This window comes from Elgaria multicarinata, chromosome 1 (assembly GCF_023053635.1).
Source record: "Elgaria multicarinata webbii isolate HBS135686 ecotype San Diego chromosome 1, rElgMul1.1.pri, whole genome shotgun sequence".
Taxonomy (NCBI): domain Eukaryota; kingdom Metazoa; phylum Chordata; class Lepidosauria; order Squamata; family Anguidae; genus Elgaria; species Elgaria multicarinata.
Genome location: NC_086171.1, coordinates 144556897 through 145133612, shown reverse-complemented (window position 1 = coordinate 145133612; position 576716 = coordinate 144556897). Strand labels below are relative to the sequence as shown.

The window sequence follows — 576716 nt, the reverse complement described above, 5'->3', positions numbered from 1 at the left end:
CATTGTTCCTCATCCTGCCAGTCTTTAAGAACAGAAAATATACAGTGAGATGACTTAGTTGCTAAAATGCTCCAGCTCAAATTGGCATTAGGGGGTTTGGAATAGGAAGTCCTTGTCTTAATCCTATGCAGGTGGACAACGGTTCTAGAAACTCAATGGCAGCCGGAGTGCTCTCCACATTTACTCACTTCTGGCTGTTTTACGCATTCTCTGAGTGGTATCCAATTGGGGTCGCTCTGCTGATCGAAGGCATCCATCAATGGAATGGGGAAAGGGTGATACTTTCTTTTATGATTGACACCCCCCCCCCCCCACACACACACGCACTACCTCCCATGCTGTTCTGATTATTAGGAATTAAAGTCACCACTCCACACTTTAAGGCATTAAGGATTGTTGATAGCTTGATTCTATGGGTGCCTGTAACTGTCATAAGAAACCAATGCATGCTTGTGGTCTGTGATTGGCAACTCCAAACTAAGGGGGAGTCTACACCAGCCATTTATTGCAGGATTGTATCACAGTCGTCACTAATGGGGCACATGATGTTCACCTGCTCCCGCGGTGATCTCAGCATCACCTCTCAGTTTTACCAGAATATCCCTGACTGCTTTTGTCGCTTTTTTCCAGCTCTCTCACTTCCATTTCAAAACACATTTGCGGTGCCCTCCCTGCTTTGCGAGGTCATTGCTGTTCTGGGCTCAGCAAACAGCCAATGAGCTGTGAGTGGTGTGTGCATGGGTATCGGCGTGTTTTGCTGTTGAGTGGTTTTTCGTTTTTTTTAATAAAAATATATTTGTGCGCAAGAGTGCATATTTGATGGAGTTCCTATCCCCCTATGTGTTGCTGCGTGTCTACACTCGTGTACATCCATCAGGAGAGCCAGTATGGTGTAGCGGCTAAAGTGTTGAACTGGGAGCCTGGAGATCTGGGTTCAAGTATTCATTCAGCCATGGAAACCCACTGGGTGACTTTGGGCCAGTCACACACTCTCAGCCCAGCCTACCTCACAGGGTTGTTGTTGTGAGGATAAAAATGGAGAGGAGGAGGAGGATTACGTACACCGCCTTGGGTTCCTCGGCGGAAATAAGGCGGGATATAAATGCAATAATAAATAAATAAATAAATAAATAAAATCCTGTGCAATATAGCCATCTGCCTAGCCCAGCCCACTTCTACTGATACACTGCAGAACGACCGTAACGGGGAACATGTGCTCCCGCAACGGCACTCCTGTAATTGTGGTACAGATTATTATTATTATTATTTATTTATATAGCACCATCAATGTACATGGTGCTGTACAGAGATCAGCTGCGTGTGCCCCGTGAGTGGCAATCGCGGAAGCGGGGACATTCGGGAGCATCCGTCTTTCATGCCAAAATGCCTGCAGGTGTAGATTAGCCCTAAGAGGGCTCCCGTTTCTTTCAGTGGTATATAGAGGGCAGAGTTTCACCAGGCACATCCCTCTCTAGCATGGTATTCCGGTTATGAAAGAGGCTGCACATGGCCAGTTTTTCCCTTTTATTTAACTCTCAATCCTTTTCAGTCATTAAAATGGATTAGAATCATACTTAGATGTTAACAACAAAATAATAATTCTTCTTGAAATCACTATACCTGGTGGACAAAGTTTGTTACAGCATATGAAGGGTTAACTAGCCCACTGTTGTATAATTGTTAATGAAATCCACCCCCTGTCACATCCAAGATCCATTTTTGACACTGATACTACAGTCTTTTGCCCTCTTTACATCCTAAAGGCTTTCATTATAAAGTGAAACCAAGCTAAAGAAAACAAACATGCAATGTTTTTTTTAAAAAATCAATTGAACTGAAGTTGTTTTTACAGCAGACAGTAAGTGAATTAGAAGTGGTTTTTGCTAAAGTCTCTAACTGCTGCTAGCTCGGTCATAGGAGGTTTATGGAGGCGCCTATGTGTTGTTTATATAGTAACATGAAATGAACAATTGCTACTCCAGACCAATAAGCAGCAATGGGGGGAAGTAGTAACCAATGGCATGAAGGAGATGAGCGTGACAAAACCAACGAGGGAGGGAGAAAAGCCATGACCTGGTGACCATATGCAGCAAGAGTTGTTGGGAAACCTCTCAAGTATTAGGATTCTGGCGGGCAGCGTCACCACAGAACAGAACAGCTCTATGGGTAACGTGCAGGGCTTCCATTGCCAGGGGACTTCCACTGATGTCAGTGGGAATAGCCTGTGGTCAGCCAGTCATCCTAAGCAAATAAAAATGAGGTGTTTGCGTTTCTTCAGCATGTTATAGAGCAGCAGGAGAAAACTATTAATAGTTGCTCACATTTTTACCTTTCTGGAGATTTGAAAATAACACAGAGAGAGAGAGTAAGACGGATTTTCACCCATTTCTAGACAGTGGCTCAAATTGGATTCACCATCCAAATGGCATTTTTGACATTTATAGTGGCATTTGCAAATGCATGTTATCTGGACAGGGATAACCTAACTTCAGTCGTCCATACTCTGGTAACCTTCAAATTAGATTACTGCAACGCTGTCTAGGTGGGGCAGCCTTTAAAGACAGTTCGGAAGCTGCAGCTTGTGCAAAATGCAGCGGCCAGATGGATAACTGAAACAAGGAGGTTTGAACAAATAACACAGATTCTGGCTTGCTTGCATTGGCTGCCTATACATTTCCAAGCCCAATTCAAGGTGCTGGTTTTAATCTATAAAGCCTTACACGGCTTGGACCACAATACGGAACGCCTCTCCCGACATGAACCTACCCGTACACTGCGCTCAACATCTAAGGTCCTCCTCCGAGTGCCTACTCCGAGGGAAGCTCGGAGGATGGCAACAAGGGAGAGGGCCTTTTCAGTGGTGGCCCCCCAATTATGGAACGATCTCCTCGATGAGGCTCGCCTGGCGCCAACATCGTTATCTTTTCGGCGACAGGTCAAGACTTTTCTCTTCTCCCAGGCATTTAACAGCATTTAACAATGCTAAGTTTGTTTGTTTTTAACGGACCCCAGAACTGTAGTTTTTAAATGGATCCTGTTGTTATACTGTTGTTTTTATGTTTTCCATGGTTTTAAATTTTGTATACTTTTTAATGTTCACTGTTTTTAACTTCTGTAAACCACCCAGAGAACTTTGGCTATGGGGTGGTATAGAAATGTCATAAATAAATAAATAAATAAATAAATGAGACAGAGGGCATGTCTAGACAAGTGGGGTGGAGTGGTACGATCTCACAATTTTATGATCGCAAGATCGTCCCCATCGTCTACACGTGTGTGCGACATCCCAGGAGGAAGAGGATGTCACGAACACCATTTTTTTTAATCAGAAAGGGTGCTCCTGCACAAAATGTATGGTGTGTGTGTTTTTTTTTTAAAAAAGCCACCCGCTCCCCCCTCCCTTGATGGGCACAGAGCTGCTGAGGAGCTCCGTGCCCGGCTCCTGGCTCTGTACGGTTACTTGTGAGGAGTCGGGACAAAAACGGGACAGCGGGCCACACTTTCCGCAGTCTCAGGATCATCCCGAGACCACGGAAAAATCAGAATTTAATGGTAGGGCAATATTCTGGGCCAAGGGAGGGATCGTCCCTCCCTGCTCCCAGGATGCCCTGTGCGTCATGTGGATGCACAGGGACAATCCCGGGATGATCACCGAGATATCGCCCCGTCTAGACATGCCCAGAGTCAGAGTAACCCCATATTACCTGACCTAGATAAGTGAAAGCATTTTTAGCTACTCCTCTAGAATGTTTTGGTGATGTTCGAAAGCACTTGCAAAGCTGTTCTCAATTAACCACCATTTATTTGAACAGTGACTCCTCCGTTAAAGTTGGACAATTAGTTGGTGTGTCTGTGTGTGGAATTATAAGAGATGTGGCCAACTACCCATAGCTCATAAAGTCACTAATAGGCAATATCTATGCAGCACAACTTTTCTGGGGTTGGACACTTAAAATTCAACACCTGTGTTAGCCAAGAAATGGACAGGGGTGGCCTAACCTACAGCACAAGGTTGTTGCAGGGACGGTTAAGATAATAACGGTCAAGTAATTTTCTCAACTGAAAAGTAGTTATAAAAATGACTCATCGTTTTAGAAGTTGTTGAAAAACTGACGCTTCCTTTCAAATGAATGAATACACGAGTCTGGCCTCATTCAAGTAGATGAGCTAGAAACACACAAGAGAAGGAAAGACTTTCCCCTTCGCTGAATCTGGTGCTCTGAAATCCATCACTGGTGTTTATCTAATGATTAACAAACTGGCCACGATCCCACTGAAATCTAGTCAGACGTTTGCTATTTGGCGTCCCTGGAAACATGAACACACTGTTCGTCTGGCTGAGAGTAAGTATAGTACAGTCCTGGGAAATCAAATGTGTAGCGTTTAAGGTGACCACCTCAGGAGTTTATTTCCTATCCCCACATGGCACAACTGCATACATGCCAATAAAGTTATGGAAGAAATTAATTCAGCAGTTGTCTCCAATTTTGCTGGCACCTGCAAGGCCCTGTGGGCGATATTATACCTGGCTTACTCTAGCGACCTGTGAAACTGTTCACTTGGAAAGCAAAGTACTATCAGTTCTGGAGACTGGCTTAGTAGTCTCAGAACCAGGCATTAAGTCAACAATGAGCTTTAGCCTAGTACATCTTAACACAACATCCTGGCTTTCTGTAGCGACTATGTGGGAGCTTGGATTTCATACCAGCCACACATGGCTGAGTCTACGACAGCCAATGGCTGCTTCCAAAATGATGAATCATTTTAGCCCAACACATCTGAAGACTACCAGGTTGGGGAAGGCTGCCTGAAATTGCCAGACTCATGCTTTAAATTGGTATTTAGTTCAGAAGACAGGCGTTCTGTCATGAGATGAGAATCCAGAAGCAATGTCCCCAATTGTGGTGACTTTTTTTAAAAAATATACATCTTACAAAGTAGGCTGTTGCCTCTGAAATTTCAGGCAGACTTCCCCAACCTGGTAGCCTCCGTTGCTGAGATCATATGATGCCACAATCTCCTTAATAAATATACCCAGTGTTGATTTTCCCTCACTAAAAGGGAACTTATCTGGAAGTCTGTACTTCCTTTTTAATGTGGGGGTCTGATATGTCCCATCCCAAAGCAGCCAGGACCTGGTGCTATATTTACAGAATCACAGAATAGCAGAGTTGGAAGGGGCCTACAAGGCCATCGAGTCCAACCCCCTGCTCAATGCAGGAATCCACCCTAAAGCATCACTGACAGATGGCTGTCCAGCTGCCTCTTGAACGCCTCTAGTGTGGGAGAGCCCACAACCTCCCTAGGTAACTGATTCCATTGTCGTACTGCTCTAACGGTCAGGAAGTTTTTCCTGATGTCCAGCCGGAATCTGGCTTCCTTTAACTTGAGCCCGTTATTCCGTGTCCTGCACTCTGGGAGGATCGAGAAGAGATCCTGGCCCTCCTCTGTGTGACAACCTTTTAAGTATTTGAAGAGTGCTATCATGTCTCCCCTCAATCTTCTCTTCTCCAGGCTAAACATGCCCAGTTCTTTCAGTTTCTCTTCATGGGGCTTTGTTTCCAGACCCCTGATCATCCTGGTTGCCCTCCTCTGAACACTCTCCAGCTTGTTAAACGAAGGTTAATTTATTTTTGCACAACAGTAGACCAGTGTGTTAATAAAGCTGTGCCTGGGATGCTGTCTCCTGATGACACTTCAGACCAGACCTGGATGTGTAGGTAGACAGTCAAGTTAAAACCCACAAAAGAGGCAACACCAGTAATATGAAGCATAAGTTGAAAACCTTTGTATAAAATCACTTCTGCTTCCACGTGCTGCAATTTATTAAGTACATGCTACAGGCTCCATTTGTATATCCACAAGGGGGGCATAGCTCAATGCATGCAGAGGGTCCCTGGTTCAATCCCTGGTGTCTCTAGGTAGGGCTGGAAAAATTCCTGCCTGCCTGAAACCCTTGGAGAGGTGCTCCCAGTCAGTGTTGACAATCCTGGGCTAGATGAACCACTGGTCTGGCCAGGTTCCTATGTAATGTATGGGCCTGTTCAGAAGACACCTTAAACCCTGCTGGTTAAGGCTTTTGGTTAAGCAGGAGTGTTTGAGGTGTCTTATGCGATGCATTTTGCTAAACTCTGCTCACTCACTAACCACAGTTGGACCATCTGTAGCAGTGTTAGCATCTCTAACCGTGGCTTAAAGTGTTGCGTGTGACAGCATGGCTTGTGGTTAGTGCTAATCCCAGAGAACCACAGTTTCGCTAACCACAGAGCCTGAAGTGAAACACATGGATGTCTTTTTTTAACTCATGTGCACTAAGCATTGATTGAAGAGTAGAGCCAAATCATGGCTCTCCAAAATATATACAATCCCCCCACCAGCAAGAAAAAAGTTGTTATGGTTTCAACTGGAATAAAACATAAATCTATGATGTTGAAAATCTAGTGGAACATGATTTGTTCTGGGGAACATAGTGCTGAACTTGCAAAAAACGTAACAAAAAATGCAAGCCTGGCAAATTTAATGAAGATCCACTCCCTACAAGGTTTGAATGTAAGAGGGAGAGCCCTTCAGGCAAACCTGGCTCAACTGTGACAGCTTCCCTCCACTTGAAGTCAGATGAGAGTAGAAGAAAATTAGCACCTTGTGGGAGTGTTTGACATTAGTCAGCACTTTGAGCTTGGGGTGTGTGATATTCACCCCTCCCCCATTTTTTATTATTATTCTAATAGATGAAAGCAGTAGAGCAGGTTTTTTTTTAATGATACCATCAGCCAGGCTCATAAAAGCTGTAAATTGCTTCTCTGTTGGTTCAGAATCAGCAATTGCTTAGACAGTTGTGTGTACCCAGTGGCAGAGGGGAGAGCAGGTGGAAGAGTCCAGCAACAGATTTTTACTAGGACGAAAGCACCCTGTTTTGCAGAAATTCTCAGCTTGTTTGAATGTGCCACTTCTGTTTTCGGGAATGTCAAACTAAAATTGAGCGATCTAAGCCAAATGTGACTATTTTGAGCATTTTGAAGCTCCCTGCTCCTTCCTGGCCACCTACTTTCACTAGGAATAGTTTCTAGGGATCAAATCTGGACAGTTCTAGCATTGAACCAAACAGGCGGAAACATTTCACAAATAACTTCACCCCCTATGAGGGTGTTTCCCTTTTGATTTTTTGATTTTAGGAAGAGGAGGTTAAAAGGGAGTGAAAGCAAATTCAGAGACACTCAACTCAGACAGCTATATTCTCCCTCTTGATAGGTGCTCCTTCACAGCATGAGTTCAGCTCAAAATACAAACAACCTCTTCCCAGGACTACTTGGGCAGTTGTGTTGGCTATCCTTTCTTTTCAGGTCCAGACCAAAAAAACACCTTTCATAATGAACAATGAATGCTTGCTTGGTCAAATTGTTTATCAGCCTTCTTTTCCTGGCACAGTGAACCTGTTATGTAGCCAGTGAGATCTGGCTGCATGATGATGTTATCAATGCCAAACAAAGCTAATTCAGAATGAGGGCAATTTGCTTACTCTACCAGACTTTTGGTTGCCCTCGCTGATATCACCACCTAGCTAACTTTAATTGGCTGTGTAACAACTTCGCTGTTCCTGGTAGAAAAAGACAATTTGGAAAGAAATGGTGCCCAAAAAAATAAAATTGATTAGTACTGTGAACACCAGCAAAGGGGTGTGATGAGTGCAAAAGATAAAGGCACTGGTGGGGTTTCAGGGATCATTTTAACCCTCAGCCCAAAGTCCTGTTTCATGCCTAAAATGTTTACTGTATACCATTCTGCTCAGCCCTAGAACTTTCTGTGAGTCACTCATTAAAGGGCTTTGCAATTTTGTGAAATCTCACTAATTTGGTTGGTTTCATCAGTATAAGTACTTTTTTCCCTCCAAGCTCCAACTGTATAATTGTTCCTTCTGCTCCTTCTTAACATGCTGTTTCTGCCTAAGGAATTCCTAGGGAGTAAAGGGGATGTAGGAGCAGGGTGAGAAAAGGTGGCACCATTTCATGGCAAATGGAAGTGGTGATAGGTAAAACAAACCATTTATTCAGAAGTCCTAGAGGCCAGTACCTTTGCTAAAACCAAATGCCAGACACACACACTCCATCTATGAAATCTCAGAGAAAGGGAAAGGGGGGGGGGGGGAGAGACCAAAAATGAATTTTAACTCCTTTCATGTTGCATGTTCCTCCCTGCAGTTCCATGGCAATGTTATTTTAGCATTGCTGAGAGGAAATGGTGTAAATGTTTACGGAATAACTTTGAAACATTTGAAAGAAAAGTGAGAGAAAAATATGAGGAAATAAATTCATACAGACCACCAAACAGTCTGAAAGGTATGGTAATTAAATTACAGAGGCTGCTTCCAGCTTAAAGAGTAAAAGGGAAAGGGGGGGAAACCCCAGCAGGGAGTTGTGTCTTAATTTATCTTTTTAGACAGCAAAGAGAAGGAATTGTGGTGGAGAAGGCCTATTCATAGATATAAGTTCATGTTTAATGTTTTTATAAGTTCAGGTCTGATCCACTCTCACACACACACCCCGCCCACTCCCAATTTCATATCTAATGTTACAGGACTTTCAGGGCCCACAGATCTTTTGAAAGTCTCAAAAGGAAAGAGGTCGGGGGGAGCTTTTCCTTAATTACATTTACCACAAATCACTCCCTAAATCTCTCTCCCATTTTCCTTCTAAAGAGCTTAGGGTAGTTCCACCCATAATTGACCTGCACCGGGTCCCTTTCACAAGCTCTATCAAGCATACTTCCAGCAGGTCCAGTCAGGAAGCACTCTGACATCACAAGTGCAGGAAAGGCAGGGCAGAGCCATTTTTTCACTGACAAAGAAAAACAAGACCAGCGCCATTGTTGGAGTGAAACTACAGGGGCAAGCAAGTCCACCTGCCCTGCTTCCTGGAGTGCTTGCCCATTTAACCTAATGGAGCAGATAATTATAATTTTGTCTCCATGTATGTAAATGCCAGATAAGCAGCCTAACATTATCTCAATTATGTTCCCTAGTGAAATGAAATACGTGTAGGTTTACATTCCTTACGTTCTTCGAGATCTTGCATTTTCCAGAGAAACTGAGACTGGAGCAAGCAGTGCGGATGTACCGATTTAAGGTGGATTAAATCACTCTCCTGTGGTAGCAATCGATGTCTCTTCAGTCTTAACATATATAAGAACTATGGACCTATTCTGTAGGTTGTAAGCACCAACTCAGTGATGACAAATAAAGCAGGCTAATGTCTAGCTCAACTAACCATGGCTTATGAGTTAATGTTGGTTAGCTAACCAGGATATTAAGCCAGGATCAGATCCTGGCTATTTAACTGCTAGTACACCATAATTTCTCACGTTGGACATAACGGAGAACTCTAGTTTAAAACAAACTAAAATTTCTGCTGAACTTTGTGAGGGACAGAGCGAGGAGTAGGCAGCCCAACACTTGTCCCTGGCAATGTACATCCAGATTGGCTTCTATTTACAGTCTTCCATAGTAATATCTCTTTAAAAAGATGCCATGCATGCCAGTTTCTGCAATGGTTCTACTTCCAAGATGATGCATCTCAAATAAAATATATCAGGATACAGGGAGACATAGGGCTCAAGCAGGATATTCCAAGCAGAATATCCAACATAGGGCTCAAGAAGGATATTCCACTATGAACATAGGGCTCAAGCAGGATATTCCACTATGAACATAGGGCTCAAGCAGGATATTCCACTATGAAAGTGGTATGAAAGTGGTATATAAAAGGCAGGAGCCACACTATTGCTTTATAGCAGTATTGAAGTGCACTGCAGGATCTACACTACCGCTTTATGGTGGTAACTGAAGTTCCCTGACAACTGTTGGGGCCCATGACACATCTACACCAAGCAGGATATAGCACTATGAAAGTGGTATGAAAGTGGTATATGGTATGTGTCAATGGGCCCCAGCAGTTGTCAGTGCACTTCAATACTGCTATAAAGCAGTAGTGTGGCTTCTGCCTTTTATGTACCGCTTTCATAGTGGAATAACCTGCTTGGTGTAGATGAGCCCACAGAGGGATAAATCCAATGTTGTGTGAGCAGATATCTGCTTATGCAATAGGAGTTTCCTTTCCCCTCCTTCTCCCTGCAGCCACCTGCATGCCCCTGAACCTGCTCTGGAGAGTTCCCTAACCTTCCGGAGCTGGTATGGGTGCCACATGAGGGAATTAAGTGGGGAGGGAGAATTCAGTCTTTGACTCGTAGAAGGTTATCAGGAACTCTCAAATACCAAGAGGAAAGCTGTTAATGCCATCGATGAGATAATATTGCTGCATCTGTGGCACATTGTTTCTAAAGGAAATCATAAAACCAAATTGAAACTTTTCCCACTTAGTCAGCCCAATGTATCAGATGTGGCCCCTTTTTCCTTGCATGAAATTATCCTATTAGTTTGAAGCCAAGATGGCAACTGGAAACCAGTCATACCCATAACGTCAGGGTGGAAGGCGTACAATATCTACCATGTAACGTACTGTGCTTATACTTATAGAAATTGGTAACCTTAAGTTGATATCTTCCTGCAAAAATTGGTTATGCAAATCCATTATAAGGGCTAGTTTACACTACATGAATTTCTCCAAGCGATCGTCTATGTGGTTGTGCATGAACCAGTGGAGGTAGATTACTTTGAACCATAATAAACCCTGTAGGCGACAGCCATTGGAACTACTGTGGCTGACCTTCTTCATGATTGCTGCCCAGTTTACGTAACTTTTCTGCACATGGCCATTTATTTCCACAAACAATTTCACAGAAGAATTTGGTAGTGTAAACTGGCTTTAAGATGGAAGGTTTTGATGCCCGTAAGCCTGGATCCCAGAGCTATCAAATGTTTTAGGAACATAACACTTCAGTTTGTGTCTATATTTGTTGAGGACGTAATACTATGCATGTTTAGAGAGAGAAAAGTCCTACAATTCCCAGCATTCCTCAGCTACCATGCTGGGAGTTGTAGGACATTTCTCTCTCTAAACATACATAGGATTGCACCTTAAATTGCTTTTGCTAGTGATGTACCTCTATTCCTCTGGATAAATATTTTATATATTTCCCCCACCATCCCGAGACAGAGAGAGATTATACATGGTTTGTTACAGATAAAATAATCCTATACTTACCACCAAATAAAGCATAGTAAAGAGGGAGAAGGAGGCATGGCCGGAGAAGAATGATTTCCTGTAAAAGAAAGAAAAAAGAAGCACCATTCTGTTATTTGAAAGAATGGCTAAATGCTTTAGTTTTTCTAACAACACGTCTGCATGCTAATGCAGATATTCGGTTGGTAGATCCATATAAATATCTTTTAACCAAGAATGACAATCATCAAGCCCTTTTTGAAAAGTCAGGTCAGAATGGTTCTGGGATTAAATCAAAGTTTTAAAATCCTACATGAAAAGTTTAAAAAAAAAAAATTCAAAGCAATCATTATTAACAGGTCTGTCCAAACCAGAGTAGCATTGCTGTGATTCTGCTCTGCAATTTTTGAAACAGATTTTGAATAAATGACACAATCCCCATGGTATCCCTAAGAGCACCCTTTTACATTCTCCCATATAAGTTCCCCTATGGGGAAAACTGAAGCATTTGTGGTGAGGACAAAACCTCTGGTGTTGGATCCAGGTTCTGCATTCCATGTATGGAAGGGATCCACTCACAGAAGGTGCCTCTGCTTGATTTTCGGGGTGCCCACCACCTTCTTCCCATACCATATTCTACCACATTCAGCATACTCTTCCAAGCCATGTTGCAGGGGGGTGGGGAAGGGTGACAGAGGGACTGGCATGGGAAGAAAGGGGAAATCTGCTTCATTCAGCCCAGTTGCAAACACCTAAATCTGGATCCACCCCTGGGGTGGTCCAGTTCTCACTGACAGAGATGGGTGAGAATGTGGCACAAATAACTTATTTCTTATACTTCCACACACTTGTGTGGAAGTATAAGACTAAGGGGCAGCAGTTATGCGTTCCAGGTTCATTTGAAGCAAATAACAGCAATAATAAAAAGAACCCTTTTGAACGTTCAAAGCAATTCACAAACATTATGTTGCTGTAATCCTTATAATAACCCTGCAAGGTAGATTAGTATTCATGTTCCATATTGCAAAATGTTTAGGTGGAGATAATGGATTTAGGTTGCCATCCTATACCCAATTACCTGAAGTCAGTGGGACTTGCATCTGAGTAAACATTCATAGAATTGTGCTTTATGGCAACCTAGTGGGGTACATGACAATTTGAACTGTGGGCTTCATCATTCATAACTATCCATTAGCCACTGTACTACAGCAGCACAGTGAGAAATATACACCCACTTGAGAAATAGTCAGTGGCTGTTAAATAAAGGATAAATATTAACCAAAGATTTGTCAGTCCAAGTATTATGGAAATCCCCGGGTATATTTTTTTTCCCCCTACACAAGGAAGAAAGTTAATAAATACAATAGAAACCTGTTTGCTCCAATTTATTCAACCTCAGAAGACTATAAGAGCCCTGTTAGATCAGAACACAGGGCTATTTGTCCAGGATCCTGTTTCCTTCAATAGCCAACCAGATGCACACAGGAAGTTCACAAGCATGACATGAGGGCAATAGCACTCTTCTGCTCGTGTTCCTTTGCAACTGGTATTCAAAGGCATATCACCTCTTCTCCTGGGGGTAGCATACGGCTGCCTTAACTAGTAGCTACTGATAGCTTTATCGTCCATGAATTTGTCAAATCCCCCTTTAAAGACAATTAGGTTGATGGCCATCACCACATGTTGAGGAAGCCAATTCTACTACGTAACTATGTGCTCTATGAAGAAGCACTTCATTTTGTCTGTCCTAAATGCCCACCATGCAGCTTCAGTGGGGGCTGGGGGCTCCAATTTTGGTGGGACTGCGAATCCATTCTAGGTTTTCGCCAACTTAACAGTCTGTTGACATTTAAGAAAGCTATGAAGACTGATCTCTTCTGGCAGGCCTATCCAGTGGAATTTTAGGATGCTTTTAAGACGCTTTTAGGATGTGTTTTAGGAAGTTTTAACAATGTATACTATGTTTTTAATCTGTATTTTATGTATTTTATACTTACTGTTGTTCCCCGCCTCGATCAGGATGGAGAAGCGGGTAAGAAATTATTAAAATTATTATTATTATTAGTCAGAACCAACCAGAACTCTAAAGGAGGTGCTCACCCCTGCCCCCAAAATAGCACCTTGGATAGTCCGTTTAGAGTTCTTGCTAAAACCCAGAACGGATTCACAGCACCACCAGAATCAGAGTCACCAGTGTCCACTACTCCACCCCACCCCACACCCCATGCATTAGGTTTATAAACCTCTGTTACATCCCCTCTAACTTGGTTTTTTTTTATGGTATGTCAATATAATCCCAAATTATTAAGGTCTCCTTGCCATTTTTCATAATGTTAAATATTTTAGAGAGATTCCCCACGCCTTGTATAGACAGATATGGGCACCATTCTGAATCAAATCATGCCACCACTGTTTCTGTTGGAAAGAAAATTTCTCTCACCTGGCTTCCTGAACTTTGTTGTTGTCGAGATTACGGCACTGATATTCATGGACATAACCATCGGAGCAATTGATTGTTGTAAAATCCGGGTCACAAACTGCAATGAAATTGGGCCTCAAGCGTCCAATCGACACTTTGGCGATATCTGTGAAGGACTGGCTGATGGCACAACCGAAGGCAAAACAACCCACTTGCTTGTACAACGCCGCTACATATGGGTTCTGGATGAAGGATCGGGATCTCTCCTTCAAACAATGGATCCGATAGAACTCTCCTATTATGATCTGCAAGAAAAAATATGTAGCTTTTTTAAAAAATATATCATTTAAAAGAAAACAGGCAGCCTCCATGAGCAGCATATGTGACCGTGCAATTTTGCCGCAGAAGATAGTGACAGGATAATTGATCATTGGTCAAGAAATATATCACAGGCACCTCTCTTACACTCTATACAGACTGCCAAAACCTTTTCTCCAGATGCGTATTAACACTGCCAGTAAAAGAAGTGCAGCGGTCACTTGGAACCTCTACTCAGTGGCAGCTTTCCAGACAAGAGTAAAAAGTTCTCAAAGAAGGAAAGCCTCTGTGGGCGGAGTAGGAGATCAATACCAAGAGAATAGTTTTGAACTGGCAATATGGAAGATGGTGGTATAGTTCTGAATGATTTGTAATTGTGTGTGTGTGTGTGTATCTATATCTCTTTAGAAGTACTGTCCAAGAATTCAATGAAGGAACGTGTGCTAGCTTTGGCGAGTTCCCCCATGCAGGAGTGTCTTGTGTTTCCACCTCTGTCTAGGACAGTGCCCTCCTTCCCTGCATGTCCACTCAGGGAGGGGATTCCAAGTTTGACAAGGTGACGTAATTTATTTACATATTTATTACGTTTCTATCCTGACTTCCCTCTAAGGTGCCCAAGGAGACATACATGATCCTGCCCCTTTCCATTTTATCCTCACAACAAACCTGTGAGGTACAGTAGACTGAAAGTCAGAGACTGGCCCAAAGTCATCCCGTGACCTTCATGGCAGAGTGGAAACTTGAGCCCAATCCCAGTCTAACCACTACACCACACTGCCAAGCTGGCTGCTGCATGCTGAGAACTGAATCAAATGGTTCCATGTTGTGTGGACAGCTGTAGAGCCAATGATCATAGAATCATAGAATCATAGAACAGCAGAGTTGGAAGGGGCCTACAAGGCCATCGAGTCCAACCCCCTGCTCAATGCAGGAATCCACCCTAAAGCATCCCTGACAGATGGTTGTCCAGCTGCCTCTTGAAGGCCTCTAGTGTGGGAGAGCCCACAACCTCCCTAGGTAACTGATTCCACCGTCGCACTGCTCTAACAGTCAGGAAGTTTTTCCTGATGTCCAGCTGGAATCTGGCTTCCTTTAACTTGAGCCCGTTATTCCGTGTCCTGCACTCTGGGAGGATCGAGAAGAGATCCTGGCCCTCCTCTGCGTGACAACCTTTTAAGTATTTGAAGAGTGCTATCATGTCTCCCCTCCATCTTCTCTTCTCCAGGCTAAACATGCCCAGTTCTTTCAGTCTCTCTTCATAGGGCTTTGTTTCTAGACCTCTGATCATCCTGGTTGCCCTCTTCTGAACACGCTCCAGCTTGTCTGCATCCTTCTTGAATTGTGGAGCCCAGAATGTATTTGCTGTTTCTTCCCTGCCCCCACCCCACTGGTCCTGGGTGCATCAAATGCATTGGTGTTCTATTGCATCCATTGGCTGGAGTTCCGGCTGCCTGTTTAGTTTTGCTGAGTCAGAGGTTTTCGTGAAATCTACTATTCCCCGCGCACTTCAAATATTTAGGGTCTTTATTTGAGGAAAAAAGGATCCAAATGGGAACTCCCCTGCCATTGCATCCACCTTGAGAGGGAATGTGCTTATTAGCATATAGGCAGACAATATGCCCCAAACAATTTACCCGTCCCAAAGCAATTAGGCTGTCTTAGAAGTATATCATGGGATTCAATATTAAATCAGAAGGCTTTGGGGGAACATCTTGCTGTTCCGAGAGCTGCAAAAAAGGAGAATTATCGTCATGTCTCTTATTCCATGCCTCACCCTACAGGCAATGATGACAACCCCAGAAGTATCATTAGTAAAACCCGTCTAGCTGCTTTCATTCGAAGATCCTATCTACTGCATTTCACCTAAACACAAAAGCAACCCAATCAAATTTAAACATGTGGGTGTTTGGGGCATAATTATACCACTCATTGAGCAATTGTTCTTCAAATGTAGCAGGATATGAGCTTCAGGTGTAGTCAAAAATAGCAAGTGATTCCAGAGGCACAACAGTTCTTAAGTTGATCCATTATTAAGCCCAAGCCTGCCTCCTTGAATGTCAAGCTCTAAAAACGCAACGTTTGTAATTGCAGCTGAACCTCAATGTACCCAGATACCTGGGCCAGAACACACTTTTTTTTTAAAGAAGAGTCATTGCAAAGGAACTGTCCCCTCTCTATATTCGCAGAGTAAAATGGTCTTATGATAACACCGCCATATCATATGGCAAAAGCATAAGCTACCATGTGCTGAAAAATTCTTGATATTTGGATTTCTATTATATATTATATTGAAGCAATTGACTAGTGTTTTCTTTTCTAGTGATTCTCCGTGTAATCCAGCCTTCCTCAACCTGGGGTTCTCCAGATGTGTTGGACTGGAACACTCATAATCCCAGATAGCAGGTCCAGTGGTCATTCACTTCGGGGATGTCGCACGGCCGTTTGGATGCAGGGCAACGATCCCGGAAGCCAGAAATCCCGGGGTCGCCTCTCTTGTGTCCCTCTACACCCTTAGGGCCTTATTCAGCATCTGGACAACTCTGGATGGATGGAAGATAAAGGGGTGTGTGTGTCATAAATCTCTGACCGCTGCAAAGACAGTTATAGCAGACTGGACATGAAATGTAATGAAATGGCATATGGGAGAGAGAGAGGAAACTATATAAGCCAGGGTGAGAGGTTGACAGTATGTATGCATGAGCTGCACATCCAGATGTGTATAGGGCCTAGGGCCAGGCAGTGCGCAAGGAAGAAAATGTGCTGGAATATGTTTTTCCTAGGTTGATGAGCATGGGAAGACCTAAAAATATATTGCTTTGAATACTGCATTTTAGAGGTAATCTTATGATATTTTCAATGTATAGCTAAAAAAGTAACATGCGATTGCAAAAAACACAGGCACACTGGGCTAGGGGCTAGGATTTGCTACATCTTCTTGTTGAGTGTACCTTCACATAATATGTAAACTGGTTCTTATAACAATTTCATAAATTTTGAGAAATGGGGCACTAGTCCATACTTGAACATACTTCTCGATTGCAGTCCTACATTGCATCAAGCCTGGTTTTGGGACCACGACTCACACACTCCTGGACCACACACTTTTAAGTATTTCCTGTGCTTCATCTACAGGGAGTGTTCTAGACTTGACAGTGATGCTATCAATCATTATTATGAACTTGGTTACTTGGCTTTCTTATAATCTCAAGTCTTAAAAGGCAATTTAATGAAAATCAGGCTGTGAAATCAATTCCAAATGTCACACATCTCTAAAAGTTAAGACAGCTTAACTTGTTCTTTGTCATGTTATCCAAGTAGATTTTTTGAGCTCCAGTTTTACAATTTTAGGATTTTATTAATTACTTCACTGTTTTTGAATGTCAGTAATAAAACAGCTAACTTTTCTACTTTTCTCTCTCCCCCTGCCTCTGCAACCTTTTTATTCTGGCTAGCAGCACTACGGTCAGAAAAATGCCTTCATGTAAATCCGTTGCTGAAACAGCCAGTAACATTACTCTCAGCATGGCAGAATGCCAAATACATGGGAAACATATATCCTCTCTCACATTTCTCTCCTCCCCTTGCACCAAATAAGTCTAAAATAAAACTATAGCAGTATTTAAAATTTAAAATACCCTAATTAAGCAAAATAAATTTTCAGGAATCACAATAGCAGCTTTGCAAGGTACGGACATGAGAATCTTTAGATTCCATATTTTGGGGTTGTTGTTTTTTTTCCAAAAACTGCTACTCAACTTTGCAAGGCATACAGACAACATGTATTTTATTTCAATGTTTTATTATATAACTCAATTTTTTAATTATTTTTTTTACATTTTCTTACCTGCCTTTCATTGTTAAGGGATTTCAGGGCAAGATACAATAGTGAAAATAGAATACAAATGTCTTACTTCCACGCCACCAGATTGGGGAGGGGGAATCAGAGCCCATTTATTGACTCTCGCCCCTCCCCCTCCACTTTGAAGCGCGGCTCCCTCCCTCCCTGTAGGCAGTGTTGACTTGCTGGTTGAGTAGGAATTTTTGCTCATACTCTTTCATTGGTTATGAGTTTTTTGCCTACTTCACACTGTAAGACAGGTGAGGAGAAATAATTAGGTTGATTTGGCGTGGGTCACATTTGCTGATAGGCAGGTATGTGCGGGCATCTTGAGCGGGTTAGGGTCAGTGAGCATTGTGAGGCACCATTGCGGTGATCGGTAATGCCTGAGTCTCACAGCCCAACTGGCGGAGAAAAGGGATACTTTTGAGGTCAACCTTTCTCACCCTCTCGGAGCCTTGTGGCACGAGGGGTGTGTGTGAGACATGGAAGGTCTCCCTACCCCAAAAGGAAGACGCCTGGGAGATGGCGAACGTTGAGGCGCTACTCTCAGCCCATGAATGTCTCACCTGATAAAACAACGGCATGGGACTGGATTAGAAAAGATGCCCGCTTAGGTTTTCTCTTTCTGCAGATCTATTAATAAATGTGGCACTGTTTAAATCCCAATCTTGTGTCCACCTCGTCATTTCCCGCACTCCACATTCCCACAATTAAAACAACGCAGAACAGTCCATTATCTTTCAAACAAAAATAAAAGTAAGAGGCAACAAGGCCATCAAACTACCAAACAGAACAGAAACAATAACACCAGTTTAATATGCCTCAGCAAATACAGCTGTTTTGACCTGGCACCAAAAAGACAGTAGTGTCAGTGCCAGTTGAACTTTCTTAGGGTGATTGTTCTGGAGACAGGGTGCCACCAGAGGAAAGGACCTCTCCTTTGTGCACCCAAAATATACCTGACCAACTGATGGTACTCAAAAATGAGTCCCATCTGGAGATCTCAATGTATAGGCAGGATGCAAGGTTGCCTAGCATGCCTAGAAAGTGGAATTGCCATTTACAGGTGACCTATCTGCTCCCTTGTAGGGGGGAAAATAGCCAGGTTACATAGATGTTTCAGAAAAGGAGATTCTGTTTTAGGACAGGAGTTTGTCTCTAGCTGACCTATTGGTGGGTATGATGATGATGATGATGATTATGATTATTATTTAATCCAAGAATATTATTGCAATATATGGCAACTGCATATTCTGCTAGAACTTCACAGGGCAAAGCAAAAGGAAGTTCCTAGAAGACAGAGGGCCTAGAAGATAGCAAAGGGCACTTCTACAGAAAAAGTTCATAGCAGACAATTTTCTTCTGAGAATCTAGATTGCATGAGAGAAGATGCAAACGTTTAAAGGATGCAGACTGAAGAGAGGCAGGGAGACTAGCCACAGGAAACTAGGTTTCCTGGATTGAGACAGCTAGACTCGTAAGGTGCAAAACCAGAAACTAAATGGATACGGGCAAGGACTGGGAGGGGGGGCAAAAAGAGGAGACGGCTAGTGGAAATTGGATAATGAAAAGATGGGGAAATGCATTAGCTGAAATTATGAGTATTCCTGGTTACTTTATGAATAGAATCTAGAAAAAGTGTGGGCTCCATAATAATAATAATAATGATAATGATGATGATGATGATGATGATGATGTAGTTGGCGGAAAAACTATACATGCCATTTGCACTGAAAAGTTGCCACGTTTTCCCAAACGGAAATTACTGTCAAGGTCCCTGGGGCTTTCCCAAGGCTTCTAGGCTTAGGAGCTAACCTGTTCCAGAATCCTATGCAAACACTGGAGAATACAAGTGCTGCCCAGCTGAAGGCTTATTATCTAGCTGTTGGACTATCTTCAAATGCAGGCAAGGAGCCAGGGCCTATGTTTGCATGTGGGATAAATGGAAACATCTGAATCTCAGTATCTCTTTCTTTTGGCAGAGCACAATTAATTTGCCAGATGGCCCCTAATTCTTATTTGGAGGCAGGGCCTCTCTCTGAAAACTGTTGCATCCGTCTCTTTTCTGTATTGCTCATTTACTGTAGGATGAGTCTCACCCTACTTCCCACCACCCTACTTCCCACCATGAGTCTCACCCTACTTCCCACCACATATGACCAGACAACAGTGGCCTGTAGGAAAACTACACTCAACAACTATAATTAAGCACCAGGAAGAAGTACAATTACTCCTGATGAATTCATCAGCTCTCTTGCTGTCCTGGGATACGGATATAGGATGTAAATCAACCTTCCCCAACCTAGTACCTTCCAAATGTGTTGGACTACAACTAAAGATGTATAGATATCACAAAATTAATCCCCGCTGCATTTCATTAATTGCCAAGTGCCTTTCATTCCATGATTCACTCATTGATGGAATCAGATTTTTCCCAGTTTCCCAAATTTGTGCAAATCTACATTTGCGCAAATGCATAAATCCACACGCACACCCAATATGCAGGAATAAGTATGCAGGAAATGTGTATTTTTAGCTGGTATTTTTCTATTTTATCTATTTTTCAACAACTTCATTTGGGTCAAATTCAGGAAAGTTAAAAAAAATGGTCAACAAGTCTGTGGAATCTGTGTGACTGTGGAGTTTCCAAGGCCTCCTGCTGTGATGCAAGACAATAAAGAGGTCTGCCAAATAATCCACTAAACTTTATTCAGCAAATAAACATCTCTTTGCACCTGAAGAGAGTGTAAGCACTAGGAGCTTTCCTCTAGGCTAAAAGTTGGCTAACTAAGCTAAACAATTGTCCTTTCAACAAAAGGGAATGTTTTTCCCCCCTGAACCACTTAATTTCAGGGAGGGTTCTTCTGAAGAAGCCTTGGGCGAGAAGCTAGCCGAGTTGATCGCCTCTTGCCTTCTTTTAGTTCCGCCCATTTGAATCTGTGGAGGACTCTGGGATTGGTCAACTTTGAAGTCCCTTCCCCCTCTGAGGATTGCTGAGTTCCTACAGACTAAGAGTTGTTAGCGTTTTTGCTGATAAAAGTCCAGTGAAGATTCATCCTTGGTTGCTGAAAAGCCTGGGAGAATCTCAGCCCCAGCTTCCTGTGTAGGCTCGTACATTTCTTGTCCTGTTTCTTTTGGTTCAGAATCTGATTCCAATTGATAGCCTGAAACTCCTTCTCCCACTCTAAGGGGAACAGGCCTGATCATAACCGTGACTTGGGAAAAGCCGGTTCACTGCAGAATCCATGAGTCAGATTCGTAGAAATTTGAACTCATCTGATCCCATTGCGGATTTCTCTGACATTTCTAACTAGAAGCCTATCGCCCCCAGCCAAAGGTTATGCTGGCTGGGGACAGTGGAACTTGTAGTGCAACATGTCTAGAAGTCACCATGTTGGGCAAGGCTAGGGTAAATTATCAGTGCAAAAAACTAGAAATTTGTATTTTACAGAGATTGAGACTTCTACCCAATATAAGGAGGGGAAATAATAAACTCATTTGGGGAACAAGTGTAAAAGCAGTAAGTGCAACACTATTCTACCTTCAGTATTCACAAATCTATGGAGCTTCTAGAAACCAAAGGTGTCTTGCCTGAGATAGACATGTGAATAGTTTGACCAGGGCCAACAAAGTCTAGAGATTAATATTTTCTCTCACTGCTGGTGGTCCTGGTAATTGCACAGATGTAGCAGACTGTAAATTGGAGACTTCAGACCCCCACCAGCACACCACAGTGTAGTCGTGACCTGTCCCTGCTTGCACTGAAATCATGGCTGGACCCTTAATGAGAAGCTGAAGTAGGATAAACTGGTTCTTTTGGCAATGCTGTCCCTGTTGTTGTTTTTTAAGAAAAATGAAAACAGAAAGCAAGCTCAGGCAACTAATTCAGCCCAGATGTGCAAAAGCTGAAACTTCATCCTGAATAAACAAGTCTTAAAGATATTAAGCTCCTCTTCTGACTTGCGTCTCCAGCAAGTAGTGTGTATGTGGTGCGAACTGCTGGAAACGCTTAAAGGGGAGCACAAAGCTGGAAAGAAACAAAGTGCAAAATAGAAAGCATGGCTGAAAATCTGTTTTTATCAAACCCTTGAAAGGCCTCTACGCAATTAGTTGCTATTATTCAGACACCGCTGCAATCTCTCTCTCTCCTTCCCCCACCCCCTGCCTCAGTGAACAATAAGTATCGACGCCTTGTTTTTCAAGCATTTAATCAGATGGGAAAATGTAAGTTTTAAATCAAAGGTGCAAATTTATTCCGAATTGAGTGGAAAAGGTTTTGCCTATCTGAAATGCCACTATAAATCTGTTTTTAAAGACAGCATGTTACACCAGCGCTTGAGGAGGAGAATGAACAATGCTGTTATCCAAAAGAGAGTCTGTCTGTCTGTCCCTACACCTCAAACTAGACTAACTTCAAGGTGACTGGTTCAAATCCATGACTGACTTGGAAGTGCTCCTTTTCCACCATGTAAAGACTCCAGTGCAATTCAACTCTTTCAAGGGCAAAAAGTACTCTGGACAATTTTAATCCTATTTTGAGAAAATGCAGCACAGTCCTATGCATAAAGAACCCCCTGTATCTGGTGCAGATCTCATAATCTGTGGTGGGACAGTGGCAGCATGAAATAAGTAAATAAATTAATAAAACTGGTGGTTTGCTGACACATTTTGGTGGCAAACTGCGACAGAGGCTTTAAAAGGGCAGATTTAGCTCTAAAGCATGCTACATTTGTCTGTTTTAAAGCCTTTGTAGCAGTTTGCTGCCAAAATTCGGCAGAGAACCACTGACTTTTTTTTTGCCACTGTTGTGTTGCCAGATTTCAGCAGGGTGGCAATGGGAGATGTACAGCGTGTGGTGGGGGTGTTTCCTGAGCCCCCTGAAGTTGCTCACCCCAGGCATAAAGCAAAAGCAGCCATGCTAAACATCAGGAAAAAACAAACAAATCCAAAATCCATTATTTAGGCATTACTTTTAGTGCGCCAACTCAAGGTCACAAAATAAAGAACACACTTTGCGGTTTTCCAGAACTTTTCATCAAGCAGGGAAGAGATAAAATGGGGCTTATTCCCATATAAACAAGCATAGGATTTTCAGCCTTAAATGGCAGTGAGTCCTGGGTTGCGTTTTTGGTACAAGATGAACTTTTGTTAAAAGAGACAAATGTTCACACATTCCTCCAGTAAGAAGGCCGAGCAGTGAGGCGAAGAGATGAATAGACACTGATTACTATACTTACAGGGCTTTTCTACTAGATGTTTTAAACCCCTGTATATACATCCCAGAATTGAGTCCTGGGCACTACACACGGGGCTTTTCCTTTCCTGCTTTTCCGCCACATAACCTCTAGGTGGCAATGTGTTAATGTGGAATAGTGCAAATATGCAAGAGGAAATCATGCTTTCTTTGGCCATGAGAAATAAAAAAACTTGTGGAAAGTGGGGTTTATAAACAGAAGTGAAATTGGAGGGTCACGACATCATCTAAAGAACCTGTAAACAACTGTGAATAGGGGACTGGCGAGCGCACAACAAATGACTCATGTAGAAAAACTCACACAGAGAGAAGGATCATCAGTTACAAATGTTGCCAGTTGGCCAGAAAGAGGAAGTTTCTATAATTGCAGCCTTGACTTGTGGATAAAATGAGGTCCTGAAGGGTCAGACAAGCCATATTTTGAAAAGCAAAAGAAATGCAATATGGGATAAACTTTGGGAATATTTAGGGGAGGTCTGGAAAGCATAGTCCCTAAGGCAATTAGTATCTCAAGGGCCTTGTGCATTCATATCCTCCCATGTACTGATGGAAGGAAAGGTCACAGTCGCCAATGTTTACTTAACGAGAACTTTGTGGGCCCTGCAAGCCCCATAAAACATGACCTCGACCTTTTGCTCTAGACAAGAGACTGTGTTGATGACACCATTTTAAATAAAGGGTTAGGAGTGTGAAAATGATGGTCTTGCTTATTGCCCCCCAATGCCTCCATGCCAGCTGCATGTTGAAAAAACAAACTCATCAAATGGAAGGGGAAGAATCAGTACATTACGAATTTGGGGTGAATTCATAGTATGCCAGAATAATCCTACAATCTGGGTTATATATCTTTGGAACTCTCTGTATGTATGTATGAATGTATATGTATGTGTGTGTGTGTGTGTATGGAGAGAGAGAGAGAGAGAGAGAGAGAGAGAGAGAGAGAGAGAGAGAGAGAGAGAGAGAGATGTATGTATTAAGAGACTAGGAGTTAAAATCTCACCATGGCTCAGTTTGGTTCCTAGATGTTTTCTTAGATAGCATAGTACACTTGGGAGATTTAAAAAGATTTATACATTGAAAGCTGCCAATTGTTGGTGATATGGAACAGAGAAAGCTGATATATGGTTCAGGCTTGGTGGTCTGGTCTTGGGTTGTCTGTCTGTCTGTATATTCGCATAGACAAGGATTCTGGAAACAGGTGATAGACATCAACTTTCAGATTATGAGAAAATAAGAAGAACCATGCTGGATCAAACCAAAGATCCATCTAGTCCAGCACTCTGTTCCCACAGTGGCCAACCAGCTGCCAACCAAGAATCCACAAGCAGGACATGAGTGTAAAAGCACCATCCCATTCACATTCTCCAGCAACTGGGGTACATAGGCTTAGTGCTTCTGATACTGGAATAAGAGGTGCTATGGATCCACTGGCTGAAGTTCATGATTATTTCAAAGACATTGCTACTAGAAGTGAGAAAGAATTTATTTTTAATTGATTCATCATGGTGAGGATTTTGATTGAACAGAAATGGTCATCTAAGCAATTATCTCCTCTCATTGGCCATGCTGGGGCAGGAGATTATGGGAGTTGCAGTTCAATATCATTGGACAGCTGGTTCAGGACAGCTGGTATAAACAATTGTAAGGTCTATTACAGGAAAATATAGCTGTTCCAGTCAGAAATTAGTAATCAATTAATTTTATGGTACATTATATTTATGTCTTTGAATGTTGCAGCTTTGTGTATATATGTTTATTGATATAATTAATTACATGAATTTCCCACATGTTCTGCCTCTCTCTCTCTCTCTCTCTCTCTCTCTCTCTCTCTCTCTCTCCTTCTCCACATGGTCGTTAAGACTAGTAATTCATCACAATAATAATAATAATAAAAAAGAGTATCACTTTAGTTTGCATTTTCCGTACCAGGTTACTTTTGTTGTGAAAGTCACAAAACAAGCACAAAAGCATCTTATTTTATATCAGAGTTGTTGGGTTTTTCTTATCCCCCCCTCCATTTCTAATTAGCCTGCCATTTTGTGTTAGAATATCGATGAATTGTGCAGTCAGATTATTATGTCTCCACTCAAGTTTTCAGTTCTAATACTGTCTTGCCCTCATCAGAAAAGGAACTGATGGTATGTTACGCAGTAATGTGCGTTTACTGTTATTTATTCCTTCTTGTTTATAGGCTTATTCATTTGCTGCAAAACAACTGGTTATTAGGACTGTTTCCTTGATAATACACTTATTAAAACATACTTTATTGGCAAATAATGTTGTTTCTTCACCTTCAAAAAGCTTTATTCTTATGTTTCAGGTAAGGGGAAATGCTATTTGATACCCATGAAACAAACAAAACTAGCCTGAGGGAGAAAAAAATCACCCACTTGATGAGCAGACCTAACACAGTGGCTGGCCAAATCAATCACACAAAACCCAGTCATACAATCATCGGTTTCACTATAGATCACTCTCTGCCTTTGTACCTAGGTAACTACTTACAACATGATAACAAGGTCTGTAAACAAGCAACAGTGTTAAATAAAATACAAGTTGGCACTTAATTGCATTCTCCTCCTTCCACTCTTTATTTGGGAAGCTCAGAGTGGTCTCCCATCTAGAAACTAACTGGTTTGAAACCTGCTTAGCTTTAACAATGTAATTGTGCCATGTCCCCTCTGATCATTCTCTGCCCCACACCTATATTCTCTGGGCCAACTGTACTCCCGTTCTTCATAAAAGCAAGAGCTCTCCTTTTAGGATTACCTGTGTAAATATTCAATTGCTCTAAAATCCGGACACCCTCACAAATTCCAAGTTTGTTCAAATGTCCCTAGTATGCTTTTAATACCATGTCTCATTTAACATGCTTCGGCTATTGAGCGGTATAAAACTGTAATAAATAAATAAATAAATAAATAAGCAAACCACTGTTTGGCAATATGAAAATAAAGCTGGGGCTCAGGTGTACCCTCCTTCTCTCATGTACTCAGTAATTAGCTACTTCCCGTTTTCTGCAAACCATAGTTTCTTGACTCAGCTAAAATGCGGTTCCCACTTGCCCTGCAAACCGAGATTGCAAACCAAGGTTTATTGCTATTCTCGAGGGCAAGAGCAAACCATAGTTTGCCAAGTTAGACATAATAACAAGCAACAGTTTGCAAAGCATCTTCGAACTAACTAAAAACCAACGCAATTCCTTTTTGGTTTGTTCTTGTAGCAGAAAATCATAGTTTGGCATCACCTGTGAATCGGGGCTTTGGGTTGTTAGAAAAGTGATCAACAATGCAATGCTACAAGCAGACTCCATTCATATGCATGGGCAGTAAATAAACCTCCATTTACTGAATAAGAAATAGAGATCTCTCTCCCTCTGAGAAGCAGAATCTCATTCACTGATGAGAAAATGTTAGCAGGAACCCAAAAGAAAAGAATACGCCAACAGAATTATCTATCTTAAGGCAAAGAATGCTGGGAACACAAAACATTGCTATTTCCCTTCATCCTTCCAAGTTTCAAATTTCACTTCAAAATAGTAAGTCCTGCTTACTATGTATCAGGACCTAATATAGTCTGCAAAACATTTCCAGGCAGTGGCTGACTGCAAGGCAAAATGTATTTCATAACCCAACATGAAGTAAGGGATATGTTAATACCACAAAAATTATCAGTGTGTGGACATTGTACACCAAATTCCTCAAGACTCTATTTTGCCCATGAAATATAAAATGGCTCTTACATTGGTGGTTCAGTGCAGCTTATAGGATCTGGTTTGATTGTAATGACTTTACTGTCCCAAACTCTGAGTTAATTGCTGACCTATTTCTGAGTCAGATAATTAAAAGTACCCTTAATACACTAGATTCCTGGTGAATCACCTAACCTCATCGTCAAGAGTTTGGATAATGATATCTAAACTTCTTTAGTCTATTCAGATAAAGAGAATTCTGGTCTGAAGGGTGACTTTAGAGATGGCTATACTCTGTATTTGAAAATAGGTTGTCAAAGCCAGTTAATTCACAACCCAGTTTCTTTAAAACCAGGGTGCAGAACTTTAAATCTGGCCCTCCTGTGGTCTCAGTCTGGCGTTTCCCCATTCTCAGATAGCCAGATCCTCTTCCCATGATCTTACCCCCACTTCCAATTCACTGATTGGTGCTTTTCCTGGATTTTGTGCACACACACACACCATTTAAAAGGTTGAAATGCCTCTTCTATGGCTTTATTACTGGCAGTAAGAGTTGGTGTCTTTCGGATTTCGGTCCCACCCTTGTGCCTTCCATCCCGCCCACCACTGGAATGTGGCCTCAAGAGGTTCTCCAAAATTGAATTTGGCCTGTGGGCTGGAAGAAGTTCAACACCCCAGCTCTAAAGGTTGTTCAATGCAGAATCATCACCTGGGTACATGTCACTTTACAGAATAATAAAAAAAGGGCAGATCCCTGCTCCAAAGGGTTTAGGAAGTACTTTATATAATAAGTTACTTGAGGATTTCAGTCCAAATGAATGCTCTCTTAAAAGGGCTATCCAGTTTAGGTTAATTCACAAAACACATCCAAAGTTTCAAAAGTATTTTAAATCCCTAACACTGATTAGCCAATATATCCTAAGTCTTATTTATGAACAGAAACCAAAAAAGACAGATAGGCAGTTTGCTCCAAATATTGCTTTAAAATACAGAGAACTTTTCTATTGCCACCTGATTAGGAGATACATAGAAGAAACCACAGTGGCATTGTCCTACTCACCGCAAGTATGGCTATAAGAATGCCAGCAGCACAGAGGACAGCATCGTTGATGGTCTCTCCACTTTTCAGAGGATAGCGGATGCTTTCGTCATTACAGTAAAATCCCCGTTGATAGGGCGCGATTGTGCTCGATTCAATGATCAGAAATGGCAGACCAGCTAGTAGAAAGAAAAGGAAAAAAAGAAAAGAAAAGAGTGGTTAGAAACACAGATAAGCATCTAACAACTTGCCCCAGCAACCAAGGAAAATCTTTGTTGACTACTAAGAAGAACCCAGTAAAGAACTGCAACTCGACTTGTCCAAAATGATGAGGCAAATAGACAGGTTGACTTTTTCCCCCTTCTCCAGTAAAAAGTCACAATGACCCTTACTAACCCCAAATGAGCTTTCAGCTGAATTCACTAGACTGAACTGAGAATCTTAATTTTTTTTAAACAAACAAACAAACACTATTACTCAATAACAAAGCTGGGATAGAAATAACATCTATGGAAACTTGCAAATATGCAGATGGTTTCTATTACTCATCCTGCTCATAGTAAAGGGAGTTCTAAATCACTGAAGAGTACATCTAAAAAATAGACAGTCCTATTTGTCTTTTTGCCTTGACGAATGAACCCATTGTGCTTCAGAAATCCCGCCTTAGGAAGAAACAGAACCCCACAAATCTTGGCTAGACTTGTTAGCCAGCCAAAATGTGTGGTTGGGTTGCCACGGTCCCTACTAACCTTCCCCTGTTTCATGCAAGGAGTGGGGTGTTGTCTCTCAGGTCACACTGGGCTCCAGACAAACTCAGAAGCAGCAAGATTTACTACAGGATAAAAGGATAAATATCCACTTTATCTCAGTAGAAACTGATATTTTATTCCCAGAATTAATTGTGCAGCTTTATGTGCCTAGAATTAATTATGCAACTTTATTTCAGGATATATGTAAATAACGGAGCTCTGAACAATGCACTCAATTGCAACACCCTCAATAAATGACAGATGGATTAACATGAGCATTCAGGTTTTGATTTATTTATTGCATTATTATCCTTTCCTTACTTCAAGGAGTGGTGTACATTGCTCTTCTCTCCATATTTATGCTCACAAAAACCCTGAGATATAGGTTAAACTGAGAGGCAGTGACCAGTGTTAATCTAGCACTGGTGTCTTTCCCATGGCATACATAATTTCTGTTTAGATCTCAGTGATTAGCTCAGATACACCATGCATTTAAATCTTTTCGATTAAAAAAAATCAAGTTTGTTCTCCTCAATGGAAAGGCCATCTGCCTACTCAATGTGAATGTAAGAGGAGCTGCGCTGGACCAGGATTCTCTTCACACTTCTGCCCACAGGAAGCCCACAAGTAGGTGAGTGCAATGGCACATGCCCACGCATGTTCCCCAGCAACTGCTGTACATAGGAATACAGCCTCTGATCCTGGAGATGGCATATAAACATCAGGAGTAGTAGCCATTACTGCTCCAGGAATTGATGTAACCCCCTTTTAAAGCCATCCAAATTGGTGGCCATCACTACATCTTGTGGTAGTAAATTCCATAGTTTAATCATGCACGGGATGAGATCGGATGGGTGGAAGGCAGCAGCCCTGCAATTAAAAGTTGTCAAAGGCTGAATCCTGTCCCAATCAGGATCACCTATCACCTATCACAGATGTGGGTGAATTTGGGACCGCCATTCTGTTTTGTTTTCCTTGGCTCCACAAATAAAATTAGGGCAGATTTCCCATTGAAACTATTGGGAGGCAGAGATTCTTTTGGCCTGTCAAAGCTTCCATTCTGGTGCACTAGTAAAAGTTATATGCAGGGGCTTGATCTGGACATTCCATATAGAAGTCTATCTTAGGCATAAACTACAATTTAGCTCCAATTTTCTTCTTGTGCAACAAGGCTCATCTGCACCTCCAGATCCAGGTAATTGTCTACCCCTACCTTATGCCCAGTGTGAATCCTTTATCGTTATATGTCGGACCCTCCCTAGATATATGGGTTCATATCTAATTCACATGATCTCAAATATTAGTATGGCTAGTGTTCCCCCAAAACAAGGGGAATAACATTTATTCATTTATTTATATTCATTGCATCTTTATCCCACCTTTTTTCCTCCAAGGAACCCAAGGCAATGTACATAATCTTCCTCCTCTCCATTTCTATCCTCACAACAACAACCCTGTGGGGTAGGTTGGGCTGAGAGTCTGTAAATGACCCAATGTCACCCAGTGGGTTTCCATGGCCGAATGAGGACTAGAACCCAGATCTCCCAACTCCCAGACCAACACTTTAGCCACTATACTACACTGGCTTTTCATTCACTAAAATCCCTCAAATTGGGGTAGATTAGAGGCAAAGGACTGTCAAAGGAAGAATCAAGTTTTACAGCTGCCATAAAAAATTAAATTACTACAAATAAAGAGATTTTTGACTGGGGGCAAAAAGCTGACGATTGAGGATTCACTATCATTTCTAGCTGCTTTTGATACTAGTCTGATACTACCTGAAAAGACAATTTGGAAATTAATTGCAAATTGCTGAAGTGTACCATGCACTAGTTGGCATATCACTTTCTACTACTGAGTGCCTTCTTAAAGGCAAGTCTTTGATATTTAGGCCAATTTGTAGGATTTTAAATTGGTTGGGGCTGTTGTGTTTTTTAAAAAACAATTTGATTTATGTTATGTTTTAATTGAGATTCTGTTTTTAATCTGATTTTATTGTTAGCCACACTGAGTGTCATTTTATTTATTTTTTAGCAGAAAGGCAGTATAAAAAAGTATATAAATAAAAGAGTTTTATCCAATGTTAGTCTAACTTAAGTCCAATGGGTCTGCTCTAAGTAGGACCTATATTAGATACAACACAAAGGATATAGGCAGCTTTCCCCAAGCTGGTGCCCTGCAGATATGTTGAATTACACCCATCAATGGCCATGCAGACTAGGAATGATGTGTCCCACAGTCCAACACATCTGGAAAGCATCAGGTTGGAGAAGGCTAATAGAGGGAATTAATGCACTGCTTACCTTTGCAGGCTGAGTCAGGAAGCTTAGTGTATGCAGAGATGTCTGTTTTGCAACACGCTCATAAAATAGTGAATAAACGTGGCAAGAAGCATACTTCTTGTCAACCAATCTCTGGTTTTGCAACTCAAAACTTAGCATATTTTGTGGACCCAGACCCTTTTCATTCCACTATGTAAACTGTGCTGGAACAGAGCCAACCTGGACACAGTCTCTTTCCCCCAAGCCAACAATATATGATATTAATAGCCTTTAAAAAAAAATCCCTTAGCATCCCAATGAAAAACTGCTGCCGAAAAGCTAACACTGCATGATGTGATCCGGTTTCACATCCACTAGAAACAGCAATTTAATAGTCAAACTTTGGGGATTAACCATACTATGGTTACGTGGCTTATTGTTATTGCTCTAGTTCCTCTTTTTAATAGTTTTCACATGACAGGTCTGTAAAACACATGTTCCCTCAAACAATAAAACATATCTGAGAGCTAAATCTGGCTTTAGAAAAGAAAAGAAAAGAAAAGAAAAGAAAAAGGGGGCAGGAACAGGGGAAGAAGACAATAGTGTTCCTGTATATTATGAGAACTCTGGAATAAGAAAGATTTATTTTCCCTTCATTCACTAAACAGCATGGGGGTACTATTTCCACAGTTCAATTCTTTTCAGGACTAGGACTGCCACTACTATAATATGAGCATGACTTGACCTAGATTGTATATATTTTCCTTAAAAGCCTACAGACGTGGTTTTGAAAATCTGAGGGTTTTGTTTTTTTCTCTCCTACAAACTTGTGGTTTCGTGGGATATTGCCAATTGAGTCTTGACATTTTTCCAGCACAACAGTAACCTCAGATTCCCTATTTTCATACGAGAAATATAAACATACCCTCCGGAGCCGAACGGATATTGCTCTCAAAAGCCACGACATGCCTACATTCTGAGTTAGGCCCGAGGCCATGCTTAGGAAGGTAACCGCCATCTAGACCAGGGCACACACTTCCTTGCAATGAACACTCTGGTGCCAGCAGGGCCCTTGCTAAAGTAGTCTCATTTCCAAGGAGCATCTCTTGGAGCACAGATTGCTTGAGGAATTGTGTCACCACCCAAAACGTCTGGCACCAACCCCATCTTCTGGGAACGGTTAGCACTGAGGTTCCCCCGTGGACTGGTGCCAATGGCCACCCTGAAAATGGCTTTATAGAAGATACAATGGCTAGGAAACTTGTGGGTGGCGGATGAAATTCAAGGATGAAGGAGAGGGGAGGAATACCAACCTCAAAATAGCTCTTGGTGTCTGAGTGTTTACAAGAAAGGCTCCAGGCCCTGCTTTCATTTACACCAGCATGTTAAGTAGTACTACGAAGCAAAAAAATCAGGCTGTGGTACGGCTGGATCCCACAAGACTGTCCCAAAGTGTCCACAAACTATTACAGTCATAAGACGACACATCAGGTTCTAGTCAGGCAGAGATGGTTCAAACCTGCCCCGAGCGCTGCTGAAATTGAGCTTCAACAAGAGTTGACGAACTTTCAGCATTAATGCTGGTGTGAATTTTATCAGAATCAAAATTCAAGAGAACTGGACATACAACTTATGTTGTGTGTGTATGTGTGTGAGTTAGATGTGTTTGCTTTTATGTATGAGTGGAGTGGGGGGAAGAGGGAGATGCTGGTCTTGATTATGTTTACTGCCAGCCCAGGCTGCATGATTACACCTACCAGCATGCAGCCCTCAGGTGCAAAGATTACTCACCCCTGTTCTACATAGCCATCATGGTTGATAGACCTTCATGATTTTGGCTAATGTGATAATTCCAACTACAGTGGCTACTTATGAATCACACACAAAAAGGAAATGCATTACCCAAAAAAGAAGACAAAAGAGGACGTTGATTTGCCTAAAAATTGCACATTCTATTAATATGAACCTATTGGCTTGAACCTATCCATTTATTACACTCATCATCCAAGGCCCTCTTTCACGTGTCTTCTCCAACGGAAAGAAGGTGGCAACAAGGGAGAGTCTTCTCGGTGGTGCCCCCCCTCCCCACAATTATGGAATGATCTCTCCAAGGTGGCCCTCCTGGTGCCAACTTCACTATCCATTTGGTGCCAGGTTAAGACCTTCCTCTACTCTCAAGCATTTGGCAGCATATCATAAGGTTTTAATCAGGTCCTAGATCTTATTGGTGTTTAAAATTGCTAGTGTGTGTGTGTTCACATGTGCTGCCTGTTCATGTGTTTATGTGTAAATTGTTTTTACACTATGTATAATACTGTATTTTTAAGGTTTTAATCTTTGTAAACCTCCCAAAGACCTTCGGCTATTGGGAGGCATAGAAATGTAGAAAATGAAATGAATGAAAATGTGTACAGATGCAAACGTAGAAATAACTATTTTAATTTAAATAGAATTTCTGCCCATCTCACCATAGTGTTTATTTTTTGTGAACCGCCCAGAGAGCCTTGGCTATTGGGCTGGGCGATATAGAAATGCAGTAAAAAAAAAGTGTGGAAGACCAGGTGGCCTGTGTGACTGCTGTTCCATCTGCTATTGAGGTGTTAGGTGTTTATGGGCCACAGTTCTTCTCATTCTTGATCTTTAAACTGCAGTTGCACTGGGTAGCCCTTCAAACAGAGGGATGTCCTTTGTAAAAGATGGCCACTGCAATTCCAGCTGAGGTATGACCTCATTCTATGTCCCTAAAATGTCTCGAGTCCTTCTTAAAGCAACTTGAATAACAGAACCTTGAACAACAACAGCTCTGAGCATGCAAAGACTAAAACTGTGCAAGGTGTGTGGACACAAGTGGTCTCCTTTAAAGTCCTTCATGTGTTTAGCGCAAAGGCCAGAAGAGGGCTCATGAGAATGTTCAACACTTAGTTTCTTCCCCATGACCCTGCTTATCAAGGTTCCCAGTCATGAGGAGGTTTGTAAGTGTGTTCAGCTAATCACATTTACGACCCCCCTTCAGACCTCAGTCCTAAATGTGTAAAGATCTTTAGAGGAGCCCACAGGCCTGGAGACATTAAGAGTAGGTCTTGCATACATGCCCAAACCCCACTACACTTTTCGTCCTCATGTGAACAGGCTCAACACCTGCATAAGGCTTGTGCGGTAGAGAGATTTTCCTGCCATACTGCAGCGTTCAGAGAACTGGTATCTGCTACAGCTCTTTCTTCTACTAGCAATTAAAGAGACAAGAGCCCTGTCCATTAGCAAATCTGTCAAAGTATCCTCCATCTCTAAAACCTTGCCCAGTGTTCTGCCTACAAAACCAGCCCTGAACTATGTTCTGCAAGCATGTTGCTCGGGTGAGTGCCAGCTCTCTGCTCATGGCTCATTGAGTTAAGCCTCTTGGCTTGCATGGACCAATCGCAGGAAGTGGACAGCTGCTGATTGGACAGGTCTCCTATCCTTTGGAGGTGGGGAATATGAGATGAAAGACCTCCATCCTGACTGTATGGTTTTAGGGAAATTATTTTTGAACTCCGCGATTTGCAGAGAGATGTTGGTACGCTAGAACGATTCAGAACGGCCATTTTCTTTCAAGGTCATCTCTCATCCCAGCAAACCAGGAGGGTGTTGACACTGACCTCACTCACAGTGGGATGAAAGAGGTGTGGAGAGTCATGAATTCAGCTAGGCCACCCTTTCCCAACCCAATGCCCTCCAGATGTGTTGCGCTGCAACTCCCATAATGCCCAGTCAGCATGGCTAATGGCCACTATATTGATCTATATAAGTAACATGTCAGCAGTCATACTGGCTAGGAATTATGGGAATTGCATTGGGGGGGGGGTCACCTGATTGAAGAACGCTGAGCAAAGTCCTGTAGAAGCCCTTTGCTGCTGTATACAGGAAGAGAAGAACAATGCTGGCTTTGGTGGAAAGAAGTCAAAGTGACTTTTTGACTCCGCACTGGTGGTGCCTGGCAGGGCAGCTGAGAGCAGGTTCAGGCCCCAGTGAAAAAAAATTTTTTGGTCCCCCCAGCAAGGGTGGACCAGCTAAAAAAAATTAACCACCATGGCCCGCAGGCAGGAAGCTGCCATCCCAATCAGCACGAGGGTTCCCAGAGGAGGAAGGCCACCTGAGGCCCAGCCCCCGGCCCCCACCTGACACCATCGGAAGGCCTGCCAGGGCCACTCACTCTGCCAGCTTTGGGCAGGCTTGCTTGGCTGCCCACACCCCCACCCCGGCCCTCGCTGAAGCCCGGGGATCAGGACTGGCTGACCCCTGGCGGCAGCCTCTCCCGAGCCACACAGCTGGCTGGCTGGTGAGGGACACCCTCCATGGCAAGAGATGTGCTGCGAGTCCTGCGGCACTCAGGCGGGGCCCTTGGCCCCCTCATTCCTGCTCCTGACCCCCAAACGCTTCCAGGTCCCTCCAAGCTATGCAACATAGTCGGGCCTCAGGGCCCCTTGTGGACCACTGGGTCCCGGTAATTTGTACTGGCTCCCCCCCCCCCCAATCTCATTGGCCCTGGTGCCCGGCACAAACCTGCTTCAATGAAGGGCTGACACTGCATTCTGCAACAGCCAAGCTGAATCTTTGCAGGTTTGGAACTCCCCAATGCAAAGAAGGATTATTTTATTAGCATCTTTCTTGTGGAGCTTATGGGGCGGTGGGGGTGCGCAGAAGTGTGGAGCTTGCAATGGATAGAAAATCAAAGGATTCCTGCATTGGATTCAATGCTTTGAAACATCGAACCTTTGAATACCTAACACTTGGGCAGATGGGGGTGGGAGGGAGACCCTAAGACAGGATAAGCTTTCATTGGCCACCCATTGATAAAGCCATGTGGGATGTGTTACTCTGGTGACCCAGCCAGGCAGCTCTGATCTTCTCAGCTGAAGTTTTTCACCTTTGCACTAAATTAAACACAGTTGCGTTCCCCACCTTAGAGCCACTTCTTTTCGTTTTGCTTTAAGCCACGGAAGAATCGCCCGTTATAAGATAGAAAGAATTATATCCGAGCAAAAGCACCTCAGCTAATTTTCAATAACTGCTACATAAGCCCGCAGTGTGGTATATCCCTTTGATGGTCTCTGGGTTTTGTTTACTCAAGCATTTAATCAAAAATAAGGATTCCTTACATTGCTTTACATTTGTTTTTTAATAGGAAGACTATGAGTTAAATGCAAGTCCTCTTGGAAAATCATGTACTTTTGCCATATATCTGTTTTCCCCTTAGGGCAGGAGTGGATGGACTTCAGGCTTGTGGGATCGACTTTGTTTTTTCAGTAGTATGTTGAGATCCACCAGTCGGAGACTGATGCAAAAGTCATATGTTTAGAATTAAAGAATTCTTGAGCCCAGGAACTTGGGTTGAGTTACAGAATGGAATGGAATTCACCATTCTTCCATATAAAAACCCACTCCTGGTTACCCCAAGGTGTGTTTTTTTTTCATTTAAGCAGTATAATTTATGGTGGTGGTGAGGCATTTTGTTACTTCTATTGCTAAAGAACTGGGAGTCAAGCATCCTTGCTAATCTACTGGAATTCACCCAGCGATCTATTAAGATAGATCTATCAAGATCTATCTTCTGCCCATCCCTGTCTTAGGGTGACCGACTGTAGACTATGACAGATGTGAGTAAACTTCATTTAGAGCAAGCTAATGACCATTGTAGCAAGCTAAAATTATCTTGCCCACGCAAACAAACCCAAGGTAAAAGGCTTGTCAAATTGGGATGGGGAGCCAAATGAACAACCCCCTGAAACTCTTCTACATTATGCTCAACTCTGTAAACAACAGACTAGACATCAAGGAAACAAACAGAAATTTTTCGAATGCTTGTATGTGTGTGTGCAGTGAAAGCCATAACAGTTATTTTTATTTTCTGAGACACTGGTGGAAGGGAAGTCCATGTTGTGAACCAGATACTTCCACAGAATTTCAGCTTTTCAGACTTCAACTGTCAAGTAGATCAATGGCTTTCAAACTGTATTTCAGGAAACTGGAGGTTACTTTGAAGCTTATCAAGGATTCCTCAATGAAAAGGTCACTGGGGGATGCTTTCCCTGAACTCTCGCTCACTGCTATCAATCTCTCCCTGATATCCAATCATTGGGAATGGTTGAGCTGCCTTTCAAGGTGCACTTTCAGTTCACATGGGGCAATGGCAAGGCCCCAAACATCTGGTGAGTGCTCTGTATGAACTGACCTTTGACTCTAGGGAGTGCTGCAGAACTTGCTGCAAAACATAAGAATTCTGTAGAAGCCACGCTGGGGTTGACACAGAAATGGTCTGAAGACAGAAAACCACTGATGCGTATATAACGTATTCCAACCTTTAGCTACACTAAAATGTACATCTCACATTAAATTCAATCTGAAATACTATAGGCAGATTCCTATTTTGTACTATTGCTAACATAAATGACATTGCACTAGCCTAAGCTACCTCTAGCTCAACATCAATAGTGTTTGCTGGCACAACAGGTGTTCTGGGGAAACCCATCGCACCAGCAAACACTATTGGCACTAAGGGGTGGGCAGCAGTGGGATGTCCGGAGGCTATTTTTGCCTCTGGAACATCCTCCGCCCCCGATGACAGCACTGGGATGGAATATATATATATATATATATATATATATATATATATATATATATATATATATATAATAAAATCATTGATTTGCTGCTGAAATTCAGTGGAAAATCATTCCATAGTGCTCAGTGGCACTAAAAGGGTTAAATTTAGCTTGATATCAAACTAAATTTGTCCCTTTTGGTGCCTCATAGTGGCTATCGAGCACCATGTTGTTTCTTTGGGGCACATTGGAGACATCAAGAACTGCACTGGTAGCTTTCATCACATGTAATTTACATTAGTGCTAGTACCAAATAGGATACTGCCTTATATTTTATTACCATTCCAAGCCTCAGTAGGTACCAGAAAAGCTAGATCTAGTGTCAAAACAGGAAAAGTAGTATATTCTACCAAACGGATACAAAAATACTACTATATCTACTCCAGTGGAAGGTATGCATTCACATACATCAGCAATTGGCATCTTTGGTCAGAAAAATAGCTGCCAAACTCAATGAACTGGCACAGGAGACGCTGAAAAGGTCTTCACTGTCTGTCTGTCCAGGCTTCTAAAACAACAAACTTGCCACTGGTGCCCGCACAGTTCGAAATATTTTTTACAGTGCTGACTCCATAAAACACAATGCTGGCTCCTGGAAATTTCAAATGTTTTTCTAGTTCTTATTCTAGAGTATCCACTAGAAAATATATATATATGAAACTTAACCAACATTACCAGCATTTTAGATTCTAGGTACTCTCTGCAAATACTTGAGAGATGTGTAATTTGTAACATAGCCAGAGGCCCTGGAAATGCCCGAGCCTTATTTGTTTTACTGTTTAGATTTTTCCTGGTTGGATATCATCCAGTTTTAACTAAATTGGGTTCTTATTACGGCTTTTCCTTTCCTTTCTCACCTTTTTTTTTTTTTTTTTTTTTTTAAGGATTGTCGCATGTGGGCAAGGAAACTACTAGCAATGACCACTATTTATGCAAAATATTCTCGAGATGGGACATTTAATTAAGTCCATACTTCCACATTTTTTCTCAACACACACAATCAAGGTTCTATCCCAACTGCATTCATATCACAATATCCTGTTGCTAAATCTCAGATTCCCCCTTAAGTACTTTTTATAACGCACTAAGATTTTCAAGGACGTTCCTGAATTCCCATGGGTACTGAATATGACTCAACCCAATCATAGCATTTTACTTACAGTAATTACTCAGGCAGGTTCCCCCAACCTGCTGCCCTCAAGATGTATTGGGCTACAAATCCCATATTTCCTAGCCTCTCCTAACTTTCATCTTACATTTTAAAAAATAATTATATTTTTATAAAATATATTAAACAATGATTGTTTTTTTTTTTAACAGGGTGGGAGGGATGCTTCCAAATGAAGTATCCGCCTCCAATCCCATCTTTATTTCCATTAAATGCTTCTGGATCCCACATTTCTGACCCTCAACAGTTTGCTTCTGTGAACTGATCACTGGATCAGAAAATTGTGCTTTCAAGAGTGTCTTTGTGTTTTGGACCTGAGACCCCCCCACCTCTGACTTACTCTTAAGCTTTGGGGCAAGTTTGTTTATTTATTTCATTTCTATACTGCCCGATAACCAAAGCTCTTTGGGCGTTTTCACAAAAATTTACTAAATTAAGTTGACTTTTACTTTTGCCTTCTGGGAAATGGGTGTTGTATGACCAGCCACACCCACCGTGACAGCCATTTTGTGAGAGTGCCCGCAACACTCCCAACATTCCAATGTGTCCATTGAATTAAAAAGGTTGGAGACCCCTATCATAGGGGCTTTTGCAGGGGTCAGCACATCTGGAGTGCAATGGATGAGCCTCACCCTTATATACCAACACATGCTTATAACATGTGTAGAGAAAAAATGATAACTATTTTCCATTCAAGAAAAAGAAAGAGGCAGTAGAATTCAAAACCCCAACCAAGCAAGGTAAACCTAAAAAAATGCTGAGCAACTTGGTCTGTTCTTGGAACAGTCCAGGAACTTTGTTTCGCCTTGAGCATTTCAGGTATACTGCATCAGCAGTATCTCCCGCATTGCAAGACAGCAAGCAAGCACTCCCTCAAGGAGAAAACATTCCATGCCGGAATGTTACATAGGGGATGAATCAATGTCCCTGTACTATTCTTTCTGAGCCAGCTTTTCCGTGTTCCCCTTGTAACTGCAGGATCCATTTGGGGGCTTCTTTCAACCACCTGCACGCATAAGTTAGGGTATGAAAGCAGAGACTTAGAAAGAAAGAAAAGCTCAAACGTTTTGTAAGCTAGGAGGATGTCTTTGAGCTTTCAACATCAAAGCTCCCTACTAATTTACCAATTGCAAAGCATTTCCTCTTTCATATTTGCATTTCCTTTAGGGGGCGGGCATGAAAACCACACAACCACATGTGGCATTCGCCAGCATCTGCAATGATCTTTAAATGAACGTTTCCTTCAGAATTGTGCAAAATGCAGTATCATTTTCAGACAAATGTATCCAGAGCACACACATAAGGAGTGATGTGCCTGTGCAGTACACGAAGAGTAACGTATAGGGCAGTGCCCCCTCAGTGGCCCTGGTTTGTCCCCTGCGTAACATTTGAGCAACATACAATTGTTAGAACCCTGTCTATACAGGCTCAATTACCTTTGAAAACATTGAAAAGGGACCTGCCATTGGAGGAAGAAGCTTCCGTGTTACTATTGAGGGATACTCATCACCCCTGCTTTTTGCAAAGCTTGGTCTTCACACCACAGCAGATGGAACATGAGGAAAAACAAAGGAGCCAAAACACAGCAGGGGAAATTTTGGAAACCAGGCTTCTTTTCACTAAAGAAACCTTAGGTAGCAATTCTATCCACAACCTACCTGTGAGCAGTTTGGGACCAATTAGTTTGGGTTTCCAGGACTGACTCCCCAAACCTGGAGCTCTCCAGTTGTGCCATACTACAAGTTCTATCATCCCCAGCCAGCATGGCTCTCCAACCTGGAGGTCACCTGGTTGGGGAAGACTACTCTAGAGAATAATGCTTCTTAATGCAGAATGATTCCACCCAATTTGGCTCCTTGAATCCTGGACATGAAAACATTTATAGCCTTGAATTCTTTACCAAAATAGGTTTAGCATCTTCTCCAGTAAATGACTATTCATTACATGTGTTATTTAGATATGCAGGCCAAATCTGGACCCTATTCATCTATCCCCAATGGAGCAAGTAGTAGCATAGCTACAGTTCACTTGTTCTCTTGGGGCACAATGTGTATAGTGTTCTTTTACAACTAATATGGATAAGGCCCAACTTCCCTTTTCAGACCTCTTGTAACAATGCAGTGCCCTGCTGTCAGGCAACGTGTGAATAAATTGGAAGAAAAAAAGGTTAAGGAAGCCCAAGGGAAAAGCAGCTTCTTTTTTCTCACTTTCCTTTTTCTTTTTCTCTCTCCCCCACCCCGTTTTGCACTTTACTGTGGTAAATTCTGGACAAAGGCACCCCTGTTCTCTGCACTTTTTTTTTTCTTCCTTAAGGGCTCCATGCCAAATAACATTATCCCCCTTCACCATGGTACTGCCATGAGAGCAGACTGGTATGTTTGCCTGAAGATCGAAGGTTTTTCATGGAAATGGCTTTTGCTCAACAACAACTCCCTTTTGTCCAATGAGACATGAAGGAAGCAGAAGCGCTCGGATGGAATCTAATCGTCGGAACTGTGAACAAAGCGCCAAGCAAATGCCAGTGCCACAGCCACAGCCACAGCCACAGAGAGAGAGAGAGAGAGAGAGAGAGAGAGAACAGCTACATTTTCTTGTGTGTAATATAGCCCTCGGAGTTCATTAAAGTCTGCGCAGCCCTCCACAAACAATAACATTTCGAAACTTCTTGCCACGTACCTCAGCTTTTCCTAACCTTGTGCTCTCCAGATGGGTTGGACCACAAACCCTAGCGTCCCCAGTCGGCCATGCTGGGGTTGTAGTCCAACACATCTGGAGGGCATCAGGTTGAGGAAGGCTGCCTGCCTTTATAACACTGAAGCTGTTATCAGCTTATCAGGGACAGAGCCAGAATTGCAATTAGCTTTTTCACAGACGTTTTACTTCAGCAGGCCCAAGAGCTGAATCAAAGCATGCTTTCCACGCATCTCTGAGTGGCTTCTTTCAAGCAGTTCCGATCTGGAAACTTAGTGTCCCTGGCTCCCATAAAAGATGCAGGAGTTTTGAAAAATATCAGGTCATTGTCGTCTATTTGTTTTTTCTCCAAGCCGCACTTAAAAGCAGCCTTGTTTCGGAAAAAGCAAAGTTCTCAGACTTCAATTCGGGTAGTCTAATAGTTGAGAAAACGGGGCTCTTTTTAACTCCTGCCAAAAGGAACTCTCTCTTTTTTCCAGCAAATTCAATATGCTTCTTATACAAAAAAATGTGAAAGGCCTGTCAAATTTCACAAGCTGAGCAGAGGTCAGTGTCCGCCTCTGGAAGAAGTACATTTTCTGCCTGTATCTTCCCATGAGTGGCTTCTACCTTAGTGGAGACCTGCTGCTGGATTCTAACCTGCAAAACTGCTACAGCCACTTGTAGATAAATGGTAGATAAATGTAAAATGTATGGAATCACAGGTAGATAAATGTAAAATGTATGGAACCAGCCTACCCAACTCCATATATTAAAGAAGGAGGAGAAGGAAGAGAAGGAGGAGGAATCACGAATCCTCCAGTGGGATTATATATATTTTCAGTATTAGAATGTGTGACAGCTGAGTAAGCAAAATGTTTTGCTTACATGTGATAAATCTTTGGATATGATCCGTCACTGGGAAAATCCTCCTAAAGTGATAGCTAACCCAGCGAACGAGGACAATCCTTATACTTGAAACAGGTTTTCTGGAGAAAAATAAGAATAGCCCTACTAGTTCAGACCAAAGGTCCATCTAAGTCAGCATCCTATTTTTGACAGAAGCCAGCCAGATGGCTCTAGGAAGCTTATTAGCAATTTCTAAAGGCAGTAGCATCCTCCTGTAGTTGCTCTCAGTGGCTGGCATTGTAGCATAACACCTCTGAACCTGGAGGGAGCATATAACCATCATGACCAGAAACATGGATAGAACTGTCCTCCATGAATTCACTCATCCCCTTTTAAAGTCCTATAGGCAGAAGACATCTTAAGCCCTGCTGGTTAAGGCTTTTGTTTAAGCAGTAGGGTTTAAGATGTCTCGTGCACTGCTCACTCACTAACCACAGTTGGACCGTGGTTGCAGCAGGCTTAGCGGCTCTAACCGTGGTTTAAAGTGTTGTGTGTGACAACATGGCTTGTGATTAGTGCTAACCCCAGGGAAGCACAGTTTTGCTAACCACAGAGCCTGAAGTGTTTTCTGAACATGCCCATAAGCTGGTGGCCATAACCATATATTGTGTCAGTGAATTCCACAGCCTCTCCTGGCTATAGCAACTCATTCCACAGCCACATTGGAGAATTCAGAATGGTTACCTTGGACTTTGCATCTCTATATCTCACATGTGCTGGGAAAATATACACCTGCAAGGTTCTCATTACATGGCACTCTTTTAAAGGCAGGCTTTGTTGCAAGAAAAGCAATATTTTGAAAAAAACAACAAACAAACTCGTTTTTGGAAGAGATTTCTGGCCCTCATGGTAGCAGAGAAAAACACTGAAGTATGTAAACAAAGTTTACAAAATGTTCAGACTAGAAGGGACTCTGTGAATTTCAGTGGACAATGACAGAAGCTTGGCATGCTATGGATCTCTGGTTTGCTTCCCACATTATGATTTATATTGGCATACCCATGTTATGAACTAACTAAAATAACGATACACAATGCATATACGACCTTGTGGATACCAGCGAAAAACACAGTAGAGAGCAGGCGCTAGCTGCTACTGCCTGCAAAACATCCCCCATTGTGTAGATGAGGTTGAAACATTACAAGGCTACCTTTCAAAAACCTGGGTTTCTAATATACCTATTGAAAGGACGAGGACACTGTGGCTCTCCAGATGTTGTTGAACCACAGCTCCCATCATCCCTGACCATTGGTCATACTGGATAGAGGTCAAGGGAACTGGAATCCAACAACATCTGTAGGGCTACAGATATCACACCCCTGTGTTAAAGCCATTAAGTGGTCCTTTTCTGTATAACAGGCGGGGGGGGGGGGGGACATTAAAGAAGAAATGATGGAATTGTTGCACAATGCCTTCTGGTTGGTAGAGCTAGGAGCCCTCTGTGTGGAAGGATCCTTCCACAGCAGCAACCGTGGGTTTTCCTGGTCCTCTTTTCCCAGTACTTTGAGCAAAGGAACAATCGAAAAGTAAGAGGTCCAAAGACTTATCTTCTCTGGGATCAACATCTCCCTTATTGGGCCAAGACAAGAAGATAGGTCAGTTAAAGAAAGAAAGGAGCCCTCTTCTACAGGAACTACTTGTTTTTATTTATTTACAATATTTATTTACAATATTTACATGGGTCAGAGAACCCTGGACCTCTTGTATAAAAACAAGATCTCGCAATCTACTTCAATGCCTCTCTAAAAGAAATGCCATACTGAAACTCTATGCTTCCAGGACCAACCATGTTCACTCGGAGAATACAGGAAATTGTATTATTCTCTGGTTGGCTTTCCCCTCACAAGTTAAAACAGGTCTTCTTTCAAACAAAACTTGTGTGCCAAGTGAATGATTTTGTTTCCTCCTCCATTTCCCAATGCTTAATTGACACCTCGCCTAACGAGAATGCAGATGGTCCTTCCAACAGCAGCCATTTTTTTCCTGCTGTGGCTTCAATGAATTGTGACATGTGGGATACAGCAGGAATTAATTCATTATGGAGTTATGAGTTTTCAGCATTGGGAAACAGATACTTCACAACACCAAAGCAGGGGAGACAAGTTGGAGGATATTACATCTGGATGCCGTTCCACAGCATCGGAAGTCCAGCTAACGATGACACAGGCAGTGATCAAGATTGCAGATGGTCAGATTCTAATTGGGAAGGGAGCATAGCCATCCCCTGACTTGCGTTCCTCGGCAAATTGGTATTGAGAAACATACTGCCTCTGATATGGGCCGCAATTTATAGCCATTATGGCTGGTAGTCATTGATAGCCTTAACTCTCCACGAATTTGTCTAATCGTCTTTTAAAGCCAATCAATTTGGTGGACATTACCACATCCTGTGGTAGCAAATGTCATAGTTCAACTATGTATCATGTGAAGCAGATACATGTATCTTGTACAGAGCATCGCTTGGTGGTCAAAGAGTCATGGTACGGTAGGCACAATAGCAAATTTATCTGTTATAGATGGCAGACGTTTAGACCCAAGGCGTCTACCCATTAACCTGCCACACCTAACACCAGACAAAATCTGAATGCATGCAAAATTTGAACTGGACTTCCAAAGTACAGAAGTTCAAAACCAGTTCCATACAAATGTGTTCAGTGGCTGTTTTCAAAAGGATAGGCACAGATAGTGCTGTTTGTATGAATAATGTTTTCTAGGAAATCTTCCAGGGAGAAGTAAAAATATTCTTCCTTATCCAAACAGGTGCTACATGGTACATCAGCTACATGGTACTTCCACAGTCCACCTGGATCAAATGCATTCTTCTGATGGCCAACATCCATCTGTGTGCTGCATTAGCCAATCACATCCAGAGGCACTATCCACGATGCAAGGGAAAGGCAACAGGGAACTCTTTTATCTGGCTTGAGAGCTCTAAGTCATGAGAACAGTGTGCTGACAGGTCATGCTGCCATTGTCCTTCCAAGGTATTCTCACAGGCCTGACCAGGGCAGATAGGGAGCAAGAGAATGGGGACATGATAATATACTCTGATGATTGATTCATGTTGCTATGGGCTGCCATTTGGTGGGTAAATGAAGACTCAGCATGGCTTAGAAAGTTTGTTAGCTCTAACATTAAGCAAGCAACTCAAACACTCTTTCAGATGTTCCAGAATAAGGAGGTGAAATTAAGGGGCAAGGGTGGTGGTGGAAGAGTGCATATATCATATATCAGCCTACCTGGGGTTATTACATATTTCTTTTTAAAAAGCAGATATAATTGTTAAAGCAGCACATCAAATATTCCAGGGACTTATCATCCTTATTATATTTGTCCTCTCAATGATATATCTAAAATAGAGGAGAAAATATACCTACTGGGGGGGAAACAGCTATTTGTATTCTATTGTTCAAAACTGCCTGTTGGTCCATTGGCCTGTGCTTGAGTTATGTACAAGCCTTAAACACCTGGCCTAACCACACTTATTCAAAAGTAAATCCCATCAGTAGTTGAGAGCAAGGGCAGCATGGTTGTCTACAGAACCCCGGAGGGCCAAATTGGAGGGCCAAATTCCGGGGCTGGGGGGAAATTCTGACCCCTGGCTTAAATGGAGTGTACTTTTAGGTTCTACCCTGCAGGTTACAGTGTGCTCTCTCACAATTCACAGCCAGCAATGCCCATCTACACAGTGAAGGGGCAGGAAATGGGGACATGTGTGGCACATCTGAGGAACTTGAGGGAGATGTAATCCTCTCCCTTCCCCACTTCCTTGTGGCAATCAAACTTTGCCAAACTGTTAAAATGGCTCATGGTTTGGCAAAGCTCCCTGAGGTTCAGCGCAAAGCTCCCTGAGGTTCAGGAGGATTCCCCCCTCCCTGCTACGACTTGTCTGGAGCCACAGAGCTTTGAAAGCTACAAGAACATCGCTGCCTTACGGACCTTTGCATCAATTAGCTCAGTTTTGTCTATAACTGTAGACAACCTGTGTCCCTCAAGACATTTTGGCCTACAACTCCCATCAGCCCGGCCATGATGGCTGGCCCGACAGGTGCTGTAGTCCAAAATATCTGGAGGTCTCTGGGTTCGGAAAGGATGGCTAACGCTGACTTCCAGTGGCTCTACAAAGTTTCCGATCAGTTCCTTTCCTAGCCCTCCCTGGAGGTGAGAGTGATGGAACCTCACCTAGCTCATGAAGAGCCTGGTGGGAAGTAATTTGGCCCTTTCCTTCTTAATTTTTGTGAACCGCCCAGAGAGCTTTGGCTATTGGGCGGTATAGAAATGTAATAAATAAATAAATAAATACATAAATAAAATCCATTCCTCACCCCTGCTTGAAAAGATGTAGCTGCTACATCTTTTTAAAGTTTAAAGACATAGCTAGCACCTTACACCCTTTTCCCCCTTAGTAAAAAGTAAGTGTTAAATTATATTCCTGTGGTGTGGGGATGAACAGATAGACAGAAAAAGTGGACTCTGAGAGCCCTAACAATTGCAAAGAAACTTACAATCCAAGCCTGGAAGTTATATACCCACCACCTATTACTCAGTGGACTGAAGATTTTACTGCTCTTGCTGCATTTGTCAATTTCTTCTGGATTCTTATTTATAAATACAGTCAGCTTATTTTCAGTGCCTGTTTACCCTACCCTGTGCCTGTTTGCATTCTCTTCCCCTCCTTATTGTTTTATTATGATTTTATTAGAATGTAAGCCTATGCGGCAGGGTCTTGCTATTTACTGTTTTACTCTGTTCAGCACCATGTACATTGATGGTGCTATATAAATAAATAATAATAATAATAATAATATGTATATCTGAAACAGAAGTATCAACCTTTTTTTTTAACCAATGGTATTGTGAAGTTATTGCAATTGGATATGCTTTTATTCCTGTCTTTGTTATGTTCTTGCTATTGGTGTTATTGTTTGCAGATGTCCCCCCACCACCACCCTTTTGTTTGGTTCTATTATAATTGCAAGCAAAAAAAAAAAAAAAGTGTGAGAGATGCAATCCAGTCCAGGTTAGCAACAAGGGGTTCTACTCTAGAGTCCGTGGTGTGTGTGTTGTTGTTTTTTGCATAGCCAAAAAAAAAAGTTCTATTGAAATGAATAGATGCTCTGGGGTTGCAATGATAACTGTAGGAATTGGGTGAGGAGGCTGATCCAGATCAGGAATGCATCGGGGCAAAGGGTTAAAGCCCTTTAGCCCCACACTAAGGTTCCGTTCTGGACCAAGTCCCTCCTACAACATTTACTTTTAAGCAAGGAAAAATGAGACATAGCTGCTAGCCACATCTTTAAAGTAATGTGTCGCTTGATCCTTAGTGAACCTACCAGGCTACTTGGCAAGTATCTATGAAGTGTTGAACAATCCAGGGGAAACAGGCCAGCTATCCACGCTCAACTTCCTTTTGGACTGCAGTTCCCAGCATCTCTAACCATTGGCCATGTGAAAAGGCTGATGGGAGTTGTAATCCAAAACACGTGGGGAAGGCAGCTCTAGATATACCGGCAGGCAGGTGCTGTCTTCAGTATTCTTGGCCACAGCAGAGTGCTTGCCATCTCCAGGTTCTCATGTCCAGAAATTCCCATCAAGACTGGCCCAGCTCAACCTGCACATCTCCCTGGATGGGCCTTTTCCCCCTAATACATCAGGCTGCTGTGAGAACTTCCAAGACCCTGTAATTAGGACTCCACTAGGTCAACTTTGTTATCTTTGCAAGGACAGAGTGTCAATTTTCCACAAGCCCTACAAACCAACTCACCAAGCTTTCCGCCTCAGGAAAAGTCAAACTGGACGCAAGCATGTGGCCACACAGTATTGTTCTTCTTCTGGGCATCTGTGGAAGCAGATCCCCAGCTGCACGGTAGTGAGATGGATACTGGAAACACTGCAGTGGCCTTCAAAATCATGGGAACCTGTCCAAACAGTGGGTGGCAGTGAACTGTAATAAAGTGTAGTTTGGGGACCCTGCTCAAGTCTGTGAAAATGTGGAAAGAAGGCTACAGTTTTGGCAAGATTAGTGGTCTAAATTTAACCCTAACACCAAATAAATACTATCTTCAGAAATATATATATATATATATATATATATATATATATAAATAAATAAAGAACAAACCTTTACAGGGCTTCAAGTTCTCTGTCAAATGCAAATATAATAGTTAAGCATCTGTATGTTTGTTCATTCTATTCATTTCTTAGGTTTTCCAATATTTTCGTTAACTATCCATATAAATAAATAAATAAAATAATACCTAAGCTTAAATCTACAAATATTCTTAATATTAATAAAGATTGTAGAAATATCTTACGCTGCATGTTTGTTGCACTCATAACACCCTCAAAATGACACACCCTTCCTTCTTTTCTCTTTTTATTTAAATAAACATTTCCGAGTGCTTGAAAAGAGGCAAGTCTTAACCAGTCATGAAAGCTTTTTGCTAAAATAAACTAACAAAACATGGGGAAATATAAAGTGGCATTTTATTGCTGGGATTTTTAGACAGCTGGAGTTTCCCCTCCTATTTGGAGTCACGCTAATTGCTCTAACTGGAATTGTTAAACTCATGTAATGTCAAGTATCACACTAAGGAAGAATTATGAAAACAGAAGTGCAAATATCTGAGAGATGGATGGGCAGACGGAATGTTTAATATTCTGCAAGCCATTTGGCTACAAATACAACACTTTTAAACAACAGGAACTAATTAACAATCAAAACAGAACTGAACTTATTCACGTAATCATTTACTACAATTACTCGCTACTCCTCAACACAATTGATTCTCCCACTTTCTGCAACCTGGATTCAATTTAGAGAAATGCATACATTTAAAAATTTAGTGATATTCAGTTTAGAGATGTGCATACAGGGGGCATGACCCAGGTCCATGGGAAACAATGCAATGGGATTTACTGTACAATCCTAAACATGTTCAGTGAGAAGGAAGTCCCACTGTGTTCAATGGAGCTTGCTTCCTAGCAATTGTCTTTAGGATTTCAGCCTGAGAGTAGACCAAATTAAGGCCCATTGATTTCAGTGGATGTTCATAACTAATGCTTGCTGGATTGCGCCCAGAATTCAATCCAACAACATTTCATGGAACAAACTGCAGCAAAGTTTTGAATACAGAAGGATCTGGACCAGAAAGGTGAAGAGAACTTAAACTGTAAAAGGAACAGAGAAAAATGACAAATCCTTAAAGCTGGCTTCCTATGTTTTCAAACAAAACGTGCTGTGCAGAGTACTCTTCTAGTTCACTGCATATATCCAATATATTTCTGCTCCTCTCCAAGAGCTCCGGATGCTTCTTCGACCTGAAACTGCTCTCAAGCAAAGCCAAACCTCAGCTTTGCCACTGAAAAGCTTCTTTGTTTGCCATCTTCTTCCAATTCAGCGTATCCTACGACTGAACCCTGCAGTACAGTATAATGCCCACAGGCCTTGGCAGCTGGAGGGTCTCCCAGCAGGTCTATGGTTCCCATAACAGCTTTCCAAGCTTCAATACTGGGACACATTTATTGTTAAAGAACTCTTTTCATTTTTTAAAAAAAAAGTAAAGAAAAGGTGGTGGTGGGGTATAAACTGAACAGGGGGAAGGGGGATATTTAAGAATGGCTTCAGATAATTACTATCAGAGATCTAAAGCAACCTGGTCCCCTCCTGATATTTTGTATTTCAACATGGCTAATGGTCAGGAATTCTGGAAGCTGCAGTCCCAAACATCTGGAGGGCCCCAGGTTGGGGAAGTCTGCTCTAAAGTCATTCCATCCTAGGTTAAACAATAAGGCAATCGGCTACCAGCACCATCTGTTTAAAATGCTCCATGAAGCTGGAAATAGTTTGTTTTGCTTCTTTATCACTGTAATATTTGGTAGGAGACATGTGTTTGACCCAAGCACTCCATACTGAACTCCTCGGATTCTCTGCTTCATTGTTTCTGAAGTAATTTTCTAGTTCATCTAGTTGCTTTCAAACCTGATGTGTGCTTCAGGGTTCAAAAGCCAAACACGTACAAACAAACCCAAATCTCTCATGATTTCCAAATATCACAAGAGTAAGTGTGTCATGTCTATTAACATGGGCCAAGAAACGGTCATACACATGAGATGTAATTTTCTTGTACAGGAAACTAAATATGCACATTAATTGAAGCCAACTAACTCAACATATGCTTTCAACTTGGGGCTTTGCTGAGTTGTATTTATGAGGTCTGCTTGTTTCCATATCAGATAGCTTCTCCCACTTGATCTGGCTACGGATGAAAAGGTGACAGTCAATTCCTTGCATATGAAAAGCCTCAAAACTGATTTTCCTGACGAAAACCACCAATCTGTCCTGAAAGGCTCAGGTTTTACCATCACAGACACCCAAACTACACTTTACCTTAGCTGGGTACTTCTGGCCATGAGCACAGGTATGTTTTTCACAAATTGCCACTGTGGGGGCCCCAGTCCAGACCACAGCATGGGGTATGGGGGGGCTTTAACCCTTTGCCCCCACTGTGGTCCTGATCTAGATTGCCCACATCCACACCAGCAATTTGCAGGGCAAAAAAAGGTACCATTGAAATGGACGGATTCTATTTTACCAATACACATTTGGACCCTAGGGTGGAGTAGTGGGCTTTAACCCTTCCTCCCTGCTGTGGTCTTGATCTAGATTGCTTGCTCTCTCTCTCTCTCTCTCTCACACACACACACACACACACACACTCACACACACACACACACGTGCAATCTGCACCATGCGAAAGGTGCTATTGAAGTGAATAAGTCCTTTTTTTGGCAATACCTATTATAGGTGTGGAGGGCGGGATTGCAATCCAGATTAGGAACCAAATGGGTGAGAGAGGATTAAAGCCCCCCCGCCCGCCCCCCCCCCCCCCCCGGTACCATGCACCTATCTGGGAGTGCATGAATAAGACCTTGACAACCCGGAGTTCCAGTGACCCATGTTGAGAACTGACATCAGGAAGAACCATTTCTATGGTATAGCTGGGTTCTGGCAGAATGTTTTTTTATAATAGGAGAGGCACTAGCATCATTTTTACTAAGTGCCAAAGATAAACAGTAGTTAAACACTAACATGAGTTTATAAATGTATCAGTCTATGGTCTAAGAAAATGTCAGGGGGTATCGCCCCACTCTGCCATTCAAACGATTTGAGTATCAAGGCAAGCTATGCATGAGCACCACACTGCCAGATGAGCTGAATCAGTTCACCAGAGCTCTCCTCCCCAGACATTTTCTGTTGCGCTAACATTTTCAGCTGTTGGAAAGCCACATGGGTCTGCTGATGGCACACACCTGTTCACCCAGCAAAGAATTCTGCCTTTGATTCTTCCTGCCTTTGATTTTTTGAACACCTACAGAGAATCAGGACCAGTTCCATCCAGTGAGAAAAGCATATCTACTGAAATCCAAATCAGATCCATGGTTTTAAACAACTTTGGTATCCACAGCCTACTCTCAATACTATTGCCGCTGGAGGCAAGTTTGCAAAGAGGTGAAGAAGCCTTAACACTGCAGTATCCAAAGAAGCAGGAATGTTGTGGTTCAGCATCACTAGACGTGATGTTAATGTGCATATTTTTCAAAAATGCAAACAACAGCTGGCGGATGGGTGGGGGACTGATAATTTTCAGGTTCACTAGGAAGGAGGGGAAATGTAACTCTTTCCTCCCCTTGCTGCAGTCTTGAGAAAAAATCCCTTCTCTGAAGTTGGTATTTGGTTTATGGGAGGGAATCCCCCTTTGGCTGTACTGGAAGGGGATTTCACACACAATCCCAATGCAAATAGTACCTTCGGAGGAGGGAGTAGCAGGAAAGGGAAGGGTTAAATTCCTGCTCCACACCTGCTGCGGTCTTGCTAATTATCAACCCCACCACGCCAATGGTATTCACATTTTTTAAAAAACTTGCACATTAAATGCAAAAACTCATTTAACATCACCTGTAGTTAGATCACCTTTAAAGGCCCAATCATACATACGCCAGAGAATTAGCTGAAGCCTATGGTGGCTGGTATATAGACTGCGCTATGTGAAGCCAGAAAAAAGAAAAGGTTGGCTTTTGAAATACATTCCCAGGAACATACAGAGCCAAGACTTCAGAAAGCTTCTTTGTAACCTTAAACGTGGAAGAATATTTCGCTCTCCCCTTAAATGGGCCTTCTCCAACACTCTCTTTGACTTTTCCATGGGTTTGTGTTTGTGAAAGATTCATGCCAAGTAAGTTTAAAAAAATGTCACAAAATTTGTCTTTGCAGGGAAAGGAGAATGAGGGGAACTGTGCTTTTTTAGAAGCTTGCTCACATGCTAATCTAACTCTGAATGGCATTTCAAAAAAGGCTCAGAAATACACAGACACCAAGGGAGTGCTTCACACAAAGGCTTTCCCCCAAGTAGGTATCAGCTCTGTGGAGGAGGGGAAAAAGCTGTACAAAAGTTATACACCAACCTCTCTCAACCTAGTGTCTTGAGATGTGTTGTACTACAACTCCCAGTATCCCCCAGCCAGCTTAGTTCAGGAAGGTTGATGCACCCAATCAGATCTAGGGTTTGCACAATCAGGGACGGAAAATAAGCCAATGTAGCTTATTTTCCCGCCAGTCACCGTCGCTGGGCGCGGTTTGTCGTGTTTTTTTCTTCTAGGGTTGTAGGGTAATTCTAAATTCTGGGTTGGTTTATAAACCTGCCCACCATGCACCCTCGCCAGGTTCAGACAACATGACAAACCGCACCCAGCAAGGGTATTTATGATACTGATATGTCGCATGACCGGAACAGGAAAATATGCTATGGTGACTTATTTCCCAATCTTGAGAACCCAGTCAGTGAATGAGTACCTGTAACAAAATAAGTATAACCATGCCCATTCTTCACACGTGATTCTTTACACCTATTGCAGGAAATTTTGTTCCCTATTCAGTGATTATAAACACATGGAGAAACAACCATTTATGACTTTTTTGGGGGGGAATAAATAAATCTAAATGCTGCTGTTAGTTGATTGATAGGGTGACCATATGGAAAGGAGGACACGTCTCCTGTATCTTTAACAGTTGTATAGAAAAAGGAATTTCAGCCATTGCCATTTGTATGCATGCCACACCTGGTGAAATTCCCTCTTCATCACAACAGTTAAAGTTGCAGGAGCCCTGCCCTCTTTTGTAGAGTGACCTCTTTTGTACAGTATCTGGTCAAGAGGGCAGGGCTCCTGCAGCTTTAACTGTTGTGATGAAGAGGGAATTTCACCAGGTGCGGCATGAATATAAATGACTTCTGGTGAAATTCCCTTTTCTATACAACTGTTAAAGATGCAGGAGCCCTGTTCTCCTTTCCATATGGTCATGCTAGCTAAGACTAGCAAGTAAAATTAAACATTTGGGGGGAGAGGAGCTATAGGGAGAAAAGCTCCAGCTGCCCCTATTAAAATTAGGACCCCACCCTCTTTCTATGCAATTGAACACAGATTAATATCTAATTGGGGCCTTCAGTCCCTGGTTGTTGGATTTCATGACACACTTATTAATGAGAAGATTAACCTGGTGTCTTTGGGGCCTTTCACCACCTGCTTGAAGAAGCATAATCATCATAATGAGACAAAGATGAACTTGTAAATTTCACCAGGTTTATTTCATTAGGCATTAGCTCTTCCACCATCTAAAGAGTGCTTGCTGTCTTTCTGATGGCAGAGAAAAAACTTCAGTAAAATCAAAGCTCGTAATTCATACAACCATAACGGCCTCAGGGATCTTAGTGTGAAACTAGGCCTTCCACCTGCTTCAGAATGTCTCCTGCCTCACTCAACCTATTAGCAACTAATTTATATAAATATAAAGCTCCTACCACTGGCAATATAGTCTATGCCTTAGAGAAAAATACCATTGCTATAATCAAACAGCAGGAGACACAACATATGCCAAGGATAGGCAGGTACCAGTTAGTTAAGTTACAGCCAATTAAATCTGTCAACAAATTCATGTCAATATGGAAGAACGAAACAAGGGAATACACCCATGTCCTAGGGGGATTCATATGTGATCCTAGGTAGGACAATTAGTGATACTCAATGTGATTAAGACCCAGCAGGACCTGGGATAACCTCCTCTTCTACCGTTCCCATTCTTTTCAAGCAGAATGGAGAGACGGGTAAGAATTATTATTATTATTATTATTATTATTATTATTATTATTATTATCAAATTAAGAATCAGAAGTGGAGAGAGATGTGCTGAGAAGAATGAATTTCTCATCAGGGGATCCAAGCAGTGCTGTTTCAATAAAAATTACCAGTTTACCAAACACTTCTTGGATTGTGCGGTTTTCCCCCCTCAGTGCTTTAGTCAAAACCATGGAGACGGAATCTCTTTTGCTAAGAAGATCTTAGCCTGGCGCTCTTGGCCAGTTTCCATGGATACCAGGGCTTATACAATGCCTACACTGGAAGCAATAGTGGGAAAGACCGCTAGCTCAGGCTTCTGTGCAAATTATGTGTAGCAGGACCTGACCTCTGCTAACAGCTGTAGAGGTGGGAGGGGGGGACGCAGGGAAAATGCCTCTCTACCTCCTCCACTCCTCGCAGGATGACTGGAACAGCTTTCAAAGAGCGGGGGAACACACATACTTCACGTTCCCTTCGTTTTCTGCTCTTTTGAATCAAATACTTAAGCAAATTCATTAAAAGGGGGAACCTACCACGATTATGTCTGAACTCTGAATAAGTCTATTATGAAAACCCTGAAGTGGGATTAATATGCACTTTACTCCAGCATAGCTGCAGGATATATTCCAAATAATTGCAATTTAGACCAGTTTGCAATAAAAGCATTTAGGGATTTGTGCAGTAAGAAGCATATTACAGGACAACAAATTACTAAAAGCACTACCCAAAAAGTCTTGTGTTCCACTACTATCTGCTTCCTCCCCAGCCTTCCTTCACTTTTTGAAGGCATAGTCCTATGCATGTTTAGACAGAAAAAACAGTCCTACACCCCCCAGAATCCCCCTGCCAGCCTGGAGCATACTGGAAATCGCAGGACTTTTTTTCCTGTCTAAACATGCATAGGATTGCACCCTTAGTCTACCAAGTTTTGCACAGATTACATCCAACAAAGTTTCCAAAATACAGGAGCTTCCAGTTTCCAGTGCTCTACACAGTCCTTTGCTCCTCCCCATGATTATTATTTTCTGCCCTACTTATTTTATTGCCCACTTTTCGACATCATCTCTTTTCAGACTCATCACTACTATTATTCTCTTCTGGAGTAATAGTACTTACTCCAAAAGAGAATAAGTAAGAGAAAAAATAAGAGTTCTAGGAAGCAGTAAAATAGTATTTACTGCTTCCTAGAACTTTACCAGAAAATGAGACTAATCTTGACGTATGGAATTCAGAATGAACATAATACAAACATTACATCATACCCTAATGACAGTGGCAGGATTCTTAAAATGCAGCAATAATCCCTTAATTTTAGAAGCACTTGATTAGTTTAGTAGCACGTCTTGTACAGGAACTTCCAACATCACGCCAGTGATTCCTTTGTCCAGTGTTGCTAAACCTTAACAGTAGAATGTTGCCTGTGGGCATTGATAATGGGAAGGGAAGAAAACCTGAACAGTTCCAAGACAATTCCATTCATTGAGAAAGTCCTCTTGCTAACCAAATACAATGCAAGATGAATTCACCTACAATGTCCAGCCCATTGTTCAGCAATTTGAATTACAATCAGCTCACCCAACAAAATCAAGAACAAATAAAGTTAAACATGTCCATGGTGGGTCAGATCCATCGTCCATAAAGCTCATCATTCTTCTGTTGACATAAGTCTAAAGGACGCATGTTTAGCATGGAGAAGAGAAGATTGAGGGGAGACATGATAGCACTCTTCAAATAGTTGAAAGGTTGTCACACAGAGGAGGGCCAGGATCTCTTCACGATCAACCCAGAGAATAATGGGCTCAAGTTATAGGAAGCCAGATTCCGGCTGGACATTAGGAAAAACTTCCTGACTGTTAGAGCAGTATGACAATGGAATCAGCTACCTAGGGAGGTTGTGGGCTCTCCCACACTAGAGGCCTTCAAGAGGCAGCTGGACAACCATCTGTCAGGTATGCTTTAAGGTGGATTCCTGCATTGAGCAGGGGGTTGGACTCGATGGCCTTGTAGGCCCCTTCCAACTCTAATATTCTATGATTCTATGAGGTTTGGAAACAGGGCATCATCATCATATACATTTCCTAGTTGTTAACCTCCAGCATCTGGTAATCAAAGCCCCCGAAACTGAAAGGTTCCTGGAAATTGTGTGTTGAGCTATCGTAGTTTGCTTCTACTGACAGACCTAATATCAAGACAAATAATTTTTAAAGCACCCTGGATAACATAAGAAGTGATGTTTTATGGTGCTCAAGACTGAGAAAGGAACTGACAAATCTGACCTCTTCTCGTTTGCTTTCTTTCTAACTGCACGTTGTCATTAGCGATTCTGTTCTTAACCACAGGCGCAAGACCACCAACCAAATCCATATAAAGCTGCCTGGACTCTCCGTTTTGTCACCTGTCTTTCCCCCCAAAGCGACGACAACTCCGTGTGATTTTCAAAAGCTGCTTCTGCCGATTGGAGACCTTATACTTGTAACTAGTTGAAAATCACCCACCAATCAAGTGAAAGCTATACCTTTCCAATATCCTTTGACAGCTGTCAAAACAAAAGCCTCGTACACAGAAGCCTGATTTAGGGGCTTAGTTTCCCACCAGCAAAAGAATCTACACATTGTGGGAATGTATAAACTCCGGTATGCTGAAAGCTGCAAGATAGGCGAGGGCTTAAAACAACAACACGGAATGGAATCAAAGCTTGTTTGAAATGGAATCAAAGCATGGGGCACCTCTGCTACTGAAGCCTTCAGGCGCTGATCCCAATTCACCAGGTCAGTTTCAACCACAGAGAAATTGCAGGACCCTTCCCAAAAGGTTCAGGTAGCTACATAAGGAGCATACTTAATGAGACAAGGTATCAGCTTCAAATCTGGAACTTTATGCAAATAGGGTTGCCTTCGTGTTGCTTTAAAGAACCTGGGATAAAAGGATATGAAAGCATCCTTCCCAGTGTTGCCAAGGTCCATTCTCCTCCCAAAAAATGGAAATCTGGATTACTGGGTAAATAGTTATCGTTCTCATATAATGACTTCCGGCATCGGAGATACTAAAGCAACTGAACAAACTTTATTTGCTATTGGAGCTGGTAGCTCTATTGGTTTGACATAGAATTAGATTCAAAGCGGGAAATGTAACAAAGAGTTAAGCTGGATGATCCAGGGTTAAACCTTGCCTCATCTGTATATTCCGAGAGCACCCAAACACAGCTGCCTCTTAACTCCTGCTTCCAACCTTTACACACGGAAAAGTTAATAACAACAGGTAGCCCGTAGGGATGTTATTAGGATTAATTATAAGGCTGTGATTTCAAATCACACATACAAATACTCCACAACCTTGCATCCCGGGTGAGTCTTGGAGCACGGGACCACGTATATTTTGCACTTCCACTGTCTCTGGTCCAAAATTTGGCCTGCATACATCTGAGGCTCTGAGGAGAAGCGGATCTTCCTCAAAGCAAGCCAGAAGGAAGTGAGCTGGTCCCAAAGATCTGGACCATTTTGGAGTTTCATCAGGGAAGCTGCCAAAGCCCTGATGCAAGTATTTGGAGACAGCACTGTCTCCACAGACTTGAAGAGGGGGAAGTAAGGCTGCATCTGTGAAAACAGCTGATGTAGGCGGAAAGTTCATCCCCTGCCAAAGAGCCTTAAGGTAACAAGATCCTTACTGCAGGTAATGTCTCCCCACCTGTGAGTGTTAGGAGATGCAGCGTTTCTCCCCCCCCCCCCCTTTTATAGCTGCCCCGATGCTTCAGAAAACCCAAAGTGATGCTTTGTTTTGGTCACAAGGATGATCAGCTACTGCCCAAAACTAAGGCAAATCAGCCTCCTATTTGAAGCACCAAATCTGATTTTGAGTAAAAAATAATAATAATATCGATGTCCTACTTTTAATAGAATACAGATTGAAACAAACTCATTTTAAGATACGTTTAAAATTTTAAAATAACTAATGAATATGGGGCCATACGTACTTCTTTGAGAGAGTGTTCCAAAAATGTGGGGCCAATAGTGAAAAGGCCATGTCTCTACATGCATCTTGATGATGTTAGGCCTATGAGCAAGGCCTCAGTGGCTGATTAGAGGCCCAAGCAGACTCGTGTGGGTGCAAGTGGTCCATGAAATAACCTGGTACCAAAGTTTTAAAGATCAAAACTAGCAACTTTAAATTGAGCCCAGAAAGGCAGCCAATACTACTGATAAGAGTATCTGTGTTGTATGCTCTGAAAGCCTGCTTCCAAGTATCCTAGTTGCTGCATTCTGTACCAGTTCAAGTTTCCACATCATCTTTATCAGCAGCCCCAAATTACAGAAGTCCGGTCCCAATGTAACAAAGGCATGGGTAACTAAGGAAAGAGGAACTTTCTATAGGCGGGGAACCAATGGTGAAAGGCAGTCCTGGCACCGATGCCACCTGCACTTCCATAAAGAGCACTGAGTCCAGGAGAACCCTACTAAACTGTGAATCCTCCATCCAGATCAGCAGACTTCCCAGCCCACAGTACTTTCATCTTATCTGGATTAAGCTTTAGATCACTTGCCCTCATCCAACTCCAAACCCGACTCCAGTTATCTATTCAGGGTTTCTACAGCCTGCCTGATAATAACAGGTGGAAAAGAGAAATACCGTAGAAGAGCTTAATGTCTTCTGCAAACTGATGATGCTTTAGCCCAAATCTCCACATGACTTCCTCCAGTAGTTTCACATAGATATTAGAAAGCATGGGAGAGAAGATCGTACCTTGAGGCACCCCAAAGGCCAATGGCCATGAGGGGAAACAGTCACCCTTGAGTCCATCCTTGAGTCCATCCTTCCAGAACCATTGTGACACCTTGTCTCCCAGTCCCAGTCTGAAGAGGTGGCCTGGAAGGATCCGATGACCTGTAGCAGCCTTCCCTAACTTGGTTCCATCCAGATGTTTTGAACCACAACTCCCATCATCCCTGACTATTGGCCATGCTGGCTGGGGTTGAAGGGAGTTGTAGTCCAAACATTTGGAGGGTACCAAGTTGGAGAAATCTGGTCTATGGTATCAAAAGCTGCTGGAAGGTCCAACACCATGGTCTACACTTTACAGCAAAGGTGTAAAGCACCTTTTTCAGCCCACAGGCCAAAGTGCAAAGTGGGGAAGGTCTCTGAGAATGTGAGATCTCACTTATGTTCCATCCATGGGGGGGGGGGGGAATGTGATGATTAAGCATACTCAGAAATGAGAAGGACAAGGCTTCTGCATGTCTACTCACTCAGCAGCACTTTCCCAGATAGCAAGCCTCTGTAGGTCTACTCACAAGAAAGAAGGTCTCTTACCTGCAAAATGCACAGCCCAAAACAGCTCAATTCTTTGCTGGATATTTAAAGATTAATTGCCTTTAACTGCCCTCTTAAATCCCATCAGTGACAGGAGATAACAGCAAAAGACGTTTGTGGGACTTAATGAGGAACTCCAGGGTTCCTCATTAACCTCTACAGCAATGTCTCCTTAGCCTGTGCCACTTTTGTTGTTCAGCTGACAATGCAAGTGACACTTTTGCCTATGCACATCCCCCCCCCCCCCCCCCCCCCCCCCGAATTCCTGCCTTCCCTTGCTCTCAGGGCTCCAGTGGGGCTAAGTCTGGGGCTGCCTCCTTTTCACCAACAGGAGCAGGTGACAATGATGGTGAGTGCAGATAAGAGGCATACAAAATTTGACAGGTGTTAATTACCAACAGGTAGAGCTAGACATTCAGCAATCAGCATCCACACCTCTCTCTCTCTCTCTCTCCTGTGCCCTGAAGTCTCTCCTGTGTTTGAGAAGCAGATGCCTGCTTCTTGGCTCACTGTGCCATGCATCTTCACTCTTAATGCAGTGGGTGTCACAGCAGCGTAAATGGCAAATTAATTCTCCCCAACCTTTTTGGATCTATGAATACATTTGAGAATTTCAGAAACTGCTGTGGGCACTTCAAAATGCCTTTTCAGTGGATCACTGCTCTGGCATCCACCTGTCACGTCTATGGATATTAAGCTGCGACTTTTCAACAAAAACATTTGTTTTGTGTCTATTGGACACCGCAATGACTCTCTAACAAGGCTTTGTCTATTTTTCTATTTGCTGGCCAAATTAAAATGCTTTTTTTAAACATATGTTTTGGCTATGTCCAGCAGTTGCTTCTTTTGGGGAAGAAGTCATTACACAGATACATTTTGTACTGGAACAGTCTTTAATATTCACTGATGTACACACTCTTTTAAATTATTTTCCTGCTTCATGGAAAGTAACAAATGATCAGTGTAAACGGACTCTCTGTGCCCTTTTGACAGCTACAAGATTGATAGTACAACATTGGAAGGATAAACACTCACCTTCTATAATATAATGAATTGAGGACCTTACAATACTTTCAATATTTGAATGGGTGGCAAATAGATACCATCTTGGGTCCACTTTTTTAAAAGCCTATGTATAATTGCTAGAAAGTTGTATGCTTTTCATACATATTCATGTACTTTTTTTAAAAAATGGATTTTTTAAAAAACTTATTTTTAAAAAGTTTTTGCGCGTGTCCACAGGCAAGCTGGTGACACCTTTTTGGGAACCATTAGAGTTGGCCTACTCCTTCCAAAGCAATTATTTAAGTGAGATCTGGATGTAGTCACTGGTGTGTTTCAGGGAGGGAACCACAGCTCAGTGATATAATGCATACTCTGCATATAGAAGTTCTCAGATGCACAACACACACATATATACACAGACACACACACTGAAATCTCTGATTAAAGCTGCACCACTAGCAAAGATCTCAGGCTTGATACTTGAGAAAGCTGCTGCTGGTCAGCGTACACTAGTCTTCCCCAACCTGATGCCCTCCAAATTTTTGGATCTCAACTCCCATCAGCCCCAGCCAGCATGGCCAACCATCAGGAATGCTGGGAGTTGTACGCCAATGCATCTGGATGGCAGCAGATTAGGGAATACTGGAGTAGACACTATAGAGGTAGATGGACTGAAGATCTGACTTAATATAAGGCATCTGTCTTATGGCAGCCCCCTGCAACCTGGTAGTGGACTAACCTGATGGTGGACTACAACTCCCAACATTTGAGGATGACTGACGTTGAAGCTTAACACATCTGGAGGGCACCCAGTTGGGGAAGGTTGTCTTGCAGTGAGACAAGATTAGTGATGGAATATAAAAGAGGCATAATGAATATGTTCCAGGCTTGACTATGAAAAATAGGTAAACTTGTTTTATATTAACAGAACAATGGATTTATAGTGTGATAGAAAGAAAGCTAGATGACTGAGCTATTGATTTAATAATACTTAATTCCAAGTTAGAATACTTAGGATTGCAGCCTTAATTGTTTCATTTTGGAAGTATCAAATGAGTTCAGGATACAGAAATGAGAAGGCTGCTCAGTTTATCTTATTTTAAAACAACACCCATTATTTTAGAACTCCCCCCAGGAAACATAAGGAGTACCTTTTATACTAATCACCACACTAGGATGCGGTTTACTTTTCTGATAGAATCCATTCATAGTCACATCACTAGAGTTTATACAAGGTGGAGAGATAGCAAACACATTATCAACTCATCACCTCCTGCTTGGCCACTTTGAGAAGTTGGCTGATGCAATAATAAAGAGCCTCAATAGCTTAACCTGGATGGTAATTATGACATAAAAATATGAACTTGCTCCCACTTGGCAGTCCAAATCGTGTCTTCCAGAAATGAGCAAATATTGATAGTATTTCAGCAAACATTAGACACATCCAAGCATTTTATGAATAAGAGTTGAAGGATGTCTAATGTATCTAAAGCCACTCAAGATTACTATCTCCAAAACCACTCAGGACACAAATAAAATGAAAGACAGCGGAAAGAATAAAGTTTAACCTAGTCAACCCTGAGATGGACCACACCTCCAACATGACTTCTAATCAGGATCTAAATCTTAATATTCTCCCAAGGATGCAGTTTAAATATAAATGGGTAAATAGATCACATGATCGGCAAGTTCTGTTTAAAGGATAATCCTGGTAGGAAACAAAGGCCATTCAACCTGTAAGCAATACAAAATCAAAGAATACCATGCTTGGCAGAGATGACCGCAATCCCCATCATTCTTAATCCAAATCCCATCTTTGTTACTAAAGGTGCAATCCTATACTCACTTAACATGGAGCAAGTCCCACTGAATTTATTCCAAATTGACATATATAAGATTGCGTGGCTAATTGCCTGCAGCTCTTGCTCCATTAAGATAAACAGTTTTATTAAAGATTGGGAGAATATGAGAAGAAACGCAACTATTCACACTGGATGGAAGGGGGAATTTAGACTACTTACACTTTTTTTTGCTAAATACTAATTATCCCTATTTCTTTCTGACATCCAATCATAAGAAATACAAGAGGCCATTTTTCCTGCAGTTAGCTGGCTCCAGGTCGTCTATAAAAAACAATAGTCCAACACAGCTTTTGTTTTTATAACCATTCTTTTTCATTTTCTGCATCTGTGAAGAATAAAATGGAACATTCAGGTGGTTTCATGACACAGAAAAGGAATTATTGCTAAAATGGCGAGGGTAAGAAAAATGATTATTTATCAGTGGAAATTCCCCTGAGTTCAATGCGTATAGGATTCTGAGTAGACATGTACAGGATTGGCTGAATATAAATAATTACAGCAGAATCTAGTATCTCCAAATAGTCACTATCATAAAATAAACCATGTGGGTTCTACCACCTTGAAAGCAAAATGTGTTCTGGTGAAGTAATAAGAGAAGAACAGATTGAATCTTCAAAGCATTTTACCATCTTTACCTCATTTGCCCTCCCAACATTATTGTGCCTGCTTCAGAGATTGAAGGGAGAGGGCTGATAAATAGCAACTTACCCAAGACCACTCAAACTATGACTCAGCTAGAATATCAATGTTCTTTCCCCACTGTCCACTAAACCTAACCAAAACTCTTTGAAAGTGACATGTTGTCTTCTCCAAGAGTCTCACATTTTCTTTAGCATTTGTTGATAAAAAGCTAATACATTTTAACATGGTGTTTTAAATTTGTAATTTTGCATTGCTGCTGTTTTTATCTGGTTGAGCTTTTATATTGTATTTTATATTATAGTTTTATACTGTTGTTTTATACTTTGAATGGTTTTAATTTTTGTGAACCGCCCAGAGAGCTCCGGCTATTGGGTGGTATAGAAATGTAATAAATAAATAAATAAATAAATAAAAAAGTGAAAAAGGCAAGGTTTCTCCAGATGTGCAACCTGGACAAAGGAATTCCACTTCTGCAAACCAGTTCCCCCATAAATTTTGTCCTTAACATGTAGGTGAGGCTGCAAACCTATATACCTCATGGCTATATGCTACCTCCAGGATCAGAGGTGATATGCCTACGTGGTCTTGGGCAGTACACCAAACTACAACAGTTGTTGAGAAACATGGGCTGGGCTGATAGTGAACTCATGTCCTACTTGTGGAGTTCCCATTGGGAAGCTGTGTGAACAGAACGCTGGTCTAGATGGACCCTTGGTCTGCTCTAGCACAGCTCTTATGTTCTTATGTTGTTACCAGGTTGGCAAGCTGGTGCCCTTCAGATGTTTTGGACTACAAACTCCTATAATTTGACCATTGACCTGAGGCTTAGGAGAGTTATAGTCCGAAACATCTGGACAATACCAGGTTGTCTGTCTCACATTTACTTGGAAGGAAGTCCACTGAATTCAATGAGATGTACTTCTGAGTAATGCATAGGGTTACATTGTTAATCACAGAATAATTGTAGGCCACACAGAAAATTCATCTCTGTGAAGACTTTCAAATTATATAACTGCTACTTAACATTATACCATTTATACATTTCTGCATGACTAAGTGAGTTACTCTCACTTTCTTTTCTTTGTTTGTTTTTATTGTTGCACTGTTTTCTAATCCATCCTCCAACTGTCTTTTCCACAGGAATATGGCCTGCAATAATATGCACTAAAGGAGATAAAACCATTATCTTATTAACAGTCTATGGGTAAAATCCTACATGACTAACTTAAACCCCATTCATATCAACAGGTCTATTCTAAGTGAGGCTTATATTGGATTTTACCCCATATGTTTCATTGCTTTTAAAATATTGTCCTCTTTTTATTTTTAATGGCCCATATTAGCAAGGGAGTTCCCTTAGTGGGACAGCTTATGGTTTATAAATAATTTAAATAAAAAAGAACTAGCATGCCTTTACATTAAAGTTAGAGGGGAAATTACAGTGACAACGCTCCTACAACTGTGCTACCAATGAAAGGCCAACTCCGCGTAGCTTATGCAGGTCTAAGATAGGTAAGACTACATATATTCTGCATTTCCTGATACAGTCATTCCAATGAATGAAGAAATGCAGTCAGACATCCAATGCAAGGCAGCCATGCAGCGCTGGGACGATGCTCAAGTGGTCACTTTAGTGTCAACAGCATGCTCACAGGAAATGTAATTCATTTGCACTTTTTACAGTCACATGTATCATTGCCACTTCAAATACCACTACTTTCTTTTACGGCTTATTCATGTCTATTCAGAAAGAAGTTCCTATGCAATGGGACCACATCCAAAGTAAATGTGCCTAAAATTGCAGTTGTAGACTGCAATACTGTACATACTTCCCTGGGATTAAGGCCCATAGCACTCATGAATAGGATTGGGCCATACAAATTCAATCCTATGAATATTTATTTGGAAGTATGTCCCACAAAAATCAATGGGATTTCTTAGTGAACATTGTTGGGTTAATCATAGAATCATAGAATAGCAGAATTGGAAGGGGCCTACAAGGCCATCGAGTCCAACCCCCTGCTCAATGCAGGAATCCACCCTAAAACATCCCTGACAGATGGCAGTCCAGCTGCCTCTTGAATGCCTCTAGTGTGGGAGAGCCCACAACCTCCCTAGGTAACTGATTCCATTGTCGTACTGCTCTAACAGTCAGGAAGTTTTTCCTGATGTCCAGCTGGAATCTGGTTTCCTTTAACTTGAGCCTGTTATTCCGTGTCCTGCACTCTGGGAGGATCGAGAAGAGATCCTGGCCCTCCTCTGTGTGACAACCTTTGAAGTATTTGAAGAATGCTATCATGTCTCCCCTCAATCTTCTCTTCTCCTGGCTAAACATGCCCAGTTCTTTCAGTCTCTCTTCATAGGGCTTTGTTTCCAGACCCCTGATCATCCTGGTTGTCCTCCTCTGAACATGCTCCAGCTTGTCTGCATCCTTCTTGAATTGTGGAGCCCAGAACTGGACACAATACTCTAGATGAGGCCTAACCAGGGACGAATAGAGAGGAACCAGTACCTCACGTGATTTGGAAGCTATACTTCTATTAATGTAGCCCAAAGTAGCATTTGCCTTTCTTGCAGCCATATCGCATTATTGGGTCATATTCAGCTTGTGATCTACAACAATTCCAAGATCCTTCTCATTTGTAGTATTGCTGGGACAAGTATCCCCCATCTTGTAACTGTGCATTTGGTTTCTATTTCCTAAACGTAGCACTTGGCATTTATCCCGATTAAATTTATCCCCATTAAAGCTGTGATTCTTTCATTCAGTTTCAACACACGACATTGACCAGCTCCCATCAACCCCAACAGACCTGGCCACCGCTCAGGAATGCTGAGCGATATAGACCAAAATATCTGGAGGACACTAGGTTGGAGAAGGCTGCCACTGCCTATACGCTTGTAGTCTTTCAAATATCTGGCAAGTGATCACTACAGCCAACACACATTGCAACCCTATACATGTCTACAAAGAAGTAAGACCCAATGTGTTCAATGGAGCTTATTCCCTACTAAGGGCACAATCCTATTCATGTTCAGAAAGAAAAAAATCCTTCAATTCCCAGGATTCCCCAGCCAGCTGGCTGAGGAATGCTGGGAGTTGTAGGACTTCTTCTATCTGAACATGAATAGGATTGTGCCCTAAGTGTTATTAGGATTGCAGCTTCAGACGGGAATTGCCTCAAATGCTGATGAAGGTATGATATCTACCCAGGGATTTAATCTTCTGTTTAGACATGTGAAGTAAGGCAAAGTGATGGCATGTTTCTACCTATCAGTTTTATGCAGCGTGTATAAAATAGTTCATTTCTTCCAAATCCTTGAGAAATAAACTTTTTAAATAGGCCCATATTCGTGTGGGATTATAAATACAAAACCTATTCTGCCTAATATATTACTGCATGATAATAGAGACCAGATGAACAATAAACTCTACAAAGATTAAACCAAACTGACAGTATGAAGAAAAATGTGCTGAAAGCTGAAACAATCAGTTTAAAGATGTGGTGTCAGGATTATTAAAATCACATGCTGTTGTGTTGTTCATTTTTTCATGGAAGCAAGCTGATTGGTCCTCCCCGTGTATTGCCAAAAAATGCTTTTAACATTACCTATCTTTATTTTAAACTTCTTCCTTTTTTTCTTTTCTTTTTGCAACTACTAGCTTCTTCAGAATGTTAGGCAATATTAGATAGACTGTTTGCAATTCTGTAGTTTTGTTAAAATGTTGACCTCTGCTAGTTGTACATACAGCAATAATTTTCTATTCCAGCTGGGTAGCTGTGTTAGACTGCAGTAGCAGAAAGGCAAAATGTGGTACATTACTGTAACAACTGTTGGTTCATTGTTCCCGGACCATTGTGCCAATGTGCCAAGCAACTGCTTTCTTTAAAGTGAAGGGGAAGCTGCCCTGCCTTGTTTTACATGAGTGTAAGGCTGCAATGCTACACACTTACCTAGGAGTAAGTCCAATTGAACTCAGTGTGGCTTACTTCAGAGTAGACAAGCACAGATTGTAAAACTCATAGCCAAATCCCCTGCAAGTTTACTCATAAGTAAACAAAGTAAAGTAAATAAAGCCAAGAGATTTCAATGGAAGAAACAGAACACAAATGGGATTAATGAAGCACTAAAAAATTTAATAGCCACTTGAATATTTCTAGTAGTCAAGAGATGTGTTGTCATTCTTAGTTCCCATCTTAATTTGATTTTTCTGTATTTGTGTGTGTGTTTACATACCTGGCACTTAACACCTCATGCCACAACTAGTTAACCTCTAACATGTCACACTGTTATCTCATTGAAACATCTCATTACAACAGTACAAAGCACCGCTATGTCTTTAGTTCATGCAAAAGAGAGGATAAATACAGGGATCAGTTACATGTTTCATTTCTGTTACTGGACTATAGCGCATCCCTACTATCTATCTCAGCTGTTTCCTGGGCACATACTTGTGATGTTCAACTGCTTTGCTTTATTGATTCTATGCATGGGTTCTTGTTCTATTTTTTTGTTTTTTTAAAGTTCCAAAAATTAGTAAGCATTGTTTACAATGCACAGCTGGTATAACCAAAGCACAGTGGGGTTAGGTTACTTTACAAATCAGCTGTACTTTTCAAATAGGATTGGAACTCAGGCCCTGATGATTTACACCTTCTCCACTAGACAACAGTGCCCCCTATACTCAGTTTACAGTTATATTCCTTTTCTTCTTGCAATTTGCCCTATAACATGTCATTTTCATTAAGGTGGTGATGGTGGGGAATCCAGACATTGAACTCAATTGTTTTGACTTTAAGCACTACTTGGAACACAGATTTTGTTCACCCGTTTACCCTCTGAGGAGATTGCTCAATCTATCCCTGCTGGTTGAACTTAATAAACAAAGTGCTCCAAAAAGTTATCATTTTTATTTGACAGGTACCTAGTTGAATATAATCCCCACCACCAGCATGCGCAGACACACACACACACACACACACGGCATCTACTGAAGATAATGACAAAACACCAACTAATTCAAACTGGACTAGTGTGACTGTGTAAACCTATAAGGAGGACATATATTCAAAAACTCTTGCAATTGCTGGAGTGATGGGGACAGTGACAGATACTGATTTGCTTACCAAACATATTGGATTTCTGCTTAAGAGGAATAAGCATCAAACATGGGTATCTTTTAGAGATGTTAGTTCTTGCCTAAGTGTTGATCATCATCATACAAGACATAACAGAGTGATGAAAGAGCATTCCCATTTCATAGAATAAAGTTGTACACATAGCAGTGTTATAACTTTGCAGTATTCCTGTTTCCACTGGAGTGCTTTCGCTGTTCTCTCTCTCTCTCTCTCTCTCACACACACACACAGAGTTATAATATACATATCAAATTATGCAAATTGGACAGCAGGAAGCAAATTACACATCTCAACAAAGGCCAGATTCTACATATTCCAATTTGTACAAGTTGGGGCTCCCTCCTACAGTCTCCTAATGCTCCACGACTAAGTCGTTTCTCAGATAACATTTTTAAGATTACTGAAAAATGTGGAGTGTCGCTGGGTCCTTAAAAACACTTGTATCATAAAGGTTCACTTATCAGAAAGCCAAGATTGGCGGCTGCTGCTCCCTGTAGAGTACAGTAAAGCTGGGTTTGGTGCTGTGCAATGTGTGTAATAGTCCTTTTCCTGATTCTATAAAGTGCAGTTCTGTATTGCATCTTTGCTATCAAGAGATAAAGGGTGCCATGTAGGAGCAGTGGCAACTTTTTTTGTAAGGTTCTTTGGAGCATGGGTAGTCTTAGGATAGAGAAGCAACTTTCTATCCTGGTGGTTTGCAGTGTTCTTAAAGGAGACAGATGATTATCAGGAAACAGACAGGATTTCCAGACATCTCTTAATGTCTTCATTGTGTTAAGTTGATTCATCCTCCGGCATTACAATCTCTGTCCAAATGTATGTATACCCACCACCTTCTTGGAACACTATGCATCTGATTAGGTGGGTTGTTGTCCATGAAAGTGCATGTCCCTTTAAGCTAGTTTAGGACTGTCACCTTTCGAAATATCTTCTGGCAAGGTTCCTGTGCTGTTAACAGTGAGTGGTAGTCAGAAATTTCAAAGACGAAGCCTTTTCAGGCATGGAGGTCTGATGATGCAGGCTCACCTGTTGAATTTCTGCCTGCCAGACAGCTCTTTTAAGGCATAGGAACTCAGCCAAGGGAAATAATAATAATAATAATAATAATAATAATAATAATAATAATAATAATAATAATAATAATAATAATAATAATAGAAATCAATAAGCAATCTTTATTTTACAGGGATATCCCTGACGTTAAAGTACTTAACACAACATCCCCTTCCCTGGAAAGCCACAAGACAAAATTCCAAGCCTATCAACTACACACACTTTTAGCACTGACAGATCAGTTTTTTCTGTGTATTTGTGTGTGCACCAAAGAAGAGTCTACAGCCAAACTCTCCTTCCTCTCGCTCTCATTTTCTTTTAACAGCTTGTTTTTTTTTATCCTTGAACTGCCATTCGAAAACGTTAAACCTTTCAGCAGCAAAATGCTTTGAGAAAAACTATGCAGTGTTTCTGCAAGTCCTAACCGAAATCTTTTCTTGAGGTTGCTGCAATCTGTCCTCCCCTCCAGCTTTTTAAAAGGCACGGAAAACACTCCCTCGCTTGCCTTCCCACTAAACAAAACCTTCCAGAGGCCACTTTTGGATACCTATTCTTTAAACACGCTTCGTATTCCAGGCTGCCCCTAAAGTGCAGCCGGAATGGGAGATGCTTTGTTTCCGCATGAGGCTCAAACACAGGGTTAGAACATCCATTTTATTTGGACTGGCACCAGGGCTGCTCCTGGTTTCCATGCGTTTCTGTGGTTTCGCTGGGTGCTTTCCTAGAGTAAAACCAAACCCTATGAATGGTAAGCCCTACTTCTTGGCTGCTCTTCTGTGTGTGCATTTTGTATACATGTACACAGTCTACGTTCTTACTTGAGAAGTCCTTTGCAAATCAGTACAGAGCAACAGAATCTCCACACACCACCAGCACGTTACTTTTTGACATAATCTAAGACCTCCCCCCCCCCCTCCCCCCACGCCGGACACAAGAAAACAGAATAAGGCAAAACGCTTGGAACAGCTATCCCGGGACATCTTGAAATACTCTTGCAAATCACTCTCGCCAAACAGATCGGCTCCAGAAGTTGCTCTGTGGCTCAGTCGCAAAGATTGAGGAGAAAGAAAGGAGAGAGCAAGCAGAATATCTAAGAGTGGAAAGAGGAGAAGATTGGTTAGTTTTCGCAGAGTGAGACCGGAGGAGGAAAGTTTGTGGAACGCCGAAGCTGGGTTTTTTTGTGGGGGTGGGGTGGGGGGGTTCGTTTTAAAAGGTATCCGAAGAAAGTGAATTAATAGCAGGGAGGAGGAGGAGTCGCTCGGTTTCAAATCTCACCCATGAAGAGGCAGAAGAGGTCGAGGCAAATCAGTAAAGCTTTCTTGCTGGGGCTTTTGCTCGGGTTGTTGTTCAAGGCAGGGCTGCCTCCGTTCTTGCTCTCCGGAGCGATCGCCTTGTCGTACTTGTAATTCTGCATGGTTTGCTGCGGGGAATCGCCCTTCCAAACGCAAACGTATTTTTCTTGCTCGTCGGTGGCAAGCAAAAAAGAGGAGGAAAATCCAGGCGATAGACCGGTGCTCAGGTCGGGATCTTCGCTTGCAGGAAGGAGGAGGAGGAGGAGAATTTGGAGGAAGGGGGGTGGTTGTTTAGCAGGCTTTTGTTGTTTGGGCAAACTTGCCGCGCGGGCCCTTTGGGAGTTTGCAGGAGGTGGCGGAGGGTTGCTTTCTTTTAATTTTCTCGCAGAGGAGAAAGCGAGTGATCGCTCCCCCGCCCGCCCCTTGATTGTTTCCAAGTCCTTCTCGAAAAGTTTCTCTCTTTAATAATAGTGATTGGGAGCGGGGGGGAGTTGGAAAAGTTTTGCTCAGCGTGATCGGGAAGTCGACCAATCCCGGCTGACCCTGGGAGTTTAGCTTACTGCTCCTCGGCAAGCCAGCCAGCTCCTGGCTAATGAATGGGAAGGAAGATCGTGCAAAGTAGCTTTCCCGCAGCCGCGTGAAAAACCCAAAGCCTCGGCCTGGAAGCTGCTGCTGCTGTTGCTGCCGCCGTCACCCCCGATGCTCTGTGATGGAGCTGTTTGGTTTCTGCACTTTTATTTCCTCCCCCTTTTCCACCCCTCTTGCTCTTATCCAAGTACCACCCTCTTCCTGAAACTGACATATACATATGATAATTAACCCCACATTTTTTCTCTCCAAATAGGATCAAAAAAGAGACCAAACTCAGAAGGAGAGAACCCCTGGCGGTCGAAACAGTAACCGCACCTCATCAAACTTTGTTCAAGGGGAGAGAAGCCCTCCACCTTCCTCCCCCCCCCACCCCCACCCCAATTCCTGACTTGGTTGGTAGCAAACTTTTGTTTGTTTATTAAAAATATACATTTCAATATCGTTTCTCCACCCACCGGTGCCATAAAAAAGGACATATAATTTAAAACAATACAGTGGAATCCAATCAGGACAGAATAAAAGCAGAAACGAAATATTCTTTAAAACAAGCCAGAAGAATATTAAAAATCGATCAAAAGGCAATGGCTTAAACATCAACTTTGTTTCCCTTCCTTTCTCCCCCCCCCCCTGCCCACCCTACTTTTTAATTTTACCTTTTTTTTTTATGAAGAGTTCTAGAGAACTTGAAAGCCTGCACAATCATTTTGTAACTTTTGAGTTGACCTAATAAAGTTACTATGGTGATACGGATTTTGGAAATTTCCTTCTGATCACAGCCCCTGATGCCCATATCTCCATAATATATTCTTGTGATTCAGAATTCGTGAGAATCCTTGGCTTGCTAGGGCCAAATCTAGTTTTTCAGTTGCAGAACTCAGTCTTAACAGTGCTTCTGAGCATGTGCAGAAGCATTTCCTCTGACCTCCACACCTCTGGGATTTAAAATGAAGGGATTTCACATGAGAAGGCACCATGTCCTCCAGACCCCTGATTCGTTAGAAACCAGCCTCTGTTACCATAGCAGATTTGCCAATTTACAATATATTCCAAAATCATGCGTGCTAGCTACAAAACCACAAAATCATGATTTACGAGTCATGATTTTCAGAAATACAGTTTTGAGCTGTGAAAGGAAGCGCTCTTTGCTTCCTTGCGTTTTCCAAATGTGTAAGGAAGCACTCTTGGCCCCTGGGTTGGCAGTTGTAACTCTACATGTGTAATGGATTCCAGGTCCTCCCACCCTTTTTGTTTCTCACTTAGGATCTTGGCTTGCAGGAAGGAAGAGTAAGAAGAAGAGGTAGCTGTTTAGTAGGGTGTGGTGGTGGTGGTGGTGGTGGTGGTGGTGGTGAATCCAAGGGATACTTAACATTTTCTCTGCCACTTGCCTGCCTGCCCTGTCCTAAATCTGCTGAGGACAGTGATATTTCTTTGCCTGTAAGGTACCTGACTGATCACAAAGCCCCAGACAAAGATTCCTTCAATTTGTAACCTTCTTGACGTCTTCCCATCATTTTTCTGTCTTTGTTTCTTAACTGGGGGGGTGGGAGAGAGACCTCTGTAAGGAGGAAGAAAGAATAGCTGCACAATACCTCTTGACTGATGGGGCTGGGAGCTCTCTGGAAACTCCTCGATCACAACAAAACATGTTGAAGCCTGTTCCAGTGTGCCAAGGAGCAGCAACTTCAGGTTTTACCAAAAATCAGCCCTGTCCTGTACCTGACATCATGAGTCACTTAGGCTGCAGTCCTGCCCACACTTATCTGAGACTTCAGTAGGGTTTGCTCCTGCATAGACATGCCTGAGATTGCCGTTTTAGTAAAGTTCTGGTCAGGAGTGTGATGCCTTTGGGACAACAGAATTTAAAGCCCAGAACAACAAGCAACATCTGGGGGCAGGGGGAGAGTCATGAAATGTTCTACAAGTGCAATAAAAGTATGAGTTATTCAGAAGCTGAACAAATGGAGGGCATGCTGAGATGGTCCTTTTCTGGGATGTCGTCGTTCATAGGGGAATGCTGTAAGTTCCTGCAGTGCAGCAGTATGACTTGTAAAAAGGCACAAAAAGAGACAAAAAGCCAAGATGGGCTGAAACTGACAAATTGATTTAACTAGCCAATCGTTTTTGGTGGTAAGCTTCTAGTAAAGGCTGTATAGCATCAAGAGCCAGTGTGGTTCACTGGGAGAAGAGGTCAGTACAAATGTTAGTGACTCATACTTGAATATTCTTTCAGCCATGCATCACACGGAAACGCCTTGCACCGGCCTTCCCCAACTCGGTGCTTTCCCGATGTGTTGGATTCCAACTCTCAGCATCCCCAGCTGGGAATTGTAGTCCAACACATTGGGAGGGCACCAGGTTGAGGAAGGTGGAAGATCACTAGCCTATGTAAGGATACTGGGAGGAATAATGAGATGAGAACTGTAAAACGCATTGCAGAATCTAGAAAAGCTCTAGAAAAGCTAAGTAATTAATACATTACGAGTGTAGTGATATTTATTTTATTATTTATTTATTTATTTATTTATTACATTTTTATACCGCCCAATAGCCGAAGCTATTGATAACAATCAAGCATAGTGTGGTTGCAGTTGTTGCAGTAGGTGTAGAATGCTAATAGGTGCTTTAGACAATCCATTTGCCTTCCTCCTGGATTTTCAGTTCTGAGTGTCCTGGAGCAGCTTTTATCATTCTCTTGTAAAATTGCAGAAACAATCCAGAAGATTTTTTTTTAAAAAAAATCCCCTTTCTATAATATCCACATGATCCAAATCACCACTAAACCACAATCATATTTATCTCTGGGGACATGTACATTGTGGCAGGTGCCTCCACGTGGCAGGCCATTAGTGTGTAGCTGTTCACTTTGCGTATTTGAAAACTGTGGAGGCTGTTTCAGTTGCACTATCCCGTTTTCATGATATTTATTATAGGTGTCAAAAATGGATGTAGATATCCAATTAGAAGTTACACATTTGTATCTTTTTTGTTGTTGCTGTTGTCACACACCCTCACATTTCCAAATTACTAAAACTCAGAATGACAAAATTCGACACAAACTACAGAGATAAGTTCCAGTTCCCAGGGAAATGAAGAAGTATTTTGCCAGCTGGATAGATCCAGTTTTCATTGTATGCTGCAGGATGAGGCAGACAGAGAACACAAGTCATGTACATATTAAATAGGTAAAAGTTCTCATTTGCATGCTGAAATATGTATTGGTACAGTCATTCACATTGGTACGGAGATCCATACACATTCCAATTCATACACAGGTCTTGCATCCAAGTGGAAGCCCCTGTTCATTTCAACAGAGGGAGCAGCTGTGCTTGCACAAAGAAATGCTCCTCATTTGCAAATCAGCCCCCTTCATTGAAGTAAATAGGAAAGCCTTTCTCGACAGAGAAGCCCCATGCAAACCCTGGAGCTTTGGAGCTGGGTATGAATAGCTGGATCAGGGCCTTCCTTTGCAACATTTGCAAGTATACTTGGAACTAGCTTTGGGGTATAGACATAGACCTGTTTCACATGTCACGACAACCCAGGGTTTAAACCCTGAGTTTGCACATGGCTTACAAGTGTGGGTCGTTCCTCCCCAACAACCTGGGTCCCTGGGTTGTTTAGGTCAGCAGGAGCAGCCGGCCAGCCAGCCAGGAGCCAACACACTCCCACTTCATTCACAACAACCCACAATTTAACAAACTGGGTTGTTGTGACGTGCGAACTGGGCCATCGTTTCTGTACACTGTATATAGGGGAAAGGTTAATGCGCGGTTCCTTTTGCTGCGTAATCCATTTGGCATTGTCCCTTAAGCAAAGTTTAACTGCTTTGCTCTCATGGAACAAAATGATTGACACACTGGGAATTTCAACAAGAACAATCCCCAGATTGTGAGACTTCAGCCCCACTATTCATTTAGGATTATTCTTATTACTTAAGCTTCCTTTTCCTGTTCATTAAAAGCTGCTTTGGAACCGTGTAACTTCTCCTACTAAATGCCTGCCTGGCATGAGGGTAATTCTAGCATCTCTCAAAGCAGGATATAGGACTGCTCCATTATTAAGATGGATTTGTTTTTCATAATGCGCACGACAGCGCATCTCCCTCAATGGCTTGAACAGACCAATTCTTATTTTGCCCTCAAAACAAACTCATTTTGTCCACACACAAACCCCACCACCTTGAATGCTACAACCAGAATGAATGTTCATAAAATGTTCCATAAAATGTTAGCAACATTGGCTTCTCTGCACATGGTTGCTCACTTTGCATAATTTGTTCTGAGCTTGATATCTGAATGTCTGGAGATTTTAGAACTTTTCAGCAATGCCTGTGGTATCAGGCAGAGAGATATGGATAGAAGAACCTGAGTACTGGACAAGCAATCAATGCAGACAGGAAAACTGTATGATGCCCATAGCCGAGAGCTTCGGCTATGGGGCAGTATATAAATGTAATAAATCATTATCATCATCGTCATCTTGATTCTTTTGCAGACGCTCAACATAATCCAGAGTCCCGTGAACACGTTGAGCTACATGGGGTGCCGCTTTTAAAGGAATATGCATGTGGATCTGTTTCCTTGGTTGAAATCAGGCACTCCTTGTGGGCGGAGGCGCTCTATGTGTGCCCTGCAACATCAGCACCAGTAAGTAATGGTGAGATGAGGGCAATTACCTGCATAGTTTAAACCTCTCTCTCTGGCATGAAGACTAGAAGTTTTGGGGTGGTTGTTTTTTTAAAAAAGAAAGAAAATAAAACTTAAAATTCTTAGGAAACAGAATTCTAAACCAGTTTCCACAAAGAACTTCATATGCATGAAATTGATGAAGAACTTTGTATTTGCTTTTGGAAAAACCTATTTAGAAATAGAAGTTTTTTCAGTGGAGGCTGGTGGCTTCGATGTCAGTGGGGTGGTGAATCCATTCCCAATTTCAGTCAGAGCCAGTCCAAACACAAAAGAAGCTTCCACACCTTATATAACTCCTTTAGAATCCTGACTGGCCCTGGACTGAAACCCCGAATGGATTCACCACCCCACTGACATCAGAGCCACCAGCCTCCACTGATACACGCACACACACACACACACACACACACACACACACACACACACACACACTTATTTCATTTCTACACTGCCCAATAGCCAAAGCTCTCTGGGCAGTTCACAAAAATGTAAATAAATGAATCAGTAATGTAGAATCTCAAGCTCAGGGAGCCAAAGCCAGCTCTCTGGATTTCCCCAGATGGCCACACACCCTTTTGCTTTATCTCCACCACTGATCATTTGGTGGTGTCCCAGCTTTGGCGCATTTCCATACCTCCATTTTGAATGGCTGAAATGCTTCTCCTAAAGCATCATTGCTGACAGAAGGAGCTTTCAGCTAAGATAGGCTGGTATGGTGACCCCGCTTCTTTTTCCTTTGGCCCCACCCCCTTGCCTTCAGCCCTGCCCAGCACTGCAAGTCCACCCCCGAGAGCTTTTCTAATTTTGCCCTCGGGCTTAAAGAGATTCATCACCCCTGACATATATAGATATACAGATATATCTCTGCATTTGAGTTTCTAGTGTGTTCCCCTGCTGCTGCCTCTTCCTCTGTGCAATGGCACCAAAGAACAGAAAAAGCTGTGCAGTGGGGGGTGGGGCGGGGGGTGTTGCGTGCGTTCAGATGGAATCAGTCCTCAGCCCAGCTCACCTCTTCCGGCTTCTGCTTGTTATTAAAGCTGCAGGAGGGTTGCATTCAAAGAGCCAGTGTAGCGTAGTGGCTAAAGTGTTGGACTGGGAGTCAGAAGATCTGGTTCTAGTCCCCACTCAGCCATGGAACTCACTGGGTGACTTTGGGCCAGTCACAGACACTCAGTCCAGCCGACCTCACAGGGTTGTTGTTATGAGGATAAAATGGAGGGGGGGAAGATTATGTATGCCGCCTTGGGTTCCTTGGAGGAAAAAAGGTGGGATATAAATGCAAAAAAGAAAAGAATAGGCTTATTGTTAAGTTTTGGTTTTAAACTATGATTATAAGAACAAATGGGAAGGAGGTGGGTTGTTTGTACTTGAAGTGGAAAAGCTGAGCTTTGCATTAGCAAAACCTATCTGAGAATGCAATGCCCTGTGCAATGGAGAGATTTGGAAACTGCCTTATTCCAAGCCAGACCATCAGGGCATCTAGCTCAGTAATGCTTACACTGATTGGCAGCAGCTTTCTAGGGTTTTAGGCAAAGGCTTCCCCCAGCCATACCTGGCAGGGCCAGGACTCGAACCTAGGACCTTCTACATGTAAAGCAGGGGCTCTACCAACCTGCCCGCACATTAAGATCAGAAAAAGATGCCCTTCTCATTTGCCCACCCGTGAAAGCAATTAGGTTGGTGTCCATGTGGGGAAGGACCTTCTCTGCAATGGCCCCACACCTTTGGAACAAACTCCCATTGGAGGTCTGCCATGCACTATCCTTGCAGGCTTTTAAGAAGGTTTTGAAAACATTTTATTTTACTGTGGCCTTCTCATGATGAGTACTGTTGTTGCTGCTGCTGTTGCTGTTGTTGTTCTTGCTGGTTTTTTACTGTTGGCTTTTATTGATTTTAATTGCTATTTTATTGTGTTTTAATGCTTTTAATATTTTAACTGTTTTTATGTATTATTATTTTTGTAAACCGCCTGGTGAGGGCTTCTGCCCTGAAAGGCAGCCAAGAAATATTTTAAATAAATAAATTGAGCGACATCCAGCATTCCAGCTGTACCATGAAGTCTGAGGGTATAACTATGCCTTTAGAGAACAAAAGCCTGCCGTGATTTTGATGCATCCTTGTGTCAATACATGAGGAAAATCTCCTGCTTAAAGTCACATGATATGAAAGGGAGTTGCACAAGAAGAGGATTGTGCAGTTATTTACTCTTCCCCTCTTCCCCACTGAAATCTATTTTGGCATCAAAGTCACATGGAGCACCTTGTTTAAACACCATTAATGTGAACCTGAGTTGGGCAAGGATTGTATGCAAACATCAGCCAGCGACCCTCTCTCCCCTTGCAGAACAGCCTGCTCTGCATCAGGAAATTTCTCCCGGGATCCCCTGTGTGTCATTTGGATGCACAGGGATGATCCCGGGATATAGGCATGGTGTAGACATGCCCCAAGGATTTGATTTCAGTACCAGGAACTGTGCTCAACTCACAGTCCTTGAACACAAAAACCCATTCCTGTTACCTCGAGAGTTCTTCATTGGAGCAGCCTAATTTGGGGTGGGAGGGGGAGGAGAGCATTATGTTGTTGCTACTGTGAAACAATTGGGAGTTGGAAGACTGTGCTGATCTATTGTAAATTGCTCAGAGATCTACCTGAGGATCCAAATCTACCTTCTGCACAGCCTTGTTTTAAATCCCTTGTCATTAAGAAAGAGAGGAAGTTAAAAAGGTGTTGGGTTAATGGCACCTTGCCTTGAATTGGGCTTCTCTAAATGAGAAGAATTGGGCTTCTCTAAATGAGTGATTTATTGCACGCTTGTGACTGGCCACTCACGAAGGTTTGTGGGTCTTTTAAATGATGTCATGAACAACCAGGATGTCTCCTGTGGAGTCCATTGGAAATTCTGTCATGAAAAAAAAAAAAACACTTTTAAAGTGCTAATGTCTGGAAAAAAGTGGGATCTTTCACCACTAGATGGCGCTGTCTCAATGGAACTAAACAGAAGGAAATAGTCCGTTCAAACCTCATGGTCCCCCTTCTCTGTCTGTGTAATTAAGCCCATAACAATTGCACCAAAAAGCTGGAAGCACAAATGCCCCGAGTAAGCAACACAATTTCCCCTTAATGGAAAGTCACTCCTTGTCAGATTACCTGGCAAAGCCTAAAGTGTGGTTTGGGGATGCATCATCATTTGGATAGTGCTTTTCATTGGTTGTCAGGAAGCCTTTTATAGTAGGATTGCAATTGACAGCCTAACAACTCTTCCACTTCCTTTGCATAAGATTCCACTTTGTTCTGGGCACTCTCACAGCTATGCCTATAGATAAGACTGGGGCAAATGTTTGTCTACCCTTTAAAAGTCCCCACATGGCCATGAAGCTCACTGGGTGACTTAACCAGGGATGTTGGAGAAAGCTACAATGGAGTCAAATGCATTTGGTTTTCTGTGAATTCGACCTGCAAATTTTCCATGTTGCGTGGTTTCTGCAGACTTGCAGACCAGCTTTTAAAAAAAACTTTTTAAAAAAACTTGGGGGGGGGGAGATTTGCACAAATTCTCACTTGTGCAAATGTGTATTAGTGCAAGTGTGCAATAGTGCTAACGAGCATGGACACAATTGTGTATTTCCACAAGTGGAACAAAATTCTCATACACCCCTAAAAAATCCAATTCCATCCATCAGTGGGTGATGGAACAAAAGGCACAGTAGCAATCAACGAAACACATGGAATGGATTTAACAAAATCAGCACATCCTACTTCGGGCCAATCACTAACTCTCAGTGTAACCTATCTGGTAGGCTTGTTGGGAGGATAAAATGGAACCGGAGGGAGATCATGTATACTGCCTTGGGCTCCTTGGAGAAAAAGCGCATAATTGATATAAATGTAACAAATATAAATGTTCAACCAGTGCAGTACTGTATCTTAAACAAACAAACAACCATTAAGAACAGAGTGAATAAGCTGATGGGGGTAAAGGAGCTCTTTGGTCCTTGCCAAAAAAAGTTTAGAAATCCTTTCACGCAACACTCACCAGTATCCTGAGATTATGACTTGCTGGTGTCAAGTGTACCAAGATGGCTTGCCGTGTTATGGCATGTTCATACATGAAATTCTTGCTCTCTGATCTGCATAGCCGTTTCTGAATTTCTGATGAGCTTGCATTCCCTTTGAAGGTAATAGGAGCTTCACCCTTGTCAGCAAAACTGAGGGCCACCATTTGGTCTGAAAGGTAAACAAGTAGACATGCCCTGCCTAAGAGTGAATCCTATGCAGGACTGAGAACAGCCCTCTTGAACACGTGCTTGTGAGTTCACAAAGCTACAAGAGTGACAATCCACAAGTGATTTCAATGGAAGAATAGGGCCCCTTTGGTAAGTTTATGCTTCCTTTTTTTAATTTGTCCCCGAGAGTTTATCTGAAATGGAATCCAGTCCCTGAGCTGAAAAGAGTTCCCCCTGGTACATACATATGTATGAGTCTGTGTACATTTTGCTACTTTTAAAATCTATTTTAAAGTGTTTTATTCTGTTTTTACTTTATCTTGTACACCGCTCCAAAATTTTCAATGGGGAAAATTGGGTACATAAATATTGTAAATAAATAAATATATATATATCACACTATAGACACACACATTATAAAAATTAAAGAGAACTACGTGTCTGTCTGACCATCCATCTAATCTCTCCAAGAAACCTCACAGTATTATTTTGCTTACAAAATTATTTTGTAATTAATTTTAATGCGTCCATGTGGTTGGAGCCAACAGTAACATCTTCAGCCACTAGGGGCAGACTTCCCTAACCGGCACATAGTTTTAGCACATGGCTTTGAAGCCCATGCTCCCCTTTTAAGCCAGGGGAGATCAGCAGGGTGAGAAACAGTTACACATCTGCCCCCAACCCCTGCTATGGGGCAGATCCTCTTCAGGGGAATGGAGTGGACAGACCACTCCCTCAGGGGGCCATATAGGGGTGCACCGTGGCAGAGGCAGGCACAATGTGTCGAACTCCAACAGCTGCGTAAGTCTGCTTGAACGCTTCACTGTATCAAATTAAGGGCTATTCCAAACCATGCAAAGCCAGGCCCATTTGTTAGGGGAGGGGCTTTAGCTCAGTAGTAGAGTCCGAGCTTTGCATACTGGTCTCAGGTTCGATCCCCGGCATTTCCAGGTAGAGCAGGAAAAACTCCTGCCTGAAGCCCTGCAAAGCCCTAACGTTAATGCAATGCTTCTTAAACTTGCAGATGACAAACATAATCTTATAACTGACAAAGTCCCTTCTCTCACTTGAAGAATGTGTCCACTAGTTGTGCTTGATACGACAAATGTGTATCTCATCTTTTTTTTCTTTTTTTTAAAAAAAGCTTCTTTCAGAAATACTGTTTCCACCGCATGCAAAATCATGCCAATTTAATTGATATATTAATTGACTAAAATTCAAAGGATTAATCAATTAAAATACCTTTAATCAAGCTGCATTCCTAGTTAGGATATGTCTCCTCTGTAGCACCCAAAGAACTATTCCTGTCAGGGAAAAGAGACAGGACTAAATGATCTGACACTTTGAATCCTAAACTCACCTACTAATAAGTAATTCCATGGACTACAGTGGGACTTACTTCCAAGTAGACAACTGCTTAAGGATCATGCCCCAAGGTTTAGGCTGCAATATTATATGCATTTCTTTGGCATTAAGCCCCACTGAAGTACGTGGGACTTACTTCTGAGTAGACATGTATAGGATTGCACTGTAATTGTCCTCTAGAGAGGCAAGTCTTACTAATGAGTTTATGACTTGCTCTTTCTAGAAGTCACATCTCCTGCTATGAATAATCTTCCCCAAAAAGTTGAAATATTTTATTGGCATCCCTTTGGCTTCTTTTAAAATAAATGAATAAATAAAATCGTTTGATAGAGTAACACAAACTATTATCAGAAAAATAATAAAATTAACTGTGAGGCAGGAATGTGGGGGGAAAATAATGTCCATAAAGTTAGGTAATTGGGGGTGGGTGGGTGAGACTATTTAGCAGGTGCCTTCTGATTATCTACCAGACAGAGTGAATCAGTTTTGTTTCTGCTTTGTGGAGGGTTCCTTTTCCTGCTTTCATGGAAACGACTGAAATTTAGTGATTAAGGGCTCAATCCTATGTATGCTTAGACAGGAAAAAAGTCCTACAACTCCCAGCATTCCCCAGCCAACCATGGCTTGCCCAGGAATGCTGGGACTCATAGGACTTCTTTTCTGTCTAAACATACATAAGAGTGTTCCCGAAGTATTTTACAAACTCAAACAAGGAAATACTGCCATCTAGTGCCTTTAGCATGTATTATAATCAGAGCAAATGTTACTCTCCTGTCCTGACTACATGAAGGATTTTCAAACATACTGCCTCCATAAGAGTACATGATGTAAAATGCTGATGCAATTGTGCTCTACCCACAAAGTATTCAAATTCTTTGTTTTATTGAGATTCATGGAATTGGCTCAAATGGAACGTTTTCCTCCTCCCTCATTGGAGGGAGAATTTCATGAAAGAAATGGGGGGAAGAGCTGCAGTCCCAGTCCAAATCGGGGCTGTGCATGTTTACAAAGAGGTAAAGAAAAGTAGCCTGCATGAGTGCTAGATAGAACATTTAGTTTGGCCCCAAACACTGTGCCCAGACTAGAGATGTGAAGGCCCAGAAAAAAACTGGGGAAAAACGGGAAAAAACAGTTTTTTCCCCCCGGGGGGTGGGTGGGTTTGGGGTTTTCCGAAAAATTGGGGGAGGGGGAAATGAAGAAAAAATGGATTACGGGATGTTTTATTTTAGCATGATGAATAAAATGTTTAAGACAAGGTATTCAGATATTTACTTCTCCAAATGATCTCTAAAAACTGTACAGTATCAGATTATTACAATGTCTGTGCACCAAGGACAAGCAAGTCCTAGGTTGCAAACTGAGACTACAACTCTCAAATGCAAGATCAAGATGCATTTCTACCTCTAGGGGGCACTGCCATGGAAGCAGAGACTGAAACTGATAGTGATAGCTATAGGTCAGAAAATGAGTCTGATTAAATTTCATGCATATTCATTGAATCTTGGTTCCCTTTTTTTCTCAGTTCTTTTTATAGGAATGGGGGCTTTATGTCTTGACGCTGGAGGACTAGCGGAAACATAAATAATTTTCTTTGTTACTAATGTTGGTGGTTTCTTCTGTTGTTATTGTTGTTTTAAATTGATTTTTTTTGCCTGCTCCTCATAAACTGGCAGAACCAAAGAGGTTCCTTACAGTTTATTTATTTATATATATTTATTTAAGCATTTTTATCCCACCTTTCAGCCAAAAAGGCTCTCAAGAGTGTTCCTAACAGTTCAGGAGCTTGTAGCTCCATTTGCTACCAAAAAAAGTAAAAAATAAGAATAGTAAATTAAATTGGTAATAATTGTTTGAATACACTGTAGTTTTAATATACCAAATGTAATAATTTTATGCTAAACCAACTTGGACATAATTACATTTTATGTTACTAAAGTAACAAAATGACTTTCAATCTGTAAAAAGTGCTAATATTGCATTATTTCAATTTTTCTGAAAATTTCCATTCTCCCCCCCCCCCCCAGAAAAAATGGCTTCAAAATTTCTGGAAATTTTACATCTCTAGCCCAGACCAAACTCTCATTAAAATATGCTGCCACAGTGCTAGTGGAAATGAATGCTAGTGCAACAGGGAGCTAGTGCTTGATAGCGCCACTGGAAACCAGCCCAAGTTAGCGCTTCCAGGATGGGAGAAGCTGGTAGAGCTGATGGAAGGGAGCTTCACTGACTTGGCCCAATTCATGAGTGTTAATTTGGGCTCATTTCTGGAGTTGCACTAGCAAGTGCTAACTGCCCCTTGAGCTAGCGTTTGTTTCTTTTGGCACATGTTTAGTCCTGCGGACTGCCTCCATTGGATATTGCCTATGGATCTGCAAATGTGTCTGATCATAACGTTTGGTTATTTGGCAGATGTTGGATTTGCTTCTCTGTGATTTTAATTTCTGGTGCATTGTAAACCTTGCCAATTGTTTATACAGGCAAATTAAACCTAGGGATCCTGTCAAAAAGCATAATTGTTTGGCTTGTAGGTTGAATCTGTTAGGTTTGTAATTCCCAAATATGTAATGAGCCTGGACCGCCATCCAAGAAATTTTAATATTGTCATCATTTCAACGGAGATTGGTTGTGACTTAATTTTGTATTTTCTGTGCCTGCGTTCTGCATGACTAAGCATCTAAACCCAATCATTTTCGCATGCCGTGATGTAAGTTGCCCTAACCCTTTCATTTCTGGAGGAAATGAAACGCAAATGGAAAGACTTCACTTGCCCAAACCAAGCAGTTTAAAAGTTTGGATCTGAAATCATACAACAACCAATCACTGGCGATGAAGTTGTACTATCTCTTAGTATCCACTTCTTGTTCAGTCTTTCCAGGTATCCTGTGTGTTGTCTCTGTTCCTTCCTGTTCTGCAGCAGAAGCAGAGTTCACCATCTCTCTGGACTATAGTAAACAAACAGCACACTTAAATCCTGAGAATCTAGGAAGGGTTCTGTAGTAACAGTTGTTCCCATGATGTACAGATTTGGGTGGCATGAGGGGGAATGCTATATCACACCCAGCATATTCCCAAGATATGCAAGACTTCAGAAATTCATTGAGATCTGCAATTAATGAGCAACTTTAATCTGAACTTGTAACACTGGATTTGTTACAAGGTGAACTAATTAAAGTGTTCTGATGGGCTATGTTCACCCAGCTCTACTTAAATCATGGAAAGTTCTAACTGTGATGCCCTGCCCCCTCGTGTTGTCCCAACATCACCTGAGACACCCACAAGCACCCGACAGGACTGTCCACGCCACTAGCACCCAGGACCACTTCAATCCCCCCTGTGCTAATGAAATGTTTGGGGGTTTAGGTCTACTGCTGCTGCTCCTGTCTCGCCTCTTCTTTAGGCCCCACAGCTCCACTGCCCAGCAACCTAGCCCTCAGTTTCCCATTCCGCTTCCACCATTTGATGTTTTCTCCTCAGACACCTCCACAGACCACACCAGTTGTTTGTAAATATAATTGGAATTTATTAACTCAAGTAAATGTGTGTATAAGCTTAATGGTTTTCTCAGTTCAAATGCATATGGTTGCAAGGTTCAAAGAGTATTGGTTTCAGTCACTTCTTTATTTACTAGGTTCCACTATATATATCTTAAAATCTTCTACTTCTCTCTACCTCACAGAATTCTAACCTACACACTATATCTCTCACTCTCTTCACAGACTATCTCCTAACACTCAAACTCTCATATTCTACTGACTCATCTCAGACTGACACTTCTTACTCAGCCAATCTGCACTCCCCCTCAACCATCCAATCAACACTCATGCATTCAACCCCCCCCTTCTACAAATTGTAAGTACCTTGAGGCCTACTTATTTCCTGAACCTTATACATATAAACAATAAGTGTGTGTGTGTGTGTGTGTGTGTGCGTGTGTGTGCGTGTGTGCATAACACACACACATTTACATCATATTATGCTTTAGGGTGGATTCCTGCATTGAGCAGGGGTTTGGACTCGATGGCCTCATAGGCCCCTTCCAACTCTACTATTCTATGATACTAATGCAGCTGAACATCACACTAACTTGAGCTTCTATTTTGATAGGAAGATGAGATATACATTTTGAAATTAACATCTTATGGTTTCCAAGATGGTTCAACTATCAAATACAAGTGTCTGGAACAAAATTAGAATAAGTATGGCAGGTTAATAAGTAAAGCAAAAAAGGAGTGTAATTATTAGACATTCCAGCAGAAGATAAACATCAGTATTTCAAAATCACTCTGTATGTGTGTATGTGATATATGTATATGTGTATATATATATAATGTGGTTATAGCTAACCTTATAGAGCTGTGTGTATATACTCCCCTATGTGTTATGTACACAAAGCAGGCATTTTCATAGTGAGCTGGCAATGAAAGAAATAGTATGTGTGCAAGGGTCTATATAAAGGCTGGTAAATTCTGACTTTGTGCTACTTGCTGGCCAGGATCCAGGACTAAGTTTGGAAACCAAAACAAGTGGTATGCTGAGCCTGCATTTTCAGGTCATTGTAAGGATAGCTCTGTACATCACAACCTTACAGGAAAAAAATGCTTCAAAATATGACGCTTGCTTGCATACTCTGTTCAGCTGAACTATACTGTTACTAACAATGAAGACAAAGCTGTTAGCCAGAACCCCATGTGAACACTAATGGGTGCCATGAATTTCTGCAGCTACAGTCTGACCTGTTCATTTCTAAACACAGTCCTGTTTTGCATGCCAAAAGGAGTGTGCATACACAGATGCTCCTTCCATTGGAATGTATGGGAGAATTGCTTTCAGATGACCTTGCATACTGGATTACCTCTTCTCTGCCATGCACACAATAAACACACATGAGATCAAATCACCAAAATGGGATGAAGGTGTGTGTGTGTGTGTGTGTGTTTATAACATTAAGGGCACAATCAATTGTGTGGTTAGGCAGAAAAAAAGTCCTATAACTCCTAGCATTCCCCAGCCAGATGGGAGTTGCAGGACCTTTTTCTGTCTAAACATGCATATGATTATACCCTAAACTCATCAATGGTTTATAAGTGCTTAAACAATTTAACCGCACAATCCTATATATGTTTACTCAGAGTTAAGCCCCACTGAGTTCAACTCAGTGGGGTTTACATCTGAGTAGGGCATGAGTAGAGCACTCCCAGCCCACGAAGGCAGAAGACGAAGCCAGAAAATGGTATCATCATCACCATCATCATCAACAATAACGGTTTAGGCTACTTTCTACTCCAAAGGAGCTATCCAGGGTGCTGAACCTCCTTTGGGGACAGGGGTTCAGCATCTTGGATAGCTCCTTTAGCGTTCTGCCAGGTTCTGACTGAAACCCAGAATGGATTTACAGTCCTATCAAAATCAGAGCCATCAACCTCCACTGGTCACAAATGGTTTTTAAATGGGTGAGCCTATTGCATGGACAGCCATTGAGAAAAACTACAATGATTGCTTGAGGATGTTTAAGTCCAGGGATCTTTGATGTTGTGAGGTTAGACTAGAGTACCGCTGGAATCCTTTCCCCTTCTTGAAAGGCAGGCTGCTACTCAGGCTGCAATCTCACACAGCAGTGGTGGCAAATCTCTGGCTTAATTTAGCCTGCAGAGGTTCCCAACCTGGCCTGCACAGGAATGTCTATGAGCCCCTCTCCTCTGCAAGGCCCCTCCTCCTCCCATGATGTCATCCCCACCATTTGGCATTTCTCTGTGTTGTTGTAGATGACACCCATCTGTAAAGTAGGACCTGCTTGATGGAACTGTTGTGAAGATGAACAAGGGAGTACACCTTATATGTCAATGTGCACTAGAAATGATTGCATGTCTACTCAGAAGTAGGTCCCACTGAGTTCAATGGGACTTATGCTCACATTAAGTGGGCATGACTGGGGCATTTTTAGTGCGGAGGCCAGATTGCCTCCCTTGGATCATTCCAGCAGGCTGGAATGATGTCAGAGGTGGGGGCTCTGTTGTGAAGCCCCTTCTCTCATACACCCCACCCATGGTGGAGGAGCATTTCCTCCAAGTGCTGGCAGAGTCAGGTGCCTCCTTCAGATGCCTCATGCTGCCCTGCTGAATTGCTTTCTCTGCTCAGATGGAGGCACAGAATTTCATGGGTTTCTCTGTGAAGGGGAGAGGGAGGGGTGCTTGGATTTTAGAATGGAGCTCCGCCTCTGACATCATCCAGCCTGCTGGATTGATCCAAGGGAGTAGACATGTCTAGAACTGCACTGCGAAGCACAATAACAATGTGAAAAAACTGTTGGCTTCAGCCTGAGTGGGTTTGCTTCCTAAGAGGACCCTGGAAGTAGTTCAAGGCAACACCCACTGCTTCTGGCCTGAGGAGAGAGAGGCCACAGCCTGAGAGAGTTCAATGGAAAGGCTTTGTTTGAATAAAACTTGTGGATTTGTTTGAATAAAACTTGTCATAAAGGCCCTTCTTTGCATTTCTGTTGTGGCAGCAAACTGAGCTACTGTATATAAGTAACATATTTTCCATGGTTGCACAACAGATAGTTTATTTTCCTCAAAACGTCATTTGCTCCTGTTATTCCCAAAAGTAGAACTGACAACAAATGGATCGTAGGAGCCAGATAAATGCAGCCATGCAACAAACGATGACAGTTATCTCCCCAAAATGTGAAATATCTATCAGGGTAACAGCTTGATGGATATTGAAAAAGGGATTGTCTGGCATTGCAAAACTATACATGTCTATTCAGAAGTAAGTCAAACTAGGTAAGTGGATATAAGATTGCAGTTTTATAGTGAAATCCTATATATACTTACTTGGGAATAAGTCCTACTGAACGCATTTTCATCTTCCCCTGTCAATTTCACCCTCTGTCTCCACTCCCCTGCTTTGCTGGGGAAGTGGAGGTTGAAATTGACAAGTTCTTTGACAAATACCAAATATGGCTTTGCTGGGCTAAAAATAATGTGTGGACAGAATGAAATTGACAAGGATATTCACAAGGTGGTAATATGCCTTGTGGGGCTACATAGAAGACAGATGAACTTGCGGAACTGTACACCTGCACAAGATCCTCGGTTTTTTAAAAATAAAAAAGGATCCCATTTGCGCAAACATAAAGACTTGGGAAACTAAGATCCCATTTGTGCACATTTCTGCCATTTTTTTAAAAAAAAGCTAATCTGTGTATTGGCTTGACTCACTACAGATTGAGTTTCTACCACTGGGGTGGAGGTGGGGAAATGGAACATTTGCCAGAGTCAAACCTGTAAAATCCATCAAGATTTCACCCCCCAAATGGAATTCTCATACATCCCTACTTGAGCCCATTATAAATTGAGCTGTGAACCATCTTCACTGACACCACTGCCCCCTCATCCTTCTCTCTCCCTTACATGGCAGTCAGAAGGGTTCACACTGAGGCCTCTGTTATGCCCTATATGTAGCTGTGTCAGTATTCTGGACCATTAGGAGTCATAGTAAATTTATTTCCCATGACACCTGACATTTCTTATTCATTTACCATGTTCTTGATAGCTCTGAATACTTGTGCAAGCTCATAATAAATATAGTACCCATGGATCCTGGCATTTCTACTTAGCATCTCTGGGTTCCATTCTCCTTCTGATGGCAATGAATGGATCTGACCTTAAAAAAAATATTTGGGGCTCCATTTGAATCTGGTCCCTCGCAGAGCCAGAGAGCTTGACTAATTCTCATGGCCTTAAGGCAAGCTGCTGATAAATGACAAACCCAGAAGCCTTTTTCTTTTTCAATATCCCATGACAGTTCAAGCTTTGAGTTGAGCCTCTTCAATTTCCTACTCATCAGGAATCCATTTATATCATGGTGACATTTGTGAATCAGCAAGCAGCAGCAGCAACACTATCTAGGCTGACAAAAAAGAGAACACGTTCTTCTGATATGGCCCTTTTATATTAAGAACACTTTGACAAACTATTTTTCATTATAGTATGGGGTTTGCGCCATCTAGTGTTCATCATTCACATACATCCCATCATTAAAAACCAAACAAACAATAACTGTAAGTTTAACACCAGATTTAAGGCTATCTCATGTTGGGTCAAGCTTCACAACACCAGGAGACGGACTTGCTTCATGATCAGTAATTATGCTGTGCAAATTGCGATTACCTACAACTTACCCTCCATGCACACACATGCTCCCTTGGTCTTTCAGACCAGGCACTATGGGTAGCATGGACTGCCTGGAACAAGGAAATATGGCTATGTTGTCCTGTTCCTCTACTGCCCAATGAAGAATCTGAGCCTTGCTGTATTGCTTAAAGGATCCACATGTGAACTGACCCGTGTTCATTTCTTGCTCTGCAGAATCTCCTATGGCAGCTCCTTAGGACCAAAAAGGGTTGTGCTCCATGCACCCTTACATACAACCATGCATGCATCTGTTCAACACAGATTCCCACCTTCAACAGATTCTGAACATGCTTTCATATGGTATGAACACACATTTACTGTGATGTGTGGATAGCCCTCTCATGTGAAGACATTTTCACAGGTTGTATATATGTATAAGCACTGTGCCCAGTCCGTGGCTTTTCCTGGCTACTTGCGAGTAAGCGAGCAGCCGCAAAAAGCCATGGACCCTGCTAGACGTTCCGCAACCCTAATTCGCTTATGCCAGCTTAAGGCCAGTTTTAGCGCGGCCTGACCCCAGATTCCCCTGTGCGTCATCTGGATGCACAGGAGGGAAACTGGGCCTCACACCGCGCTAACGCCTGGTCTAGCAAGACCCTAAGTTGCTGTACCTGTTGCACTATTTAGTGGATTGGTTTGGAATTTGGCACATTTGTAGACCTTATCAGTTAGTTCACGGATGCTAATTGACGGATTATCTGCTCAACATGTATGATTTTTATAAGCAATAGAATATTACGGAGCATAATGGTGGAACCACAAACACTCCAATTCCCTTAGGTTTATACTAATTTGTCTCTGGCATGTCAAAGCATATAAATCTCTCGCAGCATCAAGTTTGTGAATCTGGAGTGACACGGCTGTCCTTGAATTTGCAGTAAGACAAGTTGTTGTCTTTTCATCCTCCTTAGTCACTCTCGCTTACAAAAAATAACCCATCCACTTTTTCCATTCATGTCAGCTAACATGAAGTGTCAGGGATAATAGGCTCTCCTCTTTCCTATTAGGTACAATAACTACAGTGTCCAATATACTCTGTTATGATTTATGAGCTGTTGTGAAGATAGACAGTGTGGTTTAAAAATCAATATAGTCTCCATCCTTTTTTTAAAAAAAAGGAACCAAGAAACCATAATCATTTTTTTTAACCAAATATTTCATGGGCCATTATGAAGTGGCCCTTATAGTGCAACCATATGCATTCATACTCAGAGGTAAGACCCACTTAATTCAAGGGGGCTTACTTCCAGGTAAGTGCATACAAGATTGCAGTCTTAGAGTGATTGCTATTATATAGCAATAGACCCATAATATCTAGCTATACTAAATTGCACGCCTGCAATGATACTGCACAGTATGATCATCAGAAAATGTACTGGCAATTGATGCCAAAGTTTCAGACACCAGAAAGCCAATGCAAGAGCTTATGGTCACCATGAGATAGGATTTTCCTCCTCTGCAATTATTCAAATCTTTATTTAAAAGATTTATACACACTGCTTTGGAAGGAAAACCTTCCAAAGCAGTGTGCAACAAAACATAAAACCCACAACAACAAACCATTGTAAAATTCACTTACATTTTCTCAATAAGACATTAATTTTTACTAGTGCTGCGCTGAAAATTTTGACCATTTCATTTTTGGCATTTTGGGCGGGGGGGAGGAAACAAAAACTTGGGCAAAAGAGGCTGGGAGAGGTGAGAATTTCAGAGGATTTTTCTCCTTGGGGTTTCCACATACCTTTTTAAATGTAGCCAGTTGTTGAGGGGTCTTTTTCTTTCTTTTTATATATTTTTAAAACACCTCCAGTCCAGTTCTTCCTGAATACTTATTGGAGAGGGTGAGGTCACATGGTCTCCAATAGGCATTCACTAAGAACGGCTGAGTTCCTCCAAATGCTGCGGGAAGGAGGGGTTTGCTTTTTTGGTAAAACTAAAAAATAGGAAGACTTCCCCATAGCAATCAGCTTCACTTAGAAAAGGTATGTGGAAACCCTATCGCCCTCCGCAAGGAGAAAAATCCTCTGAATTTCCTCCCCCCCCCAACACCTGTGAAAGAGGCAGAAAAAACTGCCTCTTTCACAGGAAGAAAGTTCCTGAAAATAGGGGGCAGGATTTGGCCCAGCACTTTTTTACTAATTTTTGTCAATTGCACCCAACTCCATCCTGTCTGAACTTGTACATTTCCCCCACTTATTCTACCTCCGTTTTTTGCCCTTTCCTTTACTAAAACCTGATGTTCACACAATACAAATTCTGCTTGAAATACATTTCTGAATTGTGCATTAGTTTGAACTATTATATATGCAACTTTTTCTCCAATCATAGAATTCTGAGTTGACGCCATATGAATAGACATTCAGGATGCTGCCATCCTAAGACAAACTATGAACACAGAAACACACACGCTGCATGAAAGAGTAGGAGGTTCCACTTTTATAAACTATTTTGTCCCCTACTGTCAAGATATGCAACAAAAATCAAACCTCCCAAAAACCCAATGTAGCTGGGTCTACACTGGCCTATGGTACACTTTATCTAGGGTGACCATATGAAAAGGAGGACAGGGCTCCTGTATCTTTAACAGTTGTATAGAAAAGGGAATTTCAGCAGGTGTCATTTGTATATATGGGGAACCTGGTGAAATTTCCTCTTCATTACAACAGTTAAAGCTGCAGGAGCTATACTAGAGTGACCAGATTTAAAAGAGGGCAGGGCACCTGCAGCTTTAACTGGTGTGACGAAGAGGAAATTTCACCAGGTTCTCCATATATACAAATGACACCTGCTGAAATTCCCTTTTCAATACAACTGTTAAAGATATAGGAGCCCTGTCCTCCCTTTCATATGGTCACCCTACTTGCACCTTGCATAAAGTTCATTGACCTAAGGTTCAATTCTGTACATGTCTATTCAGAAGTAAGCTCCATTGACTTCACTGGGACTTACTCAGTGTTTTTATGCACTCCTTTTTGTACTTTATGTACTGTATCTTAATCATTTTTAAGTTTTGTGAACCACCCAGAGAGCTTTGGCTATGGGGCAGTATAGAAATATAATAAATGAAATGAATGTCTAAGTTTGCAACATCGTTCTTTCTTCTATTCATGCAAGAAGATTCACCTTCTGTTTCCCCTTTTCTCCTCTGTTCTACTCACTGCCTTATCCACCTGCCTTGTACCGCTAGCCTAGTTCTGTAATTTTCCATGGGCAAACTTTTCCATTTCCAAGCCACACCGATGACTTTTGAAGAAAGACCTTGCTACTTTCTGGATATGAAAAGTCTTCTGGCTACAAGATAGAGAGGCAAAGCAATGCTGTGTTTATTTCTCCTTTAAACAAGGCCAAGGCTGTGCTAAATGGGAATCTTCCCTTTTTGTTTTGGTATGGTAGACGAGAGCATTGATATGGATATTGTATTAGGAACGCGTCTGGCGACATGTGCAGCAGAACAGCAATGGAATGCAGTGTCATAACGTGCAAGAATTAAGCCATGTTCTTTTAATTACTCTGTGAGCCCTGCAATGAATGGACAGCAGATGCTGGTAAAATGATTATCAGACAGTTAACAGTCATAGACCCATACATTTCACGTGAATATTTAATGACATTTTCCAGCAACCAGTGTCTAGTGAATATTCCTGCAACCTGAGATCTAGCATCCGGAGTCTAGTGCAAAAGACATGCCCTTTAAATTATAAAATAATTCTGAGTCCAGGAATTAGTTTTGAATCCAAAACTAACCAGAGCTCAAGAGTCTTTCCACACAAAACCCCATTCATGGTTACACCAAGCTTTCATTTCAGCATTATAATTTTGGGCAGAGAAGTTATTTGATTGTTAATGTTAAACAATTGAGAATAAGAAATCCTTGCTAATCTTCTTGCAAATCACCCAGTAGGCGCAGATTTACCTTCTTCCCTTCCCCCAATGTACACCACTTGGTTATGCTTAAGCAAAACTTGACCTTGACAAGGATAAGCAAATCTTCTTGTTGGGAAAGGGAGCATGTTCTCTTCTTCTGAAGGGACAGTACCAGTGCTTGTGGCTTGGTCCATAGAGGGAAGAAGCAGCCATCGGGCTCTTTAATGTTCGTGTGGGGATGAGGCACTTTGGAGGTCCAGCTTGCCTAGTAGTGGAAACTTTTGCAACCCCCTATATGCAGTCCAGACAAATGCTTCTACTTTAGCGTGGGGATGAGAAAACAAACATTCAAAAGGCAACGGGACAGATTTGGAGCAAGAATAAGAAGCCCTAGTTTCCTTACTTAGGGCGTCCTGACTATTTTTCCCCCTTAAGGCAGCCATTGTTTTCTACTGTCTGTTCTCAAAACTATGGGTGGCTTACACAGTTGAACATTCCCAGCAGTGGGGGTTGGGGATTGGACAGGCTTTGTCAAAGAGATTGCTAAGGAGTAGGGCTGTGCACCACCTCAGGCTGAATCTGAGCTGATACCAGGTCAACCTGAGGTGCCCCGAGGTTGAAGATTGGCACTGAAGCCTTGGGGTGCCTTGGGCCAATTCGGAGCGGTGCTGGGTTGCTCCCCCACAGCCGCCCAGGAAAGCTGGTGCAAGGCCAGTTGTGAGTCCAGGTGAGTCCATTGAACTCACCGGACTCACCTCCCTCTGTCCACGTCCTCCTCAGCCATCTCCCGCTGCCGCCGAGATTTACCTGTAAATCACTTCCTCATCCCAGAGAGCTAAGCCACAATTTAATGTTAAGGTCACGGTGACTCTTTGATTTTACTATATCTATGGACAAAAAACTACAACAGCCATAAAGGGTTATTCCTCTTCATAGCTGCTGTAGTTTGCAGCCACAGGTATAGTAAAAACAGAGATCCGCCGTGATCTTAACTTTAAATTGCAGCTCAGCTTGCTGGGAGGAGGACGTGATTTACAGGTAAGTCATGGCAGCGGCTCTGGGTTGGGGAGAGGGGAGAAAAGGGTGCGTGGGGGCTGGGAAGGGGGGCAACGAGGCTGCAAGCAGGAAATGGGGAGTCGGGGTCCCATAGCTTTGCACCCAATTTCTCTGAAAAAGGACCTACATGTGGTCCGAAACACATTGGAACTGTTTATTTTTGTGGAATAAACCAATGTATGCTTACCCCATTGCTTTTTGGTTTCCTTTGTGGGGTTTCCCATTTTGTTGGATTCTGTAAATTTAAGGATACAAGAAGGATGTCCACTACTCATGCATGGCAAGAGTGGTTTCTTGTGTATGGTTATTATTGGTGCAGATGGAGGAATAACACAACATACTGACTGTCAAGGTCTGTTCCAAAACCTATAGCGAAAGCAGGATTTTACAATGTACTTCCGCTAGTTCACCTTCGACAGAAAAAAGTAAGCACACTAGCATATAGTGTAAAAATAGCCAGGCACAGCTCACTATTAATTACTTATGTAAAAATAATGCTCTCATCAATTTTCAGTTTCATAAATGCCACTATATTCAGTCTTTTTTATTTAAAAACTGTTTTCTAGACTGACATGTTTATTGCCTCGGGGTTTTTTTTCCTGTTAACTTATGAAATGTTCACTGAGGATTTAAACAGGAAGCCAATATTCTTTATAATTACATCAGCCATCGCAAGAGGTGTGTTTTGATACCAGAAATATAATTGATAGAATAATGCTTGAGTTGCCCTGTATTTAACAATATTTGGAAGAAATCACTCAAAGCAATATTCCTGTTGCAAAATACCAAGTTCCTGGCTAAAAATAGCACAGCTATGAGTGCCTCATGTGGGGCTTTCATTTTAATTAATATTTCAGAACAGTTCCTAGGAGATGAAGAAAGCAAGGCTTCTATTCATAAAGATGCTGGCATCCTGCCACCAAGGTTGGTTTATTGAGCAAAGAGGGAAAAGTTGGAAGGTGACTTTCCAGAAGGAATGCATTTTATTTTTATTTAATTCATAAATCCCTTTTCACCCCATTGACTAAAGGTGAACCTTTTTTCTTTAGTTTATTACTCATGTTGTGGGGGGTAGGAGGGAATGACACTTAAAAGGAGACAGAAAAGAGACACTGCATTTTCTGGTGCTTCTTAAAGTAAATACAGAAAACCATGTTACAATTGTGTTGGGACAAAATGAAATAACCGCAGGCAATTTACAGCTAACAAAACACAATAATTTGTGTCAGCTAAATCAGTTTATAATAGCCTATTGCACACAAGACAACTCAATGTGACATCACAAGATCAATAAAATAGTTTTAAGTAACGAAGATCTGAATATTCATTAGATTACATCATCATCATCATCATCATCATCATCATTATTTGTGGAGCACCTAAGAAACCACACATCATATAAGGCACACAGTTCTCTAATAAGGACTTTATTGGTTTTATTACTACTTCAACTGTCATGGTTTCCCATAAAGAATCCTGGGAATTCTAGATTAGTGGGAGTGCTGATCATTCTCTTCTAATAGTGCCACTCACAGAACTATAACCTCCAGGACCCCTGGAGAAGGACTTCAATTAAAACAGTTAAAGTCTGTGGTGAAAATGTGTGCTCATATCAAAAGCCTTTGTACTAATCCTGAAGTGAAAGAAATAGAAGAAAATGCATACCGTAAAAAGGTGGTGCTTGTGGGAAATAAACGGCATGAGTGCTCCCCACAACTGTAAGTGCAAGGAGACAAAAGATGCCGGGTGGAGCCCCACGAAGATCGGATATGCACCCAGAGAGGCACAATTCTATAACAAGCAGTAATGCCAACTTGGATATAGCTATTGACATTTCAAGGAAAAATGACCTTCTCTCTCAGCTGCAGAATGCTGAGAGTTGTAGGATTTTTTTTTCTGTCTAAACATGCATAGGATTGTGCACTACAACATGCTACAGGCAGTGGCAGTGGTAATTAAGGGGTTGGGATGCAACAAACCTCCCACATTGAAAAAAACCTGCACTGACATAAAACATTAGTGAGAAAAGTGTCCAGTCAATATGCAGTGTGTCCTACAGACCCTTCCCTCTACCAATTATATCAGGATACCTTTGCCACCTCTCGAAATCAGACTATTTAGCAGTATTCTTTTTTTCAAGAGAAGTAAAATATCCCATATTTTAACGGGAAACGCCCTATGCTCAAAAACATTTGGGAGGAGGAACATTCGTTATGAAAATTATCAATATTTATATTCATTTACCCCAGGGTTGGGTAATGTATGGTTCTCCGGATGTTTTGGACTACAATTTCCATCATCCCTTGCCACTGACTATACTGGCTAGGGATGATGGAAGTTGTAGGCCAAAACATCTACATGGCCACAAGTTACCCACGTGAGTTGCACTTATGCTGGCTCCATTACAATTTTACTGCATTTTTGCAAATTACAGGGTATCAACTTGTGTATTCAACTAAGCCTTTATCTTACAAAGACTGAGATTCTGAGCAATTTCTTAATCTAGGAATATGTAGCTTTAGAACATAGCTAACAGTTGTCCTTGATCATGCATGTTCAAAAAGAGAAAGAATTTAAGAACCCCAATAGATGCCAGAGTCAGACACCATTAGGGCATAATCCTATGCATATTTAGACACAGAAAAGTCCTATAATTCCCATCATTATTTTTAAATTGTATGTTTTTGTGATTTTAAATTTCTGTATATTGTTTTAAGTGTTTTTAGCCTATGTAAACAGCCCAGAGAGCCTCGGCTATGGGGCGGTATACAAATGTAATAAATAATAATAATAATAACACGGCTGGCTGGGGGATGCTGATAGTTGCAGGACTTTTTTCTGTCCAAACATGCATTGGATTGTGCCCTTACTGTCTTTTCAGTTTTTTAACTAACTCCTTGAGTTTGTCCCCTCAGACACACATATGGCCGGATACACACGGCAACTACCACATCGCGTTGCGCCACATTCCCCCCACCCCACCCCTCAAGGAAGCATGTACACGACTGTGCTTCGGCTCTTGCTCAGGACGACAGGATGTACCAGTTTTCAGTGCTAAATTTCAGCTTTGGAATGCATCAACAAAAAAGGAAAGGTTGCCTCTGAGCATAAGCCGAGCGCAGAGGGCTGTCCTCACGAGCGAAGCTAAAAGTGGGGAAGAAGCCTTCCAGCCGTCTAGCCATTCTTATGTCATAAAATAATTTTTAAAAATCCAGCCGCTTGGAGCCTCCCCGCCGCCCCATCCTCTTACCTGCCCCCCGCCCCCGCCAACCTTCTCCCTGGCCGCCATGCGCGGTTGTCGCCGCCGCCGCCGCCGCCTGTCTCTTCCTCGCCTCCCCTCCCGGCCCTACTGCATTGTGGTCCGGCCCGGCCGGCGGCGGCGGCGGCATTAGCAGCGGCGCAAAGCCAAGCGAAGATGGCTGAGAAGCAGCCGCAGAAGCACGACGGGCGGGTGAAGATCGGCCACTACGTGCTGGGCGACACGCTGGGCGTGGGCACCTTCGGCAAAGTCAAGAGCTGAGTATGGGGGACGCCGGGCTTTGGCTGGAAGTGCTGGGCGGGCGGCCGGGCAGGGGATGGAGGGTCCTTTCCCGCCGGCGGAGAAGCGCGCGCGCGCGCGCGCCACAAAGCGCGCGAGGAAGCGCTTTCCCCAAGCATGAAGCGGGCGAGCGGCAGGCAGGCAGGCGCCAACACCGCCCTAAATCCCCAGGCACCCGACGACACCCCTGGGCGCGTCCTCTCCATCCTTCACACGCACACCTCCCCCCCCCCCGCAATGGACGCAGGGCTGGGAAAAGAGCCCTCCCTGGAAGGAAATGCCCTTATTTGCAGCAACACGCAGCGCTCGGGGGAAAAGACGAGCCCTCCCCACATTTCCAGCCGCCCCTCCCTGGTGTCAGTTCAGTCAGTCGTGCGCAGACACGAGGCGCCCCCTCCAACACGCCACACACCAGGGCCCTTTGGCTTCCCCCACTCCACACGTGCCTTCGGAGAGATAAAAGGAAAAAAGGATGCTGTGGAGAAAGAGAGGGAGGGTCTTGTTTGTGGAGTTGTAAGAAGCTGGGTATTGTACTGGGTTTGGAAAGAAGGCCCCCAGGGCTTGAAATAATGAGCCATTGGCAGTCATGCAATGCGTTTAAACGTTTGGCGCTTATGGTATATGGACCCCACATGCTTTACAGGAGGAGGAGGAAGATTTATTTGGTGGGTGGGGAAGACAGCTCCCTGCCCTGAGAAGTATACAACATAAAACTTGACATTGAGGGAGACACAGAAAGGACAGCCCAAGGTAAGGAGAGACAAGAACAATTTGTAAGCTACACACGCTTAGGCCTCCAGTGGATGAATCAGGAGGGCCCTTCCTTGCTCCTTAACCCAAGCTGTGAGCACCATTTTGAGCCAGATTGCCCTACCCCCAATGTATGCACAGTGCAACTCATCTGAAATGTTCAGCTCATGAAAATATGTTCCTTACCTATCCTGCATAAGGTATCTTTGAAGTCTGCAAGAATGACACGTTATCTCCACTATTCCCAGTTGGGAAGAGACACCAAGTTATTGGGTTGCCACTGTCAGATAGTTCCAGTTTTACAGAAGAAAATGGCATCCATACACCTGTTTGATTTTCCATGGAACCACAGAGAATCTTCAAAACATGCAGTGAATTTTCTTTCTGCTCATGTAGCGCAATCCACTGCATTTTTACTCTGAATCAGAAATAAGTCCCATTATGTTTACCTGGGTTTACTCCGTGTAGGATTGCAGACGTATTTATTGATCATTTTTATATCAACAATCCTGCGAGGTAGGTTAAGTTGTGAGATAGTTGGCTGGGCCAAAGTCACCCAGTGAAATGCATTGCTGAATAGTGATGTTTAAGTACAGCACTCTGACCAATACACCACACTGGTTCCTAATCATATGATTTCTGCTTCCACTCAAGTCCCATCCACATCAAATCTTTTTCAAATAAAGTCCAGGCTTGTAATTGGCCACTTGACTGGTCCCTTTTGGTAAGAATTGCTATCAGGCAAGAAAGTTTTGGTTCTTCTCCCACCCCTCATCTTTAACAACCTCGTCCTTTGGGTATTTACTCAAACATAAGCCCCATTAATGTCAGTGAGGATGAACTAACACTGCAATCATATAGGTCTACTCAGAAGTAGGTCCCATTGAATTCAATTGGGAAATTTCCCAGTAAAGTAGGAATAGGATTGCGGCCTAAATGGGTATAAGGTCTTCAGTATATTCATGTCTATGAATCCCAAATCATGCGGAATCCATGAACTTCCGGGCTGTTCTTTGTTTAGTTGTAGTTTTAGGGGGGATTTTCACCAACCTTTTCACCACTTGTGCACATTCATGCAGCTGTATATTTGCAAACAGGAATGAAATTCTCGTACATCCCTAAAGGAAAAAAAAAGTCCGATTCCATCAATGAGCAGATGACACCTGACAATCTACAAAACACAAATGGAATGCATTTAACATAATTTACATCCCTAACTGAAAATGAGTAACATGTGGGCTGGCAGATTAATAAAACATTGTTTGGGGTTAGTCATTTCCTTGGGAGATATCTGAACGGCTGAAAATTCTGTTTCAGTGTGTACGAGGTTAGAGTGAAGCACACAGTAGCTAGTATCTAACATCTATTGTAATGATTGAGTTGAGCTATTTATCCTAATCTTGCCAAGATCATCTACCTATGTCTGGCTAGATGCTCAAGGTTTCACTGTCCCGATTTTATAGTGTTCAGTTAAAAAACGTCACTGTAAAATGCTGTAGCTTGTTGAATAATTTCTGCTTAGCTTTCTGGATATAGAAACTACCATATTAGGAGCCTGAATTAACTACACTACATAACAAATAATACCCTCTCTCTTGTCTCCGTCTCTCAAGACATTCAAGTAGACTTAACAAGTCCCGAGGGAGTGAAACAATAATATCTCTGTATCTGTTGCTTACTGTAAGCAAATGATGGATTACAAAGCAGACTGTTTATTATTAATTATTAATGTATTGGCACTAAGAAAACCACATAAAGACACATGTCTGATAGAGGATGTATAGAAGGTGGACTATTCAGTAGCAGTTTGATGTTTGCTTGTTTTATTTTCCTAGGCAGGATCTACACTACTGCTTATAACGGTTTATAATGGTTTTGACAACTGTTCAGGCCCAGGACACATTAGATATACTGTTTTCAAACTGTTTTTAAAGTGTTGTATCCTGCTTAGTGTAGATCTGACCCTGACTGGAGTTAGATATACAGTGTGTGTGTGTGTGTGTGTGTGTGTGTGTGTGTGTATATATATATATATATATATATATATATATATATATATAAATAAATAAATTACTGGAAACAGGGAAGAAGGTTGCTCTCAGGACCAGTGAATAAAACAAATAATCATCCTGAGGCCTTGTCATCAGCACATACAACGGAGACTCTTTTCATTCCTGGCTGTGTCCGTGTGGAATGTTTTTGCTTGGTTATTAGGGAAGATCCTGGATAAGTAAGGTAATACGATCAGCCCACCTTCTGTCGGTAATAGACCAGAGAAAGGAGTGTTGAATATAGCTGAAGATGGCAATTTCTCTGAAGTTTTATACCCACTAACTCGGTAACCTGCTGTATTGATATCACATGCATAGTTTCTTCTCTGCTCAGTTACTCCTGAAATAACTGGGCAAAAGGGATGATGAGCCATGTACCCCCTGGGGCAGCACACCACAAGCTGCAGTTGCACCTACAAGTCCTTGAAAGAATCAGTAAAAAGGGTGAGCTCAGTTGCTGGAATTAACTGCGTGTTCTAACCCACTAGATGTTATTCCTACTACATCTGAGCACAGCTTGTTTCGCATACATATGTAGCTGGCATCTCTGTTGTGTCATCTCCCAGAGCAAAATATTACCAATATGGTTGCCAGGAAAAAAAAATGGCCTAGCCTACTCCAGTGCCATTAATAGCAACTTAATATTTAGGAATTAGCAGTGGAGCTTTTTAGAGAATTGGGATAAGGATGATCACTCACTAATGTCTGCGGAACAGGCCACTGTTAATAGGCACAAGAACACAGAGCAGTCAAAAAACAAAAACCTGGCAAACATAATTACCAAACTGGGAGAGTTATGGCTGCACTAACTTGTGGCCCATGTTTTATTAGCTGTGTCATTGCAATTTAGGATCTGCAGCCAAAACAGCTCAAAAGGGGAATGAAAAAGTTCTGAGAGTTCAGTTAGGATCTGGAATGTGAAGGAGTGGCCAGATTCAAAAGAGAACAGTGCTCCTGCCCCCTTTTAGCACTTCTGTAGAAAAAGACGGAATTTTAGCAGGTGAAGCTTATTGTATCACATTGCTACAAGGGTGATAAAAGCTGTAGATGCCAAAGTTTCTTCTATATAATTGTTTAAAGTACAGAAGACATATCCATATTTACATCTGGTCATTCTAGGCATAAAAAGCTGTATGATATGCACCTCTTTTGTAAAGGGCAAAGACCACAAGTATGTGCAGGAATACATTAATGGACATGTGGAAACTACAAAGAGTCCTTGTGGCACCTTAAAGACTAACAAGTTTACTATGGCACAAACATTCATAGACCAGAGTCCGTGAAAGTGCATTGCATAACCCTCTTATTAGTCTTTAAGGTGCCACAAGACTCTTTGGCCTGGTTCACACATAACACTAGCCCGTGGTTTATTGTTGCCTTACCCAGGGCTTGTCTGGCAAATGAACAAACCAACCATGGTTTGCTTTCTGAAATCTCTAGATTGTTTGTTTTCCTGCTTTGCCTGCTCCTTTTCTGTATTGCAAATGCCTTTGTGGCTTTCTAGTACTGGCAAGTAAAGTGCCTGATATCTTTTACTAGGCTTATCCACCGTCTCTGTAGCCTGGCTACTACATATGAATAACTCATGGTTTTGGGTTTTCATGTAATGACAATTCATGGTCTAATCAACTCAGAGTTTACAACCCAACAACAGCCATAGGTTCTTTTTTATTTTATTTATTTATTTGTTACATTATATACCGCCTCATAGCCAAAGCTGTCTGGGCGGTTTACAAAAGATAAAAATAGTAAACATTAAAAGTATACAAAATTAAAAACATAAGAACAACAGTATAAAAACAACAGTATCCATTTAAAAACAACAGTTCTGGGGGTCCGTTAAAAAACAAACTTAGCGTTGTTAAATGGTGTTAAATGCCTGGGAGTAGAGAAAAGTCTTGACCTGGCGCCTAAAAGATAACAGTCTGGGTTGTTTGTGGTTAACAGACCATGGTTTGTTAGCATGGCCACATTCACACATCACAACAACCAAGATTTCAATATACTATATCATGAGTTAGGGTTTGTGCAGAGCCTGCTTTTGTTGCTTTTGCTGCAACTAATTAATACAGGTTCTATTCTAAAAATGAAAGGACATTATATCCTTCTAGCTTAGTCTGTTTGTATAATAGCACAGTGGTTACAGCAGGTAATCAAGGGATGTAGGGTTTCTAGGGTCAGTTTCCATAACCTTCCACACTCCTGTCATTTCATGGCAATGAAAATTTGGAATGTTAGGCTGCTTTTCTTTCCCTTGGGAAAGGTCCTTTTCCGGGTGTAACATGCTGTGTTAATAGAGGCATTTTCACTTACCCTTGCATCATAGTTAATCTGTGGGCTAGACATATAAAATATAAAGTGGAGCATCCTTCTAAAATTTGGTTTCCTTTTCAGAGCATGCAGAGGCACATAGATAGTAGCAAGGCAAAGTGTTTTTATTTCAAAGCGTGGCAAGGCACTTTATTTTTAGACCTCTCTTATTGAGGAAAGAATTCCAGGCGGCTCTTATCTTTGCTAATAATAGTGACTTGCTCAACTTATACAGCTACTGCATTACCACTCTGTTCCCTTCTTAATTCAGGCCACATCCATAATTACAGATTCTCTCCCGCTTCCTAGATTCACCTGGTTTTAAAATCCCGTGACTTCTGTCTGTGAGATCACTATGGTACTGCCATCTTTAACAATATTGTGAGGATTCTGTGAATTCCAATGGCCGTGTCATTTTTGGTGTTTTCTGTCAACATAATGGTTTCTACTAGAAGCAACTTGGGAGTGTTTTATAAAACTCGTTTGCCTAATACAGAATACAATTCCTCTGGGAACTAATGTCTTCAGGCAGCATTTTCTAAATCAAGCTCATTTAGAACTTCCCTTACCCTGCGGCATTTATTTCCAAAATATTGGATTGAGATCGTCTGTTCGGGATTGTAACACTCCAAGATGGGGTGTGTGCAGTGTTATTATATCACAATAGAGAGAAACAAGTTCTCAGGAGGTTTTAATACCATGTGTTGTTTAATTGTACTCTATTTTATCATTAACATTACAGCCCCCTGAATAAGGACTTAACAAAAGCAACAACAGGACAGGCCAAAAAGTGTTGCGCGTCTTGTCAATAAATCTATTTTGCATCCTGTGATCATATTTCTCTCCTTTGTGATCTGCTTTGGATGTTCATCACCTTTTGGTTCTTATTACTAGTCACAGAAGCACAAGGGGCTAAAGAAAAAAAATGCTTTCTAGGATAAAGACCTGATAGGCATATTGCTTCTAAACAAAGTCCAGAAAAAGAAAAGAAAAGCACATAGGGTGACTATATGGAAAGGAGGACAGGGCTCCTGTATATTTAACAGTTGTATTGAAAAGGGAATTTCAGCCAGTGTCATTTGTATGCATGCAGCACCTGGTGAAATTCCCTGGTATAGCTAGACTGACCAGATACAAAAGAGGGCAGGGCTCCTGCAGCTTTAACTGTTGAGATGAAGAGGGAATTTCACCAGGTGCTGCATGCATAAAAACGACACCTGCTGAAATTCCTTTTTCAATAAAACTTAAAGTTGCAGCAGCCCTGTCCTCCTTTTCACATGGTCACCCTGAAGCACAATAACCTTTGAAGCCACTGGTCTAGAAGAATATAACAACAGTGCAATGCTATGCACATCTACTCAAAAGCAAGCCCCATTGAGTTTAATAGGACTTACTACCAGGTAACTGTGCATAAGATTGCAGCCTAATATATCTTACAAATCAAATATTGAACTAGATATTGATGCTGAACTATTTCAGTATAGTTATTATATAGTTCTACTTAGGTTTCTTACACTACTTCTTTGTTCCTCACACTACTTCTGTTATGAAGAAATTTTCAGATGACTTGCTGCTCACAGGAGGACATCTTCAGCCTTGAAAAAAGACAGCAGTAGGGACAGAAAGTGTGAGGTCTGTCCCAATGTATGCAGCCACCTCAAACTACAGTTTATCTATGTAGTTGTGTTCCTGAGTACATCATCAGCTTGTTCATATGAACCCACAGGTCTAGAGGGTGATCTCCCAATTTCAGTTCTTCCAGTACTTGTGGCAGCTGCTGGGCCCTGCTGTGAGTGCTCTCCATGGAAACAGCATGCACTTGAAAAGTCCTTCCATGGCCCATTCTTGTTATTTCTTGCTGATACCATGAGAACCAACATGACCTCCATAAACTAGGCACTCAGTGTTGCGTGAAAATAACTTGGTGTTAGTCAATTTCAACTAACTGTTGCTGCGGGCAGGGGGGACACATTCACCCTTCCTTATCTAAATGGCCCATCTGTCCTTTTCAAGTAATATATTCCACAAGTCTTGACTCTTAAATCATGAAAAATCCAAAATTGGAGTGTTAATCCCAGGGAATGGTCTAGTGGCACACTATGCAGCAACCATGCTGAAGCTAAACAGGTCTGAATCTGATGAGGGCCTGAATGGGACACTGCTTGGCAACTGCTTTGAGTTTCTGTCAGAAGAAAGATAGAATATAAATTTGGTTAAATAAATAATACATTTTTTTCTTAGCAACTTAAGTAGAATCTACTTTTAAAGGAAATATCCTGACTGTGGAAACGTTGTGAACATTGGGTGAGGCCAATGTGAGTAATTGGTTCGGCCCCCAGAAGGTGATTGGGACTAACTCCCTCGTCCCTGGATCTCTGAAAAACAGATCCCTGTCCATTCATTTGAAGTAACTGTCCATCTGTAGCTTTGAATAAGTTTAGGGCCAGTGTAAATTAATAGCAGGGGAGTTAATTTTGTGAGAACGTGCAACATAGAAGGATTTATTTCTGAGTAAATACACATGGAATTACACTCTTAATTATTTAAGCCAGTGGTCCTCCAACCTTATTGAACCCGTGGGCACATTTGGGAATTTGAGAAGCTGCTGTGGGCGCCACCACAAAATGGCTGCCATGGTGGATGAGGCTAGTCCCCTAATGGCTGCCGTGGGGGCCTGGCTAGGCTAAAGAGGTGCTGGTGGGGAGAGAAATAGTGAGGTGAGAGCTGGGAGGGAGAGGGAAATGCCAAGTCAAAGCGGTAGATGGGGCCAAGAGCAAGCTAGAGCCTAGAATGAGAACTAAAGAAGACTGACCAAACATTTCCCAAGGTTTTTCTTAAGACATTTTTTTAAGGGGATAGAGAGGGGAGAGCTTCGTGGGTTCCATAGGAGGTCCCCACGGGTGCCATGGCACCTGTGAGTGCTACATTGGGGACCACTGAAACAAGTAACCATAACTGTTTTATTTAAGTAATGAAGTTTCCTTCAGTTAACATACAACTTTTCTCTTTTATTTAGTTGGAGAACACCAGCTCACAGGACATAAAGTAGCAGTCAAAATTTTAAATAGGCAAAAAATCCGTAGTTTGGATGTGGTTGGAAAGATCAAACGAGAAATCCAAAACCTTAAACTTTTCCGGCACCCTCATATTATCAAATTGTAAGTATTGCTGCCACTGCTCCCCTTGGTGTAAACTGTATCTCTTATCTGTGTGGCATGGAAGGAGGAAGAATTGTGAAAAGGTAACATGTTCTCAAAGGTGCCACAGGAAAACGTCTTTCTTTGAAGCCCAACGTGTTTCAGAGACAAAAGCCCTTTCGTCAGGGGCAATAAATTATACAATGATCTCAAGTTTAAATCGATACAATATTATCTGAGGTATTTTTATGCTGTTTGTCAGCCAACAAAGGCTCTCAGACCAGTTTACATATAATCAATTAAGAGTGTGTGTTTTTACAAATAGTAGAAGTACTATTTAAGGACAAGAAGAAAGGACAAAAATATCACTGTAAACTGCTAGTATAAACCTAAATATGTTTAAATAGCTTACAAATTGCAAGAGAAAGAGGATCCAGAGAAACAGAAGGAAGGCAGAAAAGAAAAAGGTCAGAGAAAAAGAAAGAAGGAAGGAAAGAAAGAAAGAGGAACCAGAAAAAGGGATGGAAGGAAGTAACTAGAGAGAGAGAAGGAGAGAGAAGTCAGAGAGAGAGAGAGCAAAGCCAAATTGAATAGCACACGCATGGGGTGCACATACCCACAAACACAGATAAAAGGGTGCTTCCAACTCCGTTACAGCAGCCAATCTGTGGTGGTTCCCAGGGCACTTTTTCAAAATTCGAATGTGCCCACAGGCCCTCAAAGGTTGGAGACCATTGATTTAGATTGTAAAGGCTGATATGCCTCATTGGCTTTTGCAAGCTGTAGCCAATGAGTGGGACGGACCAACGCCCACCCCTCCTCAGGCCATTGTGGAAGACCTTGAGAATTCCCAGCTCTATCAGAGCACTGCATCTACATCTCATAGCCAGAGCCAGGACTTGGAATGTAGACTCACGGAGAGACCAAGTCTGGAGCCATGGTCTCTTCTGAAGGCAGAGGCAGCAGGTGGCTGAGAAGTGTGTGTGTATTTGTTTAATTTTTGTTTCTGAATTCTGTGTGTGTGTGCCTGCAAGTGAGAGGAGGGGGAAGCCTGCAAGCCTTAAATCCTTCCAGACCCTTAGCAGACAGCAACATCAGCTAAAAGTAGGGCCACCAATGAAAGCTCCACAAGGTTCCATTATTTACACAATGTGTTACATACCCCATTATATCTAATATTCAGATGCAGTATACCCCTGAAACCAAATGCGGTTTGGTTTCAATAATAATAATAATAATAATAATAATAATAATATATTTCTTACCTGCCTCTCCACTTGGATCAAGGCAGGGAACAACAGTGAATATAAAACACATTAAAACTGATTTAAAACATACCATACATGATTAAAACATCCTTGAAGATGCTGCATCCATGAAGATGCTGCTTCCATCATGCACTGTGATCTATCTGCTTGGCCAGTCTTGGAGACCCTGACTTGGTTCAGGAAGACACTTCTTATGTTGTCATAATAGGGAACATGCACAATGGAGAAATCCATGAATTCACTTCTTTTCCTCGACCTAGATAAATTAATATCTGTAAATGAGAATAATAGTTTTTTCACAGAACTCTGAGGATGAATGAGGGGGGACTCGCCTTATAAATAGATGGGGAAGCAATCTAGCATTTGGGTAGTGAGGCTATTCCCTTATCCTTGTGTAAAAAACAACAACACCTCTGCAAATATTGCCATGCTAGTAATCACTCTAGACTTGGCACAGCTGTTATCACACTGGTATCCTTAGTATAGGCACCAGTGTTGTCTGGATAGCATCCTTGTTCATGTGCAAAAGTGAGTTCCCAACTGAAGTATTTTGTCTACCGTTTTAGGACTTCCCTTGGCACTGGGGTTCAGGCTTACTATGTTCTTATTACTTGAATCTGAGTATCATCTTTGTCTTTTTACAGTGCAACCCTAAACATACCTACTCAAGAGTAGATCCCATTGAGTTCAATGGGGCTTACTGAAAGGAAAGTGTATATAGGGTTGTGGCCTGCTTTAGAAAGTCTCATCTATATCTAGCAGCCAAAGTGGAAATTTAAAAGGAGGACTAGTCCTGAATGAGGTAGGTTTATTGAGCAAAGATTCCAGGGGATTAAGTGAGCTTAAGGAGGAGGGTGGAAGGTAAATCCATCATAGAGACTCATTTAACTGAGCCCAGAAAGTGTTCACATTTTTTGTTTCATAAGAAAAGTAATCAGTGGTTCCTCCTGAAGGAAAAAGCAACAACGTGCAATGTGAACACCAATGCTTATTTTAAGTGTGGCATTAGGTTTGTATGCTGTTTTAAAACCTTGTTATGGTTGTACAAGTGAAAACTTTTCAGATGAGAAATAATACTGTTTTCCCCATTTTATTAGGTACCAGGTCATCAGCACACCAACAGATTTCTTCATGGTAATGGAATATGTGTCTGGTGGAGAATTATTTGATTACATCTGTAAACATGGACGTGTAAGTGACTTTATCCGGTAGGGATAAATGTGTGGGAGGGAGGGAGGGAAGAGAATATTACTGGAAACTAGAATGTCTTTGCTAAGTGGGACTCTTTTAAAGTTATTAAAACCAAAAATAGATGTGGCTTCATCAGAGCCCCACTTGGAATAGCTTGCAACTGGCCCAACACCATTATGGTATATTTTCTTCTTCACAATGGTTCCCTACAGTCTTACAATGCAAAGGTTCTGCTGATCTGGTTTTACTCAAATTGAATATAATTTTTAAAAATATGGGTGATAACCAGTAGCAACTTCCTCAGCTCTCTAGACTTGCAAGTCTTTGTACTTAAACTTTGTACTGCCCCTGACCTCTGACAAAGTTCTTCAGTAAAAGTTATCTTACGATATTTATCCAGACCTAAATATTTTACACATCTCTGCCTAAAAAAGGTGGTATCCATTCCAGACAATCCTGGGCATTCATTTTTTGTTTCAGTATAGTTTAGTGATAATTATCAATTAGTGCTATATTCGTCCAGCAAATTTGAGCACCCAGTTTTCGTAGAATGTAGGAAAGAATTCAGTCTAAGAAGAAGTTTGCCTCTGTAAATGCACATTTTACAGCTGGTCACCACAATTCATGGATGAACAGAATTTGTGTTTTTCTTGTTCATATTGTTCCAGATTTTTCTGAAATAGAGCTGATTATGAATGTATATATTTAGAATCTAAAAACTCTGCGAAACAAATAGTAATAAACAGATTTCATTTCTGTAGCTCCGATTTATAGGTGAGAGGATCCATTATTTGACTTTTCTTTAAATCTTTAGAAAGCCATTAGCAAAGTTCCAATGCCCCTGCTACATATTATGTAATTGTCACCTCCCCAAGAGGACTTCATAAAATACAGTATTAAAATTATTGTGCTCAGTAGTCTTATGTGTTCTTAATTTGGCCCACTGTTCCTAATTTATTCAGAAAATGAATAGTAAAATCTGCAATATAATCATATTTATCATAGAAAGAAGTATGTACAGTCATTTAGATTATTTTATCACTATGATTGACTGGTGAGGCTCATTAATTAGTGGCCTGAACACAGTTTAAAAATTAGAATTCCTTCCTTCTATGAACAGACCAAGCTAACTCTGGGTCTCTCATAACAACTGCTGGGATCTTGCAGACTGAAATCATGATGGTGGTGCTGGGGGTGGCGGAGGGAGTTTTAGCTTAGACCATTCCTTGCTGAGTTTCCTTTTTGCAGGGTGTTGCATTTTGTTTTTGTTTTTATTCAAGAGAAGAGGTATAGCTCAATATGCCATCTTTGCACTCTAACTATGGCTAGTTAAAACAAAAAAGGATCAAGCTGTAGTTAAACATTCAATACTCTCCTTGAGAGCGTGAAGCAGAGGGGAGAGGGACCACATGAACTTGGCTTGTGCAGAGTCATTCCCAAAACATTAAACCATAGTTTAGTGTTGTGTCTAAACCATGCCAGCATGTGAACTTCCACCCACACTGGGCCCGTTCAGAAGACACCTTAAACCATGGCTTTAACCATGGTGGTTAAGCTAGAAAGTCAGGCTGTGTTCAGAAGACACCTTAAACCACAGCTTTAACCACAGTGAATAAGGCTTTTTGCTTTATTCACCATGGTTAAAGTCGTGGTTTAAGGTGTCTTCTGAACGCAGCCTGACTTTCTAGCTTAACCACAATGGTTAAAGCGATGGTTTATGGTGTCTTCTGAACGGGGCCACTCTGGCACACACCCACTCCATTCTGCTGTAGATCCACCCATGAAAGGGGGATCTCAAACAGTGTTGGCTAAAGGTTTTAAGGGTGCCTCACCAAGATCCCTTCAGTGGGCCTTGTCTTCCTTGTCGCCATTGCTGCTGCCTGTTCATTTGCCAAGGACAGAGCTGCTAAATAAACAGCTGATCCTCATCCTTGCTGCCACCACCACTGACTTACTCACCCCTCTAGGTCAGAGGTTGAGTGAGCAAACAGATTGCAACAGTGAAGAGGGACAAGAGCAACAGCAGGGCAGGGAGCTCTCAGTGTGGTCCCCTAACAAGGCAAGGGCCTTGGCAGGTGCCCAACTATACAGATGTCGGCCCTAATCTCAAACGTGTCAAAGTCCGGCCCTCCATTTTGCTATCTCTGATGACTATGTGGTGGTGTTCTTGCTTACCGGGAGGGAGTAGCATGAGGAAAGTTTTTGAAACAAGCCCAAGCTTTCCATATTGTGGGGATTTTACAAAAACAAGTACTGGAGCCTGTTGTCTGTAGCAGAGACATTTCTCAAATTAACTAGTTGAACATTGCTTGGTTAAAGCACCACGGTTTTAAAGCTTTTAAAGCCTTTAATTGTTTGACAGTCTTAATTATAAAAGAGTAACTGGAATGAAATATCTCCACAGGGTGATTCTTTTGTGTTTGTTTAGCGTTGTTTACTGTAATTCTGTCTCCTGTGGCTCATGAAGCAGACACATACTGCCTTCTTGCTGAGGGTCCTCTCCGAAAAACCTTGAGTGCTCTTTCCCTGCTTGTGCATTTCTGTAGGTGGAAGAGGCAGAAGCCAGGCGTCTTTTTCAGCAAATTCTGTCGGCCGTAGATTACTGCCATCGGCATATGGTGGTTCACAGAGATCTGAAACCAGAGAACGTGCTGCTGGATGCACAAATGAATGCCAAGATAGCTGATTTTGGTATGTGACCCCGGCAGCATTCCAGAAATGTAACTAGTTATAAGACACTTGCTGCACTGTGTCTGTGCTAACATCTTTCAAAGAACTCTGCGTCAATTTTCATCACCATTAGCAGTTTCTATGCAAATGTGAACAGCTTCCCTGGTTGAGAACTTTGGACTAGTCCTCACTGAAGAAGTAAACCTATAGGTGAAAGGCCACATGGCTAAATGTCCCTCTATATCCCCACCCCACCTCAAACATGTCCCTGTACATCAAAAGCTAGATTTCAGGCGAAAGGGTCCTAGCCTAGCCATTTCCCTGACATGTAGTTGTAAACGTACAAGGGATTTGTTTATATCATACGTATGAACACTGGGTCATATGAATGCCCACCTGCAGTCTGAAATGGTACAATGTAGACACAGGTTTATCGGCAAGAACCAAACATCTGACTCTTCAGGGGAGGCAGAACTTTCCACTTAGGGTGGTTTTCAATATCAAAATATATACATATGTAAAATAAAAATCCTTTACAAATTTATTCCAATTATTCTGGGTTTGCCCCCATTAGCATTTCTTTTCTGTGACTGGATACCTGTCATTCCACCAGGTTTCAAACAGGCTCCATTTTTGCCCTCATTTCTCCATCTCACTGGCCACAGTCTTGCACCTTCAAGCAGAGAGGATAGGGTACCAAGGGACTTTTTGTAGTATGGATGCTGGACAGTACGGATGTTGGACAGAACAATGTACCAGGTCAGGCGTTGAAACACAAGGCCATTGTGTTTCAGTGGCCTTGAAACACAATGGCCATTTAGGACATTGTCCCTGTGTAGGCCATTGTGCATAGCAAGTATACTGCCAACTCCTGGTGTGAGTAAGGTGGATGCAGAAACCTATTGAAAGATCAGACACTGGATGCTTCAAGATGGTAGCTTCCAATGTGAAGCAGATCTTATGGACAACCTTTGCTTTGTATTAAATTATTTATTTAACAAATAATGTGGAACAGTTCCAAAGATCCTCTTTTTTTTTAGTGTACTGTTCCGTAATGAATTATTCTGCATCCCCTCTTCCTCCCCGTTTTCCCTTTTAGCAATGTTCAGTGCTGCCTAACCATACCTCTTGGCTTTTTCTGGGTAAGTCCACATGTGAGAGTCTTGTTTTTTAGGACTGTCCAACATGATGTCTGATGGTGAATTCCTACGAACCAGCTGTGGCTCCCCCAACTATGCAGCACCAGAAGTCATCTCTGGAAGGTAGAACTTGAAACCAGTGGATACCACTTTGATCAAAAACTTGTTTTTGGAATGGGACTCATTCTAATAGATGAATCGTTCATGGTTATTCATAGACTTAGATAATGCCCATTTGACAGTATCCTATCTTGCTGGTTGCACAGTTTAGCTTTCAACAAGGAACAGTAGCAGAAAAAGGAGTTGAGGCGGATGTCGGGAGTTGACCAGTGGGCAGATACACTTCATTTCCACTCAACTGCATGAATGACATGTCCAAAGAAAGCATTTCTAAGTAACAAACTCTCAAAGGAGCTGGAGTGCCAAGGAATCTGTTACAGACATTTGGAGGATGTGGGGGAGAGTGATCAAAGGGGGAGAGGTGTGGGCCATTCCAGAGTGATGGACAAGCTGTAAGCGAGAGCAGCCAAAAGAGCATAGGGAGGATGTTATCGTAATCAGATGCTCTTCCAGCTGTCATTTTGATTGAAGGTGGCAGTTTTGTGTTCCTTCACTCTTCCTTTCCCTCTCGCTAAGGAGGGACTGAAGTTCAGTGGTAGAGCACATTCTTTGCATGCAGGAAGTCCCAGGTTCAACCCCCAAAATCTTCAAGTAAGGCAGGAAAATGCCCTGCATAAAACTCTGGAGAGTAGCTGCCAGTCAGTGTTGACAATACTGGACTAAATGGACCAATAATCTGGCTCTGAATAAGACAGCTTCCTATGTTCCTGTTTTCTTAAGAACTGGTTAATGACTCCTTCCTTTTGTTCAGATTGTATGCTGGCCCAGAGGTTGATATCTGGAGCTGTGGTGTTATTCTCTATGCACTTCTCTGCGGGACTCTTCCGTTTGATGATGAACATGTCCCAACACTCTTTAAAAAAATCCGTGGAGGTGTCTTCTACATTCCTGAATACCTCAATCGTTCAGTCGCCACCCTCCTTATGCATATGCTGCAAGTGGATCCACTCAAACGAGCAACTATCAAGGACATACGGTATGCTCCGGTGCCAAATTCTAACATGCCACCTAGTAAGGCAGAGAAGAATAAGATCATTAGAGGAACTCAGCCAACATTTCATTTTGATATCAAAACTGATAGGGTAGGGAATACAAACAAATTGCATTATTGTGGAGTCTTCTATATTGAGACATTGACATGGTTGGTGCATAATGCTAACTTAAGGTTTATTAAACCCATGATTAACCCAGGGTTTATTGCCCAACCTAGGGTTTGTCTGTCAGACAATCAAATGAATCATAGTTTGTTTTCTCAATCCGAGTGGTTGCTTCCCTCCTCCTTTGCCTGCTCTCTCCCTGTATCCCAAATATCTTTGTGATACTGTAGTACTGGCACGTAGAGTGGCTGATATTTTTTACCACACTTCCCTGTCACCTTTGTAGCCTGATGAAACAACCCATTCTTGTGGGTCCACACAATTTAGAGTTCACATCCCAACAACTAACCATGGGTTCTCCTTCTGAGTGGGTCATGGTTAACAGAGCATGGCTTGTTAGCACGGCTGGGTTCGCACCACACGACAGCCCAGAATTCAACAGCTCAGCATAGATTAACGTTATTTATGGTCAATAGTATAGTGTTTCAAAAGCAGATCAGTGAGAGAACAGGATGACACTTCATCATATACAACCCTGGTTATTGAAATATAAGTGCAGGAGCCATTGAAGAACAGTGGCCAGAACCTCTAAGCGAAGACTTGTGTATCTTGGTATGACCCAGAGCTACACCCCACCATACCGTTGTTTGAATTTATTTTCTCTCCTGCTTCCAGCTGATCTCAGGATAATCCTAGGAATGCCATATCCAGAAGGCTTTCTGTCTCTGTACTGCCTGAGAGCAGTTTGTGGTGAGAGTATGTGGTTGAGATTGAGGAGAAGGTGTAATGTTTTCCCTGCCTTACAGCACATGTTCATTGTTAATGAATTCTACACCTGTCAAGTTTACTTCTTCTTATCAAAGAATAGCTTATTTTAATCCTGCTAAATTCTTGGCCTCCATAGTTTCTTGTTAGCAGTGCAGTCTACAATTATTGGCCATACCCAGAAGTTTATCAGCAATAGTATTGAGTCAGGCTGGCATAATTCTGAGCCCTTAAACATTAACACCATTACAGAAGTATACACTGGTGGTCATTGTCATTCAACATTTTACCTATCATGATGAGTCAGAGTTAAGCATCATCAATAATAATAATAATAATAATAATAATAATAATAATAACAACAACAACAACAACAACTTTTTCTTTTCTTTTAGAGAGCACGAGTGGTTCAAACAAGATCTGCCCAGTTACTTGTTTCCAGAGGATCCTTCTTATGATGCCAACGTCATTGATGACGATGCCGTGCGGGAAGTTTGTGAGAAATTTGAATGCCCTGAGTCAGAGGTGATGGCCAGCTTGTACAGTGGGGATCCTCAGGACCAACTCGCAGTTGCATATCACCTTATTATTGACAATCGGAGAATCATGAACCAAGCCAGTGAATTCTACCTCGCTTCTAGCCCGCCCACTGGCTCTTTTATGGATGACAGCATGCACATCCCCCCAGGGGTGAAACCCCACCCAGAGCGGATGCCTCCTCTCGTAGCAGATAGTCCCAAAGCAAAATGTCCCTTGGATGCACTGAATACCACTAAGCCAAAACCATTGACTGTGAAAAAAGCCAAGTGGCATTTAGGAATACGGAGTCAAAGCAAACCGTACGACATCATGGCTGAAGTCTACCGTGCTATGAAACAGCTAGATTTTGAATGGAAGGTAAGAAATACCAGTGCTTTGGGGCTCTTTAATGCTTTTTCTGGTAAGTTCTCAGTTAATGGGTTTTATTTTATGTATTTATTTATGTAAGACAAGTCAATGCTGCTCTTCAATGCAAATATGCCCAGGGTGGCATCAAAACTCTCCCACAGGACATGAAACAGTTTCTCAAGATAGCTTCTCAAATTGCACAATGTGCTCACAGCCCAAACAAGGTTCCCATAGAATCACAGACTATTCGTAGAGTTGAGATGGGCCATTTAGGCCATTGAGTCTAACACCCTGCTCATTGCAGAAATCCCATTTAAAGCATCCCTGACAAATGGCTGTCCAGATGGCTGCCTAGGCCTGGTATAGCACTTTAAAAGTAACTAGTTTATCAGCCTTCACCAACCTGGCCCTGTCCAGATGTGTTGGATTGCAACTCCCATCATCCCCAGCTAGGCTACAGATGGGATCTGTAGTCCGACACATCTGGACGGGGCCAGGTTGTGTCTAGTAAGTGCTAACATTTACAGGGTCTAATTGTAATACTCACTAGTGAATTGCTTTCACATAGCCGTCTTAGGATGTTAACTGTGATTAAATACTGTCTATTTTTAATTACTGACCTATGATAACATTTTCTTTTTTAATCTAGCTAAGCTTGAGGATGGGGAGAATTCTGCCTTGCACAGCTGTTGGGATAAGTGGGAGCTCTTCAGATTTCTAATTTTAGTAGCTAATTCCCTTCTAGGTAACTAATCTTCCTGAAAGGCCCTAAGAAAAGTCATTTGTCTGTTATTCATGCATGGTTTCAAGGAATCATGTGGCCGGATAAAACATGGAAATTGTTCTTTTAAATCTATCATAAATACTTGGCACTGTCTGGCTGACTCTTCTTTTTAAACTGGGGAGCTGCTGGTTTGCACAGCTGTTGCACTATATATTTCAGATTGAGACTGCAATTTTATACTCACTTATCTGAGAGTTCAGAGAGTTCTACTTAGTTCAGAGTAGACCCATATAGGATTGTCATGCCTAGTGACATTACGAATGTCTTTCAATTATTACCACTGTGGTGGTGGTGGGTAACCTTGCCTTAGCCCAAAGGGTTTTACTGGTAAGTCCTTCTGTTCCCCTCCGCCTTTTTTTCAAGCTAGCTGTTCATGGCAAGGGTGACCATATGAAAAGGAGGACAGGGCTCCTGTATCTTTAAGAGGTGCGAAGGAAAGGGAATTTCAGCAGGTATCATTTGTATGCATGCAGCACCTGGTGAAATTCCCTCTTCATCACAACAGTTAAAGCTGCAAGAGCTCTGCCCTCTTTTGTATCTGATCACTCTAGTTTAGCTCATGTGGCTTTAACTGTTGCAAAGAAGAGAGATTCCCTTTTGCTGAAATTCCCTTTTCTACACAACTGTTAAAGATCTAGGAGCCCTGTCCTCCTTTTCATATGGTCACCCTAACCAGCAATAGATTCATTTCCTTTTGTTCTTCTGATTCCACCAAATTCTCAGTAAGAAATGGGAGTGCATAATTCCTACTGCCTTGCTTATTGGCATATTCTACGTTTGTTAGATCTGTTTACTGAAAACAACACACACACACACACACACACACAAATTTTAGTTTTAAACTGCTGTGCCCCTTGCCTATTTGTTTTATTTTGATTTTTTTCTGCTGTTTGAGTTGTTGTTTTGATATTTTTTATTGTATTTTATTGGGGTTTATATGTATTTGTGTGTATTAACTGTTTTGAATATATGGTATTAGTGTTTTCGAATAAATAAATACACAGTGCAGTCCTATGCATGTTTACTTGTAAGTAAGCTCCATTATATTCACTAGGGTTATTCCCAGTTAAATGTGCATAGGATTGCAGCCAAAATCCTGTACCAAACTAACTAAAATTCTCTGCCAAGAAAATAGAACTCTGTGACCTCCATTCATTTTGGAAATGAAGCCAATTTGCATATATTTTCTTCTTTGAAATCACTGAATAATTTGCTTATTGAGAATGATCCTTCTAGTCATGTAGGAGGGCAAAGACAGGGTGACCATATGTAAAGGAGGACAGGGCTCCTGTATCTTTAACAGTTGTATTGGAAAGGGAATTTCAGCAGGTGTCATTTGTATATATGGAGAACCTGGTGAAATTTCCTCTTCATCACAACAGTTAAAGCTGCAGGTGCCCTGTCCTCTTTTGCCTCTGGTGACTCAATATAGCTCCTGCAGCTTTAACTGTTGTGATGAAGAGGAAATTTCACCAGGTTCTCCATATATACAAATGACACCTGCTGAAATTCCCTTCTCTTCGCAACTGTTAAAGATACAGGAGCCCTGTCCTCCTTTTCATATGGTCACCCTAGCAAAGAGCTATCTGGGTTGCTAAAACCCTGCCCCTTTATTATAGGAAATTCTGTTCTGCTGCCTTAGCTGTTAACTATCTTCACAGCCTTAAGGACTAGAAACCTGCTGCTTTAAAAAAAATGAAAACAGAGATAGTCAGGATGGTTTGTTTGTTTGTATGTTTGCTGTGGCCTGTATCAGTTTCTGCAAGTTGATTTCCTTCTGGAGTAACAAACAGTCTTGCTTGTTAAGTCATCCCTTTGTACAGAGACATGTAATTATTTCACATTGATGAAATAGCGGAATGAAGACTGCCGCTTTGCTAACCTGACTCCTGTGATGAAAAGGATCTTTTGAATGATGCAAGAAGGAAGGAGTGAGGAAAGTTCAATACAGAATGTTCCTCACTGCTATAATCTCCACTTCCTCCCCCAGACAGTCTCATGTAGATCACCTCCCCCCACCCCCGCACTGCTGATAGCTGCGAGGAAAGAGCAGTCTATGGGACTCTTCAGATGGGTGTGTGTGTGTCACATTTCCTTAACATTGCCTTCATCCTGTTTCTCTTCCATGTTTGAAATGATAACAATTACATGGAGAAGAGAGCAGCGACCACATGGCCTGTACATTTCAATGGGACATTGCCCTCTAGTGGGCATTTTATAGTGCAACCTCGGAAGAGTCGGGTTTTCTGAGGTTTATTTTGTGATGCTAAAACTGAGAAAAGGAGCAGGAGATGTGCAGGAGGCTGACTGCGTGGTCAAAAGGACCCGCGAACATCCATGAGTAGCCAGTAACAAGTGTGCTATTAATTGCTTCTTTAAAGATGCTCTGTATCAGGGGAGGGGGTGAAGAGAAGCCTCTCTACTCCATCATAGAGAGATTGTAAGCATATGCGGCAGAGTCTTGCTATTTACTGTTTTACTCTGTACAGCACCATGTACATTGATGGTGCTATATAAATAAATAATAATAATAATAATAATAATAATAATAATAATTGCTGAGGGGTGGGTGGGGGGTGGATATGAGAGAGAAAGAGAAAGTCTAGATATATGTGCATGCAGGCCTCTACCCGCATGCAAGCCAGAATCACATGCGGGCCTCTGTGCCAAATCGGTTGTGCAGGTCTGCTTTAAAGAGACATAGCTAGCAGCTACATCTTTTTTTTTTTTAAAGCTTCTTTGCTTAAACATAAACATGGGAAGTCTGATCTGGATTGGGACTCTAGCATGGGGAGGGGTCCCTTAATCTTCCACCTTCTGCTAATCGAGATTGTGTCTTGATCCAGATTGGGTGTTGATCTAAATTGGGATCGCTGTGCCTGCAGTTTGCATGCCAAAAACAGTTGCAAAGGCCTGAACCCGTTGCAGGAGGGTCAAAAGATTAAAGCCCCCCTACCCCCACCTCCAGCTAAGTTGCCAGTCTGTATCAGGTCCCCAGACATACTTTTGAGTGAAGTGTTGGTGGGGTAGAATCATTGCTGCTAATTTCATCTTTAAGTAACGTGTAAACTCTTGTTACAATCCGGAGTTTTTTCCAATACCTTGAGAAGTTTTGTCCTTAAGAGATCTAGCATATGAGACTGTAGCTTCGGCTTTCCCAACCTGGTGCCATCCGGATGGCACCCAGTTGGAAAACTCTGGTGTAGCTTTTCTCCAGCAAGAGTCAACACATTAAGGGCCACCACCCATGTTTGGCTCACGGCAGGACATCTGCCGGTCATTTATGCCTACATCTGCTTGCAAGTTGGACCAGGTATGCCAGGGAGAGTGGGAGTAACTTGGCATACCCATGAATCATTAGGAGCGGGCGTAAGTACACATTTTCCCTATGCTTGTAACATGAAGGCCTTGTGAAAATGAAATGCAAAACATGAGAACGAGGCCTTAACCATATTTGGGCATTTTGAATAGGAATTCTGCTGCCTCCCGCACACACACACACACACACCCTGTCCTTGCATTTTTTGGGGGGTTGGGGGAATGTCTGGAAACTAATTTAATATCACATATCGACTAATCCTAACGAATATTTTACAATATTGTGTACCACTTGGCCTCTTTGAAAAACTAATAGTTAAGGCCAATTATTATCTCAGCATAGGCTAATTTAAACTTCATATGGACTGGCAAAGTGTGAAAGATGATTTTGTAAATGAGCATGCCATTATGTTTGGGGGGGATTCAATCCACTGAGCCGGAGTAATGATTCATCACAGAACAGGTCCTAAGTGCTGAGTGGGCTAGTGTGACATTTCCCCGCCTGCCCGCCCCAGTCTGTAAAACAGTTTTAGCGTGACATAAGTAAAAGAAAATGTTGATGACCAAGAAATGGAAAGAGGGTTAATGTCAAAAAATACTTGTATAAAAAGTGCCTCTAGGCAAGATACGTGTTTATGAAGAATTTTGGAAAAACATATTCATTATTTTTCTAAAATTAGGTCACTGAGATTATTTTTGGCCAGATATGGTGTAATCCTATGCAAGTCTATTCAGAAGCAATTTCCCTTGAGTTCTGTGGGATTTGCTCTCAGGTAAATGTGCATAGGACTATAGGCTTAGGCTGCACTCCTAAACACACTGTTCTAAGAGTAAGTCCCATTGAATTCAATGGGATTTACTCTTGAGTAGACATATATAAGACTGCATTGTTAATCTTTTCTTTTTAAAGTCAATTTTTTTGCTTAAAATATGTAATTGCAAAGAATAAATAAAAAAAATACTGTTTCTTCTGTACCATTATTCCATTTTCCCTGAAAGACAATTACATGTTTTAGGTTGTGAATGCCTATCATCTTAGAGTTCGCAGAAAGAATCCAGTGACGGGAAATTACGTGAAAATGAGTTTGCAGCTGTATCAGGTTGACAATCGCAGCTATCTGTTGGACTTCAAAAGTATTGATGGTAAGCCGGAAATGTTGTGGAATAAAATCCCGAGGTTGAAGGAGGTTGTCACGACACAGGCCTCACACACCAGGCCTTGTCACACACAAACCCTCCTCAAGCCAAGCGCCACCACTTGAACAACCTGAGGGTAGGGTAAAACACAACCTTTCCCTCATATGAGAGGGTAAAGGCTAGAATCTGAAAAGGTTTTTATTGTGTATGTAATAAGCTGAAGGTTATATATAAGGTGTTTACGATAGTAACTGTAGAGCAGGTGATAAAGCCAAACAGACACATGGTTTGAGGTAACAAAACAAAATAAAATGTTTATTTTTGTTTAACATATCTTAGTTACTTCAAATTCAAGTTAACCTGCTTAATCTACTAGTTTTAATAAAAACAGTAATCTTAAGTCTCTTAAAATCTTATCTTCTTTCACTTTCCACACCACTGACAATCCTAACTGACACTCCCAACCAACTAACCAACCCCCACTGCTCTAGACTCCCCAATTTATACTCCTCCCCCCTTTCATAGCATCATCAGCCACACCCACTCAGTCCAACATTCTGCACTCACTAGACATGCAAAGCTAGCTAAGGGAAAAGAACTGTGGGGTAATGCCACAGAGGGTTTTTTAAAACCCCACAAAATAATCCCACAATGCCACTCTTTCTTTCCACACTTTTTATTTTTAATTAACTTTGTAATATCTGCTCGTTAGTATCCTGGCAATATTACTTTAGAACACTATATATATATATATATATATATATATATATATATATTATTTAAAATCCATTTTCATTGTGCCACCTCGCCATTTCTGGCATCGTGGTGCTTTACAATAAAGCATAAAACCATTTCCATTAAAAACCCTCAACCCACATTCAAATTTAAACCACCCCTCCCCCAAACTCTTGTGAAAGTAAAAATGCCTTGCAGAGGCGTTTCAAACAATTGACAGTATGAGCCTGTCTAATCTCCGGTGGCAAATTGTTCTACAACCGGGGACCGACCACTGAAAAAGCCCTGGCTCCCGCACATACCATACCTGCTCCTGAGCGCGAGTCTGCCAATGGTGGGACACAGGAGTGAGGTGAGCACTCAAGTAACCAGGGCCCAGGCAGTGCAGGGCTTTATACATAGTTAACAAAACCTTGTAGTGTACCCTAGCAGCCACCGGCAGCCAGTGAAGCTCTTGAAGCACCAAAGTGTTAGAAGACCACTTCAGAAGCCCCTATATATATAGTATCCATTAAGAAGTAAGTGCCATGGACTGCTAGAAGGGACATCAGAAGGCCAGGACCATGGGTGGGAGCAATGCTAGCATGGGGGGACGGCACGACTTGCATTATGGCTTCTTGCTGAAACCTTCTGACATTACTCAAGAGACAGGGGAGGCAGCTGTGCAGAAGCAGCTTCTCCTCTGCAAAGAGGAAGGGCCCTAAAAGTACCCACCCACTTCTCTCTCCTCCTTTAAACCACGCTTTTGAAGAACAGGGTGTCGCCAGCATCAGAACTCGACCCTAATACCAGTCAGAGCAGATGCTGTACATTCATTTCCTGTTTGCGCTTTTCAGATGATGTCATGGAGCAAAGGTCAGGCTCTTCCACGCCTCAGCGCTCGTGCTCTGCAGCACGTTTGCACCGGCCGAGACTCAGCTTGGACTCTGCCACTGTGGATTGCCAGTCGCTGCCTGGGTCTCTCCTCGGCTCCTTGACTGGGGGCGTCTCCTCCGTTACGCCGCGTCTCGGTAGCCACACCATGGATTTCTTTGAAATGTGTGCCAGTCTCATCATGGCTCTTGCTCGCTGACAGGTAGCGTTAAGAAACTTGATTTCTTTGGGCAAGTGCAACCCTTTGTGGAATCTGCACAAAAAGGATAAATCGGGCAGGTCCAGCAAGGAAAGCCTAATCCTGAACGTAGAAATACCAAATTCTGCAGCCAGAATATATTCTGTATATTAAGGGAAGTAGGCAAATGTGCTCGATTTATGCAATTCTAGTGGCAGAATTTGATTTATTTTTGCAATGAATTTGGAATAGTCATGTTAGGTGATGAGTGTGGTAGAAGTGGCGGAACGGTGGAGGCAGACAGTAGGACTCTGCACCCTTTCCAAGAGCTGGCTGCTGCCAGGGCTTATGGATTGGCATTTTAGGGTTATATTCTGCAGAAAATGCAACAGCTGCCAAAGTCTGAAAATGCCTGCAACTGCAGCATCCACGGTGCCCCTGCCATCGTGAACCTATCAGTGCAATATGCTCCTGAAGACTTGATAATTCCTTCAAAGGATTCAGAAAACTGATTTCAGAAAACCAAGATAATCTAATGCTGGTAGGGTTGTTTTGCACTTTACACACATGGAAGAAATGTTCACACCTGCTGTTCTTCCACACATTGTAACATGCAAATTCACATCATAGACTAAGATCATAGCTTGTTGAGAAGTGTGGTTTTTGAAGGTTTTAAGACCCCAGGTCTCAATTAATTTCAGGTTTAGCTCTATTCATCTCCACTTTGGAAAGCCTTGGTGTCAGGCCTCTGGCCAAGCTGCAGTATAACTTTGTCTTCTGTGGAAGTGCTTTTGGAATGCTCACGAGAAAACTCAGATTTTGGCTTTAGCTAGACCTACCTTTTGTTCCGGGGGAGAGGAGGGGAGATCTCGCGTTGGGATTAACGCGAGATCTCTCCCCCGTTTACACATAAGGCACGACAACTTCAGGAAGAGAGGCGTCGCGCCCGGCATTTTTTTTTTAAAAAAATTAAAGCGACGGCAGCGCATGAACACTCGTGCGCTGGAGGTAAGGTGAAAAAGCGGGCCCAAATTGTAGGGCTGTATCCTGGGGCAAGGGAGGGATGATCCCTCCCTGATCCCGGGATCCTCTGTGCGTCATATGGGCGTACAGGGACGATCCCGCCCTGGGATATAGCCTGGTCTAGCTAAGGCCTTTGTGTCCTACTCATGGATTCATATAAATGGACTGCAAGGGTATTTCTCTGTTCCAAAACACACTCCTGTATGGTAATGCACCACATCGACAAGGGCCCAGAGGGAGACCTACTGACATTTTCTAAGACAGCAGAGAGCAAGATTCAAGACATTCTGACTGTTACCATCAAGAGCCATGGACTAGATGATCAGTTGGGTTGACTCGATAGAAACCAATCCTTTCAATATTCTTGTCATGTTGTGGCAAGATCAGAGAAAGTAAAATGAAAATAAAACCAGCAGGAGGTTACAAAGGAGATACAAAATAGTTTATTCACAAGAAGCCTGATTCATTTTGGCCTGCGGGCTGTAACAATCATAAATACAAATGAGTCAACACTTGTGATAAAACTTATTTTCAAAATAGGTTAAACAAACACATTGCCACTGGGCATAGGCCGAAACACATCGGGCTTCTTGTGAATAAACTGTTTTACATCCTGAAAACATGTTTCGCTCCTTTGTGACCAAAATTGGAGAAAGCAACAACTTTACTAGTGACAGCAACTGAGGAACAATACATATGTATGTACTCTTCCAAAGTATTAATAAGCCTTTTGGCAATGATCCTTTCTCGAGTTCTGCACACTTGTAGCAGGATTTTGGCCAATGCTGGGGTGTGTACCATACCCATCTCTCAGCCCAGTGGAGAGTTGTAGATCCTCAAAAGTGAACCAGAATGAATTTATTTATTTATTTATTTATTACATTTCTATACCGCCCAATAGCCGGAGCTCTCTGGATGAAATGGATGATACTGCAGTGGTTCTGATTTCACATGCATAGATGCTTATAGGATTCACAAAAGGACACTTGTCAACAGTCTTCATAATATCTCCCCTTTGCAGCTTATGCCTGCAGTGCATAGACTGGGGACTCCACCTCCTACCTTGCTGCACAGAAGGGGGTGCGTGGCAGCTGGCAGCCCCTAAAGCTGGCAGCCCCTAGGAATCAGCAGTCACGTGAATGCCAGTCTAGCCTTTTGTGAGGTGGTGGTGGTAGTAGTAGTGTAGGGTTACCAGCTCGTTTCGCAAACTGGCCCACAGGAGGATTTTCACCGCTTTAATTAAAAGTTTTACATTAGGGAGTTTCTGTTCCCCCCGCCAAGAAATTCTTTTCACAGCAGCCTTTCATCCCCGCTTTGTACTCACTGCGGTTCATTGTCCTGGCCTTGTTAAGCTCAGACCACCTGCTATATCTCATAAGCAATATCCACAGCCCGCTCTTAATCATATTATTAGACGTCCGTCAATCATCGTAGGCCATGCCTTGTACCAAATACATCAAAGTGCAAGGCCTGTATATTTAAATGAGGAACAGTGATTAACTGCAGGGCAGCTGTAGAAAAGAACAAGCTTGCTTTAGCCACCTATGTAAAATTGATAACTGAGGGGTGGGAAAGAAAAATTATACTTTCCTTCAGAAGTGAGGTCCTTCGGTAACAGTCTGCTTCAGGGCAGCTGGGGGTGGGTGGGGCAGAGATCATAAACTGACAAAGCAAGAAGATTAGAGGGAAGCAAAGGCTATTCAGATATATGCTAGGGAAGAGGGTAATGGAGAGAATTAGGAGAACTAAAGGAAAGAATCAAGTGAAAAGGAACCTGGTGCTTGAGACGGGATGGTATCTAATGTTCATCTTACTTAGAGTAGACCCATTGAAATGAACAAGACTTAAATTAGGTACCTCCCTGCAGGAGCGAGTCCATTTTTTTTCTTACTGTGGTTTCAGTCCTCTACTACCATATCTATTTGGTTTCTCCGGTCCTTTTATTTTATTTTATTTATTTGTAAATTTAGGAGTTGTCTTTTGGTCAAATAGGGCCCCCAGGGTGATATACAGTTAAAACAATTTGAAAACTTATGATGTGTTTTTTAAAAAGTTTAAAACAGCACCAACAGCAGAAATTGAAAGCAGGAGAGAATATTAAAAATAGAGCGCGGAGCTCATTTAAAATGATGAAAAGCCACATGGAACAAAAGATATTAAGAGTTCCACAGGTGGGGGATTCCTGTGATCTCCAACACACAATGCACACATGCGCTGTTTCAGACAGGCCACAATACAGATGGGTGAGGGCAAATCATGTTGTGTGTGCAGGTTTATCCATTTAAAGTTCAATCCTATACATGTCTACTCAGAACTAAGGCCCAAGGGGGGAGGGGATTACTTCTAGGTAAGTCGGTATAGGATTGCAATCTAAAATGTTCAGTCCTTTAAAAAAGAAAAAAAAAGAAAGCACATGTTTTATTTTTATACTTTTAAAAAACACTTCAGAAAAAGGGAGTGGCTTTTGTGATTGCTACAGGGGCCACCTAATCAGCACTCCTCTGCACAGCTAGCTGGAGAAGTGAAAGGGAGGGGGATTCATGATTGTCATAGAAGCCAGCACACACCATGGCTTCCTTCTCTTGAGTCTTGTTCCATCAATATCCCTTCATAGTGTTGTATGGTTTCATTAGGGAAAAATAAGTTCACCTCTCTAACTCCCTATGGCAGGGGTGCCCTACTTAAAGAGATCCGGGAGCCATTTCCACCCTCCTCAGACCACCTCACCCCACAGACCACCCCTCACCCCTCATGACGCCGACACATTTAAATGTTATTTTTTTAAAAAAGATGGTGTCCATAGTAGCTAGAGTGGCGGAAGTCTCCGTTTTCAACCTAATTCTGACCATTTTGGTGCTTTGCCGTGGCTATGGCGCAATAAAAGGGTCAAAATTATTCGCAAACAAGCTACTTAGCACTCCATCACTATTATATTATAGTAAACAAATTGGGGGGGAAAGTCAGGGGCTGCGTGCGGCTGCGCACCACATGTTGCCTACCCCTGCCCTGTAACACTGACGTCCGTCGCTCTATCCAAACTGAATAAGAAATTCTAAAACAGTAGGCAGAGTCGACAAAAAGATTGTCCACAATATATTAACAAAGGCAGCCTTGGCAAGGTCATGTGGATTTCCTGCAAGATACAGATGTCCTTGAAATATAAGGAGTTCTTTGAGCACTTTGCATTTCCTTGTGACTGAAGCTCAGGCCATTTCCCCTTCCAACAAGATAGCAGCAAGATTTACCTTTTTAGTCTAAGAGCAGATTGAGTCCCCTTCAGTGGTGCTTTTCACAAGAGCTAGGATGTAAATTTGACAATACTGTTCCAGACCTTAGGGTATCCATATACTTCTCGAGCTTAATTGACTGTGACCTTCACCAGTACACTGATAAGACAGGAATAACTTATGTTTTATTGTTCCTTCTCTACAGGCTACCTGAAAGAATCGGGTAATAACAAATATGTCCTTCTTTGGAAAACGGTTCAACTCTTGCTTTACGAGGGTGAAATGATAGCTTGTGTGGCTGTTGCACTAAATTTTAAAAGAGTCGATTAAGAGTTGGATCACATAAGTATTCACTGCTTTTTATTTCATGTCATAATAGGCTTAATGCTCATTGCCTGATGAAATAAAAAAGAAAAGAAAAGAAGAGCAGGCTTAAAGTCAAAACCAGGAGTTCTAGATTGTGAAGGAGCCAAACACACTGCTTTTGAAACAGGGAGAAGAGTTGGCCCGGCTCTAGCCAAGTCTTTGCCAGGAAGAGCCAGTTCATTTAAAGCAGGGGTGTTGAACCACAGGCCTGGGGCCAAATCTAGCCCTCTGGTGTTTCCCAGGTAGCCCAGCCCTCTTTCCTCTGATCATTTGGTGGCTTCTCTGCCTTTGTGCAGTCTTTTCCCATTCTGAAAGGTTGATGCGCCTCTCCTAAGGCTGAGTTACTGACAGTAAGAACTTCAAGCTGGTTCTTTTTTTGCATCTGTGGTCCTACCCCTTCTGCCTTTCGCCCATCCCAGCACCAGAATACAGCTCCAAGAGCTTCCCTGGAATTGAATTCAGCCCTTGATCTAATTTATTTATTTATTTATTAAATTTATATACTGCCCCCATAGCTGAAGCTCTCTGGGCGGTTTACAAAAATAAAAAACAATGGACCTTAAAAAAATGTATACAGAATTTAAAACCATCAAAAAAAATAAAAACAGTATAAAACAGTATCCATTTTTAAACAACAGTTCTGGGGTCTGTTAAAAAAAAAAACGTAGCATATGATGTTAAATGCCTGGGAGAAGAGAAAGGTCTTCACCTGGCACCGAAAAGATAACAACATTGGCACCAGGTGAGCCTCATCGGGGAGGTCATTCCGTAATTGGGGGGCCACCACTGAAAAGGCCCTCTCCCTTGTTGCCATCCTCTGAGCTTCCCTCGGAGTAGGCACTCGGAGGAAGACCTTAGATGTTGAGCGCAGTGTACGGGTAGGTTCATGTCGGGAGAGGCGTTCCGTCAGGTTATTGTGGCCCCAAGCCGTGTAAGGCTTTAAAAGTTAAAACCGGCACCTTGAATTGGGCTCAGAAACGTATAGGCAGCCAATGCAAGCGGGCTAGAGTTGTTGTTATATGTTCGAACCTTCTGGTTCCAGTTATCAATCTGGCTCTTCAGATTGATAACTGGATGAGCTCTTCAGTTTCCCTTGTTTTTTTCTTCTATGCTTACATTTTGCTGGGTGAGATAAAGCAGATAAATAGAGTGCTTTCTGCATTATGACTCATGCAAAGGGGTTTCAGATGACTCAAAGGGTGGTGGGCACTGGCCCCACCCCTGACAGCTATGCTTTTGAACATGGATTGTACATGGAAGGCTACACGTGCAGGTGTGAGAATAGGGATTCCACGGTTGCTGGAACTCTGCAGGTTTCTGCCTGCCATGGAAGTCTACTGGCAGAGGGTTCCCTGCTTCCATGCCCGATACGTAGATGTCAGGGAAGCTGCATGGCATTGGGAGCATGAGGGGAGGAGAGGTAGCAGCGCAGCCGCAAGGCCCCCTTCAATAGCATGGAGCCCCTTTGCACGATCAGTTGTGTGAAGCAGGTTATATAGTGCAGGGATGGGGGACCATTGGCCCCTCCAGGTGTGGCCAGGCTCCAACTCCCCTGACCATCAGCCAGCATGGCAAGTGTCACGAATAATGGGAGTTGTTACCCAACAGCTACAGAGTGTGGTATTTATTTTATTAGCCCCTATTCCTCAACATTCTGGAACTTTATATATTAAAAAAAAGCAATGGCATGTTCCATATGGTGAAAAAATAGTAGTTTCCCTGAGGTAAGTTGAAAGGGGAGGTGCAAGGAAGCTAGGAAACTAGCTATGTTTGTAAAGACATTTGATTTGCTGCCACCATTATCACTTTAAGCAGTGTCTCAAATTTCCCCTGGGCTGTTCACCATGCATTTCCCATGTGTGGTGAATAACAACAATTTTCCTTGGATAGACGTTTACCCTTATCTGCAGGACAGATGTAAATTCTTAATCTCAGCTTTAAAATCGTGCACTTCTATTGCACTTTACCTCTTCTTCAGAAGGAAATACACTAATTGATAGGGGGTGGGGAAATCCCGCTGATGCCTATTAAGTGATTTTTAAGAATAATTATTTATTGCATTTGTATACCGCCCCATAGCTGAAGCTCTCTGGGCAGTTCACATAAGAATGCCACAGATTAAGAACGAAGGTAGCGTTACTTTATCTGTCTATACGTCTGAATGGTCAATAATCAATAAAGACACAATCCTGTGCAGAAGAAGTCCTACAACTCCAAAGCATTCTCCAACAAGCCATGCTGGCTGGGGAATACTGGGAGTTGTAGGGCTTCTTCCTGTCTAAGCATGCACAGGATTGCACCCTATGTCATTTGTAATGTCAGTCCCACATGGAGCATTGGCAGAGCTCTGACATCACAGATGCTGCTCACACAGCATAACAGCACGCATCACACTTGCACTGTGGATTCTATCAGGGCTAGAATTTAGAAGTAGCCGTATGTCAGTTTTTTAAACATCTGCCAGAACGATTGCTATTCTGTGCCCCTAAAGAAGATAGGCCTCAACAATACATTTTGCTATAAATTAAACAGACCATTAGCTTCAGGATTTTAATTAGAGATTGCAATGCCCAGTATAAATTCATGTAGCCATTACCAATGTAATAAAGCTAGCATTTATTTGGTTTTGTTCCAACAAGTAAGGTGGAAACGTTTACACATACGTGAAATCAAAGTGCCATTCTCAGGCACTGGTTTCCTGGCATGTTACAGCCAGGAGACCACTACTCCCACCGACCCACTGCAAGAATCAGTACCAAAATTGTAAAGATTTAAAATGGGACAGTGAGGTGTGGCTGGTCCTATAATAAAACATTAATTTGTGGCTTATAGTACTGCAGCCCTTAAGGAGGAGCACCATCCTTGCAAAACAAGATAGGGTAGAATTTTCCACTGGTCACTAATACATCTTTAATGGAATCACCCAATTTCTTCATAACAAATGCATAATGGAGCATATAATTCAATTTGCAAATGTCGTTGATAGTTTGTCATCCATATCGGGGGGAGTTTATTAATTCAGGAGGAAGACCAGCCTGAGCATGATAAAGAAAACAGAATTGTGCCTTTTCGCCTCAGCTGCTGAAAGGTATAAATGCTTCCCCCCCACCTATCCCACACACTCATTTTACCAAAAAAAATCCTGTGCTGCCTTCTGTATCAGAGGCACAGGATTACCTAAAATACTTGAATTATATTTGCTGCATTTTCACTTTGCCTCAGTGGTGACCCTTGTATGTGACAAAACATGTTGTTAGAAGTGTTCTATGGAGGAGAAGCAGAGGTGTAATGGTGGAAGAGTTGTCATTCAATGGGAGAGTGTGTGCTTTGCACACAGAAGGTCCCTTACTTCAGAGAAGGACCTCCAGGCTGGAAAGGACCTCCAGCTGAAACCCTGGAGAGCAACCAACCTTGCCAGTCAGATGATCTGACTCGGTAGATGGCAGCTTCCTCCCTTCCCATCTGTTGAGAAGGATAGGAAAAATACAGCGGTAGTCTACCATTTTCCACCTAAAACATGTGATTTGCTGCTCCTCTCCTTTCTCCACTCCAACCCCATGTTAGCCATGAGTAATTTAGGCTTTAATTTCATTTCACCCATACTTTTAAATACATTTTCAAACATTTTGCATGCCTTCACGGAAATATAATGTGTGTCCTAATCCAGTGCATATTACAGCATACATAGGGAGCTTCTGAATGATTCACTCCAAAGGAAGAGTCTCCACAGGCAAACCCCTTAGTACAGGTGGAGCAACCCTTCCATTGAAGTAAATGACAAAACATTTGTGGGTAGCAGAGCTCCCTGTGTTTATACCAATGAGTGTTAGTTCATGGAACAGGCTATGATATAAACGAGTAATGCTGCTTACACGTAAAAAGGAATGGTAAATGCTCTTAGGGCAGGGGTGGGCAGCTTTGGCCATCCAGCTGTTTGGCCTGCAACTCACTGTTATTTAGGCTGATCAGAGTTGTAGGCTGAAACATCTGGAGGATTACATAGTGCCTATTCATCTTAGATTTTTTTTTAATGGTTTCTCCATAGCAGCTCTCCATGCTGGAAAAGGCAAGCCGTTCTTCAGTTTTAAAAGGTGCCTTGTCTCTTCAGAAGTGAAAGCTGCTTTTGAGAAATTAAAAGAAAAACCCCGGGGGAAAGTTCGCTTACTTGCATACAAGTGACTTTGGATTATAAAGAAACACACCCTGTAAACTGTAGTTGATCATAAGCTGTGCCATAAATGGAAATTTTTATTCTGGCTGTGAAAATTCCAAGTCAACTGTAAAAGTCAACCTGTAAACCAGTAGTAAATGTAGCTTCCTATGTATTTAATGGCATTATTTCTTTATATGCATATTTAATTCACAAGAAACATGATCACAAGAATAAGTATTCTAATGTTGTTTCACCCTTTTTACTTCTCCAATAAAGCCTTGAATCCCCTGCAGAAACTGCCTTAACTGATCTAAGTTGTTTAGGTAATTTATTTAGAGACTCTTCATGCTCATCTATGCATTTTTCCTAAGTAGTGGATGTAGTTTTTCTTTATCCTAATCTCAAACTCTGAAATGGATACCAATAATACAGTAGTATTTAATCTTAGGAGCTAAAGGCAAACCCAGTTTTTTCTGTATTAAGATATACTTGTATGTTTTGTAAATCTAGCAATATTCTCTTTTTTTCCTGGAGTGTGCAAAACAAAACCACAAGCCACATGACTATCAAGCTGTGCCCTTCACTATTGCAATTTAGGCAAATAGAACTATTTATGCCCTGAGAAGCTTGAGGAGACTGTCTGTTGTAATCCCTCATATATAAAAATGGAGCTACTTCATGTACTTTACTTCAGCTAATGAAGGTTGGGTATTCAGGATGGGCAGGCTCTGGAATTCTCTGAAATACTCAGAGCTCCAAAAATTAAAATTTTCCAAGCTACTCTGAGGGCTCGGGAAAATACCACCCCATCCCTGTGTAGACAGGTGTTACGGCCCCCAAAAGCACTCCCCAAAGAAGAAATACACACATCACATCTGCTTACTTTTTTTTTTTACAGTGCTAGTAGGAGCAGCAGCATGTAGAAAGAAGGTCCCAGCCTTCTCTCTCATTATCCAAACATGCTGATGAGCAGCATACCAGAGCACAAAAGTCTTGTGGCGGGGGTGCATAGGAACTGTCATTGTCCCAAGGACAGCAGCAGTTTCTACAACCCTTGGGATAATTGCATTTCCCATGGTTCCCTGGACATTTGCACTGTGCACATTGCTATTAAGCACATCAAGGCAGAGAAAGCAACATATAAGGGGGAAACCTTCCCTCCTCTTCGCTTGAATGTGACAACTTCTCTTTGGAAGAGAATGCATTTGGGGGAGTAGGAGTTGACAAAAAGAGCTTTTGGGGACCATGAGAGCTGGTAGGGGATGGGCACATCGAACCCAGGAGTTCTTCCAGCTCAGGTGTTAGCTTGAGCCACTGAAGAATTTCAGGGCTTGTAATGGTCACATCTCCTTGGAGGTGGGTTCCTTCAAGTGCCCCATCTCAGAGAACATCCCCAAGTCCAATATATTCCACAAATTGGTTCTGAAAAATGCTTTCAGGTTGTACTTGCGTTTATAGGAAAACAAGTTAGGGTTTTCTTTATATGATCACAGTTTTGCTTACATAAGTGTTTGGAGAAGGCCCAGCCCTTTGCCCTCTCAGTTTTGTTACTTAAGGAGAAAACAAAGGCTGGATAACTGCAAAGTTTCACCTTCCTATCTCTGTGTTGAAAACGTTTATTTTATTGTATCACATTGCATGGGATGATTACTCCATGGTTGACATTTGCACTTTAATAAAATGGATGATGATCTTATAAAATGCTAAATGCTTCAGTTGCTTTTGTGATCAAATTAAAGTTTAGACACTTCGGAGGTATCTTTAGTATGCTTAGAGCAAAAAGCTAGAAATGTAAATTAGAGTAGCAGGGGTGGTTGGGGAAACTTTGCTCATTATCAAAAAATGTCCAAAAAGGAAATGTGAATTTAATAGTGGATATAGTAGTCATATGGTAACACAACACCAGGCAGAAAGTTAAGAAAAGCCAAGATCATCTCTCCTACTAAAAATATTGGTCAAAAGCTCAGTTTGAAGTAGTCTCCACATACTTTGTATAGCCTTTTCCCCATCACTAACTTCAGACACTGATGTACTGGATTGGAAATGTCTTGTTTAAAAAAATGAAACAATCCCATATATTAGAATTGTGCAAGGCATTCTTCCCCAACCGGTTGCCCTCTAGATGCTTTGTAATACAACACTCAGCATTCCTGACCAATAGCCATGCTGGCTGGGGCTAATGGGAGTTCAAGTCAAAAGTATCTGGAAGGCACAAGGCTGGTGTAAGGAACTTCAACAAGAAAAATTGAATATTTACCATCAAAAAATTCATGTCATCGTTCCTATAATTCAACTCTCTAGCAGTCTCATTCTATAAAGAGAAGGAAGGGAATTTGAAGTAACTAGCATACGTTTATGTTAAACAGGAACTGTCAATTAACGAATTTATACACATTCACATTTCTTCTGAGTTAACATTTCCTTCCAAGGTTATAGAAGTTCAATATTTTTGCTAGCAACCTTGTGTTTTGAAAGCAAGCAAACTTAATTCTAACCACATGTTGGAAAAGCAGAATCAAATGCTTGTGTTTCAACTTCTAAACAAGTCAAGAATTTACTTGAGCTTTGGTTTTTATTCAAAGGGTTCCCCATGCTGTATATTTGACAGGTGTCATCTCAATGACAACTATCAAATCTTAACACATCTCCATGGAACAAGCATAAAATCTAGTTTGATATATTTTCAACCTCAAAAAGAGACCGTTTTCTATGCTCTTGGTGAGACCCTTTTACTAATCCACATTACTTCTACTACATTTTCCCCAGTGATTTCTACAGGGGGTTCAAATCTTAATTGTTCATGTTATTATTCAACCCTTCTTTGGACAATTTAGCAAGATATGCCCAACTATGGTAAAATCTTATAAACTAGGCCAAGGGTGGGCAGGTTCAGGAGGTCAGGGGGGCATTTTCACCCCACCCCCGCAGCTACCTCCCACTGGCTGTTCAGTGGCTTGAAAATGAATTTCTTTCGCAAACCAAATTGGACACCATTTTTTTTCCTTAAAGATTTTTATTATTATTGGGGTGAAGAGCATGTTGTTCGCCCCATTCTAGGGTGAAATCAGCTTGTTACTCATAAAATCATGAGAATTGGCCAAAAAGGGCACCTGGATCACAGCCCCATCCTTTAATTGGAACCTTTTTATTAATTGACCATGTGTTGTTCTTGAAGATCTCAAAGCCACTTTCCTTGGGTGACATTGAGTGTTGTAGGGGCAGAATTCTTCTTGTACAGCTGGATTTGCTCCTTCATCTCCAGATGACCCGTGCTGGTTGAAGGACACAGGTGGATACAACCCTGTGTTTTGCTTTTTATGCTAGTTACAGGTAAGTCAAATAAAACAGCAATAAACAGGATACGTATTTCAAATTATGTGTCAATTGTGTAAAGTGTCTTACAGTTTTATACCACATAGTTCATTTAGCAGAAGTGCTTTCAACAACAGAGTGTCTACTATAAAATGCCAATTCATTTTTTTATTTACATCTAAAATTAATGTCTCAAGTGTACCAGTATGAGAATACTATGAGAATTTGTGGAGACTTAATACAGGATTGGGTACAAAGGTCAAGTGTTACATTTTCAATATGAATAGAAAACACATACAAAAACACAGAACGCATCAACGACATAGAAATTGTTTTGTGCAGAAATATGCTGGCTAGGATCTAAAGAGCCACAGTGGCTTTTGTTCATGTAGAAGGACTTTTCAACATCCCCATCCTTATAACCAAAAAGGCCACTCATTAAGGTTAGGAGATCTTCCACTGCTTGTAGAATTGCAGCTGGAAACAGAACACGATAAAAGCCCTTTGTGTGTGCAGAAGTTCATTAGACAAATGTGTGAGCCTCTTTGCAGCCAAGCATTTATCTGGGTTATTAAGCCACATACAACTTAGCGTGGATCTGAAGAACAAACTATTTTGAACTTGCAATATTTAAAAGCAGCCACACTCAATTTCATGGCAATCCTTCAAGCAAATGGCAGCTGTTAAAATTCAGCTTCTGAAGAATTCAAGCTTAGCATTTAGTTTTCCATTAACTACTCGGTTCTTTCTTTGCCCATACAAATAAAGTTCTTATTGGTGCGCATTTCCAGCACGTGCAGCTATACAGCATTACCTCATAGGAAACAGTTGTGCTTCAGATATACAACACTAATGCCTGTTACAGGAGAGAGCATACAAAAAAAACACAAATTTACTCTCAGTATTGTAAATGGATATGCATCATCACAAAGAAAGATCATTTTTCGAACTGGGTTGAGTTCTGACTAGCTGAAATCTTGGCACACAAGGTAACACCGAAGTAATCAGGACTTTAGTGTATATGTTCCATACTAACAGAAAACTTATTTACATAAACTAAACTATATGTAACAGGTGCATTAAAGCCATCATTCATATCTTCCATCTACTTCTGAACTGTGCCCATTCGTTGCAAAAAAGAAATCATCCCATTAAGTGGGATGGAGGTAAGGGAAGAGAAGAGGAAAGAATTGCAATTCAATAGTATTTAGATGACTTCAATATGCCTATGAAATCAATTGCCTCAAAGAACACACCATCCTCTCACAATAAACCACCCTTACCCAACTTGTATTGTCAAAATCTTTTAGACACCAACTCCCATCAGACTGCCTCAGCACAGCCAGTTGCTAGGTGTGATGAGAGCTGCAGTCCAATATTTCTAGAGGGCATCAGGTTGGAGAAGGCTTCATTAAACTACCAACATTGACTTTCCCTCCCACAAAGATGTTTGTGGAACTCTACTAATAGGAATCAGAAAACATTGTGTAAAACATACCTGAAATTCAAGTGTTCTAATAGCACATACCCATCTGGAGAGGAAAAATACAATTATATGCATGAAGTTTGCTAGAAATTTTAGCAAACATATACACTCAAAACATATGCCTTAAATCTGGCTTTCAAATAAAAATGTACAATGGTAGACCAATCAGTTCTCTAATTAGTAACCCTAATTCAAAATGTCAGATTCAAATACATATCCAAGTAAATGATCCATAGCCCTTTTTTTGGCAGAATAATTCAAGTTTTTGGAAATAAAGTGGTAGCAAGAGTCTGGTTTCTCATCTTGAAAAGAGAGGGCACCAAAGTTCATGCCCAAAGTATTCATCTTGTTTCAAGTTGTTTATGCCTTCAACATTCTCCACTGCAAATCTCCAACATTCAGAGTGGTCCATTGTGAATTGGTAGGTTGTATTAATGAAATTCCACCCACCCTATGTGTTTGCTCATTTACACTCAGCTCAAACCATGGCCATTTCATTCAACACCAATTGGAAACTTACATTTGCCTTCAGAATTCCGACATATTAACTGATTCCCTTCAGTAATGTCAATGACGTCAAGTTGTTCACCAGCTGTGATCTTCAAGTCAAGTTTGCCTTTGGTCAAAGTATTCGAGCAGTGTGTGACTGCAGTATTAATTACTGTAATCTCCTTTTTATACTGAGGGTGTGGGAAAGAAAATCTGTAAGGATGTGGTTCTATGTATACGTACTTGGAAACAAGTCCCACTGAAATAGTTGGCTTAGATTTAAACAAGGGTAGAATCAGGTTGAAAGACACACACCAAATAACTTTAGACATTCACAAGGACTTGGGCATGTTCAGAAGTATTTGTTTTACATTTCCCGCCCTTTGAACAAAAGACACACATACCATATGCCATAACCCAGATGTCATTGAAAAAGCCTCAGTTTCAAAAGTTGTTTGCCATACAAGCAGGAGTGAGCAACATGTGGCCCTCAAGACATTTTGGCCTACAATATGGGAATTCTATGGCAAAACATCTGGAGGGCCAAAAGTTCCCCGCCCCATTCAGAAAGCACTTTAAACCATGGTTTTAACCATGGTGATTAAGCCTGAAAGCCAGGCTGAGTTCAGAAGACAGGCTTTTTGGTTTATTCACCATGGTTAAGGCCATGGTTTAAGGTGTTTTCTGAACATGGCCTGGCTTTCTGGCTTAACCACCATGGTTAAAGCCATGGTTTAAAGTGTCTTCTGAACAGGGCCAGTATATGGATGCCTGTTTGAAAAACAAGACTGCAGCTCACAATTCTTCAAGCACCTATATGCTCCGCATCCTATGGGCTTTTCTCTGAACCAAACCCTAGAATCCTTGCCAAATGCTGAGAATGTCTGCATGCATCTAATGACAAAGTAATTCAAACAGAAGTTTTCTGGAAAGTTGCTATTCATAGTTCTATGTTAGAAGGAGACTAGAAATTGCACAGTAAATTTTCATGCATCGCACGCACACACTAATTAACATTGAGCTACAGGAAACCATAGCAATGTCTTCCAAGCATTTAAATTAAAATAAATAATCAGAGGAAACATACCATGAACTTCTCTCTAAACAACTTTTCTTCTTTTGTCATCTTGTTAATCTTTTCTAAATTGTATTTCTTGACTTTGAAGAAGTTTCTGGAAGAAAAGCTATCAAGAAAGGATATGCATAGGATAAATTAGCAAACGGACACAGGATAGTAAAGTCAGTCTTCGTTGTATTCCAACAACTCTTCTCACAAGTGGCTGCAATCCTATACACACTTACCTGGGAGTAAGCCCCATTGAATGAAATAGGACTTACTTCTGAATAGACATGCATAAGATTATGCCATATGTCTCAATGAATGCTGTGGATTTTACTTCAGACAAGCATAGGATTGCATTTTAATCATTCTATTCAGTGGCAGATATCACTTCTGGAACGTATTAATGCAAGACAGAAAGAGGAAGGTTCATTTTTAAGTCCAATATAGCCTTTCTATCCAATGGATTTATTTAAATTATTTCTATCCTGACTTTTAAATTTATTTATTTATTACATATTCATACTGCCCAACAACCCAGACTCTCTGGGCAGTTCACATTTAAAACCACAATGTTCAAAAATCAGAATTTTAAAAAAAGTCATATAAAACCAGGAAAAGTTATAACCCAAGGAAAGCTTGTCTAAAAAGATATGTTTTCTGGAGGTGTTTGAAAGATGTTATATTTTCCACCTCCCGAACCGCACGAGGGAGGGTTTTCCAGAGGGTGGCTGCCACTACAGAGAAGGCCCGCCATCGAGGTTCTTCATGATGACATTCTGCTCGTCTTGGAATTGCAAATGTGTTTATAAGGTGGCTTACAACATCAACAAAAAAGATGTCATAAAATATCAAAATATAAAATAATGATAAGAATATAGGTTTTGTTGTTGTTTATTCATTCAGTCGCTTCCGACTCTTCGTGAATTCATGGACCAGCCCACGCCAGAGCTTTCTGTCGGCTGTCGCCACCCCTAGCTCCCCCAAGGTCAAGTCTGTCACCTCCAGAATATCATCCATCCATCTTGCCCTTGGTCGGCCCCTCTACCTTTGGCCTTCCACTTTCCCTAGCATCAGCCTCTTCTCCAGGGTATCCTGTCTTCTCATTATGTGGCCAAAGTACTTCAGTTTTGCCTTTAATACCATTCCCTCAAGTGAGCAGTCTGGCTTTATTTCCTGGAGTATGGACTGGTTTGATCTTCTTGCAGTCCAAGGCACTCTCAGAATTTTCCTCCAACACCACAGTTCAAAAGCATCTATCTTCCTTCGCTCAGCTTTCCTTATGGTCCAGCTCTCGCAGCCATAGGTTACTACGGGGAATACCATTGCTTTAACTATGCGGACCTTTGTTGTCAGTGTGGTGTCTCTGCTCTTAACTATTTTATCAAGATTTGTCATTGCTCTCCTCCCAAGAAGTAAACGTCTTCTGATTTCCTGGCTGCAGTCAGCGTCTGCAGTAATCTTTGCACCCAGAAATACAAAGTCTGTCACTGCCTCCACATTTTCTCCCTCTATTTGCCAGTTATCAATCAAGCTGGTGGCCATAATCTTGGGTTTTTTGAGGTTTAACTGCAACCCAGCTTTGCACTATGCTACCTATGCATATAGGGAAACTTTATATTGTTTAAAAAATGTAACAAACACAAGCAAGTATGAGACAGAAAGAATGACCTGGTTCAAAGGTAATGGGGAGCCAATGAAAAGCCTTGGGTTTATGTGCTCCTTCTTCTTCTGCACTAGCAATGAGTTTGGAAGCTTCCATTTCTGACTTTAAAGTAACCATGGTTTCCTATAATGCACTGCGGCTTGTTTAAACTAGGGTTAGTGAGATCAAACCATGGTTTCAGTTTCTGGCTTGTTCTCACTAAACATTACTAGCAGTTAGTTACGAGATAATTCATTGATTATCAGCTGGAATCCCTTAACTTTCTGAAGCAAACGAAATACACACTATTCACCCCCCTAAAATTTTCTTGTGAGAGAAGAAAGCAGCAACTTGTCTTGATTCAAGAGCAGGGTCCATGCTCAGCTCTCCTCTCCTCTCCTGTCCTGTCTCAAATCAGAAGAGAGCATAGAATTGGCAGACTTGCTATTCCAAACTAGATCCAGAAACTGTTTTTAGAATACGGGCCTCCGGAGAGTCCCATATTAAATCAAAAGTTGAATTGTAAAGTGACCCCAACTCCACTGAGAATACAACAGCTTGTGCATACAAAAGAATAATAGAAGAATTAAAGTCTACGTAGGCATTGCCTACAAAAGGAGTAGAGAAACTGGGGATGTGAACATGCACACAAGTTTTGCTGTCCACATCTCTGCATATCTGGCTGCCCTAGAGGTTTTATGTGTTTAGTTTGAAGATCTGAAAGGGCTCTATAAGCCTGTTAGGTTGAACCCACTTACAAAGGTCCCTGTGTTCAAAAACACTGCTGTACCAAGGTGCCCATCCGTTGGTAGTTTTGTAAGGACATTCACAGCTGAATGTAAGGTACACAAAATAAAATAAATAAATACACAACCCAACATTTCCTTCATTATATTTCTGCACCGCCATTGCTTCTCCTTTGAGCCTTCTCTTTGGACAAGAGGAATTTTAACTTCCGGTTTTTATGAGTCGACTTCTTCTCCTCTCTGAAGATGAGCCAGAGAGTGGGGGGCAGGGTGGGGTGGGGAGAACATGTTTTCCTAATGACGTGGATGCTGCAAAATGCTGATGTTCAAAAAAGACAATGAGCACCAGCGAGTTCAACCAAGATACCACAGAACAGGTCTCATTTTATGCACCAGTGAATCACCAAAAACATTTTAAAATAGGAATCATGTCGTTACAGCAGTACACAGAGCTGCAGTTCAATAGGTTGCCTGCAGATCACCAAGCAGCCTTCATCCAGCCGTAAAGCTACAAGGGGTTTTCTTTTAATGCAAGCATAAAGCAGATGCTAAAATTATTATTTTTCTTCAAATGCTACATGAATTTTTGACTCCAAAGCCACAGAAAGACAGTTTTATACTTTTAGCACTCAATTATTCTCATGCTGCTGAGGAACTAATTCATTATCATGATGGTGATGTACAAAAACAGCCCCAAATCTTTGCTCTCCGAGATTATTTTATTACCCGTGAGGATTAGGGATGGATGAATCAGCATGTTTCGCTTTCTGTAACGTTTGCATCTTTCTCACACGCAAAACCATTCTGTTCCATCTCCACCCCAGTTTGTCATTTATTTATTTTTTTAAAGATTGCATGTAAATTCCATATGCACTTTTGGATTGAATTTGCACTGATATATATACGGATTTTCTGTGAGCACGTTCCCCTAATACAGGGGCTTTGAACCTCTTTCAGCCCAAGGGCCAAATTCAAAAGAAGGAGGAGCAAAATACCAGCATCTTGTAGCTTGGGACATAAGAAGAATCCTGCTGGATCAGACCAAGGGTCCATCTAGTCCAGCACTGTGTTCACACAGTGGCTGACCAGGAACCCCCAAGCAGGACATGAGTACAACATCAGCCTCCTGCCCATGTTCCCCAGCAACAGGTGTATATTGGCCTACTGCCTCTGATGCTGGAGGTAGCACATAGCCAGCCATCAGGACTAGCAGCCTTTGATAGCCTTCTCTTCCAGGAAGTTATCCAACTACCTTTTAATGTTGTTGCAAGTGCCCAACTGGGTCCAGGAATCTGACAGAATCTGCATCTAGCCCCCCTGTCGGGGTGTGTGTGGTGCGAACACAGGCCCAGGGCCTGCAAGTGCTTTTTGTGGGTCCACCCTGGGAATAAATTGCCACCATTAGCAGGGGGGGGGCAGATGGTTGCCGAGGGCTTAGGAGGCTCATGAACCTCCCAAGCGCTTGGCAGGGGCTCATGCGGCCCAGCTCGTTGGAGTGGACCACATGAGCAGGGGGGATGAGTGCTTGTGGGGCAGCCCCAGCTAAGCTCACCCATCCCTACCATCACTACATCTTGTGGTAGCAAATTCCACTGTTTAACTATGCACTTAAACCTCTTCCTGCCAGTAACTAAGCCTTTCAGTGTTTTAGAATGGGGGGGGGGATGTGCAAAAGCCAAGAAACCACCCAATAATCTGCAGACAGGGAAATGGGTGGGCATCACCCCCTGGGGACTCCCAGAGGGCTAGATTTGGCCGGGGAAGGGGGCTGTGGTTCTAAACCCACACCTTGCTTTCCATAATGAATGAAATTTTGCATGCAATTTTCTCCAATGCATGCATTTTTTTTATCAGAGAATTACATTGCAAAATTCAGAGACATGAGAAGCCCAAAGGATAATTGTGTTCCAATTCATGCAGTAGTTCAGGGGATACGAATTAGGTCAGACCTTATTAAAATACAAACCAAAAGAATTTCTCCCCCTAATTTGGACAAAGATTCAGGGGCGGCAGCAGCAGCCGCCTGGTGATTGTTTGCAACCACTTCTGGGTCAAGAGTCAGGTCTGCTCAGAGATTTCCAGAGACAGTAAAAGGAGCCGTGGACTTCAGCCACGCGGCTGACATGGGGAGGTTTGGTACAAGAGCTTCATTTGCAGAACCAAAATATCTGAAGAATGAAACATCTGAGTAAACGGAAAGAGAAAACCCAAGGGTGAAGCAAATTCCAATTCCAATTTGGGTCTCCCATATTGTAACAGCTACCTGCAAACCTGGAGAATTTGGGAGAAAGAGAGAAGATGAATTTTGGCTACATCACCCAGAAGAGCTGTTAGGTTTAATCCCCTGGGGTTGATGGAGGCTTACACACAGTCCCCATAGATAAAAGAACAGTGACTGAGGAAAAAATGGACACCTCATAGCAAGATGAGCTATGAAGACCCCAAACCAGCCATTTTGTTATCCTTAACCCATTGCCTTCCATTCAGTACTTTGCCCCATCCTAATGTCTTCCTTAAAATCCAGTCCACCTTTGATTTCCCCCTTTAATCACTCAACACCCATTTTTAGTAGATGGTTCAAAGGGTCTGCTGCCACCCTGTGGTGTGAGGTAGAAGCGCTCTATTCCCCAAGGGTTAGATTTCCCATCAGCATAGGAAAAACTCAGATGGATGTATTCAGGCTCTCTACAATTGCAACTGCACTGGAGCAGAAATCACAACAAAAACAGAGCCAAATTGGTATCTGTTGACACTGGGAGTGGGGATGGGGATTATAGGTATGGGAAACAGATGATAGAGGGTGTATAGTGTAAATGTATATTGATTTTATCACGGCCTCTCCAAAGTTTCTGTGAAATTGTAGTTGGGTGAGGTTACCCAGAATTCACATTTAGGAATCCCGAGCTCCCCTCATAGTAATACAGCTCTTGGTTCCCTTGCAAAAAGGGGGATACAGATCATTCTCATCTGCAGCACAAAATATGTCCGAAGAAGCATCCCAGGACTGCACCAGATCCTTCAAAGGAAATTCTAAGGCAGAAGACCTGGCTCAAAATTGAGCACTAGTATACAAGTCCTAATATGTCATTGTGTGTACATTAGCCAGTGTACTAGCAGATATAGTTTAAGAAAACATTATAAATTTAGATATCTGAAGAAATGACCTTAGTGTTGGCAAGAAAATGTGAGGGCATGAGAGATAAACACCTTTTATAACTATTATTCACCTACTTTGTATCATTTGGTTCTGTGTCCACTTCATCATACATCATGTTTTCCTGGGCCATAACATCTGCCAGAAAAAACACACAGTGAATTATTAATTATCATTTATAAAGCACCATGAGTTTCATAGGTGCTGTACAACAATTAAAAAATACAAGAAACAGACCCCACTTGAAAGCTTAGCTTACAATCTAACAGACACGACTCAAAACGGGGGAAAAAAAGAATGAGGAAAGAGGAAGAAAACAAACAAACTCAGGCACCAATCCTTAAATCTGCAAATTCATTAAATCTGCAAATTGGAAATTAAGTCTGTTTAAAATTCAAATCAATGCATTTCTAAGACCTCGGAAGCCTCTTTAGAATAGGTTTTGCCCCAAAAGGAGGAAACAACAGGGAGAAACTCAACTGTAAAACAGATAAATGATGGTCCTGCTGGCTGGGGATGAGAGAGATTGGAGTCTGAATGGCACCAAGCTGAGGGAAGGCTGATGGCCGATAACAAGAAATGCACCACCCCTGAAATCCATGGCAACTCTTCTTGTGGTAGCTCTATAGCACAGATGCAATTTACCTTTCTAAGAATTCTTTGCTGTGTAAGAGGGTGAACTTATAACCTTCCTTCCAAAGGAACAGAGCAGCCATCGTAAGCCTTAAAAGCGAGCAGTAGCGTTTGAAAATTACACACTATGATCTACCTTGTATGAAACAGCTCTGCAGATGTTCAGTGTATACAAAGGTAAATTAGGGTGCAACTCTAGGCAAGTTTAGACAGAAAGAAGTCCTACAGCTCCCAGCATGCTCCAGAGAGTCATGAAGACTGGGGCATGTTGGGTGTTGGAGAATCTTTTTTTCTGTCTAAACATGCATAGCATTGTGCCTAGTCCTACTGGACCAAAACCTGCTCTGGATTACACATACCTATAAATAATTATTAGGATGCAAGTTAGAGCCAGTATTTTAAACATCAGAGATTGTCATCTGACTATTATTTAAGTCAACCTTTAATAATAGTCTGGTCTTCCCAAAACAGCTTACAAAATTAAAAAAAATACAAAAACATAAAATCATATTAAATATAAACCATTTAAAAGAAATTTAATTAAATATAAATTTAAAACAGTAAATACCATTAAACCTTCATTTAATAGCCAGGTATTTTTTCAAAACACTTTATAAAGCAGATGGGGCCAACTGTATGTCTTTTGGGAGGGAATTCCATAGGGAAGGGGCCACCACAGGGAAAGCCCTATCTCTAGTGTTCACCAGCCTTACTGATCATGGTGGTGGGTCTGCAAGTTGGGCCTGCAAAGTGATCTCCAAGCACAGGCAGCTTCATAGGAAGCACAGGCTGTCCTTCATGACTTATCAATCCTTAAGCATCCTAGAGACCATCTAAGCATCCTAGAGACCATGCCCTCCCCGCAACATCCTTTCAAAAAGTAGACAATTTCACAAGTGGGTGAATAAGCTTACCTAGGTTTGGTACAGAACGAGAAAGGTTGCTAAAGAGGAAAGAACAAAACAAAAATGGTGCATTTCAACATGGTTCATAAATGGTAATATGGTTTACATCAACTACAGTAAAGGATGTTAAAGAGGATTTTGCACATGCATCCCTTTCCCATCACACACACGTTTTGGAAACTAAGGGCAACGAGAGTGAAGATTTTAAATTTGTTACCTAACCATACTCAGTATTGTCAATAGGGATAATTAACACCTAAAATAAATCAGTACCATAAGTAAAAAATAAAATAATAGTAATAATAATAATAACAACAACAACAAATTATTTCTTACCCGCCTCTCCATTCTGATCGAGGCAGGGAACAACAGTAAAGTATAGACAGAGAAGGAGGAAAGTTGCATCAAAATCCCATGCTTCCAATCTCAACTATTGCCAGCAGTGTATTTAAAACCCTAACGTAGCCATTTTCCCCATCACAGCTGACACCATTTTATAGCTTGCAGAAGGTACATATTAATTATTTTTATTTATAAAAGCTATGGAGATGTTCAGCCAGATAGAGGTGCTACTGATTAGAGCACCAGTAGGTGCTCCTAGGACCAGTAGAAGCAAAGAGGGAACAGAAGAGGGAACCCAACACTAGAACCTTATTCTTCATTCAGCTAATCACAGCATTCTACAGAAATAAGAAGTACTTCTGAAAAGCATGTAAGCACTGTTAAGCAGCTAAACATGAAACAACCATACAAGGAGTTCAGAATTCCTTTTGTAAATTGCACAAATGGCAAGTTGCATCATCAGAAGCTTCAGTTAAATAGAGTCTGCTGTGTTTGGTCCCAAAGAAATACAAAATAGATTTTAAAAAGTGGTCATCTTTGAGTATGGTATGCATTCAACATTATCAGCTTCCCACTCTCTCCAAATGCCAGAAGTAGGGGTCAGCACTTTCAGTACAGAGTCCCGTTATGTTCATGAAATTGGGTTTGCATATATGCCAGAGCAATGGCCAGTTTAATCAACTTGATGCTGGCCTTAATTCACATCATGGTTGATTATAATCATGTCATGTGGGGAGGACCCCTTCAATAATCAACCATGGAGTTATCTATTAGGATGTTTTTAGACTGTTTTAATCATGTATGCTATGTTTTTAATCAGTTTTTAATGTGTTTTATGTTCACTGTTGTTCCCCGCTTCGATCCAAGTGGAGAGGCAGGTAAGAAATATATTATTATTATTATTATTATTATTATTATTATTATTATTATTATTATTATTATTATTATACTCACCATTGACTATTGTGTTCTCTGAATGCAGCCTAATACTTTCCACCCAAAACAGATGGGATGGAGGTCAGTCCCCAATATGTACTACCACTTAGTCCATCCTGAAGTTTCATCCAATTATTCCATTACACCTCAATTTTTAGTGTGCCATTCCTATGTGAGAATTTTATAAAAGATGAAAAGACTTGGCCTTCACAATACTGTGATCTGCACTGTAATATCACAATGTTCCAAAACTTTTGCAGTTGGCTGAAGTGAACGAAGTCAGCTAGTGAATCAAGAGCAATTACTTTAAGTCAACCAACAGCTGCCCTTTATCCCCAAAATAAATTACATACCGGAAATTCTCTTTCAAGTGTGCATTTTTCATTTTGTATTTTCCTTTCTTGAAAAATTTTCCAAGTCCTTTTAGTTTTTCTACTTTGACATCACTAAGTAAAGAAAAAAAGATAAATCATCAAATTAAAAAGAGGAATGAAAAGTTATGTACATTCACCCTTTTATCATCATTTAAGAAAGTGAAGATTGCAGTAACATTAGGACTGGCAAAAGAAAAATCATTATGGCATTCAGCACCGCTAGGTATAATAATTACCACTAGCTTAGGAGATCTTTAAAAAGGATTAGACAAATCCATAAGTTCATAATTCTAGACAGAACATCCATGTTCAGATACAATTTTTGAGTACTTGAAGCAAGCAGGAAAAGTAAAATAATAATTAAATTTGTATTCTGCCTTTCCACCTAATGGTGCTCAAGGCGGTTGTCTATAAAAGAAAAGACAACCATCAAAACATAAAAAAAACCTGGTTGGTAAAACTGTAATATCTATCCAAATCATCAAAAAACCTGATGAGCAAACATATTTACAGAGTGCTTCCAGAAAGATGGCTCCTACTTCTAGCAATCAAAAGGAGGAAAAGCTGCACAGATGTTTTGTGGAAAGAAAAAGAAGGAAGCAGAAACAGGAAAAATGTAGGAAGGTTACATGGAAGATGACATTGTCTGGACACCCAGTGAAATTCTATTAATGAACCAAGGCTTATAAAACCAAACACAAGTCTAAATAAAAGTGTCTTTGCCTATTGGATGAAGGTCGCAGAGAAGAGATTAGATGGGCTTCCCTTGGCAAGGAATCCCATATTCCAGAGCTTGGGAACAGACATCAAGAAGGTCTTGGTTTAAGTTCAGCCTATGTGCTATCTCCATCTTGCTGTGGCTGTGAACTTCTCAGGAGGCATCTGACAGGCCATGGTGGGCTGCATACATACAGGCAGCCATTTTGGATACTGAATGTCCAGTGGCAGCTTGCCATGCTGTGAGGGTATGCAAGTGGAAACTCCAGGCACCGAGTCAATTAAAAAGCAACCTATTATGAAATAATGACAAGAGACACTCACTCTGACTTGGCTGAGTTATAACCTTCACTTTGAACATCTTCGTATGTTTCTTCATAAGTATCATCTGAAACTTAATGGACAAAAACAGTTATCTTTGCACCCAATGGTGTCATTCAATGGATACAAAGGTGTAATTCTGCTGACAGAATTGATTCCATTAGCAGAACCAGCACACCCTCAAAATCTATTTTGGAGGACTGGGAAATCCACTGGAGCAGATTTTTGGGTGGCACAGAGGACTGCAATGTGGGGAGGAGAAAGTCCCATTGCACTAGTGGATGTCTGTTAGCATGACATTAGATTTAACCCAATGCCAAGAATTTAAAGTTCTAGTAAAGAAAGTTAAACGCTAAGGGAAACTGCTTAGGGAAAGAACAATAACATTAGATATACCATAAAGCATTTATTGTGTTTCATCATTAACATGCCATAAGCATTTCTTTGGAGCAGCCAGAGAAACCCCTAATTTGTTTGGGTAATGATGGCCAAATTAAACCATTAACTAGACCTCTAAACTTCAAGAGATTTTAAAATGAAGATCATTTTAACCGGAGTGATGGGTTAATATGGAAGACACAGAATTTATTTACAGGTCAATGAACTGAACAGAAGGGTGGATGGAGCAAGCCATGAGAAATGGATGTTTACTCCTATATGATGTGAACCATCAACTGGGAGGGAGAGAAGTTGCTTTCTTTTTGTTAACAACCATCTCAAAAAAACACATTTCACTAAATAAACAACACAACAAACCCCCAGTGTGTGTGGAATACAAATGAGCACGGGCACATTTCCTACATAACAATGTATTACAACAATGCATTAACATTCTACAATGCTTTTGTAAAGTCTACGATGCACTGCACAGGATGCTGAAAAAGTTAAATCTTAAAGAGTCATAAACACAATCCTGAGTATATTTAACACTATTGTGTAAACTGATTAAACCGTTGCTTTTGTATTTATTTTATTACTCACTATATTTGTAACCTGCCTTTTCTCCAAAGAGTTCATGATGTCGTAAATTACCATCCTCCCCATGTTTATTTATTTATTTATTATTGCATTTATATCCCGCCATTTTCCCTCTAAGGAACCCAAGGCAGTATACATAATCCTCCTCCTCTCCACTTTATCCTCACAACAACAACCCTGTGAGGTAGGCTAGGCTGAGAGTCTGTGCCTGGCCCAAAGTCACCCAGTGCGTTTCCATGGCTGAGTGGGCACTAGAACTCAGATCTCTTGACTCCCAGTCTGACACTCTAGCCACTACACCACAACAATCCTGTGAACTAGGTTAGGATAGCAAGAAACTCAATGAGTTTCATGGCTGAGTGGGGATTTGAACCAGAGTCTCTCTGGTCCTAGTCTGACACTCTAATAAGAACAGGAATAGGAGTGAGCAAATTCTCACACACACACACACACACACACACACACACACACTCACTTATTTTTAAAGAGAAATATGTAAGAAAATGGTCAGATGTATTTCAAATTCACAACATCTTACTAATAGAAATACGCATATGTTTACTCCAAATAAACATAAGATGCCATTGGAAGGCCAACATGCACTAAATTATTTTATCTAGAAGCCCGTACAAGCTAAATGAGCTGTATCTATATGGTACTTGTGTTAAAAACACCAACTTGTTTTAATAAGCTTTGCTAATACTATATAGTCCATGTATTCCTCGATCAAACATCTATAAAATAACTGAACCAGAAGGGCAGATTAAAAACTATCACTACTCCTGCAATGAAACTTGAACATAAAATTGCATTAAAAACAGGGATGACCATGAGTTCAGCCATCGCATACGGAATTGCTACTATTAAGTATTATTGTGGGCAAATCTGTTCCTCATAAAAGGGTCATTTTTCCTTTGACAGTACAATGATAACCTCTGGAAGTGTGGTTGCTTCCAATAAAAGAGAGGCAGGCAAAGTATTCCTGCTCAGCCACAAAGCTTACAGGGTGACCTTGGGCAGAGTAACCTAACAGAATGAGGGGATGGGGTGAGGGAGAACTGTGTGTGCTACCCTGAGCTCCTTTGAGGAATAGTCGGATAAAAACCAAGCAAGAACAATAACAAATAAATAACTAAAGGAACAAATAAAGTCCTGTAAGATGGATGTACAAGGAGTCCTCAAGTCTCTGAAAAGAGGCATGGCTAGATTCAGAAAGAAGGTGAAGGGCCTAAAAGGGACCCCTGAGAACTTAGTGAGCATCTTATCAGAAAGATGTGGACATGCCTCAGCCTTTGAAGGCCTATCATAGCAACTCCATACAGGCTCTACAGCAGCCTGTCCCAACTTGGTGCCCTCCAGATGCATTGGGACTGCAACTGTAGCACTCAGCCAACATGGCCAATGGTCCAGATGTGTTGGATTGTAACTGCCACACTCACAGCCAGCATGACCAATGGTCCAGATGTGTTGGACTGCAAAGCTGGTTGGGAATGCTAAGCGGTGCAGTCCAACACATCTGGACAACACCAGGTTGGGGCAGGTATCTCTACAATTTCATTCCTTGAGGCATTTGTCCCGTTGCATAAGAAAACAGCCAAATAGCAAATCCCATTGAATGGATTGTTTATCAACCAGTGGGTTGTCAGGTTGCCACAATGTTGGACTAACAAAAGGTTCCTGAACAAGAAGATTGCTTGACAGAAGCATTTCATAAAAGTGTTTTTCAGGAAACCATCAGGGCCCTTGTCAGCTGTTATGAGGTAGCACCACAGGTAGCAAGATTCTCCCCTGACCTGCGCGCGCACAAACACACGTTAAATACGTTGGCATAAAGGCCTGCTTCTTCCCCATGTATGCTCAGTACAAACAAGTCTGAAGAGGGCTTATGTCACTAACTGTTACTTCAGCCATGGAAGTTAGAAAAGTACTACTACTAGCAGTAGTATCCCCACATTAGAGAAGGGGACCACGGCTGAAGCTGGAGTTGCTTCATGGCTGATCTAAGATTTGAACCAGGATGTCCAGTTCATGCTCTTATTTTATTTCTATTTATTTCCAACATTTATATACCACTCCACATCTAGACAGACTCCAGAGCGATGGAATCTTAGACACTGTATATTACATTCCACTCTCACTCACTCTATTACATCAGTTTTCAAGTGAGAGTGTAATTAAGTGTGTCAAAATGACGAGATCTTTAGCCAAAAATCCAAACAAGCTCAGGAGACCTCAAGTAGTACAAACACTGATAATAACAGAGTTACGCATACATTGGAAGTAAGTTTGTGAAAAGCTTGATTATGAAGATAATAATTCCAATCCAACTGGTCATCTAAAGCTGAGGGTATACACTTTAAGTAGACATGCCAACTTGGGGGTGCACTTTCCAGTGGTTTGGAAAACATAGAAAATTCATTGGGAGTTCAGCAGAATTTTGCAAGAATAAGACTAGCTTTGCCTTCATCTTTTCCACAGGCATGCAGTTGTTCCACTTTAAAAAAAACAATAATGTTACTTTCACACTTACAGTGGTCCAAAGTGAAAGAGCTGTAGGTCTCAGAGGCTTGACTGGAATACAAAATATTCAAAAGAGTCATTTCAAATATCTGCTTCAGTATTTAAAAAAAACCAGTTTCCATTATTCAAAAGCTTAGGTCTACACGTAGCAACTTTTTTTCCTTTTCTTTTCTGCAGAACACTCACAATTCTCTCTGTAGTCCTTCCACATCATCATACATTTCCTCCACAGGTTGCACTGATTTGGCAGCTCTTGGACCTAGACTTGCTTCCTCTTCATCTGTTTTTAAGGTTTCCAGGCATACATAACCATCTGAAACTGAAATAGAATTCCCCTTTACAAAGTCTCTTAAACCTGTACAAAGAGATGAAATGCCTGAACTGATTTAGGGTGCACTCCTATGCATGTTTTGACAGACAAGAAGACCTATAACTCCCAGCATGCCCCAGCCAGGCTGGGGCACGCTGGGAGTTGTAGGTCTTTTTTTTCCTGTCAAAGCATGCATAGGAGTGCATTCTTAAGCTCTGCTTTATGCTGAAGTCATGACACAGAATTCAGCAACGTGGAGGGAAAGCTCTCAGGAGGTCCCAGCTTCCCTGTGCATGCCTCCTCAAAAGCCATTGCACTGTCTACAGCCAGACAATGTTTTCAGTCATTCTATTGTCTTCCAGTGATCCAAAGCCAGACTGCTATTCCAAAAGCTACATTTACAGTGATCTCTTGAAAGCCAGTCTCAGCAGAACTCAGGACCGAACTAAACATTTTTCAAACCATGCAGAACAGAGCAATGCATGATTGGCTTATTTTTACTTCAATGTAGGCATGAGTGGCCCAAATGCAGACTGCGACCATGGCACTCTTGGGGGATGGGGTGGAGAGTGACGTAAGCTTCCTGCCTCCATTTTCATACTGAAATTCTACCGCACCCACACATATGGGGTGGGGGGTGTAGAGGAAGGGAAGAAATCTCCATTGGAATCAATGAAGACACAGGGGAGTGGAATTTCTGCAAGCAAATGGGGGTGGGAAGGTTAAACTTTCCTCTTCTGATGCACTATGGTCCCAATCTGAATTGGGGCCATGAATTGAGAATAAAACGGCCAGTATCATACTGCCCTTATACAAATCTATGGTGCGACCACACTTAGAATAATGTGTACAGTTCTGGTCAACACACCTAAAAAAGGGTATTATAGAGCTGGAAAAAGTGCAGAAAAGGGCAACTAAAATGATTAAGGGGCTGGAACATCTCCCCAGTGAGGGAAGGTTACATCAACTGGGATTGTTTAGCTTGGAAAAAAGAAGGCTAAGGGGAGACATGATAGAGGTGTACAAAATTATGCATGGTATGGAGAATGTGGATAGGGAGACATTTTTCCCCTCTCTCAAAACACTAGAACCTGGGGTCATCCCATGAAACTGATTGGTGGGAGATCCAAGACAAATAAAAGGAAGTACTTCTTCACACAATGCATAGTTAAATTATGGAACTCACTACCACAAGATGTAGTCATGGCCACCAATCTGGATAGCTTTAAAAGGGGATTGGAAGGCGAAGGCTATGGCTACTAGCCCTGATAGCTGTGTGCTATCTCCAGTATTCGAGGCAGAAACCCTGTGTGCACCAATTACTGGGGAACATGGATGGGAGGGTGTTGTTGCACCATGTCCTGGTTGTTGGTTCCTGGCTGATGGCTGGTCACCACTAACACTGTGCAAACAGAGTGCTGGACTAGATGGATCCTTGCTCTGATCCAGCATGGCACGTCTTATGTTCTTATGAGTAGGGGTGACAATTATGCATAGCCCAGGTATGCATGATTAAAGGTGCATTTTAAGTTAGCAGCATGCATACAACTGACTTACTAAAAGCTGAGTTGCGTTGCTTACCAGGGAGCAGCAGTCTGTGCACATGGGGCCTGGGGCAGATGAAAAAATGGTGCTGCCAGCGCGGGGGGAAAAGGTGCTGCTCAGAAGGACATCATCTCCCTCAATCAGAGCCTTGTTTGGCTCAGCGGAGCCAGGCCACAGTGTGAGTTTTCCCAGGGAGGCTTCACTCTGGTCTGCCTAGGGTAAGGGGAGCCTCATCACTGACTTCCCCACCCAACCACCTCTGTTAAAAACAATCTTGTAGGCGGCTGTGAACTTCCCACATCCAGCGTGGCAGGAAAGGGTTTCACGCTAGAGGGCAGCACCATGGTGGACCCCTGACCCTGCCATCTACACCAATGGTGCTGGCAGTCAGGCCAGGAAGAAGAATCGGATGGCAGGCAGGCTGTCCGACGGCAGGATCCACGTCCTATGCCTCTGCCAATCCTATTTAGGCAAATTCAATGAAGTTGTGGCCATTTAATAACCCATCTAAATCTGTATGTCTGGTTTGTTCCTTCTATTTGCTGCACAGACCCAGGTAGATGCTGCACTGCACAAAGTAATGCAGCTGATGAACTGGGCACAAGTTGATTTCTCTCTTTTTCCATATCTCACCTCACCACTGCCAAGAGCGTTAGGCCCTCAGTAACATAAGGACATATTCTGAGCCCATACAAAATAAGTGAGAACTGACCTGGATAGCACCCACACAGTAAATTAAGTTTCTATGACAGACTATTCCCAAGGAGGTCAGGAGCAGCCCAAGCGGTGCAAATAAGCAAGTCTCAAGGAATGTTGTTTTCAATGCACTAGGTTTATCACCCTACCCAGTGCCTGTTTACCCTACCCTGTGCCTGTTTGCTTTCTATTCCCCTCCTTATTGTTTTATTATGATTTTATTAGAATGTAAGCCTATGCAGCAGGGTCTTGCTATTTACTGTTTTACTCCGTACAGCACCATGTACATTGATGGTGCTATATAAATAAATAATAATAATAAAGAGGCAGCTAGATAACCATCTGTCAGGTATGCTTTGGGTGGAATCCTGCATCGAGCGGGGGGTTGGGGGGGTTGGACTGAATGGCCTTATAGGCCCCTCCCAACTCTATGATTCTATGATTCTCTTCAAATGATGAAGCACGTATAGGTCTAGATTGCAGAAGTTGTTCAAAAGGGTGACTTTGGACAGGATCTCAAATAGTAGTAGCAACAAATATGTTTACCCTACACTGTACCTGTTTGCATTCTCTTCCCCTCCTTATTGTTTTTTTTTAATGATTTTATTAGAATGTAAGCCTATGCGGCAGGGTCTTGCTATTTACTGTTTTACTCTGTACAGCACCATGTACATTGATGGTGCTATATAAATAAATAAATAAATAATAATAATAATGATGGAAGATGTGGGGGTTGCACACAACACAGGCAAATTTATTCCCCCCTCCCCATGTGTGCAAGAAGACAGTTATCCGTTCCCAAGTTTTTGAAATGGAAGGGGTTGTTGTTCTCCAAAGATGTCTACTTTAAGCAAAGTATTGGAAGCCAGGATTCATATTGTCCCTTCAGGGAGGGGGGAACACACTCTGTATTCTATGCCTGCCTTGTCATATTGTTCTTTGCATTTACGAAGATTCCCATTCGGCCCCTGAGCATTCTAACCCTAACCACAAAGCCAACAAGCTCATTCCATTTTCTCTCTGCTATCATATAAATCCTGCTGAGGCAGACTAATGGCTTCGGTGGGAATCCCGAATGCATCTAAAGCTGAATTAGGCTTTTACACAGCAGTGTTTAGACTTGGAAGAGATGGAACAGCATGAAACGAGCCCAGTTTCCAGCTTGCAAGCACCGGGAGGCTCTTTTGTATGTGAAAGCAAAACAGGTGACATTAGCAAAGCTGTCAGAGGAGAGTCACAAACAGCCCACGTGTCATCAGGAAATTAAAGGAAGTACAGACTTTTGCCAATAAAATCCCCAAACCTGAAAGAAAAAGAGAGAGTGCTCACCCAGTGACAAGACAAGCTCAAATCTTTGCACAGCAGGCCTCTGGAAAAATTTAGAAAACAAAGTCTGGTTCTATTCTTAGCTGATCATTGAAACCTGACGGCTAAGATAACCAAATCTTTCATATTCTGGGTTCTTTTCAGACTGTTCTCACAATAGTTATTCTTATATGGCACTTTGGAGAGTTCTAAGTGCTTCACATGCATTAGCTAGCTAACTATGATCCTTACAACAACTCTTTAAGTCACTATTGTTATTCCCATATTGCAGATGGAAAGACTGACGCCAAGGATGAACAGAGTACTGAAGAGCACCAAGTGAGTTCCTGCTAGCGATGGCTTCGGTGTGAAATTCATTAAGTTCACATTTAAATGAGAACTTACCTAATTCATATTTTTGAACATGAAAATGAATTAGAATACAGTCTGCCACCCAAATCCACACATGCATACATTTATAAAACTGCATATGAAAATGTGTACCCAGGGAGGGGGGAGTACAAGAGAGGGGTGTTTTTTTTAAAAGTGCCTGAAAATGTGTACTAATGTTCATATGGACTAAAAAAGAATTGCAAAGCAATGAAGAATTGGGACAGAATCTAGCATTAGAAAAATAACTTGGGCAAAATCAAACTTGACATATTTGCCTATCCCCAATTCATGGTAAAAGAAAAATTTGAACCAGGGACTTTCTGATCTATAGTTGAGGTCCTTCACCACTTGACATCAGATCTTACCATTGTATCTTGACTTTAGGTCTAGATGTAGTAATTGTCTTGATTTGTGACTTGTCAAGAACAGTTACGGATGCAGCTCTAAACACAACTGCCTATGAGTAGGCTCCACTGACCTCAAGAGTAAAGCAGCAACAAGAAGATACTTACAGTTTCCATACTTTTCTAGCCCTGTTCCAGGGAAAGACTGTGTTGTCTCCTCTTGAGGCACGTACTTCTCATCTCTATGCTCCCCATTGGTTTTAGGTTTAGTGAGTAGACCTCCATGGCCACTGATCTAATAGCAAACATTTCAATACTTAGGTTAGAGCCCTTTCAAAACATCCATGATAACAAGGAACATGATAACAAGGAACAACTTAACAGAGTTCCATCATGGAACGCAGGGTGGCTTAACTGGGATTCCCAAGTGGTCTCCTATTCAAAAAAATTAAGACTGAAACCTTATGCACACTTCCTAAGAGTAAGTCCCATTAAAACTTGATAGGACTTCTGAGTAGACTTGCATAGCATTGCTCTGCATGTCATTTCTCTTTTACAAGCAAGAAACAAGGGACAATGCAGCAGACAAATATAAAACATGAAAAGATGAAGTAAATAGAGATATGTTAGGCAGTACTAGTCATAAACATACTTCAGGGGTATGCACAGAGCGAAGGAGCTATAACTCTGTGGTAGTATGTATATTTTGCATGCAGAAGATCCCAAACTCAACCCTTAGTATTTCCAGTTAAAAAGGCTTACCCTGTAGCATTGGTTAAATGGATCATTTGTCTCCATCCAAGGGCAGCTTGACATGGGTATATATTCCCACAAGAAAAGCAAAACTAGCTTATACTAGTTCCCACGCCAGATGTCACCATGTCCATTTGTGCTGATGTCCATGAGCATGCATCTGGAGCATACATTTTAAGAGGTACCCAGCAAGGTAGGATTTGGAGACGGAAGTTCAAGGGAGTGACCCCAATATCAGTGGACTAGGAGAAGTTCTCTACTGGAGGCTATTGCTGTACAGAGCATGGAAGGGAATATTAATGGAATGTGGAAATGCTAGGCCTTTTTGCACCTGCCGTGATTGTTTATGTGCTAAACAAAAAAGGTTGGCATTTCCAATGAAAAGTTATATCACTGCTTAACCTGATGTTTTCCATGTAGAAGTAATGCTTAGAAAAGGAGGACCATTATACAACATTCCCTCATTTTCTGTAATATTCATCTACTAAAATGTACCTTCACTATTTCTTTAGCTTGTTGTTGTGTTGGCAGCTCATGATTCCAGACTGCACTTCTCAATTTTTTATCCTCTTTTTCAGCACTGAAATGTGAATGGATGAAATCATGTCACAATGTTGTAAAGATATTATAGAGGTTCACACATGCAGATTCCAAATATGTGTGAATGAATATTATTGTAGCTTTGAAATATGGCTACACATATATTCCAATTCTCATTAAATCCAATAAACATATAGCCGTTTGGTGATTTTGCCACCGGGTTGCTAAATAGTGGGAATTGTCAAGAGTTCGGCACCTTCTCCAGAGCACCTGTGTATTAGGGATACACACTTATCTTGGAGTTGTCAGAAGAACTGCGTAGTTTGTTTGAACTGCAATGCGGTTTTGTAGCTTGAGGAAGTACACCATTGGGCTGTATTTTATTTATTTATTGCTGCTGCAGTGGCTCCTCCTCCCCCCATTGGACCTTTCTCTACTTCATGCACTTCTTCATTCTTCAGTATCAGATTATTTCAGAAAAGAAGCCAGACCAACATGGATGCCTAACAGAACAAAACTTTATTGCCAGGCATAGTCTAGAACAGCAGCATAGCTTCCTGTCTCAATTTGGTCACAGTGCCACCTATAGTTGCAATAGCAACATAACAGTTAGACTTGCCATCACATTCAGTGACCTGGCTCAAGCCACTCTGTCTGGGTAGCCACCACAGTGGCAGGACAGTAGAGCAAGAACATATGGTGGCCTGCAACAGCCAAAAGGAAAACTGGACTTTCACCAGCTACTCAGCAGAGCTGCCTGCTGGCTGTTCCAGGGATAGCCAGCTATCCTACAGGGTCCATCTTGGTCTATGTTCAGAACCTTCCCCTTTTACTGTGGTGTCTGGGCAGGTCTAAATATAATCTACCACACACAGTGAGGCAGCCCCGCAGTGAATAACAGAAAATCCTTTTACACATCAGCTGAAATCCTTATTGATTTAAACGGGACTTGGTTATTTAAGCTTTCTCAAACTGAAATTGAATTCATGTAAGAAAGAAATACTTTTGATTGGGAATATGTCCAATTTGGAAACAGGTATTTAGCCTGTGTTGGTGGCACTCCTTTAGAAGACCCTAGCTTGCAGCTTGGGGATGCTCTTGGATCCAGTGTTACTCCTGGATTCATAGATGGCCTATGGGCAACATGTAGCCCATAGGCTGCCATCCTCTTCTGAAGCCCATGCCTGGCACCACTGAAATTGACCGCACTGCACTGATGGCATTTTTTATCACCAAATTTTGGTGATGGGAAAAGGCCCCATGGGGGAGGGGGTCTGGAGTTGGAAAATGCCCCCCCCCCCTAAAGTTGACTAAGCCTGATCTACATTAATACGAGCATGGAGAAGTCACCATTTGGACTATGAAATGGCTTCTATTGCGCTTTTATTCTGCCTTGGTCATCATCAGGAAGCATCACTCATTGATAGTGCAATATGGTTGAGCAACACTGTATAGCATAGTGAAACCATAGGTCAGATGCTCTGGGAAGTAGCATCCTTTAGAGGACTACAAAAGAGTGTTCTTTTATGTCTTCTGGAAGTTCTTGTCCTCAGCCTAGTATTTGCCAGTACGTTTGTCTAACAGGATTTATTTTAATCTTTATAATGCTCTAGATTTACATTGGATGAACCAGTTCTTTGACAGAATGAGGATGAAATCCTTTCAAAGTTTTAAAACAAAGTCAAGACACCCATAGATTTAGTACTCCTTTGATCTGCCATCCTTGCATCTGCACATTTTATAAGGTACTCAATAAAGATGCTCCCATACCCTTAGAATGAAAGTTATGAAAGCTTAAGCACTCATAAAGGCTCCTGCTTCAAAAGTGAATGTTTCTTTGGTTACTCACATGGCGTCTTCTGATGGGCCTTCTGGCTTGCCTCTTAAAGAGACAGAACTCAACAACCCTCACTAGTTTTGTGCAATGTATGCAGATTCTGCTAGTATGCCAAAACAAGCAGTGAATGGACGGGTTACATAAGTACTGTGATTCACATAGAAACCCTAAGGGGCTTGTGGTCTTTCAAGGAATTAGTGATGAAATGTAGTGGAAGTGTTATAAAGCATTACCTTGATGGATAAACAATAACAAAATGGTTTAATGACATTTACTTCAGTCCCAAGTTCTAACATTGTAACACTGCAGATAAATATTTCATCATTCACTTAGTGGCACTTCAAAAGCAAAAAATAAAAAAAAATCAGTGACTCTAGGTATATTACTGTGCTTATTAAGACAAAATTGAAACTCCAGAAATAATGCTTACCTAGGGGTGGCAATAAGAAAATTTTGTTTCTATACAAAACACAAAGAAGAAAGTCACATCAATGAGAAAACAATACTTATTTACTTAAGAAATATCTTAATCTACATCTGTGTTTCGTGCCCTTAATATGAAACATGGCCAGAATACAAAGAGGCCACTAAATTCTAAAGACCTCTCATGCATGCACAGAGGTGCACATGTGTGCCAATTTCCCCTTCTGGCCTCAGTTTGTGACACCAAATGGACAGGCATTCCAAAGAGCCTGCCAAGACTTCAGGAGCAGTTTTTCACGTGGTCTAGGGAGTGGTCTAGTAAGAAAATTATGGCTGAAAACTAGAGTGCCCAGGTGTCCTACTTCACTTTATTTGAAGTGGACTCTCCTCTAGTTAGGAGGCACTGTCTATTTGCAGGGCTGCCCAGATTAAGTCCACCTTAAAAATGAATAACCATTGGAAAGAAGAGCTAGGCCTTGGAGTTTCCCATCAACACTTAACAATTGGACAGCAGCCTGAGCAAGGCCCACAGGTCACCTGGACCAGATCTACGCCAAGCACGCTATGACACTTCAAAAACGTTTTGAAAACTGTATATGGAGTGTGTCCTGGGGCCCAACAGTTGTCACTACTGTTATAAACCATTTTAAAGCAGTAGTGTAGATCCTGCCCTGCTTACAGTGCACACTATGGTGAGATGCATAGTATTTCTATTATTATTATTATTATGCATGTATATAGTGCCCCATAGCCGAAGCTCTCTGGGAGGTTTACAAAAGTTAATTATAATATTTATTTCTAAATTTGTGTCTATATGTATACATTATCTTATGCAATTTATATATATTTCTAACATTAGCTTATGCAATTTTATATATTGCTGTCCTTTTTTTGCTGATCCTTTTCTTCTTTATTAACCAATTCCTAAGTGGCCACCCTGCTGAAAAGCCCCTGAGGGCATGGCAGGGCCTTTGGATCCTAGACAACCATTTTCTTTTACATATATGGAGGCATGTTGCCTGATTTCTTATCCAGCAAATGCTATGCCCATATCAAGAGTTTGAGTTCTGCACTAAAGCTCTAATTTTGTGGCAAGTAGGAATATGCAAATTTAAGTAGACATGGCAGTGTTTGCATGAAAAGTACACCTGCATATATATACACATTTAGGCCAGATCTACACCTTGTGTCAAATCATTACGGATGTGGAATAAAAAGCAGGAGTTAGCACTATGAAAGTGGTATATGGAATGTAGATTGTGCGCCAACTGTTATCTATAAACTTCAGTACCGCTATAAAGCAGTAGTGTCGATCTAGCCTTGGAAATACTATAATTTAAACAGAAGTAGCACAAAGCAGTTCACCATTGTGGGGAAGACTATGACCAAGTGACCTATGTGCTGGTGTGGCTGCCCAGTCTGCTGCCCGGGTGCTTGCTTACCATGGATGGGAAACTTGAAGGTCCCTGCTCAGCCTTCTTATGGTTCAGTTAGCTTCATCACACCAGTGTTATACTGTGCAATCACTGAATTGTGTGCAAAGGAATCCAAAGTTTTCCAGCTTATAATATGCTTTTACTGTGAAGCACTCCGATGCATCCTGCTTTCATTGTGCTTCTTAGCCAAAAGAAGCGTCGTATTTTACTACGCCTTTAACAGCGGATCGTTTGTTGTTTTCCGAGCAGCCACTGGGGGCGCAGGAGGATGATTTGATATGTTTAAACTGGAAATTAAACAAATGCTTACATCTGCGTAAGTTTCAAAGATAAAGACATCAAAGTTGGCACAGTAATAGATATTAAGGAGGGCTTTCAGCATACCAAATTTGAATCGGATTGGGTCATCCGTTGATTTTTTATGATTTTTTACATTTCTCCTCCTTAAACTCTTTTCCTGGTATGCAAAGGATGTTAGGAGCGCCACTGCCCAGGGCGTGATTTAGCTAACAATAACAACAACAGCTCTACACTATGCAGATAATTTGAGGGAAACGGGTATGTGGGATGAAGCTCTTTATCTTTGAACTTGGACACGACTCTGAAATCCCTTCAAATAGAGAACTATTCTCTATAAAATAGGACACATGGCCATCCTAGTTCAGATGTAATACCACACCATGTAGACAAGGCTTATGCTCACACAATTCCTATCATGCTCACACAGTTCCTATTTCCTCTCCTGTCATGGACTTCAATTTCCCTACTTCACTCCTAATATAACAGCAAACTACAGTTTGAGAACACATACCTTGGTATCTTCTTTTGTTCCAGACTTGAAACCTAGAATAAAGGTTTTGTATAAATTAACATATCCCCCCTGCTATTTCATGTACACCTTATTATATAGCCATAAATAAGCTATTATTGATAATATGCAATTTGAGTTACAGAGCTATGTTGGTCTACATTTCCCAGCTGGGCTTCTGTTGACTATGCAGCCACTTCACAATGCCATTGCTGGACAGTGTGCCAAAAGTAGTAACCCTGTCCCAGAATTTTTTTTAAAAAAAGAAGTCTACAAAGTCAAGATGCCATCCATTGCTTGTACAGCTAGAAGTCCAGTTTACTGCCACCTGCATCCAAACCTTGGTCTTTGATAGTCTAGAAATTAGCGCAAGTTAAAACTTTAAGTTTTAAGGCACAGAGATAAAATAAAAAGCTATAAATGGGAGGGGTAACCGTGGTGAGAGATATGGCCAAACAAGAGATAAAGAATTCCGCACACAGCAGCAGCAAACAACCACTGTTCAAATATTTAACTGACAAGTACTCTTTGCAAGATAGACATACTATCCTTAAATACTCAGGGATGATAATTGGGAAAAATGTGTTAGGTTAACTACCCTGTTAAGACAACAGCACTAACCAAATCCATGCTGCAAACTGATGATCCTCAGGAGTTCCTGCACATCTAACATCCCCCATACAGCCTGCATGAGTAAAGCAATGAATAAGACTCACGATGTGTAAGTTCTCGAGCTGAGTTCATGGAGCTCTCTGGTTGCCTTAGGTAAGAAATGGTATCTTCATATGTGTTCAATCCTTCTGTTTCAGTACTAAGAGAAACAGGGAGGGGGGGTAGCATTATTGTCTAAAGCATCCTGTAGAAAAGAAGAATTACTATAGCTCTGAAGAGATGTCCTTGTAGAAAAGATGCAAATTAGTATACATAAGGCGCCCATCCATGTATTTTGGGCAGGATGAATACTGCTTAGCTTCAGACATGGAACTGTTATCAGGTGTTTCCAGACTGTTCCTGGCCTCTGTGTGTGTGTGTGTGTGTGTAGAAAACTTTCAAGCTATGCAACCCAGATATCTTACATGGATGGGAAATGGTCCTTAATTACACTAACCTGTTCTTAAAGGCTATACCAGACAGTTGGGGAAATGGTTGGGATGCAAATTGAGAGGCAGAAGGTATTGGGGGAGCAGCTCCCCAATGGGGCAACCCTGGATGGTTCTGGGGATGCTATAGGGAAAGGAGTAGTACTACGGAAGATACAAACCCCCTCTGGTGTGAGGTCAGGGACTCAAGTTGACCTCCCCCAATCTCTTGCCAATATACTCTTAACAAATGCTCACAAAATAGCAACATCCCTTAGTCCATGTACCATTCAGTAGCATGCTTTTAATAGCATTCTATTAAACTACAGAATAATAATCACCCACCTATCCCAAGGAGGAAAATCCCACGCAAATGTTATTTCACAACCCAGGAATGCATTGGTTGTTCAATTCCTCTCTAACTTATCTCAAAAGCTGAACTTTTGAGTTTAGAATGTTGAGTTTAGAATGTAAGCCTATGCGGCAGGGTTTTGCTATTTTATTGTTTTACTCTGTACAGCACCATGTACACTGATGGTGCTATATAAATAAATAAATAAATAATAATAATAATAATAATAATAATAATAATAATAATAATAGTAACTTCACAGAAGCCAAACTTTTCATGAACGGAACCCAAGGCATGTGGCTCAGCCAGTTTATCAGTGGACTAGCATTAACACCAGGTCCTGGAGTGTGTAAGTTTCATAGAGTTATTTTAGCAGATGTAGAGCTAGACTGGAGATGGCAGTAAGCCAAGTATTCAGCCAAGTATTCAGCCAATGCATACTTACGACATTTGCCTTAAAAGAAGAAGAAAAGATACCCCGATGGACAGCAAAAACTATATCTGATATATACATTAAATCAATGGTATAAGGACAGTCCTTCTAGAAAAACTGACCAACTGCAAAGTAATAACCTGGGATTAGCTTCCACCCAGCCCAGCATCTTAGGTTTCTCTCTTTTCTTCAAGCTGAGTCCAGCTAGTTGAAGCAGATCCCCCCAAACTACAGAAGGGACTTGTCGTTAAGTCTCCTTTCCCTGGTTGACTCAACAGCTTACACATCTTGCCAAAGTGATAGGAGCATTCGTGATTTACATTGACACATTTATCTGCTTATCACAGTACCAGATAGCCAAGACATGCTTGCGTACAGAGGAAAAAGACCCAAAACACACGCCACTCTCAAAAAGCTGTCTAAACAAAGACCCCCAGACAACAACGGATGCAGCTTAAGCCCACGCTTGCTGCATAAACAGAAGCAAATGCGATCAAAAGCCTCATCTGCTGGCAGTCAGCGATAACAATAAAAGTCGGTTCTCAGCACCTGCAGATTAAGCTAGCCTGAGTGTTTACAGTCCTCAAAGCGTATAACTTTTTAAATGTCAACCCAGACAGAATGGAGAAGTGGGGAAAATAGTGTGTGGGAGTGAGCTTCTTTGCAGAGAGGGGGAAAGTAGTACACTATTAAATGCATGCACGCGTACACACACACACACACACACACACAGAATTTACTGCAGGCTCAAAGGAGTACCAGCAAGACAGCTAGGATGAGGCAGAATTGGGTCTCTCATATATATATATATATATATATTCTTTGCTATTACATGAAGAGAACACTTAACACTTAATTTTAACTTAAATTTAAATTTTACTGTTTTAACTCTGTATTTTAATCTTATATCAATTTTGCTATGTGGTTTTATCCTGGTTGCGCTTTTTATACTGTATTTCGTAATTGTGTTTTTAACCTGTTGGGTGTTTTATTGTGGTTTTAATTTTTGTGAACCGCCCAGAGAGCTTCGGCTATTGGGCGGTATAGAAATGTAAAAAAAAAAAGAAGAAGAAGAAGAAGTTAGATTTCTGCATTTTCCATTTAGTTAGGCCTAAGAAACAACTTAAGCATGGCCAGTGATGACTTTCTAAAGAAAGAGGTGCCAAGAGAGGTTTCAGGTCACCTTGGGAACTTGTATCTGTTGACCTGGACATCCTGCTTACTTGCTGCATATACATGGGATGGGCAGTGAGTCAAATTTATTCCATATATGCAGTACATTACAGCCAGTGTGGGGTGCTAGTTGCTATCCTCTCAGAACGATAGTTTTGCCTTGGTTATCCATGCAGTGGAAGTATCTCATTTAGACTATTGCAATTGCTGTATCTAAGCCACTCTGGGAGATTTGCCAGACAAAATTTGGAATACCAGAGCCAGCGTCCAAGGTCAGCATGGTTAGGCAGCTGCGGAGGGTCCACTCCTGCTCCTGCCTCCGCCGCAGTCGCTTGCCTGGGGAGGATCTGTTGAGGCTGCGTCCGAAGTTGGGCTTCGTGTCGGGACCCAATAACAAGCCTGAGGGAGACCACCAGCCGCGAAGCCTCCGGACATAGAAAAAAATATGTCTGTCCTGATTGCAATAGCAGTTGGAACCCGCTATCAAAACAAAAACTTTAGCCGTAGCTCTCTTGTCTTCGTATCAATATCATTTATAGTTTTGATGCTAATGCCTTCAGCCTTGCTAATATTTTATTTCATCCAGAAGATCAGATATACAAGTGTGCGTGATTGAAATCAGCATTGTCTTGGAGATGCTGCCTAGAAGGCTGTTGGTAAACTGACAACAAGGACTGTGAAGAAAGGTGATAAGAAAACAGATCCAGACTTCAATCATTGTGCTGTCTGTATTGAAAGTTACAAGCAGAATGATGGTGCCCGCATTTTGCCATGCAAGTAAGCCGACAGTTCCTCTTCCTTTTTTGAGAACGCTTTATACTTTAAAATAATCGTATTAGATTTAAAAACAACAACCAAAAAAAATGAAACAAAACAGTATTAGACATCTCTTGCTTGCTGTGTGTATGGCTTAAGCCCTTTGATTTCTAGGAAATAGAAGAAATAATTACTTACATTTCAGGAGTCATATATGCATCATCTACAGCATCTGAAAACAAATAAGAATTACGTAATGGAAACAAAAGCTACAACCACGCAGTGTGCCAGAGATAGTAAATTTAGCAGTGTTGTTTGTAGGTGGGTCGATTCCTGAGCCTAACAAGGATGCCAGAAGCCCCCAAATTCATGTCTGTCTTATGTCTTCTGTTGGACCAATAAGGGAGAGAACTCTCTGAGAAGAACATCCAAGGCAAGATCTACACTATTGCTTAATAACGGTATTGAAGTGCACTGACTACTGTTGGGGCTTCTTTCATAGGGTTCATCTACACCAAGCAGGATATTCCACTATGAAAGCAATATATAAAAGGCAGGAGCCACACTACTGTTTTATAGCAGTACTGAAGTGCACTGACAACTTTTGGGGCCCATTGACACATCTACACCAAGCACGATATAACACTATGAAAGTGGTACGAAAGTGATATAGTGTGTGTCAATGGGCCCCAACAGTTGTCAGTGCACTTCAGTACCGCTATAAAGCAGTAGTGTGGCTTCTGCCTTTTATATACCACTTTCATAGTGGAATAACCTGCTTGGTGTAGATGAACCCATAGTGTTATATCCTGCTTGGTGTAGATCTGAGCCAAGTAGTGATTTCACTGTATTCCTGCATCAATTAAGAGGAATTAAAACCAAACAGTACTTGTTGGTCTTTGAGAACATCAAGTTCTGATGTCTATTATTTCTGAAGGCCCCTGAGCACAGAGATATCACAGACTGAAAGACATGGGGAAATGATACAAAGCCCAAGTACGTATCTCTAATGTGACAAGAATGGCATGATAAACTTAGGGATATACATCAGGATAGGGAAAAGTGCAGTGAAGCTTTCTAGGATTTCTTACTGAATTGTGAAGCAAAAAAAGAACAATCCCAAAATTTAGTTTAAATAAAGAAATGCTTGAAATGATAAGTACAAGAAAATCAGTGGTAAGCAAAATGAAGTAAACATATAGTGATGAATTTACAATCTGTCTAATAAGACAGATATCTTAGCATATAGCTACTTAATTTGTTCTGCAGAATAGATTTTAAGTAGGTTAATGTGATGCCTAATAATAATAATTTATATATAGCTTTCCAGTAGATTTACTTGTATGGAGAAGCTCTGATACAATAGCAAGCCTACTTTTACACTGAAGATCACTTTCCAAAGTAAATAAAAATGGCCAGAACTAAGGCTACCTTAACTGGAAGGGGGGGGTGCGCATGTGGATACATACATACATACATACACACACACACACACTAAGCACTCAGTATTGTAAGTCAATTCAATTAGCACTATACCAGTTCTGCAAGACAAGTTTAATATATTTACTTTTCTGTTTTGGGCGCTTGTGATCCTGAAAATCCTTGGATACACTGCGTACCTGTGAACATATGCAATGCTTTGGAGGCATGAAGTCCCACACTACAAACTAGACCCTCCAGGTTGTCTCAGAAATTACACCAAGTCAAGGGGGGGGGGAACTTTATGGTCTACTTTCCAGTCCTCAGTCTTGTCTGAAGCCTCAAGGCCTGCTATATGACAATGATGCAATCAGCTCATATCAAAGCTTAGAGGCCTTGAAGCATCATGGGGTATGTATTTCATACACCCAGTTTATGGGCTATGTCAACTATTTCTAAACTGAAAAGGGTGGTGATTACACAACTCTACTATCTTCCTGGTTGAACTATGGCCCCACGGTGACACTACAATCTCTCATTCGAGTGATTTCCAGTAAAGAAGTTATTTTGACCTTTTTAAGAGAGATTATTTTAAACCATTGCCATAAGAGTATTCTCCTAATTACAGAGGTTGCTATACTTATAAAACTCATTATTTAAACCAGTCTTGCCTGCTAATGGCCATGCTGACTGACAACGAAGGGAGTTAGTTCAGCCCAGCAATTCTAGAAAGCACTATGTTGGGGGAAGGCTAATTTAAATATTCTAGTCCCCCCCCCCATGTGTGTTACAATTAATAAAAACTAAAACAAAGCAATAGAACAGAAAACACAAATTGAAAATGTTAAATTTGTCTTAGACACTATTGTGAAAGAGGAGATTGGAATTACAACAAATTTCAGCTTACCAGGTTTTCAATATAGCCAATTATAGTTAATACATTACTGCTATGACTCAACATAAGAACTAGTCCTAAAGGTGGCATCACTAAGACACATTGTTGAGATGGGCCATTCCTGATTTAGAAGTAATTTCAAGTCCTTCTCTGCACCTATCAACCATTGTCTTTGCAGTATGCCAATCCAAAACACAAACACAAATAAATATATTATTAAAATTTTAAGAAGACTGGCTATTATTTTAACATTGTATTAGTTTTATATGTTTTAATCAGTTTTATGTATTTTATAATATTTTTGTATTCTATGTTGTTCCCCGCCTCGATCCATGCAAGAACTAAATAAATAAAATTATTATTATTATTATTATTATTATTATTATTATTATTATTATTATTATTATTATTATTATTACCTGGAAGGTTCCACTGGAAGGTACCAAGATCTACCTTAGGCGGCCTTGGTGGTTTCTTTGGAGGAGGACCAAGTGATATAATGGAAGGAAGTGGTTTGGGTTTTGGAAGCTTGATCTCTTCGTCATCATGCACTCCTTCCATACCTGAGTGAAGAGAAGGTCTTAATACTTTGAAAAAAGAAGTGAAGTGTCTATGGTGGTATTTTGTGATAGGTGAAGTACATAAGAACATATGAAGAGCCATGCTGGTGCAGACCAAGGGTCCATCTGGTGTAGCACTCTGTTCACACAGTGGCCAACCAGCTGTCGACCAGGAACCCACAAGCAGGACATGGGTGCAACAGCACTCTCCTGCCCATGTTCCCCAGCAACTGGTGTATATAGCTTACTGCCTCTTATACTGGAGATAGCACATAGCTTTCAGGACTAGTAGCCATTGATAGCCTTCTCCTCTAGGAATTTATCTAACCCCCTTTAAAGCAATCCAAATTGGTGACCACCGTTATATCCTGTGCTAGTGAATTCCATAGTTTAACTATGCAGTGTGTGAAAAAATACTTCCTTTTATCTGTACTGAATCTACCACCAATCAACTTCATGGGATAACCCTGGGTTTTAGTATTATGAGAGAGGGAGAAAAATGTATCCTTATCCACGTCATGTATAATTTTGTACACCTGTATCATGTCTCCCTTTACCCTCCTTTTTTTCCAAGCTAAACATTCTCAGATGTTGGAACCTTCCCTCATAGGGGAGATGCTCCAGCATGTTGACAGTTTTGGTTGCTCTTTTCTGCAGAAGTAAATGTTCATGCAGTCAAGTAGACCACATGAACATCAAATAGACCAGCATCATAAGTCACTTTTTTCTAGTCAAGCCAGATTCACAGGGCCATTTTTAAAACAATGAAATTTACACACAACGTGACATACTGGGTGTGGAACTGGTTTCATGGTTGCTCTTCATACATGAAACAAACCTTGAAGAAAGGTTTACCTACAATGGATGCAAGGCTGGGCAGTTATATTAACTCAAAAACTGAGGAAAAATTCATTCTGCCTACTAATACAGGGATCCTAGGCTGTGTCTATATGACACTGCTTTGCCTCCTGATTCACCCCAAACCTTGCAGCATCACTGCTGTGAAGCAGCAACAATAGAGTTACATGCAAGAGGGAGCACAAGCTATGCAGCCCAGGAAAAATCGCAGTTCCGGGAGCCATTCAGCTTATCAAGCCAACCCCCCTGCCCCATGCTTGCCCTGCACTTCAAACTGCCCCTAGCAATGCCCACTTCCTTAACCAAACTGAGGCCACCACTGACAGACGAAGAAACAATGTGGCAACTGAAAAAGTCACAGTAAAACAACACCAAAAAGTGCCGTTTCGGAAGGGAAAGCCAGATTTGGCTGCAAGTTAATGGCTGCATCATATAAACAACACTGTACCACTGCACAGCCATGACGGGGTATACAGGCGTACAGACAAGCCCATCATCACATTTGTAGAACTTCTCCTTTTATTGGTTGCCTTCCCATATATCAGAACTTGCTTGGCAGCAGACTTGGCCAACAGACAAGAATATCTGCAGCCTTAGTTATTCACTGTCCTAAAGGGGTCCAATGTAGGAGTAGTAAGTAACATCTCTCAGGACTCTTTGTAGATCAGCTTGTCTTACAAGCCAATGTCACCAGAAAAGGGAACCTGTGTATATTGGCAAATAACCTTTCCTCAACAATTCTATCATACAGCAACATTCTAAATTAAACAGGGGAAGCACGCTTTAGCATGGTACAAAACTGAAAAGTCAATGGAAAGGTTAGCCAAAACAATAACCTGGAACACACACACAATCTTATCTTATTAGTCACCTGCATTTCATTGCAAGTTGGCAAAACAGCAGCTTAATATTAACTTCCTGTAAGGCAGCTTTTTCCAGAGAAGAAGAAGAAGAGTAGTTAAATCTTTTGCGTATTTGGCATTGGTCTTGGATGTTGTAAAGAAAGCATGTCAAAACGCAATACAAAGATGAAAACATTTTTGAGTCCAAGTACTATTGTGCTAGCCTGGAAAGTCACATGACATTTGCTCCACAGTTACCATGACAGCAGAAAATCTCTTACTATTAATGAAGAATGATTAGTAGCTGGGTGCAGTCACTTCAGGACTTTGGCCAAATGAAAGCAATAAAGAATGCATTCAGATTACCTGCTATTTATAAGGTGTCTATGAGTATTACATTGCAATCCTATGATTCCTGGGAGGATGTCCCAGGAGCCAAAGGACAAAAGAGAACTCTCCCTCCACAGCAGAGATTGCCCGGCTTCGGGCAATGTGGACACAGAGAAGCTTGAAATCAGAAACAAGGTCTGAAGGCAGTCCGATGCTCTAAGTGCACAAGTTCCTTCAGATAATGGGCTAGCCAGGGAAGGCAAGACATGAAGTCTGGGAGGTAAAGAACACATACTGTGCCAGCAACTCTCTGTCTGGAATGGAAAGCTGTTCAGCCAGAGATTTCAGAGACCTACCCAGGGCACAGCTGCAGGCCATCAGAGTCACCCAAGGAAAGGTCTACTCACAAAGAGAGCCTTACATATGAATAAGGCTTAACTCATTAAGAGTCTTTATTCCTTAGGGGAACACCTCTTTGCCTGGTGACTGACCAAACTTGCATCATCAGGAACCTGCACTCCCTCAGACTAGCTTGGGTTCCCCATCTGAATCAGAGAGGGATGTTCTTGCATCTTGGGAAAGAGATTCAGACACTGCCTCCCTCTGATCTACTTCAAGGTCCCTTGAAATAAGCTGCTACTCCAAGACATTCAGTTCAGGGCATTCTAGGTCATTGTCAAAAGAGGTTTCTTCCAGACGGGACAAGACAGAGAGGGAGTTACTCACTGGACAGGGGTGGAGCTTTCCACTGAGCTCCACCAGAGATGGAGCTAAAGACAGAACAGTCTGAGGATGTGTTGGGGCAGCCAAAGATCTACATGATCCCAGGCTCTTTCTCATTCCCTCAAGATGCTGGGGCTGTTCTGGAAACTGTCAGCTTTAGAGTTAATGTACTAAATTCCTCCCATTGGAAGCAGTGGCAAGGAGGAAACCACCTGTCCTGGCTTGCAGGTCTTAAAAAGTGGTGGTTCTTCTGCCACAGACCTCCCTTTGTCCCACCTTAGCATTGCTTTGCCCATGGAGATTTTAAAATGACCAAAATACCATCTTCAAACATTGTCCCAGACATTTTGAAATAGCATACCTGGACTCTTCTTCCCTCCCCCTGACTCAAAAATGTCTTTTTTTTAATGTACAGTGCAAAACAAGTACAATCCATGTACATTTCATACTCATTTCTGAAAGTCTAAGAAGAGCGTACAAGCTACCCATCTTCTCCTGAACTCTGGCTATTATCTTTTCGATAGCTCACTTATAGCTTCCGTAGTACCTATTTGAAGCAAAACTACAGGAGTTCTCTGCTGACTTAGCACAATGCATACATAGCAAAATGCACTAAAGTAAGACATTTACCGTTGGTACATTGAGAGGTCCTGCTTGACTTGTTGAAGTCATAACCATTTGGGGAGAAAGCAGAAACGTGAATGGCTCTGTGTGACCCTCTCTCTAAGCTTGTCTGACCTCTGGGTGGAATAGGGGGTGTGGCTAGAAGAAATGGAGAAGGTTCGCTATGAAAATGGGAAGGAGTCTTGGGTGCAGAAAGTACCAGTGATGGCTCCTTTTCAGCCATTTTTGATTTCTCTTCTGTAGCAGCAGCAACATTAGCAGTTCTGGCCTGTGCAAGAGATGTCGTCCTATTGGCAGGCTGCGGTGGTGTTGCAGAACACTTCTGATCACTCAGTGTTGAAGCACTTTCCCAAATTTGCAGAGTATCATGGAAAGAATTCCTGGCCAACGCGGCTTCTTCAGGGTGAAGACAAGACACCGGACGTTGCCTTTGGGAATCTACCACAGATGCTGTCTCTCCACAAAGGGTTCCTGGAATGTCAGGGCTTTTCCTGCCCCCATTCTTCCCTACTTCAGACAATTCGCGAAGCCTCATCCGCGGCAACACCACCGGCTTGACATGCGCCGTTTCAGGCTTCTGCAACGTATAACTGAACTGCTCAGTTTTTCGCTCAGGATCTGGAACTTGCATTCGGCGCATGGGCTTGGGTTTTGGGCAGGGGGTAGAACTACTATCTGTGTTTTGCCATAGGATGATTTCTGCAGGTGGCTTCTTTGCAGACTGCAGCAACGTACTGGAAAAATTTGAATCATTTTGAAACTTTGCTCGAAGGGCCCTGAAATCTCCAGTTCTTTCCTAAAAGAGGCAGGAATAGGAAAAGCAGGAGTAAATTGTAATGTTTTCATTTATTTGTTAATTGCAAAACATCTGGAGGACCACAAGCTGCCCACTCCAGATCCTTCTGTTCATGTCACCTTTGTCAACTATTCTGGTTTTAGCTGCAGCCCATAGTTCACATAATGAAAAAGAGTGAAAACAGAAATAGGAGAACAAAACATTATGAGAAAGAGAAGTAAACACTGGGAAGGCAGACAAATTGAGAAAGATCCAGTGTCATAAGTCCTTAAGCCTTCTGGATCAAAACTTAAGGTCTATTTAGTCCAGTGACCTCTTTCCTGGTGGTCAACTGGGATGCCCCATGGAAGGCCAGAAAAAGGCATAAAGGCATTTAGGCACTAGTCCTCACTCACCATTATTCCATAATGGTATTCAGTGTATACCAACTGTATGAGAAGGATGGAATGGAGGCAAATTGGGGTGTTATGTTAATGAGCAATTGGAGTGGGGGCAAAGATCAGTTTCGGAGACAGGTACACTTTAACAGGACCCTGAGATTCACCCCTCCACACACAGGTCATATGGTATTTGCTGAAACCAACTGGAATCAAAGCAGACATTACTATAAAGATATAGCTGCCCATGCCTTCAATTTATATTGAAAAATAGTGATCCATTTATTTTAACGGAACACTATTTTGCAATATAAATGGCAGGTGTGGGCTCCCAGATTGGAACCACAGTGGGGGAGGAGACGGTTAAAGCTCCCTAACACCCCCACACACACACACACATCAGGGTCCCAATCCAAATTGCACCCCACCTTCCCTTGCAGTTACAATACAGTAAAAATTAATGTAATATTTGCTTTGTCTGTCAGGAGCAGCATTCGAAGAGAACATGCAACTTTCTGAACAATAAGTTTCTGACCCAGGTTACTCTCTAGAACAAAGAGTGTGTACTTGTGCAGTTAAAGTACAACTTGTCGTCTGAGAGAGAGGTGCTTCCCTGTGTGTCATGCTCCCTCAGTAGATGCCAGTTCCAGAGTTCCTTGTGGATAGGCGAGACAGCTAGGAAGCGAGAAAAAGCACCATCATAATTAGGAACGTTGATATCACCAGCGCTATTGCTTTGGGGTTTACAGTCCCAAAAGAGACATGTTTCTTTCATGACTCACAGCATTATTTATTTATTTATTACATTTATATACCGCCCCATAGCCGAAGTTCTCTGGGAGGTTTACAAAAGTTATGTATTATGTGGGAGGTAGTCTGCTTTACAAGATTGCACTGGTTCTCTCTTTTCACAAATATTGATGCACATCTTACTGGCAACCTCACGATTTTGCACCGGAAGTTCCACTAGTCATGGCAAAAAAACATGTCAGTGACCATTTTTTCTAATCCTTCCTGTATATCATGAATGGTGATATAAGCTTGCGTGTTTGAATGGCATGAGGATCACCAGCCATGCAGATCAGCCCTGTGCAAAGAACTGAAATAGCTTATCAGATCAAAAAATTAGGGGCAAGAGACATCCTTGGACAGAACTTCCATTATACTGAAAGAAATCACTGGTGTCTTTAAAGAGAAGACGAGACAACTGAGACCTTGTCCTGAGATTTTATTGAATTTTGCCTAATTGCATCCAACTTATTAAATACCAAGCAGTTTCTCCTGAATAACTCCTTTGAGTCAACTCCATTATTTTCACATTACGCAGTGTGATGGGAAGCACCTAGGAGATATTTCAATTGCTCCGATTGTACTAGACCAGCCAGCTGTACGAAACCAGCCACCACCACGCCAGAGTCTAGTTGAAACTGGAACATATATGCAGCTAACATTGCCGTAAAGGAAAGATAAACCAAACCCTGTGATCTTCATCCAAAACATCACACGGAGTTATGAATACAACCAATGGAAGCCAAGACAAAATAAATGTCATTGTTTCTGCAGCATAGGCACAATAACTGTGTGCATACTTTAAAACCCGCTCAAACGCACAGCACTGTTTATACTTCTTTGCTGTAATCCAGGTGCTCCTTTTATTGTTGAATTCACTCATCACGGCTATGCACAGAAATGACACCATGAAAAGAAGAAACCTTTGCCAGGGTGCACCCCCCATGCCAAAGAAGAGACGAGTTGTTGCTTTTAATGAGAACTTTGTGATTTTATGCAGAACTGAACCTTGAAAAGTTGTTCCTGTTTCAAAAGGGCAGCGCAAGTGCCTACTGCTTCTTCATGCAGTGCATCCATGAACATACTGGGATAGCATTAAGTCTTTCAAAGCTGGAAGCACAAAGTGCTTGCTTGACTATTCCCAAGGAATAACCACTAACCTATTGCCACTGTTAGTATTTGAGCTTTGTTCCTGGTCTCCACAGTACACTACTCTTAGGGCCAAAACAGACATTGCTTTAAATGTGTGTCTAGCAGCCAGGGCCGGTGCCAGACTATTTTGCGCCCTAGGCAGGTGAGCTGCTTTCACCCACCCACCCCCATCCCAGCGTACCTGGGCACGAGGCGCCATCTTGCCCGCCCAGCCGAAGCGAAGCCAGGATGCTGGGGTGGGCGTGGCTTCACTTTGGCTGGGTGGGCGCCCAGCCAAAGTGAAGCCAGGATGCTGGGGTGGGCAGCTTTGGAACGGCGCGACCGGAAGCCACCCTCTCAGAGCTGCTGTGGGAGAGCGACTTCCGGGCACGCTGTTCTGAAGCTGTCCGCCCGCCCAAGCATCCTGGCTTCACTTTGGCTGGGCGCCCACCCAGCCGAAGCGAAGCCACGCCCACCCCAGCAAAGCCAGGATGCTGGGGCGGGCAGGCAGCTTTGGAACGGCGCGCCCAGAAGCCACCCTCTCAGAGCCGCTGTGGGAGAGCGGCTTTCAGGTGCAGCATTCGGCGCCCCCTTACCTTGGCAGCCACCTGAGTGGCCTCTATGGTAGTGCTGGCCCTGCTAGCAGCTATGTTTCCTTTCCCTTTAGATTAGGCAAAGGGTCCCAATCCAGATCTTAAAAGGCTCCCTATTCTCCACACTCAGTTTTCAATCCAGATCAGGCCCCCTACATCTACTCTAGAGTAAAAAATGAGGGGAGAAGGCATAGCTGTTAGACACAAATTTAAAGCAATGTCTGTTTTGGCCCTTTCTAACCACCTTGGCAAGTGCATCTACTCTTTTATATTCAAATTGATTCCCCGTCGATAATATTTCATCTTGTAGCAGCTATTTCTGCCTGCACAGAGAGCGACACACAGAGTAAATTAGGAATTGTGCCATCTCCTGGACTCAGGCAGATGGACCCTTGAAACATCCATGATCCAAGCAGTCCCCTACCCTACCCAAGTGCTGGTGTTGGTTTAGTTATTAGGGGCTTCACCACACCAAGCTTCTGCTTCCAGATTCTTTGTGCAGTGTCGGGAAAGAGCGTCATCCCCACCACCACCACCATAAAGGCCCCAATTGGATTGGAGGATGGGAAAGCCCTTTAAGGCCTTGATTGAAGGAATGAGGGGGGGGGGCAAGAAAGCACACTTTCCCCTCCTCTGCTCCAATTGGGACCTTAAAGGGCCCATTTGGAGCAGTGCAGGGGCAGCCAGCATTAGCATGGCAAGAAGGAATGATGTGCTTTCCAGAAGCCCCAGAAAGGGATTTTTCCTCTCTACCACTCCAATCAGGGCCTTAAAGGTCCCAATTGGAGGGGAAAGTGTGTCATTCCTATCGGCCCTCCACTGCTCCAATCAGGGCCTTTTCTATAATATCTGGGAATGATATGCTTTCCCTTTTAAGGCCCCAATTGGATCAGTGGGGAAAATGACATGCCTCCTGAAAGTGTGTCATTCCCCCTCCCCCACGCCACGCGAATGGCTGCCTTAAAGGGGAAAGTGTGTCATTCCAGGACATTATTGAAAATTACAGAAAATCCCCCGACACCTAAGATAGAACAAAAACCAGGACAAATCCAGGGAAATCCTGACAGTTGGTCACTCTAAATGCTACCTGCCATTTATATTGGTTGGTGAAGCCTGGAGGGACGTTATCGGATGTCAGCAGCATTGAACGCCTTCTGAACGCCCCTGTCTGGCATGAATTTTTCCATTTCAACTTCCTTCCCTCCCCTTTTCACATTCGCTGCCTCTGAGCCCTACCTCCACCACTTTTATATAGAATCCCCAGTACTTTTGCAAATTCAGAAGTCTGCTCTCCCACCTCCTGCACAAACCCTCAAAGCATGCAGTTACACTTTCCTCATTTGTGTGCACATGGGGATTGAGTAATAGCAGGTTAAAAAAAATTGGGCAGCAGCTGCTCCAGCTATGATCCCCCCATTCCATTATAAAGCATTTTTATCCCAACGGTCTCCACTGTCTAGTCCAGCGAACATTAAAAAGAAATATACAGAATTTAAAACCAAAAAAAGCATAAAATACAAACAAAAACAGACAATAGCCATTTTATGGACATGATTAGCATTGTACATCTGAAAAGGAACATGCTATCATTTGTTTAATCAAGGTAGTACTCTGACCCCTCCAGGCACAACTGGCTGGAATTTTGCCACATGAGTCAAGTACCATGAACAGAGATTTGACGACAGCCAGCCAGGAAGTATCTACTCATGCAGGTTTTCCCTGCAAATCCACCCACAGTTTCTCAAAAGGTCAAAAAAAAAAAAAAGGGGGGGGGGAGAGAAGACAAAAAACTACTCAAGTAGTTTCACAATCAAAATAAAAGCAGCTGAAAAGATTCACCAGAGCAAGAGAAATTTCTAAGGCCTGTTAGTTTAACACTGCAATCCTGTATACTGAATAGTAAATCCCACCATTTTCAGTATGTTTAGTGAGGGTGTTTAGGATTGCAGCTCCAAGTTGCTAATACAAGAAATGCCATGTTCTTAATATATTATTATTATTATTATTATTATTATTATTATTATTATTATTATTATTTGTTGCTTCCTACCAAAAAAAATGGTCTTGGAGCAACTCGCACACACAATATAGAAATCTATGATTAATAAAACCAAGAGGGAAAATCAATGTAAACCATAATCAGCACAATTATACAAATAAAAATAAATATCATAAAACACAATCTAAAAACCATATAATATGAGAAGTATTCATCCACAAAAACAAGAAGCCCACAACGATTGGGCTATAGCGAATATACAAACACCTGGGAAAATAAGTACATATTTTTTGTCTGATGCTGAAAAGAGGACAGTGTGGGTGCCAGACAACTTTCTTTGGGGAGAGTGTTCCACAAACACAGGACTCTCACAGAAAAGGGGCTATCACAGTTACACTGAAACATTACACTTACCTTCCCCCAAGGGTAAAAAATGGATTACGAGCTCTTCCCATACCCTTCGATACGTGGGCACTGTATTTATTGAGAAGTCACTGTGTATTTTTTAAAATAATAATAATTCATTATTACAAGGAATCCAAAGCAGCTCCCCTCTATTTTATCATCACAGCAACTCTGTGAGGTGGGTTTTGCTGAAAGTCAGCAATGGGCCAAAATCACCCAGCAAGCTTCTGTAGCCATCCAGAATTTCCGAGTCCCAGCCCAACACTCTAACCGCTACACCACACTGGCACTCAGCTGTGCAAACATCTGATTTCAGAAGAAGCCTAAACCCAAGCCCCAGCACTGAAGAGAAAAAATGAGTATCTGGTCAAGATCAATTGTACACAACTGTGATCATCTCAGCCCAGGTGTTGCTCCTTTCTCTCTGTGGAGCTGGGGGCAATGGGTGGGTGTGTTAAAGCCCCACAGGACCAGCCCAACAAGTCTCTCTTGAAACGAATAAAAGGGAGCTTTCTTTCTTGGCCTCCCCAAAGTTAAACTGCTTTCCTGCTCGCTGCAATGATCCATGAAAAGCCACAAGCAGCACTAGGAGAAGGCAAAGGAAAACTGTTGAAAGAGCAAACAGACGAAAATGCCCTTTTGCAACTGATCCCCCAAAGACAAACAGAAGCAGGATATCGAGAGTAGTTACCATGTCCATGTTTTGCTCTTGCTGTCATATTTCTTTCTGAAGTGACACCGCTTTGCAGCCCATTTTGACTGTGCCTGTTCTCACAAGCCCGAGCAATTTCTTTCCTCTATCTCTCCCTCCCTCTAGCAGCTCAAAGAAGGCAAACTTAAGGCGGAGCATATATGCAGAAGAATTACACCTGAGCTGGAAGACTAGGCCCCTCCCATACCCAACCCTCCGTGTGCGAGGGAGCAGATTGCCCCCACCTGCCAAGAGAGCGTCCTCCACTGTAACACAAGAAGCTGGCCTTTCCACATGGGAAATGTCAGCCTCAGGACTCTGCAAGCTTCACAACAGCATGGACTGTGTAGCCATCCAGGAGCTCCATGGCTCCAGTGCCTTAGATTTGACAGGGATCAAAAGAAAAGGCAGCGCAGACAGGCAGGCTGCACACTGCGGAACAGAGATTTGGCTCTGTTATTCGTAGCAGTGTAAACTGTGTGCTGGAAAGCAATTCTGTTTCTGCATCGACATGACTCCGATTCAGTGCCTGGATAAATTACGGAAATAAAGCAGGTGTGTGTATGTGTGTAGATTTGTGCAGTTTGTGTTACACTCCAGTCCAGGGAGATGAAGAACATCATGGTTGTTCTTGTTGTTTTGATGTCATTAAAAAAAAAAAATCCCGTCTGCTCAGGAGAAGTCTAATTAGACTATCACAGTCATGCAAACTCTAGCACAATTGCCCCTGAGTCTGTTTTCCTCTCCTGAGTTCTGTCTCGTTTCTTTAAGAAGAGTAGCAACATAGGTTAAACCATTACCAAAAGTGAAGCTTAAGGTAGACTCTAAATTAGCAGAAGATTGAGGCAGACCAACTGCACTTCACATGCGCTCAGGACACAATCCAGCCATAATTTGACACCATTTAGTCCCATTGTTTTCTATTAAAAGAGGTTAATAATGTGCTTAATTTCTTCTACTGAAACTAATGATGCTTAAAAGAGCTTGACTGGATTACGTCCCTAGTGTGTTCCATTATTTAGCTATAAACCCAGATGAAATATCACCCGCTGCCCCTACAAAATACACATATGAAATAAATAAACACACACCTACTTGAAGTCTTCTTTGGGGTGCTTCTAAATAAGGCTTTTATTGTGCTATCGCCCTGCTTCATTCACAGAATTTTACAGGGTGTCCAAATGATGTCATCTTCCACTTCTAACCCACTGCTTCTTCTGAGTTTTTTCTTACTTCAGAAATCCCATAAAGTGGGGGGATGGAATAGCTGCACAATGATGTCTAATTGATAGTCCATCTGTAAGCACTTTCAGTCACTGGCTTTTAATATCTGACCACGCATTGCCTATCATTACATAATAACAAGCTGTGAAGCAAAATCCTACACATTTTTACATGGAAGGGGGTCTGATTGTGTTCAATAGGACTTATTTCTATGTACATGTGCACAGAATTGCAGCTTTAGTGCAGATTTTGAATCACTGGATGACATTCTGGGTTGTCTTAGGGTTCCAACATTGGGTCAAGAAGATGTCCTATGTTTTAAGAAGTTTGTTCTACCTAAAAGAATTACATTCTCCCCAGAGAGGCAAAGCTCTTTTTGAGCTATTCCAAAAGAGCAATGATTTCATAAATAAATCCATTGTTTGATTAATATGGGTCCATAGTTTGATTATTATGGGTACATATTCCAGTGGTTGGAATGGCTTTTCAGATCTTCATTGTGACATAACAAATCACTACACAAAGGAAAAAGGAATCCTGTGTACTATAAGAGGGGAACACTCATTCACCCACTGTGTGAAGGGGTCACAGGTTGCGCCAGCTGGGTCCATCGCCCTGCAGCTGACACATCTGCCAACCACACATTCTTCCAGCCACATGTTTGGTGAACATGAGTACCCATGTATGCATGAAGAGCTCTTCCATGCATGCATTGGGCCAATCATACCACATCCATCCATATGTGCTTAGGGCTCCTTCTGACATTTGCTGAACACATTGGTGATAGGGGCATGGACTGTATGTGTTTCAGTGGTGTTGATCACCCTGGTGACAGGGTGACCCTGTTCCCCTTCTTAACATATGAAGGATGTTTATTTGAAATGCCCAGAAACTGTAATAAGATGCACCCTAGGAAAATCTAAACAGTTCTGGAATTGCCCTTACCCAAAGTCCTATTCGGCCCTGGTTAGGCCTCATCTAGAGTATTGCGTCCAGTTCTGGACTCCACAATTCAAGAAGGACGCAGACAAGCTGGAGCATGTGTTCAGAAGAGGGCAACAAGGATGATCAGGGGTCTGGAAACAAAGCCCTATGAAGAGAGACTGAAAGAACTGGGCATGTTTAGCCTGGAGAAGAGAAGATTGAGGGGAGACATGATAGCACTCTTCAAATACTTAAAAGGTTGTCACACAGAGGAGGGCCAGGATCTCTTCTCGATCCTTCCAGAGTGCAGGACACGGAATAACAGGCTCAAGTTAAAGGAAGCCAGATTCCAGCTGGACATCAGGAAAAACTTCCTGACTGTTAGAGCAGTACGACAATGGAATCAGTTACCTAGGGAGGTTGTGGGCTCTCCCACACTAGAGGCATTCAAGAGGCAGCTGGACAGCCATCTGTCAGGGATGCTTTAGGGTGGATTCCTGCATTGAGCAGGAGGTTGGACTCGATGGACTTGTAGGCCCCTTCCAACTCTTCTATTCTATGATTCTATGATCCTCCAATGAAAAGTGTCATTTTTATAGAATTAATGTGCCACATCTTCTATTTTATGACACATCTATCTATCTATAATCAGAAAGGCAGGCTATAAGTTAATTAAATAATAAAACCCATATTTGGGAAGCAGAATCATTGGAAGAAACGCTGTCTCCAACTAGAGGCCTAATCCCATGCATGTTTAAACAGAGAGAAAGACCTACAACTCCCAGCATGCCCAGGCCAGCATGGCTGACTGGGGTATGCTGGGAGTTGTAGGACTTTTTTGGGGGGGGGTCTAAACAGGCATAGGGTTCTGCCTTAAGTCACCTTGTACATAAGAGGGATGGGGAGTTTTCTCTACATTGCTGCAGAGCTTTGGTAAAAGGACACCTCTGTTGTGGTGTCATGGCAATGCCTCGCATTGGGTTGGGAGCCACTCTACATGCGTGGCCCATCGTACACTGACTATGTCCACGTGGGGCCATTTAAGGCCGCCTCAACATGGCTATAATGTGCAAAGCAGCCCCAAGTCAACATTCCATCCTTACTTTGACCCTTGATGCAAGAGTGTCATTTTAAATGTCGTTCTTTTTCGTTACCCGCGATAAGCCTGAGGAGGGACAGCCATCATCTTTCATCACATAAGCAGCGTTTTCTGTTATAAATCTCAACGCACAACTAGCTCTCCTAAAGCAAAAATACAACACAAGATATGGAGAGAGACATTTCCCCAGAGCAAAAGAGCTTTACTTTTATTGCCAGGTAACAGATCAGTGGTGGTGGTTTTTCTCCCCAAATGACTTTTTCACAGATCGGTGCTGTTGGTACAGTATCGCAATCAAATATGGGAGACCCGGATTAAAGTTCACAGTAGCCTAGAAGCTCATTGGATGTCTGTGGGCAATCTCTGGGTCTAGCAGAACTCACTGGGTTATTACTACTGTAAGGATGAATCACTTGAGAACTGCAAAGCACTTTGTATACGGAAAAGTGCTTTAGAAAGGACCATAGAATCATAGGATAGGAAGGGTCGTCTAGTCCAATTCTCTTCCCAACACAGGATCTGCAATGCAGGATGCAGCTACAATATCCCTGAATGATTGTCATCCAGCCTTGACTTAAATACCTCCAGCGAGGAGTTCCCGACCCCCACCCCCACTCCAGACATTCAGTTTCATCAGCAAACAGCTCTTTCTGTAAGGAAGTTTCTCCTAATGTTTAGCCAAAATCTGCTTTCCTGCAATTTCCACCCATTGGTTCTAGTCTGGCTCTTATTGTGTGCTTGTCATTCTCTGCTCACAGTTATTTGTGAGTTCTCTCGGTGATGCTATGACCCTCCAGTTTCACTTCTGTGTCTAACCCAGCACTTTCAGCATTTTTTTTTTTACAGCAGGGAAAATACAGCATTTAATTGTGAAAGAAAGCACAATTTCTTCTTGTGTTTTTGCACTGTTCTGCTATACCACAGTGCCACCTAGAGGTTACATAGCAGAAAAGAAAGAAAGTGCTCCTCGTGTAGTGCTTGGATCTCAGATATGTGATGAACCTGAAAGTAGATGCAGTGGATTAACAGCCAATTAACAGCCTCATGTAAAAAATCTCTAAGTCTGCTCCATCTTTAAACAAAAGCTCTTCCGAGATTTGAAGATGGTTATCCTGTCTTCTCTTAATCTGATCTTTTCACAGGTAAACACACCTAGCTCTTTCAGCTTCTCCTCATGAGATAGGGATAGTGACCCTGTGACCCTCCAGATGTTGTTCGAACACTACTCCTATCATCACTGATCATTGGACAAATTAGCTAGGGCTGATAGGAGTTGGAGTCCAACAACATCTGAAGGGACACAGGCTCCCCAGCCGCATGGCAGGACTTAGTTTCCAGACCACTCATCATGCTGGTTCCCCTTCTCTGGACATGATCCAACTTGTTAATGACCTTTTTAAACGGTGACACCCAAAACTGCACACGGGGCTCCAGATGTGGCCTGACCAGTGCAGAATAGAGCACTTCTTGTGATCTGGACACTCTGCTTCAGTTCACACAGTGGAACAACGCTACAGTAAGATACTTGTCTCTGCTATTAATGAGCTTCTTCTTGGAGCCCAAAAAACTCGCACTTTCCTCAGTCCCAGGCCTGAACATAGGGTGACCATACGAAAAGGAGGACAGGGCTCCTGTATCTTTAACAGTTGCATAACTGTTTATCTTTAACAGTTGCAATTTCAGCAGGTGTCATTTGTATATATGGAGAACCTGGTGAAATTCCCTCTTCATCGCAACAGTTAAAGGTGCAGGAGCTATACTAGAGTGACCAGATTTAAAAGAGGGCAGGGCACCTGCAGCTTTAACTGTTGTGATGAAGAGGAAATTTCCTTTTCAATACAACTGTTAAAGATACAGGAGCCCTGTCCTCCTTTTCATATGAACAATTACTTTATATCTCTCACCGACTAATAACGTATAACCCCAAGTCTGTGAATTCTGCAAATCTGACATTTTACAGACTCTTGTACGAGGGAAAGATAGGCAGAACTTTGCCTGAGCTCTGATGTGTGCTATTTGGATATTTCCACAGCAGTGCTGCCCCTAGTCTTTAAATAATGAAACCCAGCAATGGGGAGTCATTTACACTTCGACCTGGGACTCTGGAGCCCAATTCATTGCCTGATTGCAGCTTTACTTCTTTCTGAACAATAGGTCTATTTTCCCTCCTGGAAGCAGCTTTTGTTTTCTTACGTCAAAGCTGGTGTTTTCAGAGGAAACACCAAGGAGACCAGCATCGAGATTTGTTATTGGTGCAGCGTTATCTGACATTTACTACATAACCTGAGTGAGTAAAGGGATTTATTGTGCCTCTTCCCACCCCTACCAGCCCAGGGAAACATTTTTAATTCTACTCAAGATGTCCCTTTTGAGAGCAAGCAGAGTAGCTGGGCTAACATGCAATGCCCCTCAAAACTCTTAAACTGATATTTGTGCACCTCTCACTTTTCAAGTTAACTTTCAAGTATTGCTGATGAAAGGCATGCAAATAGGCATGCTAGTCAGTGCACGTTCTTTATGCGCAACACAAACCTGATGGAAGCAGAAGACGTTTTATTCTTTGTGTCTAGAAGGGCCCTGATTGATGCAATCCCATGCATCAATGACTGGCAAGGAGTGCATAGGATTGGTTCCCTAGTCTACTGTGTCCCCTCTGGTTACTGTTTAGAGCTTAATCAGGTTTTCACAATGCTTCTGCAAATCCACCGTGTCTAGGTTTGGTAGAGCCAGTCATGATCACATTGCTGTTTTAGGCATAACACAGATAGGCAAACAGGCGTTGTTGCGATTTTCCACTAGAGGGCAAGCTAAGCTAGCTTTACCTGCACGGGGTTTCTTTGACATATTTCATTTCCTACAGCTTTTGGGGAGGAAAACAAAATATTTTTAGCATGTATTGATCCTCAGGTTAAACACAGACAAGGTGGATAATGACAGCTTTTACTGGACCAACTTATAAATTATTTTCCAGACCAATAACATTTATTGCACTTCTATTATTTCCCCCCTCGGCAATCTTTAAGAGAGCTCTATCAAAACAGGACAATGAAAAATTTGAATGAAAACAAGTTTTTCTAGGCTGTCAATGGCTTCAGCTTTCACCAGGCGTTCAAATAATCCCCTCTGTCTATGGATTGGGCCATCCTTGAGATAACATCCTTGTCCTAAATTTGCACAGGACGATCCCAAACTGGCTTGAGCCATCCCACAACCTATCTAATGGTGACCACAAGTCATGAGGCAGAGTGAGGCAGTTGCTTCAGGCAGCAGGTGCTGGCTGGTAAGGAGGGGGCGGCAGCAGCTGGCAGGATCTACACTACTGCTTATAATGGTTTATAATGGTTTTGACAACTGTTCAGGCTCAGGACACATTACATATACTGTTTTCAAATCGTTTTTAAAGTGTTATATCCTGCTTAGTGTAGATCTGGCCGCTGTCACCCCCTGGCTGTTCCTCTTGTTGGGAGATAGACCCTGTGTGTTCCAGTTTTCCTGCCCTGCACTCCCTAAGCTAGCTGCGATGGAGGAAGGTTTCCCCTCATCATTGTTGAGGTAAGATTCTTCACCTTGCTTTGGCTTACCACCTTTTCCTTATTTCAAGGATCTGTTCCTTATTGATGAGCTTAATTCATTTGTGAGATGTACCATAGCTACAAAAAGCAACTCAATGAATTACAAGGAAAGTATATTCTAATTCAATCATCAAACACCTGCCAGTGTAAAAGACCAGAAGATAAGGCTTTCTCATCTTGGTCCAAACTCCACAAAGCCAGGAAATTGGAAGCTAAGGCTGATGCCTGATCTCACATGCCCATGATCAGTCATGATGTTGTGCAATGTCACAAATTGTGCTTGCTTATAATTTACCCTCCATGCACCCACACATTTCCTGGGTTTTCAGGCCCAAATCCAGATTGGGAGGATGGAGTGCCTTGGACCAACAAAAATGGTCCACATGGTCTTGGTCGGATCTACACTAGCTTATTACGTTTTTTCCCTAGCACTGGAAATGTTTTAATCTGTTTCGTTTTTAAACATAACGGGACACACACCGGTAATGTCGCATTACTAAACTTTTGCTTTCCTGGTATTCAGTGATTAGAGCAGGACACACTGTTTGTTTTATCATTGTAGATTGTACTTCCTCTTTGTGCTGTTCTCTTTGCTCCACCTACTTCCTGATCTCCTGGCTTTGCCTTCCACCCCCATTGATTTTTTATGATTTTTAATGGAAATTAAACAAATGCTTACATCTGCATCAGTTTTAAAGATACAGAGTTCAAAATTGGCACAGTAGTAGCTATTAGGGAGAGCTTTCAGCATACTAAATTTTAATCAGATTGGGTCATCCATTGATTTGTTATGATTTTCTTAAATTTCCTCCCTCAAGGCCTTTGGAGCTTAGTGCACTAGTTTTAGACTCTGAAAGGAAGTATCCACGCCCCCAGGAAAGCAATTGGCTGACCATTGAGGCTTGAAAATTCAGTGAGACAAAACAATAATGTGTAAGGGGGTACATAAGAAGACTTGCAATGCTATTTAAACGTAACTATAGAAAAATGCAACGAAAGAAGGAAGGAAAATACATCCATGATAAAATGTTACAAACATAGTGTCATGTGACCCAATAAGTTATCACAACCCTTCATTAACATTTTAAACCATTAGTGTAGATCCCACCCTTGTTTTTGAAAAGCAATGTATTGCTTTTAGATTTGCCACTCTCAGCACTCTAACTTCATTATGTAAGCCTGCTCCATCTGTCCCTATAGTTCCCAGCAAGGCCCAGCCAGGGGAGGTCAGTAAATTGAACCCAGGGTTGGAGGGTGGGATCCCATCAAGTTCAGCTGAGAGTGATTGTGTAGAATGTAGACCTGCCAGGAGTGGTGAGGCTGGGTTTCTGACAGACCCGCCAGACAACTCTATGGCCTGTTAGACCCTTTGTTTGATAGACTGCTGGAGTACCTGCCTCATAAAGCAAATGGGCACATGAAAACAGTTGTTATGGGTTGCCAGTTTGTTTGTCTTTAGTAGTCTGGGGTCCAGTTCTCATAGAATCACAGAATCATAGAATAGAAGAGTTGGAAGGGGCCTACAAGGCCATCGAGTCCAACCCCCTGCTCAATGCAGGAATCCACCCTAAAGTATCCCTGACAGATGGTTGTCCAGCTGCCTCTTGAAGGCCTCTAGTGTGGGAGAGCCCACAACCTCACCAGGCAACTGATTCCATTGTCGTACTGTTCTAACAGTCAGGAAGTTTTTCCTGATGTCCAGCTGGAATCTGGCTTCCTTTAACTTGAGCCCGTTATTCCGTGTCCTGCACTCTGGGAGGATCGAGAAGAGATCCTGGCCCTCCTTTTAAGTATTTGACAACCTGTATTTGAAGAGTGCTATCATATCTCCCCTCAATCTTCTCTTCTCCAGGCTAAACATGCCCAGTTCTTTCAGTCTCTCTTCATAGGGCTTTGTTTCCAGACCCCTGATCATCCTGGTTGCCCTCCTCTGAACATGCTCCAGCTTTTCTTCATCCTTCTTGAATTGTGGAGCCCAGAACTGGACGCAATACTCTAGATGAGGCCTAACTAGGGCCGAATAGAGAGGAACCAGTACCTCACGTGATTTGGAAGCTATACTTCTATTAATGCAGCCCAAAATAGCATTTGCCTTTCTTGCAGACATATCGCACTGTTGGCTCATATTCAGCTTGCGATCTACAACAATTCCAAGATCCTTCTCGTTTGTAGTATTGCTGAGCCAAGTATCCCCCATCTTATAACTGTGCCTTTGGTTTCTATTTCCTAAATGTAGAACTTGGCATTTATCCCTATTAAATTTTATTCTGTTGTTTTCAGCCCAGCACTCCAGCCTATCAAGATCACTTTGAAGTTTGTTTCTGTCTTCCAGGGTATTAGCTATCCCACCCAATTTTGTGTCATCTGCAAATTTGATCAGTGTTCCCTGCACCTCCTCGTCCAAATCATTAATAAAAATGTTGAAGAGCGCTGGGCCCAGGACTGAGCCCTGCGGTACCCCACTCGTTGCCTCTCCCCAATTTGAGAAGGTTCCATTGATAAGTACTTTTTGAGTCCGATTCTGTAGCCAACTGTGAATCCACCTAATAGTTCTTCCATCTGGCCCACTTTTAGCTAGTTTGTTAATCAGAATGTCATGTGGTACTTTGTCAAAACCTTTGCTGAAGTCAAGATATATGACCTCCACAGCATTCCCACAGTCCACAAGGGAGGTTACCCGATCAAAAAATGAGATCAAATTAGTCTGACAGGACTTGCTCCTGACAAATCCATGTTGGCTTCTAGTGATCACCGCATTGATTTCAAGGTGTTTCCAGATTGACTTCTTCATAATCTGCTCCAGAATTTTCCCAGGGATGGATGTCAGACTGACTGGTCTGTAGATCCCAGGTTCCTCCTTTTTGCCCTTTTTGAAGATAGGGACAACGTTAGCCCTCCTCCAGTTGTCCGGCACCTCAGAAGGGAGTGCCTCGCAGCCACCTGCTTTCCCTGAGAGCCACCTGCTTTGGGAGTCTAGCCATTACTAGCAGTAAGGAGAAGTGGGTGACTCTCTGGGGAAGCAGGCGGCTGCAGGGTGCTCGCAGAACATGTGGCGAACCAACCAGGGACTTGTGCAGCCTGGATTCTTTGGGTGGGAGATTGTGCTGGCGGGCGATCACACTGACACCATTAGCAGCAAGGACACGAATGCCCACTGTTCCTGGGGGCTGGCTGGGGGATCTGGGAAGCATAGGATTTTTTCTGTCTAAACATGTATAGGATTGCACCCTTAGACACTGAAATACTACTTCAAACATTGGGTAGTATGGAGCCATGGACAACATTATCCACTGGTTATTTTGGGCTGGATCTACACTACCGCTTTATAGTGGTATTGACGTGCACTGACAACTGTTGGGGTCTATGATACATCTACCCAAGCACTATGAAAGCAGTATGAAAGCAGTATATGGCATGTGTCAATGGGCCCCAACAGTTGTCAGTGCACTTCAATACCGCTATAAAGCAGTAGTGTAGATCCTTCCTCCATATACCACTTTCATATCACTTTCATAGTGTAATATCCTGCTTGGTGTAGATCTGGCCTTGGTTTCTGAAAGGAAATATATTAGGTTATGGATTCGTGCAGCTTTTCGAATGCATCCATCCATCGAAAAGATCTCTCAAATATATTAAAAATTATGTGCTCTTTTTGCAGTAACCTTATATTATCTTACCTAAGGGGTTAACTACTAGCATTTTTTAAATAACAGCAGGAGAGGGATTTGCTTTCACCTTCCTGAATTAATGAACCAAGTGAATGAAAGTGCCCAGAGCCCATTTTTCAATGTCTCTACCATGCAGAATCTGAGCAATGGCTCAAAATAGCCCAGCTCCTAATTAGCCACACATGCACACACGATACAGTTTTGCAAATGTGCTCCTGTTGTTAATCAGAAGAAGACCTTGGCTGGAGGGGCAAGGATTTACCTTCTGGCCTGAAAGGCAGCCTAGAATTATTTTAAATAAATAAAGAAATATCTGGAGGATAAACTCCAAATAAATATCTGGAGAGTCGAAAGGAGCAGTATGTTTCCCCCAAACACACACATGTACACCATCTTTGAGAGTTATTATCTTTCCATTTAACGTTTCAAAAGCCGTATGGATCAAGAGTGAAAGCAATATGAGCACAAATGTTAGGCGTACGCCTAGCATATTGGATCAACTTTTCATAGGAGTAGGTATGGGCAACGGGAAGGGACTATAGCTTAGTGGAAGAGCAATTACATTGCATGCAGCAGGCTCCAGGTTTGATTTCTGGTGTCTCCAGCATAGAGGGTGGTAGAAGGTCCTGGGGGTGACCTCTGCCTGAGACACTGGAGTGATGCTACCAGTCAAAGAAGCCAATACTGGGCTAGATGGACAAGTAGTCTGAAATGGTATAAGAGAGTTCTCCATGAAATAGCCAATATATATTAAACACTAGGGCTGTGCAGGGACCCCCCGATCTGCCTCCGAAGCTGATTCGGAGCCCCCGAAGCAGCCCCGATCCACCTTGGGGCTGCCTCGGAGGTTCCCAATCCGCCTCGGCGCTGAGGCTGAGGCAAAATTCGGACCCTCTGAGGTGACTTGGGGTTTTCTGTGAGCTGGCTGTGCAGCCAGGCTGAGCAGCCAGCACCCAGAAAACTCTCCCCACTTACCTGGTGCCTCTGCCGTCTGCTACCGCAGACAGCAGAGGCACCAGGTAAGCCCCCCTCTCCACTTACCTGCGTCTGCTGCCCACTGGGGGCGGCTCTGAAGGGCCAAGGCGACCCGAAGCTTCGGAGCCAATTGGTTTCGGCTTCAGACCGCCTCAGCCTTCACCCGAACTGCCACGGATCTGGTTCGAAAGGGTCCGAATCACCCCAATTCAGGGTACGGATCTGAGGCGGTGCACAGCCCTATTAAACACAAGAGTTGGTGGCTCATTTATACCATGCCACAAAAAGACCTATCTTGTGAATGTAACTTTTACTTGTGTGGGTTCTATGGGGCTTAATTAGAATAAACTTGCAAAAAAATATAACTTGAACAAAATATGTCTTTAGTAAACATCAGTTTACAGAAATATGCCACAAATTGTTCTTCTATGTGCAAACAATGGATCTCTTGCTTGTAACCCAATCCCACTTGGTTCTGTATCTTCAGGCGTGGAGTATTTCGGAAGTCCCCTTTGTAGATTTTTCTTAACTTTAATTTCACAGGGCAATCCCCAATCAGTAACTCAACATTGTAGTTCAAAGTATCAGCCCTGCAATAATATAATTAGGACAAATGTCAAGGATGCAAAAAAATAATATAAATGATTCCCCATCCCCTTGAAATTCTACTGTACACAATAAACAGTTCAATTTTCCTTCTACAAGGTGATAACAGCAATCTTCTAACATGCACCTTTCAGAAAAACAACTAGTTCTCTTTTTTTAGTTGTTTCTTCTCTGGCCCTCCCTCTGAGTGAGAGCCCCGCCCAAGGGACTAAACCATCTACTTCATAGGGGTTACACCAACTTTGGCATTTTCACATATCATAGCAAGAGAATTCCCCTGAGTCCACAGGCATATGGGTGAGGACTGTGCATGACCAGGAAAATATCCAGGCATCAGGCTTTGGGGTGGAGCATTTGAAGAAAGGCTTTCCATCTGAAGAGGCAAGAGAGGTTTCATCTGTCTTGTGTCTTCCATCTCAGTTATCATCCCCATGTCACCGTTGCTCCTGCCATCTCACAAAGTCCTTTGGGGCTTTAGTGACTAGCTTATCCCACTGACATCAATTTTTTGGACCTTGTACATAGCCCTAATAAAAGATTGCAGTAAGAGGGTTGCCATGTTTGCCTTTGTACTGAGAATCATTGCAGTGGACCAGCCTCTCTCCCACCCCACCCATTGTTCCTTTCATGTGTTTCAAGATTCACCCTAGTATAGACTTCATTTTATGAACTGCTCTTCCAACCTGGGACCAGTTTTTCAACTGTGCAATGGGTTATCTTTCTTTGCCTTTTGAATTGGGTGTGGCAAGAAAGGCCAAATAGCCAACCTGCAGCTAGAGGGACATTCTCTTGAAGGTCACTGCATCTTTCGGGAGATTTTAGTTCCTAATTTTATTATATGTGGAAGTATAACTTTGAGCTATCATTTTCAATATGGAACACCTTGAGATACCAGACTTGTTTTATTTCACCTGTAATTTGCTCTGCTGCTTGAATCTCTATAACCCTTTCCCGGCCCTGACAGCACACTTGCTAAAATGAGCTACCTATCCTTCTGAAATTGCAGATGTGCTTGATTGCACAAGACAGTGCCCAGGCTTATTTCTAGAAGAAGATCCGCAAATGACTTTAATCATATATTGTATGTTTCTGATGCTGCTATCTGGAGGTGGAAAATAGATATAATGCTTCCATAATATCTCTAGATGCTGAAAAGGCAGGCATTTGACTGTGCAAAGCAGCCATTTATATTAAAGGTCGGCCAGGCTGTGGACTCAAGATATTCTCGGTGGCTGAGTTCACAGGGCATATAAAATTAAAGGAAATTTTATATTTTAAATTCCCTCTTTCTTCTCTCAAATTGCTTTAGAAAACAAAGATTTAGATCCCAGTGATGCAGTGACTGAGTAGGCAAACATGACAGCTGTTATGAGCTAAGCAATAACTCACTCTGCCTTGGATGCTAGAAACTATTTTATTGAGACAGGCAATGGGGAAAAATGAATTGCCATTTCCTTTAGGGCCCTGTACTGTGTACATTTTGTTTTTCCTAAGTGAATTTATCAGCACGATTCAGTGCACCACTTTTGCAAAGCCTTCCTACATGGCAATATCTGGATTACCAGCTCTGTTTGGATAGGTGGTAACTATGATTGACTTCATGTAAGCCAAATTAGGCCCAGATTGATTTTTGTATCATCCAGGCAACTACTCTTCTGACATGATCACCCAAACCTGGCTTCAACAAATTAGCATTTTAATATGTTCTAGGCCTAATTTGAGCCCTACTTCACCAGAGCTGTACCCGGGAACCTATTATGAATGGCAGCATTCAGGTCTGTAATATTGCAGAGTAGTATAGAGAAGACCTTTGGATACTTGCTTTCAAAAGCCTCGTGATTAAACTGAGCACGGCTCATAGAAGGCATGGCATTGCCACGGACTGGCGCCTTGGCATCTCTCTTTTTAGAAATGAACCACTAGACACCTGCACTGATACCTGAACAGTCCCATTGCATGAAAGCAGACAACCATATACCAAAAAGCAAGGAAGGCAATGTTGCTAGTACAGGGGCTCCAGGCACAATTGAGTTGTATGGATCACAAAGCTCCAAACAAACATACATACATACTACATGCAAATATTTCTACAGACACTTTTCTAACCGACATTGACAACTCAAAGTGGTTAATGATAGTTAATTACAGCTCCGCTATCTGGAATTGCCCTATACAAATTAATATGTCACACTAGAAAGAGGAAAAGAAACAATAATGATAATGACCCCCCACACACCCCAAATCCATTGTGTCTTGATATAGAAGACAGTAGTATTGCTTGGCTTTTCTTAAAGTAATTTTCTTACCCTCTTAGTATCACAAATCATGCAGAGTCAACAAGCAGTGTTCCACGAGTACCTTTTGTGCATGAGTGTTCGTGTGCTGCTGCCCCTTTAAGTTTTTTTTTAAAAAATGGCGGGTGTGACACCTCTCCTTCTGAGATTGTTGCATATCGCATGTAAACAGAGGAGGGATCTTGCAATAAACACAATGAGAGATCTTCCCTCCTCCGTCGCAGGCTAACTGGTAGGTCTAGCTAATGCCTTAGGTTTTAATATCAAGGGGTAGTTTTTTGTTGTTGTTGTTGTTACAATGGCTAATAGCAAAAAGGATTTCAGCTCAGTTCCATGGATAACACTTTGTTGACTTTAGCATGTAAACAAAAACTTGCCCCATACTTAGGAATCTATTTCCAAAAGGGAGGTGTCCTTTGGAATACAGTCTGGGCCTTTTGTCAATGATTCACAGTAGTGTGAACACTCTAAATGCAATATAGTGTTGTTTTAAAAAAACACCCAAAATAACCCAGGAAACCAGCTCATTCCCCAAAAGGGGTACCTGAAGGTTTCCAAACCAAAACTGAGAAGCATTCTTTTTTTTTTTTACTTAAAGAAAATGTTCTATCCAAGTAAGATTTTCCCACCTATGATTCTCTTGATAGCTTATCTACTCTCATGTCAGGATACAGCTGCAGAGGAAAGGAAGCTCACAGGGTTGCCTTCTCAGAGGTAAGGTCTATCTTTATGTAATTTAAGATACTGCCTTGTCTGTAGAGATTGTTGTCTATATGGTCAGTGCTTCAATTCATACTCAGGAACAAGGCATGTGGGGACTGTTACCTCTTAAGAAGCTAACAGAAAATGATTTCCTCAATAGTCTCATCACAGTATAGTGACAGCGCTGTAACATAAACTATTTTGCAGCCTTCTTAATACATTTTTTCCTGCACCATAATTTTTCTTCAAACAATTCTGTTCCACACTTCTGATATTTCATATATTCTGATCCAACATTTAGCTTTCAACCATGCAGTTAGCTGACATTCCTTATTATTTCTGTGATAATGAAATAATGGAGACAAATGTGGTTTGTTTGTTTGTTTTAAAAAACACAACTCCATAAAATTAAGACTTTTTTTTTTAATGTAGCTTTAACTTCCAATATCTTGTTGGCTAATAGTGTGTGTGCATTTAAAAGGAAGTTTTATTGTGCCTTTCTCCAACTGCTAATTGGAAACTTGTCCAAAAGAAATATAATATAGAAAGATCAAAACATGGTATCAAGTAGTAATTGGGAAATGACACTGGGAGAGGAGATGAGGCAGAGGGAGGGAAAGATACATTTAATTATTATTCTAGTAATCCTTACCAAAACTAAATAAAGAACAGATTTTTGATGTTTTGATGAAGTTATCAAACAAAGCAGAATAATGAAGAGGCAATTTTAAAATCTGGGTGTAGTTAAACCTATTGAATACTTTTCTGAAAGCTGAGAAATAGAGACACCACATATTTCTTCTGCCAGGTTTGTGTGTTTGTGCGTAGAGAGAGGCCAGATCTACACCAAGCAGGATATTGCACTATGAAAGCAGTATATAAGAGGCAGGAGCCATACGACTGCTTTATAGCAGTATTGAAGTGCACTGACAACTGTTGGGGCGCATTGACACATACCATATACCGCTTTCATAGTGTTATATCCTGCTTGGTGTAGAACTGGCCAGAGAGAGAGAGAGAGAGAGAGGTAGAGAGGTAAAGCAACACAACAGCAAAGCAGCAAGGATACTCTAGGTCCACTATGGATGCAGGGAGTCTAAAGTTAAAATAAATAAGAAAGACAGATTATCAATAGAGTAATTGTTGTTTAGCTCCATCTTTAAGCATATTTTAATACACACATTGAAGATAGTCAGTCCCAGGAAATGTAAAAATAGAAGATTTATTGGGCTTCAATACAGAGAGACTATGCACCAACAGTACTCCCAAAACTTCACAAACACAAAAAGACTCTTAGGCCTTAGCTAGACCTAAGGTTTATACCAGGATTGTCCCGGGGTCATCCCTGCCTGCTCCCGGGATATCCTGTGTGTCATTTACATGAACAGCGATGAGCCTGGGATCAGCCCGGGATAAACCTTAGGTCTAGCTAAGGCCTTATAGTGGATCTAACAGGTGATAGAATTTCCCCAACAGAAATAAAACTGCTTTCTAAAGGCCTTAACTTTTGTCCTGCACTTAGAGGGCATGATTTGGCCCAAATGTATGCTGACGTTAAGGCATTTGAGAGAAGATGCAGGTTAAAAGAATTTTTCCATAATGATATTGTCAACCCACACCATAATCCTCCCTCACAATTCTTCCCCTCTCCCCCCCCAAAAAAAACACCTGGACACCAAACTTGAATAGGAAACTACCTTTGATCAGTTAAAAAAGAATTCACAAACACAAACCTGGATGTGTCTTCAACAATCTGACAAGAGAAAAAAGAAAGACCCTCAACCGACTTCAAGTTAGAAAGGGCATAGTGATAAAAACACCTGATAAAGGAGAAACTGCTGTTGTGATGAAGACTGAGGATTATATTCTGAAAGTCTGAGATGACTAAATGACACCAGTACATACAAACTCCTCAGTCATATGGTAGCTAGCCTAAATTTAAAAATTAGCAACATAATCCATAAAATCTTGCATGAAAATATATTGGACAGAGAAATTCCTGAACCTTTAATTAACCTTCAGCAGGAGGATTTTACATGCTACCAAAGATCCATAAAAAACAAACAAATAACCCAGAACAAGCTATTGTTTCATGCAACAGTACTGCCACCAAAAGAATTTCACTGTATATTGACTCCATAATCCAACCACTGGTTCATAATCTTCCTGCATATATTAAGGACACTACCAATTTCCTTATAAAGATTGAAAGTCTAAATCAGAAATGTTGATTTAACAAAAAGATGAAAGGAGCTTATAGAACGTCTCCAACAATGCAGATACCCTTTACTGACTACAGTATCTATCAAGCAGCTACTGATAAAGGCAAGAACTGAAACATTTAGCACTAAATATATTTTGAAATGACTCTGTTGTTAATATATCTTTCATAGTTCGACTGCTGATATTTGTCTATAGAGACACTGTGATTTGATCTAGCATACACTGGTGTGTATCCACAGACTCATCTCCTGAGTATTTCAGTCTTTCGTTTAGTATTCTTTCTTCTGCAGCTTCTGATGAATCCATCTCTCTTCTAATTATCAGTAGTACCACCTTCCCACATAACACAGCCTCTTAAGAAAAACAGTCTGCTAGACAAAATGGGCTCTAGCTTATGAAAGCTCCTGCCACAATAAATTTGTAGGTCTTTAAGGTGCCACAGGAGTCTTTGTTGTTTTTATTCTGCTTGTCAGTCAGGCAGCAGTGTTAATATATAATAAGTGATAATGACAGAGCTCTTGGTTAGAAATGCAACAATAACAAGAATTTCTGAGACCATCGCCTCCCTTTCCCCATCAATGAATAATCAAACTGGATGTTTCTTATTATGGAATGTGTAGGATGCAAATCATCCCTGTGTTTCGTAGTTCGGGAATACATATTTTCTTTGTTCTTCTATGCTGGTTTTAAAGGACTTTGCCCAAAGGAACACACCCTCATCATTGATGCAACTTGCAGGATCTTGTTAATCTCTGAAAGAATTTTAATACAGAAAACATAAAGGCCACAATCTATTATGTGCTTTCATGAGCGGTGACTCTCTAGATCACAGGTCTTTACTATCACCTGATCCCTTTTAACTAGAGAAACCAGGAAATGAACCTGGAATTTTCCACATGCAATGCTGATCTTCTACCACTGAGCTATGACCCCCTCTTATCACATACTGGTTTTTAATAGGGCTGTGCACCGCCTTAGGCTGAATCCCTGAATCCGAGCAGAGGTGGGCCGATTCAGCCCGCCTCGGCCTGATACAGAGGTAATACTAGAAAGATCTGAATGGGGTATCATCTTCGGCGGATACACCAGCTGCACCCCTTCCTAGAGTTAGAGGACCTAAAGATGGTAGTGCATGTGCTGGTAACTTTGAGGCTTCACTTTTGCAATGCTCTGTACATAGGGCTACCTTTGTACTAATCCAGAAACTTCAACTAGTTCAAAATATGGCAGCCACATTGGTTAACAGTACACCTATGGGTGACCACATTACACCAATTTTAAAATCACTGGCTTCCAATTAAGAACATAAGAAGAACCATGCTGGATCAGACCAAGGGTCCATCTAGTCCAGCACTTTGTTCACACAGTGGCCAACCAGCCATCAGCCAGGGATGAACAAGCAGGACATGGTGCAACAGCACCCTCCCGCCCATGTTCCCTAGCAACTGCTGCACACAGGCTTATTGCCTCGAATACTGGAGATAGCACACAACCATCAGGGCTAGTAGCTGTTGATAGCCTTTGCCTCCAGGAATTTATCCACCACCACCCCTTTTAAAGCCATCCAGATTGGTGGCCATCACTACATCTTGTTTCCAAGCAAAGTATAAAGTGTTGGTTATTACCTTTAAAGCCCTACATGGTTTGGGGCCAGGTTACCTGTGGGATCGCCTCCCCCTGTTCAATCTGCCACACACACACAGGTCCTCTGGGAAGATTTTACTTCAGTCTGCCAAAACTAGGATGACAACTGTTATCCAGAGGACCTTAGCTTCTGCCACTCCCAGACTGTGGAATGGCCTGCCAGTAGAGATTCGTCAACTTAATAGTCTTGCTGAGTTTAAGAAAGCCATAAAGACTGATCTCTTCCGGCAGGCCTACCCAGATGTTTTTTTAACATGTACAATTGTAATTTTAATATTGTATCAGTTTTATAAGTTTAAATTTATGTATTTATTTTAATAATAATAATAATAATAATAATAATAATAATAATAATAAAAAATTATATGTTTTAATCAGTTTTATGCATTTTATGGTGATTGTATATTTAATGTTGTTTGCCACCTCGATCCAGAAGGAGAGGTGGGTAAGAAATAAATATTCTATTCTGTTTTATTCTATTCTATATGATAAGACAGGAATCCCAATCATGGGAGCAAAGTAAGTACATGCAGCCCAACATGCTTACAAGCCCCTATCCAGATTTTCACACAAAGATCTGTGATGTAGCCAGTGGCAAAGGGATGTTTGGGGACTGGGTGATTGTGCTCATCTCCACTTCAGTTGCAACTGGGGCCAGATCTACACCAAGCAGGATATAGGACTATGAAAGTGGTATGAAAGCATTATATAAGAGGCAGGAGCCACACTACTGCTTTAGAGTGGTATTGAAGTGCACTGACAACTGTTGGAGCCCATGACACATACCATGTATCATTTTCATACTGCTTTCATGCCACTTTCATAGTGCCATATCCTGCTTGGTGTAAATCTGGCCTGGGTTTCAGGTGAATACATGCATAGGAGCTACATCTCTATCTATCTATCTATCTATCTATCTATCTATCTATCTATCTATCCAGTTGAACTATTTGTCCAAATCAAAGACTGTGTCCAATGTCATGCTTAAGGGTTATGTCCAATGCCATCTCAGCTCACACATTTTAAAGGAATCATGTGAAAAGATTTCATGGGTATTAGTTATCCATCCAATTTTTCCTGGGATGAACAAAACCTGACAAGCCCGTACAAAACATCTGGAGAATGTTGCAGTTATCATGTAATAGAAGAGCTCAAGTAATCACTCTGAAATGTCTATCCATTAGCTCCAAATGTTATCTCATAAATTACCTTTTGGTAATTGGGTCCTTAGGTCCTTATATCATATATTGCATATGGGCTTTGTGAGACTGCTTGCCATTATGCCAGGTTTAGAGATAAAGGTAAGCAATAATAACTTGCCTGAGACCATTCACATGTCATGCTTCCATGTCCATGTCCAATATTCTAGCTATTATACTGAACCGTTGGCTCTTAAAACCACAAAAATCGTACAATAGTTGTATTGTTTACAGGTGACACCATTTTAAAAAAGCACCTACTCATTTAATTTGTTTGGATTGGAATTTATTCTTCATTTCAGGACACATCTACACCAAGCAGGATATAACACTATGAAAGCAGTATAGAAGTGGGTATATGGAATGTGTCATGGGCCCCAACAGTTGTCAGTGTCCTTCAATACTGCAGTGGTGTAGATCCTTCCTCAATGAGCTTTAGAGAAACCCCCCTTCCCAAAGTAGATAGTATCTTTTCACACAGACTGCCCGAGTCATAGGCGATCATCCATAATAACCCTGAAGATTAAATTCAGCTAATGCTTTCCAGTTGACATGATTCTGTGCTCAGAAGAAAGAATGAGAATATTATACCCTATCCAATGGGCATGGAATAAAGATGTGCATTGGCTTTGAATGAAGCCCGAAAATAATTGGGATGCTTTGGTATTGTTCTGTTACTTCCTGAGGTGAAGCGGACTTCCCTCCAAAGGTGACAGAATGGTACCTGCTCCAGAACAAAGCTTCATCAGCCTTCAGTTGTGTTTCAGAGGCGCAAGAAGTGTGGAAACTTTATGTCTCCATCTTTTAAATTTCACTTCTCTAAATACTGTGATTATGAGCAAACGAAGGAAGGAAAGGCAGTTCAGTGATTGACAGCTCCATATTCTAATCCTATGGCACATTTTACCAGGGGCTCTAATCACTCTGCTTTGGAAGAGGGCAAGGATGGAACCACAAGATGGCTATCCTTCCAACACCACCAGGCTTTGCTATGAAAAAAGCCTTAAACTGGTTTTCACGCACGATAATATCCTAGTTCCTGCACCTCTCGTTCTGAATGTTTTCAGATTTCTTACCTGGAGACACTTCTAGGATGTTGCCATTTTTATGCAAATGGACTCCCAAATCATATCTCCCTCCCCACCCCAATTTGAAGACTCCTTTTCCACATGAACCACCACACCCATCCTCCTGAAACTTTGCAGGTTTCTTTTTTAGGGACGTGTTGTTGTTGTTGTTGTTGTTGTTGTTGTTGTTTTAAGTGCATATGTTATCTAAAATATTGTGTGAGCATTTTGTGGAATACATCTCAAGCTCAAAAATCTACAGATTTCTGATTGCAACTTGCATTTGAGTCTGCAAAATGCAATTTGGTTACAGCAGTAAAAAAAAAATACCCCCCCTCCACCCCATGGAATGAATTTCTTATACATCCTTTGTTCTGACAGGGGAAGTCTCAAAGGTAATATCATTGTGAACTGTCATGCACGTGCATCTCATGCAAGTACAGATTGCCTGTTATAAACTACTTTTGATTTCGGATACGGCAAACGGTAGATACTCAATTCACTACCTGACACATAAAGCAGGTGCATACATATGTGTTAATTTCACCTACATGTCCAAAAGTGTATACTAAATGGGAATTAATGAACTTTAATTCTATTTTGGTATTGTAAGGCAGTGCCTGTGTGCACTTCAAAATGCTGTTATATTGGCACTCTAGTATTGAGATGCTGTGAGAGAAGCCAAAAACTAGATCTGATTATGACCTTCTTATTTTTGGCATCTTTCCACCATGCTTCAGGATGTTTTGCCGCTCTTTCCCCTAACACAACTCAGCTATCTATTATTTTCTTTCCTCTAAGTCTATCCGGATTCCTGCATTGAGCGGAGGGCGGGGGTGTTGGACTCGATGGCCTTATAGGCCCCTTCCAATTCTACTATTCTATGATTCTATGCTCTCCCACAGCAATATCCATATTTATTTATTTATACACATCATGTGCTCTGATCCACTGAAGGGCTTCTTCATGCAGGGGGTTGCTCTCCCCCTAAAGGATCAGGTTCGTAGTTTGGGGGTGCTCTTGGATCCAGAACTGTCAGTTGAGGTGCAGGTGGACTCAGTGGCAAGGCGCACCTTTTATCAGCTTAGGCTGATATACCAACTGTGTCTTTTATGGACAGAGATAGTCTAGCTACAGTTATCAATGCTTTGATAACCTCTCATCTGGGTTACTGCAATGCATTATACATGGGGCTACCTTTGAAAATGGTCCGGAAACTTCAGTTGGTACAAAACAGGGCAGCACATTTGTTAATAGGGACTGGCCAAGGAGATGCTTGTCCTTCATCACGCTTGTCCTTTTCCAGCTTCACTGGCTGCCAGTCCAGGTCTGGGCCTGATTCAAAATACTGGTACTAACATTCAAAGCCCTAAACAGCTTGGGGCCAGGTTATCTGAAGGAACACCTCCTCTCATAAGTATCTGCCTGGACCCTAAGATCATCCTCAGGGGTCCTTCTCCATGAGCCCCGCCAAAGGAAGTGAGGCAGGTGGCTACCAGGAGGAGGGCCTTCTCTGCTGTGGCATCCCAGCTGTGGAATGAGCTCCACATTATACTCTTTTCAACGCCTTTTTATTTTCTCAGTATTTTAACACTTTGTCCTTTTAGTTTTTTTAACTTTGCTGTTTTAAATCTTTATTTTAAATCTGTATTAATCTCTGCATTGCTGATTTAAGTGAGTTTAAATGTGAAACTGCACATGCTCAGAGTAATTCTTTTTCATCAGGGTAGGCAAAGAAGTGTGTTTTCTTTTTCTGCAATTATCAAGAATGTAGAAGCCGTTCTAAAAGATGGAATGGCAGTTGCGTGGTGGAGGGAGAAAATAAAGGTCAATTTATAGGTGCTTCATAGCAGAAGTTACGCATTGCTGTCTAAAGCACACACACACACACACCATTAGACCATTAAGTCAAGGCTCTAAAATTATCACACTGCACTACTGTTCAGGGCTGAGCATCATTGCTTGTGTAGACAAAACAGCACTATCTGCACAAGTGGAAGCAGGCATGCGGACTGCAAAAATAGAGAAATATTCCCCACCAACGGCAGTATCCAATCTTGACCATCTGTGCAAGTGGCCCACCACCAATTCCATTGTGCTAGCAGCCCTCATTGCTTGTGCAATGCTAGGGTGACCATATGGAAAGGAGGACATCACAACAGTTAAAGCTGCAGGAGCCCTGCCCTCTTTTGTCTCTGGTCAAATGACACCTGTTTAAATTCTCTTTTCTATGCAACTGTTAAAGATATAGGAGCCCTGTCCTCTTTTCCATATGGTCACCTTAGGTAAGGGGAATAAAATAGAACAGCAGCACTCTACAGAGCACACTTTTCTTGCAAGTCTTACTTGTTCTTTATAATTCAGTATTGCAACTCAGTGCCAGAGCACAGGAAGGCCTTATGTTCCTAGTTGAATATATATTGCAAACAGCTCTGCTCCACCCCAAGGGAACTTCTTCTCAAACTACAGTTCAGGACCTTTATTTAGTTTCTCAACTTGGCTATCAGGGTCACATCAGGCTCTGTTTGTGGCCCACATTCTGGCAGCAGCATTTTAGAACTGGCAAATACTTTTGAAAATTATTTATTAAGAAGCTTTTGACAGAACCACAGCACATTATCACATTCTCCCTAGGCATGACACAACAGATACTACCACACACACACACACACACACACACACACTCATGGACATACACAGAGCCAGCTTACAGTCAGGGATATTCTGCTGAAACACATTTCAGTGAGAATATGTAACGTGGGAACTTTCAGCATTGCCAGTTACTTTTGCTCTCTTTAAAAGGTTGAGAAGACAAACTGGAACACCTGCTCCCATTAACTGTAGGCTAAGCCAGTGGTCACAATGGACTGACTGCTTTCCTTGTCAAGAAAAAAGGGTAAGGCTTCTCTCTCTCTTTTATATACAAGTATTCTCAATTTCTGTCTGCACTGAAAATAGATATATAACTAATACAGGGACAGCATCAAACATTGTGGCCACAATTGAAAACAGATTCCATTTCCCTTAGTCCCTTTGAAATCAATGGACTTAACCTCTAAAATGGATTTTGGCCTATGGGTAATTATTATTATTATTATTATTATTATTATTATTATTATTTCTTACCCGCCTCTCCATTCTGATCGAGGCAGGGTAGGAGCCAACGCTGTCCCTGTATTAGCACTAATGATAATATGCTACTGTAAAGCAACGTATGTGTAGGGTGACCATATTTTGGAAACCAAAAAGGAGGACAATATGGTTGCCCCCCAAGGGGGCATGTCCAGTACCAAGGGGGCGTGCCCACCCGAACATAGCCTTGGTCACATGTCTGATTTTACAGCACACATTTAAGACAAATCTGTTCTACATAACATCTTAATGTTATAATCACTGAAATAAAGAACAAGTGAGAGATTCAATGTATCTGAAATTAACTTCACTCACTCCTACTTTTGTAGGTTTTGCTGTACTTTGAAGGTTTTGCTATACTCTGTGTGTTACATTCTCCCCTTCCCTCAAATATCTTTTCTGACTGTATCTTCACTCATTGCAAGCTGCTGTTGTTGTTAACAGGGTTTGCTACTGCCCCCAGATCTGTTTCAAATTTGGTACAGCTAAAGCTCTACCTAAATCCTATCATGGTACAATGTTTCATCTGTTTATCTTTATAAATGACGATTTAAAAAATAATAATAATTTTAAAACCTCAATTTTTAAAAAAATCCTAAAAAATCAATGGATGAACAGATCTGTTTCAAATTTGGTGTGGCTAAAGCTCTACCTAAATCCTATCATGGTACAAAGTTTCATCTCTCTTTTTTTTATATTGAAACAACAAACACAAATCAAAATCACTTAATACAAAAACATTATAATACCTTACTATCATATATTCGATGTTAACCTATTAAACATAATATAATAAACATAACAGTGCTCCCCCCACCTCGGGATCTCATTCTTGTTTCCAAAAACTCATAGTTTCATCTGTTGGTGGATCCCCCCTTTAGAAAATACAAACTCCAGGAACTTTTTCCATATACTTTCAAAATCATTCGTTTTTACTATGCCTCTTTTCATTTTTATATTACATGTCAATTTATCGTTTATAGCAATGTCCCACACTTCTTTATACCATTCTTCAATACAATAATCTCCTGTAATTTTCCAATTCCTAGTTACTATCAACCTCGCAGCTGTCAGCAGGTTCGTTATCAATTCTTTCATTTCTTTATTACATTTAAGATCATCATGCAGTGAGAGTAATGCAATCCTTGGTGTAACTTCTACTTTAAATCCCACAATCTGTTCAATCTCATAAAACACCATCTCTTTAACTTTAAAAATGACGATTTTAAAAATAATAATTTTAAAACCTCAATTTTTTAAAAAATCCTAAAAAATCAATGAATGAATGGATCTGTTTCAAAGTTGGTGTGGCTAAAGCTCTACCTAAATCCTTTCATGGTGCAAAGTTTCATCTCTTTATCTTTAAAAATGATGATTTTAAAAATAATAATTTTAAAACCTCAATTTTAAAAAAAAATCCTAAAAAATCAATGGATGAACAGATCTGTTTCAAATTTGGTGTGGCTAAAGTTCTACCTAAGAGCTACCATTGTGCCAAGTTTCATGTCTTTATCTTAAAAAAATGATGGAGCTATAAGCATTTTTGTTAAATCCCATTAGAGCTGCTCTTTGCAAAAAAAAAATCCGGATTCCCCCCCCCCCCCCCGGGCAAATCCGGTTATATGGTCACCCTACGTATGTGTAACATAATCACTGCGATTAGAAATATCTGAAATTTATTACCAAAATTCAGCAGCGCAGTGGCAAACAAGAGTCAGTTTTCTTCAAAACAAGGTGCACACCTCCAGATCTTGTTTTTTTCCCCATTGCGCTAATTATGTTATGCCATTTTGGGGTTATGCTAGCACAACATTATTAGCCGTGTACATTCAGAGGTACTACAAACTGTGGCGCCATCTAAGAAGAGAATATTTTTTGTTTTTACTGTACCTTAAAGTTATAAACTATGAGACATCGAATACATTTTAGAAAAAAATAAAAGACAACAAAAGAGCTCTGTTGGATTTGTGGCCGTGCAGTTTACACAACTGCCCTCACCATTGAAATGAATGGGCAAAGCCTTGCACACACAGTGTATACAGGTCCGTATGCACACACTATGGGAAGTTCTTTCACACGTAAAGTTCTCCCAGGACTGGATAGCTGTCAGCTGGTCAATGTCCTTTTTAAGAAACAGGAATGGATAAGCCACACACAAGTACAGCAACTGCAATCAAGCTTCAGCCCTGCTAACTAAAATTTCACCCCTTCACATTTCATCACTGTGTACTTCAAGCTGTGCCTTAAGTAATTTTTACTGTACCGATAAAGGCTTAATTTGTTTTACATTTTTAATGTCTAAATAATTAATGCTTCTTCTTACTAGGTGAAATTATTGTACAGATCTGTTTTATTGCTTCTTTATGTTTAATTCAGATTTGATCATTTGGAATATATAATTCATCATAGATAGCCATTTTCCCCCCAAATGCATCTTATAGTACAGATATAGAACATTGTTACAACCATCCAAATATGGGGGAAACAAATGTACTGGCGATCTTTGGGATACAACAGCATGCAACCCGACAGGCGCATGTGTCGCAAACCAAGACTGTGGAACTGATTTTCGGTGTCAGGAGACTGGTGAGTAGGATTCTGTCACAGATACATTAACCAAGAGGAGGAAAATCACTGATTATATTTATATCCCACCATTTCCCCTCCTTAAGGAACCCAAGGCAGTATACATAATCCTCCTCTCCATTTTATCATCACAACAACAACCTGGAAGGTAGGTCAGGCTGAGAGTCTGTGAGTGGCCCAAAATCACCCAGTGAGCTTTCATGGCTGAGTGGGGACTAGAACCCAGATCTCCTGACTCCAGTCCCTCACTCTAACCATTACACCACACTAGCTCTATTGTTACCAGTTCCTCCAGTTCCTTCTCCTCCTCTTCCTCCTTGCTACCACCTGCTTGCTTGCCAGGCAGGTAGGTAGCGAGCAAATGGGGCTCTACTGTTCCTCATTCTCACTACCACATTGTCAGGGCCAGAGCAAGAGGCAGGTGAACAAGCAGGTTGCACGGGTGAACAGGGGGACCAGGTCCCAGGGAGATCTTGTTGGGGTGTGTTATTAAGGCTTCTTGCTGGGGTGTGTTATTAAGTGCCCAACCATGCCAAGCCTTGGTGTCAGCCCTGCTTAAATGGGCCGCAGTGACATGCAGGAAGTAATGGGTGGATCTAACCATCTTGATTTGCAGACATTATCAGATTTTCAGGTTTAGGCTCATTCTGTCCTATTTCTACATATATTTGCAAGTTGTTGATTTTAATCTATCACACACACAAACACCAACACGTCAAAAAATGTTTTATTTATTTATTTATTTATTAAGACATTTGTATCCCGCTCTATATCACAAGGATCTCAGAGAAAAACCATACAACCAATATAAAACAATAAATATGCACAGCTAAAAACAAATTAAATCATTAATAAGCTAAAACCAATACAGAATTTAAAAGCAGTGAAACCAATTAAAACAATTAAAACTATGCACATGCTTGGTTTTGTGTAGGGGGTTTCTTAGAGGTGGGGTGAGGGGGTTTGGCACATTTTCTCAAAAGTCCGCATTTCGTCTGTATTTCGTCTAGCACAAGCATAAGTAACATATGCTTGTGCTAGATAAAAGAACAGACTCACAGGTCAATTCCTACATTATGGGGGATCATTTCGGAAAGGGGTCAGGTCGGCAGAGCTCCATTTGGGGGCTTGACTCACGTCCCCTTGGGGGGCTTGTTTCAGCTTCTTTTCCCTCATTTTGGGGTTTGCTGCCTCTGGAACCGCTAAATCATGGTTGCACAAGCGGTAAGGGCCACTTGCAGACCAGAAGCGTCTGGAAGCTTCGCCAGCTGCTGGGCAGCACTGGATTCCACCCACGTTTTTATGATTTGACTCCTACGCCTGGCTGTTAATAGACATTGCATGTACTTCCTATGGAAAGATATATCTGCTTTTTCAGGAACATTTTCTGCACCACTAGCACCAAAGCATCTATGCAAGGAGATGAGAAGCTGCTCTCAAGGATACCTAAAGACACAACCATTAAGGAAACAAATTTCTCAAACACTTCCCAGTGCCAAAACCTTCTCTAAGCTGACAAAGTTCATTTTCCAAGAAGCATCAGCAGAAACTTTTAGGCTTGTAACTGCTTTTAATGACCATAAACTGGATCACAAATGCATCCTGGAAGCTTTGGCAAAGTGAACCTGACAAGAAGAAATTCACTATGTATACATAATCTATTATTTAGAACTGAAAAGGTGCCCAGTTAAAGCTTTTCTGGTCCTGTTGCAGTTAAGAGCAGAAGTTTCAGAATTCTTACAAGTACTTCTGTGTATGTGTGATGTTATATATATATATATATATATATATATATATATATATATATATTATATTGTGAACTTCTGTTTATATATGTGTATTAATGTTATAATTCTATGTGTTTATGGTAAGTAGATCTAGAGTGAGAGCAGGATGAGTGACAGGAAGGATGGTGTATTTGCAAATGTAAGGTGATAGGCTGAGTGATGTGTGCAATATAAACAGTATATAAACAGTGTGTTCTGCTTGTGTTAGGGCCATTAGAGTAGGGGGCAGAATATGTGATTTCCCCAACCCTAGGGAAATCACATTTCTCCCCCCACCCCTGCTGATTGGTGCCTTAAAGGCCTTGTTAATAGGGCCTTTAAGGCCCCATCCATGTAGTGGTGGTGGTGGGGGGAGAAACACAATTTCCCCAGAGCAATTTCCACTAGAGTAGAGGGAGAAAATATGCAATTTCCCCAGCCATTCTTGCTGTCATTCACACAGCAAGAGAAAAGGCAAGGGGTGCAGGTCAGGGTGGAACTGCACCCCACTGCTCTCAAAGGTTAGTGGGCCAGGCAGATTTTTGCCCCAACGATACTGGTAGTGTAAAAAGAGATAGTAACTTTAAAGGGGATGGGAGGGGTGGGGGACAAAACTGAGGCATGGGGCATCTCATGGCACACAGTGGTTCTTGTCAGCCTGGGAACTCGAAAGAGCAAAAGAAATTCTCAGTTGTATACAAAAAGCCACTTCTGCCCTCAACATGATCCTCTTAGAATGCTCTGCACAAACAGCCCGGACTCTGTTTAAAAGGTGGTCAGAGCACGACTTGAGCAAAGAAGGAGATGAAAGGTCTGTCCCAATCATCTTTACGGATTTGTGTAAGTGACCACAAAGTCCAGCCTGATCATGTTAGACCAAACATGGATTCTAGCAATGGTTAGCAAAGCAAGAACAGCCTACTTCTATTTCCACTGCAGGCCGCTGCATTAAACGCCACCTTGTATGCAATGGAGAGCCAGACTGTCGGGATGAGTCCGATGAGGCTGATTGTGAGGATCCTGAAAGAGCCTGTGATGATCTGGATCCAGTCCCTGGGATTGCAAGAATAGCACAAGGGTGAGTTGCAGTCCTTTACCTCATCCTGTGCTTGTTTTGGCTTCATTTCATTCATTACATTTCTATACTACCCAATAGCCAAATCTCTCTGGGTGGTTTACAAAGATTAAAGACTATTTACGTACAAACATATAAACAGACAACATTCTCTCTCTCTCTCAATCTCTCTCTCTCTCTCTCTCTCTCTCTCACACACACACACACACACACACACACACTCTCTCAAACATTTTCATTGATGCATGAGAGACGTTGTTCTGTTACACACAGCATGTTGCGCCATTTTGAATAGTAACAGTTTTAGAAATTTTGACCCAAATTGTGTGCGGTGGTGGTGGTGGTGGTGGTAGGGAGTCCATATATGCCACAAAAGGTCTACCTCTCTTCCCTTCATATACAGCTACTTTCTATGGGGTTAGGCTCAACAATGACAAGGCAAAACCTGAATATTCGGAAAGGGGGAACACTGTTTATCAAATTCATCATTATCAAATTTCCAGTTTATTTCAAATGACAGTGTCAAGTTTCCTGTTTGTTTCTAACTACTGGTAGTTACTAAGGGAGCAATCCTATGTCCCCTAGACAGTGTCTGAGGGGGCATAGGATTGTTCAGAGTACCCCCTCCTGGGTTGGAGACAGAGTTTTGACCTCAGAAGGGGAAGTCAGAGAACTAACCCCCCCTCTCCTCCCCCCCAGCAGCTGGTGTGGAATGAACCATACTGGCTGGCCTCCGAGGTCAGGAACTCAACCTCAGAGACGGGGGAAAGGGGCGGGTGGTGGGAGGGTTTAGGTGGATGGGGAGGGAAGGAAATGGGAGTGGCAAGGATCTGAGTTATCCTGAGGCCTCTCTAGTCTCCTTTCCTCTTCCTCCTCCTGCCCTGAACAGGAGTATTGTATGCCTCTGGGTTTAGAGGCTTCTGACTGTTGAGTCTTTTACAAGCTTAAAATCAGCAGTTTATACAAGACATGTACAGGTTTGTAATAAATTATCAATATATCTTCTAAAGAATTCTGGTGCATTATAATTTACGAAGACTATTTATATTTATATAGATTAGAGATAGCACAACAGGTTGTGCTAAAATAAGCCATGAAATCCATATACCATTTGTTTGGTATAGACACTTACATGATTTAAAGTGTGTGTGTGTGGGGGGGGGGGTTAAATCTTATTGCAGCCCAGCAAAACAAGTGCCCATGTTGGTCTATTAAAAAAAAAAAAAGTTGAATAGAAGCAGTGGTATTTTTTAGGACCAACTTAAAGCAAATAATGATGATGATGATGAGTAGCTTTCAAGTTTCATAGAACTCATCCTCAGGCAGAACATTAAACACAAAGAATAGGAGAAAGGGAAAGATAGTGCTGCTACAGGGCATTTTGGTGGTGGCCGCACTGAAATGGCTGACCGTCTTAAGATAGTGATAGCATAAAAGTCCCATGATGCTCAATGGAGTGCACTGCCAGGTAAGTGCACATAGGGTTATGGGCTAAACTGGCTTATTCCAAATGCAAAAAAGATATCAGATTGCACCAAAACATACTGGGATGTTGTTCCTTTGAAAATATAAAAATCAGCAGTTATTCAGATTTGCCACTGGCCGTGACCCATAATAATTCATTAAAGTGATTAAAGAGACCATAAAAATGTGCAAGCATTGCAAAGCCAGATCTGAATAATGGCTGGATTTTATATATGGCCATTAGGTCTTCATCCCAGTATGCTTTGGTACAATCTGAGGTCTTTTGCAAGTGGCACAAACTGATTTACAGTGAACACCTATACGTGTCTATTCAGAAGTAAGTTCCATTGAATGCAATGGGACTTACTCCTAGGTAAGTAAACAGCCTTCATTTATTGGCAGTTCCTAAGGCTTTCCAGACAAAGAATCATGTTATTCTATAGCAACAGACAACAGGAAACACAAGGAAGTCTAACAGGTTTATCGGCAGAAGCTTTTGTGAATTAGAGTCTACTTCACTTTAAGATTGTTGCAAACTGGTCTCCACAAGGTTCTGCGTCTGCCACACCTGTTTGCACTTGGCCTGTTTGTTGGTTAGTTGGTTGGTTTAGCATCCTCCCTGGGAAAGAATTCCAGGAACTTCAAAAGCTATGCCTTTCGCCTGGTCGTAATAAAGATGCTGTGCTTGCCCTTCTGTTTGGCTCCAACTGCAAAGTCTCTCCCTACTAATAATTCATTCTATAGCACCCTGGAACTGTGTTCCTTTCAGCTCAGGGGCAATCGTGTGAAACAGCATTGAAGTAGAATTTTTATTTTTATTTTGCCGAAGGACAAGCAAGCTATACATACCTGCCTGACTGTGTCTTTCTTCATTAAAGATACAATATCCTAACAAGAAAGGGAGCGCAGATTGCGTACGATCCCAAATTCTATGGAGGCCAGTGCGAATCTGTCTATAATGGAGAATGGCGAGAACTGAAGTATGATGCTGCATGCGAACGTTTGTACTACGGGGATGATGAGAAATACTTTCGCAAACCATATAATGTCCACTTCTATCAGTTTCTAGTAAGTATTTGTAGGCCAAGACTATGAGGTGAAGTATACAAAGCTATGGATTTCAACAAAATAAATATTTTTGTTTCAGTGAAATTACACATGCGTTCCTCTATATCATTGAGAACATGTGGACCTTCAGATGTTGATGGACTGTAACTCCCAGCATTCCACACCATGGGCTGGCTAGGGCTGATGGGAATTGAGTCCAGTAATATCTGGAAGGCTACATGTTCTCTATCCCTGCTCTATACACAGAGAGCACTGCAGTTCTCCACAGTCTTCTCTCCAGAATATGGCAACTCTTCCATGATCTTATGAAGTATTATCCATGTGTCAGCCAGATCTGGAGACCTGTGAGCACAGAAGGAGTTGCAGACGCCTTTGCTCCCTTTCCCCTATTCCACAGATGAGCATAAGCACCCCGACACTTTCTTCCTCCCGCTACAACTTGGGCAAAAGAGACCAATGCACCTTTGGCTTAAGTTGGAGGTAGGATCTTACTCACATCTAGCAGTCACTTGGACTCACAGAGGGCACTTCTCCTTGCCAAATCACACTCATTTTCTAAATAACAATAATATAATGCAATATTTAACTGGTCAATTCAATCAAAGTTCACAAAACTGAATGTTAAAAATAGCTAAATTGATCGATAGCCCAGGCTAACAATGCATGCAAGTGCATCCATCCAGTCATATAAAAAACCCTTAAGGGCACAATCTTATCCAATGCAGGGTGGCTGCAGCATGGAGCCAATCCTTGCCTCCGTGCTCTGGCCACTCTGCAGTTTTGGCTAGATGTGTGATTTTGCATGTCCACCCAGGGAGCTTCGGAATGGAGAGGAGGGGGAGGCTGCACAGGGCACAGGAAGTGGTCTAATGGCACTTCTGTGGCCTCATCCCCTCCCCACACCCAGGCATGCTCCCTTTTCGTCCTCTCCACACTCCATTCCTGAGCACAGAGATGTCAATGGTGCAGCAAGAACTACCCCAGCTACGAGGGGTCAGGGGCCACTGACTCTGAGCTTGGTTTCCAGAAGCTGAAAAATCCTATGAGCATCTAAGCAATGTCTAGTCGCCATAGGACTGTGCCCTAGATGATGCAACAATGAATTACTGTATTTCTTCAATTGTAAGACGCCATCGATTGTAAGACGCACACTAATTTCAGTACCACCAACAGAAAAAAAGCTTTGATTCTAAGAAATAATAAATGACCCGCGATTCTAAGATGCACCCCATTTTTAGAGATGTTTATATGGGGAAAAAAGTGTGTCTTAGAATCGAAGAAATACAGTAAAACATTATGTCTTACATGTAAATTGCCCCATAACTAAAAAACTCTCATTAGCAACTATCATCAAGATATCAATTTGCCAACCCACTGTAGTCTATTTTTAAGGGTTTATGGAGAAGAACAATGCTACAGCTCCAAGCATCCCCCAGCCAGCCTAAACATGCATAGGATTGTGTTCTAAATGTCTTGTAGTACTTCTGAAAAGCGCTCAGCCTTTGATTTGGTTGGGTCTGCAGGATAAAGGAGAATCATTCATCATTAACCCAACATGTACTGTTATCTAAAATATCCATCCAACTAATGTGTTTCTTCTTTCGGTTTAGGCTTATGCTGATTCTGGCTTTTCTTCAGAGTATTTTGATGATGCCAAAGACTTATTGGAGGCCCTAAAAAAGGACAGTTCAAGCGGTTTTGGTGTGACTGTTGGCATAAGCCCCGCCAACGTGCCTGTGTCTTTGGAACTAGGCTTTAGTTTTTCAAGCGGTCAGGGGTCCCTGAGAAATGCTACAAACTATGCATCAAAGGTAACAATAATAATAACAAAACAATAACAACAATAATAACAATAATAATAACAACAAAGAAGTGCCCCCTTTCCCATTCCTGCTTTGCTGAAGAGCCCAATCACTCTGTGACGGAGTCTGCTTTATTCCCCTCCCTCCTTGAAACAATAATAATCATTCCTTAATTTGTTCATGTAATTGCACATATGTGATCATTAGCCATTCTGTTAATGAAGCAAACAAAAGCTTTATAATGGGGATGCAATTGAATTACAAAGCAGAACCACACATGCCATCTCACCCCGTCCTCTTTCGTGGTGACATTAAATGAGTAAGTGCTTCGAGGGACAAACAGAGTGGGAAATATAAAGAATTGTTCATCAGTAACAGTTGTCTTTTGGGAACATGTTCCAGTGGCAAATATATCTTGCTTCTCTTAATGCAAACTGGAATGCTTTGGGTTGGGTGTTTTGTTTTCTTTGGAAGTGGAAAGCTTGTGTAGTATTTATTTATTTATTACATTTTTATACCGCCCAATAGCTGAAGCTCTCTGGGCGGTTCACAAAAATTAAAACCATAATAAAATGACCAACAGGTTAAAAACACAAAAACAAAATACAGTATAAAAAGCACAACCAGGATTAAACCACGCAACAAAATTGATATAAGATTAAAATACAGAGTTAGAACAGTAAAATTTAAATTTAAGTTAAAATTAAGTGTTAAAATACTGAGAGAATAAAAAGTTTTCAGCTGGCGGCGCCAGGCGGACCTCTCTAGGGAACTCGTTCCACAGCAGGGGGTGCCACAGCAGAGAAAGCCCTCCTCCTAGTAGCCACCTGCCTCACTTCCTTTGGCAGGGACTCACGGAGAAGGGCCCCTGTAGATGATCTTAAGGTCCGGGTAGGTACATATGGGAGGAGGCGTTCCTTCAGATAACCTGGCCCCAAACCATTTAGGGCTTTGAATGTCAATACCAGCACTTTGAATCGGGTCCAGACCTGGACTGGCAGCCAATGAAGTTGTAAAAGGACTGGCGTAATGTGATCTCGCCAGCCAGTCCCTGTTAGTAAATGGTAGAAGGGGAGAGGCAGTTGAATCATGGAGGAGAGGACTATTTTGTCAGAGATTATGGGTTGTAGCCCCAAACATCTGGAACACACCAGGTTGCCTAGGGCCATGTGTACATCTCATACTTACATGTTCTTCATGGGAATCATCACTATAAATGTGGCAAATGCACCTGTGGAAGTGCCCCCAGAGGTAGGATGCTGTGTAAGAAGAAAAATCAGTAGCCTTTAGGACAAATCTACACTGGTAGGATTAAGTGCAATAACTTCTAGAGTGACCTAAACTAGAAGAATTAGCTTCTAATCCTTATTCCTGTAGGAACACAATGTGTTAGGATTTCCCCCCTGCAAAAATAAATACATTTTAGGTTTTAGAATAAGGAATATGATTCCAAGTAATGTGATCATGAATGTTAAATATTTCTTAAAAGAGATAGAGACTTAAGTTTATTAGCAATCTCTGAGAATGCAAGATTTTTTTCATGTTTTTTTCATGTATAACATCCATCTCTAAAGTTGCATGCATTAATTATAGGGCAAAGCAACTCATTCTGTATCTTTAGGAATCATTTCCTTAAGCCTGTGGTCTTGTCATGTGATCAGCATAGTGACTCCATTATTGTTTTAGATCTGAATCAAACTCTGTGTTAAGTCATTATAGTAAGCCCACTGAAATTTGTTAAGAACACTCCAACAAATGTTGCTTCAGTTCCGGCCTGATGAAATAACTGGGATTGCATAGGAACATAAGAAGTGCCCTGATGCTGGATCAGACCAAGGGTCCATCTAGTCCAGCATTCTGTTCACACAGTGGCCAACCAGCCATCGGTCAGGGACTAACAAAGCAGGACATGGTGCAACAGCACCCTCCCACCCATGTTCCCCACTGGAAATAGCACATGACCATCAGGGCTAGTAGCCATTGATAGCCTTTGCCTCCAGGAATTTATCCAACGCCCTTTTAAAGCCATCCAAATTGGTGGCCATCACTACATCTTGTGGTAGTGAGTTCCATAACTGAACTAGTACTTCCTCTTATTTGTCCTGGATCTCCCACCAAACAGCTTCATTGGTTCATTGGTTTTGGTATTTTGAGAGAGGGAGAAACATGTCTCCCATACCTCACCATGTTGATCCCTTGTTTTGCATTACACCTGGACATTTCAGAAAAAAAGGTATAACTTTTTGTCTACAGAATTTGGGATTTGTTCGCGTTCTTACCAGAGTACAAACTGCCCGTTTCAAGATGAGAAGAGATGGTATAGTGCTTGATGAGGACATGCTCCAGTCTCTAATGGAGCTTCCCAATGAGTACAACTACGGAATGTACGCCCGGTTTATTGATGACTATGGCACCCATGTCATGACATCCGGGACAATGGGAGGCATCTTTGAATACATCCTTGTAATTAACAAAGACGAAATGAGGAAATCAGGTTTGCATCTTTCATTTATTCCACCTCGTTGGTATAGTAGGGTGTTAGAAACTAATCTACACATAAGGCACATAAATACACACATAAATAAAGCATATTGACCAGCAGGAGTTTGCAGTCTGTTGTATTGACCCAGGAACTCAAGATTGCTATTCAACACATGGCTCTTTGATTTTGACAAGGTAATGAGCTTTAATTCCCAGACATGGTTCCTGGAGTTTATATACAAGCTTCCGTGGAGGTGTAGCAATAATACCAGCAGTGATAATAACCCCAGGAATTTATTCTCTGCTAGATAAAACCATAGTTTCAAAACTTGCTAGAATTCAAAGCACATAAGATGGCTTCCTGCGGTCAGACCTAGATAAACTCAAAGGCATTTGTTCACTCAGAATGTGTAAACGACAAACGGTGCTTTATACTTGGCATTACATCTGCCATTTTACACAAGATGGCTTTTAAACAGCAGAATGACAGAGTTCTGCTAGTTTTGGCTTTCAGCAGATGAAGGCATGCAGGACAGCATGGTTCTGCAGTTGTTTGCATGCAGAACAGTAACTGGATAGCTGAAGCATGAAGCCTTCTAATCAGGAATGGAAAATTTAGTACTATAATAACATAACTCTCTTCTAACCAGATCGTTCATTTTTGCACAATAATCTATTATGTCAAAAATACCAGAATCCCTATGCCTTCTATGATACCAGTTGGCATTAGTTATTCACATTCTCCTTCTAAAGTTCTGGTTCAGAAATTCAATTCTGGATTCTCAACTCAAAATCAGCATTTTCAGATGAAACCTTCAGGGTTCAGCCAGGTATTTCCAGTGTTAGAGAAGGTGGTTCAGAATCTATGTGTTTATTTATTTGAATGATTACTATTCAAATTTGCTACATCAAAATGAATTTAAAACAGCTTACAATAAATAAAATAAAAAGTACAGAAAATACAAATATATACAAATCATAACCTACAAAATCATCAATACATGCAGGATGCTGCATCCTTCACAGTTTCAACCAGCTGCCAGTGGTTGCTGTTGGTGATAATTGTGTAATGTGCACAGTTGTCTTCTCCTGCTCACTGCTTTTCCCCTGTTTCTGCTTATAAACTACATCCCTGAATCAAGAGCATGATATAAGCCCAAAGTAAGTGTGGTTCCTCTGCTGCATAATAAATTGCAGGATGATAACAGCAAACAACCATTTGTGTACAGACCAGTTCAGAGGAGGGCAACGAGGATCATCAGGGGTCTGGAAACAAAGCCGTATGACGAGAGACTGAAAGAACTGGGCATATTTAGCCTGAAGAAGAGAAGACTGGGGGAGACATGATAGCACTCTTCAAGTACTTAAAAGGTTGTCACACAGAGGAGGGCCAGGATCTCTTCTTGATCCTTCCAGAGTGCAGGACACGGAATAATGGGCTCAAGTTACTGGAAGCCAGATTCCGGATGGTCATCAGGAAAAACTTCCTGACTGTCAGAGCAGTATGACAATGGAACCAGGTACCTAGAGAGGTTGTGGGCTCTCCCACACTAGAGGCATTCAAGAGGCAGCTGGACATCCATCTGTCAGGGATGCTTTAAGGTGGATTCCTGCATTGAGCAGGAGATTGGACTTGATGGCATTATAGGCCCCTTCCAGCTCTACTATTCTATGATTCTATGATCAGTTCTGTGCTCAAAGCCAACCAAAAAGTGGAAATGCCAAGATGCACACCCACACCCACTGTTTGTCATTGAAAAGATGCAATGCAATAAGCCAACTGGTCAATACTGCAATCTAGTAGGGAAGAGAGGGAGAGAGAGATTCCCATGCCAGACTCCTAAGCACATCACTCCGTTCATTGCAAGCATAACTATTAACCCAGGTGGGAATCTACACTGATGTTATTCTAACATTTTGAATGGGTTACTGTGACGCACAGCGTCATGTGACCCTGGGTCTCCAACGTTGCAAATGAGTTGTACTTACAGGTTCTATTTCTTAGTTCCAGCGTGGCTACAGATTCATGTGCCTCGTCCTACCGGTAATTTTCCTCTCCCTTTCTCAGAGCTGCTGGGTTTGCTCCGCCCACTTCCTGTTCTCCTTCCTTCACCCCATTTGCTATCTTATCTGCTACAGCAGATAAATCACACCAGCGTTATACTGTGCAATCACTGACAATTGCAAGCAAAGGACTCAGAGGTTTTCCACCTTAGAATCTGCTTTGATTGTGAAGTAGTCCCATGCATCTAGCGTTAATTGTGCTCCATTTGCAAAAGATTCGCCCCAGCCGCTGATGTGGGCGCAGGAGCAGGATTTTAAACAAATGCTTACATCTGCGTAAGCTTTATAGATAAAGACACCAAAATTGGCACAGTAATTCAAATACCAAATTTGAATCAAATTTGGTCATTGGTTGATTTTTTATGACTTTTTTTTTTAACATTTCCCCCCTCTTTGCAAAGGAGCTGAGGAGCGCTCAAAGGATCGCTGTAGCTCCCTGCAGGAAAATTAACAAGGGTCCAAAGTCCAAAACTCATGACCAGCGGGGCTTAAATGGGGCTGTTGCTAAAACTTTTCAATGTGGTCTCCCATCTAAACTCTGACCAGACCCGACTCTGCTTAGTTTCAGCAAAGCGGCTGGCTCCTACACATTCAGGCAATTCCCTGGGACTTGTGTTAAGATGTTTTGGGAGGAGGTTTGTGTGTGTTTATGACTATTACCCTTCCGGCTAGGAATGAGGCAGGCAGTGGGCGGAGCAAACCCAGCAGCTCTCACAGAAGAGGGAGAACAACGGAAACAATTGAACCATGTGCCCTGAAGTTCCGTTGCAGCAAAAAGTAAGTCACGCTAGTGTGTCCCGTGATACAGAGAAACGATACAGAGAACCACGTTAGAAAGGGACACTAGCAACGTTATAAGACTAGTGTAGATCCGGCCCAGTTCAGACACATATTGGACCAGCACTGTAGTTTGCATTATATAGAGAAAGCAGGTATCCCTCTTTCTTTAAGCACACTGAAACTTTCAAGGGGTGATGCCTTTACATGTAGAAACCCCAATCACATGATTTTCATCCCTCACACAAGAGGAAGATTGTGTGAGCATCAGTCTCAATGTGAATGGGTTTCTGTATGGAATGCCGACTTCTCATGTTTTGTTATATGCTTGGTGGAGAGGAGGTTCACCCATCCACTTCTCTACCATACAAATGGAAGCAGTTGGCCAGTAAGCGTACAAACTAGGTCTTCATCTGGATTTTGTTCTGAGGGAGGTAGACCCAGTAGTGCAGGGATTCCCAACTTTTTTGGATCTGTGGGCATATTTGGAAAGTTGAGAAACTGCTGTGGGCACTACCACAAAATGGCTCCTATGGAGGATGTGGGGGGCCTGGCTAGTCCAAAGTGAGCTAAAGAGCTGGGAAGAGAAATAGTGGAGCTAGAGGCAGGGAAGGAGGGAGGGGTAAAAAGGGTAGAGGGGAGGGAAAGTGCAAGGTTAGGGGCTTGGAGCAGAGAGAAAAAGCAAGGCAAAGGGATAGAGAAAGAGCAAGGCTAGAGGCTATGGAATCGGGGGAAGTCGTGAGCGAAAGGGGTGTTGGGGGAAATAGTGAGACTAAAGGTTAGAAGGGAGGGGAAACAGCAAGGCAAAGGGATAGAGGGGAGAAGGTCATCAGACGAGCAATGTTGTCTGCCTCCCATGTGCCTCCCACTCCTTCCTCTAGTTTTTCCATAGTAAAATAGACCACTGTGCATCCGTCTTGGCTTTTAAAATGGAATGTGCTGTGATCTCCTGCGGTGTGCAGGAAAAGTGGCACAATAAAAGCAGCCTCTGAATGGGCCATGTGGTCTTTGTTTACTTCCTCTTTCCCCACTGGGAAGAATGAGGAAGTGTGGAGAAGTGATGGCAAGGAAACACGATCCCCACCCCCATGTGATGATGCTCAAAGAGTAAAGCTTAGGGGCTGGGAGTGGGGGAGAAACAGCAAGGTAAAGAAGTAGAAAGAAAAATAGTGAAGATGTGGGCTGGGGGGGAGAGGGAAACAGCAAGGCAAAGGGGTAGAGAAAAAGCACAGCTAGAAGCTATAAAGGGGAAAAATCGTAAGCTAAAAAAGTGGTTTTTGTGGGTGTATGAGCTACCATGCTTTAAAAAAGATTAGTTAATTGAGCCCCAGATTCAGACTGAGCTTTCAGGGCTATCTAACAACAAGAAACATTGACATTTAGATGTGGATGCTATACAAATATGTACCTAAAGGCTCTTGTCCCCAAACATAATGCCAGGCAGATAGACAAATTTCACATTCTGTTATACGTTTGGGTGTGCTATTTGTCCCTGATAGGCATGCATAACCTGCTACTGCATGTAGATGTAATGTATCTTTTTATATTTATTGTATTATGAACTGAGAGGTGTTGCAATACAAGGCAGTAGCCTGAGGGGAGGGGTAGGAAGAACACATTTTCCATGAGCCACCAGGGCCTCTCCTCCTTGTGTTGGTAAGGAGTGCCCCAGAGAGGAAAGCGATGGGGACCAGGAAGCAATCAGATATCCCGCATTCCCTGTTACTGATGCATGGAGTGATGCTTCCGCAGCTGCTTTAGATGAGCAAGTTGTATTAAAAGGGAAAGGAGGAGGAATTTTTAAGGACTGGGATGGGATGGGCGGGAATGAAGTGGAGGGTTAAGCAGGAATTCTTCTCTGTCTCAGATTTTAATCTGACATGGAGAAAAATTGGGAGGGATTGTTGCTCTAAAGCTTTCCTCTCTTTCGTGGGGGCTTACACCAGCCCCCAAAGCTCATATCAGAGCCTGAATGCTGGCATTCCTACTTTTAGCCAGAGATGCCAGAGACTGAAACTGGCATCTTTCGCAGATGAAACAGGTGCCTGCCAGAGGGCTATGACTCCTTTCACAAGCGTATGCAAGCATTTTGCATACCAATGAAACAAGGCATACTTAATAATATATTCTGACTTAAATTAGCCTACTATGTATATCATTTGCATATGAATATATGCTTCACAGATGAGCTGGCAGTAGCCACTCCCCACCCCTATTCCATACCATCACTGCCCCACCCAACCCGCATACACATAACTATATCTTATTTGTACCAGATCCATTGCAATGCTCTTCGTTGCTGAATCAATGGAAATGGGTGTGTGTGTTTTGTCTAGTAAAAATCACATCTCGCACCATCGAATGGTGATTGGTGACCATAGGATCAGACTATCCATTTATTTGTCCTTAATACTTATGGGAGACTGTCATTCCTGAACTCAAAAGGCAGGATGATAAAAAGAAGATCTTGCCAAGAAAGCCTTCAGGAAGCAGAGTGCCAAGTGGAGGGGAAGAATGAATTAGCAACGTCTAGACAGAGCCATGATTTTCCTTTATATTTTGCTTACTGTATTTCAGAAATGATGTGATTTATCATAACAAGGTGGCCCTACTATAAGGAGGAAGGAAGCTGAAGTTCTAGAAGAGACAAAAAATGTGTCCCCAAAGAGATATAATTTTCACTTTTATGTAGGATACTTGTATAATTTTCATCTACAGTGAGAACATAAAAAGGAGGACACATCCATCAAGCCAGTACCATGGCTAAGTGCTGTGTTGAGTAAGGAAAAGCAAGCCTGCAGTTCAGTGAATGTCAGCCCTTTGCTTCAGCACTCAGCCAGTGTCAGAAAGCAAATGTTTCCTCTAGAATTATGGGTTTGTTTCCCTTCTAAAAATGCTGATGATGGATGCAACCAGTATCCAGCATGGATGGTCCAATAAAATGCGGCAGAAAATATAATATCAGGGACTGGAATGCTGAAGTTGCCTTCATAGTCACAGCTTGTTTGCCACACTAAGGCTGCATTACCTGGGAGTGTGTACTACTGAAATTAATAGGGCTTACCTCTGAACAGGCATACATGGGATTGCACTGACTGAGCAAGGAGATAGGGTTCCCCCTCTCCTTAAAGTACACTATAAGTGCAGCTAGTAGTGGGGAAGCTGAATCCTGTGCCCAAAGCAAATGCTGCGCTTGTGCTCATGCAGAATTGCAGATACGTATAATCCTTGGTGCCTTTTTAAAATGATGGTGGTTTTAATGTGATTTTCATTTCATTCATTCCATTTATTTCATTTCTATACTGTCCAATAGCTGAAGCTCTCTGCTATTAAAACTTTTAAAAAATACTATGTTATACATAGTATAAAAAACTTTTTCATGCAAACACATGGACAGCATGTGCACACACTCACTCACACACACACACTTATATTGTTGTTGTTGTTGTTATTATTAATAATAATAATAATATAATAATAATTTATTTCTTACCTGCCTCTCCGATTGGATCGAGGCGGGGAACAACAGCAATCATAAAATACATAAAATACTGATTAAAAACATAGCATACACTGTTAAAAACATCTTAAAAGCATCCTAAAAGCATCTTAAAAGTATCCTAAAATTCTACTGGATAGGCCTGCCAGAAGAGATCAGTCTTGATAGCTTTCTTGAATGCTAAAAGACTGTCAAGGTGACGAATCTCCTATGGCAGGCCATTCCACAGTCTGGGAGCAGCAGAAGAGAAGGTCCTCTTGGTAACAGTTGTTAATCTAGTCTTTGCTGACTGAAGTAGATCCTTCCCAGAGGACCTGAGTGTGTGGGGCAGATTGTACGGGAGAAGGCAATCCCACAGGTAGCCTGGACCCAAGCCATGAAGGGCTTTAAAGGTAATAACCAACACTTTATACTTTGCCCGGAAACTAATTGGCAGCCAGTGAAGAGATTTTAAGACTGGTGCAATGTGGTCACCTCTAGATGTACTGGTGACCAACCTGGCTGCGATATTTTGAACTAGTTGAAGTTTCCAGACTAGGCACAAAGGCAGCCCTATGTAGAGCGCATTGCAGAAGTCGAGCCTCGAAGTTACCAGCGCGTGCACGACCGTCATTAGGTCTTCTGACTCTAGGAAGGGGCGCAGCTGGCGTATCAGCCAAAGCTGATAGTAGGCACTCCTGGCCGTCGCATCTATCTGGGCTGTCATTTGGAGTGCTGGATCCAGAAGCATCCCCCAATCTGCGAACGCAGTCTTTCAGGGGGAGTGTAACCCCATCCAGAACTTTTAAACAATAAGAAAACCCAGGGCCTTATGCTGCCAAATGCCTGAGAATAGAGGAAGGATTTAACCTGACGCCAAAAAGACAGCAGTGTTGGCCCCAGGCCTCACTGGGGAGATGGTTCCATAATTGGGGGGGGGGGCATTATCCAATATGGTATGTTCTGAATGAAGTCCTTTTGATAAAAGAAAAAAAGGGAAAAAAAGGAGGAGACTAAAATCATGAACAAGGATGTATGATCCCTCTGAGTGGCACCAAGGTTACCTTTTGCTCTTTCTTTCAAGAAAAATCATTATTGTTTTATGACTCCACTGAAAAACAATGCCATTTATTTGTGGTTCATAATTACACAAAAAGACACTTTCCAACATTGTGATTAATTCAGAAATTAAAAGCACAAATCCATCTGATTCATGGGCCGTATTTAGCTCCTTGGCATTGCATCAGATGATCAGCAATCTTGTTTGCTCCTTCCTTAAAGTGTCAATATTTTGTACAATCATCGTTTTGCTGCTTCCATCGTTGTCCATTGATCAGGCTTAGAGCTACCCCCTTGCGGCAACTGATAACAAACTGTATTGACAGGACCTTGCTGAAAATAATTACTTAACAGGAACAATAACATATCAATTAATCAGAGTATAGCTCAACTTTAATTTTATGGCACTTGAACAGTGAGAAAAAGTAATCATTCCTTTTCCTTACAGTAAATAAATTTCACTCAGTTGTGTTGTTAACAGTTGTGGGATAGTTAAGTACAAGCAATTGGATACTATGGATTTATTAATACACTGTCAGTAGGCAGCAAATGAATATAAATGTGGCAATTGGGAGAGTTTGTTCTATTAGTTGGTAAAGTACAGACGAAGTTATAACTTCATTGAGAGTGGCCTGCTCGTTAGGGAGCGAGAAGCGCTAACTTCTGCAAATTATACGTCTCCCCAAGTAGACATGCCAAATAGTGCTAGACCCAGATTTTGGCTTGCACGCTTTCGGGATGGACAAAAGCAAAACTCTAAGCTCTGGATGAAATCTGGCATTGGCTAAGTAATTGAAATACTAAGACATTGGATATTATCTCACAGAGTCTGATGAGGCCAGCTTGCAGATGACATATTACTTTTTTCTCGGGAACTGGAAGAATTAGATTTTGCAGTGGGACCCACCTGGTTTCTGCCTTTTGCATAGTGTTTTTATGTCAATATGTTTCTTGTAGCCTATGCAAATCATATGTATCAAAAAAGCACAGTGTCTCCAGAGTTTAGCACTTTTGATTTGGGGTAGAGGCAGGGAGAGTGATTGTCTGAATCCACTCTTGCATTCCCAACACTGTAGTATGTCTGCCTGCAGTACTATTTTCCATTTTCTTCCATTGCTAAGTATAATGTCAAAGAAATCTTTGAGTAGTGGTAGTTATTATGTGACTGATTGTCACTGTTGGTAGGTGCACCCAATTCTAAGTAGGTATGAGCTGATTCAAAAGGGGCTGGCATTTGTACTAGTGGAAAATGGCAGTGGGCATGGCCTGACATAGAGCATTGAGAAACAGAGTTGTATGCTGTTGAAGAAAAACCACCCATTACCATGGAAGGAAGACAAACTGAACTCCGAAGGCCTCTTCCTATTTCCTGAAAGTGGGAGGGGGATCGATAGGAGCTCTGCTATTGAATGAATGAAGGCCTTTGCGTCTAGTAACATCAACATAACCAAATGTCTGCTGAGCCATATATTTACAGTAAAATATCTCAAAATTAAGAGTACAAAAGTAAGAGAGCAATTCTATGCCTCCTAGAAAGACTCGGGGGGTGGGGGTATAGCATGATACAGATTTCTGGATCTGAGGTCAGAGAGATCTGTGCTGGCTGCCTCTGTGAGGCCACAAAAGTGACTTTGGAGGGAAGGTAAAGGGGGCCTCCCTGTGGGTGGGGAGGAGAAGAGACTGGGTAGGCCAGCTTACCCTATTTCCAGATGCCTCCGCAGCCTCCTTCCTTTCTCCTCCACCTAAAATGAAGAATGGAGGGAGCACAGAGGCAAAGATTGTCTCTGCCACTCCTCTGGCTCTGCATTGGATGTCCATAAGTCTCTGAATTCATAAGCCCCCATGGGATTGTACCCTAAGAGTGAGTTTTTGTGTGGGGGTGGGTGATTTCAGTTCTTTGTGTACATTTCTCTTCAGCCATTCCTCGCTGTTGTGGCTTTTCCCCAGGTGTGAGGAACCTCCATGGGCCATACGTAGCTAGTGGGTTTGAGATTCCCCACGCCTGCATTATACAGTGACAGCGCTAGAATATAATTGATATTGTTTTCAGAAAGCAGAATTACTGCTTCACTAGCTTTCCAGGTTTCTGCTATTGATTCCAACCCCACTCCTCACCTGCCCTCCAACAGTGACTGATGAAAAGTAGCCCTAATGGAACTGTACATTTTCTAGTTATTGTTTGCATAAATGTATTGAATAACGTCTTCACATGGAAAGGTCTATTAATATCAACAGTAATTAACACGTGTGTTTCCTGCCTTTTCCACAGAAGTTAGACAGGACACTGTAAGCTCCTGTTTCGGTTTGTCAATAGGCGTAAACTTTCAATTTCAGGAAGGTGTATCATTAGGTGCCAAGGCGCAATATAACGACTGTTCAGCGAGCGGAACCCAGGACAATGGTAGGAAACGAATCCCCTTTGTTCAAAACACTCTTCCTGTCTTCTGTATTTGAAATGGCTGTCCTCCCCCGGTCCCTTAAGAGAGAACCAGTCACTAAAAGCATTCTTTTGTCATCACCACAACAATAAAATAATACGCTTTCAGGCTAAAAAACATGAATATCAAATGACTGCTGCCAACGAAGTGATGTTAATAGGGTATCATTTATTCATCGTGAGTTGTAGTAGTAGCTCCTCCTATCACAACAATTCAGGGCTGATAATAGCCTATTTCAAAACATTAAAACATCGCATTTAAAACAATTTTTAAAATAGCAAATTAGATGACACCCTAACTGCTAAGCTTCAGGGACTTCCATTATGGAAATGAATGACACAATTGACAAGGAAGTTCTCTTGGGCAAGCCCCACTGAAATGAAGAAGGGTGTGCGAGAGAACTCCCTCCCCACCCAAATTCCTTCCCATTCAGAGAAGCGGTTACACACATGGTTCATTCATATTATGCGGCATTACGTAGAGATGTGTTTTCATTTTATTTTATTTTAAATTATTTTAAAGCCACCTTTAAGGGGAAAACCCTCTCAAGGTGGCGTACAGAAGAATCACCATACAAAAATATACAGATAGCAAATCCTAGAAAAATCACAGCATTCTATTGGAATCTACGGGACTTCCTTCCATATCTTGCGTTTAGGGTTAAGAGTATTTCATTTTGATAAAACATAGAGCTAATGTCCTCAACACACCTCATTCATGTATTCAAAATATCTCCATCATTCCCTCAGTTTGGGAATGACACTTCCCATGCTTGTGCTTATGTAGCCCAGACTCAGGGTAACCCTGAGCTTTGAAGCTACTCAAATCTTTAGTGGGGGAAGCCCCTGAAAACAGTCCCATACGGTCACTGTGGAATGGGATGCTGATGGACTGAGAGGGAAAGAATTGAAAACCAGGTGGGAGGAAGAATAGAATGAAGTGCCTGGAAAGGGAGGTGGGAGGAGAGTGAAACAAAGATAGAGGAACTACCTCTGATTATCTAGATAGGTCATTTCCTGGTGCATACGGACAAGCTATTTTTAAATGCCCCCAAGGATACAAGTGATTTTAAATGTCCCCAGGGATTTTAAATGTCCCCGGGGATATGAGTGCATACAGACAAGCTATTTTTAAATGTCCCCAGGGATACAAGTGAGAGCTGTCCATAGACATTAATGGAGAAAGCAAATGTTTTAAGGTAGCAGAGTTTGGGCACAAGTGTGTCCACCTCCCACTCCCAAACTGCAAAACAGATGGGGGAAACACAACCTGCAGGGCAAAACCATAATGAAGACAAAAACAGCCCAATGAAGGTTGACACAGAAGGTTGACTGCTGAAGTAGGGGGGGGAAGGATAATTTGGGAGTGGGGATGGATTTGAGGGGCTGAACGGAAGCACTCCAAATTATAACTTTTTGTTGCTGGGCCTCAGGGTTAAAAACAAGAAGAAGCATCACTAGAATTATACAGTAAAAATTTAACTCAATAAGCTCCTCCTTCAAGCAGCAACAAGAATAATAGTAAAAGAGCACAGCAAAAAACATGTAGGGTAGAAAAATAGGTAGGCAAAAACAACTTAGAAATCGGTTGTCAAAGGCCAAGTGAGACAGAAATTGTTGAATCTGCCTTGGAAAAGGCAGCAGGGAGGAGGTTGTATGACCTTTTCAGAAGAGAGTTCAGCACGGGCTGCTACCAAAAAGGCCCTACTTCACAAAAGATGGAATCTGGAGCAGGGCTTCATTGGAAGATCTTACATGGCAGCAAGGAAACTCCTGTGGAAGATGATGTTTCTTGAGATAGTCAGTACCCAAGGCCTTCATATCCATCATCATCCCAACCCAGATAGGGGTGATGTGTATGTATGTAGAGGCAGGCTTTCTTATACCTATCCTGGATGAGGAACCCCTGGATGAGTGGCTGGATCTGTGTGCATGTACCCTGGTTAAAAAGAAGGGACTGGATTTAGTCCCCTTCCACATCCAACAGATGATTAGCAACTGTACTAAAGTCGATTCTTTGCCATCTATGTGTGGATTGCCCTGGGTATTGTGACATGCACATTCAGAGAGGAGCCTCTCTCAGTCATTCTTTCAGCAAGCCAGCCAGGTAAATTTAATTTCCATATTGGGAGTCTGAGGCTTCGAGATAATGATTTGCTCATTGGCCTTCTAGTGAGTTCCTGGCAAAGGCTGTGAATGAACTAGAGACAACCTGGTTCTGTAGCTAATAGCTTATTCAAACATTTGGGAGCACAAATTAAAAGGGATATTTAAAGAGCAACTAATGATGATCCCTAAACAGGGCTTCTTGAATTGGATTAATTAAGCATACCTGAGTTGCACTGTACAGAGATTTCTAACCTACCAACAGCTGCAACTCTAGTCGTAGCTCACAACAGATTACATCAGAAGGCAATGTTTTGGTATCCAGCCCCTATTTGAAAATCCCTGTCAAGAACATCTTACCAGCGCTGACAGGACATTAGACTTGATGGCCTTTGTGATCCCTTCCACCTCTATGATTCTAATCAGAGAATGCCTAACTTACCTGAATGTAACAGCTAAAATAAACACAGTATGGCAGCTAGTCCCATGAACAAAACTAAGTGAGAGATGGAAGACAGAGGAGAGCAGAATTTGTTGCCATCATTCTATTGATTATTTTTGGAAGGGTAGATGCAACATTGACATTAGCGTTTTAGAGATGCCTTTCTATTTTGCAATGTTTGCAATGACCTTTGTTTTATAGTCCTTTATAAAATGATGTTGTAGTTGCAAATAAGTGTGCTTTGTATATACTCTGTTATAAAATAATGCGTAATGGATTGTATCCAGAGTTTTATTATTAAGAGTGCACCCACTGAAATCAAAGGGACTTAAATAAGTCATGACTAACTAAGCCCCATTGATTTCAGTGGGTCTGCTCCAACTCTGGATCTCACCCATTGACAATTTAAAGAGAATAAAGTTGCCTATTCATAGCTTAGTCTCTTAGCTACTTCATTACACTACATTTGTGATTGTAAGCCATGTGCCTGTGTGTTCCATCTGTAAAACAAACAAATAAACAAAACAATTAGTCATTTGATAAAAAGTTTGACTTGTAAGGCAATTGCTTTACAGGTTTATAAGGCACTGTTAACTTCTATGGATAGGATGGTATTATTACTCTCACCTTTCTGAGTGAGCTCAAGAGCACACAGGTAGCCTCTCTTTCATTCCTCTCTTTCCTGTATTAGACTCCGTTAGGCCATATTCTTCTAATAGCTGCTTGCTGGCAAACGTCCTCCTCTGAGTCACCTTGATGAATGAATTTTGATAGTACCAGTGGGAATTCATAGCAGTGAACAATAACATATTCCATTGCTCAACTTTCCAGGCTCTGAAAGTAAAAAGTCATTCATAGAGGATGTTATTCCCCGGGTTAGAGGTGGAGACTCAGCATCAATTGCCCGGCTCATGGAAACTTCAAGCGCCAATGCATACCGTTACTGGGGGAGGTCATTAAAACTTAATCCCACCGTTATTGATTTTGAGGTAAGCCCTTTCTCTCAGTTGTAGAAACTCCACATCTCTAAAGGATTGAAAGTGTACTAGACCAGATCATTTTATATTTTTATTGTGATTCCATCTTAGAACAGGATTAAATGTAATGGGCCAGTGATCTGCTGACCTTCTCCCTATTTCACAATGAGCGAATGCAATTTTTTTAAAAAAAGCAATGCCTTCAAAACAAGCAAGATAAGAAGTAGAGTCTAACTCTAATAATACTGAAGTATGAATCCAGTGCATCATGCCCACTAGCTTGTCAAAGAAATGTGTTGGACTTGCATATTCATCCACATTTCATTGCTTCTTGGAAAGGAAAAAGTACAGGTTTTCAAGCTAGCCAATACAGATGTAAATTGTTTCCCTAGAAGGATTCGTGTAAATCAGGAGTAGACAACTTGTGGGCTTCCAGATATTTTGATCTACAACTCCCATCATCCCTAGCCAATGGTGAGAGATCATGGAAGTTGTAGGCCAAAACATCTGGAGAGTCACAAGTTGTACAGCCTAATATACAGATAGAAGTGGAATGGAAGTGGAACAGGAGGTGTAAAATGGAACATCACTGGTACTGTTAGTCCTATTCGGAGTGCTTCTCCAATCACACATTTTTGGTAGGGACACGAGAACCAGGGATGCTTGAGTTTGTCAAGATTCTCCAAACTCCACTTCATAGCATGGTTCATCTCACTCCCATTCTAGTTTGCAACCTGTTCTTTCTTTTCGCTCAAACAGGAAAAGTGCACGCACACATGTACACACACACCGATGCACACTGACCAAAGCTTAATGATGATGATTATTTTTTAAATCCACATTTTGAAGTGTGGATTTTCCAGACTATGCATTTTTCAAATGTGATCGCAAGTTCAAGAATTTGTGAATTTTTCTTGAAAAATAGTGCTCCCCTGCAGGACTGCCATGTTTGCATGATTTGCGAACTGAAACAAAATTCTTGTACATCTGCAAAGTTTGGCGAACTCTCTCAGGCAAAGGGACAGCGCAAGAGGTGGCTACAGTGATCCTCTGCCCTACAGACCCCTCCAAGGAGAGGCAAAAAAGGGCTGTACCACTTAGGGTGGACGTAACAACATGGTTCCTATCACAACTCTGGAACTTGATGCCTACCTGGCAAAATGTCATGGTATGAGGCTGAAGGGCTGGAAAAGCATGGGAATTTCCCATCTCCACCGATTCTTTAGAAGTGCAAAAGATTATTGCACAATCTGTTGCAGAAGGAACGTTCCTCTAGCTCCCCACTACATCCCTGGCTTCCCTCTGCTCAAGCCTTCCATCCTAGCAGTACTCTTGGGTCTCATGGAATTGTAATGGGTCTATTCCCCAGGGGGCTGAGAGGATTAGTTGGACTTGAGAATGCAATTCTGTATGCAGAAACTTGGTTCTAAACTAGTTTTCTGACAGGCAATTTCATTAGCAAAAGGGGGTTCAGTGGTGCAATAAGGTGCTACAATACACAGTGCAGTAACGGGAGTCAAGTGGTGCTTCAATACACAGACATCAGCATCCTCCTAGACAATAAAGGCCCTAGGCCTTTTCATATTGGTCTGGAACTCCTCTTCTTATTTATTTATTTATTTATTTATTTATTACATTTTTATACATTTCTTTGACTCAATCCAAAAGTGGGGCTGCGTGCCACCTTGGAAATTACGCTTATGAGATTCCCTGAGTTCACCAGCTGAAATGGCAATGTGAAGAGCATCTCAAGAATTGGCTGGGTCTACAATGCTGGCTGTGGGCACGAGATCAGCTCATTGAAAGGGCTTTGGGCTAGAGGTTGAACTGTTTCCACAGCTCTTGGATCTTTGAATTTGGCATCCTGTCGACATCACCAGGCTGCCATGGAAGATAGGACACCAGCAAATCAATCTTCTCTCTCTCTCTTTCCTCTAGAGTAGTAAGTCACTGGAAAGGAAGGATAGAGAAGTGAAGTAGCTGAATCCTACACATAGAAAAAATAGGTATGGGGACCAGAAATAAGTTCACAAAGAAGCCAAATGCAAACTAAAACAGACATGTTATCAATATTTGTAAGTTGGACACCTTTCAAAGTGGTGATGTGGAATATTCCAGGCATTGGCCCCCTGGAAGCATCGCTCAGTGAGATTGTCCCGAGAAGGAATAAGAGAGACCGGGATTCCCAGACACAGCCTGCACTACAGTGGACCGCTGGACAGCAATCCCGGGAGCTTCACCATTGCCTAGAACCCACTGCCCCAGCTTGAACTGACTGAATTAACAGGAGGGCAGGGCACAATATTAGCGGCTGTCACTCAGCTGCAAGGAGCAGGATCCTTCTACAAGTGGCTCAACAAAATACATGCAAAATAGATACAAAACTGAGTGTAATAGGGAGCTGAGCCTCCAATCTTAATTCAGAATGTGTGCGTGTGTGGCCCAGCTGTCAAAATTTTGGGAATCAGTGGTATAAAGTCAAAAATCTACCCTAGTTCCATGCTTTGCCGTACCAGAATTGAACATTGTTTTTAGTCCAAGTTGTTATTTCTTGCTCTCCAGTTGCTAGTGGACCTGATCAGACAGCCTGATTGCTTCTTGCAGGCCGACTTCTGCCTTTATAACGACATTGTTTTCACCAAAACAAGTCTGTTTGTGGTAGTACTGACTGCCAATTTACATCTTGCTGTGTTCTTGAAGTAAGCATTTTCCACTGCTGCTTCACCCTGTGGCACAGCCCGTCATTAATAGATTATCAGCAACGGTTTGCTTATGTCGGGCGCTGAAGATTTTCCTCTGCGAAACATTGCTTGTGGAGAAGCTGCTTTCATTGCAGCTCTGATCTTCAGACCCGGGTGGAGAGAATGATATGCCCACTGCTATGAAACTGCTGCAACTGGTGATTCCCGAGCCCATGCTGGAATGGGTTGTGGAATGAGCTGGAATGAGCCCATGCTGATGGGTTGTGTGGGAGACTTCACAAATTTGGAAATGAGACGGCTTGCTGTCAAGGCAACACTGTTTCATCCCCTTGAAAAAGTACCAACTGTCACTTACATTAGAAACTGTTGCAATCTTAGAGGAGTTATTTATTGCTCACAACAGCCTGCTGTATAGAGGGGGGGCACTTGGAGGAGGGGGGGATGTTGATGAGCCCACATCCTCCAAAGTAGACTGCCCCAAAAGCCCAATTGCCACAGCTGCTACTCCATCCATGCACCATTTCTAATTCTGGATTGACAACTGCTTTCAGGAGTCTGCAGCCTCCAATTATTATTGCTAAAGTTAGGGTATATTACACAACTCCACATGGTCTCCCTTTTTTTGTTCAATGCAGCAGCACCTTCGTGCCCAATAAATAAACTTTATCACACCAGGGTTATACTGTGCAATCACTGCGAATTGTGTGCAAAGGACTCAGACGTTTTCTACCTTATAATCTGCTTTGACTGTGAAGTACTCCCATGCATCCTGCTTTAATTGTGCCATAAAGCCAAAAGAAGTGCAATATTTAGCTACCAGATTCCGAGCGTATCTTCCGAGCAGCCACTGGGGCGCAGGAACAGGATTTAAAAGAAAAATTAAACAATGCTTACATCTGCGTAAGCTTTAAAGATAACGACATCAAAATTGGCACAGTAATAGATATTAAGGAGAGCTTTAAGCATACCAAATTTGAATCGGATTGGGTCATCCGTTGATTTTTTATGATTTTTTTATATTTCCCCCCCTTAAACCCACTTCCTGGTATGCAAAGGATCGCTGCCGCCCAGTAGCAGCAGCAGCAACAACAATGCTGACAGCTTAGCGCTGTAGGGGATAATTCGCAGGAACAGGTATGTGGGATGAAGCTAAATTAGTTCAAACTAGAACACCCCAAACTCCTTGTGCTATAAACAACCTCTGCAAATGCCTTATTAACTGATGAAGCAAAGGGCTAAAAAGTGGGAGAGAGCAATTCATTGGAGTTCCATCCTTGCTGCTTCGACTGCCTCCTGCCACTTGCTGCTTTTTACAGGAGATTATTTGGGGATGTGCTTGCTGCAGCAGGGAGGACTTTCCGTAATTGATGTTCAGCATAAAAAACCCAAAGAATTCCAGGGGCTTTTTCTGACTGGCGGCTTTTCCTGCATGAAGGAAGGAAAGGAAAGGAACCTCTCGTGCATGCACTGAGTCATTACTGACTCTTGGAGGGACGCCAGCTTTCGCTGACGTTTTCTTGGCAGGCCTTATAGCGGGGTGGTTTGCCGTTGCCTTCCCTGGCCATTATTACCTTTCCCCCAGCTAACTGGGTACTCATTTTACCGACCTTGGGAGGATGGAAGGCTGAGTCAACCCGAGCCGGCTGCCTGAAACCAGCTTCCGCTGGGATCGAACTCAGGCCATGGGGAGAGCTTCAGCTGCAGAAACTGCTGCTTGCAAATCATGAAACTTTTCTGGAATGTTCCATAAGCCAGTGGTCCTGCCACTTCATTTCATTCCTTTCCCATTGAAACTCCAAGTAAGCCGGCTTTCTGACTTTGGCAGCAGAAGGTGAGAAAGGTTGGTTGGACGCAGCCGTGTGCCCATGCAATTAGCAGGAGTGTGTGGGGGGGGAAATAGCAGCTTGTTTGAGGAGCAGTGTGTGCATCTGTGGGGCGGGGAGCTTGTTTTGAATGGATTATAATGAGGAATGACTCTCAGCAGCTCCTGCACAAATTTCCATTAATTCTGAGTAAAACCCACTCCTGTTTTGCCTGCAGCCTAGTCTATAACCTTTAAATGGCTGCTCTAGGAACTCCGCCAGTGCTTATGGTTTTGGAGTGGATTCAAGCACCTAATAATTACTCATGTCCACTTGAACGTCCTCTTATCTTGACACATGGTTGTTTGCTAAAGTGTCCTGTGCAAATATTGTTTCAAAACACCGTTTTTCAAGGCCCTGTTGGAGCTCTTATGTGGCAATCGCGGCCGTCCCCATGAATTACAGGAAGCAAAAGCCCTGCAAACAGATTGCAATATGTCAGGGGTTCTGACAGCTCTGTGCACTACTTGTATTTCTCTTTCTCCACTGTTTCTTCCTGGGTTTCTTCCCCTTTCCATTCCTCCACAGTACAAGTCAGGGGTTAATAGCAATGTTCATGATACTGGTTGGTCTGATGGCCATAGGCTGATGACGCCCAGCTCCATTTCTCTGTAACATCTGTATCCGGAGCCTGGATACAGTTATGGCTTGGATGAGGGCCAATAAACTGAAGTTGAATCCCCGATAAGACAGAGGCCTTGTGGGTTGGTAGTTCCCAGGTCCGGGAATTGGGGTGTTTGCCTGTTCTGGATGGGGTTGCACTCCCTCCGAAGGAGCAGGTCTGTAGTTTGGGGGGGGTTGCTCCTGGATCCAGCTTTGTCACTGGAGATCCAGGTGGCTTTGGTGGCCTGGAGCACTCATTATCAACTGGTTGGTACACCAGCTGATGCCATGTTTCTCACCTGCCCAAGAGTCTCTACTTCCCTTGCTCGGCTTCGTCCATTTTCTTCTGCTGCCCCTTATGCCTGGAACGCTCTTCCAGAACATTTGAGAACTACAAGTTCAACTGCAGCTTTTAAAGCTCAGCTAAAAACTTTTCTTTTTCCTAAAGCTTTTAAAACTTGATTTTATACTGTTAGTTTTACCCTACCCAGTGCCTGTTTACCCTACCCTGTGCCTGTTTGCATTCTCTTCCCCTCCTTATTGTTTTATTATGATTTTATTAGAATGTAAGCCTATGCGGCAGGGTTTCGCTATTTACTGTTTTACTCTGTACAGCACCATGTACATTGATGGTGCTATATAAATAAATAAATAAATAAATAAATAATAACAGCTACACCCATTCCTGGAAAGGGATAGCCTAGCCAAAGTCATTCATATACTGGTAACCTCACGATCAGAATATTGTAATATGCTCTATGTGAGGATGCCCGTGTGTGTGGTTTGGAAGCTGCCGCTTGTGCAGAACACAGCAGCTAGGTAGCTCACCGGGACACCCACATAAAACCTGTGCTAAAAGAACTGCACTGGCTACCTGTTAGCTACCGAGCCATGTACAAAGCTATGGTATTATCCTATAAAACCCTAAACAACTTGGGGCCAGGATACCTAGCAGACCACCGTCTCTTATACACACCCAGATGACATTTATGATCGTCGGAGGTTGTCCTGCTCGTCATTCCAAGGTGAACAGAGTGTCATGATAAAGAACCTCAATGGTGGGTGTTCTCTGTAGTGGCAGCCACCCTCTGGAAAACTCTCCCTTGTGCGGTTCGGGAGGCGGAAAATGTAACATCTTTCAAACGCCTCCTAAAAACACGTCTTTTTAGACAAGCTTTCCCCTGGAGTATAACTTTTTCTGGTTTTATATGATATTTTTAAAATTTCTTAAAGTTTTAAATTGACCTTTGTATACTATGGTTTTAATTGTGAATTGCCCAGAGAGCATTGGCTGCTGGGCAGTATAAATATGTAATAAATAAATAAAGTAAATAAAATCTTTGGGTTAAGAAGAACTGCTTTCAGATTGTTAGCAATCTTGGATTTCTGTGGTTTGATTTTGGCTTTGCTCTGCCATTGTTTGTTAGGATGACTAATCTTGACTATTCACCATGTAAGCATCTGTATGCAATATACACCTGCTTGCTGTTTGTGGCATATTAAGGTTTGAGTTTTGAGGGTTCACAAAGTAGAGGCATGGTTTACCCTTGGGTCTTAGTACTGATTCTTCTTCTGAAATGTCCTCTGTTCGAATGGGGAGAGTGCACATCCAAATCCATACATCCCTCCATGGATTGAAGCATCCACGTACTTCTAACTAACATATTTTATGAATATGAATTGCACACTTATGTGGATTTTGCCTGAAAAAAATGCAATTGGGTTCATGTTTGGTGTGTGTGTGAATGGGGAACATTCTGATGTTAAAAGAACTGAACTGAAATTCTGGTACATCCCTAGTTTTGAGGTAGCAATAATAAGCTAGCCCTTAATAACATTTCACTTTCTGTTCTTTTACAGCTGCAGCCTGTACATGAACTATTGCGTAGGACCAGCCTTGCTCACATTGAACCCAAAAGGCAAAACCTGAAAAGGGCTTTGGATGAATATCTAATGGAGTTTAATGCTTGCCGCTGTGGCCCATGCCAGAACAATGGGGAACCCATGCTGATGGGGGGCACCTGTGTCTGTGAGTGCTCAGTGGGTTCACAGGGCCCAGCATGTGAAAACACAAGGCGAACAGGTAAGGTGAAAGCACTGGAGAACAACTTCTGCAGAATGCATCACTCTGATCACTATCTATCTATCTATCTATCTATCTATCTGAACCTCCCTTTCATGATTTCAATCACCTTACTTGCCAGGCAGCAAAAGGGGGCTTACACTGAAATAAAACAGCTCAAGTGATTAGTATAAATAAGCCAGGTTAAGCAAAGAAAGTTTTAGAAGCAGCAAACGGGTCAGTGTCGTAAATCATGCCAGAGACTGTAAGGAGAGAGCGAACTGAATATTAATGTTAAAGAGCTGCATCCTGATCCTTTACAGACTTCTGTGTTCCTAAGTTGATTTATTTTAGCAGGTTGGAGTGCACCCAACTTTGCATAGGGTTAGTAAGGGTATTGTGCAATGTCACAAATTATGTTTACATACAAGCAACAAGCAGGCATGGGTCAACTCACAGGAGAATTCCTCTAGCAATACAGCAGAGTTCAAGTGCTTCATAAAGCAATACTAGACCTGGACAATTTGAGGCATCTTCACTGATCCCAGGCACACTATCCTCTCCACCTGGATTTGGTCCTGAAAGATCCAGGAAATGTGGAAGGTAAGTTGTAAACAAGCACAATTTGTGACTTTGCACAACGTCATGACTGATCACAGGGTACGTCTGTTAAGGCATTAGCCTAAGCTTCCAATATCCTGGCATTAGTATTATTATTAACATTGTTTTTGCCAGTGGATATAAATCTCATCTAAGAAATGAAATAATTTTTGGTTTACTTGTTTTCTCCTAAATCTGGAACAAATCAATAGGTAGTTTTGTCTTCATTGATTTCTAAAACTGAATTATTGTGTTACAGGTCATCCAATACATGGTAGTTGGAGTTGCTGGACTCCATGGAGTCCTTGCCAATCTGGATCTAGAAGGCGTTCAAGATACTGTACAAACCCAGCCCCTTCAAATGGTGGAACAAGCTGTGCAGGCAGAAATGCACAAGCAGAGGCATGTTAACAGCTTACCACGAGTGAATTAATGGACCATTCTGCCAAACAGGAAAATGTAGGAATGAGCTCTGATTCGTGCACTGTGCAAAGCATTGGGTCATAAATACCTATGATAAATTCAATGGAAGTGCCCAGTAGGAGAATATAACATAACAAAAAATGTGAGGACCATCTGTATATAAAATTATGGGAACTATAGCAGCTAATCTAGTTGTGATGCACAGCAGATTAGCACATTAACTAATGTGCATTATCACCTTGGTGCACATTAGCACTATTGCACACTTGCAACTTAGCATAAATGCCCCCTCAAAGTGAAAATCTGGTCTGCAAGTCCGCGGAATGTGCATGACTCAGAAAAAGCCAGTCTGCTACAGAATCTACAGGTTGGAATCATAAAAAGCTGAACTCATTTGAATCCATTGTGGATTTCTCCAATATCCCTAGTCCTGATGACTCTGGGTGCTGGAATTATGAGAGAGGGAGAGAAATGTCTCCCTTTCCACCTTCTTCACACCATGCATGATTTTGTACCCCTCTATCATGTCTCCCCTTACTCACCATTTTTCTGAACTATGATGTTCCAGACATCGTAACCTTTCTCTGCGAGTTGCTCCAGACCCTTGATCATCATAGCTGCCCTTTTTTCAAGGCTCTCTTTGTCAGACACTGCACCACACATCCAGATATTGGGGCGGGCCATGAGGCACGTGGACATTGCTCACCAGAGGCACAGTCTGCCTCCCCACTTCCCATGTTGGTTATACACCATGGCTTCCTTCCCCAGGCACAAGTGAACACATTTCAAAAAGAAAGCAATTATTGTCCTTTCCCCATGCAGTTAAGATAGTACCCTTATAGCTATACTTCCTTTAAATGCAATAGAATCTGCTTGGACAGCCTTTCTAGGCAATTAGTCCTCTATTCAATCCCTAGAAGGCAGCCTTAGCTTTACAAAACAACAACAACCCAATGACAACAGCATTGCTTTGGTGCAATATTTTTGAAGCCCATGGAGTCCCTGCACTTGGACCACAATGCAATGCAATTGTTTTGGCAGTGAAATCAAAGCTCACCTGTTAATTCCTCAGACACAGTTCTGAAAATTTTGGTATTAGATATGCATTTGTTTAAAGAAAGTGGATCAATCCAAATAAATAAATAAATAAATAAATCCAAATGGTTACAAATAAAATAAAATTAAAGCAGTGTCAGAACTGATCACTTTTTTTTACTCAGAATGTACAAAGAACAAAAGGTAGAAAAGATACTGGCTTCATATATTTGATAGTATAATGGAGGGTATACCATCCAAAATGGTGACGTTTAGGTTTCCAAGTGCTCCCTTGGAATGCTAAAATAACCTTGAAGTTTTTTGCCCATGAGTATTCAGAAGAATGACTTGAAACCCATATGGGGAATCTACAATCTACACAGGGAATTTACTGTGGTGCTCCTGCACCTCAGCCATGGCCGTGACACATGACTTTACCCACTATCTGTATCAGCCCCAGGTTTTCTTGCTGTAAAAAGCACATTTCTACAAAGTTCTTTTCTGGCATATTTTCCAGTTGTTGCAGCTTCCATGTGCTCTGAGACTCAGCTTGTCCTAAACTTGCAGTACTATTCCAGGGGGAGCAGAAGTGGCTTCAGAGCTGTGAGGAGGAAGGGAAAGTTGCATCAGCTACTTGGTCAACAGCAATGGCAGGAGTTAACCCTTCCTGTTGGCTTCACCCTTGACTGACCACACCTTCAAATAAGCTAAATGAGTGTCCCTTTTATTTCCTTGTCCCTTTTATTGCCTCAAGGAACAACTAGCTGGCACAGATAATCATGTCTGCTCAGAAGTAAATTGCATTCTCTTCAATTAGGCTTACTCCTGAGAAAGTCAGCATGTTGCTTTTGGGATGCCCTTTTTTAAAATCTCTCTCTCTCTCTCTCTCTCTCTCTCTCTGAAAAGGAATGAAACTTACTGATGTCCCCAGATGGCGAGAAGTTATTAACTCATTCCTGCAATGCTGCTTCCCTCCCCCCTCCACACTTTCTCATTCTCTCCTTTGTCATTTATTTGTTTGCCTCAAGGAAAAACTAGCCTACAACACGCCAAAAACATGTCTCCTCATAAGTAAACCACATTCTTTTCACTGAGGCTTACTCCTGAGAAAGTCAGCTCATTGCTTTTGGGATGACTTCTTTTCTTTTATTCTCCATTCCTTCACGCCACACTTAATGAATATAAAATTAAAAAAAGGAAATGTTTCTCTGAAGAGAAAGAACAAGACCCAGGGCCCTGGGAGAAATGAAGTTTCTTCCTGATCATGCACAAGTGAGTTGTTTCTGGTAGGAGTAAAACAGACAGCTGCTCTCACTATTACTTAGTCCCTTTCCCGTTGCAATGGTAAGGAACTTTTGCACTCAGAACAGGGGGCCAAGGAGCAGAGGGCTAGTGGATCAATCCAAATATTGAATAAAAGTAATCTTGGCAGGTCTTGAGAGGCAGGGGCAGTGATCAGTGCCAGACTCAAAGTTTTCTGGGGTTGACTTGAATTGGGGATTCCTTTTTGAGTGGATGGGGTTATCATTTCCAGTCCTACACAAACTCCACTCAAGCTTTGTGGCATCACTGTTAGACATCTCTATATCAGGGATAGGCAACACTTTTTCAGTTCTTGGACACATCTGGAAATTCAAAAAACTATCTAGGCACAACCACAAAATGGCTGCTCTGGGAGGTGTGGCTAGTCACCTCAGCTCACCATCCATAACTGTCCCTTCACATACACACATCCATCCTCTATCCATTCTCTCTGTGTCTGTCTCTCCCTCCCTCTACCCAGTATGTGTACACTTCTCCTCACTTCAAGAACACAAATGCACAACCACTTTTTCCAAGCTCCCTCCAAAACCCTCCCTCCCTCTCCCGTCTCTCCCACACATGTAGCCCTCTTTCAGGCACACAAGCCCACAGCATTCCTACTTCTCCACATTGCTCCCACCTGGCATCCTAATCCCGATCCCTGCTGGCATTCTTTATCCCCACCTACCCACCCCAGTTTACCAGAGAGAAGTGTCTGATGTCTCTTCTTCTTCTTCTTCTTCTTCTTCTTCTTCTTCTTCTTCTTCTTCTTCTTCGCCAGGCACTGTAGAGGAAAACATCATCCTGCAGCCGCTCACCATCTTCACTTCCTAAGAATATCTCTGAGTCCCACAGGTGGCTCAGAGGCATTTCTGGGAAATTAAAATGGCAGCAGCAGGAGGCTTTGCTTTGAAGCAATCCCAGCTGTTGCCCCTCAAAATGATACTTAAACAAAACAAACAGTGGGAGGGCTGGGCACATTGGCAGAACAGTGTCCAGGGAGCACTGGTGCCTGCAGGTGAGCACCGCGTTGCCTGTCCCTACTCTGTATGAAGCACAGAAAGATGTGTTTCAAGGCACTAACTAGATCTGTAAGTCGAGGATTCCTTAACACAAGGCCCACCTAGCTGAAAGCAGCCGGGCTGAATACAAGTGCTCTGAAGCTGCCCTGTGGAGATATCCCATGTGTGCACCTTTGAGAATTGTGCATGAAGAAGGGAATGGCTCCTGCCCACTATTCATCAAATTAATTCAAAAGGTATGTTTGCTAACCACAACAGATGTGGTTTTTTAAAAATAATAATTACATATCGCTGGTTCACAGAGCCTAGAGTGTAACAACAACAACAACAACAACAACAATAATATGGACTGGGTACAAAAATAAGGCTGGGCACAATAAAGCCAATTGGCATTTTAAGTTTGCTTCAAGCAGATACTGTGAAAAACTTAGACTGTAAAATCTAACCCAATCTCAATTTTAATTTAAACTCATGATGGATAAAAGAATTATAGCCACATGCAGCCCTTCTGCTGAGGACGTTGCTGCACAAATGAGGCTATTTTCCTTTAAGACTAGCCATGAATCATCTATCGGAACACCAGCATTTTATCTCCAAGGATCCCAGAGCTGGAGATGTTAACAGTCCAGTTGATTTAAGATCCCGTTTTTTTAAAAAAAAGCAAGACATAAATCTCTGTGAAAGAATATGCACAGTATTGAGCTGAGTCAAAAGACCGTAGCTGAGTGTCCACAGCAACATGCTACTAATGAACTATTGTGACAACGGGCACAGATAAAACAGATGCACACACTGAATGTCAACCTGACTGTGTCATGCTTTATTCTACAAAGGGATAAAAGCATCATGCTAATGAACTGGACAGCAATCATGGATTAAAGGATATGATAAAGGGTGACATCAAGTGACATGGAATTACTACGAATGAAAGCCAGCCTCCAGACGTCCCTTTATCTCCTCCCCCAGCAAGAGTCGATTGGTTCTTTCATAGTTGACTGCACTAATGATCTGCATGGCCAGAAGGACCAGGAAACATAGGCTCACTAACATCACAGCTGCTGTAGGCTGCAAGAGTCATGTGAATAAAGCCATGTGACTAATGGTTGCTTGACTTCTGCCAGATCTACACCTTGTGTCAAATCATTATGAATGTGGAATAAAAAGCAGGGAATAGCACTATGAAAGCAGTACATGGAATGTGGATTGTGCCCCAAGAGTTATCAGAGTGCTTCAATGCTGCTATAAAGCAGTAGTGTAGATCTAGCCTTTGTTTCTAAAAAGAAAGGCAGGTGCAAGGGCTTAAGTCCTGTGACTTTGGAGTACTAAATCCAATTGTGTGAGTATCGGGTTGCTAGTGCAACTACACCATGGAATGAACCACTGAGCTCCATCAACCAGCCTCTGCATAAGCAGTTTATTATCCTCAGGTCCTGGACTGACCCCACCCACTTAGGCTGGCTGTTGGCTCCTCCTCGAGAAGAAAGAGTGTGAGCCTCATCAGACAGGGAGGGGGAGTATCATGTTTCCCTACCACTGCTTTGCCTCCAGCTTCTGTCCCACAATAGGGAAGAACAACCTCCTCTTTCTTCACACAGGGAAGAAAGAGGAAGTAAGCAGCGATCACGTGGTCCATTCAGTGGCCGTTTTATTGCACTGCTTCTCCTGAACACAGCAGGAAATGGCGGCAGGTCTCATTATAGTAAAAAATAATAATCAGATTTTCCAGGTCTTATTTTTTTTTTTAATGGAAAAAAATGGCAGAAGGAGCTCGAGAGGCATGGGAGGCAGACAGCATCATTAAAAGGACCTGCAAACATCTGTGAGTGGCCAGTAATGTATAGCAGTAGTGCTATAAAACACTAGTCTGATGATGCTCTATAAGAGAGCTTTCTGTTCCAGTTCAGCCTTGCTCAGCATCAAGGGCTCTGACACTTTCTCATGATTGCTTCTCAGTCCTAGTTTCTAACTTGGATCCAATTCCAGGTTGACTGGAATCTATTGTAGTATATAGGCTACAATCCTATATACATTTGCCTCAAAGTAACTCAATAGGAATTACTTCTGAGTCAATATTGATAGGATTGCACTGTCAATTATTCTCTTCCTTAGATTGGGCAAGCTACCACTTATTCTTAGCTTCCACACAATGGAGAATACAGGCAGTGCTTCATTGCCATATGGAAACACCATCTACCCAGTTGGGTTGACTTAGGGCGCCCCAAAATGACTGATTTATTCCACCTTTATGATTGGCTGCTCACAGACATTTTTGGGTGAATTTCATGATGTTGTTAACAACCTGGAGGTGTCTCATGGAATCCTCTAGAAATCCTGGGTTAAAAAGAACCACTTTTAAAGTGGTAATAGCTGGGAAACTGCAGGATCTTCTGCTATTAGATGGCACTGTCTCAATAGAACCCAATAGAACTGAATGGAAGGGCAGTATGCAATTCAAACCACTTGTCACTTGTAATGCAGCTCATAATAATTGCTCCAAAGAACCAGGAAGCATAAAAGCACCAGATAAACAATGCAATTTATCTTAATGTAGAGGTGCTCTTAGAAGGGCCAAAGGACTAAATAAACACACACTTTGAGCAGACCTGCTCTCAGGTAGTAACAATCCTCTAGAGACTATGATTTGGCACAATGATTCAATCTAGCCCTAGTACTGAAGGAAAATAATGCAAGGCTCAACACTGCCTTGCATATTTGAGTGAGTTAGATGGAGAAGACAAAGGCAGAACATGGAGATGATTCCACCGCTTAACAACAAGCTGCTTTGTTATAAAAGCCATCTTGAGCTGCACATTTTCCAACAGTACATTGATGGACATTTACAGTTTATTGTAGCTTCCCTAACTCAACTGCTTTACACTCCAAAGGATTAAACCAACACGACCTTTCTAGGAAGAAAGAAAAAGGTTTCTCATTCTTTAATGTTGTGTTTGTAGGACTTGTCAAAATGAAAGCCATTTCCTTTTGTTAGAAGGGCTACACCATGCTGTTCTAAACACCAAGATTTGATTTTTCTGTGGAAACGGAAAACCTGCTGTATAACACTTGCAAATTGATAATAATTCATGGCTTGAAATGATGCTGCAGTATTTTGCCACTGTTTTTTTTTTTTTTACAGAAAGAATCTCTATTTTCACAGATCTCTGAAACCACATATTTTAGCTCCAGTAATACTTTAAGGTTCTGATCTCTGTGGGGAAGAAGATGCGAGGGAGACTGGAGCAGGCAGGCACCATCGGAGCCTGCTTCAGTTGGACCCCCCCCCCCCACAGGGCTAACATCTTCACCTTGTGGGGAAGAAGGAGCTGTTGGTTTGCCCCTCCATTGGGAGATGAGAGGACGGAGCAGGGCCTTCCCACCAGCCTAAACAGTCTCCTTAATTTCTTTTTATTTTCTCCCTCTTCCCTCCCCATCCACTTTTCCTTGTGTGTCACGTCTTTTTTTTTAGAATGTAAGCCTGAGGGTAGGGACTGTCTTCTTTATTGATACATTGTAAGCCGCTCCGAGAGCCTTTTTTCCTGAGGTGCGGGATAAAAATACTCTAAATAAATAAATATCTCACACCAGGTTCCAAACAATGCCCCCACTTTACTGATAGCTCCATAGGCTTCATAGGAATTTTACCTTTGTGGAAGGCTGAGCAAAGTTTGCACACAGCAGCCTGGCTATAGCATTATTCATAGTGATATGCAGTATTGTGAAATACAACGTCGAGCACACAGGATTAGGACAGAAGTTTTCCTTTATGTTTGAGATATTATAGAGCTACTGCTATGTTATGCCCCAAGCCATTGCCCAACTAGGGGAATGAGATGTTCATGATGTTGTTTCTAAGGAAATCAATTCTCATCTCAGCATGGGCCTGTTGTCTTTACCAATTCTTTAGTGAAGTCCATAAAGGAGCAAAACATGGATAGCAATTGAAATCTTATCCAGGTCCCTGGATTCTACATGTTTTCAGTTATTCAAAAAATGAAACCATTTCCATCAAATTCTTGCAGAATCCAGTGTCTTTTCTTTATTTATTTAGCTAGTTAGTTTATATGCCACTCTGTAACAAAATGTTTTCAGGGCAGCTTGTACATTTATCTATTATTTATTTACAATATTTCTATACTGTTCCACATCCAAAAGATTTCAGAGCTGTGGACAGCATATAGGATAAAAGAATAAAAACACCATGGTTTTGTTTGTTTGTTTTTAAACTATTTTAAAAAACCAAGTTTTGATAAAACTGACTTCTGGTAAAACCGTGGCCGGTCACTCAATAAGAGTGTTTTCAGGAAGCGAAGAAATACAATGTTAGCACCTGCCTGACCTTCAAAGACAGGGAGTTCCATAGGAAGGGGGCCACCACACTGAAGGCTCTTCTCCTAGTGGACTCCAATCACACCATAGGTCCATGTGGAACCACCAGGCGCATGCTTTCTGATGACCTCAGTGACTGGGCAGGTTGGTAAGGGAGAAGACGCTTATTCTATTATGTATCAGTTCAGATATGTAGCTCACTCATACTCCAAAGACCTTAGGATGGCTTCCATGGGCTCTCTCAGTTTATCTCCACAACAAGCCATAAAGTCTGAGACATTGTACATGCCTCAGTTTGCTCTTTCCATGCGATGGGTTGCAGCTGAAGCAGACAAATGTGAGCCCAAAGGAATACTTTTGCGGTGTAGTATGGGTCAGAGGCATCCTCCCACCTTTAAACTTATGATTTAGTTGCCTCCACCTACTGTGACCCTTTGGTTCTGCCTGTCTTGACCCTGGGCTCCACCATTAACTATCCTATTCCATCCCACCAGACCTAATAGTAATTAGCCACCACTGCTTCATATTCCTCCTCCTCTGACAAATAGCTTTCCAGTTAGACTTTGCTTGAATCTTAAATAAACTTTATGAATTCATATTTTCTAAGCAATGTCCAACTAGAAAACTCTTCATCTGGCATCAGAGGGGCAGAAGGAGGTCCAGAGCACAAGGGCTGTGTTTCCAACAGTCTACAGGAACAGATGCTACTGAAGGAGCACACCACAGCACCAGGGGGTTCCCTGAAGGCTCCAAGCTAGGGATGCTTCAGGAATTCTGGCTCTCTGAATTCTGATGTGATCCAATCCATTCCTCCCCAACTAATGTGTGGATTGTAAATGAGTTACCCACCAGGTTTTGCAATTTCCAGATCTTTTGGCACAGTTCTGTGTTCCAAAAAAAGGATCAAAGACACATTTAAAAATACAGATTTGAGATCAAATACATTTAGAAAAGCAGATTTGGAGACAAAATATGTTTAGAAATGCATGTTTTGAGGGGAAATGGATTTTACATTGTGTGTGTGTTGTGTGCGTGATTTGAGGGGGGGGAGGTCTTTAAAAAAGAGATGAATGTGAAAATGGGCCAGAATGGACTGACAAGTGAACACCTGCAAAAGGGCCACAGAGACTGGTTGATTCGCCTGCCTCTATTTCAAGCATCCATCCTCTATGTTTTCATTTGTTTCTGAAATGATGAGAGAGCTTAGAACCACAAAGAGGGAAAGAATTAGCAATGATTCAAGAAGAGTAGGGTGGGGGAGAGATGTACAGTAGTGATATGTACCTGGACCGTGTGGCTGAATAGCCAGAAATCAGTCTTGGTGGAATGTTTAGTTCAGTCAGTGGAATTCAACTCCCATTTCCTTTATCCTCCCTGAAGAGTAGAATATGTTTGAGCACTGGCATAAAGACAAGGCACCGTACAGGAGCCTGTACACCGCTGGCCACATAACAAATGGCAGCAAAATGTCCCCTTTTGAGACTCTCTTCAAATGTCAAAGAGAAATCTCCTCAAGCCCCAGGCTTCCCCCCACTTCATCCGAGGCTCACAAATCCTCAACAAAGAAAAATGGGAGCTTGTGCAATGAAGCTGAAGTGCAGAGAAAAAAGGATAACCTGCCTGCCAGGCCTGTAAAAGATTATGAGCAATTACACATTTACAGTGCTAGTCAAAGAAACTAATATAAGCCGTGCTGAAGGGCCCAGCATGTGAGCCATACCAGATGAGATAAGGCAGAGCCATTTTCTGGCCTAAATTAAAAGCTCATAATGGGAACGAAGAAGACGACGAAGAAGAAAAAAACATCCTACAATTGCTGTCTGCTTGTAATGAAGGAATTCTATCCCCCATACATAGTAACATACATTTGAGGCGGCTGCTTATCCTACATATTTTTGCAAGGAATATCTCCTGGGAGACCTTTCTCTCTCTCCTCCTCCTGCGATGGATGGGTAGTGCTTTGGTTGAAAGGAATAAGATTCAGATATAACAAATAGGTTTATTAACAAAAGGAAGCAATAGCATGTAGTCTAAAATAGTAAACAATTAATGGCAAAGCACCTTTTTCAAGGTGCAGTTTCAAGATAACTAGGCAATAAGGGTGCCGAAAATGGTTGAAACAGAGAAAAGGTTTCTCTCTTGAGCTGAATGTCCAATTTCCCACTCTACCTGACTTTCTGATTCCTTTCAAAGTTAGAATTTACTTTTTATAGCAAGCATGCATGCACAAGTAAGAATATTCTTCACTGCAAATGTTGGTGATAAGAACATAAGAAGAGCCATGCTGGACCAAGAGTCCATCTAGTCCAGCACTCTGATCACACAGTGGCCAATCTTCAGGAGCCTTCGTAGAAAATATACACAGGCATAGCAAGGCCTTATGAAATTCCTTGTCGTTATATATCAGGGAAGCAGAACCTCAGGCCCGGGGTCCCAATCCAGGCCTCTGGGTTTCCCCAGGTAGCCATGTCTCCTTCCTCAGGTCCTACCCGCTTTACCCTGACTACCGATCTGGTAGTTTCCCAACCTCTACGCAGTTTTTCCCCCATTCTAAAAGATTGAAGAGCTTTAAGCTAAAACATGCTGGTAGTTTTGGTATCTTGGCCTGGCCCATTTGCCTGTGGACCTGCCAATCCCTGGAATTTGTCCTCCCTTCCCCCAAAAAGTAATAATTAGGGTGACCACATTTTGGAAAGAAAGAGGACACCTGGTGGGGCAGGTGGGAAAGCAGCATTCTGGGGCCTCCATAAAGTGCGTCATCCCTCCCTTACCACCTTAAAGGCCCCGATTGGAGCACACTTTCCCTTCCTCCGCTCCATTCGGGGCCTTAAAGACCCTGATTGGAGCAGTAAAGAGTGTCATTGTCATGCCCCCTGCTCCAATCGGGGCCTTTTCTATAATGTTTGGGAATGACACACTTTCCCCTTTAAGGCTCCAATTGCAGCAGTGTTGGGGGGGAATGATGCATCTCCAGAAAGTGCATCATTCGCTCACCCTTGCCACGCTAATGGCAGCCTTAAAGGGGAAAGCATGTCATTCCAGTACATTATAGAAAATTGCAGAAAATGACACCCAGGATAGAATAAAAACCAGGACAAGTCTGGAGAAATCCTGACAGTTGGTCACCCTACCAAAATAGAACTTGGCCCTTGGACTGAAAGAAGTTCTACACCCCTGTTATATAAATATATACTCTTAGTTGATGCTCAACACACCAAGCAAAACAGAAAGAAAGGACCACCTATTTTCCATTTCTAGTGGCTTCCCATATTAAGCACAATCTACATTTCTGCCACACAAGCTAGTTTGAAAGTGTATGTGTGGAAGAAAAATGTTGTGTGTATGTGCAAGAGGAAAGACTTTTAAAAATCTGCATATTCATACAGGCACTGAAAAGTGAAAAGGGCACTTTGAATGTGAGGATGAAGTGTCTGATGTAGCTGGAGCCGATATGACAAATGAGTGTGTTTGGCACAATTTGTGTATATGTGATTTATAGATCTACGCTTGCATGTGACCATGGGTTAGATCCAAAGGAAGTTAGCCTTGATTTCAATGAGACTAATACATGACTGAATGCCACTGGATCTCACCCCATGCGGATAGAAAGTGACTGGAGGTGCAGCTGTCAAGTATCAATTCCAGAATTTCATGAACCAGATCTCCACAGCTGGTTTGTAATATAATTGCATACTGAAACCTTGATTGCTGCTATTATTATCCATATTTTAAGAAATGATAATAAACATTGTCTAGTGCATTGATCCAGTTGTCTATAGAGTCCTCCTTAAAAAAAAGAAAAAGAAAAAAGTCTTATCTGGTATGATTCCCAGTAAAAATGAGTGTTGGCTGAGCTCCTGCTGCCATTGTTAATATACTGCACTGTAACCTGTGCTGTTTGTTGCAATGCTAAAAAACATTGCTCAGAGCATGTACACAATAATCCAGAATAAATATGTGCTGATGATTCACTGGAATGATTCAGAGAAAAAGAAAAGAAAAAGAATAAATTTGAACTTGTTTATAAGAACTTGTATTATATCTTTATCTATATATATTGTAGGGGTGTACAGACCAGTTTTAGTGGAGGGGTAGATAACACACACACAATATAACAGGGGATGGAATGTAAGATAAAGGATTGAAATGGAAAGATAAAGATCTCTCTCTCTGTGTGTGTGTGTGCGTGTGTGTGTGTATAGTAAACTAAACACACACACATATGAAATGTAGGATGAAATATTCGAATAGAAAGATAAAGAGATGTTTTTGTATTTTTATAGAGTTGCTTTTATGGGGGAGGTGACTGGGTAACAGTAAAACACACATAGAGGTGGGGTGCTTTGAAGCAACTTGGATTCAAAGATACTGACTGAGACAGACAGACAGACAGACAGACTTGGATTTAAAGAAAGGTTGGAAAGATAAAGGATCTTTATCTTAATTTCTTTATCTTAATTTCCCCCCTTAATTTCTTTTTAAATTTCTCAGTGGGAGCAATAGGGTAGTACAAGAACACACACACACACACATGCAAACATACATACTCAATAATGGGTGAATGTGGGGTAGCACTACAAGAAGCAAATAAAAGCATACAGACACACAGAGAGAAAAGCAAACCAGCCAAAAAAAGAAAGGAAAGGAAACAGGAGCGATCTCTCTCAGCAGCTAGAAATGAAGCAGACAGAGCAAGCAAGCAACACAGCTAAACAAACAGAGAGCTCTCTTTCTCCTGGAATTTCTCCTCCTCCTCCCTTCCCAATGCTCCACGAGGAACGAGTTCCGGGGCGGAGAAAATGTGTTTTATCGTTTGCAATTCCCTCCCCCTAAGCAACATAATTGGAGGGGGGACAGGGAGGAGACTGTGGCTATTGGTTAGCCACATATGTAAATCTCAAAACTCCACCCCTCGGCATCTTCCTAATATGGAAGTGTTCAGTTAGACATCCATCAGCATGAAACAAGCCCTCACGTTGCCTAAAAAAACTTCGGATACCTATGGATCCACTCAGGGCTCCAAACGATCGTCTAATTACACCACAGGTTTCCGCTGATTTTAAAACCGCCCCTAACCGCACCACAATTTTGGAGGTCCATTGGACACTGGATTTTCGGTACGGAGCACACACCCCTAATATATTGATATTGATCTGTATATGTGTGTGTGTCTATTTTTGTTTGTACACATGAGAATGCACACACTTGAGGGTGTATTATAACCAGAGCATCTTTTTAACCTATTAAAAATTATTTATTTTAACCAATTCATCAGTTGAATATCGAGGATCGAAAAAGTCCCTCAAAGATCAATGCAAGTTGGGGGGGGGGGCGCTCTAAAATATTTTGATTAATTTCAGTCCTTGCAAAAGGTGGAGGGAGGAGAGATCCATAGAAGTGTATAATGAGATAAATGCTTTACTGAGTTTTTGAAAAGTCTCTGTGCTCTAGTCATTCCATCCTGACTCTCCCATGCTGCCACGCTGTCATGAGTCCTGATTTATTTTAGTTCAGCGAGCCATTCAGCATTATGATGCGGGGTGTGTTCGCAACATCAGATGCAATTGATAGATGCAGGGTGAGCTTCCAACCTCTCAACAGCTTTGCTTCATATTTATGATCAAGAAAGATGGTGAAATTTACATAAGAGAATTTACTCTTGTCCAGCAAACAGTTCAGTGAACTTCCATTCTTCGTTTGAAAAATAATAAGTATTTCTGAAATGGAGCGGGAGCAGATGTAGAAATATTGCAATCATTATTCAACACTAGAAAATCCAGGACCAGGTCAACACGTTCCAGAGAGATTCCACTTTTCTGCTTACATCTTCTGTACCTGTCCCTTCCGCAGGAAATGGGTTCATGTTGACTCTTTTGCTTCAGGTGTGAATATGTCTAAGGCTGGCACTAACTCATGTTTCTTTGGCTAGCTGTGTAACCTAAAATAATTGTTTATTATTTGATTTCCTATATTTGTATTCCACCTTCCAAATGGTGCTCTGTGCATGGCTGGCTGTATCATTAGGTGAGGCAGTTGTGTCAAAGCATTGGAGGATAGAGCTGTGTGCCTTGCAGCCTGCTCTGTGCCTCCTAAGGTAGTCTGCTGCCTTCAGGTGCAGTGGAAGACTATATCCATCAACAGTGTTAAAGCCAGACTTAGCTGCCAGTCCAGTCAGCTTTTGAACATGGAATGGGAGAGGGCACCATCTTGTTCTTTGCCTCGGGGAGCTCTATGTGGCTAACACAATTAAATACAAAGTAAAATTTCTTTATTACTTTATTGCATTTCTATACCACCCAGTAGCAAAAGAAAAAAGAAAAAGACGGGTACGACACATTAATAAAATTGAGAAACCTTATTAAATGCAACAATCTGTTAAACCAAATGCATTGTAAACCATATTTACCATGGCCATAAGAGTTCCGCCTGTGGGTCCAAAGGCCAATGTGAATAAAACTGTCTATGTCTGCTGGCAAAAGGTCATAGGAGAGGGGACTTGGCAGGCCTCCCTTGGCCAGGAGTGCGGGAGCAGCTACTAAAAAATCCTCGAGTTCCCACCAAACATGCTTCAGATTTTAGTAGGATAGAAAGAAGAACCTAATGTGTAGGGTGACCATATGGAAAGGAGGACAGGGCTTCTGTATCTGTAACAGTTGTATGGAAAAGGAAATTTCAGCAGGTGTCATACGCATACAAATGACATCTGCTGTTAAAGATACAGGAGCCCTGCCTCCCTTTCCATATGGTCACCCTACTAATGTGAAGATCCTAAAATGCAGGAAGGCTTGCATGGGTAGGGTGACCATATTTTGGAAACCAAAAAGGAGGATGACATGGCCGCCCCAAGGAGGTGTGCCCACCAACATGCCCAGCCCCCAAGGGGGCATGCTCACCCAAACATGGCCTTGGTCACAGGTCTGATTTCATATCACACAATTAAAACAAACCTGTTTTACATAACATCCTAATGCTAAAATCACTGGAATAAAGAAGAAGTGAGACATTCAACATATCTGAAATTAACTTCACTCATTTATACTTTTGTAGCTTTTGCTGTACTTTGAAGCTTTTGCTATACTCTGTGTGATACAGTCTCCTCTTCCCTCAAATATCTTTTCTGACTGCAAGTCCTTCACTGGATGACCATAGTCTAACCTTTCCTAACATTTAACACTCTTTCCCCATCACATTTCTCATATCCATTCTCACACATTCAGCATACTGCTACCACTGGACAAATGAAGTAGTTGACAAGTACAGAAAAATCTGTGAACAACTACTAGTCATGACGGCAACATGGAACACATTTACCTGGGATTAAGTCTCACTGAAATCAATGACTGCTAGACAACTCCAGGATTGCACTGCAAAGACTTATAGAGTGATCCTACATCTGCTTCCTCAGAAGAAAGCTCAACCAATTTCAATGAGTCTTTATCCCCTGTCTGGACTCTGTATTTTGGTGTTGTTGTTTTTTTTGTAACTTTGGTGCCAATTACACTCTGATATTCTATGTTTTGCTTTTGTGCAGACGTAAGCCACCTTGAGACCAACCTATACAGGGTATATACATATATAAATTAATAGTAACTAGGGTTGCAATCTTCATGCCACTCTTCCCTTTTGTAATACGTCCTCTTTTATTTGCCCATAGGAACCTTAACATACATATATTGTTACCATCCTTGGGCTCAATCCTCTGCCTGTTCAGACAGAAAAAAAGTCCTACAACTTCCAGCATGCCCAAGCCATCTATGCTGGCTGGGACATGCTGGGAGCTGTAGGACTTTTTTCTGTCTATAGGATTGCACCCTAACTCAAGCTGACTTCGCAAAAGCACAAGCTCTTGGACCTAGTTCTAACCTTAACCCTAAGAAGAACCCTGCTGTGTGAGACCAAAGATCCACCTCCAGTGCAACCCCATGCATGTCTACTCAGAAGTAAACATGATGGCTGGGGCATGCTGGGAGCTGTAGGACTTTCTTTCCTGTCTAAACCGACATAGGATCACGCCCTAAACTAACGAAAGGAAGAGAATCATAGCATTACTAATTGAAAGGAAAGAAAAGTGTTTCCCAAGTCTGGTAGGGTGGTGGATCGGTGCACAGGTCTGCTATGCCTGGGCTCTCCCTTCCCTCCCTCCTTCCCTTGTCCCCTCAGACGTACTGTCCATGCCTGGGAAGGGCAGCGGTTGCGCCCCGAGCTGTTGCACCACCGCGATCTTGATGTGATCCATGCTGGCAATAAGCTCCTGCATGACGGGGGTGGCGGCGGCACCAGCAACAATTTTGGGAAGGGTGAGAGGAAAAAAGAAGGAAGCAAAGTGTCTTCCTCAGTTCTTCCTCTGCCATGCGCTCCACTCTCATTCCACATACAGTATAAAACTATGACCCTTAAAGGGCTGTACTACGCCCCTCTGAGGTCTGCGCCCTGCCTCCATTCTGCACAACCTATAAACACAACACAGTCCCTTGCAAGCATTCCTCACACACAGGGCCGGTGCCAGACTATTTTGCGCCCTAGGCAAGGCGAGCGCCTTGCACCCCCCCAAATCGCCAACTTTGATCGATTCAGCTGTTCAAGAACTATATTGTTTTCCTTTTATTATGTTACGCATGTAGGGTACAGTGGGGAGAAATGGCCTAAATAGAATTAAGCCTAAGAACATGAGAAGAGCCTTGCTGGATCAGACCAAGGGTCCATCTAGTCCAGTACTCTGTTCACACAGTGGCCAACCAGCTGTTGATCAGGAACCAACAAAGCAGGACATGGTGCAACAGCACCCTCCCACCCATGTTCCCCTGCAACTGCTGTATATAGGGTTACTGCCTCTGATACTGGAGGTAGCACGTAATCATCAGGGTTGTTGCCATTGATAGCCTTCTCCTCCAGCAATTTATCCATAAGAATATGAAGAGAAAGTGGAACAAAAACTTATGTCACAAGGGTTTGCTGTTGGGAGAGTGAAGTTTAAACTCCCTCTTAAGAAAAAGAGCAGAGTACAATGTTCTTTAGCAGTCTGCCTCCTTGTCCTGTAATGAGATCATATATGTTTTTATTTTGTGTTTAATCTAGCAGTTTTGGCAATGCAGGGGTGGATAAGGACAATTAAAACAAGTCTTAACGCTGTGCTCCTAAACAGACTAAATAGAATTAGTAGGGAGTAAGCCCCATTGAGCTTAATGGGACTGACTTCTGACAAAACAGGTTTAGGATTGCACTGTTAGAAAATATAATTTTGAAGTCAATATGATAAATCAAGTAAAATTTGAATACTACAGCCTTAGGCAGTATACACTTTATCCCTTGTTTGTTTGTCAAAGCAAGGACATAATACCACTGGCTGCACGAGGGAAGGAAACTTAATAAACTTTTCACACTTAGCAGTTTTTCTTTTCAATTTACTATCTCAAACAGCAGTCAATGAAATTTTTCCAGAGTGCCTAGAGATCTTCCAAAATTAAAGTTCTTGTTTTAAAAAGTGAATCTTTTCCTTAGTGGCTGCTTAATACAGTTTAATATTAAAAGGTCTCTTTAATTGCATTTTAAGGCTATTTCTTTCTTACATTTTAAGTCTGCCCCATAACTCATGTTTGATAAGAGGCTTACAAGCATTGGAACAAAAGCTAAAATAACATTTTAAAGATATTATTATTATTATTATTATAATAAATACAATTTCTAAGGGTGCAATCCTATGCGTGTTCAGAAAGGGGGGGAATCTCACTGGGTAAGGCTTTTTTCTGTCTGAACATGCATAGGTTTAAGTCCTAAAAGGGGGAAAAGGTAGAGAATTCAGAAGCCCAAAATATCCTGCCAGACCCAGGAGGAGGAGACTGCCACAAATTTCAATTTTGGCTTTCTGGGCTGGAATCACTCACCCCTTCCCCAGAAGAAGACTGATTCACTCAGACTGTTTCACGCAGCTACCACCAATGCTCACCTCCTCACAGCTTCTCTCGATCTTTTCCCCACCACGAAATTTTCTATAAGTAGCCCAGGAGAGACCCAGATCCTCTGCGTGCAGCATTTCCAAGGTCAGTCGTGGCCACAGGACCCCAGCTGGATTTTGCGCACCTACTCAGAAGTAAGCCCAACTGCCTCAATGGGGCTTACTCCCAGGAAAAGCATGCATTGGGGGAATGGAAACAAGTAAACCCATTGAACAAGGGCTGTGCTGGAGAAGGCCTGGGCAGGCCCCAAAATCAAGCCGCTTGACGATGCGTCTGAGGGATGGTGATGGCCAGGAGCCCTGGGTTGCTGGACAGGCCTGGGGAGCTCAAGCCATGGACACCATGCGGCTGAGGATAGTTGGGGAGGAGAATGGCTGGTCGGGCTGCTGGACTTCCAGGCAGGAGAGCAGGCCTGGGCAGCCACATGAATGCAGCAGCTGGAGAAGGAGGACAGACTGCCTTGTTTACCTCTTTGCTGCGATGCTGCTGGTGCTTCTGCCTGAGCAACGCCCCTCCCCCCCGCTGCAGGCAGGAGTCGCGACCAACAGTTGTGCCCCTGGAGAAGTAAAGGGTCTGTGGCCCCTAGAGGGGAGAGGAGGGGAGGGGGCGTGGCGGCGGCCTCCCATACCTACGTGGGGCGAAGCTGAGCACAGGCCCCGCAGAAGCCTCGGGTGTTAGCGGTGGGCAGCAGCGGCGGAGCCGGGGAAGGAGGCAGCCCAGGCGGCTGCTCACATGCCCCAAACCCTAAATGCAACAACACTGAAAAGTGGTCCAGCCGTCTAATTAATAAGTAAAAGGCTGGGAGCAAAGGGGAAAAAAACAAATAAGCAAAACAAACAGGAACGGAAGAGGAGAGGGACCACTCACCCAGTAGAATGATGTTTCCCCCCGAAGGGAGTTTAGATAGAGAACGAGTGGCCACCTCGCTGAGGATACAGGATGCTGCACTGAGGGCAAGGGGTAGGGCTCAATCCAAATCTCTGGTGGCTGCACCAGGGCCTTAGCTGCGCAGGATGGGGAACGAAGTGAGCCCTGCCCCTTGCCCTCGTCGCAGCATGCTGAGAGCAAGGGGGCGGGGCTCCGTGTTAAATCCCCATCTCCAGCAGCTGCACCAGGCCTTAGTCGCGCGGGATGGGGAATGGAGCCCTGCCCCTTGCCCTCATCGCAGCATGATGAGAGGGAAGGGGAGGGGCTCGGTGTTCATTCCCCGTCTCCGGCGGCTGCACCAGGCCTTATCCGCACGGGACAAAGAGGAAAGTGAGCCTCGCCCCTTGCTCTCATCACAGCGTGACAAGAGGAAAGGGGAGGGGCTTGGTGTTCACTGGGGAGCAAACAAGCCCCGGATGGTGCTGGGAAGAGCTGGAGATGCATCCTCCAGCCCCACCCACTCAGCCATTTGGGGGGTTTTCTGGGCCCATGCCCCTCCCAGCATGGTGATTGCGCCGGCCAAGAGAAGGCCTGGATAAGCCATAGGACCGTGATTTTCCTGGATATTTGGGGGGATTTTAAAATCTCCCCCCGGATCCCGCTTGGGGGCGGGATTTCCGGACATGTCCGGGTAAATCCGGGCATATGGTCACTGTATGCATGGGGTAATGTGGTATTGAAGATAAACTGATCCTGAATTGTGTAGGGCTTTGTAGGCCATAACTGGCACTTTGAATATTTCCCACAAATGTAACCAACAAAACTGCTCCCTATAACTAGAATCAGCCACTAGTCTGGCTGCACCCAACCCAATGCCTTCTAAGCAGTTAATTGGGTGTTTGATCCCACTAGTTTTGGTGTGGTAAGGAATCGTGTCATTGGCCCTGTCGGTGTGGTTCTGGGATCCTAATATTACTGGAGTGATGTGGGAAGAAGCCATTGGGACACAATTCCCACATCACTGCTGGTAACATATGAATTAGCTTCTCTGGATTGCCACTTCCACATCACAGATACAAACCAATTCACCTAGTGTAGCTCTTGAGGCCTGTATGATCATCAACCTGCACCTGTCAAAACACCGATTAAAAGTACATAACAGAACCCTAATCTCCTTTGCAAATTGCCCCAGTAAACATCACGTCAACTGCAGGATATTCTCAATATACAATATAACAGTTAATCTTTATTCGTGCAGATTAAGAAGATTTGGCCATGAACTGTATGCATTTATTTCATTTCAATTTTTACATTAAGTTCCAGGATGCTTGTGAATATATTTCTTCGACAGAGTAATCTACAGGGGGAAATCATCAGATGAATAAGCATGTCATTATTACACAGCTTTGAAATTATTGGGTGTCACAGAGGTATTTGAGAGTACTTCACAATTCACTTATTCCCCTTTAAGGCGAAATCTAATTGGTTAAACAATTTACGTTTGATGCAGTAACAGGGAAAGTGGGTATCTCAGTACCGCATCAAATTCAAGTTTTACATTTGATGAGGCTGCAGTGACTGAGGATTAAGCTTACATTTATCCTGTGTAACTCAATAGGATGAAGCACCCTTCAGTGGCTATTATACTACAATTCTACGTGCACTTTGTTGGGAGTAAGCCCCATAAAACACAGTGGGACTTACTTTTGAGTAAACATGCATAAGATTGCACAATTGGAAAAAGTATTCACAGCAAATAATTGAGACTCAGCCAAATAATAAACTAGATTTTGCTTTATTTAACTGTCTGAAAAAGTGATGGTTTTTTAAAAAACAGTAAAAGGGCAGATGTGTCCATTAATATTACAAAGTATTTTGCAAAAACAACAATACCCAAACACAAAAAAGCTGCGTAAAATATTTTAAGTATATTTGCTGTATGTTCAGAATATATTTGTATTGATTATATTTTTCATAGAATTGATATCCCAAAGATCATATTCACTTAAATGTGCAAACAAATTTCCTGCACAAGGGGATGGCATGATTGCTTGGTTAATGAGACACAGGAACTGAGCTGATCTACTCCATCCACTGAATAAATTGGGAAATTTATTCCCATGCTTGAGAGAGGGTTTTAGATTAGGCCACAGCCACTTCAGATGACTTCTGATGATCTAAATAATATAGGGAAACTTATCTTGGAATTACTGAACAAAAATCTACAGCCTCTATCATATTCTAAGAACATTCTTATGTAATCTCTTCCAAATAACTTTTCAAATATTTCACTAAGCGGTTTCAACATCTAGCCCTGAGCATGGATTGCCACCATTTTGGGCAGGAGGATTGTTACATTCCCGCCTTCTTGTCTGCTGCCTTCCAGAACTTGCAGCCCAGCTGGACCAACAGCTCCAGTTCCCATCTATAGCAACGTCTAGAATAATGAGAAATAAAATCTGGGTTACGTACATGCATACATATGTGTCCCTCCCTTCTCCTCCTCACTGCAAGCACATTCACTTTCTTTCAGGATCCTTCCAAAATCTCCTTAAACCCCTTCTCTCTGTCTCTCACTTTCTCACACACTGAGCTCCCATCAGGTCAGAAGGACAACCATACAGCCCTTCCCAACCCCACAGGCTGTTCCTGGCCCCCACTGGCTTCCCGTTGCTCTCCCTTCCCATGGCTTCCTGCTGGCTTTCACTGACCCCGGCCCCCCAAAGCTGGCTTTCTGCTGCCCTTCCTAGCTTTCCTGCTGTCTTCAGCCCACCTGCCCAGCTTACCAGATGGAAGTGACTGGAGACCATTTTCCTTTCCCACAGTGCAGTGGAAAGCACTGGCCTGCACCTGCCCACCCTCTTCATTTCCGAAGAATGGCTTTGAGGCCTAAATGTGGCTCATAGGCTCACATGGGAAATGACAGTGGCTGGAGGCACTTGTTTCACTTTGAAGCGATCCCAATAAGAAAACTGGTTTTGTTTTTATATGTGGAAGGGGTGGAGCATAGGCAAGCATGAGAATTCTGGTTTTGCTCAAAAAATCTGTGATCATGCCCTGTTCAAAGCTCTGAATGCAGTTGCGTGTGTTTGAAACAAGTGTCCACCAAAAATGTTTTCAACATGCCAGATATGCGCTTGCTTTCAATTTGTGCAACTTTCCCAGTTCGGTTTCATGCAAATTTCCCAGTTTGTGCAAATTTCCCCCATTAGTCTTTGGAGGAAAGTTGCTCAAACTTCACATTCAATTGCTGCTTGACGTGCGAAATTCTCTTGCATGTGGAAAGGGAGCAGCAATTGCAATTGCAAACAGGACTTGGGCATGAGATGAGCAGCGAGATGAGTTTCGGAAGAACCTAGCGACCTTGAACTTCCCTCATTCATCCATTCCTAGTAGGGTGTCCTGGCAGGTACCAGGAAAGGTGTCCAGGGGCACACCGGTGCCTGCAAGTACCCCGTTCTCTACCCATAAACTCATAGGATGTTAAAAAAAATTCCAATGAACTCAAAGAGTGGCTTTGTGCCATCACTATATATGTTTTCAAGCCTGGCTTGCCTTCAATAAGACAAACCCAGATGAGATCAGTTCCTTTTGTTAATCCAGAAACATGGTGGTATGACTGAAACTGTTTGATAGAGGCTGGCTTTTTATCACATGATCGAGCAGAACCAATGATGTAGTTGTCCCTAGCTTTGAGCAGATCCTCTAAACTAGGGTGACCATATGAAAAAGAGGACACAGCTCCTGTATCTTTAACAGTTGCATAGAAAAGGGAATTCCAACAGGTGTCATTTGTATATATGCAGAACCTGGTGAAATTCCATCTTCATCATGACAGTTAAAACTGCAGGAGCCCTGCCCTCTTGTATCTGGTCTTTCTATACAGTTCCTGCATCTTTAACTATTGTGATGAAGAGAGAATTTCACCAGATGCTGTATGCATACAAATGACACCTGCTGAAATTCCCTTTTCTATATAACTGTTAAAAATACAGGAGCCCTGTCCTCCTTTCCATATGGTCACCCTACTCTAAACTACCACCTGAATGGTAAATATGGTACTTTTGCTCATGCTGTATGTAGAGAGAAGGCCAAACATACATACACAGTTCCAGGAGAGTGCAGAATTTGTGTATCACATGTCAAACTGGAAGAAAAAGCATTACAGCTGGATTCACTTCAACAAAGCTTTTTAGAAGTGTAGCAAAAAAGTGGGCAGTACACAAATATTAACTGCAACTTTTCTATGGTCACTTTCTTTTGATTATATTTGCTGTTCTCAAAAACACACAATTTCCCCCTAATCTCTCTTACTTGTTCTTAGTGTCTCCTCACAGGCAAGACCCCGATGTCCTAGGGGACAAAGACAGTCACAGCGAGTCCCTAAAAAACATCATAGGTAGAATCAGTAATACTTCTGAACCCATTTTATCATGCACATAATAAGGTCAATATATTTCTCTATGCCTTCGACAACAGCGTCACCTAAGGATAGTGTGTCTCCTCTGAATGAATGCTTAGAGGCGGTAATGGGCTGGATGATGAAAAACAAACTGAAGCTGAATCCAGATAAGATGGAGGTGCTTGTTGTCAAAGGCTGCAACCTGGGTTTAGAGGTGTGTCAACTCTCTGAAAGACTGTGTTCGCAGATTGGGGGTGCTCCTGGATACGTTGCTCCAAATGACAGCCCAGATATATGTGACGGCCAGGAGTACCTACATTGACTTCTGCAATGTGGTCTACATAGGGCTACCTTTGTGCCTAGTCCGGAAACTTCAACTAGTTCAAAATATGGCAGCCAGGTTGGTCACCGGTACATCCAGTCTTAAAATCTCTTCACCGGCTGCCAATTAGTTTCCAGGTGAAGTATAAAGTGTTGGTTATTACCTTTAAAGCCCTTCATGGTTTGGGTCCAGGCTACCTGTGGTATCGCCTTCTCCCATACAATCCGCCCTGCACACTCAGGTCCTCTTCAGATCTACTTCAGATCTACTTCAGGATCTTTCTTCTGCTGCTCCCAGACTGTGGAATGGCCTGCCGTAGGAGACGCGTCACCTTTACAGTCTTTTAGCATTCAAGAAAGTTATCAAGACTGATCTCTTCCGGCAGGCCTATCCAGTGGAATTTTAGGATATTTTTAGGATGTTTTTAGAATGCTTTTAAGATTTTTTAACAGTGTATGCTATGTTTTTAATCAGTATTTTATGTATTTTATGATTGCTGTTGTTCCCCGCCTCGATCCAATCGGAGAGGAAAGTAAGAAATAAATTATTATTATTATTATTATTATTATTATTATTAATAATAATAATAATAATAATGTGTGTGTGTGTGCGTGTGCGCGTGATGACCTTCTCTTCTGCCACTCCCACACTGTGGAATGGCCTGCTGGGAGAGTTCCGCCAACTCAACAGTCTTTCTGAATTTAAAAAAGCTATAAAGATGGATCTCTTCTGGCAAGCCTACCCAGTCAAATTTTAAAATGTCTTAAAAGATTTTGAAATTTTAATAATGGATTGGTTTAATGTTTAAATCAGTTTTATGTATTTTTATTTTTGTAAAGAAGCGGAAAAAAACTAGCCTGACCCCTTAAGGATAAAACGATGAACTAGGGAGAAGGGATGGAAAAACTGCTATCGTTCCAATATCAATAGTCATGTAAACGTAAGTGGAATACTTAAGATGTCTTTAATATACTATGCAACAAAAGTGTTCAATATAGTTCAAATAAATCTATCATATAGTTCAGATTTATTTGAACTATACTGAACACTTTTGTTACATTTTATATTTTTGTATTCAGTGTTGTTCCCCGCCTCGATCCAGAGGGACAGGTGGGTAAGAAACTTCTTCTTCTTCTTCTTCTTCTTCTTCTTCTTATTATTATGATGATGATGATGATGATGATGATGATGATGATGATGATGTTCACCTGCAACACAGGTAAACCCTAACCCTAACCCAGGGAAGGGATTCGAACATGCAAGCAAGCCTACTGCCAACATCCCTGCGTGATTGGCTACTTTGTGTAGTGGGGGCCAAAAAGGGTTTGTAAATGGATAACAAAGCTCCAGTGATCAGGAACCTTGATAAGGCAGGGTTCTCGAACACAGGGAGCCTGGTAAAGATATTCAGTGAAAGATGAGTGGAGGCTGGTGGCTCCGATGACAGTGGGGTGGTGAATCCACTCTGAGTTTCAGTCAGAACTTTAAAGGAGCTCTCTGAGGTGCTTTGCACCTTCTGCTCTACTGACATTGGAGTCAGCAGCCTTCACTGCTAGAGACAGATGAGAATTTCCAGTACCTGTTGAATTTGGCTGATACAGATGGGTAAGGGTCTGTCTCAGTTTGTTTTCGATAAGAATTTCCCAAAATTCACGAAGTTCTTCATATGAACGGCCGGGGAAGGCAACGGCAAACCACCCCACTATATAAGGCCTGCCAAGAAAACGTCAGTGAAAGCTGGCGTCCCTCCAAGAGTCAATAATGACTCAGTGCTTGCACGACAGGTTCCTTTCCTTTCCTTCATATGCGGGAGAGAAAGAACTTGAGATTTTAAAAAAATTCAAATGTGGTAGAAAGCAAAACTGACAGATTTGTCCGTCTTTACATTCAGCTAAGCCAGGATTGGGCACTTTGTGGCCCTCCCCTTGAGCTAAACACACAAAGATCTTTAGAGTAGCTGGGTATATGGGGACATTGGGAGCAGGGCTTGTAAGAGCACCCACAGCTTCTCCCCAGTTCAGCATTGATTAATGGATTTGATTTGTACCCTGCCTTCCTACCAAGAAAAAAGAGGCACTCCAGGCAGCTTACAATCATAAATAAAATCTGATTAAAACAGTAATAAAACAAATCCATTAAAACACTATTAAAAATGTCTAGTCATGTTGCAGGCAGGCATCTGCACAGACCAAGTAAGCAGAACTGCTGAAAATATGTATCAGGGAGAGGAGATAAAAAGCACTCCCCGCACTTGATCATATGTTCCCCCCATGCCATTCCCAAAGGCACGCCTGTCACAATACAGGAAAGCTGATATTGTGTACTTGTGCAAAGGATTGTAGCTGGGAGTTTCCCTCACTTGTATCTCTAGATCAATGCAACGTTGCAGCTGTGAATGATCTCCTTGATGTAGGGCAGGCCTGCACAACCTGCGATCTGCCGAGCCAAATGCAGCCAACCAATCAGTTACGGCAACCCACCAAGGGCTTGGCAAACCCCCTTGTTTTTGCTGCCTGCTTGGGGATGCAAAATCAGGGTGGGAAAGGGTGGGGTGGGTGAGGTGGTCCAAGCATCTGGCAAGTCACAGTATATGACTAGTGGGCTCTGTCCAGTTTGTGCAGGCCTGATCTAGGAAACCCACAGGCACATAAAGACCACACTTCTAGGATATCTGGATGTATGCTTTCATTTTGAGAATCAATAAATTTAGCAGGCTGGTACAAACCGCAACAGCTTTATGGGAGGTATAATTTCCTAACATTATTAGAAATGAAGGCAGTGGATGGGACATAAATTCCTGCCCAGAAGCTGCATCTACCACATACATAAGAGGACAATACATCCATCCCATTTATAGAGCTCCACAGCAGTGTTGGCCCAAAACATTTTGCAGCAAATGGTGCCACCCACCCATGTGTCCTCATCAATGTACATCTTGCTATTTACTGTTTTACTCTGTACAGCACCATGTACATTGATGTTGCTATATAAATAAATAAATAAATAAATAATAATAATAATAGCACCCATGGGCAGGCAAGTTATTTTGGCAAATAATAATAATGCCCCCCCCCCATCCCTGGCAGTAAAACTACAATGATAACAAAGTAAATAAATTAAATAACAATGAGCTGCCATTTCATGATACCCCACATCTGCTGCCTGAGATGACTGCCTCGTTCTGCTTAATGGTGGGGCCTGCCCTGCAGCACAGCCAGAGAGCGGGAGGTATGGGGATCCAGTGTGTCAAAAGTCCCTATAGGACTTGTACAAAGCACTTGTGAAAGGAAGCTGCTTAGGTCTCTGGCACACTCAAGTTAGCACATCAAGGCCTGCAAATGATAAAAAGGCAGTGTTCCCTGCCTGCCAACAAGATGGAAATGGGGCAAAAAAAGGGAGAAAGCAGTGGGGTAGATGCATGTGCACGCTACCTGTTTTAAAGCAAAATTCCCCCCTTGTCTATGGTTGCCACTAAAACCAGCCCCTTCTCAAGCTGTCTCACTGCCTGAAGCAGGAGCACACACACCGCCACCTCCTCCTTGCGCCCTCCCCCTCCACTGCCACCACCACGTGTCCCTTCCCCCAGCCATTTTCTTTCCCTTCCTGCCCACTGCTGCCTCATGCCCTTTCCACCCCTGCCGCCACTACATCACGCCCCCCTTTCCCCATCCTGTGCTTCCATACTTTTGCTGCCAGCATGCCAGCGCTATGGAGGAAAGCGCAGCCAGAAGAAGTTAGACGGAAACTAATCCTGGGTCTCATGAGAGTTTGGCTGAGCTCTCGTGTGGAAGCTTCTTCCAGCTGCAGGGCCCTTGAAGGGGAAACAGGGGAAAGGGCAGCTCCTCCAGAGACACCTCCCCCAGACACACTCTCTTGCTGCAGCAAATTCCTTGACAGGAATTCCTTGGCAGGTGGGGCTCTCTAGAGCACCTGGTGGAGATAGCACCTCCTGACTGGGGTGGGGCAGGAGAGCAGCACAATTTGCCTCTCCTCCAACTCCGCCACCTGATGCAGGCTCCTCATCCTGCTTCATGGGTGGGTCAGCTCTGACTACAGAAAACACAGGAAGAATGAGAATCTCCTAGATGGACACCCCCACGCCTAGCAGTCCCAACCCACTAGAGTTTTGCCAACATAACCTGGGATGAGTTTCTATTATGAAGGCCCTGTCCTAGGCATCTTTGTCCAGAGAAGAACGACCTGTGCATCAGCAAAACCTTTGCATCCATTCAATCCCTAGCACCTCCCGCTCAAGATGGGTAGTATGGGCACAGAGGCATTGCAATCCAGTGGCACAGACTGTGCTTTGCAACGCAGAAGGTCCCAATGCAATCCTAACATCTCCATTTCAAAAGAAATCTCAGCAGGTAATGTGAAAGACCTCCAAGAACCGCTCCTAAATTCAGAGTGGGCAGGACTGGGCCAAATAGACAGACAGTCTGACCTGGTATAAGGCAGATCCCTTGATCCCTTTGCCTTTGCACTGAGCCCACGGACAAGTGCTTAGAGAAAGCCAGTGGAGGCTGGTGGCTCCATTTCAACAGGGCTGTGAATCCATTCTTGGTTTCAGAACTTTGAAGAAGCCATCCAAAGTGCTGAACCCGATCCCTAAAAGATTCAGAACCTTGAAAGTTCTGGCTACTTCTGTCTGGAACCCAGAATAGATTCACCACCCCACTGCAGTAAGCATGGAAAATACTGGGCTTGACGTACCTATAGTCTGACAATGGCCCAGCGTGGTAATGAATTAAAGCAAAACCGAATATGTAGCTGCATGTTAATATTTACGGAATGTCTGCTTTGGCTCTTAAGGCAGCTTCGTATGTCCAAGCTACACATTTTATTACAATTAAAAAAGATTTCCCCCTAGGCAGTTAAGACAGTGTCATCTTCAAAGCAAGAGCAGCCCAAATTGGGAAGAGGGAAACGCGCCCAACACAGAATCTCTGGTGATGATAATGATGACAATCTTTAGCAGTTGCAGATGGCATTTCATCTTCCGAGAGCTGAGAGAAACACTAATTAATGGCCAGAGAGCCAGTCAGCTCGCACAGCTTAGCAAAGCTATTTCCGAAAGAGATTTAAAGCAGATTGCAACTTTGTGTTTTATGCATAATTGAGTTGGAAAAGCCATCTTAAATGTAAATGATTAAGATGATATGCCACTCGCCAAAACGGTGTAGTCCCATATCTTGCAGTGCTGCCCATGAAACCATAGGGACATTTCAACGTATCCCCCATCTTATTATATTTTCTTCATAAAATTTAGTGGGAATAATAGGAAATCGAGGAGAGTCAAGGCAAACCACAGTCTCACGTGATTACAAATATCAGACAAGAAAGGAGAGAGGCCAGATCTTACCTTTTATAAAGGGGCTTCCATTGCCCTGGCATGGAGCACAATGGCAGCTATCGGTTTCCTGTTGGAATTCCGCCAGGGCACGCCTCAAATTTTGTTTCAGCGTATTTGCATTTGCAAAGGTGGCTGCAGTCACTAATTGATAAAGCGGCTCCACCTATAGCATGGAAGGAGGAGAAAAGTCTGGTAATATATTCAGTGTAAAATCATGTACAGATTCCTGAGCAAGGTAGATCAGACATAGGAAGCTGGCTTATACTCAAGCCAGTCACACAACACAACAGCTCAGAGTATGGGTTGAGTACGGGTTATTGTTAAATCATGGGCTGTCACTGAATTGTGGATTGTTGGATTGTGAACTCTGGGTTGCTTGGGGTTAACAAACCATAGTTTGATCATGTGGCTGGGTTCACACAGAAAAAAGGAGACACAGGTTCTCAGGATGCAAGGAATTGTGTATTTCAAAGCCCAACACATTTTGGCCTATGTTCTTTCAAAGGCCTCCCTCAGGGGGTTATTAAAAGATGTCTGCAGAAATATTTCTAGCAAGGTGATTGCCTCCTATGATAATCAAAGGCCCCTGAGGAAGGCCTTTGAAAGAGCACAGGCTGAAACACGTCGGGCTTTGAAATAAAGAATTCCTTGCATCCTGACAACCTGTTTCTCCTTTCTTCTGTCCTGACTTAGATGCTCTCCTCCCTTTGGTTTTGGGTTTACACAACACAATGACCCACAATTCAACAATAAGCCATGGTTCAATGACAACCCATAGTCAAGCCATTCAGGACCCATGCTCTGAGTTGTCGTGTTGTATTGAGTCAGACCCTCAATACAATACAACCCACCTCAGTATTGTTTACAGAGACTGACTCTGGCCCTCAAGGATTTTCAAACAGGGATCTTTCCCAGTCTACCACGAGAAGCCAGGGATTGAACACAGAATCTTCTCAGCACAAACAGAGTCAGCCCAAGACATTTTGTTCCCTGAGGACAAGATGGCATCCCCTCCCTGTTCCACATACAAAAGTTGACTGGATTGGCAATTGAGTCTTACTTCAACACTGGTGATGGGATAGCATCCTCAATGCACCCAAAACAGCAGGCTAGTTTAGGGCCATGAACAGGTCATGTGGCATACACTGCATTGTCCTCCAATAGAGGGGAATGTCTTGGCACACGTTTTCCACCCCTGGACCCAGACAAGGGAACTGGAGGAAATTCCCATTCCCATTTCCAACTGTTCCTGGAAACCCCATGAAAAGCTTCTCCTGAGGGATGGAGAACCATTGCGAATGAGGTGGACATTCAGACAAAAAGAATGGGGAGATGGTTGAAAAATGAGTGGAGGCACCTTCCATGAACCAAGCTCCCAGTCAGAAAAGTGTCTCCTGATTTGATGATGATGATGATGATGATGATTGCAATTTCCCCTTTCCTGCTCAACATCCTGCAAGGCAGCCCACCCCATCAAACAGGATCCCCTGATCCCCAGGAGAGGAGTTGTGGCTTCCATTGGCACGTATCTGGATTCAAGCCTTAGAAGTGGACATGAAATTTAATATATCATATCCTCTTGCTTTCAATAAACTAGTTAAGGGATTACTTTCCTGGTTTGATTCCATTAAAAATTGACACCCAAATCCAATGTGAAAATGTGAAAGCTATATTCTACTTTTCTTTTTTGCAGATTTTCACAAGCTCTGTTCCCAAATAGCCTTGCAGTTTGTTAATACAACTTTGTACAGTATGATTGCTTTACGCAACCTTCATCCGGATGATTTCGGGGTTGTACTGAACAGCATCTCCCCACTCTTGCATCAGTTCTGCAGTCGGCAGGTCTTTGTTAGCAAGAGTTGTGATATATTCACTTGCTCCTCCACGAACAAGAGCAATAAAATCTTCCACAAATTTCTTTTCTGACGTGGTGTCTGTAGAGAGATTGACAAGATATTATTTATTCAGATTTTGTATCGGTTTACACATGCATGTTTGCCATTCGGTGTCTGTAACATCAAGTAATATGGGTGAATGGATCACCTGCAGACATAACACCACAGGCAGAATGCCATTATTCTCTCTAGCAGTGAGCTCAAGATGTTTCAGAAGGAGAGGAAAAGAAAAGGGATATCTTTTCTAGTGCTGTGTTGAATCCTGCCCCCTATTTTTAGGAAATTTCTCTCACTGCCTCTTTTGCAGGGAGGGAGGGGAATTAAGAGAATTTTCTCCTTGGGGAGGGAGAGAGTGTTTCCACATACCTTTTTAAAGTGTAGCTGGTTGTTTAGGGGCCTTCTTCCTATTTTCTAGTTTTTCAAAAACAAACCCCCTAAGACAGGCTGGGCTCATTTAGAGGAGCCCAGCATGTCTTAGTGAATGCCTACTGGAGACCATGTGACCTTGCCCTCTCCAATAAGCATTCAGGAAGAATTCCTGGACTCCTGAAAATGCTGGGGGTGTTTTTTAAAGAATAAAAGCAAGCAAGAAAGAAGACCCCTCATCAATCCTCCCCCACTCTCCAAGGAGAAAATTCTCCAAAATTCTCACCTCTACCAGCCTCTTTCACCTGAGTTTTATTTCTCCCCCACCCCCCACAAGATGCTAAAATGGAATGATTGAAATGTACGGCACAGCACTAATCTTTCTCCTTTCCCACTCCCCAGAACGTGTGCCTCCCCCACTATACAGCTATAAGATGCTCAAGTTTGGAATTGGAAGACCTCTAGCACTACATAACACAGTAGGGGAAAACCTCAGGTTGTGAGGGGGAAGGTGTCCTTCATCCCTTTCCTATCCCTACTCCTAAACCTCCCTCCCCACTGAGGCCTGAACAGCACTGCAGGACTCCTGGTCCAGGTTGCCTAGAGCTGTGAACAGGAGCACACCTCTTCGGGGTGGGGACACTATAACATTGCAGTGTTGGAGGTCCCAGAGGTGCCACCTAAAATGCAATTGAGACTGCAAGTTCATTGGAGATATAATGTGTGTGTGTGGTCTTGATCACTGCAGCCAGCCTCAGTTCTTCAGTATGCCGGATTTCCATGCACTGCTAATGGTATGTTTGGATAAGGGCCTGGGGCACCTAGCTCCCGATATGCATAGCTTCCTATTGCACATTGTGTACACCACAAAATTAGGGCGTACTGCACAGATTTTGAGATTTGAGCCTACGCATGCAGAGTCCCTACACAAAACTAACATCCAACAAAAGTTGAGTCTGTTCCGGTTTGTACGAACATGATTCTTCTCCCCATCTCACCCCAACACACACACACACATATATAGGATAACAATATATTTTTTTTATTTATTTATTGCATTTCTATACTGCCCAAAAGCCGAAGCTCTGCCCATAACTCCACTTGATTACTAAAAGACTGGGAGCTAATAAGTCCATTGCCTTTAGATGTTCCTTGAGCAGTACTGGAACATCTTTAACTTCTAGCAGTCTTAGTTACACTCCTTTGTTCTTAGGATGTTTCTAACAATGAGGTAGAAATTCTACACACACTTACATGAGAGTAAGTCCCATTGATCTCAGTGGGTCTTACTTCTGAGCAAGCATTATGGGATTGGACTGTTAGATGATAAATAAGATGATGGAGTCCAAAGGGTTGAAACTTTCTATAGTGCAATCGTAGGCGTGGCTACTCAGAAGTAAACCCTAATATATTAACTGAGACTTACTCTCAGGTAAGTGTGCATAAGAATGCAGCCTTAGTTCCTCTAAGCCTTGTCCGTTATTCTGCAATTATAATAATGTCAACAATATTGCTTCAAACTGATTTATTTTGTCTGTCGGTAAACCATTAATGGTACTCTGTCTTCCTTTCTTCTTCTGATTTATTTTAATAATTTTTAAAAAGGAAATATGAAGGAATTGTGACTTTCTCTGTTTTCTATTGAAATAATGGATATTTTAACACTACAGTTGTTGGTGATTAATTTCTGGAAGTTAGATTAATACATTTCAAAATTGCACTTCATCTTACAAAATTATACCTTTACAATTAATATCTCACCAACAATTGCATTTCCTGAATGCTTAATTTAAACCACCTTCACTGATTTTTTTCTCTTATTCAAAGAAGTGTTTTATCAATGACATTTATAAAGGTAAACACAGAAGCATTTTTCACATGACTTGGTTGTTGTACTCTTACCTCCAATTTCCTTTAAAATAGCATCACAACCTGCAACTGTTATGCCAGCTGATACATGGACACCATAAATAGTTACACCAACTTTAAGTCCATTCTGAGTACAAGACCGGACATCATCAAAAGAGTAGCCTTTAAAAAAAAAAGTAAGGGAGGGGGGAAGAAAAATATTTATTAAAAGAAATGTATTCTTGGATTCAAGGTTTCCATAGTATGAAGAATGTAATTTCTGCTCATAATGCAGACCTGTACACACACTTGCACACACACACAACATCTGATTGTCTGGGTTAGCCCTTTTTTCCAGCTGTAACTTCCCTGAACATGCCTCCCCCAATCTTGGCAATTAGACATAGAATAAATGACCCTTTCATGTAGGGTGACCATATGAAAAGGGGGACAGGGCTCCTGTATCTTTAACAGTTGTAACAAAAAGGGAATTTCAGCAGGTGTCATTTGTATATATGGAGAACCTGGTGAAATTCCCTCTTCATCACCACAGTTAAAGCTGCAGGAGCTACACTAGAATGATTAGATTTAAAAGAGAGCAGGGCACCTGCAGCTTTAACTGTTATGATGAAGAGTGAATTTCACCATGTTCCCCATATATACAAATGACACCTGCTGAAATTCCCTTTTCGTTACAACTGTTAAAGATACAGGAGCTCTGTCCTCCTTTTCATATGGTCACCCTACTTTCATGTGATCCCTCCCCTCCTCCCCCAGCCTATAGGCCACATGGAGCCGGGGCTGAGGAAGGGAGGGCACAGGCCAAGCCCGTGATGGGCTGCATCCACCCCTCGGCCAACAGTTCCCCCATCCCTGCCTTATCAGTTCCTCTGTTTATTGGCCTCTTTCCATTTATTTTAAAACAGCCATATTGGGGAACTGGTTTGGGTCTGTGGCGCTGAGGTGTCAATTCTACCCTCTATGCCATTTCCCCCACTGTAAACTGCCTTCCCCCATGCTGCTATTTTCTCCATTAAAGAAAATATATGGGGCAAATAGAACCTTGGGAGACCTGATTTTAAATTAAAACATAGTGCTGGGAGAAAGGGGTATACCTCCTCCCCCCAGCGCTGTAGTCCTGATCCAGTTTGGGCTCCCAGTGGTTTTCTTGGAAAAGAAATGGAAAGATGAGGGATATCTGAGAACTGGTTCCCAATGTTCCCTCATCTAATTTAGCCCTATTGTTGACCACATGCTCCTTGAATGGAGCAACATCACTTGAACTCAACACCAGTGACCACATTACCACACTGCAGCAATTCACACTGATTTGCTCCTAACTACTTTTTCCATGACACAGGTGCATGATCAAGCCACGGCATTTGAACTGAAGTCAGTTTCAACTGGAGAAATTCTTGCCCTGAAATCAAAGATTTCAGCTTTGTCTGCAGCTGTTTCATCTCTATTATTTCTAAACTTTAAAAGGAAAGCACGGCGCAATGAATACAATCAATTTATCATATCTATTAATTGTCGCTATTGTGGCAGTACTCCCAACAGTAACACTGTGCATGCTTGGATTTGATTCTCTGTGTTGCATCAACACAGAAAATAGCTAGATGGATCCACTTTCTCAGAGAAAGACCAGAATGATTTTCATAGTGGAGGAATAATTCCTCACTAACAATAGTAGAGAAATGTCATGTATATTAACAATAATAAATTGAGTGCTTAACGATATGTAGCTGCGAACAAGATGGAGGCATCAGCGTGCTTGGGAGAGCCCTAAGTTTGCAGAAGTGCAAAAAATCTTTAGAAAAGTCATCCTAATGTTAGATCAATGTTCTTTTCACCCAAGGACGAAATCCAAACAGCCCTTAAGCACGACTCCACCATTCCAGCGACAGAGGGTTCAAAAGCGCTTTATTGATTAGTAATCAAGGCCTGGTCTCTTCAAAGGGAGCAATCAGACAAAAGACATAGGGAATACAGTACAGTATTTGAGCTTGCAAGGGGCAGGGCCCAGTAGCAGCATAAACCAATCAGAACATAACACCAGAGCTTCCTTATCTAATGCAAAACAAACCCTTTGTAACAGTAAATTACTGCAAGTTAACTTTCTGCCTGGAGCCAAGAGGCTATTGTTTTAGTTAGATAAGACAGTTACATGAAGACACCCTTGAAGACGCCTTGGTACGTGACATTTCGCCTGGTGTGTAATGGATACTTTACAGTTTCCTGTTAAAAATGGAGAGACTTCAGCTAACACTAAGTGGGCAGAAATAAAACAAAAAGCCAAAAACAATCCAGTGCTCACAAAATGCTGACTGTCTGTTGGGAGGAGAGAAATGGGGAAAAAACACAAAAGGGAAGAATAGGATGGAGTATTCTGGAAGGAGACATGGCTGATTGGTTGGAACATTGAATAAGAGCAACAATTTGTTGCAGGTCCCACTTGTATATGAACACATCACCAATTACCATAGGTAGTATATGGCCCATAACTATTTATTGTAGCCTATTTCCCTCTAGGTAACACTATTCTGGTTTAGCATCTAAGAGCACATATAGAGCTTCATCACACCAGCATTATACTGTGAAATCACTGCGAATTGCATGCAAAGGACTCAGAAGTTTTCCTCCTTATAATCTGCTTTGATTGTGAAGTACTCCCATGCATCCTGCCTTAATTGTGCAATAAAGCAAAAAGATTCGCCGTATTTAACCCCTACATTTTGAATGCATCTTCTGAGCCGCCACTGGGGCACAGGAGCAGGATTTTTTAAAAATGCTTACATCTGCGTAAGCTTTAAAGATAAAGACACCAAAATTGGCACGCACACCAAATTTGAATTGAATTGGGTCATCCGTTGATTTTTAATGATTTTTTTACATTTCCCCCCTTAAACTCACTTCCCGGTATACAAAGGATCGCTGCCGCCCAGTAGCAACAACAGCAACTATGAAAGCTTAGCGCTACGGGGATAATCCGATGGAAGCAGGTTCATGGGATGAAGCTTTTAGATTGGGGTGCAGAGAACACGGAATGCCCTGGCCCCTTGCGGTGGAATAAACTAGAAAACAGATGGACCGAGATCAAAAACACTGTATGTGGTGTTCTCACATGAACAGGAGTTTTCCAGGTTTCACCTTTCTCAGCAGCAGCTCCCACTGCCCCTGAAAAATCCCCACAAAGACTGGGCAAGATGAATTTTGAGGGGCTGCCGCCAGAAGTAAAGAAATCAGCAGCCACAGAAATGCTGCAGGCACAGGAGTATTTTGGATCCCAGTCATTGCGTGCCATACAGACGAGTCCAGTAAGTCCTCCTACAAATGGTTTGTCAAGCTCCCTTTACCAATCGGTAAACAAGAGACTGAAGCTATCGATTAACAGCCCAAATCTCTCTTTGCTTTACACAGCAAACACGAGCCCTTGCGAAAGGACCATCCATCAAGCTCTAAGAGCAATGTCAGATGGGTCGAGTCATCCCAGTAAGTTATTTACTGCTTCTAGAGACTGGATGCTTACAGAAAAGAAAAGAAATGGCACTATCAGGGGAACTCACATCTCCACCTTATTTATTTATTTATTTATTTATTTATTGCATTTTTATACTGCCCAATAGCCGAAGCTCTCTGGGCAATACCTCCCTTGACCCTTAGGCTGGGTATGAAAGATCGCAAGATCTTGTTACATTCTATTCATTTAGCCCATTTCATGTGAAACATTACATCCTAGCCTAAATAAATACACCTTACCATGGCACCCAATGCAGCTGTGTTGAGGTACAGTAGCCAATTGTTTAGGCCTGGAAGATTTGGTGTCATTTGTTTCACACAAAATGGCAACCACCATTTCAACTGTTCCTACATTTTCCTGTGGTCACTATGGCAAGGGAGTGTGTTTGTACAATTATGTTTAGTGTGCCAACTGCATCCTTTCCTGGGTCAGTTGTCCATGCCTTGATTACATAACACATAGCGCCCTTGAAGAGTGTCCAGAACTTTCCATTGGTACAACATGCAGGGGTTAGGCTGCTAACTGATGCACAGTGTTGAGGACATATTGAAAGACCTGGTTGCCAGCTGCTTTTCAGGCTCAATTCAAGGTGTTGTTTTTAAGCTTTAAAGCTCTAAAATGTTATCTAAGAGACTGACTGTCTCACATTATGAACTGGTCTAGTTATTAACTTATTAAGATCTGCGGGAGAAACTCTCCTGAGGACACCGCTGTCAACACGCAGGAAAGGGCTTTCTCCTTGGTCACTTCCAAACTGTGGGACCCTTCCAGAATTACAATTGGCTTCTATTCTCTTGGCTTTCAGAAATGTTGTTAAGGCTTATCTCTTTTAAAATTATTCAGCGTGCAACTGTTTTACTGTTTTTAGTGATCTTATTAATGCTTTTTGTTTTAACAGTTTAATTATTTTAACTGTTGTAAACAGTTTTACAATTTAATTGTTTTATTTTAGATGTCTTGGTGTATATAGTAAAAATAAATATTAGCGGTGCTGTCTTTGCAAGAGACCAATAGTTAACATCCAGATAATTCAACCCAAATGTTCTAGAGCAGTGGAAAAGGAATTAACCAATTACCTATTGTTTCCCGCAAATGTAACATCTTGTAACTATCAAGTACTTGATAACACATTGTTTGTACTTCAGCTTAAAACCATCTGGATCATGTGCAACCATCTCTGCCCACCTACCTGCTTTCTGAAGCTCTTCACTATTCATGACCAAAGTATATTCATAAGTGCCACCAAGCGTTGCTTCTGTGATGTAATGTGTTCCATAGTCTCTGAAGAGATCTCGATATTCCCCATAACTGTACTCTATAGGCAAGCGAAGAAGTCTCTGGAAGAACTCATAGTGAAGCATCAAGTCTCGAGTCTTCAGTTTATACTGGGCAACCTCCAGTTCTGCACGTGCATGGAGAAATTTGCTAGACTGTATTAAAAGAAACGTATCAAGTCAGAGCCAGGAATCTTTGCAAATCTTAGGATTATACACCCCATAGATGCACATATATATCTATAGATCAGTGTTGATGGAAATAGACAAAGAAATATAGGTAGGACAATGTGCCTTAAACTTACAGGATAAAGTAGTTTTGCCTTCTCTTTCAAACAATTAAAAACAGATATTCTCACAAAGGCATTTTATAATATATACAGTTAAATGTTACATGTATTATCTATACATGGTTATAACTCGTGGTACAAAACCATAAGCTGAGACAAAAGCGTATGGAACATGCTCTAAAGATATCCAAACTCATGTTTGCTTAAGCCAAAAATAGTTAGTCACATGGTTTCACACAGAAATTGATGTTTAGGGTTGGTTTGGGAATTTGAAAGCACTCTTCATTTCAGCTCTGTATCAAAGATGCACTATTGAAATTAGGGATGTGCTCCGCTCCGATTAGGAGCGTAGAAGCAGTAGCGGATTGGCCTGCTCCGCCTTACCCAGAGGCGGAGTAGGAGCGGACCGCGGACCCCCTAGAAGCAAGGCGAAGAGAAGCGACCATTTTTCGGAGCTCCGAGTTCAGTCGGAGCGCTCCGGTCGCCATCTTGAAAACATTTCGCCATAGGATTGCATTGCGGCAAATAATCGCGCATAACTACGTTGTTTTTGAAGCTATCGTTCTGGAAATTCTTGTGCACAGAGAGTCGTGGATGGGGGTCATTTTGAGACCACTCTCACCTCTCTGCGTGCTGTGGTTCACGTGCAATATTTTTTTAAAAATCGGGTCAACCGCGGGGCTCAAACTGCGTTTCGGCTTTTCGCCCATAGGATTGCATTGAGGGAAAGAATCGGGGATAACTGGGGGGGGGTTTAAGCTATCGTTCTGAAAATTCTTGTGCACAGAGAGTCGTGGATGGGGGTCATTTTGAGACCACTCTCAACTTTCTGCGTGCTGTGGTTCACGTGCAATATTTTTTTAAAAATCGGGTCAACCGCAGGGCTCAAACGGCGTTTCGGCTTTTCGCCCATAGGATTGCATTGAGGGAAAGAATCGGGGATAACTGGGGGGGGGTTTAAGCTATCGTTCTGAAAATTCTTGTGCACAGAGAGTCGTGGATGGGGGTCATTTTGAGACCACTCTCAACTTTCTGCGTGCTGTGGTTCACGTGCAATATTTTTTTAAAAATCGGGGTTTGGGTTTTTTTTTTTTATTATTATTATTATTTTGGAAGCGATGACAGGCACATTCAACTCCCAATCCTGATGAGAATTCATCTCCTCAGAAAGCATCCTCCTCCAATCCCAGCGTTGGAGGGGGGACTAAGGCAGACCCACCCTGAGAACTTTCTGTTTTGTGTCTCTTTGTGGGTTGGCGTTCGTGGAGGGAACACTTACTTAGCTAGTGCTCCTGCTTTGGAGATAGATTAATTTAATATAGGTTTAGTTTGGCGCGTGTGTGTGTTTGTTTGCTTCTTTCTGACTTGTAGCTTAGTTTGCCCTGTGTTTTCCCCTTACTTTGATTTAATATAAACTTTATTTTTGAATTTTGGAGTGTGTGGTTGGGTTGGTTGCCCCCCCCTTCCCTGTATTAAAGCCTGACTGTTCTGCTTTTGTGAAAGCTTTCTTTTGAAAGCATACACACACTTTTTGTCCCATTTCCCTACATTTATATTCTTAAACATATTTTATTATATTCTTTCACATAGTCCATTAGTATATATTCTCATACATATTATATTAGTATTCATATTTTGTTCTTCTTATAGTAGTGGTTGGTTCTTTTTCCCCCTCCCCTCTCTTAAATCCTGATTGTGTTTCCTTCTATCTTCTATATACCAAATATACCAAAAAAATTGGATTCTCTTTTTCTTCTCTGTGTAACTTCGACGGAGTGGGCTGCTTTTGTCAAGTTCAACAGGCAGCCACAGATTGAGCATTTTGGGGAAAGCATACGCACACCATTTCCCTATTCTTAAACATATTATTATTATATTCTTTGACATAGTCTTAGTAGTCTATTAGTATACATTCTCATACATATTAGTAGTAGTATTCATATTTTGTTCTTCTTATAGTAGTGGTTGTCCCATTTCTTGTCCCATTTCCCTACATTTATTAGTAATATTCTAAAACATATTATTATATTCTTGTAGATATTCTTAGTAGTATATTCTCATACATATTAGTAGTAGTATATTTTATTGTTCTTGTCCCATTTCCCTACATTTAAACATATTATATTCTTCTTATACATATTCTTAGTAGTACCTTATACATAGTATTAGTAGTATTAATATTTTGTTAGTCATCATGAAAAGAGAAAGCAGGCGTGCTGAAAGCAGCAAGGCTCAGTCTGCCAGCAGGGCTTCCTCTCCTCCTGTGAAACTCAAACGGGCAACTCCTTGGCTGACTGCTCCAAAACAGAAGCAGGACAAGCAGCAGGCAGAGCCACTCTCTTCTGCAACTTGTGCCCGGCGTTCTCTTTTTGAGGGTGGGAATGGGAAAAGTGCCCGTTTGCAAGAGGCACGTGGCAGCAGTGCCATTAGAGGAGGAGGAGTATCCCCAACTCCTTCATTCTCCTTTCAGCCCACGAGCCCGCTGATGGACCTAGACGAGGTCCTCAGCACAGTGGAGGGGGGGGAGGAGGAGGAGGCGGTGGGCCTCCAGGATGTGGGGGCTGAGGAGGAGCAGCAGCAGGCCGAGGCTCTCTCCCCAGTCTCATCCCACACCCCTGTTTCTGTGGCAACACCAGAGAGCTCAGGCGGGCAATTGGTGGTGTCACCACAGAAACGAAAGACAAGCATCGTGTGGGACCACTTTGAGTTGGGAGCGGATCCCCGCTTTGCTGTCTGTCGCCACTGCAAACTCAGCCTAAGCAGGGGTTCATCGACAGGGCATTATGGAACCAGCAGCATGAAGATGCATCTTCATAGGCAGCACCAGGCGATCTTGCTGGGGAAAGAGGCGGGCAAGGCGACTGGTTCCAGGGGAAAGCCGAAGGCTGCTGCTGGCACTGCCACTCTAAGCTCTCCATCTCCCATCCCCACAAGGGTTAGGCAGGCAACCCTGCAGGACATGGGGTGGGGGAAGTATTGACCCACAAGATGGCGTTTTCCAATGCCCACCCAGGGTGCTACTGTGTTGGGGCATCTGCCGGGACTGACTCCTCCCCAATACTAGATCTATGACATGTCACTCTGCCTGCCCCTCTGCTAGCCTGTCCTCCTCGGTGACCGACTCGCTGGGATGGTTTGCGTTTGCAATGCGTGACTAACTGCAATGCTGGCTTAGAAACCAGCCATCACTTCCTTGTGCCCCCAGAAATGCCCGCAGCCTGCCTGCCTGCCTGCCCGCCTCCCCCGGGGTGCTGCTGTGGTGGGGCATCTGCCAGGACTGACTCCTCGCCTACTCTGCCTGCCTCTCTGCCCGCCTGGTGCCTGGTTTGCTCCCAATCGTCCTCCTCTCTGCCCCTCAAGGCGTAACTGCTGGCTTAGAAAGAAACAACCAGCCATCTTTGCCTCACTTTGCGCCCACTTATGGGTTGGTTTGCTATGCGTTAGTGCTCAAGCCATCCTTGCGGCACTACAATGCATGCTGCCTGCCTGCTTTCCATTGATGGTGCTATATAAATAAATAATAATAATAATAATAATTCTCCCCTTCCCGCCTTGCAGCGATGGTGTATGTGTCTTGCTTTGACTCAGGGGAGAAGTCCTTCCTGCGCTCACTTAGACTTTATCAAATTCAATAATCCCTTTTTCAAATGTGCCAGAAGATTTAGGGTTATCTCGTGGCATGTTGGGATTGCCTTGGAACTGGCCCCATTGAGCTGTCTGCAATTGCAACTTTAAATCCCTGACATACTGGAGTGTTCAAATTTCAAAAGTTCCCCTAACATCAGGGGATGATGGGATTGCCTTGAAACTTGGTGTCCATGGGGACACATGGGTAAGCTGTCATGGGACCAAAGGATAGGTTTCTAACGTGCAAATTGACGTAGTTGTAGAATGGGACAATTTGGGGTGAGTTAAGCCGCGCCAAAAATCAGGGGATGATGGGATTTGCTTGCAACTTGGCGTGCATGTGGACACATGGATAAGCTCTCCTGGTGCCGAGTTTGAGGTTTCTAACATGCAAATTGACGGAGCTATCCCAAGGGGTGTGAATGGGGTGCCCGATTTTCATAAATTCCCCAAAAATCAGGGGATGATGGGATTGCCTTGAAACTTGGCGTGCATGTGGACACGTGGATAAGCTATCATGGTGCTGAGTTTGAGGTTTCTAACGTGCAAATTGACGTAGTTGTAGAATGGGACAATTTGGGGTGAGTTAAGCCATGCCAAAAATCAGGGGATGATGGGATTTGCTTGCAACTTGGCGTGCATGTGGACACATGGATAAGCTCTCCTGGTGCCGAGTTTGAGGTTTCTAACATGCAAATTGACGGAGCTATCCCAAGGGGTGTGAATGGGGTGCCCGATTTTCATAAATTCCCCAAAAATCAGGGGATGATGGGATTGCCTTGAAACTTGGCGTGCATGTGGACACGTGGATAAGCTATCATGGTGCTGAGTTTGAGGTTTCTAACGTGCAAATTGACGGAGCTATCTAAAGGGGTGTGAATTAGGGTTATGGGAGGTGCGTTAGAGGGTAGAGCCGCGCCAAAAATCAGGGGATGATGGGATTTGCTTGCAACTTGGCGTGCATGTGGACACATGGATAAGCTGCCCTGGTGCCGAGTTTGAGGTTTGTAACATGCAAATTGACGGAGCTATCCCAAGGGGTGTGAATGGGGTGCCCGATTTTCAAAAATTCGCCAAAAATCAGGGGATGATGGGATTGCCTTGAAACTTGGCGTGTGTGTGTATACGCCCATGAGGTGTCATGGTGCCAAACGTGAGGTTTCTAACTTCAACGGAAAAAAAGTTGTTTACTTTTTTAGCTTTCAATGCAAGCCTATGGGGGGGCAAAAACGGAGCTCCGGATCCGATCCGGAGCTCCGGGCGGAGCGGAGCGGAAGTGGGCGGAGCGGGGGCGGGGCGGAGCGACCCGCTCCGAAAAATGGCGGATCTGCAAGTGAAGCGGAGCGGGGGGTCCGTGCACACCCCTAATTGAAATCACTACTTGAAAGCACTATTCATATCAGCTTTCAGTGGCACTTGGTGAAAAAATAATTTTGTAAAGAAACCCAAAAAACCCACCCACCCTTCTTTCTTAACTTTAATTTTCCATTTCAGTGATGATAAAGAATGTGCAGCTTATTCTGATCATTTAATCTGGGAGCTGAAAAATATAAATATTTTTAATGCCGAAGTCCGGACCCAGTTTTTAAGTCCAGTTGTGCTTTACGTCAAATGAAATCCTATATCTTTATAGATCAGTATAATTCCACTACAATGATACTGCAAGTATTTCATGCAATGTACACTGCTCTCCTGAATAAAGAATTCAGTGGATACTTCAACTTTCCCAAGGTGAAATGGCTTGTTTCAGTCTATAATTAAACTATGGAAGGCCTGCAAGCAGTTTTCATTATATATTACTGTCATGACTGCCCTGCAGTTGAATAGCTTGGTTTCTTTGCTTCTGTTGCCATATTCTGAACTGACAGCACCTGTCTTATTTCACCAGTCTAACATTAGCATGGCCTTTTATGTTCATACTGACAATCCCCTGGAAATTCCAAGGACAGGGAGGCAGCCATCTCAGAGACTACTCTTGGAAAAGCAGATTCTTAAGTAGTAGTGGATGGTGGGACGTGGAACCTTTCCCTCAAATTCTTACCACAAATTCTTACTTTCCCTCAAATTCTTACCACATAATCTGCAGGGTATCTTTATATGCAAATATGCACATTTACACAGTCAGTCCATTCCTATCTCTTTTCAAGTATTCCCACACAGACATCCATCTCAGTTCTTTCCCTATACATACATAACCATGATCCTCTGCATGTCTCACAGAACTGTAATTGTGGAGGGCAAATGGAGATGCTTGCAACTAGGGGTGTCATAAAAATCTGCAATGGAACCAAATGAATTCGGATTTTTATGAGTCTCACCTGCAGATTCTGCAGCGGACTGGCTTCTCCCCCACTGGGTGGATTCCGCAGGCTTTCAGAACCTTTTTTTTTAACCTTCAGGAATTTTGCACAAATTTCTTCATAAAAAAAGTCAACCCATCCCCCAAATGGCCCCAAAGGCTAAAGTATGGAAATGCATATATGGGGTCCCCCGCACATTTTCACACATGTGAATTTGCTCAAATGTGGAAACAAAAATCAATAGTTGGATCCTTGAAAGTAGCTGGATTCTTGAAATCCAGTGTATATCACATGTTGAGGACCAGAGGCAGGGTTGCTGCCTAGGGTCTTTGCTTGGAACCTTCCTGAAGAATTCTGGAGTAGATACACATTTGGTCTGATTCATAAAGGCCTTTTCATATCCATAAGCTAAGTGCAGGCAACAAACCAGGGATTGCGGCCCACACGAAAGGATGGATGAATCTCTGTTTCTTGTTTTCTAAACTTAAATTCTGTTCATCCCAAATGCTGTGAAAAATCATGAAACTTTGGGTGCATTTGGTGTGTATTTCTGCACCATTGCACATGATTTTGCCTAATTTACACTTTTTGTATAGAGTTTTCCTAACATAATACATTTTAATGTTATTTTCACTAATAGATGCAATTTTTGTGAACACTTTCCCCTAATATACACAGTTTTGTATGCCTGTTTTGACTGAAAGTCTCCATTGTAAAATTCAGAGAAATGAGAATTTCAAAGGATAACTGAGTTTTGGATTGAGAATTGGTTGGAAAAGTGTGAATTAGGTAAATTCACATTAAAATGTGAACCAAAATAATTTCACCACAATAAACCTTCTCTTTTTGTGGCCAGGGTTTTCAAAATCAGGAGAGGGAGATATTGCTACAACTCATGGCTACATTTGAATTGGTGGACCACAAATAGAACAGGTTCGTAGTTTGGGGGTACTCTTAGACCCATTTCTGTCGTTGGAGGCTCAAGTAGCCACCACGGCTCGGAGTGCCTTTTACCATCTTCGGTTGGTTCGCCAACTACGGCCTCTCCTGGACAGGGATAGCTTGACCACGGTGGTACAGGCATTGGTAACCTCAAGATTGGATTACTGCAACACGCTCTATGTGGGGCTGCCCTTGAAGCTGCTCTGGAAGCTGGAGCTAGTGCAGAATGCTGCAGCTCGGCTGTTGTCTGGAGCTGCCCCTTTCCAGCATGTAACTCCTCTGCTGAGGGAACTGCACTGGCTGCCTATTCGCTACCGGGCCAGGTTTAAGGTTCTTGTACTCGTGTACAAAGCCCTAAACCACTTGGGACCAGGATACCTGAGAGAGCGCCTTCTCCCTTACCAACCTGCCCGGTCACTGAGGTCATCCGAGGACCTTGTCCTGGTGGTTCCACATAGACCCATCCTCTGATTGGAATCCACCAGGGGAAGAGCCTTCAGCGTGGTGGCGCCCCTCCTGTGGAATTCCCTGCCTCTGGAGGTCAGGCAGGCGCCAACCTTGTACTCTTTTCGGCGCCTCCTGAAAACATCTTTATTCCAAGAAGCCTTTCTTTAACATGCAGCCTTGGATTACTGTTATTGCTTCTTTTAAATTTTGTTTTAACTGTTTTTATTCTGTTTTTATTTTCATTTTACATTGTACACTGCTCCAAAATTTTTCAACGGGGAGCGGTATATAAATATTCTAAATAAATGAATAATAAATAAATAGAAAATGCCTGTATTAGCCAGTGGATGCCTGGTGCAAAAGCACTGCACATATGAACATAAGAAGCTAGAATATTTTGAGACCACTGATCCATTCAGGTCAATACTGACTACTGACTGGCAGTGGTTCTCCAGGGTTTCAAGTAGGGTTTTTTTGTGTCTAACCTGGAACATGTCAGGGATTGAACCTGAGACCTTTTGTATGCTAAGCATGTGCTGCATCACTGAACTATGCCCCTCCCCATGTTCTATGGCACATACATCCATAGATACTTTATGTAAGTTCTTTCCTCTTCGTGCAGCGTATTTTAAAGACCTTATTCAGAAAGAGTGGCATGAATGTAGAAACTGATTTCTGTACAAGGGTCAGAGATTGTCTGCCCTTAATGGGACGTGTGCGCATTTGAGCAAAGGCCCTTGCATATTTCAGTTTCAAAGGCACTACACAGTTTTGTACAAATTTATATTTTTGATTCATGTGTGATAGACTTATGAGTTTGTGTGCAACACATTTTCTCTCTAAAATAAGCCTAGAATTAAGCAGAAGCATGTTTACCGTTGAAGAAAATCGTTTTGTCCTCCGAATGAACTTCTTGTACCTGTTGTCATTCTGAGTGTAGCTTAAGTCAAATAACTTCGGTATTGATATTCCGAAGCTGAAGCTTTCTTGTTTCATTTTTGCCTTGGAGACACTCTGTTCGAAACTTGAATAGGATGCATATTCATTCAATGTAAATTCATATTTGCCTCTGGTCTAAACAAAATACAAGAATGAGCAACATGCTTGACTTTTTGTACCCTAATTTCATGCCTGACGTTTAGGAGGGAACAGGAATCAGTTTGAATTTTGGCTAAATACTACTACTACTACTACTACTACTACTACATCTACATCATCATCATCTCCAGAATGTTATGCATGAAAGAAAAGTAAACAAGATAGATAGATAGATAGATAGATAGATAGATAGATAGATAGAGATAGATATGAATAAACCTTCTCTGCAATATATTTAAACTTAGACATGGGTAAAACCTGCTAAAATTCTAGTTCAAGTTGAATTTGATGGATTCTTGTTGTGTACCAATTTATTCATTTCTTTCTCATGGATGCACTATGTTATGTTTTTGTAGATTTAATTCTGCATAAGTAGGTGTCCTTATGCAAATATGTTTCATTCAGCATGCATATGGTTTGGTGCAAAAATATTAATTGTCTCAATAACACAGGTATTTTGGAATTACATACTGCTTGTTCATATAAAGTTGATTCCTTAACAGATTTGCTGAAACTGAAATATTTTCCCTGTGAAGGAACAATGCAACTCATGATACCTGATAGTGGGTTGGATCCAGACTTGCGCTCAGCAGAATTCAGCTCACTCTGGAGAAAGGGGCCAGGGCAGCAATGTTTGCTCTTTGCTCCCTCCCACTGTAGCTCCCTAGGTTGCTCTGTAGGTTAGAGAACCCTCCAGAACTGTCGGGGTGGCTGCTGCATTGGACTCCATGAAAACTGTTGCCCAAGTCCTCCATCCAGTGAGAAGTCTCCACTGGACCCAAGTTTCCCAAAGCCCTTCTCTTTATAGAAGTGCATATCTATATCCAACCCAGAGTCTGTGAACAGGTCTTCTGCATTATCTTCCTCTTTTTGTCTCTCTCTAGCTAGATCTACAGTACACTACTGCTTTATAGAGGTATTGAATTACAATGATAACTGTTGGGGCAAAGGACACATCCAATATACCGCTTTCATAGTGTTATTTCCTGCTTTTTAGTCCACATTTGTAATGATCTGCCACAATGTATAGATCTGGCATAGATCTCTCTCTCTCTCTCTCTCTCTCTCTCACACACACACACACACACACGAGAGAGAGAGAAAGAGAGAGAGAGAGAGACAGACAGACAGACAGGGCATGGCTAGACCTACTGGTGGAGGGGGGAGGATCTTGCGATATGGTGATCATGAGATCCTTCCCCTCAGTGCACATGTGGCACGTGATGTCCCAGGAGGAAGAGGACGGTGCACCCACTTTTTTTTTTTTTTTTTAGCGAAAATGAGTGCTTGAGCACTCCATCTAAAAGGTAGGCTTTTTTAAAAAAAATCCTGCTTCCCCCTCCCACTCCTAATGAGCATGGAGCTCAGTGCCCCATGCCCGGTTCCTGGGATGATCCTGAGACCATGGGAAAAGTTGGGAATAAAGTCATCCCTCTTATCCCAGGGAAAAGGAGGGATCATCCTCCCTGCCCCCAGGATCCCCTGTGCATCATGTGGACACACAGGGATGATCCTGGGGTGATCTCCAGGATAAGCCCTCATCTAGACATGCCGAGAGAGAGAGAGAGAGAGAGAGAGAAGTTGAGAATGGCCAAGTGATTTGAAATCCATACAAAATAGAAAAAGTATTAAATAAGAATGTATGGTTGAACAGCATTTTCACTTTAATAAATGATATGATGTATCAACAATATCATGGATTTTAACTGCACAAACACCTCTTTGATACATACCTCTGCCAAATAGCTTTCTACATTGTATGGTTTTCTAAAACCGGTGTCTGCAATATAGTGTGGAGAACATGCTCCAGCATAATATTTATGGTCAAGAACCAGTCCTTCCAGATTGTTGGTGAACATATTTATTCTAGGAAGAAGGAACATAGATAAAGTCACCAAGTTTACACATTAGTTATTAATTCTACACAAAGTAACTTATATCTTTCTTTTTTCTTGTTCTTTGTGGCTACATATTTTAGTTCTGCGGTCACAGCATTCTGTCTTCTAACCCAGCTAAGAAAAGAGACCCTGGGCTCTATCTAAATAATGGATTAACAAACTATTCTTTGGTACATTAGATAACACAAAGCCATAATACTCGTGTGTGTGTGTGTGTGTGTGTGTGTGTGTGTGTGTGTGTGTGTGTGTTTTAAATAAATCCAAATAGTGTTTGCAGTTTCTTATATATCCCATAGACTGATACACTGAGTGAAAAAGCCTATCCATGGTTTTCTTAGACTGTGTAGCTGAGCCATTGAGCCTACACGAATTACCCTGGCTGCAACTCTGTGAGAAGTAGGTGCCCTGAGCACTGCATTGCTTGATCAAAGGCTCATATCCTTGTTCGTGGTCAAAGGGCATGCGGGGGGGGGGGGGGCGGTAGTCCTGTGAATCTGGCCTTAGCCTCATTCACTTCAGCATATCTAAACTAGGTTCAGCATAAGGACTTAATTTAACTAGTTTGAGACCCAAAGCAGACATTATGTTAAAGACTTAGGTAGCAGCTTTGTCTTTTTTCTGATTGACTCTAGGGTAAATGTGGGAGGCCCAATCTGGATTGGGTCCCTAGTATGAGGAGGGGGGGTTAAACCTCCTCCATGCTGTGGTCCTACTATGGATTGGGGGACCCATACTTGCAATTTATATTGACAAATAGTAATCTGTTAGTTATGATTTTAAAGTAATTTCAGCTTTGGCCCAGAACATCAGTCGGTAACACAGTCAGGAACATAACTGGACAAAATGTTATACATACAAATTTAAGTAACTCTGTTTCTCTGTCCCATTGTTGCTCTTGACATGATCAGGTAACAACTCCCTTATCACACTTTAGGATAAAATTTCTCACTGGAATTTTAACAATTATTAGAGAAAATACTAAGCTTCCATTTTAGAGCAAAGTGAAAAGCAGAGGGGGCCATTAAAATTACATTACAGAGCAATTTAATTTCCACATATGAAAGATGATCCTATAATTGTTCAACATTATTTTTTAATTCTGACTTAAAAGGCTCGCAGAGTCAACGTTAGCATGCAAAAGCAACAAAAGCTTCAATGGAAATTAACCTTTGCCCCTAAAATTTACTGGGAAAATGAAATTGGCTGGAAAAGTTACAGCAAGAATGGACTGTATTTCCATGTGTGGAAAATGACATACAAATCTCTATCAGCCAAAGCTGACTTATCTGAAACTGAATTGTCTCCAATCAATTATCATTCTCAATGCTCCCTGTGGCGATACAGAAAAATTAAACCACTCTCGTCCCACATATGTTGGATTAGAGGAGACTGAAAATGAATTGAAGTTTGAAGACTTGAGTTCTGATATTGAATCAATCCATAGTAATACAGAAAGGGATGGACTGGAAATCCCCAAAGATCACCTCTGCTGATTGAAATTGCCTGGTCCTGGGCCTTCTTGCTTTTCAATCTATCAAACTGTTAATCACTTGACTTCTGGTGGAGTCGATCTGTCAATTTTGGTTTCTCCCAGTTTCTCATCTTTCCAGTCTTCAGTTCGATTCATGCTGAACTTTGAGATTATTATTTTTTTAAAAAAAACTTTTTGTGTACATTTCTTTTTGTGCTACATGCATTTTTGTAGGCAATTTTGCCTAATAGATCCATTTTTTGCAAGCATGTTTCCTCAAATAACGCATTTTTAGATGTCATTTTCACTCATGTGCAACTTCATATGTTCTTTTCCCTAGGATGTGCAGTTTTGAATACATTTTTTGCTTGGAGAACAATTTTTTGTTTTGCATTTTGAAGCTCACATCCCACCTCCATCTAGTGCTACCTTTCTTTTAGTCTCACCAGTTTGCCTTCTGGAAAATGGGTTTTGTGACCAGCTATGCCCACTATTGCAGCCATTTTGTGAATGGGAAAGCCATCCATCATGGCAGCCATTTGTGAGAAAACCCATGACACTCTATCAAACTTCTAAATGTGCCCACTGACCCGAAAAGGTTAGAGACCCTTGCATTAACATGTTTTTATGATGTTTGGCTGCACCAGGCCAACAAGCTACCTCTCTGTGAAAATCACCCACTTCTCCAAGCAGTCAGAATATTTATGGATAGCGGCTAACTCATAAATGTAGGGTTAAGTGAATCTGAAACTTGTTTGGCTTGGCACAAATCCTGTTTCTGGAAGCCCTGTTCTCAACCCAATGCCATGAACAGTCACGGAAGAGTCAGCCTTTGGAGCCCGTGCTGGAGGGGAACAGGGACATGTGACTGATTTACATACACATAAATGGCCCATAAATAAGGGCTATATATGTTTCCCCATCCCAGTCTCCTTGCACTTGCTGTCTGGTCGGCAGCCACCTTGGCGTAGGTTTAGTGCAGGTGATGCTTTTCACATATGGGCCTAGTAACAAATGTTTGCCAATAGCTTCACTTGACCAGGGGTTATCCCTCACATACACACTACAACCAGGGGTGCAATTGGATATATAGGGATGCTAATACTTTAAATAAGTTATTTTGTCACAATAGGGGAGACATTGCGGGTAGGGAAGTAGTTGGTGAGCAACTGGAGGTGTCTTCAAGGTGACAGGGAGGCACCCAAGACCTTCCTCCTAGGAACCCCTTGGGGCTTAAGTGGGTCATACTTAGATGGGGGATGACCCAGGAGGGCATCCCTCAACATTTCAATGTGTGGCAAACAGGCAGGGGCTCAGCTGTCTCCACCCTAGGGCTGCTTCAAGCTCGCCTCTAAGACATTATCTGGAGCACCCACACTGCTTTCATTGTTGCAGATCTTGTTTGAGGTTAGTTCCAGAAAGTTGTAACCCTAGTTTAACCCAACCCTTTGGGTGCCATTTCCACGTATGGTTGCAAACTGTGGAGGCACTTACCCACTTGCTACGTTCTGTATTGCCCAGTATTGTTCTAGTGCCTGGGTGCACCTCCTTTGCATTCTCTTACAATTCCTTTCATCTGACTGATCCCCACAGTCATCTTCTCCATTGCAAAGCAGCCGCCGATTAATGCATCTTCCTACAACACAGAAAAGGAAGCTAATTATTTGTTAATCAGATATTACCATTTAGCTTAATAAGTGCAATGTTATGTCCCTACTCCCCTTTAAACTTGCAGGCACATTGTAATTCATTTCAGCTTTCTCCCGGAAAGCTCTTGCTTATCTGCTTTTTTATGTAGTCGTGTTAAATAACTTAACACAATTGATTGGGAGGAATCTACAGAGTCTAACTTTTTTTGTAATATTAAGCCTAAATCACATTTACAATTACAGGCAAACTGTATTGCATTTCTCAGTTGAGACCAGCAGGAAATTGTCACCAGCAAAAGAAATTGAAAAAATATTGTACAATTGTTGAATACAGCATGTCGCAAATACATAATTTAGCCATGTAGATGGAATCTAGCAGTCTTTTTTTAAAAATGTTGAGGAGCCAAACCTTTATTTTAAAGGACAATGTTTCTATAGCATTGCACATGCTCATAAGAACATCAGAGCTGTGTCCAATCAGAGCAAAGGCCTATCAGGTCCAGCATCTTGTTCCCAGAGCGGCCAGTCAGAAGCCCACGGGAAGCCTACAAGCAGGAAATGAGTGTCATGGCACCCTCCTGTTCATGTTTCTCAGCAAGTGTTATTCAGAGGCATATTGCCTCTGACCCTGGAGATAATGCATAGCCATGATGATTAGGAACCACTGATAGCCTTATCTTGCATGAATTTGTCTAATCCCCTTTGAAAGCCATCCATGTTGGTTGGTGTCGCTACATTTGGGGTAACAAATTCTAAAATTTAACTATGTGCTGTGTGAAGGAATATTTATTTGTTACATTTATATCCCACCTTTCCTCCAAGGATCCCAAGGCAGCATATATGATCCTCTTCCTCCTCTCCATTTTATCCTCCCAACAACCCTGTGAGGTAGGTTAGGCAGAAAATCAATGACTAGCCCAAAGTCAGACAGTGAGCTTCATGGCAGAGTGGGGACTACAACCTGGGTCTCCCCAATCCTAAACAACTCTCTAACCATCACACCACACTGGCTCTGCTTCCTTTTTTCTCCTTCCTATCTTCTTCCTTTTATGTAATAATGCTAATACTGGCCTCATTATGATATGTGAGTTCTCAGCCTAATGCACTCTGTACCCCACCCACTCATCTTCTGGCGAGAGTGCCAGGAGATCAGAAGAGTTTGCCTCCATTTTTTTTTAAAAAAAACTAACTATAGTTTGTATTATACCTGAAACCAGATCAGCTGTGATTAGTCTTCACCATGCTTTATTTCAAATCTTGGTTTATGAAGCTTGATTGTTTCAATAAGCCATAGTTGAAATTAATCATAACTGAGGATTTGGACATAACGCTACACTGTGGTTTAATTGGAAATGGAAGTGAACTTTCCCAATCATCTTGTGGCTGTGCAGAGTAGGACAGAGAACGGGAAAACATGCAAGTCCAAGACTGGTACAGACTTATCCACTTAATGATAATCCATACATTATTGTTACGTCAAAATGAGGCCGGTGTCAGCATTATGCTGATGAAACTGAAATATCTATGCTGGACTCAGTGCTGTTCTCTTTTGTACCATACCTGATGGATAAAGTATCAATGTTGAACCTGGACCTATGGAAGTCTAAGTGCAATGCAGTGCCTCCCAACCTTTGGAATCTATTTTTATGCTCTGCTCTAGTTCCCAAAATGCAATAGTATGATTGGAACTTCTAGTGGTTCCTCTTTCTATATTACTACTGCTACCACATAAGGACTCTTGCCTATGAAACTTTCGTTCAATTCCAAATTATTAATGTAGATCCTACTGATCTTGCATTTTCAAAACCTGCTTCCTGTCCCCTGTCTTTAGCCAATTTCCTGGTCCAACCTATTGTCTGCTCCAGCTTTTCCTTGTCTCCTCCCTCTCTAGATCTTCTAGTCTGTCTGCTCTAGCTCCAAACTGCTACTAGCTCTGCTTTCTCTAATAACAGTTTCCTTGGCTTAAATAAGACCCTGGAATAGATTTCTGGAAAGCTGGTTCTTTGCTATTGGCAGGACATCCCTGCTAAGGTCATGTATTCCCCTAATACCAGGTCTGTCTTCCTTGACATTCCAAATGCATTACCAACGTATTGCTCCATGCACCCATTCATCACCCACATCAATAGCCAAACAAGCTACAATTTCTGTAACAACTCCAAATGTTGCCATTACACTAATACTAAAACACTGGAGTTTTCTTGCTGCAGAAATCTACTCAGAGATACTGTGCCTAAGAAATCCTCACTATTTATTTTACAGCGGTCTGATGAAGAAGCTGGTACAGTGTGGTCCTTAATACATTGTGCAAATATTGACCATTGCGGCTGCACGATAATATTTTGAAACTCTAGTTGACTAGCTGTGTGGTTAACTATACAGTTCTCTACTTCTCTTTTCTACTGTGTATAAGCCAAGTCAGATCAGAAAGTCTTTGTAGTCTGTCTAAAGCATTCACCTAAAGCATGCTGCCATGTGTGCTGTTGCAAAATATTAATGCAGAAATGATTACCAAATGGACTTGACCTAATTTAGTCCAATAGATAGTCATAGCTAATGTGAGAGAGAATGTGTGATAGTTACTCTGATCTGTATGAGTTCTTTAAAAGGAACCCACAAGGGGAGTTAACATCAAATACATTCCTTTACAAACCTCCTCCAACTTATTGGTTTTGATTTTAGAAACATAACACGATCATGGTGACATATGCCTTTCACTGGGATCCTTTCTTTTTACAAGTTTTATTATTGTGTCTTTTAAAGATTTCAGCCATGCAAACAATATCAGATTTCAGCTGTGACAAGCCAAACAATGTAAACGACTCTTGTATACATTAAAAGGCAAAACCTCAATATTCTTGTGTTCTTGTTATTAAGCTGGAATCAAATCCAATAGGGATGGGTCTAACCACTGGTTTCAAATTAGGGAAAGTCACCCCCGTATTCACTAACCTGTGGCGCATACAAATCCTTCACATCTAACTGTATTTCTGCAAGGTCTGTTTGTAACACAGTCTTCAGTTTCTTTGTCAGCGTAATCACACGGGTCACCGCCGAACTGAGAAGGCCGTTCCACATGGACAAATCTGTACTGTAACGGGATAGATATTATGAATTCCAGGTCTCCTAAATTAAAAGGCATGTATCCCAGATTGGAATAGATCATGCCTGGGTCCAGCTCCAGTTGAGAGCCCCCCTCCCTCCAGCTAGCAACGGTCACTGCTGAACTCTGTAACTAAGAATCTAGTGCCTGAATTTGCTTTTCTTCCCCACCCCCCTCCCAACCCCCTTTCCTTTTGTGTCATTTTTTTAGATTGTAAGCCTGTGGGTAGGGACTGTCTTAAGAAATATTTTTGTAAGCCGCCTTGAGAGTCTTTTTGGCTAAAGGGCAGGATAAAAATGCTAAAATAAATAAATAAATAATGATCAGTTTTTTAAAAATATATATATTATTCCATCCAGCATTTATGATGTAATTTTAAATACACAAGAACTATTTAATTTTGGGATAAGGTGGATAATTCTGAGAATAAATATATATTTCGCAAGCCACTACCTGGATGGGGAATAGTATCCCTAACAGCATAATTTCAGAAAGAAAATCCTATATTGATTAAAGCCCCAGTTGCTCCCCACCAGCACTGGGTAGTGGTCTGCCTACATTCTTGTATCAGACCAAACTGTGTATGGTTGCAGGCCAAGTACACATTCAACCACAGAATATCACTGGCCAAGGATACGATGGGGCATGTAAACCAGCTGGATCAGTACAGTATAGCTAGAGTAACCAGATACAAAAGAGTGCAAGGCTCCTGCAGCTTTAACTGTTGTAAGGAAGAGGGAATTTCACCAGGTGCTGTATGCATACAAATGGCACCTGCTGAAATTCCCTTTTATATGCAACTGTTAAAGATACAGGAGCTCTGTTGCGAGTGGAGAAGAAAGCATGGAATAAAGACACAGACACCAGAGCTTGGGATAAACTAGGGCCTCTTTATTTAACAACAAGGGAGATTCAACCCCTCCCTGGAACTGCAGGTGAAAAGTGTGGGAATCAATACATACTCATCTCAGGCTACTTGCCTGGTTTAAGGGCGAGCCTCTCTCTTAAGCCAGGAGTCGGGTAACCTATCCCCTTTCTTATATGACACTTCGAGAGAGTGGGGAGACCGCCCCACGTCATCCCCATGCAGAGCTGTAAAACCCTGAGTAGATGAGGCAGGAGGATCTCCAAAGGCATACCATATCCAGAGATGTGAGACGTGAAACTCATGAGGAGCAGAAGCTCTGGAAAGTGCCGGAATGGTCACTGGCGCTATTCTGGCATAGCAAATTCCCACACATCCCATGGTCAAATTGACGTATTTATTAGGGGTGTGCACGGACCCCCCGATCCGCCCCGTGGGCCGATCCGAAAATTTCGGATCAGGCCCGCTCCGCCCCGCGCCGCTCTGCCCATAGTCTGCTCCTCTTCGCCACGGAGCTCCGGCTCCGAATCGGAGCTATGCAGTAGAGGGGAGTGGTGCCAGGTAAGGCCCCCCTCCCTCCTCTCCCTTACCTGCATCCGTCCGCGGTCAGGCATCTGTTTCAATTGAGCCCGAGGGCTCAACCAGGAAGGGCTCAACCAGGACTCAACCAAGTTGAGTCCGAGGGCTCAGTTGAAGCAGACGCCCAACCGCGGACGGACGCAGGTAAGGGAGAGCGGTTTGCCTGGCCTTCCTGCCACTGCCACCCATGCGGCGACGGCGGGAGAGCCAGGTAAGGGACCAAGGGGGAGGGGGCCTTATGTGGAACTGGTAATTAGGGTAATTCCAGTCCTGCTACTGCTGAATGTCCGAACTCAGCTGGTGACTATGGGGCCTGGATGCATAATGTATCCTCAATACTGCCAACTTCACTGTAGTGCTATGGAAGATGTCCTGGGAGAATATGTACCAACCTTATTCAGGACTCTTTCCCATACATTCAGATGTACGTTAATATGCCAATAAGAAAGTGCAGGAAGCTTTATACCTTTAGATGCAACTACATGCAAGCAATAGGACCTCCTCAGTTACTAGCTTAATCTTATCTGTGCTCTCCCCAGTTTGCTACATCCACTTTTCTTAGCTTATACTTGGAACAAATAATATCTCAAGTAATGGAGCTGGACCTTTCAGCTGCTATTCCGAGCTGCAAGAGTAATGATGATAAATAATGATATGTAAGCTGTGGCTTTGAGCAAGGCCAAAGAATGACTACTCCAAAAACGATCGTCTTAGCCTGGTGACAAGACAATACTATTCTGCACTTTTGAAGATAATGGGAATTTTACCACTAATGCCTGTAACAATCAAAGCCTTAGTCTGAAGGCAGTTTGCTGGTGGAAAATCCTCAAGGATGAAAAATGAGCAGCTGCGAGCCATAATCTCCCAGTCAAAAACAGGGATATTGAGAGCATTTGACATAAATGGGCCCTGAATCAAGAGCGATGACTCCCAACCACATTCCATACATGAGAGGGGAAGGAAGGGCCTGCTCCTGCACTCCTTCACAGGGCTTTAGGGTCTTGTGGGATGTAGTCCAACAAGGTCAGCCAGGACTTGCTATATCGAAGGGCAAGGGGATATTCAATGCAGATTTCCCCAATTTTTCTATTCAGGAAACATGCCCAAGTCCAAAACATTGTTGCACTCCACTACATTTCTATTGGCAGCATCCTGTTACCCCATAAAAGACTTAGGAAAGTCACTGGTGAGCTTCATTGGGTCCCATGCATGCTCCTTTAGACATGACCAGAATGTTCGGCATGGTTGTCATCTTCTACTACACTTGAAACTACATATACTATGGTCACCTTGGCTTATTGTGTCTTTGGTGAGGTGAGTTGTTGGTATGGTTAACAAACCACCCACAACTCATGGGCTGTTTTAGGGTTGTGTATGATTTGTTAACCATACCAAGAACTCACCCTTAATAGGTTCAGACAACATGATAAGCCACAGTGCCAGCCCACCAAGCCTTGCATATTCAAAATGGCCACTGGCAAACAGCATGGCTTAAATAAGCCACAATGGGCCTGTTTAGATGCTAAGCCATGGTTAGGCCACTAACCCTTTTACAGCAAATAGTGAGCATGTTTAAATTGTGGTTATGTAGCTGCTATGGTTAGGAATGGTTCACATGACACCCTAAGCCAGAATGTTTAGCTCCAGATGCTTATCCACTGTGGCTTAGAGTGTCATCCAAACAGGGTCAATGGGGTGTGGTGATTGTACAAACTGGGAAAATGAATGGAAGAGACATGGAGTTGAAGGGGAGCCAGCTTGATCTGAACTAGTCACCAATCCAATAGTTTTAATACATTGACATTCCTCATAAGTAGATCATACTTAGACTCACCCTTTTCTTCTGGCAAGGATCACAAATGCTCCATGATGACCAACTGGAAAGCGTACAATCAATGGGCTGTGGTGGGTTGTTTGGAGATCGGCGCCATCTTCCTTTGGTCACATTGACATCAGCTCCATTTAGTTGAAGGAAATTATCCCTTTCTCCACTATATTTTAAATAAGGGGGAAACTATTTTCCATTAGAACATAGGTCAATCTGTATCTATTTCTTATTCACGTGGAAACCAGAAAAATAAATGAAGTGTCATGTAAAAGGACAGATCAGTCAACCAATTGTAGGTCTGCATGGAGAACTCTGTACTGATATGCTTTCTACGTAGCACTGAGAGGGATTTGCTGGCAACGCCATGCACAGTCAACAGCCCCAGGACCACTTCTATGTCCAATCCTAGTATATTCAATTGCCTTACCAGAGATGATGATGCGACTCAGCTTGAAGTTATGGAAGTTGACAAAAAGATCAATGTAACTCAGCATAAAGTCACTAAACGCAGTGAAGGAAAAGAAAAGAAAGCAAATCCTGAAAGAAACCTAGGCTGGAGGCTACTTTCAGTTTGAAAGCCATTCCAAGCCATTGGCTAAACTGCCATGATGTCACAGAAGCTTAAAGTTCAGATTGAAATTATTCAGCATATTGAAGTTATCATGTGTGTCTTACAATGAGCATGCCCAACTGAAGCACAGCTGAAGAGTGCCAAGGTGAAGGAATGCACCATGCTGACACAGCTAGGAGGAGGCTGAATCCTGAGAAATAAAAATAGGTGGATGAGAAGGTAAACCCAAGAAGCAATCTTCCCAGGTAAAAGAATTCTGGATTATCTGTCACTGTGCATGGAATTTTTCAATGTAGGTGATTGGAAAGAACAGCAAAACTGGCAATTGATCAGGTATTGGAAGCAGCAGCAGATGGTGCTGGTCTGGAAAGTAGATTTATCCCCATACCCAAATAATATTCCTGACTGGACCCTTTTATTTTTTCCCATTAAAACAAATGGTTGCCACTAAGACCTGAAGGGAAAAATAAAGTGCTGCACTTGCGAAACAACGATGTGGTGAGGGCACCGGAGGCTGGTGGCTTGGATTTTGGTGGGGCTGTGAATTCAGTTTGGGTTTGAGTCAGAATCAGAATAAACTCTAAAGGAGCTATCCAAGGTGCTGTAACCTATTCCCAAAATAGGTTCAGATCCTTGGATAGCTCCTTTAGAGTTCTGGATAGTTATTACTGAAACTCAGAATGGATTCACACACAGCCCCACTGGAATTGGACCCTCCAGCCTCCACTGGGTTTGGGGCCCCTCAGTTCTTAGGACACCTCCAGACACATCTACCCATCATAATAGGTATTTTATTAACAATAACAATCATATTGCTCTCATATAATCATATACAGATTGATTTAAAAACTAGCCTTGACTGAGCTAAATTGATATTGTTGTTGTGAAATTAATGTGGTTTATGTATTGAAGCTATGACTGCCCCAGGAACCACAAAGACCACCCCTGCACCCATTCTCCAGGGAAACACCATCATAGCTTTCCTATAGCCACTTACATACACTATGTACTACAGGATGGAGCAGAATCTCCTTTCCTTAAAGCCTCTGGCTTTGTCCATCTCTGTATGCACATTATTCTGAAGGTGTGAAAGAGCATACATGCGTATGCCTGATCACAGACACTTGAATAAACAGAGTCTGTGACAAAACCTACATGCTTATTGTTTATACATTCAAGCATACATTGCGGGCAGAGCCAATGGTCACAAGCAAGGGTGATCCCTCTCTGTCCTCAATGTATTATGTGCATTCAGTTTAACATGTGAAGGGGTTGTGGCGGGACCCGAAAGAGCGGGTCCCTGTGGTTCACTGAGTGGTGGTCACAGACTCTCAAGACACAATTTCTCTCACTTTAGAAGGTTTATTACGAGCAGCGCTGCAAGGTGACAGCCCCAGAAGACCCGAGAAACTGCCCAGTAATTTCAGGAAAAGCTAACGTATTTATAGGGTCAGTTCTCCTTAGATACAATGGCAGAACTTTCCCACCAATCATAATACAGTTTTGCAATGAGAAGCAAGGCATTTAGGCATGTGCAGAGTGCAACTACATCTCTGACTAGAAAAGCAATACATAGATGGGGTATTGCAATAGTTACAGCAACTAAATCTCCATCTGTTTCCTTTTGCGGTTAGCTTGCCTTGAAAATATCTTACTCCACCCTCTAGCTGCCCATGTTGAGACACCGTCTTGTGACATGATTTCAACTTCGGCCATTAGTTGTGAAAAGTAGTTGCAGTCTTAATATATGTGTTAGTTACGCTGAAAGCTATGAATCTTATGATTCATAAAGCAAAGGCCAAAGCATACATTTTCCTATACCTCTGGGCATAGGTAAAAGAACTACCCAGCTTGATTTCCTCGACAGGGTCTTACGTTTGGGGGGTGGGCAGAGGGGTGGAGAATGTGGATAGGGAGAGATTGTTCTCCCTCTCAATACTAGAACTCAGGGTCAACCCATGAAGCTGATTGGTGGGAGATTCAGGACAGATAAAACAAAGTACTTCTTCACACAGTGCATAGTTAAACTATAGAATTTGCTACCACAAGATGTAGTGATGGCCACCAATTTGGATGGTTTTAAAATAGCGTTAGATAAATTCCTATCAATGGCTACTAGCCCTGATAGTTATGTGCTACCTCCAGTATCTGAAGCAGTAAGCCTGTGTGCACCAGTTGCTGGGGAGCATGGATGGGAGGGTGCTGTTGCACCATGTCCTGCTTTGTTGGTCCCTGGCTGACAGCTGGTGGGCCCCTGTGTGAACAGAGTGCTGGGCTAGATGGACCCTCGGTCTGAGCCAGCATGGCCCTTCTTATGCTCTTATGTCCCTGCCCAAATTCTGTGAAATTTGACAGGTTTCCACTTCCATGTATTATTATGAAGTGAGGAATGTAGGAAAAACCTATGCATTTCCTGCTACTAATAGGATGTGTGATATGAATCTCTTTTCCATATATTCCTGTCTCATAGCCCATTTGTGGCTTCCCTTGAAACAGAAAGAAACCCTTAATATTTCAGTTTGACATGTTGAAGATTGGGGTGTTACCTACATGTAAAACATTACCAGTAATGTAAAGCTCTCTTTTCCCTGGCAAGGCTATTAATAAAAGGCTGATAAGGGTGTGTGTGTGTCGGGGGGGAGGTTGGAGTAGGGAGGTAAATCCTATAAATGCACAAGTGGCTGAAATAATTCTAGGGAGCAAAAAGAAATCCACTTCCTGGTCACTTCCTTATACACAGCCAAGAAGGAATATTCTGGAAATGGTTGAACGTATTCCAGTGCAGGTCTGCAAAATGTGTGGCCCATCTAGCCAAATTCAAACCAGAGGCATGCTAAGCCTGTTTTATTGCTGCCTGCAAGGGACTGAAAATATGGGAAGAGGAGTTGCCAGGTGCTTGGCAGAAGTATACAATACTTGGCTAGTAGTCTGGGTTTGGCCTGAGGGCCCACAAATTATGCAAGCCGGTTTTAATGAGATCCCTTAGGACCAACAAGGGAAGATGTGGCTGTTTTAAAGACACCTTCAAGCAGGTCTCACAATAATTCTCTATGAAAACAAAATATTTTATACCCTCCTTAAACACACTGATACATAATTCCTATTTACTTGAACAGAACTTACTTGAGAGTAAGTGTGCTTATGGTAGCAGCTCAACAATCAATTTTCTGAAAGTCTTGGGGATGTAAACAAACTTCAGTTGCAAAGCAAATTAGAATTAATTATTCACTGGCAGTTAATAAAAGTTTCCATCTACTTATTATGTTGAGTTAGACAGCCAGAGCAGGGTGTATGTTCAGCTTTTGAGAAGTGATTAGAAAAACAATAGTAATTAGAAAACGAAGAAAAATGCCATGTTCTAGAAAGATGCACAGGGAAAACAATGTACAAATAATCAGGACTGAAATGCCACTGCTCTCATCAGTCTATTGCTATCTGGTTGCGTCACAAATTCAATGGCTAAAGGGACGTGACAGCTCAGGAGAAATGGAAAGACGCAGGGCTGTACTTTGGAGCCAACCTAAAGGAGGAGCATGGTCAGCCAGGACCCTGGATCAGAATGGAGGTGCTGATCCAGAGACACAGTGGCTTAGTTTCAGAACCACAGCCAGCAACTCAGCACTTAAAGCAAGGAGACGGGTTGCCTCAGCACTGACCTGAAGCAATGGCCAATGTTTTAAGGTCTGACGAAGATAGGCATTCTTTTCTCTCAAGTGCTCAGTTAGCATATTCATCTTTCGAGTGCCATACCTGGCTATCTTAAAAGGCCAGCAACTTTTGTTGGTTTCTCTTAGGAGGTGAAATTTGGAGTTGTGGCAATTAAATTGGAGAATGCTCCTCAGGAGTTTCCTGCTTATTGGAGAAATTTGAAATCTGTTTCTTTGGGTCTGGTGGCCAGGACACCTACCAATTCCAGATCTCTCAATGAAGTATCAGACCCACAACAAATAGATTTCCAGTAACATAAGTGTTTTGGAGGGAGAAGTATACTTTTTACACTACAACTAAAGACTCCATTTGCCTGCCTATTTAAGAAAATTATGTATTTCGGCTCACATTCGAAGACCAAACACTGGAAAAACAAAACAAGGAATACCAACTCTGAGAAAATGGAAAAATAATATTTGGCATAAAGTATTAATGCATAAGATCTCATATTATGATAAAATATGGGAGAGTCACCCTACAAAAAGGGATTTCTTAGATTAATGGGATAATTATCCTTTTTTCTCTGGCGCTGGAGAAAAAATAATAATAATGTCAATGTAGAGAATGAGTTATTAGAAGTTGTTTAACATATAAATAATAATTGAAACACACACACACACACACACACACACACACACACACACAGAGGGTGGGGTGGGGAGGCATATACACATACATTTCTGATTGGAAATGAGAGAAATAGGAGGAATGTGGTCCTGTTGGTTCCCTTGGACCTTTCAGTGGCTTTCAATACCATCAACAATAGTATTTTTCTGGATAAGCTGTCTGAGTTGGGATGTGGGGGCACTGTATTGAAATGGTTCCATTCCCACTTGGATGGCGATTCCAGAATGTGGTGCTGGTAGATTATTGCTTTCCCCCATGGCAATTGTGCTATGTGGTTCCTCAAGACTCTATTTTATACCCCCTGCTTTTCAACAACTACATGAAACCACTGGGAGAGGTGGGCTGAGGTGTCACCACTAGGTGATATCCAGCTCTCTCTCTCCTATTCATCTAATGCAGGTGAGGCAGGTGATGTTCTGAACCAGTGCTTGGAATGGATGAGGGCCAATAAACTGCAACTTAATCCAGACAAGATGGAGATAATTGTTGTAGGTGGTTGGTCTATCCAGTTAAGTAGTATTTAACCCGTTCTGGAGGGGCTTGCACTCCCCTTAAAGGCTCATAGTTTGGGGTGCTCTTGGGTCATCATTGTCATTAGAGACAGAGCTGCACTCAGTGTCTGAGAGTGCCTTTATCAGCTTAGGCTGATATACCAACTATGGCCCTATTTAGAAAGAGAGAGCATTGTGACAATGGCCATAGCTAGACCAGGCGAAATCCCTGGGTGATCCCTGGGATCAACCCTGTGCATCCACATGATGCACAGGGGATCCCAGGATCAGGGAGGGATAATCCCTCCCTTGCCTCGGGATCTCGCCCTCCCCCTTAGGCCCGGTTTTTCTGTGGTCTCAGAGTGAGCGGGGAATTTTTTTTTTTAAAAAAAAATCCTTACCTTTTGCACATGAGCATTTGTGTGCTGCTGTCTCTTTAAGGAAAAAATAAAAATGGCGAGTGTGCCGCCTCTCTGAGGTCATCGCGCACCGTGTGTAAACTGAGGGGGGATCTCATGATAAAACCATCGTGAGATCTTCACCCCTCTGCTGCAGCCTAACAGATAGGTCTAGCTAAGGCCAGTTATTCATGCTCTGCTAACTTCCCATTTGCATTATTGCAATGCATTATACATGGGGCTATATTTGAAAATAGTTTAGAAACTTCAGTTAGTTCAAAACAGGGTAGTTAGGTTGCTAACTGCAACTGGTTGATGTGACCGTATTATGCCCATACTTTCCCAACTGCACTGGCTGCCAGCCTGTTTCTGGGCCCAATTCAAATTACCGCTTTTGACCTTTAAAGCCCTAAATGGCGCTCGGCACTAGGTAACCTGAAGGCGCATCTTCTCCCATATGTTTCTACACAAACATTATGTTCTGAGGCCCCCTTCCAGGTGCTCCTGCCAAATGAGACATGGCAGAGGGCTACAAGGGCCTTTTCAGTGGGGACACCCCACTCGTGGAATGCTCTTCCTAGAGAGGCTCACCTGGCTCCTACTATAGGATCCTTTTGGCACCAGGTGGAGACCTTTTTATTCCCCCAAGCATTTTAAGAACTGTTTTTAGGGGTTTTTAGCACTGTATTCTGCTGCTGGTTTTAATTTGTTTTTATGTGCTGGAATTGTTTTATCCTTTGCTGCAGTTTTTATCTTAATTTTATTCTGCTCTCTTTTTATTTATTGTTTTAATGTTTGTATTATATTTTAATGTACTGTACACCACCCAGAAAACATTGGTTACTGACTGGTTTAAAGGTACAATGAATAATAGATAAATAAAAGTTAAGAGAAGTATTGCATTGTGAAAAGCCAGATATTAATTTATTGTATCAAGATTTCCCCACTTTTGGAAAAGTTTTTTTTTTTTTTTAAAAAAAAGATTGCTTACAACTTAATCAGACATTGAAAGGTCTGATCTAAAATTATGTAGAGCACACCCACATGACATCTGTCCAACATTTTTGTCATAAAAGCACAACTGAAAGCTATTTTTTATTTATTAGTCATTTATTTAGAAGCAACAGAACAGCTAAGTGCAGTACGGAATGTAGATATTACATAGTCCTTCAGCAGAGAGTTTGCAGTCTAATTAAATTGAGGGAAACAGTGTGAATAGAGAGGATCTGAAAATGAGTAACAGAGATGGCAAATGGCAGCCTCAAGGAAGTCTCATGAAGGAACAGGTAAGATGAAGCTAGGATAGTTTAAAATATGCTTTCCTAAAGATACGGCTCAAAAAACATGGCTTAAAAGAGAAGAGAGGCTGTTCCTGGCATAGAATGCAAACCAGCAGATGATGATGATGATGATGATGATGATGGGAATGGACAGATATTATGCAGAATGGAGGCCTGAGCGAGATGCAAGGCATAAAGGAGGGATTGGGTAGAGGGACAGCTTTAAAGGTGAGGAAGAAATGCTGGGTTAATGTGTAGAATGATATGGAGTAGAATTATATGACCAAAAGATGGGAGGAAGGAGACAGGGGAGATTTGGTAAAAGGAAATCCCAGCAAGAAAGAAATAGCAGACCAGATGACTCCTTGATAGCACTGTCAAAAGTTGATGCTACTGATAATTTGTTCAGTAAGTGCTTGAGTGCGCAAAAACATACCTGCAGATTGGGCTCCTGATCCTCGATGTGAGAATGTGCCAGAGAAGCGGACATCCTCTAGCCAAGTGGCCCAAACATTTGCTTGGAAACAAAATATCATTCATGTGTTTGGTTCTGATGGCTATGTAGCCAAAACAGGGAGGGATCAGCATGCTTGGGTTTGCACAAACAGAACAAAATATATATTTAGGGGGGTCCGAAAGGGGCCAAGCCTGCTCTCAGAAACAACCCATTGAGAAGTGAGCATGCTCAGTGGCCATGGAATGCGAAGTGTCTCAGGTGGTAGAGGTGGCGGAGAAGAGAGAAATGGAAAACCCGGTGAGGAGGGAAGGGGAGTGGGAAGGGGAGTTAAATGGTGTATCCTAAAGAAAGCAAGGTTGGCTGCTTGTAACACTGAACAGGAACATTTTGTTGTGGGTCCCCACTTGTTTTCGCTATATCTGAATAAACATGCTACTCTTCAATATTGGTTTTCAGAGCAAACCATTGAACACTGTACAAGTGCTGGAACCACCACATTAACTATGTTTATTTCTACCAGCTATGTTAACTTGGGAATGATCTGATAAACATCCAGATACTACAGGAGGGGGGATTAAGTAAATCCTATTATACATCAAAGCACGTCCATTTGTTTGGACTGAGTATAGCAAGCAAGCAAAAGGCGCATACTATATCCACATTTATCTCTCTCCCACCCCCCACCCCCAGATTTTAGAGACATCTTGGTAAGATAGCCACGGGAAGACATTTTACTGAATATCAGGGCACCATTTCACATACGTCAGTATCTCTAAGCTATCTAGCTTTTAAAATGCATGTCAGTTTAGAGCAAGTCCATTTCAACATGGTGCTGTTTTCGTACTTCTGCTACTAATTCAAAAATATCTCAAAAACGTACTTATCATCTACCATACAAAAATAAACACAGAAGGTTATCATTAAACACCATTACCTATCATGTCACTGTAGTGATATTTGTTTGAAAAATAAGATTCACTTACCTGGAGCAATGCAAATTTAGGAAGCTTATTATTGCAGAGATGAGGAAAACTCTTGCCGGGCAAAAAAGAAGCAGCATAGATATTCTCATGGCTTTAAAGTACTGTGGGTAATCTATTGTAGCATCCTTTTCTAATTCAGTTAGCTACAGTGTTTGAAAGCAGCTGGGTAGACAAGATAGTTTAATAGCTAGTTTAATAGTTTCCAACAGGCAAACAATTGATAAACCACCTTCTGACAAACTTGAACAAATTTTACTGGTAGCGCAGAGCCTTCTACTGGGCCATGGGAAAACTGTCGGTTGAAGTTTGAGAAATGAAGGACAACTGAGGAGCGATTTACTGGCTTGGTTTTAAATGATTGAATTCACAACATTCCTGAAAATCCTGCAGCCAGCTAGGAGCACATAAGGCTGGAATATTGTGCAGAATCACTTGGGGTTAAAGCCCATTCATTTGCACATGCCAATGGTCTCTGAACTTTAGATTAAATGTTTTCACTAGCAAAGTACTTAAAATCTTAATTCAGAAAACATTCTAATAGGAAATCACTATGTCACTTGATTCCCAGTTCCTTACTTTGTTTTTTTCATCCTGAAATGATCGATCAGAACGAGTTAAAAAAACAGAGACTTCCTTGATTCTGGGGTAAAACTTTACAATACGATAACAGGATAGAAGAGCTTGCTCAAGGATCAATACATGCTCGAGGACACATACATTTTCTTTTTTCTTTTATTTACTGTGCATCTTTTCTGCCATGACATCTACAGATTTAATAATTCAAATCAACTACTGCTATTTAGGATGCATCACAGGTCTGTGGGCCATTGTGAAAACGGTCTTATTATTCCTACTCTATTTATTCATTCATTCATTCATTTGGTCCTCCTCCTCTTCTCCATGGGTATGTCTACACCAGCCATTTATTCTGGGGGCAGCTCGAGCTCATCCCTGTGTGTCCAAATGACTTACAGGGGATCCCAAGGTCAACCAGGGATGACCTCTCAGTTGTCCCGGGATAACTGGGACTACTTTTATCTTGATTTTTCCCACAGTCCCGGGACAACCCCGAGCACCACGGGCAGTGTGGTGTGCAAGTAATGCGGCACAACAAACAAGCATGGAGCTCAGTGGAGGGGGGGGGCTCCACGCCCATTGGGGGTAAAGCGGGTGAGCTTTTTTTGCCATTCCTGTCAGCATTTTACAGTGCTGACTTCCGATTTTTTTCTTTTTCAAACTTACTTTGGTGCTAGATCATGCCCTCGCACTCACGCAAAAGTCTCCTTCTAAACACACACACATGCTGCGCTGGACATCCCTCTTTCCTTTTGGGACATCACACTAGCGTTTGAATGTTGGGGGTGGATCACAGAAGCTGGAAAGTCCAAGATCCTCCCCCCATCCCAGAAAACCCGTAGATTTTACCCTCACAACAACTTTGTGAGGATAGGCTAAGAGACAATGATGGGCCCAAAGTTGGGCCCAAAGTTGCTTAATGGCTGAGTGGGGACTTGAGCCTCTGCCTCCCATGTCTCTGGGTGCTTCACAACAATTAAAGCCATAAAATACAGCACAATAAAACATAATATAAAACTTTTAAAAGTTTAAAACTACAGTATAAAACCAAAATAAAAACTGTAGTAAAGTTTTAAAAATACAATAACAAATTTAAAAACAACAAATCTGAAGGACTAAATGTCTTCATCTGGCATCATAAAGACCACAAGTTAGGCATTCCACAACCAGGGTGCCAAAACTGAAAAGGCCCTTTCCTAAGTAGACACCCATAAAATACATTCATTCAGCTTCTGACAAACCCGTATCCTCCTTCAGTACACCTCTAACTCTCTGATCATCCAATAGTCCAACTGAATCCCTACCTGGTTTCCTGTTTCTGATGTATTCAAATATTTAAGTTGTTGGTCTTATTGTTAGCAATATGCTCCTCAAAATCACTTGTTGTCTGCTTCCCTTATTGCTTCCTTTATTTTGTGTACATTTTTGTGCAAATTTAAATTTGGGCAGGAGGTGAATGACATTGTGCTGGTGCCCTTCCTTAGCATTGCTAATTAGAATGACAATAAATAAATAAATAATAATAATAATAAAAAATCAGAAAAATAATTGTGCATAGAATAATATAGCTAGCTCACTTGTGTAAAAAGGTATGAATTCATATGCTATAATCAAAACAAAAATAAAGCTGCTGAGAGCTGGATTGCTGCAACATGTGCCTTATACGTGTTATTGTATTACGTTGCATTTAATATAAATTGTCCCATTTAGACATGAAAGTGAAAAATCACTGCATTTTGGTCCTTTGCAATAACATGCGACTTAGCACCAACGATTTAACAGAAAACATGTGCCATATCAGCCAGCTCATTATGGGAAGTGTTCAGGAAAACCTGAAATCTGCCAACTGAGTTTCTCAGCAGATGGCCTCACCGATAACCTTTTCCCTTCATCTCTATTCAAGAAAGACTAATAATTAAGAAAAATGGCTTGGGCTGTCCAAAGGTTTTGTCTGTTTCAAGTCTCATTGGTCCCATGACTAACAAAGATGTTTCTGACAGTGGCTTAACCTTTGATGTGATCGATTTCACTGTTAATCATTAGGGCACAGATAAACGTCATTTACTGAAAAGTGTGCCGATAGCTATTTGCACAGAAGGGAAGTAACAGCAGCCAAAAATATAGATACAGAAAATGTTTTATATTTTATAGTAAGACAATCCAGAAGAGTGTTTGATGGCCTAGAGTGTGTGGAGGTTAAAAAAGCACCCTATTGCTAAATTGGAGGATATGTTTTAAATCTGCTACTTACCCAAAATACTTCACATTGTTGTTCTGCAATGTTACTCAGGGGTATAAACATAGAACATGGTGAAAACTTTACATGTTCCAGTGCAAAGGTTTCACAAATGACTGACACCTTGCAGACTTAACTAGATATGTATTTGTACATATGAGAGTGGTAACTAGACTGTGAACACTGTTTACAACACATGTTAATCATTAGTGCACAGTCCTGACTTAAGCAAATCACTGAGAGGGGAAGAATGGTATTCATTAACCTGGTTATTATATCAGTGAGCATGTAGAATCATAAACATTCAGATACAATCCAGTAGAGATTTAAGCAATGCTTAAGCCTACTGAAATTTAATTCTGTTGGCAATATTGCTTTGTTTCATAGCTTTGCCTTCATCCTAGTAGAGCCTTGTGTGGCGCAGAGTGGTAAGCGGCAGTTACTGCAGCCGAAACACCCCCAGGCCCTGAGTTCGATCCCAGCAGAAGCTGGTTCTCAGGCAGCCGGCTCAGGTCGACTCAGCCTTCCATCCTTCCGAGGTCGGTAAAATGAGTACCCAGCTAGCTGGGGGAAAGGTAACCACGACTGGGGAAGGCAATAGCAATGGCCTTCATCCTAGTCATGCAAAGTGTGCCTCCATTATTTGGATTTGACATATAGGAACATGGAGAAAGGACTCATTCAAAACTAGCAAATTCAAGATTGTTGTACCAACTAGCTTTATTTTTTATCACTGGATCACACTGTCTTAGGTCACAATCCTATGCATGTTCAGACAGAAAAAAGCCCTACAAGTCCTATTACTCCCCAGCCTGTCACGCTGGCTGGGGAATGCTGGGAGTTGTAGGACTTTTTCCAGCCTAAACATGCACAGGATTGCACCTTAATTGTTATGGTTATCATAAAATAAATATGAGCATAGTTCTTCTCTGCTGTCTGCAATCCCATTTCAACTAATAATTTACATTCATTTTTTCAGAAACATAAATACAATGACATAGTGTTGGGTTTAAAGAGAACTATGAAATACAATTATAAAGATAATGGAAATAAAACAAAAAGCAGCAGCTTCCAATGATAAATGGACATGGCTGATGAGTCTATCACTCAGTTTAGGAGTTTCCTCATAGAACTATTTTTTGCTTGATAGATGGGGTGCAAGGAAACATTCCAATGGAAAGAAGACTATTTGGAACTGGGGGGATCTAATTGATGGACAGTTGTTTCATTAATAAGCCTAATATCCCTTTTCACCAGCAGGATAATTTCAAAAGGAGATTTTGTTTCAATTTATGGCTTGCACAGAAGGCCTATAATGGTCCCAGGGCTGTGTTCAATTTTACTTGGATTTTTTTTGAATATTTAGGAATATTTCCTAAGTAATTGGAAAAAAGACTTATGAAAATGGTACATTGTATAATCAATTAAATTGGGAATGTTTAATTATGCTCTGGTTTTGATGAAAATTTGACATACTAAAAATGCCATGCTCCAAGGGGTTGTGCACTACGCATAAGCCGCTTGCCACATGCATCCAATTGTGGCATTTTAAAGAGGCACCAAATCTTTTGGGATGATAGTCAAGGACAGGCAGGTGATCAACTTTGTATTGTGCCTATCATGCATCCTGTAGAAGAATGAAAGCAAATAATATTTATGTTTTAAATGTTTTTATTTGTAACAGTATTACATGGTGTGTTACAGAAATTAATGGAAAATTTCTAAAAATTTGTCATTATTCTGCTGAATGCATTATACATAAAGTTAAGGGGAAAAAAGATGTTGAACGAATGTTAACAAATGGTTTTCCTCTGAGGTAAAGTTAAAGTAGATCTAGAAATGTACTGCAAAACAGTCATCTTTTATCTTTCTTTTCTTTATTAAAAAAATACATGTCAGAATGCAGAAATCAAAATGAATCAAAGTAGAGGATAAACATCTTTGCAAAGAAGGTGCCCAGTACATTATTTGATCATAGGTTTCATCAGACAATTGAATGACTACGATCTAGCAAAATATTTTTATGACATGGTAAGAATCAAGAAACTACTGGAGACAGTACAGGATGATGGGTGGGTTCCCTGGTTTAAAATTTAAAGTGACAAATTTAGTGCTAGTGAAGAACAGGGAGGGAAAGGCTTGGTGGCTTCCCTGGACCTATTACTTATCTACAATACTGGAACAGTGCAGACTCCCATATTCTCTTACTTCTAGACTATGGCAAAAAGGAATAATCTAATGGTGGGCCAGGGTAACAATGGACTCTCTTGTTCCAAGAGAATAGCCAGTGCTTAAATGGAACAAATTTCCTTGTGAATTCTGATTTTGAAATCCTTTTATAGCTACTGGTAGTACTGGTTACACAGACTTTTTGCATCCTAGGCAAGTCCTTCAGAGCCCTATAATTATAGATGTCTTCAATGAACCGACTGAACTGTAATATAAATGCTTTGCTCAGTAACTGAAAAGCTAGTGACCATACTATACTACAAATGAAGAACTGAAATTCCATACTTTTATGTCCAATATTCCAAGATAAAAACAATAAACAGCTTTGTTAAGGAAGAACTTGAAATATCTGAATGATTCTTAAAAAGAAAAGAAATCCTGTGGAATGTTTTCATCCTCTTGATTAAGCCGAAAACATAGAATCTCACAGATTTAAAATCTGACAGGGAAGATATTTTTTGCATCTTTTTTTTGCTGTGAATTTGTGACAGAGATCTTGACAATGACTAGAGAGAGGAAATTATCAGAAGAGTGCATTATGATTCACTTCTGCATTGATATTAGTGAATATCCACATCTAGTGCATCCATCACTCACTGTTAAACACACATTTCTCTTCAGTACCTACTTCAAAATAACTGGCTGAAATTAGGATGTTTGGTTCTTGATATCACCGAATTACCATTTCACTTAAGCTTTCACCTACTTTTGTAAAATAAGTCCATCGAAACCATTCAAACATATGGAAATATACAACTCGAGGCCTACATAAATCAATGGAAAATACACAGAAATCTTGGTGTTTTGATTTAAAAACAAAATCTGCATAACAATTCATCATTTGAGTTCGTTAACTTTTGTTTTAGTGCTAAACCACTAAAATTCAATATATTGTAATCTGCATAGGAATATCAGGAAAACACATTTGACCTGTATAACAATTCTCTGTAGGGCAAAAATATATAGATTCTTTTATGCAAATCATGTGCTAAGGATAGGAACCAAACACTGCACGTTTCTTACATAAATGTTAAAAAAACAGAGAGAGTTTTAAAAAAGGTGTTTCTGTTTTGTGTGTAAACAGTTTATATTTGTTTTTGTTTTTCTGAGTCATGAAATTATATGAAATGTGTTTTTTCTTTAAAAATGCAGAGCATGTAATATTTGTGTGATAAAAGCAAGATCATAAAATCAAGTGTTCCCCATCATCTGTACTAGTGGCTGACAGCCTAAATGTTGCTGGCAAATGCACTTAAGCTTCAGCCCATTATCATAAGCATGTGAAGAAAAAAAAAAAAAACGTGATGCAAGAACCATGAACTGGGGGGGTTTCCACACTTCCAAAGTACTGCCATTTGTTACCTTCTCTACAGTGTCATGGCATTATTAAAGGAATCCTCATAACACTTATATTTACAAAAAAAAACCTGGCAAATGTAATTCAAACTCCTTAAAGCCATTTCCCCTTAAACATTTAAAGAGTTTAACAGTAAGATTTTTTTTTTAAATTTCAAGTTATAAAATAAAAATCCCATTTGAATTTTTCTGATGTACAAAAAGTGATAAAGATGAACAATTTGATCACAGAATCAGTTCATTATGTCAAAATTCATGCCACCTCCATCTTGTTAATCAAGTCCGTCTCAATCAGATCCAGAAGTATACTGGAAGTATTTGGCAAACTTTTTTTTTCTCTTCAAAAATGGCACACAGAGAAGAAAACACTTGTCTGCATAGCATTACAGCAGCAAGATATCAAAGAAATAAAAAATATTCCTTTACTGGTCTTTGATTCAAGAGTTCCCTAGGAAATAACGCATTGTCTTTTTTTTTTCATCATCAAATGATTTGATGTCCTTTTCTACCCACAGCAGGAGTATTCAAAACAGAAAAGCAGCATTTCATCTCTTAGATGTTCTGGAAATGAAAAGGTCCATTTGGCAACATTTTCCAATCAAGATGGATAATTAGAAGAATGGCATTCCATGGTTTCAAGTTAAGAATTATTTTCGCAGGAGGCATTTTGCTGCTAGAGTCTGTCACCAGTTTTTAAGAAAAACGGGGAAAAAATGAAATACTCAAACACATGTCCCCCTTTCAAATATGCCATGATGGAGTGGTTCAAGAGGGGAAGAATGCAGCAGGATCAGTCTGTAATGGTGATAAAAAATTCACCATATCATCTAAATGTGCAGCCACATAGCTCAATGGTTGTTGACCTAATGATGTGTTTGCTTTCTGCATGTTCTCTATCTTATTAAACAATTAGTTGTTATTTAGTAGATTTGAATTGCCTACTTTCATTATGTAGTGCTCTAGAAATGGCAAACGTTGATAAGGAGGGGAAAATGGATAGTTGAAACTTGCAGGAAGGGCGTGAAAGATTTTGCTTGAAAAGTAAGATTTTTTGTTTTGTTTTAACAACTACAAAAAAACACACCAATGTTCTGCCATAGAGAGTTGCCACTGGTTGCCATCTTGCTTGTGGAACCAATCCAGTAAAGTGATTACCCTTGATTAGATGGGATCAACTGAAAGTAAATATGGGAGCCAAAGGCCTGCCAAAGCTGTAGTTTTCCTTTTGAGTCTTGAAGCACCACAAGTGTGGGTCAACGCTATTTCTTAGGTCTGTTGATCTGGGCGTAGAGTGGTTCTCTTTCCTGGGAACAATTGAAAGAAAATTAATAGACACATTTCCAGTCATTTGTATATGAAATGCAGACCCAAAGGAAGTAGCTAAAGTGGAATAAGGTTGGAATCCTCTGTATATTTAGACAGAAATAATTCCTACAACTCCCAACATTCTCCAGCCAGCATATCTAAACATGCAAAGAATAGTGCCTCTAAAATCCTAAAGAAACAGCATTTTTATTCTATTCGTTTATTTTTAATTTTTGTATAGAAATACAAAATTAATGAAACAAAACTTAACATAAATATCCCTCCCCTCCCCCTTACAGGAAATCAGTGATGCTATTATAACTATTACAATATATATATATATATATATATATATATATATATATATATATATATTCTTCAGATCTTAAACATTTCCTTCCTTTCTTTGTAGGTCAGAAAATATATACAGCATAAGTTAACCCATCACATGAGAAATACCTTTCATTATGTCAACCAAAAGGATTTAAATGCATCTGAGATTTTATTCTCCCATTCCAATGAGGTTGTATATGCTATGAAGCAATGCCAGTCTGTACTGAATGTGACTTTAGATCTTGTTCCTCTTACTAATCTGTTTATTGGTCAGTTTCTCCATTAAGGCTACATGCCAGACCTTGCTATACCAATTTGTTAGCGTGGCACCAGACAAATCCTTCCAATATCTAACTATAATTAATCTGGCAGCAACCAAAAGAGATCCTATTAATGGCTTAAATAAAACATTTTCATTATCCTTCTGAAATAACCCTAGCAATGCTAATACTGGGAATCTAATGGCCTTTTGCCCAGCAATTTTCTCAATTTCTTTAAAAATTAAATCTCAAGGGGAAAAAAATATTTTAGCACAATGCCACCACATTCTTTTGATGGTGTTCCATCAAAACAATTTTAAGAAAAAAGCAATTTGGTAATTCTGCACTATATTGCTTGGTAACCCCCTTATCAAGTTAAAAGGCGTTGGGGGATATATATATATATGGATATAATCACTTGTCACTTAAAAGCCATTAATGCAATCACTAGGCAAGCCTGCCTGGGAAAAAGAAATCCTTAAGCAGGGTGTTGCAACTAAGAAGGCCCGCTCTCCCACCACACCTCAGATGTGTTCAAAGATAAACATGTTATTCAGGGAGCTAGGCTTGGGCCTACAACAACTCCCAGCATGCCTTGGGTGGGAGGGAAGACTTATCAGGCTTTGGGCCATCATTTGAAAGTAGCTCGCCATCCTGGGCCTGAAGGGAGGGTGTCTGGGCTAGTTGGAGCAGAAGGGAAGGGAGTCGCAGCCCTGGGCTCATCACCAATGGTAATGACCAAGCTACCCGTGAGTCAGTCAGCCATCTCCCTCAGAGAGAGAGAGAGAGAGAGAGAGAGAGAGAGAGAGAGAGGTGGGGGAGGGGGAAGAAACAAATTTAATTTGTTTTAAAGTTACCTCACAGGCCTAGGACTGGCCTACCTTGCAGGATTGTCGTGAGGGTGAGAGAGGGAAAAAATGAATTTAATTTGTTTAAAGGTTAACTCATAGGTCTAGTACCAGCCTGCTACTTTAAGATGATTACCTTGTAGACATATATCTTAGGGGGCCCAAGCAATGCAAGGTAGAAACTTGAAATTTGGCATCCTGATAGGTCTGGCTAATCTAAATACATTAAATTTTGGATTTTAAGTAATTTTTTTTAAAGAATTTAATAAAAATCTGAAGCTTATGCCTACAACTCCCAGCATGCCTTGGATGGAACTCCCAAGAGTCTTCTCTTGCCACCGAACTATGACTCATGGTCATGACCTGTACAAATTGCTATTATTCCTTCAGGACATTTCATAAATAAAATTTCTTCAGCAGGAGATTTTGAAAATTGCTTTATCCTCTCCACAGCAGTGGCATGTTATAAGCACTATTCATGGACCCAAGCAACGCTGGACATATCATCTAATATTATATAAACAAATTCTAGAAGATCAACTGAATCTTTGGTTGTATGCTGTGGATTCCTTCTGCCAGTGGAAAGGACACTGGTTAGTGGAGCATGTTGCCCTTCCCCCTCTGTGCATCTCTTAAATCTGTTTTGGAGGGTTGGAGTCCCTCCAGAGCAGATTTGGGGAGTAGGGGACGGGAAAGTCCACTAACATTATGTTAGATATAGCCCTATATGTGGGGGGAGGGGAGGAAAGAAAGAAATAGGAAAAGGGTCAGATTTCCTTACAAGTATTTTCCATCTCATCACAGTTCTGGACATGACTGGTACTTAACATGAGTAAGAAACATTTCTCAAAATTTTCTCTACCTCAAAAAGCTTTTACTAAGTCTAAAAATGATCATAAACAGCCTCTATCCAGCTTGGCTTTCAAACTAATGAGATTGTTTGCTTCTGTTATTATTATTCCACAGAAATTCTACCATTTTTGGATCTACTTCCAACTTAAATGTATTAACAGACAGCTTACATCTATTTTTCTTGTACTTGCATTCCCTTTTAACTTAGAGGAGGCACATTCCATCTGGTGAACAAAAGTTGAACAGACAATGTGAAGGGCAGACTTTTTCTAACTGATGTATGCAAGGCTGGCATAAAAGATGCATTATGAACTTAAAGTTACAATTCTCCCAAGGCTTCTTTGACCTCTCCGCTCTTATGCAGATCCTTTTTTTAGCAGAGTGTGGTCCTTCTGGCTGGTTGAACAGAAAGTAGAATTCAGCTGATGCATTTCAGAAAATAAGTCTTCTGCTTCCTGATCATCCAGCCAGAAGGAAAGCCAGGCATTGAGATTCCGCTGCAGAGAAAGAAGGTCAATGAAACCCAGTGGAATAGCACCTTCGCTTAGATTGTAATATATCTTTTATACTGCAAGCCATGCTTCTATACAGAGCCTGATTCAATAGGGCAGACCTTTTTTATATTCTGCTTGTAAAGGGATCTTGCCTCATATACTCATTGATAAAGTATTTTTTATAGATAGCTGTTGGTATGTTTCTAAACTTCTCCTTCACACTGGGCTTAATTCTGAGAAACACACCTTTGTGTTTTGCTTGGATATTCATACCCTACAATAAGTTCATGCACATTCACTTAACACTGCAATCCTACTTTATAAACAAATCTGTACCTTGAATATTAGTAATTTTGACTTGTGCATCTAGATAATATTTTATAAACACTTGACAAAATAGTAAAAGGTCTCAGATTTAGTGTACAAGTTTGATCTACAGTAACTGTGGAGCAAACATTTTCATCCGTGCACCATTAGCCTCTGATACATTTTACAAAATACACACCAACAGAAAACCAACTCAGCCTAACCACCTAGGAATAGTTTTGGCATTTCATAACAAACCAAAGTGCTCTCAAGCATCAGCAGAACTTTTTAAAATGGGCCTGAAAGGAGATGTGGCCTTGAGCACTATTTTCTTGTTGGAAAGGTGGGGTGTAAATTGAATAAATACATATTGTGCATTATTCCCTATACAATGCCTTTAGAAACTAACTTCAATATGACAGAAAAGTTGAGTCTATACAGGAACTAGGCCTTAGCTTGACAGGGCGAAATCCCGGGGCGATCAGGGTATCCCGGGATCAGGGAGGGCTCTACCCTTTAGGCCCGGTTTTTCCGTGATTTTGGGCTGAGCCTGAGACCGCACAACTTGTGAGGAGCCAGGACCCACGCACAGGGCGCAGAACTCCTCAGGAGCACTGTGCCCATTGAGGGTGGGGTGGATCGGGGGGGGGGAAATGACTTTTTTTAAAAAAAACTACCTTTTGCACACGAGCGCTTGTACGCTGCTGCCTCTTTAAAAATAAAAAATGGCGGGAGCGACGCCTCTCCCTCTGAAGTCCTCACGCGCCTCTGTTCACACAGATCTCCCCTCTGTGTGAACAGAGGGGAGATCTCACGATAAAAACATCTCAAGATCTTCACCCCTCCATCGGTCAATAACAGGTAGGTCTAGCTAAGGCCTATGTTTATTCATAGTTCCATGTGCTTTGAAGATGACCATGTACTTTCAAGATCATATAGTTAACAATGCAGCCCCTCTAACTGTCTCTTTTATAGTCCATGTAGATTAAATGAGAGTAGTCCAGCCTACAGGTGACATTCCAAGGCGCTTTCTTTCAGGAAGCAAAGGCTAGGCCTTAAAAACCATTTTCAGCATATCACATCATTTAATCTGTCAACCCATTTCTTCTCAGATTGAAGGTTCTGTCCTCCTGGTGGCAGCCTTTAGGCAGCAGCCAAAGATGGACACCTTGCTGCTAGGGATCAGCCCTTTATGTCGACCATCATGAGGGTCTCTAACAAACACTACTGGAAGGTCTCTGTTGCTGTCAAAAGTCCTGCTATGATTTAACAAATAAGGAAATTAAAACACGGCATACTTTTGAACAAATGCTCCCTTTTCACTACTACCTAGAAATATGCTAGCTAACTTTTAGAAGAAATAAACAAGCAAAAACTACGAAATAATGAAAGCAATATTATTGTTTGGTGCTTTTGTTTTGTGTTCCACAAATCTACATTCTTGCATCTTGACAGAACTGAAAGTCTACGATGCTAAAAACAGCTCTACACATTTTTGCAACTTCAGTGCATGTGTTAAGACAGCTCTCCCAGCCTTTCGTCTAAAAACCAAAGCAAGGTGAAGATTTCACTTATCAGTAGAATTGCAGATTTGACTACTAAGAGCACAGTTGTCATTTCTTTAAAGGTTAGTTGTGAAATCCAAATTTGAAAGTTTCATTTTAAGATTGTAGGTAGATGAAAAGAGTAATACAGTCCAGGATAAAGCAATTGATAAAACTCCCAGTTATTTAAATACAAGGACTTTTAAGATACTACAGGAAAGAAGTGATAGCAACACAGAAAGTAAAATGACATTAAGGAATATCAGGTGGGAGTGTATTCTTGAATATACAGAGACAGCATAAATAATAACACTGTAAGCACATATAGTGAAGATAACAAAAGTAATAGATAGCTTTCAAATCCATCATTGTGTACCACAGAACAGTGTTCCTACTTCGTTCATTTCCTTCACAATTCTAAAGAGCTCTATAAATATGAAAACTAATCTCTCTCTTAATTGAAAGATGTTTAGCATCAATAAAGTAAGGTTAAAGATATTGAGCCTTGAAGTCAAAGTTTTAACTACTGATCTGAGAATTCTTTGTGGAAACTGAACTTGAACCGTTTCCCCAGAATAGTGCCTTAGCATCAAGGAGTAAGTATAGATGGATCTCAATTAATTATGCTTTGTTCAGACAAGCTGTTCTTTAACTAGATATGCTTGTGAACTTTTCCCATCTGTAAAATGTGAGGCAGAGCCAAAAACCACAGCCATAATAAAATAGAACTGCTCATCCCTACAAGTTGGAAATGGCTCCAATGGAGGGGAGGAAGGTTTACAGAGAGGACTGGGTATAGAGACTATTTCTCCAGATAATAAATTTGTGCTCAGGGCTCTTACAGTCACTCTGGGGAAAGTGAATGAAGTTACTCCCCCTATAAATGACTGATGTTCCTTTGTAATTTCCTGGCCCCCTGATGAAGGCGTTGGCTCCAGATCTTCAATCAATTCTGTCTCTGGCATTATCCTACTGATATTAGTTTTCACTGGTCCCATCACCTTTATCAGGGGGTAAACAGGTTCAACAGGCCTTTCTGTTGATCCCAGTTCCTCTTCTTCCAAGTATATCAACCCATGTTAGAGATTTTGATCCGATGGTATTTGCAGTAATCTCTGTTGTGTTTAATACAATGACTTTATGTATTTTATCATATTATTATTATTATTATTATTATTATTATTATTATTATTATTGTTTTCTGCTGTATTGGTCCATGACTGAAATAAATAAACTGAAAGCTCATCCCTACCTTCAAATTGTCATCATGCTGATATGACACAGGATGGATTACTGGATTCAGAGAACATCATCACATGGAGGAAAATTGTGTTTGCTTACCGTCGCTTCTCCACCCATGCATTTGTCCCTCATTACTTCCTCTTCTGAAAGAGGAAGTAAACAACCTGCACATGGCCCATTCAGTGGGCCGTTTTGATCGTGTTCCTTCTCCTGTACACAGCAGGAGATAGCAGCAACTTCCGTCTTTAAAAATAAGTCGGACTTACTGGGGTGTTTTTTTGTGGGCCGGAAAAGGCTTAGAAGGGGTGGGAGGCGCACGGGAGGCAGACAACGACCTGAAAGGGACCCTCAAAAATCCACGAGTGCCCAGTAACAAGAGTGCAATAAAACACTCATCTGATGGAGCTCAGAGTTTCCTTTCCATGAAGGGAAGGGCTTCGTCTGTTTGCAGAAGGGGCAGAGATCCAGCCAAGGTTCATGCTGGTGGGGAGGTGGGGTGGGGATTGTTGCAGATAACTCTTTTCTCCATGCAGCCCCTCCACTCCCACCACTTCCCATCCTGTTCAGTAGGGTATCCAACCCTCCAGGAAAGCTTTTCTTGGTGGTGGCGGGGGAACAGGAGAGATCTGTAAAAATTGCCTCCCCATTCAATATTAGAAAGCAAGACACAGCATGAGTTGTGAAATGGAGGATGAGGTACAGGGCAGTTTAAAAAGCAAGTTAGTTACTTAAGACCTCGCCACCTTCTTTCCTGTGCACCCCACCCCAGAAATTCATAGCCACTGATAAAAACAAAACAAAGGAAAAATACACTTTCAAAATAACTTCTTAAAAATCCCATAAACACATTTTAAAATGGAAAGACTTATAACCCCTTTCCAACTCCAGTCCCATAATATTGAGGCAGAATTAAATATGGTGAAGGGATGCTTCTAACATGATGTTTTTTTCTATGATTGCTGTGGATATATTCATGAAGGCTGAGTAAGAAAAGAAGCCATCTGGGGTTGTTGCATGACTTCAGCTATTTCAGTAGCACTGGCAAATGGGTAACGTAAAGGCACTTGCATTGGGAGGAAGGAGCAGTGCTGGGATTGTGGAATTGAACATTTGTGGCTACCTGTTTATGCTGGCTGGGCAAAAGAAAGGAAACTGCATAGGATTCAGGTAAGGCAAGAGCAGTTTTGAGTGCATTAGCAAAAGAGTGCACAATCTGAAAAGTCTGGAAATCACTGTGCATTATGTACTAAAAATAAATCCACCATTTTTATTAATTTGCTTCAGATGTTCCATACACAGACAGAGGAGCAATAAATCACATAGTGCTTGAACTATTTCAAATCACAGCAGAGTGTAACAAAAGAAACATTTTTCATATGGCAGCATTGGCATACATTGAGATGTGATGGGAATGTTCAAAACTCACAAGCACTGTAGCATCACAATCTTTCTGACAAAACACATATGCCAGAATAAAAATAGTCACAGTCACCTTCATAAAACATCTATCAACACCCACAACATGCAGCGTGCACAGTTAATGATTAAAGCAATGTGTTGTCTTAAAATTTTCTCATGGAAAATATATATATAAATATATATATTAAAAATGATAGGGGTTTTCTGTCTGAATTAACAATCCATACATCAACACTATCATTTTATAGTTTTATTAGACTTTTAAGTAATAGGTTTTTCAATTGACCACTGATGTGGCCACAGAGTGGGAAGGCACATTTTAATTTCTTGATGGCGCTTAATTAATTCCCTTAGAAAAGATGGTGCACTATGAATGTCACTTCAGTCCAGAACAAACAATTGCCTGCAACCCCACAATTTACATCAGAAATAGATGAAATGTTATCTGAAATTCTAGCCATAAATATTAGAAATCAGGATTGTCAACAAAATATTTATGGTTTTTCTGGTTAATTTTGAGAATCTCCAGTTTCACGTACAATATATTCATTGCAATATATATTTCCCTTAGGATTGCATTGTTATCTCAAAGCAAGCCAGTCTTTTGACAACACAAAAGTGTGTTTCCTGAAAATGGAACTAGCAATCAGTGAAACATCAATGGTGTGAAAAGTAGTGAAGTGAGATTATGTATGCACACATAAGCATCAATGTAAATGAAGGCAGGCAATAGTGAAAGTGAACAGCTCAAGTGAAAAGTGTGAGAGAGAAAAGGACAGATACCTACCCCAACCTGTGCTATCTAGCTATCGCCCTGTGGACTTACAGTATCACCAATGGGCTCACCAAATGGATCACTGTTGGATGAGGCCTGAGATCCATCAGGCTAGAATATAAGAACATAACACCTTTTTTTCCTCAAGAACAGAAAGGAAGACAAAACCAAAGCTTATTTTTATCCTAAGAATGCATTTCATCATGAATTGTGGGTGAAAACCCACAACCAGACCGAATATCCCTCTTTTTGTGGAACCATTTGTCCCCCGTGAAAGCATGTGAGTGGGTGGGTGGGTGGGGGTGAATACTGGGACAGCCAACTTTTCCCCCCCAAGAATGCGGAAAGATGTCATAATGTTACGCTGTTCCCATGGGAGAACCTGTCCCAGGAAGTGATGTCAAGCTCTTTGTGTTGTAAAAAAGAAAGAAAAAAACACATGTAGCCACCTTGTATCTAAAGGTAAGACTTAGGTATGATGCAGATAAATGCCTTATGCACTGTTTCTGCTCTAAGCCTGTCCAATTAGTGGTTCCAGTTTGTGATCGACCATTCGTGTGAAGCAGTTGCTATGACTATATCTGACTATTTCCACAAATATGAGTTTGCAGCAATGTGCGAAGCAATCTGGATCTGTGTATGGTCCCCATCAATGGCTTGTCACGAGTACAAGTAATGTGGCCACAACAAATTCAAGATTAGGCGGCCACATAATCTGTGTGGTCATGCTACAACTGTCTCCTTGCAAGTGGGGCAGGCATAAAGTCATGCTTCAGCTATGGTATTCACTACTTGTGCTTTGACATAAGCTAAACCAAATGATCTAATTGACCCACACAGAGAAATTTCTCCATACTGTCACCCACCCAAGCCACAACCATTTGCCCTGTGTTGTTTATATTATTATTATTATTATTATTATTATTATTATTATTATATTGCTCTGTACTTAGTTTTGTTTTAAAATGTTAGCCTCCTGATTTCATGTGCCTTTGCCATTTTTATGGTGTAAAAGAAATTAATTTCAACCCCTCCAAAAGTTTTGGAATACTACTTCAGCTTTTAAATTGTTCCTGTTGAAGGCTGAGTAAACAAAGGAAGCATGTATTATTATTATTATTATTATTATTATTATTATTATTATTATTATCATCATCATCATCATCATCATCACCACCACCATCATCATTTATATCCCACCTTTTTTCCTCCAAGAAACCCAATCCTCCTCCTGCCCATGTTATCCTCACGACAACAACCCTGTGAGGTGGGTTGGGTTGAGAGTATGTGACTAGCCCAAAGTCACCCAGTGGGTTTTCATGGCCGAGTGGGGACTATAACTCAGATCTCCCGACTCCCAGTCCAACACCTTAGCCACTACACCACACTGGCTATGTCTTCCCTTTTCCCTGCCAGTCCCTCTCCTTGCCTTGGTTTGGAGAAAGCAGAAGGAGTGGGTGGGTAGCAGGGAGGAATCATGACAGACAGTGGTTCTCCAGGGAAGATGTGGTGGTGGCGGGGAGGTCTAGGCAAGATGCGAGGTGGGTGGGTGGGTTGTGAATCCCTTTTCAAGTTGTGCCCAGGTTGAAAGTGTCAGGATCTGGCTCAAAATATAGTCAGACTTTCTGAATGGAAGAGTCGGTTTCTGAGCTCCCTCCATTGTCTCACACCGTATATCATGCCTTATGTTTTTATGCCCCTAATATCTTTTTGTATTTTTAAAGGTAGACAATGTGAATTGAAGGGTCTGCAATGGTGTCATCAGAGGTCCTTCCATGTCACACTGCTCCTACTTTTTGAGTTCTACTTCTAAGCTGCTGCTTCTGAATCCTGCCTCTTTTAAGAGGTGTCAGGAAGAGGTAGTTATGGACCAAGAGAGAACAATTTAGTAGAAATGTATAACAAGTAGAAACACTCAAATAGACTGTATAAGCTGACATGTAGATATAAATGTTAACTTAATGTGTGCAGCCTTCCATTTAAATTTTTTACATACCTTTGCTTCTGAAGCACCATTCCAGCATATCAGCACACATCAGTGCTGATGGGAAACTGTAAAGATTTGGAGGGGGCAGGGTAAGTGATTTGTTTCAGCATTTGATGAAATGCTGCCCTGCTCTGTATATAAGATTTAGGAGAAAAGTGAAGGGACGTATGTGTTTATATCCTAAGTAAAAAAAATTATACTAGGGCAGCCAAGTGTCTTAATCCCTGTAACCAACAGTAAATGTGTATAATAATGCTAAGAAACTCTACTCCTTCTACACTTCTTACAATCTGACTCTGTTGATTTAATATTACTTTTAAAATAATCTTGTAGCTGTGCATAAATCTTATAAAACCCAATTTTCAATCTCTGTGAAGTGTATGAATAGTAATGCCAAAACAACTGAGAATTATGAATCATTGATTTGGAGCCATCCCACTTACCGCTTCCTGTTCTTCACTTTTGCTTGGACTTTCAAATCCCTCTTCAAAGAGGTCATCTGCAGCAGGGTCACTGGTATGAGATGCTGATGATTTGGATGGAGAACTTTGTCTAGGAGCAGGAGTTGGAGCTAAAGAAAGACAATAGCAAGAATTTGCATTAAGTGGACTACTGAATCCTAAATAACATCTGAGGATGTATTGATAGAACAATCTGGGTGGACTGTGAGTAGGGATGTACAGATTCTGTTTAATCTATTCTATGGGTGTTTCATGGATTGTCAGGAGTCTTTCATTCCGTTGTCTGCTCATCGACAGAATCAGACTTTTTTTTTCTCCTTTGGAAAAGTACGCAAAAACAGCTGCCGCAATTTATGTAACTTTTGCTGCTCCACAATATTTTGCATATTTTTCTTACATAGCAGAGGATGAAGAGAAATTAGCGATGTATAAAACATTCAGTATGTGTGTGTGTGGTGGTGGGGATTTTTAAAAAGGTGGAAAGTCAAATTCCAATTCTGGAAAGTAAAACACACAAACACACACACACAACGGTCTGCAACTCTGCAGAATCTGCATGACTCAGAGGGGGCTGGTCTGCCATGGAACCTGCAGGTTGAATTCATAGAAATCTGAAGTCACTTGATTTCATTTCAGATTTCTCTGACATTCCTAGCTGTGAGATTGGTGCCATTGTGTGATGAAGGGAGATTGTTCAGAAATCATTAATGGCAAATGGCTCTGAAAAGAAAAAATCCATTTGGGAAACAATGAGTTCAACAGTTTGACGGGATTCAAAACACAATAGGATTTTAATGTGATATTTCAATGTTATTTTGTCTTTTGCAAAATCCAGCAACCTCTTATCATTCATATATGTCAACAAAGCATGCCCCAGGTTTCTTTTAGTTTTAATTGCTGCAAATGTACCAATACATTTACCTAAAAACCTTTAAAATTATATATATGTAATCTTGATAGATCTCCACATTTTGAATATTCTAGTGATACCCACGAACTATCAAGTCTAAAATTAGCAGCAGTATATTGGAATCTTCTGCAAACCAACTGTTGTGGAACCATCAGAAATATATACTAAACACAAGTTATATCAGTGTGGTAATGACCCAGCACAAATAATCATATCTGCTAAACCGAATCCCCCCTACCAAATGCATTATGTATTCAAGCCTGGAAAATGTTGCTCTCTTGCGTGAAAATTCTCTCATCAGCAGTTTTTAATTTAGGGTTAATTCACACAAAATGTTTTTGCAACAATGTAATCAAGATGATCAAGTAAGGCTGATAATTATGAATCCAAAATCAGCATGCCACATTTGCATCAAGCATAGTTTCCATTGAAAAAAAACCTCCTTACTGAATTTCTGAGTTTTCCTAGTACATGAGGACAGTGAATAGAATCCCAGCTTTAGCGCCTACAAAGTCAATCATTTAAGCCAGTTTGTATGCCTAGTTAAAATGAAATATATTGTCTTTCAACAATGAAATTCATTAAAGTAATGTTGTTAATTAATTAGAGACTCTGATGGACTTGAAGTGGTTATCCTTAATTTCATTTTTTCCAACTTCAAAGACACCCAATTTATTTACTTTTAAAATTTTATACATGGATACTTTCAACGGCTCCATTGTAGAAAAGCAGGGAAACATTTTGTGGAAGATTGCAGGAGAAAATGGGCGGTACTCACGTGAGTTAGTTGATGGCGTTGTAGAAGTCACAGGAGTCAAATTTAACTGAGAGATGTCAAATTCATCACAATCATCTGCTTCCTGTGCCATCCCAACTTTGTTAAAGTAACTGGAGAAGGCCTCTGAGGTACAACTGAGGGAAGGCTGATCTGGTTTTCGTGATGGCACTGGCGGAGGCTGAGCCATCTGGAAATCTTTAAACATTTCTTTTCCTGCTTGCTGCCTAGGCCTATCTGTCTGTGGACTTGATCTGGCGGAATCACTCGAAGGTGGAACAGTAGCAATGGGAGCAACGGTAGCTTGAAACATGGCTGCTTGTAAAGGCAAAACAGTTTGTGTTGGCATGAAGGCAGCAGGCTGAAACTGACCAGCTACAGATGGCCATGGTTGCTGGGTGGGAGAAAATATCCCAGGCTGTCCCCATGCAATTGACTGTCCTCCCTGCATCACCTGAGCAACTGGAGGCTGAGCACCCATGGCCAGTTGTTGTTGAACAAGTGGTTGTTGTCCCCAGAAGGAGGGCAGGACAGCTCCCATTGCAACATAACCTTCGGGGGAAAGAGAGTGGGGACAATTTCAGAACAGGAATAGCAAAAACAGGGCAGCCAAGGAAGAAATGTTGATAAAGATATGCAAAGAAGGAATCACAGGGCTTTGTAGTGATTTATTTTGCTCCACTGACTATATGCCCTAACAGCTCCATTAAAAGTATGGCAAATATGACAGAGACAAAGGGCAGGTTTCGAAGCTACAATTACTGGACTCTATGCAAAACTAAATCTAGCTCAATGAAACTGGATTCCCTACTAATTAATAGTAAGAAGAGACTGTTCCTAATGATGTTTTCTTTATCTCCTCCCCTTGAACTGGATTCCTTTGTTTCAGAGTATTTGGTATGCTCACTCACTCAGCCAGCCTGGCACAGACCAGTACTTACTTGTACTTTCCTTCCAGTATTTTTAGCTTGATGAGCAGCTGTGGGAAGCTCAGAAGCCTGCTTTATGCTTGCATTTTCTGCAAGTTGGTTGACAAAGGGCATTGCCTTTACCTTCTCTACATACAACACATATAAAACCATTTTATCTTCGAAGTTGTCCTTAACCCATGCGTTACCCACAAATCTATCAAGCAATTTTTTAAAAAACCAACATAATTTTGTCACTGAAAGGACCATCTGTGTAGACCTCTGCCATTATTTTCTGATATACACTAGAGAGTAGTTCCTTATTCCTTTGATTTCAGCAGCTGCAGTTATCACACAAAAACAGAAAAGGTCTCCCTGTATGGAAGAATACCAACTATATATCCCAGTCTTTGAGTAATATAGAGTAACTGTGCAAATTCACACAAGCCATCGACAGACAATATTTTTTCAGATTGTTGAAGGCAGTGTGACAGAATCATCACTTCCCAAGGTGGAGGTATGTGTACACACACACTTCTTTTTATCCTGGCTGCATCTATGGTCAAACAAATTTCACAGATCTTTGAACTGCTAGAAAAACCACTGCAACATGTGTTTGGTTTCACAGATTTAAAATGAATATACAAACCATGCAGAATTGTATGCCTGAGCCCGCCCCTGCAGAACAGATGGCTGTGGGAGTGGACTTTGCACCTGGACTCTCACTGCAAGGGAGATTGGATGCTGGTAGCAAATCCCATGGTGGGGATGGAAAGGGGAACCAGCTATATAAGGCTGGGCTCTGCATCTCCTCTTCAGTTGCATCTTCCAAACCAACCATTTGAGGCTGAGAAGCTTAGGGATGGTTAGGGCTACGCTTGAGGTCTGTCTGACTCACACCCACTTAAAGCCATAAAGCCGTGTGTGAAGCAAACAGACAACTACTAAGGACACAATTACTCCAGGGCATCATACTAGGGGAGCTTGCCCAAATGTCTGACCTGTAAGGAGGAATGTTCTAACAACTCAGACCATTAAAGAACCATTAGGGATGGAATTTAGTAGCAAGCATTCTAGCCTGTTGCAGGTTTTTAAAATATAAATTAAAACAAAAATGTTGCCCATTTAAAACTCATGATTGCAAGGGTCCTGGTGCAATGATAGTTCTTCTGCACCAATCTCAACTTTTTGAAGAATATCCAACAACTATCACCTGTTTCCATTCTCAGTGAAGCACAACAGGTATAATTTGCATAAATAATTAACATGAATAGGAAATAGCAGCCATGTCTGCTTAATTATCCAGTTTTGTCTTGATAAAGCTAAAGTATTTGAATGTTTGTGGTGAAGGCTGTATTATGAAGGCAATTTGTCATTTCATTTTTAGAGATTTTTTTTTAAAAAAAATAATAGCCAAAAGATCCATTATCTTGCAAAAACATTTTGTATGAAGCTCTAGTTTTAATATTTTATAGATATCACTTTTAGTCTTCTATGCTCCAGTCTAGGTTTCTTTTTGTTAATCCAGTTCCCCTTAAGATGGGAAATTTTCTTCAGTCTGACAAGTAGCAGTTTCCTCTATCCCCCTCCTCAAAATAACCCATGCAATGCTGCCTAAGTATGCTGAAGCAGCATCAATGTTTTAAAATGGGTTTCCTCTCTCATTGTAATATATAAACCTATATTGATCTTTTTTTTGCTATACAAAGATTAAACAACTTTTACTGATTCATTGAAGCATGTTCATAACAATAAGGTTAGTAATTTATATTGTAGAAACATTTATTTTACTATAGAAAGACAGTGTTCTTGCTTTACTCTGCCATGCTATATTTTAGCAATTCTATAACTTTGAATATCTAAAAACCAGAGAATTCTGAATGTTATGTTAGAGTTTTCCAGAATTTCATCCCATTTCACTTACTAGATCATGGCTGGGGAATCTCCATCCTATGGGCCTGATTTGGCTTCCTTTGCAGCCTGCAAAGGCCTCAGGTGAGTCACTTCTCTCTCCCCAAAGCCTTCCCCCTTTGAGAAGGGAGAGTAGGCAAGAGATTAACTCCTGAAGAGTACTCCTCAAGACAGCGGTTCTGTCAGCTTCCCAATGGGGGAAGGTGAGAGGGGAGAAAACTGAGCTCCAAACTGAGCCAGTATCTTCAGGAGTCGGCCTTCGAGACACCAGCTCAGGGCTTCTTCTGCCCCTCACTTTCACTGAAGGTGAAGCTGGGTTTCAACTGAGTAGACACCTCAAAGGTATTCAGGGCTCTGGGAATGTGAATGAGGTGGCACAGGGCTTCACTCCCAATTACCTTTTACTAATCAGTAAAGCCAGGGGCAAGTAAACCCAGCTCCCGGCTGATCCACCAACTTGAGGAGCACTCCTTGAGCCAGTAGCTCACTTGTGAACCAGATTGGGTCCTCTGGGCTGAATGGAACAGATCAGCTGAGGATTAGAATGGGCTCGATTTTTGACTGCATTGTTGTGTATTGGGCATGAAAATGCCTTCCTCTTCAACAGATCTATATGAAACAGGTGAGGAGGCTGGGGGTCTGTGTGTGTGAAAGGTGAATAAGTGTGACAGAATGGGGGTGGGTGTAAGAGAGAATGGGGTGAGTATGTTGAATAGTGTGTGTTTCTTCTCTGTGTGAGTGAGAAAACGTGGGGTGAGGCACTGGCTCCACCCACTTTGGGTGGTGGCTCTATCCACTATGGGCACAGGCCCACCTCCTGCTGGCATGCAGCACATGATATCCCAGCCAGGGGTTAATTTGGCCCTTGTGCTGAAAATAGTTTCACACTCCTGTTCTACATAATGGGATGTGTAAGGTGAACATAGGCATACGCAGCACATTTCATGAGGGTGTGCACCCAGGGATTTTTTAAAAAGGTGAACATTTGTTGAATACTTAATCATAAAGGACATTATTTTTATTTATTTATTTATTTTATTACATTTATATACCGCCCCCCAGCCGAAGCTCTCTGGGCAGTTTACAACAATTCAATTCAATTATTATTATTATTATTATTATTATTATTATTATTATTATTTATTAATTTATATAGCACCATCAATGTACATGGTGTTGTACAGAGTAAAACAGTAAATAACAGTAAATTGAATTGTTATTCAATTTTGTATTAAACACTGTAGACACTGATGCCCTATACCACATTCAGCTTGCCTGACTGCGGGACGGCAGTTGGAGGTGAGGGGGTGGAATGAGGAGACGCTTAAGTCCAAGCATTGGTGGGGTTTTGTGGTGACACTGGCTGGAGGAGGGGCTTATGGGGTGATATTACCCTTTGAAGCACAGCTCCCGGCAGAGAGGTTCCCATCAGAGCACCTTTTATCAGCTCAGGCTGATATACCAACTACGCCCTAATCTGGACAGAGATAGCCTAGCTACAGTTATCCATGCTCTGATAACCTTTCGTTTGGATTACTGCAATGCGTTATACGTGGGGCTGCCTTTGAAAACGGTCCGGAAGTTTCAGCTGGTACAAAACAGGGCAGCCCGTTTACTAACAGGGACTGTCCGGCGAGATCATATTACGCCAGTCCTTTTCCAGCTTCATTGGCTGCCAGTCCAGGTCCGGGCCCGATTCAAAGTGCTGGTATTGACATTTAAAGCCCTAAACAGTTTGGGGCCAGGTACTTGCCTCCCATATGTACTTGCCCGGACCTTAAGATCATCTACAGATCACCTTCTCTGTGAGCCCCTGCCAAAGGAAGTGAGGCAGGTGGCTACTAGGAGGAAGGCTTTCTCCGCTGTGGCACCCCGGTTGTGGAATGAGCTCCCCAGAGAGGTCCGCCTGGCGCCTACACTGTACTCCTTTCATCGCCAGCTGAAGACCTTTTTATTCTCTCAGTATTTTAACACTTAATTTTAACTTAAATTTTACTGTTTTAACTCTGTATTTTAATTTTATATCAATTTTGCTGCGTGGTTTTTATCCTGGTTGTGCTTTTTATACTGTATCTTGTATTTGTGCTTTTAACCTGTTGGTTGTTTTATTATGGTTTTAATTCTTGTGAACTGCCCAGAGAGCTTCGGCTATTGGACGGTATAGAAATGTAATAAATAAATAAATAAATAAATCAGAGCGATTCAGTTTCACTCCTGCTGCCGAGAGCAACAGTGCTCTCTTGAAGGTAGCAGCTCTTCAGTGTGGCAGCGGAGCCGCCGGAGGGCAGCTGCATCAGGATCCCCCTCTGGATCCCTACTCAATGGCTCCCACAATTCAGTGCTTATTAGGGGGTGTCTGGGCACACCCCTTGCACATGCCTATGAAGGTAAATAGTTTAGGGTAGGTACCTGGTTCAGTCCCCCCCCCCCCCGACACCAAACCTCAGACTGCAGTGTGTGCTTAGCCAGCGTGTGGGCGCCCACTCCCTCCATTTTCCACACAAATGGCTGCTCATTCTTTTCCATAACTATCCCATTTGTAAAAATGGGAGTCTTAAAGGGCCATTTCTGCCAAATTACAGGCATAAACAGTGGTCTGTCCATCTCTAGTTTAGGGCCATGATATCTGAAATATCACCTCTTTCGATATAAACCTGTCCACAGCCTGCATTCACCATCTGAGGCCCTGTTACGTGTCCTACCACCTACAAAGGTGAAATTGGTAGAGACCCTTCTGTGTAGCAGCAGCCACCCAGTTATGGAACAGGGTGGCTGCTGTGAGGCTAGATTGGCTCCCCTGATAATGGCCTGGTAAGACTACTATTCCACCAAGCTTTCAGTTATTAAGAGAACAACCCTATGCATGTTGAAACAGAAAAAAGGGCAGGGAATGCTGGGAGTTGTACAAATTTTTTTCCTGTCTAAACTTGCATAGGATTGTTCCCTAATGTAAGTACTTGATTTTAAAGTGTTCTCTTTTATTGCAATTTTCATTTCATTACATTTCTATACCACCCAATAGTCAAAGCTCTCTGGGTGGTTGACAAAGATTAAACACATTAAAAATACAATATTGTATGTAACATTAAAAAACCAAATGTTTACATATGAACGTATTAACAGACAACACACACAATTTTAACAATCAACAATAAGAAATCACAGAACCTAATTAGAAACCTAGTCATATGCTGCCAAATGCCTGACAGCAGAAGAAATTCTTATACTGGCACAAAAAAAGATGACAATGTTGGCATTAGATGGGCCTCTCTGGGGAGGTCATTCTATAATCATGGGGGTACCTGTTTTGTTTTCAGCTTTCTGAAATTGCTCTATTCTATTCCTTTTTATTGTTTTATTGCAAATTACTTCAAGCACTTAATTATTAATTAACAAAATAAGAACAAGAAGTAATCTCTCTTATTTATTTATTTAAAATATTTCTTGGCTGCCTTTCAGAGGAGAAGCCCTCACAAAATGGCTTACAACAACAAAATACATGAAAAACAGTTAAAAGTATAAAAATCAATAAAAAACTTAAAACACAATAAAACAGCAATTAAAAACAATAAAAGTCAGCAAAATCCAGCAAGAACAATGATGACAATAGCAACAACAATAACAGTACTCATATCATGAGAAGGCCATGATAAAATAAAATGTTTTCAAGGCATGCTTAAAAACCTGCACGAATGGTGCATGGCGGAACTCTAATTGGAGTTTGTTCTAAATGTGTGGGGCCACTGCAGAGAAGGCTCTCTCCCACATAACCAGTGCAGCTGGTGCAGTGTAGACATTATGTGATCAAATTGCCACGCCCCCACCGATACTCAGGTGGCCGCATTCTGTACCAGCTGGAGCTTCCAAACAGTCTTTAAAGGCAGCCCCACACAGAGCGCACTATATTAGTTCAGCCTTGACATTGCTAGTCCATGGATAACTGAGGCAAGGTCTGTTGTCTCCAGATAGTGCCACAGCTGGCGTACCAGTCTCAGCTGGTAGAATGGACTCTTGGACACGTCAGTCACCTGGGCTTCCCCAGTTAGCTCAGAGTCCAGGAGGGCTCCCAAACTACGTACTTGGTCTTTTAGGGGGAATGCAACCCCATCTAAGACCAGTTGTCAACCTCCATCTTGCATGCAGCCCACACAAGAAAAAAAATACTCTTTTTCCATCAGACTGGAAATACATCCATAATCTGCTAGTCTGAGAAAGAGGTAGAATTATTATTCTGTTTGTATATCATGAAGAATGCAGGATGTTTCCAGATCTTCTTCTTACCAAGATAGGGTGCAATACTATGGCAATAGACCCTGTCTAGATGGCCATAGGAGTTTTGGGTTTCTGGGAACCAAGCCAGAGCCAGGACTCCAACAGTGGTTTCCAGAAACTGGGCTCCCTGCCCCCTTGTCACCAGCATGGTTCTCACCGCACTGGCTATGTCTCCACACTTGGAAACAGAGTGCAGAGGTGGCGAAAAGGAGGCGGTCCTGGGGGCCGGATCTGGGAGGAGACCGCAGAAGCTGCTTTACACAGCTTCCTATGCACATCCCAGCCTTCTTCCCTTCCCTCCCCAAAGCCATGGCTAGACAGGCAAAATCGCCCATCTAGCCAAAAATGCAGGGTGCCTGGTCACAGAGGTGAGGATCGTCTCCATGCTTTGGCCACCCTGCAATGGATACTTATCCGCCTCGGATTTGGGATGCTGTTGACTATCTCCATAGGATTGCACCCATAAACTTGCAAATATGCAGGCAAACCTTACTGAAATCTCAAACGCCAGCTGGATGTGAATAACTCACCTGAGGGTACAGCAGCAGTGCTGTAAGGTACAGAACTAAATACTTCTGCACCAGCAGGAAGTGACTGGGATGAAGATGGGATAAAGGCATCACCTGGAGTTGCAGGGGTCTAGAAAACAAGGCAAGATTAGAATGCACTGAGAAACATTTATGTATCTCGGTTGCTGCTTTTGCTGCCAAGAACTGGCTCCACATCCTCTTTCCTAATTAAAAGAGCTAGTGTGTGAAAGAGGAAAGCATGGGGTGGCTGACGGGTGGGATAATAAGAGAGATGTAGATGTGAGAGAGGAGACGAACAAACAGTAGCAGCTAGAAACAGGATGAGAAACTGTATAACAAAAGTCTCTTCTAATTTATAACATATTCAAATAAATTGAAAGTGTTCTTTCTCAGCACCTAAGATATATGCAGATTCGTACAGCACCTGTTTCTTCATAAAGGTCTAAGGTTGTGTGATTTTAATAGCTTCACAGGAGATCAGTGTAAGCAATTAGTGCTGAAAAGGTAGTAAGGTAATGAGCAATTTTACAGAGGGAGAGATTCAAACTGGGTAATATGATTGCAAACCTGTTTGAAATTCTTTCAGCTTCAGTATGGGGCATTGTTTCTCATGAATATCTAAATGCATTATACCGCTACAATAAGTCTGCTGAAAGTGGCATGCAAGAAAAAGACAAGACATTTATTACCAGTACTTACAGGGGGAGAGGTTATATCAGGAGGAGTGGACATGTCCCCAAACAGCTCTAGTTGGGGAACAGCCTGCAAAGAATTTCAAAAGGAGAAAGTCAGGCGTGTGTCCTTTCCTATTCACTAGGATGGACTTGCAGTGGGAAGCAAGCACAATTTCTCAAAATATCTCTTACATTCCAGATGAAATTATTTGGGCTCTAATTGCCAGCTTTCGTGTACCTAGTCTGTGAAGCAAACCTTAAGGGAAAAGGCTAAAAAAGTGTTGTTTCTTTATACTCAGCAAGCCAATATTTCTCTCATAATACTGAATATAAAAGAGATTTTTTTTTTAAAAAAAACAAACTTACCAGAAATTCCCTAGAAGGTGTCCAGAGGGCATTCTTTACATGTTATATACCACCACACCCTGATCAGATAACAGAATCAATCCTCTTATTTTTCTTATTCTGAATGCTGATACTTATCTCTTCAATGTATTTGCATTTAGTTAGCTCTTTAGGCAGACCATCTAATTCCCCACCCCCCCATCCTAAACTTCACCCTTATTTGGTATATTCTCCATCTCACTATACTAGCTAGAAAAGGCCTTTCACAAGTAGACTTTAACAGGTAGATCATCTGCTAGAAGATAGAAGTGTAACCAGAACGTGCTCCAAGTCACCCATGGTTTGCAGCTGTGGTAGGTCAGAACATAGGCTGCTAGGTGTAACAGAAATGGCTGCAGTACTGGACCTTAAAACATGTTGCTAGGCAACCACAGAGGTTGTTGGACAGGCTGGCCCACTCTGATAACCAAGTTCTCTTCAGTCACAAGGGACCTGCAGGATTACCTCTGCTTGTTGATCCCAAATCAGATGCATAAACATAGCAACAGGGCAACTGGAGAAGAATCCATATGCAAACCAGAATGCACTTGTGCACCAAAATCAGCATCATTCAAAATTTTGTGATGCAATTTGCAACTAAAAAAATGTGTATAATAAGGTAAAATATGCACAAAAATATATTATATTATGGGAAATCGCTTGTAGAAAATATCCACACCAGGAAAAGTGCATGCAGGAATTCATATATTAGAAGAAATGTTTATGAAAATGTGTTCAATTCTTTGTATTGACTTTATCTTTTTTCCTTTTCCTTTTTTTTTAAATTTAGTTGCAGAATACACAAACGGATGTAAAGGCAGGCCAAAATGAACCAATGGTTGCAGAAATGAGAAATTGGGTAAAAATGAAATGGACAGATTCATCCATCTGTATGCAAAAGTGCCATCAAACATTCAGCAAGTACAGATGAGTTAGGTGCTCTGTTTTATTCCTACAGTGGGACCAGGAACACACAACAGAAGGGCCATGCTTAAGGGAACTGTTATTGCAGGAGATAAGTATTGGCTGGATATGGAGTGTTCATGACAGTGGTTCTGGCACTTATAGTGGTGATTGAACTCCATCAGCCACCATCTTCTGCCCCAGGGTACCTTCCATTAATTTATCCAACTTCATGGGGACTAAGCCCATAAACACCTTAGCCATAAGCTGCTCACGTTCCAGCCTCCAAAGCATTTGGGGAAAGTTTGCCGTTGGCACAAGTGTCCTTGGATTCTGATGGTGTAATAAGAGTCTCACCTCCCACAGAACTGATTCAAGGAACAGAAAGTGAGCAGAAAGTAAGAGGAAGGGTCTTGTTGACCTGTAGTTGCCACCAAACCCAACCTCTTACTAGTGGGAGGGGAATATATACAATCAAAACAATTTTTAAAGCCTGCTGAAGACAGAGCTCTGAGGAGCTCCAAAATAACCCTCCTTCCTATCCAAAAGTTTCCCTGCTAGTAATGTCAGAAGATTGTCCGTGCCATCTGAGCAGGAAGTGGCACTATGGAAAGACTGGGCACTCTGGACACCTCAAAGTGAACCTTGCCTTAAAAAGACCAATATTGGGCCTTCATTTAGTTTTTCATCCAGGACCTGTGAAACAGCTCACAGATTTTAGAGTGAAGCCTGATGACAAACGGGTAGAGGTTTTTTTTTCTTCGTCAGAAGGATATCTGCAGAAGTTAGGATTTTACAAGTCCTCTTGTTCCTAAAATGGCACAGATCCTTTAACAACTCTGCAGGCAGGAAAATGCCGTGCAGGTTGTATAATAATATTTAGAATGTACATAGCACTTTCAAATGTTCAATGTGTTTTACATAAATGATCCATAAAACAATCCTGTATGGTAGTTGTATTAGTATCATTATCCCCATATTGCAGATATGGAAGGTTGAGAGAGAGAGCAATGTGCTTGTGAGTTCTTGGGAACAGTAACTTTTGAACTGGGGACTCTTAGCCACACAGGAACATCAGCACAGTATATAGTGTTGTAAGGTCTCATCGGGTGCAAATTGGTAATCCCATATTAAATCTGGGAATCAGAGGCATGATTTAGACTTACATACATTGGATTATATGCATGTAGGTGCTTTGCAAATGGAACACTCATATGTGAACATCTAGCAGTCCCAGAGGCAGGACAGGCATTTGCTGTGGCCAGGCATCAAACCAGCCATCATTGCAAACTAATGAATTTACAAATATTTATAATCTCACTCGTGGACCTCTAATATCGATTCATAGAACCAAACATTCAAATCAATATTCAAAAAGTCAAAGGAGCTTTAAAGCAGAACACAGATCTGTTCATTGGGAAGAATTGCAAAGTAACTGTAATGCTCAAGAAAGCCTTCCTCAAACTCTGTGCCTTCAAAGCATGGAGTAACTCCAATTACAGGCTCTTGAAATGAAAAAATAATAATGAATTAAATCCCTTTTATAGCCCAAAGTCCTTTAAAAAAGAAAAAGCACCTGCATTGTCTTAATTTGAAGGGAAACCAACTAGTTATTCCACATATAAATGCCAGGCAAGAAAGTTGAGGAAGATTTTCTTTTGAAAGATAGCACTTATTTAATAAGATGCCACCCATTTTAAAGGTTGTGCTCCTCATGTGTCAAGGCGGTGTAACAAATCCACTCATATGGCAAGGAGGAAATTTCCCAATTATCATGGGAGGGATTATTTTTCAGCCTCTGGAAGCCAAGGATATTCTGATAAAGCTAGATTTCTTGTTAATCTTTTATTCTAAGAAGGCTCAGCAGCTAGAGAACCATTCTGAGATGGTCTCTCTCTCTCTCTGAAACACCCCTACCTCCTACAATTATCATAAAAATTGTAGCCTCAATGGCAAAGGACCTATTGTGTGGAGTACGTCTGAAAGGCAACACAGATTTCAATTGAAATTCAATTAATCCTGGCCATTACAAGAACATCCAGCAATAATTTTGAAAATTAAACAAATCTGGTTAAATAAGCTTGCTAAGCATCTTTCTAGCTTTTGGTGGCATACTGTGTAGTTTCCAGAGTCCTAGCATACTCAACTTACAAGTGGATTTGCAAATGTGGTGCAACTATTAAACTATCATTGTATCTGCATAGTGAATTATTAGACATTTTATGGAATGATGCAGAGAAAACATGATGATATGATAAACTGATGAGCAATTTGAGGAGTTGCATTAGCATGCAGATAATGAAGCTGATCAAAATTCATTTTGCTAATATAAATAAATGGTCTTTTTCGAAGCTAATAATTTTCTTTGCAAGAGCATATTTTATTTGAAGTAAATGTACATTAAAGATCGCCTGGTTCTGTTGAATTTGATTTAATGGAAAATACTCCTGCGATGGCTGCATGTTGATGAAGTGTCTCTGTAAATATGGGAATTGGACAGCCACAAATAGCTCATAAAAACAATGCCTCTAGGTAATCCTGGCCAGGTTATAAGCCAGCAGTTAGCTCCAGCCTGATTCTGGAGGTGAACACATAGGAATGGACCAAGAGCAATTCTTTTCTTGGTGGGAGCTGCTGTTCCTGTCCTACGAAATGCACTTTAACTTTTTGAAAAGTCAGGTGTTTTCTTCAGGCTAATCATATCCAGTTCTTTGGGCTTTTTCTCAGATGACTTCACATCTAGATCTTTCATTGCCCTCAGTGTTCTTCACTAAGTCTATTTCTATTTAGTAAAAGCTTCTTTTTAAAAATTTTAGTGAGCTGAAACATAGCAGTGTAAATGAGGTCTTAACACAGTAGAAGAAGCATTGCATTATTACTGATAAGGATACAAAAATCAAACTGCATTCGTTTTCTACAATACATCATCTTAGTTCATGCTCAATTCTCTCTGTATGTGTCTTTCTCTCTTTCTCAAGCACGCTCCTTGGGGCAGTGTTCCTCCTTTTTACTCACATTGTAAATTGCCTTTGTACCAATAAAGAACCATGAAGAAACCTTAGTTGTGGGATTTTTCTGTGTATGAAGTGTATTCTTGTCAGTGTGTACTGAAAATTAACGTAATTTTGTGTATCCAACGCTGCCCGCACACTAGCAGGACCCACTGGTAGCAAACAGGAAGCTAGTGGACCCTTAAGTGACAATGAGCCAAAATGCTTGTTTCCGGAACAGGTCAGGTCAGTGGAGAATGCAGAATGGAGCTCCCATTCTAGAAAAGGCATTTTGGCTCGTTTCCAGGTTTTTGATTTAGGAGGTGCTAGGCTGACTTTAAGGCAAAGAGGATGGGGCTGTAACTTTAACAGCTGTACAGAAAAGGGAATTTCAGCAGATGTCATTTGTATGCACGCAGCACCTGGTGAAATTCCCTCTTCACCACAACAGTTAAAGCTGCAGGAGCTACACTAGAGTGACCAGATCCAAAAGAGGTCAGGACACCTGCTGAAATTCCTTTTTCTATACAACCACTAAAGATACAGGATCCCTGTCCTCTTTTCATATGGTCGCCGTACACTAGCTTCCTGTTGTGCTAGTAGTGGATCCCACTAGCACAACAGAAACATGGGAGTGCAGAAGCAGTATAGGATTTCCCTAGGTTTTTCATTTTGATACTTTGTCAATGAAGTTCACATGCTAGCAGTACACTTTATGCAATAATGAAGACTTCCTGAACCTGTTGTCCTCCAGATGTTTTGGATTCCAACTCCACCAGCCCCAACCAGCATGGGTAATGATCATGAATCCTGAAAGTTGTTATCCAGAACAATTGGAGAAGACAGCATTAATGGCTAAGCCAACACCCTCACATGGTTTCCTTCAATGAAACAGTTAATCCAAACCACTTGTATGAATGTGTGGTTAATGTCTTTTCTTAGATTTGAATCTTTCTTGATAAATTCATAAAGGAAAGTTAATTTATATCCCATATTTTAGAAATTTAAACATCCCATTTACACAGGAAACTTTGATTAAGAAGATCTGGGCTTGGCTATCTTTGGCTTTTGACTTGCTTTATTTTAGGACTATGTCCGGGTCTCACCTTGGACAATGACTGGGGAAAGTAGGAAAATGGGAGAAATTTGTCCAGTTCACATTTTAACTAATGTGAACTTGCCTAACTCACAAATCCTGAATCAATGCACAAAACCTAAGTATAGTTATACTTTGATATTAGCAGTTCTCAAAATGTTGTGATGCAGTTGTCCAATTAAAAATACATTCAGAAATGCATATATGTGGGGAAAGTGTACACAAAAATGTATATATTAGGGTAAACAATGTACAAAAATGCATATAAGGGAAAGTGTATACAACAATGTGCATATGCACATAAAATACATATGGATGGTTGTGTGGACTTCTTTTTAAAAAAATCCCTGCAAACTAATTTAGAAATGGGATGACATGAATTTAAGATTGGAAAAATGAGAAATTCAGAAAAAACACAAAACGGACAGATTTTTCCATCCCTAGGGGAAATCTCTGTTCATTTTCATCTATTTCACAGGTCAGTATCCAACAAGATTTCTGAGCTTTGAGTATGTCACTTGTAAAGAGCAGCTTAACTTGGGTGTTCGATATTTGGATTATAAACAAACATTTGTATTTACTGCCAATATCGTAGAGTTGTAGTAACTGTAATTAATCTCTTTTTAGCCAGTTCATAGACTCTGCTAACCATTTTTCTTGGTGAGTTCATCTATGTCTACAGAGAATTAGCTTACCTGAGTGACTCTATCAAGATTTTCATCTATGTCCAACAACAGGTTTCCATTCTCCAGCTGTAATGCATGATTGATGAAAATGAAAGTGAACTGTTTATGAAAATGGCATGTACTGCTGAGCACAACAATGATGACTTCAACAATTATTGATTTTACTTCTGAACAAGAGCTATTCTGTAGTTTCTTAGTAAGATACTTTTGCTTACCTCAGTGATAATCTAATTACATCGGTTTGTTTCAGTGCCAAGATACAATGAAAGTGAACCTAAGCTGTAGCTCACCCATTTAGTGTGTGTGTGTGTGTGTGTGTGTGTGTGTGTGTGTGTGTGTGTGTGTGTGTAAAGGGCACCCCTTTACCTTACCTCATGTATATAAATGGCCATAATTTGCTCATAATGTACCCACAGTTGAGGACATTACAGTGGGTGAAAATCCTACCCACCGTCTGAGAGTGGATGGCCAGGTTTCCATTGATAAGGATACTACAGGGGTATATTGTATATTTCTACAGAGCTCAGAGAAATACATTGCACCCTCCTGGTATCCTACAACATGCCAGGCTCCCCTCCACACACATTCCACCTATCATTATGGGCTTATTATACAATAAATCCACCTATAATGATAGACTGGGTTAAAAAAAGCTCCATAGCAGTCACCATATCCTCTCACAAAAAAATCCAATATGATAGGGATATTGATATGCAACAATTTTAAGCAGTGTTCCTGAAATTAAGCATCAATATGAATTTCATTCCTGATTTTACTAGAGTGAACATAAGTATTACTTCACTCCACATACTTGATCTGGGTTTCTTGCAGGGCAACTATGTAAAGATATATAGATTAGCCATAGACAGTTTTGTGACATGTATGTTTTCCCCAGATCATCACAGTGCAGCAATATATCAAGATTGAGAATCATTTTCATTTAAAAAGCATAACAATTCCAAAGACAGTGTAACAAATGAACAAAAATCTAGAGGCTTCTCCTGTACCCCTGGTGGTTTTGATATATTTTACCAAGAGTTTACATGTTAGTGGACTGTCAAATCTTTTTCTCCTTGGGCTTCATTGTGCCCAATCAATACGCCCTCTTGGTCACCCGTAAGATATCAATGGTTCCCGACACACCATTTGGGAATCATTTTCCTATTGTTCTACTGGTAATAAAGCAAACAGAAGAATATGTCCTTGCTATTATGAACTCACTTTAAGAAAATATTATGTAAAGAAGGATAACTAGTACCTGATTTCAGTGAATCATGAAACTAGAGGGACACTAATATACTATTCTATGACGTGTCACGGAGATTCTCAAACTCCAAAACAAAATCATTTTTATATTCCTTTTCTTTCTCTTTTAAGGATTGCTCCAGCTGCCCCACCAATTCTTCACCACTGTCATGCTGCGTCACAGTGCGACCTCAGCTGTCTTGCTGAAACAGCACTGATTGCTCTTATGAAGCTGTCTGGAGAAATAACAACAGCATAACATGGGAGAAACATGTGTGCAGTATTCAACAGACCATTAGCAACAACCTGACTCTGTCATGGCAGGACCTCCCAGAAAAAGAGTTGCCTGTTGTGTCACAGCATGTCCCGAGTGTCCAATTATCATGGCGCACTTGGGCTGTATCCTCCATCAGTTCTCGTTCTGCATCGCTTGCTGCCGAGGAGAAGCTTCCTAAGGGCGAGCCATTAGTGTCTATTAGACCGTGGAAAAGTCTTCAGCAGAGATTTCACACGGCTACACTGCACTAACTGGGGGCAAATATTTGGCCCCGTGTGTCTATCCCTCCTTAGACATTTCAATACAAAAGGTTCCTCCAATTAGAGCAAACAATCCACTCTCCTGTCCCTTGTGTGCTGCTTGAAACAACCAGAAGTATGGGAAGATACTAGATTGCTTGATTCTTCTATAGAACCGAAGTCTTTGTGGATTTTTGTGCGGAAATGTAAAGGCTGCTTTTAATTACTTGAAAATCTGTCTCATCCTAGATCACACGCACACTCTACAGCTTAGTAATGAACATACAAGCATGTTGTAAAAACTGCCTGAAAAGTGAAGTGGTGGAATGAGCATTAATCTTCCTACCAGGGAGGTATTAAGCCTCGTTACAAAAGTTGTATCTTCCCATAAGAGCCAGGTTATAAATCTTTTAAATGGCAGAAGATTTAAATGCAGAAATATTTAAAACAAAATGCACCATATAGGTTTCTTAAATTTCTCCATTACCATGGCATTTGCCACTTGGTAAGAGGAAAGTAGAAATATAAAGGAGCTGACAAGTGGTGAATTTAATGTCAGTCTAAATATGGGACAGTCATTAAGAACACAAAGAGTACTCTCTAGTTTAGTTTGGTGCTTTGTTTAAAGGACTGAATCACGGTTCATCCTGGTTCTTGAGATTATCTTCGCATATAAAGATTTAGAATTACGGACATAAACACTGCGTTTCTGTCCCTAATGGAATTCTCAGTGCGGCATACAATTAAAAGAGCATTAAAAAATATACTAAAAACTAGCACCAGAAAATACAGCAGTATTATATCAGCAAAAAATAAATACTGAAGCCAGAACCATTAATGGGATACCATGGATGATGTGTATGCATTTTGGAAGAATTTAATATGATATTCATATTAAACCTACATTCAAGTCTACAGAGTGTAAAAGGTTCTATCGCATTTCAGCATCAGTCCAACTGTGGCAACATCCAGTCCTTTTAGAAAGCATTAAACATGAAGATGCCAAAGAATTATGTAAGAAATTTTGTCTTTTGTGGATTAACTAAGGAAATAACAGTGGTGTCTTAGACAGCAGAGAAATTGTGTGGGATGAAAGTACAGGGGGTGTATAATAAAAATTAGTTCAGTGTAGTAGATTAACAAAAAAATGTAGGTTCATATCTATATAAATAAAAATGAAAAAGACCGTTCGTTACTGTCGTGATATTTCCGAAAGTTCTTCACCGATTGCTTTGAAATTTTGACACAGCATTGCGTTCGAATACGTGAGCGTTGTTATGTAACTATGTTCTATATGGGGTCAAAGGTTTGTCTTAAATTCGAAGAAATAGGCCTCCTCAAAACCAGTCCTGCTGATCATTGTGACATCACCAATCAGTAGGCCAATCCGCTGCCTCTGCCTTCTCTCTTATTTGCATGTTCTCTCGCAATTGGCTGAGTGAATATAGATGTCACACCTGTGACAGTTACACGTTCTGAAGAAAGGTAACTGCCAGGAGTTTCCAGTAACCTCCTCACCGTAAAAACATGCTTTTATATCTCCGAAAGTTCTTCATCGATTGCTTTGAAATTTTGACACAACGTTGCATTCGAATACGTGAGCGTTGTTATGTAACTATGTTCTCTATGGGGTCAAAAGTTTGTCTTAAAATCGAAGAAATAGGCCTCCTCAAAACCAGTCCTGCTGATCATTGTGACATCGCCAACCAGTAGGCCAATCCACTGCCTCTGCGTCCTCTCCTATTTGCATGTTCTCTTGCAATTGGCTGAGTGAATATAGATGTCACACTTGTGACAGTTACACGTTCTGAAGAAAGGTAACTGCCAGGAGTTTCCACTAACCTCCTCACCATAAAAACATCCTTTTTTAAAAACCAAACAATCTGCTTTACTTCATCCAAATAATGCCTCGCAGAAGATCACACTTAGGTCGTCATACTCGCAGAGCGGAAGCACTGCGACGAGAAATTGCAAATCAGACTGAGGAAGAACGGGCATCAGCAAACGAGAAAAAAAGAAAAAGAATGCCTCAAATACGTGCCAAGGAACCAGCCAAGCAACGTTCAGCCAGACTTGAGGATGCACGATTGCGAGCACGGCAATCACATTCTACAACTTCAGATCTGCTTTGTTCTCAACAGAATGAACGCGACAGGCTGAGAGTGGCTGAAAGACGTCAACGAGAAACAGCACAACAGCGTCAAACACGACTCCGTGGTAAACAATCACACGATTACAAGCGCCTTGCATTCCGGTACAACCCAGCTGATGATTATAGTTTGAGGTGGCATGTTCTCATCGGCACTATGACTGAAATGTGTCCTTATTGCAAGGCTCTTAAATTTAATGGAGAAACAAAAGGAATGTGTTGCGCTGCTGGAAAAATTAAACTGCCTCAACTTGGAGAACCACCAGAGCCATTACAAACTTTGCTTGCCGGATATACCGCAGAATCAAAGCATTTCCTATCTAACATCAGGAAATACAACTCATGCTTCCAAATGACGTCGTTCGGCGCAGAAATCATCACAGCTCCATTTATGCCAACTTTCAAAGTCAAAGGACAAATTTATCATAAAGCCGGCTCCTTCCTTCTGTTTCAAGATAGTCAACATAAATTCCTACAAATGTATTTCATTGGTGATGGCAATGATGAAATGAATGCACGCTGCAGAATTTATACCGGCATAAAAAGGGCCATCGTTTCAAAACTGCAACAGCTACTTCACGAAAAAAACAATTTAGTACATTTGTTCAAAACAGCAATTGACATGATGCCATCTGATACACACAAGATTGTTATTCATGCTGACAAAACGCCTGCTGGAGAACATGTGCGAAGATTCAATGCTCCAACTATAGACGAAGTGGCAATTGTTATAGGCGGAGGTCAATCTTGACAGGACCTTTCAAAGGTGAAGATGTCCTCATTCCTCGCATTCCTATGATTCCAACAGATATGCCATTTCAATTTAAGAGATTGCAATTCCCAATTCGATTGGCGTTTGCAATCACCATCAACAAAGCTCAGGGCCAATCTTTAGAATTGTGCGGTTTAGATCTAGACACAGATTGCTTCTCACATGGACAATTATATGTTGCGTGTGCTAGAGTCGGCAAACCAGACAATCTCTATATCTACACAGACAATGGAACAACTAAAAATATTGTATATCCACAAGCATTGTGAAATTAAACATATTAGAAACATCCGCTTTGTCTTTTCTTTCTTTTCAATTTAACCAGACTGAGCCACAGCAACGCGTGGCAGGGTACAGCTAGTTAAATAATAAAATGAAAGGTAATTATTTTATCATAATTCCAACTCCTTACTGGGTTATCAAAAATATATTGCAATAAGGTTTTCTTTGAAAAAACATCAGGCAGTATATATATAACATCACAACATTGGGAGTTCTTGATAAAGGGACAGCGTTTTGATGCAGACCCTTGATTTTAAGTTGTGGAGGCTGAATAGGAAGGTTACGACCCTTATCTCTTTACAAGCTGTGAGAAGGAACAATAAAACATTTAAAGTTGTCGCAGACCTGAGGAACTGCATTCCAGCCCAGTCACTTACCAAATCTGAAGGAACCTTGGAGCAAATGGGTCCTTAATGGGGGTGGGGACTTCCCCACTAGTGGTTTTCAGAGATGCAAAAGTGCTGTTTAAATCACTGTTCAATCTGTTGGTTCACCACATTAGACTGAACAGTAAGATAAGGAGGCTGAGCCTAGGAAAACAGCTGATACGGAAACCAACTGTCTGCATAGACACTTTCTCCATCAACAGTTTTCATGGGCACAGCAATCAAAACTCTATTACAATCAGAAACTGTGGGAGATATTTGACAGCTTCACACAGCTGGGAGAAGTCCTGGCAGATCTTATCCTTTACTCATAAGCTGCCATTTTGGAGATTTAGGGTAGGCCTGGAATTCCTCTTTGGCTCAGCTCTGAGCCAGAGTTGTGATGCTTGTTTCTCTTTGATTTTGATATATAAACTGAGTTTTGAATTCTTCTTGTGCTTAAATTTCCCTGGCAACTTGAAAAACAATCTACTCTATACCGTCATAAAAGAAAACCAGTTTTGATTGCTGCAGCTCTCAGCAGAGGTGGATAAGTGCATGTTAGGGTGACCGTATTTTCAAAACCAAAAAGGAGGACGACATGTTCGGCCCCGAGAGGGCAGCTCTAGCCCAAAGGGGGCATGCCCACTTGAACAAAGCCTTGGTCACATGTCTGATTTTACAGCACACAATTAAGACAAACCTGTTCTACATAACATCTTAATGCTTAAATCACTGAAATAAAGAACAAGTGAGACATTCAATGAATCTGAAATTAACTTCACTGACTCCTACTTTTGTAGCTTTTCCTGTACTTTGAAGCTTTTGCTATACTACGTGTGGTACATCCCCCCTTCCTTCAAATATCTGTTCTTACTGCAAATCCTTCACTGTATGACCATAGTCTCACCTTTCCTAATTTGACTGTATGAAAAGGAGGACAGGGCTCCTGTATCTTAAACAGTTGTACTGAAAAGGAAATTTCAGCAGGTGTTTTTTGTATGTGTGCAGCACCTGGTTAAATTTCCTCTTCATCATAATAGTTAAAGCTGCAGGAGCCCTGCCTAGCATGACCAGATACAAAAGAGGGCAATCTGGATGCACACTTCTCTGCACCACAAAACTTGTTTCAAAAGCAAGCACATCTAGAATTGCACTTCTGAAAGCCCAGAAAGCGTGGCTGCCCCAGTGAAGTGAAGGGGCGCATCGTGCCCAGCAGATGTGGCTTGCCCGCATAGGAGGGGCTTGGAGGGTGCGTTTCCAGAAACATGTAAACAAGCCCTCACAGTCCCTCCCACACATTCATCCAGGCTTCTCATTGGCCAACGCCATAGCGCATCCATTCAGGCGCGACTTTCCCAGACATTTTGGGGGAGTTTAAAATCTCCCCCAGACCCCTGTTGGGGGGGGCAGGATTTCTAGACCTGTTAGAGCAAAATCAGACAGTTGGTCACCCTAGTGTATGTATGTAACATTGCCTTTGTAGCCCATTCTCAAATGCACGATTCTGGGCTAAGCTGATAGAGAAGCTGGTAAGCTGTAACTCCAGAAATATCTGGATGGAACTGATTATCTGGACCCATTTCAATCAGGCTTTCGGCCAGGATATGGTCCTGAGACTGTTTTGGTTGCCTTGGTTGATGACCTACACTGGGAACTGGATGGAAGGAGTGCAGCCCTATTAGTTCTCCTGCACCACCTCGTGGCTTTTGGTATCATCAACCTTCTGGACCACATGGAAGTGCTGGTTTTTTTGGGGGTAATGTTTTGCAGTGGTTCCATTCTTTTCTGTCAGACCATGTCCAACAGGTGATGGTGGTGGATTAGTTTGGCCCCATGACCATTCCCATGGTATCCCACAAGGTTCTATCTTGTTATTTAATATTTACATGGAACTTCTGGGAGAGGTCATTTGGCACTTTGGCATAAGGTGTTGATGATACCCAGCTCTATTATTTTTCACCACCTAACACCAAAGGAGCAGTCAAAGACTTTGAATGTTGCCAGAGTACAATAATGGGCTTGGTGAGGGTGAACAATTGGAGTTTAAGCCCATTAAAGATGGAGATGTTGTTGGTCAATAAAAAGCTCACTCGGGGACCTGTCCTGGAAAGGGTTGCGCTCCCTCCCACCTGTAGTTTGTGAGTGTTCCTTGGTAGATCAATGGTAATAATAATAAAAAATATTCAGGAATCTATGGAGGCTTTGAATATCCATCATGCAACTACTGCTAATATTAGGAAATGCTCTGTGTGAGGCCCCCAAGCCTTTGAATAGTTTATTAAGCAATTAATGAAATTTTTAATTCTTAAGATCTTGGCAGCAGGAAACATTTGAACAAATCATCAAAACTTCACTGTCTTGACCTAATGGATAGAGACGCTACTTCAAAAATCTAATAAAGTAGTTAATTGCTTTGTCTCTCAACTCAATAATGCATTATTAAAAAACCTTCTTAAAACTGACACATCTCTGAAATGCAAACTCTGGAAGCTGAGAACAAGGCTGTCTCTATTAAAAATCTTCCAATGCTTCCTAAGCCCTTAGGAACTCTCCATTTTGGAGTGTATGCTTTTTCTGAAACTTCCCTTTTTATTAAATGTAGATTTAGCACTATATATGAGGCTAAGTCTAAAACATCCAAGCACAAACACAATTATGCCCTAATCTTAAGAATGCTGCCATCACTAATAGATGCTTAGAATGGGATACACTGGCAACATTTGCACATAATGCTAAACTATGGTTTAGGTTATCTCTGGCTTGTTTGTACATCCGAACCCAACCAGGCTCACCAACTTTATTGTTTGGTGTCAATAAACCAGGAACTCCAACCATGGCTTGCATAAACTGTGGATTGTCATTACATCTATTAATGGATTAATGCCAGGTTGTCACTAATACCCTGTATTAATACTAGTGCCATGCCACCTGTACTGGCCACTTGGTCACAGACAAAAGGAGTGAATGGCTTAAAAATGAAAATGCTTAGGCAGCTAAGGGACATTTGCCAGAGCTTTCATAGACTTCTCTCTCTTAATCCTTTCTGATAACAGGCTCCTTTTTAGTTTACTGCCCATATCCACAGTAGGAATCTATATTTCCAGCACAGCTGCCTAGTTACACAGAAGGTAGGTAGGTAGGTGTGTAGGGGTGTGTGTGTGTGTTTAAATGGACCACAGTAATGTGAGGTATGTACCTTAAAATGAGGGATATAGCTTAAAAACACACCTTTGCTCTTAGCAAATTATTTCAACAGAGTCCGAACATACATCTGAACTCACACACTAACTAATGGCAGCAGAGAACAGCACTTCATGTTATGTGGCAACATTGATGTACTATTACTGCACTGTTGTAAAAAGTGTAATCCCCCCCCCCCCCATGGAGAGCATTCTCCCTTCCCTAAATCTCACAGCTGACACATTCATTACTATCAGATGAATGCCCAGCTTAGGTCAGTTAACTAGTGACAATTATTCCTGAATTGTGGCTAAATGTATTTATAAACAAGTGAATGTGTAAAAATCAGTTTATATTGAACATAAACTATTCAAGGAGCATTTAACATTCCTGATCACTTGTTGATTTGTTTCAAAATAAGGACTTCCTCAGATAATCAAAATGTGAATTGATCAACTCAGGTTAATTCTACTCAACTTGATTTGTAGTCTAAACTTCCTCTGTGTACTAGTTGTTTACTGTTAAATAGGAATCTCATTAATGTGTATGGATCAGGAAATCATTCTTAAAAACAACAGTCTTTATACCGCCTTTCCCAGATTAAGCCCATTTATGCTCTCTGACTAATCTAGACACTGATGAGACTTTTATTAGAAGCTACCTTATGATAACTATTTTATGTAGCTTATGATTGTTGATTGAAATTACTGCATTTAGAATGTTTATAACAAAGGCTGTAATCCAACCTACTATTACAAGTGTTTACATCCCATTGATTTCATCAGCATTTTAATATTGCATAATTTTTGACTGGGTTGAAGCAAGTTTATCTAGTTATATATGGTCATGGTAACGCAGGGATGGGGAACCCCTCCCCAACACTGCCACTCTCTTTAAAAAATTGGCCCTCTTCATCCAAGATCAGAACTTTTTCAGAGTCTCCATTGGTGCCAATGGAGATGGTTTAAAAGCCTAATTGCAGCATGGGGCGCATTTTGGGGGAAGGGAGGGATAATCCTCTCCTCCCCCACCTGAAAAATCACCCTTCCCCATTTTTTAAAAGCCTGATTGCAGCAGCGGAGGGGCAGTGTGTGTCTCTGTGTGTGTGTGTGTTTGTGTGTATGAGTGTGTGAATGGGATGTGGCAAGCCTGACATGAGTCCATATGCCAGCAATTATTATGTCAGCGTTATGTCCATAATGAATTTGGCTCTTGGGCTGAAAAAAGTCTTCCCCCCCCCCTGCAATAATATGACTGAATAAGTTAGCAAGTTTAATTCGAATGGGTAAAAATGCAAATACAGACTAAGCTACAATGGCAGAAGGGAAGAAACGAACAAGCACCACATGCCTGCTAGAGGAGATGCTATCTGGTTATCAAGGCATTTGGCCAAGCAAGGAAGCCCTCTTAGACCTTTCTTTTCTGGCTTACTTTCAGTAGCTGGCACAGAGCATGGAGGCAAAGATAAGGGAAGTAATGGGATAGTTGGAATTTCCAGTGATATTCAGGTTTAGTGGGATTTTTATCCTGAGGATTTCGGGGTTGGGTTGGTCTCCTTTAGTTTTTTTAATGCTGAATCCTAGGCCGTGTCTACACCAGGCATTTATCCTGGGATCAGCTCAGGAGCACAGAGGATCCTGGGGGCAACCAGGGATAGGCAGAGACTTTCCCCGCAATAACTGAGAACTTGGTTATCCCGATTTTTCCTGCGGTCTCGGGAAGATCCTGAGCTCCATGGGGGTGTGGGCACCCATCCCGGTTTCTTCCCGTCTCCTCACGCGTAAACATGACTTTCAAAATGGGCACAGAGCTGTTGGGGGGGGGGGCTCTGTGCCCATCGGTGGTGGAGGCCCCAGCAATTTCGCTATCCCTGGGATGGTTGGGGTTGGGCACGGAGTTTGGCAGGGAGTGTTTTTACTTGCTTTTTTGCCAGATCGGGGCTGTGCTTCTCTTCTAAAAATAAAAATGGCACCCATGATGTCCCTCTTCCCTTCTGGGACGTCATGTGGGCATATAGAATCTGGGGGAGGATCGCAGAAGCAGGCAGGTCCACGATCCTCCCCCTCCCTCCAGCTACTCCTCAGGTGTAGATGAGCCCCTGAAGTATTTAAGCCTAAGTAAAGTGGATTCAGATTCACTGTTTCCATAAAAAAATATGTGCACCTCCCTCCTCCCACCTTTATATTTTATTTATTTTATTTTATTTATTTCATTTTTATACTGCCCAATAGCCGAAGCTCTCTGGGCAGTTCACAAAAATTAAAACCATAAAAAGCGTAATAAAACAACCAACAGTCTAAAAACACAAATACAAAATACAATATAAAAAAGCACAACCAGGATAAAACCACCCAGCAAAAATTGATATAGGTTAAAATACGGAATTAAAACAGCAAAATTTAAATTTAAGTTAAATTAGGTGTTAAAATACTGAGAAAATAAAAAGGTCTTCAGCAGGCAACGGAAGGATTACAGTGTAGGCGCCAGGCGAAACTCTCTGCATTGCTCGTTCCACAGCCAGGGTGGCTGTGGTCCCTACTTCAAAGCAGGATACTCAATTGCTGACCCCTTGCAACTATATTTTTCCATGAAATCCATTAGACAAACACATAAAAACACATTTGAGCATAGAGAACACTATACAAAGATGATAAATGCAAATCCAAAGCTTGCTATCAATGTTCACAGTTATATGCTATTTTTAATTATCTCTTCAGAGTTTTCAAGTGTGGAGGCTTTTTTTTCCCTTCTCGAAATAGCTCACTGCTTAATGAGAATAAGTGGCCACACTGCAAATACATACATATAAATTTGCAAGCATAGACATGTCTCTTACAAAGTTGAACCACATTATTCACGCCCATGAGAGCCGACACAGCCTGCTTGCCGGTATAATTTATATTTAATATGTACTAATAGACCCTGAGATTTATGTTACAGAGAAATGAATATGTCCTCTCCCCTTAAGGGTTGTACCAACAATAAAACTTTCCCTCCTCTGGCAAAGCTGCTGGGAAAGGTTACCTTCCCTTCCCCAAGAGAGCATATGTGGGGAGGAAAAAGAGAGTGAGGGAGCCCTACATCCATTTATATGACGCCTCAAGTAAGCATTACAACCCAGGCAACTTTGTATTAAAAGACAAGTCATTATGAACTTGGCCACCTTAGGTTAGAGTTCCTCCACCATATAAACATTTTTAGCAAAAAAATAAAGCATACATAAGCACTGAGGCAGACTTCCTTAACAATAATATCGTAACACTGTTTAACAAACGGCATCACTCTTTTGTATTATATTCTGCACCTAATTGTCTGGGCAGACTTGATAATCTATGCTAATTTACTTCTGTGAGTATATCTTTCCTTTCTGTTTACTTTCTTCTACATGCCCTGAGGCAGTCATTTCAAAAGGTCAGTGTTTCCTTCCTTGTGTCCACTTTCTACTAAGAGATAAATAGCTGCAGCTCCTTCAGGTACAGACTAAAAAGTGGCTTTCTAGAAGCAATTTATTTCCAGGCTCGTTCTTACTAGATGGGTCATGACATAGTGTTGTTCCCATGGGGACATTCTGTTCCTAATTACCAGGAACACCACTGGTCTGCTGAGGCCAGTCCAGCTACCACTTGAAGCAGTGGCAAACGCTTTTGTGTGTAGGGTAAAAATGAGAAAGGCGAAATCTTGCCCACCTTGTTTTTATTGTAAGTGCACCCAAAGGTTCATTGATTTGCCCTCCCCTGAAAGCAATGAAGGAGTTTAGACTGAATATTTTGGCCTAGTGCAAATTGCAACTAGTGATGGCAGTGAATTTTTGAAACTGGGGGTCCAGAAGACAAATTCACCTGATTCAGAAATGCCCACAATATTATGAGCCAAGCTAAGACTTTCCCAGTTTCTGACTAAAACTTAATGCCTTGGTGAAAGCCTTCCTTGATGCCAGTTTCCTTCTTCGACTTTTCCCAATCTTTCTAAATTGTGAGGGTAGAGGGGAAGCGCTGAATTTCAGTGGTAGATCATATGCTTTCCATGCAAAAGATCCCAGGTCTGATCCCTGGCATCTCTTGGGGAAGACAGGCACCTGAAACTCTGGAGAATTGCTTCTAATTACTGAAGACAATATTAACCTTGATGGACCAATAGTTTGACTCAGCACAAAGCTGTTTCATACATTCATATATGAAAGAAACCAGCAGCAGAAAGGGTTGACTACAATTAAGCCTTCTGAGAACTCAATTCTCCATCTGAGCTGAACAAATTATGAGCTCGACAAATTCATGTTCCAAACCCATTTATTACGAAATTTAGCAACATCACTTTTAAAAAGCAGAAGCTCAATGTTGAGTTCTCCTCTTTCCTCTGTAATGTGTAGCAACATTAAGCCACTTTGCAATATCACCAAATTGTGTGTTTCCCAACTCATCGGTGGCAGCTACTGACGTGGAATAGAGAAAAAGAAAACACAATGTGATAGCATGACAGGTAAGTACAGCTGCATGTTACAGGGTAAACTCAACAAGGAAATGTTATTTTGGGGAGTATCACCATGTGTCTGGTAATGCTTCATTCTGCTCATATAGGGTGACCATATGAAAAGGAGGGCAGGGCTCCTGTATCTTTAACCATTGCATAGAAAAGAATTTCAGCAGGTGCCATTTGTATATATAGAGTACCTGGTGAAATTCCCTCTTCATCACAACAGTTAAAGTGCAGGAGCTATACCAGAGTGACCAGATTTAAAAGAGGGCAGGGCACCTGCAGCTTTAACTGGTGTGATGAAGAGGAAATTTGCCCAGATTCCCCATATATACAAATGGCACCTGCTGAAATTCCCTTTTCAATACAAGTGTTAAAGATACAGGAGCCCTGTCCTCCTTTTCACATGGTCACCCTAGCTCATAGCACTTCAGAATTCTGAAGTGTGCATGTTTTGAGGAAAGAATGTACGGCCATGATCGTGCTTTATGTATGGACGATTATGGCCTGCTCATTTCAAACTTCCATCACAGCAAAAAAGAAAGTCAAATTAGCAGAAAAGCAGGACAGAAGGAAACAAACATAAGGGAGATTGGAAAAAAGAAAAAAAATGTGGAGGGGGGGAGGGAAAGAAAAATGGGGAGGGGAGGCCAATACAAACAACACCAGATGGTCTTCAGTTATTTTTCTGCTGCATATATTTCCACAAAGTTCATCTATATTCCTTTATACATCTCTTCCATATTCTTACTTTTATAAATCACTTCTGTGGCTGGCAAGTTGACAAACTAATATTTCCAGGTACTTATGTCGGGTTCTTACCATTCAATATGCTGTGTCAGCCTCTTTGTAAATAAAGTTACTGTTCTCATTCATGTTTTTGTTCCTTTTCCATATTCCAAATAGCTGGGGTGTATTCTTACCAGACTTCCTTTCTACAAACTAATCTAACCCAACAATCTACTTCCAGGATGAGCATGGTTTTTAAAGTAAACTGTGATTTCTTTTCTACAAAAATAATTATAAATGACATATCATACTATTACTTCTAAAGAACCAATACTAAAATATTAATATTGGGCAAAATCTAATAATACATTATTACAAAGGTAGCCAAGGGTTTCTCACTTACCAAGCTGCTTTGAGTATAAATGCAAGCCATAAAACCCATAGGTACAAGTGCCCAAGGAAATATGCACATCTTTGTAAAGCTGCTTCCCTAAGTGTTGAGAAGATAACTTATAACTGAGTTACTTCCCTCGCAAAAGTATATTTGTACACCCCATCAACAGTAACCCCAATGAGAAGCAAATCATGACTTACATATAGGCCATAGCTAGACCTAAGTTTTATCCCTGGATCGTCCAGGGGTCAAACCTGTTCATCTAGGTGACACACAGGGGATCCAGTGCTCAGGCAGAGGTGAACCCTGGATGATCCCAGGATAAACCTTAGGTCTAGCTGTGGCCATAATCACATATAATAATAACACTATGACAATGGCTGGGTTCATATGTAATGCTAAGCCATGATAGGTTGCGAACCACTATGCCCCATAGATTATGCAAACAGCCCACTATGGCCATTCTGAGGAGTGTGGGTTCTCAAAGTGGGTGGATTAACCCATTATAGGTGGCACAAACATTTCACAGATGACACACGAACCCATTATGGGTTCCACCAGATTATAAACCTATCATGGCTTAGCATGTTTTGTGAACCCAGCCTATATATCTATAGCCCTACCTACTTATGCAAACTGTGTAGGAGGATGTGGTTGAGCATGTAAAACCCAACCCAACGCCCCCATATCTCCAGAACTTCTTTAAGTATGTCTCATTCAGACAACCATGTTTTCAGCATCATAAGTGCTCATCAGAGGTGCAATCCACCTTTTCTTTGAAAAAGGCCTATTGAATAGGAGCAAGAACAAGACAATACTCTTATGCACAGAAGAGCTCCCTGGTAGACTGTGTCCATGTCAACCTTCTTTGTGATAATACTAGTATATAATGATGATTGTGCTGTATTCATATCTGATAATCGAAATATTTGAATTCAAAGGTTATTAAAATCCATTCTTAGCAAATTAGCATTCTTTTGTAAAAACTAACAGATCATAGATTTTTATTTCTCCATTTAATGGGGGGAAAGGGGAATTTTTAAAATGCTGGAGCTAAAGCAAGCAAAATACTACTGTATATTTCTGAAATCTGCCATATTCAAAATAGTATCTTACAAAGCCTTGACGTTATATATATATTTCACGTTTAAGATTTTGCCAAACCTTATTATCTTATTATTTTCAAGTAAAATGAGGGGGAAATTTGTGCTTAATGACTTGGTAAAATGTTTTATGAGTATGCCTTTTATCTTGTATTAAATGATGCTTTTTTAAAAGCTTCTAACTATCCTTGATAGTATGAAACTCACAAAAATAAAAGAGAGACAATACAAGGAAGTACCATTCTTTTGCCCCCAAAAGCCAAAAATATAAAATTTCTGAGTGAACAGGCTTGCTGGGATAGGGAATGATGGGAGTTAAAGCCAAATTCACTGATTTATGATGAAACCCCATTTATTCAAAATATAGCACTAAACTGTGTTTTGTTAGAAATCTGCCAGCAGGAATAAAAAGACAAAATCAGTTCCGTTAGAGCTGGGTCAATATGCAGAAGGCATAAAATGAGTCCCATCCCCGGATGTCAGGCCATATGCAAACCGGGACAAAAATGTTTGTCTCCTTTAAAGTGCTACATTGTTTTAAAGGAGCTGATGCCCAAAGCAGACTCTACTGTTCAAGAGAGGTGGACACATGCATTTTCTGCAATAGAAGCCCTCCATTAAAGTCATTTTAAAAGAAATGATTCCTTTCTTGCCAAGAGAGAGAAATGGATCATACTGTGCATTATAAGGTACAAGAGTAATAATTGGTTAGGAACATCATCCCCCTCTGAAATGGCAACTTTTGTCAACAAAATTGCCTTGCCAAGTCATAGAATCATAGAATAGCAGAGTTGGAAGGGGCTTATAAGGCCATCGAGTCCAACCCCCTGCTCAATGCAGGAATACACCTTAAATCATCCCTGACAGGTGGTTGTCCAGCTGCCACTTGAATGCTTCTAGTGTGGGACAGCCCACGCTCTCCCTAGGTAACTGGTTCCATTGTCATAAGAAAGTGTCACCTTTCATACTGACATTTTGGTATTTATAGTGTTCTCTCTACTGGTATCCCTTTCTCAGGGTTGTCTGGTTTTGTGAGGTGGCCAGTGGTCTTTTTCTTCTTTTTAAATTTAATTTATTATTATTTAAAACATTTCTTAGCAGCCTTTCAGGGCAGAAGCCCTCCCAAGGTGGCTTACAACCATACATAAAACAGTACAGACATTAAAAGCAACAAAAAGCATAGACAGTAAAATATCAGTTAAAAACAATAAAAGCGAACAGTAAAAACTAACCATAAAAATAAGGCCAGTAGCAACAAAACAGTATTCATTTATGAGAAGGCAATAATAAAATAAAACATTTTTAAGGCCTTCTTAAAAGCCTGTAAGGATGGTGCAAGGCGGACCGCCGGTGGGAGTTCATTCCACAGGTGTGGGGCACTGCTGAGAAGGCCCTCTCCTATGTGGAGACTCACCTAATTTCTCTCACTGATGAGAAGGGCCTCTCTTTCTGATCTTAAAGTGTGGGCAGTCTGCTATGGGTGAAGGCGGTCCTTCAAGTAGCTTAATCCCAAACTGTTTCTCAGAAAGCCAACAGCTCACTACTGCTGCGTACTGCAAATCAAAGCATCAGTCAAAGGAATTAAGGAAGATTAATCCTTAACACATATAGATCTGGCCTAAATCACCTTATACAACATTTAGCTTGTTTGTACATCTCTTTGGAACTACATGTCTCCTTGTCCTCAATACCACCTTTTCACCTGTTTCTTCCCTTGCGGTCACATTTCATGCATCTTGTTACTATGACACCATACCTAGTGCAGCCTCTTTGGATAATAAACATATTTCAATATGAATCAATGCTGCCAAGAGAGGTAAGATGGCTTACACAGCTTGGGACCACAATACCTGATGGAACGCCTCTCCCAACATGAACCTACCCACACACTATGCTCAACATCTAAGGTCCTCCTCTGGGTGCTTACTCTGAGGGAAGCTCAGAGGATGGCAACAAGGGAGAGGGCCTTTTCTGTGGAGGCTCCCCAATTGTGGAACAACCTCCCTGACAAGGCCTGCCTGGTACCGATATTGTTAGCTTTTCTCTTTTCCCAGACATTTAGCAATATGTAATTAGCCTGGGTTTTTGTGGTTTTAAATTGTATGTTTTTGTGATTTTAAATTGTATGTTTTTGTGATTTTAAATTACTGTATATTGTTTTTAAGTATTTTTATCCTATGTAAACTGCCCAGAGAGCCTCGCTATGGGGCGGTATACAAATGTAAATAATACATGCTGTCTTCATGCTATATGTATCCCTACCTCCACTCTATAATACTGGCTCTTTCTGGTAGAAAAATGGCAGTATATTGGGTAATTTTGCTTTGAAAAATAAATATTGAAAGAGAAAAGGTAATTTTGGCTGTAGAAATTCAAAGGAATGAAGGAGCAAATGATGTAAAAGATATGAATGTTCTCTGTGTAATTTCCAAAACTAGGAAGTATTTCATTCATGCAGGCATATGCATTTCACAACAGCTATCTAGCAAATACTACATAAGCTTCCAGGAAAATAAATGCTTCACTAATGGGATGATGAAATGTCTGTGTGGATTGTGGAATAGGTTTTCTGCCTTGCTCAAGCAAGCTGCACACATTGCTGGAGGGCAATGCATGCAGATGCTTCCCAGAATGCCATCTGGATGCTACTTCTGATGCTACAAGAAAAACAAACCAAGGTAAACTTCAAATATGACAATGCAGTAAGAAACGTCAAATGCAAATAATACACAGTAAGATGTGCATTGATAAAGAGGACCTAGCAATATTCTGTGAAAACGTATAGAGAATGACACAAAGTTGATTGCATAGGTTGCAAAGGAGACAAGTAGTAAGTACATGTCAACTAGTTACAAAAACCTAAGTTATAACGGTGCTGTTTTAATAATGGTCCCTTGCTACACTGTGCACTGAACCACCAAGTGGCAAGTACCTGTCACCTTTACCATCCAAGCTTTGATATTTATTCAATAAATAAAAAACTTATGGTTTACCAGGGAGAGAGAGAGAATGAAGTTTATACAGTTTTCAACAAAGCACCAAAAAGCATGACCACATCCTTAACGCATTCTTAACACCACATCCTTAGGCAGAAAATACAAGTGAATTTTCCTTCTTGTAAAGCAGATAAACAATGTGGAACTGATGGAGAATATGATAGAAGTGACTGTGGGGTTGTGGAAAATTGATGACAAACAACTTAAGGCCACCTACTTCTCTCTTTTTTAAGACTTTCCCCGCAGAACTTAATGGGCTTTTCTTTTGAGTAAACATGCATGGCTTTAACCACTGTACTTTGCACCGTCCAGTAGAACACAAGACGTCCTCCAAGCTCCGATCAAGGCAGGTAGATATTCACTTGGCTCAACCCAAACATCTCATATAGATATGTGACTACGATTGTCTCAGCTGAATTTCTGCCTGGCTTTCCTGGAGGCAACTGAAGTAGTCCCCTCCCCCCTCTCTTTTACTACTCTAAAGGACTCAAAGCTCATACAGCATTGTTGCTCTAACCACTGTACATTACTGCCTTTGTTTGGCAGCCGGGTGCGGAATCTGCTTGGAAAAAGTCATGCAAAGAGTGTCCTCCTCACATGCTGATTTCCACACAGAGTCAGCCCCTCCTCCCCACCAGCCTGCCTTTCCCAGCACACCCACCCCTGCCAAACAACTCTCTTTCTCAGCCTCTAGCAATACACGGTAAGCATCCCTCCCCTGCACCCACCCTGCTAACATTCTGAATCAGCAATGGAGGGGGGGGATGGAGACTGAGAACACTTTTGAGCATGCCCAGACTTATTGTTAATCCCACTGACTGTCAGTAGATGTAAAAAAGAAGAAGCTTATTTTAAAAACAAAATTAATCACAACTTAGAGGAAAAATTGTTTCCCACTGGCTCTAATACAATAGAAAGCCATCAATATTTTTAGGTGAGAATCCTACAGAAATCGTGACTAAAAAGGTTGCACTGTGACAGAGAAAAGGTTTGGGTTTTTTTTGTCTTTTGTTTTTTTACTTCGTTTGTCCTTACATTGCTCTTACTCAACACTTCACTAGTCTTCCTGACATGTTCAGGAATTTTCTGAAAATTTCATAAAGATTGAGCAAACCGTTTTTGATTATATAAAGGTAAGCATGATCCCATGTCCCGATCACCCTTAACATAGCAGAATGTTCAATTTATACAAGTCTTAAAATAGTAGTGGCACCTATACAAATCACTAGAGCTCTCCTAACAAACTGTACTACTATTAAAACAAACTATTAAATAAACTATGATGCCAACCACAAAATGAATCAGTCAATTTCTTTTCTTTTTTTATTCTTTCTTTAGGGCTTGGGGGTGGGCTGGGAGAATCATCTACCTCACAGTCCTTTTTCCCCCCAGAAAAGAAAAGAAATAAAGTGGCAAAATAGTTTTTTAAAAGAAAAGATTCCTTTTTGGGGGTGGGGGTGGAGGGAAGAACCCATTTCACCTATAGAAACATAGGCAATAGTTTAGCAAAAACCTAGTTAGCATATAGGTTTCAGTTTTGGAGGGCTGTGTGCACACATGCAACCACTTGTACCTTCAAAATGCTGTCAATTTCAAAGTCAGCCTCTTAGTTGAAAATATGGACCTCAGAGTCAAAAATTCAGCCAGCATAGAATCCTGACCTGGATATGTGTTTTCAGGATTGTGTAGATAATCTAAGGAAACAATCCTATCCCCAGCACCACCACAAACAGTGCCTGGTGGTGGTGGTGGTGGTGAGGACATTAGATTGCTCATTTTCTAGGCTCTGAGGTTGGAAACAGGGCTCCAACACTGAAGCCCAGAAACTCTGCTCACTGCGCCCTCCCCCTCGTAGAAAGCACAGTTCTGTCTATGCCTCTGTGCTCGGAAATGGAGCATGGAGACAGGAAAAGGGAGTGTTCCCTGGGAAGGGGAGGAGACTGGGACATCAGCCATATGGCATTTCCTATGGCCACCCCAGCTTCCTTCCCTCCCACTCCAAAGTGCTGCTGCTGGTGCTAGATGGGTGAAAATGTATGTCTAGCAGAAATGCAGGGCACCCTGCATTGGATACTTAGCATTGTGCTCTAAATTGCATTGATTAAGCGTGTGCTTCAATGTTGGAGCCCTGTTTCCGACTTGAGATCCCAGCAAGTGAACAATCCTATCTGTGTGTGTCCCTCCCCCGACACTATTTGGGGGAACATAGGATTGCTTCCTTAGATTATTTACACAATCCTGAAAACACATATCCAGGTCAGGATTCTATGCTGGCTGAATTTTTGACTCTGTGGTTTAAGCAGTCTAGCTGGGCAACATGTGTCCCTCCAAATGTTGTTTTACTGTTTCTGCAGAACTTCTAATATGAGGTAACAAAGTTTAGTATGTTTTTACTAGGTGTTAGAAATATGATTGCAAATACTTAACTTAATATTCACAAACATGCATCTGACATGGAATTACTGACTTGTAGAGCACAATGAGTTTTCCTCTATGGTCTCTGGGATCCAAGATAGGTTTCATTATACTCTTGTTTTATATTATGAATGGTTTTAATTTTTGTGAACCGCCCAGAGAGCTCCGGCTGTTGGGCGGAATAGAAATGTAATAAATAAATAAATAAATTAGTAAAATATTTTGTGCCTTGCAACCCTCTACACACCTGTAGTTGTGCAACTCCTTCCACACCTACATCCATTCATGCAAATGAGCTTTGCATATTTTAACAAATCTGAATTAACACTACTACTCTATAAGATGCAATGAACCTAGAGCTTAGCTGGCACAAATCTTTCAGAAGACCTGCACCGATTCAAATCGTCAAATCATAACTAGGAGTCCTAATATCCTGATTTGCAAACAGATGACACCTACTCTGCCCAGGCATACATGACTAATCAATTGCAGACAGTGGGGAACCAGGAAAAGGAGGGGGCAGATATATCTTTATATAGCACTTTGATGAGTTGTTTGAAAGCCTTCATAAAATTGTAAACAGATAGCTTGGACACATTGATGGGAAGATTAGGTTTTATTGTGACTTGAGTGACAGGCTTAGTGAAGGGTATTTATGGTTTGCCTCCTGTTGCTAAAAACACTATGACAAGCAGAACCTGACATGTTTGTATAATGGGAAGGCTTTGGAAAAATGCATGAGGAAAAAAGAGCTCATTAAGAAGCTTGTATTTCAGCAAGGTTTAATTTCACATGCTGAAAGAATTGTGGTATTCCTAAGGTACACAAGCGACACAGAAGATGCACCATTTCGTGAAGCCTGCTTTACTTGTCTCACACGTATTGAGGTAGAATTTTTAGTGGGGAACATTGTCAGGAGGCAACTGATGACCAGCAATCCTTGGCCTTTTAAGGGTTGCTGGTCATCATCACGATAGGAAGGAAGTAGGAAAGACATAACATGGTATAGCATCCAAAGTCAATACAGGCACCAAATTAATTTTGCCGCATACACATGTTGGAAGCTGTTATACACAATTTATTTTCACTCTCCAATTTCTAACTATCCCGCAGATTAATTTTGATGTCCGTATATAGCAGCAGAACAGGAAAATAGCCTTGCCAATGTTAACCTCTTCCAAAATGAAAATGAGATCTGTCTTAAATCAACTGCAGTATTATAAAGTACAGTGAATCAGAAGAAGAAGAGGATGAGGGAACACTTTTCTGTTGTTTAAGTCATTTAGCCAAGGTCATTCAGACATTCATGTGAGCAAGGTCTGCCATTAATAAAGTAAGTGTCCTTGGATATCTAAATCAGATAGAGACAAACAAGTGATCTAGCCACAAATTGAATTTTAGAGGATTATCTAATAGAGAAAGTAATACATTGGTGGAAAATGAAGGCAAGTGTCTTAAAGACAAAGAGAAATGTGTACAAAAAAGAAAAAAAACAAGTAATCTGGATGTGTTTGAAGATCTGCTATGGTACCCCTCTGCAAAGCAACATTAGTGCTGTAAATTAATGAAAACTTGTTACTCTTGTGATGAATGCTATATACTTACACTTACAGGTTGGCTTTTTGGCACATCATAAACACCTTCCTTCTTTTGGCTAGTAGGAACCTGTGGAAATAAAAATGTAATTAAGATTAAAATGGAAAAAATATAAACATTGGGATCTGTAGTTAACACTGAGGGGTGTTATTCATGAACCTGGACTTCTTGCATGGTTAATTGATCTAATCAAAATTGCCTCTAGTTGACCTTGTGGGGTAGCTTTATATTAGTCACTTTCCATTTAGGCAAAAAAATATGGCTGAACAAGTATTTTTAAAATTTAGGCAAATGGGCTAGTTAAAATGGTTGCAGGCTAGTAATTTTTGTGGACCCATTTGCAAGGTTGTGTTTACTTGAATACAACCTTGGGCCTCCTTCCAAGTGAGCGTAAATACACTAAAACTTCTCTGTGTTATGGTAAATGTCCTGTGCCTAATTTCCTACAATGCTGACTGACTACTAGCTTCAGACCATCCATTCAAAATCTCATTCCTTATAATAACTAATAGTCATTGTGTATGTGTGTGTCTGTTTACCAATACCTTCATCCTCTGGGTACTTATATTGCTAAATTGGTAAAACATCTATGGCTACTATGGAACATTTATGAAGTTTCAGAAATATGCTGAGCACTGAAATATGTGGTCTTGGTGGCTTGATCTGAACTACTTCTCAAATACGGACTTGAAATTTATACCACTCTCAAGGACAGTTTTGTCAAAGAAGAGAATATTCATTTTAGCTGAAAACTGTGATTGCAGATAATGTGTTCAATCCAAATTAAACTATGGCCATGGCTAGACCAGGCCTATATCCCGGGATCGTCCATGGATCATCCCTGTGCATCCACATGACACACAGGGGATCCCAGGAACATGGAGGGAAGATCCTTCCCTTGGCCTGGGATTTCACCCTACCCTTTAATCCCACTTTTTCCACAGTCTCAGGTTGATCCTGAGACCGGGGAACGTGTGGGCATGTGTCACGGGTTGTCCCGGCTCTTCGGAGAGCAACTGCGAGGAACCGGAACCTGGGTACGGTTCACAGAGTTCCTCAGGAGCTCTGTGCCCATCGGGGGTGGGGGCTTTTTTTTAAAAAAAAACTCACCGGTTTTTGGACGAGTGCTTGTGCGCTCCTTCTCCTTTAAAAAATAAAAAATATATAGCGGCCGCAATGCTGCACGCCACATGTAAACCAGGGCGATGATCTCTTGATCATAAAATTGTGAGATCGCCGCCCTCCGACCCCCTCGTCTAGCCATGGCCTATGAGCTCAGTGCTTTTGCATGTGTTAATCACAGCCTTCAACAAATCTACACACTTGACAAGCCAGGGGTGAAAGCATCTTTGATTGTGGAAGAATGCTCAGGAAGGGAGGTTTCACTGCAGTAGCTAAATTAAGCTGCTTGAAAAAACTAGTGTAGATATTGGGTTAGAGTCTGTATTCTCTAGTTCTGAATGGCATCTGCAAGGGTTTCTTCCCTTCCCTTCCCTTCCTGGAAATACTGCATATCTGACTGATGGGCTCAGGGGTGGGTGGGGGAGTGTTGCAACATCATCTTCAGTTTTTCTCTGGTGCTGCTCATTTCCCACCTTTTTCATGTTCAAAACTGCTGATTAAGATAAGGAACTGCAATAACAAAAAACTGATTTGTTTAGGGAAGCTGCTGCAGGGAAAGAAGAAAAATCTGGAGTGAATTTCTTTTGGAAAGAGGGAAAGACTGTGTTTCCTACCCTTTTGAACCTTAGTTTTGAAAAGTAGTGGTGCTTGCTGTGCTGGGGCTTGGCAGGGAAAGGCAGGAAATGTTTATTTATTGGAAAGAGACCTGCAGGAGTTAAGGCTTGTAAGGAACTTTGTCATCTATGATATTTGGCTCTTAGGTGGTATAGAAATGTAATACATAAATTAAACACATTATCCCTTCTTAATTTTTTTTTTGGGGGGGGGGCAGACATGCTCCCACTTGATGAGTGGAAAGGGAAACTCATTCTACATGTGTGGCAATGTAACTATATTCTTCCTGGCCACCAGTACAATTATTTTTTGGCTAATAAGCCAAGACATAATTTGTGGACTCCTGGTAATAGAAACAACAGAAAAACAAATAAATAATAAATCCAACATTAATAATAAATTCTGACTTTTTTTAAAAAAAATGCTGTAAGAAAGAAACAAGTTAATAGGAAAATGATACTTTGCAAACTATACCTGTAACTTGCATGAGTATGAAATGGTATGCATGTCTTTAGGATAAATGAAAATGCTAAAAAGGAACACAGGTCTATGAAATGTGCTTGACTGACTGCTGGAGGCAATGAGAACACAGATGTAGCAATTATATACCTGATAAATGTTTTCTTCTGTTTCAGGCTCACGGATTGGCTCATGTCCAGCCTCAAACACAATGTACTATTACATCAGCAGCCAAAGAAGAAAGGTCAGAGATGAAACAGAAAGGAGAAAAAGGCAATTTGGAACTTCAGAAGAAATAACCATAGACAAGCAGTAAAGAAGTGGGTTCAAAGTACAAGCTGGCACAGGAGCAATTGACTTTTGCTGAAAGGCATATAATGCAAGTTTCTTTTATGAAAGAGAAATAAAGGAGATATGGAACTTTGCTAATTGTCATTGCACAAGTTTCCTGCTGCTTTCTCAACAGACACACAACCAAAGCTTCAGTTCTATTCCCACAAAAGCTACTGGAAATTTTTACTGTGGACTTATGTGGGATCATAAAGATGCCTCTGGGCTGCTTATAATACCTTTAATCTGTTTGAGGGAGGTAGGGAGAATGGACAAGTGAAATTAGTTACATTTCAGCTTTGAGTTTATAATAAGGGGCTTTTTCCCTTGCTATTTTTGAATAAGTAACATGGGAAGGATATCCTATGCAGTTCTATCCTATCCTGGTTGCGCTTTTTATACTGTATTTCGTAATTGTGTTTTAACCTGTTGGGTGTTTTACTGTGGTTTTAATTTTTGTGAACCGCCCAGAGAGCTTCGGCTATTGGGCGGTATAAAAATGTAATAAATAAATAAATAAATAAATAAATACATTCTTTATGAAATCATGTAGGGCAAAATTCTGGACATAGGTCCATAGGTCACCTTCATGAAAAAATCTCTGTATTACCATATCCAACATTACTTTTTCATGGACATATCTACCAGTGCCCATGTTTCTCTGCCTCTCATGTTTTGTAAATATAGTGAAAGCATTTTAAAATGCCATCTGTGTAAATTAAATGGTTTAGAATAATAGTAATTCGAAACATTTGGTTGTGGCTGATCAAAATGAAATTCAACTGTCTTATAACTATGTCAAGAGGGGGCACGAGCTAGAATGATCTCTCTCTCCTTTCTTCTTCTGGTTGGCAAAATCCCACCTTATGCATAGTTTACTGTTAAGTGAATAATAGCACTGACTATAGTTAATGCTGACTAGGGACCAAACTAAATGTTTGACAAATCATGCATAGTAGAGCTATGTGTGATAGTTTAACTATCACGCTGCCCCAATTTGGATTAGGATCACAGACTAGGACCACATAGGGATGTTTTAAACCTCCCACTACTCTTTTCCCCCTATAATCCACCCCCCATGGGGTGGGGGGTGGTATTAAAAGAAGAAAAAAGTCACCATTAGAATCAAAGGAGGCTTTTTCTAACCCTCCCCCTTGCTTTAAGAGGAGGGGTTTGGGACAAAATGGGTGGGGAGGTTTAACCCCCTCTTTCTGGAGTGTTGTGGTCCTGATCCAAATTGGGGCCATGTGCACTCACTCAACAGTAAATCACTCATATCTATACAATGCATGATTACGTGAATGTTTAGTTTGACCCTATTTCTGGGAGATGAAATTCAAAACATCTGGAGATTTGCCTTCTGCTCACCCCTGATTTGCATCTAATGCTTTACTAATCAGAATATTTCTCCATCTCTCCTTTTTCTGTTGAAGCAGAAAACCTTTTAGCCTTTTGGGTAGCTGTGATTCTCAGACTGACTTCCAAAGTCAGTGAGATTAATTCAGAGTAAGTGTTTAACTTTGAAGTTAAAACTTAATGAGGAAGGTGCTAATATACAGTAAAGAATTTACTATCTGCTCTTTAAATGGGGAAAGTTGTCAGAAATCTAAAAAAATTGAACACTTGAAAAGGTTTTAATACTGGAAACTACTTTTCAGTATGCTTAATATATTACTTTTAGAGTTTAGCATTAGCAATACTACCTAGAAATGAATGTTTTGCAGCTATTTTATAATTTTCATAGCTCGTTTCTTGGGTACCTAAATTACCTTTTTTTTAAAAAAAGTGCTGGAGTTCTACTGAACAACCAGAACACTTTCCTAACTATTTCTGAAACTGTTTTTATATGGCTTCCGAAATTACCTGGTAAACAGGATCTTCTACATCTTCTTCCAAAATTGTCTTTTGTAAAAGCAAGTAGAAGATAAGAAACAAAAGGGAAAGAAAATGAACAGCAGATGTACAAGAGCTATACTCATGTATTAGAGAGCAAAGGAACTGCATATTTCATAGTACATAAGAACAGGTATTCACATTATTGTATGTTAACTTCAACTCAGCTCTGCATTACAGCATATTAAGTATGAAGGCACACAATAAGAAACATCTACTCTGAAAATCTTCAGTATTAAATATAATGAATTACGTATTTAAAAGAACATTTTTACTAGAAATGCAACCATTTCACAAGACTAATGTTCTCATTGAGTCAATAATCGCTGCCAAACACATAATGGCAAAACTCATAGTAACAATTTTCATACACAGGAATGGATCACGTAGATGGAAATCTATCATTCTTACCTACGATAAAATCACAGATTCTATCCACTGATAAACAGTACAGATTCAAACTGCCTGATTTCTAGAGCAGGGAATGTCTTAGCACATTACCCCATTTTCAGTAGTTGCTTTGCCACTTTATCAATTTAGACTGCTACAAAGAATAATTAGATACCTGATATACTGCTTGTTCACACTGTTTATCTTTTTGTGCCTTTTTCTCCAGCTCTTCCCTTTGTTTCAACTCATAAATGAGTTGAAAGAGGTCTCTCAAATCCAGAATTACAGGCTCTGCCTATATAAAAAACAAAATGGGGAATGTTATAATATGGGGAAAACTCCTAGCTGACAAAATATGATATTTCTTGATAAAACAGGTCTTGATGGCAATAATCAAACCACTTACTTGGTAACAGTTCCACCGAAATCAATGGAATGAATATAATCTTACTTGAGAGTACAAATTAATCTGGAATGAGTGATGATGCTGAAATTGAAATTATCTGGTTTAGTAAGTGAATTTGTCTAGTTTGTAATGTCTGGCACCATTATTGCCAGACGTTCTTTTCATATAAAAAATGAGATTCTGTCCATGTGCTGCCAGTTGTCTATATACAGCTGCAAGACAAGCTGATTTGCAGGCACATGTGAAGAAGTCCTTTAATATCCCTTATTCGCAATAAACTCTCACTAATTAATGAGAAATTATGTGAACTACAAGCCAGCTAATTTCTTGGGGTATATACAAAAGTTCTTTAATTAGTTTCTGTTGATGAAACTGTCACCGATTCTGTGAACTGCATGACCATGCAATCTAACAAAGCAGAATTTTCTTTGGTGAATATCTTCTTTTTGGCTAATTTCATGATGGTTTCTTGCAATTTTTTAAATGAAGTTGCAGTTCTGCATCTAGATCTAAATCCTCACTTGTTATTACATATGTTGTTTGGCTGGAAGGACTGAATTTCTAAGGATACAATCCTATGTATGTTTAAGCAGAAAAAGTCCTACAACTCCCAGCATGTCCCATTGCTGGCTTGGGCATACTGGGAGTTGCAAGACTTTCTTCTGTCTAAACATGCATAGGATTGCACCCTAAGTTGCTATCATGGCTGGTGCCATCACATGAGGGCTAGTTAAGTTATAACCAAGAGGGTAATAAATAACGTGTACTCATGACACACCATCAGCATATACCCAATAAAAGCTCATGAACTCCAGGCCAATTCCAAAATGAGCCAAGGGATGTTCACCCTTCTGAAGCTGGGATTCTTGCATATAGGTGATTTTATTCCTAATTAATAGTCAGTAGCATTTAATCCTTTGCGGAAATGATGAGAGCCATCGTTTCCATATTCAGGAGCTTTTGTCTTGCAAAATGCTGAGCATCTACAAATCCTGACTGTTTAAGTAAAAGGCTGGGCTACATCAGCCGCATTGGAGCCTTTCATGACTACATATTACTCGAGCCTGAAATCAATGTGACTGAATCTACATCAATAAAAGTACTCCAGCTTAACTTAGCTTTGTAAATTGAGTTCTTAGGACTGGAGCCCTAGGCATCTTGAAAAGGAAGAAAAACAAAAAGCCAACCTTTCTCACTGAATTAATCTGTGTGTTGTTTATATTGGTCTAGCTGCAAATTTTAACTAGGTGAAGGTTCAATTCTATACAAGCTAATTATATTTGCAGATTAATGGTAATTATAATTATGAGCATAAAAGGCATTGCTTATATTTATTAGTGGTTTTTAAACGAGAGTAGACTATGCAAAGTAGCTATTTGTTTTCCATCATTTTCTTTCTAAATGAGTCTAGGAGCCTAAGTAAACTTATCTGTATTCAGCTAGTGTATCCAGTTTAATTAGAAAGGAAAATAATTACTAATTAGAAGGAATACATCAAGAAAAAAACTGAGAAGGGTGAATTGTATTCCTTTCTTTCCAAGACTAGTATTGCTAAACTGCCATCTCAGAACATTTATGCAGGGACCTCTGACAGCATTATATGCTGCATAAACAATGCTCGCAGGCTGCCCTTTCAAAGCCGCAGTGTTCTAGACAGTGCTATCAAATTGAGTTAAACTACAGAAAATGACAATAATCTTGATACTTACTGCCTGGGCTGTTTTTATTGCCACAAATCTATGATTCCCTTCCTTTCCGCACACATATCCAAAGGCCCGATGGTCTGTGATATCTTTTGCGATGTATGAAATTTCATGAACTGCATGATGGTGCTGCAGTAGCTGTTAATAAACAAAAAGCATAAGAAGCTGAAGCTCACATTTTGATTGAGCCACATGATTTACTTCTACGGAGATAAACCTGACTGGCCATGGTGTCGCTTTCAGTGCATATTCTTTAAGACTATTTCTGATTTACCTGACCACATTTACAATCCTTTTCATGCTTGACGTGTTTCATCCAGTGCTTTGTTTTCAATCAAATAAGTCTTCCCCATATAATGGGGAAGGGAGATAGTAGACCTCAAGGATGAGGTAGTAGTCAGTGACGTAGTAGTTTCCCTGACTACTAATGACACACCCTGGGTCTGGCTTATCTAACCACGAGGAGGCCTATTGTGATGGGGGGGGGAAGTGGGACAATTTACTTGCCCCCATTGGTGGTGGCAAATTGGTGCCATGAGCTGGGGGGAGTCTTCGGCGGTGTAACTGCCCATTGACCCTTTCCCTTAGCCTCTTCGGATCACAGCTTCCTCCCTCCCTGGATGCAGTGTGAGCTTATCTCGTCATCCTTTTGGAGGCCGAGTAGGAATGTTTTGACTCTTATTTAATTGGCTGACTAGGAGTCTACTTCACACTGTAAGTGGGGTAGGAGTGTCTTAGGTTAATCTGTTGATCAATTTAATGGTTAGGTCAATTTGGTCACAAGTTAATTAGGCTGGGGGGGCAGGCATGATGAGGGAATTCAGGGATGGTGTTCATTCTGTGGCGCTACGACGGTGACAGGTGATTTCTAAGGGCCTCCTGCTGAAGGTTTTATAGCCCCAGTGGGGGGGGATAAGGGTTACCTGTGAGGCCAACTCACCTCACCCACGTGGGTTTTACGGCCTGGTAGGGGGTGACATGGGAAGGCCTCTCCTCCCCAAAAGGGGCAGTCCTGTCCGTGGCGATCGGCAAATGCCACTTGAAAGGATTGGAATGTTTTCGCCCAATAACAGCCCACCTGGTTGCTGGCTGAGTTTAGCTGCCCACCCAGTTAGTCCTTAGCAGATCTAATTTGAATAAATGTGGCCCAATTTTATACCATACTTTCATGTCTCATCTCTTTATTTCCACTCATACACTCGCAATGTCACACTTCAGGCATTTCAGTGATGGGTTGCTTTTTTTCGTGTGGCATCTTGACCCAGCTGCTTCCCCATTCTTTAGCATCTTTCAATTGTCCTTAAAGATGAACACATTTTACAGTACCTAGTAGACAGACATATGTGGGTGTGCGGTGGAAGGAGGATAAGCAGCAGGCGCTAAAGACAACTTGCCAATATTGGGTGAATATCAAGGTCGATCTCATTGAGGTTCTCATTTTTCAACTGCCAAGCTCATTATGACTCAGGTCTGCATTGGACTGCAAGCCTTTTTTCTCCACACATAGAAATTTGTACGTATTACCATCCACATTTTTCTAAATGCCCTCATTTCTTAGAAGTGCAATTCCCTGCCACCACCCACTGAGAATAGCGGTTTTCTGTGACCATTTCATATGTACAAATTGTTTGGATGCATTTCCCTTTCTCCCCAAACTCATTCAAAGCCTCAGGATTTTGTTTGTGAGATGTGTTTCGTTCTATGTTCAGTCTCAGGAGGTGCAAGTTGGGTATTATCGCATAAATTTGGGAAACCAACAAATTTCTCAGCCATCCCTAGAGTACAACATAGGCTATATTCAGACATAAATTAACATATGCATAGGCTCTACACAGTACCCATTACAGTACGTGCTGCAACTTATTAATGCAATGCCGACTTACAAGTGTGTTTGTTATACTCTAATTGAAGGGCCTTTTGAGTGGTGAAGAATCAAATGTGCATGCAAGAAACTATCAATTACACATAGTGGGTTTTCTCCAATTACTCATAGATCACCATCCAGGTAAGCTACAAGTCAACTGTGTGCTTGTAATTCACAATTCCTGCTCCTGGGTTTATTCCTGCTCCTACACCTTTTGCCTGTGTACTTGCTCTAGCTTGGCAAGTTCCTTCCCCCCAGGTCTTTTTAAAATACTTTTTAAAATACTTTTTTGAAAATACTTTCTTTAGCCTGGGGGAGAGTCCAGCTCTGCTATCTCATTGCTTAATAGTCTGTTGCTCAGAGTTACTACACCAGCAAATACTAGTTTATTTGCAACAATAGTGGTCCTTCACAAATTTCCTTTATTTTTTATGTAAAAAAAGAGGCTTTTTTGTTTCATTTACCTAGCATCTGAGTTTTGGGATGGCATTGTTTCTCCCAATCTTTTGTTGTTGTTTTGCAGGTATTATACATGATTTTACACATGAAAAGACAAAAATGCTTTAACAGCCAGCATGGACTTCAGGTATTTACATTTAATGTTGTGAGTATTTCATAAAACTCTACAAAATGCAGTAAAACATCCCATAACATTCTCAAGAAATCATTCTGTGTCATTAAGTCGTTGTATCCTAATGAAAACTGAACTGATGAAGGTTAACCTGCAGCCAAAGGCAGTCACAGGACACCATAGCCAAAGGTATCTTTTGAAAAAAGAGATTTTTCAAAACATCCTTTTCTTTAAGTCTTAATCTCATCACCTTTTTACTTAACACAGCAAAATGAAATGAAGAAACCTCTGCAGATATTAAGCCACTGGTTTAAACTGGGACACGTATTTTCTAAAGATGAATTTTCTAGGTATCTGTACTATTCAGCTTTTTATCTGGGCTATGGGCCAAATATTATTATGAAGATTTAAACATCTGGCAAAACTATCTTCACACCTGTTAATCAAAGCGTATTTACTGTGTGATGATTTCTAAAGAAGGCAGTTTAATCAGAATTCTTGGTGTCTTTTCAAATGTGGTAATCACACTGCCCAAGAAATATCTGTTATTAAATAAATATTAGGTTTCTGGCTTTACAGGGCTTTTCATCAGTTCTGAAAAAGTTAAACCAAGCATTTGATAAATAAGTCTGGATCTAGAATTTTTCAGTATTCTCCCTGCTTCCCCTGCCACCAATGCTTTTCTGGATGGAACAGAGAACTCCAATATGTTGTACTATAGGTGGCTAGATAGTTATACATATATTTGTCTGCTAGTCATTTACTGCCTCACTGGTTTTTAAATTTTAGCTTTGGTGCTTTTTTCCTAAAACCATAGTGGTCAAACCCCAAAAGTGGTGGCTGAATAGGACAAAGCTGCTGGAATGGGTGGTGTAATTACTGCGGGAGTCTGTATACTTATCATGAACATGTTTTTTAATTCATTTTTTCATGTCCTTCAAAAGTGCAATCATATGCATACTTCTGAGGCAGCAAGAAAAAAAGAGAGCTTGCAAACCAAAAAAATGCACTGAAAAAGGGCAGTGATTGGAGTGGGCCAAAAAGCCAGAAAAGTTTCCCTCCATGGGGAGGAAGATATGAGAGGGATTATGCCATAATGGTTCATGGGATATGTAGTACTTGGAGTGAATGGAAGGACTAAGGGGGAAACAAGTCATGGCAAGATGCAGAGCACATGATTGTCTGCCAGGAGCAGTGTGGGTTGGCGAGTGAACAATCGACCCACTTATTCTCAGTGTGGTGTGAGAACTGGTGCAGAAGAACAGCAGTTGTAGTACGCTAAAGAAAGCAAGGGTAAAATGTGAAATTTAACAGTAACAGTAACTGCATACAAGAAATGCATGGAGCCACAGTAAGACCAACCAAATTTCTTTTATGTGAATCATTTAAATACCTCCAGATTCATGTAAAGAACACTGTTATCAAAACCTTTGAATAGAATGGATATACTTTTCGTACTACCTAAAGATGGTAACTTGTCTACCAATTCTACAAATCCTAGTTAAAGATAAAACATCCACACAGTCTGACACACATACTACCAAATATATATTAAACCATACTGCCAATAACTTCAGCTACAGTAAGTTAATTTTGGAGTATGGGTTAGCCATTCTTCATGAGAATTGCATGTTCTCCAGTCTATTAATGATGTGATCTTATTTACATAATATAATTGTATTGATTTATTAGATTTTTTTTCTGTGTTCAAGTTGCACGCTTTCCCTCTAATCGTAAAATTAAATATCCTCCCTCATCAATTGCATATTATGGAAAATATTATCTCAGGTTCCTATTAAATCAAAGTTCTTTGACATTAATTTATTGATTGCCATGCAATGTTTGCACAGGATTTAAGCTATGATCAGTCTCCTTACTTGTGAAATTAGACATAAAGATTATTCTTCCATGAAAAAATATCACCCACAATGCAGAGACAGCAGATGGAAACATTTTAATTTATTTGAGAACCCTCATTATGTGTTGGAAAAACATTACATCTGTAATGGTTGACAGTGCCCAAGTATTACCTTGCAAACTTTACCAGGCTATTAGGAAACAAGTTAAGCTTTCCTACAGCCATTGCCTTGTCTCTATTTAATTCATAGAGTGTTTAGAAAGATGGCTGTCAAGTGTTTCTAAGATATTTTGAGCTCCTTCAGATGGGGGAAAATCATATTCCCTTACCATTGGCTCTGACGCTGCATTTCTTCCACTTCTGCAATGAGCTGCAATTACAGGGAGGAAGAGAAGCGACCACATGGCCCATTCATTTTAGCAGGAAGTGCCCTCTAGTGGGTTTTTTTTATAGCAAAATGTCTCCTGCCCATGGCAGGAAATCACATTATAGCTCAGAAGAGCCAAGTTTAATGAAGATTATTTTATAACACACACACAGGTGGAAAGAGCAGGAGATGAGTGGGATACACGTGGGAGGAACATAGCATCATAAAAATGACCCGCAAAAATCTGTGAGGGGCCACTCACGAACGTGCTTTAAAACACTTGTCTGAAGAAGCTCTTTGCCGGGGTCCAGTAGCTATGGAGTGTTACATTGCATACTCTGATATGATAGAATGCAGCTGCATGTTGATTTGAAACATCACGCTGGCACACAACTGGTTCAGAGATCCTGGGTTGGTAAAATAGGTTCTGTTGTCGAAAAACACAACTGCATTTCTACTAAAATTGTCTCAGTAGTCCAGGACCTAACTAGGAACTCTGATTATCTGATTGTTTTAAATACATCTAGTATATATCTTTTGTGTGACCTTGAGCAAGGCTCTTCATCTTTTTGTGCCTCCCCCCTGGTAACTGTCCCTCCCCCAGAAAATATTTAAAAGGAGACATCACAGAATTTCAAACTCAAATGTCTTCATAGTTCCTTTGGTACAATAATGTGAGGTAGAATAGGTGATTTATTCCAGGTTTTTTCATTTAATCTTATTATTATATTAATTAATTTCTGTTTCTATAACTTTTTTAAGTCACACAGGTACGAACCTCCCTGCGGCTAGAACCTATTCTAATCATCTGACATCTAGAGCCCATTTCTGCCTTCTTTAGCATTTGTTCTGACATAGATAGCAAAGTGAAGCTCTCTTACGATCTAAATCCTGAAGAAGATTTTCAGGGTTTCCCCTGCTATTTATCAGGTGTACAGCAAGTTTCCACTAATATATAAGCATAAAATGGTATTCCACTGGGAACTTGAATCCTACAGAGACTTTAAAGGTGTTATTAATTAATCTTCCCTATATCTGCCCAATACACCCTAAAATTATTTCACTGCATTACTACTGTTACAGAGGTTTATATTTAAAAATCCACTTAGGCATTAATTTTGCTTTCAGTCTCCACCTATAGCTGACACTAGAGACTAAGGGTACAAAAAGTGTGGTAGCCAGCTTTGTTTACTGTGTATTCCTGCTTCCAGAGATGCTTTAGGAAATGGGGGGGGGGTGAGTGTGTGTATGTGGCTGGAGAGAAGAGTGTATCTACATATTCGAATGTGTATGGGAGATTGAGTATCTGTGTATGAGTGTGTGTGTGTATGTGTACATGCGTCCCCTTGCATTCAACACCGGATGCAGCCCTCAGGGGCAAAAAGGTTGTGCACCCCTGCTACAGATAATGCTTAATGGATTTAGCTACTTCAAAGACCTTTTGATTTTCTCATTTCTCTCAAGCTGCAAGGAGTTTGTCATAAAGTCATTCATCCCTTATCCTTACCCTCTTCCCCCACCCCTGGTTTTTTTTCCTCTTTGGCCTCCAGTCCTGGTGAAATCAATCAAGTCGATCAATTAAGCACTTAGAAGAACCAGCAATCACTTCCAATAATAGGGTTAGTTTCTGTGACAGTCAGAGCAATACAACTGCTGCCCTGTTTTTAACTGGAGAATTTATTTACAGAAGCCGGAACACAGTATTAAGGTCGCAATTAGGACAAAATGAAAACCAGTTAAAGCAACCAAGCTCCGCATCAAACTGCACAAAAACTGTTATATCGAAATCAAAGAGTGCACAGATAGCAATACTAGATGTACGTGAAGAATTTACAGGGGTTACATAAACATAACGTTTATGTTCTTTTCCCCTCAGTGTCTGCCTTCAATCATATATCATTGAGGTCTGATTTATGGATCACTGTTACCACGCCTATTTTCCCAGCGCTGTGATAGGAATGACAGACTGTCCAATCTGGCTCTCAGTAGTGCTTGAGCTAGTTGAAGCCTATTGTTTGAGTCTTACAATCTATTTTGTATTAACACTTTAACAGTATCATCTGCCTTTCTAATCTATTTCTATCAGTAGTATCTGTTGTCTTTGCACAATTTCAATTCTTCAAGGAGCGAAGCATCATCTATCTGCCTATGTACTCTATGAAGCAATATGACATTCTTCTCTTGGTTACACAGATTGCTTAGCAGAAATAGCCTCTGCCAAACTCCCTCTCAGTTTTCAATCAGCCTATAGCTATGCCTTGTTTAAAGAATTCAATCTTAGCGCATTCCTATATGGCATGACCTGATAAACATCTCTTGATAGGTCCCTTCATGCATTCATCATGTGAAGCAAGTCAACGTGTTGAAAGGGACAAAGGGCTGCACTGCTGAGCCCGTTCATGAGTGGACATGGTGTCCTACTCCCCTACATTGAGCGTGGGTGTCTGCACTGGGAAAACTTATATATGTAGACATCTGTTTGTGTAGGGCCCCTGGCTCAGTTGTCCACACTCAACATATGGACATTGTGGGGAAGGAGTGGGAAGACCAGGGGCCAGTGTTAACTTGGGGCCCTCACTGCCAGTTTTGGTGTATGAGTAACACATGAAGGGAGCTAGAATAATGTGCAGATCAGAAACTAGGCTGGCCAGGAGGGGAACTACACTAGTATATGAAACGTTGTTTTTACAGTCATTGAACGTTTTGTTTTTGAACCATTTAAAACGTAGCAGTTTTTAAAACGTTTACTTACGTTTTCTCTTTCTGTGGGAATGCATTCCTTTTGGCCACACTAAGAAAATAAATCCGTTTGTTCTATTTCCCTGTCTGCCAATTTCCCCTCCCACTTCCTCTTCTCTTCGAGACAATCCTCCACCTACAAACAATCCACCAAGTAGCCTCCCAAAAGTAAAACTGGAAGTGGCTGCAAAAAAGAGGCTTGAAAGAAAAAAACAGCTCCAACTTTGGGCGTGGAAATTACATAAACATCCCCCCAGGAATACGATTGGCTAATTAAGAAATACAGGAAACCCATTTAATAGGATGAAATCGGCCACATCATACCAAATAGAACGACTTATTTCAGATAAGTTCAAAATAAAAACCGGAGAAAAGACAACAATAAAACGTCACAAACTGAACGTCATGTGGCGTAATACTACGAAACGGACACTTAAAAATGGTAAGACACATTCTAACTTGACTAGTGTACATCCCCTCCAGGTATCCACTTTTACAGACGATACTCTGCTATTTGAAAGGCCATGTGAGAAGTGTCCTCTATTTTGAAGGCCTGTCTACTCAAGTCCTGTTTAAAGATAATGAACTATCAGAAGGAAGAGTTAGCCCTTGAAGTTGCCCAATAATAGCTGGACAGCAGACTGAACAGGGCACACAGTTCACTAGTTCAGCATCTTCTCCCAATATGTTGAGATGTACACTATATTTAAATTATAATAATTATTTCTAAATTTGCAGCTACATAAGTTAACATATGCAAATTCTATGCAAAAGGTATCTCTTTTGTCCTCTTTTTTGTTGATGCATGTCCTATTTGGAATGTAAGTATCCACTTATAAAGCCTTACACGGCTTGGGACCACAATACCTAATGGAACACCTCTCCCGACATGAACCCATGTGGACACTACGCTCAACATCTAAGGTCCTCCTCCATGTGCCTACTCTGAAGGAAGCTCGGAGGATGGCAACTGTCACGTTTAAAAGTACTGTGAAGCATTTCAAAGACTTGAACTTGCATTAACTGTAGTGTGTGTGTGTGTGAGAGAGAGAGAGAGAGAGAGAGAGACAGACAGACAGACAGACAGACAGACAGACAGACAGACAGAGAGCTCCCCTGGAGCTAATGTTACGTGCAGGGGAGTTCTTGTGCCTGAGATATTCCCTTCCTTGTGATCGTGGCTACCGGGTCTGCTCAGTGTTCGGCAGGCTGGGATTGACTGGTGCATGATCTTTCTCTTTGCCAGACTCAGGTGGCAGCAGAAAGCATGGGGCTCTTGTGCCCTGGATGTTTTACCCTACCCATGACCTTGTTTAAGCTTTCACCATGTTCCCTGAGTTACTCACATGTGGCCACGTTTAGAGAAGCACCCCGGGATGGTTTGCTCAGCCTTTGAAGAATTCCACTCCCCCCCTCCCGTGTGATTGCCTGAAAGATCGTATCAAGAATCGAGCCTAAAGTGCTCTCACCATCATTCAGCTTTAAGTGTGTTTTTGGAGTGTGTAACCATTAAGGCTTTTACAGTGAGATTAAAAATAAAAAGAAGTCTCACTGAGGTGAGTGTCCCATGTCAGTTTGCCAGCACATGTGAATGCCAGAGGGAACGACAGCAACAAGGAAGAGGGCCTTTTCATTGGTGCCCCTCCCACAATTACGGAACAAACTCCCCAACGAGGCTTGCCTGGCGCCAACATTGTTATCTTTTCGGCACCAGGTCAAGACTTTTCTCCCAGGCATTTAACAGCGTATGTTGAATTTTTAACTGACCTAGAATAGTTGTTTTAAATGGATATTGTATCTAATCTGTTTTTATGCTTTTTATGGTTTTAAATTGTGTATATCAGTTTTTAACATTCAGCGTTTTAATCTTTGTTACTGCCCAGAGAGCTTCGGCTATGGGGTGGTATATTATTATTATTATTATTATTATTATTATTATTATTATTATTAATAATAATAATAATAATAATAATAATATAATTGTTCCACCTACTATTTTATTTTGTGGTTTATGATACTGTATTTTCATATTCTATTTTTAATTCATTGTAAACAGTCTGGAACTGAGAAAGGCAGGGTAGCATATAAATATTTTAAATAAATAAGAATTCTCTTAGGCACAAGGTTCATGTCCATTGCATAAGTGCCTCAAAGAAAAGCCTACACATTTGCTAGTAGGAGACTAATACTGTTTAAAAAAATACAGGTTCCTGAAAAAAATGTAATGTCAAACCAGTCCTCGGGCATATCTACAGGCACAGTCTACCCATTTCAATGTCACTGCATGCATTGCATTGTCAAAAGAACTGCAATGGTTGGATCCTCAGAAACAAATGCCCTGTGGCTTTCAGAGTTACAGTATTTAAATTGCTTATACAGCACTTTTCATGTATATTATCATTTACGACAGGAATACAGCTTTGCATGTACCAATCACACTTTTACATTATTAGATACAGCGAGGGGAGCAGAGAAAGTATGCATGGACATAGAACTCTGCCTTAGCAACCAATGGGAGCTCCCTGTATGTATGGGACTATAACACATAAAAACATAAAGCAGAGGCCAATGCCAGATGTGAGTGAGCCTTGGGCAAGGTGTCCTCTGGTTCTCTCCTCAGGCACCCTGGTAGCTTACCATGTGACGGCAGTAGGCAGGGCTCCCTTTCTTCCATTTTTTTAAAAAATTGGACTGTGCTGAAATTTTGGGAGGTGGGGGTTTGGCTTAGGTGAATTTTAACTGGCAGGGTGGCCAAGGGTCGTTTCTTACTTTCTTTTCACTTTAAAAACAACCTCCTGGCCAGTTGTACTGACAACATGGCTCAACGCACCCTCCCCATGCAAATTTCCTGGATGAGAATGCCATGGAAACAGAGCTTTGTAGCAATGACTTTATAGTAGGGATGGGGAACATACAGCCCTCCAAACTGCAACTCCCATCATCCCTCACTATTACCTACAGTGGTTAGGGCTAATGGGAGTTTAGTCCAGCAAATATCTGTAGGGCCACAAGTTCCCCATCCTTCTTTTATAGGAGAGCAGTATGAAAGCGGTATATAAAACGTAAGGGCCACACCAAGCAGAATATAGCACTATGAAAGTGGTATATGGTATGTGTCAATGGGCCCCAACAATTTTCAGTGCACTTCAATAACACTATAAAGCAATAGTGTGGCTCCTGCCCTGTATATTCCGCTTTCACAGTGCAATATCCTGCTTGGTGTAGATTAGGCCCTAGTCACAATCAGCTGCAGAGTATTTTAAAAGCTGTATTTTCCCTTAAGTTTACTCAATATTATATATAGGTAAAATGCCCTGGTGCAGTGTATTGTTTCCTGAGAGTAATTAGTAATTTATTTATATAGCACCAACAATGTACTTGGTGCTGTACAGAATATACAAATAAAACAGCAATACCCTGCCTAGAGGCTTACAGTCATCACATTAAAACATATGAAGGGGGTAAGGGGGTACACAAAACAGAAATAAGGGAATAATCATAGCAATGAGAACAGTAAATCAGGCTAAAATACCAAAAGCTATGGAAAACAGATGAGTTTTCAAATGCGTTTTAAAATCTAAGATGGAACTCGTAGTTCGTAGATTCTCTGGAAAAGCATTCCAAGCAAACGGGGCAGCCGAAGGGAACGGGCAAAGCCGGGCAAGAGAGACAGAAACTCTTGGGCGGGAGAGCAACATAGCAACATAGCAACTCTAGCTTTCTGCAGAACTAAAATGCAGAGGAGGTGGAGAGGTCCTGTGTGTCCTTCAGCTGGAGGTGAGGCTTTGATGCAAAGAGTCACAGTGCTATGGCACATAAAAAGTCACTCCCTTAATATCCACAACAAATCACAGCCTCCTAGATGTTCAGGGTTTAAACAGAGCAGCAGCAGTTGGAATTATCTCGTTTTGAAGCAAAAAGGTTTCAAATACTGACAATTCCCTGAGGCTACAGATTCAAAACTGAGTTAGGTCAGATCATCTTTACTGTCTCCGAAAGTGAAGAGATTTCAGCACAAAGTTTACTTCAAAAGAGACAACTATCATCTTTTCTCCCCTCTGTGGACATTAGAGATACTATACACTGGGATTAAATAATCTCCTAAAAGTCCTTCCATGAAGGTAAGTAGACATGTCCCCAGGTAACTATATGAGTGGAATCATTTACCTCTAATACCTGTCTATTCCACCACAGAATGTAAGGTATCTCCAGCAATATCAGAACTGCAACGAGGATGAAATGGGAAAGAAATCTGTATCCTATACAGTCCTATGAGACATTCCCTTTCCCCTATCTAGCAGATAGGTTAGGAGAGGTGGATATTGTGGTGAAGTATTTATTACATTTATATACCGCCCCATAGCCGAAGCTCTCTGGGCGGTTTACAAAAGTTAAAAACAGTAAACATTAAAAAGTATACAAAATTTAAAACCATAAAAACAACAACATCCATTTAAAAACAACAGTTCAGGGGGCTGTTAAAAGACAAACTTAGAGTTGTTAAATGCTGTTAAATGCTGCCTATCATGGGGAAATATGTGGCCCTCCAGATGTTGCTAGAATGTAACTTCCATCATCCCTCACTATTGTCTTTGATGTCTGGGGCTGATGAGTATTTCAGTCCAATATCATCTGGAGGGCCATGCGTTCTAGAGTTATACCTATATGTGGGAAGCCACTGTGTACTATGTATATGCAAAACAATGCTCCTCCCCCTCCCCCCACTACAGTAGTTTCCCAGACATCTATAGTCCATTCATCCCCTAGGAATTCAAAGTGGCTTCCAATCATAGCACCTCTGCATGTTCTGTCCTATATAATTTATAAATGCCTGTTTAGACAGAAAACTTGTTCAGTTTCAAAAACATAAAGCAGACTTCACCAATCCAGCGTTATCCAGATGTGTTGAACTGCAACCCCCAGTCATGGGAATTATAGTTCAGTGCAGAGGTGCTGGATTGGGGAGGGTTAACATAAAGGCACAGACATATACTGGTGTCTTCTGGGTGGGAATTCCATAACTGAGATCCAATACAGGCCTAAAGTCAATATAGTTAAAGAATGAAAAGGTCTCCATTGGGTTCAGTAGAAAATCAAAGTCGCATTCTCTCCTTCTGTGTGTGTGAGAGAGAGTGCATGTGTGTGTGCAATACAGACCATGTAACATATGAACAGAGGAAATGCCAGATTTAGTTCATCTTTTCCTAATACCACATCCACCAGTTAAGTCCACAGCATCTGTCTCACTGACAAAAAAAAAAAAGCCATCTGTTTTATTTGAGCACATTTTTGTTGGTGTACCAGCTATTACCAAAATGTGCAGGAAAAGACAAAATCCTCAAGGGGTGAATTCCCTCAAACCAAAGGGGACATTTTAAAATCGATCTGGAAATGGTCCTCAACAGGTACTAGCCCACGCTTACTTTTGCTAGCCAGCTTGCCCATACATACATCTTGTCACGGCTAATGGTTGATTATAAAGTTGTTTATAGTTGTTTTCAGATGTATTTTCCTGTGTATGTTGCATGTTTTTGTGGTTTTAAATTTTGTATATTGTTTTTAATTGTTTTAGTCTTATGTAAACTGCCCAGAAAGCTATGGCTATGGGGTGGTATAGAAATTTAAATCATCATCATCATCATCATCATCATCATCATCATCATCATCATCATCAAAATCTTTCCTGAATGAACTCCTGGAGGCAAGCAGGCCATTTACAAGTTTGCTTTAAACTATTTATCCTGGGCCTTGTCTATTTGTCATTGTCCCTGAATAGGCTATAAAGGCTCAAATTATCTTTTCCCTGGAATTTGGAAGAAATTCTCTTTCTTCAATGAAATGTGATTGCTATTGAAATGTAGACCATGGCTAGGCAGGCTTCAAGCTTGCAGGATCTACTTCAACCTTCCCAAACAGGGTATCCTCCACGTGAGTTGAACGGCCGCTGCCATATCATTCCCCACCAATGGTGTGCCAGCTGGGAATGAAGGCAGTTGCAGTCTTATGCATCGGGACAGGATGAGATCGGGGAAGGCTGATCTAATTGATTGAGCCCTGAGATCCACCAACCAGAGTCAGCTGCAAAGTAGAGGGGAGGGGAGGTCATGCACTTAGAAGATCCTGAGGCTTAGCTCTGACCAACCATTATATAGCTGATACATAGTGGATTTCATTTTATGCAACTGAAAGGCCATATGTGAGAGGGCTGAGCCATATCTTAGGGCTAAAATAGACATTCCTTTAATGCTGCTAGCCACAGATTTAAAATAATGTCCTGAATCAGCAGACATTAATGTCTGTGGCAATTGGAAAGGAATAGTGAATGAACCCCACCCCAACCCCACGTAGGTGTGATGTTAGCTTAACCTATCAGTAAGTAGAGTTACTAGACGGTGCCATAGTTAGTTACAAAGACCTGAAAGTGCTGTAGATCTTGCTTTGAGTAAATTAATAAACTGTGGCTCTATTTTACCCATCTTTCTGTGGCCTGTCTTATTATTCTGGTGAATGCACACATACAAAACATAACATTAGATTATACAAGTTTTTATGTAAACAGATTAAGAGGAACATAGGTGGATCATGCCAAAGGATAATGGCATAATGAATGGTTTTCTAAAAGAATAAACCTGGGTTGTTCAACTACCTATGGTTTTCTGGTGTAACCTAGTACAGATCATATAACTTTGCTGATGTGCATGTAAATTTCAGAACTAAAGCTTATTAAAACAATGCAGCTAATTATATTGAGGTGGTGGTGGTGGTGACCAAATAAATGTAGTATATCACAGCATACAATCTAGGATTCTGCCAGTTTTATCTAGTTACATTATATATACACGCACATACTCACACACAAAACAATGAACAAAAGAGTAGCCTATCTAAATTTGTTAAAGGTACTTTGAACATGCCAGCCGTTAGGTACCATATGCCTGCCTATTAATCCAATATTCACTGCATACATTCAGGGGAATAACAATGAACGAGGTATTTTGTATTCTTAGAACACTGCACATGGGCAAAACAACACGACCGCCTGGAACTTCAGTCTCATGATTGTAGCGATCATAAATCTAGACACACTAAAATACTCGGTAGTCCAAAAACTGAATAGTCACAGAATATATTTCGTTTCTCAAAATCCTGTCAGATTAGCTTACTTGGTCTGTATTGCGATTTTACACTAACACAGTATAAGGTGGGGAAAACTGCATTATAGCTGAAGCATCTTTAGAGCACAAAATGTGAAACAGTCATAGCTGGTTAAGATAAGCAAATCACATCACAGTTTGTATGTGCACCAGTTCAGCATTTACTTCTGTCAAATGAAAGGATTTATTCAGATTTATCCAAGAAGTCTACAAATTTCTTAATGGCTATTTCTGTTTGCTAATTATTATTATTATTATTTATTTATATAGCACCATCGATGTACATGGTGCTGTACAGATAACACAGTAAATAGCAAGACCCTGCCGCATAGGCTTACAATCTAATAGCATAGGCTTACAATCTAATCATAGGCACACAACAAATTATGACATTACTACTGAGTATAGGTACATACAACACACATAGTAGAACATGATTAATAACTCGTGCAAAAAAAGCATTAGCTCTCTGACTCTAAAGAAAATAACTGGCTTGAAGCCAAATGATTGTGTGCTGTTGTACATTTGCTATTGACTTTGATTACTTACCCTGTGGTATAGAAGACTATTTGCCATTACTACTTGACAATATAATGTCAAATATTGTACCATGATTGTGTAATCATTGTATTATGTTGTATATTGTACAATATATTGATGTACATGTGGGTTTCATTGACATTTTTGGGTATATATATATATATTTCTTTGAGTGTTTACTGCATATCAAACTCAAATACCTAATTACTATCTAAAATACATGGAGCTTTGATGTTCAATCTTGACAGCAGACAGGTGCAATGATAAAACTTTTTGAAATTTGATAGACATTCCCCACGAGGTGTTGTTTTAATGCAGTCTGTGGAGGAAAAGATCGTACAGTTTAAAAGTGAATAGAAAAGCTAACTTGGAGCTTTCATTCCAATGAACATAGTGGTTTATTATTTTAGGCACAGACCCTGGCTGAGACTACAAGGACTGCACGGCTCATGAGCAAATAAAAGAGGACAAATTGAATGTGATAGCATGGAGAGAGAAAGAAAAAGTGAACAAAGAGCAGGATGCCAATTTGTGGTTTGATAGAAGAACTGACTACAAAATGGGCCAGGAAGCAGGACTTCTGAGCGTGAACATGATTGAACTCTTTCCTGAGAAGGGGCTGTTTATTCTCTCGAAAATTAGCAAAGCACTATGTGGCTGGAAATAAATGGCCCACCTTTGAATCTGTGCGCCCTGGAGCAATTCATTCAGTGGTGGCTCACAATAGGCAACAGAATTTCTCACTCTGGGAAGACAAGTATAGAAGAGAAAGGAAGTTGTAACCTTGGAACATTCTCCAAATATGAATGGGCTTCTCTTCAGATAACTGGCCTTTTAAACATGGCTTAACTATAAATGGAAAATAAATCTTTAATCCCTCTGCACCTTCCATCAGGGCCGAGTCTACTGAACAGTAACCCAAGGAAATGTTTTTTGTGAGGCCTTCAGCAAGAATTTCACTTGAGTGTTTTCTTCGGCCCAAGGATGTACTGGAAATGACACAGTCACAAATTAGATGCAAATGAAATGTCTTGTTTACACAATGTAAATAATGAGGTAAATGAATTTGACAACCTCATAGGAGTCAATAGTCAAGACATATTATATTGAAACAATCAAGGATCTTAATGAGTAATATGCCGTGTGCTTTGGTCCCTGATGTAGAAATATACTTAAACTTTAAACTCAAGAGTGTAAATTTCATGCTGCTGGTATTCTCATTTTCTAGATTAAAAACACAGTGAGGATGGTTAGATAAAGGGATGTGCACTGGTCTAGTGGTAGTAACAAATGTATGCAACTGAATACGAAAAATAGTACTATATGAGTTATGCATTAACATTTGGCATTAAACTGTGTAGTGCCATATTTGCCCTCATCTAGATAAGGAGATCTGAGTACAGAAATCTCCTGGCAGAGATCCTTAAGTAGAATTCTGTTCATAGAATGGTGCACTCTTGGTTCCTATGTACAGAAGAGAGAGGAAATTTTCACCAATTCCCCTTCATCCTGCAGACCCATTCCAAATCTGATCAGGTGAGGGAGGTGTAGGAAATTAATGAAATGTAGATCCCACTTCATTTGTGGAAGCTTCTCTGGACTGAACCCTTTCCATTCATGGAAGGAATATTTCTTTGAAAAGAATGTGTGTGTGTGTGTGTGTGTGTGTGTGTGTGTGTGTGTGTGTGCCTGCGTGCTTCGGCTGTTGGGCGGTATAAAAATGCAATAAATAATAATAATAATAAATATAATAAAACTTGCTTTAAAAATAAAACTTACTTACTCTTACTTACTCTTACTTACTCTTCCCCTCCTTATTGTTTTACTATGATTTTATTAGATTGTAAGCCTATGCGGCAGAGTCTTGCTATTTACTGTTTTACTCTGTACAGCACCATGTACATTGATGGTGCTATATAAATAATAATAATAATAATAATAATAATACTTACATGCTTTCAAAAAATTATAAATATCATCTTGGTTCTAATCAGCGAGAATGAATGTATTACAGCTGCCTGTAATAATTCCCAACTTAGAACACTATCATTTAAAAATCAGAGTTAATGTTAATCACTTCTAATAATATAAAGGAATGTGTTGTAGGATTCTGACCATTTTACAATGGAGAAACAAAAATGAGGTACTTGTATTGGAAACTGTATCTTAGCACTTTGGGGTCAGAGGCTTAACTGAAGTATTAGAAATGCAACCACAGATGGGAACCCAGTTTCAAAATACTACTTATCTCTGAAGATCACTAGATTACAGAGATCAATAGATTTCTGAAGAACACTAGATGTGCTTGGATTATTCACTATGTGCCAGTTCAACTACCTATGGTATTTCACATTGGGATAATAAAAAGTAAGTAGGCTACACTTGTAAGTTGAACCCTGAGTGCTTGAGAAAAAAATCATGGAAAAAATATACAGCTTTTGAAATAAAGCATTTTATAATGAAAGTGTCTATAATGCTGACATTCTTGCCCTGCTAATCATTTCAAGGATACCATTTTTGACAAGAGAATACCGCTTTGTTTTAATATAGTGTTATCTGAAGTTCATAATTTGTAAATATTATTGTGCTGAAAAAAAAAGACAAATCTTAAATTGTTCCACAAACTTTCAGATTACAAAAGATAAATGAAGCCTCTGAGTGGGCAATTTGTAAGATATATGAACTTAGTCTAGGAATTAAATGGAGGGAACGAAAATCTATACAATAATACCACGCAGCCCAGAGCAAGCACCACCCTCATTAGGTCAATTCCAAAGTAATGGCAAGCACCGGCTTCAGCAGGGCAATTCCCATGTTCCCACTTCCAATCTCTGTCTTGTAATTATATATATATAAAAAAATGAATAGGAGAGGATAACTTTGTTTTGGCCGGTAATGAAAATGTTTGCATAGATGCAATATTAGCACACTTATCAGGATAACCGAGACCTATCAGGCTACATGAAACTAAAGGACTGGAGATTAAAATGCAAAGTTTGACCCAAAGCCTACAAAAGGCTGATACTTCCTGCTATAACAAATGAAAATGGTCCAGTTCTGGAACCATTGGCTTGGATGACTGCAGCAGAGTTAAGGAAAACAACATAAATGGCATCAGCAATTACAACTTGATTACTATGTCGACAAATATGCGTACAAAGATATTTATTACATTAAGAGTTAAAAACAAATCACAAGGAGGCCATTGTTGTGATTTGTTTTTAATTCTTTTAATGTAATAAATATTTTTGTACACATGTTTGTCGACATAATAACCAAGTTGTAACTGCTGGTGCCATTTATGTTGTTTTCCTTAATTCTGTTACAGTCGTTTAGTGTTTTCTGTTAAGGAGAAGTGTGGTTTTTCGCTTGTGACCATTGGCTCCAAAGCACTGTGCAGTCCACTCTCCAGTGGCAGCACTCTGGAAAGCCCCCCTCAAAGTGTCTACAAGGTAACTGGCCCTTTTGAGTAGTACCCCATGAGGAAGGTACAAAGGAGTGTTCCCATCAAGAATGATCAGCTGACAATGCAGGTAGAAGAGAAAGGAAGACAGACAGTTGAGGACAGTGAAGTTGGATCCCAAGAAGGACCCACCTTCCTCTCTCAAATGCACACATGCTCTCTCTCCCTCCCCCCTCTCTCTCTCAGAGAGAGAGAGAGAGAGAGAGAGGAGGGAGGGAGGGAAGGAAATAACTCAAATCAAATGTCAGGGAGAAAAGCACTTTCATGGATCATTACCAAGGGGTCATCCCTGAAACAGGTGATAAAATGGTCAAGAAGCAGAAAGCAGTAAGAAGCCTGTCTAGTATACAGAATCAGGTTTGGCTGGAGGTGAGAGCATGGATGCTTGAAGATTAACGGTTGCTCCAGGACCTTAAAGAAAGAAACATATATCCAACTTCATTAGCAGGTCAAGTGATCTGCCAAGCCCCCTTTAATGCCAGAAACTTGTACAGCCTTCACAGGCAATATAGAAAGAATGTGGAGGGCACATTGATTCAGAAAGGTGCCTAGCACAATGGTTGCTGGGAAGTATTATGAAACTCTGTGGAAACTCCTCCACTGTAAGCAGTGGAAAGGGACTGGGTAGGTAGATTCCACTGATAATGTCCCACTGATTTACTGGTTGCTGTTGCTTCTAGGCCTACTCTAATACATTCTGTGAATTTTCTCAGGTTTCAACTTGTTTTACCGATTTAACATTTTCTTCCCAAATGTTTTCACTGTAGAGAGTACGTTAAGAGCAGGGATTCAGTGGTAAGGATCCTCCTGCAATATTATTCAAGCATTAAAGAACATCTTGAAGAACATTATTTATTTATATATTTATTTATTGCATTTTTATACCACCCAATAGCCAAAGCTCTCTGGGCAGTTAACAAAAATTAAAACCATAAAACCATAACAGATATAGGCATCCATGTTCTCCTTGGTCATTGGGTTTGCCAGGCCCAAACTTCAAAAACTGGATGTCCTGTTTAAATTAGTCATCCACCCCAAATTTAGGAGGGCTTTTTCTCAGTCTTGGTGCAACGTTCTACCCTCTAATCATTAGATGGTAGATATAATAAATCGTCAGCTAATAACTGATGTTGTCCCTGCAACAATGAAGAGTCTGTTCTGCATGTCTTTTTCAATTGTAGTTTCTATCGTAGGGGCTAAAGAAACCTTGATTTACTCTATTATGCAATCTTTCCTTGTTGGTTATTTTACTGGAGGGCTCTAACATATCAATTTCAGGAAAAGGGCCTTTTCTGCTGTGGCACCCTGGTAAAGAATGAGCTTCCTAGAAGGGCTCACCTGGCGCCTACATTGTGCTCTTTCTGCTGCCAGGTGAAGACTTTTTTATTTTCTCAAGCATTTTTAGCACGTTAGTATTCCAGTTTTTAGCTCTGCTGTTTTAAATCTGCAATTGCATTTTAAATCTCTGCACTGCTGCTAGGTTTTACTCTGGTTGCACTTTGATACTGCGGTTTTAACCCATTATATTTTATATTGTATTGTATGCTGTATTTTGTGGTTTTAATTTTTGTTAACTGCCCAGAGAGCTTCGGCTATTGGGCAGTATAGAAATGTAATAAATAAATAAATACTCCTCCTCCTCTATAAAAGTACAGTTTTTGAAATAGGATGCATTTGTGGATTTGGCAGACTCTTTAAAATCTTAAGATGTCTTCTGGTATATAAGTTTCTATGTGTCCTAAACTTGTTTACCTGGAATTAAGTCCCACTGCAATTAATAGGGCTTTCTTCCAAGTAAACAGGTGTGACTCTGGCCTAATCCACACCAAGCAGGATATTGCCTGATGATAACACTTTGAAAGTGGCATATAAAAGGCAGGAGCTACACTACTGCTTTATAGCAGTATTGAAGTACACTGGCAACTGTTGGAGGCCATTGACACATACCATATGCGACTTTCATTTTGCTTTCATAGTGCTTGGTGTGGCTCCTGCCTTTTATATTCCGCTTTCATAGTGCTATACCCTGCTTGGTGTGGATCAGGCCTCTGTAAAGTCACCACATGAGAGGAGCCAGGCAAGGAAATGAGCTTGCACTATTCTGACAGACATTTCAAAGCAGACCACTGTATCTGTGATTGTGGTTATTCAAGGACTTCAGCTAATCCTGTACAATTCCAAGATCATTCCATGACTTCCTATCTCACTAAATCCACAAACACATTTGCAGTGCAGAAGTAAGTCTCAGGTTTGAATTCAATGGGACTTACTTCTAGGTAAGTAGTTACACAAGTGCAGCCTGTACCTGTGGCAAAGTAATACTATGAATTTGTGCTTTGTTCCAGTTCTTTAACTGAAGAAAAACACATTTTTTAAAGGACACTTCAAAGAGATTGTGCAAGAGAGAAGAAAGAGCTTGAAAGTGCCTTTTAATACAGTCATTTCTATATTACCCAGAGGTGGTCATTTCTACAGCCTCACTCTCTAGGAGCCTGTCACATTGGGTTATAATAGCTCTTTATTTCAATTAAAGCAAGATGGCATATTGGAAAACCTCTGCTGGAGCAACAGTCCCACAGCATAAAGATCCATGGACTTCATGGACAGAACTTAACGCAAAAGCCGATTTTGGCCCCTTCCGGTTTTTATGTAAATTAGGTTTAGCATTCAGTTTCATCCCTTTTCTTCTAATCTGGATCTTAAAGCTGAAATTACAATTAAATGCTTGGTATACCAACTTAATTCAAAACAGTCAGAATTCCTTTGAGATGCTTTATTCATCCCTTTCTGAGTTTTTTCTTTTCTTTTTTTGCTGTAAAAGCATTGGCTAAGTCTTTGAACATGTCTCTAGCACTGTGTTGGCCTTTACCTTGCAGTTAAATACAAGCAATGTTCCTTTCATGGCTTTGAGGTAGCATTGCCTACTTCCTGGGTTTATTTATTAATTTTAGCAGGAAATATATAGTTTTCTCCCCATTTTACAACTTCTGTGCACAGCATGCTTTCAATTGTTTGGTTCTCTTAATCAAAACTAGCACTTAATTCATTGAATTGTTGCAGTTCTCCTTATAATTATATTTTTGCACTTCTTGATGTTAAGAACATAGAAACCTAAGAATAGCCATGCTGGATCAGACCAAGGATCCATCTAGCCCAGTATTGTGTTCAGACAGTGGCCAAGAGAGCTTCGGCTATTGGGCGGTATAAAAATGTAATAAATAAATAAATAAATAAATAAATAAACCAGGGAACCACAACCAGGACGTGAATGCAACAGCGCCCTCCTGCCCATGTTGCCCAGCAACTGGTGTACATAGGCTTACTGCCTCTGATACTGGAGGCAGCACATACCACCACTTCACTGCTCATTCCTAATTCCACATCATTTAAGAACAAGTTGAAAAGGATTGGTCCCAATACAGATCCCTGAAGGACAGCATTATTTACTTCCCTCCATTGGGAGAATTTACCATTTATTCCTACTCTCTGCTTTCTGGTTTTTTAACCAATTACTGATCCATAAGAGGATGTCTCTTCTTATTCCATAACTGTTAAATCTGCTCCAGAGTTTTCGGTGAGGAACTTTGTCAAAAGCCTTTTGGAAGTCCCAGTAAACGATGTCCACCGGATTAGCCCTGTCTACATCTTTATTGACATTGTCAGAGAACTCTAAAATGTTAGTGAGAAAGGATTTACCTTTGCAGAAGCTCTCTTGATTCTTTTTCAGCAGAGCTTGTCCTTCTATATGCTTACTGATTTTATCTTTAATAATGCTTTCAACCAATTTACCCAGAACAGATGTTAAGTTAACTGGCCAATAACTTCCAAATACCCCCTGGATCTCTTTTTTAAAAATAGTATCACATTCACCATCTTCCAGTCCTCTGGTACAGAGGCTGGTCTTAAGGACATGTTGCATAATGTGGTTAGAAGACCAGAAATTTCACATCTGAGTTGAGAACTTTAGCATGGATACCAGCTGGGACAGTGATTTATTTGCTTTCAATTTATCAATAAGTTTGAGAACTTCAGTATTTGTCACCACTGTTTGCTGCGATTCCTCAAACTCCCTGCCTGAAAACATCAGTTCACAGATATCTGTCCTATATCTTCTGAAGTGAAGACCAATGTTTTCTGTATATCACCTGTAGACAAGACCAAACTGCAATCTTATACAATCTCCTCAGAAGTAAGATTCACTGAGTCCAGTGGGACTTAATCCCATGGAAGTAGATACTGAGTTGCAGCTTGAGTGTGGTCCACACAACTAAGATCAATATAATTTAGCAAAGAAATCCAAATCATTTGGCCAAATTAAATTATATAGCTATATAATAGTTGAAAAAAAGCATGTTGAATTCTAACTGTGGAAAAAGACAGGGTGAATGACTATGAAAATGTCTAAAAAAGGTACCACAGGCGATAATCCTCAAGAACTCTTTGCATTTTAGGAATACTATCACACCATTGCACATTAATACATTAACTGAGGAACATGCAAAAAAGTTGGTATTGAGAGTTTTACTCCACTCCCCAAAGGTGTGTATGCTTCAATTTCGCAATTAGGGCCCTGATAAAGCTAAAGATAGCCTCGTGTGGTGTAGAGTGGTAAAGCAGCAGTTTCTGCAGCTGAAACTCTCCCCACGGCCTGAGTTCGATCCCAGCAGAAGCTGGTTTCAGGCAGCCGGCTCGGGTCGACTCAGCCTTCCATCCTTCCGAGGTCGGTAAAATGAGTACCCAGTTAGCTGGGGGAAAGGTAATAATGGCTGGGGAAGGCAACAGCAAACCACCCCACTATATAAGGCCTGCCAAGAAAACGTCAGCGAAAGCTGGCGTCCCTCCAAGAGTCAGTAATGACTCAGTGCATGCACGAGAGGTTCCTTTCCTTTCCTTTCCTAGTCATGGTTAAATCTCATTGAAATAAAAATCTGTAACCCTATACTTACCTGGGAATAAGCCCCATTAAACTTAAGAAGACTTACTTCTGAATAGACATGCACAGGATTGCAGTGTTGGTTGTAACTAAATTGAATTTCATTGCTTCCAATGGAACTTAATGAAGACTTGCTTCAGCTGAACTGAGGACCAGGTCTCCAGTTACTATGAATTCTATGAATGTTCATAATCTTAAATCAGTTATATCAATCAAGACATCTTAAAAAACAAAATCAGAGTCCATCCTGAGCAGTTTCTGGCTATGGATTTTTTAAAAAGCCCCTTTAAAAGTTAAATGGTGTACATATTACAATGGGCATGGCTAGACGAATGTGGTGGAGGGCGATAATCTCACGATTTTATGATTGCAAGATCGTTGTCCTCGTCTACACGTGTTGTGCGATGTCCCAGGAGGAAGAGGACACCGTGCCTGCCATTTTGTTAATTTTTTTTAATTGGAGAGAAGAGCAGGAGTGTTCCTGCGCAAAATGTGAGTTTTTAAAGAAAAAAACCCCTCCCACTCTCACCCCCGATGGGCACAGAGCTCTTGAGGAGCTCTGTGCCAGGGTCCTCACAGTTACTCACAAGGAGCCAGGACAAAACCACGTCACCGGGCCACACATTCCGCGGTCTCGGGATCATCCCAAGACCATGGAAAAATCGGGAAAAATCTGTAGGGTGATATCCTGGCCCAAGGGAGGGATCATCCCTCCCTGCTTCCGGGATCCCCTGTGAGTCATGTGGACACACAGGGATGATCCCGGGGCGATCCCCAGAATATCGCCCCGTTTAGCCATGCCCTATGTGAATGTTAGAATTCCCAGCATAATATTATTATTAATATCATGCTGGTATAATCCTATGAACTGTGCTTCATATAAAAAACTGGTTCTAATCTAACTCTGCTTCTTTGTAGGAAAAACTCACCTTGAATTAACACTAGAGATCAGAATATAAATAGGTGGCCAAAAATTAAGACCACATTTTCATGGATAGGACCTGCAGGATATGAGCGGGGCACAGATATTAACCCTAGATGAAGTTTGTTCCCCAGACTCCCAAGTTAAGCCAGTTAAAAATGTCCTGTATTATACTTGATTCATCCATATACCAGTTAACTGGCAATATTTTCTTTTTAGTGAAACCTGTTTCCTGAGGGCATTTTATTACATTACATTTTAGATTTTTTCATATACAAGATGGGGAAAAAACGTTACTTTAAAAATCATCCTGTCTCTACTTGCACTAGATACCATCAGCAATACTTTTAGTTTGACAACCATGAAAATACAAATTATGCCTATTCCTCCCTCATTCGAATGCTGTTGCCTTCCATTCCAAGTGCACTAGAGAGGAAATAGGGAGAGAGTGTCATGCTTAAATAACATTAAAGCACAACATTAAACAAAATTAAGGCATTTTCATTGTCAGTTGCTTTGAGGGTTTTTTTTGGGGGGGGTAGAAAAGTGACTGATATGAAATATGTCTTTGGTTGATTGTTTTAAAATTGCTTTTAGATATATATTGACTTTGTGTGTGGTGTCTGTTTCTATGTTTTTATGAAAATAGTTTTACACTTTGTATATTTTAATGGTTTTTAATCTTTGTGAACTGCCCAGAGAGCTTCAGTTATTGGGTAGTTCAGAAGTATAATAAATGAAATGAAATGAAAAATTTAAATATAAACATATAAATACAATTACAAAAATCACAAATTCCAGTTCTACAGGCATATCAGCTTGCCAAAAAAATCCATCTTCAGTGAATCTTTTATTCATGCTTATTTCTTCCTGACAACACATCATTTATCCATCTCTAAAAAGCATTTTGTATGGCTTTATTCTTCAAGCTGATTCTGCAATTTAACCAGAATCAACTGAGGTCTGACTAGGGCAGGCTTATTGGGTGTCAAACGTGTTAAGTTGGCAGGTGTTACATGTGGTGGTGGAATTGCTCCAGTTCCTGAGGCAGGATGCAACTACCCTATGAAAAGTTGCACATTACAAAATGCATGCTTCTAAATTACTTTAAGTCTTTTATTCCCCTCGGCTGGCACAGCGTGAAGGGGAGAAGCAGCAGTTGTGGTGGGGAGGAGGGGAATAAAGGCCTCACGTGTAGGCACACATGGGCCACATAAAGCAGGGGTGGGGCCGAGCCTATAAAGACCATCACCGCCCCATTCCCAGCCTCTCTGGTATTTTCGGCTCCCTCCCTCCCTCCCTCCCTCTTCTAGCATGGGACTTAGCCATTCGCTCCTTTTGGGGGGAGGGCTGAGTAGGAATTTTTAGTTCCCATAAAACTGTGGGCAGGTTTTTGCCTACTCGATACTTGATGCTTTTATCTGGAGCATAGATAAATAGGTTGATTTGTCAGTGGGATATGTGGGAATTTGCTATGGCGGAATAGGGACGGTGACCACTCTGGCACCTTTTAGGTGATTGGCATATCCGGAGCTCCTGCTCCTTGCGAGTTTCATGGCTCCTGTGTCAGGATATGGTATGCTTTTGGAGATCCTCCTGCCTCATTTACGCAGGTTTTACAGCTCTGTGCGGGGATGATGTGGGGCGGTCTCCCCACACTTTTGAAGTGTCGTATAAGAAAGGGGGCAGGTTACCCAACTCCTGTCTTACGAGAGTGGCTCGCCCTTAAAACCAGGCAAGTAACCTGAGATTAGGACATACTGATTCCTGCACTTTTCACATGCAGTTCCAGGGAGAGGTTGATTCTCCCTTGCTGTTTAAATAAAGAGGCCCTCTTCAATGTTTTTGATTATTTTAGAATCCACATTTTTACTAGGATTTTTGTTTATTTTCAACATATGAACGTTTGACTTCAATATATGTGTAAGTCCATTTACAAAACACAAGAAATCCATTTAGCTAGGAAGCTAATTCACTGTATTTATAATCTCAAAGTAATCCTAGAAATGTTATAAATCCATAAGCCGTCCCAAGTTATAAATTCTGCATGTCGATCTCGGCAATATCATTTTGAGGATACTCAGGAGGGCTAATTATGCCAGCAAGTGAGTGGATAGAATAAATAGTACTTGGCATATTTGCCTGAGATATACATGCTTTAGATGTTAGAATAATAAGGTGAAAAACCCTTCTATCTTGGTTGGCCAAACTTTCCTCTGATCTGAGAATTTAAAATTGCACACAAGTAATTGGCCTGTTCCACTTTACTGAAATCCAAATAAGGACACATTTTTGGCACATTGGAAGTACTCTTACACTGTAAACTATTTGACCTTGGGTCCACAGCCACTCCCTCCCTACCCTCTGGCACCCCTCCAGAATGCTGAATTTGATATCTCATAGAGATCTCTGCAGGGGGTCAGAGGAGCAAATAAGAGGGCTCCCATTAAAGAAAGAAACCCTCAGAGGTCATAATTCTGTCTACAGCCTTGGAAAGATTTTTCTAGACAATCCTATGGTTTCTGACATGCTGTCCAGAGACCACAGGCTGTTAATGAATATGATTTCTTTAAGACTTTGCTGCAACAAAAGGATACTTAAGAATTTTATGTAATATATTGTAAATAAAAAGGGATTAACAATTATTTAATTGAGCATATGTAATAAATAACAAATGCAAAAACCAGAATTTGAGTAGACATTTATGAGAAAAAATTCTTTCATTAGCCTTTAGAGTTCATCTTGGTCCACAATTACAATTATTCAAATGCTTTTATCAGGGAAAAAAATTATATAATTGGTAATTTTTTGCTTTTAATATGGGTGGTTCGTTTGCTATGAGGGCACATTCAAACATTCAGTTCTTCCCTTAGACTCCGAAGTGACTGCAGTGTGAAATATAGAAAGCTGGTGTAGCACAGTGAGTAAAGTTCATCTTTAAGATAAGATTCTTGAGTTCAGAATTGTCATGGGGAAACCTGTCACACCAGAAAACACTATTGGCATTGCACTAGAGGTTGTTTATGCTAGCGCAATTTAATTTACATTACCGGTGTTGTCACATCAGATTCTGCCCAGAATAACGATTTTGGATGTTTTACTCATGGACTAGCATGGCTATCATTCTATTTTATGTGCCTTGGAAGATACCATAATTAGCCATTCAGGGCGGAATCCACCACCAGAAGAAGATGCTTATCTGTCACTTGAAGAGGTACTTTACATCCTGAGGGTTCCATACTCTCCAGCCACTAGGCAATACTACACAGTTTGGCATGAACTGAGTTTTTTTCACCACCTAAAAGTAATCACTCACTTTGCTAATATAAAGACTGTCATGATTCTCTTTATTTCTGCTCTCTACCAACTAAGAGATCTCTGTCTCAGCGAGGTGAAGAAGGAGACCTGAGTCACACCTGGCTTTTATGCTTTCAGAAACGAGGGGTCAGCCATTGGTTCTCCGCCCCAGGATACTACCTGTAATCTGATACTTGCATCTTCTACCAGTGATTCATTCAGTCTGCAATCACCATTTTATTGCCATTTTGGAACTGAGCCTATACTACTGACCTCATGGCTACAAGAGCCACCCTAATTTTTGAACTTTTACTTCCCTCATCTCTGCCTAACATACTGCCTAGCCTGATGCATAGTTCTGGAAAACTAGAAAGCTTGCACAATCTTTTGTGGTGTGTTAATTGGTCCTAATAAAGGTATTGCCTAACTGTGGACCCGTGTGGGCATCTTAGATCTTTTTACATAACACATATTTATGTACAGCTATCTCCAAGTAGAACCTGGATAAACAAAACAAAACAAAATCATGCTCAAATGCTGGGCTATTAGTCTCCTGCAAACATGGGAGGGGCACATTCAGAGACTTTCTGGAGAGGGAAATTCTTATATGTTTTGAGGAGGGCTCACTCTGATAGGGACGAGGTGGCAGAGGGTTGCAGACCACTGTTCTTTTCATGGCTAAAACTCCCTGAGTGCTGTCCTCCCTATTAAAATCACATTTCCCCAGCTTGTCAAAACAGCTGTTTGGCAGACTGGGGGAGCATAATTGTCATGGGAAGAGTCTTGCCTGTATGCCAGGGATGGGGAACTTCTTTCAGCGTGAAGGCTGAATTCCATTTCAGAGAAGCTCCCGGGGGGCGCATTCTAGCGGTGGTTCGGTCTGAAGGTTGGGAACCAATGGCAAAGGGCGTGGAGCCAAATAGGAAAAAAATACCTCCTGTATCAGGGGCAGAAAGCCTATATATACCAGTTTATTTATTTATTAAATTTATATACCGCCCTTAGCCGAAGCTCTCTGGGCGGTTTGCAAAAGTTAAAAACAGTGAACATTAAAAAGCATACAAAATTTTAAACCATCAAAAATATAAAAACAGCAGTACAGCAGTATTGCTGGGGAACATGGGTTGGGGAACATGGGTTGGAGGGTGCTGTTGCACCATGTCCTGCTTGCGGGGCCCTGGTTGGCCACCTTGCGAGTACTGTGTGAGTACTGGACTAGATGGATCCTTGGTCTGATCCAGCATGGCTCTTCCTATGTTCTTATAAAGTTCTTGCTGACAGTCACTAAATCTTATGAAAGGCATTTCAACCCTTAGAATGGGGTAGATTAGGAAACTGCACAAAAGCTAGGAATCAACCAAATGACCAGTGATTGGGGAGAAGAAGCATAGAGTCAGCAGAAGGAGACGTGGGAAACCCTGGAGGCCTGAATTGGGACCCCAGGAGGGCCAGATTTAGCCTCCATGCTTGAGATTCCCCACCCCTGCTGTACTCCATCCTCCCCATTTAAATTGAGCACTTCCACTCCGCACCAAGGTGAGTGCCATTCGGAAAAGCAGAGGGGCATGCTGATTAGTGCCCTCCTCAGCTGCCCCCAACACCAATCAGCTTGGCAGCAGGGAGGAGGCAAGTGCGGTGGGCACATGCACCACAGAAGAATCACCTCTGGGGTACGGGGTACTCGTACGTGTCCAGGTAGAGTGGCAGAATGCAAAAGCAACAAAATGGCCGCTTTGTTTCTATTGCCCTGAAATATTCCAGAAAGTCTGTTGCGACCCTACATAGTAAAAAGTATAAATAGAATGTATGAGTTTTTCATTCTCCAGCTTCCTAGAGAATTATGGTGTTAAATGGAGCGAAACCTGACTGACTGTTCTCACATTCTTGGTGAAGACATTTGCCTAGAATGATACTTTCAATCCATCTATGTATCTAGAGTGTACAAAGATGGCTAAAATCGTAAGATGATTAACATTTATGCTTTTTCATGAATATTAGATTGGTAGCACAAGCAAGTTCAATATAAAAGCAAAGGAAAAATAACAAGCAAGACTGCTGATGGTAACTCAAAGACATTCTTTTCATCTCTAATTATGGAGCAGTTCCTCTAAAACCATCCATCTAAAGTCAAGCCTGCCAATGCCAATTTTTTGAGAATTTGCTAGTTTGGGGCTAGACATTGATTTTTTTATAGTGATAAATTAAAATCCAATATTTGCCAACAAGATACAAAGCACCCAAAAATCAACACTTGTCTCTTTTAAATTAGGTCAGATGCATGTGAATGATCAACACAGACAAATGAGATAAATCAGGTGTGGACATTTTAGAGAAATAAGTAATAACTTGGCAAATTATTAAATGACAATGAACTTATCTAAAAGAGACTGGGCAGGGAGACTGAGGATGAGAGTATTATATTCCATGTAGGGATGCAGGAACTATCCCTGATTTTAATTTCCAGCAATGAAAATTACTTATTAGCTGTTAAGCATCCAAACTGTTTATGAACAGTTTGTCTAGACCTGTAAAGGAAGAAGCGATTTGTTGGGCAAGAACTTCTGAAATTGAGTCAGTTGTACAAAATAGGGCATGTTGTGCAATAGCAAGCTAGTCAGCAATTGAAGAGGGAACTATGGGCATGTCTAGAGGGGGTGATATCCCAGGAATCGCCCCGGGATCATCCCTGTGCATCCACATGATGCACAGGGCATCCTGGGAGCAGGGAGGGGTGATCCCTCCCTTTCCCTGGGATATGGCCTTCCTGGTTTTTCTCACAGTCTCTGGATGATCCCGAGACTGCGGGACATGTGGCCCGCCATCATGGTTTTGTCCTGGCTCCTCATGAGTAAATGCCCATCGGGCGTGGGGGTAGTGGGGTCGGGGCTTTTTTTTTTAAAAAAACACACCTAACCTTTGCACTGGCGCACTGGTGCGCTCCAGCTCCTGCACCTTTAAAAAAATGGCAGCCACGACATCCTCTTCTTCCTGGGACGTCGCACACTGCGTGTAGATGAGGGGAACAATCTTGCACTCATAAAATTGCAAGATGATACCCCTCCACCCCCCTCGTCTAGACATGCTTTGAACAGAGAACAAGTTAACTATGGTTTAATTGGGGAACTAAATTTGGTGAACCCATAATTGCCTTTGAGGTGTTAATGCAGAGGCATTGATAAGTACTACTCAGAGTGGATTGAGGCACAATAAAGTACTTGTCTTTTTGTTCTTTAAGTGAGGACCTTGAACAATTAATCCAGATGTCTGTTTCTTTAATGGGGAACAATATGCAGTAATGCTAGGATTTTGAAGTAATGTACTTACAAATATATATATATAAAATAACATGCATGCTCACTCACAAAGTCAATTTCTGATGACGTGGAAATAGTAGGGAAGGTTTTGCATGTATCTAATTCTATGAAACCTTGAACCTGAAGGCTTAATGAAAACCTCCATACAAGTTGAATAGAAAGTTTTGTTTTATGAAGAGGAAATGATGACATATGAAAAAGAAGGCTCTCTTCTATCCTCAAACATATTTCCTATTTATTAATATACCTAATCTCAGGCAGCAAAAGGTAGATTTTCACATTCTCACTTTTCATTTTGTCACCAAATTTATCAGTCCTATGTTTAAAAACACTGAGCATCCAAAAGCGACTCCCATTGTGATACACCGGGAGCCGCAGTAATCCTTGGGGCTTGATTTCTTATAGAGAATTTGTTTGCTTGACACAGTCAGTTATCTGCAAATTTCATTATGTCTGATTTACTTTCCATCAAGATAAAAATGAATCATGAATGCACAAACCTGCTCAAACTAGGTTGGGAGGAGGGAAAACCAATGCTGAATGTGTACTGGGATTCACATCAGAAGTTGTATCCAGTTTGGCAGCTCTACATTACTCTGGATGTGCATTCCAATGACCATTTTCCATCCACAATTCATGCAACTAGTCAATATGCGTGTGCCACCCGTCACTATAATATGCATCACTTTGCCCAACTGCTTTTTCTGTTGGGGAGGAAGAATATTCAAGAGGTGAAGAAGCAAAGAAGGAAAGCTCTACAGAAATGAAGGAGCAGGTTTCAAACATCTGTGGTGTTGCATAAAGACAGGCTTTTTGAGAAAAGAAAAGCATACTGGACAAGGAATTGAACACAATGTGTAAATTATAGCTGTACTGATATTTACATTCCACTTTTGGTGTTTAAACACACACTTTTCTGCTGAACAGGCCATGTTGAGTGAATGTGATGTGTGTTCTAAATAACTGGAACCTCTTTTTGCATGCACTTAACCAACCCATGTGGATGGAATAATTATTTAAATTATGAGCATCCAGAATATTTTTAAAGGATGCCAATGTACTCTTTCCATCATCTATGTCAGCTGATACTAGAGCCGTGCTGTACACCTTAATCTCCTCTATGACCAGGCACAAAAGTTAATCTCTCTGCCCATCATTTGCACCTAGTGCTTCAGTAGAAACCACTTTCTCTTCTGTTACTGGATGGAGCATAGCTGGAAAATAAGTTGAAACTTGTTGCAAGGAAGTAGGATTACAAGGAATTCTGAAGAGCTATGTGCATGTTGTGAAGGTGTAGTTTTGGAGACATTTAATAAAGCGTGCCTGGTTACGGATAAGAAAGAGCAACTTGCAGGTGGGGAGGCAATTTATTTATTTATTAAATTTATATACTGCCCCATAGCCAAAGCTCTCTGGGAGGTTTACAAAAGTTAAAAACAGTGAACATTAAAAAAGTATACAAAATTTAAAACCATCAAAAATATAAAACTCTGTATAAAACAACAGTATCCATTTAAACAACAACAGTTCTGGGGTCCATTAAAAAACAAACAAGGCAAGGATCTCAAAATGCACTGAGTATTGGTAGCACAGGGAGCTGTATGTGGTGCTTACATTTGGTCCCAACCAAACTCTTTATTTCTTATCCATTTCTTCTCTGCAGTACATCAGACATAATGAGGAAGTCAGAATAAGCAGAAAAAAGGAGAATGTACAAGTGCCACTCGTTGGGCTGGCTCCTGCTTTCATGACAATGGAAAGCATTGCACCAGTCCTCATTGAGAATGACAGGAGAGGACACCACTCCCCTGTGGCCCGAGAGACTATAGTGTGATAATATTTCAAGTATATTAGCTGGCTCAAGCAGCATAGTCCAAGGCCTTTCCCAGACTTCTAGGTCCTTATGAATGACTTCCCTCATCCAACATTTCATAACGACTATTTTTCCTTCCCAGAAATCTATGAGAAAACAAGCTCCCGAAAGCCACAGTAATTACTATAACTCAGCACTTGGTCCTAAAAGCAATTCTAGATCCTGCTATGATTCTTGCAATGCTCATATAACCTCTTTCAGGTGCACTGGGTGAGGATGAACTTGGTTCACAACACTGACAATTCTTGCTCATCATCTCTTCAAAATCCTAACCTACTGTATTATAGGGAGAATGCAACACTTACAAAAGGCTTCAAGCTCAGATGATCAAACAGTGCATCATACTTTGAATATATGGCACACAATAGTATCCCAATAACTCTTCATAATTGACACTGCATTATTTACTTGTAAGTTTAATGATCCTGGTTATCCAATAACGCAATATTAATTAGCAAAGCTAATTCTATCTGCCATCAGCCTGGTTTTATTTCTGGCATCGTGCTAAATAGTTAATTTATATAAAAAATTAATTGAGATCCTCTTTAAAATTCAAGAGAGGGCATAAGCTTCTGTGAAGATAATTACAGTTAAGATAAAAGCTGTTTTGCAGTGTGTTCTGATTTTATTTACTGTGTTTGCCTTAGGACCCTGTTCATATAAAGTAAAAATGACTTAAGTGATGGAAATATTATGACTTGACTATGAGGTACTTATGAACCACTCCTTAGCCTCTGTACTATGAGATCTCCAAAGTAGCAGAGCAGCCACTACATCTTTAGTAAATATTTCCAGAACACTACACATAAATACATAATAGGCATATTTAACTGATCCTCTCTCTCAAATATGGCTATTTATGCTAATGTTAAAGCCTATTTTAATTCAACAGGATTCAACAGAAGAAGAAAAATAGAAAACTAGAAACTATTTTTGCTATTAACAGCTGTATGTAAAGGAATAATGGACTCATTATTGGATTCCAGCTGGATTCCAGCTGGACATCAGGAAAAACTTCCTGACTGTTAGAGCAGTGCGACAATGGAATCAGTTACCTAGGGAGGTTGTGGGCTCTCCCACACTAGAGGCCTTCAAGAGGCAGCTGGACAAGCATCTGTCGGGGATGCTTTAGGATGGATTCCTGCATTGAGCAGGGGGTTGGACTCGATGGACTTGTAGGCCCCTTCCAACTCTGCTATTCTATGATTCTATGATTCTATGAAAGAAACTGTTTATTTTACAAACAAACACTGCATTTGTCTCTGCAGTACTAGCAATTCCCATAGGAGTGCCTTGGTAACTAGCCAAACTAGAACCTGCACATCACCAAGCTTGAGGAAGATGACGTCTCTTCAGTGCTTTTGCATTGAGCTGACACTTGGAGAGCACCAAGACATCTCAGTACTTTCTGGGTGGCTCTGAGACTCAGTGTGATATCAGAAAGACCCCCCTGACTCATCTCTAAGAGCTGAAGCTCACTCTGACCTTACATACCATTTCAGTAGCACCAGATCAGCAACGAGCCTCCTTGCTGCTTTCTGAATTTATCCGAGGGGAGATCAAGGGGATCCCCTGCCCTTCTCCAGGCTCAAGAGAAGACTGGTGGTCTCTCCCTGATCATATGCTGAACTTGTCTTGGCATATTAAAAGAGGCACTGGCCCAAAGAAAGCTGGTGAAAGCATTTTGGACTCCCATGATAACTGGATTGCAAACAGCAGGGGATGGAAATAAAAATCATTAGGAATCCCTTTCTTTGGCAAAAAAGGTAGCTCAATATTATTCAAGCTGCAAATGGATTTATTGTATAAAGACAGCAAACAGATTTTCAACTACGTAAGTGATGCAAAGGATACTAAAAGGCTGTCTTTATTCACCATTCATGGCCTTATTAGTAAGGATTTATCTGCTAAACAGAAATAACAGGGTATCAACCACTACTCCCTACATTGCTCAGAATATGTGCATAATATGAGCTATGTGAGCATGTCACCTCTCTATTGAGACTAAACTCAATGATACATTATTTATTATTACTCAGTTAATAATTATTTAATTATTATTGATTATTGAAACCTCTTTCTCACAAGTAGTTTTATACGACCAATGGAGATGATATATCTCTTTCTCCCCTTAAAACCTAAAAGGTTTTGCTCTGTTATTTATAATTTCTGTTACTACTTATTATTATTATTATTATTATTAGAAGAAAAATCTTAATAAACTACTGACAATTTATCACATGTATTGTTAATCCATATAAATTGTTCTAGTTATGCTTTCATGAGAAAGCTGAAAAACTACTCTCTTGGTTGTATTAGCAGTCGATATGATACATTCAATTGAGCTGATTTCTTTCTCAAGGGCAATGTCATATTTTAAATTACCTTTAAAAAAAAGTTAAGTAAACATTATACAAAACATTAAGTAAAGAACTGTAGAATACAAACAAGTTTTAAAAACCGCCACCACAACTCATCCCATCTAAAATTCCACAATAGAAGCTGAAAAACATGACCACTAAACGCCATCCTAAATATGTCTAATGGTGCTTCTAGAGAATACTGTGGCATAACTGTGGTCCCAAAGGAAGGAAATTTTGAACAATAGAGCAGCCATAAAGAGTCATTTCAAGTATTCAGTATACAAGAAACATCTTGTACACATCTATTTTAAAGTCTTTCATTCTGTTTTTATTTTATTTTATCTTGTTCACCACTCTGAAATTTCCAATGGGGAGCGGTATAGAAATATTGTAAATAAAATAAATAATAAATAAATGTCTAATATTCAGTATACTTGTATACATATTCAGCCCATCTTAGGCCGTAGCTAGACCTAAGGTTTATCCCAGGATCATCCTCGGTTCTTCCCTGCCTGAGCGTTGGATGCCCTGTGTGGCACTTAGATGAACAGGTTTGACCCCAGGACAATCCTGGGATAAACCTTAGGTCTAGCTACGGCCTTAGTCACTGTAGCAGAACATGGTAGGAAGAAGCATGACAGTTAGGACCCTTAATATACAGGGTCCTAAATGACAGAAGTGCAGTGGGCGCAGGGCGTGGGGGCACTGGCTATATGTTAGGTCCAGGATGGGGAATTGTTTACCCTCCTGGGTCTGGATTGCTTTCCAGTTCTTCCTCCTGAAGCCCTTCCCCCCTCCTTCTGAAGCCATCCCTCCCCCTGCACCCCTCCCAACAACATAGGGGAGTTTCTCTCTGCAAAGAAAGTCACAGTGCCATCACTCCTGCCTTTCTCTGCATGGACAAATCCCTTTTTCCCTGCAGAGAGAGGCAGGCACAATCATCCTGTGCTTCTCTTTGCATGGGGAAACATAACATTATGTGGTACCAGGGGATCTTAACACTGGCTGCTTCTGCATGCTAAATATCAGACGCCACACAAAACCAGGAATAATGTGCCTTCCGCTTTCCTTTATAGTGAATCAGTGGTTTACATTCCCAACAGGAAAATCTAAAGCAACAGGTTGTTTTTTAAAGCAGACATCTCCTGCCAGAATGCCCAAAAGGATTCTAAAGCCAGATCTACACCTTGCATCAAATCATTATGTTCCCATCATGGTAATGATGTATCCCTCTTGCACATTTATACCTCTTAGGACACACAATGACATTTGTCATTGGATAATGTGGAATAAAAAGCAGGAAATAACACTATGAAAGCGGTGTATGGAATGCCTAATATGTCTCAACAGTTATCAGTGCACTTCAATAATGCTATAAAGCGGTAGTGTAGATCTAACCTAAGGCTGACTTATTTTGGGCTGGGGAACATCCTTAATTCCAACTCGGTCATGTTGATTATTAGGTGAAGCTTTTGAACAGGTTTGGGATAGTTTTCCATCATGCTTGAGTAACTGAAGCAGATATGACACATCTAGGTTTAGGGAACAGAGCTTCCATGTTAGAGTTCCTACCTTCCAAGGAAGATTTAGGCTTAATCTACACCAAGCAGGATATTGCACTATGAAAGCTGTATGAAAGTGGTATATAAAAAGCAGGAGCCACACCAAGCAGGATATAATGGTATGAAAGCGGTATATGGAATGTGTCAATGGGCCCCAACAGTTGTCAGTGCACTTCAATACCACTATAAAGTAGTAGTGTGGCTCCTGCCTTTTATATGCCGCTTTCACACCACTTTCATAGTGCAATATCCTGCTTGGTGTAGATTGGGCCTTAGTCAAAGCATCATCAGGTTTTAAAAAAGGAGGACCAAAGTAGACTTGGGGCATGTCTACACCAGCCCTATATCCCGGGATAGTCCTGGGATCGTTCCTGTGCATCCAAATGCCACACAGGGAATCTGAGGAGCAGGCAGGGAGAATCCCTAAATTTTCCTTAGGTGTAGAAAGGGCCTTGATGTTAATCTGTAAATGCAATTACCATGCATGTTATGTAAATAACAGCCCTGTAGGAGTGTGAGCAGATTTGCTACGTGGGAGGTGGGGAGCGGAGTTTAACTCATTCAGTCCAAACACAAATGGTCTGTTATTTGCATTTCAAAGGAATATCAGCTTCAGAGAAGTAATTTTTGTTCAAACAGTGGCAGGAAGAGAAAAATAAATAAACTCCCTTCCCCTGCTATGGTTCTACCTTTACCACAACTTCTGTTTATGTAACAAAACATGTTTGGTAATAGCATTCACATCATTAATGTCTCATCTAGTTTGATTCCTAGGTAGCCGCTGGAAGGCTTGTCTTCTTTCCTGCCTATTTCATGAAGTTCTTAATGAGCTTATATCTTCCTTCACAATAACTAGGTGACCCACAGATGTTTTGTACTTCAACTCACATCAGCCTCAGCCAGCATGACCAATGTAGTCCAAAACATCTGGAGGGCACTCCATGGCTCTAGCCAGTTGTTTAAGTAGTTCTATTTAGCTATTCTAAAGTTGCTTGCTGAGTATTAAACAAAAGAGCAATAACTGCAGCTTAGTTAACTCAGCCCGTTACTTTGATCTATAGTAACATGCATGAAGCATGCCATCTGTTTGATGAAACTTTATATCACTTGAATATTACTGCCCACTCAGGGGAAGCTTTTAAGGCTACAACTACCAAGAGATTCAATTTTGTTGTGTCATTATTTTACTTACTCCTGTCTTCTCATCAAAGATTTTGATTCCTCCAAAAGAGATGGTTAGAAATATTTTCTGCTTGTGATCCCCTTTCGAACGAGCTGCAGCAACAATTCCCTGTTGGGAGAAAACAACTGGTTGAGATTCAAAACTGGTTTGCACTGAATGTCCTCACACATTGGTGTGAGGTGGAACATTATTCTTAAAAAACAGGACCGTCACCTTTCCACTGACTTTTTGGACAATATATCATTCTATTTACACTTACTGGAAGTAAGGGCCATTGAATGAAGTTTTACTTACTTTTGTAGAAACATGCGTAGGATTGGGCTGAATACTGGTTGAGTATCTTTCAAAATTCTCCCCCCTATTAGTGGGTAAAGAAATTTGGAGGAGCATTTCATCTAATTTCCCCAGGGAGAGGATGAATTGTCTTAACAATTACTCAGGGATGAGGCTCATCTTTAGCAGTAGCAGAGATTCTTTCTCCTTTCCTAGTCCTCCTCCCATCCCTTGCAGTTACAAACGGAATAATTGCAGTAATTGTGTTGGTAGCCTGGCCACCATTTTGAATTCTTCAGAAAGCCCCAGATCTGGCATCTTTCTGGGGTGCTGTACAGTGGCGTTAAGAGAAAATGGTGAAGAATATTTGGAGAAAATTCTGCAAAGTACCTTTCTTTTTCTGGAAGAAGGGTTTGAGAAATCATCTCAGAAAAATGTATCCTGAGAAATTTTGGCTCAGTTCTAGTTACAATATGCAGATCCGCTGCATGATTTAATTTTTAACCAAAACCACACAATTTTGTGGAAATCAAAACCTACTGCAGTGATGGTCTGACAATTTGCAGTATAACCCACTTCCCTCTACTGCCTTGCTTCTTGGAATAGTGCTGGAATGTTTTATTTTTCAGTTAAAATAGATGAAATTTCTGTCCTGGTGAGGAAGTACAAAATCTGCAGTATCCATATTCTCTGCCTCTTGCTTTTTGTTTTGATGTTGTTGTTTTTACTTCCTAAGTATTAACATTCTTTTTCTTTTTAATAACCAAATTTATAAAGAATTACATCATTATAGAACTAGAAACAATAGACAACTAGTCTACTGTTTTTCAACATCAAAACATACCCATTCATATTGGTTGTCAAAACATAGGCCATAGCTAGATGGGGAGATATCCCTGGGCGATCCCCAGGATCGTCCCTGTGAATCTACATGACGCACAGGGGATCCCGGGAGCAGGGAGGAGTGATATCTCCCTTTCCCCGTGATCTCGCCTTACCCTTTGAGCCCACTTTTTCTGTGGCCTCGGACTGATCCCAAGACTGCAGAATGTGTGGGCGGGCGTCATGGCTTCTCGTGGTTACTCGCGAGGAGCCGGGACCCACACATCAGGGGTGGGGTGAGTGGGGAAAACTGTAAAAAACAACAACCCACCTTACCTTTTGTGCGCAAGTGCTCATCTCCTTTAAGAAAAACCAAACAAAACGGTGGGCACGACGTCCTCTCCCTCCGAGGTCATCGTGCGCCATGTGTAAACAGAGGGGGAGATCTTGCGATAAAAATAATGCGAGATCTTCACCTCTCCGTCGTGCTAGACCAGGTAGGTCTAGCTGAGGCCATAGTCTTTTTTTAAAAATAAATTTATTGGAATGGCTAATCCAATCCACATTCCTAAACTTTTTCTTCCCCAAATTAAGAAAGAATTTGTGAAAAACTAGCGATGGTGCTGGTCTTGGCCAGTGTCAAGGGTACGTATGATTGGGCACCTGCTGAGGGCCCACACCCCAGAACGGGCTCATTGACAAGAGCCCCTGGAGTCGCTCCTCTTCAGCTTTACAAACTGCCTTGTTCACCTGCCTGTCCTTTTGTCTCAGACAAAAGTGTTGGTGCGAAGGAGAAGCAGTAGAAATATACTTACTCATTGGCTTTCTGCCTATCAAACAAATGGTAGCAATGATGAGGAAGAGGAGGAAGAGCAATAGCAGCTGATGACAATGGTAGTGAGAAGATAAGGGAGGGGGCCACCTTGAGGGAGTCTTGCCCAGGGGCCCTACAAAAACTGGAGCTGGGACTAGTGCCAGTTGTGGTTGCTGCAGGACATGGTCTGGTTTATGATTTTTAAAGCTAGTTTATACAAACAGAAGATACTATTGTAAAACATTTACTGGATTGTTTCACTCTGGACTGCATATGGGCCAATCACATGATTTAATGCTCTAAAAGAGCTCCCTGCACACACAAAATCTAGATATTAGGAAGAAAGGTTACTGCCTGACTTCCTTGCTGATATGTTAGTTTTCATCCACAGTAAGGATGGGGGAAAATTTGGTTTGATTCATGTTTTAATATGAATTGAGTTAATACACATTTCCCAAGCTAATTTTGCACTTCTCCAAATGTTGTGATACAGTTTTCCAGTCAAAACTTGTGCCCCGAAATGAATACACTATGTGTACAAGAATGAACACATTACGGGAAAGTGCATACAAAAAAGCACATATTAGGGGAAATGCTTGCAAAAATGCGATGAATTGGGGAAATTGTGTACAAAGGTATACAAAAATAAAACAACTCGTGTGAAATTTAAAAAATTGGCAAACTGATATGGAAATAGGATGGACCAAACTTGCTTGAAAAAATGTGAACATTGTAGAATGTGAAACAAAAAGATTTGTCCATCCCTAATCTATAGGGATTCTTTTTTCATGAGGAAGCTTTCAAGCATGTGACTTTTGAAACTATAATCTGAAGTAGTACAGTCTACAATCATTTTTTTCACATGATCTGCTGTTTGAGTTAGAATGCTGAAAGAGAGGGCAACACTCGTTACATTCCCCCTTTTACTCATTTGCATGTCACATGAAGACAACAATCCTGGCTTATTAGAAGTCATGATGCAAACAAGTAGCAGGCACCCAGCTTTGCTTTTCCCTTTGTGTGATATACAGTCTAGAAACTTTGGCTAAGTGCTTTCAAACAAGTCAGGATACATAGGAAAGGAAACGAACCTCTCGTGCAAGCACTGAGTCATTACTGACCCTTGGAGGGACGCCAGCTTTCGCTGACGTTTTCTTGGCAGGCCTTATAGTGGGGTGGTTTGCCGTTGCCTTCCCCAGCCATGATTACCTTTCCCCCAGCTAGCTGGGTACTCATTTTACCGACCTCGGGAGGATGGAAGGCTGAGTTGACCCGAGCCGGCTGCCTGAAACCAGCTCCCGCTGGGATCGAACTCGTTTCAGCTGCAGAAACTGCTGCTTTATTGCTCTGCGCCACACAAGGCTCACTTCAGGATACATAAGTCAACTTCAAATGCTGGTTTAATACTGGTTTCTTCTCTTGGCTTGTTTTTAAACACTTAAGGATAGTCCTGGATCTGCATGTCATGAGAAACTATGTTTAAATGCCAAATCCCATATTATTTTGCTGCTCCTGTGAAGTGATGAGCAAAGCAGCAAGAAAGGGGCTGAATGTAGATTGCTTGTTCTAATTGTGCCTGATTAACCCAGGGTTTGGGCTTACTGTGACCTGTGGATGCAGCCAGTATCTAATAAGCTGGAGTGTTATGATTAATCTATATTGTATTGTTCTTTTGGCACCAGAGCTTGTGACACCACTGGCTGAGCTGGCATGGTGACAATGGGTGTTTACAAACATTCCAACTGCTCAGCAAACAAAGAATTTGTCAGCGCTGGTTGTAGGCAGCAGCCAGGAGTGAACCAAGTGCTATGGAGCTGGAGTCCAGATTGCCAAATAGTTAAGATCAGGGGATGAACCAGAAGGCAGGACCAGAGACTAAGCCAGGAGTCAGGACTGAAGATCAAGATGAAAAACGCAAGGCAAACCAGAGCTCAGCTAAACCTGACTCAACCAAGTTTCAGTTGGAAGTAGAAGTTCTTTATTCTACTCCCTGCTAAGAAGGATCGAACAACCAGCCTGGGTGGAAGACTTAATCAGAGACTGCATTAGGCGATTCATTAAGTGGGGTAGTGGCCCAGAGTTTCTGACAATTCACTGAGAGGCTACATTTATACAACCCACTACATAGGGGCAGTGATCAGTAATTCCTAACAAAATGTTTGCAGCCCAGATTCTGTGAAGGAAGTGAACGTTGTCAGTTTGGCTCAGCTTAAACGCCATCTAAGCCTTAGGGACAAGAGTAGCTGCATGGGCAGGCTGGTAACTGGGAAGAAGTCCTGGAGAATAGGTGACTCTAAGGTGACTGACGGCAACGGGCTGTGAAAGATGTGCTGTGATGTAAGAATAGCCAGAAGCTTGGTCGGTGGGAAAGGTCAAAGGGCAGACTATAGGTTTCTGCTATAAAATTCTATGGAAACATACTGTACAGTTAACATGCTTTGCTTCCACGTTCATTCTACATTTTATTACTATCTGCTTACGTTCAGATTTAATACTTGGAAGTCCTTGCATGGATATTACACAGGTGGAGGCTGTATGTCCTGTATTCATTGTGCTTGGTACCATGGAAACAGATATTTGGAGTGCCTCCTTTCAGTAATCCCTTGTAATATGGAAGTGACAAAAACAAGCTATTTAGATATGTAGGTTTTATTTGTATTCATCAACATTTTTGGTTTCTATCCAAAGAAATAGCATTTTTAGACTGTGCTGTGCATTGTTTACAAATTACCAGTACCGGGGTTGTAAGCAGGTCTCCCAATCCACTGCCCTAAATCAGGCTGTTTTGCACATTCAGTTAGTTGTGCACACACCCCTGGGACATCCAGTCATTCATATATTATTTTTAAGCCCAAGGCAACGGAGAAATGTATACTCTCCACTGAATATCTGCCCCCCTCACCAACCCTGCCTGCTCTCTCTGGAAGATGATAGGCCATCATCTGTGTTGTGTTCTTCCTCTTCATCTATTTTATTATATTAATTAAATTCTGCCCTTCCTTCAGGGAGCTCAGGGTGGCACCCATGATCTGTGCAACAATCCTGTGAAATCAGTCAGGCTGAGAAACAGTGATGAGCCAAGGTCACCCAGTAAGCCTTGTGACTGAACAGGGGCTTGAACACAGATCTGTGATTTATGTCCAAGAGTCTAGACACTTTGTAAGACTGGCTCACTGGTTCTTCAAACACCAGGGAAGCAGCAGTCTATACAAACATTCCGACAGTCTAATGGCCATAAACCTAGGCACTTTGATGCTTTGAGAGATCACACATTTTCATAGAATAATATGCAGCTATCACTTAATACATATTTCTGAACAGTTCTGCTTGCATACATGCACATTCACTGCATCCCTATGAGATGATGTATCTTCATGTAAAGAACAGGTTTTGACTTATCCCTCACACTCAAAAGTGGCCAAGTTACTCTTTGAAATACTTATATCACATTCCTGATCCCACATGCAGACCACTAGATGAGAGCTGCTTCTGGAGAAACCAAATCAATATGCCACAACAGGGAAAACTTCAACAGATGGGCATGAATATTAGAAGAGAAATAAATAATGTCATTATTGTAAAATAATGCTCCTATAGAGCAGGAGTATGGAATTTGTATTTGTGACACCACCTGTTTTTCCTGGTTCTAGTAACCTTGTTTCATTATACAAGTAGGTCTTTCAATTATGCTAACAGAAATTAAACATCTTCAAGGAGGCATGGAAATTGAGATCCCTTAGGAGAGAGACAAAGAGGCCAGCCTAGCCTTGATAACAGCCAGAAGACTCCCAAACCACTTAAAAAATGAATGACAAAGAAACCACACACTGATTAATCCTATGGTGATGCCATGGCACATGGTGCTTAATGGCATCAAGGGTCTTCCTTTTAAATGGGTCCATTCTTCATGACTAATTAGATATACTGGGTGAAAGATGGAGGATTTATCAAAAAGAGTGTGCTCCCTTTAAGAAGTAATTTCCACTTCTGTGGAAACCATAGCTTCTCAAAATATTTGAAAAAGGAAACTATGATTTGCATAAACTCTCCAAATCATGATCAATCTGTGATTTGCAACCATGGTTTGCAGGCTCACGGAAGCCATAGTTATTCATTTCAGATGAACTGCAAACTTTATGGCAGGAGTAGGCAGCCTTTCTGGGCCATGAGCATATTTGGAAGCTTAATAAACTATTCTGGGCACCACCAGAAAATGGCTGCCATGGGAGGCATGTCAAACAAAGAACAAATAATTTGCCCCAAAGCCTGAATACAAGGCAGATGTGGAGTCTGAGCCCCAACACACTAAACAACTCCTTCGAACACAATATTCAGCACCAACAGGAACCTATTTCACAGAGATCCCAGCTGCCAGTAAGAAATGGACTTAATTTAAAAAACGGCAGAGGGAAAGGGCACCCTGGCAAGTGCCGAGAAAGGTGTCTGGGGCACATTGGTGCCTTTTGCTTTATGGTTTGTATGGAAATGGAATTAACTCATTAAATCAAACAGCAAGAGTGGGGAAAGAGTGGAATAGGCAATAATACGTTTGATGTGGCATGTGAACTGACCCTCAGATGTTCCAAATGGATGGATAGTGTTGCATCACTAAGGGCCGTAGGTCAGTGGTAGAGCACCTGCTTTGCATGCAGAAGGTCTCAGGATTGATCCCTGGCATCTCCAGGCAGGGCAGGAAAAATCCCTGCCTGGATCCCTGGGGAGCCACTGTCAGTCAGTGTTGGCAATACTGGGCTGGATGGACCAATGGTCTGACACAGTATAAGGCAGCTTCCTATGTTCCTAAGCCAAAGGCAGAACTCATCAGGAAATAGCCAAAGACAATTAACTCATTTCACATAGGATTCAAAACAAATAAGTTTTAATGTGAATAAAAAGGTGCAGGAATTCAATTAGTAATAGTGCTCTAAAATACTTTGTCTTGTATATGAATTCAGTTTTGAAAGTGTTTTTCTCAACCATAAAGAAAGCTGTCTCCCCACCACCCCTGTTCCATGTCACGGCCGGGGTGGGTGTGCTACCATCCACTTTTCTCTCTGATGTGTCTCAGGCTTTTCAGCACAAGCTACACGTGCTGGGAGTGTGATAAAGCTTTGGTCTGTTAATCAAATGCGTCATGAAGAGAACTGGAGGAACCTTTTCCAAGGTGATCTTGTTACAGGGATCTAAAGTCGCTGATCCCGAGGGGCTAGAAAGAAGGACAGGGAGGACAGTGGCCTGATCTAGCACCTTCTTTTGTGCCCCTTGCTCATCATTCACATAGCCTTAATATATTTTCCTAGGTATATGCACAGCTTCACATTTTAATCAATTTGATATATGCAAATAGGACTAAGTTGAAATGGGTGAAATTTTTCTCTTCGTTCATAGAAGTTTCCCCTTCCCTTTTCATTTATTTGGGAAAGGAACTTTTCCGTGATTTTGGTGGGTGGGGGTGGGGAAGAGAAGCTGCAGAGGGAAAGCACTCAACCACATATATCCAGGCAGTACACACCCACACCCTGATACGCAGCCTAGTATTTAGTCTTTGTAGACGTGATCAGCTTTTATTTTACACTCTGTCTTCCCAGTCACAGCTGCATTATCATATAACCAATAAGATCTGACCACACGATGATATGAGTGAGGGAAAACGAAGATGATTCAGAGTAAAGGCTAATTACGTTACTTCTAATGAGCTTCATTTGCCTGCAGTGTTGCGGTCATGTAGCTAAATCTGATTGTCTTATCCTGACTCTTACTAGGAAAACGGGTAATTACAAAAACAACTGTGACAAATTAGCCATTAACAGGGGCCTACAAGCACCTTGCAGAGGTTGTTTAAGGTAACAGTTTGACTCCTGCAAGTCCTTTTTTCACATAAAAAATGGCTTTGCTCATATAAATTGTAATCTATTCCAATGGCATAAAAAAGGTTAAATCTGAAGTTGTGTCTCTTTACCTCCAGTAATGTTTAAATTTTAAAAAATTCACATCACCTTTAATTTCATCATGGAATCTTGACATAACTTGTCGCCTCGTGCTGCAGAAACCTCGTCTATCCCAATGAGTTTTGCTTTGTATCGAACACCGTCGCCTTTAAACCGTTTTATTAAAGTGGCTTCACTGCGATCCTGACCTGAAAAGAGAGAGGTGCAAACCTGAAATCCACACAATTGTACAAAAAAATGTAAAAGCAAAACCCTTACAGGCAAGTTTAAAGTTAGTTGTGTTCATCTACTTTATTATCTAAACATTTAAACAAAGTTAACAGATTTGATGGACCAGATATTTCAGGATGCTGCAGAATACAATCTACGGTTTTGTGTGGTACGTGTGTGTGTGTTTGCACATTAACTGGAATTTATGATGGGAATTTTTAACAGGGATTTTTATTGTTTTTTCTTTCAAGTTGTTCTTATATTTTCATATGTTAATGGTTTTACATTATGTTATCATATTGTATTTTTAATTGTTGTAAACCACCCAAGAAGCTTTCAGCAGTACAGAAATGTAATATATGAAATAAAATCATTTATATTTTATTATTTTAGTACATACCATACTTAATAAACAACAAAATTATTTTCCAATCCACTATCTGTGTCGTGGACAATATTTTCCAATAAAATGTGATCAACTGCATTCTGTCTGCAGTTCTTACGTGATAGTTTCAATATCCTAGTTGGAAGTGGAGATAGGGAGCGTATGATCTCTGTATGACCAGAAGACTGATGCAGCCTCTTCATTACCCATCCCAATGTGCAAGCACCACATTGCAGCTTCCACGGCCTGAGCACTCTCAACGCTTTCCATACAAATGTCATCAAACAAATCAAATAATGTTTTGTTCTCTATGAGGTGCCCTGAACGAAACAAGAGATGTGACTCAGAATGCCTTGCCACAGTGCAGAGGACTGGGACAGCATTTTCAGCCTACAATGGGGTATTGGCCACACTAGAAGAAGAAGACAACAGATGTAAGTGACGCTTCTGGCCTTGGTTAGGATTTTGGCCATGCAGAGCTAAAGTGTGTCCTCTCTGCCAGCAACACTAGAACTCCAGTTACAGCAAGTCCCCTCTTGTTTGAACATTGAAAGTGGTGGTAGTGAGCAGGCTGGTCAATGATAGCCTCCCTTTTCATGCTATTATCTCGAGAAACCATCTCATGTAAAGTAGTCCTAACTTTATCAAACCTAGTGAAATATTTTACATGAACAGGAGACTTTACACCTTGGATTCTTCAAACACTCACACTTGCAGAATAATTACTATTACTATTTAATTTCATTGGTATCAAAGTAACATAATATGCATGTAAATTAAAATCTCTGCTTAGACTCTTCCAAATTTTTGTGGTATTTACAATCACAATCCAGAACATAGGCTGGAATTCATCTATACTAGGCAATACTATACTTTTTGGGCCGTGGGCACATCTATACTTTGAGAAACTAACTTGGGCACCAAACGGCTGCCACGAGAGGCACGGTATTGGAGAAGTAACCTGCCCAAAAGACTGTGTACATGGCAGTTTTCAGCAGCTGTGACAGAAACTTATGTCACAACAATTCCAGATGCCAGTAAGAAAATGTGTTAATTTCTTTTCAAGGTGGGTGGGATGGTACATGTTGGTGTGTGCCAAGAAAGGTGTACATTGTCAACCCATGAGCTATACTATTGCTTTTTTTATAGTTCCAGTCAGATTTGACAATTGATGTGGCAGAAATATTTCATGCTTTCAAAACACATGTATTTGATTTTAAAATAGTTATAATCTTTGTCTGCAGTCCTGTGTCAGTTACGTATGCATGGATCCTATTGAAAGCAGCAAGAGTTAGATGGGTCAGAAAGTTGTGGAACTGCAACCAGTGCTGAAAGCCTGCCACATCTGATGCTCAACAGCAAGACCATTTCAATTACTCAACTTCAGTTGAGTGTTTATATATTCATTCCTGAAACTCTTTACAGGATTGATTTTTCAAGTATAAAATGGTTTGAAGAGTTTCTTTAAAATGTGAAATTTTAAACTAAGAAACATAATTTTCATATGTCATAACACTTTCTCTGAGTTTCCCCAGCACAAGGGCTTCTTCTACTATATATTATTTAAATGAAAAATAAAGAAATTTGAGCCAAGATGGGAAACAGAGCAAATGAAATTGCTAATGTTTAGGTGCTTCCTGGTGAGGATTTCACTGTGCAATGATATTACTGCAAACAAAAATTTAGGAGGGAACCAGACAGAGCAATCTTCAATCTCTAACCATTGTTGGTTGTTTTTATGCTCTTCATGATTTTAGTTTTTGTGAACCGCCCAGAGAGCTTCGGTTATTGTGCAGTATAAAAAATAATTTAAATAAATAAATAAATAAATAAATAAATAAATAAAATATATTTCCCCATTGTTCCTTCCATCTTTTTTTTCTTACCAGAAAAAAAAATCCATCAAGGATGACAAGGTGGAGTAGCTTCACAATGTCTTTTTATTGGTAGTGCTAGAAGCCATCCATCTGGAAGCACCATTTGTCTATTGTAAGTTGCCCAGAGAACTTTATGTTATGGAGTGGCACACAAATGTCTCACAAATGGAGACTGGCAGCAATGCTACATTTCCCTTATACGTAGAAGGTTGTGATGAACTTTTATCTTTTTTATCAAAATCCCACAATCTATTCATCAAGTACATGTGCAATATATTTCCATCCCATACCCAGCAATCATCCAGGCACTAAACTAACTATGCTGCCACTGTTCTACAATTTTGAACTCTGAAAACCACCAACACTGAACTTTAAATAGGAAGCAATTTTACAAAAATTCCAAAACTCGTCTCTGTTCCCACACCCTGCTTTGAAAACTGGAAAAAAATGCCAAGTTCCCTTTCTTCTTTTCACCTGAGCCAAGAAATGACCCAATTCATGTGTGCCCATCAATTGCTGTTCGGTTAATCACTGGGTTTGCACATTGATGGTTCACAATGTAAGAAACAGCTGATTTTGGTTGTTCTATAAAAGAGGAAGTGAGAAGCACATAAAAGGCAGTACTCTTACTCACAACTGGTTGTACATGAAAAAATGTGGGCTAAAATTAATCCACAATTTGCTGTTTGTGCGAATGAATTCAGTGACACTTGGAATTTGTTTGGTTGATTGACAAGCCTAAACAAAGTAAGGAAATTGGTTAGATGCCAACAAAATCAAATGGTTTGCTACCCACCTCCTCTTTTTAATACACCAGGTTCTGCTCTGGATTTCCCAACAGGACTTATCAAAGGGTTGTGTCTTTGTGCTCTTAAACAACATTTTATAAAGACTAATGGCACATGGATGATGAGTCAGAGAGTGTAAGTAATGTTTAAATTATGCTGGAGGGAAATGCCGAGGCAGATGTTACTGTGGAGTGCTAAGAGCCATAAAGTAACATTTGCAACACTAAGCTTTGAGAGAGAGAGAGAGAAAATCACATCTGGATGCACAACAATGCTTAACTTCATCATTAGGCTATTCTACGTGTCGTTCATGTGTGTAAACACTTGTATCTCAGTTAGTTTGGTCGTGAATAAAATCTAATCTGCAAACTCTTCATGTTGACAATGTTTTCATTATATATAACAATACAGGAATTACCAAATACATTTTTCTGTGTGCCTGTGTAAAGTCTAAAACGCTTCTTTCTCATTTGCCTAAGAATAAAAGGGCAGGGGAGAGGGTCCAATTTACCAGAGATCCAAAGGATTACCAGGAAGGGAAGCGAGGAATCGACGCTAAATTGTAGATCATGCTTGGGGATATTTCCCTGAATTGATGTAAATACCTTGTGAGATCTTGTCCAGATCTTATGAGGTTTGCTGGAGCCAAACTGTAGGAGCTTTAGAGAACAATAATTCTGAACATTCTGAATAGTGAGTTGCTAGCCAAAGCCATTTTCTTAGAACAAAGTGGGTTTGCAAGTGCAGTGCAACTAGGACTTGTAGTTTGAGAGTCAGAAAGATTTTGGGGATGGGGGGTTGTATGTGACATGGTCTCTTAAGAACTACCAGGCCCAGAGTTCCTTGTGCATAAACTAGTAGGATGGACAGCTGGTGGGCGGGGGAAAGCACCATAATAATTAGGGATGTTGTTCCCAGGGAAAGTAAAAATCAGTGCTGGTAGTAAGATTTACAGGCCTAAAATATATGTGAATAGATGTCTCATTCACAAACACACACAAACCTCATACTGCCATGTCTGGCCAAAATATAACTAGTTTAAATAAACAAAGGATACAAAAGGACATTAATCAAACCTGTTTTTCAATTGAGACAAGGCTTTTCTGCAGTCTAGCTGAGGCAATACACTAATTAGGACCACCAAAAAGTGACAAAATAATCAAGAAGACTTATAGGACTCTTCTTCAGCCTGGATGTTAAACCAAAATAACAAGAAATGGGAAGTCAGGGGCATTTTTCTGGAGGTGTCCGGAGGGTTTTCTGGTCCCATAGCCCACACTGAGGCTTTTGTAACAAAAGCCTCAGTGTGGGCTATGGTGTAATTTCAGAAATGTAGAAAATGTATTCGGAATTAAAATAGTAAACTTCTATGACTCATGAGATTGTATGCATGGGATAGGGCTTACTTTACAAGTTTATATTGACAGGAAAGGAGGATAAGGCTCCTGTATCTTCAACAGTTGTATAGAAAAAGGAATTTCAGCTGGTGTCATTTGTATGCATGCAGCAGCTGGTGATGTTCCCTCTTCATCAGAACAGTTAAAGCTACAGGTGCTATACTAGAGTGTCCAGATGCAAAAGAGGGCAGGGTTACTGCAGCTTTAACTGTTGTGATGAAGAGGGATTTTCACCAGGTGCTGCATGCATAGAAAATGACACCGGCTGAAATTCCCTTTTCTATATAACTGTTAAAAAATACAGGAGCCCTGTCCTCCTTTTCATATTGTCTCCCTAGTATTGAGCCCAAAGAAATTAAGGTTGATCAACTAGACAGTGACCTGGTTTGCATATCACAATAACCCTAGCTTATTATGTATAAGCAATGTATTCATACACACGGCCTAATTTCCCTCACTGCAACCTCTAGCCCATGGTTTGTTCTTGGGTTATTTCTCTGGCTTGTCAGGGAAGAGACAAAACAGAGGTCAGTGTTGCACATCACACTAAGCAAACCATGGAAGTTTATTCAGTTTGAAGTTTATTCAGCTGCTCCAGCTTGCAGTGGGGATGATTGGGCAGCACTTACCAGCATGCTGCTTGTAAATATGAAGAAGGAACCCTAACGTGTAAACCCTCCCAGAGCCTAACTTGCTCCCCCATTTCAACAACCTGGTGGTATACTGTTTTGCAAGCTTATATGCAAATCCCATATCATTTAGGTACTTGCATCATTTATTTGAAAAATTAAAGGGCTGATCAGTAAACTGCTGTGGCGATACATATTTATAAAATAGATAAAAATAGCACAAGTGAATGCTAAAAACAAACAAATGGATTAAAGAAGCCCTGAAAGGAGTGAATACTAATATAAGGCCTGCCATCTGTTTAGTTAATCATTTGCCTTCATTTTAACTCATTAACCAACTGATTAAAATAAGGCTTATTGGGGTTCAATATAAGTACAGTTTTGATTATGTGTAGTCCATCTTATATTCTATTATTATTATTATTATTATTATTATTATTATTTATTTATTTATTTATTTATATAGCACCATCAATGTACATGGTGCTGTACAGAGTAAAACAGTAAATAGCAAGGCCCTGCCGCATAGGCTTACAATCTCCTTCTATTACCCGTATTCACCAGCTCCACATTTGCTTATTGGCCTTTTCTGAAGTGGACAGAAACAGAGTCCCAGCATTTCTCACATCTTCTGCTTTTCCTCACCCCAGCACTCCTAGTGATCACCTTTTTGCCTCTTCAAAATGGGTGTCTCAGCCAGTAACTTACAGACTATATATAATTTGCATAATTTAACACGTTGTGTTGCATTCCTAACTCTCTTTGATAGCATCTTTACACATTATCCTAAGGGTCATCATAGTGGCCCACCAATAGCACCAGTGATAACTTATATCAGTAGCAGAATAGAGAAATTTTAGAGAAGAAAATTGGGGGGGGGGAGTAACAATTTTGTTTACAAATTGGATTTTATTTGCACATACCTCAATTTAAAGTGCAACAAGTACAGTGGGGTTTATTTTAGGGTGCCCACTTATTTCCTGATTCAAGAAAGGGGCATAATTTATTTACGACAGATATACATGCAATACTGAAATATTTCCAGCAGGCAAAAGATGTGATTTACCCACTTTTGAAAATAATAATAATATATTGCTTGTACAAGTCAAATAAATTCATCAATATTATGTGTCAACATAATACAAACAAGAAAGGTAAAGTTATTTCTTCTAAAAACCAAATGATTAGGGTTTCCACATGACCTCTAGATCTTATAACCATCATCAACCAACACTATCAATATCATTCTACAAAGGCAGCTGTCACCACTCTCTATCCGAAGCATTTACACTGGGATAGCTGCTTCCAAAACCAAAATGAATAAATAAACAAATAAATACCTCTGCAATAATGGCAAAAAGTCATTGCCTCACACCTCACATTTTTATATCTGCTCATTATTTATTTATTCCCGACGCATGGATTGGATACAGCTTCCCTCTCCCACACCCACCCAGTGGAAGCATTTCCTTAGTGCGGTTCCATTCAGAACGCTCTGGCTGGTGGAGAAGAAGTTGGTGATGTTCACAAATTCCCTGCCTCTCTGCTGCCACCAGTTTCACCACCCATGTTGCTACAGAGGGTCCCCCAATCCTTCGAGGGGGGGATCTTAGAAAACTCCATACTACCAGTGGAAATGCTTCACTGAATCTGAAGACTTTCATGGATAGAGGGAGGACTTCTGTTTATCGGAGGAAGGCCCTGGATCCAAGCCACTAATAATAATCTGCAGGTTGCCCAGCCTAAGCATTGAATCAACAAAGATATGACTTAAATATTTGTATTACGTAGGAATTTAGAAACCTGTTGCAACTGTACTGGAACATTGCAGTGTGGGGATCATATGAGATCTTATTTTTGAGATGAAGCCACTTTAACTGAAGAATATATAACAGAAGCAGGACAGATGACACAAAGAAAAAGTAAATAACTACAAGTAAAGGATAGCAGGTTATTAATTTTATGCTGGGGTTTCCCAGTTTAATGATTACATTCTCAGTTTAATGATGACTTCTAGATCAGTTAGACTGATGGACACTAGGATCAGAGCAATGTCAATAGTGTCCCCTACCTTATGGAAATCCGTCCCAGGGGATGTGACATTGCCCCTGCCCCAGTTGCATTATTATTATTATTATTATTATTATTATTATTATTATTATTATTAATTTATATAGCACCATCAATGTACATGGTGCTGTACAGAGTAAAATAGTAAATAGCAAGACCCTGCCGCATATGGCTTTTAATTGGTCATGCTGTGGTTTTATTGTCATGGTTCTGGAAATATTTTTTATACTGGTTGAACTATATTTTAATGCATTGTTGGTTTCAGTATAGTATTATACCATTTTATTTGTATCTTTATACTTGTATTTTGTTTGCCACCTTGACTTGATTTGTCCAAAAAGCTGGCTTATAAATATTTAAATAAATAGCTAAATAAATAATATTCACCTGGTCTGTTCAGCCACTATCTTCACCCCACAGCCCTACACACAATAGACTGGGAGCAAGGAGCAGACTTGCGTGCCTGAGCCTTTTCACATTAGAAAAAGTGGGTTCTATGTTGCAGGGTCAGAGATCTCCCATGTTCAATAATTGCAGCATCACATGTTACAAGCTTTACCTCCTCCTGGGATGAGGGGGATTTGTAAACTTAGACCTGCAAGCTTTCTCACCACATGTAGGAACAATTGGTAGCATCTTCATAGGTTCCTTGAAGTACCTATTCTCATTATGCATGCCAGCATTTAAAAGAAACATATTGAATAAGGTCCTTGAGTGTGATTTAAAAGCAGCATCAATAATATATTTCTGCATTGCAATATATTGTAATATTGCAAGAGATGGGAAAAGGGTAGAAATATCATTAAGCTGAACAACAAATTTAGAACGCTATGTAGAAACCCCAGAGTAGAATTAATTGACCAGCTTTCTATTCCCTGTAGATGGGTCCTGTCTTACTCAGCTTTTCAGCCCTGTGATTCTCTTTACTTGCTTCCATAGATCCCCGCCCTACTCCTCACTGTTCTCTTACACACAGAGATAATTTACCCTTGTGGTTGCTTATGTCCAGCTGTGCTTTCCTGAATGATGCCAATCTTCTTTGAAAGCTTTCAAAAGAATGCAAAAATGTCTTTCAGATCTCAAATGATTACCTGCCTATATACCATATGTATATGCCCAGAGCCAGAACTGTATCAAGTCAACATACTTTTCAATATCACGCCATTGATGAATTCAGGACTCTCTATTACTGCAGTTGTAAGTGATTCTACAAAACTGCACATTGTACTCAGACAACTGCATATTTAAGCCTGGTTAATTAAAACGAGAAGATCTATACAAGTACAGGTGTTTGAAAAGACCTTATCATAGAAGTAATTTAAGGGGCATGCAAACTTTGCCACTAACATTTAATTTGTGGAAGTGCTGTTCTGCTTTAAGATATGCACGTGCCATATGGAAACATTTCTCCTTTGTGACTGGAAGTGATGTAGCTTGCTGTTGAATTAGAACATCACACCTGGACGTCTTTATCCTATTCAGTCAAGCGATAAACCTTCAGAGCTTTTCGATGTTACCTGCATTTTTGAATTTGCAGCTCGCACAGAGGCAACCCTGTTATCATTTGCTGTTTTACTCAACTCCAAAACCATATTTCTCCCCACACAATGAATGAACAATGGGAATTACACTAAGGCTGCAATCCTATTCATGTTTAGTCAGAAAAATATCCTACTACACCCAGCATACCAGAGCCAGCTATGTTTAGGATTACACCCTAAGTAATTAAAAATAAACTAAGAATGTGGAACCCACTTTGGAAAATAGATTAAGGAAAGTGTGTGTGTGTGTGTGTGTGTGTGTGTGTGTGTGTGTGTGCACGTGTGTAGATTTATTGTCTGCACTATCTGACATGTTTTGAGGCTCCTTACTCTCACTAATTGGCTATACTGGCACCTCATCAAGGAACACTAATAACTTCTAGGTTTCAATATTCTGACTTGAAAGGCTAACCTTGTATTCAGGTGATGATACACTAACCTTTTCAATGCTTTTAATGCATGCTAAGGTTCAACTGTACTCAGCCTTGGAAATTTGTTTTTAGCACCACGGCTGATTTCCTGGGATATGTGAAGAAACCATTTTATTTATTTATTTTGGCAGAAAGGCAGGATATAAATGTAATAAATAAGGAATAATTTAAAAATAGTACATTTGAGAATTTACGAAGTGCCTTTCCCTCTAGACTAATGAACAACTGTGCCCATACATTCAGGATTAAGAAACATGATTTCCTAGTCCAACTGCATGGCTTCCTGGTGGGTATGTGAGGAAATGGTAAGTATCTGAGGCTTGTGATAAAGGAAGAAAGAATCAATTAGAAAGGGAGATGAAGTCCAAATCCCATGGACAGGAGGTTCTGGACAGAGCTAGGGTTTTTTAGGGTTGTCAGGTTCAAACATGAGAGAGCTCTTGTTCATTGCAAAATGGGTGAATTAAGGCTTGTTCCATCACTATAAATGACTCTGAATAGCAGAACCAGCCCTACCATCAGGTAGAGTGAGGCAGTTGCTTCAGGCAGCAGATGCTAGGTGGCAAAAGTAAGGTGATGGAGGACAGAGCTGTGTGCCACATCACGAGTATTGAAGAAAAATAATAATTGTCAATCTAATCAAATTTTGTTCATGGAATGGGAGAGGGTGCCAACTTGTTCTTCGCCTCAGTCAGCAAAATATCTTGGGCTGGCCTTGCTGAATGGCATAATAGGCTTTTCAGTCACCACTCATATCCTTTTAGCCTAGAATCCATTGAGAAGCCATCTAGTTGGGTACAATGTCTTTGTCACTGAGAAGATACAGGCAAGATGGCAAAGCTCTGAAAGTAATTATGAGTATTTAAATCCCCATATTTTGAGATGTTTCTAAACATTAAATATATAAATGGACATATATCATGGGGGAGGGGTAAGAATCACAGCAACAAGACCCAGTGTAGCCATCATTTCTTTAAAAAATAGGACTAAAGATGTCTTAGCAGCATCCAATAACCTAGAGCAATAATCCTGTAAATTGCTATATTCTTTTATTTAAATCTGAGGGTCCCTCGGGGCATAATGTGAATCGCCTGATTTTAAAGATGTTAAGTGTATAATGATATTGTAAGCAAAGTCAATAATGTGTCTGAAGCAGTCAAACCTCTGTAGTACGACACTGCCCTGTCTTTTATTTTAATACACTGCCCAAGCACCGTCTATCATACATTCAGCTTACAAACTTGAGTTGACATCTTTTTCAAACCTCAGAGGGATATGATCCAATGGCACACACTGCTGTGCTATAAATACTCTGTGTTTTCAGGGAGGCAATTAGCATTTTTATAGCACAGGCATGGTGAGGATGCAAAACACTGCCACTGAGAATGACCTCTAAGATGCTGTAACACCTTAATAAAAGATTATTAGCCCTCAATAAGGAAAGGAGTGGCATTTGAGTTTCCCATCATTCTCTTAATGGAGGACTACTTAAAAACCTTTCTTTTACAGTACTAGTGATTTTATCAAATAAAGCAAGCTATGTAAAATTTATCTGATATTCATTATTATGTGTATGACAGAAGGACAGAACCATGTAACTCTTATGGTTGGAATCTTCCCCACATATAGTCCACCTCACTTCCGCCAATCTCAGCCTCATACCTAAAACACTTCTAACTAATCTCTATCTAGCTTTCTTTTCTTGACAGCCTCCACATCAGGAGATGCCTGTAGGAAGTAACTGAGCCTCCTATCAAAGATGACAACCTACACCAGAGGCAGAAACTTTATAAATATGGATGTTGTATCTGATTCCAAAGTTGTTGTATGTGGGTGGGGAAAGGAATGAAGCAATGCCTAACAAGTTAGCAATCAAACTAAGGGTGCAATGTTATGTAAGTTTAGACAGAGAAATGTCCTACAACTCCCAGCATTCCCCAGCCAGCCATACTGGGGGTTTTAGGCCATTTTTGTCCATCTAAATGTGCAAAGGATTGCACTCTACATATTCCATAGTATGAGCACATTTAGAGCTGTCAAAACTCTATAAATGTCATTCAGACTCTATAAGTTTACACAAAGAGTTTTTTCTGGATAATTTTCTTGCCAATTACAAAATGTAGGTACACACTACATCTTTAATGTAACATATAGTTTAGCCCTAAAAAATAATAATCCCCAATCAGTTTAGCCTTTCCTCACAGGAAGGATCCTAAACACCTTAATCTTTATGTTTATCCTTTTCTGTACTTTTCCCATGATCTAATTGTATCCAACTTGATAGATGGCAACCAGAATTGTACACAATGCTTCAAATTCAGCCACAACGTAGATTTATATTATTTATTTATTTGTCACCACACACTGAGTTGATGGGCATGGCTAGACCAGGGGGGTGGAGGGTGATGATCTTGCGATATGATAATCTCCTCAGTCTAGATGAGGCACGTGATGTCCCGAGAGGAAGAGGGTGTCACGCCCGCCTTTTTTTTTTTTAATCGGAAATGAGTGCAGGAGCGCTCCTACGAAAAAGGTGAGTTTTTATTTTAAAAAAAGACCTCGCTTCCCCCTCCCACCCCCGATGGGCTCCTGAAGATGGGCTCCTGAAGAATTCCATGCCCCATGCCCAGTTCCCAGCTCCTCGCAGTTACTCACAAGGAACTGGGATGAAAATGGGATGCCTGGCTATATGTTCCGTGGTCTCGGGACGAGCCTGAGACCGCAGGAAAAGTTGGGATTAAAGGGTATGCCAATATCCCAGGGAAAGGGAGGGATCATCCCTCCCTGCTCCTGGGATCCCCTGTGCATCATCCGGTCGCACAGGGATGATCCTGGGGCGATCCACAGGATATCGGCAGGTCTAGACATGCCCGATGTTTTCATTGAGATATCCAGTAAAAAACCAAGATGCCATCAGTATATATTCAGCAAGCAAGTTCTAGTAAGTCAATGGGAATGTTCAGCATGCAAGCACTGCACCCACAGTGGACTGGACCATGTTCATTATCTATATTAGCAATAAAAATGTGGATCTCATTTGCCTTTCTTTGCAGCTGACAGCAACTAATTTAAATGCAAGTTTTTTCTAGTTGGAGGCTGAAGTATAAGTATGCAAAAATGCAAGCAGTTGACAGTTTGATTTGCTTATATTATCAGTAAAAATCTACAGATGTTTATGTTTAAACTAATAAGTATGGGCAAGCTCTTTTCCCCCTTAATTTTCAAATGCCAGTTTTAATGTTTTAATCATACTTATTTAGACCACTCAAATGGGTACTACATGTATATAACCAACAAGAAGGCTAGTGTAGTTGAGTACATGCTATGGTCACCTTCTCTTATTCCCTATGTGCATTGTTTGTGAGTGCAGTGTTTGTAAGTGACCATTTTCCTTTGAGGTTGACTCTTAAATTATTGGAAATACAATCGGGGAGGCTGACAGTTTTAAAAATGCAAGGCCATCAACAGGTTAAGAGATGACTCCAATGGTCCCTACAAATTGACTCCAACATAAGGCAGATGTTAAGAACTGATAAGTTTCAAGAACTATGACAGTATGCTCTTGACAGGTCCTGGAATATCTGCAAGATTTACCACTACATAATTGGTGCTCTTAGACCTTTTTTGACTACTACCCTATCAGATAAATCCCCACAACTTTACAGTCTTGGTTTGACAAAGAATGTAACGCCAAGAACAAGGAGCTGCACAAACTAACTAGGCGGATGAAGTATTGGCACTGAAGAAGCCACTCTGTTGCTGCAACAACAGCAGAGAGATTATAAAACTCTGCTTAGAAGGGAAAAAATGCCCTTTTTCGTAAGTAACTGGAAGTCTCGGGGCTTTGCCCTCACTGAGGGAAATGATCCCAAATTTTGGAAATTGACTCAGGGAGGGCTTTCTAACAGTTTTTCTAAGGGTGCTCCCCAATTACACCAGAAACATGGCTATCCCACTTCACATCCAACTATGAATGTGAATCCCCTCAATCTCCCAATTGACAGCTTGAATTCTCCACTGATGTAGAGGATTTGATCTTCACTCTTCATTCTGGCAAGGCTCCAGGATAAGGCATGATTCTCCCTGAGGTCTTTCTTTTAGATGTTGGCTTGTGGCCTCTAATTTTAGTAAATTTATTTACTTATATATTTACTTATATAAGTATATCATTTACTAATATCAACTGCTGATCTTCTCTTAGGTTATCATTCTAGTATTGTCACGCCTATCTTTAAGAAAGGTGATTCATCAGATCCTCGCAACTATAGACCTATTAGCCTGCTAGATGTGGCGTCCAAACTATATTTGTGATACCTTTTAAATAAACTGCATGAATGGGACAGCAACCAATCCATTATCCATGAACAAGCAGCCTTTAAAAAGTGTACAAGCACAGTATAACCTAATTCATAAAACCATAAAGGGCCCAAACAAATTTATCTTTGCAGCCTTTGTAGATTTTTCATCAGCTTCTGAACTGATAGACAGAGCGCGACTATGAGTAAATCGGCAAAGACAAATATCGATAAAAGACTACTTTAGCTCATACATTTACTCCACCAAGACAATTTATTGCAGGTGAGATCTGGTTTACAATCTGTAGAGGAGTGAAACAAGGCTGGATTTTGGCACCCTTTCTATTTAATTTGGCCCTACAGTTAAACTGGGCACTTGATGGGCATGCCTTGCTACAGGTCCACACCTTCAAATAGTGGGCTTGCATTTCCATGAGAAACTTTTTATAAAAATAACATTTAGATGCTACTGAACTATTGTGTGCCAGATCCATTGGGTAGCTTAGGAGGTTATTCTATACTAGAGGGGGGCAATTAATTAACCATTCACTTAAAGTCTTTGCCATTGAATTTATAGCCCATGTGTTATACGGGGCAGATACTTGGGAGAAGTAGCCAAACATGAGTTGGAAGTCCTGGAAAATAAATTTATGAGGCAGATAATGGGGCTTCTCCCTGGGACCCCATCAGCCTACCTTAGAGCTGAGCAAAGTCTTCCATCTATAGCAACTAGAATTGAGTTATCTTATCTTAGATACAGGCACAGAAATGGAATGGAGGATCATTTAATTACCAAGCAATGCTGGCTTAAGTATCTAAGGTCTGATGGCTGGGCTCAGCAGTGTCAAAATAATATATATATATATATATATATATATATATATATATATGATCTTTCTATGGAAAAATAGTTATGTCTCAGTCCCCGAACACTTAGGAATTGGATTTTTTTATCATGATGTTAGTCAAAACAGGGCCGCTATTGTTGATGCATGATTTTCCACTTGGTGCCTTCAACTTAAGGTCAATCATGAGCGATTACATTATTTTGAGGCATTGAACTTTGTGCAGCTTCCAAGGGCTTTTACAGAACTTAAGTTCCAGTTGATACCCTCTGCATATCTCAATGGGAGATATCTTGGAACTATATATTTGGCTGCAATCTGTCATTTATTACTCAGCTGTATTCAGATCAGACACATCAGGAAGTAGAATATAACTTCTAGCCAATAACCATTTATTTATTACATACTCGGTTGCCCAATTTGCTTTGGCTGCCAAGAAGCTGTGGTCTCACCACATCAAGAATTATGGTGTATAATAAATCTCATCTTTTTAGTTTTGAGTGTTCAGCCCTCTTGGTGGTTGGTTAATACTGCCTGTTCTTAACAGTCTTGCTGAAATTTATAATAGTTTTTATTCAAATTAAAGTCTGTATTGGGAAAAGTCTCTTTCTAACATTTTTATGTATTGTAAGGGCCTTTGGCTTTAAACAATAAAGTTTATGTATGTATCCATTTATTTTAGAAGGTACCTGACATTCAAAGTGAACACAAAACAATCCTTCCTCTCTCCACATGTTGACAAAAATCAAATTATTGCTCCCAGCAGTCACCTGCTTACTAAGAGAACAGTGGGAAATTCCTTATTATGGAGATACCATGTACATGTATGCACATTTATAGTTTTGAGCAAACCTTTTGTTTGGAAGATGCCACAACTGATTCTGCTCCCATTTTTTAAAACAACAACAACCTAACTCTCACTGATTTCAAGAGGATGAGAATTTGTGCCCAATAAGACTATACTTATAAAAATTATTCCAAAGCTTAGGTGAATTTCAAAAAATTACCTATAATTTTATGTATGGATATAGTGATACCTTAACTGTACCATCAAGTTATTTAGATTATCATCTCAGTGGCGCTTTCATTTTGTTTAGCATTGTCATTCATGGTAAATGCCAGTTGAGAGCTTTTTACAGCACTTTGCATGATTAGTACTTGAACAGCAGTACTATATTCAGATGCCTCCGTACATCTCAATTCTTAGCGCCAAAGGTGTAATAAAGTAGTACTTTCTGTATTTATTTGCAATCTGCTATTTTATACACATTCTCCCACAATATCAGGTGGAAGTCAATTGTGTATATCAACGTGGGTGTGGATGTTGTTTCTTTCTTTGATTGTTTTCATTTTAGATTTTTCCCTCTCTAAGCAAATAGCAGTAGAAAGCGGAGATGTACATTTCATCATTTTTGTGAGTTAGACTAATGACTGATCAAATTATTTCTTAATAGGACAAAGGAGAATTTGTGATTAAGACAAGAGAGCAAAATTACTGGGATGACCTCTGTATAAATTACATTTGATTAAACTTTTAGATAAATCTCAGTGAGAGACTGTGTTTAGTGGAAGTCTACAGGAGGAGACACTGATTGAATACATGTTTTCTAGGCTAATGAAAGCAAACGAAGATGATAAATTTCACACACTGATTCTAAAGAGCTGACTGATCAGTTTTAATTTTAAAATCAGGATTTTCAAGATAAAGATATATGGTTATTTCCAAAAGCACCATAACCGCCAGAAGCAATTGTCCTTTGCTTTCTCTACAAATGTTTGTTAATGTTAGTCTGGAGCTATCATTAGTTTGTCTGTGGCATAGATGGGCTTATGCAGTGCAGGTAACAAAGCAAGCTTTGGAAACTACCTATGTGAAAAAATCAAAGAACATGCAGTTTACTCAGAGGTAAATCCTACTGTGTTTAATCAGGCTTACTTCTATGTAGGTGTACATAGGATTGCAGTCTTAGCTGCATTTGAGTAACAAAACATCTGAGTAACAAAAAGCAGTTTGTGAGGCCAAGATCAGAGGAGGTTAAGAAGGGAACCCAATATTCACTTGATAAAAATCCACTGTTCATCATCACTTTGGAGAAAATAGAAAGAGGAAATCAATCTAAGTTGCTGTAGGCTGTATAAAGTCAGAGTTGTGAAAACAAGGGCTCATCTACACCAAGCAGGATATTCCACTATGAAAGTGGTATGAAAGCGGTATATAAAAGGCAGAAGCCACACTACTGCTTTACAGTGGTATTGAAGTGCACTGACAACTGTTGGGACCCATGACATATACCACATACTGCTTTCATACCACTTTCATAGTGTTATATCCTGCTTGGTGTAGATGTGTCATGGGCCCCAACAGTTGTCAGTGCACTTCAGTACCACTATAAAGCAGTAGTGTAAATACTGCAGTGCATTTCAATACAACTTTATTTATTTTATTTATTTATTACGTTTTTATACTGCCCAATAACTGAAGCAGTAGTGTGGCTCCTGTGTTTTATATACCGCTTTCATAGAGGAATATCCTTCTTGGTGTAGATGAGCCCCAAGTCTGACTTGGAATCCCGGTTGCTAGTATGAATATACTGGAGATTAATCAGTGGTGAGAGAAAGTAAGTTTATGCATTTTTAGAGGCACACTGTTTTTATTATTATTATTATTATTATTATTATTATTTATTTATTTATATAGCACCATCAATGTACATGGTGCTGTACAGAGTAAAACAGTATACGTCTTCAAGGACTAAGCCCTATCCTTCAAACACAGATTTGGTGCTAGGTCCTGATGGGTCTTAACTCAAATTTAGGGACAAACTAGATGTATGCAGAGTTTAGTGTGATTTCTATATATCTATATCTATATATATACACAGAGAGAGAGAGAAAGAGAGAGATAGGTGCACATATACATACACACAGAGAGAAGGATGTATGGATTGTGTAAAATCTGTCCTGTCTGTGTTTCCCGTTTTGTCAGGCACCTTTTGCACCATCATCTGCCCATTGATGGAATCAGATTCCCCCTCCCCAAATATGCACATGCTAAAATAAGCAAATTCCCTCCAAATGTGCATTTTCACATTTTTGCCTAGGGGAGGAAATGCACATTTTTGAGTGGTTTTTTAGGGGGAGGGGGTAGTTTTCTATGATAAAATTTGCACAAAATTCCCAAATGTTAGGTTCTGCAAGTCTCCGGAATCCACCCAACAACGGAGAGCCTGGTCCACTATGAAATCAATGGGTCAGATTCATAAAAATCCGAACTCATTTAGTTCTATTGCAAATTTCAAACATCCCCCCACCCCACCCCACCCACAGAGAGAGAGAGAGAGAAAGCAGCATCAAAGGCTGTGATCAAGAGCAGCAGTGTGACTAGGGTATGTGTGATTAAACCTGTTCCCCTCCTGCTATATTTTAATGCTCAGAATTGCACCGACCGAGTTGCTTTCCCACATGCAGGGAGAAACACAGTGTGGTAGGTGATTTTAAAATGAAAAATGACCAGAGTGCGCAGGATCAAACAGTCCCTCCTTCCTTATCCTTCTTCTGCTTAGTCTGGGAGCTGATGTTACTTTTAGTTTTTAAAAAAAGCCAGAATGGAAATGGCATGGAACACTGTGTAATATTTAATTTAGCTGAACGTGAAGCATAGTTGTGCAATGAAACAACCTGTATATTTATTGTTTTATATTGTATGATTTTATTTGTATGCCACCCTGAGATCCTAGTGATATAGGGCAGGATACAAATGTTTTAAATAAATAAATAAGACTGAACTGAAATGCTCTACACTTTTGATCTCCCTCCCCCCATGTGAAGGATTCTAAGTTGGGGGGTTCATTTCAACTATTTTCAGGGAGTGCAAAAGTGGCTAAGCAAGTTGCAACATGAGCCAAATTCTCAGGGGCTGCCATTTTTAATTTCTCAGGATTCTCTAGAATGTGGAGTGAAAGTATTCCCTCATTCTAATTGACAAGCAGGATGTCATCATAAAATTAATTAAAGTGAGCACAATGGCCTCTTTCCTTATTCTGGGAATTCTGGGATTGAAAAAAGTAGATGGCTGCCATTCACCAAAACTCTATGGAGCAGCACTGCCATCAGGACCATGAAACATGCAGCAGAAAAGGTAACCTTCAGGGTGGAAACCATTCAATTCCCTCCCCTGCTATTAACTCAGTCTTAGAACCACCTAAGGTCAAACTACACTTACATTAATTATGTAGCTGAGCCCTCTCCTTGTTTTTCTGAAGAGTAAGTACACATGGACTCAACTTAGATCAGGACCAAAGTATGTTGGAAGCATCCCCTGCGCAGTAGTTAAAAGATGAAAATGGGAAAGTAAGAAGAGGTATAGCAAAAACGAATGAATTTGATGAAATTTGGAAACAGTTCCTAATATTTGTGTTCTCTAAGGGAAGTGGGAAACCACCATCAGAAGAGGCGTTAAGATTTTGGAAACAGGAATGATCCCGAACGGAAGGGGGAGCACTTGTTGGATTATGTTGGATTATGTTAAAAAAAAATTTTTTTAAAAAAAGATGAAAATGGTGCCATGGAAACTTCTTGCTTTTTATTAACCACCACCAGGGGGTGGGGATTTTGGGAAGTAAATGACATGTTTAATCTCCTCCTCCTCGTGTTCTATGGTCCTTATCTGAATCAGGGGCATGCACATTCACTCTAAAATAAAAACAAAAAGCTACATGCTACATCAGCTTTCCTCATGCTGATGCCTCCAGATGTGATGGATGCTGGGGGATGCTGGAAATTGTAGTCCAACACACCTAGGGGGGCAGCTTGGGGAAGTCTGTGCTACTTAATTAACGTAGTACATATTACCCCTATTACTTGAAGCTGCAATGTCTTTTGTGAATGCTTTTTCAGAGACCCTGTAAACAGCATCGAGAGAGCATTTACACCAGTCCTGAACATGTTTACTCAGACATCTTCCTGATATTAATGGGACTTTGTTGCATCCCTGTCTTTGGGGAAATCATTCCGTGGTGCAAATGCAGAGGGGTGCTATATAGACGATGGCCAGAAGGATTCTGCCTTAGGGGTTCTGTGAGGCTGCCTAAGGGCACAGCCAGACATTATGTGGATAGAGCATTCACAGCAGAGAAAGGAAAACGGCCTCTTCTGAGTTCAGTACAGTCCCAAGTCATGGCAGTAGAATAAGCATCTCTCTTTCACACACACGTCAGAATTAGAAGGCTGCAGGCATTATGGACTTTCTTCCTCTCTCTGTTTTGGGGTTACTGTTGCTTTAACATGAGGGAGGATGCATGTTCACCCTCCATATTGTGGCTCTCTCCTAAACACATCAGCACCACAATGCTGGCTGCATGTGCAGGCTTAAGTGCAGTTTGTCACTTAGGCAAACCGGGGACAGTCAGTCAGCTGGGGACGGTTGCTACTTGTCCCATGGAAGCAGCAAATTGCATGGCTGGATTGCATAAAAGTAACTCAAATTTCTATGATGTGTCAATAATTTTAGCACTATTCTACACCCACTTAACCCTCTGACATACAAACAGCCAGCTGTGAGTTGTCATTTTTTTAAAAAAAATGTGTGATCAAAGGCAGTAAGTAAACAAGACTGTTTAAGAAAAAACTGGACTGGGTTAATAAATTGATCCTCAACAAGGGACTTAAATTATGTATCACCTTTTCAGTCCAATGGAGAAATAGAAAACTCTGAGAACTTGTCTGAGTGGCAAACAAAAATCAGTGCTTTACTTTTGCAATCCAATGTTTCGAAGAAGAAATTATTTTCATTTTGGCCTCCCACTGCCTCCTCAACATCACGGAATGTCTTCCCCTGCTGGAAAAGCAATAGGAGGCCAAGAGAAAAGCTGCATTTTCCCTGAGACTTTGGGCTAAAAAAAAAGCTGTCAATTTCAAAATTACAACAGTGGCAAAGTGCTTCTTTCAATTGGTTCCTTTCATTTTTGGTTCCCTACTGTCATTCCTATTGTCAAAGTGGCAGCAGGAGACAGTTAAACTAAACAAAGACCCCCAAAATAAATAAATTAGTGCCAGAACTCACCCTTGGAAAGAACATTAACAGGAGGAAAAATATCCATAGTTCATAATACATTCCCAAGACCAAAAGAGGGTTTTACTTTTTTTAAAAAAAGTTATATCAGCGAACATTCAAATTTTGTATGCCACATCTGGGGTCAGAGGGGAAAACCAACCCTAAAATTATCATCATCATCATCATCATCATCATCATCATCCACAAACAGTAGGCCTTCTTCTAGGAAAGACTCAGATGTTATAGAGAGACTTGAGATGCAGAAACAGAGAATTGTTACATCAAGGGACCCAGATAGATATCATGGGAATATATTTAAGAATGAAGAAATAAATCATGTATGGGAACAACTGATCAATTGTACATGTGTGTTCATGCTAGAAGTTATCAAAAGAAGATTCTCTAATTCAGGAAAATAAATACAGTTTGGAACTTGGGGAATTAGCCTTACCAGCTGCAACTCTGATTAGAATTTGAGTATAGTTCTTTATTTCCATAGTATCGAATGGCATTTATGAAAGGTCCATATGCACAAAGTGCAGTCCAAAGGAGAAAGCCATCTGTTTCTCACCCAAAATTAATAGCATCCATTTTCACCCAAATTTACCCTCAAACTTGTCTAAAAAAATCTGAGCTGACATACTCAAGCCTAAAACTACAAAGAACTGATATTCTGCCTAATTATTCATACATACAAGTCTTAGCTAGACCTTTTATTCCACAACGGAGGAGGAAAGATCCCGTGATGTGATTATCGCAAGATCCGTCCTCCATTTACATGTGAGGTGTGACGACCTCAGGAGGAGAGGCATTGCGCCCGCCATTTATTTTTATTTTTAAAGCAACAGGAGTGCACGAGCACTGAAAAGCAAGGGTTGTTTTTTAAAAAAATAAAATAAAAAAAAATCCCCGCTCCCCCACCCTACCCCTGATGGGCACAACGGCTCCCAGCGAGGAATCACACGGAGCCAGGTCAACCCATGGCAACAGGCTACATGTTCCACAGTGAAAAACCAGGCCCAAAGTGTAGGGCTCTATCCCGGGTCAAGGGAGGGATCATCCCTCCCTGATCCCGGGATCCCCTGTGCATCATATGGATGCACAGGGATGATCCCGGGGTTTGCCTCAGGATTAAGCCCTGTCTAGCTAAAGCCACAGTTAAATCAGGTGAAAGAAAGCCAGCATTGGAATGGAGCCAACTTTCCCTGATAATTTCTAAGGGTGCATTCCACATCCCATTGTACCTAATGCCAAATGACTCATTCAATAGTTGTGTATTTTGCTGGAGACACTGAAGATATACAGAGAGGTATGGATTTAACATATAAACACAACTAAGTTGTATGTGCGTGCATACTTTTCTATTCATGCTCACTGATAAGAAGAAAATACTCCCCAGGAAGGTATTGACCCACATGATATTGTTCTTTTAAATAATTAATTACTGTTTCAGCTGAAACCAGGATGAGCATTCTTCTATGGGTTAAACTTTAAGCCTTAAAGAAAATAGTTTTCTATCAATAGTTTTTACGGCAAAAAAAAAAAAACCTTTAATAACCTAATATTTTAATAGATAGTTCAGGTAATAATGTCCCTGCCCAGAATCTCTAAGTGATAGCAGACTAGTAACATTGATTTATTCCTCAGATTTTTGCCCCATCTATGAGGGTAGGCTGAGAGTGACTGAACCAAGCAATGTATGAGAAATTCACTCTGCCAGGTTTTTATTAGGGATTTACCCAATTTGCACTTCCCGGATGCAAATACAGACCCCAACATCATTTTTGGTTATAAATCTGTACATTTCCAAGCTTGTGATGTGTTCTTCAAAATGAAATGAAATGTATTCGACAACCTGCACAGCTTAGAAACATGCACACAGAAAAAATCTTTACATTTTGTAAAAGTGCACAAACTTGCTTTAGCCAATGGGTCCATGTATCCAAATATACGTATAAAACAAAATGCATACATTAATGTACACATGGCAAAAATGTCTATGAATTTCCATGTAGAATTTAAATAAATAAATAAACAAATCTCAAACTCATGCAGAAACGGAAGACAATGAGGTTGACCTCAAAAAATCAGCAGCCTCAAAAATGGTGAGATTGACAGATCTGTCCATCAGGCAGGAATTCAAAACCATTTGTATGCAGTCCAAATCAAACACTCTAGCTACTACCAGGCTGGCATTCTGAATCACTGAATAAAGAATCCTTCCCATCTCTTTTTTAAAAAATAAAATAAGGAAAAACAATGAAACCATCCAAAAATTGTTTACACTTCCCATAAGAAGAGAGTTCTAATAACCTGCATGCCGGAGATTCTTAGGCCTTAGCTAGACCAGGCTATATCCACATGACGCACAGGGGATCCCAGGATCAGGGAGGGATCATCCTTCCCTTGCCCCAGGATAGAGCCCTCCCCTTTGGGTCCGCTTTTTCTGCAGTCCCGGGCTGAGCCCGAGACCGTGGAACGTGTGGCCCATTTCCACGGCTTGACCCCACTCCGCACGATTACTCGTGTGAAGCCGGGAGCTGCACATGGGATGCTCCTCAGGAGCGTTGTACGCATCAGGGGTGGGGGGGAGCAGGGAAATTAATTTTTTAAAAACACATATCTTTGCGCACGACTGTTCGTTCGCTGCCAGCCCTTTAAGAAAATTTTCTAAATGGCGGGCGCGACGCCTCTCTTCCTGAGTTGTTGTGCCTTACGTGTAAACGGAGGAGGGATCTCACGTTAATCACAGCATGAGATCTTCACTCCTCCATCCCGGACTTTCAGGTAGGTCTAGCTAAGGCCTAAGTCTCCTGAAATTTACAATCTGCTAAACAACAACAGCAGCAACAACAACAACACACCTTTCAATAGTAACATATGGACACAGTTTTGCAGAACAACAACGCTGCCTGGAAGCAGATAACTAACTATACGCAAAGGACAAAGATATATTTATATCAATGTATCTTCTTGTTCTTATGGAGATTTTATTGAGCTTCAAGAGAAAAAGAAATTGTGTGCTTCACAGACTATTTCGCTATACCCATGCCAATGCGCTTTTCATTCTTTCCCTTAATGAAACGTACATTCACTACCAAAGCTATTTATAGGAGCAATACTGCAGCCTTTCATGTGATGACAACATGATGGCAAGGTTTTCCTTCTGAAAGCTCCACCTGAGCCATCAACAGCAGATACTTCTTATTGCTGACTTCTTCCACATGCTTGCCTCTTCTCATTTTTGAACAAAATTGATTGCATCTAATCTTTTGTGAGAAAACAGCCTAATAATTTAACATTTACATGCAGATTAGTACACTGTAAGATAGAGCATTGCTACGCTAGGTTACTGTGCTATTAGCTAGGGGATTCACAGGCATATTGCATGCTAAGTAGGTCAATTTCTAGTCATATAATTCTGATTATATCAAAGTATTTATTCATGAATTTCCTAATTCAACATATTTCAAATAAGGCATACTTATATTCTAAAGTTACATTAAAAATATGGTTGCCTATGTCTAGTTTTATCCACCCCCTACATATACTGCTATTACTGACCATAAATTGACAATTTTCTTGCTTTAATTATAGCCTTGGTAGTAAATGAATTATACTTGCCTTTTGTTTTGTAAAAGCGAAGAAAAGAAAGGATTGGACAATTCATTACCAAGTTAATAATTAAGGCATACTTCATATATTTCTTTTTCCTTACATATGTCTACCCTCTATATGTGCAAACGATTTAGGGATTTTTGTGTGTGTGTGTGTGTGTGTGTGTGTTCTTTTGCTTACCAATATTTACATATTAAGCAACAACTTCCCCCCCCAACCCCCTCAAAAACAAACTATAGTTACACATTATAGGCAGAGTACTTCAGGAATTCAATATATATGAATTCTAATATGAATTTGTTTTATCATTGTTTATCATTTGTACGTTATGCTTTAATTTACCTGTACATATCATCCAGGAAACTCTGTCCAAAAGTGGACAGTCCAGAAGTGTAATGAAAAAATAATAAACTGAGCTGAGAGAGCTACCTTTAGCCCTAGCACAATGGGGGGGGGGGGGAATGACAATTTGTTGCTGAAATTTTGCAGTAGCAATGCTAAACTTCAGCAGTCAACCACCGCTTTTCACAAGTATTGGTTACCTCTTACGCAATGTTAATAGTGCTACCATTGGGACACAATTGCATATAACTCCTGATCCACATTTCCCTGACTAATGTAAGGATCAAAACTTAGTTATCCACCAGCTTTTGCACATCTGACTGTTGGGCTGAGAGAGGTTTGGGTTTAAATTGGAGGAGACCTGTGTGTGTTTGCTGTAGCCTTCCCTTACCAAGCAGCTGCAAGCAATTTCTGTTCTTCCCTCAGGTACTTAAGATGAGGCTACCAGAGGCAGCACCTTGGCAAGCACCTCAGTGAAGGTGGTAAAATCTTCATAACTTCCCCAAGAAGGGCAATTTGTCATAATGAGCATCTTAGTGTAAATTATAACAAGACAAAAGTTGGGTGTTTGGGGGGGGAGCGCCCTCCAAAGCACAAACAATAGAGCAAGTGAGGCATTTTAATTACCTTGGAGTTTGGTTTACCAACAGGGATAATTGGTCACATCATATGATGTCCTCTGTTTTGAAGGCATCAAGATCCTCACAAGCAGTTTTGTGTGTTACCAGAATGAAAGGGGGTAACATGACTGCCTCTAAAAACTCTCAAAGCAGGGCTGACCTATGGGGGAGAGATTTGGGGTTTGACAAAAATAACCCATTTGGAAATTATCCAAAATAAATTTCTTAAAACATTGCTTGGCTTACCCTCTTCTATTCCAGCAGGTAGCATTAGAGGTGAGACCAGGACTATGCCAGTTCAGTTTTATATTCTTGTAGCTATGTTTATGTTTTATTTTAAACTTCTTAATATGGATGATTTAGGATGATTCTTAATATGGATAATTTTAGGTATCCTAAATGAAATCTTTACCAACAGAACATCTGGGTAGCGAACTGTGAACAGCAAATGTTAGCTTTTGATTTAATACCCCAGGTTCTCAAGGAATGGTCCCGAGATCAGATTCAGAGACACATAAAAAATAAAGTGGGCAAGTTTTATTCCCAACATAATCTTGAAGTATTTTAAAAAATATCATTTTCTCCACACCTGCATCTTTTAACTCATGGATTTGAGCGCTATCTACATGAGTTATCAGTAGCATCCTTTAGAAAGGCATTTCTGGCATTGTATTTTCAAACTATGCCTTCACAATACCTAGAGGGCCTTTACTGTAAAATATCTGTAGAACAGAGGTTCTGTATTTGTGGTGCTCAAGTAGTAGACCTCTACCACTATTCATTATATTGTTCTCTGTATTCTGAATCCAAGTCAAAATTTATTTTGAATCTGTAACAGGATATATCTGACAGTGATGATCAAGTTAAAGTTATATATTTGCTCTCTGATGCTGACAAATTTGTGACAGAGTGATGAAATTTAACATGAAGTTTTAATGTATCAGTAGTATTAACTTTTAGGGACTTTTTAATGTCAACTCTTAGTGTATCTTATTTTAATTCTTTGTGTTAAAATTAACTTTTACATATTTGTGGGCACCTTCTAATGAAAACCTTTTTAGTAATTTTTTGTATTTTACTTCTTTGTATTGTAAAGCTTTTGTGTGCTTACCTGTATTGCTGGTGTATGTATTTATAAAGTTGATATGACTATGATGGTTGAAACAACAAATAAACAATTTCAACATCTGAATGTTCTGAGCCAGTTGTTGACTAAAACGTGGATCAAATCACACACAGAGAGAGAGAGAGAGAGAGAGAGAGAGAGAGAGAGAGAGGAAGGCCTTAGCTAGACCTAAGGTTTTTCCCGGGATTGTCCTGGGGTCATCCCTGACTGCTCCTGGGATCCCCTGTATGTCATTTACATGAACAGGGATGACCCCAGGATGATCCCGGGATAAACCTTAGGTCTAGCTAAGGTCAGAGAGGAAAAATAGGTTTTGATATGCATATTGTGAATGTTATATTTAAATGTCAATTTTCATGCAGCTTCCCCCCCCCCCCACCCAACCCGGGCAGAATAATGTGGAAGTGGGATGGAATGGAGTGATGAGTGAATATACGCATGATATGGACCAGAAATATACCAATTCATCCATTCGTATGGACAGGAATATTTTTTTTCCTGGTAACTGAATAACATGTCAAAAGGTGAATGTTCAGAATTATTAAATAGTAGTGTCATCACAGTTCACAGTTACCTGGTTTAGAATATGAATTGGCCAGGATTATAATGCTTGACAGTACTTTTCTTGAGAGGTTCTTCAACCTCAAAAGCATCAGTTTTAAACTCAGATTAGGCTGCAACCAAATATCCACTTCCATGGGATTAAGTTCTATTGGTGGCAATGGAGTTTACTTCTGAGTAGACATATGTGGGATTGGGCTGTCCCAATTCTTTTACTAGGAACACTGAAGTAAAAGCATCCATAGGGGAAAATCAGAAACTATATTTAAAAGAATATGTTTTATGCTAGCTTCTTGGCATAGTAAACATAATCTAATGTACATTTAATACATTTCCCACCTCATGATAAGCTAAAACTAGGAGAGGATTTCTAATTAGTACATTAAAAGCATTCACACAAATATAGGGGCTAAAACGTTTCCTAAAGTATGGTCTGTATAGTTCTTTCCCCCTGTAGGATATGGAATTTCAATGTATCCTTAAAAATCCATGTTTTAAGGTTGATTTTACAGCTATGTCTAAGTTATGATGTGTGTTCATCACCTGGACTAAAAAGCAGATAAAATAAAAGAGGCAGTTAAAAATGGTTAGGCAGTATGATAATACATAGCATTAAAATCAATGTAAAAGCCTTGAAAAAGTATTAAAATGTTATCCAATAATGCTTGCAATTGGTTATGTGATTTCAGTTCAAGCTAAGGGGGATGTACCCATCAATGCTACTAATTTCAAAATGACAAGATTTAAAACTCACACTTTGTTGTTTATTCGTTCAGTCGTTTCCGACTCTTCGTGACTTCATGGACCAGCCCACGCCAGAGCTTTCTGTCGGCTGTCGCCACCCCCAGCTTCCCCAAGGTCAAGTCTGTCACCTCCAGAATATCATCCATCCATCTTGCCCTTGGTCGGCCCCTCTTCCTTTTGCCTTCCACTTTCCCTAGCATCAGCCTCTTCTCCATCCTGTCTTCTCCTTATGTGGCCAAAGTACTTCAGTTTTGCCTTTAATACCATTCCCTCAAGTGAGCAGTCTGGCTTTATTTCCTGGAGTATGGACTGGTTTGATCTTCTTGCAGTCCACGGCACTCTCAGAATTTTCCTCCAACACCACAGTTCAAAAGCATCTATCTTCCTTCGCAAAGCCTTCCTTATGGTCCAGCTCTCGCAGCCATAGGTTACTACGGGGAATACCATTGCTTTAACTATGCAGACCTTTGTTGTCAGTGTGGTGTCTCTGCTCTTAACTATTTTATCAAGATTTGTCATGGCTCTCTTCTGATTTCCTGGCTGCAGTCAGCATCTGCAGTAATCTTTGCGCCCAGAAATACGTCTGTCACTGCCTCCACGTTTTCTCCCTCTATTTGCCAGTTATCAATCAAGCTAGTTGCCATAATCTTGGTTTTTTTGAGGTTTAACCGCAACCCAGCTTTTGCACTTTCTTCTTTCACCTTTGTCATAAGGCTCCTCAGCTCCTCCTCGCTTTCAGCCATCAAAGTGGTGTCATCTGCATATCTGAGGTTGTTAATGTTTCTTCCTGCAATTTTAACTCCAGCCTTGGATTCGTCAAGCCCAGCACGTCGCATGATGTGTTCTGCATACAAGTTAAATAGATAAGGTGAGAGTATACAACCCTGCCGTACTCCTTTCCCAATCTTAAACCAGTCCGTTGTTCCGTGGTCTGTTTTTACCGTTGCTACTTGTTCGTTATACAGATTCCTCAGGAGGCAGACAAGATGTCTTGGTATCCCCATACCACCAAGAACTTGCCACAGTTTGTTATGATCCACACAGTCAAAGGCTTTAGAATAGTCGATAAAACAGAAATAGATGTTTTTCTGGAACTCCCTGGCTTTCTCCATTATCCAGCGGATATTGGCAATTTCGTCTCTAGTTCCTCTGCCTTTTCTAAACCCAGCTTGTACATCTGGCAATTCTCGCTCCATGAATTGCTGGAGTCTACCTTGCAGGATCTTGAGAATTACCTTGCTGGCATGTGAAATAAGTGCCACTGTACGATAGTTGGAACATTCTTTAGTGTTTCCCTTTTTTGGTATGGGGATATAAGTTGATTTTTTCCAGTCTGATGGCCATTCTTGTGTTTTCCAGATTTGCTGGCATATGGCATGCATCACCTTGACAGCATCATCTTGCAATATTTTAAACAGTTCAGCTGGGATACCGTCGTCTCCTGCTGCCTTCTTATTAGCAATGCTTCTTAAGGTCCATTCGACCTCACTCTTCAGGATGTCTGGCTCTAACTCACTGACCACACCGTCTGAGCTATCCCCGATATTATTATCCTTCCTATACAGATCTTCCGTATATTCTTGCCACCTTTTCTTGATCTCTTCTGTTTCTGTTAGGTCCTTGCCATCTTTGTTTTTGATCATACCCATTTTTGCCTGGAATTTACCTCCGATGTTTCTAATTTTCTGGAAGAGGTCTCTTGTCCTTCCTATTCTATTGTCTTCTTCCACTTCCGCACATTGCTTGTTTAAAAATAATTCCTTATCTCTTCTGGCTAACCTCTGGAATTTTGCATTTAATTGGGCATATCTCCCCCTATCACTGTTGCCTTTTGCTTTCCTTCTTTCTTGGGCTACTTCCAGTGTCTCAGCAGACAGCCATCTTGCCTTCTTGGTTTTCTTTTTCTTTGGGACATTTTTTGTTGCCACCTCTTGGACAATGTTGCGAACTTCTGTCCATAGTTCTTCCGGGACCCTATCTACTAAATCTAGTCCCTTAAATCTATTCTTCACTTCCACTGCATATTCATTAGGAATATTAGTGAGCTCATATCTAACTGATCTGTGGGTCTTCCCTATTCTCTTTAGTTTGATTCTAAATTGTGCAATAAGAAGTTTGTGATCTGAACTACAGTCAGCTCCAGGTTTTGTTTTTACTGTCTGTATAGATGTCCGCCACCTTTGGCTGCAAAGGATGTAGTCAATCTGATTTTGGTGTCGGCCATCTGGTGAAGTCCATGTATAAATCCGTCTTTTTGGTTGTTGGAAGAGAGTGTTTGTTATGCACAGTGAGTTGTCCTGGCAGAATTCTATCAGCCTATGTCCCGCTTCATTTTGTTCTCCTAAACCATGCTTACCTGCAATTCCAGATGTCATTTGACTGCCCACCTTAGCGTTCCAGTCTCCTGTAACGAAAATAACATCTCTTTTTGGTGTATTATCCAGTAGGTGCTGCAGATCCTCATAGAACTGATCTACTTCTGCTTCTTCAGCATCTGTGGTTGGGGCATATATTTGGATCATTGTGATGTTAAATGGCTTACCCTGAATTCGAATTGAGATCATTCTATCGTTTTTTGGATTGTATCCAAGCACTGCTTTAGCCGCTTTATTATTAATTATGAAGGCTACTCCGTTTCTTCTGTGATCCTCTTGTCCACAGTAGTAGATCTGGTGGTGATCTGATGTGAAGTGGCCCATTCCGGTCCATTTCAGTTCGCTGACACCCAATATATCTATATTTAATCTTGACATCTCGCCAATAACCACGTCCAATTTGCCCTGGCTCATAGATCTTACATTCCAGGTTCCTATGGTGTGTTGACCTTTAGAACATCGGATTCGTCGTTCACCACCAGCACCGTCGGCCGCTAGCCGTCCTTTCGGCTTTGAGCTAGCTGCGTCATCACGTCTGGGGCTAGTTGAACTTATCCTCTGTTCCTCCCCAGTAGCATTTTGACCATCTTCCGACCTGGGGGTCCTATCTTCCGATGGTATACCGACATATCTCTGGTTGTACTGGTCCATTTAGTTTTCATGGCAAGAGTACTGGGGTGGGTTGCCATTACCTTCCCCAGGGATCGTATTTAGTCTGACCTCTCTGCCATGACCTTCCCGTCTTGGGTGTCCCTTCACGGTTTAGCTCATGGCATCCTTGAGGTGCTCAAGCTCCAGCACCACGACAAGGTAACGATCTCCTTTGCTGGTTTGCTCCTTTGCTCCTTTGCTACTCACACTGCTTAGCTAATTTTTCATATGATTTCAACTAGAAAAGCTGGGCTGACAAAATTATAACTGGAAAAGACTGGACACGATAATTAGTACAGAAGGCACAAACTTTTCTTAGGTAAAGAATATTCATAGCACCCTCCTTAATCCTTAGGGCATCCTAACTTTATTAAAAAGGTGGAGGGTGAACTGTAGAACAATTATTGGCATAAAGCACCTGGAAAAAGTCATAGTCAGATACATTGTTGGATAAACCACTAGCCTGACACAAAAGGAACAGTTTCCTCCAATGTTTCATAAATAAATACATGCTGGATTCTGCACTGTGAATATAATTCTAGATGTCTACCCAAGATATATGGAAGGTGTGATGGGTAAAGGGCTATACTAACTGGGTTGAACATGCAAGGGAGAGAATAACTATCTATATATTCACAGCTGCTGGATAAAGCAGAGCTACAGGGTTTTTTTAAAAGCAAACTTTCCAACTGCACAAATGTCCTGTCAGACCCGACGCCCTCCCCCCCCAAAAAAAACCCAGCCCAAGCCAAACACATTATTTCTCTTTCACAACTGGACAGATTATCACCAACACTAGTAGCACCTTAAACTTAAAGACAGTTTGACAGAGCCGTACAGATACCCAGGAAGGACAACAGACCAAGAGAAGTACACCACTGGTTGTCACCTACAACCCCCAATTGAAACCACTGCAACGTATCATCAGTGAACTCCAAACCATCATCAGCACAGACACTTCAGCCTTGGGAGGCAGACCAGTCTTGGCCTACAGACAACCTCCCAACCTGAAGCAGATGCTAACCAGAAATAGTACACAGGACAGAGACACAGACAGAGGGACCAGACCATGCAATAGACCCAAGTGACAACTCTTCCCCTACATCTATTCAGGCAACATTATCACAAGACCCAACAACACCAGTCACACCGTCAAGGACTCTTTCACCTGCATTCTTGTATAATTTGTGTTACATGCCATCCCTGACTTTGTCTATTGTTAAGTTGTTAATAAACACATACACGAAACACATCTTATTTTTTTCCACCATGTTTATCAATTGCACATTATCATATTTCCAACCGCACATTTTTTCCCCAACTGCACATTTTGTGTCCAACTGCACACTAAAAAAAAACCTGCAGAGCTATGACCACAGAAATACCAAATCCCAGCAGCCTTGTTTGGAGGAATCTGACAATGCAAAGAGGCCCTTAGAAAATAAACAGCTAAATATTAATACAAACCTGAGCCACAGTGAGAAACTGAGCCACAATGCATTATGCCCTTAATATCATCATTTGGCACTGTTTCACTTCAACAAGAATTGCTAAGAGTAAATGAAAGGAGCACATGTGTCATCTCCATGATGCTCCAGTGGACTTGAATGCAAAATGAATGCAGTACCTTGGTTTCTCAATGACATTTTTAATCAATGAAAAATAGAGGCCACAGTTATTTTTAAATACTTTCAATTACCAGGGTCCTAATGTGAACTTCCTAAGTGCTCTTTCTGTGATACTAATCAACTGCAATCATTATCCCTTTTTGTCTAGTTAGTCTTCCTGCTAGGATTTAAATAGTATGTTTTGATTCATTTTTAATCATTTTTCTCAGACCTTTATGCTAGTGTCTGTAGGCATTCAATGGAATCTAATTGTTGATTATATACATAGCCACTATTTAACTACTTAATGTAACCATTAGTAAAACATACATTGCTTTTACCATGGTGCCTAATAAGGGCAGTGTTGGAATCACCCTTGAAGTATATATAGTGTGTGTTTTGCGCGCATGTGTGTGTGTGCATGCCAATCTTTTCCTCCCATCCTCCCTTTTAGATTTGCATAAGGATAAAGAATTATTCAGTATTAACATTATAACATAATTTAACAGCAGTATCTGATGGATTAAATTATTTTTATCCTATTATATTTCTTTGTAAAAAAATGAACTAATTTAGATTAAAACAAGTATATCAGAACTTTAAAACACATGTATCCTAAAAATAGTAGTGGTCAATATAGATTGTTTTCAGGGTCATAAGTTAGTGATGAATGATGCACCAATTTTCTGGTTTCCCCTCATTGGCTTTTCAAGGTTGGTAACTGTGCTGAAGAAAAACTCTGACATTTTAATACATTTGCTCAGCCACCTTTCAGTTTCTGCTACAGGTGGTTTGAGAGCAAGATCTGGTACGTCCGCTTCTAAAAAAAGCCCTCCCTGGACCCCCTGGATTTTAATAAGTATAGACCAATATAAAATCTACCATTTTTGGGTAAGGTGATCGAGAGGGCAGTTGAAAACCAACTCCAAGCAGTTTTGGATGACACAGATTATCTGGACCCATTTCAAACCAGCTTCAGAGCAGGATACAGAGTTGAGACAGGTATGGTCGCCTTAGCGGATGATCTACACCTGAGTATTGACAGGGGGAGTGTGTCCCTGCTGGTACTTTTGGACCTCTCAGGTTCCAGATAGTGATGCTTGGGGATAGCTGCTCCTCAAAGAAGGAGCTGCTATGTAGTGTACCACAAGGTGCCATCCTTTCCCTAATGCTAGTTAATATTTACATGAAACTGCTGGGAGAGATCATCTGGAGGCACGGGGCAGGGTGCTATCAGTATGCTGATGACACCCAAATATATTTTTCTATGCCTTCAACAACAGCATCAGCTAAGGATAATGTGTCCCATCTGAATGAATGCTTAGAGTCGGTAATGGGCTGGATGAAGAAAAACAAACTGAAGCTGAATCCAGACAAGACGGCGGTGCTCAGTGTCAAAGGCCGCAGCAGGGGTTTGGAGGTGTGTCAACCGGTTCTGGATGGGGTTACACTCCCCCTGAAAGACTGTGTTCGTAGCTTGGGAGTGCTTCTGGATCTGTCGTTCCAAATGACAGCCCAGATAGATGTGACGGCCAGGAGTGCCTACTATCAGCTTTGGCTGATACAGCTGCGCCCCTTCCTAGAATTAGAAGACCTAAAGACGGTAGTGAACGCACTGGTAATTTCAAGGCTCAACTTCTGCAATGCGCTCTACTTAGGGCTACCTTTGTGCCTAGTCCGTAAAATTCAACTATTTCAAAATATGGCAGCCAGGCTGGTTACTGGTACACCTAGGGGTGACCACATTACACCAGTTTTAAAATCTCTTCATTGGCTGTAACCTTCCAAGCAAAGTATAAAGTGTTGGTTATCACCTTTAAAGCCCTTCATAGTTTGGGTCCAGGCTACCTGCGGGATCGCCTTCTTCCATACAATCTGCCCTGCACACTCAGGTCCTCTGGGAAAAATCTACTTCATCTAGCAAAAACTAGATTAACAACTGTCACTCATAGGACCTTCTCTTCTGCTGCTCCCAGACTGTGGAATGGTCTGCTGGAGGGGACACGTCAACTTAACAGAAATTTTAGAATTTCTGTTAACCGCCCAGAGAGCTCTGGCTATGGGGGTGGTATATAAGTGTAATAAATAAATAAATAAAATAAAATACTAGCATTCAAGAAAGCTGTAAAGACTGATCTCTTCCTATCCAGGCCTATCCAGTGGAATTTTAAGATGTTTTTAGGATGTTTTTAGGACGTTTTGAACAATGTATATTATGTTTTAATTGAGTATATGTATTTTATCATTTATTGTTGTTCCCCGCCTCAATCAGAATGGAGAGGCGGGTAAGAATTATTATTATTATTATTATTATTGTTATTGTTATTATTGTTATTCAAAGAAATGCTGGCTCTTGGCCCTGTTGGTCTCCCTGATGGGTTTGTGGTTGCCCAGGTATGGTTCTATACTATTTTTTTAAGCCTTAAAAGATGAGTGTAGAACAATATTAATGGGTGTCATGCCTAGTGCTAGGGAAACCCTGCTCAGTGACTGGAAATATGTGCAAGGTTTTCCTTGTCAGCTGACAAGGGAAAGGGGCTCAGATTGTGTTAGGGGCTTTGTAGGAAGGGAAGGGGCTTCAGGAGGTGGGGGCACCTTCTGATGTCATCCAGCCCCCAGAAGGTGTTCCTGAACTCAATCTGGTCCTCAGGGCCCTCAGTTTCCAACCTCTGTTCTAAGGACATGGAGGACCCCACCTACAGGGCTCTGTTAATATCAGGAAATTTATTTTGAGATATACTATTTTATATTTAATAGGCACATTAATTTGCCATTTTAATTTTGTGTTTTTAATGTTAAATAAGACCAACTTTATAAATGCAGGTTAGCCCAACTGTTCATTATGGAACTGGACAGATATAGGTCTGAACAATGAAGTCACAAGACTTCTACCACAACCATATCCATGCCTTTTTATAAGAATAGTTTCTCTTCTGGTCAAGCCATGCCTATGTCTATCAGCTTCTCTGAGACTGCTGTGTACCAGTTCTACAATATGGGGACCAGACAATGTACAATGAGCTGAAGCTCTAACAGACAGAATCCACCAATGTTATCTCCACTGCTTAGTCCTCTTCTTAACCTGCAAGCACTGACTTTCACATTTCTTGCAGATGAAATTTGTTCCTTTCATGTCAACCTAATGACTGGAGGGACCAGCACATTCTTCGTCAAAGCTCCAGGACATACTCTGCTTCTTCCTTTGAGTCCCATCCTTCTGAAAATCCTAGCCCCTGTTCTGAACAAATCAAGAAGCCTTAGTACTGAAGACACTCTGGTGCATGATGGCAAAGACTTGTAGTTAATGAAACAGACACTACTGTGTATTTATCTTCTGTACTGCCTGCTGTGTTTTAGTGGGGTGTGTTTATTGCTACAATTGCTATTGTCATGATTTTATATAAGCTGCCTAGGGCAACGAATGATGGAAAGGCAGGATATAAATGTCTAAAACAAATATGGTAAGCCGTAAGGGCTGAAGCTCAGGGATAGAGCATACGCTTTGTTTGTAAAAGGTCAAACTCTGGCATCTCCAGATAGGGCTGTGAAAGACTCCTGTTTAAACACCTAGGACTGCCAATCAGTGTGGGCAGTACTAAGTGAAATGGATCATTGACTGACTATTTGCTGAGCTAATATGATGTCACAGATATTCTAAGTGCTGAATGCAGAAAGTTAGCAGGCATTATGCCACTGATAATTTATTTAGAGCTCTGTTGTTTTTATATTTTTGATGGTTTTAAATTTTGTATACTTTTTTTAATGTTCACTGTTTTAAACTTTTGTAAACCGCCCAGAGAGCTTTGGCTATGGGGCGGTATATAAATTTAATAAATAAATAAATAAAATTATATACATTAGATACTGCCCTGAGGCTTCGTATCTTAAAAAGGGGTGGCCTTAAAAAGGGGTGGCCAATCTTGGGCTGCAGCAACGCAGCAGTGGTTGTGGCAGGCCAGTTTCCTCATGGCCTGAGTTCTCAGACTCTGAGGACGATAATGCAACCTCCTCTGGATGCAGGAGAGCTGATCCCTGGAGTCTTCCTGGAGACTTTAGGGTGGATTCCTGCATTGAGCAGGGGGTTGGACTCGATGGCCTTGTAGGCCCCTTCCAACTCTGCTATTCTATGATTCTATGAAATGGGCCCCAGGGAGGTGGAAGCCTCATGATGCCTTTCTGTAGCCAAGCCTTCTCCTTTAAAAAAACAAACAGATGGCAGCTGTGATGTCGCGTGCCACTTGTAAACCAGAGCAATGATCTCGCGATCATAAAATCACGAGATTGTCACCTTCCGCCCCCCTTGTCTAGCCATGGCCTCAGACTAGTTTATATGCCAAAGGCCACAATGAATGAAAATCTCTTTGCCTGCTGGCAGACAGACAGCAGAAAAGGAGGTGAATTTTATTCCTCCACAATAGTATCTTGATGGAATGAGCACTACTCTATTTTCCTTGCCTCCTCAGTACTATATATATCTTAAGATGTTAGAAAAGAGAAGCGATGTCAATCCCCCTAACGGGTGAATTTCATCATTTATTCATCTGTCTGCTTATTAATTATTTGCAGTGATATTAAATTTTCTTACAGTATTTGTCTGCATATATGGAGCCTACCAAAAAAAGGAAGGAAGGAGAAGAAGAATGCTAAAGGGGAACTAAAATGGCAAGAATACATTTAACACAACATTTGATTTCAGTTCTTTCCTCTCCGAAACCAGAACTAGTGACCTAGAAAAAAACAAACCATCTCCAGAAATAAATCAAAATCCTGTCTACATTAATCTAATTGCACCAGTGGCAGATAAGTAGTCCCTTAAGTAATTTAAGCTTCCTTCTTTGGGAGGGGAAATAAAACCCCATCAACATCCCTTTGGGAAAAGAAGTTGGAGAACAAGTCAGTTATGATCTATTTCTCTGTAATAAGAGCTTTACCCCTTCTCGTAAAAAATAGGTGTCAGTTCCCAGCAATTTTAAATAGTGTACTTTGTACTAAGAGTAAATAAAGCAAGTGAAGCTAAGTGACCTCTTCAAGCCTCACCTTTCGTCATGATATTTTAAAACATAGTAACAAGCACAAGATATTGTACCAGCAAAATGACAAAATCCAGCAAATACTGATATTAAAGTTTAAGTGAACAAATTATGCCTTCCACTACCACTGTGCCTTATGCGTGTTACACACACTCATGACTCATGAGATCATAGAACACCCCTGCTAGATCTGAATAATGATCCAGTCTGCAGCAGAGGGCAGTAATATGTCGAGGGGCTAAACATGGAAGCCCTCAGCTAAAGAGGTTGATATTTCTCTTTATCATTATTGTTATTAATCACAACAATCATTTATATAACACTAAATGAATGTCTTTTACAGGTGTATGTGTGTGTGTGTGTGTGTGTGTGTGTGTCCTCCCTGCCCTGTCCACTCCACTCTTCATTGCAGAGCCTGATGTACTCTGTCATGGCCATGTAGAATAACAATCCTTCACATTTGTATAGCACATTTTAAGTGCTCAAAGTGTTCCATGTGCATTATCTCAGTAATCTTACTGATGCCATATCACCTCCATGTTGCAGAAGGGCAGGACGCTGAGGCCAAACAAATAATGGCATGTCTCATATTCATTTGATTGATCTGTATAGTTTTCATTTGTGCTCTGCATAGTAATGTAACAGACTGAATGCTATTTCCTGCAATGCTTGCCCTTTTAGCCTCACTTTGAAAAATTTATGTCTATGTCTCTCTGTCTGTCTATCTATCTATCTTCCTCCATTCTTCTCTCTGTACTCAGGGGATAGCTGCCTACTCACTTACGTGACACTTCATGCATGTGTCAAAGTGAACTCAGGCCCACAAAAACCTAAGCTACAATAATTGACTACTCTTGAAGGTGTCATAAAACTGTCATTTTTGGCATACTTAAGACTACCTAGTGAGTTCATAGCTTAGGTGAGATTTGATTTGAATCAAGGATTTCCCATCTCAGAAGTCACTCACCACTGCACTATAGCAGCAGGTCTCAGAAAAGCTTCTTTTTGTGCAGTTCTTTCTACTAACTTTAATGGATAATTGCATTTGCCATCTGTCTCTCCTTTGTGGGCAAAAGAGATGGATTTGTGCATTTGAACTATTGTGCCCACTGCAAGAGAGCACTGAGGTATGGTATTCTATATGCACCTTTAAAATGACTTTAACTGACAAGGTTTACTGACTGAGTCTAATCATTTGACTGTTGTTAACATTATTCAATTATTCTTTCGTCTCACAGAAGTTTAAGGCAACACATATGAAGGTTGTTCAGTCCAATTCCTCTCCATTAAACTGCTATATAATGATATGAAGTTGCATTATACCAAATCAGACAATTTTCCATGTAGTCTTTCAGAAGACACCCAACAGCTTGTCATTGGTTATTTAACCCATGATAAGCCACAGTGCCCATGGGCACAAAATCGTTAAACTTTCACATAACCCTAAAATAGACAAAGGGACTGTTTAGGGAACACACTAAGGCATGGTTAGGCCACTAACGCTTTTGCAGCAAATGGTTAGTGAGCATGTTTAAACTGTGGTTATGTAGCCACCATGGTTAGGAATGGTTCATATGACATGTTAAGTCATGGTTCACATGACATGCTAAGCCATAATGTTTAGCTCAAAATGCTTAACCAAGGCTTAGTGTGTCATCTGAACAACATCAATGGGTCATGTGAGGGTTGTTTATATATTGTGTATCCTTACTGGGTTCACACAACACAACAACCGCCTGAGTGGGGGTTGCATATTCAAAAGGCATATGCCACAACCTCCCTCACCTAGGGAGGTTGTGGGCTCTCCCACACTAGAGGCATTCAAGAGGCAGCTGGACAACCATCTGTCAGGGATGCTTTAGGGTGGATTCCTGCATTGAGCAGAGGGTTGGACTTGATGGCCTTGTAGGCCCCTTCCAACTCTGCTATTCTATGATTCTATATCATGTGAATATCAAGTAGCAATGGCAATCCTAGGTCTTGAACATAATTTTTCCCCAGCCCTGCTACCTGATATCGTGGTTAAAAAAAATAAAATAGAGAATGTCAGGGATTGAACCAAGGACCTTATGCATGAAAAACATGTGCTCTACCAGCATGTGCTAGATCCACCTCACCGAAAACCCAGCATTCCAAGTAGATTAGCACATATAATATGAAGGTCACTCAGCAAAAAGTAGAGTGAAAACAGCGCTAAAGAATTTTATAGGGCTTATGATATCCTGCGAATCCCTTTTCCTTAGACAAGATTGTCTCTACAAATAGCCCTTCGATTGAGCAATTATTTAGGGATTAAGAAAAGCTAATAAAAACTCTCTCTCTCTTGGAAGAGAATTTGAGATAACAAGGTTGTGATGTGCCTGAGGGAGCAGATGCATCTGATAGCAGTTTAATCAAACTTGATTAAGAGCAACATTTACCTGCACCTTGACCAATATATTTTGATTTTTTTTTTAAAAAAAATCTACATTAGATAGGCTCAGCAATTCATCTAAGTTGTCTGCTAGTAAATATTTACTTTGATGTATTCCTATTTGCTACTCTATTAGAACAAAAGACAGCTGAGATGTCTCAAGGGCTCTGCCATAACATTTACAGCCAGTGTTCCACTGTATTAACACATTGCATGAAGTTGCCCATGTCAGCATTACACTCAAATAATGTGTGGGACTGTGTCCACATGATATGGAAGTACGATGTAGTGACCAGCTCTGTACAGACAAGTAATCACACAAATGTTGTTTCAAGAAGTCTATATATGAGAACCAAAATGTAAATACCAGCTTTAGAGCCAAAATGCTTAGATTAGGGGCACTAAAACTGGAAGGACTACATGAATGCAGATGGGCATACCAACACACATCTACAATATGATATATACAACAATAAAATAGAACAATTATTGCCTTATTCTGCTATACTCCATTCAATTAATAGTAATATTCAGTCTAGCTTGTTCTCGTTGACTAAATTTGATCTTCACATAGCCTTTATTGGAAATGAAACAAACTGATTTTGTTCAGTACCATTTTTCAGCTGCTTTATACATTTATTTATTATCAACATTTATATACAACCTTATATGGTTTAAAAAGTCATCAAGGCACTGTACAACAAGCATTTTGCACTAATTGAAGCTTCTGGACACTCTTCAAGGGTAACCCGAAGTAGAGTGCATTGTGCTAGTCAAAACATGATGTAACCAAGGCATTGATAACTCTTGTTAAATCATACCAATTCAGTAAGGGTTGCAGCTGGCACACCAAACATATATGTGCAAGTGCAGCCATTACCACTACTGCCACCTGAAGATCAAGAGACAGCGTATGATCAAGGAGCGCTCCCAAGCTACGGACCTGATCCTTCAAGGGGAGTGAAGCTCCTTCTAGAGCCGGTTGAATTCTAGTCCACAAGTCAGGTTTCCTACTGCCCAACAACACCTGCAATCTTGTCTGGGTTTTACTTTAGCTTGTTCATCTTCAACCAGTCCATTACTGAACTCAAGCAGTGTTTAAGAGTTTCCTTAGTATCAAGTGACAAAGAGCAATAGATTTATGTGTCACCACCATATTGGTGGCACCTCACTCCAAAACTCCAAATGACCACTCCCAGCAGTTTCATGTAGATATTAAACAACATGGAAGGCAAAATAGAAACTTGTGGGATAGCACAGGCCAATGGCTGTAGAATCAAACTATAATGATGTCAGAAATATGATCTTTATTTGCAGCCCTCACTACCATGGTACAAGTCTTTAAATGGTGTATTATCCATGTTGGGTCAGTTTTGTACTGTGTCCTCCTCCAACAGTGTTCTTGCTGATGATCTTCTGTTGATGATCAATTCACTGTTAAACCAAGAAGCTGACCTGGCTCTTCCAGGAGCAAGAAGGCACTTAGGACCAGTAGTGTCAATATCCTGAGCAATTTCCATGTTCAACAGATCAGCCAGGTCTTTGGCAGTACCCCTGATACACAATACAAAAAAATTCCCAGGCACATTCAGGAAACCATTTGTATCTATAAGGCACTTGTGGCAGACCATTCTAACCGGTCCTCTTCCCCTGCAGAGATCCATATTGGCAGCCAGTCCAAAATTGGTAATCAACTGTCATTGTCACTTTTTCTTTATATGTCTTCAGTCTGTCTCCACTGCAGAAGGTGTAGGATAGATACCATGCCTGAACTGATATTTTCAGGAAAGGAGTCTAAGGAGTTGAGTTCTAAATCTTATTGATAAAATGAAATTAAACAAATCACTGGGTTCAGAAATTCATCCAAGCATTCTTAAGAAATGGCTGATCTTAGATGAAATTACTGATCTTCTTATAAAAATATGTAACATCTGCCTAAGATCAGCTTCTGAATCACAGCACTGGAAAATAGCCAATGTGATACCAAATTTTGACAAAGACCCTCACCAAAGACTCCTGAGCAAACTTAGCAGCCATGGGATAAGTGAGGAGAAATTGGGCATGTCTACACCTACGGGCTTTCTGGGACTCGAGGGAGGGAGGATCTTGGGCTTTCTGGCTTCTGCGATCCTCCCCCAGCATCCATATGCCAGCACGACATCCCATAAGGAAAGAAGGACGTCTGGTGCAGCGTGGTGGGGTTTTTTTGGAAGGAGGAGCCAATTGTGCAATTGCATCAACAGCCATCCTGGGGATGGCAAAATTGCTCCCCCCACCCCCATGGGCATGGAATCACCCTGTGCAGGGAGGACCCTGTGCAGGGAAGACCTGGGAGCACTGTACCAGTGCTTTCAAACTTTTCATAAATGATCTGGAATTAGGGGTGAGCAGTGGCCAAGTTTGTGGAGAACAAATTATTTAGAGGGGAATTGGGAGACATGTGTATTTTCCCCATTTTAATTCAGCTGTTTTATTTGCCAGGTTTCCATCTCTGAGGTCTAGTCTTTCTCTGACTGGGTTCAGACAACAGAATAACCAATGGTGGTTTAAATAGTCAACGGTTAGTTACGTAACACACCATGGTGTTGTGTGGAGGGAATTTTTTAACCAATGGTTGGTTATTTGGCTGAAATACACAATGCAAATAATCAACGCTGTACAGAGTTGGCTATTTGAATCACCATTGGTTATCAAGTTATGTGGAGAGTAGCATTACTTATTTCCTCAGCTACCACTGGTTATTTCATCAGCCAGAGAGTTGCAAGGGAAGAGTCGTCAAAGTGGTAGCTTCCGCTCTAGTCTAGCTGGCAGGATAGATTTTTGGCAACAATGGCTGATGGGATACTATTGGGAGGACTAGAGGGGAGGGGAGGAGGGGGAGGAGTGAATCAAATCAGTGTGAACTAATAGTCAACTCAATGCTGATCCTAATCCACACCATGATTGATTATTATCATGTCATGTGGGGAGTACCCCTATATAAACAACTGTAGAGTGGGGAGTATCCCCTAAATAAACAACACCCACTGTTGAGTATCATGTTGTCTGAACACAGCCTCTGCCTTCAGAGGCAAAGATCGGAAAAATCCTATGTCCTTGGGATGCCTAGGATTTCAGCATAAACTGATTTTGATTTTAAATAGGCATACAAGAATAGACTCCTAAAATTAATTAAAGTGATTTTGTTTTAAGTCACGAAAAGTAATTCTGTGGATTGAACCATTCCAGACAGTAAAGGCATGAATTAAAATAAAGCAGAGAGAACAGCAGTGCTGGAAACTGAAATAATTGTTAGCAGAAGTAAAACAAAATTAAAGACCTCTCTATATATTAGAGAGTCACTGAAGAAACATATTTTGCACATAAAATAATTAAAGTGTAGTGCATGCAATAAACATAAAGCATAGTAAAATGAATGTGTGGAAATTGGATTACTAAGTATGTGCTAGAAATCTATCCCAATTGCTTATTAAAATATATTGCATTCCCCCTCCCTCCCTTCTTCGCATGCATTCATACACTCTACAGTGAAAGAAACTGGGAGGAAAACACTAAGGCAGCTTCACACAAGATCAAATTCCATGTACAAAATCATGCACACCACATTTAGTTTGTCATGTGTATTTTGCCACTTGTAAGATGCTGGATAGGGGAGACAGACCTGGCGGTGTTTGCCTTATTCCATTACTGCACATATCTAGTAGCTAAAGGTAGGCAAAACCTTCAGACAACAGTGCTTTGAGTAGAGATTCAGACTGGGACAGCAGGTATCCTCAAAGAAAGTTGGTCATGCTACAAGGACAATAGGATTGAACTTCCAAACCAAAATAACATCTTCTGCAAGCTAACTAGTCCATTTGCACATGCTCACAAGAACGAAAGCAGTTAAAGTGTAATTTATGCTTCTATGCATGGCAATTTAAAAAAAGTAAGTTCAGAGCAAGCCACTTCCTTAAGAACTGGAGCTTACTATGACTGGGTTCACACAACTTGCTAACCCATGATGGTTTATTTTCCAGAACAACCAATGATGGGTTAATATATTGTCTTTGGGCTGTTCCCTCACTCCCCACAGTGGGTTATTTCCCCCTATATTTCCCCCTGAGAATCCACAGTCTGCAGTAAGGGTTATTTTACTTATAGAGGTTTAGTACGTCATCTGTCACACAGCGTAGTTACGGAGATTGCCTACAGAGCTGTTCAGGAAGAGTAGCCAAAATTTTTGCCACCGTTCTGCTCATCTCAAGGGACCTGTTTTCCCAGGATACCTTTGGAGGAGGGGGATGAAATAAACTACCTGTGTAGTTGGTTGCCTGATTGTCTGTTACCCAGCATAGCTTGCCCCCCACCATGGGTTAGCATGAAGTGTGAACCCAGCTTATGTATTCACTTGTATATAGCATTGATTAAAGGGGAACCAATTAAATGAATTTGAGTATGGCCTTTACCATTATTACTACAACCTGTCTACCACATGCATACCAAGAGGAATGGTATGACCTCAATTTATTGTTCCATCATACAATCTGGGGACAAAATTCCTTTATATTGATTTCTTATTGAACTTCTGCTGCATCTTTCTTTCCCAGTAATTAGTAATAACAGTTCGACACACATTTCTTTGGTGAATCATCAGATAAACTTTTTCACATATTGCACTGTATTTCTCTTTTACAGAAGTTAACAGGTTGTGTGAGTAGTCTACTCATATGAGGAGTGTAGCATGGAAGGGGAAACTAATGTAGTACCAGACCATCACATTTTCTGAAAAAGGTTTTCCGTTTTGAGTTTCTCTATTCATAGATGTTGCTGCTGCAGCTTTGCATTAATTTCTTCCACCCCTGTTACAGTGTTCACACAACCCAATCACTCACATGAACTTCTAAAAGATATGGAAAATTGTCCAGTGTTCTACTTGGGAACCTTCCTAGAAATATTCCTTGTCAAAGAGGCACAAGGAGCTGCCTAAAGACATGTACTACAACATCATACACAGGGTCATGTAAAGAAATTCCTTCAATATTGCAGAACTCCACATCCAATTACATTGTTCCATAAAGAAGAAAAGCTTATTACTATGCATTTATTTCTGCTCTCATTAGAGTGATTTATCTACCTAGAAAATATCATGTCTATATATTTGTCCTAAGAAAGGATGTAAACTGTTTTAGGCTATGGGTTCTGATGATGCTCTGTTGGGTTGAAGGGTTCTGCTACTGATCAGATCTGGGTCAGGAAGTAAGGATGAAAGCAATCAGCACCACAGAAAGCTCCAAGTGGTACCAGGGCTGGACTCCAAATATAGTTATCAGTACGTTGTTCCAATGAAGGTCAGAGCAGGACTGAAGCTTAAATAGGAGGTTACTGACCTTTAGGATGGTTAGCTCCACCTCTACCTCTACTTAAAGGGGCATGTTTAGCGGCCTCAGGCTGGGATGATATGGGAATGGTTGTAGCATGCAGTGTCTTCATGGTCCATGTCCTCAGAGTCTGAGGATGGCAACGGGACCTCCTGGGAATACAGGGAAGCCATTCACTGAGGTTCCTCTGGAGAATCAAGCACTGGGGAGATAGAAGTCTCATGATGCCTTTCTGCAGCGGAGTTGTCTTCTACTGGCTCCAAAACTCTATGTTGAGGATGAGGGATGGGAATCCTCTGAGGATGATGGCTTGGAGTGCTGGTCTATGACAGGATGGGAATTAAAAAAAGCAATCTAGTTTCCCACCCCTTCTATATAATACCTAGGAAGGCATTTTCAAATGATATTTTAATTTTATGGCTAATTTTAAAATGTATTTTGTTCATTAATTTGTCATGAGATAAGAAAAGCTTTATCTTTGAACATACCACACTTTTTTCCATTAGAACAGGGAATACAGAACTATTGATACTTTTTAGTTTATGGAGAGAGAAAAAATTAAAGTCTGTGCAGTGTATAATTATTATTGACCTAAATTCAGTTTACTCTTTTATCTTATATAGACATTCCATCAACAAGAGCATTTCACATTAAAAGGAACATGCAAACAAAATTCTTTTAAACATCCTCTGAAATACAGTTTGTTCAGCATTTCTCAGGAAGTTCTCAGTACCATTAACACATCAGGAAATTCATTCTGAACAGAAAAGGAAATCTCTTTAGAGAGTTCATTCTATCCTGTTATCTACAAAACAATGAACTTTAAAGATAGTCCTTTTTAAAAATTATGCTTTATCTGGAATCCTGCAAATGATTAATTTCAACTATGTGCAGCAGTTCAAAGCTACAGCCAGGCACACTTTTGCGTTCACAAAATTCACAGTTTGAATTCAGCACTTTTAAAAACATGCTGAAGAGAGATTTCAGTACTGAGGCTACGGTGTCGCACTTCTAAACACAGTGAAGCATCCAGCATTTTTACAGATTTGCCTAGTATGATTTGAATGAAAAAAGAAGATGCCATTGAGTGTTGTGTCCAATGGTGGCTTTGCACTTGCAGAAAATGAAGCACCCAATTTTTGTGATATCATCAGGAGCATTTTTTTGAGCAGCATGTAAGGTAGCATTGAGTAAAAGGGATTGGTAAACTTGGGTGCCCCGAATTGCATAAGTGGGAGTGCTTTCTTTTAAGTGCAAAATCACCATTGGTTACAACTTGATGAGTGATACCAAGCTAAATGTCATGAGAAGGTTCCTCATTCATTTTCCCCATGAAAATTAGATTCTTTATATATATATATATATATATATATATATATATATATATATATGGTCCCTTGCCATAAAAATGAGCCTTGTGTGGCGCAGAGTGGTAAAGCAGCAGTTTCTGCAGCTGAAACTCTCCCCACGGCCTGAGTTCGATCCCAGCGGAAGCTGGTTTCAGGCAGCCGGCTCGGGTCGACTCAGCCTTCCATCCTCCCGAGGCCGGTAAAATGAGTACCCAGTTAGCTGGGAGAAAGGTAATAACGGCTGGGGAAGGCAACGGCAAACCACCCCGCTATAAGGCCTGCCAAGAAAACATCAGCGAAAGCTGGTGTCCCTCCAAGGGTCAGTAATGACTCAGTGCTTGCACGAGAGGTTCCTTTCCTTTCCTTTTGCCATAAAAAGGCCTTGTAGCACTTATCACTTAAGAGATGTTGCAAATATCAACAATCCCTTTCAGGTTGAAGCTTTTCCTCTCTATTTATCGTTTCTTGTACCTCAGACTTTTCCTCAATCAAGAAGAAAGATGAACAGTTGCCTCTATAGTCAGCTTCTATTCTGCTCCATAGATCAAATGATAAAGAGGAATCGTGTGGTATAATTTACATCTCCAGTCAGGTAGCTGAGTACATCTGACATATAGGGGCACCAATTCAGGGAAGGAGGATGTGGAGCCTTGTACAGCTTTATCCAATTGTAAAACATAGTTAAAGTTAGGCTTATGGATAGCAGTGCAGTAAGCAAAAGACATTCTATGAAAGCTACACCCTACAAATATCCATTGTGCTCAAGGACTGCATGTTACCAACAAAAAGCAATTTCGTTATGGAAAATACAGTGGATCAAAAGTCTAGGGAGTGTTGATGCAAAGTGTAATATCAGGGAATGATTTTAAGTGCTTTCCACTAGTATCTTTCATCACTGAAAAAAACCAACAATTCAAAGTTATATCACCTCCAAAGCAATTTGCTAATGTAACGTGTTACTGTTGTGCACAATGTAAAGCATGTTGACACATTTTATTTAATGGTTCATATAGCTCAACTGAAGCATGTTTAAAGAGTAAAACATATCAGTTTCAAAGTAATAGCTACTAATAGCCAGATATGATACTGATAAAAAAGAACAAGAAGTCAAATTTTACACCTCAGTGCATTTCATTTTGTCTCCTGTTCAGTGACAGAATTCAATATGGTCTAGCTTAGAGTGACAGCATCATGCGGGAACTGTCACCTAAGGGAGCTTATACATCTTGAAATTTCTCACAAAACTGAAACTGAGTGACAGCAAAATAAAATGATGCTTTCAACTCAAGTTGGTAGATCAGAAAAGTCAATGAAAACATTCAGAGTTAGTTTAGGCCCTTTGGTGATGGATCTTTCCAGCAGAACAGATGCAGCTTCTCAAGTACTGAAAAGCTTTAAGCTGGCAACTCAACATATCAAACCAGAGAGCAATATCTCCATTGAGGATAAAATGGTTGAAAAGCAATACTGGCTCTGTTGGCATCGTTTAATAAAGCTATATGACACTTTTTTTCCTTGGAATTATGCTTCTGTAACAGTGGTACCATATATCTACTCTTCCCTCACTTACACATAAATATACAGAACTGGGAGGCATATAATCAACAGGACCTACCCAGAGACATTCTTGTCAGGGAAAACTCATCTAAATTGACTTATTTCTTTTCTTTGAAAGTCAGGCGGTTGTTGGTTTATACATATATAAGAAACCTAAATCTGATTCTACTCCTCTAATGTCACAGCCTGTAAGTTTCTATTGTTTGTCACAGACCAAAAGAGAAAGAAAAATAAGAAACCTTTTCAGATAAAACATTTTAAATCATGAAAACACTCTATGCAGTGGGGTTTTTTTTTCATTCTCTTTTCTTCCTATGTGGTAACAATAGTTTGGCAAATGACTTATAGAGAAAACTAATTATCTGCTATGTCCAAGATATATCATCGCATTTTATCAATCCCAGTTGTGCCATCAACACTATGACAAAACCCTTCTGTGCTCAGTCTCCTAATAAATGTCCAGATTGTTAGGATATCCTCCCACTACTGCATGGACGCCTGAGAGGACACACAGAATATTCTTCCATTTTGCATATATGTAAAGTAATACATTCATTCTTTTAAAACATTTTGTTCTTAAAATGGTTCATTTTAACACAGTGGCTTTTGCTCTTGTATAAGTGATCTTGATATATACCACTTCTCTTCTTCATTTTTCTGTAACTTGTAGAAGTTATAATTTATATGCTGTTTTTCTGGCCATATATCTCTCTGTTGTCAAAAATATCTCTAATGTAAGAACAAAGGAAACAAGCAGAATCTATTATCCAACTAAGCCTCAAAATTTATGACATTAGGAGCTTTTGAAATTCATCTCTTTGCCTGCCAAGGAGCAGAGAATGGAATCTATTCTGATCTGGCTACCAGATGGCTAATTTGAAACTGGTCACCATAAACAATGCCTTTGTGGGATATAGATTCTATATATATATTTCATCCATACACTTACATCACACACAGACTTTTCTATAGGCCATTTTCTCAGGTGAAACTCTAGACAAATTCTGAATTTCCTATTTCTCTATCAGAAACAAAAAACAAACATAATGACTTCAACATACAATGGATTTAGAAATTTTTTTTCTACTTTCAGATTATTAAAACTCACAAGTGATACAGAGTCTTCCTAGCACCACTCCTGAAACCACTCATTTATTCATGAGCTTCTGTGATTAACAATCCTCTGCACATTTACTCAGAAGTATATCTCACTATGATCATTAGTGCTTACTCCTGAGTGTGCATGAAGCACTTCCAGGGGTAAGCCTCAAAACGAGCAGAAATGCTTATTTCTAAAAGAGGACCGGTCAGTGGAGTTACCTTATGCACTGGATTCTGCCCAAGAAGCCTGTCCAAAAAAGAGGTGGCAACCCAAATTCACCACCACCATCAACATGGTTGAATAGATGAGAATTTAAGAGCTAAAACCCTCTGCCTCGATGGATAAATTTGTCAGTTTTGCTTTCTCTCACATTCAGCCTTATTAAATTCTTGTTGCCCCATTTTTGAAGAAATTTGTGAACTTCGTAACATCTAGTATGACTCATTTAAATTCAGCATGAGAGTGACAGGTGTGTTTTTTCTGCAGGGAAATCAAGTCTAATGTAAAAATGATAGTTATGTTCTTAAAACCCCAATGCTATAATTCTGTCTACCACTTACCATACCCTAAGTCCCATGTAACATTACCTTAGGTATCTGTATTAAAGACTGCATACCTGTAAACTAATATCATAAACAATGGCCTGCCACGTTTTTTGTTTATGTCAAAACCAGTTAACATACTGTATTTTAGGATTCTTCTGTAACCATGAGTACTACGCCAATGCAAGCAGATGCCATATAATGTATACTGTGGCATAATGTAAATTTGCAGAACCCCACCAGTTGGCATCTGCTTTATGTGGATAATCTTTGGGGTTAGAGAGGAATCTCCACAAATATGTTTTTTGGTAAAACAGAGAGCATATTGAATATTTGGGTTGTATTCCGTCTTGTATTATTATGAAGAAGAGAGGTCTGACAGAATTTTGACTGTAGTGAAACAACTTCAAATAAAAAAAATACATTATTTCATTTGAGGCATGTATTCAGACAACAGGGCTGCATGACAGTTATTCCAAAACCTAGAAGATTTTTTAAACGTGATAGTATTCATAGTATTCTGTGAAGGAGTGGGCAGATAATTATATTAATTCAGGGCTACATGTGACACTAATTGTGTCACATATAGCTGAGGCTTGCCTTACGTTTTACTGTCATGTAAGCAGACAAGACGCCAATTGGGATTGCAACCACTGCTCTTCCCCAACCCATTTTTCCTGAAATTCTCCCTTCTTGATTTTTCACTCTATTTTGTATACAAATCAGTATCATTTGAGATTATTAGGATAGGGTAATGAATCAAAACTATCTGAAAGAATGTATCAAGCTTTAAATCACTATAAAGACCTTGAATGAATGTGCAGTTCCGGCTGTACTTTGGCCAAATAAATTGTGATTAGAACTAGGCAAACTTGTCCCTGCTCACCTTGGATCGATTCATTTTGCAAGCCAATCAAAGGCTTGAAAAAGCAGCACCCTAGCAAAATGACAGAAATGTTTCTCAGGGGCTGCTTTTTTTTAGACCTCTCTACAGGAAAAATGAGGGTGGGGGCAAAAGACCACCCCCATGGGGTTACTCTCTTATCCCAAGAGTCTTCCACTGAGGATGGCCTCTTGCCCTGCACTTTAGCTTTGATCTGTGGCAAAGCAATGGGAAAAAAGTCCCCCTTGCTTTTCTAGAGGGCAGCAGACATAAATTCCCAACTGAAAGATCCTTGGGTTCCAGTGAAATAAAAGGGAAGCAGAGGAAGAGAATATGATTAGAGGCCATGAAAGAAACAGCTTTCCAATTAATGGAATTAACTCAACATAGACAGAACACAGCTGGCTAAACTGTTTGTTTTATCATTTAGAACAAGTTACATGTCAACAATCTGTGCATGGTTTTTCTAAACTGTCCAAGCATGTAGAAGTTAGCAGAACTAATTGCAATATGACTTGAAGTGTAAGAAGGGGCAGCATTTATGAACTTAGCAGAGCTGTGATTAGAAATGGAGATGCACATACATTTTGCCATTTCACAAATGCTGAGTTTCTTTAAGAAAACAGTCATCACAGTAAATGTCTTGGGGCTCATCTACAACAAGCAGGATATTACACTATGAAAGTGGTATGAAAGTCGTATATAAAAGCCAAGAGCCACACTACTACTTTACAGCAGTATTGAAGTGCACTGCAGGATGTACATCTACACCAAGCATGATATTGGACCATGAAAGTGGTATGAAAGCAGTATATAAAATGCAGAAACCACACTACTGCTTTATAGTGGCACTGAAGTGCACTGACAACTGTTGGGACCCATGACACATCTACACCTAGCAGGATATAACACTATGAAAGCGGTATATGGTATGTGTCATGGGCCCCAACAGTTGTTAGTGCACTTCAATACTGCTATAAAGCAGTAGTGTGGTTTCTGCATTTTATATACTGCTTTCATACCACTTTCATGGTCCAATATCATGCTTGGTGTAGATGAGCCCTTGATTGAATTATTTTGTACATCTTTAACTGAAAATATGCTTAACTAGTCAGACTTGTGAGCCAGGTAATGATATAATCAATTGTATATTTCAGTTGCACTGTGTTCATCACAAAACTAAGCACTTTTAAACATATAGTGACAACTGACATGCAAAGGAATACTAGCTAGATTCAGATCTGTAGAACTTTGCTACAGGAAGCCTTTTTGATAACTCTTACCCTCTAAGACTAGAACAACAATGGACTTATGAATAAGTGAGCAAGACAACTGGGACTGTGATTTAACTACATCCAGTTTGACCTGCCCTTGTAAGCATGTAACTAATACAAGAAATCTTTACCTTTCTTGCTCTAGCTGCAGAGGTCAAGAGTGAGGATGTTTATGATTCGGTTGGGTTTTACTTAGGAAACCCCTTTCCACTTTGCCATCTCACTAAATCTTTGCAATTTGCAGGTTACATTTTCCACTTAACTGGCAAACAAATGGAACCTGTCAAGAATAACGCTCAGAACAATATGTCAATGTGTTCCTTCCATATGACCTATGCTATTATATTAGTAACTTTTATCCTCAGAGGAAGCTGTAACTGTTATTAAATGCAGGTATTTAAACTACCACTACAATATTCAAACTGTTCTTCCAATTGGTATTCTAATAAACCACAAAACACTCCCACTTTTGAAAATTATGAGCCGAGATGATGTCGATCACTGGAGTATTAAAGAAGGAGCTGAATCTAACAGCACCAAGGGGCAGCACATCAAATTAAATTATTTTGTGATAGGAAGAATCCAGGGCTCATAAAATCATTCCTGGATAGAGTCTGAGAATTTCAGGGATGCATCATGTCTACATTCAAGTTTTTTAAGCCCAAGGTCTTAAAAAAGGCTCCATGAGGTATGATTTCTGATGTGGATATTATCATTCTTTTGCTACAGACCTGCATCCATTCTGTCTGATTTAATTTTTCTTTGGAGGGTGAAATATTTTATTTATTTCACCCAATAGTCAAAGCTCTATTGAGGTTGGATACACGAATTCTTACATATGGTAGTCAGATTTTTTTAAAAAACTAGATGCAGTTGAAGGAACATTTTGCTTAAGCTTAGAGTCTTGTCCATGAAGGCTGCAACAGGACTGTGAAAAGGAAATGAATCCCCTTGTCAGTTTCACCTACACATGGAAGAAAAGTTTGTTACTTTCACCACTGTTTAGTGTGTAGTCAGCACTGATAATGTAAAAGCATTACTGATAAAATGCATAAGTAACCAGCAATAATGCACCTGCATTTGTGCATGAAAAATGTCCACATACACAGATTGGTTTGACACTATAATGAGCACCCATTTGCATGACTGTTCTCTCAGAATTTTCTTAAGAATTAAATGAACAGAAGTTGTTCTGAAAAGTGAAAGGAAAGTGAGAATAAACAAAAACAGGTGGTACTTAGCACAAAAGAAAGGAGGATTGGGACTCCCAAATATAAAATTATATTATGTAGCCAATAGGTTAAGACATATAGCAGAAGGTATGATAGGAGTAGGAGATTTGAGTTGGATGGAGGATAAAATAAGAATGGGAAAAGATTGGAATTTGGGAAATATATTTTTTAAAGAAGGCAATAAAAAATGGGGTGAAGAAATAGGAAACCCTCTTTTAAAGTTTCACTGGGAAATATGGCGAATGTATAAAAAGGGAGTTACTTTTGAGTATATCTCCATTAACACCTGTGATAATGTTAAGGAATTTCCCAGGAAATTTAAAGGATAGTTTGAGTAAAATCTTAATAGAGAAAAATAGAATGAGATTAAAAAATTGGTTAAGCGAGATGAACACTCGTGAAAAAATAGAAGAGGTGTTAAAGGGGAAGAATTTAACCTGGTTAAATTATTGGCAATTGGAACAATGGACAAAGAAATGGTTAAGGGATAATGGTGAATGTAGAGAATTGACAAAATTTGAGGAGCTGATTGTTAAAAAAGAAAAGGAAAAGGGAGAAAATAAAGGGATAAAAGGTTTAACGAGTGGAATATATAGAATATTGGTTGGGAAGTGGGAGAGAGAATATGGGGAAGATGGTTTGGGAAACAGATTTGATGGTACAGATAGGGCAACAGAGTTGGGAGGGAATATGGAGACAAAGAGGGTTGAGAAACATGTCGGTGAGAATTAAAGAAAATTATTATAAAATTATATGGAGGTGGTATCTAACCCAAGTGAGATTAAATAAAATAAATAAGCTGTATTCAGCAAATTGTTGGAGAGGTTGTGGGGAAAAAGGAATGTATTTACATATGAGGTGGGAATGCGAATATGTACAAAAATTGTGGAAAATGGTGTTTAATGAGATAAAAGAAATTGTTGGAATGGAGATTGAAGAGACACCTAGTGTGGCATTACTATCATTATATGGAGATTTAAAGTGTAATAAAGAAATTAAAGAATTGATAACAAATTTGCTGACAGCAGCGAGATTAATTATATCTAGGAACTGGAACGTTCAAGGAGATTATTGTATTGAAGAATGGTATAAGGAAATTTGGGATATTGCCATTAATGATAAATTGACATTATCAACAAAAGGCATAACAAATACGAATGAATTTGAGGGAATTTGGAAACAGTTCCTGGTATATGTGTTCTCTAAGGGAAGTGGAAAACCACCACCAGAAGAAGTAATGAGATTTTGGAAGCAGGAATAGATCCCAGCGGGTGAAGGGGAGCAATTGTATTGTTTGATTATGAATAATGATAAATTACAAATGTTAACAGTTGAGCAAATCTATGTAATATTTTTTTTCTTTCTTTTTCTTTTTCTTTTTGATTGATTGTTTTAATGTGATGTTGATGTATTTTAATTTGTGTTAATAAAAATTATATATATATAAAGAAATTGTTCTGAAAAGCAAGGATATTTGACATTCTGCAGGCTTTCTGTAGCTATCAAAGGATACAGGGCTGAAATGCAGAAAACTCCTCAGAAATGAAGTTGTTGGCTTTACACAACCCTACCTGATCTGTCTTTCCTTTATATCTTCACTTCTCTTCCTTCCTCAGAATTAGAGTAATTGAAAATCTGATATCCATCCACAGACAGACAATGTTAATAACTTGCTAATTTATATGATAAATCAAGTAGAGACAACAAAAGATTACTTACTGATGACTGATTGGCAGCCCTATGTTCAGGACATGCAGATAAAGCAACTCATGTAAGCTATCAGTGTAACACCTCTATGCTTCTTTACTTTCTGTAACCCTTCCATGTTCTTTAATTAACAATAATCTCCATAAAAGTTAGAATTCCTTTTTTTAAAATGGTGCTATTCCATGACAGCACCAGATCTCATTTGAAAAATCATTTCACTCATTTTTCATTATTGGAGACTTTTGCTATGTGTTTTTAAAGTTCCACTCCCCCTAAAAGTCCAAGTGCTCAGTCTGGATGTCCTCCTGGACTCTGAGTTAACTGGGGAAGCTCAGGTGGCTACACTAACACTATCCAGCACTGATTTCTACCAGCTTGGACTGGTATGCCAGCTGCGGGCCCTATCTGGAGATGATGGACCTTGCCTCAGTTATCTATGCATTAGTCATGTCTAGGTTGGACTACTCTAATGCACATTATGCGGGGCTGCCTTTGAAGACTTTTCAGAAATTCCACCTGGTGCAGAATACGGGCGCCCAAGTATTGGTGGGTGTGGTGAGTTGTTAGTGAGCAGAAATTTGGACTTCACAGAGTTCCAAAATGCTGCTAAGAGACCTGTGTAGCCTAACACAGTGAATAGGTTTAGCAGGCTTTAGCTGACAAGAGCAGGCCTCATTTTCTGGATGGGCCTCTCATAGTTATGTTACCCCTAAGAGTCTTATCTCAAGATGAGCTGGGAGGTTTTCACTCCTAACTCAGCACTAGAAAGGCTAGTGCTGAGGTTCCCAAGATGTGATGCTTTGGGAACCTGCGAGAGGGGTGGGGAATGCAGCCTATCAGCTCCTATGAAGGAGATAGGGAGGAATTTATCAGAGGAGCCTGTAAGATCCAATCCACAGGCTTTGTGTTTTAGTCTCACTTCAGGGGGGCAAAGTGCACGGTCAGCCTGGAGAACTTCTGTGGCTCAAAGGGACACCTTCCATCTATCATGCGCGCCCCGATAGACACCCAGCTGTGAGAGCTTGATTAGCTGTATTAGTATTACAATTATTATTATTATTATTATTATTATTATTATTATTATTATTATTTGTATCCTTCCTTTTGCCCAATGCTGGGCCTCAAGTTGGCCTTACAAATTGAAAATATATACAGCTAAAGCCTATAAATAGAAATATACAAAAGTTAAAAACATAATTAAATACATTTCAATATTAAAGCATTTACTTTTAACTATTTAAAAGTCCAAGGTACAGACAGAGGTCCAGATTATTTGCCAAAGGCCTGCTGGAGCAAAAGAAGTTTTGCCTGCCTCCAAACTCACATCAAGAGCTAGTCTAGACTGCAATGATTAGAAAGAAAATAAATGAGTACACTATGCAAAATACACTACAGTCTGTTTCTAAAGCTTACGAGAAAAATAGTGTGACTAGCTAGGGTGACCATATGACCAGATTTCCCTGGATTTGTCGGGTTTCTGGTGACAAATCTGGGAGGGGGGAGGGGAAATCCAGATTTTTCCAATCTTCACCAGCCAAAGAGCAGCTCTAATGGGAATTAACAAAAATGCTTATAATTCAATCATTTTTAAAGATAAAGACATGAAACTTGGCACGATGGTAGTTCTTAGGTAGGGCTTTAGTCATACCAAATTTGAAACAGATCCGTTCATCCATTGATTTTTTAGGAATTTTTAAAAATTTGAGGATTTACATTTTTTTTAAATGATATTTTTAAAGAAAAATAGATGAAACTTGGCACCATGATTGCTCTTAACAAGGACTTTAGCTATGCCAAGTTTGAAACACATCTGGACATCCATTGAGTTTGCTTCGCTACCACTTCCCTTCCACTTCCCTTTGTACACTTGTCAGCTAGGCTCTGACTGCACTGCTGGGATGCAATGCAGAACATTTGAAGTGCATATCAGAGAAAAACAGATAGATTTGTGGCTTTGGCTGGCTGGCATATCTCTTAGAGACAGAGTTAGACTGAAGACACAACTCAGAGATGGATGTAGCTGAGCCCTGAGAAGCTGCTGTAACACAGAGAGCCTTTTGAAGAGTGTCTCAGAGTCTAGTTTTGGTGCAGGCAGAGGCAGCTGGTGGTGGTTTTTTTTAAAAAAACAAGACTCATCGAATGCAACTAAGCTATAAGCTGTTGCCCTACTCCCAGCCACAGGGTACAATTGCACAGCCTGGCTGGACCGTTGGGAACTTTGGCAGAGAGAGGGGCGGGTGGGGGATTATTTGCAGCTGGAAATGTTGGCAGGCTGGCATGAGGCAGAGAGAGGCTGAAGGCAACCCAGATGCACCTGTAGCTTGGCCCTGAGGCTGGTTTGTCATGCAGTGTTTTAAGAGTGCATCAAAGTTGTGCAGGAGGAGAGGAGGTGGAGGCGGCTGGTGGCAGAGGTTTTTAAAGTATTGGGAAAAAGGCGGGATATAATAATAATAATAATAATAATAATAATAATAATAATAATAATAATAAATAATGTAAGAGTCACCAGACATGACCAAGCAATAACCTGCAATATGCAATATCCCAAGCCACAAGTGTGCAGTCTAGCTGGACCATTGGGAGACTTTGGGGGAGAGAGAGAGAGATTGTTTGAGGCTGGAGGCTTTGGTTTGTCTGCAATGACTTAGAGTGAGAGACAACAGAGGCTGCACAGACAACCCAGAGACATCTATTGTAACTTAGCTCCATGGTGCTGGCATGAAACGCAGGGCATTAGGAAGAGGGTCTCAGAGTCGCATGTTTGTGCAGGAAGTAGACAGGAGTCCAAAGTCTGGATGTGCGAAGTGGTGCCAACACACAAGCCTTGAGAAGCTAAATTATATAAGTGAGAAGTGTGAATGGGCAAAGTAGTGTTCACTGCCACAACACCCACCCTAATGTTAGAGTAGAGAAACTTGTGACAATTATATACAAGCTTTTTTAAAAAAAATTGAAATTAAAAAAAGCCAGCCATCCAGCCGGCCAGTAGCAAACCCTGTTAACAACAACAGCAGCTTGCAATGAGTGAAGATACAGTCAGAAAAGATATTTGCGGGAAGGGGAGAATGTAACACAGAGAGTATAGCAAAAGCTTCAAAGTAGAGCAAAACCTACAAAAGTAGGAGTGAGTGAAGTTAAATTCAGATACATTGAATCTCTCACTTGTTCTTTATTTCAGTGATTTTAACATTAAGATGTTATGTAGAACAGATTTGTCTTAAATGTGTCCTGTAAAATCAGACATGTGATCAAGGCTATGCTTGGGTGGGCACGCCCCCTTGGTATTGGACACACCCCCTTGGGGGCTGACCATGTTGTCCTCCTTTTTGGTTTCCAAAATATGGTCACCCTAGACTAGGCTGAACCCAATGTTGTAGGCCCAGAAGCACTCTGAAAGGTTTCAAAAATGTACTTCAAAAACTTACACCGGCCCAAACAAATTCAATGAAGTGTTTGAAGTTTTCAACTTTATAGCGCTATGGACCAAACTCTTAGAAAAAGGGAAAGGAGCACTGTGTGTGTATAGGGGGGCAGGGGGATTAAAAGGAATGTACTAGCTACCTAATCCAAGGAGAGATCAGGTTATCACAGATCCAGAAGAAGGCTGAAAGAGATCTCTGCTGAATTCTATACCCTGAGTTCTATAGCCTGAGCAAAAAAACAAAGTGGCCTTGGGAAAAGAGAGCCCAAAATACTCTCAAAAAGCCAAAGGAAAACGTGTTCCAAAAGAGAAGATACCTCTTCTTCTCTCAAAAGGGAGGCAAGAACCAGGCTAAGTCTGTTTCTCAGAAAGCCAGGGCTGCTTATGAACTAAAGTTTCAATCCCATTCAATGGAAATGACTGCTAGAGGACCCAGGTGGCCATTTTATTTTTAGCATACATCTATCTGAGGCAGGAGGAAGGGGAGAGCGACACTACTGAGCATGTGTCACGCTATGGGTGAAGCAGGCCTCTGTATTCACTCTAATGGGGCAAAGAAATTTTAATTAAAAATCAACCAAAGGGAATTTTTTAAAAAAGAAAAGCCATTCCACCAACTAGAAGGAAAGAAGACCCCACCACTAGATTAATTACTAAGGATTTCCTTACTTCAGAAATCGTGAGCACATACCCTTCCACCCTATGTTATCAGTGACATTTTGATTCAGAGAGGGGTTTTCTTTCTTTTGTACTATAACCTGCCATCCTTCCCTCAATCTTTCACCAATCTTCATAAAATTTTCAGGTTATGTAAAACCAATACTTCTTTCTGAAACATGTAAATTTCAGGGAGATTGGTGAATTCTTTTAGATTTTATGAACGTTAGAATGACCCCCCCCCCAAAAAAAATTACTGCTTTATAATGGTGGAATGCAGAATCAACTCATTGCTCTTAACTACATGGACACTGCAGTGTCCATGTAAATTAAAGAGCCACTCGATAAAGACAATGAAAGAGTATCCCACACAATGACTGTGTTTAATTACAATGTTATATTCTCAATAAAGAGAGTTAAGATATAAATGCATCTATCATTAAGATTAAACAAATTTTACATAACATCATCATCATCATCATCATCATCATCATCATCATCATTTTATTTGTTACCTGCCTCTCCCTCCGGATCGAGGCAGGGTACAACACAAATGCAAACACCATAAAATACATACAATTGATTAAAACATTTAAAACTAATACATTATTAAAAGCAGCACATTATTAAAAGGCATCTTAAAATTCAACTGGGTAGGCCTGCGGGAAGAGATCACTCTTTATGGCTTTCTTACTCTTACATAAAGATCACTCTTTATGGCTTTCTTAAAATCCGGAAGACTGTTAAATTGACGAATCTCTCCCAGCAGGTCATTCCATAATCTGGGAGTGGCAGAAGAAAAGGTCCTCTGGGTAATAGTTGTCAGCCTAGTTTTTGTTGACTGGAGCAAATTCTTCCCAGAGGACCTGAGTGTGCAGGGCGGACTGTACAGGAGAAGACGATCCCGCAGGTAGCCTGGACCCAAACCATGTAGGGCTTTAAAGGTGATAACCAACACTTTATACTTTGCTCAGTAACTACCGTATTTCTTCGATTGTAAGACGCCATCGATTGTAAGACGCACACTAATTTCAGTACCACCAACAGGAAAAAAAAGCTTTGATTCTAAGAAATAATAAACGCACCCGCGATTCTAAGACACACCCCCATTTTTAGAGATGTTTATATGGGGGGAGGAAGTGTGTCTTAGAATCGAAGAAATATGGTAATTGGCAGCCAGTGAAGAGATTTTAAAACTGGTGTAATGTGGTCACCCCTAGGTGTACCAGTGACCAACCTGGCTGCCATGTTTTGAACTTTTCATCTGCAGAGGTATACAAAGGTTCATGCCATTGTAATTATAGTATGTTGGACTGATAGAAGCACATTTCAAAATTTTGCTATAATACAAACTAAATGAGGCAACAGTTCATCTCCATATACTCCAGGGAACTAGAAATGTCAAATGCTTGTTCAGAAACCTTTTCACAGCAAAGATATATATTAGATGGGCTAGTGCTATGAGACTATCATTTCTAGAGTTTCACACAGATATGTTGCTGCTATCTAATTCTTTCCCTTATATCAAGAGACATGAAAATAATAATAAGAAAAAGTCCTATGGGGACATCAGCATGACACAACTAAACAATTATATGATATTTTATCTACTTTAATGGCATTCTAGGGCTAAACCTTACTGCTATGCTATGAAAATGAAATCTCACACTATGTATTGTTCATTTCAGTTTAAAAATAAATCAGGCATACCAGAAAACCAGTGTTTTTATTCAATCATGGAAATACAGGACTTTCATGCAATATGATGTTGCAGGCTTCATCACTTACTTTTCTGTATCAATAAGGGCAAAACATCTTGAAATCTCCTGCATTGTGACCACTAGGTCCCTCTTTAACATCTTGTAAAAACTCACAATATAGTACATGGAGGCTGCAATTCTGTACGCAGGTACCTGGAAGTTAGCCCCTTGAACTTAGTGGAATTTGCTTTTGAGGGGATGTGGATACAATTGTGCTGTTGATATCAGTTCCGAAAACACACACTCATTTGCCCAAGGGCATTGAAATTCTTGGTCTTCTCCACATACTCTCCACTTATCCTGTTTTAAAAAGTTTACTGTATGACTAAATAGATAAATGCTGGAAAACATTTTGTACACTGAAGAGTGCTAAAATTAAGGTGTTTAAGGTGTAATATAGCAAAATTTGATAAGCTGGCAATGCACCCCTTTCCTGAAAAACCTATTTAGGCACTTACTTTTCCAATATTACATTTGCAGAAATCAGAAGACAAAGATGGTCATAACTACTCACGTTCCTTTGGTCATGTTAAATATATTTAATATTTTTCATTATAAACATTTAACTGTACAAATGAATTGCAAATGCAGTTATCCTAAATGAGTGCTACTGACTATACACAGTGCATTATGTTCTATCAATACTGCCACTAAAAAAGTGGTGTGTGTGTGTAGTTGTTTGTTTTAAAAAGAGTTTGAAATATTTAAATCCTAAGGATCTATGACAAAATTCCCAGCCCCAAATTTCAGAGATCTTCCTTCTTACAAAACCTGATTTTGACTTTTCAGATTGTCAAACTTGACTAATTTTGCAGCAGAAGAGGCATTTAAATGGTTTAGTGTTTAATGTAGGGCAATAACCTTGAATATTTTAAACCAGTATGAAAGAAGCTTAACCACATTTCTGAGCAGTCTAAAGAGACATAATTTGAACACTGCTTATAGCTAGTGCCTCTTTATTTTCAGATTTCAGGCTTTTAGAACCTACAGTTTAAACCTAAGGGGGAATTTTTCCCCTTTGAACAAAATTACTTGAAATGGAAATTTCATTACTGACCTTGGCCAATCTCCTAAAGATAATATACTTTGAAAAATTCACCCTTTCTTTGAATATAGCTAACCTTCTAAGAGTGAAAGTAACAAAATGTGTCCCACAGAAGGAATACAGCAGTTTATAAAAGATTAAAACCATTACATATTTAGTATCATCAAGGGAAAGGAAGCCACCTGCTATACATCAAGAGTGATCTCAAGAAGTGTAATCCTGAGGCATCAACTTGTAGGCTGGATTCACATCTAGCATTAGACTTATGATTTTAAAAATAAATAAATCTATGGTCTATATACAGTAAATGCTTCTGGGAACAGCATGTCGTGTAAACTGACCCTAGTGCCTTTGCTTCTCCCTTTTTCCTTAGGAATGATTTTAGTATACATACACAGCACACACCATTACAGGTAATAGAAAAGAAAACTCTGCATAATCGAAGACACCCATTCATATTCCATTCATAAATCCTTTTCAAAGATTCTGTATAAGGCAATGCAAAAGGCCAAGAGAAGGCTCTAGTAATAGTGTTGTAGGCAAACAAGTGATCACTGGATTCTTCCTAAACTCTATTGCATCCAAGAGGCAATAGAGGACAAACATTTTGAGCATCTGCATCAAATCAGTCGAGAAGCAATGTAGCAGCCAAGGAGTTGTCTTAAAAAATATGCATAGTGAAGGCTGAGTTGACATGGGATATCTGTGATCAGATCTTCCTTTGTCTTCCTTTGCTTAAAGCAGCCATGGGGGAGGGAGGATTTTAATCAGCAATGGCATTGGGTAGTAGAGAATGTAGCATTTCCCCCCAATCCCTTACCCAGATTTAATTGCCCTTCCTGAAACTCCCATTAGCCAGGGAGTTGGGGGGGGGGAGATAAATAGAGAGAATACGTAGCTGTCTCACCTCCCACCCTGAACCCCATCTTGTTTAAACTTCCTTCCAGAGTAGGAATAGACTATTCTGTCTATTTTGGTTTCTACGTCCTTTTGAACTTTGGAGGTATATGTTTGTTCTCTCCTGTTTCTCCATCAGCTTGCAAATTTTTTGGTTAAAAGTTTGCATGAAAATTAATATGCATTTTTGTATGTATTTCTCCTGTAATATATGCATATAAAAATGCTTCTTCTTCTTCTTCTTCTTCTTCTTCTTCTTATTATTATTATTATTATTATTATTATTATTATTGGAGAACTGCATTGCAAAATTTGGAGAAGAGCAAACTGAAGGATAATTGCATTCCACTTTGCAATTATCCAGTTCAGGAAATGCAAACTAACTCAGTTCATACTGAAATGTGAACCAAACACATTTCTCCCCCATCCCTACACCACAGTTCCACAGCCCTGTATAAATGCCTCTCTTCCTACAGCTGGCTTAAGCAAATAAAAATATATTTCTGGGACCAGAAAATGTTGCCTCTTCACAGGGTAGGACCCTTGAATTTGCACTCACTCCAAGAGACCTTCTGCCAGTTCCAAGACACCTCAGCATCTCTTGTGGGCTGGTGCATAAAAAAGATGGGCAGTCTCAGCACAGAACCTGCCATTGGAAGAGCTGCCATCAAAGGGGTGATACCACTTTCTAGGGGGAACAAGGGTGAGGGCCACCTAGTCTGTTGGACAGATGGGAGGAGGAAAGCAACTGTACATCTGCCTTTTGGGGTATGTATAATGGTATTAGACATACAATTGTTGCTTGTTGATGGAGAAATGTATTTTTTAAAGGCACAGAGAGGTGCAGGGGTACTGGCAGCGACCACTGGAACAGTAGAGGACCAAGGGAGATATGGTGGTGGGAGTCAGTTGGGTTGTTATGGAGGTGGGGAATACAACAGGGTGTTGGTTGTTTCCAAGCTGTCTCCCATATCAGAGAGCCTGAGTAATCCTGGTGATTCTGTATCCCTCACCACACTGCTCAACAATCTCCCTTCCTGAGCTAGCCAAGGTGGTCTCATCTTTGGGGCTTGGACTCTCTGGGGTTTATTGTGCTGGGGCTTATTCTTCTGGCCACCTTGACAAGAGTGGTTCAAGACTCCATGTTCTCCATTTGTCTGTTCTAATGGGTATCTGGCCTCACTCATTCAGTAAGACATACTTTGGATCTGGTTTTCTGTGTAGAGTAGGGTAATGGTGATGTTCTGTTGTCATGGACAGATCACTACCTGGTGGGTTTTAGACTTGCTGGGACTCTGAGCCTCTGCAAGGGTGGGGGCGGTGGTAATTAGGATGATCTGCCCTAGGAAACTGGTGGATCTGGAGGGTTTTCTGACAGCTCCTATCACTTTGGCAGGCAACTCTGTCAAAGCTTGGTTGGTTTCTGGAATAGAGAAAAGTTTTGGGCAGTTCACATGATCACTCTTGAGCATCCCCTCCCATGGAATGGAGCTAAATGAGCCCCCTGGTTTTACAAGGTGCTCCAGGTGATGAAATGAGAAGGACTAGAGCTCATTTGAAAGCCTACTTCATGGCTATAAGGGTAGGGAAGAATTGTACTTCTCTTCTACCATTGTGTCTATTCAGAGTTGTGAATAGACACAATGGTGCTTTTTTGGGAGGTCAGAGGTTATTTAAGATTTGGCTCACAAGAAGAAGAGGTGGACTCGATAGCCCACTGCGACGAATTTGTGTAACACTTCACTGGTAAAATTGACTTGGATGCCATAAATAATAATAATAATAATAATAATAATAATAATAATAATAATTCTTACCCGCCTCTCCATCCTGATCAAGGCGGGGAACAACAATAAGTATAAAATACATAAAATATTGATTAAAAACATAGTATACAATGTTAAAACTTCCTAAAAAACATACCAAAAACATACTAAAAGCATCCTAAAATTCCACTGGATAGGCCTACCGGAAGACATGGTGTTTTTCCTCCTAAACCTTCTCCTCATCTCTCATTCTCTCTTACTGTCAATGATGTTACGCTTACTCCGGTCAAGGAAGCTCGTAGCCTTGGCTTTATCTTCGACTCTTCGCTCTCCTTTATTCCTCATATTGAGGCAGTAGCTAAATCTTGTCGATTTTTCCTGTATAATATTGCCAGGATTCGATCATTTTTGTCTGTCTCTTCTGCCAAGACGCTTGTTCATGCACTGGTTATTTCACGGTTGGACTACTGCAACCTTCTTCTCTCTGGCCTTCCTTCTTCTCACATCAGTCCGTTGGTTTCTGTTCACCACTCTGCCGCAAAGATCATCTTCTTAGCTCGCCGCTCCGACCATGTTACTCCACTTCTGAAATCTCTTCATTGGCTTCCAATTCACTTCAGAATCCAATATAAACTTCTCCTGTTAACCTTCAAAGCTTTTCACGGTCTAGCTCCTTCCTATCTCTCCTCTCTCATCTCACACTATTGCCCCGCTCGTGCTCTTCGCTCCTCTGATGCCATGTTTCTCGCCTGCCCAAGGGCCTCTACTTCCCTTGCTCGGCTTCGTCCATTTTCGTCTGCTGCCCCTTACGCCTGGAACGCTCTTCCAGAACATTTGAGAACTACAAGTTCAACCACAGCTTTTAAAGCTCAACTAAAAACTTTTCTTTTTCCTAAAGCTTTTAAAACTTGATGTTGTGCAGACTTCTACTGTTACTTTCTACTGTTAGTTTTTCCCTACCCTGTGCCTGCTTACCCTACCCTGTACCTGTTTGCATTCTCTTCCCCTCCTTATTGTTTTACTATGATTTTATTAGATTGTAAGCCTATGCGGTAGGGTCTTGCTATTTACTGTTTTACTCTGTACAGCACCATGTACATTGATGGTGCTATATAAATAAATAATAATAATAATAATAATAATAATAATAATAATAATTGTAGCTTTCTTAAATGCTAAAAGACTGTTAAGTTGACGAATCTCCTCCGGCAGGCCATTCCACAGTCTGGGAGCAGCAGAGGAAAAGGTTCTTTGGGTAATACCTGTCAGCCTAATTTTGGCTGGCTGAAGGAAGTTCTTCCCAGAGGACCTGAGTGTGCGGGGCGGATTGTACGGGAGAAAACGATCCCGCAAGTAGCCTGGACCCAACCCATGTAGGGCTTTAAAGGTGATAACCAACACTTTATACTTTGCCTGGAAACTAATCGTCAGCTAGTGAAGAGATTTTAAAACTGGTGTAATGTGGTCACCCCTAGGTGTATGAGTGAGCAGCCTGGCTGCCATTTTTTGAACTAGTTGAAGTTTCCGGACTAGTCACAAAGGTAGACCTATGTAGAGCGCATTGCAGAAGTCGACCCTCGAAATTACCAGTGCGTGCACTACAATCTTTAGGTCTTCCGACTCCAGGAAGGGGTGCAGCTGGTGTATCAGCCAAAGCTGATAGTAGGCACTCCTGGCCGTTGCATCTATCTTGGAGCAATGGATCCAGAAGCACCCCTAAGCTGCGAACACAGTCTAACTGCATCTCCTCCCTGGGCAACCAACCAAGGACAGGGATCGAGAAAGCAAGTAGTTTTTCTCCCTCGTCTAAGCAGCTTGTCCACGTCCTCAGTACTCACTAACTGAAACTGATCCAGTGTAATCCTACTCACGGAGTCGCTGGACACTCCATTATCAACTTCTGCTATAATGAGTGTATCTAAGTTGGCTCTTATCCGAGAGATTTTATCTGTGAAATGATCTTTAAAGGCATCACAGCAAACTACCGAAGGGTCTAAAGTCGGGTTCAGCGGGGGAGGTGTCTGCATTAGACCCCTCACCACCTGAACAGGTTAGCTGGATGTGAATTTGCAGACGAAATGCATGCAGACAAGAAAGCTTTCTTCGCTGCACGTATTGCACCCCCATAGAAACAAAGATGTTCTCTATGTCGGATATAAGTCGAGTTTTCCATCATCGGCGCTCCAGTCATTGTCCTTCCCGCTTCAGCTCCCTGAGATCTTCTGTATACCAGGGTGCCTTATTAGAAGCAGGCCGGAGAGGATGTTTGGGGGTGATCATGTCGATAGCCCTAGTCAGGTCTCGATTCCATCTGTTAACCAGGGCTTCAACAGGATCATCGACGATACCAGCCATCGAACCCTCTAAGGCTTTCTGGAATCTGAAAGGATCCATCAGGCTTCGAGGGCGGACCATCTTAATAAGTCCGCCAGCTATGCAGGGGTGGATAGTAGCCATGATACTAACCCTGACCAGAGAATGATCTGTCCATGACAACACAGGTATTTAGCACCTCTGTCCACAGATCTGTCTGTTAGGAACTGAAAACAGCATTGAGGGTGTGACTTGGTGTATGTGTGGGTCCAGAGACCAGTTGGGATAGGCCCATGTTTGTCATGGATGCCATGAACTCCCGAGCTGCGCCTGACAGACTAGTCTCGAATGGGATGTTGAAGTCGCCCAGGACCAAAAGCCTCCAACACCAGCTCCAAGACCAGTTTTGTGAGCTCAGCCAGAGTCTGCTAGGCAGCGGGGTGGCCAGTACACTAACAGAATGCCTAGTCTATCCCTGGTCTTCAGACTCAGGTACCCACATTCGATGTGATTCAATTCATGGACAGGAAGTCTGGTCAAGTTGAGATTATCCTTATAGACCACAGCTACTCCGCCCCTCCCCCGCCCACTTTCCCTTACCTGCTCACTAACACAGTACCCAGCTGGGAGGGCCTGGGCCCATGTTGGACCACTGTCATCTCCCAGCCAGGTCTCTGTGAAACATGCCAGGTATAGATCCAGTGGATGTAACTTTGGCTCCTGCTTGTCCATTTGTACAGTTTGAGGATGTGGACAAGAGAGAGGCGAGACCTATCACTTGTGTGCTAGACCCTTGCCCTTGCTGATTTATAAAAGCAGTCCGGGGTGGGTGGGGGAGATGGCTGAATGGGAAAGGGCATTGGTGAACACCTCTTTAGAGCAAGGTATGACTCTATCTTGCCTAATGGAGCATCCCACATGACTTTCTATTCTAGCCTAAGATTGGGTTCTAAACTTCTTCCACTATGCCATGCTCTTTTTAAAGCTGTTTCCTGTAAAGTTTACTTTGTAAAATGGTTTCCAGCATTTAAGAAACATCACATAAAGTCAGACTAGATCTCATCAGCTGCAGTTTCATATTTGTCTCTGTTACAGTTGATTGACAGTTTCCAATTACTTGCTTGTTAATAGCTTTTGGTGTTGTTGTTGTTTCTCTCTCTTAGAAGTTCTATTGAACCAACTTACATTCCTGACTGATTGTATAGACATAATTCATCTTTTTCAGCTTGTCGCTGAAAAGTCTTTCATATAAGAAAAAGAAACCAAGAATTATTTCCTAGCTGTCTCTGGACATATTCTGACACTTTGGAGATTTTTAGTAAGAAATGATAGTGGAAAAAATATATCTGTGACAGTCATAATCCCCTTAACATGTTGACATTTGATGCACTGAATATCATATGAGGCATTATTCAATTCTGTAATGAATATACATATTTTTGTGGATTTTTCCCCAATATATGTAGGTGTCAGTTCATCCTTATTTGCTGAAGATCCATGCTCATGAAAGCCACTGTGGGATTATTTGAGTGGAACATAATGAAATAACCTCTTATTACTGAAGTTTCATTGTTCTCAAGATACCCTTGAGTAAAATGAAGGCAACATAAATGCCATTCTTGAGTTATGTTATACAACCTTTGAGTGCAACTGATGGATATTTTCAATTTGGTATAGAAACTGAAGGATACTTTCAATTTGGTATAGAAAATGTTTGCCCTTTTGAGCTTATGCCCATGCTCTTGTTCACAGAAACTATCCCCTATATCATGTAATTCAGCAGGAAAGGACCAGGTTTCCAATTTCTAAACTTGGAGAGGCCCATATTCTTAGGCTACTTTCATCTCTCCGCTTAATAGAAGAGATGGCTGACATTTTATTCCCCAACACTATCTAATCCAGGTGTGTGCGTGTATGTGTGTGTATAGGGAGTCTGTGCGCTAACCAAGCTATCACTGGTAGTTAAGGTGAACAACCCCCACCCTCAAGTGGAACCAAATCATGTTCTTTGTTCTCCTCTCTTGCAGATATCTCTCAGAGTTTTGGCCTACAATGATACTACAGTTCTGCCATTATTTTACCATCGCTAATTCCCCTTTTATAAAATTGCAATTTTCAACATTTATTTAAAACTGAAAGGTGGGGTCAGATATCTCCCAATGTATTGAAGAAATATGTGTGGGCGGGGGACTAGCTTCATACCTTGCCACATGTTTTAATATACATTGGGTCAGTTAGGTATGTATTTAAACCTCTGAAATCAGTGGGTCTAAAATGTTTTAGGCTAATCATTACTTAGAAGAACAGTATTATTATGTTCCTGTTTTGGGTACCATGACTGTTATTTAAAGCTGAATCAGCATTAGCCTTTTTTTCTTCTTTTTGCAAAAGCTCACAAGAATGCTTCACATCCAGCTTTTGATGTACTATAGCCATCACTCTGTAACCTCTTACTAAGTGAAGTTGCCTTCCAAGATTACTCTGTCACATTTCTTGCCAGCAAATTTTTCTTCACCTGAACTCTATTTTACCTCTTGTCCTCTGACTTTACTTTTGCAATTAATCTCTACTATGGAACCATGAAAAACAGACACATGGTGAAAATCAAACCACAGCAGTGGTGTTTTCTTTATCTATTAGGGCAGCAATAGGTTCAAAGAATTGCAGCAGACCAGTGAAGCATGAGCCTTTCCTTCTGGAACCAGGTGATATCAAGCCCTCTACAATAACTGTACCAGTATTTCAGGATATATGGATAAAAATCCACCATAATCATTGCAGCCACTTTAACTGACAAACAAGGAAATGTGATACTTAACAAAATTCTTCCCATCTGAATTTTCCCCTGGAGTTTGGGATTCCAAATTATCTGATCTTTATTTGTGGAATGATATTGATGCATTATCAATCTGCCAATCCTAGTTTTGATTTCTAGATTTTACCTGGGCATGAGCAGTTTTACCCAGTTATGTCCACTTTTTAGTTTGCCACTGTTTTTTCTTTTAAAGTTACAAGTTGTGCTTGATCATCTATCTGCGTTGATTAAGACAATGGTTAAAAAAAAAGAATCTTGAAAGGCATCAAGATTTCTTTTTGGACTGTGATTTAATCAAAGTAAATGTGCTCATGTGCCTGGATGTACACTGATTTAGTTTCAACACAAAAATGGAATCCTGGGGATTCTTTTTACAATGTACATGTGCACTCATGTACAATGGTAAGCTGCAAGAAATACAGGAATAAACCGAAAACAGCAGAAAGCTGTGGATGGAGCAATTAGGAATTTGATTTCAGAAATTCTCCAAGTTTAACTGGAAAGTAGACAGAGTGGAGCATGGACTTCAACCAACCCCCCAATGTGCCCATTGCTATACTGACAAGGAGCCAAATATCCTAGGCTGATAGAAAAATGCTTCAAGATAGTTCTTGATGGGGAGATCACTTTTTCATCACAGAGATGCAGTGCTAAACACACGGTTGATCTTCTCTAAATGTCACACAGTAGAAGGTAGTTTGTTGTTGTTTTAAATGTTGCACGTTAATTTGGCTGCATGATATGGATACAACCAAATACCAATGATTAGATTTTGTTGTTCTTTAATGCTATTAGAGGAGTCACCATGTTATCAGAGCAAAGGTACAAAGGTACATGAGAACACACACCCTAAAAGCCAGACAACGAAATCACAAGAATCCTATTCAGTAGTTCTTTAAGGCCTATGCAGCTTCAGGCTGCAGATAGGGATTTGCACGCTTAAATTTTTTCCCATATAAAAATGCTCCCTGCATATAGAAAAATATAATGTTGGAGAATGCTAGACTAGAAGTTCTCTCCTTGATGTGATAACATTCCATTGGCAGACAGCTTAGATAGAAGGGTATTCAAATTTTATTTTATGTATTTTTAATTGCATTTATATCCCACTTTTTTTCTACAAGGAACCCAAGGCGGCATACATAATCTTCCTCCTCTCCACTTTATCCACACAACAACAACCCTGTGAGGTGGGTTGGGCTGAGAGTCTGTGACTGGCCCCAAATCACCCAGTGGGTTTCCATGGCCGAGTGGGGACTAGAACCCGGATCTCCCCACTCCCAGTCTGACACTCTAGCCACTACACCACACTGGTTTTACTGTGATGTAAAATTTGAATGTCATTTCTAGCAATATGTGTACCCACACCTTCAATTTTAAGTGGTACAGTCCAGCAACATTGCACCATTCAATTCTACTGAGTAGCTTTGTTCTTGGTCTATTTGAATCATACATTTAGTTGGGGAAAACAACAAAGGTTTTTAGCCTTGTAACTCAGTTTCTATTTATTCTTCTTCTCTGTTCCATTCTAAGGTCAACCAATGGATTTCTATTTATTATATACACATTTTGCACTCCCTTATTTTATTTTGTTATTATATCAGTTTCCGTATGTCAAAAAAACCTTGGCCTGCAATCAATACCAGAGCCTGAAATATTGTTCCTGTTTATCTCCATGGAGACGGAAGTAAATTCACTGTTGTTGCAACGTGTTAGGACTGCGTTTATCAATATGTAGGTCATGCACATAACCCGCAAGGAGATCACCGAAGCTATTTATTTAAAAGGTTAATGTGCTGACTGTCTCCATATCCATAAGAACTCCAGTAAACCCTCTTAGCCCTATGTCAATACCCTCTCGAAGTGATAATAGCTAGACTCAAAATGTGAATTTCATTGTGGCATCAAAATAAAACCCAAAGATGAGCCTTATGTCCTCAAGTGCCTCTGCATCCCATTAATCTCTAATAAAAGCTGTTGTGTTCATGTGGCAGAGAGGAACCTTGAAATATAAGAGCCAGTGTGGTGTAGTGGCTAAAATGTCGGACTGAGAGTCAGGAGATCTGGGTTCTAGTCCCCACTCAGCCATGGAAACCCACTGGGTGACTTTGGGCCAGTCACAGACTCTCTTGTTGTTGTGAGGATAAAATGGAGAGGAGGACGATTATGTACACCGCCTTGGGTTCCTTGGAGAGGAAAAAGGCAGGTTATAAATGCAATAATACATACATACATATAAGGCTTTAAATGTCCGAAGGAGACAAAGATACAGCACACCACCGAAAACTTTGTACTTCCTTTGGGTGGGGAGGGGGAAATCTGAGTTTGCAAGGATGGGGAAGGATTCAAATATCCCATGATGGTTCTTTCACACATTATAGCAACAGGTGGCCCCAACATTTTTATCATATGTAACACGTGCCTGACATTGCAGTTCTCAAATCATAAAGAAAACTTGTGGCTGTTCATAGCATATTTGCAAACATGCTACTACGCTTTAAACAGTATAGAAAAGACATGATAATCGACACATGGGAACATCGAAATCCATCTTTGCTTGTAGCTAGCATTTGAAATTGCCAGTATTAAAAGAACAGGATGAGGATAGTGCTACTCACTGTTTCATGAAAGGGATGATAAGGATAGGGGGAGAAGAGGAAACAAATTGATGCTTGCATTTACTTTTCCAGAACACATTTACCACCCAAAAGATATGCTACCTTTTAGGGTGGGGAAAATGTTTTAATCAAATTATGACAGATCAGCCCAAACGTGCCATTGTTAGTAGGAATTTATAACATATAAAAGCACCCATAACTCTAGGTATGTACAACAAGGTTTAGAAATATAGGAATTAAAGTTTGTGTTAGGCACTGTATGAATCTCTGTAGTAGTGCTGGGCTTTAGATAACCAAAATGATAGGGTGTGGAATGAGAGAAGACAAGATCAAGGAATGGTACAATTAATTAGTGCTTATCTTCCCCTCTTGCTAGTTTAGGATTTCTGCTCCTCTTTCATGTCTTACATGGTGGAAGGAGCTTTTACTATGATGCAAAATTTGAGCATCATTTCTAGTTTTCATTGGATTCTCCCTTCAACTGCCAGGTTCCTCCTTGCTGAGCAGCCCCCATTTATGGCAATTGATAGATAGGGTGTGGGACAAAGCAATCCTATGCTCGGTGGCTGACTGCCCTGAATGATGCTTTTCTGTGCTATGACATGGGCCAACCTGGATACTAATCATGTGCACCAACTAGCTTCTGGGGGCAGGGACTGGACAAGAGAGAGAACTTTTTACCACCTCCTAGGTCATAAACAGAGAACCTAGCCTTCACAGACTTCCCCACCCACCCATGGTTTTACTATGGTTTATCTTGCTACAGACAGAGGTCAGCCACTGGTTGATGGGACTGGGAATAAATTTTACCTGCAATTCATGTTTTGCCTCATCATAGCAATATTGCTATTTGCATAGTACTATGTTTCCATAGCATCTTTCATTTCTTCACTAGGTGCTGAGCCTGATCCACAGTAGGGGAAAGCAAGGTGGACTCCCCATTTTACATTGGGGGATCCTCTTCAGAGTTCCTGGGTGTTTCTTCAAGTTTCCATCCCAACTTGGCAGCTACCCATCCAGGTGGCAGGATAGGCCCACGCTATCAGTTTACACCATGATGGACCAGATATTACTGCCATTCCCTTTGGTAACACCACACACAGGACGGTGGAATCAGTCAACAGTTGTACTATCCAATTAATGGATCCTTTCTCTATGCACTGCCAAACTCTGAGAGCTGTAACTAATAAAGATGTGGCCTTTGTTAACTCACTTCAGCCTAAAAATAATTATTGCTTCTGTGCCCCAGCCCCCCATCAGGATATATATTGGAAGAGATTTTCTAGTGATACAGGATGCATGAGGTTCACTAGGGTTATTAGAAAATATATGTTTTATTTCTACAAGTACATCCTATCTGAAAATGCAAATATTCCAGAGCTTCATAGTAACAGGGAGAGATTTATTACTTCATTGTTTGCTGAAGCAGCCAGGAGATTTTAACAATTGTTGATTTTGTCATGCCTATTTATAGTGCTGTCAACCACATGAACTTCTTGTGTAAGTTTCTACATTCATTGGATGAGCACTGGATGCTCATTTTTCAACAGCTTGGGAGGGCATTCTCAAGGAACTTATATCAACTTGTGTGTGTGTGTGTGAGAGAGAGAGAGAGAGGCCATAGCTAGACCTAAGGTTTAACCCAGGATCATCCCGGGTTCGGCCCTGCCTGAGCACTGGACACCCTATGTGGCACTTAGATGAACAGATTTGACCCCAGGACAATCCTGGGATAAACCTTAGGTCTAGCTATGGCCAGAGTGTGAGAGAGAGAATGAGAAAGAAAGTACACATTTCCTGGAAACATTATGGAAACAAAAAATATGCATGCTATGAGTCTAAAAGGCTTTTCAGTCTCCTCATAGAACATTTTTCTGTATGATGAAGGATGAGTGGATGGGCAGAATTACAGTAGCTTTGCTAATGACTAGTGTGATTAAGGCATTCAATAACATCCACGTTTTGTATTTTGTAGTGATGAGCATACACATTTAACATGTGTTCACAACCAGAAGCGTAAGGTGGTTGCCTTGGACAGCTGCCAAAAATCAGTGCCAAAAGCATTGGTGCCCATTTTGTATCCATGTAGTCTCTGTTGGGATAGGAGCTTAATCCTACTAGTCCTCCCCTCAATGGGAATCATCATTTAGAGTTACTATTTTGGAGTTCTAGTCTTTATCTTCAGCTACAGCAGTCAGAGGCAGCATTCTTTTGTTTACATTTGGGATATAGGGAAGGAATTTTTCCATCCCAAGAAGGAAAGGTCCTACTTTCAAGGTAGTCCTTAATAAATTTGCCCTTAGCTCCTCTTTTTATAAACTTAGGTTAACAACTTGAGGAACTGTATTAATATCTTAAGTGGGATGTTGTAAGGTGTAAGAAAAGGCATGTACCAAGGAGCATTATGCCAGAGGTGCTTCAGGGGCAGCAACGCATTTGGTCATGCAGGGAGGAAAAGCTCCTTGAAATGGCAATGGGATTTCCAGGTGTGTGTTTTCACTTTGTGTATCTGATCCTTTTGGCTGCAATGCCGCACACAGTTAAATTGTTTAAATCCCATTGAAATCAATGAGATTTAAGCAACCAGCTGTGCACAAAATTGCAACACTTATCTTTATCCAAGTTTACTCTAAGGCTCTTGGAAGTTTCATCAGAAAGCACTAGAAACACCCATCACAACAACCAGAATACAGCAAACATACAACATATAATGTTAAAAAGGGCACATGTAATGATGCTGAGCTAGTTTTATTCATGTAGATTATTTTATTTTTACCTATCTCAAGCTGATTGTTCTAAAAACAAATCCTTAAAAATTAGCATGCTGTTCAAAACATAATATTCTTTATCGATGTGTCCCCTAGTGTAGTAAATGAAAAGGGAGGATAGACAGAAACATATGATGAAATGAGATCATGTTTTAGAATGCTTTCCACCCACCTGAACAGCTCTTGTCAATGGCACAAAAAGTACAAAGCTTCATTGCACAGACATCTGAGCTAATATGTAGAGAGATTCTATCACCACAACCTAATGCTCTAGTAAAAAAGAAAGTAATCACCCAAAATCTAGGAGGGTTGAAGAGAATAAGGCACAAAGGGGGTGGGAGGGGACAAGAGAAAACTTGGTTTTGTGGATTAACCAGAGGAAAGGAGGAGTATCTCAAGGCATGTGACTCTATGAAAGAGAAGCAAGGAGTATGGGTGGCCAGAGGACACAGTGAGAGGAGCCTCTTTGGAGACCAGGAGAGAGGAGCTGTCATTCTGACTCAGCATGTCTTGATCCAAGCTTGTTATCTAACTATAGTTAGAATGAGGTCCAGATACATTAGCAGTTACCATTACAGATGCTGGTGGAGATCCAGGCTCAAAAAAGAATGTAAGGAGAGCTTGTTAAAACTCACCACAAAAGAGAGAAGAACTTAAAAGCCTCTGAATTCTTTTCCAGCTCAAATTGAAATCCGAGCCAATTCCGCCCATCTACTCACCCCACCATATACACACAAAACAAATGGCTTAGATCCATTTGCTCAATGGAGCAAGGGACAAAATTAGTGAGGGAGGTAAGAGGGTTTCCCCACCCCTCTGAGCCATGATTTATTTATTTATTTATTTATTAATTACATGTCTATACCGCCCAATAGCTGGAGCTCTCTGGGCAGTTCACAAAAATTTAGTTTGGAAGGAAAAAATATCCTGTAGGAGTGAGGGGTGGAGGTGGGCTCCCTCACAGCAATGTAACCCCTGCACCAATTAATTCCTATGAGGAAGTAAAAAAGACACTTTGGGACCAAATATAAGGGCGTTGAGAAAAGGCCACTCCACTCCTGCAAATTTCTGTGAAGAGTGGCCTTCTCCCTTTCCTGCTCCCATAGTAATAAGTGGAACTACTAGTTCCTATGAATGTGGGAACAAGATTCTCAAGGCCTCCAAGACCTGGAATTGACCTTCCATTCCAACCTGCCCCAGAATTTCTGAGATTATCTGAAGGGCCTATTGGGAAACTCTTCCATCTCTAGTTAATATTTCTTTCCTTAAAACACACCTGCTGATTAAATTGTTGCGGGGTGGTGTTTAACCCTTCCCATGCCTGCCAATGCTTCCTTGCAAATATCCTCCATTCCAGCCTAATTTTCCTGACAGTTAAGGAAAACCAGGAGACAGCAGATGACTTAAGCAATTCCCTGCTATCAACTCTGGCCATCCAATACCCCTCCAAGCATTACAACAGAAACATGGGGCTGGGAGTCCATTCTATCCCTCCTTTCACTCTGTGCCGATAGCTATATTTATAGAGTGCAGAGAACTACCTTCAAGTTCTACTCAAAGCAAGGCGCCCACACAGGTTGAATTCCAATATGATCATGGACTTGCACATTTTTTATAAATGAATGCCTTCTGTGCACATGCTAATTTTACAGATATAGCAAGAATATGACATCCACAGCTAGCAGATACTTGACAGACATCATTCTCTAAAGAAAAGGTAGGAATGGAAAGATGAATGGCTTCTCCCATTGTGACTCAGTTGGGAAATGTTTTCATAGCTTGTGCTACCACTCAAAACATCTCTAATTAATGCTGTCAGTAACTGTTTCACACAAGAGGTTTATTTTAGCAAAGCATTTGAACTCAATCAATTAATTTTGGCTGCACATGGCTCTATGAATTATTGAAATAGCCATGTAGTTACTGTGGGAAATGCATTAAATAAGCCCACTTCCCATAAACAAAACAAAAAGTTCTTGACAGTGATCTCCTCCAATTTATCATTAGCAAAAATCACTATTTTGCTACATGTCAGCAGGCATCAGTCTTCTGAATGAAACAGAAATGCTAAATCTAAATAAAATAGACTGTAAAAATCTGGATTGTACTATCGCAGTAAAGTCCCACTGTTACCCTGTACCAGATTACCATATAGATATATTCTGTAGTACAACTTCCCCCAACCTGGGCCCCTCAGAGTATTTTGGCCTGTAACTCCCATCAGCCCAAGCAACTATTGTGAATGGTCAGGGATTATGGCAGCTGCAGCCTAAGACATCTGGAGGCCTCCAGATTGGAGATGGGTCCTCTAGTGTTTAATAATTGACCTCGCTAACTAACACAGCAGACTATTTCCTATTCACCACTTCAGGAAGCACCTACTGAATTGCTGACCAAATAAAGGTCCATGGCCCTTACTAAAGAGAGGGAAGTCACATTTTAACTACTACTACACATTCCCCTTACCACACTAATAAGATAAGCTTGGATATGTATTGATTTTTTTAAGATCAAGGTGGATATTATGGGAGTTGTTTAGACTACAGCTCCAATAAACCCTGACCATTGGCCATACTGGCTGGGGTCAACACATCTGGCTGCGGAAGGCTAGATTATTTTCCTTTTCAAATATGAAAACCAGGGCTGCTACAATCTCCTGACATTTCTATGCCTTTAAAAGCTGCCAGTTAATTGGCAATTCAACAGGTGAAGCTTTCTTACCACTACATATGCATGCTGAATAAAGCTGGTCATATACAATAGCTGTCTCCCACTTTTCTTCCTCCATCTGGGAAAATGCCTGAACCAGTGCCACTCAAAGCAAGAGGATCACCTAATTCCAATCCAAACATGAAGCACATTAGATGGGAGGATGCATGACAAAGCTGGTCTTCTCATTTTGAGTCACAGCCTGTTCCTGTCTCAGCAAACAAGCTGTGTGGTACTTTTGTTAACTTTACACAGCTGGAGGAGGAAGAGACAGTATTAGCAAGCAGACAAGGAGAGCAAACCTTCAATTTCCTGATGCACTTGCCAGTCCTTTCACTTTTAAAGCTGGAAGGAAGTTACTATGAGGCCCATTTTTCTACTACAGCTGTCCATCACTGGCTCACAAAGTTCAGGTAACTTTTGGATAGCCCATGCAACCACCCATCCAAATGATAGTATGGATGTTTTGGTTTTAATTGTAAACTTCCCAGACAGCCTTGGCTGTTGGGCAGTATAAATATGTAATAAATAAAATAAATAAATAGTAGCCCTGTTGCTGCTGCTATGGGATCCCCATTTCAGGACCCATGAGTTGTTGCTTCCTTCAGTGCCTGGGTGAGGCAGAACATCTAGTGTGGCTTGCTGGTGCTTGAATCCACAAGCAAGTATTTTGCCAACAGGACAAAATACGTCCTCTTCAAATGTCTAGTACATGACAAATGTAGGCTAAAAAAATGTACTGTCAACTAGAACAGACCAGAAAGCTAGCCCATTGTACATTAGAAGCCTGCATCTTTACCAGTAGAGTCAAATTCTGAATAGAAATTGGGGAATCATTTTAAATTTCAAGAGACTGAAGTAAATCTTTAATGTTTGATTCATAATCCATAAATATTTACACAAACGGGCCTTTTCTGTGTACTACAAGCCCCACCAGAGGTTACACATTTTTAGCAAGTATGGCTAATAAAACTGCACAATTCCCTTTCCCAAGGCTACTAACAACCAATGATTCATTCACTCTCAACAGGCCAAGAGCTGTGAGTAGACAAGCAGCCAACTCATGAGTCAGATTCATAAATAATTTGTCACACCCTTATGGAAGGATGTCCAATTTGTGGGGAAATGACCAAAAAAAGAAACTAATTAAGTTCCTGGGAGGACTCCTTCAAATCCCTTTTGTGCTCTCTTCTTTACTACTGCTAATAATTATTTTAAGAAAGGGTGGAATATGTACACCAAGCCTTAGAATTATAGTCCATTTGCTTTTAGTCAGTCATGTTAAATATATTTAGGATACCTTTTAAAATTCCAGTGAGGCCCATCAAAGTGGGCAAGAATTCACTTACAATATAGCTAATGGCTAGGAGGAGGAAGGATCAAATTGAAATTATAGTCAGAAATGGAGGATTCCTTTCTTACAATATACAGTATACTGATATCTCATGTGACTTAGATCAAGGGAAGGGGTATTATTGAGGTCAGGGAAAGCCAAAACAGCCAAAAATAATATTCTGCCATTCAAATTCAAATGTGTTTACTTACTCCATTCCACTTGCATAAATAATTCTATTTACATTATAAGACTTGAAATACATGATCATTTTCTGACAATAGCTATAATATTTAGAAGATATAAAAATATATAAACTAGCAATTAGGGGCAACATATATGGGCACAACCAATATAGCTCACATACCATGCATGGTAAGGGAACGTAGCCATATCCACAACCATTTAACATTTCTCCTCCCTACAGAACGTTCCCTGAAAAGCATCAATTTTCTATACCTCTGACTTGAGCCAATCTTCTAAGCTTCAGGTTGACATGTTTGCCTCCCCCACTGAAGCGGACCTAAGAATAAGGGCCAATTAATGAAGGCCAATAATCAATAATCCCACAGGAAGCAGTAATAGGACTGAATCTTTAATTAAAACCATAGGAGCCCTAAGCAGCTTAAATAGTTCTTTGCCTGTCCACACTAGACAGGCTGGTGGTACAATTGTGTTTCACATTTAAAATCTTACCACAAATGACAGTTGAAAATACAACACAGAAATGCAGTAATTTGTCACCACCATCTCTATTCTTCATAAAAAGTTAAGTGAACAAAGCATGACAAATCCAAACAAAATGTCTAGTGTAGAAGCATCATGTCTTTTTGGATATACAACTATTGTATAGTGGTCATTGTGATTAACAACAACTGCTCAAAAACGACTGTGAATGTCATAGGATCTTAAAAGCATATAACTGAGCATTATTTCCAAATATATGTAGGTTCAATCATAAAGCAAATAAGAAGTGCTTTGATTGAAGTAGATTTTAAACCTTCTTGCATCAAAGTGTTATGTTAGAACTAGTTTGTGAATCACAGCCAATGCAAATTTCCACTAGGCAGAGCATTGCTCTAAATATTCATTCTCCACTTCCACCTTTTGATTACAATCTAATTAGAAGTAAATCCTTTAAAGTAGACACATGGTCTGTCAATTAATACTTGTGTAATTTTGAATAGCTACTATGTTCAGCAAAAATATACAGATTCCTAGCATTTCTACAAAGAGGACCTCTCCAAAGAAATATTGGTTTGCTTATTTGATTCCAGTCCCAGACCAGAAAGAAAGCCTCCTTTACCTATTTTCCTTGACCCCAGTATTTACTGTGCAAATACTACAGACCCAAGGGAGTGGGGAATGATGGTGGATTATGCCAGGCACTGCAGAGCTTTGAGTAAATTGCACCATAGGCATCAACATACATCTACAGGTTGTCTCCTATGCTCCCTGTCAGGGATGGGCAGCAGCAGAAAACTTCAGAATTGGAAAACAAGGTAGTCGAATATAACACAGAAAACTGGGCCCACGTTACTTTAAGAGCTTCATTCATACACATTCATTATTCATCATTTAACAGCATAAATGTCATTAAGTCCTTACAGTGCCTCCACGGGGCAAAGTAGTGAGCATTGTGCTATCTGAACAATAAAACCTAAAGCAGGTGAAAGCCCTCAATAAAGGTTTATCTGCAAACACTCCCTTGAGACTGGACTTCACTCACGTATTATATTTCCCTTTCTTACACATCATTGAAGTCTTTTACCCTGCATCTCTTTGAGCCGAGCAAAACATAAAAATGGCTACAATGTAAATAGGTTAAAATAATGCAACCAGATTAATTAGGGTGACCAACTGTCAGGATTTCCCCGGATTTGTCCTGGTTTTTGTTCTTTCCATGGTGTCAGGGGGGATTTTCTATAATTTTCAATAATGTCCTGGAATGACACACCTTCCTCTTTAAGGCTGCCATTAGAATGGCAGGAGGGAATGACATGCTTTCTTGAGGCACATCATTCCCCCACCCCGAGCTCCAATTGAGGTCTTAAAGGGGAATGTGGGTCATTCGTGGACATTATAGAAAAGGCCCCAATTGGAGTGGGTGGTGGTGGTGCAGAATGAAATCCTTTCCCCTCCTCCACTCCAATCGGGTTCTTTAAGGTGGCGGGGGAATAACGTACTTTCTGCAGGACTCAGAAAGCTGCTTCCCCACACACACACACTAGGTGTCCTCTTTTTTGGTTTCCCAAATATGGTCACCCTAGATTAATACAGCAAAATAAAAGCTACGTCACACTCTCCTTTTCCTTCACAGGCTTGTAATCAACAGTTGCTTTCATACATGCGGTTTTCTTTTCAGCCACGGAGAAACTGCAGAAGAAATAGCCACAATTTTCCTGGTTTAATTCGTGGGCAAGTGAGATTCACAACTTGCCAATGCAGCAGAAGAAAGAAGTCGAATGAAAGGAGGGAATGAGCAAGAACTCTCTCAGTCTTACGATACAGAACAAGGGGCTGTGCATACAAGATGAGGAGCTGTGCAACACACTCCTATGCATAGAAACTTAGAAGCTGTGCAACACACTCCTGTGCATAGAGACTCCCAAATAAGTGTGTATAGGATTGCAGCCTTCATGTTTTAAAACTCAAGAGAGGAGGCTCTTGTTCCAAGAGTCACTTAGCTAGCCCCCAAAACTCTTCCTATCAGTCACTCACAGGTCAAACTAGTCACCATTCAAGCAATTAGAAATTGTGTGAATGGCTTTTTAAAAGTAAGTAGTAGTTTGAAGGCCTGATCGATATCAGGCTCCCTGCACCTGCTATATGCATTGGGGGCAAATCTCAATTCATAACAATGAATGTCTTCTAATGCAACTAGTAGGTGTGAGAAGCCTAATCTCGATGGCGACTGCAACGGGGTGGTGGGGAAGGATTAAAGCTCCCCATGCCAATGTCTCAATTGAGATTGGGCTCCCAGTGCTGGCTATTCACTTAAAAAACACACAACCATTCACACAGTTGCTAATTACATGAATGGGAACTCATCATCACGGAATGGATTGTGCTATGTTAAGGCACCAGATGTAGGGATCAGGCATTGCAATCTTCTCACAACAGGAATCTGGGAACCAGGCAAAACCTAATGACCATTTGCCACTGAAAGCTAACATTTCATACTGTCCACTTCTGAAAGATAAAAATGAGCTGGTAAAACGGCATATGTCGCCATTCCAATCAATATGTGGGTTACATTTACCAATCATGAGGGGAAAAAGTAACAAATAAAGTATTACTCATGATAAATTTTATCATGACTTTTTATATGCTGAATGTGTTCCCTATTCCATCTAAGCAATTTACTAGAGAGCTAAAACCTCTGTATCTCAAAATCAGACGGCTTATTTCTTGGGAATAAAAATTTCCATTGGGTAACAAACTTGGTGATTACTAACATAACTTCAGGTGCCTTACTTGCTAGATCCCATTGATGGCAGTTAATGAACCTGAAAAATACACATTTTTCCAAAACGTCCATCATTTCACACTGCAGTACGCTAGAGTTCATTTGTTGACATATACATTGTGACATGCAATCCAATGAAAACTAAGTGGGGGGAATCAACTTTCTTTTCAGTTTTACTGCATATCATGTGAGTAGTAAATACTGCTTAGGAATGTTATGTATAGCCTAGTTCAAAAAAGAAGAAAACGAACAACTCTTCATTCTGCTGTAACCCACACTGCCTAGCTGAATGAGATTCAAGGCACTGGGACTTCCACATTCAGTCAAGAACATGATTAATTCTGGACGTATCCTACTGCCACATACAGTGACAGATGTCTTCCATTCTTCAGTTCATTTTTCATCATGGAAAGTGAAATGATAGCAGGAACCTAAGTGCTCCATGGGTGGGTGCATGGAGGGAAGCAGTTCTGGGAAACATTTGAGAAAACTGCAACCAAGGGAAGCAGTCATTCCAAAATCAGATTGCTGTAGTCGAGTGGTACAATATTAAGTAAAGTTTGTTTCAGTCTCCCGTGCCATCATTTAATAAAGTACGTACATGGGAGCAAATTTCTATCAAATAGAATGAAAATGGTTAAAAAATGTGTGTGTGTGGAATTTGGCACAGCAATAGTTTTTACGTATTTTTACTTGTATTGTTGTACAGCGACTTGGTTGCATTTGTGGAAAGGTAGCATATAAATATTATTAAAGAACAATCATCAACATGCATGCATTTATGTATTTTAGATTATGCAAACAGAAGAAGTTGGACTATATTGTGTGATTTCAGGATCAGAGGCAGTATGCCTATGTATACCAGTTGCTGGGGTCATGAGTATTTTATTTATTTATTTATTTATTTTATTTATTTATTACATTTTTATACCGCCCAATAGCCGAAGCTCTCTGGGCGGTTCACAAAAATTAAAACCACAAAAAACATCCAACAGGTTAAAAACACAATTTCGAAATACAGTATACAGTAGAACGGTACTTTTGCACTCATATCCTACTTTTGAGTTTAGTGAACCAAATGCTGGATGGGATGGACCCTTGGTCTGATCTTGTTTTCTTATGTTCATATTAAAAGAGGCTGTATAGTGTGCTTATCTAGAATTCCTGTATCTGGCCTTTATAACTATCCCCCCTCCAAAAAATTTATAAATCAAACAAAGCAGCTTTAAGTCCCACCCAAGCAGGATTTTCCTGTTACTTATGTTCCTATGTGACTCCCCATTGTGCATGAGGAATGTTGCCCTACTCCTTGAAGAGAATGAGGAACCTCCTGCACACGCAGAACTCTGTGTGCAATTGATTATAGCTGCTGAATTGTGATCCAAGTTCCTAATTTACTGTGTGCAGAGAACAAAAAGTGCTTTAGCTCATAAATCTTCACAAAAATATTAATAATCCACATGTGTGCTTCACACAAAATTAATGGTTTTCTTTACCCGTAATAATATGTTGCCAACAATTGTAAGTATATACTTACATTAAAGTATATACTTCGTTAAGTTGCGGCTCCATAGAAAATTAGGGACCTCTCCAATTTCAGGCTACCCAAATAGCAAGAGATTTTCTTTTATAGAAACAGGTTATCCATTTTGCTGGCAATAATGCATCTATTATTATTTTTTCATTATTGGTACAAACCACAGTAGGATTAGACCTGAGAATAATGTTGCTGCTTCTCTCCCACCACCACTTGTTTAAATTCAACCTAACCAATTCTGAAATCTACCAACCTCTTACTGGTAATTTTGCTTGCCCAGGCAAAAAAAAAAAAAAAAGGAGAAATGGTTGTTACGCTATTAAAATGACCTGGAGGCAGCGGTAGAAAAGGGAGCATGAGCACAGTGGGAGATAAGAGTTTAGTTCATACTTTGCTGGCCTTTGCCACATAAATGGGATAATACTGCCAGTGATTCAGTCCACTACACTTGTAGTATAGAAGTCCGCTCAGTGGAATACAAAACCCTAGAAAAGGCACAATACATTTGTCTAGCATTAAAATACAGAATTTATATTCTTCCTCTCTTACACATTAACTTGTACTAGATCCTGCAAAAACAGAAGTCCCCTTCATGTGTTAATCGCATGAAAGGGGTCCACATGCAGAAAAGGTTAGTGTGGTCATACTTCTGGCCTTGCCTGCACCGTCATGTGGCTTCCTAGGTCTGCTGTACTCCCAACATCCATGCATCAAGCATGAATGTCTGAGAAGGAGAAGTCTATGCACATAGAATGTTACTTGCATAGGTTTCCTCCCAATGCAAGGACATTAGAAGAGTTTTAAATTGCATAGTGTGTTTTTCTGTATTTGTGTATAATGGCAATTTGCTAAGCCACAATGAATCTGTGTGTGATACTTTGCTTTCAAAGAAACAGCACAAGGAAGACTGGGCAACAGTATTTAAAAAATGAACAATGTCATTTACGTAATGAATTCAGCAGTCCTTAAGTGCACAAGTACTTCAACATTCCTTGAGTGCACAAGTATTTCAGAAGCAGACAAGGGAGCTCTTAATATAACCTGAGGTAAGTTGATTTTTTTCATTCAAGTAGCCTCGTGGGTTTGAAAAAACTAGTCATAGTTTTGTTTTTAAAAAGAGCTTTCTCTGTATTTTAATTAGGGCTGTGCAGGGGGACACACACCCCGATTCGCCTCGGAAGCTGGTTCAGAGCCCCTGAAGCAGCCCCGATTCACCTTGGAGTGCTTTGGGGGTTGCCCGCCTTACTTTGGGTCCAAAGCTGAGACAAGATTCGAGCCCTCCGAGGCGACTCAACCTTTTCTAGGTGCCAGCTGATCAGTCAGCACCCAGAAAAGCCTCCCTTTCCCCACTCTCACCACTTACCTGCTGCCACCTCCGCTGACGCATGTAAGAACCAGGTCACACACAATTTTAAGATACCGTGGGAGCTCTGAGTGATTAGTACCTCTATGGCCACAAACTACGGTGGCCCTAGGGTTACTAATTACTCAAAGCCCCCGCAATATCTTAAAATCACACACGGCCTGGTTCTTCTTATATGTGTCGGCGGCAGCAGATAAGGCCTAGGGCTGTGCCACTCCAAAGCACCCCAAGGAGCCCTTAAGCTTCGGAACTGAATGGCTTCAGCTTCGGGATGCGTCGGGCTGAGCCAAAATCACCTCGCAACCAAGGTGGGTCAAATCAGCCTGTCACAGCTTGGATTCAGGGCCTCAGCCCAAGTCGGTGCACAGCCCTAATTTTAATTACAAACTGTAACTATCCTTCTATATATAAATATTCTGGCTTGTACTTAACATGCTCCTCTATTCACATATCTAGTTCCATCAACTTATCTGCAGCCCAGCACACCGTATCCCACACCATTCCTAAGAGTCCCCCAACCCACAGGAGCAGATTTTTAAATGGCACAGAGTGCTGCAAAGGAAAGAGGGAGATGTGAAAGCCCCAATCCATGAATGTGAACTCGGTTCCATTCATGAAAAGAGATATAGGGTAGTATCCAATGTTAATCCTTCTTAGAGTAGGCTCATTGAAATGAATGACATTTGAAAGTCATGACTAATTTAAGATCCATTTATTTCAATGGGTCTACTCTAACATTGGATACTCTCCATAGTATTCAAGCCTCTGGTTATATTATTTAATTTCAAGCCTTTCGTACTTGAAAGTTTGAATTAAACTGATTCTTCATTATCATCAACTATCTCCCAAATATTTAACTAATTGCAATTCTAAAACCTCAGACTCCCATTGCTTTCTATGCAGGTCACTTACAATAAAGGTTGCAAGGTCCTTCCTAAATGCTGATTCTAAAGTATTTTGTGGCTGAGGGCCAAGTACTACATTACTCTGAAGATGTAGCTAGCAACTATGTCTTTCTTTTTTATTCTTAAGTAAGCATGGGAGGCAAGCCTGGTTGGGACCCTAACATGGGGGCAGGGAGACTGTAACCCTTTGTCCCCACTGTGGTACCAATCCAGATTAACTGATCCTGTAATTTTAGTTCCCCAAAAGTGATCCATAAATTTAACGGTGCAGGGAGCCTGATCTGGATCAGGACCACAGTGTCAGGTAAAAGGTTAAAGCCCACATCCTCCAGTGCTAGGGTGCTAATCTAGATTGGGGCCTCTAAGCTTACTTTAGACTAAGAAGGAAAAATGTAGATGTAATTTGACTATGGGAGTAAACTTTTTCCAAGCCCAGTATGCAAATCTCTACCATTATTATCCCAACATTGCAGATCCTCACTCACTCTGTCCCCTACCAACGTACAAACAAAGCAACATTTAGAGAGCAAGACTGGGAACAAGCAAGCATACAGCAGCAGGACAACAGCAGTTGTTCTTAAGTTGGACAATGTGGCACCAGAAAATTATGTATAGAACGGTGAGGTTAATGAGATCTCCACTGCTACTACCAAAAAGCTTTTTCTGAGCTATGATTTCTCTGGAGCCCCTACAGGTGCCATCACCCACATTCTGAGAAGAAAAGAAAAGCTCAAACCTCACCCACAAAGCATGAAGGAGGGATAAAGCATCTCAAAAATCCCCCCCAAAAGTTATCCAGACAAGAGTCTGTGCTGATGTTCCTAGACCTAGGAATCCACACTAGATGAAGATAAGAGTAGGTGGATAGCCCCACTGGGAAGCTAGATCTTACACCAATAGAAGCCAAGAGGTGCAGCTGCTATTTTCTTTGCCTATTTCCTGTATTTCGCTGAGAGAGGGGGCTTCATTCTACCATCCCAGGAATCAGCCTGCCATCTTCTTGCATTGTCAGTTCAAAGACTGAAATAATTTTAGGTCTGAAGTCTTGAAAACTTAAGGTGGGGTGTGGGTTGGGGGAAGTGAAGCCAAATTAAGAGAGGTCACAGTGAAGTGCAGTCCAAACCAGACTGGACTATCCATTCTAATTCACTGGTGTTGGTAAAGGTTTAGTTAAAATAGGAACCCATGTGTATAACAAGTACTTTTTCTAAAATATACTTCTTACAGAACTTCAGCACCTAGATTAAGTTTGTCTTCCTTGCCTTGCTCTTAAAGACTCCACACAGTCTATAGTTGGGGCAACTTTGTTCATCAGTTTCTCTGAATCACTTTCAGGCACAATACAGCCACACTCTTACAATTCTGAGGATGATAATTATACCTTCATCTCATTTAACTCATGATAAACCAAGGGTAACACATTAAAAGCACAAGATTATCGGGCAGAAACACACTTAAAAGAATAAAGACCATTTTTGTCTAATCATATTTAGTCTTTTCATTATAATTTAGCATGTATCGACAACAACAAAAATATTACGTATAGGGCTGAGCCAAAAGTAGAGGGTGGCTTCTGTTGAAGCTAATATCAGCTGTGAAAATGTCTGCCCACAACTTTCAGGCTTTTTTGTGGGGAGAGGTGAACTAGAATGAAACTGTTTATCCATTCTTATTAGGGCAGGAACCACTGCCTTCACTCTGAATTGGCTTCATGTCATCTGCACATAAACAAAACTGATTGGCTACATGGCATTGCAACATTAGCATGTTCATTATATGATTCCTGATTGGTTGGAATCACTCAGTAAAGTCAAGAGAGGAAATAAGGTGCTAAATCAGCAAATGGAAAATCATTGCTGTGCAGTCAAAAAAAAAGTACATGTAAGAGGGTTTGGGGAAATATTTCAGGGTTTCCAAAGACCTGTTTTTGCCTGAAAATATTTAAATGTATATATTAATGTTTATACAGGAATTCAAAAATATTCAGAATGTTACAATTTTCCCCATCAACTCATATTGGCTAAGAGGATATGGAAGAAGTACAAAAATTGGTGTGCCTATTGGATCAGTAATTAATTTTCTAAAATTGTAAAGAAGAAATAGAACACCATCTTTAGCAAATTTTAGCAAAGTACAGGAAGTTCCTACCTTTCTTCTTAGAATCTTTCTTTGTGCTGGTTTTAACAGCCACTTGAAGTTCTGTCTCAGTTGACATCCTATTGTATCCTTAGTCTTCTTCACACAGATCCAGTATCTTGGCTAGGTTCATTTAGAACAACTCTCCAAGAGAATAACTTAGCCTTCAGATTCTACAATCCAGACAGCTCATTTCATTCACCTTTTTGGAATGCTGCAAGAAAAGGCAACAGAAAAGATTTTGTTGGTTGTTGTTGTTTTGGGTTGTTGTTGTTTTGATAATTAGTTTGTACATGTCAAATATGCTGGCTTTGAAGAAAAGTTTGATATTCAGGAATATTCAGTTTGGGCCTACCTATTATAAGTTTATTTTAATCACTGCTCCAATGTATTTGAACTTTTTCCAGTGTCTGATCTGTCTGTTTGCAATCCCAATCAGAAAAGAAAACATTAGTCTAATAGTCCAGATTCTAATCTCTTTATGCAAAGTGGATTGTGCTTCTATTTGCAAAGCAAACATTGCTATTCCCAAAACAATGCATTGCCTAATTTGAATGAGGTGTTCAGAACACATTCTTTAGAACTTCTAATTTGTTGTTTTAACATATTTTAATCAACTTTTGCATGGTAGACTGTTCAATGCCTCTAAATAGGAATCTGCAAGATTTCCAGATTATTATTATTAAAGGCCTGAAACCTGTCCCACCCCCAGCATTTAAAACAAATTCTGCAGAGTGGGGGGGGATACTGGTATAAAATAATTATAGTATTATATATCATTGTTACTGCAGAATAACATGGATACCCCACTAAGAACATTACCCATTTGTGAGATAGATAGATAGATAGATAGATAGATAGATAGATAGATAGATAGATAGATGTGGCACAATTATTATTTTTGCCCTAGGTGTTAGCAATTAAAATAGACCAGACAGAAAACTGGGCAGTACAGCATTATGCAGCACAGGGAATTATAAATTTAAAGGAAACAAAATACAAGCAATCACTGGAAGTTCCAGGGTTTGAAACTGGAAATTCATAACAGCACATCAGAGATGCTTTCTGTACCATTTATTTACACCAGTTATATTTTTATACATCTACGCTGGATTTCCTTTTTACCTTCAGTGTCTGGCTCCAAAACAGAACAACCTGTAATTTAAATGAGTTAAATTGTTTACTGAGAGTATGCCTCTGGTTGCATTACAGAAATACACACAAGTTAACCCTCTCCTTATAATATTATGTTCTTTTGCTATAGCTGTTACTACAACCATTACTTATCATTTATATGATGCCATCAGTGGGAATAATGCTTTACAGAGCAGAGTGCATGCTGAAAAAGAAGTATGCCAGCAGGAAAGCGAAGTTCAATTACTGAGCCACAAAAGACATTATCATTCATTTGGAATTCTGGTACACTATGGACATATATTTCAGGGAGCCATATCAGAAAAAGACCAGGATATGTAGAACTGCATCTCATTCTATTATTGTAGTTGTAGACAATTAATGCAATTTATGGATCATTTTCAGAAACACTGTTTATAGCTACATCACACATTTTCTACAGTATTTTTGTTCTAAAATTGTTGTTGTTGAATGTGCAAAGGTAGTGCATAAAACTGTGATATTAAAACTTAAACCTTACGGCTGTAATCTAGAGACCCATGAAGGGAAATCATGAATACAATCATGAATACAGCAGCAAGCTCTTTTTTTTCTTCCCTTGTCACGTCCACAACCTGAACAGCAGGTAACATTCTCTGCTTTCCCTCTTCCTCTCCAATCAGAACCATCTTGACATTGCTTCTGTGAGTTACTTCCTGGTGATACTGGCATCTGTGCATCCTAGAAATACTTTTGATCTGCACTTCACAACCCTAAGAGAGAGAAATTATAGTCTGAGTTCCCTGAACCTCCCTTATGTCTATCATTTCATAATCTCCAACACTCCTTAAACTAAGAAAGTGCAGTAGAGGCAATCTGTTCCACCATGTTTGCCTTCTACTGTAAAGTATTTGTACCTTCCTAGATTTGGGCAATATTCTGCACCTATAAGGGTCAGAAACCCTTTTTTTCAAAACAGAACACAAGGCTCAAGACGTTGGCTATAAGAGATTCCAGGTCAGCTTCTGACTCTTGCATGAACAACAAGTAACTTCACACTCTTGTTATCTATTTCCGTATTCCTGATTTTGGAATTCTACTTCTTGCCACACTCATGCCTATCAGATTCATCCTTCCTTGATCTTTGCCTTGTCACAACCTCTCTCATCCTGACCAAACCTTCTGTGGACAGATTGTCCTGCATGGACCTTTGTGTGTTTCATGTCATATGGATGACTTTACAACAGGATCCTCTGTTTCTGATGGCTTCCTGAGTAAGCTCCAGTATTCCCAAAGTGCCATTCCCCTAAAGTCCTGCACCTCTCAGGATTCAATATATCCTGTGACTAAATCCCAACAAGACTCCTGACATCGCAGTTCCTGACAATGATTTAGGAAACCCAGTTCTTTATAATTTAGGAGATTAAAGCTTCTCAACACTAGAGGATGATTTGACAATTTAAATCACTTATTGAAGCTAAGTCTATAAAACCACTTGCCCTTTTCAAATTCAGGCTCTTTCAGCACTTTGAAATGCTTCAATAACACTACATGGCTATGCACAATTTGAATTGATTTAATATTCTTTTAGTATGTCAGGGTTTGTGTATGGCTCTTCTTAATGAGCTCTTCAGATCTGTATGTGAATTATGCAACTTTCAAGGACAGATCTTCAAAGTCTGTTCAATTGATTTAAAAGTATAAAGTTTCTGCCTCCTCTTCCCAGAAACCCAAATAAATAAATCAAACCTCCAAAACAACAAATAAACAACCCAAAATTAAACCTACCAATTTCTAAAACTATTGAAGTTCCAGATGGGCTGTAAATTATCTGTCTAAATAGGAAACGGTGATTTAATCTATGAAATGAAGCAAGATGTTAACTGATATAGAAACCTTTATGAGAACTGCATTTTAAACAAGCACAAACTTTGCTGGAACTGTAAGATTAAAGTGTCCTTGGTAAAGTAATGCTGCCAGGCCCAAATTTTGTCTATACGTCTAGAGAAGAAGGATGGAATAGGATAGGATGGAAAAGAAAAGCAGTACCGGCATCTGGGAAGTATATAGTAGCAGAGGGCCTGTTTCACATGTCATGGATACTGTGAATGAACCAGCATTCTAATTCACATGGCTTGATTATATCCCACTTGGCTTCTCTTGCCAGCAGGTATGGCTAAACAATCCAGGGATGCTCCGTCCCTGAGTTCCTTAGTATGACATCCAAACCCAGAACTCTGGTTTGTCTTTCCCTGACAAGCCAGAGTTCCAGATTCAGACATCCCTGGAGCATGCCTGGGTTGTTTAAGCCACTCCTGCTGGCAGGAGGAGGCAAGTAGGAGCAATCAAGCTGCACGCTAACTAGAAGAGACCCAAGGAATACATTACCAGAGAAAGCTGTTCAAATCAGAAGAAAAATATTGTGGCCTACTAACTCGCGAGCTGGGTAAAATCTAGGTTTCTCTACCATGGGTTCATGGTGGATGGTCTTAGGCAAGTTCCTTTGCACCCTTAGCCTCAATTTCCCCACCTGTAAAATGAGTAAAATAGTAACTTATTTTTTTATTTATTTATTTATTTATTTATTTATTGCATTTTTATACTGCCCAATAGCCGAAGCTCCCTGGGTGGTTCACAAAAAATTAACTAATGTTACATCATTACTATTATGAGGATGAATGCAGTCAAGACTTCAATGCGCAATGCAAATTCGGAATGTTTATGTAAATGATTAGTAATAGGACATAGGAAGAAAATTGTAGAAATAGATCATAGGTAAAAAAAAGTCTAGTCCCCTTACTGAAAGCAGTTTTTTTTTATTATTATTACTAGTTTTCTTAAGTGAAAGTGACAGTGGCAATCGTAGTTTAGCTTGAGCTTGGGTAGAGAACGCCTATTTCCTTTTGATTAACCACCGCCTGGTACTTCATGCTTTATTAAGCTGTAGAACAGGATTGACAAGGGGAAGGATGCTTTCAACAGCCCTCCCAGCCTGGATCCACTGCTTTGTCTTTCAAGTCCTTTCAACAGAAGCGGAAGGAAGCTTTCCCTCTTTAATTATCATGGAATATTATTTCTTTTTAAGGACCTGTCAGCCACACAGCATTCACTTAATGGGTCCCTCATTCAGATAATGACAATGGAACTGTTTCACAGGAGTGGCTGTTTAAACACAATATAAATAACCTCAATTTCCAAGGGGGAAAAAGAAAAGTTGATTAAAACAAAAGCACACTGATCAAGATTAGTTTATGGAACAACATATACAGCACTAGCCTAAAACAGAAATATTTTCAAAAAGTGTGGGTGTGTGGGTGTGTGGGTGAGAGAGATTGCTATCATTGGAATACAGTATATTGTAAGTATTTAAGTTAAAGAAAGCAATACAACTATGATGCTTTGATATTGTTTGCCATTTTACAGAATATGTTTAAGAGACTTTAAGACCCATATAAAATTAATACAGGCCTACAAAGGTCTCTCAGAAAATAATTTTTAAAAACCAAATATAGACACAGCCCTACAAGAACTTCTGTGCAAGTCATACTGAAATGAATAATAGCTGCTCTAACCATTGGCCAAGGTGACCCTGATGGGTGTTATAGTCCATAACTACAGGAAGGCACTAGGTTGCACATCCCTGACCTAAACTTTAATCTCCAGCTTTGCCAATATAAAGACGGCAACATTGCTCTTTAATCTTCCCAACCTGTATGGGTTCAGTTAGTCAAATATAGGTATATAATATATTGTATATATTCAAAGATGATGATGATGTCTTCTGGTCCCAATAGCTCTAGATGCGTTTTACAATCTGTCTTGTACCATGACTACATAAAGGCTGCTCTTGCACACACACAAAAGGCAAGATCTATTCCCTTAAAAGGGGCAAGTATGCCTGCAAATTTTATCCAGTTCTACCAATACATTTATGAAATTATCAGCAGTACCCTTGGGGGGGGGGAATACAATATAAAAACTACTTGTATAAAAAGCCCAGCACTATTTGTCTGACATTTGGCAGGCTTCATGAAGTCAGAAAGGGCTACTACACATGTTAAAAAGTTACAGCTGCTTGTTGATTTCCCAATTATGGTCAATGGAGAGTTACAATGCATCAAATTTCCTGAAATGATTTTCAGATTCTGACCTAAGTCAGCTTGAGCAACCTCAGAAACAGTCTGAACCAAACTCGACTGTTTTCCAATCACTGAAGCAGGGGTCAAGCGGAATTCTTGAATCAACGCAGGAATATTGAGCAGGGGGTTGGACTAGATAGCCTTATAGGTCCCTTCCAAGTCTACTATTCTATGATTCTAGGACAATTCATAGGAACTTCCCCAGTGCAGCATTTATTGAAATTAGTGATAAATGCTACCTCTCCTGCTTGATGTCAGATCTGGATTTCCTCCCCCCACACCCTTATGAGAAAAAATCTTTCTTTAGAGGTGGCTACTGACCACCAAATTCAGCTTGACCCCTGCTTCCTACAAGTCTTATGGACATATACTGACACAATTTTATTAAAAAGCCAATGTCACAGCTTATTATCTTCTAAAACAGCACATATAAAAGCACGAACTTGACATCTGTAAATTAAAATAGTAGAGTTCAAAATAAGGTCAGTGCTGCAATGCCTTTTCTGTTCAACTGTAGGTCTTTGTATGGGTCATATAAGTAAAATTGAATATATTGCCTGTATATCATCTGTTCTGATATCCAAATCAGAATGGCAAGCAAGCTGCTATTCACAGCAACAGCTTTCATTGTCTCCGCCAATCTAGGTCATCATTTTTTTTAAAGACGCAGAGTATTTTATTAATGAGACACCATTTCTGCTCTCATTGTAGTTTAAGAGTCAAAATCACATTATTCCTTTTAAAATGTTGTTTCTTTTGCATGGTGGTTTAGCTGTTGTGTTACACCACCCTATTCTTTATTACAACAGCATCCAAATGACTTAGATTTTCCTGCAGATGATGTGCAATCTCCTGACTTTAACTAAACACAAGAGGATTACTCTTCCCTTATTGAGTGTACGAAGGAGCAATGCAAACAATTTCTGAATTAACTTGCTTTTAATTCTAGGAGAAGTACAGAGCTTATATCCTGAATGCCTCTTATGATGATATAATACCTAGGAATTAATGAAGTAAACATCACAAAACCCAATTAAATACAGTTAAACTAGCTGCAGTTGTATTACTATTTTCTTTGCACAACTGATTAAATGCCTTGAGTTATTTTTCTACCTTCTCACGTCGAGAAATAAATAAATTAAAAGGGGTCTACTTCTGTACTAAATAAGCAATTCGCAGATTTTACAGTTTGGGCTACAAGACATGCTATTGATTTTAATGGATCAACTTGAAAGCAGAGTAGACTGAAGGAAATGTGACTTGTAATGCTTTCAGCATTAATGAGCTAACACATTGTTATGGTTTAGGTTAAATACGTTTAGCACACTAGACAAAGGTTTATTCCTCCTCACCTAAAATGGACTAGTAGTGACCCACCTCATCTCATCTGGCTATAAAATAACACAACACAAGCAAAATACTATATGCCCCACTGAAGGGCATACAAGACTTTTCGATCCAATTAATGGTGCTCTGGTAGAACTCGTGAATCAAAACTATACATATACTTTCACTGGGAATGAAGGGAGAAGAAGAAAAAGCAACTGAGGAAAAAATAGCTAAAGAGGAACGAAGTCAGGTCTGGTGAGCGGATTACATCCAAAAGCTAAAGTACTCCATCGTTAATGGCAAGAACCTAAATAATGTGCAACTTTTGTCTTTGTGCATCAACAGTTGTTATTAGTGTATTGTAGAACTCAACTGAGAAAATGAACAGGTACTTTAGAAACACCTGTTCAGAGATTGCCCACTCTAAAATAAATGATTTTTAAAAAGACAATAAAAACTTCTATAGCTGAGAGTCTTGGCCGGAACCTAGATGGCTGCCCCCATTGTTGCTTGTCATGACAGCAAACCAAGCCATGAGCATTAAAACTGCTGGTTTTGGGGAAGGATGATAACGACTCAGACACCAGAGCTTGGGTAAACTATTTATTTATTTATTACATTTTTATACCACCCAATAGCCATGGGCGGTTCACAAAAATTAAAACCATGAAAAGCATAAAACAAACAATTTAAAAACATGAATACAAAATATAATAAAAAAAGCACAACCAGGATTAAAACCATACAGCAAAAATTGATATAGGTTAAAATATAGAATTAAAACAGCAAAGTTTAAATTTAAGTTAAATTAAGTGTTAAAATGCTGAGAAAATAAAAAGATCTTCAGCTGTCTTCAGTAGTACACTGTAGGCGCCAAGCGTACCTCTTTGGGGAGCTCATGCCACAGCCGGGGTGCCACAGCAGAGAAAACCCTCCTTCCTAGTAGCGAACTAGGGCCTCTTTATTAAGCATTGGTAAATTCACCCCTCCCTGGACCTGCACATGACAGTGCGGAAATCTAATTGCTCTTTCTCCTGGCAACTAGCCTTGGAAGAGGCCTGGGGTGCGTGCGGGGCTCGCTTTTAAAGGCAGCCCCCACCCACGCCTCACCTTAGAAAGGTGGGTCGTTCTTCCCCTTCTTCCCTCCCGCAAAAGCCTGCCCCCACCCTAGCCGTGCCAGCAGGGCGGGAAAGGTACTTCCAAGGAGCATCCCTTGGGAACACAGCTAGCCTACTAAGAGTAGCCAAGCAGTGGCTTTTTGTAAAAGCAAGAAACCTCCTTGGCCACCTCATATTTAAAGATAAAAGCACATTCTCCACCCTCCACAAAAAAAGATCAGAGGATTTCATCTTCCCTTTGAAACTCTCTGAATACCCCTTGCCTCCTGAAAATTGCCAGTTACTTCTTTAAGGGGGAAGAAAGTGGGGTATGAGAGGGAAAGTTTTTACTGACTTTGCCACGGAAAAGAATTTCACTCTGCCTAACTGATCAATTCAGCAGCTGTCCTTTTTTTAGTGTTAGTTGACAGGGGTTTGCAAGTTTCGTCAATTAGTATTTATTTAGTGGCGATTTTTACTTTTCTTGAGCAGATAGACGGACACAGCGTTTTCTCTCCCACAATGATTAAGCGATTCTTAAAGGGTTTACAAAACCTTAATCCTCCTATTCAGGCACCTTGCCCCTCTTGGAGCCTTTCGGTGGTCCTAAACCAGCTTGCCTCCAAGCCTTTTGAACCATTAGCAACCATTGATTTACAGTTACTTATGTGGAAAGTGGTTTTTTCTGGTGGCAATAGCCTTGGCTAAAAAAGCCAGTGAGTTATGTGCACTATGGATAGATGACCCATATCTAGTCTTTCATAGAAACAAGGTCATCCTTCGACCCGATGTTCATTTCCTGCCTAAGGTTGTGTCTACTTTCCATGTCAACCAAGATATTATTCTTCCAGCATTTTTTCCAAGAAAATACTCTTCACGCTTTGGATGTCAGATGTGCTCTCACCTTCTATAAGGCACGGACAGAACAGTTTTGACAAATTTGTTTGTGTGTTATGGCCACCACAAAAAAGAATTGCCTGTGTCAGCGCAAAGGCTATCCTCCTGGCTAGTACAGTCAATACAACTGGTGAATAGACTAGCAAAATTGGAGCCGCCTAAAACAGTTAAGGACCACTCTACAAGAACCATGGCTACTTCATTGGCTTTTCATAGAGGGATTTCTGTTCCAGAAATATGCTGAGCAGCAACATGGTTGAGACCGACGTTTATGAGACATTATAGACTGGATGTTCGATCTATAATGCTCTTTCAGAAGACTGCTCTTTCGGAAGAGCTGTACTTTCATCAATCTCCAATTAAAAACACCTACCCACCACCGGTAAATGAGCTGACTAATTGCCCGTGTGTGTGTGTGATGCACAGAGACCAGAATGAAGAACAGGTTGCTTACCTGTAACTGTGTTTCTTCGAGTCACACAACCCACCCACTTTCCCCTCTTAGGTGTGGAGGAACTAAGTGATTTTGGTATCCCTCAGTATCGAGGCCGCAATGGCGCCTCAAGAGAACTGAGGGAATGGGCGGGAACTCTCCGGAACATGAGCAGTATGCGGTGGGGGAGGGTTCCCGCCAAGACTCTCAGCTATAGAAGTTTCTTTCCTAATCGAAGCTCCGCACAGGTGCAGAGCCTATGTGTGTGACTGCACAAATGACCACTCGAAGAACCACAGTTACAGGTAAGCAACCTGTTCTTATTGCCTGGATTAAGCTTTGTGGATTACATGGCAGACCACTTTATTGTTTGCCAGTAAGGTGGGAGGTTTGGGGAAGCATGACAACCATCTCCCTGCCTGAGCAGCTGGAAGTGATCCCAGCGGTAGTACTGATTTCTGCCAAATTAGTTGTGTTTGAGACATCTCAACATTCACTCCAAAGCCCCATCATCTGGAGTAGCTCAGATTTCATGTCTTACATAGCATGAATGTAAGAATGTATGAATGTCTTTTGCAGAGGAGTGCAAAAGAGCTCCATTGTCATGGACAGATAACTAATTGATAGGTTTTAGATTTGATGGGATTCATAACTTCTGCAGCTGTGGTAGACCTCTTAAAATGATCCAGATATTGAATCCAAAATGATTGCTGAATGCTCTGGGGGATTTTCCTGCATTAGAGAAGGTAATCCTGTTGAAACCCTAGTTGATATGTAGAATGGGGAGATGGCTCAAGAGATTTAAACTATCATTCCCAGGTGTCCTCTCTTATTGTGTTAAGTCCAGAATCTTGTATATGCCCAACAAGTCCTGAGTGTTGCATATGTGTGTCTTTATTCAGCACAGCATGACCCAACTTCCATCTGTGCATCGCATTTGCTAGATTAGGGTAATGCACATGGCTAGTAAACCCAGAAATAAGAGAAGAGAGGTTATGAAGAGAGCAAGGTTGGTAAAAATTCAAGGGTCATTGACCTATATGCCTCGGCACTACATGATAGCATTCTTCAAATACTTGAAAGGTTGTCACACAGAGGAGGGCCAGAATCTCTTCTCGATCCTCTCAGAGTGAAGGACACGGAATAATGGGCTCAAGTTACAGGAACCCAGATTCTGGCTGGACATCAGGAAAAACTTCCTGACTGTTAGAGCAATACGACAATGGAACCAATTGCCTAGGGAGGTTGTGGGCTCTCCCACCTATAGGCAGCTGGACAGCCATCTGTCAGGTATGCTTTAAGGTAGATTCCAGCAATGAGCAGTGGGTTGGACTCGATGGTTTTATAGGCCCCTTCCAACTCTACTATTCTATGATTCTATGACTATCCCATTTGTCAACATTGCATATTAAGCAGATAATTGTATGGATTATTTTTAGTTTACTTATATTTCACATTTTGTTGATTTTAAAGCTTTGTGAACCACCCAGAGGATTTGGTTAATTGGACACTATAGAAATGGCATAAATAAGTAAATAAATAAATGATAAAATAGGATAGCAACGAGCAAACCCCACATACTGATGCAAGACGCTGTTTATACGGCCACACCTAAATGTAGCTATAGAATTGAGATCCCAGTCTTAAGAATTAGCCCCATTTTCTTCCCTTCCTAATTCTCCTAAAATACACATATTATTTCTGTGAGAAATTCCTTCACAGATGGACCATTTTCAGTCTTCCAATGTCACAGAATAATTCTCTTAGCAATCAGCAAGCAAAAAAATAAAAATAAAAATCATTTCCCATCTTCCCTCGGGATTCTGTGTACTTTAGGCACAGCTGCTATGTGTTTCTTTCCTACTTTACAGAAAAAAAGTCATCTGACCTCAGCACTGGGAATATGCATAGTTACTCATTTTTTAAAAAAAAAAAAGGGGGGGAAAAGAAAGAAAAAACAATTAAATGAAGATGAGAGCACAGTCCACCAAGAGAATCTGACCTATTTATTGTAATTTGTAATATGCATGATTATCTTAATTCCACACAGATTGTCAGTCATGTAACCCAGATCTGCAGACAGGCTTAACTAGCCCTGCTATGTAATGAGAGAGATAAATACCATTAATAATAGCATTTTTATGTAGGGATGAAATCTGTCCATTTCATTTTTTTCCTCAGTTTCTCATTATTCCGATCTTAAGTTTGTTCCAACCTGTTTCTAAATGAGTCTGCAATTTTTCCCCCTTAAAAGTCTATAAAATAATTCATATGCATTTTCTTGTGCATTTCTAATATAGTTATTCTTGTATGTGATTTTGCATTTTTGAAAGCAATCTCTCCATATATCTTGCATTTCTGAATGCTATTTTCACAAATAAATGCATTTCATGCATGCTTTCCCTTAATATATGCATTTTGGGGTCACAGATTTTCATAGAAAAAAATGGAGAAGTGTATAGCCAAATTGGCAGATACCAAAGGATAAGTGTATTTTATTTTGCATATTGATTTTGAGTCTGCAAAATTGCAGGTTTGCATTCAAATGTGAATCAAATTAATTTCTCCCCCATCTCTACTTTTCACTGTACATTTCATACATCATTCATCATCACAGCAAGCCTTAATCTTTGAGCAGGTTACATTTAGAGCAGGGGTGGGTGGGTGGGAACAAGAATAATTTATTTATACACACATGCCACACCAGAATTATCCTTTTGCAACTTATTTTGCCATGTTTTTGATGATGCAATGTGGCCCAGCTGCTACTGTGATATAAAATCCCCAATCCTACCTATCTCCACGAAGAAGCTTCTTAAAAATAGAACGTTACAGATTTCTACACCAGTGATATGCAAAAGCACATCAATAAAAACATCAAAGTACCCTAACTTCTCAGAAGTTAGTTGCATAGATAAAAATAAGCTTAAATGATGCCACCCACATCACTGTTACATTAAGTACACAACCCAATTCATATTTATTTATTATTTATTTATTTTTAATTATGTACTATTTGCTGTAATGGGTCTTCTTTTGCAAATATAAAATAGTTACTGCGTGGGAGCATACACTTCCTTAGGAGTTTCTGTGTCTCTGCGTCAGTACAGTAAGAAGAGAGTCAATGTGTCATTTCCCAAACAGTACAAAACTGAGCCATGAGGATTTACAAATTAGAAAATCATTTTTGAGATGGGGGAGTCATAAAGTGACTTCTTCCCTCAATACCTAAATGCTAAAATTGTCTTGCGAGTCACTGCCACCCCCACCAACTTTCTTACACTATTTCTCCTAAATAATTTGGCATCTTTCTCTTTCTCTGTTCTTTGTGATCCATGCCTCTCACTTCATACCAATATGGTCTCCCCCATTGTCGAAATTTGTTACCCCATTGGACAAAAGACTTTGTTTATGAATGGTATAAACCACTATGCAAACTAATAGTGTTGTACAATCCAACAAGGAGCGGCCATACATACAGTCAGTGAATTGCTACCTTAAAATATCAAATCTATGCCAGGTATATGAAAAGTATAAAGGAAAAGCAAATTTGTACATTACCAAATGTATCCTGTTGGAATTTATTGTGACAATCTGGAAAGATTTTTCCCCTCTTGGGAAGCTCTGTTAAAAGGGTGAAAGAAAGACTAAGAAATGAGAGGAGACAAAGTACACAGCTAAGATCAGAGTGTGTAATAATTACTGCTGTTAAACATCTACTAAAGTGAGATTGTAATGGAGGGAAGTGGAACTTCATGCAGCCACATAGAATAATCTTCAGGAAGCAAAAGGTAAATAAATTGCATTCTTTTAAAACAACTTTGAATCAGAGATTTCTAATTGATTAAGGACTTGAAATGCAGGCTCATCATTATGTCACTGTGCAGCCTTGACATACATGAAATTAGCAGAAACTCTGTGAATTCTTTGCCTTTTTCTATCTTCTATGTCAAAACTTTTTAAAAAATTTTTAAGGTCCCTTCATATTATATCAACCAACAAACAACATAGCCCTCCTCTGACACGCTGCAAAAAGTCTACCGCCTTGCAGCTGCCTGTCGTGAACCGTGACTGCTCAGAGGATCCTTGTCATCAGAACAAGTCTCCCGCCCTGAAAAGCAACCTCGAAATGTTTTAAATAAAATAAAAATATAATATAATATAATATAATATAATATAATATAATATAATATAATAAATGGGAGAGGACTTGGCCATAGAAAAGCATAACAAACCTTCCATCTCCCCAGGACCAAGTTCTCCAGAAAGACCTCATGGGTCAGCTCCCCAGCATCCAGAGAAGGTTACGTTTCAGCTTTCAGACTCTATGGACTTGGACCATAAGGAAACCTGCATACCACAGTCACTCCCAAACCACCACAGCCTGCGATTGCTAAAGCAGGGTAATGCCCTTTAAAAGACAAAGCCTCAGACTGTATGCAGGTGGGGCCAACCAGCCTAAAAGCGACTACGTTCTTATTTATGGCTCAGTCTTACCCTGCAACATACAGACAGGCCTGTCTGGAGCTGTTCGTTGTGCTGTTCTATTCCTGTTCCTAAAACCTGACCTTCCTGAAAAACCAAGTCTCACCAGTGTCTAAATTATTCTAAACCTTCATCATAGCAGAGTCCAACAGAAAGCTGCTGGAAGAATGGAGAAGACAGCCCCATAATAAAGCATTATTTACCTACAAGGTCCCATTCACATGAAATTTAACACTGGCTCCTCCTGCTTTTCAGCTCCTTTACAAATGACCAAAGAAGACGAGCCACTTCAGTGTAGACTTGTTTTTATATGATACTTCTAAATTGTGCATTAATACAAAGTTTATGTTTGGAAGGCATTTTTAATAGAGTTAAGGAACATGAAGTAGAATTAGGTGCTAAGAGAACCAGGACACGCTATTTTGGAGTTGAGGAGAAGTATTACATAGAAAAGAAGATTCTGCGGTTTAAGAAGCAAGAAAGGAAAACATATTGTAGATGGCTAGCTTGGAGACCAGGACTATATATCCTCACAACTCAACTACTTAAGATGTTCACAAAAATCAGTAATTTCCCCAAGACTACAAAAGATGCACAGAAAATGTTTAAAGCAGTCATTCAGTGCCTATAAAAGACTTAAGGTGAACAAATTCAACATTAGTTAAAATTAATCAAAACTGTTACAAATTTCTACTCTAAAAGCTATTCACATCAGATAATTTGGGGAACATTATTCTGAATAATAAATTATTTTGCAGTACTTGTCATATGATTACAGAAATAGTATGCACTGAAAATGAGGAGACATTCATTCGATTTCATAATTATTGAGTACACTAAACATTCAAGCTACAAGTCCATTTATTGATACAGAAGTCAGTGCAAAAAACCCACACCACTTTCATTAAAACTTTTTTTGTTCTTGTTTCAGTTTTCATGCTGCAAAAAATATAGAGCATGTGGTTTATAAACAATGGCATGCTGGGACATCTTAATACAAGTATTGGTGAATAGGAGAATTACTGATAAGTCCATGATCCGAAAGAGCAAAAAAATGTGAAGTGACTTCTAAAAACACAAAGATGATTCAGTGATATTTGAATTCTAAATTATTGTTATTTTAACTCATTCTACATTATGTTGAGGATCACCTAACATTCTCTGTATTTGCTGCTGTTATCCAGGTGATTGTTTAGCAAGAGCAGTCTTTGGGGATTAAGGCAAATAACAGCTATATAATTTGGCAGGAAAAATCCTTCCAAAAAGCCCCTTCTAAGCAGACTCAGTCAGTCTTATTTCAACTTATTTCATCTCCAGCCTGATCAAAACCCAATTTCCTCAACTTCCTTGGAATGGCAGCCATGTAAATATGTCTGACATTATACTAATTTACATTTACTGGATTAAATAATGATATGGTTCCATTATTTTTAAAATGCATTAATAAACCAAGGGAACTCCACCACTGCAACTTCCTCCTGCCTCCACACCTACCTAGTCATCATTATTGGGGCGGAGGGAGTTGTACAGGTGCAGGAAAGAAAAAGCCATCAGAACTGCAGGCCTCATGTCGGTCAGAATCTCTGCCATAAGACCTATGCTTGCTTGTAGGTTCTGACCACACAAAAGATACATCCCATTTTCCCCCAGTATATGGATCAAGCAATTCAGGTCTATATGTGTTGGGCCCTACTCAGGCATTATGACCAACATATGGAAATTGTGTGCACAGAAGCAGTAGAGATTCCCACCGCAATCACAATCCTCCCCTCTCCCTTCACAAAAAAGAACATCTATACAGAGTTAAAATCAACAGAGATAACAATTTCAGTGGAGATCAAGAGCTAGACAGCTCCGGTAGCATGAAGGATGATGTTGGCTGATAGCGTACCATAAAAAGGCATACACATTTTCAGGTCACTCAGGTAGTGAGGAGCCATTCACCTTCTCCTGTCATGCTGTAGTTTATTTTCTCCTGGAAAGCAATTACAGGACAAATGCCAAGCTACAGTAGGTATTTTTTTCCCTCGGCAGTAGCAGCATCTGGTCTCTTGGCAGACTCCATGGGCAATTTTATTGGCAGTTTAAGAACTGCCTTTGGGTCAGTCACAGCAATATTGTTCATGAGCTGTCTGGCAACAGCTTCTTCCTAGATGTCATAATCCTTTTGATTTACTTTCAAGGAATTAGAACATTTTATCTGTTTCAGAAAGTGCTGACCTAAAAGGACTTTGGAAGACATGTCAGGAAACACAGAATGAAAAAATCAGAGGAAAGGGCATTCTCGAACATAACAAAATGCAGATCATATTAGTCCAAAGTTACTTATTAGTCTAAAAGCTATTTCCCATAAATGGCCCACATTCAGCCCCTCAGCTAAAGTAGTATGGCTTAAGGATCAGTGTCTTGCAATGCACGTGATGTATTCCAAAGATACATAGTAATAGCACACACTACGTACGTGTTTTCATTTGATTAGATGCAAGTTCTTTTACCCAGCTGATGAAGCTGGACAGAGATGGAAGCAAAATATAGTAATACAAATCTGGATTAATGGGAATGCTGTATTCTTATTGAAAGTTATCTGAAGGTATATAGCGGCAAACACCAAAGTAAAAGCAAATTCATATATGTATGGTTTAGCTGAGAGGAGCTGCACATACTTTGCATACATCTTTAACTGTAAACATTAATTCACATTTCAGTTTTGAAGTCAATCACTTTCATTGACAAAATCTGACTTTTTCAGCTCTTGAAAGTGGGACATTCTTCATAACTGTAGCTGGTTCATAACTGTGAGTTACTAAAGTGTACTTTTCGTTTAAAAATGGAAGAAAGGGAGAGATCATAAATATGAAGTACACTTGTTTATATCAGAGGAAAATACCAATCTAGAAATTCAATTAAGAAGAAAAAAACTAATCTGCAGGTGATATTAAACAAAAAACCAACAAAAAAAACACACACACCAACTGAAGACCTTGAGTTTATCACCCAAATCATTGCTGCTGGGTGCTATATCTAGAGTTTGAAAAGGAAGATGCAACAGGTTTCCTTTGCTCCAAATTGAACAAATAAATCCTGACATTTTACAAAAATCAAATTAATTTCAGGGAATATTTCGCATGGTGTATATTTAGTTGTCGGTAATATAAGAAATATACATCCATATAGATACAAGGTTTCCTATTCATGAATCCGACATTTAATGACCATAACAGAGTGCCTAGAAGTGTGTCCTTCAATCCAATTTAGTTCATTCTGATAAGACACAATTGTACTAAAAATATTGGGGAGTATCCAATACTGTCAGTCAGTTTATGATATTAACATAATGTTAGTGTAAGTGATTCTAGTGGTACATCAATAGTGTGGAGCCAGTGTGGTATGGAGAGCCAGTGTGGTATAGTGGCTAGAGTGATGGACTGGGAGTTGGGAGATCTGGGTTCTAGTCCCCACTCGGTCATGGAAGCTCACTGGGTGACTTTGGGCCAGTCACAGCCTCTCAGCCCAACCTATATCACAGGGTTGTTGTTGTGAGGATAGAAATGAAGAGGAGGATTATGTACTCCACCTTGGGTTCCTTGGAAGAAAAAAGGCAGGATATAAAAGTAAATAATTATAATAAACTTGTGCAATGCATTTTCTGGTGAAACCCATTGTGCCAGTTTAAGCTGTTGATGTACTTCTAGAGGTCACATATTCTAGTAATACATCCATAGCATAAGCAAATGGGCAGTGTTGGATACTGCTCATCGTTCACCACCACTCAGAAATTAGTGATCCTTAATTAGTTAATTCTTCTGAAGCCTCAGCAATAGGATTCCAAAAGCATATTTCTTTAGGCTTCAGAAGTATTAACTAGGTATAGATCACTAACCCCTCTGTTATCTTATTCCTACAGTCCTCAATAGTTTAGTTAAGCATAGGAAACGAGTCCGTGTATTTGCATTTTATTTTACAACATTATTTTTTCTTTTTCTTTTCTCCTGTTTTTCACAATATACTTTAAGAATATTGATTTTTGCCTGCAGAATCCATACTCAGTTTTAAGAGAACATAAAACTAATTGCTTATCTCTACTTCTGGATTATAATCTATAGGAATATAAATGGCAAATGTGAAAAAGAACTAGTGATAAAACAAAAAAAATGCTTAGATTATCCCTGTTTCATGGCTTCCATTCAACTAATCCTAAAACAAACAAGAACCTTGATTTAAGGCCCAATTAATACAGAGCTCATTATTTGAATTCAAAGCATTCCCACTTCCAAGAAAGGGTGTAGCCTTATAGACAAACGTTTGGTATGTCCTGTGCTAAGGTCCTTGATTCCATTCCATTTACTAATGTTTGATAACTGCAGGAACTATCAGAACTTTCATGTGCTAACAAACTCAGGACTCGTGGTTATCGATAATGATATATGATCAAAACATTTGTATTTATTTTATTTAAAACATTTCTCGTCCACCTTTCAGGGCAGAAGCTCTCCCAAGGTGGCTTACAGCAACAAAATACCTAAAAACAGTTAAAATATTAAAAGCTGAAAAACATAAACGCAATAAAATAGCAATAAAAACAGCAATGAAAGCCAACAATAAAACCAGCAACAACAATGGCAATAGCAGCAAGAATAGCACTCATATCAAGAGAAGACCACAGCAAAATAATGTTTTCAATGTCTTCTTAAAAGACTATAATAACGGAACATGTCGGACCACCAATGGCCGCTTGTTCCAAAGCTGTGGGACCGCTACAGAGAAGGCTCTCTCACAAGTGATCACCCATCTAACTGCTCTCACAGATAAGCAAGGCCTCTCTTTTCTATCTTAAAGTACAAGTGGGCTGATATGGGTGAAGGCAGTCCTTCAAGTAACTTTGTCTCAATCTGTTTAAGGCTTTAAAAGTCAAAAACAGCACTTGGACCAGCACATGTAAATAACAGCACATAAAACCAGCACATGTAAATAACAAACTCAAGGAACCATTTTCATAAGCATCAGAATCCAGGGGGAGGAGAAAAGAAGAAAAAAACACATCATAAAGAGAAGAGGAAGCAACAGCAGGGCCATTAAGGGTGTGTTCTTTAAACTGGAGGGGCGTAATTACTGCCTCTCTGTTTTCCCTGTTAGGGGAACATTTAATTTGAACATTATATTCAGCAATGAACTGAAAAAAGCTGTCAACACATCTCGAGCCTGGTGAATGTTTTTTCTGGTACAGTATCTGGCTAATAATTGATCTGCAGTGGAGAAAGACCTGGAAAGATTCCAACATTTTGGTTGGAAACAAACTAACAAAAAATAGGAATTACATTTCATTGATCAAAGATAATGATCATAATATATAGACAACTCCAAAAGATAAAAAATAGTATTTCAAAAAAAATATTCTGAGTTATATAAGAACAGGAAACCTCCAAGCCAGGCGTTTAAAGATTTCGTTTTGGACTTGGTCCTTCTACAAATGGAGCTGCTTGCAGTGCCTTTGCAGCAGGAAAAGGTTACGTGTGTCATCCAGAACATGAGGAATGGGAAAGCTCCAGGACCAGTTACAATGTTCTACTGCATTAGGCTGAGATGTTAAGTTTAATATAAAAGTTTATTAATGAATAATAAGGATTGAAAGTTTAAAGAAGGGACTCACTGTGTATTTACAGCAGATTGGTTCGTATAAGGCCATAGAGGGGGAGGGAGTGCTGGATGGAAGGAGAGTGCTGATTGGATGTTGGTGTGGAGCATTTGGATTGGCTGTGAGAGAATGGGAGGAGTCGGAGGACCGTGGAGTATAGATGCTGCTGCTGACAGGACTAGGGTTACCATATGAAAAGGAGGACAGAGCTCCTGTACCTTTAACAATTGCATAGAAAAGGGAATTTCAGCAGGTGTCATTTGTGTGCATGCCTCACCTGATGAAATTCCCTCTTCATCACAACAGTTAAAGCTGCACTAGCTATACTACAGTGACCACATACAAAAGAGGGCAGGGGTCCTGCAGTTTTAACTGTTGTGATGAAGAGGGAATTTCACACGACACCTGCTGAAATTCCCTTTTCTATACAACTGTTAAAGATACAGGAGCCCTGTCCTCCTTTCCATATGGTCACCCTAGACAGGACAGAAGGTATGATGTTGTTGGATAAGTTTTGAGCGGCTGGAGATAAGAAGGGTCTGCATGCTTTGTTGTTTTGGGTGGATTAGAGTGTGGGACAGAGAATAGTGCAGCCTAGAAGGGGTAGAGTAGGCAGGAGAACATTTAAGTTACATTTGAAACATTTAAGAGAAAGTACAGACTGAAACCATTACGCATTGTGCTTTATAAGCATTACACTTGAGAACTGAGGAAACCGTTAAGCTTTTGTACCTGCACTAACTACTTGTTAATAAATTACATGTAATTACAACTGGTGTGGTCCTTGGAGTACCTGGGAAGGGTATAGGTATATGGTAGCAGCGGATGGGAGAATTTGGGGGAAGGGTGCTGAGCCGTGGGGCCTAGGTAGAGAAAGGCGTGTCACAGGGACGGCTGCAGCATTCCAAACCTCTTGACACCTGGACTGGGTCCAAAAACTAGAAGTATATTGGTGCCTAGAGGTATTTTACAAATGTTTAAGTTGAATACAAGTGCATAACTGCTGGATATATCTCTTGACTTGGAAAGACGGGCATCACTTAATTTAAATAAATTTAAATTAAAGTTAACATACTTAAGATTGAATGAATAAACAACAAAGTTTACTATATATATTCCTCATACATATTTTCCAAAACTTTATACAGCACTTTGAAAATTTATATGGAGTGGTGTTCCTCCCCGTTTTCATTAAAGATGCAGTTGCAGATTGAAGAAGGAAGGATTTAATTTTCAAGATCTTAGTTTATATCATAAAGTTTATTTGTTAACCCACAGTAATGATTGGAATACAAGTTTTTCTTTTAAAAGTCCTGCATGGGTAGTGTTGGAGACAAATATCTGGATGGATGGAGTTAGAATCTAGGTATATTAAAAAGAAAGGAACGGCTCCACTAACAATTTTAGCGGCAAGAGAGAGTTGGAATGCAATGGCTTGTCAGCTACAGTATGACCCATATTCTCAATCTAAATTAACTTTATGGGAGAATCCAGTTTTGATAATAAAGACACACCTTTTATGTGGAGGAGTTGGGCAGGTAATAGAACTTTAGATCAGTTAATAGGTTTGATGATTTTTTACCAGTTTCAGTATTGTAGATTAGATACCATTTACCATTTAATGCTAGTTGGCAGTATATTCACCTTCTGAATTGTTGGAGTCTATATACGGGCCATTAGTGATGAGTGCTTCAGTGTCTCCTGCACTGCTGGAGGAATTAATTGGTTCCTAACAGAAAGCTAAGCCTACAATAGCTGTTTATAAATGACTTTTGGAATGTAGTAAATTAGATGTTCAGAAGATCAAAGTTGAATGGAATGAGGAACTGGAATGCTCTATACAGTTTAATCAATGGAAGGTTGCCGTAGCTTCCATACGTACTAAGACTGATTCAACAGAAAAAATATGTTTCACTTATACTAGGCACAACAGAGGCTTATTAAGAAGTAGCTGGCTAGCTCAACAGGATGCTGGAGACATAATGTAGACAAAGGGCCTTCCTAGACGACGCCTTAGCGCGCTTTGTGGGCCGGTTTCCCTGCTGTGCGTCCAGATGACGCACAGGGGAATCCGTCGCCAGGCCGCACTGAGGCCTTCTCTAACACGCCATAAGCGAAGTCGCTTATGGCGCGCCTTTTTCACAGCCCCGGCCTCAGGCCGGGTCTGCGAAACGTCTAGGAAGGTCCGTGGCTTTTTGCGGCTACTCGCTTACTCGTGAGTAGCCGCGAAAAGCCACGGACCTGGCACAGCGCTCATATGAGCACTGTGCCCATCGTGCCGGGGGGGAGATGGGGGAGGGAAGGCCGGACCGGCAGGGGAGGGGATGGCAGAGGGCGACGAACGGGAGACGGCGAAGGGGGGCGGAGGGCAACGAACGGGAGACGGCGAGGGGGGGCGGAGGGCGACGAACGGGAGATGGCGAGGGGATGGCAGAGGGCGACGACCGGGAGACGGTGAGGGGGGGCAGAGGGCGACGACCAGGAGATGGTGAGGGGGGGGGCGGAGGGCGACGACCGGGAGACAGCGAGGGGGGGCGGAGGGCGACGAACGGGAGACAGCGAGGGAGGGTGGATGATGAGGGGGCTTAAATAAAAAAAAACCTTACCTTCTCCAGCGGGTTCGGGCCCCACATGGCCCCTTTAAAAAAAACAAAAAACATGGCCGACGCTGCAGGGCTTGCGTCGTCCCTACGCGTCGGCCGTCTAGGAGGCTGGGCAGTGCGCTTTAAAGTTAGCGCGCCGTCGCCCCGCCTCCCTGCCGGCTTATCCCGGAAGGTCTAGCAAAGCCCAAAGTCTCACTAAGGCATATGAAGTGGGCATGTCCTGTAGATGCTTCTTTCTGGTTCAAAGCCATTGCTCAGATACATTTTGCTTGTGAAAAAGCTGTGATAATAGCAGATGTATGAATACTTTAAAATTACATCCCTATGATGTGAGGAATTGACAAATGGACAGGAAAAAGTGGACAATAAGAGCCCTCATGGGTGCAAAGAGACTTGCATTTCAAGCTTGGAAGAACAACACATACAACCTATCACTCAATGGACTGAAGATCTCACTGCTCTTGCTACATTTCAGCATATACCCTGCAACCATCGAAGTTGTATGGATGCTTATTTAAATATTTTTGTTGTTGTTTATTCGTTCAGTTGCTTCCGACTCTTCATGACTTCATGGACCAGCCCACGCCAGAGCTTTCTGTCGGCTGGACTGCTTATATTAACACATATATTTTTAAAGGACATGTTAAATCTTTCCCCCTCTCTTTGTGTTCTGCTTTTTTGGTGTTTTCTCTCTCTCCTCACCCCTATACCGAGGGAGATGTTGATGTTAATGAATTCCTTCCTTTTTGTTGTTGTGTTGGAAATATATATATTTAAAAGTATTGGTTTACAGTCCATGACCTCTGCTAAACAATCTTACTGGTAGTTACAAACATTTATAAAAGCCAACATTCATCAGCACCAAAATATCCATGAACAAATAGTTGAAACTGGGCAGTGATGAAACAGGTATTTAGACTAAGGCTATATTGTTATATAGTGGGGTCTTTGACCTTTATGAAAGAGTATCATAAGCATTCTCACAAAATGGTTGCCATAGTAGACTGGTATAGTCAGACACAAAACACATTTCCCAGGAGGCAAACTGGTGAGGTTGTAGGAAAAGTAACTTTGCCAAGAACCTAAGTACAAGAGAAAGATGGAGTCTGTGGCCTTGGCTAGACCAGGCCTATATCCCGGGATTGTCCCAGGATCATCTCTGTGCATCCAAATGACATACAGGGGATCCCGGGAGCAGGCAGGGATGACCCCTCCATTTGCCTGGGATAATCCTTAGGTCTAGCTAAGGCCTATGTGTCAAAACACAAACCATTACTTTAAACCCAAATAAAGATGAGTATCACTTCACTTTGCAGCATGCCAACATCCTCGTTAACAAGTCAGCCCTAATAAATGCAATAGGAATTACTTCTGAGTAGACATGCCTAGAACTGTGCTGTGACAGTCTCACTTTGCATGAACAAGGAGGTCCTCCTGTTCTGAACCAGTGCCAAAAGCTAAAGATATTTGAACTTCAGAAGGAGAGTTTGAAGAAATAAAGATCCAAGGTTTTCCATTCTAACACCCTATAAGATAGGCATACAATCTGATTTTATTGGGTATAAATCTTTGTTATTCCAAATTAATTCAATCTTACAATATGAAGGTATTCTAGTTTTACTGCTTATAATTCTTTTATTTTCTTTTTACATTAGTCTTCTGCCTATTCAGATATGCCTATTGCTTTTTGCATAATTAAATAGTAACTAATTATCCCTGCCTTGATTATCCTCTCCAAAAGCTTTTGCAAAGCATCATCAGCTGTTCTGTTTCTCATTATATTTAGATATAAGAAAGCTAATATGAATTATGTTCATTAATTCCAAGATGTTCTTCAATATTTCACTTTGTGAAATGTATCTCTATTGGATTGCATCTCCTGAATCACTATTACAAAAATGTGGATGATATAGTTGCTTGAGGAATGCCAAATCATCTTGATAAAGCAAATCAGATAATCTGATGAAGTATGCAGTGTAGTCCAATCAATAAAAGAAATCCAAAAGAATAGATGGCTTTATAGTAGTTGACAATATAAGAGATCATGTTCATTATATTAGATCTACTGCATTCTTTGTTTATTTTTAAAACTTCATAACAATGTTTCTAGCTTTAGGTCTACATCGAGAAAAAGAGGTGAGAAGTGTTCAGTGTCAATTCAGTGTAGGTGTACACAAGCACATACACACCCAGAAAGAGAGAAATACAACTGATTAAAAAAAATCAACTTTGTTGCTGCTAAATTGGGGCATGGTGGAGAGGGATTGGCAATTTCAGAGGGGCAAAATTTGCCTCAAGGGTCCAAGGGTGCTTATCCCATTGTGGTAGTACCTCTCTCTCCCCTCTCTCTCTTGCTACCTGACTCTCTTCCCCCCCCCCCTCGCTTGCTACCTGACTCTCTCTCCCTCTCTTTATATGCCATTGCCACAGGCAGTGGCAACTGCTGTCATGGCCGCCATCTTTTCTGCCCACAAGCCACCCAGGACAAAGCTACATCTTCCTTGGGCATGGGGAGGGGAGGAATGGTAGCCACCAGCAGGCGGATGTCAAGAGGAGGACTGTTCAATGGAGACTAGTGGTTGTGATTTCAGTGGGGCTGTAAATCCATTCTGGTTTTAGTCAGAACCAGCCAGAACGCTAAAGGAGCTACCCAAGGTGCTGTACCCTATCCCAAAAATAGGTTCAGATCCTTGGATAGCTCTTTTAGAGTTCTGGCTGGTTCTGACTGAAACACAGAATGGATTCACAGCCCCACTGAAATTGGAGCTACCAGCCTCAACTGGTTTTGCTGCTGCCTAAAGTGGCAACACAAATGTGTATTTTTATTTTAAACTGCCTAAGAAACAGGCAGCACTGCCACAATAGAGAAAGCAACTTCATGGACTATTGGTATGTTGATTTCTATTATTGGTATGCAGACTTAGATGAAGTAAACTTACCAATTGTGTTTAGATTGTTGGCAGCAACGCCAGCTAAACTCTATGGGAAGGCAAGGACAAGATTGTGGGCATCTTTATGAATAATCAGATTGGGACAGAGAGGTACATTAAGACCTATTCGGGGGCACAGCAGCCAATCTGAAGTGTATAGTCTGGGTAACATCAAGAAAAACAGATTAGGGAGCAATGCTGAAAAGACTGAAAGCATGGTAAAAAAAGAGACAAAAACAGCACAGGTTGTTCTCAAGATCACAGTCCTTGGGGTATGAAGAAAGGGAATAAGGTAGTTGAGGTTGGAGGGAGACATTTTCAACCTCCTAAGTACAGATGCTCAATCCAACTCTAGCAGTTTTTAAAATTCATGATAAGAATGTAAGAAGAGTTTATTTATTTATTTAGAATATTTATATACCACTCCCCATTGAAAAATTTCAGAGCAGCTTCAAGGGCAGCCCCACATAGAGCGCGTTGCAGTAATCCAATCTTTAGGTTACCAATGCCTGTACCACCGTGGTTAAGCTATCCCTGTCCAGGAGAGGCCGTAGTTGGCGAACCAACCGAAGATGGTAAAAGGCACTCTGAGCCGTGGTGGCTACTTGAGCCTCCAACGACAGAAACGGGTCTAAGAGTACCCCCAAACTACGAACCTGTTCTTTCAGAGGCAGTGCAACCCCATCCAGAACAGGCAATGAGCCTGTCTTCCGGACTCGGGAACCACTCACCCACAGGGCTTCTGTCTTGCCAGGATTCAGTCTCAGTTTATTGGCCCTCATCCAGCCCATTACTGAGTCTAGGCACTGGTCCAGGACCTGCACAGCCTCACCTGATTCAGTTGTCACAGGGAGATAGAGCTGTGTGTCATCAGCGTATTGATGGCAATTAGCTCCAAATCCCCTAATGACAGCTCCCAAATCTCATAAGGATGCCCACAATCCTGTCCTTGCCTTCCCATAGAGTTTAGCTGGCGTTGCTGCCAACAATCTAAACACAATTGGTAAGTTTACTTCATCTAAGTCTGCATACCAATAATAGAAATCAACATACCAATAGTCCATGAAGTTGCTTTCTCTATTGTGGCAGTGCTGCCTGTTTCTTAGGCAGTTTAAAATAAAAATACACATTTGTGTTGCCACTTTAGGCAGCAGCAAAACCAGTTGAGGCTGGTAGCTCCAATTTCAGTGGGGCTGTGAATCCATTCAGTGTTTCAGTCAGAACCAGCCAGAACTCTAAAAGAGCTATCCAAGGATCTGAACCTATTTTTGGGATAGGGTACAGCACTTTGGGTAGCTCCTTTAGAGTTCTGGCTGGTTCTGACTAAAACCAGAATGGATTTACAGCCCCACTGAAATCACAACCACCAGCCTCCATTGAACAGTCCTCCTCTTGACATCCACCTGCTGGTGGCTACCATTCCTCCCCTCCTCATGCCCAAGGAAGATGTAGCTTTGTCCTGGGTGGCTTGTGGGCAGAAAAGATGGCGGCCATGACAGCAGTTGCCACTGCCTGTGGCAATGGCATATAAAGAGAGGGAGAGAGAGTCAGGTAGCACCAAATGCCTATAGGAAGCTCACAACACGACATATATGCAATAGCAATCTCCCACCTGTGTTCCCAAGTGGAGGTAATATATAGTCATCATGACTTGTAGCATTAATAGCCTTATCCTCCATGGTGGGCAAAGGATAAGTCAGAGGCATCAAACATATGAATAATTTCTCCACTTTCTCAGGTTGCTCAAGCTGAAGAGTATCCATTACAACATGACCAGATGAAGTCCTAGCTTTTATCTCTTCTCCCAGGCATTTAACAGCATTTAACAACGCTAAGTTTGTCTTTTAACGGACCCCAGAACTGTTGTTTTTAAATGGATGTTGTTGTTTTTATACTGTTGTTCTTATGTTTTTGATGGTTTTAAATTTTGTATATCTTTTTAATGTTTACTGTTTTTAACTTTTGTAATCAGCCCAGAGAGCTTCGGCTATGGGGCAGTATATAAATGTAATAAAATAAATAAATAAATACACCAGTCACAGGAAGCTGGTGCAAACTTTTCCAAAGTGGCAGAAGGTCTCTTGGAGAGTGCAAAGTCTGGGCCTGCAAAGAGGCATTTGTTCTCTAGCCCCAGAAAGTCTTTGTGTGGCACTGTGGAGGTCTCTGCAGAGCACCTATATAATGGATAGCTATATCCATCTCTGACTGTGAAAACTATAGCATCCAAGTCAGTATGAATGAAAACAACTTCATTGAGGGAGACTAGAACCCTTATGCAATGAACCAGGAGTCCCAACTAAGAGCAAAGAGAAGCACCAGTTTTAATGGTCTTTTGACCAAGTAAGATATTTACACCTGGCTTCGCCAATCCATATCTCTCTTTATCAGAAGGTCTGATTTTAGGAATGTATAGATCCTCCTGGCCCAAATAAAGCATGGAGTCCTGAACACACATAGTTCAAGACTGTTCATTAGTCTAGCTCTCAACCCCTGGATGTTCTTGTATATAGCTCCTTATCATCTGACACTGAACAAGTGATGAGACAATCCATACTTTCCTAATATGTACCAACCAGGAAGGACAGGATTTTAAGTGAGTTATTGATAGTGGCAATCTTACTGTGAACAATGTGATGGTCTTGAGAGATTCTGTCCTGAGGAGCTTGAAAGGGGAAGACATAGTAACTGTTCAGCTATTTCCTTTTGCAGTACATTTGATGACTACTTGGATAAAAAAGAACACATCATTTTTGTTTGTTTGTTTTTTAAGTCCCTTGGATTTATGTTCTATTTAGTTAAAGGATAATAAAGCAGCAAGCACCAGGATGCCTCTGGCTGTGAAGTCTGTAGGGACTGAACTTGCAATTTGCAATACTGGGAAAAACAGGATGAAGAAGGGAAACCATGTTTGCATCCAATAAAGCCTTTGAGCTCATTATTACGATATAATTGAACTGAACTTGCTATGAATATTATAAAAAAAATCCTTAAGGAGAAAAAAACATGATTAAAGAAAAAATAATACAGGTGTTTTACAAAAAGATGTCTCCACAATTAACCACTATTTTTATAACTAATAAAATCTGAAGTTGATTTTTTTTTTAACTAAAACATAATCAGGGCCTTTAGGCTTCATGTCAGTATGATGTTGCTACTTATGACCTTCACTCCTTTCAACAGAGCCCTGAAGAGAATGAAAATAGGATATATAGGAGCCATATTTGGTAGATAGTACTTAAAATCTTAAATGCAATACGTTACATAATACAGGAATTAAGTATGACTCAATTACAAACTCTATTCTTTAATTAAAGCATCTATAAGAATTAGGAGTTCAAAGATCTTCATTATAGTGCTATAAGTGCCATAAGCAGCATGATCTCTTGGATGAACAAAATGTCTACATATGTAAACAAAATACACAAAAACAGAAGGTCTAAGGTTGTTTCTAAATATTGCCTAGAAAACTGAATATCTTAAACCTGAAGTTCTTCCTACAATTTTTTTTTAGTATGAGCTCTCAATTTTGCAATCTCCATTCCCCAAAACCTGCATCCACTGTAATAGGAGGAAGTTGTGTGTCTCTACTTGTGTTGACTGACTGCTTGAGGCCACTGGAGTGATCTTCAATAGCCAATTCATTCTTGTTTGGTCTCCGTCACAGCTGGGGTTGCTCTTTTTTTCAATTTAGTGAAGCTTAATATGTCAAAGTTTGAAAACCTTGTCATAAATTCTTATTTACTCCAGGCTTTTTAAAGCTATTTCTAGAACACTGACTTTTTTATTTTATTTTTCAAAATCTCCTGGCACTTAAAGCAGTCTGTGACGAAATGATAAATTGTGTTATTCTTTATATGTGGATATTTCAGTGTTTGGTTCAGGTTTGGATTTGCTGTGGTCAATTATTTTATTTTCAGGAAATGGTAAGTTAGTGGGAGGGGGAAGTTAGAAGGGTGAGCAGTGTGAATGGTGTCATCTGATTGGTTGGTTGATTTGAATGGAGAGAGAGAACAGTTTGACAGCTTGGCAGTGAGTTAAAGGGGGAGTTAGAAAGCTCCATCCGACAAGCGTTTTATTGCACGCTCGTTACTGGGCACTCATGGAGTTTGCACAGGTCCCTCACATGACATCGTCTGCCTTCCGCATGCCTTCTGCCCCTTCTGGCATTCCTTGTGCAACCAAAAAAACCTCAATAAGTCTGATGTTTTTTTAAACTCGGAATTGCTGCTCTCTCCTGCTGTGTGCAAGAGAAGCAGTGTCATTAGAGCAGCGGATTCAATGGGCCTCAGTGCTCATTCTGTACTTCCTGTTTTGAAAAGAGGAAGTAACTGAGGAATGAAAACACCAGCGGAGGAGTGAAGGTAAGGAGCATATTAACCCCTGGTGTGATGAAGCTTAGAGGAGTCAGGGTTAAGGAGTTAGTGAGGGTAGGAGTGAGTGAAGTTTAGTAGAGGCTTGTTTCAAGATAGTATTAGGAAAGTGGGATTATAGGATTTGGAGGTGGTCAGTATTCCCTGGGAGGTTGAGGGAGGTAGATGTATGTGGATAAAGCAGAATAATCTTAAAGTGTAGTTTGAAAACTTTTTTCTATATGAATAAACTTTGTTCTTATTTTGTTTAACAACCACGTCTGCTCGGTCATTTGCGTTACTTCAGGTATACAATACATATCCACACTCACACAAAAAAGGTTTATTATTCCCTCATTCTTTTAGAAAATAAAGAATAGGGTGGTGGCAGCAAAAGAGAGGTTTGATAATAGTCATCACTAAGGTTGGTGATGCCACACAGTCCCTCCTACCACTTAAAATAGAAGAAAAGCCATTACCACAACAACAACAACAACAACAACAACAACAACAACAACGGGCATGTCTACACTGGGGAAGGAAGTAGGGAGGATCTCATGATATGCTGATCGCGAGATCCTCCCCTTTGTCCACATGAAGCACGCAATGTCCAGGGAGAAAGGAGGATGTCACACCCGCCATTGGTTTTTTTGGGTTTTTTACTGAAGATGAGGGTTGTTGTGGGGTGGGTTTTTTTTAAAAAAACACACCACCACGCTACCGCTTCTCCCACAATCCCAAGACCGTGGGAAAATCGGGCTAAAAGCCATCCCAGTTATCCCAGGAAAATGGAGGGATCTTCCCTCCCTGCCCCTGGGATCCCTTGTGCGTCATGTGGACACACAGGGATGATGCTGGGGCAATCCCCAGGATAAGGCATGGTCTAGACATGCCCAACAACAACAACAACTTCCCCCCCCCCAAATCTAGTGGTTAACTAATAGTCTGCTTGGCCTTCAAAGTTAGAAGACACAGATTACCGTTTCTAAAAACAAAAAAACCCTACACAACTGCATCTCCTGGTAGGATTTCCAGAAAGGTAGCCATGTTAACCTAGTCCAGCAAAAACAACAAAAATCTTGTGCACCTTAAATACCTTAAAATCATAATAACTGTCTTCATCTTCAAGGTGCCACAAGATGTGCCGAGTTTCCTAGAAGGATAATACAGGCAATATGACTTACAAAAGCTTATTTATGTCCAATGATAGTAAGCTATCACTTGGTAAATGTTTCTTTATATACACTCTGCATTAGATCACAACAGGTGGCATTGTACTAAAGCCCAATTCAAGGAGACAGTGTTAACCTATAAGGCCCTTATGGCTTGGGGCCTCAGTAGCTAAAGGCCCACCTCTGACCATGCCAAGAGTCCATATTTTCTACGGTGGAATGCCCTCCTTCGAGAAATTCATCTGGCACTTACTTTGTCGACTTTTCAGTGCCACGCAAAAAACTTTTTATTCTCCCTGATCTTTTAACAGTATTTTAACTGCTTCTTGCTTTATTTTTCATATGTGTAATGCTGCATTTTAAAATCATCTTCTGTTTTCTAGCTACTCAGTTATTTATCTCTTTTTATCTCTCTTTAAGATGCAGAATTTTTGTTTTCAAAATAATACTATTAATGTGTTTTAAGACATAGCACAGCTGTGAAAGGTCATTTGACCACTTCGCTGAAGGTGGTCGAACAATAATGGCACCTCCTTTAGATGACATTTTAGGCCCATTTTGAGGTCATCAGGGCTATGGTAATTTGTACAATTTCCTGAGAGACACCTTGGTGGGAGAAATGTATTCCTGGGGACCTGACAAAGATTGCCATTGAAACACATTGGGCATATCATTGTTTTACAAGGACATTTCATCATTTGATTAAAAAATATCTTTTATCAATACCATTTTGAGACTTCAAGTCTTTTTTCCCTTCCTTGTGTTTGATGCCACCTAGGCATTTGAGATTGTTTGTGGGTTAAACAACTCCAAGCTAACCTGAAAACAAACCATGGTATAACTTGGGGTTGTTTAACCCATGAATACCACCAACTGCCTGGGTTCGGACACCACAGAAGTAACCTATAAATCTGGCATTCATAGGTTGTTGCTGCAAACTGGAAGCAGCTCACATGTAGCACATATCCCTGCAATAGTAACCTCTGCCGAATGAATTGCTGCCAAATGTTGCCATTATGTCCAAACAGTCACAAAGTCTGGGGAATTCTATTCTCTAAATGATAGTAGATGTAGTTCTACACCACTCTTCCTTTCTATTTTTCGTTTATTTCATTCTGAAGCATATAACATTTTAAAATAAGTAGATTTGATTTTAAAGGTCAGCTTTATTCAGAGTGTTTGCATCTTTGTAGTAGCCTTAAACTCTCTCACACACACTTATAACCTTTTTGTTAGTTTATCAGAGCAATCATTAAGCTTTGGCACTTTGAGGCTGATGAGTATTACCTAAGCCAGAACTCTTTGGAGCTAATCGTGTACAATTTAACATTATCAAAGCACTGACAGTCCTCATTCAAGCCAAGTGTGAAAGTTTTTAAATTAGCTTTCACAGTTTGATTCACAGACAGCAAATGTAAACTGGCACTGGATTAATTTTTTTTCTCCCTGACGACAATCTGGAACAGAATAGCCCAAAGGCTATTGTAGGCCATTTACTTTAACTATTCCTGAAGATTCACAATACAAGCTGTGTTCCAACTGGGACTGAAACTCTAGAAGAGATGCAAAGCTTAATATTACTCTCATTAAGCAAGCCACTGTGTGTTTTCAAAATAGCCATTTTACTTTGTCACTTGCAAGTAGTCTACATCTCTCTTTCAGTTTTAAGAAAAGTCTCTAAAGGCAAAAGTAGAGTTTATCACCAACATGCAGCTTCTACACGTCTGTGTTTCCTTTGTATCTTTTTCTCCTCTCTTGTGAAATGTGTCAAAATGCATGATAGGATACCATCACTGTAGCAAAGAACCCCTTTCTGGTTACATTTTGATATGCAATTCATCTATAAAGTAGACAAATAGCCTGATTTGTCAAGGCATGTATCAAAGAAAAATTCCACCTGCAAATTCTGAAAAGGGAGCAGGAGGGGCATCAGACTCAGCCTATGTGAACTTTTCCACATTTGAAACACTAACCTTAAGGCTCATTTGTGACATACTGGGATGTAGCTAATGCAGGACATAACATGGGGATGGAATCAAAAATACATTATAACTAGTGTAAGTATTATAGTCTCATTACTATTTAAACAAAAGTCCATCTAAACCTGACATCAGAAAATGCTAAAAATCAGGCACTTTTTCATTTAAAGAATAATTTATGTTGTATTAATTCATCACCTTAACATATTCGAAGCACTTCACTTACATTAACCCGGGTCACATGTAAGGGCAGCAAATCATGTGTTAATTAATTCACGATTTGCTGTGGATCATGGCCCATTCCACTGCCATTTTGAATATTAAGTAGTAGTTAGGTTATTTAACTCACAATTAATCTATAGCATCTGGGTACAGACATCATGGAGCAACCCCCAATAAATCCATTTATGGGCTGAATATTCAAAAAGGCTGTGGAAAGTTCCTGGCATGCATCATCGTTACGCGCAAACTCCCCATTATCTTAGCAGTCCTTTAAATATATATATACTAGATTACTATCAAATTCTTTGCTATCAAACTTTATGTTCACCACATAGACTACCACCATACAGAAGAACGTTTGGCAGCCTACTCATAGGGCAATCACATCTACATGAAATGGGTTTAGCCAGCGGAAAGAAGAGAAGGGGGCAATGTGCTAGGAAGGCAAGAGTTAGCAGGGAAATGAGGGCATGAAGATCACACATTGTGAGGAACACATGTAGGAATATGTGTGCATTGGTCTGAATGACTGAATATAGGAGATATGTTAAAACGAGTTTCAAAAATGGAGGGAGATGATATGTGAATTTGAATCAGTTTCAGGGGGGAAATCCCAGGTCAGATATGGAGAAATAGGAGCAAAATACCCCAGAAAATGAAAATGAAGAAAATGCTGAGCCACTGTGCAGCAGCTGTAAAAAAGGTGAATTCCATGTTAAGAATCATTAGAAAAGGGATTGGATGTAAAACATTCATATCATAATAACAATATGCAAATCCATGCTCTGACCACACTTGGAATACTATGCTCAGTTCTAGTTGCCCCACCACAAAAGAATATTATAAAGCTGAAAAGAGTTCAGAAAAGGGCAACAAAAATGAGGAAATGTCACAATGTTCGGGCCTTTTTGGATTTGAAAAAAGGAGCTGAGGGCAGACAGGATAGATACATAAAAAGATGTATAGTGTGGAGAAAGTGACTACAAAGCAGTTTCTTTCTATCTCTCCCTCTCCCTCTCTCTCTCTCAAAATATTAGAATGTGGGGAGATGAAGCTGAATGGTGAGACATTCAAGTCAGACAAACAATGAATAGTTAAACAATCAAATTCATTTTCACAAGGAGTGGTGATAGTCATCAACATGGACAGCTTTAAAACGGGATTAGACAAATTTATGGAGGATAAGGCTATCAGTGGCTACTAGCTTTGATGGCTGTATACCACCACCAGGATGAGAGAAAGCCTGTTTTCAAATATTAGTCACTGTGAAATAATGGCAGGAGAGGACTACTGCTCTCATGTCTCCTGCTTATGGGCTTCCCATAGGCATCTGGTTGGCCATGGTAAGAAGTGCAAAAATCCTGCAGGGATTTTCTTATGTTCTTATGAAGAAAGAGACAACAGAGTCCCTGGACTCTTTGTAGGTGTGGGAGTGAATGTTTGCATATTCAGGGCTGGAAAGGAAATCTGCTTGTGACCGAGAAAGAACGTTGCTGGGTTACTGATATGGGGGCAAGGCGAAAAGCTTGTGTGTATGTGAGTGGACAAAGTGCATGTGTGTATCAATAAGGGATGGAGTTGGGAAAAGACATATGAGCTTTTGAATAGGCACAGAGGTAGAAGAGAGGAGTAAGACATCTGCACCACAAATACAGAGGCACAGATGGCACTCTAAGGTTGCTACTCTCCAATCAGGGGCTTGAGGGTCAGATGGCTTGAGACACTGGTGTACCTACTTTCATGATTAACCAGATGTTGGGGGATATGAATTTTATGTTTGCTGCAACTATTCCCTTCGGCCTTAAAACAGTCCAATTCCCACTACACAAGCATATGTATCCCACTCCAACAGGTAGGCTCCATCTAGTCTTAGGTCGGAATGGAAGTTTGCATCTGTGTGTACTTATATATTATGCATTCAGTAATAATTAGGCCCAGTGAGCTGGTTCAAGAATCTAAGAGCTATCTAATTGCTAGATGGTGTTATTTATTTATCAGTAGTCATAGAAGGTCTCCACCCACCAGTCTATGCTTTGTGAACCTGCATAATATATTTACTATCATAACGTAGGCTACTGAAAGCCATAGTCAAGGTAACAGTAAATTTGGTAACACACTGCGCAATGTTAGATATAAGCATAAGTCAGAATGAGGTGAGGCTAAGATAGCAGAGTTCTCAAGTAATAGAATGAAAGGCTGCAGGTGGCCAAATTCAATACCATTTTTGAATGCATATGTTAAACAGTCTCAGCAACCAGAGGACTAGCACAGCAAACAGGGCCTTTTCTTTCTGGTGTGCTATTTTCTGTTTGCCAGGAGTATATGATTTAAAATAAAATACAAACAACAATCCACTTAAAAGGTCTAGCAATAATACCAACAGCCAAAATCATCCAGCCAAGAAAGATAATAAAAAGCAATAAATAAACACAGCTAAAACTGACAGCAGTCCAATAAAACTCATCTTATTAAAAAGCCACAGAAAACAAATTCGTCTTTAAGGCTTTTCTAAAAGCCTGGAATGAAGAGGCCTGATGGACCTGGTTCAGGCCATTGCAGATAAATCCCTTCCCCTCTTGTCTGCCAACATATTTGTTCTCACAGGCGGGCACTTGAGAAGGCCCACAGTTGCTGATCTTAAGATGTGGACAAGCTCATGTGAGTGATGACGGTGCTTGCTAACTTGGTTGCTAACAGTTTAAGGCTTTAAAGGTTAAAAACAGCACTTTAAATTGGCACAGTTGTTTCACATAATGTAGCTCTTTTCGCTATTGCGGTGAAGAAGATTCAAAAAAGCTTTCTGAAAGATCATTGATGCCTGTGATGCTGTTTAAATTACCTGCATATGGTTTATGCTGGTCAGGATTGAATTTTAAAATTACTTTGATACTTCTATGTTGTACTATATTTTGTTTTACTTGCAATATTATCTATGGACAATAAATTAATACAACTGGTACAGTATAGATATTAGATGATTTGACTGCCTTCCACCCACCAGTATTCAAGCCACCACATTCTGCCCCAGTTGAAGTCTAAGCTGGTAAAAGGCATTTGTGGCCACTATCACAAGTTAGCTTCCCCAGTTAGCACAGAGGCCAGATCTACACCTTGTGTCAACTCATTACGAATGTGAAATAAAAACCAGGAAATAATACTTTGAAAGCGGTACATGGAATGTGGGTTGTGCCCCAACAATTATCAGTGCACTTCAATGCCACTATAAAGCAATAGTGTAGATCTAGCCAGAATCCAAGAACACTCCCACACTATGCACTTGGACCTTCAAGGGAAATGTAATACACTCTATAACCACTAGTTTGTTTTCTATCCACAGAATTTCCATCGTACATAGATTAAGGCTCAGCTAATTACAGGGGGAGCTTTCAAAATAGTACCCCCCACATGCTGTTTAAGCGGCATGGCCCATTTTACCAATCAAGAGTTTTCCTGAGCATTCCATTGAACTGTTATTACGAAAATTGAATCAGCTGTGGCATAATAATCAAATCACAAATATGAACTAAATTCCTGGGCATGGTAGCCCCTGCTCAGTAAGGGCAAACATTAATAAGAATTGTTCATAAGTAACTTAAAGTACCATAGACAGCTCCATATTCACAACAAGCATGAAAACCTTGGGCACCAATACAGTTTGCACCTCACTGGGTGCTGTATAATATACTTCAGAGCTACAGGTTTACATCTTTTCACATAAGGAAAAAAACAAGAACTAAGAATGGTTGCCTGAAAAATGTAAGGGTCGATGACCTGCAGGAAACCCCTGAATGGGGGTTGCAAACTGCATATGCAATCCCTACTCAGGGGTTGTCATGTCATGTGGATTATGTAAGCATTAAACAATCCTCGTATAATACTAACACAGACATCACATAACCCACACTCGCTGGGTTCGAACAACATGACAACCCCAGAGTGGGAGTGGCATATTCAAAATCGGGCTGCACATGTCCTGCATGTACCACATTCTCACTATGGGTGTCATGACAACAACCTCAATGTCTTCCAGTCATAACCCTCCCATATTTTCCCACCACTTCTTCTATCTTTTTCTCTTGGCACAGAAATCCATTCAGGAGAAAAGGACAAAATACCTGCGCAATGCTGTTCGAACATTAGCGCTAGGAACCCTCCACTAGAAGCATCCTAGGATATATGGAACTGAAAAATAAGCAGTCGGCGACTGTGATCCTGCACAGTTACACTAATTAAATCTCTCCAAAATAATATATTATTTAAATTTGTACTCCATCTTTCATCAAAAATGATAGCTAACAACAATACCCCTGGAGGCAGCAATCAGTAAAGGTAAAAACAAAGTAAGCAATCAGTAATAACATATATAACAATATAAAAAACAGGCCAAATAAAAAGAAAATAAATAAACAAAAACTTTTAAAAAAGAGAAAATATACAAATCAGCAAACAGAACATATTAGCTTGAAAGACCAAAGGCCTATCTAAATAAGATGATATGCACCTGTTGAGAGAAGGTCATGAAATAGGAGAATAAATTAGCCTTCCTTGGAATAAAATTCCAGACTTTAGGAGCTGGAGAAGCCACTGAGGAGGACCTCCTGAACACATGCATACTCAAACCTTTGTCATGTATTTTCTGACACAGCAATGTTGCATGATCACTTACAGGAATCTTCTGAATCAATTCAGAAATACCATATAAAGATGCATGCTTATATTTAAATGCCCAGATTATGGAGAGCCATGTCCTTCCTTCCCAATTTCTAAATGCCTTATTGGAAACCTTGCCTTTTATTGTGATGAAGTCTTTTGTCATAGAAACTACCCAAATGCACAGATGTGCTGGGACTAGTGTAAAAAATAAAAACACAGCTTTTGATGGAAGTGAGTGGTCAGGCAATTTATAATGAGATCCAGAGCCTTTCACCTCAGGTCACCAATTGCAATCCCTCCAGACTAATACTCACTCAGAAGCTGTGACCACCTAAGAACTGTTCAATGCCTGTAATGTGTCAGCAATCTCATTTCCATTTGTAATGTGCCAATGTCCACTTGCATCAAATTAATTCTAGGCCAGGTATTGAACTGGGTAAGGAGGGAGGGAGAAGCCATAATCATGCCTCGTTCCTAAAGGGAATTAAAGGAGCAGAGCAACACAGAGTTCAAGTTGCAGAGGCAAAGCCTGGAAAAGATAAATTGATGTAAGCGGAATCCTCCATAAAATTAATAGTGGGTCTTTAATCCTTATCTCTAAGTGAGTTATGTTTCCTGACAATGATGCTTTCTTGATACTTATTTCTCTTTTCCCCATACAGAGTCTTTTAATACGAAATTGGGAAGAAGGTACTGGATGTAATGAAACACTATAGGGTTACATACATTCATTCAGATTTCTGCTATTTCAAAAATATTTTAACTGATCTGAAATTTCAAACTAGGATATTGGAGGACCTATGCCAGACTTGCCCAACCAGGTGCCTTCCAGTTTTTTTGGACTTCAACTCCTATCAGCCCCAGCCATCATGATCAGTGGTCAAGGATGTTGGGAGTTGTCATCCAAAACATCTAGAGGACACTGTGCAGATTTTAAATTACATTAAATTTATTATATGCATATCCTATCTTTTTTTCTCTGCAAGGAACCTGAGGCGGCTTACCTGTTCCTCCTCCTCTCCATTTTATCCTAACAACAAACCTGTGAGTTAAGTTAGGCTGAGAGTCAGTGACTGGCCCACAGTCACTCAGTAAGCCAAGTGAGGACTAGAACCCAGATCTTCTGAGTTCCACTCCAGCACTCTAACCACTACACCACACTAGTTCTCTATATGGTGTAACACTTAACTCCCAAAGGAAAGTAATGAGTATGCCTGACCAGTCTTATTAAGGGGATCAATATTAAACAGAACCATGACTGCTCATTTTGCTAGTGACAATTAATCAATGCTGTACTGCACCTCTGGCTGTAAAACCACATTATTGGAATATATTCCTATTTACATTAAACTTATTCCTACTTGAATTATGCTATTCCATTTTCAATACATGACATCTTGTGCCATTGGCTGGGAAAATGTACTGCTACAAATAGTTGTTGAGATGTATGCTTTGTTTCAAAATAAAATTTTATGTTAAAAAGTTAAAAATATACGTAATACAAAGGAAGTACTTGCATAATAATACAAAAAGATCACTAAGTGAATAAAGAAACTCGTTTAGTATTCCCAAAGGTGGGAATAGATTCCTGTGACATTAAAGGAACTTTAATAAGAAGGAGTGGTGTTATGAGTTCTAATTTTCTAAGTTCTAATTTATGTGCTTATGGTATTGAGCACAGAAGGTGTTAGTAAAAAGAACTTTAATAAGTAGAAAATGTTTATGTGTCATGCCTAACTACACAGGCAATACATTCTACTACCTGTGTATCTCTGTTCAGCAACTATTTTACTAGGAAGGTTACTTTGCGGAGAGGAATAGCTAGTGGACAGTGAGATCTAACTTTCTACTTTGTGTTTTTAACCTTCTGTTGTTTTATTATGGTTTTAATTTTTGAGAACCACCCAGAGAGCTTCAGCTATTGGGCGGTATAAAAATGTAATAAATAAATAAATTAAATAAATAAATAATAAATACTTTCCAAGGCCTACTGGCAAGCCAGTGGTGAAGGTCTGATTTTAGGGATTGGCCATGTGAATGAAAGTTCATACAAACATCTTTTGTGCTCAATACCATAAGCATATCCATTACAACTTATAAAGTTGGAACTTGTAGCGCCCCTCCCTCCACCCACTTAGGTGAGCTGCAAGACAAGGTGTCCCAAGCAGCCTTCCAAAAATAGTTTAGTATTTTTTTTATCTATTTCATTTATACCATGACATATCTCTGAGGAGTTCTACAGGGTTAAGGAAGCCAATAATTTAACAATTGCAATCATATTTCCAATTTACAACTTAACACAAAACAAAATTAGCAGCAGGAAACAATGTAACATCAATCATAATATTTAAAACATTCAGAATATACAGATTGATTAAAAATAGCAAATTAAAATGACATGCCTTCATAAAAAATCAAGATTTTCACCAAGTTTCTGAAAGGTCAGAAGATTAATGCAGAGTTGAGATAGGCCTTCCTTGAAAAGGAGTTCTAGAGCCTATGTGTAGCCACCAAAAAGGCCCTCTCCCTAGTCCCAAAGAGACATAAATGTTGGGAAATACAAAAGAGCACCTTCATAGCCAACCGTCCATACTGTATTGCAATAATCCAGACATGACGTAAAAAAGGCACAAGTCACCCTGTCCAGGAATCGTCATACTTCATGTAATCATACCAACCTCAGCTAGACAAAGGCACTCCTCACCACCGCTGAGACCTGAGCATTCAAGATCAAGTCCAGGTCCATGTTTTACAGTATGCATTTTTTAATCATGTAAGAGAGCAATCCTATGGCCCCTAGACAGAGTCTAGGGAGCAATAGTATACTTCGGATTCTTGGATCTGAGGCTGGACACAGCGCTTTGACTTCAGACCCAGGAATCCAAGCTCCCCAACCCCTCCCTACCCCCTTGCAGCTGGCATAGAGAGAACCATGCTGGCTATCTCTGTGACCTTGCAAATGGGAAAGGGAATGGGTGAAGGGTAGGAGACAGGGGTGGCTGGTTAATGCAGAGCCCCAGCCTCCTCCTTTCCCACTCTGCAAAGCCCAGCTAAATGAGCAAATTTGCCCATCTAGCAAAAATGAAGGGTCAGAGGAATATGGAGCTGACAATCACCTCCATGCTCCTCCCACCCTACACAGGATGCCCATCAGCCTCCGAGTTCGGATGCTTATGGGCATCCAGATAGGATTGCAGCCTAAGAGACTGTTTCTTGAAATGCATTGGAATATAATCACAAGTCCAGAGCTTATCCCAGTTAGTCAGTTCATAGCTGCTATATACTACTCCTAGCGACATAGACTGAACAAAATATGAAATCCAGCAATCCAATGCTACTCTGTATCATTTAGTTGTTGTACAGAAGACAACATTCATATCAGCATGGCCATTCAAGCTCAACTTTCTCATGATCTATTGCTATCAGTTGGATATTGGCCGGGGGTGTGTGTGGGAATCCTAGCAATAATCTAGTAGAAATCATTGTATTTGCAAAGTAGCAGAACTGACAAATTAACTAAAAAACAAACAAAACCTCATACCTTTTACATATTTATGTTGTTACCAGTCAAACAACATTTTAAAGAACCTGACAGTAAAAGAAGGCAATTTATCAAACATTTGATAAAATTGTAGTTTTAAAAATGGTCAGGAGAAGTAAAAAGATATATATTAAATCTTCAAAAGACCTCAAATCTTAAAAAGATCACATGGCCCAGATAAAGACAGAAGACAATCTAATAAAGAGGCAAGGGCTGTGGGTAAAAGAGCGGGGGGAACTCTGGGCTCTTACTCAAGACCATTTAATGCGTATTAGTTACCCTTTAACCATCTGTTGTTCATGTAATCAGGATGCTTAGACTGGATTTTCATCTACTCTTTGAAAGCATGCTTATGGATGAAGTGGGAATTCTAATCTGCTATACAGCTGATTCTCATATTACAAGCTTTGCACATGAAAGGCACTTCCTTCAAAGAAATTATCTGAATTTTTTTATTATTTAAAATATTTCTACGCTGCCTTAAAGAGCAAAAGTCCTCTTTAAAAGTTTCACTAATGAAACAGCAAAATTTAATAAAATCAATAGACACCAGCAATAATAAGAAATATCCAGCCCACAGTACTAAAATCTAACATACACCTGCAGCTAAAAACAATGCACAGTCCAATAAAACACAATGAAGAAAAGGTGAAAGAAAACAGATGGGCTTCATAGGTTTCCTAACAGGCTGTAATTATGGGACTGATGGACCATTCCAGAAGCATTAGCCTCTGTGGAAAAGGCCCTCTCTCTTGTATTTGCCATCATAACAGCCCTGAAAGATGGACAAATGAGAAATCCCTCTACTGCTGATCTTAAAGTCTGGACAGGCTGATACAAGCAAAGGGAGTCCTTGGCAATTTGTGTGTAGAGAAACAGGGGATAAATGCACAGTTCATGTTATTTCCCATAGAGGCATGCCTTACAGAGTGAGAATTGAGGATTGTGGCTGTAGCTAGACCTAAGGTTTATCCCTGGATCGTCCAGGGGTCAAACCTGTTCGTCTAGGTGACACACAGGGGATCCAGTGCTCAGGCAGGGGCGAACCCTGGATGATCCCAGGATAAACCTTAGGTCTAGCTGTGGCCTCCATCTATGAAACCAATAGGAGGCAAATATTTCAAACTAAATAATAGAAAATACTAGGGTATGATGTTGAGCATGTTTCAGATTTATAAAAATTTCTCCAGCCAAGATATTTTTAAGGCTGAGCTCACACCAACCCATTATAGTTTAGCTTGGCTTCCATCATCAGGAAGTTGCAAGATGAGTTACATTGTATTAATGTTATTATAGCAGTTTTGCATGTTCCAGTTAGCAAATGATGACTTCAGAAGCGCCTTCTTATCCCAGCAAAACAATAGGTACAAGTGTATGTTATTATCATATTTCATTGTAATGTGAAAAAAGAAATTGGATAAACCTTATCTTAAGCTTTAGTTGTGTGTATTCTTTTCCCTTTGCTTCCACTTACAGCAAGCATGGTTACAACGTATGCCTACTTTCACTGAATATTGTAGGCTGTATTAGGCGGCAGCAGCTGTGACGTGCCATTTCTAGACACTTATTGACCCATAACCAGTTGCCACATATATCCAGGGCCCAAATGAAAAAAGGAAGCTCTGAGTTTTCAAAAACACATTCCAATCTTTTTTAACATAGTTGCTATGCATCTTCCGGAGGTAACAAGAGAGGATATGAAAGGGTTAGGGCTCAATTTGCCATTTCCCCAAATTTTCTGCCTGAAGCTAAATGCTTTACTCCACATCATGGTAAGACTGGTTCTAATCTGTGTTTTTGCAGAAGGTAGAAACAGCAGGAGACACACACTCTCTTTCTTCCTTCTGCAAAAGCTGCCACTTCAAGTTCTCTACGATTTCTAAAAACAAAACAAAGCAACAGCCCTCAGGGTAGGGGATCCCCCTGCTTCTTCTAAAAGACACTGAATTTATGTTGTCTGTACAGAAACACAGGTATATGTTTATGTCAGTGACTAAGAATGATCAATCTGGGCAAATAACCTAAATTTCTACGTTGGTTATTTATTCCCATGTTCCAGGACATGTTCCTAGATAGCCAATTTTAAAATCCCACAGTAGCAGGAATCAATGAGTTAGAATATTTATTTATTTATTTATTACATTTTATACATTTTAATTTTCACAAAAATTAAAACCATGAAGAACATAAAACAACCAACAATCTAAAAACACAAATGCAAAATACAGTATAAAAAGCACAACCAGGATATTTTCTGTCACACTTGCATATTATTATTATTATTATTATTATTATTATTATTATTATTATTATTATTAAAGCCTAAAGAAAGATATTTATTCCCAGGATTTCACTCTACACTTTTGAAAAGTACTGTGTAAAAAGAAAAGACAGCTTCAACACTATCTGTTGCATACAGGGGCATGCGGCCCCATCTCTCTTTCTTTAAAGTTTCTTTTAATACTTATTTTCCTACTGCATTTTCAGATTGTCTTCAAAAAATGAATTATGCCTCACTTTAAAAGATGTCACTTCAAGCCTCTGTCAACTCAGTAGTGCAAATTCATTTATTACAAGACACTGTGGTGCAGTAGAATTTTGCGATGTCTTTGAACATGACATATTTTTTTACTTTGTTTTGATTCAACATTCGAAAATTGTTCCTATTGATCTTCCATCTCAACCAAAATGCATCTGCTTTTGTCACCATGACATGACATGCCAACTAGAAACCATACCCTCCCTCCCCAAAATACCTGTGAATGTAGGAAAGTGGTTGTCATCTCCCAAAGGCAAAGGACAATCATAAGGTGCAAAAAATCTCCAGTGAGACCAAAAACAATTAACCCTAGTCCTTTTGGTCCTGAAGACAGTTCTGAAAGTCTAAAGGCTTGATTGTATTTCTAACACTTTGGGGAAATAATTGACTGATGGATTTTGAAAGGGCTTTATTTTCTTAATACATTTGCCAGGAGAAGTTTGCAATGTAGTGGAAGTAGTTTGCAATGTAGTGGAAATGTGGAAAACCAGTAATACATCAGTTCTCCTGCCCATGTCTAGAGTGCTGTTAAGGCTGTTTGTTGAGCTGATGGTGGGATAGCTATGCTGGTTCCCCATATGCAGGCCTTGCAAATAAAGACCTTTTTAATATATATATGATACAAAAAAAGGAATGAATACAAACAATCCCCTAACAATTAATATCAAACCAACAGTTATATGAATATTTATAATGTACAAGGGGGGAAATTAAAGTTGATTGATACAACTTCTAGGGAAAAGAGGCTTAATAAAAGTAGAAAAAGAAAAGTTTAAAAAAAGAGAGACAAAAAAACCCTAAATCATAAATGTGCTGTATTCCTTCATTTGTTGTTACAATGTCCCTATATTCAGAGCTGAAACAGGCAAACATTGTTGTACATTCGGTTGTGATGCATATTGAACGAATCTCCCCCATATGGCTTCGAACGACGTTGATTCTGATTTTCCTTGAATTTGAAGCAAGTCATAAGTTACTTTTTCTAATATTGCCACAAACCATATGTTTCGATACCATGCAGATAAATTCAAATTGTCCAATTTTTTCCACTGCTGCGTAATTGTCTGACGAGCAGCCGTCAACATGAATATTATTAAATCTTTATATTTCAATCCAGTATTAAGTCCTTTATATATTGATAATAAGAATAATTCTGGATCATAAACAATTGTTTCTCTAGTAATAATCATTAATTCTCTATGTACTGATCTCCAGAATCCCTGTATATATGGACAAGACCACCATAAATGAAAATACGTGCCTTTTATCATGCAGTGTCTCCAACAGAGAGGACTACTACCCTATTTATTTGATTCTAAGATACACTTTTTTCCCCATATAAACATCTCTAAAAACGGAGTGCCTTAGAATCGTGGGTGTGTTTTAAGGTTTTTTTTTCTGTTGGTGGTACTGAAATTAGTGTGCATCTTACAATCGATGGCGTCTTACAATCGAAGAAATACGGTACTTTTAGTAATGTGTGCTAATTGTACTGGTGTTCAATTCCATTCTATGCAATATTTTTAAAGAAGTTTCTCGGATAGAAGCTGATATTGATCTAAATGGTCTGTTATTCCATAATTTGTTCCATCCAGTTTCCTCTAATTCTCCTTTGAATTCTCCTTCCCACACTTTCTTCAATCCCTCCATTGTGCCCATCTGGGCATCTATTAATAAAGCATACACTAAAGATACTATTCCTTTCCCTCCTCTCCCTACCCATAACAATACTCGTTCAAAAGCTGTTAAAGTTCTGAGTGTGTGTATCTTTGTGTTAATGTCCCTAAGGAAATGGGATAATTGAACTTCTTGTAACCATCCCGGGCCTAATTCTCCTATATCAACTCTAAGTTGTTCTATTATTTTGGGTTTATACTGGGCATAGAAATCTTTCAGTCGAAAACATCCCTTTTCCCATTCAGAAACTTTAGTAACAATAGCTGCATTTAACTTACCTGGATATGATTGTATTGGGGTAAGGGGAGACCACACTGGGGACAGCTTAGGCTGCCACTTTTTCCAAATTGTAAAAGTAGTCTTGGTGTATGGGTTTTGAATATTGTTTATATCCTTTGTTTTTCTAAATTGAAAAGGTTACAACATTCCTTCTTCCAAGTGTATCCAGTTTTTATTTGCCTTCATAATTATAAATTGAAGCTGCCGTATCTGAAAGGCTTTTGGAAGTCCCCAGCCTCCATTGCCTGGTTTTTTAAAATATAATTTTAAAAACAGGTGGGGTGCTTTTGCTTGAAAAACTAATGTGTTAATTTGATTTTGCCAAGACTTCAGTATGTTTGATTGAAGGGGAATGGAAAGAACCTGGAATAAGAATGAAAACCTTGGAATTACAGACAATTGGATATCTGCTGTTCTCCCTAAAATTGACAAATTCAATTTATTCCACTTCTTCAAATCAATGGTCATATTTTTAATAAGGGGGCCATAGTTTATTTTAAATAATTTGTTAGTTTTCCTAGGAATATATATTCCCAGGTATCTAAAAGAGGTTCTGCAAATTGGTGATCCCAAAATGTGGCTAATATGGTACTGATGGTTAGGAAGAACATTATATGACATTATGGTAGATTTTTCATAATTAACTTTTAAACCTGCCACCTGTCTAAATTCTTCAAGTTCTTTCTTTAAATTAGAAGCTGACTGGTGGGGGCCACCTAACAAAATTATCATGTCATCTGCATACATATTTATCACATGCTCTTCCTCCCCTCTTCTGTATCCGACAATTCCTGGGTGTTGACGTATTATATTAGCCAATGGTTCCAAACAAAGAGTGAAAAGCAAAGGTAACAAGGGGCAGCCTTGTTTTGCTCCCCGTTCCAAACCAATAGGTGGAGAATCAACATTATTAGTACGTACCGTTGCAGTATTAGCATCATAGAATTTAGAAACTCCAGATACAAATTTAGTTCCCAGTTGATAGTAATTTAAGACTCTTAATAAATATTGCCATTCCAGGCAGTCGAAGACCTTGAATATATCAAGTGATATTAATGACAATGAATGACGTGTTTTAGTTGCATCATAAATTATATTTAAGACCCGTCATATCAGGTCGGATATATGTCTTTGAGGAATAAATCCAGTCTGATCAATATGAATGAGGTTACCCACAACCTTATTTAATTGTTGAACTAGAATAGATGAAAAAAGTTTTTGATCCTAATTGAGTAGTGTAATTGGTCGATAGGACCCCACCTTTGTATTGTCTTTTCCAGGTTTTAGTATTACTATTATCCTGGATGTTTTCTAAGAGTCTGGGGGGTCCTCACCATGCCAAATTTTATAGAAGAGCTAAGTAAATTTAGGAAGCAATCTTTCTTTAATTTTTTTATAAAAAGAACTTCCGAATCCATCTGGATCAGGAGTTTACTATGTTTCAAATGCCATATTGGGTGATGTGGACTTTGAGGGTTTAATGACAAGCCTGTTTCAATTACAGCATGATCAGAGACTACTCTGGGAAGAATATTCGATAAAATGAGGTTGGAGATCCACAAGGGAGGGATTGTCCGTCCCTGCTCCCGGGATGCCCTGTGCATCATGTGGGTGCACAGGGACGATCCCCGGTATATCGCCCCATCTAGCCATGCCCTACAACATTCAACATCAACCCACTGATATAACAAGGAAGATCCAGCAGGCTTCCATGTGAGCAACTGGTATAAATTCTGTCATCATTTATTTGCTCCCCAGCACTTTGACTCCGCAAAGGTTGAGGTTTGCTTGGGAATGGTAAATTAAGCTGGGTCTTCAATGCACAGACTAAATCAAAGTGAATTTGAAGTTTTCCACCAACTTTTCTTATTATTATTATTATTTATTTATATAGCACCATCAATGTACATGGTGCTGTACAGAGTAAAACAGTAAATAGCAAGACTCTGCCGCATAGGCTTACAATCTTGACCTGGGCAAGAGAGTTACTCCATCTACTATTCAGGTAACATGCGACCTGCTGAGTTCATAAATGCACAACCTAGTTCCTGTCCTAATCCAATCAAAACTCACATTAATACTTATTGAATTGATTTTACTTATTTTATTTTACTTATTTCATTTTATGTTTATTTATTCACCATTCTTATACCCCACTCTTTCTCAAAGGTAGAGCACAGAATGACTCATAAATATTAATTATACAAATCCCAATAAAACAACAATAAAATCCTGTTATGATAAAACTATTAGGGGGGTTCCACAACTGGGGGTGGGGTGGGGTGCCACGGAGAATGTCCTATCTCACATATTATTTATTTATATTTGTTTATTACACTTATATACCACCCCCATAGCCAGAGCTCTCTGGGTGGTTTACAGAAATTCTAAAATTGAGATAAAAACAAGTATACAAAATTTAAAATTTTAAAACACAGAACACATACAAATAAAGCATTAAAAACCATTAAAAAAACTAAACATGTGGGTGATTAAGAAGTGCTGCCTTATGCCTGGGCAAAGAGGAAAGTCTTAATCTGGCACCAGAAAGACAGCAGCGTTGGTGCCAGGCGAGCCTCGTCAGGGAGATCATTTCATAGTCTGGGGGCCACCACCGAAAAGGCCCTGTCCCTCGTTGCCACACTCCAAGCCTCTCTCGGAGTAGGCACCTGGAGGAGGACCTTGGATGTTGAACGTAGTGACCGGGTATATTCACGTCGGGAGAGGCGTTCCATCAGGTTTTGTGGTCCCAAACCGTGTAAGGCTTTATAGGTCAGTATGAATGAGGTTACCCACAACCTTATTAAATTGTTGAACTAGAATAGATGAAAAAAGTTTTTGATCCTAATTGAGTAGTGTAATTGGTCGATAGGACCCTACTTTTGTATTTTCTTTTCCAGGTTTTAGTATTACTATTATCCTGGATGTTTTCTAAGAGTCTGGGGGGTCCTCACCATGCCAAATTTTAGAGAAGAGCTAAGTAAGTTTAGGAAGCAATGTTTCTTTAATTTTTTTTATAAAAAGAACTTCCAAATCCATCTGGATCAGGAGCTTATTATGTTTCAAATGTTTAATAACTTGTTCAACCCCCTCTAACTGTATATCTCCATTCAGCATTTTTTGTTGATTTTCATTAAGCGGGGTGATTCTACTTCTTCCGAAGTATTTTTCAATAAGTTCTGCCCTGGGAGAAGTTGTGTTATAAAGCTGTGTATAGAAATCTCCAAATAAAGAATTAATTTCTAGTTGATCAAACGATAGGGTACCATCATTCCTACTTATAGAGTGAATTTTAGATTGTATTTGTCTCTTTTTAAGTGCATAGGCCAGCATTTTGGAGTGTTTATTGCCAGAGGAGTAATATTTTTGTTTAAAATATAAAAGGGATTTCGCAATACCTGTGGTGTCTATACTTTCCAATTCTTTTCTTTTTACCTCCAATTCCCTAAGTACCTTTGTAGATCCAGTTTGTTTATGTTTACATTCCAAAGCTGTTATATCTTTTAGTAGATCCCGTTTAATTGGGTCTGTATGTTTCTTTATTTTTATACTTTCAGCAATACACATCCCGCGAATTGTAGCTTTCATGGCATCCCAAACTATCTTTGGTGCCATATCCGGGGTATCATTTAACTTAAAATATTCTTCAATGGCCTTCTTAATAGTTAAAGTGGAAAATTGTTTGGTTAGGATGTTACTATCTAAATGCCATATTGGGTGATGTGGACTTTGAGGGTTTAATGACAAGCCTGTTTCAACTGCAGCATGATCAGAGACTACTCTGGGAAGAATATTCGATAAAATGAGGTTGGAGATCCACAACGGGAAAACCAAAATATAATCTAGCCTGGAAAATGAACGAAACCTGGGAAAGAAATATGAGAAGTCTCTTAGCCCTGGGTTCAATTGTCTACAAGAATCAATCAAATGAAAGCATTTCAGCAGAGGAGCAAGAGTCTTCCCTCCTCTGTATTTATCTAATTGAGAACTAGGTTTCCTATCCAGGTCTAGATTGCATACCATATTCAAATCTCCTGCTACTATTTGCTCCCCAATTGTGAATTGAGATAGCTTTTTAAACACTTTACCCAAAAACGAATATTGATGTACATTAGGTGCATATATTGAGGCTAATGTAATAGGTTGGCCATCAAGTTTTCCCACTAGAAATAAATATCTTCCGTCTGGGTCCCTTTTTATCTTGTCCACCTGCAAGTTCAAATGCTTTGCTATAATAATTGCTACTTCTTTAGCATGATTAGTCCCAATCACTACGTACTGAGACCTGAAATATGGATGAGGTAAGAATTTTTCCCCCTGTCTCACCTGCTTTAAAGGTTTCTTGTAAAAAGACAATGGAGGGCTTACAAACCCGAAGATGATCCGAAACTCTCCGTCGTTTGATCACATCTCCCAACCCTCGAACGTTGATATTAATTAACTGTAAATCAGTCATGGTTGTTATTGGTTGGGTTTTTAAACCTAAAATTTTAAACCTAACATTACAGTATGGAACATTGTTAACACATTTCTTGAAACGATAAGTATGTAAATGAAGTAGTCAGCACAAAATAATAAGTTGTATTCCAAATTATTCCCCCTAACAAAAGAAAAATCAACCACCACAAAGAATCCCCCCATCTTTCTCACCGCTCCCCCACCCCACCCCCAAGCCCAACTTAGTAGCTGTAGAAAAGAAAAATGTACAGCTTGCGGTACTAGATCTATCTGTTCCTGCTCCTCTGTGGCTCGAAAATTCTGGGAGCCAGTTGAACAGTTGTAATATATCAAGTAAAGACCTAATAAACCACATAATCAAAATTGCTTAAATCCGCCCTCTCACTAAAAAATTATTAATATTATATGAGGTTATTCATCAGCAAGCACTCATAAAAAAATCACAGAAAATAAAAAAAATAAGAAAATGAGTAAATCATCGCAGAGATAACATATCTGATTCAAATTATGATTCCATAGAAAAGGAGGTTCCAGTAGTGAAGAAATGCACAGGGACCCCTCCCACGCTCAGAAGCTCAGCTGGTCCGTCGTCATCTTTTTTTCCCTTGCGGTTGTCAATTGCAAGGCTCTCTCCAAAGTCGATGGTACATCAGATTTCAGGATTCCATGCTGTTTCTTGCGCGGTCTGCCAAGGGCTTGGGCTGCACTCCCTCCTTCTTCTGTGGGGCCAACTTCTTTTCCAACATCATCTTCAGATGTTTCAGGCGTTTCTTCAATGTTGGTAGCCCCCACTAGCAACTTAATTCCCAAGGTAGATAACAGACATGTATCTTCATCCACATTTCGAGCTGAAAGGGTCCCAGTATCTCTTGTAACTATCAGTTTAAAGGGAAAGCCCCACCTGTATTTGACAACAGCCTCTTGAAGTCGCAATGTATATGGACGGAGGATTCTTTGCTTATTCAGAGTTATTGGAGAGAGATCTTGCATCACCATTATCTTTTGATCTTCATATGTTATGTTTTCCAGGGAACGTAGTTGTTGCCATATTTGCTCTTTTTTTATATAGCATGCAAAACGTATTATAATGTCTCTAGGGGGAGCCTTGTAAATAAAGACATCGGCAGAATGTCATAGCCGGCTGAGAGCAGGAATGGGAGCTATATGTGTTTGGGCTGCCTGCCTACTAATTGTTGAAGCTGGCTGTTTTCCTGTCTACAAGAATGTAGAATATATGAAGTTATTGGGCCATGTCCAGAATGGGAGGAATTAAGGAAATAATCTATGATTCCCTGGGACTCTCTCAATTCAGAACCTCACCACAACCAGTGCTGGGGGCCAGGCCATTATGGGGTTATGTTTGCTGCTGATCTTATCTTGATAAGTTGTCGAGGTTCTAGTAGTTGAAGGGACATATGCCTTATGCTTGGAGTGCATATTTCTTACTTTATTAGCCTATTTAAGCTAAATAAACTTCTTTCCTTCATCCATTGGTGTGTTCATTGCCTCTGTATATCCAAAAAGAACCATTGCCTATAGACAAAACAATTGACAAAACATGCACTGATTGTGATCAATGATATTCTGCACTGGTTGCTAGTAAGGGAAGAACAGGCCATATACTTACATTCCCCACAATGAATCATTTTCTTCCCTCTCCTTTTTGCTATGTCTCAAAACAGTGGCAGCAAGCGGGCACATCCAATACTGTATTACTTTCTTCTCTCATTCATGACGATGTCACACACAGGCTCTGCAATTCTGAAAAAAGAAGCATTTCCCAGTTCTGAGGACAGAGGTACCCCAACCAATCCATCATGCTTTGTGTGCTAATGATAGATTCATGCATAAAAGACACCATAAGCAGTGTGAGGCAGCAGGCATGAAAAGGAGTGAATCAACTGTCAACGGTTGCGATCTGAAGGACTGCAAGGCTGTGATTAGAATTTTCAATCAGAGTTTCCACAATTCATCATGTTACTCAGGAAGGAATGGAGGGCTCCCCTCCCCCTGTGCACACGCACAGGCACAGGCACAGGCACAGGCACAGGCACACACACACACACACACACACACACACACGTTTTTTAACAGACATCACATATTCCTTCGTAATTCTCCCCCCACCCCCAATATTAGCATAGTAAGTTTCTAGGACACAGGAAAAATAGAGCTTGCTGGTTTACATTTAAACCATGAATCTGCAGTAGAGCAAAAGATGTTACAGGGAGTGTAATGGTTAGTTTTTGTTTGCAGGCACACAGCAATAAACTGCAATAAGTTCTTTAAACACAGTGATGCATTATGGCAGGAGTATTCCTCTCCTCTTCCTTGGGCTTGCAGTCATTCTAGATCTAGAATGAGCAACTTGTGGCCCTCCAGGTGTTTTGGCCTAAAATTCCCATCATTCCTAGTTAAGATAGCCAATGGTGATTGATGATGGGATTTGTAGGACAAAACATTTGCAGGGAGTTGTAGGACAAAACATCTACAAGTTGCCCACCTCTGTCTTAGACAGTTACATGCCATATATTTGCAAACCTCTGACCCTGGGAGGGCAGCATGAGATATAAAGAACCTAATTCTTGTCATTTGTTTACATCCTGCTCAATGCCACATTTTTCAGCCACTAAACCAAGGACGAGTACCATTTTCAGCCTGAGAGCTAAATAGGCCCCAGGCTGTGATTTCAGGCACTGCAGGCTAGCAGTGGGGCACTGCCAAAAGTGGGAGAGGCTACTGTTCAATGTAGGTGGACCTTCTGCCCTTATATTTTCACACACATATATAGTCACATTCACACAGACAGAGCCCATCCAATACATTCACACACCCTCTCTCTTTCTCTCTCTCTCTCTTCCCAGCTCCATGTCCTCAGCTGCTCCAGGGAGATCAGCTTAGGGGGAACATTTTCCCTCCCAGTACTGTAAGGCAAGCCTATTTAAGCTGCTGTAAATCAGAGATAAACCCTTTCCTCTCTCTCAGCGCTGGGGCAGGGGACAGAGTGGGGCCTGGGAGAGGAGACTGGGTCTGGAGAAGAAGCTTGGCCAACCAGATGGAGGACCCCCTGCCCTGGGCCATATTCAGCCCATGGACCATGTCTACTTTAAATAAAATGACAGTTTGAAGCAGCCTTCCCCAACCTGGTACCATTCAGATGTGCTGGACTCTATTTCCTATGATCCAAAGCCAGTGGTTATTCTGGCTGTGGATGATGGGAGCTGTGATCCAACACATCTGGCAAATGGCAGCTTGGGGATAGGTATTTTTAGGCATCTGATCACAGGAGGTATAAAAAATGTTCTGGCCTTCAGGTTCTGTTTTAGTGCTGTGCTGAAACCCAACCTGCCCTTTCGCAACCTCTCCTTTTCCCTGCGAAAGAGGCAGTTGCTTCTCTGCCCCTTTCATTGGGATGTTGAGAATTTCAGTGAAATTTCTTTGGGAGCAGGGCCTCAGTGCTTACCTTGCTGTAAAGAGATGGCTGAGAGGTTTTTATGTGCTCTCCGGCTGCTTGAGCTACTTGGAAAGCGCCCCAGAGACTAAGCCAGGATTCCCTCCCTTGGGGCTTTCCAGTGTGTCTGCCTGCTCAGTGCCTGAAAGCTGAGAGAGAAGTTGCTGTTGCTGCTGTTGCTGCTGCTGCTGTTAAAAGGACTTTTAATAACAACAAAGCAAAACCAAAATGCCTCTCTCTGCTTTCAGGCATGGAGCAAGCAGCAGCGCTGGAAAACCCCAAGGGAGGGAGTCCTGCCGATAGATAGGTGTGGGTGGGTGGGTAAAATAAAGAGCACATGTGAATTCCTTAGTCACTTCCTTCTTTTGCACCCAGAGAAATTTCTCTAAAGTTGTCACCCCTTCTCACAATTTTCAGCTGCAGTCTCTTTTTGCCCCTCACCCCAACAAATGGTAGAAAATAAATAGGTTGAAAAATCCAGTACTGCTATAAATGCAAAGAAAGAATGTGCATTATGCATTCACTGTAACCATGGCTGTGAGTATAACTTAAAACATGCCTACTGAAATCAATGGAAACCCAAAATGTGTGCCCCTTCACTTCTTTCCTCACCATTTCCACAGCCACAATGGACTATTCAACCGATTCTGTGGCTAATTACAGCACACCAGCAGTGATCTATAAGCATCAGCCTAACTTCAGGGCATGGGGGTATATAATTGGATCTTCATGTCAAGAACACACAAGTCAGAACTCTTGTAACGGGGTACTCTACACAAACAACTAAAAGCCTGGGGTAATTATAAAAAAACTTGTCTTCTCAAATTCTTATATGTTCTTTAGGACTATGGATATATAAACAACCAATGGAAACATCATTCCACTTGTATTGAGGATGCAAATATAAGGCATCCCCACTCAGGTAAGCCTGGGAGTAATAATGTCCCTTAAAACTTTGTGTAATCATGATATTTCATCCTGAATAGATTAGTATGCATGAGTAAATTGCTTTTCCTCTTTTAACCATGTACATTGATGGTGCTATATAAATAAATAAATAATAATAATAATAATAATAATAATAATAATAATAATAATAATAACAACAACAATTCTAGGACAAGGTGCAACCTGTACATCTCTCTCGCAATAAAATATGGGACCCTCAGGTGTCGGAGCAGCAAATGCATCTCACTGTGGAAGAGATTCACAAGTCCCCGTTTCACTTCAAGAGGTAAGAGTAAAATGAAGATCTGTCAAGCAATTAAAGTTTTTCTCTTTAATTAACTGTATCTTGTTAATGGTTAATCAATTAATTAACCAATTAAAAGTAACTATTTCAGTAATTTGAGTGGTAGTTTGAAGGTACTAATACTTCATTTTGATTAAAATGCACAAACAATTTATTCCTTAGAAAAGTGCATGCAATCACAATGGAAAATGTGCCAATAGCATGGAACCCTTTTCACAAGGAATAGATCTGATTAAATCCATATTTTAACTGTACCAATGGATTAATAATACTGATTAAATCACTTAAAGTTTTAAACCCTCAAAAGTCATTATGGATTACACAAAACCAAATTTAGGGATATCTTATCATAATTATAATTTGCCACTAACCAGTTTAATATAGAGACAGTGGTATAAGAGAGTACCATCATTAGAGATAGTTGGCTCTGCAGTGCTGCTATTCTCTCAGGTGCCTGCCTCTGCACCTGCCAGCATTCACATACTAATAGGTATTACAGGAAACAAGGTGTGCAGTGAAATTTTACAAGATTTGCATTATAAAATAAATTCAAATGTCTCACCAAGTTCGCCTTAAGAAGCAAGACTCATCCTATCTCATTTCATAAATACCAGCTCTTTCTAGTAAAGAGTAACTCAGAAGCAAAAAGAAGGCATTATTCTATGGACATAGCTAGATGAGGGGCTTGGAGGGGCATGATCTCACCATTTTATGATTGTGACATCGTCCCCCTCGCCTACACATGGTACGTGATGTCCCAGGAGGAAGAGGATGACACGCCCGCCATTTTGGATTTTTTTTTTAAAAAAAGGAACATGAGTGCCCAGTTCCTGGCGCCTCATGTTTATTCGCAAGGAGCTGGAACAAAACCACAAAAGCCACACATCCCGAGACCATGGGTAAAATCAGAATGAAAGGGAAGGGCGATATCCCAGGCTAAGGGAGGGATCGTCCGTCCCTTCTCCCGGGATGCCCTGTGCATCATGTGGGTGCACAGGGACGATCCCCGGGGTATCGCCCCATCTAGCCATGCCCTACAACATTCAACACCAACCCACTGATATAACAAGGAAGATCTAGCAGGCTTCCATGTGAGCAACTGGTATAAATGCTGCCATCATTTATTTGCTCCCCAGCACTTTGACTCCCCAAAGGTTGAGGTTTGCTTGGGAATGGTAAATTAAGCTGGGTCTTCAATGCACAGACTAAATCAAAGTGAAATTGAAGTTTTCCACCAACTTTTCTTATTGACCCACGCAAGAGAGTTACTCCATCTACTATTCAGGTAACATGCGACCTGCTGAGTTCATAAATGCACAACCTAGTTCCTGTCCTAATCCAATCAAAACTCACATTAATACTTATTGAATTGATTTTACTTATTTTATTTTACTTATTTCATTTTATGTTTATTTATTCACCATTCTTATACCCCACTCTTTCTCAAAGGTAGATCACAGAGTGACTCATAAATATTAATTATACAAATCCCAATAAAACAACAATAAAATCCTGTTATGATAAAACTATTAGGGGGGTTCCACAACTGGGGGGGGTGCCACGGAGAATATCCTATCTCACATATTATTTATTTATTTATATTTATTTATTACACTTATATACCACTCCCATAGCCAGAGCTCTCTGGGTGGTTTACAGAAATTCTAAAATTGAGATAAAAACAATTTAAATTTTTAAAACACAGAACATAAACTAATAAAGCATTAAAAACCATTAAAGAAACTAAACATGTGGGTGATTAAGAAGTGCTGCCATATGCCCGGGCAAAGAGGAAAGTCTTAACCTGGCGCCAGAAAGATAGCAGTGTTGGCGCAGGCGAGCCTCGTCAGGGAGATTGTTCCACAGTCTGGGGGCCACCACCGAAAAGGCCCTGTCCCTCGTTGCCACACTCTGAGCCTCTTGGAGTAGGCACCCGGAGGAGGACCTTAGATGTTGAACGTAGTGACCGGGTATATTCACGTCGGGAGAGGCGTTCCATCAGGTTTTGTGGTCTCAAGCCATGTAAGGCTTTATAGGTCAAAACCAGCATCTTGAATTGGGCTCGGAAACATATAGGCAGCCAGTGCAAGCAGACTAGGGCAGGTGTTATATGGTCGAACCTTCTGGTTCCCGAAATCAATCTGGCCGCTGCATTTTGCATGAGGTGCAGCTTCCAAACCGTCTTCAAAGGCAGCCCTATATAGAGTGTATTACAGTAATCTAACTTGGAGGTTACCAGAGCATGGACAACTGAAGCCAGGTTATCCCTGTCCAGATAGGGATAACTGTTAAGTATATGAAAGAAATACTTGCTTAGTCATTAAAATTGTGTGTGTATGGCTATCTCAGGGTTAAACAGAGAAAGTCTATCTGTGGGCAATTACCTTGAGATAGAGGCTGTTCTGGGAACCTTGCCAAGATTCTAAGTTAGCCTCATCACAGCTGTATGTAATGTAGATAAGAATTGTGTAAGATGTGTATATAGTTTCTCACTTTGTAAAATGGAACTGATCACTGTTCACTGATCACTGCTTACTGATCACTGCTCTATGATCACTGCTCTCTGTGTATGCCTCAGTGTGCTGATCTGAACTGATCTGAATTGAACTGCACAGAAGCATGAAGGAAATAAACCAGCTCTGCTGTGTAAGACCTGCGTGATGTGTGTTTGTTTCTGAGCACAAACAGAGTTCCAGAAGGAGAAAAGTTCTGGCAATAACCCAACAAAGGTTATGGGCCCAGTCCAGTCCAGGAAGCCTACGCCAGCCTAACCCAGGCAGAAGAACCAGAACTTGGTGGGAACGGTGCAGTATCAGAACTAGAACCAGGAGTCTGCTAAAAAAAGAAGACTGTTGATGGAGGAAGACATCAAGCTAAAGCCAGTGCTGCAAAGTGAGGAAAAATCTCAGTCGGCTGACTCTGAGGAGGACTCTGAGCAGGAGGACGGTGAGATACCAATTCCTAAAGCAGAGGAAATGGCAGGAGCTAATATGTCTGGTTTGCATCAATTGTTAGAAAAGCTGAATGACTCTAACTATGCATTATGGTCTTACAAAATGCAAATGTATCTGATTCAGGCTGAACTGTGGTATGTAGTCACAGAGGATCCACCAGATAGAGCAGATCCACAGAATGCTAAATGGTTTAAGGATGATGCAAAAGCAATGGCAGTTATTGCATTAGCTGTGGAAGACTCTCAAATTTCCTTCATTCAGTTTTTGAATACATCAAAAGAGTGCTGGAATGCGCTACAAGCTGTATATCAAAGAGAAACAGCGGGCAGTAAAGTAATTCTAACCCGGAAACTGTATGGAATGAAGCTGAAACCAGGGGAGTCTATGTCAAACCATTTGAAAAGCATGAGAGAAATCTTCAATCAACTCAGGGCACGAGGGATGGAGTTTACAACTATACACCAAGTCTATGTGATTTTGTCAAGTCTTGATTCATCGTACGACGCGGTTGTCACCATGATGGAAAGTCAAGAGGAGAAAAATTTAACTCTCGAGTATGTAGCTGGAAAACTACTGGAAACCTATGAAAGAAGACAAGCTTCAAAACAACAGAGCTTTAAACTTCCTGTGGCTGAATTTCAACAAAGCCATAAATCTTCTGATGTGGTGGCTGCATTAAAGGCAAGGAAATGCTTTAACTGTGGTTCCACAGGACACTTAAGGCGGGATTGCAACAACAAGAAGAAAAAGCAGTCAACAGCAAAGTGGAGAGAAGAAAACAACATGAATGAAGCTGAATCAACAAAGAAGTGTCTTCTAGCAAGAGTCAAAGAGACAATGAATCCTTGGTTTTTGGACTCTGGGGCTTCAATAAGTATGGCAAAAGACAAACTTTCATTTGTAACCTTGGAAACTTCTACTTCAGAGCAAAAGTGTGTTACCCTTGCAAATGGAACAAAAATCCAGATTTGTGGTGAGGGTAATGTATATTTTGATTGTCTGGGAGTTGAACTACAAAGTGTTTTATATGTACCAGAATTAGAAACAAACCTTCTAAGTGTGTTTCAGTTAACAGAAATGGGGTATGAGGTTTGTTTTACTGAAGAAAATTGTACTATAAAACAGGGAAACAAGGTGTGTGTGCAGGGAATAATGAAAGAATCTTTGTATGTGATTAATACTTGTACAGAAAATGAAGTTGTGGCCAGCAAAGTCACAACAAAAACAATAGCCAAAAGCAAACCACACCAAGAGTGTATCCATTTAACTCATAAAAGGTTTGGTCATGCTAACTATAAAACAATTTCTAAGATTCCAGAATTGTGTGAAGGGGTGAAAATCAAACCATGTTCTAACTATGTAGAATGTAATGTATGCAGTGAAACCAAGTGTCATAAGTCAAACATTCCAAAACATAGTGAGAGAACAACAAAAAGAATTTTTGAATTAATTCATGCAGATCTTGCAGGTCCTTTTGAGACAAGTCAAGGAGGAAACAGATTTTTCTTGTCTATTGTTGATGATTACAGTAGATTTGGATTTGTGTATGTGTTAAAACAGAAGAGTGAAACTTTTGGAAAGTTTAAAGCCTTTGTGAAGTGGAGTAAAAATAGATTTAAAGAACCTATAGCTAATCTAAGAACGGACCGGGGAGGTGAATTTCTTAGCAACCAATTTAAAAAATTCCTCAGTGATGAGGGTATACAACATGACCTTACTGCTCCATATTCACCATTTCAAAATGGAGTTGCAGAAAGGAAAAACAGAACCTTGCAGAACATGTTAAGAGCTCTATTGAAAGAGTCAGGATTGTCTAATCTGTTCTGGGCAGAAGCTTTGTCCACCTCAAATTATTTGTTAAACAGGCTTTACCACTCTGTACATGAAAAAACTCCATATGAAATGTTTTACAAAAGAAAACCTAGAGTGTCACATATAAGGATTTTTGGGAGTAAATGTTTTGCTCATATTCAGAAAGAAAACAGACCAGGAAAGCTAGCTCAAAGAGGTTTGGAATGTAAACTGTTGGGATATGATACACAAACAAAAGGCTATCGTTTGTGGTCTCCATATCACAAAAGTGTAATTGTGAGCAGAGATGTAGTTTTTCATGAACAAATGCAGGAAACAAAACAGTATGTAAGTTTGCCTGTAGAACAGAAAGCTGTAGAAACAGAAGAAATTCCTGAACAATCTCAGCAAGAGAGGGAGGGGGAAGAAACTGTAGAGGAGGAAACTATGCTTGTAACTATGCCAAGACGATCAGAAAGGGAACGCAAAGCTCCAATTCGTTACTCAGATGAATACCAAAGCAAACAGGTTTCTCATAGAGCTTTACTAATAGCCTATGAACCTACTTCATTTGAGGAAATTCAGGAAATGGAACCTACAGAAGCTCAGGGCTGGCATGAAGCAATGTCAGAGGAAATCAGAGCAATGGAAAAAAATGAAACGTGGGAGCTAGTACCTTTACCTGAAGGTCGTAAAGCCATTACCTGTAAATGGGTATTCAAAGTAAAACAAAATGAGAAAGGACAGGTGGAACGTTCAATGGTAAAACACAAAGAGATGTTTTAAAGCTGGGTCTCAGATTGTAACACAATTTAAACAACATGCGCAAGAGGAGGACTGTTAAGTATATGAAAGAAATACTTGCTTAGTCATTAAAATTGTGTGTGTATGGCTATCTCAGGGTTAAACAGAGAAAGTCTATCTGTGGGCAATTACCTTGAGATAGAGGCTGTTCTGGGAACCTTGCCAAGATTCTAAGTTAGCCTCATCACAGCTGTATGTAATGTAGATAAGAATTGTGTAAGATGTGTATATAGTTTCTCACTTTGTAAAATGGAACTGATCACTGTTCACTGATCACTGCTTACTGATCACTGCTCTATGATCACTGCTCTCTGTGTATGCCTCAGTGTGCTGATCTGAACTGATCTGAATTGAACTGCACAGAAGCATGAAGGAAATAAACCAGCTCTGCTGTGTAAGACCTGCGTGATGTGTGTTTGTTTCTGAGCACAAACAGAGTTCCAGAAGGAGAAAAGTTCTGGCAATAACCCAACAATAACCCACCCTCCTGACCTTATTTATTGTGGGTGGCAGTGGAGAACAAAAAGACAGGCATCTCCTGCAGACTGAAGGCCCTTAACTAGCCAGTAATTGGTCAGACAGACAATATATCATGTAAGGCAAGAATTCTTTGGCAAAATCTCAACTCTGCTTTAATGGCAACAAATAACATACCCCATAGGAATGGACTGAACTATTCTTGTAGTCAGCTGACATAAGTTTGGGATGTATTGTCTGCTAAAATCTTGTAGACATATAACAAAACATTGCTAGGAATAATTGGAACCTGCTTTCCTCTAGCAAATCTGTTGTCTAATCTCCATGTTACTGTCCAAACAAATGTAAAAATAGTCAAAATTGAATATCTATTTCTGTTCCCTAGGAAATATCACTTGCAGGAAAAGTATACTATGATACGGAAATCCTCTCCTTTCAAATAATCCTTCCGTTTAATCTTCCAGGGACCTATTTTGATTTTTCCCTTGGCACAAAACATCCCTCAGCATTTGCTAACTGTTACAGATCTTTTGAGCAAGAGGCCAGCTGTAATTCTGACAGCTAGCAAGCAAAACATGTGTGGATAACTACAATGGGGTTTGCTTATTAACATATTTTAACCCCGATTGACAGTTGAATTGGAGAGGTTGTCATTTGACTGCTCTACCATGGGCACAGATATTAACTCAGTGAACCATCTCAACCTTCCAACGGGGACAGGGGGAACACAGTTGTTGGCAACAGACACTTATTGTTATGGGATGGGTGTTTTCAGGTTAAGTCTTAGATACCAAAGAGAAATAAAAATCTAATGTATAATACACAATAAATGTGTGTGGATATATAATATTATACATTAGTTTTCTAGATCTAGAGAGAGAAATCTTAACAAGTATAATTGCTGATAAAAAGAAAGAAACCTATGTACAGTTCTTTTCTTGTTCTTAGGACTTTATTTGCAGGTTCTCAGACTTTTCTTCTCAAGCAAGCCAAAATATATAGAGACAGGGCCAATATGAGCTGTTGGCATTGGTGGGGATTGGCAAAAAACCCAAAGAAATTACACTTCTGGCAACCAATGTGCTCTTATATTTTCAGATACTATAATAGTCATAAACAACAAAGGCCTTAACTAGATCTAAAGTTTATCCCAGGGTCGTCCCTGCCTGCTCTCGGGATATCCTGTGTGTCATTTACATGAACAGGGATGACCCCAGGACGATCCCGGGATAAACCTTAGGTCTAGCTAAGGCCAAAGAGTCTTGTGGAACCTTAAAGCTAGCAAATTTATTCTGGCAAACATTTCCATGGACACTGTTCACGTCATCAGATGCATGAACTGGACAGTATCCACAGAAGCTCATGCCAGAATAAACTTCTTAGACTTTAAGGTGCTAAGATTCTTTGTTGCTTTGATGCAACAAACTAACAATAGCTAACATCCCTCTGGAATTTGATATAATATGCAGAAACCTTGTTGGGATGTAACAGTGGCATCCAGGAGCAAATTTGGGGTTAATTAACCCATGAATTGCAGGGACTGGAAACAGACTAATGTCCTTTCTTATTTGCCATTACATTTTGGCCTGGTTCAGACAACACACTAAACCATGCATTCCCTTAACCATTTTGTGTATAAGCATCATGGTTTAGGGTGTTTTCTGAACCAGGCCATTGTGTCCTTTGCTTCAAAATCACCCTTCTTTTCTCAATTTTATTTCAGGCAAATGATTGACAGCTTGGGTGAGAGGCAAGACACCATGCAAGGCAGCATTATATAACCTTACATAGAAACAAGGTAAAGATGTTCCACAAACTAGATGCAAAAGTATAACCACAGGTGAAAAATAGGCTACAGAGGCAGCCATGTTAAGTGATGGATTTAGCAGCACAGCAAAGGGGTCAACTCTAAGAATTTTTCAGATAGATAATTAACTTTCCTTTCATTGAGGGCCAAATAGCCGGTCATAACCCTGACCAAAAAGTAATTTCCCCCCTTTTCCCCTTATGTCATATAGATCACAACAGCCATACACAAACCTAGCAAGTGAATTATAAGACAAATGAATTATAATAGTTTCTATTGGTGATTCCTATCCCACCTTTTCCCACCTTCTAAATCTGTGCTCCAAGGCAACAGAAAGCAGCAATAACTAACACTGCATATTGTCTTCCAAGTTAGTACAAAACTTATTTGGCACCTTTTGCTGATTTTTTTTGTGGGGAGAAATCCAATCATCAACGAGGGAGTTATTGTCTTGCCTACTCCAATTTCCTATATGGCTGTAAGGCAGTCAATACTGTGGCTCCAAATGACTGCCAGTAATGTGTAAAAACAGGATGTTTTAGACTGTTGTTATTATCCATTATTATTGTGATGTACAGCTATGACCTTTCTGGATAATATCTTGACTGTTCCCTGCAGCTTACCTTCAAGAAAACAGCCAAACTCATTTACCCTCAGGTCCCTCCTTAAACAAATAAATCAGTGTGTTCACTGATTGAAATATTTCACTACCCATCAAGTTTGCTTTCTCCTTCTGTTCTCTTGGACCAGCCTCCCTGACCTCAGTGTCACAGAGCAGTGATTAAATTTTAATGACATATAACACTTAGAGTAGTAAGCCTAAGTGAGCAGTTATGCACAAATAATGCTGTTCTGTACAGAGCTCAGCTAAATGGCTGGTTTTACTTTCTCTATATTTTTAGGACAGAATCAAAGTATTTGTATTCCACCTGTCCCCACTACTTTCATGTAGCTTTTTACAAAAGCTATTTGAATCACATAAATTCTTAATGTCAGGAGACACTGGACAGAAATTTGCAGCCTACAAATCATAACAATACATGTTTATGTTCATTGTGAATTAAATATGTAGGTTTATTTTTAAAAAAGAGTATTCTTTCCTTTCCTTTCTTCAATCGATTGCTTTGAATAAGAGGTGTTAAATAGAACAGTACAATAGGCAGTCATACAACAACAAAGCTTGGATATTTCAAAAACATTAAAGATTAGATCCACATAAAACCAAAGGCTTGTCAAGGAATATGTATTAATACAGTGATATAATAATTATGATGCAAAGATTAAAGGTGTGTTTCGTTGGGTTTTGTGAACATTCTGGATTTCACTTCAGACATTGGTTGGGTTTGGATGGGAAAAGCCTGGCTTACCTTGAATGGGTTATGTGCTAGTGCACATAGCCCATTCAGTCCCACTTGGCTGCCTCTGCTAGCAGGAATGGTTTAACTAACAAGGATTAGAAACCTTAGCATGTTATCCAAACCAGGGCTCCTGGCTTGATGGTCCCAAACAAGTCCAGTTTGGATGGGACTTGATTCCTATTTCTGTTCAGTTTAGCTGTTCCTCCTGGCAAAAGAAGCCAAATGGAAGCAAACAGTAAAGCAGAATTCCAAATTCAACTTACCCTAGACATACGGCTCATCTACACCAAGCAGGATATTCCACTATGGCAGTGGTATGAAAGTGGTATATAAAAGGCAGGAGCCACACTACTGCTTTATAGTGGTATTGAAGTGAACTGACAACTGTTGGGGCCCATGACACATACCATATACCACTTTCATACTGCTTACATAGTGTTATATCCTGCTTGGTGTAGATGTGTCATGGGCCCCAACAGTTGTCAGTGCACTTCAGTACCACTATAAAGCTGTAGTGTAGATCCTGCAGTGCACTTCAATATCGCTATAAAGCAGTAGTGTGGCTCCTGCCTTTTATATACCGTTCATACCACTTTCATAGTGGAATATCCTGCTTGGTGTAGATGAGCCCATAGGCTATGTGGGCTTTTGCAGCTAAGAAAAATAAAGTTATTGTAAAGCTCAGCTAAACCCTATCTCTCAAATTAAACCTCTGTCCACTAATCAAGTCTAGTTGAGTTGATGTATTTAATAGGAAAGTTTATCTAGTCAAAACCAAAGGTAGTGGCAATCTGGGCTGAATTTGGCTTCACAACATGACCGAGGAAACGAAATGTGCTAAATTTATTATTCCCACAGAGTTCTTAAACTACTCAAAAAAGGACTTCCTGCTGAAGAATCAGCATGAGGGCAGTCAATCAATACTCTCCCAGTAGAAAGCCATATTTTAATAGGACTTACATGCTTGTAACTATGTCCAAGGCTACAGGTAAATGAATCTAGCCAATATGGATATGGTTATGAATCCAGTCAATATGTGTTCATTCCTACATCTCTAAGCTGTCTGTGATTATCAAGGGCTATACTAAAAAATCTCAAAGCGTGGGAAAGGCAGGTATCCTTCTACATTCTATTAACTCTGAAGATTGAGAAGACCACCTGAGATAGCTCTTATATTATCATTAATAATATGCAACTCATAATAAAACCCATTTTTCAAACCATCTCTTCAAATGGACGGACACACTATAGAAGCAACGTTAAGAATGTGAAACAAACAATACAATCAAGAGAATTAAGTTTGACATTTTCATTTCCATTCATCAGTTCACAGTCATGCACACACAGAGTAGGCACATCTCAAAACTCTTCATTCACTTGATGCTTTCCATGGGGAAACAATCCAAATGTAAATTGTTATGGTACTTGACTACCTTTTTCATACTGAAGCCTCATTAAAAATATACTTGAATAATAATATTCTTCTCCAAGACTAGTTCTACTAACCTCATGGCTCATTCATATAACCTAGCCTAGCTCAGCTAAATTAGGCTGAAAACAGTGGCCTGAACACACAAAAGCACTGTGGACAAAGCTGCCACTCTGAACTAAACTCGGATTTTCACATGTCATCACTAGAACGTTCGGGAAGCTCATCTCATTACATGTAAGGTTGCTTTCATATATATTATTTATTTTATTTTAGCAATTTATACCTTGTGTGGCTTTACAAAGACTCAATAAAAATAGCATAATTTCTAAAAAGCAGAAATAAAAGAAATACAAACTAGAAAAAGTAGTGATCAGTAGAGATAGATTTAAAAGCTTGGGAACATTTTTTAAAAATCTTTGGTGCTGAAATGACATCAATGTACACATCAGCAAAGCCTCCCTGGGGAGACCATCCAAGTTGTGGTACTTTTCCCAGTAGACAAGCACCCTGCGTAAAAGGAACCACAGGAGAAAGGTGATTTGCAATACTAACTAGATATGATGAAATGTTCTACATCCTCAGATTCAGAAGAGGCAACTAAACAATGTAATTAAAATCTCTGTTGCAATGAATTTCTAAAGATAATTCTTTATAAAAGCCTTGTAAAATGTGACTCAGCTGAGAGTCTAGGCGGGAATCTACACTGGTGTTATTCTAACGCTTTGAATGGGTCACTGTGACGCATAGTGTCACGTGACCCTGGGTCTCCCAGTTGTAAATGAGTCATACTTACAGGTTCTGTTTCTTAGTTCCAGCGTGGCTGCAGATTCATGTGCCTCCTGATACCAGTAATTCTCATCTCGCAACCCAGAGCTGCTGAGTTTGCTCCGCCCACTTCCTGTTCTCCTTCCTTCGCCCTGTTTGCTATCTTATCTGCTACAGCAGATAAATCACACCAGCCTTATACTGTGCAATCACTGACAATTGTATGCAAAGGACTCAGAAGTTTTCCACCTTAGAATATGCTTTTATTGTGAAGTACTCCCATGCATCCTGCCTTAAAATTGGAATCAAATTGGGTCATCGGTTGATTTTTTATGATTTTTTTTAAAAAAATTCCCCCCTCTTTGCAAAGGAGCTGTCCAAAGTTCAAAACTCAAGACCAGCGGGGTTTAAATACGGCTGCTGCTAAAACTTTTCAATTTGGTCTCCCATCCCAACCCTGACCAGACCCGACCCAGCTTAGCTTCAGCAAAGTGGCTGGCTCCTGTGCATTCAGGAAATTCCCAGGGACTTGTGTTAAGATGTTTTAGGAGGGAGGGAGTTTGTGTGTGTTTATGACTTGCCCTGCACTGCTGGCTAGGAATGAGGCAGGCAGTGGGTGGAGCAAACCCAGCAAAGAAAGGATTTAACAATGTGCCCTGCAGTAACGTTACAGCTACAGAGAACCAATACAGAGAACCACATTAGAAACGGACACTAGCAACGTTATAAGACTAGTGTAGATCCAGCCTAGAGCAAGTACCTCTTCTGATGTGAAGTTAAATATTACTCTTGTAACAATTGCAAGGAGAGAAAGATCAGAATGTAGCAACAGGAAATTTTAAAGGATCAGATTTTTCTTCTTCTCACATATCAGTCTCCCCAACACAAGGGTTCAGTTTCCATATAATATTGGTCAATGACCGTAATAAAATATATTCATTCATTCATTCATGTTATAGCTAGTTTCCACATCTGAATGCTGTACTAGACCTTTTCAAGTTGGGCTGTAACAATTTAACACTAATCAGTTTGTCAATTTGGACAAAATGAGTAACAGCAGTTAAAAAGAAATGGAAGCAGAAGCTTCTGAACTCCTCCTCATGACCATACCCGAGAATGAGAGGGAGGGAGGGAGGAACGTATGAGCTTCAAACTCACTATGGGTTGTATCCAGTGTTAGTCCTACTTAGAGTAGATCTATTGAAATTAATGGGACTTAAGCCAATGGCTTAAGTAGGACTAACAGTAGGACTAACAATGGCTTAAGTAGGACTAACATTAAATAAAACCATACAACTCATTCTGTCATCCTGAAGAATGATTTAGTGCAGGGATAGGCAAGCTCTTTCAGCTATGGGCAAATCTGGCAATTTGCGAAACTTTCCTGGGTACCACCACAAAATGGCTTTCAAAGGACAAGTAATCTGTCCAAAAAGTCAATAGTACAAAGCAGTGGTGGAGTCTGAGCCCTAACACAGTAATTAGCTCCTGTGAACCCAGTTTTCCGCATCAACAGAAACTTATTATACAGCAATCCCAGCTGCAAGAAAGGAAATGTTTTTTATTTTTTTAAAAAAGTGGGAGAGGTAGAGCATCTTGGTGAGTATGAAGACAGGTGTCTGGAGGCACAAAGGTGCCCATGGGCACCACATTGCTTACCCATTTGTGACAGCTGAATGTAGCCAGAAGGGCTTCATAGCTAGAGAGCACATGATCTAAGGCAATACAAAGTCAGTGATTTCAGGAAGGTTCAGTAATAAAATTCATGACAATACAGTAACATTTATATTTTATTTATTTATACAAAAAAAAATTAATAACCTGCTTTTCTGGTGCTTACGCTTCATTCAGGTCAGCTAACAATTTAAAATAATAATAAAACCTATTCCCGACTGGTTCTTGCTTAGCTTATAAGTGGTATTTTAGCATACTCTTGTTTGTGACAGAGGCTGGTGTTTTATATAAAAACATTTCATATTTTAAAATCTGTTTATGTATATGTTAAAAAAAATTAAAGCTATAAAATTTTAAATTCTAGAACTTTCACATCTTTAAAAGATTATAAACTGGATGCGGTACTAGTGGTCATTTGTCTTGTTTTTGAAATCCAATAATAAAATACAATAAAATTTAAATAGTACAAACAGACATGTGTGGCAGATAAAACAGACGTGCCTGATAAAAATACCTGGCTGAACAGGAAGGTTTTTGCTAAATGGCAAAACACTGTAAGGAAGGGAGCCAACCATGTATCCTGGGGCAAAGAAATCCATAATTTAGATTGGTCACAGAGAAGATCCTTTCTCTTATCCCCTTCAAGAAGCAGTGCTCCCACCATAACCAAGACAAGTGAAGACATTGTGAAAAGCTTCTCCATCAGGTGCAGACATGGGGGGAGGTAATCCCATGGTATGGCATCACTTCTCTAGTAGCCAGTGTCCAGGGAATTGCACACAAAAAGCAAGGACACATCTGGCCTCAAAGTATACAATGCCTCCCTTTCTGTAACTTTTTATAAGTAATATTCTTTTTTCATAAGAGTGAAATTTTAGGCAAAAATGTTATCTCCTGCTGATTTTATTTTGTATTTATTTGTTACATTTATATCCCGCCTTTTCTTCCAAGAAGCCCAAGGCCGCATACATGATTCTCCTTTATCTCTCCATTTTATCCTCACAACAACCCTCTGAGGTAGGTTAGGCAAAAAACACACACCAGTGACTGGCTCAAAGCTACCCAGTAAGCTGTATGGCCAAGTGAGAACTTGAATCCAGGTCTTCCCAGTCCCAATCTGACATTCTAACTGCTACAACACACTGGCTCTCAGTGATTAAAATCTGATACAGCACTGGTATTCAGATATAATAGCAGGTCACCAGTTGGACATTCTTTCTCAAAGAGGCATATTATTAAAACATAAAATGGTGAAATTCCTTCAAAAGGAATTAAACCAGTAGCGAGCACTTTAGGAAATCCTCCTGCTAGTGTTTTAAAGGATTTATCCAGCTGAGTTAGTCGATTAGCAGACTGTTAAACTATTGTGATGTGTTCTGAATTATAAATATTCTAGTGCACACTCAGGAAATTAGATGAACATACAGTATAACCTCATTTATCCATAAAGCCTGGGTGATATCAAAAAACCTTAGCATAATCAGTTGTTTAATATTGTATAATCATGTGCACACATATATAGAGTTATATAGATGTGCACCATTGATTTAAATAGTGAATACTAGAAGTTGCATCTCCTACTTTCACTGCATTGACAACAAAATAAAATTATAATATCCTACCACACATATGGTGAATACAATTTTACACTTGTTATTTTCTGATATGTAGGCTGTTTTTCTTCTTTCTAGATTTTCTGTGTTCTGCTTTTAAAAATACGCTGTGACATGCTTCACACTGTATTTTTGATAGATAAAAATGATAAGAAATGGAAAGATGAAATAGACTCCATTTACTTTAAATGGGTAATTTTCTCTTTTGCAAACTTTCTAGAATGCCAAACAAGAATATTTATTTGTAAATATTGTATATTGCTATGAAACCATAAAGCAACTTCCTCACAGATCTGTTACAGTGTCTCTAAGCAAAAAATGTTGGGTTTATTTTTAAAAGAAAATACTCTAAAACGAGATAAAACAGATTCTAATAGAAGAGAAAAGTAATATATTCCCAAAAGACTTAATTTTCACATTGTTCAGTGGCAGTAAGCCATGATGCCAATGAATATGGGGGTTTATTCCATTCTGAAATTCAACCCAACACCTCATTCATTCAAATGTATCACCTTTAAAATTAGTTACTACAACTTGTAAATCACTAGATAAAAAGCCAACTCCCCAGGAATTCCATTTATATGTTTTGTGGCAAAGTGTGGGAATGCCTTGAAACCCAAACAATTCTTGAGATTAGGAAAATTTTACAAACATTGATAGCAACACATGTTGAAGAGATGGAGGAGCAGACAACTTTCAAGGCTCAGGTTTAGCATTAGACCACAGGCTTAGCCCCAAAAATAGTAGTTATGATATGACATAAGAACGCAGAACCAACACTGCATCCTGGGTAGTGAAGACTATGCCACACATGCTGACCAAGTAATTAATTGAGTCTGCTGTGCAGACATGTCAGCCCCCACCCCCATGGCCTGAATAACAGGCAAGCAACAAATGGGGAGTTTGCACGTCATGCTAAGCCACCCTGAGAATAGGTCACTATGGGTTGTCTATCCTCCCATTAGCTTGATGGATGTTCAGGAGCTCTGTAGTTTGCCATGGCATGTTTCCCCAGGTGCCTTTATGGAAGAACTTATTTCCTTGGTCTCTGCATCAGCACCCTTTCTGAGCTGGTCCACTGGGGCTGCCAGCTTCTGAGGGAAATTCCCCCACCCCCTCCTCTGCATCAGATCACAAACAGAAATATTTTTCTGAATACTTATGAATATGATAACGTATTTTTGAACTTCTTTATTATTGTTTCATTCGTGTTCTTCTACTGTTGCGCAAAAACGCTTATCCACTTTTTAGCCAAGCATACTGATATTTCCCTCTTGTCAATGTCCAATTTAATCCTCTACTTCAGTGCTTCCCTTGATAGCGAACACCATTTCCTTTAAAGGGTGTTTCACGTTATACTCAAGTAGGAACACCCGCCCCTACATTTCTTTTTCTCCTGCAGCCGCCAGTAAAGTGTGTCAGCTCCTACCCCTTCATGCTTGTCACTTCCCTCCCCTGGTCTCCATTGCTAAATGTCACATATACATCTGGGTTACAGAGCAGTGAACAGGATTGCTTAAACATATGCAAATGTCATGGCAGAGCAGTAAAACTAAGGTGGAAATTGTGCAAATCTCATGGCAAAGTAGTAAAATGGAGATGAAATTGTACAATTATCAAGACAGAGAAGTAAAACTGGGGGAGAAATCACACAAATTTCCTTGCAGAGGCTTTTCATTCCTGCACAAATGCAGTGTTTTGTTTTGTTTTGTTAATAACTGAGAATGCATTTGGGACACTCTCCTTTCTTCCTGATTTTTAGGGGCAGAGGGCACTGAAAAGGAATGGGGTAGGTTGGTGGCAGCACTAGCAAGACCATGAAGAGCAGCAGGGTTTTTGCTGCTCTTGCTGAGAGGTTCTCTAGCTGTTGCCAAAACCCCAGGATTAAGTCTCCCATCAGTGGGAGTTTATGATGTGCTTCTCAGGAACTTTTCTTTCAGTCGAGTCGATTTGAATGTCCCAGTCTTTAAATAATTCCAGTTTTGTTATTACCCTATTTCTTCGATTCTAAGATGCACTTTTTTCCCCATATAAACATCTCTAAAAATGGGGTGCGTCTTAGAATCGCGGGTGTGTCTTAGGGTGTTTTTTTCTGTTGGTGCTACAGAAATTAGTGTGCGTCCTACAATCGATGGCGTCTTACAATCGAAGAAATACAGTATATATGTTATCTCACAGTTTAAGCTCAATTCTTTTCCCCATCAGTCATGTGCAAAAGAATTAAAATAAATAAACCAGGTAGATAAAATACAGTTAGAAATATTTGCTTTGGGCAACTCTTTTGACAGAAAACATTGTCTTTAGTTTTATATATTGCTGGTTACATTATACGCCCACATGCCACACTTTTGTGGCTTTGGGTAAATTATGAAGCACAAATTTTAACTGATGCAGCAGAGAAGTTGGATCATCTTTTACTTTATTTTTGGAACTCCTCATTCCCAGCAAGATATTATATTATCATCTAAATATCAAGTGAACTGATTTACAAGAAGAAACTGACATCTTTTGAGTAGCAGTATTCATTTCAGTATGTTGGGTTGAGGGTGTCTCATAAACTACCATCTAATTCAGTGATTAATCTTAGTCTTCATGAGTGATAAATTACATCTTGAATGATAGCTTCATTAAGGATAGAATGTTCAGAATATAAAATTTAAAGAATCTATGGAATGACTGTAAATGAAATATCAATGTCATAAGCACATTTTTGATTGCCAAATTACTGATATTTGTAGTATGAAAATTATTAATACCTGCAACGAGAAAATATGTTCTTCAAAAAACATCATGAAAGTATTATTTTCAGAATTCAAATGTAAACTTGTTTTTAAGATACATGTTTTCAGATGAAGTTCCCTAACACCTGCAAGCTCTCTCATGGCTTCCATCTTAAACTGGAAAATTAATGCTACCTTAGAAGTCATTGCCTAACAACTATGTTTCTTCAATTCCCCTCTACCTGCTTCTAGTCTCCCTAAACACTGCAACTACTTTTATCCCAAGAATGTGTTGGTGCGGATGTTCCAGATGTGGACTGAATTATGAGATGGGTGTTGCATGGTAAATCAATAATATGAATGTGTTGTGATGTGTAGTGGTATGTTCTGAACTTGGATTGACAGAAGCTACACAATCACCACCATTCCACATACCAGGCCCAAAGTCACCATATAGCATCTTTAAACAGATGCCACAGTCCATTAACAAAAGTGATGTCGCTATTCTGTCCCCTAACCTCTGGGGTTGCAACTGCCATCTTAAATTTCCCTAAAATGCAATATTCCAAAAGTCCCAACATACCAGAACACTGTAGGTAAAATAAACAAACAAACAAACATGTCTGCTAGGTTTTGTGGTGGTCACCATGTTTTAACCACAATACCCCCTAAATGATGGAAACTCTGGGACATTGTATGTTATGAAAACTAAAGTGGTGGTCACAACTATCAACTATATCAGGGTTCTTTAGACCATAATGTTTGGGCTGTCTCAAACCTGGAGCCAGCCCTGGAATATAGTCATGAGAACTAACCATAAACAAAGGCAAATTGGGGGCAAAAGACCTACAGTTAATGGTGGACATATGATTTTGTTATAATGCTATAGTGGAGCTATAATCCATTTTGACAGATATTAGTTTACTGTTTTCTGTGTTTTTAAAAAGTACTGGAAAGAGTGATAGTTACTGTATGAACGTAACTGGATATATCAGTAAGGGCTGAATTCACTCCAAACAAACACAGTGGGGACTGCATGCCAGCAATGGGCAAGGCCACCCCATTGCTGGCATGCACTGCCAGATAAGCCTGTCCCCCATACACACACACACACACACACACACACACTGATCTTCACCCACTGCTGGTCTCCCCTGATCAGGGATAATGAGGGGTCAATGAAATTGTTCCTGGATTCAGCCAGCACCTTGAGGCAGTGGTTCAATCTGAGGCCAGCTTCGCCTGTCACCTGCTGTCCCTGATCAGGGAAAGAGCCTTAAGGTGCCACCTGAGTCCTCAGGGTGCCACCTGAGTCTGGATTGGCCTTGCTTTTTGCTCATCATGCCTGTTCAGGGAAGGTGAGCAGCATGCAACATCCTCTCAGTGGACATGTCAAGCATCAGGTCCTTAAGACACTGGCTCAGATCAAAATTAAATGAGGGTGAGGTTTAGGAAAGGGCTTCATTGGGGACTCTCATGGGCTGGATCAAGTCAGAAGGCTGAAAGTTCCTCATGGCTGCTATATAGACATGAGATTAACCAGAATGTCATTTGGTTAGAAATTCTGAAACTCTGAATTACTTTTTGAAGATATACAGAAATTGCTGTGCAGAAAAAATATACAACTGTACCATACTTCACATGTGTTATCACATCATCTCTCTTTATCAATGAAAAATATTTGTCAGAATTTGAACACCTAACAGATGCTCAGTGAAACCTATGAATCAATTTTGTTACAGGATTCTTGTTTTGGGACCTATGGGTATATATGACTTAAGAAACATTATCAGAGGATGATCTCCAAGTACCCTGAGTACATTATGTGTCAGGCCTGGCCCAACGTATCTTGCCACCTCAAGCAAGGCAGTGGTGCAGCCACCACTTTCCCACCACCTGTTCAGCTGGCCGGCCAGCCGCTCATTCACTCCTGCCCATCATACAGCTCCCAAAAGAGGTTGGCCAAACTATTAAAAGAGGTCAGCCAACCTCTTGTGAGAGCCCTGCACCAGGGGCACAAGGCAGGAGTGGCTGCCAGCATGTTGCTGTAGAAAGCCCTGCCAGCTGTTCTCTTGCTGTAGCAAATGTCACAGCAGGAGAGTGGCTAGAGGGTCTCCAGAGCACCTACTGGATGTGATGGGGAGGGAGCAGCAGGTCAGGTGATACAGCCCGATGTGTCAACAAAAGCAACCGCCTTCTTGATTGTGGTGCCCCAACGATGGAATACCCTTCCCAGAAAGGTGCAACTGGCACCAACACTGCAATTGTTTCAACAGCATCTCCAAACCTTTTGCTTGACCAGACTTTTTAATTGGTTGGTTATGTCTGTTTTGTTGTATTTGCTCCCTTCCTTTTTTTTTATTACGATGATTTTATTGTTATGATTCCTTTCTGTTGTTTTTATTGTTTTAATTATACCTGCGCACCACCTTCTTACCCACAAGGATAAATTGAGGTTTAAAATGTTTTGATAATAATAATAACAAAAACAATTATAGTATGTTGTTGTAGTTAGCATTGCATCTGGCTGCCTTTGAGTTCTTTTTTTTTTGGTGTGTGGCTTGGCTCACTTGCTTTGTAACATGCCATTTTATTTTATCAGAAAGAAAAATATGGCATTGTTGCTATAATAAAGTGATCCCTTTGAAATATTACAGTATGTAATCCTTTGCAAGTTAACTACATGCTGAGTGAATAAGAATCGCTTTTGATCGTTCCAAATTTATCTGGCACTAATTAGGCCTTAATAAAAAGGAAAAAAATATAGGCAGCAATTAATTCCCAGGTGCACTAACAAGGTACGGAAAACTAGGATTCTCGCCTGACATTGCAAGTGTCATTGTAAAACAGGAACTGACTAGTTGAAAATGTACCAGCAAATGAGGGTGACACTCTCACAGGAGGAAAAGTCATCCATGCTGTATTTTCTACAATGAAAAGGGGAAATATAGATTCTGGAAAGGTCCCTAATTTCATGGTTTGGCAGATGCATAGTTAGGACACAAGATGAAGTCATGCCTATCAGGTGAATCTCATTTTGCAGTGAGGTATTAATCTGCTGCTGATACACTTTACACCTCACAGTTTGAAGGAGAATAATGGCATATATAGAAGATAGCAGGTTTCAGTCCTATCTGTACATGGGAGCAAGGACAGAAAGAAAAGATATAATTTAACTGCATATTTTATTGTGCAAGAATGAAATGAAAATTGAAATATTAATAAAATATTTGCCATGATGGCTGTTGATGAACTAAACAGCAGTTTGCTTTTATGAAGATAAGTTGGATCACATTAAAGTTTAAAAAGAAATGTGTGTTTTTCTGTAATTATCCTAATGCTAGATTGAACTGAGGGCACCGCTAAAAATGAAGAAAACGGGAAACTAAAATGCCCCAAATCATGTCTGCTTTCAACTTATTCAGCTGACTGTCAGTAAAGTCAGTAATTAGTACAAGGTGAGCAACTGCAGGCAAAATTATATGATATATTTTTTGTAACCATTTGTTGGTATCCCTATACTAGTTTCTGAGCCTGGTCTAAATTCCCCTCACTGAAAATGTGAAGGGGAAAACAAGGTGGAGAAGAGCTTTGTATTGATGGAGCCAGGGCTGGACTTCAGGGCTGATTCTCAGGGATCTGCAGCCCAAAGGGTCCCCTAATGACCACCAGGAGAATGGCAAGTGGCCTGAGGTCAGCACCTGGGCTGACATGGACGTGCCAAAGCTCACTGCGCTCTATGTGAGGCTGCCCTTAATACTGCTCCGGAAGCTGGACCTAGTGCAGAATGCTGCAGCTCAGCTGTTGTCTGGAATTGCCTCTTTTCAGCATATAACTCCTTTGCTGAGTGAATTGCACTGGCTACCTATTGGCTACCAGGTTTTGGTACTAATGTGCAATGCCCTAAACAACTTGGGACAAGGATACTTGAGAGAGAGCCTTCTCCCTTACCAACCTGCCCAATCACTGAGGTTATCGGAGGGCATGCTCCTGGTGGTTTCACATGGACTTACGGCCTAATTGGAATCCACCAGGAGAAGAGCCTTTAGTGTAGTGGGCCCTTCTCTGTAGATCCCTCTGCCCCTGGAGGTCAGGCAGGCACCAACACTAGGCTGCTTCCAGCACCTCCTGAAAACAACTCCATTTCAAGAAGCCTTCCTCAACCAACTAGCCACTGTTATTCTGGTTCCTTTATTTTTAAATTGAACAATTTTAATTTGCTTTTTTAATCTTCTTTCTTTTACTGTTAATACCTATGTTCACCACTCTGGAATCTGTGTTAGCTAATTGATCTATATATAAATATTTCAAACAGATAATAAATGTTTATTTGCATGTCTGAGAAATGCAATGCATGGATATTACTATTTAGAATATAAGTACTACTATAGTTCATTCAAATTCATTCTGCAGTTTCAAATGTAGATATTTAAAACATTACATGTTACAATTCTCATATCTGAGTATATTGGAAAAACGTTGGCTGCACCCTATTTTAAGACCTGCACATATTCTATAGTAAATGACTAGTGTGAATCTGTCTTCCTACAGAGAGGCTGAGGGGACAATTTTAGAATAAATTACAGAATTATGATTCCATTCATTTCTGAGGGGGATGCCACAGAATTCCGTGAAGTGGTACTTGGATTGCTCTTGAGGTATTACTGCCAGCATTACTATATGAATGACCATGTGAGAGAAAACAAAGGAAACACAGATTGAAGCAATAAAAGCTTTCTTCATACCCAGCATATAGTAAAATTGAAAAATCAATAGCAATTTGGCAACAGTTGTCCATGTGTTCAGTCTTCACATAAACTTTCACAGTTTACAATCTGCTCAGAGGGAAGTGACTATACGGGACCTTTACATATAAACTCAATCAATTCCATACTTTCTCTCAATACTGTATTCCTTCCCTCTATGGTCTGTTCTCCTAATTAATCAGACAGTGATTAGTCCCTAGGCCCCAAAGACCTTGCAGACCTACTACCTGTTGGAGCAGGAAATATTGTGTAGATGCAACAATGATCTGGCCATACATAAGTTAGATTGATGACACTGGATGGAATCCAACAAAGTTTTTCCACTGATGGAATTGCTTTCATCTGCGGAACCCAGAGTGTGATGATTCCCCATCCCTTTTGCACCCCCCTGTGCATTCTCATAATGGAAGATAGAGGACCCTCTGGAGCAGATTTTGGAGGGCTTAGAGCTTACAAGGGGGGAAAGAGAGGGAGAAAGTATCCTCACACAAGTGGTCTTCTTCTCATGCCACTTTGGCTGCTGCCCATTGTCTACAAGCCAAATTTATTTTGCTCTATCATTTCTTTCTCGACAAACCACACATAAATAATGTACTTACTTTGATTCAATTTAACAA

The 576716-nt window shown here is 40.9% G+C and overlaps 6 protein-coding genes and 2 long non-coding RNA genes across 11 annotated transcripts in view; 3 read left to right on the top strand and 5 right to left on the bottom strand.

Annotated features, from left to right (window-relative positions):
• Nucleotides 1-71232, bottom strand: part of PLPP3 (phospholipid phosphatase 3) — an 85476-nt gene extending 14244 nt beyond the window's left edge. Inside the window, exons 1-4 of the mRNA XM_063138520.1 lie at nt 70522-71232; nt 27695-27852; nt 13552-13835; nt 11154-11211 (exon numbers count right to left, since the gene is read on the bottom strand). Coding sequence (XP_062994590.1) covers nt 11154-11211; nt 13552-13835; nt 27695-27852; nt 70522-70660 — 639 coding nt within the window. The 5' untranslated portion in view covers nt 70661-71232. The remainder of the gene's footprint in view (nt 1-11153; nt 11212-13551; nt 13836-27694; nt 27853-70521) is intronic.
• Nucleotides 71233-89840: 18608 nt separating this feature from the next.
• On the top strand, nt 89841-127423 carry PRKAA2 (protein kinase AMP-activated catalytic subunit alpha 2). 3 transcript variants are annotated; one of them, XM_063138500.1, is made up of 10 exons: nt 97901-98032; nt 106183-106324; nt 108669-108762; nt 111309-111453; nt 112607-112694; nt 113443-113667; nt 114949-115450; nt 120560-120686; nt 122252-122490; nt 126922-127423. In XM_063138500.1, the coding sequence occupies exons 1-9, from the start codon at nt 97933-97935 to the stop codon at nt 122485-122487; spliced, it is 1659 nt and encodes a 552-aa protein (XP_062994570.1). In that variant the 5' UTR covers nt 97901-97932; the 3' UTR covers nt 122488-122490; nt 126922-127423. The 3 variants fall into 3 exon arrangements, with proteins under 3 accessions (XP_062994577.1, XP_062994570.1, XP_062994561.1); XM_063138507.1 differs by lacking the exons at nt 97901-98032; nt 126922-127423 and adding an exon at nt 89841-89897 and having other exon boundaries at nt 122252-122742; XM_063138491.1 differs by lacking the exon at nt 126922-127423 and having other exon boundaries at nt 122252-122742.
• A 6819-nt stretch (nt 127424-134242) lies between these two features.
• Nucleotides 134243-174542, bottom strand: FYB2 (FYN binding protein 2). Of its 2 annotated transcripts, XM_063138400.1 has the most exons (19): nt 173028-174542; nt 171294-172083; nt 167770-167937; nt 165235-165268; nt 161960-162054; nt 161247-161278; nt 159007-159035; nt 156695-156779; nt 155615-155741; nt 151040-151172; nt 150864-150904; nt 147359-147428; nt 146297-146389; nt 144675-144703; nt 143205-143265; nt 137610-137706; nt 136554-136713; nt 136046-136079; nt 134243-135403 (listed from the first exon to the last, which is right to left on the bottom strand). In XM_063138400.1, exons 1-19 carry the CDS (start codon nt 173082-173084, stop codon nt 135397-135399), a joined length of 2142 nt encoding a protein of 713 aa, XP_062994470.1. In that variant the 5' UTR covers nt 173085-174542; the 3' UTR covers nt 134243-135396. The 2 variants fall into 2 exon arrangements, with proteins under 2 accessions (XP_062994470.1, XP_062994478.1); XM_063138408.1 differs by having other exon boundaries at nt 134243-136079; nt 167770-167913.
• Nucleotides 174543-192882: 18340 nt separating this feature from the next.
• Nucleotides 192883-237429, top strand: C8A (complement C8 alpha chain). The gene is made up of 11 exons (XM_063138387.1): nt 192883-193144; nt 202068-202161; nt 204839-204983; nt 207689-207827; nt 210167-210356; nt 211967-212167; nt 214412-214652; nt 224287-224418; nt 227834-227991; nt 235007-235229; nt 236068-237429. Exons 1-11 carry the CDS (start codon nt 193032-193034, stop codon nt 236217-236219), a joined length of 1788 nt encoding a protein of 595 aa, XP_062994457.1. The 5' UTR covers nt 192883-193031; the 3' UTR covers nt 236220-237429.
• An 18581-nt stretch (nt 237430-256010) lies between these two features.
• C8B (complement C8 beta chain) lies at nt 256011-302654 on the bottom strand. Its single transcript, XM_063138464.1, has 12 exons — nt 302329-302654; nt 293820-293976; nt 290391-290529; nt 287284-287425; nt 284154-284286; nt 282199-282396; nt 273632-273872; nt 268977-269105; nt 266584-266747; nt 264823-264976; nt 259051-259119; nt 256011-257173 (listed from the first exon to the last, which is right to left on the bottom strand). Exons 1-12 carry the CDS (start codon nt 302415-302417, stop codon nt 257028-257030), a joined length of 1761 nt encoding a protein of 586 aa, XP_062994534.1. The 5' UTR covers nt 302418-302654; the 3' UTR covers nt 256011-257027.
• A 2812-nt stretch (nt 302655-305466) lies between these two features.
• Nucleotides 305467-309326, top strand: LOC134406889 (uncharacterized). The gene is made up of 3 exons (XR_010025989.1): nt 305467-305679; nt 307040-307171; nt 309241-309326. It is a non-coding gene; the product is annotated as an uncharacterized LOC134406889 (long non-coding RNA).
• On the bottom strand, nt 306532-499916 carry DAB1 (DAB adaptor protein 1). The gene is made up of 15 exons (XM_063138477.1): nt 499721-499916; nt 411632-411771; nt 403736-403834; nt 365730-365861; nt 363790-363909; nt 363195-363233; nt 361152-361217; nt 358815-358874; nt 336600-336656; nt 330557-330619; nt 329858-329966; nt 322240-322788; nt 320534-320661; nt 318116-318214; nt 306532-310029 (listed from the first exon to the last, which is right to left on the bottom strand). Exons 1-14 carry the CDS (start codon nt 499785-499787, stop codon nt 318131-318133), a joined length of 1713 nt encoding a protein of 570 aa, XP_062994547.1. The 5' UTR covers nt 499788-499916; the 3' UTR covers nt 306532-310029; nt 318116-318130.
• Nucleotides 499917-550900: 50984 nt separating this feature from the next.
• LOC134406894 (uncharacterized) overlaps nt 550901-576716 on the bottom strand; it is a 558830-nt gene continuing 533014 nt past the window's right edge. The window contains exon 4 of the long non-coding RNA XR_010025990.1: nt 550901-550996. This is a non-coding gene — a long non-coding RNA (uncharacterized LOC134406894). The remainder of the gene's footprint in view (nt 550997-576716) is intronic.

Bases quoted from the DNA above. Each gene is read 5' to 3' on its own strand.
- PRKAA2 (XM_063138500.1), top strand. From the start codon at position 97,933: ATGGCTGAGAAGCAGCCGCAGAAGCACGACGGGCGGGTGAAGATCGGC. The intron at 98,033-106,182 runs GCTGAGTATGGG...TCTTTTATTTAG, and splicing joins CACCTTCGGCAAAGTCAAGA to TTGGAGAACACCAGCTCACA. The intron at 112,695-113,442 runs GTAGAACTTGAA...CCTTTTGTTCAG, and splicing joins CCAGAAGTCATCTCTGGAAG to ATTGTATGCTGGCCCAGAGG.
- FYB2 (XM_063138400.1), bottom strand. From the start codon at position 173,084: ATGACACACAGGGAAGCACCTCTCTCTCAGACGACAAGTTGTACTTTA. The intron at 172,084-173,027 runs GTACACACTCTT...TGCCTCTTTTAG, and splicing joins GTTGTACTTTAACTGCACAA to GAAAGAACTGGAGATTTCAG. The intron at 167,938-171,293 runs GTAAATGTCTTA...CTTTTTTCAAAG, and splicing joins GACCTCTCAATGTACCAACG to TATTAAGACCTTCTCTTCAC.
- C8A (XM_063138387.1), top strand. From the start codon at position 193,032: ATGTTCTATCCAAGTAAGATTTTCCCACCTATGATTCTCTTGATAGCT. The intron at 204,984-207,688 runs GTGAGTAGGATT...TTTCCACTGCAG, and splicing joins TTTTCGGTGTCAGGAGACTG to GCCGCTGCATTAAACGCCAC. The intron at 214,653-224,286 runs GTTTGCATCTTT...CCTTTTCCACAG, and splicing joins AGACGAAATGAGGAAATCAG to AAGTTAGACAGGACACTGTA.
- C8B (XM_063138464.1), bottom strand. From the start codon at position 302,417: ATGAGAATATCTATGCTGCTTCTTTTTTGCCCGGCAAGAGTTTTCCTC. The intron at 293,977-302,328 runs GTAAGTGAATCT...TTTAAAATATAG, and splicing joins CTAAATTTGCATTGCTCCAG to TGGAGAAAGGGATAATTTCC. The intron at 287,426-290,390 runs GTTAGTGAATAC...TCTGTGTTGTAG, and splicing joins AGGATTTGTATGCGCCACAG to GAAGATGCATTAATCGGCGG.
- DAB1 (XM_063138477.1), bottom strand. From the start codon at position 499,787: ATGTCAACTGAGACAGAACTTCAAGTGGCTGTTAAAACCAGCACAAAG. The intron at 320,662-322,239 runs GTGAGTACCGCC...GTCTTTCTTTAG, and splicing joins AACGCCATCAACTAACTCAC to CTCCAACTCCTGCTCCTAGA. The intron at 318,215-320,533 runs GTAAGTGGGATG...CTTATATTCTAG, and splicing joins AAAGTGAAGAACAGGAAGCG to CCTGATGGATCTCAGGCCTC.